Source organism: Pholcus phalangioides, unplaced genomic scaffold (genome assembly GCF_987345545.1).
Source record: "Pholcus phalangioides strain wild (caught in Gottingen) unplaced genomic scaffold, Ppha-v1.0 ptg000001l_1, whole genome shotgun sequence".
Classification (NCBI taxonomy): Eukaryota; Metazoa; Arthropoda; class Arachnida; order Araneae; family Pholcidae; genus Pholcus; species Pholcus phalangioides.
In genome coordinates, this window is record NW_028301594.1 from 16,579,462 (window position 1) to 17,088,151 (window position 508,690).

Genomic DNA, 508,690 nt, shown 5'->3' on the forward strand with positions numbered 1-508,690 from the left:
GAAGAAGACGTGTGGCAAAAAAAGACGAGCCGTCATCAAGCTTATATTACGAGTAATATAAACTTACTTATAGCTCAGTGACTGTTAGCGCGTTCAGAATGTGAAAGTATATTCACTCGGCACAAAATATTCTTCGTAATCATCTGACTGCAAGCTATGGACAAGAAATTCAATGTGAGCAGCATGTATTTTCATTGATGCAGGGTGAGTTGATTCGTTTGTTAAAATTATTCGTTAATAAGAGTTGAAAATCCCGATTTAACGAATTGCGTAAAACTGGCATTTCCATCGCTTAACTCGAGGAAAATCGTTTTATCGGGGGCAACATCGATGCCGATATATGCACAGAAACTTCATAAAAAAAATCGTTAAAACCGGGAAATCATTATACGACTGTCATTAAAATTGCTGAGCAGGGGCGTACACAGTGCAGGGGTACGGGGGGTGTCGGATGCCCCGGGAGCTGGGCCCAGGAAGGGGAGTTCCAAATTCACACTGTTTCTACATTACAAGGCATGCCAAAATTAATTTATCTAACACCCCTGACGCCCCCCCCCCCCATGTAAACAATTTTTCCGAGATCTCCATCTGGCTATAAATTGTTGCCTAAAGGGGCGGTGGGTTTGGTGAGACCAGGGCAGTAACTAGGCTGGGGTAACCAGGGGCCCCGAGCTGAATGTTGGCTTCACAAATAATGTACATTTATTTTGCATAATATTTTCCCTTTTAAGGCCTAGGGGCCTCCCAAGAAAATGTCTGGCCCTGGGTTAGACCCCACACACACACACACTGAGGTAGTCCCATGCGTTAAGATGACTCTGTTACTATCAGAATAACAGAATTCCCCCTGCATTAACTGTCATTCCAGGCAAATCGGGGAAGACTCCAGTTTTTTGAATGTTGGAGTCTGTCCATTCTCGGCATGTGGGTTAAACCAAGGTTCAATGAGGATAATGTGATACATTGAAAAGACTGATATAAATTTATATTGAACAAATGAGCTAATTGGAATAAAGTAATGGTTTTCCCACTATAGGAAACATTGAATTTGATAGTGATATTGAAAATTGAACATTTACTTAATAATCTACTTCAATTATCGACCTTTAAGAGAAAATGCAGATACTGAATTCTGTACATTGTTTGGTACATTCCGAGACTGAAGAAATGTCACTTTTGCATTATTCCAGCAATTTTTGCAATTCCGTTAAAAACAGATGTTATATCAGGAATTGGTCACTAAAATTTGCCAGCATAGTGGAAAATATGAATATTCTCTGCATGCTGATCTCGGTTACTGTTTCCTGGTGTGCTGGGGAATGCAGTATTCAAATATTATAAAGCTGTTATTGCAATTGGCATATTTTTTGTTACTCTCTAGGAGGCAAAAATATTTTTGTTCATCCCACAATGAAATAGTCAGTAACAACAACTTTAAAATAACTGAAGAGTGACGTTATTCCAGGCCTTAACCCTTTAAGTACTTTTTTAAATTTACTACTGTACTGCCACATTAGAAATAAAAGCTGTTAAGAAGTTGAGATATTTTGGGATGACTGAAATGAAGCAGTTCAAGTTTTATGAGATATCTCGGGATTGTCACTGTGAGGGTTAACTGCGATTTTTGTGTGGGAGAGGACCAAATGTGATTTTGCTGCTCCCACCACTTTAGAATTTGATTGATGATTTTGCACCTGTGTTTTTGTTTCCACCCAAAATTTGTTGTCCCTTTGAATTTGTTGTCCCTCACACCCACCCACCCCAGTTCTGTGTTTTTGAAATGCATGATTTTTTTTTTAGATTTTAATCTTTGGTAAGGCAGTCAAAATATTTATATCAAAAGAATCATCGGAATGACATGAAAGAAAGAATGTGAAAGACCTTTGACTATCATAGATCAGGAAATTTCATCAGCAGATGCACTGGCCAGAGATGTTGCAAAAGTCAGTAGCAGAAATATGAATGCCTGGTGTCCTGCTGAAATAATATTACTTGAAAATTTTGGAATGTTTCAAGTACAACACTAGGAAAGCCACTTTGGGCACACCAATATTCTCCTAATTGGCACCTGATTCTCTTATCAAAGCGGAGAGGTAAGAAATTGCAAATGAGTTGATTTGTAGTCCCCCCCCCCCCTAATATATCTTTTGTAGTTGTTGAGCTTATACCTCTGTTTAACATTTTATGTTGGTTGCAATGAAGCCATTAACATGCTAATTAACACACCTAAATTTTTCTATATTCGATTGTCTTTTTTTTTCAGAAATGCTATAGACATGAAAACTACCGAGACAAATAATCTAAAAATCAATGTTATGTTAGAGATACATAGTAGAAGCATGACTTCCACTACATAAATAAACTCCATGTGAGTGATCAGGCAAAAAGTGAACTAGAGACAAGGTCAAGAGGTAAAGAGGGGTGAAAAGAAAATAAGAAACGGGTATGTTTGCAGGTTGAGAAATACTGGCGGAGAGGAGAGAGATACTGGGATATATATATAAATAGCCCTGCAAATTTAAGAAATAAATGGTCAAGAAAATTAGACAAGGATGAGTGGAGGGTGGCAAAATTTTTGTAGCCCACAGTCAGCTAAACTGTAAATTTGCCTCTGGTCATGTGAATTTTTAATATTGGAGATTTTAAAATTTTTTTTATGTCTCACTAAAGCCTAAGATGCCGTCCCTTACAACCTCGCTTAAGCTACACGTGGCCCCCCCCCCCCCACACTTGGCAGCAGTGCCCCTGACTGAGAGCTTCTTTTCGATTTCAACTGTTGGCAGATAGCAGCACTACACATAACAAGCATTACACAGAAACAAACTTCATCAGGTTTCGCTACACATACACACACATTCCAACATGTACCAATTCGTTAGAGGTTCTACAGAGGAATATGGACGAGGTACATGTATGGTTTAGTAGTAGTGGGCTCCTCCATCGTGAATTTACAGTGTGAAAAAAAAAAATTATAGAAATTGTCCCTTACCCCAGTCAGTTCCACCCTTCCAGTTGGTATGAGTAGAAGCTATGGGGGTTTCAGGTAAAAGAAGTAGAGTCTAAAATAAGAAGCATTCAATTGATGTTCTCCCAGGCGTTGAAAAAATTAAGATTCAAAATAAATTGGGCGCAGGTGTGGAAGACATTTATGTAAAAAAATAAAAAGGTTCGAAATTTTTCCCCCACACATCCAATACGAATGAGCTGCCATCTATTATTAAAATTACATAATCAAGTATTTAGCATTAAAAAAAGTACTGCACTAAATTTATGAAGACAATTTCAAATTATTCTTTTGTTTAATAACGAAAGCCATTGAATTTTTTACAATTGCCAAGAAATTTTCCATGAGTTACATCACTGAGTTGCGGGAGGTACAAGCGTAAAAAAAATGGGGTAGGCTGTGTCATAGAAACATCTGCAAATTTTTACGTGACTGCATTCTTTGTGTTTACCTGAAATAGACAACATTGGTATCGCCTGCTAGCTATTTTTATTGTGAACGTCTCAAAATATTTTATAAAACAATTGTTACGAATGGGTCTTGACACCACAACTGTGGCCCGCATTAGTAACAAAATTGTTTTACGCTATATCTCAGGACGCTTGTAACACAAATAAAAGATAATGGATAGTCTGTTAGATGTTCAAAAGACAAAACTGATATGATACCCTACAGATTTATGTTTTCTAGTCTGGGCATCAGGCATGTGGCCCGCATTTGCCCCAAAGCAGAATATGCCAAAACAGCAACATACACCCCAGAATAATCAGTACTTCTACAGAACAATTTCAGGAAGAATGTTAAGAAAGGCGTGGAAAACACTATCCCCAAAGCAGAATGTTTTGCCCTGTTCTGCAACGAGCCTTCAGGTGATTAAAAATGAGCTACGGTAACAATTCTTAAAATAGTGTTCCCTCAAAGCAGAATATGCCAAAATCTGTGACATAAGTCATAGAACAATCAGTGCTACTGCAGAACAATTTGGAAGAATTTTAAAAAAAATATAGAAAACACTGTTATGAGGATTTTACTACTACTACTAAACCACACAAGCACCTTGTCCACATTCCTCTGGGACTGTGATGGTAACTCGTGGGAAATTTCCCATATTTATGGGAAAAATTGGCCAAGTGGGAAATTTCTTGGCATTCGTGGGAAATTTTGAGAGTTCATGAAAAAAAAGAATTTTTTGAAAAAAATAAAGAAATTAATGCAGCGCAAAATACTTTTCTATTGTAAAATACTTGATTAAGTATTGTCCCCGCTAGATGGCAGCACATTTTTAAGAATGCTTGGGAAAAATTTAGTCAAAAGGGAAATTTTTGAGGGAAATTTTGCTGGAAGAGGTTACCACCACTGCTCTGGGAATTTCTAACGAATTGGTAGATGTTGGAATGTGTGTCTATGTGTTATGAACCTAATGTGAAGTTTGTTACTGTGTAATGCTTGTTATGTGTAGTGTTGCCATCTGCCATCAATTTTTCTAAGATGATTTTTACTGTAGTACATTTCCAGTCACAGCTGAGGGCTCGTTGCAGAATAATGCAAAACATTCTGCTTTGGGGATAGTGTTTTCCACGCCTTTCTTAACATTCTTCCTGAAATTGTTCTGTAGAAGTATTGATTATTCTGGGGTGTATGTTGCTGTTTTGGCATATTCTGCTTTGGGGCAAATGCGGGCCACATGCCTGATGCCCAGACTAGAAAACATAAATCTGTAGGGTATCATATCAGTTTCGTCTTTTGAATATCTAACAGACTATCCATTATCTTTTATTTGTGTTACAAGCGTCCTGAGATATAGCGTAAAACAATTTTGTTACTAATGCAGGCCACAGTTGTGGTGCCAAGACCAGAAGAGATATTAAAACCTAAGTATAGATTCATTGAATTTGTCTAAAATGAATATCAGGCAACACCGTTGGCTTTATATATATATATTTGCATTACAAAACCAGGGCCGTCTTAAGAGCATCGTAGGTCCCTGGGACCAACTGAATTTTTCTGAGGCCCCCGGGTAGGCCCATGCATTAAGAAAGCACTGTGCAAACCTCTCAAGATATAGTGTGAAACACTTTCGTCACAAAAGCAAGCTTGGTGCTCAGTTCCAAAGAGGTATTAATTAATATGGTATTCTACAACCATATTTTTATGGGGGGTTTTTTTTCATCCACCTCATTGGGCATTTTGCCTGTTGTGGCCATAGAGTTTGAATTTGTGTTATTAATTGTTACAATTGTTTTCATTCTCTTTCCAGATAAAATGAAAGCGGGAGTCTGTCTCCACAAAACACTAGATGATATCAGAGATTCATTAGCTTCAGTTCTGGAGAGGAAACAGTCACCAAAAAAAGACAACATCAACAGGTGTTTGACGCTTTTATGTTGAGGAAGCGGAAATGATCAAAAGTCCTTTGTATGTGTATAGTGGCAGCAATTGTACACATTGTAAATGAACGTTAGCTGATATTTTTTTTATCAATAAATACTTGTTTCAGTTTATTTTGTGATTTATTTACAAAAATGATGTAAAATTTCCATTGAACTCTCAAGACTTGCTAGGATTTAGAGTGGGAGAAGGGGTGCTTCTATGAGAGTGCTAGATCTCTAAAATTTTTCTACTCATATATCTGATGCCTATTTTTCATTACTGTTTTAATTTGAATACATTCACCAGATCTTGGTTCTTGAATTTTGATGATATTCAAGAAGTTTAAAGATATTTCAAATAACATTGAATTTTAGAACTACAAAGGAATTTGGGTATTAATTTTCTGACAGGAATGTTAGCCTATAAAAAAAATGCTATTACCTTTTCAGACCTGATTTCAACAATAACACACCTACAGTCCTTGAAGTCAGGTCTAAACCAGGTGCTGGCTAAACTCACTAGATTAAAAATATCTACAGCAGAAAAAATTTACATTTTGTGCTTTCTGTGTTAGACATCTTGGGATATCCAAGTTATCGGATGTATCAAGTTAGTATTTCTGTACTTGATGAAATGCCACGAACTCTCCCAAATAATAATTACAAATACAACGCCACAACAGGCAAATTGCCCAACGAAAGTTGCCACACTCTTCTGTGGTACTCAAACCTGTCTTTCCGGTTCTTGCCTGTGACGAGAGCTTTCATCTTTTCCCAGCCATTCACAAAAGTCTCCAAAACATGCTCTATATCTACTTTACTGCATACCAACTCAGTCATACATTGCCACATGACAATTTCCAACTAATGGAGTTGGGTGGGAACCAACGTGTGGTCAGATGGATTGGGGTGGTTTGTTGAGAATGACCAGCCCTCAGCTCATTGCTTACATCTCCAATGGGACAGATGGACTCTAATGGAGTGAATAGAAGAGCATTTCTTCTCAATCTTCTAATCCTTCGCACACATCTTGGTCGAAGAACGGCAATAATCACAACACATTTGTTCTGCAAACAAATATTCGCCAAGAAACATTGGGCCAGTGCTTCATTGCAGCAGGGGGGGAGGCACACATTGAAACATATCGTCAAATGACACTGGACCAAGCTGGAAACAAGTGTGGCCCTAGCATTATTAATGACCTCTTAAATTAATCACTCCTACCCGCAATAAAAATGTTCTATATAATTGTGTGAATATCATTTTATTTCACCCTTAAGCAATAACATAATCCCTTGTCCCACAGTTCAAATCAAACCGAACAACAAAAATTTGAAAAAAATAATCGAAAAGACACTGAATTAACATCTCTTGAAAATATTTCACACCATTGCCTTTTGTCAGTTCCGAACTTCCTCAGTTTCAAACTTAGATAACCAGATAAGATCCTCCATAGCATAGTTAACAGTGACCTCGCTTTTCAGAGAGGCAGAGCAGCCCTGTTGATGAATAAGAATCACCTCATGTCCTTGGCACCGTACTTCCTCTACTGTTTTGACATATCCTTTATCACCTACAAAGATATTTGATAATTAGGAAAAATTAAATTTTTCATTGCAATTGAAGATCAAAAATATTTAGCTACTAAACGTTAAAACAAAAGAAAACAAACTGAACTCAAGATACTATAAAATGCAAATACAACGTCACAACAGGCAAAATGCCCAACAAAGTGGCTGAGAAAAAGATGCCCATAACAAAGATGGATGAGATATATTTCAAAAATACTGCAACCCAAATAAAAACAACAGTAGTAGGCCAGCAGCAGGCTTAAGTAGTAGGTCAGTTAATTAATACGAAGCATTGCAGTATTGATTAAAAAACTTTAAAGGTGTAGTGTCAATCTTAGAGGAAGTCCTAATACATTATCTTCTTGGATTGCACATAGACACCAATCAGCAAACCAAATGACGTTAAGATTGTTTTAAATATGTTCAAAATTATGTTTTTCCTGTGAAATTGAAAGGAATGGCATATGAACACTTGCGATTGAAACAACAGTAATTTTATGCAATTGTAGTTTCTTAAGTTATACGGCAATCTAGTTTTAAAAAAATTAAATTTTGCAGGTATTTTTTCTCATGAATGATTTGGTCTCTTGGAGTTCGTTATAACTGAATTCAACTTTGTTTTCAACAAAGGGAATGAATTGGCATCCCCCTCAACCCTCAAAATTCATAAAAAAATACCCCAGAGCAATCATTCTTTATTCGATTTTTATAAATATATTCCCCATCAGACCACTACTGAAGATAGCTTTGTGCAAAACTAGATGGCTATCCGTCTGTAATTGCATAAAAACAATGGGTTCTTTTTTACAAGCTTTCATTTTTCACTCATCGACTTCTTTGATTGCATTTACTGCCAGCACTCAAAAGAATATCAATGAATGGTCAACAAACCTTTGTCTGCTTTCTTTATGGCAGCCCTCTTTGAATGAAAACTCTTCGAACACACACAATTTTCTGTCTTTACAGTTACTCCGTTTTGCTTAAACCTCTTCTAATAGTTTGTGTCAGGGCCTACTGTCACCCTCAAGTTGTAAAACCACCGAAATTACATGAAAAACTTATTTAATTTTCTTCCTCATGTTAATGTTACTTGAATAGGGGAAAATTTGCGAAGATATGAGGGATAAGGCTAAGGGTAATATGACCACTTGTAGGACAATGGGACGAAATTGCTGCTGTACACGTGCTTACTGACACAATAGACCTGTATGGATCACACCTCCTTGCACTCACACACACATGTATAGTAGTCTTTACATCTATAGAAAGGTAACGGCCGTATTCACCGCTCAACGTGCTGAAACGCGGATCAGTTGAAACCTGTTTCAGTTTCAATGTGAAATCAGTATTCTACAAACACTACCAAGCGAGTATCAAGTGAAACTCAGTTCAGTTGGCGAGTATTTGGCGTATATTAGCTTGGCGAGAGTAGATCCAATGCTAATTGGATGAAGAGTTTTTGATCTTCTAATGAAGTAGAAAACTCAACGGTAGGATTCTTGTGTTTAAGTTTTTCAACAATTTTTTTTCGATAAGCAAAACATGGTTTTATCATCCCCTTTTTAATGGAAATTCCATTTCATTCCAGCTACGTTTTTCTTTCCTACTCCCGCTATATCTATAATGATGGTTTTGCATTTCGCTACGGAACTGCTAATATTCCCAGATTAGATAAATTATATATAGCATTATTAGCAAGTAATTTATATCGCATGTATTGTATTTTCCCACGTACAATCAGCGTATGCGATTTCCATTGCTTTGAAGGGGAAAAAAATTTATTTATCAGCACATACAAATTTTATTAATCGTGAATGAAAGGAAGGAAAAAAGGACGGTCGCAATTGTGTAAAATTTATATTTTAAAAAATACTAATAAATTTGGAAATTCTTCAAAAAATTTTTATCTGAATATTTTTTAAATTATGATTGTTTTGTACCTGAAATCAAATTTTGTAAACACTAAGATACACATATTAAAATTAAAAAGTACAAAATTCAGTGAAAATTTGATTTCCAAAAAAAAAATTTCAACGGTTATATTATTAGATATAAGTTGAAAGGACTTCCTTGAAGCTGAAAGATTCTTAAAAATAAAAAATCTGTATACAAAGTTTGAAATCTGACAGTCAATACAAGCATTAGTGTATGGACAATTTCTTTTTTATGTGCAAAATGCATTGCCTTTGAATCATGTTTAACTAAAGGGTAAACTAATAGCCAAGACTAAAAATTAAAAAAAATTGACATATATTGATAGATTCGACGTCATTATTCATCAACAAAATCATTTTCCATCCCTCCTTTTACTAGCAGGATTGGTAGTTAAATCTGGATATTTTTTTTTTTAATATATACTGTATATTTACAGGATAATCACAATAATCTAGTGATTTATTACTTTAAAAATTTACAATGTAACTTGAACATAATTAAGGCACAAATTCAAACTACGTAAAAAAAAGCTAAAGAGTTCTTTCAAGCGGCTTTGTGGAGGGGTGATGTTTATGTCTGGTCGTCCGGAGAGTTCGCCTTTGTATTTGCTGCGTCCGAGTGGTGCCTCCGAGCTCTTCGGACGGCCGCAACACGACGTGGCATGGACTCGTCTAATGTCTGAAGTAGTGCTGGAGGTAATTGACACCATGAATCCTGCAAGGCTGTCCGTAAATCAGTGGGAGTAAGAGGGGGTGGAGATCTCTTGTGAACAGCACGTTGCAAGGCATCCCAGATATGTTCGATAATGTTCATGTCTGTGGGATTTTGGTGGCCAGCGGAAGTGTCTAAAGTCATAATAGTGTTCCTGGAGCCACTTTGTAGCAATTCTGAACGTGTGGGGGTGTCACATTAACCGTCTTTTCGGTAGGAGCGCTTTTAGACGCTCAAATGTTCCATGTCATTTCTGGGCAGGAGCGTTTTAAGACGTCGAAATTTTCCATGTCAATTCTGGGCGAGAGCGCCTTTAGACGCTCGTGAAAGCTAGTTCCTTCCCCCAAAACCCTTTGTGTCATGATTGACAAGCTGTAACACCCCTTCTCATTCAGGTGTCCCTTTGGGGCTACTTCACAAGAGCAGAAAATTATACTCGAGGAAAGAGTGCGTATTTTTTGTGTCCTTTCAACAAGACCGCCGTGCTTATGTTCAAGTATCGCCGACGACAGGCTATAGACATTCCCAAGCCATAAATACAATAAAATGGCTTCGGTAAAAAGAATATAATGACTTCGGTAGACTGCTGCATACTTCGATATCGTTCACGAGATGCCCAGTTTTGTTAAATGACAACTACAATTGTAAGTTGTTTATTAACTCTAAAAATGGCGGGAAAAGGGTTTTGTACATGTCTGTTTAGAGTTCATTTTTTCCACACGCATAGGAACTAGCTATTTCCAAGAAATACAAGGGTGAAACACAAATTACACACACAATTCCCTTCAAGGGGAAATGATTATTTAGAGTAGCTGAAGCCTCCCATATATGCCGGGCTTCATTTTTTTCTAGTTTTTCTTTTTCTCACTCAGATATTATCGACGAAATCGTTTTTTACAGTCATGATCCTACGACAATAATATATATTTAAGACAACTAAATTATATAGGACGGAGGGGGGGGGGGCAGAAATATGAATTCGGCCAATAATACGATCATTGTAGTGCTCTTAAATTTTTTTTTATCCGACACCAGAGTCAAGACTATTTATGCATTGTGACATTTTAAATTTGGTACAACATATTATATTCACACAAAGACCTATATAAGAAATTCCGAAAGTAAGAAAAATATGTACAAAGGAAAAGGAGGAACAATAGATGGCATACAGCACAAAAAAAATACAATGGTTCCCCGAGTTGGGACTTTACATATAGTTTCATTGATTTCTCCCTCCCCTCAACGGCCCCCCTCCCCCCCAAATGACGAACCCCGATTCCCGGCCTAATTTATGTGGCAGCAAATGCAATCATTTTCATCAACCAAAAACCAAAGCTGCGAATCACGAACGAAAAGCACGCGTAATGCAAGTACAACCGGTAAGGACTCATTTCCACAAACCAATGTGCAATTTTAAAATAAATTAATAATAATTAATTTTTTATGACTATTTTTTGATTACTTATTCTCATTTACTACTCTTGTTTTAAATTGCCCGTATACATGGCCCCACATCCTGATGTAGGGCCCCCAGACTGGGATCTTTTACGGGCCCCCCGACCAGACATTCACGGGGGACTCCTTTATGATGAATTTATAGCACGAAAAACAAAAAAAATGATTAAACCCCCCCCCCGGGCCCTAGGGCTGGAGCCTTGTCAGCCCACCCCTTGTGGGGGCCATGCCCATATGTTTATGAGATTGAAATCCAGGAAAATTTCTGGGATCGGATCACTTTCATTCTATATTTTTCGGGATTGGGAGAAAAACCCAGGAAATGTTAACCTTAGTTATGAAAGAGCTGGATCTCGAAAAATTAAAAAAAAAAAATCTCATTAAATCATTATCGTTTCAGAAAAGTTCAAGTGAACTCGTTTTAAGTCAAAGGCATATACATAATTTTTGTCAAGGAGTATTCATCAACCTTTTTTTTCTTCCGAGGAGAGAAAGTTAATTTTTACTCAAAACAAAAACGCCTCAGAAAAGGAGGAGGGTTAAACCCCTCCCCCTTTTCGTATGCCAGTGTCCTGCGTACAACATTTCACATCAAAACATCGTACATCGAAACGTTCTGTGCAGGGCCGCAACTAAATGATTGGTCACCCGGGGCAAGCGCGCATTTTGACGCCCCCTTGTAATGTTCAAGGACAGGTTTCAGAATGAAATTTCTGCCCCCATCTGGTCCAGCGCCCGAGGCACAAGACCCGCCTGCTCCCCCCTAGTTGCGGCCCTGGTTCTGTGAATTCAGATTTTCTACAAACAACTAAACTTCTTCGATAGTGCAGAAAGGTTTATTTACAGGGGGCCGTATAAAATTAATACGTGCCTGCTGAGGGAGTTGGTCAGTGAGTGACAAAAAGAGTGAACTATTGAAATTTCGAGCATGTGAGTGACCATCAGAGTGACCTTAGTGAGCAAACAGATCAGTGAGTAACCAAAAAAAGAAAGACCTAGAGAGTTTGTGAGCATGTGAGTAACCATAGGGGGGAGTGATCTAGAGCAGCGGTTCTCAACATTTTTTGACTCGTGAATCCCTTTCAACTAAAACATTCTATGGCGGAGCCCCGTAGGCCAATTTTTTTAATTATTACGCATTCGTTGGGGGGTTCCGCGGGGGGGGGGGGGGTGCATGTGTGGTGTAGTAGTAGTAGGTAGGGCCTCCAAAAGATGGCTCAGGGATCCATGATGTTCTTACGTCAGCCACCTCGTTGGGCAATTTGCCTGTTGTGGCGTTGTATTTGCATTATGTGTTAATTTGTGTGTGTAATCGTTTAAGTTAGAGGTAAGAAATTCACCAAAAGCGCTACGAAACGCTTCGAGTTGCTGATTAGATCGCGCGGAAAAGGCTTCGAGTGCAAAGGGTAAATAATGAAATCACTCTTACCAGAGATAATGATGACTGATCTAGAAGCAGGTGCTGCCAGGGCAATAAAGTCATTGATGGCCATGATTATCGCGGCGTCCGCCGAGTCTTCGTATTGACCAGTAATCTCATACCTGACCTAACAATGTAAAAGAAAAGGAGTCAATATGCAATCATAGACTAAAAATATAAATAGACAGCGCACGCTATTCATAAAACTTGTCGAACGTGAAGCAGTATTGTCGGGGAAGAACAGGTTCTGCGCGATTACATTTGGAATTCTATATAATATAAACAAATATTGAAAAACGAAATTTTTTTATTTTCCAAACGGGATAATTCCTAATAATTTAAGACTTTTGAGTTTTTAAATATTATTATATATATAACCTATCTCTTATATATACAGCCTATTTCATTTATATTTTTAAATATTCTCTTCTCATTCACTTTGCCACTTTTAATTTCGATAATTTATTTTAACTCTAGGGGTTATTAAAACATAAAAATTACCTTCCAAGAACATTAAAATTACTCTAATCATACATTTGTTTTGAGTATATAATTATGATGCATCATATTATGTTATGTAATGTAACACATTCACACTCATACCATATTCAGTAATGAAATATTTAAATAATAAGTAAAAGTTTCATTTCCAACATTTTCTTGAAAAATCTGTTATAACCTTATCACACAAAAATGTAAACACTTACATAATATTTCAGGAATATAATGAATTTTTCAAAAAAATTGCAGTACCTCACCGTCAGTACTTTTCTGAATTATAAGAAATGAAATTTCGTGTAGCGTATATATGTAATAATTTAGAGTACGTAAATGTATGTTACATGTGACATATGTGTAACCAGAAATATACGTATGTGAATCTTCATTTTTTTTAGGCATTAAGTAGTTTTTAGAATGATTCTTTCTTCAAGTTAACATCTGAGGTACGCATAGTGACTTCAGATCTTAACTCAGATGGTCTTAATAAATATATTGACTGAAAATTAATTAATCAATTGATTATAGTTGTTTGAGGGCAATTTCACATACAACAAACACAAATTAATCAATAAAAAAAATTATTTTCTGTAATAGTTTTATCTCAGGCGTGAAGAGAGGTAAAAATACTATTTTTAGAGGTAGTTATACATTTTTATGCAAAACTGCCATTGTCTAGAGCAGCGTTCTCAACCTTTTCTGATTCGCGGAGCCCTTTTCAATGTTTAATTTCCATGGCCGAGCCCTTTTTAGTATATGGCGGTACTCTTTAGGCCTCTTTTTTTGTTTTTTTTAATCAAATTTATTGATTTATTTTGTTATCCTCGAGTGGCCACGGAGCACCGGTTGAGAACCGCTGATCTATACGGTAATCATGGAAAAGGGGACAATGAAATAGAATATGCATAATACAGTCGAATCCCGTTATAACGAACGCCAGAGACCGGAAGAATCACTTCGTTACAAGGAAATTTTGTTATAAACGAATTCCAGGTCGCCTAGCATTGTTTTTATGTAAACTTATTTGGGGGATTAGAAAAATGTTCGTTAAAACGAGATTTTCGCTATTATGGTATTCGTTAAAACGGGATTCAACTGTATTACCATTGAATCCATAATTACAAAGCATACAGATCTCTTCGCAATTGTAACAAAATAACATTTCACCATTGTCACTTAGAACGTTTAGATAATGTTAGCACTTTTTTACACTCATAATTGAACCATGGTTCATATAGCTTAAAATTAGAGCCAATATGTCTTTTTACCATGCCCACGGAACGAGCAGTATTTTTTATGGCATTCTCAATAACACTGATTCGTCAACTGAGAGACGAAAAAAATTCTGGAGTGATTGTCATTTTAGAATTTAACGTGCTTTCACCAAACGATTTGCATTATTACACTGAGGGGTTGCGCGGATTTCAAATTATTCGAACAATTTATTTACATGAAATTTTAATTTTATGGGCTTTCGGCCGTATTTTTAGGCCTTATTCGTTAGCCTGTGAACTTGAATTTTGTTTGCATTGTTTTTCCTGACTTTTGACAAATATTTAACATTTTTCCTGACCATTTTCTAATTCCCTAACTTTCCAGGTTGCTGGGAACCTTGTGTAATACGTTAAAATTTGATATTAAAAAACAATTCTTACCATAGGAGCAATGTCCTCAAAAATTTCGGCACGTACACTATGTAACTGGCTTGCCATAAACACGTCGCAGCTAGCAAACTTCTCGTCGTCGAAAAACGACTTCAGAAAAACGATGTAATCTCTTTGATTATCTAAATATTCCTCGGGAAAAGGAATATTTTCGATATCCCAAAAGATACAACGTTTTCCGATAATGGCTTCATTGCTACTCTCTAAAATGAAATAATAAAAACAATATATGCAAATTTTAAAATGTCCAGTTTGATTTTCATACTATTTCTCTCCCCCCCCCCCCCACTCACGCAGTCTGCTGCAGAGCCCCAAGACATAGCAATCGCATCCGGATGATGTCCGGGCGCTGGACGCGAAGGGGTGCCGAATTCACTCTTTAACTTCTTGATACCGTCTGCGCCGTCTTAAGAGTATCATGGGCCACCGGGCCCAATTGATTTTTCTGAGGCCCTACCAAACAACTTGTCGAAAATTTCAACCAGATCTCATTTTTGTGAGGCCCCCGAGCCGTGCCTTCTTGTCTTGAGCCTGGCACGCCCCTGCACTACGCCACATGCTGTCCAGAAACGACGCCCTTTCACTTCTGTTCCCGAGAAGATAAGGGATCCGTCTCCTCCAGCTCCTGCAACTCCGGTACCAGCGCCGGTAAGGAGATCGCCGCGTTTTCACCCTGACAGTGCGCTGGTGGCACTGTTTGCGAGCGAGGAGCAGGATGAATCCCAAACCTAATTAATGACATCTCGGAGAAATTAGACTGACTGTATTGAACTGCCGGAGTGCAATGAGGTGCTCTGCCCTTCTTGTCATTTGATTCAATCCTTGATCACTCAAATTTCTGATTGCGCCTTTTGCGATACGATTTTTATACAACTTTCCATGACTATTTATTATCCGTGCCCGTTGCACTTTACTTTAACTTGATTAATTTGATTCTTCGATTTACATAATTTTTGATTTCCTTTCACTATATGTAATCTTTGACGAATCAATAAATTTTGGTTTTACCGGAGATGCCCTGTTCCCCCCTCGGGGGGGGGGGGGGGCAAAGTGCTTGCGTTGCTTCTTGCGACAGAGCCTGGGTATCTCGCGGTTTCTCCAGTTTCCAGCCGTGCCTTAAGACGGCACTGCATACCGTGCACCGCTCCAGCTCTATCGACCATTGTCAATTTCAGCCACTGTCACGGATGGGGGGGGGGGGCGGTGTCGAGTGCTTTTATGCATATATAAATAATACATGGATATAAAATACACATATAAAAAAAGACAAACACACAAAAAGTACATACAGATTTAAAAAAATTATGATGAAAAATTCCTATTGTAAAAAAATTTACGTCCACGGCTTTGTAGCTCTAGTGAGCCCTTTGTCGTCTTCTGTGAACAGGCACCAGGTGCTGGACCACGTCTTCTCTTCTAGGTTTGGTGGCTTGTACTCTACGGCATTGGCCGTACGCAAGGGAAATCAGACCCTGTTCTATGTTCAACAAGTAATGTGGGCAGGGCTGCAATCGATTCAAGTACATATTCTGGCGTTCCCTTGTAATCAAGGTTGCAACTGGGGGGGGGGGGGGGAAGAGGCAGGTGCGTCTAGGCGGCTAGACCAGATGGGGCGTAAATTTTACTCCCAAACCTCTCCTTCAACATTACAGGGGGGGGGGGATCTGTCAAAAATAAAAAATAATAATAAAAACATATATATTTTGATAATCAGCGGTATTTGTGGCATCTAGTCTGAACAAATGATAATGTTTTGTGAATAAGAACTATACAATCAAAATTATCAAAAAACAGTAATTTTACAGTGTGTTCCAACGGGAGACGGTCGCGTGAGGAATCGGGTGACGTCACTTGATTTTTCGAAAAGAGCAACCGGTTTTTTAATGCCCTAAAACTGGTTTTTAAGGCACTAAAAAACCGGTTTTAGGGCACCCCCCTAAATTGGATTGGCCATGAATAGGCCATTTATGATTACTATCCAACGGCTGAGATAGTTTTTTGACGCTGCTAATATGGGATTGGCAATCGAACCATCAAGCGAGTAACATGGCGCTCCCGTAGATTTTCGTTTTGCCATATCATGTTTCGTTTAGTAAATAAATTATTATTTTAAGAAATTAATTAGTCATCCTGAATCCTCATTTTCTCCAAAATCACGCAAACTATCAACCAAAAGACCATTGCAAACCATTTTCAGCTGCATGATCACGAATATTATCGGGATTTCGAAAGCCCGATAATTTATTTAAATAAAGGACAGCAGTTATCCCAATCCAATATGATATAAATATCCCAATCCCCCCTGCATAATGTGAATGGGTCCGCCCATATTTATGCCTCAAAAAAAAATTTAAATGCATGTTACTTAAAAATATTCGAAATTAGAAGCAAGAAAAAAAAATTACCCGCGCTCTCCATTTTTTCAATCCAGATTTATGATTGCTATGCAACGGCCGAAATAGTTTTTTGACGCTGCCAATACTAGCAGCGTAATATTTCAAAAATCGAGAATTCAATACAATTTTTAAAATTATTGACGTGTCGCAAGGCTGACCATACTTCCTCCAGAGAAATGCGGGAAAGTGAGATTCCAAATAAGGAAAGATACGAGACATCGCCAATTATTGCCAAAAATGACGCCAAAACCGAACAAAGTTGTCAAATATTGTTAAATTTACGGAAAATCACGATATTGGGAAATGAAACACTACTGCAAATTGCAGTGGATTAAAATTAATTCCACGAAAAAAAGTGTTCACCAAGACAAATGTGGGAGATCAATATTCTCATTTATAGTTGTAATTATCATATTATAATTTATGAGTTGAAAAAAAATTCAATCTTTGTCCTCACAATAAAGCAAGGGCGTAGCGAGGATGTGAGAAATGTGAGAAAATGACCGAAAAAAGGGAAAAAGATGGCCAAATCCATTGTTCTGTCACTTTGGTCCCCCCCCCCCCCAAAATGAAAGTGGTCCCCCCCGAACGAAATTTCTGGCTACGCCCCTGCAATAAAGGATAAAAATTCAATTAGACTTCCGAAAAAACAGAAAATAGCGGGACTGTCCCGGGAAATACGGGACGTATGCTCACCCTATGTGTGGCGGAAAACCCCACCAAATTTCCGCATTTCTACAGTAAAATCGACAATTTTAACACTGATTTCTATGGGAATCGGGATCAACCTTTGCCTGACCCTGAAATTGATGCTGATAATGATTCTGACTTCTATTCAAAAAGCTGTCATTACTGGGAGGATTGTAAAAGTGGCAAACCATTATAAAGGCATGAACTATATTATACATATGCACTGGCAGCATTAAAGAAGTGACAAACCATTGTAAAGGCATGTACACGTCTGAAACGCATTGCTAGGGAACCACGGCCAAAAAAAAAAACTGGCCATATTACTGGAAAGTGTCAAAGTTCTTGATTGAAATCTGACATTGTAGTACAGTCGAATCCCGTTATAACGAATTTCAAGAGACCCGAGAAATTTCTTCGCAATTACGAAATTTCGTTATAAAAGAATTCCAGGTTTTTGCATTGTTCCTATGTAAAGTTGTCTGGGGGATTAGAAAAGTGTTCGTCAAAATGAGATTTTCGCTGTAACAGTATTCGTTAAAACGGGATTCGACTGTAATATCTCTACTTTCTCCCTAATTTAACCTCTCTTATTTTTTTCAAATGTTTTTTAGATCTTTTTTCGAAATTTCAAAATGTTGCATATACTGTCCAGTACACTTATAACATAACCCGCATGTAGCATGAACCTTGGATATAACATAGGTAGTGTAATCCTTAGAATTTGGCCCCATTCATACCGGACCAGGGGCTCGACCATTTACTTGTAGTACGCGAAAATTCTTCTTCGAGAGTAATTCATCTTCTGACCAATGAGCGCTATGTTAAGGAAATACAACAACTACTATGTTTTTGATTTTAATTGTTCTTCCTGCCGGTGGCAACAGAAACATTCTGTTTATTTACTTTCTGTCTCTTCACTGCTTAGAATCTGCTTATCATCACATTCAGCCATCTTTACTACACATCTCTCTTTAATAGATGCTTCTAGCCGGGCAGAATTCATTTCAATTGTCTGGTCACCAGGTCACAAGAACATCTCCTACAATGAAATTGCAGATAAACTGGCTCGAACTGCTGCTAATAACGCAAACCCTACTTTTCCAGATTTTTCATATGTTGAAGATGTGCTGAATTTGCTTGAGAAGTCATGGAACATCCACATTGAACGATATTTCAGATATCAGTTTCTTTATCCACTTGCATCACGTTTTTTTAATACTATTAATAAATATTCACCTTACTTTACGAAGAGAAAATATGAAACATTATTTTACAGATTATTGTCAAACAGAGCCCCAACTAATGGTTATCTGTGCAGAATTAATCAGAAAGAGACTGCAAAATGTGACTATTGTGATGATCAAGAATCAAATGATCACTTCTTTTTTATATGCAAACATTGGAATAAATATCGCAATACCTTTTTCCAAAGTATTGGTATAAGAAATAATCAGAATTGTAATTGGAGAGCTATGTTTATTGCTCCTCCAAAATTATTTGTCAAAGGATTGGAAGTGTATTTATCTAAATGTAATAGATTCTGATTTTTTTTTTTTCAAAATTTGATAATTTGATATACATCCTGTTTTGAATGGTCTCTTTTTTTTTTTTTTTCCCTCTCTCTCTCTCTCTCCTTCTCTCTCTTCTTCTTTCTTCTTCCCCTCAAGTCCCTGATTAATCTGATGTAAATATCACTGATTTGTTTTTCCATCTACTCATGTCTTGCAAACATCGTTATAATTCTTGTATATATTTTTTTTTTTATAATACATTTGTCTTTTTTTTGGAATTTATTTTATTTATTTTTATTTATTTTTTGCTTAATGTATTGTGATTTTTGTTATGAATAATTATGTTGGATCATACAAGTATGATTGTTTTTCTTGTATGTAGCTATTTGGTTTGATGCGAGAAAATTTCTTGTGCTGTATATATTGTGAATTTGATTTAATATTTGTACAATTTGTGATAAAGCTGTGTACTGGTATGGGTTTTGTATAGGTGGTATATACAAAGTGAATGGGTATAGTTATATATATGTTTCAGTTATTTTATAATTTTCTAAATGTATGGTATTTTCCATATATGTTGATGTATCAAAAATTTTTTTTTTTCCTACCCTAAAAAACTAACAAACTAACACATTAACCTTGTATATTTCTTTTTTCTACCCGTCCTAAAACCCTAGGTTGGTACAAAAGGACGTAAAACAAGTCAAGTCAAGTCAATCTGCTTATCACTTCCTTTTCCAGTGTCCTTTTTATCAAAATATTCGCAAGTTTATCCTCATTGATCCTGTTTCAAAAAACTACATTTTAGAGTGGTCAGATCTGATTTCTCTTCCTCCCAACATTATTTCTTGTTTGGTCCAAAAATATATTTGGGCATCCCATCGTTTTGATTGATTGTTTTTTTTTTCTTTCTGTTCTATCATGACTAAAATAGAGGGCCTCTAGCTTTAGAAGTGCTGCATCGTTGCCCTGTGCAGCTGAAGATATCCCACTCTTCCTTTCCCTTTATTTTGTTTTCCTTTGCTCTTAATTTCTGGGAGCAGTCGACAATGATTAATATTTTTTTTCTTTAATGTAGAAAATCTCTACCAGCCGCAGGGAGAGGGCCTTGCTGTAGCCAAAAACCCTGCTAAAACTAAACCATTGATTGATTGATTGTCTCTTCCATGTGCTTTTTTCTTTTCCTATCGCAATTGCTCAACCCAAGCGATGCTCTAAGACATAGGTTCCCAACCTTTTTTGTCAACCCAAGCGATGCTCTAAGACATAGGTTCCCAACCTTTTTTGAAGGTTGTTTTTCGATTGTGGTTTTCGAATCCCGTTTTAACGAATACTGTTACAGCGAAAATCTCATTTTGACGAACACTTTTCTAATCCCCCAGACAACTTTACATAGGAACAATGCAAAAACCTGGAATTCTTTTATAACGAAATTTCGTAATTGCGAAGAAATTTCTCGGGTCTCTTGAAATTCGTTATAACGGGATTCGACTGTACTACAATGTCAGATTTCAATCAAGAACTTTGACACTTTCCAGTAATATGGCCAGTTTTTTTTTTTGGCCGTGGTTCCCTAGCAATGCGTTTCAGACGTGTATATGCCTTTACAATGGTTTGTCACTTCTTTAATGCTGCCAGTGCATATGTATAATATAGTTCATGCCTTTATAATGGTTTGCCACTTTTACAATCCTCCCAGTAATGAGAGCTTTTCTTCAGAAATTTGTTTCTCCCATCGTCCCACAACTCAATCTAACCCATAGGATCCTATGTTATACCCGTAGCTTCTACCACCCCCCCCCCCCCCCAGGGGGCGTTAACGCCCACCATTCCGTATGGTCCCAGCAAAGATGGGAAGGATTGGAAAAAGGTGAGTACTTCTAAGTTTGTTGAATTTAACCTTGTAATTTATGAAATATAGTTAATTTATGAAATATAGTTAATTTATGAAATATAGTTAATTTATGAAATATAGTTAATTTAGGAAATATAGTTAATTTATTAAATATAGTTAATTTATTAAATATGTTTCGTTTATAAAACCAAAAGTTTTGTTTCCTGCTGATGTTAGAAAAATTACAGAAACGAAATAAGGAAATATTGTATTTAATCGCTTAAACTAAATTTTTTTTTATCAACATCTCTCAAAGGAAAAAAAAAAATCTAATGTAATTGTTTTTATGTGGTTTATATAAACAATGGTAGAATGTAACAAAAATTAACAGCGGTATTTTTGAATCTGGTTTTTGAAGGTTGAATTGATGTGGCAGTTATGCATAGGATGATTATTTAAACCACAACATTTCTTTTTGTGTAGACATGAACTCACTACAAGAATGCTGTGAAAAAAAAAAACAGCAGATATTCGGAAGGAGTCCTTGAGGACAGGTGGTGGGCCATCCCCATCAATGCGACTGTCGCATTTGGAAGAAAGAGTGGTCGCAATGATGGGCGACGCTGTGGTATACGGGGATGCAGGAGTAAATCCCCCATTGCGGTATTCTTCTGCGGTGAGTATTTAATTTTAAAGTACAAAGTATATACTTTACTTTTTGGCCATCAGGACTGACTGTTGACATAAGAGGGGTTCGCTGTTTAAATATGAATAATTTGTACAGTTCTGATGTTGACCTGATTATTTGATTGTTTTTGTCACACCACTGTCATTTTCTGCACACGAGGGCTAATTAGACCGGGACTTACAATTTATTGCCGATTCCAAGCGGCAGGCTTGTTTTTTATACTCATCGAGAGGCTAGTGCAATAACCAATGATGTTGACCTGATTGTGGGTAGGTTATTCATATGGACTCTGTCAGGACCATAGCCAGAAATTTCTTTGGGATGGTGATCAAGTGACAGAACTTAACTATGCTAATTTATAAAAATCAGTTATTTTTTTTTATTTCGGGAAGAGGACCTAACTCCTAGTACAGCACTTCCTTTGCTCTGTGTCTGTAATGAAATGATTTTATATTTTTGTTACATTGGATTTTACTTTCATATTTATTAGTGGCACCACTTGTTATTTTGTAGTGTATTCCTGGAGCATCCGCTACAGCATCTGGATCTTCAATTGTTGAGCAGGAGCCTGTTGAGGTTTCAATCTCAGTTCCTGCTGAGGAATTTCAAGACTGATTGCTCCCACCTGTCTGAAGACATGTTTGCAGCCATTGAGTCGGGTAAGAAGATATGATAATCCTTCGCTTAAAGGAATATGAAATTCTGAATTAACAGTGGCTGGTGCATTAAAAAAAATATAACAATGGCTACCACCACACCTTTACATGGAAAAAGAATGTAATTTAAATAAATCAAGGCAGAACTAGACTAAAAAAGACAAATGTTTGTCAGCGAAATAAACGAATTTCAGGTGAAGCTTCAATAGAGCAAGCAATGTTTTTGTATGCCAGAGGGAAAGAACACTATATTTCTATCAATGTTGGAATAATGAATAATATTAATTTGCTTACTTTAATAACGTTAGAGATACAGGAGATATAAATCTTGGTCATAGATGATCTCATTTAAATAAATGGCAGATATTCACTTCATCCCATGTCACATTCTCTCATAGGCGAAGAGCTTCTTTACATTGCGCTCTCATTAAATTTCACTTTTGGGACACTGTGCCTATTACCTCTTGGCATACAGAAATGTTTCACGTATTTCCAATTGAGTTTTGTGGTCTTCCAGTTAGTGCCATCTTAATGCATAGGCCCCCCCACCAGGTTTGAGACTGCCCTGCATTTTGAGAAACTTATAACACATACAGTTGTGACATGATGGCATTGGGTTGTATCATTATTGTATATAACTGTCTGAAGGTTTGATGCATAATGGATATGATTATGAGGTATTATTTGTTAAATCTCCTTCACTTAATTACACATTTCAGATCCTGTTGATGTATCCCTTACTGTTCCTTCCCATCAAGAGGAAACAGCCTCAGCTTCATTGAACAGGACGCCACAACAAAAAAAAGAGGATGCGATGGAAGAGCAGGCACAGGAGGAAACTGCAATAACCTTTAAAGAAGTAGCCACTTCTATAAAAAATCTTTCGTCACAGTTATGTAACATGTTTAACGATTTTATTGAAGTATATAAGAAAAATTTAAAATTGTGATTTTTTTTCCTTTTTATTGATTGAATTTGTATTGCTGTATTTCATTTAGATAGGTCACTTTTTTAAATGCTGTTTAATCTCCCACAGGAGACTGGAGGATAATATGGCCCTGTTTACAGTTAAATTCAACCATTTAAAAATTCATGAAATGTATGCATCGGCTAACAGAGATCAGGAAATGGTATAATAACAGATTGGAAAGTTAAAATGATAGATCACTAAAAATATTTTAATGAAAACTATTTCTGATATCTTTTTAAAACCAAAATCAATGAATTCCTCACACCTTGATTAAGTAATGAGTCAACTCTCAGTTACATTTAGTTTCATTGTGCATTTATTATTTTCTTTTCTTGCAAAATTTGAGGTATGGCAAGAATTTAACTGTCAGGATAATACATTGCGGCATAAACCATTCGAAACAAGACATTTTATAAGCAATACTATATTCAAAAACTGAAACATCACAATCAAAAATTCACAAAGATAAAACTTGGAAGACAAACGCAACATTTGTGTATGCCCTTCTGATCAATAACTCCTAGGGAGGGATCATAATCCCTCCCTATTTTTGACTGTATTCAGACATATAGGTTGGAAAAACACACCCGCAGTCAATGTTTACCGCTCAAAAAACCACACATCATTACCGCTGAGCATCCATTGCCCCTGAAATTTAGTAATGGAAAAAAAAATTTCGTTACATAAAGGTTCAGAACAGTGTTTAGACAACATATATGTATAATACTACAAGAACAAATTCTGTTTGATAGTTTGTATAAATATATCACACCTTTTCTCCACTTATGTCATTGCATAGTGACAGTTTTCATGGAATATATTATGACTACTAAACCAGACATGCACCTCAGCCATATTACTCTGCGGAACTTCTAGCAAATTGATACATGTTTTAATGTGCGTGTCCGTGTTGTGAACCTAATGTGAAGCTTGTTTCTGTCTAATGTTTGTTATAGTGATGCCATGTGGCACACATGGGCATAAACTCATTGAAAATTTAGAGGGAGGGGGTTCAGGCTCAAATAATGGTGTCGTATAAATGCAAAAACCACATAACTGGTGCTTTTTAAAAAATTAACCCCCCCCCCCCTTTCCACAGACGTTTCCCAAAATTCAAAATCATAAAGGATGATTATTGGCAAGAAGTTGAAATACTATATTTCTCACCAATTGTGCGTTGACGGAGTGAAACTGCTTCCCGTTGACATAGGAAGGCTCTGGATAATTCTTGTCGAACTTTAATGGCACCACAACAGGAATGCGTATACACTATGGCACAGATAACTCCCAGGAATTTGAGCTTCTCCCAAAAGTTCTCTTGCAGGTCGACATATTGGGACATCTCAGGAAAGGACACATACTTATGTAGCATCAACGTATTGATGGCCTCAGTAACAGTATAGATAGAGTTACAGACTGTTCGTACATCCCCAAACAGACGTCTTGGCTCAGGCTTCTTTGGTAGGCACCATTGGCATGCACATAGAACCTGCACAAAGTTAAATCAAACATGAGGTAGTCGTTCAAGATATATTGTAAAACTATTATATTTGAATAAACTAATGTTATGGTAAAGTGCTACAAGAAACTTCTGTTAGAAATAAATGCTAACGTGCTCATGTAAAATGTAACCACCCCCCCCCCCCAAAAAAAAAACATGAAAAACAATGACATATAGTGGCTATCGTTCTATCCATTTTGCCTCCCATCTCCAAAAGAAATAAGTGCCTTTATTGTGCCTTCAATACCTTCTTGCAACACCCAAATAACATTCACTTCTCTTAAATCTTTGTTTATACAGTGTCCTCCTGGTTGTTGTAATGGAATGGTTGCTATTAAATGAGGTCATTATAACGAGCATAGACTGTATACAGTTATCTCTCTCTCATTCCCCAGTGCAAAAGTACAAGGGAAAAACATGCATAAGTGAGAGCAGGGCCGCAACTAGGGGGGGGGGGGGCAGATGGGTCTCAGGCACTAGACCCGAGGGGGGGGGGGTGCAAATTTCATTCTGATACCTCTCCTTCAAACGTTACAAAGGGGCGTCAAAATACTCGCTTGCCCCGGCTGACCAAGCATATAGTTGTGGCCCTCAAAAAGAGAGGGGCATACAAGCGAATGGCATTATTATCCATACAGTGTTCAATCGCTTCAGTACTCACAAAAATAGGTAAACCATTAAGTGAATATTCCATTGGAACAACTGTGATGGACAAAGGGTGACCTAAACAAAATACTGTAAACTTGTTTAGGGTACTTATTAATTTTACACACACACATATATATACACACAGGCAAGGCTTGACAAATGGAAAAAATATTTAGGCGCCAGCCCAATTTCTTAGCTGCCCTGCAAAATTTGGGAATCACAGGTCTGGGGTTGTCTCAAGAACGCAATGGGTCCATGTGCCCCCATTCCGCAGGACCCCTACGCTTGGATCTTTGCCGGTCCCCTCCGGAAAAAGGGGATTTAGAGTGCAAAAGAATGAAAAATGATAGAAATCTTCCCCGGGCCCCTTCAGTCCCACCCTCGTGGGTACCATGCATGGGCCTCAGGCAAAGTTATATTCTGGGACCCCCCCCCCCCTAATTAACTGAAAGGGCTTGCAGCTTATAAATTTTACGCTTTCCTCGCGATAATCATAGCACCAACTCTCTCTCTTACGAGGCCACTTATGCACATCGGGTCGTGCCCGGAAGGGGCCCCACGTGTTAAGACGGCACTGCACACGACTACATATTTTGTGCACGAGTTATTAGTTATTTAGTATTTTTCAAAATACTTTTATTTCGAAAGCCCAGTGTTTTTTTAAATTAAAATCAAAATTACCTGACAACATCGTGAACATAAAAAATGTATAGGGCCTAAATAGGCTTTACGTTAAGTACTTGATTCGTTTTCCATTATTAATAAAAAACATTCATTCAAAATGAAACACCACTACAACGAATAATTTCTGATTATAATTATTTCAATTTAAACGTTAATTATTACTTACCTTTCTCTCAACTGTCAGCGGTGTCCCGAGTTCCGACCTATGGGCCAACATCGGCGCAATTCCTCGCCCACTTTCCACGTAGCATTTTTCTTCAACCTAAAAAGGTTCACGAATTCTTTATCCGACAGCTCAAACGCATCCATGACGTATCTATTTCAAAACGGAGCACGTGCAGGCATTTGAGAATCGTAATAATCATTTAACAACACGTAAGTCGACGCCATCGCCATTGATAATCCTACTGAAATAATTGTCCCTCCCAGCGATCCGCATTTATTGTTCACGAAGAATATGGTCGCAAAAACTTCCCTTTTATCGCTCATAACGAGAAATCGCTGAGTGAACGATAGAATCGTTACCGGGGACAAGTAGATGGTCGAGCCCCAGAATTGAACGTTTTCGTCGATTCCTAGCCTTTACAGGCTATCTTCCGACCTACAAATTGCCTAAGATTGGCATATGAAGGAAAAGACAAGTTGTGCTTGCGTGTTAGTGGTGTAGAGAGAAATAGATTTTAATGTCGATCCAAGTGGGTAATTTACAAATCTTTGAATTCACGAGAAATATTTACCATATTCCAGTGATGTCAAGCAAAATTTCCCTTTTGACTAAATTTTTCCCACACATTCCGAAAATTGTCCTGTCATCTATCGGTGGAATAATGCAATCAAGTATTTTACACAAGAAAAGCATTTTTGTTTTGCATTTATATTTTTTTTTAACGAAAATTCTTCTGTTTAATGAACTCTCAAAATTTCCCACAAACGCCAAGAAACGCCAACTGGGACGCCAGCCCAAGCTGGGCTGGAAGAGATCTCGGCAACGGGATAAGTCCGGTGGCAGAGACCCTGGCGTTCATTCATTTGTCTGTGAACCATCCCTAAGTAGTCAACCCTCTTACTTTGGGTTGTTACTAAATTTACATACACATTCATAACTATACAAGCAAGACTAATGCCGTTAACATAATAATTATCAAAAACTGAGTGTAATTTCAAAAGCAAAATTATAATAATTGCAATATACAACTTTGACCACACAATCCACAAATGTCCACAAAATAAAAATAAGTGTTCTCTTATAAGTTTGCGAAAGAGAATAAAATGAGAATATTCATCTTTCATTATAATCTTTCATTGATTCTGAAATTATATCTCATTAATTCTGAAATTATATCTCATTAATTCTGAAATTATATCTCATTAATTCTGAAATTATATCTCATTAATTCTGAAATTATATCTCATTAATTCTGAAATTATATCTCATTCATTCTGAAATTATATCTTTCATTAATTCTGAAATTATCTTTAATTACTCTCATGAAAGGAATGCCACATGTTGCTCATGAAAGTAACAAATCTAAATTAAAGAAACATAGAAATGAATCTGCCTGTTTTTGCTTCAAAAAATGCTTGATTAAAGCTGCGGAATTTCTTCAATGTAATTTATATGGGCCTACACACATAATTAATTTCAAAACATCCTAAACTGTGCATGGATTGATGCAATTGGATAATATAAGACAATACGGAGACATTAATTCTAATTTTCGTGCTTGAGAAGATATAAATAAAAAGCTGATATTAATGTTATTGCATGGATATCCACCTCAAAAGTGGGCCTGGCTCATTATTTTATATTTAATTTTCTAGGCTTCTCTCTCGCATCTCTGAGGGCCGTATTCACCGACATGGTTTAAACCTGTAGTTACAATTTTTGGATAAGAGATCAACATAGATTGGTTAAAACCCTGAATTTAACCAATCCGTGTCGATCTCTTATCCAAAAATTGTAACTACAGGTTTAAACCATGTCGGTGAATACGGCCCTAAACGAGCTCAATATTTCGAAAACCAAAGATTCAATTCAATTTTTAAAATTATTAATGTGGCGGAAAACCCCACTAAATTTTGGCATTTCTATGCTAAAATCGGCAATTTTAACATTGATCTCTATGGGAGATCGTGTTTGTTTTCACCAAGTCACGTGATCTTCCAACGGAGATGTTGGGGAGGGGGGGACACCGTTCTCAGCACTGCCAAGACGAAGACCACTGACGTCATACTCCCTCCAGTAATATAAGCTGGATGAATTCATAGTACAGATTTGTGGCGACACTGTCTGGAGGGGCGGATCCCTCTGGAATGTTCTCTACACATCCTCCGCCAGTTTTCCGTCAATCGCACGTCCTTGCGCCAAACCGAAACCGGTATCATCTGCGGTTGCCAACAGATTTCGATATTTTTGAGAGCCGTAACAAATCACGCCATCTATCATCTATAGATCGTAACATTGCCCCCTTTCATAGAATTAATTGTTCGTCCCAACAATTCAGTCCTTAAATCGGCGGGTTGTATTCACTGTGGTAAAAGGCCAGTCTGTTGGAGTTGACCACCTTGTACTTTGAGGATGGTGTCGTTCAGTTTCTTCACAACTCTGTAGGGTATTTGTCATGATATCTGAAGTTTTGGGCACAGTCCTTTCCGGCGCTTCGGGTTCCAGAGCCAGATGAGGTCTCCTTCCTTGAAGTCATGAGACGTGGCCTTCGCATCGTAGCGATTCTTCATTTTTTGATTTTTTTTTTTTTTGGCGCAAGGACCATCTAGGTCAAACTGCGAACGATTCTTCATCTTTTCGGAGCCGATATTGATCCTGTGCCTGGCGATTCGATGCATGTCATCGAGGTGCTCCTGGAGTCCCTGGACGTATTCTTCCGGTAGAAGAGCAGCATCTATCGGTCGCCGAAACATCAGATCACCTGGGTGGCGAAGGTCCTGTCTCATGAGCGATGGCGAGTATCCGGTGTTCTCGTGAGCGGTTCTCGGTAACGGTCGCAGGATGTTCGGGCGATTCTTTCCAACGGCGCTTCGACGTTGTGGCGGTGAAGGCGGTCTCGGGTGTGCCTCGGATGTCCTTTGCGGGCGGCGCAGGTGTCGCAATTCTTGCACCACTCTTTCACATCGGTCCAGGACTTGTCCCAGTAGAATCGTTCACGGACCTCGAGAGTATTGATTATGCCGAAATGTCCACCGGTCGGGCTTCCGTGCAAATCTTTCAAAACCCCTTTCACACGGGCTCTTGGTAGGATGAGTTGCCATCTCAGCGTTTTCCCGTTCTGCGACTCCCATTTTCGGTACAGCACGTCATCTCTCATCTCCAGAGAGTCCCATAGCCCCCAGTATTCCTTGGTCGTCGGACTGGAAGAGGCGACGTCCTGCCATGTTGGTTTATTCCCGGTGGATTCCTTTAAGTCCATGATCGGTCGTATGTCGAGATCTTCTAGCTGGGCCTTCCTGGCGTTCTCGTCGCTCCAAGGATCGTTACTTCAGACTTGAGATGTTGTTATCCGTCTAACTATAGGGTTCACCGGTCCACATTTCTCTTCTGCCTTAAGGCGATGGTGACACCTCCGTGAACCCGGTCCTCTCGTCAGGGCATCGGCATTTCCATGCGCTTTTTCTTTACGAGGCTGGATCGTCCTCTTCATGCCATCTGACTCTCGTGAGAGAACAGTTCCGGTCTTACCATTGGTCTTGTCTGCATCAGTGATTCAGACCCTTTTCCACCTCTGTATAGTGTAGCGTTTTAGCGTATTTGTGTTGTGAGAGTGGTGCTTGTTTTGTGTTCTTGCTGGTGCTGCCGTCTGCCAGGGACGGGCTTAAGTATTTTGCGGCCCAGTGCAAAAAAAAGATTTGCGGCACTTCTGAACAGGGGTTTTCCAATACCCCAGGTCATCCATGGGTACCCTGGGCCCCCAAGTTCACATTGCCCACCGAGAATGACTGTATAACTACTATATATTTCGTGGTCATTAAAAAAAAAATCATTGGGTGATAAATATGGACAAAAGTGTCAGCTACCCAGTGAAAAATTGCGAGTGTGCCCCTAGGCACTTGGAGATTTAGGGCTGTCAGGGCTAAAAAACCGATTATTTACCCAGGCCTTTAACCTTAGAGGTTCTCTACCTTGGACCGAATTTTAAGCTATTGCTTTGTTAAGAAATCAATGTCAAAATTTAATCAAAAAATTTTTATCCCCTTTTGCGGCCCGATGCGGCCGCATCCTTCGCACCTGCCTATTCCGGCCCTGCCGTCTGCCTTCTATATTTCTAAGTGAAGATGGTAAATGTTTGAATTTTCATGTAATATAAGTATCGTGTTGAAATCCTGCCTGTTTTCTGCGGAGATATTTTTTTCTTTTGAGACTGCAAAAGGAAGATTCCGTTGCTGTATCACAAATTATTTAAACTCTCGGTGCTCTACCGCCTACGCAAGCCACTCGATGGTCAATCGCAAGAGACGAGAGCATTATAGATTTTCAGTTGCACTTTTTTGATTACATGCGCCACCGTTGTAAACCGTATATACAAATACAAATACAACGCAATCATGGATCCCCGAGCCATTTTTTTGGAGGCCCTACCTACTACTACTACACCACCACCCCCCGGACCCCCCAACGAATCGGTACATGCGTGAATGTGCGTGTACGTGTAGTGAAACCTGACGTGAAGTTTTGTTGTTTCTCTGTAATGCTTGTTATGTGTAGTGCTGCCATCTGCCACCAGTTTTTCTAACTATGAGTGAAGTGTTATGATTGAATGATTTATCGTTGTAGGACTGTTGCTCTCTGTGGCGAGACTTTTTAATGGGGAGATCAGCTCGTATTCGCGCCTTGAAGTTGGGAACCACAGAAAACCAACTTCAGCCGACCACCACTGTGGGGTTCGAACCCGGATCCTCGCATCGCGAGTCCGTCACTATAACCACTCGACCATCACAGCGGCAAAAGTATATGTGAACCTGCTGCACTCTGCCGTTGCTGGATTTGTGACTCGCCTGCGATGTGTTATTCCCTGTGTGTTGGTGTTCATGCATAACACATACTGCTGTAATAAACGATTTGGAGACATTCTGTTCGTTATTTGCGTATCTTTTTGTTGTCTTGTGTACGTCAGCGTCACCTATTGGATGTTTTTAGTTATTTTTCCCCGTCTTAAAAAAAATTCACGTGACAGCGATGCCAACCCTGCAAATCGTTTTTTATTCCGGTTATTTTTCCGGTTTTTATGAATTTTTGAAGTTTCTACGGACTTTTTGCCCACCCTGTATATTTTTCTTACTATGCATGCATTATATCTTTCGCAGAACCTGTTACACGTGCATCAATCAAGCCTTGTATTAAACGCGCATCAACAAACAAACCTAATAGGCCTGGAACTCGTTCCAATTCATTTTAACGCCTTTAATTACTTTTAAAGCTGTTACTAATTAAATAGGAAAGTCCTCCATTTACACACGATTCTAATTATCAAAGAAACGTTTTCGATTTCTTAGAAATATAAGTGCAAAAGAGACGGAAAAAGTCTTTATATATCATTGTGCCGTGAGGCTCTTTTTAACCTTCTGTGCCTTTTCCGCTCGTTTCCATTTAAATTAGTGAACGTGACGCTAATTTTTAAATTATTTCTCTCTTTCTCGAAGGAGGAGAGCCGTTGGTAGAATTTTAACAAATGCATTAACAACATTATGGAAATGCTTTATTTGAGGGGAAGATGGTGAATTGATGATAACCTTGACTTTCAATCGGACTTGTCCTTCGTGTGATGGGTTGTTCTCCTTCTCTCCCCCGTGTAATGTAATAATGGATGATGACGTTCGGATTGTTGGTGTCCGGTCTGCATCCGGTGCTTGGTTATGTATCCTTGACCATTCTGCTCATTTCTTTGGGACGCGCTTCCGAATATTCAACAGTTATTTTTGAAACGATATTAAATTTATACATATGTACGGTACAACATACATGCTGAAACCATAGCTCTTGGAGTTGTCTGATGTAGCCCGTGGCCCCGCAAACCTAATTCTGTAAAAATGAGCGAATCGACACATTACCGGATCACCGAAGTGACTCGCAGTGCACTTGAATGGCACATTTTCTGATAACTTGAGTAAACAATGGCATATTTGCAGACCTTGAGTGACCCACGCCACATTTTCAGATCAGTGTCTCGCGGCACGGTCCCAGATCATTTAAGTGGCCCGCGGTGCCGTTTCGCATCATTCAAGAAGCCCGCGGCTCGTTTACGGTGCCGTTTCGCATCATTCAAGAAGCCCGCGGCTCGTTTACGGTGCAGTTCCGGAGCACTTAGACGGCTCGCAGCACATTTCTACATATCTTAAGTAACCCGCGGCACATTTACAGATCACGCAAGTGGCCCTCCCCGACTCGTTTTCATAATAACGAAGTGACCCTCATTTTCCAGAAGGTTGAGCATCAAATATACAGCAATGTTTCTGGCATGGAACTGGCAGTCTCCCCGCAGACAGCATGCAGACATGGTACACATGGTACTTACATAATACGAAAAAAATTTAAGCTTTTGTCATTTTCACTTCAAATAAGAAAGACAGATGGAAGCACCAGTATAAACGGAAACAAGCATACCTCTGACAACATAAATACGTTAGGGCCACGCATGTGCACACACATAACATGTCCTTGCATACAACCAATTCATTGGGAACACACGAGAGGAATATTCATGTGGTGCATGTAAAGTGAAGTAGTTAGTAGGCAGCAATTAAAAATAAGGCACAGAACTAGATCGCTAAGTACACACACTCATGGTTACGGCACAACTCATTCGGTGGTAAATTGGCGATAGACCGGTTTTAAAGAAAAAAGAAAGTGTTAAGTGGTATTCGCCACTGTGGTCGTTGAGTGGTCATAATGTCGGACTCACATCGCGATTACCCGGGTTCGAACCCCCATCCACAGTGATTGTCGACTGAGGTTTGTTTTCTATGGTTCCAACTTCGAGGAGTGAATGAGATCCGATCTCCCCGTCGAAAAGTTTCACCACAAACAGCACTAGGCCTACAGCGATACAAATATTCAATCATTGCACTTCGCTAGTAGTTCGAAAAAAAAAGCAGAAGATAACTCTATAACAAGCATTACACAGAAATAAACTTCACGTTAGGTTCACAGGCATGCATATTCCAACATGTACCAATTCGTTTGAGGCTCTATGGGGAGAGGGGGGAAATACAGTCGCGGTGCAGTAGTAGGGTTAAGTAGCAGTAGTAGAACACGAAACACACACACACACACACTACGCATAATTTGGACAACTTAAATTCTTTAGAGCCACGCATATATATATACAGTCGAATCCCGTTTTAACGAATACCGTTATAGCGAAAATCTAGTTTTAACGAACACTTTTCTAATCCTCCAGATAAGTTTACATAGGAAAAATGCAAATACCTGGAATTTCTTTTATAACGAAATTTCGTAATTGCGAAGAAATTTCTCGGGTCTCTTGAAATTCGTTATAACGGGATTCGACTGTACTACAATGTCAGATTTCAATCAAGAACTTTGACACTTTCCAGTAATATGGCCAGTTTTTTTTAACGAACGAACGAACCGTAACGAAATTTTTTTTTGTTATAACGAAGTGATTTCTCCGGTCTCTTGGAGTTCGTTATAACGAGATTCGACTGTGCACATACACAGCAAGTTTCTGCATGTATCAGTTCCCCAGATTATTATTTGCGAGGTGCAGGTACGATTGTGAGTGCTGTTTCCATAATCTGGTCTACATGAGAAATATCAGCTGTGTTCCACATTAGGGCTCTCCAACCCTATGTGATACGATTTCCCTAGGAATATTCAATGGTACTCGAATGATAACAGCAATGACAGAAAAATAGGCATAGCAATAAAAAAAACTCATAGTGTTAGTTATAATCACAGCCCGGATTATATACAAATATGCATAATTGCATAGCATTTTTTTGCGCATATTTTTAAGCATTCTAAAAAAGCATATTTTTGAACTAACTACACGTGTTCTTCATTTTTTGCGCATATTTTTCAGTGCACTGCATATTTTTCTTTTCGACCAGGCCATACTTCAGCGCTTTTAATGTGAATATTTATCTTTTATACATTTTTTTTTCTTTTTGTGAATTTTTATCATTTTTAGAGAAACTTAAGCATTTTATATGCGTATTTTTTTCATTTCACATATATTTTTCAATACACGTATAATATACGCATATGTCCTTTAGAGGATTTTGAAGAATTTTTAAGGCATATTTTTTATTTCACGCATATTTCGGTATTTTTAAATGCATATTTTCCCAATTTTTGTGGGTTTTTGGACACTTTTAAATGTATATATATTTTTTCATTTTTGCGTATATTTTTCATTCTTTGGCATTATTAGATGGATTTGTTTTCATTTTTCACGCATATGTTTGATTTCATTGCATGTATCGACATTTAAGTAAAATTCATCTTTATTTTTAGTGCATACTTCAGCGTTTTAATGCATATTTCAGTTTTTTATTGAATATTTCAGCATCTCTAGGGCATATTTCAGCGTTTTTAGTGCTTAGGGCCTTATTTTACCACTTTTCTAGAGCATACAATCCAGGTTCTAATTATAGTATATACAAGGGTAGATGTGTCTTAACCGAGTGAGCCCACAGGGTCACCGAGCCAATCAGGGGTTGTAAATTTTAGGAGTTTCATACGTCCTAATTTTACCATTTTTTTAGTGAGCGCTTTTAAAAAAGATATATGTATATATTTCCAGCATTTCTCTGTGTACTCCAAGTGCATTTATGTATTCTTGAATGCCAATTTCACCAATAAAAAAAGTCCTTACATAATAAAAATTTGTGTATAAGGGGCAGGGCCGTCTTAAAATTGTTATGGGCCCCCCGGGCCAATTGATTTTTCTGAGGCCCTACTTGACGAATCTGCATGGTTGTCCTTGAAAATTTTGAGCATATCTCATTTTTGTGAGGCCTTTCTTTCATGGCGGTATGGTATAAAGAAAAAGGCCTTTCTATGAATTCTGTAACTTGTTAGCCTTTTCGTCGGTGGACCACTGCAAATAGCTTGGCACCGGTGGGCCATGCGTTGAAGACTCCTGATCTACTGTCAAACTTTAATTTTTTGGTTGATACAGACGATTATTTTGGACTGAGAGGAGACCTTTTTCGAAAAATAGCCATGGTCTTTCTGTGTCATTAAATGAAGGCCAAATGGAATAATATTTGATACATAATAATGCAAAGCAATTATTTTCTCATCCAAAGCTCACGAACCCCCTAAAATCAGACACTGATTACTTGTACCCCTGCAACCATTCAGTACATGGAGCAGCGAAAATAAGCATGGGAGCGTCGTCGTAACGCAAGGCGAGCAAACCACCTACCCAGAGGGGTTTCGCAAGAGGAGCCATCTGGGTACGTGGGTTATAGCCCTCAAGGTTACTAGAATATATAGTGTAGTACAATGTTTCTCAACCTATCTGAACCCACGGACCAGTAAAATGTCTGAAACAATTCGGCGGAACACTTGCGTCCCGTATTACAGGACATTTCTGTATTTTTAGTGTTTCTAAATTTTTTTTTATAGATTTGGCCCGTTTTTTTCAATGATGTTTATTTAAATTTATAATTTTCACTAAAATCTCCTTAATAAACAGCGTTTTTATACGTTATGATAATTTTGGGTATAAATACAAATATTCATCTCACATTGTCAAGTTAAACTGTTTTTCCTCAATTTTTCAATAATTTTAACGAAATTGGGGATTTTGCTAACTTACGGCAACATTTTTAAATGGCGACGTTCCATATTTTTTAGTAATCAGGTCATTTGAATGTTCCGCAAAATTTTCTTTTACTGTGATTTGCAGCAACCCCTTTCATTTCTCCATCCTTTACCCCTTTTTGCAGTAATTAGCAAATTTGCTGTAAATCGCATTTTTGGGCCGCAAATTAGTTATACCCTGTATTTAGGATCGCAATATCCCGCATTTTCCTTGATGAGGTATAATGAACCTAAGTAAATGAAGGTACAATTTTTATTTGTGAATCCATATTGATGTTACTATAATATCGATCACACAAGAATTAATTAATTTTTCATCCAGTTAGAATTGAATTATCAAGTCTGCCTGCGGACCACCTCTCTGGCCATATCGTTATATTGCAATTTACTGCCATTAATGACAGCAAATTTCATGGGTTGCATGCAAACATGGGTTGGAAATGAAGGCGCCACCTATCGGCGGTCATCTCAAGCTCGTTAGGGAAAATATCTATATCCTCACTTGGGATTTGAACCCGGGACCATGACAGCAACCTTCACGGTGGTAGACATGCGTCTTACCACCACGCAAAGAGGACCACCTCTGGTCCGCGGACCATTGGTTGAGAAACGCTGGTCTAGTAGAATTCAGTAATAATACAGCAAAACCTCTCTGGCAGACACTGGCGGGACAAAAAATTCATCCGCCAAAAAAGGAGTGACCGTTAATCATTGGTTTGAAATGCATACTTTTATTATATAAGGGGAAATTATTATTTCGCCGTGAAAGAGGGGTGATCGCATCTGAATGTTGTCCGTTAAGAGGGATTCACTGTATAGTATAGTATGCAGAATATATAGTGTGTAGCCCTCTTTCATTTATAGTGGGGGGGGGGGGGGCGGCACGCTTTTTTTTGGATAAATATTAAAAAATTATCTGAGTTCCGTGTAGAAAAGCTTTATTATCAACAAGGGTTCCGTGAGAAGTTTTACTTGAAAACCCTTAACATAGAAAGCGTGCAAGCATGTGAGTGACCAAAAGATTGACCTGCTGAGCGAGAGACGAATACAGTGACCTATAGCAACGTTTCTAAACGTTGACTGACATTTTTAATATGTATATATAATTTCTGCTGCGGAGCCTCTAGGCAGTGCACACGGATCTCGAAGGGCTCCGCGGAGCACCGGTTGAGAATCGCTGCTGCATAAGTAAGAAAATGATAGGGGGGGGGGAATGGAGAATGTGCCATTCAACACCTTGCACGAAGGTCTCATCTTCATCGGAAAAGGAGACCACAACCTGTTGCCAAGTAGCAGCAGTAGGAATTTTTTCAAGGGCGAACTCACACATCGTGAAGGTCTTCCTTTTTCGAAGCACCTGAAAATTTGGCATCGGGCTCTCTCTGTGGAAAAGATCAGGCCACACATTGGAATTCCCGCTCGGTTTCTTTTTACTTCTCTTATTATTCCTTAATCTTTTTTTCTTTTCTTTTTTTTTGTCTTTTGTCTTTGTTAACCTTGAAATGTTCCCCACCCAGAAATAAGAAGAAGAAAAAAAGATATTATAATTTTCTTCTTGAGTTTCATTATCTTTAAATTAAGAAAAAAACCGCACCCGATGCTCGTTTATAGCGAGTTTCACTTCTTCTATTAAGACAATTTCTTCCTTTTTTTTTTTACAGTGGGTTAGAATGGATCCTTTGTTTTTTTTTGCATTTTACACCGTTTTAATGACATTCTTTGTTATTAGAGGAGAAAATTCTCGTTTTGTTGTAGGTGTTGCATTAGTGCTCGGCGCATGATTACCCTTTCATTAAGGAGTTGGTGAGATACGCCTAGTAGCATATCTTTTAAAGCAAGTGTACGCTTTTGCACCACGAATTTCATACACTAGAAGGTTAATCTTTTGCAAAGAAAAAAGTCACTCTTTCTGCAAGGTTAAAAAGATTTTTATTTACTTATTATTATTATTATTTTCTTTCGGAAAATTCACATATCAGCCTTTCTCAAGGTTTCCCATGGAGCCCTAGGGTTCCGCGAGACATCGGTAGGGTATGAGCGAAAATACGGTAATGCAGGAGTTCTTAACCTTTTATTAGTCACAACCCATGGGCCTCTTTTGATATTAAAAATTAAAACAGTAATAAAAATTTTATCGACACAAACATACAAAACCGGGGAAGACAAAACATGAATGGGAAAAACACCAATAGAGAGAGGGAGGATAAAGTGGAGTAAATAAGTGTAGACAGGGCCGCGCAACTAGATGCTTGGTCAACCGGGGCAAAGCATGCATTTTGGTGTCCCCTAGTAATGTTGAAGAAGTTAAAGGGTGAAATCAGCAGCACCCCCCCCCCCTCCTCTGGCCCGGAACTTGGGGCAACAGACCAGGCCCGTCATTTAGGGGGGCAGGGAGAGGCCGTTGTCCCCCCCCGGCTTTTGAAAAAACACTGAAAATGGTATATATATACATATATATATACATATATACATATACATATATATATACATATATACATATACATATACATATATATATACATATATACATATACATATATATATACATATATACATATACATATATATATACATATACATATATATATACATATACATATATATATACATATATACATATACATATATATATATACATATATACACATTGAATACATGTGCTTCGCCCCCCCCCCCTGGAAAAAGTTGAAATGACGGCCCTGCAACAGACCCACCTGTCCACCCCTCCCCAGTGGCCCGCGGTGTATATATCCATGATATTGACCCAAGATATCTAAATTAACATTCAAGTGTTAAGCCACAAATGTTTATTAAATTTTCTATGTTAACAAAATCTTGGGTTTTGGCATTAGTGAGATCAGTGGCGCTACAAAGATGTATGATCTATCTAGGAAGCTTCTGTGACCCCCGTTTGGGTCAAGACCCCATACGTTAAGAATCGCTGCCTTAACGAATAACAGTGCAGATAATACTATAGAAGCATTGTGCAGTCTATAGCGGGGGAATACTATTTCAAGAATTCCTTAACACCCTAACGCATAGGTTTTCAATCGGTGTTCCGCGGAACCCTGGAGCTCCGTGACAGCTTTTTGGATGTTTCGCATGATCAAACGCTACGGAATCCTTAAAAGCTTAAAAAATCCCGGAACTCGGAAAGCTTTCTAAGACGAAAACTTTCATGTTACTGATACTTGCAAAGCTGTCCTTTATTTGTAATTTTAACGAGATTATGTCATTAAAAAAACAGACCACTGAAAAACTTAGAAATACCCAGGGCCATCTTGACACACGAGTTCCCACCTTGGGCACAGCACGCGAACCTCAGCTGCAAAGGAGCTTCCATGATATCTGACGCAATGGTTTATGACAACAAATATGTATATTGTAAAATAAAGGAAGTCAAACTTGTGAATTCGCGCTATTGTAAAACGCCAAGGAGGAATAGACTTTCCGGGTTGTTTTTAAGCAACCATTTTGCCCCCCCCCCCCCCCATTGACTGATCAATCAATATCTCTACCTAAGTAGAGAGGTGAGAACAGGGAGGCTCACGGTGCTCGGTACTTCGCATCAACTGGCAATGGCAACTTTCCGGGTTCAACTCCAATTATTTTACAACACACTAAAGCAACAACTGTTAAAATTCCAAGACAGACTTTATAATTACACTAATATTATTGCTTATAGAAATATTTCTATAAGCAATAATATTATAAGCTATAATATTTATATAAGCTGTAATTCAAGAGTATCTAAGAAAGGTGCCATTTTTTCATAGTTTACAAAAAAAATGGATGTTTAGACTCTAGAATAAATGCTTCCGTGTACGCAGAGTTTTTGCTGCGCAGAAAAAAAAAATCCCTACATTTATATAGTAGCATGTTATTTTGTCTTTCCTCACAGATATCGAAATTCTGTGCGCAGACAAATAACGGGTCTGTGCTGGTGAAAAAGGAAAAAAAATGTGGTTCACATTTTTTTTCCCATCCAGATGGGGCACCCCTCCCCCCATCTGGATAAAACAGTTACAGGGCACAATCATCTAGGAATAAAATTTTTCCTTTACTCGCAAGAATCTCGGTGCTCACTATGCCCCCCACCCCCACATCATGAAGGTAGGCCTCCTAGGCCTAGACTGAAATTCTTTGGTGGGCCTCCTCTATACAGAATGTATAGAGTAAAAAAACCAAAAATGATCAGATTTGTCCCGGGCCCCCGTGATGGAGCCCTGCGCCGCTGTGGTGGTCGAGTGGTCATAGTGACGGACTCGCATCGCGGGTTCGAGCCCCACCGTCACCGCAGTGGTGGTCGGCTGAAGTTGGTTTTCTGTGGTTCCCAACTTCAAGGCGCAAATGCGAGCCGTATCTCCCCGTTAAAAAGTCTCGCCTCAGAGAGCAACAGTACACATATTCAGTCATTACAATTCACTCACTTCACTCCTGAGATATAGATGGCAGCACTAAAAATCATGCACAACACTAGATACGTACTCAGACTGTAAGGTACACATACTTACACTTCCGGCACAACTCACTAGGCAGTAAATTACCCATGGCGATAGACCTGAGTTGTGCTCGGCTTGAAAAAATAAAAGGGTTAAGTAGTAGCCTTATAACTATCCGGGTTCCGCGAGAAATTTTACGTTAAAAACCCCCTGCTCTAGCGTACTTGGAACATTACGGGGGGGGGGGGCGCCGGCACTGAGAATATTAAGTGGAAAGAGGACACAAGTGAAGGGGCTGAAAGTAGCTAGTTGTCCCGTATATAGGGAACGTGCGCCGGGGGGGGGGGGCGTTGTGTTGCGTTGCATTATATCTTCATTAACTATTGCGGAGGTTCAGCCTAAGCCCGTAAAATTTATTAGGGGGGGGGGGGTCCCAAACAGCCTCAGCCCCCCAGGTTTTTCGACGCGTATGACTCCGTATGTTATATTGTAACTCCATTATTTTCAGATCTGGCCAATGTGAGTAGTAATACACTACATTCTCCCATGAAGATAGTAACATAAAATCAAATTCGAAAACGTTCTTTGCAATGGATTAGCTCAGATTTTCACCTTTAAACTATTCCCCTATAGCAGCAGTTCTCAACCGCTGCTCCGCGGAGCCCTTGGGGCTCCTTGTGCACTCTCCAGGGTCTCCGCGGCCGCTCTAGGAAAATAATAAAAAAAAACATTAAAATTTAAAAAAATAATCATAAATATTTTTAAATAGTAAAAATAAATCAGTAACTTTAATGAATTATTAAAAATGGGCCTATATACAGGGCTCCGCCATAGAATTTTTTTTACTAAAAAGGGCTTCGCAAGTCAAAAAATGTTGAGAGCCGCTGCCCTAAAGGTTGAAATTTGAACAGAAAAAAAAAAAAAAAATTATCTCCCCGGCGGGGAATCGAACCCCGGTCTCCCGCGTGACAGGCGGGGATACTTACCACTATACTACCGAGGACGCGCTGTTTGCTGCAAGAAGTATGAATAGTGGAGCAATTTTTATTTTTGAATGCCGTTCACGTTATGAAGAGAATTTCAGGGAAAGGATTTTTGTGTGTGTGTGTGTGTGAGGCAAAAAAGACTAATATTATCATGAGATGGCCCTCAAGGCTGGAATTGAGTGGGTGCGAGGCTCACAACTATGTTTAATATCAAGAACCGTGATTAATACAAATTATATGTACAGTCAAACCTCGTTAGTGCATCACCCGGTTAACACGTCACTCCGCTTAATGGGTCACTTTTCGAAAGTCCCAATTGTCCTCAGACAGGAATTGGCACAGCTATGACTTACTCCGTTTAACGAGTCACTCCGCTTACTAAGTCATATTTTTGCTCTCCCAATAGTGACTCATTAACGAGGTTTGACTGTATTACCCTCGCGGTAAATGTGACAAAACCGATTATCACTCGTAGTGGTAAGCTTGGTAAATTTCCCTAAATTTGTCACTTTTACTGGCAATTATGCATAGTATTCACAAGCGTCGTTGGTGAATTTAATAAGTACTAGAAAAATTATCACTTTTTCATCGGCGATTATGCATAATACCCAAGCGTCGCGTCGTCGGTAAACATTATAAATCGTACTATATGATATACTGTACATGATAATCAACACATAGATATTGTATCATTACATCGAAATACTATCGTAAAATTTGTTGCATTATTGTGGTCCGACTATATTCGTTACACATTCAGGGTATTATTCATAATCACACATAAAGGCGATGATGTTTTCAGTATTTATCAAATTTACCAATGACGCTTGTGTATTATTATGCATATCCGCCGGTATATATATATATATATAAAAGCGGTGAATTTATCAAGCTTACCGAGACGATTGGTAAGTATGCATAATAGCCGGTTATTAGGTATATCTATCGAATTATCACATTTACCGTAGCATAAGCATTCCAATGATTGTACGATGGAAAAATTATTTCAGCATAACTCTACCGGTACTTCAAAGTACGTACCACGTTAGGTAACTTGTTATGTGCTCTGATTATTTGAAAAACATTTTTTTTGTCTTTAATTAGAACTATATATATATATATCTGGTCCGTTCCCGGCATGCCGGAAAAATCGAGGTTTAATAATGATCACAGTATGCATGCGGCCAATTCAATGGATTTTTTATAATAAAGGTATTTAAGCATTATATAGAATCCGTGATTTGAATTACGGGTATTCCGTAATTACGGAAATTACGGGCATGTTATTAGTATGGGCCCACCCGGGCACGAGTGTCTCAAAAGAAAATTAGGGCCTCACAAAAATGATAACTGATTGAAATTCTCAAAAATTTGCCACGTAGGGCCTCACAAAAATCACTGGGCCCGGGTCTCCTTACTTCCTGGTCTCCACTGATGTTTCCCCGCATGCCGGCTAAATACGGTATTTATTATCATCATTATATTCCATTTTTTATAATGTGCTAGATAAAGGTCTAAAGATAGGTACGTTACAGTAAAAAAAAGCAATGAATAAAAAGGGCTGTGAGTTTTTACGCCTTTCACTCATAGGATACAGGCATAGTCGTACCCTCCATAGCCAAGCGTTCATGACGTGAAAGGGCCGTCTTAAAATCATTATGAGTTCCCCTATGGCAAAGCGATTTTTTCGAAATCACCTACCTAGCTTAAAATACCTGCCTACCAATTTACATACTCCCGAAATTTGTAACCAGACCTAATTGTCATGAATCCCCAATCCCAGTCCGTTCCCGGGTGCGCTAATGCGTTAAGACGGCACTGGACGTCAACTCAATTAGGAATTTTCACTGTGTTCTTTAATTTATTTTCTAACACACACAAATTTATCTTATGGAATATTTGTAAAATATCGACCCGGCCAATCCCCAGTTCTCAAGCTAGGGTCTGTTACCCTTTTCTTCCAATAGTGTCATGCATGCAGATATTGTAAAGAGCTGCAAAACAGATTTTATTTTTTTATGCAAAGCTCCCATACATAAAGTGCCCTATGGATGTACATATTTAGAGTTGTACCATTGTGACTGCCCCCTACCCCCTAGCTGAATGTACCCATCTTCCGTTAGGCCTCTCGAGAATTATCCTACTAAAACACTCTCCAACGTGCCTCCCCCTCATGCTTTTGAGTCCAATGGCCCAAGCGTTGAGATGGTCCTGGTCAACACTAATTAACATTGGGGTAAAATATAGGTCTTTAACTTTTTTTTAATCACGAGCACCATCTATGCCCATCATCAGAAGAAGAGCATCAATATGGCAAATCAGACATGTGCTAAACTCAAATCGGCATAACGTCAATAAATGGAACCACTATGAAGTACTGTATTTAATTGAAAAGTCTATCACGAGCACAAAATTCGATAAAAGCTTCGAGCACTCATGGATATTTCACTGAGCACTACGGCGCTCTCGAGTAACAGGTCGAAGATGCCTAGAGTAAATTTATTGAAAATATTGAGGAAATGGGAAATATGAATGTGTGTGTGTCAATAGATACTCATTTAATGTTATTTTAGCAAATATATGGGAGAGGGCTTCAGGCCCATGGGCCTAAAACAAGTTTACGCATATTGCTGGGAAACAGAAATTTTTATTATAATATAATGTCTAAAATATTTAAAGTAAAACGGTCTAATGTCAAGAAATAATTCATGAAAATCATGTGGAAAAAAACATTAATTTTTACCTGTCGTTGTGAATTAAACGAAAAATAACATTATAAATACATATTCACATGTTCGAAAACATGTTTAGTGACATATTTCGAAATTTACGACACAGGATCGGGTGACATTATAACGCTGCCTAATTAACTTTATCTAATTACATGCCCCGGACTAGGGTCGATTTCAAGGCCCGACACGAGCCGTAGAGAATGAATTAATGAAATTAAAATATAAAAATAATGATAATAATAAGAAGAGAAGAAAAGGGCGTTGGTCATATGTACACAGTGTGACACACCTCCTCCCAGGTAAATGATGCTTGAAGATGCAGCATCAAATAGCCTTGAATAAATATCAAAAGAAAAGAAGAAAAAAAAAAAAGATTCCTTGGAAACACACGGAAACGTCACATTTCTTAATCTGGTTTTGATGACGTCTTTGGGTGTGGATCCATCCGGACCAATCATAATGAAGAAATGCGAATCTCATAATTAACATTAGCACCTACTATTGAAGTCGGTTCGGATTCTAATTGTTTTTCTTGTTCTGAAATTTTAATATAAATAGACATGGTGGGACAAGGTGAACTTTATCTTGCTTAATCTGTCCAGACAAAGCAAACTTTCCAAACCAACATGAAGACTTTGGTAAGTTCTTTGAATTACTCTTTTCATCCATGTGTGAAATTATTTTCCCCTAAATTCAAACTTCCCGCCGATTATTCAACAGTGAAAATGGTGTCGCCATCTGTTAATAGTATATAAAACTACTAACTGAGAAGTAAACGTTTCTTTTGCAAGATGGTTGTTACCGTAGAAATTTATCTATAATTAAAATGTAAAAGCTCCTTATAAATATTCTTTTAAAACTTGCTATTTAAAAAAACTGAAAAAACATTTATCGTGAATTTGATAAAATTTTGTACGAGAATCAGTGACGTGTCTTAACACATTGGCCCACCCGGTCAATGAGATATGGTTAAAATTTTCGAGACTAAACATATAAGATTGGATTGGGCAGGCATTTCTAGCCAGGTAGGGACCTCAGAAAAATTCCTTAGCCTGTGTGTCCCTGATGGTTCTTAAGATGGCCCTGACGAGAATAATGGTGCTACAAGCAGGTTTTGATACGAATACATTAGTAAATTGTAATGATAAAATATATGTAGGCCTACGTACTAATAATTCTGTGCGCCTGGCATTTTCTTTGAGCGAGTCTTATAATTAAATTTCAAGATTATTTAAAAAAATTTGGAAACTGACAATTAAAAATTATTGAAAATTATAAGAATTAAAAATTATTGAAAATTATAAGAATTAAAAACTATTGAAAATTATAAGAATTAAAAACATTGAAATTTTTGAAAACTGTACAAATGAAAAATTATAGACTTTTCCATAAAAGAATTTAAAAAAATACTTTGAATGTATTTTATAATTAATTATATACATTTTTATACTTCATAAATGTTATTCTCTAAAATTCCAAATAATTTTTTTAAACACATTATTACCAGGATGTTATGCACTTCGTTTTCCCTAGGCTTGTGATCTTTTATAACCAGGCACGGGCTTATGCATTCTGCTTCCCACTGCATGAGACAATTATTGTGCGGCCTTCTACAATATTTTTCTTGCAGTCTTATACTTAATTAGCGATAATCTCTTCTAAATACAATGTGTTATCGAAAAATCTAAGTGAAATGTTTTTATTTATTTTAATGCACACTAAGGCGTCTCGGGTTATGATGCTTCCTAACTACGGACGGGCTTGGGCATTTTCAGTCCCGAGAAAAACAATTGTGCCATAATAGACCATTGTGAGCACCTAAGCCCACCGCGGGAAAAAAATTCTATAAGAGACGTATTTGAGTTCATATAGAAGCATGAGTAGTATATAGGTACCCCTAGAGGACATCTAAAAATCAATCAAAAATCTCGAAATCGAGCGTTTTTTGCATTTACTAGGCCATTCATTTACGGGTCCTGGAACTCAATTACTCCATGGTGAAACAAGATTAATTCGAAAGAGTAAAAAGATATATGATAAATGCAAACCTGTAGAATGAAGGAAAATAATAAATGAAATATTTGCTATGAAAGGAGCAGGCCTCAAGATTTTTTCATCTAAATAAATGGCTTTTAAAATAAATGAAAACGATTATTATTATAACGATGATATTGAAAGTTATGAATACAGAGAGATTAGAGAAGATGTGGATAAAATACTCAGAACAAAGATGAGAATGCTGGATATATTTTTTAATATAGATAATACTAATGCTTTAAAATTATTACATTTAACAGTTTTATCATATGATTTACATAGAGCAAATATTAATTTCTCATCTTTAATTGGTAATACAGGATGATATAAATTCTCGATCTGGAGATTTTGCAATTGAATATTCGACTCCTCTAAAAATTAAGAGAATTGCTTTAGAAGCATTTTTTTAACTAATTTAGAAAAGAAACTGTTTCAGGAAAGACCAATGTACTCTTGAATTTAATTTATGATTATTTAAATTTTGATAAGTTATATGTGCATGCTAAAGATATATATTCAATTTCCTGATCAACGTTGCTCAGTTTCGCAACTTTCCTATTTTTGAAGACGTTTTCATTAGATTGAATCCTACTAGAATCATTGGGAAGATAGCATTTTGTTTATAAATTATAGTATGTTTAATTATTATATGAATAATTACTCATAAGCTTTTAATTCCTTGTAATCTTGCAGGCAGTTCTCCTTGTTTTCGCCATGATGGCTTGCGCCCTTAGCCAATATCTTGGCCACTATGGATATGGATACAACACCTACACCCCAGGTGCCCGCGTCTCTCACTATCAGTCAGGCACCCCATACCTCGGACATGCTGCATACAGCTACGGCTATGCTTCTCATCCAAACAGATGGTGGTAATTACTCAAGACCGGACAAACAGGGTAAGTGCGAACATAAATTTTCTCACGTATTTCATTGCATTCAACTTGATAGTTATCGGCTCATCTGTTTAAGCATTCATTGCTTGATTTATTCGCCCTAAAGAACTATTTTTACTAAAGTTATATCATTAATTATAGAGGATTTTACCGTAATATGCACTTGAGTGGTATTTCCAGACGTCCTGTATATCCGATAATGTCTCGTGTTACAAATAAATGCTCCAGTTCCAAGATAAAAAAAAATAAATTTTGTGAAAATAACGTTATTTCATATATACATGTATACAATAAGAAATCTGTGATAAAAATTGTAATCGTCCACAGTTAATCAGTCCGTAATCGTACCATTGTCCTTGTGTAGATAATCGCACAGTAATCGTGTCTTGTATATGTGATAGAATCATTCACTACAGTACCCCGTACTCTCATAATAATATCTTGATGCGTTCTTTAATTTACGTCACTCCGGCATTTACGTCAGTTTTAAAAATGATTTTTTTCTCAATTACACACATTTTGAACTAAGTTTAAATGTTTTTCACGTCGCGTTCTTAGAAAGAAATATTCCCTAGAGAGAATCGCATCTCAAAAACTACAAATACTGTAGACTGGGCCGTAACTATACGGGGCGGGGAAGCTGCCCCGGGCGGCAGTTTTAGATGGGAACAAAGAACACCATTATAAAATTATTGAATTTTAAAGCTGTGGGGGTGACAAAATAATGTTTGCCCCGGGCGGCAAAAACCCTAGTTACGGCCCTGACTGTAGATAGAAAAAATAAAGAAAACATAAATTTACCACCCTTCTGTTCCTGAGGAAAAGGAGGGGGGGGATTTCTGTTGGAAAAGTTTACATCGACCTACGGCTTTGGAACGAATAACTAACGTAAGTCGGGGATCAATTTATTCGGCACTGCTTACAAAAGTTTTATAACGATTCTCTTTTATCACTTATTTATATACATACAGTTATTTTAGAAGCGCAATCTATTAAGTAATCGTCAGGTAATTTCCTAGAAATATCTCCACTCGTGCTCATGTCAGTAGGTGCTGTCACCTGGCTTCCCATGTTAGCAGTTCACAGAAAAAATCTGTCCCACTTTTTAAGTTTTGAAATCTGGAAATCCACTTTTTTGCCATCTAAACGTTCTCTCTCTCTCTACTTTTTTTTTCATTCTGTCTCACAAGCATTTAGTCTACTAGCAAAGAACTCAAAATATTTGACAAAACCTGTTTAAGTGTTAGGCGGCGTTTAAAATAATTGTTGAAAGTGAAGTGGTTAGAAAATGTATTACAATATATATGGGGAGGTTGAGAATGCAAGTGGGGCGTAAGTCAAGATTTGGTTGATTTGTACTTATAGTCACATAAAATAACTAAGAATTGTGATACTTATTTACGAACGAAACACTGAAAGTTCAAGTTGATAAAATAGCCTACAGATGACAATAATATCATTTTCCCAACACGATAATTGCCAGTAATCTCAAATGCGAATTGTTTGTCCTGAAAAATTATTTCAAACTGACTCTTATACTACTTGCATTCTCAACCTCCCTTATATTTTTAAAAATAAGATTTAAAATGCAGGTTGGATCTCAGTTAAGCGAATCTGATTCAATGAATTACTTCGATTTAAGAATTTTTCTGAAGCCTGCGTGGGTATCTCTACCCACTTTAAATCTAATATTCTTTAAATTGGCTCAACATTAGTGTAGACTTTTATTTTGTGGTGTTTGATGAATAGCGGGAATCTTCTAAGGTATTTATTCTTGGCCTTCTTGAACTTTTTGCCCTTAACGTTTCTCTAGCTGCTATGACGGAATCTTCTGAGAGGTGACTACAATTCAGTTAAAAAGCTTTGAAAGAGGAGTGATAACACCTCTGAAATGACAACCATAGCAGTTCATGTAACGTTAAAAGGAAAATGCCAGAAGACCTTGATAACAGTAGTGATAACCAGACAATAATTATATATGTTCATAAGTAAACTGCAAGTTGCAGTCTGATTAGTTCTCTTGTGATGAAAATAGCCATAGTGTAACAAAAATGATCAAATATGTCTATAATGAATAGATATACTTTCTGGGATAATTAAACGAGAATTCAAATTAAATTATCAAAATAGTATAGTTAATTTGTTTTGCATATTTTATCTTTCATTACAGGCTTAAGGAGGCTGGAATTTCAAAAGACGGTGCCATTCATTTCTCTTCAATCATGTCATCCGATTACCGAGTTGATTACTTTGTAAACTTCTCAGAAGAGAAACAAAAAAAAAATAGTGTAAAATTTTCTAATGGTTTTCAATAAAACCAGTTTTCTTTCATTTTAAATCTTGTGTTTTGATTTCAGTATCGATTTTTTTTTATCACTTTTCTTTTAATGGGATTTATTCATCGATTCTAAGTAATCAATTTGAATGTAATTTCCAGAGAGAAATTTAAAACTTCTTTCGTTATAATATTGAGAATAGCGGTGGAAGGAAAAATGGTTGTTTCATACTAATATGCTGACAGGAAAAAAAAGGACTTTTAATGCCTTTTATAAAATTGATATATACCTCGTATTATCAATATATTGATATTAAGGATCAAAGATGGGGTCGGTAAGACCAGGATTATCAAGTTCTGAAAGATAAGTTGCCCTACAGTATGCGGATAGAAACCGCTCTTCAGGGCCGTCTGAACGAATTTGCTCATCCGGGTAAGGCTCGAAGACTAAGGTCTAAGAATCGAACTTATTTAATTGCATCCCAAGCCTCGGTAGAGCAAGTCAACTTCTCTCGAGTCACGAGCACTGCGCCTGTACCCATCATCAAACGAAGAGCACCACTTACGCCAACTTTGGCATACTCTGAAGTCTGCATAATTTTAATCCTTTAAGTGGCATTGACGAGATATTACGCCTTAAAAGCATCCTAGTTTACCATTGGCAAGTCCAGATAATTTGTAGAGTTGATTTTTCAATGGAAAACATTTTTTCCCAAAACCCCCTCGTATGCACCTGCAGAAAATTGAAAACGCTTAATTTTATTTAAAAAAAGACGCATGTTGAAGGGATTTGGTGGTTTCTGCTGCCGCTTAAAGGTTTAAATGTATTTTTCACAGGGTGCTTAATTAATATCGCTAGTGAATTTTGTTGATGTTAATATACAAGGTCGTCGGAAGTGTTTCGAACCTGTGGGGGCTCGTTTTGAGCTTCCTGTAGGACATAAATGCTCACCCATGTTCTGCGGGTCATGATGTGGTCCGTGACAAATAACCAAATCACTTAAGAAAGATTACCAAATCACTTAAGTGGTGCATTTTCAGATTACTGGCTAGCAGCAGTGCGGGAATAGATTCTTTGTCAGCCGGGGTAAGGCAATACCTTCTAAAGCAGAAGGTGTTGGGTAAGCATGCATTTTGTCGCTCCTATGTAATGTAGAAAAAGCAGTTGAAGAGTGAATTCAGCGCCCCCTTAGTCCAGTGCCGGGTGCACCAGATCCGCCTGCTCCCCACTAGTTGCGGTCCTGACTAGCGGTACACTTCCAAATCATTTAAGTTGCCAGATCACTTTAGCGATCCGCAGAACAACTTCGGTTCACTTAATTGGCTCGTAGTACATTTGCAAATTACTTAAATGGCTGGTGGCACATTCCAGATCACTTAAGCGGCCCGCGGCATTTTTTTTATGTAACTTTAGTGGCTCTTGGCGCATTTACAGATTATTCCAGTGACTCGAAGTGCGCTACCAGATCACCTAAATTTCCTACGGCACATTTCCAGACAACTCAAGTGGCCCGCGACACGTTCCCAAACCAATGAAGTGGCCCGCAGTCTCCGAAATATTTAGCAACCTTGATATAGAAAATTTCGATTTCTGAATCAATGCTGGAGTGCTCGTACCAGTTTTACAAATTTCGGTGGGTGCTCGAGTACCCATATCAACCCTGGCTCAGACACCACATAGTCAATAAATTTGATTACAACTTCACTAAGGTTGGCAGAAGTCGTGTGTGTTTCTAAGAAATATCTCTCAGGAAAAAATACGTGTACGTGTAATAATAAAAAAAGACAAAAATAAATCGTACTTCGAATTTTTTTTTAATATTTTTGTTGCTTTTTTTCTTTTTTTTGCTCGTTTCAAATATTTGTGCAATGATGACAGAGCAAGAGACAGACAGAGAATCTCGGAAACGAAATCAACATACAGGTCAGAATATTATTATTATACAGGGCAGAATATCAGCCCCACCAAAAAAAAAAAACATCAACTATCATCATCATTAGTAGTAGCAATGTAGTAAGTTTTACAAACAAAAATACGGTCATTATAATAATAATATCGTACAAAGCACACTCTAACATTAGTATTAAAATTGCATACGTGAATCATTCATTTTTTTTTTTAAATTGAAAAATCTTCAATCCGAGGTTTAAAGCTCTTCAAAATTTTGCGTTTTATTTTTTTTTTCAAATATACACAAAAACAAATTTATATATATATAATATACTGTATAATCTATATTCATATAGGTTGATGATATTCACAAGTATACGAAATTCACACATGTACACACAGACACTTATGCAGCTACACACTCCGGTACCCCCATCTATGTATGTACCAAGTTATGCAAACAAGTCCTTCTGATTTCCAATGAGATATGTGTGCCATCCATATTACATAATTCTGTATAACTCGACTAAACACGTTCCAAAATGACCGCTCATTTTTTTTTTTTTGCTCTATAACTTTCAGGGGCAGTATTTCTAATCGTATATTGCTCGTTTAACATTCACATTGCACACGTCCACATATTGAACAATTCCATTACAAACATAAAATTGGAAAGTGAAACGGAGCTTCAAGGTGGGGGGGGGGGCAAAAATAACCACTTCCTGTCTATAAGATGGTTATATGCTGCATATTTTGTGTAATAACACCTTCGCTGGATACAGTACATCAAAAATACATAGTCTCATCATAAATACCATTACGAAATTCCAACAATTGTTTGCGTGACGTGATTTAGTTTGGGGGGGGGGGGGAATTCAAGAGGGAGATGGGGGGGGGGTGAAGGGAATACTATTAATTGCACCGTACATGCATTTTGAAAAATTTCTAATGAATTGGAGCATGCCACAGGAGGTTCGCGCGTGTGTGTATGTACATTTCTTCGAAATACCAGGCTGGCATATGCGCCATCTTTGAGCAAATGCGTTACGTCATTATTATCACTTTAAACAATCAGAATATTACTTATACTTAATTTTTTTTTAACGATTTTCGGGAGGAGCAGCACACCTGTTATTCACTCAAAGATGGATGAGAAGCCCATTCACCTTTATAGGCTCCTCCCGTGTGTGGCCTTGGCGTATTTATAAGACCAGAGTTACACGTGTTTCGTGTTTGAGAAGTGCTGCCATCTGCCTTCCATATTGGAAGTGAAGACCCATCAACGCTGTTTTCATTTCTGGGTGAAGAGACTTCAGAGGGTCGCTGTTCACATATCTCATTTATCCACAGAATGAAAAGAACAAAAATAAATGGATTTTGCCATTTCATTGTATGGGGACAATGGGTCTTTCTTTCAAACGGAGCACAACTCAGGTCTACCGCCACGGGCAATTTACTACGTAGTGCCGGAAGTGTAAGTGTGTGCACCTAACAGTCTGAGTGCGTCTATAGTGTTGTGTCTGATTTGTCTCTCAGTGATGAAATATATATTTCAGTAGTGAAATGTACTGATTAAATATTTGTACCGTTTGGTACTCTCTGTGGCGAGACTTTTTTAACGGGGAGATCGGCTCGCATTCGCGCCTCGAAATTGGGAACCCCTGAAAAGTAACTTCAGCCGACCGCCACTGTGTCTCCAGCGGGGTTCGAACCCGGGACCTCGCGATGCGAGTCCATCACTATGACCACTCGACCACCACAGCGGCTCTCAGTAAGTCAGTAATGTACTACAAGAGCAATGAAATTTATTGAAACAGTTTGCGGAACGCTTCCCCAAAATAATGTCCAGATTATTCATTCCTTGCTTATTCACGACCGCATGGTAGGTTAAAGCCTGCCGATAGAGAATCGGTCACTTTCATACACCCCCCAACTTTTACAATAGAAGGTCAATCAAAACGCAATGGTGCTCCGAAACATTATTTTTACATTAAAAAAAAAGAGGAAAAATAATAGAAATTGACCATTGGAGGGATTTTCGACAGCCAAAATTTAGGGACTGGAAGCATGAAGAGGTTGAAGAGAGAAAGCTCTAAGATTATAGAGGATCATCCTCATGTCTCGGTTATAGATTTTGTATTTCCGGATGTGCCCATCCTTCGGGAATGCTTTGATATTTCTCCGAGATGTGAAGCGGAGTGTGTTTCCTTCAATGTTCAATCAATGGTTATATGGTTTTGTGTAATATGTCGTATTTCCTCACACCAGAGCTTCGATTCTGAGGGAAAATTCTTAAAACAGCCACCTGGAATACATTATACTGCAATCTCAGGTAAAAGATTTCAATCTAACGAACATCTTGCGAACAAATTTTTTAATTCATTCCAGCAAAAGTAACAGTATTTATGGTATGACTAGGTATATTACACTAGCTTGAAATGAGCATTTCTTTATGATGAACACAATTGATAATTTAATATTTCAAAATAAATAATTTCATCATAATTCATATTGCTTAACTTGAAACACAATCTCGAAAATGAGATGAGGAAAATGAGCTCGAAATTGCATTGATTACGAGGTAATAGAAATGTTAAAATAAATTATACTATAATAAATGGATTTCATCTTCAGATAACATCATACGAACATTACGCAATAATTTAATAGTTATATGAAGTGTCACATCAAACTATAATCCTCATACCACTATCAGCTATTTACACGCACAAATACACTCAGCCGGGCAGTCACACTCACACAAATAATGAGACACATAATAATAATAATAAAATCAATAAACAAATCTACTTCATTCAACTTTTTTGTGGCAGTGATTATTTTTTTAGCGATAATTTATTTACACTCTCATTGATAATTCCATCTTCTTTTTCGCTTTAAATCTCTGTCTGTTAACATACAAATTCCAAATACAACAACAACAACGACGAAGGAAAAAAAACTTCCATTAATAAATAAATTCTTCTTAAATAATGCCTCTTATGATTACAGTATAATACCTGAATTGTTGTGACAAGCTATCAATATTCATTTGAAATAATAAGATAATTCTATATTACAGGGAGGGGGGGGGGTTCAAACTCTTTTGCTGTAATGCATATATGCTCGACGCATGGCCCACTGGCCAAATATGGCTCTTAGAGTCCTCTGATCTGGCCAGTGCGACCTCAAACCTAATTTTGCAAAAATTAACTGCGTGATTGTTCACATAAGTATTGTTTGGTCTTTTTGATGTAATTATAATTAAACGGCGATTATTCATTATTAGGCTCTTACATTGTGGCTTCCACTGTGGATGCCAATGAGTCTGTAACTAAAATTGCACCAGCATCCAGCGTATATGGATTCCGTGTAAAAAAAAATATGCTGGTTTCGGTTTCATAAATTTTCATATACAATATAAAATGTAGAAAAAATTCAGTCAAGAAATATTTTATTCCACTGCAATCCGGAATCGTTTATCAAACCACTGGCCTACGGAAGATTACCAAATCACTCAAGTAGCCAGCAGCAAGTTTCTTAATCATTTCAGTGTCCCGCGACAAATTTGTAAATAATTTGTGCCCCGTGGAAAGGTTTTCAAATCACTCGAGTGGCCCGCACTCTTCAAAAGGTTTGACACCCATACTGTAGTGCCTTCTCTGAGCTTTCAAAATTAATACACGCTTCCTCATGAATGAACTGTTTATCAAGATATTGCTTTTAAAAAAAATAATTTCGTGGGGGAGGGTGAGTTTTAGTTTGAAAATTCCCTGATATAGTCCGCAACGAAATCACATTGTCAGAGAATGGATGCATGTTGCCATACCTTTAAATACATCCATCATATCATGCCACAGAACGATATTTCTCTGAGCAAGAAGTGGAATTTTTGTAATGTCATTCAGTGGATCACACAGAATTACGTTTCGTCTTAATAACAACATGGGGCTCCAGGAAAGTGATTCTCTGGAGGCTTTTTCCCCCTTAAAAAGTTTATAGTACCAGTGTTATCAAATTTACACACCTACCTTCAATATTTGAAAAAGTAATGGATATGATAAAGCATTCATGGGGGTACCCCATACACCTGGGGCAGTTCCTGGGTTAGCCATACATAAAGACGGCCTTGTATTACTCTAATATCGGTCAGAAAAGCATTACTATGCATGTCGTGATGAGGAATACTATAGAAAGCAGTCCGAAAACATCTTTTCACTCCACATCAAGAACCAAAGTATGTATCTCCAACTCAGTTCAAATCAGAAAAACAATTATTTATCCAAGGCATACCCATTACATATAATTACGCGCATTTCTACTATCATCAAAGGCCATTTCATATCATCATTAAACACAATTATGTATATTTCTCCCTATCAATTTGTGACCATCAAAGATCAATCTGATCACATTAGACATTCTTCTTTGTCAACAAAACTGAAGATAAAATAAAATACTTTCCCAATGCAATCATATACAAGCGTATACTCAGAAAAAAAGTAATTGAAATTTAAATACAAAAATTTAAATAACAAAAATGCCCAGGGCTATACCATGTTTACATGAGATCTATAAAAAAAACCGAAATTTAAAATTATTCAAATAAATTCACAAACAAATATTATTGAGCAATTAATATACAAGTATCAACAACTGTTATTTAAAATTATTTCACATCACAAATTTAATGCCTGTTAACGACTGTCGAACTTTTTTTTTAATTGAAGAAGAAAAAAAATAAATGAACTGGTGGGATAAATACCTAATCATGAATCACTAATATAAAGCATTCGAAAATATAGGAAAAAAATTATTCGAAGGAAGAGATTGTCAATATTATTATTGCACAGTCTTTGCGAAAGAACATTTGGAACTGTTCTCGAAACCTCGTGTGTAATACACATTCACATACAGAACTATGGAAAAGGATTACAGAATCACACCACTTGAGTGACCATATTTCATCGACGCACATACGAAACATAACAAAAAAAATAGATCGAGAAATTTTGGATGTCATCAAACATCGCCAATTTTGTTACAGAAGCTGCCAAAATATGCTAACAATAATTTAACAAAATGTCCAAACCGTGACAATAAATGATCCCGTTTAAATTCGATCTTACTGCATCAAAATCACGGAGCGAATCTGCAGTGAATTAGAATGCATTCCATAGAAAAAAGTTGAATATTTATATAAGTATAAACTTGTGTAAATATAAATTTCAGTGAAGATTCTTATCAAATGGTCTGTTTGGAAAAAAATAAAATAAAATATGCAGAAAAGTGTCTCGTAAAATACGCGTCATACGGTCACCCTACATACGAGTGATACCGATGCTTTTCATATTTGCTAAGTTATATCAGTGCATAGAGATGACGAAAATCCTCATTTTTTTCATACTGTAGTTCGTAATAGAGTGTACAGTGGCGTATATTTTAACAGAGCAACGAGTGGCTTATAAACCCTTTCAGTACTACATTATGAAAAAATGAAATAATTATCAAATTTTTTGGTGCGTAATTTTAGTTCTAATTAAGACCTAAAAAAAATTAATTTATTTCAAAAAATTACTCGGTATACAACGATTTAATTAACCTGGTAATTGGAGGTTTCGTCAGCACTTTATGCTTACCAACAGAAATAAAAAATACCAATACAAATATTAAGTTATTATATCAAAATACCAATTGATTATTATTGTGTGAATAACACATAATAATGATAATTTATTTATTTCACCACAAAGAAAGCCATAATTTGTTTTATACATTTGTCAGTCAAAATTCTGTATAAAATCAGTGTTTTACTACATCGCACTTGTGTGCGCAATGCAGTAAACACTTTCACAGGGACAAAACATCTAACTGAATTTTATTAATTAACATAGTTAAAAAACTAATAGCACCACACTTGTGCTGTCATCTGGTAATCGTAAAGTAGTTATATAGTAACCTTTATACCTGAAAATACCAACATCCAACAACGTATGTAAAGGATGTTACGGGATTAAAAAGTTGATGATACTGTCAGTACTGAAAGGGTTAAGGCCAATCATCTTATTCTTTTTCGAATAGTATCATTAATTTTTTTTTTATTTAATACGCTATCAAACGTATTGGATAACAATTATTGCTCTGGTTTCACTCAACTCGTGGATCATCATGTCTATCTTATTCTTTTTATTACTCCACAGCACATGAAGGAGAGTGTCGTGTCGATATCATCACACTTTTTAAAATACAGTATAAGAATAGAGAGGGAGAAAAGAAAAGTGATTGAGCTGTGCTTTTTTTCACACACAGACATAATATCAACTGTTATATTACATCTATGTTTTCACAACTGCCTGATTGTTCACTAATTAGTAGTAACCAAGGTTGAAATGTGCTGAAAAGTTGACAACCACGTTCCCAGACATAGAACTGTTTCATTAGTACTTTGTGAATATTTTCAACGAGAGGTTATATGAGAGAAATAGTTCTAATGGAAATAATGATAATAAATTTTTGTTAATTCCTGAATTTAAAAAAATTTAAAGAGAAAGGTAAAGTTTTTTCTTTGGCAAAAAAAAAAAAAGAAGAAAATTTGCATATATATATATTTGTTAAGTTTTACCCTGTGTATCCTTATTAACATTTTCTGTTGTTGTTAGCCCCTGAGCGTCGCATGCCGTTGCTATTGTAAAAGTCCCTGCGGCGTCTGTTTTTATTAGTTGATTCGTAGGCGATAGTTCTGTTCTGGCGGTCCATCTGGGATTTTTTGATGTATCGCTTGGAGTCACGCTCCTTGGCTTGCTGGGCGGGTTTCACTTGTTTGATCTGTTCTAACAGCTCTGCAAAACAAAACAAAAAATTAAAACTTGTTTTACATTCAGATTTTTTCCCACAGACTTGATAAATTCATTATAGTAAAACCTGTTTAGTTTTGAACTGTTTATTTATTTATTATTATTTTTTTTTTTGGAAGTCATAAATATCCTCCGCAGCAATAACAGGAAAATAAATCGTCATAACCCCAAAATCTTTAAGTAACACTAAATCATTTTTCTTCTACTTTTTTAACCCTTACAGCGGCAATCCCGAGATATCTCGCCTAACTTGATGATCTTTATTTCAGTCACCCCGAAATATCTCGGGTTCTTAAAACGCTTTTATTATCAATGTGGCAGTTATAATGCGGATCAGGAAAATTTTAAAAATCGCTTAAAGGGTTAAACCTGCAGCCTAGTGAAAATAATTAAACAATTTCACAGACCGGTGGAAATGACAGAAATAATTGTAGGGCCAGCAAAACGTACATAAAAAGTAGAAATAATTTGCGGGTCAGCAAAAGATGAATAAATAGGAAAAGTAATTTGTGAACTGGCAAATATGAATAAATATGAGGAATAATTTGTTGACTGCCAAAAAATAAATGAAAAGTAGAAATAATTTGTTGACAACAAAAAATGAATAAATAGAAAAAATAATTTGCAGAATGGCCGACGATATAAAAATAGAAACAAAAACAAATTTAGACACAGTAGTATTTTATTTTTTAGATCTGAAATTATATGTAGCGGCTACCGTATTTTCCATATAATCAGGGATTATTCGTTAAAAAAGCATCGGAATTTTTTTCCTTAGAGTTTATTACTGTGACCTATACATGGTGCAAAGGTAACAGGGCATATGCAAGGTCCGTCTTAAGAACATCATGGGCCCCCGGACCAAGTGATTTTTCTGAAGACCTACCTGAAAAATTCTCGAAAAATGCAACTACTCGCTTTTCTGAGGCCCCTGTTCTCCTGAGTTCCTTCTTCTCTTGGGCCCATGTGTTAAGACGGCCCTGGGTGTATGGCATTTTACAGTGAACCGTTGATCCTAGAGGCATATTTCCAATTAGGGAAAGCATCCAAATAACGTGTAGTACTCAGTTATGTCATTCATGTTGCAAATGATTGTATAGTTATTTATATAAAAAAATTAACTTTTTCCGTGGATATCTTTTTTTCTTGGTTTTCTAGGGGAACTGCCATACTTGGCACAGTATGTGTTCTGAGTTTTTTATTGTGTTCTAGTGATGAAATTTCTGAATATTATGAGTTTTGCTCCCTTTTATGGACTTTTTCTCCCGGATTAGACAAATAGATTTTTCCCATACACTTTAAACATACTTTTCTTACATATACAAATCTTCCCTTCTCAGCTGTTTCTTGACACTTGCATTAAGAGTGGTTATGCGGGGTTTGCTTCTCTTGAACCACCAAATTCATACTTTCATTCAGTTCACAGTTAGTTATTCCCTAAAACCATCCAACGCCATATTATATGGAGGAGGGAAAAAAAAATGATATACCAGGCTTAACGTAGAAACGAAATTGGATGCAATCTCATGAGTAGTCATTGAAATAACGTAGTCCGATAGTCAAAAAAGGAAATTAAATCAACACAATTTTAGTGTTACTTTATAACTTAACGTCTTAACATTCTCTCATAAGAACAACTTCTACTACTACTACTAAACAGTAAAAACAGTAGTTCTCAAATTTTTCGTTGCAGCTCCTAGAGGGGGTCCTGAATATCTATCAGTGGCGCCGCAAAGAGTTGTATTGATACGTGCCCCTTCAGTGCAGCTCTCTTTGAAATTATTCTTTTCTAGACTATTCTGGGGAGCTGAGGATAAACGATGGAAAGGCCAAGGGAGTTGCCGTCCTCGAAAAAAGTTTACTACTGCTGTACATCCGTATCTCCCTAAACATTCTGGGGAATTGAAATAACTGCGGAATCCATGTTGCACTGCAGAAAATAAGTTTTGTCCCTGAATGACTTAAGCTTAATTGCCTAACCAGCCAAAGACAACTATTTAAATTTTTTCACTCACCAACTTTTGAAACGGCGTATTGTGGCTGGTGATTGATGAACGTTCCGGACACCTCGGCCGGATGCCGAACCCGACGGTCGTGTTTGTTGTGCTTCATCTTGTGCGGATAAGGTGTCGGGTTCGCAACAGCCCTCATGCTAAAACAGTGCGGAACGTTCTTTCTGACTTTGGCGTCCAATACGCTGCTCGTCTCGTTCAGAACCCACAGCGACCTACTGGATGACTCCAGGCACGATATGAGGGACAAGTCAATGCTCTTGACGCTATGCAGTAGGCCGGTGATTAACGAGGGCCTCACTTCCAGCCATCGCCTGAATTCGTGTTTTAAGCTGTCGGCAGACGCATCGCTTTTAATATCACGGATTTCATCACAAGCTTCCATACAGGCGACGGGGAAAGAGGACGTGACCAGCCAACTCTCGTCGTTGTTGATCGCTTGCCTGGACGATTCGTTTCCGGAGGCCACACTAACATACGGCACCGTTACCGAAGACAGAAACTCTGGGACGGAGGACAAGACGTCGTCTTCTTCATCCATCTCGTCGACATCGTCGACCGTGTCGTAATCATGATCCTCGCGATCTGCAAAGACAAAATTCATCAGAAAACTAGAACAAAGTTTTTCAACAATAATGTATCAATAATCCTATAAAAACAAATGCGCGATCCTCAAAAGATCAGAACTTCATCAAATTTGCTAAACTCGAGACATAAATTTTACTGACGACTGGGCCGTATTGCAAAAACCTAAGCAAAATGCTGTCTTAACTCATGGCTCATCCAAGCATAGCCCGGGAGGGGAGGAGGGGGGGGGGCTCGCGATCATAGGGAGGACCTCACGCTCACGTTTATGAGACCAGGTACTATGATTTTTGAGAGCAAGTATACAAATTGGCAGGATGGTAATTCCAGTCAGAATGAGACCCCTGAAAATTACTTTCCCGGAAAGTGATGATTTTCTTGGGACGGCCCTGCTTAAGGCTTCATGCTGCTCATTTTCAATTTAAAAATTCATTCCCCTCCCCCAACTTCGACCGTACATGCACCTCGTAAGCCTTCCCCCCGGGAAATTTCTAACTAATTGGTGCAAGGAGGAACAAAGTTGGCTGTGTGTGTGTAAATGTGTTTGTGCGTGGTCTCTAATGTATTTATGTTGTCGCAGTTATGCGTGTTTCATGTTCAATTGGTGCTGCAATCTGCCCTCCATATTATGACGTGAAAATGGCAGATGCCTAAATTTTGATCGTGTGTGACTACTGTAAACTGCAGCGTATTTATTTTTCAAAAACAGAAACAAACAAAAGAAAAGGCCGCTGAACGTAGCAATTACAGTATGTTATGAGTATTAGTCATAATCATAACAAATTGGTAATATTAAAAGTAGTCAAAACAATAATAGTCAAATTATATAAGTTGTGAAAATTATCTTCACCCTCACAATTTTATAAAATTGACTAAAAAGAGCAGTTGCGTCGGAGCTGAAGGTGCAGTGGGTGCTGGAAATTGTGGGTGCCACGGAAATTTGTAGAACGAGTCCCAGCACCCCATAAATTCAAATTTTGCGCATAAAACTGAAGACGAGCACCCACTGTTTGTTTTCAACGGAATTCCGACGCCCCTTAAAGGGAGTTTTGCTGAGAAAACGGAAAAAAAAACGAGATATTTTTTATGAAAAAGAAGAGAAAAAAATCCATAGGAAGTATAGCCATGAGGTCCTTCTGCACAGTACCTCCCTTTAGAGGAGAAATAGAAGCTATATATTTTAGAAACCTTGGCTATACCTTCCCCCCCCCCCTCAAGGGAGGACCCCAAAATTACTGGAACGGCCCATAAAATATAGATCATGTTATGGTCATAAACGGTCACATCTGAAGCAGAATGATCGAAATGTTTCATTGCAGCAGTTGGTGCTGCCATCTGTTGAATTATTAAAGAAGATTAAATAATAGTAAATTAAATATGCTTAGCAACAGATCAAAAAATCAATTTACTTGTTACGCAAAAAATACGAGAGTAATAATTCATAAATTTACCAGACACATCCACCAAGAGCCAATCTTCCGCTTCGTTGACTTCGTAATCGACTTCAGTTTCTTCAGGCCTGTTGGTGGTCGCTGCTGGTACCGCTTGGGTCCCAAACAGGAAATTTGCCACAGCACTCAACATTCTGATGATAGTGATGATAATGATAACAATAACAACAATGAGCAAGTAAATAACCTGATTCTGAAAAAAAAATAAAAGAAGAAAAGTTGAAAAAAAATAGGAAAAATATTTATTTATATATATCATACTTGCATAGGTGGAGATAAGGGAGTGGGGACAAGGCGTCACACACACACACACACACAAAGGTTGAGCCGTCTGATCTAATGTATATGTGTATATATGAATTGACAGCATCATCATCGTCATAATGACCCCCCCCCCCTCCCAGGTCCGCAACTAAATTCTTAGTCACCCGGGGCAAGCGCGCATTTTGGCGCCCCTTGTAAGGGGCCGTTCAAGTATTACGTAAGCAAATTTTTAGCCATTTTTGACCCCCCCACCCACTTGTCAGCAAAAGTCAGCAAAACGCTGACCCTCCCCCCCCCCCTTGTCAGCAAAATTTCATCATCAGCTCTGCCCCTCGGAATCCAACTCATATTTTCATAAAGGGTGGTTGATGACGTAAGCATTATCCAAACCCCCCCTTCCCCCCCCCTTGTCATCAAAAGTCAGCAAATCGGAAACCCCCCCCCCCATCGATGATGACGTAATACTTGAACGGTCCCTAATATTGAAGGAGAGGTTTGAGAATAAAGTTTGCGCCTCCTCTGGTCCAGTGCCCGGGGCGCGAGACCCGCCCGCTCCCCCTAGTTGCGACCCTGACCCTCAGACTTTCAAGTCCATCTCCGCCTATGCGTAATTTATCAGCTATATAATGCAATAAATTATATCCGAACCTTTTTTCGGTATTTTATAACTATATCTTTAATTATTATGAAATTTCTGAAATTCAGTATCAGCATTAGATATCATAGTGGCAATCTCAATTATCATAATAACGAGGCAGGACTTTGATAGGTGCCAAAGGTGCGACCACACAGGTCTGTGAAACATGATTGAAATGCATTGACTACCTGTTTCATTCTGACTTCAACTTTTTATTGAATCCTTAGCTTGAAATTCCATCAATTTATCATTATAATATTATATATATTATAATGATAAATTGATGGTATTGATTGATAATATAACTTATTGTCTGTCGTAACAATGTTGTCTTACGCCCCTTGAATAAACACACACACAGACAGGGAGAGATCATCTAGGTCAGGGATTTTGTCGGACCCTCAAGCCAAGACGTTTAGCTGGCCCACTACATTGATTCTCAACAAAATTCATGAAGGAAAATATTTTAAAATAATGAAAAAAGATTAATCCCAGAGGAGTTATATAAACTCAGATCACGGAAAAATCACCAACGGACGGAAAAGTAAGGAGGTTCTGTGTATTGTTAGGCAAAATTTACCTACTCTTCCATGAGTTATAAACTGTTCGAGCTGACCTGATACTGCAAAAATGCATACTTTCTTTCAAACCGAGCACAACTTTGATCTACCGCCATGGGCAATTTACTACCGAATGAGTTGTTCCGGAAGTGTGCGTGTGTGTGTACCTAACACAATCTGGGTACGTATATAGGGTTACCAGCTCCGAAGACTCAGAAAAGAGGACGTCTGCGCACGCATCCTTAATGACACCACTTATCCCGATTTCCCCAATAAAGGCGCCACTATTCTGATAAGTAAAACCGGCCACAACGTTAATTTTTCCCAACTCTAAAACAGAACCGCTAAAAAAAAGCAGAGACAGAAAAAAATCCTGGGAATTCCGACGGCTATTGGTGAATGAGTGTGCGGAAAATAAAAACACCAAACACTCATATCAATGAAGAAATACACAGGGCCGCAACTGGGGGGGGGGGAGCAGGGGGTCTGGTGCCCGGGTGCTGGACTACAGGGGGCACTGAATTCAACCTTCAACTGTTCCTTATGCATTACACGGGGCACCAAAATGTGTGATTGCCCCTGCTGAAAAAGTACCTAGTTGCGGCCCTGGAAATACATATGTTTCAAAGCGGAGAAAAAAATTTCCCCAGAAAAAATGAAAAATAATTCCAGAAACCTGAAAAGGAGGACAAAAAAGTGAATTTTCTGAAACGTGGGTGGACGCTTGAAATCACATCAAAAAGGAGGACGGTGTGTGTGTGTGTGCATGCGTAGTGACCCTATGCATATATAGTGTTGAATGTGAATTTTTAGTGCTGCCATCTATATTTCAAATCGTGAGTGAAGTGCAATGATTGAATATTTTTAGCATTGTGGGTCTGTTGCTCTCAGTGGTGAGACTTTTTAATGGGGAGATCGGCTCGCATTCACGCCTCGAAGTTGGAAACCACACAAGAAACCAACTTCAGCCTATCACCACTTCTTGCGACAGAGCCTGGGTGTCTCGCGGTTTCTCCACTCCAGCCTATCACCACTGTGGCACCGTTCGAACCCGGGTTCTCACAATGCGAGTTTGTCACTATGACCACTCGACCACCACAGTGGCCACACATGTATGGTAAAATAATTAATCTCAAGAGCATCGACATGAATAAAAATTTTTACATATAATCTTTCAAAACTGGCAATGAATGAATTTTCTTATTATGAAAAGCAATTGAAACTTCGTTCCTCGTTTCTCCATCTGGAAGCAGCAAACCCACTTTTAAAAATCATGTTACACCCATAAAAAATATTCACTCGAATCGCCAATTTTTCACTTCTGATTTGGAAAATAGGTAGCAAAACCTCCTGAACTCATAACATACACTTAAAAATTGGGCTTCACAAAGTACAATTTCAGTGAAACTCTCATCTGCGGAGGTATAAAATGGTAACAAATCACTTCTGTGATAAAAGAATGGCCTTGTGAGTAATCAGAAAAAAATTACTGATACTCAAAGAAACAGATATTTTCTGAATATTATGCCAAGGTGAACTCTTAAAGAATCTTGTCACTGCCGGTACTCGAAACCAGGCCCCTCTTACTAACCAGGCAAGCATGCTACCATCTACACCACTGGAGACACATGCATTTCACTCACTGTGGCTTGAGGCGCTGAGGTAGAGGCATTAGTGGGCCTCTTAAGTTCAATAAATGGCCCCCAGGTGGGACGGTAGAGAGCATAGAGTTATAATAGTATATCTTTAGTCTATGGTAGAGAGAGATAGACGACTTTTTGGCATCTTCGGCTGAGAAAAAAAGCGGTCCAGCTCCCCCTTACTGATACTATTAAAAAAAAACACGCGCACAATTATATCTTAGGGTAGTTATTACCGATAAAATTTCGAATTCTTTCCGGGTTTCTAAAAGTATGAAATCCTATACAAATACAAATACAACGCCACAACAGGCAAACTGCCCAACGAGGTGGCTGGCTTAAGAACATCATGGATCCCCGAGCCATTTTTTGGAGGCCCTACCTACTACTGCTACACCACACATGCACCCCCCCCACGGAACCCCCCAACGAATCGGTACATGCGGGAATGTGCGTGTACGTGTAGTGAAACCTGACGTGAAGTTTTTTTTGTTTCTCTGTAATGCTTGTTATGTGTAGTGCTGCCATCTGCCACCAGTTTTTCTAACTATGAGTGAAGTGTTATGATTGAATGATTTATCGTTGTAGGACTGTTGCTCTCTGTGGCGAGACTTTTTAACGGGGAGATCGGCTCGCATTTGCGCCTTGAAGTTGGGAACCACAGAAAACCAACTTCAAGCCGACCACCACTGTGGGGTTCGAACCCGGATCCTCGCATCGCGAGTCCGTCACTATAACCACTCGACCACCACAGCGGCACTCGACCACCACAGCGGCACTTGACCACCACAGCGGCGTGTAATGGCGTACTAATGGGCTAATAAGTAAGGCAGGGTCGTTTCTCCAGTGGTGTAGATGGTAGCATGCTTGCCCAGTTTGCAAAAGAACCTGGGTTCGAGTCTCGATGGAGACCAGTTGACTTTTCTTTCCGAATTCACCTCGGCACAATATCCAGAAAATACCTGTTTTCTTGGGTTCAGGGAAAAAAGTCGTCCAGCTCCCCCTTACTGGTGCTATTTTAAAAAAACACGCCACACAATTATATATTAGGGTAGCTAGTACCGATAAAATTTCCAGTTCTTTCCAGGTTTATAAAAGTATGAATAATCCTATACGCAAAAGTTGAGTTCGGGTTCCGGAAACGATGCATATAATTTATATTCCTAGTGCTATAAATTATCCCGTATTACATCCATCACTAAAAAATTAAAATCAAGTGAAACAACTTGTCCAAAAAAATCAATCAGGAAGAAACTAAAAATTCAAAATTTTTCCATCATTTTTGAAGTATACACTATATATGTAGGGATTCAATAAATACAGCTATACTTCATCAAAAAGAAAAGACGACCTTGATCATCTGGAATATAACCTAAAATGGCCTCTCTTTATAACAAGTGAAGTGTAAGAAACATGTTTCTTCTTCCATTTCCCTTATTTCAGTCGTTATTTTTATGTTATATCATCAGTTGTTTCACCCCAAGTCTAATAATTAGATAAATGGAGAAGTGAAAAAAAAACATAGGTGGCAGTTTTTTTTAACTCTTTCAAGGATACAGTATGTTTGTATTATGTGTTCTCTATAACCACCTTGAAGCACATCATAAAATGATGATTGTAGAGAACAACACATCAAGAAGACTATTCTCATGAATTCAGTAGGAACCACTTTTACACTCGAACGTGGAAATTAACCTTCTTCCTTCCTTTATTAGCTCTACGTATCGCAAGTTAGATGGGTAAGAAACTTCCAAATTACATGACAAAATAATAATAATAATAATAATAAAACACCAACGTTATAACATAAGATTCGAACATTATTCAAAATATCCACACATAATGTTTATGAAACCCTGCTTCATAAGAGTCATAAGAGCTTCTTGTAGCTTTTAAAATAGTTTTGTGTGTTTTCATCACCAATCGTCCCAAAATGTTTTCATGCATTTGAGAAAAACATGAAGATAAAAACACTTTAAATTAAAAAAAAAATACCATGAGACTCAGCTGCTTTGAGGCATCTACATGCATCCCCTACGACCCGGATAGACCGTTCCTGGCACTGTGCCACCACAAACCACTTACCTCATAAAAATAAGACGAAGGGAATCGTGTAGACCTTTTTTAATACATTTTCTGATGAACTACATGTAAATGCCTTCAAATAAAAATGTCTACGGTATGTAAGAATGAAATTATCCAGAATTATTAAACAAACTAGTATGTGTGAAATGAATAAAAAGGCTTGCATTCAAGACCATTCATAAAATGAGCATTACTTAATTATCCAAGGACACTTTTTCCTATGTGGAAATAGTGAAAAAACCCCTGCCAAATGGATTTTCAGCCAACTTTTGGGCTTACAATGCCATAAAAATACAAGAATATTTTTTCTGATGGTCGTGCATTGTTTTGAAGTCGATCGTTGTGTAATGTAGATGTCTCACATGATAGCCATTCGTATAGTGAATGGCTAGTGAATTTTTTTAAAACATAATTCCAATACCGACTTCGTGAGTTTCTAATGACAGGATTTTGCATCCTGGGTAAAGAAAAAACAATAAAGTTCCGCTGTTATAAAACCCGATTGTTTCTTTGACAGCTCCAAACCAAGGAACGATCTGTTTTCCGCAATATCACGCGCCAATCACGTTATATTCGCGTTGATCACGTGAACATTCAATCACATCACATGACTTTGTCTACTTTTTCTTTCTCTCATTTTCAACCTTGAACTACCCGGAAATAATAAAATGGAGTCACCGTTTCGTTTGGTTTATTTTCTTTTCTCTTCACACATAATTTTGCATTTCAAAGATAACAGATGGAAAACGTAAACAAAAATGTGTTCTTCTAAAAGATGTAAATAAAAAATAAATTACGCAGACGCATATCTCACAGTATTTTGACCTCGTAAAGGGGAAGTAATTTATCAGTAGCTCATCATGTTGATTTCAATATATCAGCCGAGAATAGTGCTTTCCTTCATTTCTTTCCCTCTGAATTTTATTCTTTCTGAAAAACTTACTAAAAAAACGAATTCAGATATGGCGGCCTCCAAAGATAATAGTTGACTTTATTTGCGTCTCATTTTTAGGGTCACAACATAATGCAATCAATGCAAACAAGTGCATGTCAATATTGACAGATGAGATATATTTCTCAGTATGGCAAACTCTTAAGGAATCAAAACAAGCTATCAAATTATTTAATATGTGCTCGTGCACTAATGAAGGGAATTTGAAGTTTGAATGTGCGTGTGTTATACTTTCTGATTTGCCTACAGTCTAACAAAATTAATTAAGTTTAAATAACAGGCAAAAAGGTGGTTGGGGGCGGGGGGGGGGAATAGTCAAGCTTGATGATAGCTTAAGAGGTCTGGTAGTTTTCTATTTATTTTTAGTCACTCAAACCAATAAGTGCTCTTTTTCATCGGAGCGTTGATCTTGATCCAAATAATTTTGGGGAAAGCAAATGTTTCAAATCCTCACAGGTAATCAAGAGAAAGTTGTGGGTGAAGTATACAGTCAAATGTATGAAAATGTGGTTTTGCGGCATTGCATTTACAGGTTACATCAGCTTCGCTATTAGAAGTCAAGTTTGGAATTGTCACAGGATGTTGAATACAGCGTTAGATCAAGATACTAAATGTTCCTCATTTCTAATTATGTCAATATCATTACATTGCAGCAGTACAGTTATAAAAAAACCATAACTTACCACTCAATCACTGAAGCAGTAAAAGAAATGCTCGAGTGATTTCTGTTATCTATACTCTGCTCAACAAGGTGGGAAATAGTGTATTTTTTGTTCAAGAGTCTTCTTAAGCACTCGGTGTCGAGAACTAAAACCAAAAGCAGGGGCGTAACTAAATTGTTCTAACCAATGAAGTATGTGCAAAACTGAAACTTCATTTCAAGTAGTAGGCGTTATCGTGTTCTTGGACTTACGGACTTTTCTTGAAACAAACCCGATATCATTTGACAAAAGGATTCTAAAAAGATAGAGATTGAATAATTTTCTTAACTTTTATCACTGAGTGAATAACTTCATATTTTTTTAGATATACACCCAATAGGTCTAAAATTTATCATTGTTAGGGTTTCTCTTGTGGCTGCTCAGATAAACTGCTTTATTTACCATTTTCTCACCTTTTGCAATCAATGGTTTGCTCTGAAACGAATGAAACTTTATTCTTCATAATCCTGCAAACAAAATTCTGCATCCGGAAGAAAAGAATTAAAAAGAAAAACCTTTTCCCCACTACCTTAGTTTCTCTCTCCAATTTATATAAGGAAACACGTCCTTGGCCTCTAAAAAGCAAGGATGAAATTCCGATTGGGAAACCATCCTAACATATAACAGACAGCATGGAAACGGACGTAAGCATACGAGCACTTTGCCAGAGCAGCGATAGAAAGAGGAAATATATAAAAAAAGAAGTAAGGAATACGTTGGAAGGAAGAACTAGAGCTAAATTTACTCACTATATAGCATCAGGTGGAAAGTGTGGGAGCGAGCTCAAGTATTCCACTTGAAGACTGACTGTACCCCCGTTTTCAATGATGTACTGTCCTTTGAACAACGAATATTTTGAACGTCCTTTTCTAGAAGGTCTCAGAGTCAAAGAACTCTGGAAAGAAGGTCGTCAACAGTGGCAACAAGATGAAAACTGCAATGTTACTGAACATGAAAAAAAATTTAGTTTCTCTTCTCTTACGGCACAAATTGTTGCAAGACTAAAAGATGTAGAGAAAAATTAATGTGTATACTGGATTGGAACCTCGATGAACCCAGATGCATTCATTCAAACCGAGCACAACTTCTGTCTATCGCCATGAGCTATTTACTATATGAGTTATGCCGGAAGTGAAGTATGCGTGTGTAGGCTAGCAGTTTGAGTGCGTATCTAGTGTTATTTGTGAACTGTTAGTGTTATTTATCGAATTATGAGTGAAGTGTAATGATTGAATATATTGAACATTTGTACCGTTGTAGGTCTGTTGCTCTCGGGGGTGAAACTTTTTAACGGGGGAGATATTGGCTCGTTTTCACGTTTTGAAGTTGGAAGCCATAGAAAATTAACTTCAGACGACCACCACAGCACTGTCCGTGGAATTCAAACCCGGGTCTTCGGTCCATCATTATGACCACACACGCGGCTAACTTAACCCCAGATGCAATTTAATTACCAATCTAACCATGCTGCAATTGTTGGGTGGGCTTATGTTCTGAATTGGGTGGCGTGGAAAAACTCTCATACAGTGCCTCGAACAGAGAATGTTTGGGAAATCACAGCTTTAAATATATTACTTAGAAAATTATTCTAGTCAGACTTCTCGAACTTCTAAAGAATTTTGGATGAATGCTCCTGACCCGAGAATCAAGCCTCAGAAGTCTCTTGAAATTATAAAATTATTTTTAATTTATACATAACTGTAACTAAATGGGCCAATGAGATCGAGGCTAACAATTCAATTCTAATATGTATTACAAAAAATATATAAATATATCTCTGCTCTATTCAAACCCAGAACTATATCAACTTATGTAACAAATACCACCAAACATTTAATACCAAAGTGTGGAATTGCCGCATAAATTCAATAATTTCAATAATCTGTATGTCACACGTTCTGCAATGATATCCATGTACTCATGAGAAAAAAGCATCAAATAATTCACAGAACAAGTAATAATCACATCAATTTTGAGTCATCAAAGTACCGCATAAACTATGAAATTCAGATTCTCAATGATCCAGACTAGAGCTCGCTGTTGGGATGGGTGATGTTAGAAATTGTTGCGCCCGCATTTTGTCCCGTATTTTTCCGGGACAGTCTCCATTTTTTCTCCATTCCGAATTTTCCTGTTTTTTAGTCGAAGTTTTCTTAAATTTTTTATTTAACCAAAAACGTTGATACAGGTAATTTTCAACGGATTGATTGAATGCAATATTATTATATGGAAGTTACGAAAATTTCAGGAATTATTGCATTGAGGGCAATATCACACATTTCACTTGGGGGGGGGGGGGGGATCACGCCCCCTCTATAAATTCGCGCCTGCCCAGACCAGTATTCCTCAACCTTTCTGAAAACAAGGACTAGTAAGATATCTGAAACAATTTGACACAGACAACTTTTGTCCCATATTACAGGACATTCCTGTAATTTTCGTTGTCCCGATTACTTCTTTATACATTTGTCCCGTTCAACAATATTTTACAACAATACAACTTATGCAACTTATTTAAATTGCATTTAAAACCATAAATTTCGATTTTTTTTGCAAAATTTAGCGCTATCCCGTATTTAGGATCGCAATTTCCTGCATTCTCTTCGATGATGTATGGTGAAACTAAGTATGAAGATATAATTTTATTTGAACCCACATGGATTGTGCAATGGGTGAATAATTTCGTCACGTTTGCCTGCATACCAGGGCCGAAACTACAGGGGACAGGGCGGGGCCAGCAAACTGTCCCAGGTGGCAATTTTAGGTGGGATCAAATAACACGGTTACAAAATTATCGAATTTTAAAGTTGCTGGGCGGCAAAAATCCTAATTACGGCCCTGCTGCGGAACACCTATGCCTTCGTCGCGGACCACCTCTTGAGAAATGCTCATGGGCGGATATACGGGGGGGGGGGGAATCCCCCAGCAATAATGACCGTGCCCCCCCCCAACTTCAAAGTCTATCTCCGCCTATGGAAACGCTGCTCCAGACAAAACCACAGACATTATTATACAAGTTCATGCGTCCCTCAAAGATCTTTTATATAAACATTGTAGCAGATATCTCCATTCGTGGCACGTGTTATAAAAACTCTTAAAATACATATTCCTTGAGCTCAATTGCGCAAGGATGTTTCATTTCTTTTTGTTGGCAGGGTTAGAAAGAAGCTATAATGACAATACAGAGGAAGCGACTTCCCAGGAAAGAGAAAAAAAAGTTTTCCTCTGGTGCCAAAGTCATCTTTTCTCTTCTTGTCTAACTTCAAAAATAAAAACGGCAGCAACATTACTGTTTCATTAACGTCATCACAGAATGTTCGTTTGACATTTCTTCGAATTGCTGAAACACGTCAAGATCAGGTTTTTGTAAAAACAAAAATTGATCTTGTAAACAACTACAACCCAATATGAGCTCTAAAATTCAAGCAACCATATCGGGAAAAAAAAAATATCGAATAAATAACTTCAATAGTACGTAAAAAATATCATGATTTCTCACTATTTGTACACTCTTATTATTAAAAAGTAAAAAAGTATATATAGTTTATAACGTCAGTGTACTCTATCAAAAGGCATTAGTGAAATCTCTAGAGGGCGTCAATGAAAGTGCAGAAACCACAACCCCATGCAAATCCTTTACATACTGCATTATATTTATTTACACAGATCTGTTTCTTTTTTCCACAGTTCTATGGATGATGGCTTCGCGCATGCGCTTAGAAAATGAAAGAAAAAAAATCAAATTACGGAAACAAAAAAAAAAGGGTTTACTAACCCCAAAATTGGAGAAGAAACAACATGGAAGATGAAGAGTTAGCGGACCATGGCGTCACGTTTTTTTTATTGTGTTTGAAATGGGTTTTTTCCTCCCTGTCCCTACATTTCACTTGCTCCAAAAGTAACATACGTTGTTTACATACGAGTATGTCTCGATAATGAGTGCTTTTCAACATAGGGCCAAGTCTAAATGATGCATTTGTAATGACAAGAGGACATCTTCTACCCTCAAGCTAAGCTTTGAAAAACCCTTAAAGGAAAAGGGTCACTTCCTTTGGAGTTCATAGTACACGAGAAAGAAGTCTACTCTCTACAAAAGAACTACAAATACAGTACTAATTTTTTTTAATGCATCAAAGATACGTGTAGAGTGCTCCAAAAAATTGATTGTGTATAGTATTCGTAATCGATATGCAGTCAAACTCGGTTATAACGACATTCAAGAGAGCGCAAAAATCATGTCGATGAAACTGAAGTTGTGAGGTTTCAAGATATTGCTTTAACATACAGTGAACCCTAGCTACAACGATACGCGATTCAAGGACATTTTTTTCAAATCATATTTGAAATTTCTTATAGTCTAATGATAAACTCCTCACGATACAACGATATCCTTTACTATGATAAATCCCTCTATAACGATATTTTTTAAGGTCATATCGAATCTGCTACATAGATATTTTTTATATTTCGCTTAAAATCATCAATATATTTTTAAAGTCCTCACCAGTTTTTGTTCTTTCGAGGGTGTCTGATATCATCGCTCTTTTACATCTCTCTCTCTCTACCGTATCTACTTTTTAATTCATGGTATTAATGAAGTTGCCATAAAACTACTTTCTGTGTAGTACACAAAAATGTGGTGCAGTAAACTACTTTACAGGGTGAGGCAACTAACTGAATTTTACTCATCAACTAATTAATCAAAAATTTTTGCTGTGAATAAACACTCGCGAATGCATTTTATGGTTGTACTAACAACGCTGATTCAGGGAGATGCCAACATCACAAATTTGGTGGCGCATGATGATAATGTTACTTATCGATATAACGATAACCTCTGTACTCTGCTATTTTCTCTTGGTCCCCAGAGTATCGTTATATCGATTTTCACTGTACAAATTATCAGATGTCATCATGAATTGGTTATTTCATCCTAATGCTGTATAAACAATGTTGACGACATAAATGGAGTTTGTAGCATCCCCGGGAGACGGTCTTAGTATACAACGATGTCGAACCCTTTTTTTGAAATCTGGATTGATGAGAAAAACCAAAAAGTTTAGCGTTTTGAACCTGAAGTATTCAATGAATTAGGCTCTAAAGCGATTTATATAAGTCGAAGTTTAATGAAATAATGAATGCACATATCAAACAGAGTTAAGGATCTCGATTCCTGAAGAAATACTTGTAATTTTCTATTGATACTGGAAAAAAAAGAAAAAATATCAATATAGCTTCTAATAACTCTGCCGGATTACTGCTATGTACAATGAGCAACAATCAAGAAACGAATCCTGTTTTTATCTCATCATAGTTATCAATAAAGAAAAAAATAATGCATATATTTTCATCGATGTGCTTGAGCACAAATTCTACTAATTTCTTGGAAAAACACCACTAAACATAAAGCAAAAAAGTTAAAAAATTCGTCATTCCTATGGGATCACCCTTTATTAACGTTATATCCGAGTTGTGGTAACAAAGATAAAAATAACCAAGTTTGAGTTTATTATACAGTAGATACCGTGGTTTAAAACGTTTTTAGAAAACCATCCTGAAAAAACGTTGCTGGGGTGGGAACACTTTAAACGGGAAATCTCGATGAGTGGACCACGAAAATAAGTCGTACTAAGCGTGAAAAAGTTCTAAGTGGGAACGTCACAAGAGCAAGATTCACTGTAAAATAAAAACTATAAATTTTTATATATTTTATTAACATTCGAATAGGACCTTCAATAAGATGTGAAAGGACACAAAGCCAAAACATAATGGAAAAGAAAAATGTTTTGGTTAAACTGAAATGAAAATGAATCGGTAAAAAATTAATTCTCTGTCACGATTTCTCCTATCAATAAATAAGCCAGGCACACTCAATTTGTGCTCCCACCCGTACAAAAGCTTCGACACCCAGCCAACACAAATACACACCAGTATACACGATAACGGGGTAAAAGGGTGGGCCACTCTTCCTCACACACACACACATGCACTCATCTCTATGGCAACCCCCTAGAGAGCCCATAGGATGTGAGGGTGAGACGTACAATGGATTCTTCCCATTGTCCTGCAGGAACCAACTTCACGCTAGTGTCGTTTCAACCACACACGCACACACGCCCTAGCGTTAAGTCACGACAAAAAGGGCGGTGCCCACCTTTTATTTTTATTGCTATTATCAAGTAATCATTAGCTATGACTTTAAATAGAAGAACACTATTGGCATTGATGGGGGAACTATTCGATAAAACTCATGTTAACATTGACCCATATACTATAATGAATGCCTTTCATAAATTATTACGTAAATTTCACTATATCAAATTTCTTTAAAATAAAGAAGGAAAGTAAAATTATTCACAGCAGCTAAAAACTTCACTTTTTAGTCAAAAACAAGCTTTGTAAGATTTTTCTTTCCTTTACTTCAAATCCAATAATTCACGATTAACACCTAGTAATATTTTTGAATAACATGTTAATTTGGAGAAGAGTGTGTTGGATCAAAGAAAGAGTTAAATTTTTTTCTTTAGATGCATACAATATGCATGGAATTACAAATAAATCAATATTAAGATTGTAAATTTGGAAAAGTATTTAAAAAAAAAATTCAAATCAAAACATAGATCTTTGCTGGAAAATGTTCTGCCCCCTAAATGTTCTTTCCTTTAACACATTTGACAGTTCACATTTCGAAGGTTTTCTTTTCCTACATGTATGAATGTAGAAAAAAATTGGAGAACTTTACACAGTACATGAACACAAACTATATTATAAAAATGTATTTATAAGATTGAACTGTACTGCAAAAAATATTTCTTTCAATATTTTTTTTTTTTGCAAATTTTCCTTTGATACCATAATTTATCTCTAAATGATAATACATTACCGTAACATGTTTGAATCATTACTCATCATTAGTAATTTCAATTAAGATAATTTTATGTAGTTCGGGGGGGGGGGGGGGAGGAATTTCCGGGTTAACTTTTTTCTCTAAGCAAAAAAGATTCTTTTGGGACCCCTTAAGCACTATTTATTCATAAAAATCTCTATGTATGCATAATAAAAATTAACAATTTCGATTTTTTTTCTTCCTTAAACATCTTGTATAAAGCATTTACAGTACTTACAAAACAGTTTAGTATTATTGTATGTCTATAATGTTTTGATGATTTGTATTGAATAGATTTATCTTTAATAAAGAGCGAAAGAACATGAAATTTTATTATTTTTTTTAAATTGATCTAAGAAATAATTATCTGAGATACACTTTTGTTTGAGATCCCCTAATTGTGGTTTTTTAGTCATTTTTCGCAAACAATTTTATCACCAATCGATTCGAACCTTGCTCTTGTGGATTGGTGTACGCTATCGATTCAGTTTTTGTTTTCTATTAAAAAAGCTATTTAGTTTCACTGCAAATACGAAAATATTTTTCCCGTTAACAAATATTATGTTTACTCTCATTTCTCCCTTTCTCTTGAAAGGAAGAAAACCAAACATAAACATAACCTTAGTCACCCTTTTCAAGGAGAGAGAAGAAGAAAAACTGTCAAAGAGAAAAATAGGAATTAATCAACGTAAAATTAACGAGAAATTTCAATAAAAGAATGCTGACGAAGAGTTTCAGCTTACCTGGACAAAATAAATCAGCTGCGAAAGGGCGAAATAAATTTCAGTAAAATGATAACAATAATCTTTATCACGAAAGCAAAACCAGAAGCTAAAAACAGCTGATGATGGTGGTGGAAAGCCTACGAAGCAGCTACCCCAACGAAAGCCAACAAAACTTCCCAACCCCACCGATAACGATTGTTGTTTACGTCCGTTACGATGCTTACGTCACTATCCATCAAAACCTGGCGCATGGTGATTGGTCGTTCCCTTGAATCACAACAATGGAGAAAAAAATTGCGCAAAGACGCATGTGTTGCGAATTTTGGTATTAAAATTGATAATTCTCCATTAATTTAGATTCAATATTTTAATATTAGAAAATTTTATGGATTTATTCATTAGTCAAAACATCAGAATCTCTAGAAATCTAGTCATCCATTTGAGGGCACTTGGAAGAAGTGGACATTAGAGAGCCCATATGACTGGAGTTAAATATGTTTCTCATTGATTAGCTAATATACAACACATTAATTTGGGAATTTAAAAACTACAAGGCCCCTGGGTAAATGTCCCACTTGCCCACATGGAAATCAAGCCCAAATTTAATCTCCGTTGAAATATTTGTTTTGAAACTATTATTGTTCTAACTTGAAAGGGGTTGACTGTAGTTATGCAAATGAACGTGCTTGAGTATTGTTATATTCATGACCCACCCCCAAGGTGGGGCTGGCAGGGGTCCAGCCCGGGGCTCCAAGACTATTCTTATTATTTTTGTTTTATTACACTACAAATTCACGGGACCCGTGAAAAATCCAGCTTGGGGGACCACGAAATATCCCACCCTGCGGCCCCCGACTCAGAATATGGGAGGGGCCATGGTTATATAACTGTAGTTTCGGTTTTAAATGCTGGCACTTGAATTAAAAGTTGCTTCCATGTTGGTTTTCATGCTCAAGTTAATATCTTGTAATTGTCTTCCATTGAATTATTTATTTCTTGAATCCTGGAACTTATTTTTACATTGGCAAATGGGCATTTGTTCTGGACCGGAAATTTAAACAATTTATATTCCGTAGCTCTGGTCTCCACTTCCTGCAGCAAGGCCCCTAGGCTGCGGTCTTCAGTGGGCCTCAGGCCAGGGGTTTTTCACGGGCTCCTGTATGGAGAATTTATACAGTGAAAAAAAAAACAAGAACTAAATTAGGAATTATCCCCGGTTGGAGCCCTGTCAGCCTCATTCTTAGGGGGGCCTGATGCCCCTAATTAACCAAAAGTCCTGATTTTAGTAGCCCTCGGCCAGCCCCAAATCAAAATCGAGATTTGCCAGAGTCAAAATAAGCACAGTATATTTTTAATAAGATTACAAAATAGGAACCAGTCCATACTAACAACATTTTTTAAATATTCAAATTCATTTTTATTTAACAAAACTGTTTTTTTCCTCATTTATTTTTTTTACTACCACAAAAAAAAATTGACGAATCACAATGAGCGTCTTGATCACCAAAAAACAAAAACTGAATACGAAACTACTTTTGATTCGTTGAAATATCGAGATCGGTGATCGCGCGTTCGCGCGTAGTCGCGTGGTGGTTAAACCGAATATCCCGAGAGTGTCAATAAAAAAAACTCCTACCTGCTACAAAAAAATTCGCGTTGTTTTTCTAGGGTGAATTGTAAACATTAGTGGTGGAGGTGGCCATCTCTAACAGGTAAACATTCGGTTCGGGGAAGACAATTTTCTGGAAAAGATGGCTGATGCAGACGAAAACCTCGGAAGTGTAGAAGACGAGGAGGATGAAGTCGTGGTCGATTTGCTTTCGGTCCAGCAACGACAAGTGGATGACGGATCGTCACAGGATTGCTCTCTGGACAGGATCGCTCAGAAGCTACTCAAGCATAATTTCATCCTAACGGCCCTGGAATTTCACGCGGAGCTCGTGGAGTCCGGTCGCGAAATACCCAGGCTCAGAGACTATTTTTCTAACCCCGGGAATTTCGAAAAAAATTTACAAGTCGAAGACATATCACCTGTTTTACGTATGAATTATTTATTAATTATTGCGAAAATTCGTTGCGCTAGTAGATAGAATATATATCTAGCTCTGTGTTATAAGCAGGCCCGTAACTACGCAGGGGCAGGTGTATTTACGGCGGGGGGGGGGGGGAGAGGCGCTTAGCTCTGGGCGGAAAATTTGAGGATAGAGTGATCAAGCAAATTAGTAGAGTGGAAGGGAGGCAAAATGTGTATAGCTTACCATATATCTACTTCTGCTTGTAGAGTGAGGTGTTATTTCAGTGAGTGACCTACAGATTAAGGAATGAAGTCAGTGAGTAATCAAAAGTGTAGTCTAGAGGGCAAGGAACCAGGTCAATGAGTGACCCAAAGAGGGAAGAACTAAATTGGCTAGCGACCAAAAGAGTGACCTGGAGAGTGTGTGTAGGCATGGGAGTGGCAATAGAGTGACTGACGAGGGTCAGTGAGCAACTAAAAAAGTGACCTAGAGAGCAAGGGATGAAGTCAGTGAGTAATCATAAGTTTAACCTAGAAAGCGAGGGACGAGGTCACTGAATGAATCTGGATACTGTGTATGCCTGGGTCATCTCAAGAGCATCATGGTGCCCCCAGGTCAACTTAGTTTTCTGAGGCCCTACCTGGTTAAAAATGCTTGCCCACAAATTTGCATGCTTACTTTCAAAAATTTCATGCGGGTCGTGAGACCCCTTCTTCTCTTGAGGCCCCTGGGCCATGCTGGGTGGGTCCATGAATTAAGGTGGCACAAATGTAAGCATGGGAGTGACCCAGAGAATGTGTAAGTACTTCGTATAGAGTGACAGACAAGGTCAGGGAGTGACAAAAAAAAGTGCAAGAAAGTGTGCAAGCAAACATGAGTGATCAAAACAGTGACTTTTGGAGACGGGCGGAGATACGGGGCCAGCTTGAAAGATGGAACATACTGATCTAATGTACATGCATATATATGAATTGAAATCATCGTGCCCCAGACTTTCATGTCTATCTCCGCCTGTGCTTGAAGACAGGCATATTAAAATGGGCGGGTAAGGGGGTAAGCGCATTATGGTCCAGTGCAGCAAATTTTGATGAATGGATGATAAAAAAAGTTAGACTAGAGTGAGAGGGGGCGGCAGAATTTCTGTAGCCCAGGCACAGTAACATCATAAATCTGTCTCTAGGCAAAGCCCCCTAGGTAGCCTGCTTAGATTTAGAAAGATTAATATCAAAATCTGAGATGTTAATCTGCCCTGGGGCTCCAGCAACCAATGATGCTACCCTGTTTAGCATTAGGGTTAAAATTTAGTTTCCCAAAATTTAGTCCACTAAAGTTGGTGTTGGTTGTGTAAAAAAAAATATCTTCATTATATTTCATCTTCCTGTAAATTCTCATTTATCCAATTTTGAAGCTGTTCATTTTAGTCTTCAGTCAGTTTTTGTTGGCTTTAGTAGGCTAAAGCTGGTGTTGGCATGTTCCCGTCGAGTTTGTGTCTCCCCATCAATTTGTGTTTTGCATAGGCGGAGATAGACTTGGAAGTCGGGGGGGGGCGATGATGATGATGTCAATTCATGCATATACAGTCGAATTCCGTTTTAACGAATACCGTTATAGTGAAAATCTCGCTTTAACAAATACTTGTTTCTACTCCATCGAATAAGTTTACATGGGAACAATGGAAAACTTTGGAATTCCTTTATAATGAAATTTCGTAACGAAGTGATTTCTCCTGTCTCTTGCAGTTTGCTATAACAGGATTTGACTGTATATATGATCTACTGATACTGATCTAATGTATTATATATAATAGATCAGTCAACTTCACCTTTGACGCTCCCGTATCTCCACCTATGGTGTTTTGGTCAGTTCATTGGGTCTGATACACGCAGATGGAAATGATAACCTCCGAAAATGTCAAGACCATTCAGTTTGATGCTAAGAGTCTTGGACTGAAAGAACACAGGCTCCCCTTTTTTTAAACACATTTTCTATCAGCTGAATCTTTAATTTTCTTGAAATGCTTCAAAGAACTTTCAGAAAGAAGTAGAGGTACACAAATGTAGAAAGATTCAGAGTTCAACATGAGTTTATATTGGGTTCAAGTGATAGTAATTCTGAGTATGATTGGGGTGCTAAAATTTAGCTCATGATGAGACTGTTTTACATTAGCGCATGCGCCCATATCAACAAAAAGGTTTGTTACCCGAAGCCCAAAAATCATGGAAAAAATCTTTGTTAGTCGAAAAATTTGTAAGCCGAGGTATTACAGTACTTTTTCCCCTTTCATTTATTAATTTTAGCATGACACCTGGGAAAAAATCTTTTTTTTTCCATCAGTGTTTTCATGCTTTGAATTCGATTAAAATACATTTGTTTTCATTGTTATACGTATATAATCATATTTAAAATTTTCATTTTCAGCCAGAACATCAAGCATACAAACATTTGATTCACTTGATTTTGCACGATATTCTGATGATGGCGACAGGCAAGTGGATGAAAGAGTTGCTGGTAATTTTTATTTTTCAATATTTTTTAACCATCCTGTTGTATTTCTTATTGTTTTTCTATTGTTTTGTCTCTGCTATTGATTTTTTATTTCAGTAGGTTTTTAGACTAATACATGGCTTGACAAATCCCAGGTGCTTGGTCACCATGGTGACTATGAGAAAAGTATTGGCCCTTAAAATCTTGTACACTATATTGACAAAAGTCTGACCATCTTGGAGTTTATACATTTTCTTGAATTTCTAGAAAAATACTGGGCAAATCGTTCTGAAATTTCAGTCACATTAGCACTATGCTTGTACTCACAATTTACTGTGAAAATTTAGATATGAGTGCATTTATATAGGGAACCGACAAAAAATTAAATAAGAAAAATATTGTGTTTTGATCAATCCTGTATTTTAAGTTACTGACTTGGATGATAGTAACTGGATGATAAAAGGGATTTCCCACAAATTGGTATTTTGATTATTTTATGTTATTTATTGTTTAAAAAGTGCCTCCAGCTTTATGTGGATGAGTGAAAACATGTGTCTTATGCTATATAAGAGAAATGCTTGAACATAATACACGTGTATGATGTCAAAGTAAAGGAACTGAACAAAACAATTAAATGACAGAAAATAATCAAAATACTAATTTTTTAAAACTTCCTTATCCTCCAGAAACTTTCAGCCAATAACTTAAATTACAGCTCATGATATCACGTATATCTTTCTGAATTTTCACGACATTCAAGAATTTTTATATAAGTTGCATTATTTAGGCCTATCTGGCAACTAGATTATGGAAACTAAAATAGATATTTCCTGCACATGTGAGATTAAAAATCATTTACTAAAAATACTCGTATCTTATTGGCTAATAAATTGTCACATTCTGAATTCCAACACAAGGTCTCTCACGTGTAATGTCAATTTCTCCTTAAATTTCATAAAAATTCGTTCAAAATTCCACATGTTATAAACAAAAAAAAGCATGCAATGAAAATTAGAACTTTTATAGAAAACATTTATATCTTCATGGATATACCTGCTATTCTCACGAAAGTACACACATTTATTGCACAAAGCTAGTGTAATATTTTGTGAAAGTTACAAATCATGTGCAGTTTTTATCATACAGGGTTGATCCAAAACGTTTTTTAATTACATTTTTTGTCGGTCTCCTAAATGCACTCATAACTAAATTTTAGCATAAGGGCTAATGTGACCATAATTTCAGAACAATTTGCCCAGCATTTTTCTAGAAATTCAAGAAAATGTCTGGACTTTAAAAAGGATAGGCTACAGACTTTTGGTAATACAGTGTATATGTGATCGCTAAATTAAAATCTAAGGATGAGACAAAATTTTCTAATTTTATTAAATTATATGTCTTTCAACATGGGAACGAGTTATTAAGTTCTAGGAAAGTTGAAAAGACTTTTTAGGACTTTTTCTTGACCAGAAAACCATGCCTAGCTCCTAAATATGTTTTTGATTGGTTAAGCCCTATTTTGTAACTAAGAATATTCAGAACTGAATATTCTTATTTACAAAAGTAATATCTTATTTATAAAATGAATATTCTTATATATCCTGAATATTCTTATTTACAAAATAGGCAAGTTCTAAAAAAACTTATTTTCATTAGCATAGTTTGTCTGCAAATTGTCCCTGACAGTCATAAAATGATTTTAAAATAAGTTTTATACCTATGAATCTCATTATATAGGCCATAATTATTACAGAAAGTATCAGTCATACAGAATTTTCACTATATACGCACATACAGTATTTTGGAGATGTGGAATTTTGCAAAATATTAATGTGTATGAGGGAAAAATAGTTCATCAGCTGAAAAAAATCATCTTCAGCCATTCAAAAATTATCATGTTCAATTTTGCAGACTCTGGCATGTTATTCTTTCTTTAAACATAATAGCACTTGGATAATGTTTTTTTAGATTCAAGTACAATATCTAAATTTCAAATTTGATAATACTTCTTTTCAATCAAATCATGTTAGGAATTTCAATTTTGAACTTGTTTTAACTGTTGTTTTTGTCTGTAAAATTTTTAGTCTTGGAATTCGAACTCCGAAAAGCTAAAGAAACTATCAAAGCTCTAAGAGCAAATTTGACAGTGGCCGCAGGTATCATTTCTTTTCTTTTTTTTCATGTTTAATGCAAAAAATTTGCTTTTGTTGCTCATTAGATGACAAAATATTTGTGACATATTATTCTGTAAATTTTTATAAAATTTTTTCTGCTGAGAATGAGTATTTGCATTTATCAATGATTATTTTCATCACTTTCCCAAGCTATGGTTGTAAAATTTTCTTTTAGAGGTTCTGAACTATTTAATATTCAACAATTTAGTCAATACATTTTTTTTTCAACTGGATAAAAATGAATTTTGAATTTAGTTTAATAATAATGCACTGGCTGTCATAATTTTAACTTGCATCTCATTACTATGAAAAATAACTTCATAAACTAATAAAATATTCTAGATGGTGATTGAATGATAAATTCTTATTGCATTATTATTATTTAAGATATTGAGTTGTGACATAATTATTGATAACAGAGTGCCATTCACTTAAAAAATTATCGACACTCCATCAATGCTCTAAAGTTGTGCTTCTTATGTCTAAAACAGCTTTTTGATGAGTTGTGTATTTCGAATATTTGAAAAGCTTTTAAATTTTGTTGTTACCATTGGTGGTTAGTTAGTTTTACAATATTGTTTATGTACGTTGGAATTTCATACAAGTTCATTTTGTATATTTTTTTATACTTCAGAGTCTGAGCCAAACACTCCATCAACAACTGCACAACTCAAAACACCCGAGCCAATGAAACCTCATGAAAAACGTGCCTTAAATTTTCTTGTCAATGAATATCTTCTGCAGACCAACTACAAATTAACGTCTATAACATTCTCTGATGAAAATGATGATCAGGTAACATAATTATCAGAACTGACTTTCAGTAATAATGGGAAAAAATACTTTTTTTCATTTGTTATTGTTTCTTTAGTTATCTCATTAGAAACTAAAACTATAAGAATTTCTCATGTATGTACATTTATTTCAGCATTTTTCTTTTCAGTATCATTTCCAAATGTAAGAATTACATTAATTATTTATCTAAATGAATGATGCATAGCTTTTAGACCCATAGCTGGGAATAATTACTTATATATTTTGAAGATACATGAACATTGAAGTATTGTCGGGGGTTCTCTCTCTCATGAAAGGAAACCACTTGTAAAGGCTAAAACACACTACACTGACATGATGTGTTGTCACGTTGTGTCAGACACGGTGTAAATTCCGATTCGTGTAAATTCTGGGACGTGGGAATTTCACGTCATATAATTTCAACGTCACAGAATTTCCATGAATCAGAATTCACAACGTCTCTGACGAGACATGATAATCGCGTCACGTCAGTGTAGTGTTTTTCTGACTTAAGTCATGCATGAACATTAATCACATTGATGAATGCATATGTATTCAGATGGCATAACCCCATATTTGTGTAACACTGTGTAGACTCTGATCATCATGCTTGATGTACATATTGTGACAGAAATTTTAATTACTTCTTACAAACATAACTCTGACTTGTGTGTGTAAATAATATTTTTGAGTCAAATAAATTCCTGCTTTATAATTTGAACCAATAATTTAATCACATAGAAAATTCATTAAATAATCTCCAGTACATAGTAAGGAGTAGGATAAAATATTTCAATTTTTTTATAAAATTACTTAAATTTTTGTTGTCTTGTGTTTTTATTCACTCTCCGCAATATACTACTGTATTTATATAGATTGAAGAGAAAAACATATGTTTATTCTTAGTTCTATGAAAATATTTACAATTCACTTTACAGTGTGAAATGAGTATATATCAGTACTTAAGGGACCAGAGAAATCTATCATTATACAGGAGTTATTGTAAAAGATATATATTAACACTCATAGTGTTAGAAAGCTTTGGGATCAGAGAATAATATGGTTATATAGGCCAGCATTTCTCAACTTATGGTCCATGAACAAGGGATGATCTGCAGATAGACTTAATATTTTAATGCTAAATGAATAAAAAATGATTCAATAGTTTATATAAATAATATCCTTATGGATTCAAATGAAAAATTCATACTTTGGGTAATTGCAGCATATTTCATCACGAAAAATCCAAGATATAGCCAATTTACAGTAGTACTACAAAGAATGCACAGTAGTCAAAAAATTCAGTTTTAGATAATTTGAAAAATTGGTGAATTGCAAGGAAATAAAAGACTGTTACAAATCGAGTGCAAAAAAATGTATTTCACGGAAAAAAGTTGTTCATCATGGCTGCGTAACCATATTCTATTGAAAAAATACATAAAATTGGAATATTAAAAGAAAAAGTAAAATATGGGGATATCACAAATTTTGCCAAAAACGTCATAAATCAGCAAAATTATCAGCAGTTCATAAAATTACTGAAAAAATTGCCAATGTGTGAGAAATGAGGGGCTTTTGGAAATCACAGTGAATTTAAATGTAGTTATGGGAAAAAATGTTAGTATAACACATATATGAGATGAGAGTTTTTAAATTGTAGTTATAACTATCGTAATATAATTTATAACTTATGAAAACTTTCTTCATCAAGGATTTTAGTAAAGATTATAAATTTAATGAGCTTTGTTGAAAAAAACGGGGCAATATTGTATGGAGAATGTCAGAAAGTCCAAAAATATGTGAAAATACAAGAATGTCCCATAAAATACTGGACTTGTGGTCACACTAGTCATGTGAATTAGTGGTCCATAGAATTGCTCTAGAGATTTCATTGGTCCTTTGATGTAGAAAAGTTGAGAAACGCTGATACAGGCGATTATCATTATGGGGAGTATCGTTATATAGGATTTTCACTATTAATTTTCAATACAGGACTTTGAAGACTGGGATGATGTAGGTTTGAATATTCCAAAACCTCCAGACATACTTCATATTTATAGAAATTATTGTCGTGTCCAAGAAAAAAAAGAGACCATGAACCAATCTGTTCAGACCTCTGATGCAGAGACTGAAAATGGGAAACTTCAGTTATTTTGTAACTGCAAAGACACTTTTGTAAGTATCTTTATTTATGTGAATGAACTTATTTTATGTTACTCGACACAAATTTTGAGATGAACAATAACACAATTCCATCGAAAAATTATTATTTTATTCCATCCTTGAATGTAAAAGTTTGTGTGGCTTTACATTATCTTTTTTTTTTACTTAAAAATTTTAAGCTGTTATTATTTGCGATGTATGAAAATAGTTATTTATACAGCATGTACTTAGTTTTCCTTTTTGTATTTTGAGGATCCTATCATTGCAAGTAGAGACGCTGAGATAACAAAGCTTCTGCAGGAAAAAGAGGATTTTTCAAAAGTCATTGATGCAAAATGTGAACTGGAAGCTCTAGTCAGGAGTTTAAGAAGGTAAGATATATAGTTAGAATAATATGCAATCATCGGAGAAGTAAAAGTCATTAACTTTATATTAACACACTAAAGAAAAACCAACAATATATGTGGGCGAATAACAATTTAGAACTTTGTGGCCTTTTCTTCTTTTTTTGGGATTCATCTCTATGATTTACGATACGATAAACATGTTGGGGTAAATCGAGAAGCTATCCATTCTTAGAATAAGACAACCATAAGTATTCTTTATGGGCATTGTATAATATTTTATCATGTGTATATATTGTTTGTAATTTGTGTTAATTGCATTTTTAATTGGGTTGCTGTATTTTTGAAACATATGACAACCATATTTTTATGGGCATCTTTTTATCAGCCACCTCGTTGGGCATTTTGCCTGTTGTGGCGTTGTATTTGTATTTGTATTTGTATTTATAATAACACAACTGGGACAGCTTATATTAATTTTGATTTATTATAGGTTTTTTTTTCATAATTTTATTAAATAATTTTTTTTTTTTAGTTCTTAAAAAGATAAGGAAAATTTCACTGTTCAATTTTATTGCCTTGTCGTATTCAGTTTTATATGTATCTTAGATTTAAAAAAAATTGGTTGCCATATCTGCAGTTTCAATAAGTCTTTTATCCTCTTTTTTTTCATTCAATCATTAATTGCAGAGAGTTAAACATGTTGAAAAACATAGACAGAGTTTCAACTCATTCAATATTAAATGAGGAGGAGAATCATGCTATCAGTGATTTGAAGGATTCTGCAGATACACGCCATGAAAATCAAGACTTTGTAATGGTGAACTCCTTCTCTTCTTATGAAAGTGTGGAATCAAACAGGAAAGACGAGTCTTCATCAGTGTCTCGTAGGAAAGAAGATGATAACACATCTGGAGGTGAAGACATGCCATCTCCTGTTCCAACTCAACCATGCTGTGATATTGCTAGTTCCAGGTATGATATTCCTCATGATATTTTTGTGTTTTTACATTTGGGCATGTTAGATATGTAAAAAAAGATCAACCATGCCAAAATAATTACTTTGTTTTGTATAGAGTAATATAATAAATTTAACATATGTTTTTTGCCTTCCCCCAGGAAAATCTCAACCGAGTTTCAAAACACGATATTAAGTTTGTGCTTGTCTCAGAAAATTACTCAGAATGATCGTTTAGTCAGTGAAGTTACAGAAATAATGAACTCTAAAGAAACAGTTATAACAATGCTGGCCAGATGCATCCCACACATTGTCCCGAATATACTTCTAGCCAAGAGAGAGGTTTGTTACATACATTTATTTCACACTCTTAACACTGAAATAGTAAATTAATTGATATTTCTGTATAGTTGTAAAATTTACTGCATTCCTGAGTTTCAAACTTTGAGAGAGTGGTTATGAATACATCTGGTGGAATTATACAACTAAAAAAAATTAATTATATCACATACCTGAAGGATAATTTTTTTTTTTTTTTGTCATGTTCTTTGAAAGTGAAATATATATTGTCACTTATAATGAAAACCTTGTAAATCAATTTTTTTAAAACGATTTGACAGTTTTAGATAAAGAACATAATTTCTCACCAGTTACAGCTGTTAAAAAATAATTGGCATTAATCTGCCTTCTATGGATTAAAAAAAAATGAATGTCTTTTGTGTGTATATTTGACTTTATATGCTCTTTTTACATCTCATACTTTTTTGCTCTTCGTGTAATGTTAGGAATTTTTGATGTATAAGGTTTTCATTACAAGGTAACAATATATAATTTTTAATTATCTGTTCTTTCTCTTTTATTTAAAATGCAATTTTAGGATGATGATTTAGTGCTATAGAGTAGAATCTGTATGTGTTTGAATTTACTCATCCCAGTTTACAGATATAGTTTTATTTGTTTCAGTTTATAAAAAACAAAATTCAATTTTTTTTCAGCAATATTTCCTTTTTTTGATCACATTTCTTGACTCTTGATCCATGCAACTCTCTGAAGGTTTTCAGCATGAAGTTATGCATGTGGAAAAACAAAATGCTTATTTCTTCTACAGTGGTATTAGTTTTACAATGTGTTCGATAATGATCATCAGTGTTTCTTTTGGAAGCAAAAAAAGAAGCCTTGAAATTAAGATGGTTCTTCTTTTAATATATTAATTTCTATTTTTCTATTGTATATACATTGCTTCAGAATTTTTTTCTTATGATTAACTTGGTGATGCCTTATGCATATAGGAACTCTTGCCCCTGATATTATCCACTATTGCTCTCCATCCAATTGCCAAAGAACGAGATAAACTTTTGAATATTTTGTTCAACTTGATCAAGAAACCAGACCAAGACCAAAGGTAAAATAAGTTCCATGTTTTTTAAATAATGTGTTTAACCGACCGGTTGTCCTGCACGTATATTTATGTGTGAAGTAGATGACTTCCAAACGGTCTTGGCCGTAAATACACTGCCTTGCTTTCCCCCTTAAAGAATCACTAAGCTGGCTTAGCATATGCCTCACTCCTTTCTCCACAAAATGACCATTGTACTTGCAACAGCGCTGGGCATCGGGAAATGACAAAATGGCTTCTGCCTTTTCGTGGGCGACATTTTTCAATCAACTTAGCAGATATAGACATTTGACGAACACCTCATGAATAGCCAGTTCAAAGACACCTTAACCCTTTTGTCAATGAACAAGAATTTTCAGAATGTATAAAGAAGGCTGCCAATAACAAATACCCCACCTAAAAGGCTCATTTTTATCTTATTATAGAAATTTGTATTGCTCGATTGTACAAGATGTACTGTCATTCACTTTTCTTTTGGCATGAAAGTTACTGAGTATTACATCTCAATGACTGTAAAACACTGAATGTTGATAGAGATAAACAATAATCTGCCCCACTCCGAATTGTGATGTCCTGGTTTTTCAGTGATTTTAATTGTTTATCAGTATAGGCAAAATTTTTGAATTTTATTTTTTTATTTATTCATATTTACCTTTTTATCACTTATTACTTTTATTCACAAAAACATTTGAAGGCTTTATTCCCTCAATAATTAAAATGTTTTTACAAAAGTATTTCAAATTTAATTCCAATTTATTGCTTGGGGATTATGTTTCTCCCCTCCCCCACATACTCTTATAATATAAGAGTGTGGGGGGGGGGGGGGCTGAAACCTCGGTGAGACTGGCCCAGATTACTAAATTTTGTTGACGAGGGAAAGGGTAAAAAAAAAATGGCCAAAATTCTGCTTACGTGATACTTAAACAACCTTTAATGTATTTATGTTGTCAGAGGTATAAGGGTTCCATGTTTTGTCTTCCATATTTTTAATTGAAAATGGCAGGTGGTTGAATTCTCATAATGTAAGGATCGTGTCGAGAGAGGGAGAGAAAGGAAATGTTTGCCTGCCCTTTTCCAATACTTTTTTCCAAATAGAAGACTGGCTCACATTCGTGCCTCAAATTTGAGAACCCGCAGAAAACAAAACTTCAGCAGATAACCACTGTGCCACCAGCGGGGTACAAACCTCAATCTTCACAATGAGATCCCAAAACGATGCCCACATGACCACACAGTATCCTTTGAATATGCTAAGGGGCCAGGGGTGAAAATGCAGTGAAAGGTGAGCCATGGCTAGAGATTTAGCATTCGGACGAAAAAAAAAAGTACAACTCATCTATCAATCCCTCACACTTGTGTCCGGAAGTGTGTGTATGAGAGAGTTATGAAAGGAAAAGAATAATAAATTATTAAAAATTTTGTGGCAAACAGTGGTGGTAGTGCAATTTAAAAAAACAGTTCAATAATGAAATAAATGAGACAGGGAGCCGAAAGTGCATTAGAGTAAAATGAACAAGGTGAATATATCTATATACATGATAATGTTTAATTCTTATCAGATGGCAGAGAGTTACAAAATTTAGAAATTATATGCGGAGAATCGGTCAAATCCAACCACAGGATCAAGATCGTCAAGGATATGTAGTTAGTTGGTTTTGGAACACGCTGATGAATGGCTGTGCTTGTTTTTGAGAGAGGAAAGTTTTATATATTATTTCATTATGTAGTCCTGCCATATATATTTTAAATAAAATATATTTTTATAAAAAGTGTCGTCACTCCTGCCATCCACTACTTATAATTGGTGACCCGGACGTGATTTAGACGTTAGTCTCAAATATTTTTTATACTGCGCTACCAATATATTTTTTGGTATATTCTTTCTTCGCAAATCTCACTATGGATCAGGAACTGAGTAATGCCAATCGAGTAGTTGTCAAACCCCCCCCCCCCCCCCACAGTTCTAGTGTTCAAATCCATCTGTGTGGTTCCTGCAACTCGAGTCACAATTCACTCTCGCTGAAGTGATGGCAGAGATCACAAAATTCCATCGTGTTGTGGTGGCATTGGAAGCAAAAGAATTGGCCATGATTGGCGACATGCTTGCTAGTCCTTGTGCTGTGACGCCATACACAGCTCTGAAAGATCGCTTGTGTGGTGAGAAATTTATGCAGGAGTGCCTGCGTCTCTGCTGCTTTTGGTATGAAGCAACGATAAAAATTGAGGAGGGCCAAAAATCTTCAGAGCTCTTTGATTGTGTCTGACTTTGGGTATTCTGCGATGACTGACACTTTCTCTGGAAGAAGTGCAATGCCAGTTGCAGCGATCATATGACCTAAAAATCAAACTGATGGTTGCCCAGAACACATTTGGCAGCGTTGAGGCAAACTCCGAATTCGGAAAAATGTTTGAATACTTGGCGCAAATGTTCTTTGTGCTCTTCATATGTAAGTAAAATGCTTTCTGTTCAAAGTTTTATAAACACAAGGTAATACATAGACTGAATTAATTTTGGCGGAAGAACGAGACAAATTAAAATTTGAAGAAAACTGATTTTTGAAAATGAGTGATTTATAAAAAAAAGAAAAAGAAATCTTTATTCAAAAAATTCGGCTGAATGCAATCTGTGATCCTTTTTAACCTCGCCGGCATGCCAAAAGCGGACCAGACCACAACATTCAAAAAGCTTGTGTCCCTTAAGTTTTATGGCATGCTGGCCAATTCATAGGGTTAATTACGGTTACAAATTATTAAAATTTGTAAATAAAATAATTTGACCATTGTTCGAATCATTGCTTGTGTACTCAGTTCCATTTAATGTAGAATTTACTTGAAAAAATGAAAAATACGTGAACGGAGGAATGGAAAAAAAGTCTGAAAGAAAGGGCAAGTTCTATAGTTTGAATCCTGATAAGGAAGGTACGCACCTTTTTTTCTCTCTCTTACAAAGAGGCATTCAAGAGTTGGCAGAACAAAAATGTTAACCACACAAGACTAAATTCGATATCCAGCTGTTTGGGGAAAGAAAACATGGTCAGAATTTTTTGAAGTAGTTTTGCTACAATCACTTGAACCTTTTTCAAGTCGATTTTCTCAAAATCCTAGGACCATGAGTCGGTTAATAATTTTCTTTTTTAATAATTCGTGTGTTTTGCCTTTTTGTAAAGAAATTATTTGATAGACATGTTTGTGCGTAATTTTGTTTTTACTCAGGCATATGATCTTGACTGGTTTAGTTGCAATAGCGCAGCATTTAGGCAGCTCAAGAGTTGAAGCAGAGCTTCTTCCTCAGTGTTGGGAGCAAGTAAGTTAGGTATTTGCTTTTTTTATAATAAAGATGTAAAAGTGTATACAAATATATATATATATAATATAAATATATGAATGAGAGGCAATCTAGTTCATGAAACGAAGAAACTGATATTAAACACAAAACTGTATATATTTTGTATCACATGTCTTAAGGCCTGTTTACACGAGGCAAGCGCTTTAGTTGGTAACTTAATTTTTAGTTGCCAAGTACGATACAATGTATGCAGACGATAAGGGCCGTTTACACGGCTTTAGTTGGCAAGTGCGCAAGTGATTTAGTGGTAAGTGAGATAAGAACGGTTCTATTTTTTCCGGTTAAGTAGACGTATGCGCATGCGCCAGTGGGCCTGACCTGCCGCGCTGCAGGGGTCATTTTGCTCTCTCACGGAGGGGTTCATTTTGATCTCAAGCGTGAACCTGTTCATACTCCGTCGTCTCCTGAAGTTTCGCTAGAATTCCGCAGAAATATTGGATGGTGAGGTGGCCAGAGGACACAACCTTCAAGTTTGTTGAAAAATATCTTCGCCATGAATGTTTGTTGAACTATAGAAATGAAAATTACCTTAACAAACAAGCTAAAAATTATTCAATGTGTTGGAAAAAGCTATGGAATATTCTGTCTACGTGATGTAAGGAGTGGAAAAAAATTGAAGATTCAAAAATATGTATCGGGTGGGGAGGATTTATATATTAAAAACTGGAGGGGGGTTTCGAATATTTCTCTCGTCCAGAACGAATTTGCTGCCATCTGTTGTAAAAATACAAGATCAAATATTTAACATAAAGATGTCATCTCTATAGATTAAATTAAAAAATAACAATGATTTCGAAAATTTGTAAATAATTTTTGTTTAATGAATTTTTATTATTTAATTTTTAACCCTTAGAATTTCCTACGAATGCCAAGAATCTTCTCCCGTATTTTCGGCTTCCTAAATTCATAATTTATCTCCTCTTCAACTTCGATTAAAATATCATATAATCGATATTTACAACTTAGACGAGAAATAGAGAAATCTTATATTTCTTCTCGATGACTGACATAAGTTTATAACATGTTGTGTATTCTTTTTTCCCCTGTGGCGTCATCTTGCCCCCCTTACGTGGGTGGCAGAGGCGAAAAAAGGGGACAAGCGAACTGTTTCCCTTGCGTGACCTACTTCTTGCTCAGTGTGTTGCTCTCGCGCAAGTGAGAAAAAAGTTTCCCCTTTTTTATTGAATAGCTCTGATCACAGTATTCTTAAGTTCTACCTGATCATCTTCATCCATCGTTACGAAAGCTATGAGCTTTAAAAAAAGCACCTCTCTGAATGCCAGATAAATAAAAAATTATTACTATTATACTCCCGCGCGTTGGGTCTGTCTCTCTCTGTGGATTTGAGTAGACTGAAGCGTGCATGCGCTAACTGCGCTCACCTCCGTAAAAATTATCCAATGAGCGCCTACTTGCCATTCATCGTGTGGACAGTTTCAAGAAGAATCGATAAGTTAAAATTAAGTTGCCCACTAAAGCGCTTGCCTCGTGTAAACGGGCCTTTACAAATAACATAGATAACTAATTCAAAATCGCCATTAAAGTAGCCCACAGTTTAGGAAAAGAAGACCAAAATTTTCTTTTGCTTTTCTAAAAGCGCTAGCTGCCGCTAGAAAGAACTTTGACATGGCGTGCAAATTCAAATTTCCGGACTGGAATTCTTTCAGTTAACCAGTGTTTTGATAATTGATGCTCTACTGTATTCCTGATTTTATTCATAAACCACCTATTAATTTTATTCTGAAAATAATGTGTGCAATATGGGAAATTTTGTGTTGGAAAATTTCTGTTTGTGATTTATTTTATCTGACTGTATTTCATTCAATTAATTATTTGCTTTGCATTTCTGTAGATCACGCATAAATATATAGAAAGGCGGTTGTTGGTATCTGAGTCATGTGGTGTTCTTGCTCCTTATGTACCTGTAAGTTTCATGATCAATCCTAATTAATAATGTTCCTTCCTAATTTTATGTGAATTTATTTTCTAATATATGAATACATATACAGGGTGATTCATAACTCAACGTACAAACTTTTAGGGGAGGTTGGAAACAAAAACAAAACAGAATCATATTGGAATGTATGACTGGAAACCCCAACCCCTGATCATCTGGAGGATAAACGAAGATGCAGAAATGACAAGCCAATAATGGGTGGAAAAATTCTTTATTTAGCGATACTTTACCCAAGGACAGTAAAGTTTCACAACAAGTGCTCAAAGTTTTTACCATCCACAGTTATGCACGCTTCGCAATGGCAATGCATTGATTGTCTAACCCTTTCAAAAGTACCTGGCATTTCGAAAACGTTTGCTGCTGCGATGGAGATTCTTGCCACTTGGATAGTTAGAACTTTGAGCACTTGTTGTGAAACTTGACATGTACTGTCCTCATGTAAAGTATTGCTAAATAAAGAATTTTTCCACCCATTATTGGCTTGTCATTTCTGCATCTTCGTTTATCCTCCAGATGATCAGGGGTTGGGGTTTCCAGTCATACATTCCAATATGATTCTGTTTTGTTTTTGTTTCCAACCTCCCCTAAAAGTTTGTACGTTGAGTTTTGAATCACCCTATATATTTTTTTCTTATGAAATGAGCTAATAATATGCATATTTTTTCTTAATCCTCATATCTAAGATGCAAAAAAACTTGGGGAGAAAGAATACTATAGAATAAGAGGATTTCTTGAGTTTATTTAAATTACATATTATTCTGAATATCAATCTGGTTAAAATTTTGAGTCAAATAAAATATGCAGGAAAAAATGTATTGTGAGTAGAGGAAAAATATTTGCAGGAATCCTATTTTACCCATGCACATTGTGATAGGTACTTGTCATCTATTCTAATGTGAAGCAATATCAGTTTCATGTTTTTGACAATGGTTTTGATAAAGAAGTTAAAATTTTTTAAACACCAAAACAGATTTCAAAAATGCATTTAGATTTTTTAAGTCATTTAATTTTTTTTTTTACATCAGTTCGCATCTTTCTTTTAAATACTAAAATTTAATGCCATTAGTATTAATTTTTATTCAATTTCAGAGTGGAATTCGGAGTTCCCTGCTGCTCTCCATGCTTCAGCAAATGTTGCAGGAAGATAAAGAAGAATCAGTGAGGGAAACTGTAGTTAGGAATTTGGCTCTGTTATTTGTATACATCGATGACACAGACAAATTCACAAAAGTAATATAATATTGATACTTATACTTAACTGAACACAAATAATCTATGAAAAATAAGAAAACAACCTTAAAAATAACTTTTCAAGTGTTAATTAAAACAAATATCTTAAGTCACATTACAATTTCTGTTTGAAAGCTTCCCACAAATTTAACTATTTGTTTGTTGACTTTTTTTTCAATCAAATTAGAAACATGCTCTATAAAAATCATCTCTGCATGGTGATTCAGCTATATAACATAAATGTGTCTTTGTTGTCAAATGTAGTCTTTGTTGTCAACTGTTATTGCTCACTAATAGCTAATTCCTGAACCTTAGAGAAAACTTCATTCCTTAGTCTTAGAGATAACTTCCAATTACAAAAAAAAGTTAAAATTTATCACACCTTAGTAACAAAAAAAATATATTTCTGAAAAAGTAACAGGAAATTTAATTTTTTTTCATATTTTCCCTGGGTCCTATAACTTAATATTAAAAATATATATATACATACTAGCTATAATACCTGGCGCTGCCTGGGTTTTCATCAATTACTTTCAGGATTAAAGAAGTGGCAAACCATTGTAAAGGCATACACATGTCTGAAACACAGGGAACATGCTAGAACACGCTACTCTGAAACACATTAGGGAACCATGATAACCAAAGTAAACATTGTAAAAGTCATTGTTGAGGCTCAGAAACCATTGTTGCCTAATAGATTTTTGCCTGGCTCTGACAAACTTTTAAAGTAGCCTATCGTTCAAGTCAGGTCCTGTTTGGTATGTATGCAAAATTTTGCGATGATCAGTCAAAAATTGTAGATTTGTATAGAGAACATACAATCAGTTTTATGTATATAGATTTGTGTACTGACATGTGAAAAAATAATAATAATCTTTTATATCTGAAACTGACTGCGTTATAACTAATTAAAGGTGAAACATTTTTTTCTCTTAAGAAATGGTGGGGGTGGGAGGGACATTCTCATATGCTAAATTTCTTTAGCATATAGAAATATATATTTCTCTAGCATAGAGACAAATACCTTGGATAAATTTGAGTTGTTCATTGGTAACACTTGTATTAATGTTATTGTATTCTTTTTTATATCGCTGTTCTGATGTTTTCTAATGGATGAATATACTCAGTACATATTATCACCTGTTGGTTTTATTCACAGGCAGTGGAACTGTTACAAAGTTCACTTGAGGACCCCTGTACAAGTGTTATTGAAGCAGGTCTCAACATCCTCCTGCCGTCCATAGCTGCTTGGGCATTAGAAATAGATAAATTAGAGTCTAGACTTTTTCCTTTTATAATGAAGGTTTTGGAAGAGCAGCTACAGGTATTCAGCAGTAGTTTTTTATGTAAATTTTCATGCTTAGTCGATAAATGAAGTAATCTAAGTATATTGTTTTAGCTATTCAGTGTATGTTATGATTTATATTCATGTCATATTTTTAATATTGTAGGATTTATTTTAATAAATTACAACAAGCGTATGTAAACCATTACTTTTTTCTGTAGAAATTTGTAAATTAGGAAAGTTTTGAACCACAACTTTTCTGTAGAGAATTTATTTATTTCTGTTGAAAAATTATTTGATAGTTTTCAGTATATTTTAGGCATAAAGAAAAGGAAAATAAGTTTTAAAACAATTTGATAATTGTTTATGGTAGAATTGGTTTTGTTTTATCACTGTTGATCAAAAATAATATATTATTTTTAGAAACTCAATCAGAAACTTGCCTGTGGACTAATTTTATCTCCACAAGATGAGCAACAGTCAGTACTCTTTATCCGTGCCTTGTATACACTAGTACACTTTTTATTCCTGTCTGTACTTCAGTCTGGTCCATTTGCAGATAATCTTGAAAAGGTGTGTAATTCCCCGAGAGATTTTGATGGTAAGTTTTTTCCTTAAAATGTATCGCTTGATGCTTTTGTTGAATGAATAAATTTCCCTTGTACTAAGGGACTGTTGTAAGTTTGAGTATTGACTTTTGATACCTCTCTAACTTTAACAGTTGTCATCATCAAGAGATACTAGATGAAACTGGTCAAAACTTAATCATTTTTGTCACTCCACTGTCATTTTCTGCACATGAGAGCTAGGACTGGGATCTGCAGTTTATTTCTGATTCTGAATGGCAACGTTTCCCATTTTTGCCTTTTATACTCACAGGAAGGTTGGTGTGGTAACTCCTTTGTCTGGGACTCCCTGTGGTAGCCCCCGAAGCAGAATGTTTATCACTGTTCTGCAACGAACCCTCAGCTGACTGAAAATGTTCTGTGGTAAAAATCCCCATACATGTAATAGTGTGGTTTTTTTTTTTTTTTTCACACTTAAAATTCTCCCAAATGCTTCAGTAGCACTAATTGTTCTGCGACGTACGTCACAGATTTTGGCACATTCTGCTTTGGGGGTGGTAGTAATCTTTTTCTGTGGTCATGGTACCACAGTTTCTGTTGCACCCTCGTGTCAGGAAAGATTCTGACAAGGACAAATCAGGTATCGAACTCATGACATCGCTAAACATTTTATAGTTTAGGTGGGTATCTTATCGACCTGGGCTACTTTTCCCTTGACTGAACAAACAGAACAAAACTGTTATTGCTGGCCTTGTCTAACACTGTTAATTTTGCTGACAATTTTTCCACGATTAACTCAGTCAAGGCCATTGGTAATTGTTTTGATTCTGTTTGTATCAATTTCATCTGATACATCCCAATAATTCTAATCTCTGGTGTAAGAAAAATGTTGATACTTAAATTCGCTACAACCATGTTTCCATAGAGAATCTTAGCCATTGAATGAGAACTATCAAGCTTTCATTAGATAATTTCAGATTCATGTTCTTAAGCTTTGGATCCATGAGAAATAATTCTAAAAAGTTTGAGTATGTTTTGAATCTGTCTTGCCTCTATACCAGTAGTTCTTAACCTTTGATATCATTGGCTATTTTGCTTTGTGATCAATTGATCATGTACCTCAACAACCCCCCATGAAAATAATTGTATACATTGTGTAAACTTTGGTTATTTCTCAGATCAACAGGACTTCCTTAAATTTGGCAACTTCACTGGGAACCTCAATGCACAATTTTTGAGAACCATACCCTGTACTTGAGCTTAAGGACTGAAAATATATTTCGGAGAAAGTATTACATTCTGGCATCTCAGAATATATTCTGTTATACTCTATATTGTGATATCATTTTGTCAATTTTAATAACTATATACTTTTTCCAAAAAGTATTGAAAGAAAAGAAAAAGAGCATGTTCACACCATGTGTTTCTTCAAAAACAAGAGTAAAATATCAAATAACCTAAAGCTATGAATAACATACTAAATATATGAGAAGGAAATACATTGCTTTTTTTAAAGCTGTCTTAAGCTTTAAAAAAACTTGGCTGATAATTAACCCCTTGAACTGCAATTTATTTTCAGGCAGTACTGCTCAGACAGATAATTTAATTTTCTTCGTTTCAAAAGGAGGGATTGATATAGAGACACAGTTTTATAATTTGTAATTAGTAAAAACAATATTTGCTTCATACATTTACATGAATGTTCATTATATATACATAATAGAACATAATTAGTGTCAAAATATTCTTCAATATTGTTTAACAAAAGTATATTACGGTTCTAGTCTTTTAAAGAAAAAGTATGTGTTTCAACATAATGCTAATGTATTTGCAACAAATTAATGGATAAATATATACAATGCAAATGTATATATTTATCCTCACCTATATTCGGGTTTATTTTAAAATACTAATAAACTTCAAGTGTATGATACTTCTCAAAATGCTCCGGAGGATGCAGTGCTACTTGGCATCTTTTATGCAAATTACATTCAAACTGCTAATAGAAGCATGCAAACAAACGTACCAAAGCAATAGACTCACTATGGCTTCTCATAAAAAGTTTCAACGGTCAATAATTCCTGGCGAGTGCAGCTCAAGTCAGTTTGCTCAAGAAATTCATTGCATTTCAGTTCAAGGGGTTCATAACTTTTTGATGCATTTTTTCATGGATACGCGCATAATTTGTACAGAAAAATCAACATTCATTACCTAATGTTAATGGGTATTTTTTTTGTAATTAAAACTACTGTCTTGATTATTAAAAAATAATTGTTATCTTTAGCTGTCCATATGATTTTTAATTAATTGATAAAGTATTGTATTTCAGTGAAATATCAATTTTTTTGGGAATGTTTCAGTGGATCGCTTACCAGTCTGCACAAGTGTCCTTCAAGATCTGGCTGTTGTTCTTGGTGATAGCAATCAGCTTTCAAGTTTGATAAAAGCTTTTGATAAATATATCAGTGCTGAGTGGTTTAAACCATGGGATAAATATGATTGGGTGATCAATAGTTTGTGAGTGTTTCATTTCTTCAAAATTAAGATGTTTCTAATAATTTTTTAAATATTAATTTCTAATATTTTGTATTTATGAATGCATGTCAAATTATGTATATATGTGTGTAAACCTCTGGAGAGGTCATCTATGATGAGATCATCATGGCATCACATGATTCAGAATTTTGGCTCTCATTGCTCATTCCAATTATTCAATTTGTCACGAGATAGATATGCAAAATTATTCATCTGATCAATCACTAGGCACTGGCATTTTAGAAGAAGAAAAATAATTTCTGATGTAGGTCAAATGTCAAATTATTTGATGACAGAACTTTGCTTTTATAAAAATATACATATACTGTATTCCCCCCTTGCATTATCCAGCATTCTGTAAAATTCTAGAGACACCAGATTTTGGACTGTTGTAGTTTGGTCTATTCCTGTCATGCCGGAAATACGAGGTTCAATCAGGATACCAGTACATTCAAAAGACTGATATCAATTTATATTAAATACTGAATAGATATGTGAATCAAAATGAAATAATAGTTTTCACTGTATAACAAATGTGTTTTGCCTAGGAATTTCTCATAAACATAATACAAATTGAGCATTTACAGTATCCACTGTTCTAATCTAATTATATTCATCCTAATTCGAAATGCAGATACTGTATTCTGCATGTTCAGAAATTGAAGAAATATAATGGCAATCTTGTAATACAATGTATCATGTTTTGCAATGCAATTCTTTAATTTTGTGCTCTACTTCTTCCAATTTCGCATACATGATCAAGGAACACAAAACGCTTCCCAGTCTACTTATTTTTCCATTCAATCTACTAGAACATGCTAAGTATCCAGTGTTTTTATCAAATTAAGATTTACGGTAGTAAAACTAAATGCAAAATTGGAACTCTTTAGGTTTATAAAACATAGGACTCTAAAATGCATTAGATGGACAAGGTTTAATAAATCAGTAGATTCTCAGAGTTTAGATTTTCCAGAATGTGTGACTCAAGTTTTTAGCATTCCAGAAGATATGCATATTCTTGAGATGCTAGTCTCCCTCGCTGTTTGCTGGCTAATGCCAGGGGGAGATTCGGTATATATATTCAGAAACTTTTCAAATGTCAGGCTAAAATTTGATATTAATTTATTTTTGCAAATCTGTATGATCTTGTGCATCACCTTGAAATTCCTTACTTTCTTGTTTTAATCCTAGCTTATCATGGTTGATGCAGGTTTTCAAAGATATTAATCCATATTGTCAAGCTATCATTCATTTTTTCTCAGAAGTTATAAATACTTTTTGTCATTTGTTTGGTCGACGTTTTGTTCAAGACACAGTGAAACCTCCATTTATGGCTTTATTCCGTGTCTCAGAAGAAGAGAAAGGTATGAAAATTCAAGTAGATTTTTTTTTGTTTTAATATTTTTTCATTGTTTCTTTGATTTTTATTTGTTAATTTTCATGTGATGCTAAAATGTTTTTAAGCTTATTTTTATTGCATTGAGTGACAAACATGATTTTGGGCTGAGCATTGTTTTTTGTTTCAATCTATATTATAATTCTTTTCACGCATAAGTATATATTCAAAACAATGTAGATTTTTGTACAGAAACTGTGAATTAAAAAAGTTGAGTTTCAAAACATATTTCTTTGGAATCTGTTCTGAAACTCACTTTAACTTTTGTTTTTATTAGTTTGCATTCATCTCGGATTTTATTTCCTTATTTTTTTAGAGAAGTTATTTTTTTTCTTTCAAATGTTGATAGCCTCTGGAATTGTTTCAAGTGATTCATCGTTGATGAAAGCCACTTTATCAATTTATATTGCTGGCGTATTGACTGCTTTCTTCCAGGTAATGTGCTCCATAAGTTTTGTTCTCATTATTGAGTATTAATTCAAATTTCTTCTACTATTTCACGCTTCTAGATTCATCCTTCACTTTAAAAGGATGTATTTTTGCACAGTGATTGAACTTTAAAGATCTCTATGCTTAGATACAAGAATGAAAACAACTCTTTAACAAGAATTTTTTTGATTTTTGCTTTTTTGAAAAAATATATTTCAGTTTTTGATTCATTGAAATATTTCTTTTTAAGTGCATGTATATTTCAGTTTTTTAAGGTTATTAAACTTTTAATATCATGAATGTTTGTCCTAAATAAAATGAGTTTTTCACCATTTTATTTTATGATACATATTTTTCAGTTTCTAAGTTTAGTGATCAATCTGGCCATTGACTTTTATTGCCATTTAAATGTTTATTTCCATGTGAGTTTATGAATTTTTTAAAAGCTGTTTTGTATATGAACCTACTCATATCTGATTTTATTGTTTACTTATATTATTATTATACTTATGTTGTCCCTGAATTACTTCTTGCTGGGATAGGCCAATACGTTATTACCTTATTCAAATTCTTATTAATTACTAACGTTAATTCTTATTCTTATTAAATTTATTATCTCATTATTATTCAAAACCATTTAGGGCACTTGAAAGTGAGGCTCAGAGTAATTAGTTGATTATTCCATTAACTTAATGATGGTTTTTAAGTATAGGTATAATTTATTTATTGCTTAATTATTATGTACAGGAAGAAGACAGACTGGAAATGATGGAGTTTTTCCATGAGATGTTTCACATTGTATCCATTTACAACATTCCCATTATAACCTTGAAAGCAGCTTTTGCAGAACTCAGGTGAACTCTGATTTTTTCACTCACTAAGTAGACTTACATTGTAGCCAATTAAACACATAGTTTCAATGTATGTGGTAGTACACAGTGCTCACAACATGACTTTTTATGGGATAATCACCTAAGCTAAGAACTTCACTTTGAATGCATATTGTTTTCTGTATTTTGAGTATCTTGCATTGAAAAAGTGCTAGACAGTTGATGAATTGTAGGAATGTGCAAAGCTTTATTAGGTGAACCAGCAGTCTCTGTGCCATTCACCAATTCATTGGAAGTTCCTCAGAGAAATGTTAACAAAGTGCATGCATGGTTTAGTAGTAGCTCCTTTGACTGGTATCATGAATACCGAAACACACCCTACTACTACTACACCACACATGTACCTTGTCCATATTCCTCTGCGGAACCTCTAACTAATTGGTACACACGGGAATGTGTGTGTATACGTGTATAGAAACTTGACGTGAAGTTTGTTTCTGTGTAATGCTTGTTATGTGTAGTGCTGCCATCTGCCACCAGTTTTTCTAACTATGAGTGAACTGTAATGATTGAATAATTAATCGTTGTAGGCCTGTTGCTCTCTGTGGCGAGACTTTTCAATGGGAAGATCGGCTCTCATTTGCGCCTTGAAGTTTGGAACCACAGGAAACCAACTTCAGCTGACCACCACACACTATGGCAACGGTGGGGTTCGAACCGGGATCCTTGACAAGTCCGTCATTATGACCACTCGACCACCACAGCGGCCGAAACACACCCTGGATATTCTGACCAATTTTGTGTTACTCACACTGTTCCTGTACTATAATGGAAAGAGTAGCTGTTCAACATGGTAACATACCTTGTCATACGATACAGTCGATTAAGTAGTGGTTTAATACAAATAATACAAATACAAATACAACGCCACAACAGGCAAATTGCCCAATGAGGTGGCTGACTTAAGAACATCATGGATCCCCGAGCCATTTTTTGGAGGCCCTACCTACTACTGCTACACCACACATGCACCCCCCCCCCCCCCCCCGCGGAACCCCCCAATGAATCGGTACATGCGGGAATGTGCGTGTACGTGTAGTGCAACCTGACGTGGGTGACTTGAGTGTGGAAAAAGTTCTCTGGCAACTCAGCATCCTGATACAGTTACATGATAGTTACATTTAGAAAGCAAGCTGATTAAGAAATATGTAATTTTACAGTTTTATTTTCTGTATTATATAATTTTTTTCTCTCACAGTGCAAACAAAGCATATCATGAACTTCTTCTCACAGTTCTCTGGGATGGGGTTGTTCACACATCTCCATCAGTTAGAGTCACTGCTGGTCGATTATTTGAGACACTTGTTGGAGTTGTCAGTGAAAGTTTACTCAGAACTAAAGTAACACCAGCTTTAGTGACCCTTGCAAGTGATCCAGAAATGTAAGTGCTTATGATATTTATTAATGAAAAAAAACCACTTATTTGTATAAAATGCATGTTACATATGCATATTCACCAGGGGTTCTCAAACTTTTCCCACCCATGGTGCTTCTTTTTCTAATCATTTATCCACAGCTCCCAAAGAGCAGTTAAACAAAGCGTCTCTTCGAAAAACCTTTGTTAGAGTGGTACTCTGCGGTGTCCCTGATAAAGGTTGGAAGTGCACAGATGAATATGTAAAAAAAAATTTCATGTAATATAATATGTAAATCACTACTCTGATTCCAGCGCAATGCAGTTATTTATTTCTATTATTTTTTAACATTTAATTTTAAGAAACTTCTGACTTGTAAATCTGCTGTGATTTTTATTATATATTTTAGCTCTGTCAGGATTTCAACTGTTCCTGCATTTGGTGCCATCATGGAAATTTGTTCCCAGAAAGATGTGAGTTTGGATCATTTTATTTTCATGTACTAATGTGTTGTTATTAGTATGGCAAATTATAAGTAGGCATTCAGTATTTATTTGTAAATCAGTTATCACAAAACAGTTCTTTGATCTTAAAAATTTATCACTCTGGATTGACCAGTGATATTTCCCCATGTTTTACCTATTGTAAACATATGTAGGACATACTTACAAAAGAGATTTGTATGCAAATGAAAAACATCAATTTTAATCAATTTATTTTACTTCCGGGGGGGGGGGGGAGAACACTTTAACAATTATAAATTTACATCTAAGCATTGTTTTGTCGTAGTTCTGTTTTTTATTACCAAATTTTGCATCTGTCCCTATCAACTTATAAACCCATATAATTATGTGATGATTATAGTGTGTGCTACACTTTTTCAATTTTTAATTGTTGAGAATAATATTAATGGGTATTATTTAGGAAAATTAAAAGTGAAAGAAGTGGAAGATATTGAATAATGAATATCACCAGCACCTCTTCATAATGCAAAACATTGGCTTGTGTGTGTCTAATATCAGTCACTGCTGCGTTTCTATGCACTGAGTCTATCTTAACATATCTTTTCTTAACATAATACTGTATCTACTGTGCAATTGGTATCTTTCTTTCTCTCTAATTTTTTTTTATCATTGCATGCAGTTTTGCTTGTGTGAACTTGTCTCTTGCATACATTTTTTTTACATAATTTTTTGCTTTGATTATATGCACATCTTTGCTTTATTTATCTCTTAATAATGCTGCCAGGTGCTTTCCAGTTATTTGAAACAGGTGGGGATGATGCTTTACTTCTAATTGTAAAATAATAAGAATGAAATATGAAAACAAATATATATATATATACACACACACACACCCACACACACACACACACACACATATATTCTTTCTTTCTATTATTTTTGTTTCCTTTGTTGTGAGCACTGCTCATCAGAGCTTAATTAGACGTTGCCAACTTTAAATTGCATTTTTATTGTTACAGTATCATACATAAGAGTGGTACTCATATGTGTTTTTGAACTGAATGTTTGAGAAAGGGAAACTTAAGAATAAATGATCCATGCAAAAAGTATTAAATTTTCTTGAGTCTTTGCATGGTCTTTTGTATCATTCTGAAATGAACAAAAATTAAGTTCTCCTAAAACAGTGTTTCTTATCGTGTGGGCAGCGGCTCCTAGGGGTGTCTCAAACCTTTTTCAGGGGCATCACAGCTAGCTGGAGATATTAATTTGTATGTCTATTTATGCTTTAAAGTGGTACTTCTATGAGTGAAAATATCTACTAAACTATTTTCTGGGAAACCACAGATGAACCTTGAATTGGGCAAGAGAGCCGTGGGTGATAAAAGTTTGAGAACCACTATCCTAAACGTAAAAAAATAATAATTATGCACATTAAAAATAATTAATTCATAATTTTAGTTTTCAAAAGCAATAATGGCTTTTCTGTATCCAGTGATTTAGCTGCCTGACAGTTAAGTGGGTTAGGGAAGCTAGTCTCTGACTGTGCTGGTCTGGGTTCGAATCCCAGTTCGGGCATGGATGTTTACTAACACTAACAAATTACCTGGACAGATCATATGGATCTCTTAGGAATACGTGTGGATCACATAATTAAAACAAATTAAAACAAAATAATTAATTAATTAAATATCTCTTTTACGGCGAAAGAAAACAAGAAAAAATGTGCATAACTGAGCTCTCTCTCTCCACTTCCTATCTTAAGAAAATACTCCGAAATGTGAGCACAAACCAAATTCTAGTGAAATTCAGTTCACAGTTTCAGAAGGAAAGTTCTCTGAAGTATCCTTGAAGATTGTTAAAACAATCTACATAGAAAGAGGCATACTTCCGTGAGATCCACAAATTTTTTATCCATGTACGATTAAACACTATAAATATGTTCAAGTGGCTGTTCACGTTATAATGACAAAATAAGTTGAGGAATTGTTTTTTTCAAGCCACATAGAAAAATTATCTTTCATAGGCCAATGCAGTAAACAGTAACTTCTAAATCTAAAATGAATGTTTGTTAATTAATGTATTAATTATCCTATATTGTGTCCTTGCGTGATTTGCGATTCATTTTATATGGTTTACTAATATATTCATGTTCTCAACCATTTTCAGCTGCTGGAGAAGGTTCACTTGCAGTTTCAAACATTTCTAGATGATCCTGTTTACTGGAGAGAGTATTTACTTCATGCTGAAGTTATACGTACTTTTGCCAAGCTTGGGCCAAATGCTGAACCAAAATTCAGAGATGAATGTAAGTTGCATCTTTTCAATTTTCTTCTGACAAGTTGCATTAGTCTAATAGACTCAAATTTGTTTATTTTGTTCTATCATTTAATGCTTGGCTTCTCATCCTAAATTCTGTTGGCTCATGGCTCTCAATTGCATTTCAATTCTAGGTTGTTTCCTCTTGCACAAGCAGAGTGATATAAAATAAACTTAGCATTATATAGGCTATGTTATGGTAAATGTGAACCAACCATTTTGATAAGTTTGAGAAATTTTGTTAATTTATCACATTTACCAGCAATTATGTATAATCCCCATCTCATATTGGTAAATATGATAAATTGTCAATGAATTACTCAAATTTACTTGATATTTTTGCTGAAACTTCAGTTTAGGATGATGGATTTGATCAGTGATGTTAATTACATTTGAGTCGTCCAGTTGCAAAATTCATTATATGCCAACCAGATTTTTTTTACCAAAAGTGAAAAAGAAATTCAAATTCCCCGAACGGATCATGCTGATCCCTTGGGAATATGTGAAGATCCCGTTATTATTATTTTAAAAAAAAACTTCTGTAGAGTATTTTTTAAGCTTACGCTTGTTAAAATGTTAATGTTATGCTATTAATTTTAGATTTCAAGCAGCCAGCTTGAAATATACACTCTACAGAAGTTTCTTTTTCACTTTTTTGTAAAAATGGTTGGTGCTTGAGTTTTGCAACTGGATGACTCATTTAAAGCTAACATTACAATACTGTGATAATATGAAGAGATGGTATTTTTTCATCCTGAAATATACTGAGAAATTGAATTTTCTGGATGTTAATGCTGAAACTGATATTTGGAAGGAAAAGTGATTTGCCTCCTCTGGGAATCGAACCTGGGTCCCCTTGCATACCGGGCAAGTGCACTAACCAATACACAAGAAACACACTTTTCAATTCCTTTTAACACACATTAGTAGCAAAACAAAAGGCGCACTTGCCCGGTATTCAAGGGGACCCAGGTTCGATTCCCAGAGGAGGCAAATCACTTTTCTTTCCAAATATCAGTTTCGGCATTAACATCCAAAAAATTCAATTTCTCAATACTGATAATAATTTATATGTTTTATCCTTATAACACTTATTTTAATTTAATTTTAATGACAAAATATGAATATGTGTAGTGCACCCATCACGTACCTTTTTAGGGCTTGAATTTAAGTGATATTTCCCTATGATTTCTTCCATATTTATCATACTTATCAACCTCATTTGGGAATTATGCATAATCACCGGTAAAAGTGATAAATTTAGGAAAATTTATCAAACTTGCTGATTGTGTGGTTATTATGCAAAATAAATTGTGGCGATTACGGATAATCACTGATTTATCACATTTATCATAACATAAACCACATTAATATAACACACCATGACTGATTCACTTATTTAATACTTTTTTGTATCTAATATTCTATAGTACAGTTAATATTATGCATGTATTCATTTGGCATTGATTATACTTATTCGATTCTTATGGCTGAAAAATAAGTTATTGTAGTTCATAACATAAGTTAAGCTGGTGGAGATCCAGTGATAATATATGCAGTAACCCAATGTTTCATGAAAAAAACTTATAATATTATGAGTGGGGCTTAAATTTTTAGGACATGTCATATTTTGGGAATTTTCATGCAATGGGTCATTTTTTAGTCATCAGAGGAAATTTTAATCTGCGTGTAGGGTTTTTTTTTCAGTGATGTAGTTTGCACTTTAAATGTGAATTCTTGTCTTTCTTTTTTTGGAAAAAATATTTTGCATTCTCAGTAGCCAGTTTTTGTTCTTGGAGAATCCTCTAGCTATGTTTCTGAAGTGAACTCTGAATGGCATGCCAAGCATGTGCGAAAGATCTTATTCATTTGGACACTCGAAATCAATGCATTTTAATCATGTCTAAACTCATAGATTTTTGTCAGGAGGGGAGATTTGGTTTGGCCATCACTCCCAGACAATGTAAAATTTCAGAGCTCTATAACTATGCCCTTTGCATTACATTTTGAAGAAAAATAATTTTTTAATTTTTTAAATTCTTTTAATTCTTTTTTTATCTCTTTTATTTCTTCTAATATTCCTTGGAAGAAGCTAGATAAAATAGCAGTTTTTTTAAAACACTTGAAACTGCATCTCATTAAATTTAGTGTGATTCTAGAATGTACTAAAGAACAGTTATTGGGCATAAGATGGGTATGGTTTCCATTTAAATCTAATGTGAGAATTTTCATTAAAAGATAAATTTTTATGAATCTTTTGTTTATTTTTTAACTTAATAAGATAAGTAACTAAAAAGAAGAGATAAATAATCAGAAATTATAAGACCATATTTTTTAAATTTTAAAATCATATTTTCATGTTTTTTAGGTCACAAATGCTAGCATATTTTAAGATTTTTAGGTCATAAAAATCTGAGTCCTAATTATGAGAAATGTTGAAAATAGCTTCTCATCAGTTTTCGTGGTCTGGAGACTAAATGATTATTTGCATCATTTTTCCCTACTAACTATATGAAACAAAATTGTTTTTTTTACTCATTCTTGATTGACTTAACTACCATTTGAAAAGTTTTAATCATATCAATTATATACAGTTTAGTTTTTTTTATATTTGTGCCCTGAATTACAGTTATATTACCTCGCCTTGCTGCTCTTGCTGCCCAAAACAATCAAGCAACAGATGAGACAAGAAAGAGTGATATCGCATTGGCTTTGCTAGATGCTTATATTGCAATGTCTTGTTGCTGTATCCTTTTTTCTTCTTTATTAAATTCTCCCCCTTATTATTAATGTTTGTTTTTTATTCTCTCCAATCAGTAACTGATTAAGGTATAATTAATTCATATAATACTCTATGTATCAAGTATTTTAGCCATTATAAGTAAATTTTCTTTTTTGAAATAACATTTTAAAGTGTGATTTAATTTATTAGTTCATCAGTTTATGACAGACAAATTTATTTTTAAATATTTTGTGAATTTCTAATTGATAGAGATTATTTCTCTGTTTTTTTCCTTAAATTGAAGTTATTTATGATCATAACATATAAATATAGTATATTATATTCTTTAACTGAAAAAAGTCATGAGTGATCAGCTGATAGGAGAAGCATTCCTTCCAGGATTAAGGTGCCTTAAACAAGATCTGCAGTCTATAGCTCCAGAAAATGAGGAATTAGTCAGTAGTATGATTCAAGAGTTTGAAGCAAAGTTGGATTTGAACCGGTCTATAGAAAGAGAAAGGTGAGTTAAAATAACTGTTGTTATTTTCTTTGAGAATGCATAAGAGATTACAATATAATGGACATGAAATGTGTTGAGATAATGTGTAGCAAAGTGCTTTGTGACTCCAGCTAGTCATTTATTCTGGACTCACATATTCTCAAATTCTGTTAAAGCGCAGCAAAAAAATGGTCAGAATCTCAAAAACACAAACATTAGAACATCTGGGTGGTAGAAGAGGAGAAGTTGGCAGGTATTAAATTACATTGAAACCTCACTATTATAGCAATACTCGATCCAAAATAAATCCCTCTCTACAATGATTTTACTTCAGTCTTGTTTGGAAATGCCTGTAGTCTAATGTTAAAAAACTGCCTCTTGATATAACGATAACCTCTCTACAATGATATTTTTTTCTTGGTCCACAGAGTTGTTGTATCAAGGTTTTACTATACTTTTAAATAATCTAAATATGTCTGAAAAGCATCCTACAATGTTTGAGATGTTTTTCGTTGGATAATTTGTTTATACCCACCTGATGATCCATAGCTTACATCAGAGGTTCTAAACCCTTTTTAGCCACAATCAGGGCCGTCATTTCAACTTTTTCGGGTGGGGGAACAAAGAACATGTACTCAATGTATGCATATATATATATATATATATATATACCATTTCTAGTGTATTTTTCAAAGCCGGACGGACCCCCCCCCCCCGACCCTCTTCTCCCAAATGACAGACCTGGCCAATATTCACTTCACAATCCCTTGGATTTGTTTGGTTTTTTAAAATAATGAAAAACCAATGCCACAATAAGTGTATCTATAACAGGACATGGTCATTCGTACGACCCATCTCAGAAGTCCAAGTTTATTTTGTGGCTCATACGTTAAGAACCACCTTGTTTACATCATAGTAAGTTGTACATCAATCTTTTAACTTCACAATAAGTCTGAAATATACATATCTGTAGGTATGCGCAAGGGCGGTAAACACACCTTTTCCTCCTGTTGTAACAATAATGTACATTTGTAACAACATATTGCCCATGTTTTGCTCTGCCTACACATGTATAATTTTCTGTTGTATCAAACGCCTGAAGTATATGTAATTTTAGATATTAGTTTTTTAGTTGCATATTTATTTGTAAAATTGATATTGATGATTAACAAATGCTGCCGATCTCGCTTATAACATTCCTACTTAGTACAACTTATTTTCATGGTCCCAACTTTTACTAATGCTCATCAAGATTTCCTGTTTAAAGTGTTTTCTCTCTTACAGCATTTTTTCACGACAGTTTTGATGTGAATACACCTTTTAAATCATCTGATAATGGAGAGCATTCACAAAAAGTTAGAAAAACTAAAAAAAAAACTGGGAGCATTCACACAAAGTTTTGTGACGAAATTTCTTAAATGCTTGTACCTCAGGAAGTACCCAACATAAGTCAAAATCAATGCTATCTATCATTTGATGTGCATTGCAAAGACAAACCCAAGATACAACCCCAGTTTTAATAACTCTTCCCGCCTGGACACCAGTCCTGCTGCTCTGATTTGTAATAAATTGTTTTATACTATATCTCAAAAAGTATGCAGCACAAGTCAAAAGCAATGGCATCATCAGATGTACATTGCAAAAGTGCATTCAATGATATCACTCCTGTTTCAATATCTCTTCCCATCTTGTGCACTAGACCTCCTGCCCTGATTCATAACAATTTTTTTTTTGCTGTATATCTAAAAACATGATATCATCAGATGTGCATTGCAAATACAAATCTAATAATATCACTGTGGTTTTAATATCTCCTCTTGTCTGGGTACTTTAATATCTTTTCCACTGCCCTAATTTGTAACAAAACATTTTCAACTATATCTCAAGCAGTTCACAATGAAAATAGACAACATTGGTGGTCGCATAGGCACATGGTTTGTTAGCTATTCTAAACAAAAGCCAATGATAATGGCATAATTTCATTATGTGAATACCTACTACACGATTCAAGGCACAAAAAATGTATTCACATCAAAACACTTGTGGCCGTCTATGACATAGCTTAGACAAATGTTCTTGAAAGCATGATAAGCAGGATTCTCTGTATTTGCTCTTAGAATGAGCAAAGAAGAAAACCCAAGTGAAATCTTACTTTCAATATTGAAAGGTTATGTTGGGTTAAGAATTATTATAATTGTTTGTATTTTCTTTGGTACTTATTACAACTGTAATTAATAGATTTCCATCAAATAAATTTTATTTATAAGTCTTTGCTCTTTACAAGTCTTAAAGTTACATTTGTTTAAAAACCTAAAGAAATTTTATAAATCCGTGTATATATACAGGGCATCTATTATTAAAGTTCCCATGTTTTGAGGTCTACTGCCTCAACTACCCATCAGAAAATTATGAAACTTGAACATCTCAATGAAAAAAATAGAAAGAATTTCTGAAGCTCTTTTGAAGACAGTTTCTTCACATAGATTTTGATGCTGGAGAACCATGTTCATGAAAGAGTATTATTCACGTAGCAGGTTCTTGTAAATTCACTGTTATACTCTTTTGAAAAAATCAGAAAGGCAATAATTCTGTTGGAGGTTTGGATACCCTGCCACATGAAACTTGAGTATTTTGGTCACCTGTTTGTAAAAAGCTAGTACAGTAAAATCTCCCAACAACGGCAGGATTGTAAAAAAGTGGTCGTTTCCATTTCTGAAAAATTAAAATTTGCTATCTTTTTTCATGTAAAATCATAATCCATTCTGTAGTTGATTCTGATAATTATATAATTGATTATATTAGAATATATGGTCATATGGATGATTACCTAATCTACAGCTCTATTTCAAGATCTAAAATTTAGGCTTGCAGTGCTGAGGTAGAACACAACAGAAACAACTTGGTGAGAAAAACTGATATGCACCAAGACAGTGTACCAGCAACCCCAAATAAGTCTTTGTTCTCACCCATGATCTACTAGACCATTCATGCTCAACACATGATGTGCGGGCCACTTGTGGCCCTCAGAGTCATCTGATACAGCCTGTGATCTCAAACTTGATTTTGTAACAGTGAACTAAGTGGCACATTCTCGGATCACTTCAGTGGCCTGCATCACATTTACAGATCACTTACATGACCTGAAATGCTGTTCCAGATCACTTAAATGACCCACGATATATTCCTACTTTTATGAAGTGGTATGCATCACATTTTCAGTTAGATCCAGGAAAAGAAATAATACACAATCTTTCCTTCCCCCCCCCCCATAGAGTTCTGGGGAGGAGAACTCCCATTAAAATCAGCTTGAAAATTATTTTTCTCATAGCTATATGTGCATTTTTGCAGACTTCATGTCCAAAGTGGCCGTTGTTCAGAAATCACTTGTAATGTTTATGGGACACGTTTGGTTCCAACAAAATGTGGCTGTTGTTCAGAGATTACCATTGTAAGGAGGTTTTACTGTACAAAACACCCTCAAATGATGAATGTCACTGTTGACAGCCCAGACCATGTAAATGGTATTTATAATTAAAGTTGACATTTTCTTTTCTAGCCCTACTATCACCACAAGGAGGAGTACATGTTCCATTCTTGATTGCATGAATATAGCATTTGGGGATGATTAATACATTTTGAGATGTAAAAGTTTCCATGTTTAATAAAATGAATCCATTGAATATATGAAATGCAGTTAGAAAAGCTCATTTTAATTTGATTAAATATTGTTCCTTTTGAAATTGAATACATATTTTCTTTTGTATGTGTTAAGCATTTTTTTAGTGAATCATAAAAATTGACAATGGAAATCATTAAAATTTTGAAATCAGTCAATCAGAATTTGGTTTAGCGATTCATTAATTTCGCAAAGTATGTTTTGTTTTTTCAGCATATGATAGACTTATAATCCTTTATGCATGAATGCGTGTGTTGATTTCTCTTGTTTTAGATATTCTTTTTTTAACCTCAGAGAGTTTAGCCCTGACTTCAAGGATTGTGTTTGTTATCATTGAAGCGAAGGCCAAACTCTCTGAGGTTGGAAAACAATATCTGCAGCAAGAAAAAACAACCCCTACCCTCCACATCTGTTAGTACCGAGTCTAAAGGGGATATAGAATTGTCAGACTTTGACCTCTTCTAGCATTCGGGTAATATAGAATACCATGTTTTCTCTGCCCCCAAGTGGAACAGCGATAAACAGCCTCAAAGTGCCCCCATGATGCTATATAGTCAGTGTTGCTCGGTTGTCACCATCATCAGGGCTGCTTGTTGAGAATATTTGTTTTTTCGCTTCCAGACATTTAGTTGGGAAAGTTTTCAAAAGTGTTCATTAATTATTGGAAATGTTCCTAATATAATTTGAAATTAAGAACAATGTGCATCACAAGTTGTTTTATTTTATTGTGCTGTGCTCACTTTTAGCCAGCGTTTCTCTCCAGTTAGACAGAACGATATTTTTTCCCAGTTGGTGTGTCGGGTAACATGAAATATTATAAGTATTTTCTCAATTGGGCTAGAATATCTCTTCATGATAGAAACTCTAGTAAGGTAGAAGAAATAATGTGTGTTCTGTTCTCTGTGGGCCCACCTTGACTGTTTTGAGGCGGGATAGGAAAATTACATTCATGACTCTTGTAAATAGACACACACCCCATCATCAATTACAGAAATAAACAATGAAAATTTCATTTTTCATTGTCATAAACTCATTAAATCTTTTTTTCTTATCAATTCTAATTAGTTTCCTTCATTTTGAATGCCCCATCCCATATTATCCCTTGAATATGTTTTTTAATGCCTTTTTTCTTAGACATAATATTTATTTTTGAATATGATACACATGTCAATGCAAAGAAAAGAAGCCAAATTTTATAAAGATACAGGTTTCAGGTTTCTGCCATGTTTCAAACGAATAATCTGAAAAATAACAGTGGTATTCCATATTACCCAAATGTACTCTATATACTGTCAACTTATAAAAATGAATATGGTTCTCATTTTCTTTATATCATTCTTTTTTTTTCAATGTAAGCTCATCATCTGTTTCACATATTATTTTTTCTCAGTATTAAAAGTTTTAAAAGTGCTGGAAAAAATTCATAAAATGAATGTTCTGAATACTTGGTATATCCACTTTGTTTTTTGCATTTTTTCTCCAGCATTTAAAACTTTTGATACCTAGTAAAAGCAATATGTATAACCATGCTGAGTTTATATTAGGATTTCATAACTCATTATTTGTCAAAACCTCTTTCAATCTGTCTCGATGGGAATTATATAGCTGAAGGTTCATATTTATGTTGCTTATTCAGAACTTGATACCCGTGTATTGGTTATTGCCATATGGCGATGTGGCCTGGGTATCTTTCGGTTTGATGGTTATTCATCCTGTCAGAACTTACATTTAGCTGTAAATTCTGAAACTTACTATGAATCATGGAATTGAATTATAAAAAAATACTTTCTAAATTGAAATATAAAGCCAAAAAAAATTTTTTTTTTATCCTATAAACTGGTGTTTCATTTTTTTTTTTTTTTTTTTTTTTTTGTGTAGTTTTTAAAATGTGTGTATTCCTGTACTCATCTTTTTTTTTCACACTTAGAACTGCAAGTTCAAGTTCACTTTCCATACCATCTCCAAGTAGTATTGAAGATATGCGAAACAGAATGAGTAAAATTTTTACTACCCGAGCTGTTGGTCAAAAAGCAAACATTCCAAACCTCTTTCGAAGAAAATAAGTAGCATTGCTGCTTCAAGTATTTTCCCCGTTGTAATTGTATCTGTGTGCGTTTGTGATTATTGTACTATATTCTGCTGAGCAGAATCGAGAAAATTTTATATTATACATGTTCAATATTTTTAGACTTTATGCTCTTTGGTTGCACAAATGCACATCTATGGGTCTTTGTGGGTTTATATATGAATATATATAAAACTGTGTGTTGATACATGACATATTTTAAAACTGTCTCGTGTTTTCATATTTTTCTGTTCTTTTGTTTTTTTTTTGTGATCAATAGAAATAAGATGTTTATGATTGTTAGTTTTATCTCTATAAAAATATATGTAAATCTTGTTATTTCTGCTCTCTAATAAATTTTTCAAAATCTAGATAATTTTGCAAAAATATCACAAACTAAATTACATAACATTATACTTCAGTAAAAAGAATTTCATTTCAATCCACAAGTTTTCAAATGTGAATTTATATAATATGAAGGCACAATTATTTCAATGCATTATGCTAATCAATCTCGGTGTTAGAAATTCAATCCTTTATATTAGATACTACCTTTCACTGGATATTTTTTGACAATTTTTTAATGACTAATTTGTAAGAAGTTCCTGAGCTAATTTAAATTATGTTGATAGGTGCCAGAGCTGCCCTTAGGTATGTGTGACAGGTGTGACTGCACCAGGCCCCCATGGTTTGGGGAGTTCATACATATAGTAATAGAAGAATCTATATAGTAACTAGCTTACCCGTCATGCGTTTCTGCGATCTCAGAAGAAAGGGAATTAAAAAAAATGAAGGAAAGGAAAACAAAATTCCGAAAAAAAACCTGCCAGAAACCTTTGCGGGAGTGTACTCAACAACTTAACAAAGTTTCATGGCAATCGGATGAATGGTGTAGTAATGCATAAAAGACAAACAGACAGACATACATTCGTTTTTATATATATAGATGGAAGGGAAAAAATATGTGTATGTATCAAATACGCTATTTTGTTGTAAACAAGAGATGTCTGAGCTTCAAACAATTTAATTTGTGAATTTCCATCAATTCTAGAATTATTTGTCTTATTAATTCTGAATTTTATTGAATCCTGGATTTTTTCTCTCATTAATTCTGAATTTACATCAATTCTGGTATTTTTTCTTTGATCAATTCTAAATTTTTATTGGTGATAAGCATTTTTCAGCATTCCAGTATATTCTGTGATAATGCATGAATCTTTGGATGGAAGTTCCCCTCTTCCACACAAAATATAAAAAATTGGGGCTAAATAGTCCCAAAATTGTTTTCATACTGGGTTCGCATTTGATAAGGGTGACCCTGATAGTTGCAGATTTGTCTTCTTTTTTTTCTAGCCAACAGTAGCTTAGTCTTAAATTTTTTTTGAATACTTGCTTTATCCTAAAAAGCTGTAGAAAAATCTGAAAAATAGATGATGAATGAGGTGCTTCCAAACAAGATTTTTTAAATGTGTTCAATTATGTCTTTCTAGTGAAATTGAATTTTGAGTGATAAATTATTTCCATTAAATGTAGGGTCACTTTTGGTTGAATCACTTTGTTACAGAATAATTGTGTGTGCAACTTTTCATTAATTTTTTCAGCAACTTCTCAATTTGTATGAAGATTGAGCTGCTATTTTTCTAATGCTCTATCAATAATTTTCTTTCTTCTAACCTTATGCATAAATATGCAAGGTGGTTATAATTAAACTGACACTACTCAGACCAGTGTAGTCAGTTCTGGTTGGTGAATTTCAGCAGAACTTGTTTATACACTTTTCAGTTTTCAACCACCAGGTGAAAAATTGGTGCTTCAAGAACAAGAAATACTAATTGTAAATATAAAAAATTAATTTAATCACAGCATTTGTTCACTATGCATTTGTACAGGGCCACAACTAGGGGGGAGCAGGTGGGTCCTGGGCACTGGATCAGAGGGGGCACAAATTTTATTCTCGAACCTCTCCTTCAACATTACAAGGAGGCGACAAAATGTGCACTTGCCCCGGGTGACCAAGCATCTAGTTGCGGCCCTGTATTTGTATGCATCAATCATATGTTCAGATGTGAGTCTTGAGGAGAGCTCCCCTCATTGCCCTACACAGACTTATCATGAGCGTTCATTACTAAGAACTTCTGCAGCCAAAAATCACTCCTGCCTTGAATTATGTTTAGAAAGTACTGTCTTTTCCCATGCAAAGAAAGTGCAACATCCTATATTGGCCCACAAGTGAAGGAACTATTTCGTGTTCACTTTGGAGACATTCAGGTAATTTTGCTAAGTTTTCCAAATGCTTGCTCTCCTTATTCTTTGGACTTGAATCCTTGTGACTTCTGTTTGTGGGAATTCCTGAAAGATCAAGTCCATGGAGGGATCATACAGACTCTGCCTGAAGTGAAAGCAAAAATAACACGCCATGTTGCATTTCTGCAATTCCTCATGCTTCGAGTTACTGTTGCACTTACTATAACAAGTTTTGAGCATGTGATTGATGCAATATGGAATGCACATCAAGCAAATGCTGTGATTGAATGAAATTTTTATGTTTACAATTTGTGTTTCTAGTTCTTCAAGCACCACTTTTTCACCTGGTGGTCAAAAAATTGAAATATTTTTTATTGCAGTTTTCTTTCTCCCATGGTCTATGTAACATATATGTTACAGTAAATGTGATAAATCAGTTATTATGTATGCTTACCAATTGCATTGGTTAGGGGAGGGGGGGGGGAAACAGACCAATCAGCAGATTGAGGTGAAAAGAAACAGGTTTGTTCAAGTTGTGCACTTTGTTGAGTGGCCTCTTTCTCTGTCTTTTGTGGTGTAGAAAAACAATACAATTTTTTTTGTTGCTACTATCTATTATGCACTCCAGCTCTTGGTTGCTGCATGTGCATGGTCTTACTCATTAGAGGTTAGAGATATCTTGTTTTTTCCCATTTCCTCATCATCATAAAGCTTCATTGTAACTCTATAAACAGAAGCTGCCCCCCCCATTCATCTCAACATTCCCCCCTTTTATCATCTTTTGTCATACTAGTACTTTTGCCATTCAAAAAGCTATTTTTTCTGTCTTTCTACACTCCTGTTTACTGATTTCCCTCCCCCACCCATATATAATGTATCTTTCTACTATGTACAGTATATATAGGGTACATAGCAAACAGGGGATATGTCATTTTACTGATGAATCATTGATTCCAGAAGCATACTTCCAATTAGAAAGAGTTTCCAAATAAAGTGTAGTACTCAGATATGCCATTCATGTTACATAGTTATTAAAATAAAAAAATTAACTTTTTATACAATCCCCATGTGTCCCAGAATCCAATTAGAAAGTTGTTATCCTGTTTCTCTTGATGCCGACGGGGGGAAAAAAATCAGCATTTCTAAGTGCAATATTCACTGAGATATTCAAATTCGAAACAATCAGGAAATTCGAGAAAAAAACCATCATTAACCCTTTAAGTAGCAATAATGAGATATCTCGCCTCCATAAAAGCCTCTCATTTTAGCATTGTCAAGGCCCAGATATTTTGTAACGTTTATTTCTCAATGGACGGACAACTTTTCTCTATAACCCTTAGTTTGCACCTGCTGAAAATCGACTGAAAGCTTGCTTCATTAAAAAGATATGGCATTTTGAAGAGAGTTTAGTGATTTCTAATTGCCACTTAAAGGATTAAATGCGGGTAAAACAGTTTTTCAGCATTTAGAGTTGTTTTTTCCCCAACTTTCCTTCGTTTTTTTAAAATTTGAATATCTCAACGAATATTGCTTAAACAGGAAATTTTATTTGGCATCAGGAGAGATAGGGCAACAACTTTCTAATTGGGTTTTGGGACACTAAGGGAATGTATAATTTTTTTTTTTTAATTTCAATATCTATATAACCCAGTGAAACATGAAGAAAACTGAAATAAAACCTTATAACTTGAGTACTACACATTATTTGGAAACTTTTTCTAATTGGAAGTATGCCTCTAGGATCAGTGGTTCACCAGTAAAATGCCACATGCCCTGTTTGCTATGCACTGTGTATATGAGAAAGAGAACACACAGAGTAGGGTTCTTCAACCTTTCAAGAATTGCAGGCCAAATTAAAGTTCTCCATGAAGCCTGCAGGTCACCAAGTATACAGTGGTACCGTTATTAAACACGGTTCCCAAATTACTCTGAATGCGCTCTGAAATCATTTCTTTCAATAAATTTGAATTTTTATTTATTTTGAAATTAATTTTTTTCACCAATTCAGTTTTCTTTAACTATTACTTTTAATTCTGAAATTATTTTTTATTTAATTATAAATTTTCATTAACTATCAAATTTTTATCTTTCGTCAATTCTTGATTTTTTTTTTCTTCATGAATTGACTTTTAAAAAAGTGTCATGATCAGACTATTAAAAATTCTGAAATTCCTTTCAATAATTCTGAAACTATACTTTAAGTAATTACTCAGTAATTCTGTAAATATTTTTCCCCCATTTATTACAAATTTTCATCAAATGCGAAATTATTTTTTTTAATAATTCTAAATTTATTTATTTTAAGATTTTTCAGCATTTTTTAAAAATTCTGCAATTATATATGTATATACCTTTTCACACACACACACAATGCCGAATTTTACCTATCGAAACATGATATATAAAATCATATGTCTCAAAAAGTGTTTTTGTCTCCAGGTCCCCCAAATTCATTATGACGGTCCTTTTAATGTATCAAACACTCATCATATTGAATGTGGAAAATATCTCATAGTTCTAAATACAACGGCACTGATTTCAGGGCCAGAGCTCTTTAACTATTATTATTTTTTTGTAATTTTTTTAATAGTTTTTCTATGTAAAACAGTTATTTTTAAAAAATTGTCGGCAAGCCACTGCAGCAAAGCTTGGAGGGCAATGGATTGAAGACTTCTTACAATAGAGAGAGGGTGAGGGGCAAAGGAAAAATATACAACACACACATTTTTTTCTCTTCTGTTTTCTGACATGCGAACGAGGAAACCAGTTTTTTTTTGGATTTTTTTCTGATATTTCAAATACAGATCATCAAAATTTTTGGCCAATATGTGAATGGCTTAAATGTTTGATCATAAAAAAATCGCTTCAAACTCAATATTTAAAGCATTGCTGTTCAATAAAGTTGCTTGTACAAACTGTTGAAAGAATGCTAAACAAATGCAAATTTATAAAGAATTTAATTTCAAATTTAAATTTCATCTGTAGTAATTATTTAAAAAATATATATATATATATGTGTGTACTAATCCTTGTTCACAAAGGTAGACATTTACATTATAATTCCTCTTAATTTCTGAGTAAAAAAAAATGGCTTAAAGAGGGAGGGATCCTATTTTAGAAAATTACAAAAAAAATACACAATTTAACGTTTTGAAACTTATGTTGAAAAGAAAATCAGAGTTGCGTCCCATTCAACCAAACAGGACATATGGTCATTGTGCTCACAAAAACAGGATATTTTTTTTCGAATATAGTTATCAATCAGTTATTGTTTTCTTTTGTCTGTTCTTTTTCTTTCTTTTGTAAGTTTTTTTTTTAATGCATGTACTCTATGTACATGGAAAATAAAGTTCCCAGACACCACCCAGCCCCTTAACCGGGACAAGGGCTGAAATTGACGAATGTCGACAGAGCCTGGGTGGTGTACGGATTAGAAGTTATTGTTATCAGAAACCCAGAGTCTTGATGTGATCACATTTAGGGGCGTGCAATGTATATTCAGGGCATTTATGAAATATAAGATAAAATTGCAAGAAATGTATTATGAAAAGACAGTTAAATTTTGGTATCTCGAAACTTCAGAAAGTTGATATTAATTTGAGCTGTCAAAATTTGAGTTATAGAACTATAGTTTATGTTAAATGCATTACACTGTTAGTTGATGGCGTATTTCAAGGTATCTGAAGTTTTGGTTGTAGAAGTTTGACTTATGTGTACTTATTCAACAAAAATTAATTAAAAAAGAAATGCACTTGTATCTAAATGTATAGTTTTTTTATGCTTTTAAGGTTGTAAATATTTCATAAAAGTTTTTTTTTTTTCAAAGTAAATTTTATATGAAGTTGTTTGTACTGTTGACAACAGACATGTTGTAGCTGTACTTGATGACAGAAAAATAATTGTTCGTATTTAGTATGAGGGAATCATTAAATCCAATCCTTGTTTTTATTATAAAACAAATTACAGGGTATGTGTCCACAAATGACTGGAATGATTTCCCCCCTGTAATGATAGAGATATGGTATATATTGTAATTTGATATTTTAATACTAGTATTTCTCAGTTTTATTTGGTTTTTGTTTTGGCTGCAAGAGTATAGTGCTTGTCTTATTGTCTGTAAGATGGTTTCAAACAGTGATAAAGTGTTCACCCATTTTATTTTGCAAACAGTTCTGACACCATTGTATTTGAACATGTTGGAAAATTGCCTTGTACTACAGTTGGAGATCAACAGTGTGGACTTTCACTATCAAAATAATTGAGCTTTTTGTTACCCAATTGATCACCACATTGCGAAAGCAATGAATCAGTCTCATTAGGAATGATGACAAAAACTGCTGTTATGGTCTTGTACTTCCCTGAATCAACGCCTGTAGTATGTCAGGGCAAAAAAAAAACTTCTATAATATCATCTCTATACAATTTTAAAATTTTTCTGATCATATGCCAAATACAGTGAAACCTGTCTCAATGGGGTGTAAGTCCTGTCCACTGTATAAAATGGAAACCTGTCTTTCTTGGAATTGGAAAAAAATTCTATTAATGATTAGTGGGTTTATGTGCACCAGGGTTGGACAAATCTCCAAAAATTTACACACCCGTTCAGCGTGTAACTTGAAGTAATACATGCTGAATTTTAGTATTTTATATGAAAGCATGTGGTTGAAAAAATGCAGCCAGTTACGTGCCCAGTCAAAATTTTCATTTGCCCTGGGCACATCATCAATAGAAATCTATTGTTTGTCCAGCCCTGATGCGCAGCTTATGAAACAGAAACCTGCGTATAACTGAGTGTAATTTCTGTCTCTGGATTTTTTTGTTTTATATAGGTTCCACCGTAACATTCCTGCAATAAAATCTTTAAAAAAAATTATAATCATTTGTAGAAAAATGAGGGCATCTTTCTCTTTTTATTCCCTAATAATGTCAATGAGAAAAGCAAATTTTCTCATTATGTATACTCATGTAATAGAAATACTCATATAAAAGAACTGAAACTGCACAAATACTCATTTATGAAATTTTATTTGTATAAAAAAAATATGATTATGATATATATATAGAAAAAGAGTGATGGGATAAGAGAAAAAAATGTGTTGGTTAATATTTTTCTTTTTTTTTTATGCTTGAAATTAAATATAGTATAAAATGTATCAAAGTTTAGAGTGTTATAGAAATGTAATTTTGAATATTTTTATGTATGAGTATTCCCATGAATGGGCATATTAACATAAATTATTTCAGAATCACTTCCCGCCCCCCTTTCTGAAAGATAAATTGTTAGACACTTTTGCATAATTATTTTACATTGAATTGCATTATAAGCGTATTATTTTTGAGTTATTATATATGCACTGTGTGATATATTTATTTTTAGTTTTAAAACTGTTTAGGGTAAATAAAGAATATTTTCTGACTGTCACTGTAAATGTGTGAAACTTCATGTTACTGTTGCAGCAGGGATGTTGGGGGTGGGCAGTGTATGCATGCCAAAAGAGCCAATGTGTTTATTTCATCATCGCTTTGTGAATTCCTACAATCTTTTCCCTGTCTGAAAATTATATGTGTGGGCTTGTTATGTGCATGGGGAAAAGTTGCCTCCAGGCAGGATTTACAGATCCCATTCTAAGTTCCTGCACGATCCATTATTCTAATGTGAACAAGAAAGGTACAAATTTTTCTCCATCTTGAAAATACCACCTCATATGTTGTGCGCTGAGAGGGGGTACCCAGGGCCATCTCAATAACATAGTGTCTTCCCCCATCTCAAGCAAAGTAATATTCTGTAGCCTCTCCTACCTGGATGGAAATACTAAAACCTAACAATTTTTCAAAATCATAGTCTCAGATATCATTACCATTGGGTCCTCCCAAGCATCTGAGACTCCAGGGCCGGGTGTAGCATTACCAGACATCTTCATTTTATGAGGATGTCTTTGTTTTTCGTGTCATACTTGCTGTTACCCGCGGCTTCCATAACGTGAATTTGGTAACCTAAAAAATTTTGCTCTGTGGTGATTTTTCCACCCACCCGCATCTCATATGACATTTGAACTTCTCAAGACACCTTTGAGAGTTGAATTTCCAGAAATCCCATCTTATGAGTCTCTATATTTTAAAATACATTATAATACCGATCTAATTTCATATTTATAGCTTCAAAGGTTTTGGCTCAGCAATGATTGCCCCGCATAACCTTTGAACCCCTCCTTATGATCCCCCCCTCTGGTGGGATTTTGCAAAAAAAACCACCTTACTGAGTGTACATCCTGAAATGAAAAACTACTAATAAAATTTCATATTTATAAGCTTCACTGGTTTCGGTTTGACATATTTTTTTATATAACCTTTGAAATATTGAAAAACCTTTGTGAGTTTTCACATTATGTAATAAAACAACCAAATTTCATATTTATAGCGGTTTTGGCTCATCATAATTTTTCTATAAAATATTTGAAACCCCTTATGACCGGTATTCTGTTTTGCCTGCATTCAATGCTGTTTTTGCCAACTTTCCTCCATTTTTTGAGTATGATTCGCTAAGATACGGGAATTCAAAAATCGTAGAAAAGTGAAAGAAGAGAAAAAACTAATGGGCAACAGTCCTTTCTCTCATTTATGCTGTCCTTTCCCATTAACTTTTCTCAGATTTTGAATTGTGCGGAAAAGAAACGATCAGGCTCAGAATTGGCGATTTCTATGCCTCACATCGTTATAAAGGAATTTCAGGTATTTGCATTCTTCCTAACTTGTCTGGGGATTAGAAAAGTGTTCGTTGAAACGAGATTTTTGCTGTAACAGTATTCGTTAAAACGGGATTCGACTGTATCTCTAGAAGGTGCTGGTACTACCCTTTATTTGGAAACCTTTTCTAACTGGAAGTATACCTCTAGGATCAACGGTTCGCCAGTAAGTGCCATACCCCCTTGAAAAAGTTGAAATGACGGGCCTAGCCTAGGACGACCCTGGTTCCTAAGAAAACCCGGCTGAACGAGTCTCATTCGTAGGGCTCAGATTTCTATGCCCACTTTTTTAATGATTTTGCATATTTTACTATTTTTACGTGATAGAGAATTTCTCATATCTAGTCATTTTAAGGCATTTTTTCATCATTTTAAGGCATTTTTTTTTCCATGACTTTCAGAATTGTTCGCAACAATTGGCAATTTTATTGGTGTGCCTCTGGCATCTTTTCTCGCAATGATTAGTGGCAATTTTTCAGCGATATTAGCAACAATTAGCAATTTTATTTGTGTGCCAGCCTTTAATAAAGGCATATTTTTAGAATTTTATGCCATATATCAAGTTTTTAGGCATGAATGCGTTTTTTATGGAGGATATTCTGTCAGTTTTTGTCATAAACCCTTGCCCTACTTAATAAAAACGGTTTCTTTTTAAAAAAGGCAATTTTTTATTGGAAAAACGGTACTACTACTGTCATCTATTATCGGTTTTGCAAACTTAAAATTTCTCACTGTTAATGAAACCCCTTTTAATAGTTTTTTTTTTTCACCACTAGACTAACATGACGTCACGACAATAATTTTTTTTAAACTCCGTTTGAAAATAAACTGATCTCATATGAAATTAAAATATTATAAAGAGGTAGAAAACCGATTTTACATCTGAAACCGGACATAAACTGCGTTTTACGTTTTCATTTTTGGATAGCCAGTGATTACACGAACCCCCTCCGTCTCAGCCGCTGTCGTGTGCCAGCCAGCTCAGAAGTGCTATTGATAGCGCATGCGGCGCAGGCAGAATACCTCTTGTGATTGTTTTTTTATTTTATTATTATTTTATGTGTGTGAATATATATATATAAATCGCACCGAGGCCTAGTTTGTGGCTGTGAATTTACACATTAGAAACGAATCCCCGCGATTCTCGCAGACGGTGTTTTATTTTGAATGATCTAAGAACTGATTAATCTATCAAAATGGACAAGATGGACAAACCGGCACAGGTTCTCGTCTTGGACCCTGCATCGGAATTACATTTCAAAGGTCGGTATTTATATATACGCTGATGTGTAGTAGTCGCCCACTTGGGCGAACTGTTTAACGCTGAATAAGTCGGGGGGGAGCCATATTGAAAGCAAGAATTTCACTGATTTAATCAATTTAACGCTTCCGGGATGCTCATCTTGTCCTTTATTTTATCTGCCACTCATCGTGGAACGGTGAATTATTTATTCAGGGATGATTGCGGGGCTGTGTTATCAAGATGGACGAGAGCTGTGGCTCTTCCCTTCCCCCCCCCCCATCCTTGTACTTGTGACTCATTTATGATAGTTGTGTGATTTTCGCCGTGTGTGTATTCCAGAGGGAATTGTTTTTAAATACAAAGTGTAATTTTAGATTTGCACTAATTTCTTTTATGTTTACTTTTTTTTTTTTTTTTAAATCTAGGAATCAAATCATCTATATCATTTTGATCTTGGGAGTGTATTGTATTTTGTGAATTAAATTTTCTTGAACCAAATCAGTTTTGATTGAATGTAAATTATTGCGCCATGCGATATTGTTATTGAAATATCAATGTTATTATATTATATTCTATTTTAGTCGTGTATAATAGAGGTTGCATATATAGTTTGTAAGGTGCTCAAACTCCTTGCTCCAGCATCACAGATCACTTGGGGGGAAAAGTGATCTGTGGTGCTGGAGCAACTAGGGAGCGGGCGTGTCTGATGCCCCAGGTGCTGGACTAGAGGAGAGCAAATTTTTGCCTTTGAGCTGTTTTCAACCAGGGCTGGGAAAATTGAAAAAATATTTTGGCGCCAGCCCAATTTCTTAGAAGCTAAGTATGGTATTTTGTTAAAGGAAAACTGACATAAATAATGTTTTCTTTTACTTCCCCCCCCCCCCATGTTAAAATACGTAGCATAATGAAATCAGAAAAATTTGTGTCACGCCTCAGACTCCGATTTCGCTTTTAGGAAATTTAAGGCATCAATACAGATTTTCTAGTTACCATGGCAACCTGCCACCCGGTATTTGTCCAGTCCGGTCTTTGCCTTTAACATTACAAGAGGGTGCCAAAATGCATGCTTGTCCTGGCTGACCAAGCATCTAGCTATGGCCCTGTGAGCACCTAGTTCCAGGATGTTCATTTCAACATGGAGCGTGATGGATTATTTATTCAGTGATGTTTGTAGGGCTGTGTTATCAAGATGGATGAGAGCTATGGCTCTTCCCACCACCCTTGTGTTCGGGACTCATTTATGGGAGTCATGTGAATTTCGTGGTCTATCCCGTTATACAGTCGAATCCCGTTATAAGGAACTCCAAGAGACCGGAGAAATCACTTCGTTATAACGAAATTTTGTTATAAAGGAATCCAAGGTTTTCACATTTTATTGCTTTGTAAACTTATCTGGAGGATTAGAAAAGCGTTCGTTAAAACGAAATTTTTGCTATAACGGTATTCGTTAAAATAGGATTCGACTGTATTGGCAAGGGAATTATTTTCTAAATGCTAATGAATTTTAAATTCACATTAATTCCTTTATGTTCACATCTGGAATTAAAGATGCATGTATCTTGGATAAATCTTATTTTATAAACTAAATGTTGTTGAACCAAATAAATTTTGTTTAAATATAAGTTGTATTACTATTGAAATTTGATGACGATTCTATTATATTTTAGTCGTGTACAATAGAGGTTACATGGTTAGCAAAATTTCTTAGATAAAAACAGATCTGTTGTACTCGAGCGAGCGGTGTGAGCACCAGACACAGATTTAGGACCAATGTGTCAGGATGGGCAAACTGTGTAAGTTCTTTGAGTTATATAATATTTTATGGGACAGATAAATTTTCACTTATTATTCAGTTCTTGGGAAAGGCGATAGTACCTATCCCTTCTTTGCTCAGGCATCAATCCATTGTGGATTAAGACAAGGCAGACATCTTCATTTAGGAATGGAGTAGAAGCTGGCATTTTCAGCGGCAAATAGAGCGGAGGCAGATATCTTCCGCTGTGAATGGAGTGGAGGCAGGCATCCTGAGCCGTGAATGAAGCTTAGACAGATTTTTTCTTGGCTGTGAATGAAACCGAGGTAGACAGATTTCTTCTTCTGCAAATGAAGCTGAGGTAAGGTATCTTCAGCTTCAAATGAAGTGAAGATAGATATTTTGAGCTGCGAATGCAGCAGAGACAGATGGCTTCAGCTTCAAATGGAGGGAAGCAGACATCTTCTGCTGCAAATGGAGTGGAGGCAGGTGGATCCAGAGTGATGTGTCCTGGAGAAGCAACATATTATGTAGACGCGTTGGATCATACCGTATTTTACAGAACAGACAAATTTACCTATATTATTTGCCTCCCCCCCCCCATATTATTTGAGCCTGGGATCACATTATAAAAGTTTGATGAAAGATCTTTCACAAAACTTGAAAAAAAAAACAAAACAAGCAGCCTATTGATTGCATTCACTCAAATATTACTGATATGTTTATTGGTTGATTATTGTTTAGCCTATTGAAGTTTACAGTACAAATGGGGAGGGGGGGTTCTAAAGCAAAAAGGATTATAAGTGTAGTTTTTAAGAAATCTCAGTTAAGTCATCTGGAGAGTGCAGCCAAAACTTCATATTTGTTCAGAACACAAAGGATATGCGTGTTATTCAAACAACACATGTATTAATCAAACACTCGGATTCAGACAACACAAGAGTCATTTCATTGTCAAATTCTGACTAGCTATCACCAATATCTAAACTAGATTACAAATTCCTAGTTATTGAATGCTCATTCATGGAATGTGACCAGAGTTTTTTGTATGTTCCAGAATATTAAGAAACTGTTGTAGCCAAGGCTAATAACCCTTTCACACCCAAGCATTCATTTTTTGGAATTTCCAAAATTTTACACAACACAAATTTTTTTTCCATTTTTGATATTTAAAAAAGGCATTAAAAACATAAATGTCAGCAAATATTTTTTTCAAATTTTCTATTTTTTTTTGTGAAGAAATAATTTGCTTTGATTAAATTTTTTCAGCCAAGATGATGCATGGTACATTCATCTTCATACACAATTTTTTTTGAGAATTTTATTGCTAAATTTTATGTAATAAATCACTTTTTTCCAGAAGGCACTTTTTCTCCTAGAAGCCATCTTAAGAATCCCTTGAAAGTTCAACTTTAAGTACTGTTGAAAGCCCTCAAAGTTCATATTCACCATATTTCTAACTCAAAACTTGCACAATTCTGTCAGTCAGGGTTTAGGTAACTCCCTGAGGTCAAAAGAAAAATTCTGTGAGAAAAAGCAGCACATACATTTGTGTGGCACCTGAGTCTGAAAGGGATAGAAAGTCTGATGGTGAGGATGAATTAAGAAGACATTATTATTCTGGATTCTCTTAAGCATTTCCTAAAAGGCACAGTGACTGATATAGGGAAGATGCTATGGCTTCTCCCCAAGAAGACCAGACCCTTTTCTAAAAAGAAATCTTAGGTAACATTGCAGAGGTTCCAACAATGAACTTAGTCACACCAAGCTGGAAGATATGATCTCAGGTTTCCCAAATTGAAAGTCAATGACGTAAAACTGAAGCTTAAATACACGTTCAAAAATCTGCATGACTTTCTACCATTTGTGTCACCAGTGTACCACGACTTCTACAATTCTTTTCAGTACCAGGCAGGGCTGTCTTAAAAGTATCATGGACCCCTGGGCCAAGTGATTTTTCTGAGGCCCTACCTTGCAACTTCTCTAAAAATGCAACTACTTTTCATTTTTCTCTGAGGAGCCCTCTTCTCTCGAGGTCTCCCGGGCCATGCCTGGGTAGACCCATGCTTTAAGACGCCACTGGTACCAGGAAGCCAACAAAGACAAACTTGTACCCAAGAGCATGTGTCATTACTTAATACGGAGGACGATGTTGAGTTGGATGAACATGACCGTGTACAGTCAAACTTGTGGTAATTTTAAGTCAAAAGTCACTGGGAAAAAAGTTTGAATTATCCAAAATTCTAATTAATGAAGTTTACTGTATGCTGTATCTTATTTTGATTAAAAGTCATGCTGTCACATTCCCCATCTGTGTAATGACCAACTTTTTCATAAAATTGTTATTTAGAGTGTATTGTGTAATTTGCACTAGGGGTGGGACGAATAGACTGGTAGCCAAATACCGAATATGCGACTAATTTTTTTGTTGAATATAAATTTTCTGAAAATTCATCAAAATTATATTCACGTCAAATTGGTTTTTTTAATTGAAAATAAAATTATTTATTTTAAACTACATTGAATTTTAATTATGCAATTTATATTGTTAAAATTGGTAATTGAAAGATTTTTATTGTCATGGTACTGGCAATCCAATTTAACAATGATATATTGTATTTTTTAATATTGCAGTACTTATAGAATCTATTTTTTTTTTTAACACTTGCTATAATTTTATGTCTAATTAAAAGTATGTCTCGACCATTATTTGCTCCCAACTAGTAATGCATCATAAAATTTATGACTTGTTTGCTTATTTTTCTTCTTCAGATGTTCTTTGCTCCTTTTACCTCTTTCAGTAGCAGCTCAATATACAGGGTGATTATAAAAAAAACTATCCCGACGTATGGGCCCCTAACTATCATACCATTCACAGAAACTGAATGAAATTTTGGCATAAGGTATTTTGATGTATGCGCTCAAGAATGATATGGAAAACAACAGTGTCACTCTTACAGTGAGAAAATTTCGAAAATATCAAATGGCAACACCAAGTTTTTTGTATTGGAATGTGATCTCCATTGTGAAAAACCCTAAATAGCGTTCGAACGGCAACTGTAGCATGAAAATCACCGGTGGTAGATAGGCTAAAAGTGAGGACAACCAATAAGGACAGAGAAGCAGCATAAAATAAAGCATTTTATTGTGTTTCACAAATTTTCCACATGACCTTGTGGAGGACTAATCAGGCTGGGATCTCAGCCGAAGAAAAGGTGTGACGAATGAAACGAACATTAATGCTCTGGTGCACGGCAAAGTCCTTTTTACTTTTTCCTTTCCTAGCTCCGGGGATTTTCGTGCTGCAGGTGCCATTCCAATGCTATTTAGTGTTTTTCAGTATGGAGATCGCATTCCAATACAAAAACTTGGTGTTGCCATTTGATATTTTCGAAATTTTCTCACTGGAACAGTAATAAATCGACCCTATAATAAATCGAGAAGCTATCCATTCTTAGAATAAGGCAACCATAAGTATTCTTTAGGCCTATGGGCATTGTATAATATTTTATCATGTGTATATATTGTTTATAATTTGTGTTAATTGCATTTTTAATTGGGTTGCTGTTTGTTTTTTTTTTCAAATATATGACATCCATATTTTTATGGGCATCTTTTTATCAGCTACCTCGTTGGGCATTTTGCCTGTTGTGGCGTTGTATTTGTATTTGTAACTGTTAGAGTGACACTGTTGTTTTCCATATCATTCTTGAGCGCATACCTCAAAATACCTTATGCCAAAATTTCATTCAGTTTCTGTGAATGGTATGATAGTTAGGGGCCCATATGTCGGGATAGTTTTTTTATAATCACCCCGTATATCTTGTCTAGGTGCATTCTTCAGTTAGCAAACTTATATAATTCATGCTCTTTTTCACTTTATTGAAGTAGGATTCTATTTTCAGTTTCATTTCTAGAAACTCGTCCTGTCATAACCTCTTCCACAGGAAGGGAGAGGTACCACACAATGAAAAATGTAAACAGTAAATTTGAATTTATGGAAAAACTTCTAATATAATTTTTTTAAAATTAGTTTTGTACTTAGATTTACAGAGATATTCTGTTATATATAGATATTCTATATATTTTTTTTATAAAATTTAAAAATACTTTAAATCTGCTGTAAACTACTTCATATGATCAAAACTCAATGTATAAGCACAAAACCGATATTGCAGAATTTGCATACAATTCTACATTCTCTTTAACCCCATTTTTCTCAGAATTAGATGTATGTCACTTTTACACCATCTTGTGCTTTAGACACCGCCTCTCAAATAACACATGCAATGACCCTATATTTTTGTTAACTTAGAGTGCACCACTAGAAGGAAGATTCACTCCCAGCATGACCACTCCCTGCATTGCGCTGCTGCCAGTTAATGATGGGAAGACCTTTGAAGGTTTTTGGGGTTGAAATTTAGTTTCCACTTTGTAATGAGTGAAAAGGCCAAAAGTCTACTTTTCACACTATGTGAACTGCAAGTTCTATTCTGAAAATTTCATCAAGAAAAAAAATCCATGTTTGCTTCTAAGGCTGAACAAAAATTATCTATGATTGAAAAGAGAATTTGTATTTTTAAAAAAATCATTTTTGCTGAAAACTCATAATTTATCTGCAATATTTTTTTACTATGCTAATTCGGTACATCTGTCTACCTTATGTGTTTTTACATTAGCAGATATGCACATTCATACAAACATTTTGCTTTCTTATCTCTATTTTTCCTGATATTTGGGAAAAAAAAACTCTTCTTTCCTCCCCCGATTGCTGCTGATCCAATCTCTACCACAGAAAGATCCTTAAAAATCCAGTTAGTGATGGGAATATAATTGGTGTTTTGTGCTGTAAACAAGTAACTTTCAATCATTAAATACTGTTATTTCTGTATTTCAAATTACCCATGAATTATTGATGGAAGTTTCCTTTATCCCATGTGACTATTGTATTTTAATTGTTCTTATAAGAAAACAGACAAGTTTATGAAATATTCGTTGACTGTGTGGCTGTCCTTGGGAATAAATGTAGCAGGAAATATATATGGTAGTAACTATTTGTGAATATCAGTTTTCCTCAAAAAAAGGCTCAAAGCATATTGGAAAAAAAAAGTCTATTTTTGGCTTTGCAAACTAAAGGGGCAGTTCATTGATTCATTTTATTTGCTAAAAAATATTAAGAATAGTCAGTAAAATTAAGAAAAAATGTGGTTTTAAATTTTTATTAATTGATAAAAATTTCGGTTTACATGTGTTTATCTTTCTATATAAATAACAAGAATTCCTATATTGTTTTTATTTTAGGCCCATTTACTGATGTAGTGACGTCCTACCTCAAGTTAACAAACCCATCTGAACGTCGAGTATGTTTCAAAGTAAAAACAACAGCACCCAAGAAATATTGTGTAAGGCCAAATAGTGGTGTTTTAGAAGCAAAAGAGGTTGTCAGTGTTGCAGGTGAATTATTCTTCTTCTTCTTCTGTGTAACATATAATCTAAAGTGCAAACTCTGAAATGTGTAAATTATTATTGAAAGTTTACATAATTCTTGGGGATTTTTGATACTATTATATTAATTAATTCCACAAAATATCACACAGCTAAAGTTGTTTCCATGTCCTTTGTGCATTTACTTGCAATTTAGTTGACAAGTTTGCCAAATTTTTTTTGCAAAATTTTTTCGCATTTGTATGAAATATATCTGTTTCTGTTGCTTTGATTTCTCAACAGTCATTTCTTTTCTTCCAGACTCTATAGTTATCATCTCTTTGCATAATTACGATCTTTCAGACTTCTAATCATTGCATTTGGAAGCTGTTAAATTACATACATTAAGTCTGTTAGCCTTATCCATGTGTAGTCTATAGGTCTATCCCAGTTCCGAAAGTGTTTAGTATCTGCAGTAAATACAGGGAGCCACTGTGGTGGTCAAGTGGTTATAGTGAGGGACTTGTATCGCGAGGACCCGGGTTCAAACCCCACTGTCACTGCAGTGGTGGTCGGCTAAAGTCGGTTTCCTGTGGTTTCCAACTTCGACGTGCAAATGCGGGTCAATCTCCCCATTGAAAAGTCTTGCCACAGAGAGCAACAGTCCTACAACGATGCAGTTATTCAAACATTACACCTCACTCATACTTAGAAAAACTGATGGCAGATGGCTGCATCGCACACAACAAACATTACACAGAAACAAACTTCACGTTAGGTTTATAACACGTACCATTCCAGCATGTACCAATTCACTAGAGGTTCCGCAGAGGAACATGGACAAGGTGTGTGTGTGGTTTAGTAGTGGTAAATACAGGGAAACGCGATGGGAGGATTTCAAAAGGAGGAATGGAAATGGATGATCTGATTTCCCTGATTTTAAGAAATAGTGAGAGTTTAGAAGAAAAAATTAATTGCCAGATCAAAATATGTCCACATTTAACTTTTAGAAATTCGGGTTCGAATTGCAATTTTTAAAATAAGTACAGCAAAATTGTATTCCAGTACGATCCACTGCTATGTATTTAATAAACACTCATAAAACATTTTACAGATTACTCACACCCGGGCCTCCAAAAAGGTCAGATATATTCAGATGTAACTACAGAGACAGGAATAGTAAATAGACATAAACTCTGCATAATGGCTATAGCCATCATGCCCATCATTGGAACAATCAGCCATGACGCATATGCACATCATACCCAGGAGACTGGTCAAGATATTTTCTTGTTTAAAAAATCATATTTCGTAGAGAAATGGTTCCCAAAAGATGGCCAATTATTGGATGCGTTTTGCAATAAATTAAAAATTAAAGTGACAATGTAGTGAGATGGGAAAAAGAACAGAAACCAGTTTTTCTCATGAAATTTTTTCTTGAGAGGTAAGCATGGTATTTTTTTCTCAAGAAAGAATGTCATATAAATTATGTTTTCCCAACTTTTCTGGGACTTAACCATTTTATGTTTGGGCCAGCTTTTTACAGTCTATGAATAAAGGTTACATTTTAACAATACAATTTACAGAAAAAATCAAATTTTCAAGAATAAGTATATGTAAAAAGTAAATCTGTAAAATTTAGAATTTCAAAATAATAGATTATGTGAGACATTTTTTTGTTCAAAAACTATGACTCTTAATCAATGAATAAAAAATTGGCCCCGAGATCTGCCACTAGTGTGATGATATAGTAAATAGCCAAATTTTGCTATTGTTCAATAATAATTTCATGTCTATTATTAGCCAGTATGTTCATTCATGTATTTTCACATCAATTGGTGCCTTCAAAGTTAAATACTCAGTTTTATTTCATTTCTTATGCTTTCAGTCATGTTACAACCTTTTGATTATAATCCTAATGAAAAAAACAAGCACAAGTTCATGGTGCAGACAATGTTTGTTCCTGAGGGGGATATAAACCAAGAAAACCTAGTGAGTAAACACAAACTAGTATTTACATTAAATTGTTGTATATTAAAATCTCAATCAGATGTAGGCTTCTCTATATGAGATCACAGCTGATGCAAGCATTTCTTAAACTGTCTTCAGTTCATTATTTGCTTACTTTTGAAATTTCATGCTTTTTATTAGAGCTCAAGTTGGGCTTATATAAGCAATTTTGTGGACTCTGTATTTTTGTGACATGGTTTAACAAAAATTATACTGTAAACTGGAGTAACTTGGATATACATTTTGGATATTTTTGTATTATCTCCCTTATGAATTAACATTTTTTACTAGAAGATGCATCTCTGAGAAGTGGTAGTTTTTAGTCATTTGTTGTTTATGTTTTTCCAAGAGTGAAACGTTTAATAACTTATTGTAATGGGGAAAAAATAATGCAAATTTGTACCCAAGTCACCCACCTGAAGGGGGTGACTACTCTATTACCTTCATATTTCACTTTTCGAAGCATGTTTCCATCTCACCCAACTGGAAATAATTAAGAGCAAATAAAAAGTATACATAAATTTTGTTTTTATTACAAATATAAATACAGTAGAGCATTGATTATCTGAATACCTAGCTATCAACCGCAAACCCGTTCCAGTCGGCTAATTCAATTTTAGCCCCGTTTACATGTGCAAGATTGGGGGGGGGGGTCACTTTTGCGATTAATGCCTGCATGGCAACTTTTTTTCCTCATGTGGGAAAAAGGGATGAAGATCCGTTAGAAGAGTCCCATCTTTGTTGCGGAATAATGGTGGGTGACTCCGACTTCCTCTCCCATAATCCTTTGTGCCACGAAAACTACTGTAAGCTCCTTCATCAGCCATCTTGAACCAACCACTTCCATTCAACACATGTAACCAGTGACGACTTCTGGAAAGAAAAGGGGAATACTGGCATAAACTAAATGTTATGTAAATGGGTTGTAGCGAAAATCCCTGTTGCGGGTAACTTCCCAGGATATTTTATTGCACATGTAGACAAGGCTTTTGTATAGGGAGACAAGGACATCGTGTCCCCCTTCCCCAAACCTTGATGCCTATCTCCGCCTATGGCCAGTGAGAAATATTCTTTGAATCCTTTCAAATGAATCAATTGAATCGAACACATTCCCCCCTCCTCCCTTCCACTGGCCAACCTTCGGTAGTTGGCGAAGCAGCCAACACAACAATAATGTAGAAGTTACGCTATAGGCCAAGAGGGCTTTTAGTTAAAGAAAATAAATTTTGGACTTCTTTTCCTAAACTTTAATTGCCATTTACAATACTTTAATGGCCATTTTGAACTTGTCAAACTAGGCCAGTCAGTTCTTTATCATAACAATAGCTAAGAACAAATCATTCTATGTTTTAAACAATATTGAAATATTTACTTGATAAAAAAATCCAAAAGCATATAGTTATGCAGTAAAACCCCTCACCCCTTAACCTCTGTTTTATGGCTAAACGAGAGTATTGTGGCAGAAAGCCTAATTCAATGATGTATTTCAAAACCTTGCTTAACTGTCACCTTCGAATACGGTCATATACACCATTTTCATCATTCGTTCCATTGGACTAAAACCCCTATATAGACATCAATAGCTGCAATTTTGGTTCAAATTATGCTCACTAGATGGTAGCACAAGTTCTAATATTTGTTCCACTTTTTGGCTTTTTTTCAATGAAATTTTTTAGCTTGAAGTTTGTCTCTCTCTATCACTAAGAGAAGAGCCTCTGAAAATTGACGTCATTGAATACAGTGAAAAATGTAAAATAAGAGTTTGTGTTCTTGCAAATGAATTCAATGTCAGAATTAAGAAGTTGTAGGTGAATCTGCTGAATGATGAAGTGTGTGAAGAATGGAGTAAAAAACTGCCAAAAATTATCAAGGGATGTTCAGCCGATGATCTTGTATACCTGGGGTGGCCAACAGCTGGCCTGCAGACTATGTTTGAAGGAGTTGGAATAAATACTCGGCAAAACCCACCAAACATTAATTGATCCGTTTTTCCAGAAGAGATGTAAATTCAGTATATTTCTCTTATAATTTTAATTGTGTGTCTGTACAATGATTATGTTCTTTCATGAATTTAAATGCATCTTATATTGTCAAAATTTTGTTTATTTGCAGACAAAGAACCATTTGTGTTATTGTTAACACTGTATTTTACAGTTTCAACAGGAACCCCTCTCCCCTCTGATGTGGTCACCTCTCTTTTACAGACAAATATTTTTTGTCCCGCAAAGTGTCTGCAAAAGAGGGGGTTTTACTGTATATGCAACTAACATTCATTAATTTAATCAATTTAAATATTCTGGAGTAATATCTTTATAAAATATCGCTGCAAAACCATTAATTTTTCTTTGAAAAAGAACCACCGTGAATGAACAAACGTGTTCATTATGAGCTATGAAAAATTTCTCTACGTTGTAGAATAATTGAGAAAGCGTGGAGGGGGAAATTAGAGTTGTGGAAAATTTTAATTTTTTATTATGACTTTTGAAATTTATTTGCTATTTACTTTTGAAAAGAAACATATCTTGTTTCCCAACTGTGACAATTATTTCCATGGAATTTATGATGAGCAGTTTGGAGCAATTTTTTTTTTTCATTATTTTTGCACATTCATTGCATGTTGAAGTTGTACAACCCATGCAAAAATTAAGTTTTGTTTCCACATTTTTATTTACTATTATTATTTTGATCTCTTACCAGCAGTTACATGATCAAGAGCAACACGTATGATGAACGCAGCTCTTCAATATGATTTTAGAGAAACTGCTTTCAAAAAATTGTTCTGGCCTTCTGTACTGCTCTGTACAAAATCCAGGAATATTTTTATAGTGAGATCCAGGATGTTGTAGAAAACGTCTGTGATGCCACCTTCACCGAATATTTTCTGGGCATTTGATCGCTACAACTACGATCGTTACACTTTGTTGAATTGTAGTGTGAAATAGTTTCTCTGTATGTGTGGAAGCTTTTTGTGGCTACTACTGCCAATATCGAGTGCCAGATGAAGCATGCTGAGTAATGAAAAACTTATATTGTTCTTTCCTTGATAAATTGTAATTGTGGCATCATTGTTCCATACAACTGTAGTTTCATTATCTTTCTTGCGTCAGATAATATTACTCTTCAATTTCGTCTCTACTAAGCTCGTATTTTTTGGCTTTTAGCATTTCAGCCAGCTTCAGTGTAGTGAAATAACGTGTCGGTTGAGGCATTTCAACTCTTGTTCTCAAATTGCCTGATCAGTGGCATCACTATGTGCTCTGAAACAGATTCATTGGACGCTGATACTCCCCAAGGTTTGGAAATCCGTGCAAAACGTATTTGGTGCAAGCTAGAATTTTATTATTTTTCTGTGACATCGTTTGCCTACAGAAATTTCAACTACACGTTTTTTTAGAGTTAAGCTTTTACTCTCCCAAAATCTTTTCCCGTCAGAATTCCAGGTATTCAAGTTTATGAAGGAAAAAAATATTTAGCTCTACTTGCCATTCCTCCATTGAAAATAGATAATCTGCTCTGATAATGAATTGACCTTGACAGACCTTTATTCTTCACTATCTTCTTTTACAAATAATTTTAGAAAGGGTAACCACTTCCAAGAAAATTCTACACCCCTTTTTCCCTATAGAATAGTAAGTTGGGTCAAAATGGCCCAAACCGCGGTTGTAGGTATAAGTGCTTATAGCTCTGAAACACAAAATGTGAAGGTAATAAAATTTTCGCAAATTAATATTCATATGATATCATACGTCACAAAAGTTTTTTAACATCTGCGCCTAAGTTTTCTAGATAAATGAAAACAAAGTTTGATTTGGGTCGAATTGACCCACTCCTCGGTTCTAATGTTAATGACTTCAATTTCTCTGTGGGGAAAGAAAGTTCTTGGAAGAGCCTTTAGAAGATTTTAAAGAAATTGGTTTCTAATCATCTAAGAAAAACAATTCTAGACTAATCCTGACTTAAATATTAGTTGATGTGTAAATAATTAAAATATGAATCTTATTTTGTATTTACTTGTATTACATCATAGAAGTTTAAAAAAATTATATTATTCAAAATTGCTTGAAATATCTGATTTAAATCAAGGTACTCTGAAGCACGTTTGGTTGAAAGGAAATGAAAACAGGTTAAGAGAGAGAGAGTACCAAAGAATGGAAGTGTAATTCAACTTTTTATATATTTGGAGAATAATTTTTTTCTGAGAAAGTTTCTTTCTGGATGAGTAACAATGACAACTAATGTCACTTGAGAAAATGTTTACAATTATGAAAATCTATAGGTGGGTACAGTTTATTATCATTCCATGCAACTTCAGAAACAGGTCTACACACATTAAATAAAAATTAGAGAGAATGTTGTTCATGACATCAGTAGCCTTTGATACAAATTTGATCAATATTTTCTTAGTTCTTATTTTCATGTTTCAGTGGCGTGATGCAAAACCTGAAAGCCTTATGGATTCTAAGCTGAGGTGCGTGTTTGACATGCCTGCTGAAGCTATTCAAAATGTGAGTGAGAATAAATATACCATTTATTATGCACATCATTGAAAATGTCTTTTTTTAATGTGTGCTTGTGGAATATCAAACATTGTTTATAATTTTGTGTTGTATGCATGTCTGAAAAAGTATTGATTTTAAATTGCATGAAAAAAATGCACGAATACAGATTAGATCTGCTTTGTTCTTAATATTCATAGAATTTAAAAATAAAATTTATAACGTTTACAAAAATATAATTAGGTGCATGCCTATCGCAAGCACACACACACACATTTGTGTTGTGTTACTGTCGATTTTATCTACATCAGGGTTTGACAAATCCCAGGTGCCAGGTCACCATAGTGACTATAAAATCTGTATTGGAACCTAAATTTTTCTGTATATGATTGCTAAATTAGAGTCTATGAATAACACAAAATTTTCTGTTTTCATAACGTGATTTAACGAGGGGAAAGGATATACGAAGTATCGTAAAAGTAAAAAAACAATTTAGGACCGTTTCTCTTCAGATTAAAATCATTGCCTAAGAAATTTGGCACCTAAATTTTTTTTGATTTGTCAAGCCCTGGTCTACATGTCTATTGATTCCATCTTGTGTGTAATTTGTCTTCATCAAAATGATGGACTCTAAGTGTACATACTTTATGGAGTGCATGTCAATATACAGTAGAACCTCTATTGATCAAGCCTCTATTAACCGAAACATTAGACCAGATCAAGGCCTATTGGATACATTGGCTTGGGCTGTGGAAATGCTAGTTCTGAAAACAAACTCAACCTTTTTTACAGGCCAAATTCAGATTTGGATTGATTTTCATTTTTCCCTTTTATTCATTGGATTTTTGGTGTAGTGATTGGTCCAGAATTTTTATTTTGTTTTATTATGATTTTATTTATTCGTATATATTTTCTGGGCTCGTTTATGTCCATAGAAACTACATTAAAAATCAAGTCAAGAAATATGCACTTAGAAAAAAAAATTGAGAACAGATAAGTAAAAAAAAATCCATGGAATAAGGGCTGAACTGAATAAAATTTTTGTTTTATAAACTGAGCTCATAAACTTACACCTTCAGGAAAAAAAAATTACAATGTTAAAAGAAGGATTTTTTTCCCAATTAATCACACATCTATTCTCAATTGAAAACATTTGTCATATAAAGGCTATCTGTTTCTTTCTCTTTGGAAATCAGTGAAGCCAAGGGCTTCAAAGCATGTGAGTGTCGTGCCATTGCCTGTTAGCTGTTCACAAATTGGTATGGATGAATGGATGAATCTCAGCATTTTCTAGAAGTGGTTTCATGAAGAGTTCGTGCCACAAAAAAATATTTAAAAGACAAAAGTTTGTCAGACAAGAATTTTTTTCAACTCAATCCTCAATCTTGCCCATCAGAGAAAGGTTTTGTTGTGAGAGATATAAAAAAGTCTTCTCAAGTACAGAATGCTATAGCATCGATGCAGCGCAGGCCAATCTCCCATTTAAAAACTCTCGCCACAAAGAGCAACAGGCCTACAACAATGCAATTATTCAATTATTACACTCCTAGTTAGAAAAACTGATGGCAGCACTACACATGATAAGCATTACACAGAAACAAACTTCACGTCAAGTTTGCTTCATGTACACACACATTCTAGCATGTACCAATTCAATAGAAATTCTGCAGAGCAACGTGGACGAGTTGCATGTGTAGTTTAGTAGTAGCAGCTGGCAGACCATCGTCTTGATGCCCAATGTGACTCTGACTATCATTTTCTTTGGCTAATTGAAGTTCTACTGTTCTTGTTATCTAAATTTTTTCCTCATTGATTGATAAGACCTAGATTCTAATGAATATGTTGGAATCATAGAAATCACTTGCATATACACATATAATTAAACTTTTTAAAATTCTATCCACCATTAATTTCTTATGCCATGATACCAATATTTTTGTTGAGTGCAGTTCAACCCTTACTAACATTTTTTTTTCTACTTCCTATCCCTCCCTTTATTGTGTGCATATCCTTGCTTGTTTCCCTTGAATTTTTATGGATTGCTTTCCTGTTTGCCAAATGTTGTATAACACCAAAGAGCAATGTAGAAACAAATGCTGTTCAAGGTGATGAAAAAACTACTGTGAGCAAAGTAACTACAGAGTCCTCTGTGAAGGCATCTCCAAAGGTAAAATATGTATGTATTGTGCATATATGTATTTTTACATATAATATTTCCTAGCATATTGTAATACGTTTCTGCATTTACAGTTGAGTGATTATAACAAAATTGAATATTACGGTTAAGTATAGGTTATAACATAGTTTTTCTTCCTAGTAAACCTGCAATACCAAAATAGTGTTGAAAATACTGCTTATAACAAAATGATATATTTGTGAACATCAAAAAGTAAGCAAGATAGAACAGGAGTTTTGGAGAGAATGTGAATTTTTTTACTTAATATTGAGTCCACAAAATCAGTTCTCTTTCAAAAACAAAGTCTGAATGAGAAGGGCCTACTACTATACTATCCCAGAAAAGACTAAAGACTATTCAGTTCTATCAGCACCATCTACAATTAGATAGTGGAAGATCTTCCACCTGTAGATAGTGCTAGTTTTGTTCATTCTCAGAACTGCTCTGGATGAAGAGAAATTGGCAAAACCACATTTTCATTTATGTCAGAATTTCTCAGTCTTTGTAATGTAAACCCTAGGACCATTAGAGTCTGACTGTTTGACTGGTTACTTACAGTAGTGATTCTATTTACTGTTATCGTATCTGTTTTTGCCATCTGCTTCTCCCTTCAGTCAATTTTTACCTGCGGCTCTCCAGAATAGTCTAGTAAACAATCACTTTAAATCTCTTAACAGGCACACACATAATATTGGCAGCTTGCCTCTGACATAGGTTGGTAACGCAGACCGAGAACCCACTTAGTCTCATGGGCATTGTATTATGTTTTATCATATATATAGCTTTTAGTTTTTGTAATTTAGATTTTTAATTTTTTTTAAATATATGGCATCCATATTTGTTACAGGCATCTTTTTCTCAGCCACCTTGTTGGGCATTTTGCCTGTTGTGGTCTTGTATTTTTTATATGGGTCTAATATTTTACTCAAGTCTGTGTGAATATCAGGCATATTTGAGACATATGTGAATAATTTTCACTTTAATTACGATTAAATTTTCAAGTCTGTCCACGGGCTATAGATTAAAAAATGATACTTCAAATGAATTCCTCTCATTAAACTCTAGTATTTATCATGCAATGGTTATAATGAATATCAGATATTGTGAATGTTTCTCACGTTCCCTTGCAACTTTGTTATATCCGTACTCAGCTGTATATTTTCAATGTAAGACAGGTTATATACCATTTGAAACTGAAATTATTGTAATTTTTTTAATTATATCCCCTTTTCAGTTTGCATTTATAGATTTTTCATCATGTATAAATTTGACCAAAGAATCATCAATTTGAATACATTTTTTTGTACAAAAATATTTTTATATGACATGATGTCGCTCTCCACTTGTTAATGCAAGATATATAGAAAATATGTTGTGAAGATATTTATTTATTTATTATTTTTTGAGATGTTTTAAGGAAGGGGAAAAACTCATCTCTGCCGGGAGTAGAACCCGGGCCCCTCGTTTACCAGATGAGTGCTCTCACCACTAAGCTACAGAGGAGATAGAGATTCTCCAGTGAAGGAAAATCTCTTATCTCCTCTGTAGCTTAGTCGTGAGAGCACTCGTCTGGCAAACGAGGGACCAGAGATCGACTCCCGGTAGAGGCAGAGATGAGTTTTTCGCTTCCTTAAAACATCACAAAAAATAAAAAATAAATAAATAGCAAGAATAGATTTGATCTTTTTTAAAAATTAAAAAAAAAATGAAATAGCAAAAGCAATCACATTAACTCTTCTTCAAATGTGTTGTTTGTAAAACAGAAGGTCCCTGATATTATTCTAGCTGATGTAGACTGAATATACTGGATCTAACTGGAATGATAGACTTTATTAGATTTTAATGTAAATGAAAACAAATTGTGAAAATTACAATTCACAAAAGTTTTTATGAATCAGTGTACAAATCGGTATGAAAATATATTAAGCAAGGTACTGTAATTCATAACATTGTTTTTGTGAAGATTACCGCACATATTTTGAGAAACAGTCTTTCAATGAATGTCTTCTGAATCGCACTCTAATTTCATGTAAGATATAAAGCTTTTGCTGCATATTGTGATTGTAGTTGAACCACTTCATCATGCAAAGTGTTGGGTTCTTCATTTTTACTGTGCATTTTTAAAAAAAATAAAAGCCTAGTGGAATCTTGACATTAAGCAGAGGTGAAAAAGCGTTGGAGACTTTTGCAAGGTTTCAAATAATTTTCATTCAATATGCTCAATGATCATTATTCTTACTGTAATTAATACTATCATTTTTCAAATTATCCTTGAAAAAAAACAAGAAAACCAACTAATTTTCTTATACTGGCATAATGAGTCCTATAGTATTTGGACTTATAGTAGATTTCTATTCCTTACAGATTACTGCTAGCAGTGACTTAGAACTCAAGAAGTTGTTGGAAGAAAATAAGAGGTTGAAGGACGAGGTTCACCAGATGAAGCAAGAAAATGCACAACTAAAGGTGTGTGATAAATTTCATTTTAATTCAAATCAATCAATCAATTATGTTTTATTTTTTAAGTTCATTATATATACCCAAGTGATCCAACAGTTACAGAACAATTTTAAAATTGATAATTCAAAACTCATTTACCATAGAAAATTATTTTCACAAATGTAGGGTATTTTTTCTTTATAATAAAAAAAATGTCAATTGTTTAATTTCTATAGAGTTATAGTTATTTTTTTTAGAGTCATATATCTTATAGTTCTTCCAATGCAGTAGAAAGTAGGTCCATATTATTCTCAAGTGAGACAAATTCCCATCCAGGTCCTAGATGTCAACTTTTCTTCATAATTTTCAATTTTTAACACACTTTGTGTATGTATATTTTTGTGTTTTTAACTCATTTGTTATTTCATATTTTGATTCTTATTATATTTTGTCATTTTTGCTGTTTGACTTCCAAAGCTTGTTTCTCGCAAAAATGTCGGGGGAACTGATGGTAATTTTTGCCTATTAGGCTTACCATCATTAGAAACATTTTTGCAGTTTGGAGCAATGTGGGGGGTTCCCCCCTTGAGAACGACTTCCTCATTGATCCATATTTTTCCTTTTAGAATTTTTCAATAACTTCTCATCTTTCACCTTTTCATAATATTTAATTTTGGGTTATGTGTATAAAGCAGCCTTTTATACTCTAACTTTTGAAATTTTTCATTGAAATCTGTTTTTGAAAAAGTTTTCATTGAAAGCTGATTTTGTTATTTTAATTTTCTCTTTGGTGCATACTATATATATATAAAGAGAGAGAGAGAGGGTAGCCATCTTCAACCTGTTGCTCGTGAGCACTTAATCAATGTTCCAATTAAACATTTGTACGCATTTCATTCAAGGATTGAAATCATCCTGTTTTCATGCATTCATATGTTAAACACTTGCCTTAAGGGTGCTCTTCTTTTGATGATGGGTACAGGCAGTGCTTATGACTAGAAAAAGGTTGAAGATCTCTGAGCTAGGGACTACCACAAAAGCTCAATCATATTAAGCAAGTAGCTGGTGAGCGAGCAGGTTTTGTGTAGCTTAGCAAGTTTCATCTAACACATGGCTTGTTAACTAGGAAACCAGATACCTAAGCATCACATTTTTTCCCCTTTAATTTTTCGTTGACTCCTTATGTTGTGAGCCAAAGCAAGTGGAAAGTAGCATACTCTAACTTTACTCACACTATCACAGTGAAAAAACGAGTTCAACTGCAAGAAAGTAGCTAGTGAACTCACTCAATGTTATTGAGCCTTTTTAGCCAGCTCCCAAAATGTCCTCCCCTGGAAAATTGTGCTACCAATTCATAAAATAAGTACATCCTTGAATTTGTAAATTTTGCTTGGAAAAATCCTTGGATAGACCTTGAATTTGTCTTTTAATTGTACAAACTGTATTTTTATCTAAGCAATACTCCTATGACGTTTGAATTCAAGAACTGAGCATTTCAACATTTTAGAACAATTATGTAACTTTGAAGTTTGTATAAGTCAAGGTAACATCTAATGCAATCAATGAAATATAGGGAAATAGTTCACTGATTTGATCTATTACTTCAATCCAGGACATACAGATCGATGTTTGCTAGTTTAGTGTTGTAGTTGTATAAATTGGAATAGTTTTCTTTCTATCTATGATAGTGATGATTGTATCATTTATATGTTGGTACACAAATCTTATAATGCTATTAGGAGGAAGGGATGCGACTACGAAATCGTGGAATGTTGTCTGGTGACAGCGGTGCCCGCTCAGCAGCTGCTCAACACGCAAGCAACCCCAGCCAGAAGGAATCTGTGCAGCAAGCAGCAGGCTTCAGCACCACCCAGATGTCTGAACAGCCTCAGTCTCCGATGCTGTACTTAGCAGTCATTCTTACCATAGGCCTTCTTGGCATCTTTATCGGCAAGTTTGTAGTGTAGAGGAAAAATAAAAGGAATGGAATAAAAGACAAGAACGAACGAAAAGAAAAAAAAGTTCAGTCCTTCTGTTTTTTTTTCTTTCGGCTGCCTTCCCTTAATTTCTAAGCTACTGGTCTGTTTGAAGTTAGAAACCTGCCTGAGAGTGCGTATCGCAGTGTTAACAAAAAAAAAAACATAGAAAAAAACTGAATGCTACAAAAACCATTAAAAATTACCAGCAAATAATTTATAATGCTTATTACTGTAAAAAAAAGAAAAAGCATGTTAATACAGATCTGTTTAGTCTTTCATCATATGTTATCATTTCCTATATGTTCTGAGAGAAAATGTTAGTTTGTAATTGAAACATTTTTTTTTGCCAAACTTTTATTTGTGTTTATTTCCCGGACTTGAAAATTAGTTTAGTTTTTTTTACATGTTACATGCTCTTCTTTTTTTCTTTTCTTTTTTTTCAATAAACTTATTCTATCAATTTTTTCTCTAGTGGTTCTAAAAACATGTTTTTGAATTTGTGATACTTTTGAATTTTTTTTTCTTTTCTTAAAGTATTTGATTTAGCTTGTATGAAAAGAGAGGAGTCAGTCGCCTTATAAAGTATTTAGTTGTTTTTGAATATTAGAGGTTTACATATTACTTTTATTTTTAGTTTAAATTTTTTATCCACTCAAATGCAATTATATATATAGAGAGTATGATATGAGAGCACTAGAAATTGAAAAGAAGATATGTCAAGTTTGGTTTTGCCCAATCGGGGGTGAGTGTGTACAGTATTGTCATTGAAGCATTCTATCTCTCTCTATCTCTTTATGATACGTGTTGTATATTAAAAAACCAAGAAAACAAGCCTTTTTTATAGGTCAAAAATGAGCTGAAATTTAAAGGGTGCAGCATTACTAATGGCCTGAAAGGCTAATTTAACTTTTTTTTATATAATTTTTTTCTTCCTATTTCCCAGTCTAAAAGATGTCCTTTGGCCCCTCCCAAGTAATGAAATTGTTATGATACTTGACGTTTGTTTGAGTGTACCTTTGTTATGAGCTGAATTACGAATAAATATATAAAACCCACTGTGTATTTTGTAAGTGTTTAAGGACATTGTTTCATTCTTATATATAACTAGCGATACTACCGGCAGTTCCTCGGTTTGCTTCAATTACTGGGAAGATTGAAAAAGTGACAAACCGTTGTGAAGGCATATATGCATGTCTGAAACATAGTGCTAGGGAATCATGGTAACCAAAAAAACCATTTTTGCCCATTTCGGGACATTTGCCCAGCTCTGCCGAATTTTTATCGCTGCTTACTGAAGACAGAGAAATTTTTGAAAACATGAATGTTTATATAATGTTTATAAGTATTTCACTCACACGATTGATCCAGCTTGGTCTTAAAGGGATACAGTAGCCTATCGTTCAATCCGGGTCCTGTTTCGTATACATGCAAAATTTATGATAGATCTAAAATTGTAGATTTGTATAGAGAACATACACACACAAAATCAATTTTATATATATAGATTTGGTGTTGAAATTCATATTTTTATGGTTTTACATCTCTGCTCAGTTTGTTTTTTTGAAACAAAATTGTTTCCTGCTCTTGAATGCCAGCTAGAATGGGACAATTAATAAACATTTAATTTGAAACCAAAACTTTGAAAGTGACTTAGGCATTGGTTTCAATAGAAAAAAAATTGAATTTCACATTTTGTGGGGGGGAGGGGGTGAAATAACCAAAAGATTAAATTTTTCTTTTAGAGTAGTCTCGATAATTTGAGTTGAATGGGACAGACCAACTCAGAATATTGAAAACTCAAATCATTTGAAAAAAACAATACATATCTCGGAAGGGTGGGATGTTGCAAATGGAGGCTACTTCACTTTACATGAAGACATGGCCATTGTAATTGAAGCAAAACATTGAACAGGTACTTATTTGATGAATATAATTGTTTTTTACTTTGTTTTAATTATAATAATTGGGGTTTTTTTGGATCTATGTATTTATACTTATGTAAGGTAAATTAAAATTGTTTTTTAACCTATTAATTTAATGGCTTAATTCATTAAGGATTAGACTGCAACAACCTCCTAATGAGTGAGACTAATAGGGGTTCCTGTCCTGGGGCCCCAATATAAAAAAATGTGTATTGTTATTTGCACTGCAAATCCACTATAGAGCATCAGCCTGTGAAAAATTCCGACCTGTGAGTTCGGTAAAGACCTTCAAACAAATCACTCTCTTTCATAGCAAAACGGTGGTTTTTATTGAAAAACATGGGGGGGGGGGGTATTGTTAAGCGATTTTGAGAAAACTCCAGCGTCTTGGATTATCCAGAACCTTGAACTTCCGAGACTCGAATTATCGAGACTGCTGTATTGCATGCATGTAATGTTTTCAGAAGAAACAGCATTCGGTAGTAGTATGTATAGTATATTCAAATTACATGACTGACTTCCAGATGTCTCTGTAAAAAAATTGTTTCTTCTTTTTCCAATGAACTAACTGCTTGCAATTTTTTTTTTGTCATGTAATGTATTTTAATTTTTGCTTTTGACTTTCATTTGCTTTTGTTATGGCTTTTGATGTTCATTTAAAAGATAAGACTTGCTGCTGTCTTTATTGCATCAACACTGACTCTGCATTAACTGCATTTTTCAGGCAAGTGTAATGTGTGATGCTTACAAGGTGTGTTCCATAAGACCTGAGAGTATAGTCATAAAACATAGGCGGAGATAGACTTGGAAGTGTGGGGGGGGGGGGCACAATGATGATGTCAATTCATCTATACATATATGCATTAGATCAGTCGACTTCACCTTTGGTATTGGGGGGGGGGGCAATGTCCCCTCATATCTCCGCCCATGTCATAAAATATCAAGAAATATGGGTTAATTTATTTTTCAAAATATCTTCCCTCAGATGATATGCAATGGTCCCTGTCATTCAATCCACTTTCCAAAGCAAGGAAGAGAAAGCTTTTTATGAAAGCTGTCATAGAGAGTGAGTGAACCCTATTCACACAGCTAAAATAATTAATTCTTCAATGGTGTTTCTCCTTCGATATCAGAGACAGCCAGAAATCACACTGTGCAATATCCAGACTGTAAGGGGATTGTGGCATGATATTAACATTACATTTACATATCACGTTTCAGCTTTGAAAAGCTTGTAACAACACATATTGTGAAAGCATGATGAACTAGAAGAAGTTTCAGTTGTGCAGGGTTCACTCTGAGGCAGCTATCAGAAAAAACCACCTCTGCTTATTTTGAAAAGTGGATTGAACAATATAGGACCATTGCATATCATCTGAGAAAAGATATTTTGAAAAAGAATCAATTGTATTTTTTTTGCTGTACCTATATTTCTCGATTTTTTATAATTTTACTCTTGTAGAACGCATCTTAGAGAACTATACTATTACAATTTTGGTATCAGTTTCTTATTGTCATGTCAGAATATCCACCAGGGAAAGCTGGAGCTTACATGCCGACCCTACAAATGACCCTGGTGAGGAGGCTGACAGTTCTTTAGCTAAGGGAACCCTGGAATTAAATCTTAATTTTTTAGGGCAAAGCGGTGCTGCATTTCTTACCAAGAAAAATGTTTGTGACTATACTTCCTGGTTTTAAAGGGGATTTTTTTTGTGCAGAACTATTTTACCCCTCTTATATAATGACAGATAATTGGATCCACAAAGCAGCACTGATTGATAAGCCCTATCATTGCTTACACTTATCCTGTAAAGATTATGCATAACAAAGAAATTTTTATTTAAAAAAAAATTCATTTTAAATTCGTTTCTGGTGCTCCAGAATTCTTTTGTCTTTATTTGATCAGTCCGGAAAAATTAATATTTGAGAGCATCAAAATGCACACATACTTGCCTTGTTATAGAGTATATTGTTTCTGGTATTACTGTCCCTGGCCTTGACTGTTCCCTCAAGTTTTCTCAACAATTTTGTTGTCAGACTAGCTCAAAAGCGTGATGGCATGTGAATTTTTACTATTGGAAATTTAAAAAAAAAATTGGTGTCTGACCCAAGTTCTCAAGCTGCTACCCCTTCTAACCTACCTCCTGGGTGCACCACATAGGCGGAGATAAATGTGAAAGTCGGAGGGGGGGGGGCGGCACGACGCATATACATTAGATCAGTAGGCTTCAGTTCTGACACTGGGGGCATATTGCCCTCCCCCGTATCTCCGAACATGGTACTCCATTGTTTAAGTCGCCCTTGATATTCACAAGAAATGGTTCAAATGGGCCATTTCAAGCTAAAATTACGTTTTTAATTTTTTTTTATATTTTATTGCAGTGAAACAGGGCTTGACAAATCCCAAGTGCCAGGTCGATTGAGAAATTGATAATAGCGCCCAATTCATTTTATGTATAATTATTTTATGTAACGGAATTGAAGTCTGCAGACAGCACAGTTATCAGTCTACTATCTTGGTAAAAGGGGTCTCGTCTCTAAAGGGACTAAGTCTGAGAATACACTATTTTTGACTGATTTTGTCAGTGAAAAACATTTTTGGTGCCTATGAATTTTTGCTGGAGCACATTTTTTTTTGTATCTGACAAGTCCTCTTATTAAATATAGCTTATAGCAGTGATGGTCCAGTGAATCGCGACCCTCTTTCGAACATTTTTTTGACTATTTTTCTTTGAAGAATCCTCATAATGATTTTATGAAAGCATAGCTTGCAATGATAGTCACAGTTGTACTTGAACGGTTGCATATTTTTTCCCTGTAAAATAGAATGCAGGTTAATTTTTATTAAATTTGGCAACGTACGGGAAGATGGCAGGTGCGTCGGAATGTGTTCTCAACCATGAGGTGCTTGACCTGAGATTCAAGGAGAAATTTTGAATTATGAGTGAATTCGGGGGTTGCTCCGGCCATTGGAAGGGGGAAAACGGTAGGGTCTCGCACTATAAATCTGTCTTACCTAAGGCGTACAGTTGTGGGGGGCTCTCTATTCATACATCCTAGATACACGTATCTAGGAGGTAATGTTCGAACCCAATATTTCTGTAGGTATTATGGAAACGGTGATAAATATTGCGAGGGCCCCCTCCGGTCCATAGCTCCCACATCCTGGAACAGGGCCTGTAGACAAAGATCTTTGGCGGGGCCCCCCAACCAGACTTTTCATAGGCCCTTCTATAATGCATTTTTAGCATTAAAAAACACAATAATGGCAATCGATCCGAGGCTGGAGACCTATCAGCCCGCCCTTGGGGAGGGGGCATGCCCTGATCGATAGGTTCTCGGCAAAATGATTCGTGTAACGCGATTAAACCACGTTTGAAATGGTTGAGCAGATGAGAAAATGAAATCTCTACGATCACGGGCGTATTACGTCCAAACATCAGTGGAATGTGTTTGCTTTCCCTTCTCTTCACCATCGCTAAACCTTTATAGTAACCCTATCAACAATTGTATAGTTGATTTTTTTCTTCTTTCCCTCCTTTCTATACTCCCCCCCCCCCCGGATCCTGTTAATTTTTTTTCTCACACATAACGTATTTCTACTACACCTACATGTAAGGGGGGGGGGGAAAGATAACTCTTCCCTTAGAAAAAGAAGGGAGGCCCAAGGTTTTTTTACCAGATTTATCGCCGCCTTGAAGAGTCGATTTCTTGCCAAAAGATTCTACGTGAAGTGGTTTAGCGGTTTCCAAGTCGATACTTATTCAGAGAGAGATAGGAAAAAAAAAGATATAAAATTACTCCCCGGCGGGGAATCGAACCCCGGTCTCCCGCGTGACAGGCGGGGATACTCACCACTATACTACCGAGGACGGTCAAAATCGTCCAATATAGTGATCAGCTGTAACCTTACATATTTATATTTGATCATATTTTTTAAAGAAAGTTTAATCTCGTGTAAAAAGAAAAATTCACGATGCAATAATTTCTTTCGTTTTTGAATGCAGAATTTCATATCGAGATTTGTTCCATATCAAACGTAGGAATTCAAAGCGCTTGTGGTGCCATCTTTTGGGGATGGTGGTAAGCAATTATAATTGTGACAGTAATTATTGTTGAAATAAATCTGATCGCATTGCTAAAAAGATTATTATTTTTTTGCAAAAAGAGTTTGATAAAAGATCTTTTAAAAAACTTGAAAAGAAAAACAACCAACAAGCTTATGATTATTAATTTTCGGTAAATTTGGCAGGGTCTCGCACTAAATCTGGGTCTTATTAGGCATATAGTTTTTTGTGGGGCTCTCAAATCATACATCCTAGACATTTTATAGTCTTTAATGCTGGGAAAAAGAAACGATCTTTTGAGAGAGAGAGAAAAGAAACTTAGCCCAGGATTATACATTATAAAAGTTCTTTTATAAAAACTTGAAAAATGAAACAAATAAGCTCATCAGTTACCGATTCGCTCATTAGTTGCAAGTTTCAAGAAAGAACATTTATCAAACTTTTATAGCATAATCCGGGCTTGACACTGATAATAAGATGATTGAAAATTCTTTCCGTCGAAAAGGAAGTGGGATATTGTTTCGGGAAAAATGGGGGACTGACACACTTGGCGGTGGTGGGTGTTTTGGTGCTTATATAACAGTTGGGTTGGCGCTAAAAATATGATTGCAGATGTTTTGGTTTTTTCTTTGGGTAGCAGCGTAAATTTTTTAGTGAAGTTATATTGTAATTTTTCTTTTTTAAATTTTTGATCGCGTGAGACTGACCTTCTTTTTAAACCAATCAACACAAGTTGCATTCCCCCCCCCTTCCCCACCACCACCGTCTTTTTGTTTATATTGTTGATCAAAACTTGGTCACGGTCGTCATGATTTACACTGATCATCTGAGTATGAATGGGTGTATTGAAATCTGATAACTTAACAAACACCCTGTTACTGGGTGAATTTTTTATCTTTGAAAATGTGTTGCCAATAGCGATTTCTTGGTGATCGACCCTTTTTTCAATCGTCGCTATTAGCGGTGCATCAAATTGGCTATTGCTGATAATTAAATGTGATTTTTTTTTAAATACTTATTTACAATAAATAGTAATAATAATGCCGAATTGTAGAGATTGCATGAGTGGGCTCTTCTCTTACGAGACACCGAAAATCGTGACCATACGGAGTGTCGCGATCGGGGTCACCAGCCGGTTAGTTCAGTTGATTGTAATTGGATACATCATCGGGTGAGTCGTTTTAGTTTGAATGCAATGTATATTATATTACAGTACTATAGGATGAATCGGTGATTATCCTTAATCGTCGGCTATTATGCGTAATCACCAATAGTATCGGTGAGTTTGACAAATTTTGCTGCATTTATCACTTACAGGTGATTATGCATGATTCCTGAATGAAGTTGGTTAATATCAATATCCCCCCCCCACACACACACACACATCCTGAAGCAGGGACCCTAGGCTGGGTTCTTTAGCGCCATCCTCCAAACCAGGCTTTTCACTGGCTTTTTTTATAGTGGATTTATAACATGTAAGACAAAAAATGATGGTAATTGTCCCTGGCCCCAGGGCTGCAGCCCTGTCCGTCCCACCCTTGTTGGGGGGGGGGGGCATGAGAATCAGTGGTGTTGGCACCAGGGATGCTGTGGATACTCTGCAGGCATGGATCCAAGACGATGTGTCGGGAGGTGAGAATTGCATGAGTTCTTTGGATCGTTCCATATTGTATGTACACAGATCCGGCTCTTTGGAGGGTTGATTATTCGTGTGGCTCTTCCCACCACTGTTATTTGCACCTGAGCAAATATCTTTAGCTGCGAGTGATGCCAAAGCAGACATCTTCAGTAGCAAATGAAGCAGAGGCATGCATCTTCATCTGGAATTCATGGATCAGAGGTGTTAAAGTTATCTTCAGCTGTTAATGGAGCCGAGACAGATATCCTGGGCTGTGAATATATAGCGGAGGCAACTTCAAATGGGGAGAAGGCAGGTAGAGCTGAGGTGATGTGCTAGAGAAGTGACATTATGTAGGTGCATTGGATCATCCCTTATTTTATGGGATAGACAAATTCCCCCCCCCCCCCCCCCGGGTCTGTGCTTGGCACCCACTCTGTAATAAGTAACATGGGTCTATCACCCCACAATTCAGAAATTAAAATTTCCAAATTCCTTAATAAAATCAGCACCCACTCAGAGTCAGGTGTGCTTGAGCATCCCACAGTAATTTGCAGCATTGGTCAGAGCAATCAGAGGTTCGGAAAAATCAAATGCTCCTGAACACAAAGATTTCTTTTAAAATTATTAAATGGGAAGAAACTCATTGACCCACCCAGAAATGGCCCTAATGCTTCAAGCAGGTATGGGGACCTCAGGATGAAATCTGCTACTATAATTTCCTAGAGTAAATATGCTCATATTTCCAGCAAGGGCCCCATAATATTACTTTAGTTGAAGCTATTAAAGCTGGTGTTGACTTGGTCCAGTGGCATTGAAGCTGGCGGTACAGTGGGTCTGGACCATTTTAAGTGCAACATCGCCCCCTTTCCCAAGAAAGTTTTTTCCCCTGATACCTTCCTGTGTTGGCACCCATATCCTGCCTCAGAGTTCCTAGGCTTTTGTAGTGCTACTAGTCATAGTTCCTCTAGTGCCTTTTGAATTAAAAGTGAATATTGTCCCAGTTCCCCAGACTGGAGCCCTATCCTTGTCTTGTGGAGGGGGGGGGGGAAATGTCCTCTTTGCCAGACTAGAAATTTCCACCTAGCAATTTACATACTTATTCTCTAGCATTGTAACCAAATTTCATTACTCATTATCACGAGGCCCTATCATGATAATATATATGCAGTATTTGAATACTGAATAGTTTTCACTTGTTTGTGAATAAAATTCTGTATCATCAGGAAAGTTTGTTATTGTATATATTTATATATTTTTTTTCCCCTCTTTCCACAGCTACGTTATTGTTTACCAGAAAGGCTATCAAGAATTCTCTGAGGTTGAAGGTTCTGCTGTTATGAAAATGAAAGGGACAGTGTTCACTAATTTCTCAGATGAAGAATTCGATCCAAATATTACTGACACACATTTATACCGAAGGATTTGGGATGTAGCGGATTATGTAGTCCCACCTACTGTAAGTCCTATGCATGCATGCACATGTAAACACAGGGCTTGAGAAATGGGGGGGGGGGGATCTAGGCATCAAACAAATATTTTAGGAACCATGTATATTTTTTCTCATGTGAGCTAGTAATCACTCATGGAAAATTATAGGCAGCAATACCAATTGAAGGGTTCGACCGAATAACAGTCTATGTGGTTTTTTTAAAACTTTAATGAGTAATTGCAGAGTTAATGAAACACTTTTTTTGCCTGGATTTCAGCTGGGTAAAGTGGCATAGTATCTTTTGGTTTCTGCAGGAACTCGCTTAACCCTAGAATACTAACTAAAATAAAAGATAAAAACTTCGTGTTAACTGCCTATATGTCCATGTTTCAGAGACGTAGAGTTAGTATTCTAAGGTTAAGAAACATAACGAAAGCTACATGGAACGTTATTCAATCAGAAACCTGATTTTACAAGAAAATGTAACATAGACCCTTATTCGGCCAAACCCTTCAACTTTTCAGTTGCCATGGCAATCTGATGGCTCAGATTTATCAAGCCTGTATAAACAGACTCGTATTTCAGGGTTCAACAAATCCCAGTGTTAGTTAGCAACAACAACCAGGAAACTGGTGTTGGTGCCCAAAATTTTCTATATGTGATTACTATGACTAGGATTTTTATGCTCTAAAAGCTTCTAAAAAATGCTCTATAAAAAATGCATTTATGCTTTTGAGAAACTGTAAATATACTCTATAAAACGAAACATTTGTCCTAACAATTTTTTTATTTTTATCTCAAATGACATTATTTCTAGAAAAATAATATGAAAATGAGAATTGTTGATGCAGTCTAAACTATTTCGACCAATTACTTGTTGTATGAACAAAAATTCTTTGTTTTACTGACCAAGGTTATCAAGCCAGAATTTCGCTTTCGAGTAAGTTTACCCCCTTCCCCACAAATTCAAAATTAATGTGCTGCCATCTGTAGGTAAAAATACTTAGCCAAGTACTGTGTTTAGTTTTAGAAAAGCTTTGCACAAAATTTGAAAAAAAAAAAAAAATGCTTAAATAATTCTTTTTATTTGATAAAAACTCTCAAAATTTCTCACAAAACACTAGAAAATTTCCCCCGTTTACCAATTTTTTCCACGAGATTTTACCCAACATCACAGACACCGATTAAGAATGATAATCTATTTACAACCACACACCAATGTCGTATTTGTATGTTTTAAAAATTCAGTGTCATTGATGCTTGGTTGAAAAACCTGAACTTAAGGACCTTTCACCAATCAGCAACGACGTTCCATTTTTAGCGCATAAAAATCCTAGCCCTAATAGCTCTCATCAGAGGCGGGAACCGAAAAACCAGTCTGAAGCAGGATTGAAATAGTGAGAAAAAAATGTACTTTTTATCGAAAATTATGAAATATGCTTTAAAACTTTGAAAATATGCTCTATCACAAAATAGCAAAATATGCAAAGACAAAAATCCGAGCCCTAGTGATTACAGTAGGGAAAAACTCTTTTTGCAGACATCGGTGGGACAATAAAATTCCTACATAAAATAGGGGGGGGGGCGTTAATCAGGGATTCAAAAAGCATACTTTTATTATACATGGGGAAGTTATTATTTTGGAAATTATTGTTATTATTTGGTGGTAAAAAAGAAGGGTGTCCCATAAGAGGGGGTTTTACTGTACTAAATTTGAGTCTAAGTGCAACAGTAAACTTTTGGAAGGTATGTCTGGACATTTCCCCAACATGGAAAGTTCCAGAAAAGTTGGAACAAAAATATTTCTCTTAAGGAAAAATTTCGGCTCCTAAGAGCTGGCGTCTTTTAATTATTTTTTTTCAATTTGTCAAGCTCTGGTCTATTTTGTCCACATGCATAGATATTATACATTATTATTATATGCACGTATTATTATGTTTATCCGTAATGTACTTTCAGGAGAGTAATTCCATATTTGTAGCCACCAACATTCTCATCACTTCAAATCAAACCATGGGTGTATGCGCCGAGGTACAATTTAAAATTTGGGATCTTGCTTCGTGATCATTATTCAATAAATGATGATGATTTTCAGTGAAACTTTTGCTGTCAATAATGATTTATTTAATATTCCTCAGGACATCACAGTTAAGGGTGCTGCTTGTGATCCTAATGATAATAATGCTTGTGTTGAAGGAGACAGTCTTCCTGGAGGAAATGGTTATTATATGATTATTTCATTGAATCATTTTCCTGATTTTTTATTTATGTGTGGATTGAAAATTACCACTTCTGTAAAATTACCACTTCAAACGCATAAAACTTGAAAAAAAGCAGTTTGTTTAAAAAGCTCTGGGACTATCCACAGGCACGAAGTTATTGGAAATATAGCAATACTTTGGCTAATAAAGATAATTTGTTCAGGAATCATCTTCATTATCTGAAATATTCATAAGCTGTAACGTGATTTCCCATGGGTGTCTATTAAAAATAATTTTTCTTTCCAAAAATTTAAAGTGCCAAAATTTAAAGACATTAACTGAATTTTTCATTGTACAAGAAATGGTTAAAAAAGTTACAGAAAGAGAAGTGAAGGTACATTTGGAAAAGGATTTCAAGGTGGACATGAATTAATCAGGCTCAAACAACATAATTCTGGTGACGATTGGAGCGAAAAGTCAGTTCACAATACAGCTGTGTTAGGTTAGTGTATGTATCCATATCAACAAAAATGTTCATTATTCAGACTTTGGCTGGCCATTTTGCGAAGTAGCCGGATATCCCTGGCCAAACCTCAATGTGCTGATGTAATATGGCCCAGTAGGAACCAAATCTATTTTTTATTAAATCGCCAACGTCGTATTTTTTGGTTTAGCCCCATGTGGGACAAAAGGGAAAAAAGTGAAATTTGAGAGGAAAAAGGTATAAAAATAATTATGTATACATATATAGCTTTCTCTGCCAAATTTTTAGAAAAAAAAATGATTACGACATCATGACTGGTTTGATGGGTTGCCATAACATGGGCATAATTATCACAAAAATACACCAACTTGACGATGATCTTGAATCATGCCTTTTGTTATCAGACTTTGGCCAGGGATTACCGGCCACTTCAATATTTAATGCAATTTGCCAATTCGCGAAGTAGCTGCCCTTTTCACAAATTGACCAGCTTCAGGTTTTAGTAGTGACATATATATGAAATATCGTTGCTTGTTATTTTCACATAAATTAATAAATTTCTGGATACACCCATTCTATTGGCATACATGGGGGGGGGGGGGACATGTTCCATTAATTTAACATAGTGTGTATAATAAATGTAGTGTTGCATAGAGTGTTTTCATAACAATGTTGTGTGTCATGTATGAAATTATGGCATGATTTTTACTTAGCACTTTTTGCTGTGCTTAGATTTTTGCTTGAAGTTCCTAAGATATAAAATGTAAGGTGTATTCTTTTTGCAAATTCTTTAACAAATGAAATTAAAATGCTTGAAAAGCTTTTACTTTAGTGGAAATAGTTTATATCTTCCCCAGACGCTGAGCAGAATTAACTAACCTGATTGGCTATTATACAGAGGCACAGATAGGGAGAAAACACAGGAGGCTGAAAACGCTTGTCTGGAATTGCCTTTTGATTTGTATACACTGATTCAAGAGCATATGTAGGGTGGGGTTCATCAGGAACAGCTGTTGGGTGCACCAGTTGGTGGGTGTCACTACACTTTAGTGGTGCCAGATTTGAGGTGAAAAGGCAGAAAAACAATTAGTGGTCAAAAATTATTAGAGAAAAATATTTCTGTCTGCTCTAATAGGGGGTGTTACTCAGGAAGTATCCTTATATCCTTAGCTCCTAGGTTCTGGCACCTATGCTGTTGTATACAAAAAATTCTATTGTTTGACAAAATGAAGACTTATTCCCAAATTTTTTGCTTTTACAGAGGTGTAAAAAGTGTGTTAACAAATATGTTTATTTAAATTGGTAAGAATCTTTCATGTGCTGATTCATATGTATTATTTTTCTTGTTACAGGGGTAATGACTGGGAAATGTGTTGAATATAGAGACATTGGTTACAGTTGTGAAATTCACGCTTGGTGTCCTGTTGAAGTGGATGTACTTCCATTGCAAGTTGAATTTCATTAGTTTTATTGTGTTATGAAATAGATCGTTATGTGGTAGCAAAATGTGTGTTAAACATCTGCCAGTAATAATTTTGGTCTTCAAGTTGTATGTTATACTCGTAGAGAGAGCAATAGACCTACAACGGTATAATTATTCATTCATTACACTTCACTTACTGTGAGTTGAAAAAAACTCATAGTTTAAAAAATTGATTGCAGATAGCAGCACTACACACAACAAGCATTACACAAAAACAAACTTCACGGAAGGTTTACTATACATGCACACACATGACATTTCAACATGTACCAATTCATTATAAATTCGGCAGAGGAATATGGACGAGGTGCATGTCTGGTTTAGTAGTTGCATGTTATACTAGAACAGTTCCAATATTGAATTCATATTTCCACGCTAGAGCGAATTTATGAATAGGTTATTGGTGTATTTTTCTCATTCAGTGTTTGTGGTGTTTACAGCATTTGTAGATACTTTTTGCACTGTGTCGAGCAGTTTATATTCTAAAGGTATGTCTACACACTCACTGTACATTTTCCTTGAGTGGTTTGCTTAGTTCTCAGATATTGTGAATGGGATGATAACACAATGAAGCTTGTACTTAGGAGGATTAATTTTTTTTTTGTCAGTACACCGAAGAGCAGTTTCCTCATACTGTACCTCTGGATCTTGTATAACAGAAGACTATGTACGGAAGACATATATTAACGGAAGACTATTACGTGCCTTGCAGTCGTAACTGATTTGTATGAGGGCAAAAAAAAGAAAAAAGAAAAAGCAGTATTTAGGCAATCTATTAACCCTACAAGGAAACAGAGTACACATATGTAAATGTACCTTAAGAAAACCCATGATCAAAGAAGGCAGGTGGCTAAAAGAAATTGAAATAAATAGAGAAAACAGATTTTTAAAGTATAATAAATTTTGCGGTGTATTTATTTAGTAAATATTTCATTAGTGCATTTATTGTTTATCATGCAATTTGTAAATGAATGCCATAACTTAAATAATATCATCTTTAAGCAATTTACAGATTTTTATTAATAGAAATAATTACGGAAAGAATTTCATCTGTATGAGCATTATGTTACAAAACAGTATCTTTCTTGATATGAATATATTTTGCTTTTGTTTGTAGTTATAATATTTATATTGCTTGTTGATTTGATATTGCTCATACTTGCATTTCAATGCATAAGTTTCACAATATAAAAGAATAGCTCTTTGCTGAATTTATTTACTCTATATTTTATAGCTTTTATATAAAATTTAGATTTTTAATCTGCATTTGTAAAAGTTCCATCTATTTATGATGTGAATCAGACAGGGTCGTCTTAACAGCATGTAGGCCCCAGTGCAGTGATTTTTCTGGGGCCCCTCACCTGACTAGAATTAATTGCTTATCACTGTACATGCTTATTCTTGAGAATTGTTACCAGATCTCACACATTATCACACACGAGATTCCCCCTCCGGATCAAGTGGGTGAGCCCATGCATTAATATGGAACTGAAATCAACAGAGATGATTTGATGATCACACTGAAAGCATTCTAATGCAATCAAAATAAGTTATTCTTTTTACAATGAAAATAAGTTTACTCATCAAATCTTTGATGAGTTTATTAATTTAAAAAGTATAATATTTTCTCTCTAAATAAAGTTATCTTTAAATTTACGTCTCATAAATATTCTCACTCATAATGCTTGAGAAAGTAGAATTCACAATACTTATTTTAGTTAAAAATAATAAATGATGTATATAACACAGTGATTAACATATTAGAATAATCTTCGTATGCACTAATAAAAATAAATGAGAAAATGTGAATAAAGACTTATTTTTTGGCTAAGTTGTCAGGTTGGTTGGTGTTAAGTTTTATATGCTAAATTAATTTTTTTCTTTCCTAGGGGTAAGAAACAATCTTTGTTGGCAGCTGGAAAAAACTTCACATTGTTGATTAAAAATTTTGTGGAATTCCCGAAATTTCCAGGCAGCCATAGGTAATTGAATCATTTCAAGACAAAAATGAAGTCTCAAGAAAGAGAGCATTAAACTGTTCAACTTTCAATTTGGGTGGCAGCACTTCTCAAACACAAAACTTGTATATTCCTATATAACTCTGACATCATAAATATGTTAGGGTCACATATATAGAGGAAGACTGTTATATCTTGGCACATTATTTAAAAAAAAAATTTCTCAGTCAGTTATTACCGAAAAATTTTACTAAATTCATTTTTTTGTATCTTTATACTGTATGAAATACAGTGTGGAATTTAAATTACCTTTCTTTCTTACTGTAATAATTAAATATAGATTTATGAAAAGGCAAAAATTTTCCTGTACCTTTAAGCATGCATTGTTGTACCTTCAAACAGGGTAAAATTACAAAGATAAAAAAAAAATACAAATGTTGAGGGAAAATAATATAATAAATATTTTTTTAAATATAAAACATATATTGGAATATGAAATATCAAAATAATGACACAAATATGATTATTATTATATACAGTTGATGCTTGATTTTATGTACCTTTGATTCACGAATATGCTCTTTTTTAAAAGTTGGCCCTGTGTCCCAAACAAATTTGCATAGAGCTAATGTTAAAATTCTGCTCTGTTTTACAAACTCTTATTTCTATCAATTTTCTATTTTATGAGCTTCATTTTTCTTCCATCATTTTTTCCCCTTTTATTTTATTCTTCCAGCCACCTCCGAGTTTGATGTAATTAAAGGTAAACTTTAATTTGGACATTCTACTTGTCTTAATAATCAACCACCAAATATACAGATGTTTTGCGAACATGTGCCAGGAAGGCGGGTTTGATTGTTGGAGAGGGTGACCATGTATTGAAGATATGTTGAAATAACTTAATTCACTCTTTGTGTGCTTTATTGGATAAACTGGTGGTTTCAGAAATGATATGATTAGGGATACATAAACTTTGCAAAAAAAATTTTTTTTTAATCAGAAATTTCGCATTTATTTGAGAAAAAAATTTTTTAATCAGAAATTTCACATTTTTTCACAATAACGAATTCCAAATGAAAAATTTCACTTTCATTCACACACACACACAAAAACAACTCGAATAAATGAAACGATTCAAATCAAAAATTTTACATTTTAAAAAAAAGTATCTATTTTTTTTATTTATTTAACCTTATTTTTCAAATGCTTTTTATAGCATAATTTTCTGAAATTCAAAAAAAGTTGCATATACGATCGTGTACACTTATAACATAACCGGTGGATAAAAAATACGGTTGTGAAATCCTTAAAATTTTGCCCATTCACGTCTATGCATTTTATACAAATACAAAAACAACGCCACAACAGACAAAACGCTCAACAAGGTGGCTGATTTTATCTCTGTTATAGCATACCCTGCTTAAAACATACACTGTGGATATAACAAACCAAAAAAACGGGCTGAACCAAAAAAGTGATCCAGATATAACACTGCAAAAAAAAAAAAAGACCCCAGGAAAATATAGTCAAAAACAGCCTTTTATTTGTATACGGGTGATGTCTTAGACCTAAATTTTTTCAATAAACGAAAAAATACATGGATGGAACAGTTACACTTCCTAACCAACAGATAGCACTAAATATTATAATTGACAAACTTTAGCGTCACCTGTCGATAATAAATGTAACTATTTTGGCAATAAAATTTTGACATTTAATAAAATCCTATCTTGCTGTGCAAAACTGTATCGACTATGCTTTCCGAATTATGTAATTTTTACTTGTTTTTATAACTTTGTGATCTTTTTATTGGTGGTCTCAATTCAAGTTGAAATTGATGGAGTACTGGTGGCTAATTCAAGTGTATTATTGATTTGCGAATTCATGAACATCAGTGGGATTATTTTTTCTGTATTTTTAATTGTACAATACTGTCACCTTCAAAGGGAAAAACCATTAGCATAAACTCAAAAAAATCATTAACATTTCAAAAAATATCTGCATGTTGTTGTATATATTATCTCGTTTTCTAAATAAATTTCCAAAATTTTCAGATACCAATCAAAAACTATCTTCATGCTACATTGTATTTCAATTATGTGAGGCATAAGCTTATTTTTTCTACGACAATCTCAATAATGCATATATGTCATTGCTACGTAATCTAATTTCAACACCTTCCTTATAACATACACTTCTTGAATCATCTAGGGGCTATGTATAACTCCACTGTATTTACATCTAACACAACATCAAAGGGGAATGAGGTGATGCTTGTGGTTTCCCTTTCAAGCACGCTCACAAGTGTTGAGCGAAATTACTTTTCCACTTCAAAAAGTGTAAATTACCTAGATTTTGCGAAAAAGTAGTAAAAAAAATTAAATTTTGCATTTATCGCGGTTATTTCGTAAATACGAAATTTACGTATCCCTAGGTGTGATACATTAGGTCTCCAAGGCGAGTGTCGAACAACCTCTGTTTCAGCCCACTGTTGTTTGCCTACTTTCTCTTCACATTGTCAACAAAAAAAGAAAACATTGCGCTTGACAGCGGATGGAAAAAAAAAAAATATTTTGAAAGCTACTACATGGTGACTACTACATTGATTTAAGTAAACTTAAAATCGGTGCACGATTTTCTGTGAATAATGTTTAATTCTTCAAGTCAAGCATTAAACATTGTTATAGAGATCAAGCATAATTCATAAAGTCTAATACAGGATCGATCTTTGGAGCATACCAGGTTTGGGAGAGCACAAGGAATTTTTTCCTGAGAATTTTCTGTTACTAACCTTCAAAAAGTATTTCTAAATTAACAGAAATTGATTAAGATATCATATAAAAATATTTGATTTTGATATGTTAATTTTTTTACAAAGATATTACATTTTTTTTTACCATTTGTGGGGGGGGGGGTGGAGCACGAGCCCCTTGTGCCCCTTCCTACATATGCCTTATTTATGGTATGTAATCAAGTAAGCATGATTTTTTTACAAGAATTTTCCTTCAACTAAATTGTCTAGTTGATCAGAACACCATATGTAGCCAAGCTGAGCTCATTTTTGATCTTAGAAATCTAGGCGAAAGATTTGAGAAAGTGAAATCAATGTCAGCGACTTTAGAAAGTGAATTAAGTTGTATCATTTTGTCATTTGGAATAAAGGTTTGAGTGGCAGTTTAAATTTTTGGAAATTGGTTTGGGAAAAACAAGAGTCACTTAATACCTGCAGTCAAAAAAATCACGTGGAACAGCATTATTCATTCATAATGCACTCTGTCACAGGTGCCACTTCAGTTGATTTCAACCCACTTGGGAATTGGTTTTTTTGCCTTTAAATTGAAGCAGTTTGTTTTTTTCCAACGGACCAAGATGTTAAGAAACATTGCGCTACAGATGACATTCATTTGCAGGTTTTGGAGAATGTTTTCTAATAAGGATGAGATCACAGTCACAAAGCAAGAAATTGTTTTCTTGCTATGAAGAAGTTTCACTCTAAGAGGAAAGAACATTTTTCTATTAGACAAGCATTATGCTTGTCTAAGCTTTTTTAATTCAAAATCTCTTTGTTTGAAATATGGAAAAATTTAGATGTGTGTGTGTATATATATATAAAAATTATGAAAAATAGATCAACCATTCTTTTTTAAATTAAATTTTACAAATTATTTTTTGTGCATTGATTTTTTCTCCTCTTTAGGAGAAACATCAAAGACACCAGTAACAGCACATATCTTCAGAGCTGTCATTATGATGCAGAAAATAATCAAGAATGTCCTGTATTTGTTCTTGGTGATATCGTTTCCTGGGCTGGCGAAGATTATGAAAAAATAGCCGTCAAAGTGAGTTTTTATCTGGATAGTTATGCTTCATTTATGATGTATAAACCACAGAAAAAAATTACCACCATAGGGAGTCCCACACTGAGAGGGCACCAACTTCTCTGTGAGTATAAAAAAGCTGTGTTTGGAATCAGCAATAAATTGCAGGTCCCGGTCGAATTAGTCCCCCATTGGCAGAAAATGACATCCGTGTGGCAAAAATGATCAAATGATATGATGTATAAACATAAATTTTTAATGCTACGAGTGACATGGAATCACATATGTGACATGGAAGCCTTTTCAAGCCAGTTTAATTTACCTGCATGTGCATAAATAAGTTAACTTAGTGTGACTAAAATGTTTGAATGATCAAACAAAGACAATTTTGTTCATTCGAGATCTTTTGTTTAGCATTTGCGTATCCACAGGTCATCAGAATCAATATCAATGACAACATGGAGATGCTGTCTGCTGCTTGGTTTCCTAAATAAAAGATATACATGACTACGTTAATAAGACAGTTGATATTTTTTAAAATTTTTTGATTTGATCAATACTTAAAATATGAAAAGAAAAAAATAGAAAGCGATAAAAATGAAGTTATGATGTACACCACTCTACCAGAGCCAGAACTGAGGGGGGGGGGGGGAATCGCACCTAGGGGTAATCTTGACGGTGCAGTAAATTTTATGATTAACAAAAACTTGAAATCTTAAAAATCCCCTTCTGAAAAAAATTCTAGTTACTGTCTTGCTCTGTATCATCATATTTATACAAGTGACAAAAATTGACTTTAAAACAAAAATCTCAGCTCATTTTTCAAGAATTTATAGTAGTTATTTTTGTAATATAACATTTCATTCTTTCAACTTTTTCTATTTCAGGGTGCAGTTATTGCGATTGTGATAAATTGGGATTGCGATTTTAATATCAACTATAAATACTGCTTTCCTACGTATCGTTTCTATCGCATGGATGATGCAGATGCAAAATTGGCACCTGGCTGGAATTTCAGGTTAGTCTCAAATTACAAAAGAGAATTGCCCACCCCCCTCTTAAGGGAGATGGGGTGGGGTAATGATTTTAAAGTGTATATTTTGCCAATGTGAGTAGTGGGTATTTTGGGATGTATCTTGACTTTAGATATTGACTTTGGCATATGCAGGGTGTTCGTAAACTATTTATGAGAATTGATATTCACTACTGATGTGGCATTTCCATTCTGCCAGAGAAGCAGCACTTCTCCAATGATTGATGGTTACGCTCTGGAGAAATGTTGCTTCTCCCATGGAGCAGAACTGACATCAGAAGTGAAAACTTGTGCTTGTTGGAAGTGTTTTTAACTCTCTGACACTCTAGATTGCAACCATAGGTTCAATTATAAATATTGTTCATCTTGATGGGTACTATCATCCCTCCAATTTTTTCCTGAACAGTTTATGAACACCCTGTATACATAATATGCATATATTGGAGAAGCATTTGCAAATTGCATATTGTAGGGATGGGCACACAAGTTTGCATGTATACATGACCATTACATACATATCTAATTCTCAAGATAATGCTTATTGCATGCCCACTGAGTAAACTCTGAAACAAAAATCTGGGGTTAAGGATGTTATTTTTTGCAAAATACTTACTGAATAATTTCGACTCCATTTTAGTTTTTGTCTTTTTTTCCCTCTCTCTCAGAGTGTACTATTTTTTTTTTACATTTATGAATTTTAGTTGAATCAAATGCAATTTTTATGGAAAAAAATAGCTAGAAAGTGAATAATTTAATATATACTGACACTTATTATAGCACACTATTGTACAAGTGACAAAATTGCACAAAAGTATTCTCAAGCTCATTTCAGATTAATTCAAGCTATGAAGAAGTAAAATGAATTAACTGCTGTATCTCTTATATGCACTTAAAAGTTTACTGTGTTTGTTTCCTTCTATCAAAAGAAAAATAAATTTGAGCCTCAATGCTCTTCATATTCTTTTATAGGTATGCCCAATATTATAATGGCAACAGTCGTACATTATACAAGATGTATGGCATAAAATTTTCTATCATTGTTCAAGGAAGGGCTGGAAAATTCAGGATAATTCCACTGCTTTTAAATGTTGGTGCTGGTCTTGGTCTACTATCGATGGTAAGTTTTTTTTATTTATGTGTTTTTAAGACGAGAAAAACATTTTCATGATAACACTATAAAAACAGTTAAAATAGAAGTAAATAATATATTTGCTTTGTACATCTAAGGTGTATACAGGGAGGGGGCATAAGGTTGGGGCTGATAAAAAGTAAAATATTAAAAGAAATGTTGTTTCTTTTTGATTCAAAACTATACTTTTTGAAACTATGGAAAGTCTTTGTTATATCTAATGGATGTCTTCTAATATACAGCAGAGTCTCGACGACTATTCGACCTCTGTATCATCCAGCCTAGTTAAGGAACAATGATAACAATTCTCTGTGATAAAAATGAGAAATAATTTATTTTGCCAAAGCATTCTAAGTGTAATCAATTTGTGCAATCATTTATCAATAAACAGGAAAATAAGTTTGCATAATTTTTGTTGGAATTAAGTCTACATTAATGCTCACTACGTAAATCTCACTATAACAATGTTCTGCAAACCAAGAAAAAATTTAAGATATTTAGGGAATATCATTACACAGAGAGGCAACATTACGATCATGTGCCATCAAATTTATGCTTCTGTTGACATCTTGTCTAAATCATCATAGTTAGTACCACCACAAAATGAACTTTTGAGTACCGTATTTATACGCTGCAAAAAATTTTAAATGATTAGTAGATAAACAAAATTTGGTTGGATGTATTGTCCTGTAAAAAGGTTAATTGCAATACACTTTGGTGTATGACACAAAAGACTGTGATATTGAAAACTTCATCAACACTTTTTGCAATCATGTGGAGCTGATATTGTTAGATATTCTCGGAAGAACAAAAATGTGTGATGAGTTTAAAAATATATCAAAGGATATTTCAAGCAAAATATTAGAAAATATTGTTGCAGTTTAAAAATTTCCTAAAAAATATCGTTAGGGGCCATTCAAATATTACGTAAGCAGATATTTTTAGCCATTTTTGACCCCCTCTCCCCCCTTGTCAGAAAAAGTCAGCAAAACACTGACCCCCCCTTCCCCCCTCGTCAGCGAAATTTCGTCAGCAGCTTAGAATATTTCATATCTTCAAAAAGGGTGATTGATGACGTAAGCAAACTTCAAACCTCCCCTCCCCCTTGTCATCAAAAGTCAGCAAATCCGAACCCCCCCCTTCCCGATGCTGACGTAATACTTGAATGACCACTTATAGAGGGGTTTAGCATAGTAAAGGATATTGTTGTATTGAAGGCTATAGGCGATTTGAAAAAATACTGTTGTTGAGGGGATTATTGTTATATCAAGCATCTTTGTAGTGAGGTTTCACTGTATTTTGTTTATTTTAAAAGCATATACCTATTCATGCTGTACAGTGTACATAATTTTATGTTTCTGATAGTTAAGTTGAACATTATGAAATTTATATTGAAATGTGTACATTATTTTTATACTTGGACTTCCTTTTCCTGAATTAAATTTTTAAAACGTACAGTACAATGTATAACAAACATTTACAAAGCACTGGCCTGTACTTAGCTGTCGGAATATATGAATAAGATTGGTTTTTGAGACAAAAATAGTTTTTAATGGTATGTGAGGAGTAGAAAGTGAACATCTGTAGAACTTTAGCCTATCCAGCTTTTTTGTTATGTGGCCTTCCCCTTTGCTGGGATCATAGGCCGGATAGTCCAGAGTCTACTGTATTTTATTATCACAAAACATTAGGAAACTTCTTTTCAGTTTTATGTTATGTTTTGGCTTAATGCATGGTTGTGAAGAGAATAGGAAGACACAATGCACAAAAAATTTATTGCAAAAAAAATAATATTTATTGCAAAAAAAAATAATATTTATTGCAAAAAAAAATAATATTTATTGCAAAAAAAAATAATATTTATTGCAAAAAAAAATAATATTTATTGCAAAAAAAAATAATATTTATTAGAAATCAAACAATATATTAATAGAAGGATTATCAGAAGGTTCCAAAATATAGAACTTAACAGTTCTTTACGACCTACAATGGTTGATGAACAGCATGATTTTTGACAGTTGATTCTTTTTTTATTGAATGAGGCATACAATTTTCTTTTATGAATGTGTTTCCTTGTGTGCACACATGCTGTCTTTTTTTTATGAAACATTTATGAATGTTATTTTGTATTTCAATAATTTGAGACTGCTGTTGTTTAAATTTTTTTTTTTTGTGCAGAACAATTTATGTACATGTGAATCATTACCTGTGTATCTCATTTCAGAATGTAGTGTTGTGTGATATCATTGTTTTGTACCTGGCAAAGCGAAAACAGCTGTACAAATCTAGGAAATATGAAAGTGTTCTTGAAGCATCAGCAGAATATAGTGACATTGTAAGTAATGCAGAATGATCATATTCTTGACTGTGGTATTTTTCTCAACATCTGATTTATAATATGTCATATCATCTGATTATAATATCATAATTGCATAAATTGCTCTATGAGATGGTAGCTCTCATTGATGGTGAACGTGATTTCCTCTCCAGAGTAATTTTTTCAGATAATATCATTCCATGTGTCCAACAGAGTTAATCAACATACTTGCTGAATTCAGGGCTCAGGAAATCCCCATGAAATTTTTGAAGTGAAGAGAAACAATCCAAAATTAATGTATGTTCATTCTTTCGCATGATATGGTCATTGAGTCATTTCTAATCTGGGTAACAAAAGGAGTGCATGTAGAAGTGCATTGATTTTTTTTACAAAAACTTTGCAAGTGCTGCTTTCCTTATTCTTTACAATTTCTTGTTAAGTGTAGGATAGAAACAAGTTTTTGCCAATACGCATCTAGATGTGTGATTCAATCACACATGAAAATGATCACACATGAAAATTCAATTTTACTCTTCCAAATTTTGTTGAGAAGTGAAAATATTTCTTCAGATTTCAGGTAATTTTTGTAATAAAATTTATTTTCGACTATTATTTTTTACTCTAAAAATTTTTCATTAAAAATACCCCTCTTTTCTGTGAAAAGAGGGGTAAAAATTTTGAAGAGGAGTGAAATTACTCATCAAAATTATTTTTTTGGATAACACTAGTGGGAACTGCTCCAAAATATGGACATTTGAACTTTACATTGTATATATATATGGTATGATTGGTGTCTGAAGCCTAGTACCTTTACGAAGTAGTCAACACATTGCCCAGATTTTAGACACCTGCCACTATGTGAAGATGCTAGACTTTGGGCATGAACCCTTACATATAGTTATGAAAGAATTACAATAGAACCATAATATCTGTGGTTTCAGTTATCTGTTGTTCGAAAAATTATGTATGTGGTTGACTATCTGAATTGCTGAGTTCAGAAAGTTACCACCATTAACTCAAATACATTATGACTTGAAAGATGAATAAATTGTTTTTACAATGTAATTACAAATGTTTTCATTGCATATATAATTAAAATGTGTCTTATTTTTCTTAAATCTATCTCCAAATAATATGAATGCACTACCCTTCTCTTGTAGACCATAGTTTACTCAAAATTGCTTTTGCAGGTTATATAAGAGCTAAATTACTTCTTTAAGGCCCTGATGTGTGAATGAAGAACACTAGTGAAATCACTATACACATACCGTACTTATTTTAATTGGAGGATTATCTCGTGAATGTCATCAATGTTAGTAGTTTACATACCTAATTTTATTTCTCTTATACATTTTAATTAAAATGCTTACCCCATGTTTTTCAAATAGTGGAATATTTTTTTGAAAATCTTTTTGCGAGGTTTATAAAATTTTTCCTTGTGTTAGATTCGTCAATGCTTGTGCATCGATGCTTTATGTCCAGCAATATGAGTCACAAAAAGGGTACAGTTTGGGGGGGGGGGATCCTCAGAAGTGACGAACCAATTTCCTGCAAATATAGTTGTCCTACTTCAATAGAGGAGCAGTTTATTTACTCCTGTGTTATGATGTATGTATATTTTTCACTTGTGTACGATGTAGATGCCACTTATGAGAATCACAGTTATTGATATCGTTGGGGTATTGTTATCACTTTTGCAAAGTACGGAACAGACCAATATCCTAATATGGGAAAAAAATTTTTTTTAGTTACCAGGACTTCAGTTTATGTTACCAATTTTTTTTTGTACATTTTGAAGTTAAGTTTAACCAGACTCGTTTTTTTTTCTCTGTAAGTTATCGTTATCAGTCTGCAAGAGTATATAGTTAGCAGGTGTACTCCCTCTCCCCGGTTTTGATAAATTTTTCCATACTTGGTTCACAATGTCTTAATTGTGCCATAGTAGTCACTATGATCCATGCATATGTAGAGCTACTTCTGCAACGAATTCAGTTTTCTACAGTGAACATGAATACATGTAAGATTTTGAAACAAACAAAAAAAAGCCTTCAGTTCTCTGTCAGTTTTTTTCAGTTGTCCAGATTCACAGTTTTCACCTGAAAGGCTATCTCAAGATATCTATGGAATGTACCATACATTTTAATTCCTCACAATGGCTGATTGAAAGAAGCAGGGTTTTAGATGGAAGGGGGAAAAAATCTAGTTTCGGAATAATATGAAAATAAGACAAAAAATTGCATGATTGAACATTTTTCAACCAATTATTTTAATGGGAAAGTAAAACAGTGTTTTTTCCCATTTTCATACCCCTGTTCAACCAAATGGGACATATGATCATCATATTGGCTTTTGGGTTTCTTTCAGAATAGTTATAAATTGGTTATTGTCATCAGAAACCCTGAGCTCGATGTGATCACATCAAACAGCTTTCACTGTATATATATATAATACTTTTATTATAAGAAATGAAACAGTGTTATTTTAAAGTAAATAAGTACTAGTATATATGTAAGCAGTAGTAGTAGTAGCATTTTATTGGCAAAATTCAGCTTTGAACTGAGATTATAGATGAAATGACCTTGGTGATAATAAAATTATATATATATGATCTCTGTATCTCTTGCTCATGCCTACAGTTACATGAGCTGTTTATTAGATATATGGGTGTATTTTGTGTGGCCATAATAGCTTTTCTCTTGTACTAATTTAATTTTGCTATTATTTTTCCCTAGGAAGAGAAACAGGTTGAAAATGAACCACATGACTATCTAATTGATTGAAGATTGATGATTCTACATTGATTCCATGAATGATGATATCATCTGTGATATTTGTGTTTCAGTTATTTTTTCATATGTTTTTCACATTACACCACTTTTCAAATTGATTATTTTATACACGAATTCAATAAACTTTTTCACGTGAATTTCAGTGGACTTGAATTGATTACATCTTTGGAAACCAAACAATACTTCTTTTATTGATAAGTATAAATTCCTCGTACTAAAATCAAAACTATTTATTAAATAGGTGGAATTATAACTAGTGTAGAGAGAAACGATGTCACTCTCCGCTGTTCATACGAAGTACGAAAGCCTGGATAACCAAGCGGAGATCGAGATGTAGTTCGGAAAGAAAATTCACATTCCTCTCATTTTCCCATTGTTATCCAGGCTTTCAGACTTCGTATGAACAGCAGAGAGTGACATCGTTTCTCTATATGTCGCCATCTGGGGGCTAACGTCGTAAGAGCTATTAGCTGAGCTAGGAGGCTGTCCATGCACAGTCTTGTTCAGCATTCTTGCATATGCTCTAAGGAAGGAAAATGTTTGTCCTCTGTAGTTCAATGGTTAGAACACTCGCCCGGACAGTGAGAGATTGGTAATTCGATTCCCCACAGAGTAATGTGAATTTTCTTTCTTAACTACATCTCGATCTCTGCTTAATTACCCAGACTTTCATACTTCATTATAACTAGTGTTAATGAGATAGATGGCGTTTTCTCAGCCCAAGGTATCAAGGAAACATTTTATTTTCTGGACATTGCAAGAGGGCCTGGGTTTGAGTCCCGGCGGAGACAAGATGACTTTTCGTTCCGAGTTCACCTTAGCACAATGTCCAGAAAATAAAATGTTTCCTTACTAGTGTTACTGTTAGAAAAATTTATTTTATTAAACTCCTTATGTGTGGTTAATGGCTTCACAGGGTCAGATTCTATGATTTTGTTAGTTGGCGAATTGATGTATTTTTGGCGACTTCCAGCAGCATTTACCACTTGCTCTCATAGCCATTTGGGGGGGTGGGCATGAGGTAGAGATTGATTTCATTGGACATAATATGCATTTTCAATTAGGGGGTCAGTATTATGTGACAAAATTATATCATATGTGGATTAATTCAAACACGCACACCCAAAAATATTTTATTTGTGCACTTCCCCTTCTGATTTGGAAGATACAGCCTATACTCTATTATATGAACTGCACATTTTTACAAACTAATTTTCTTTGTCCAGAACAATATACCATTATTTTTCAAATGTCTTTCTCATTTATGAACTTTCAATTATACAAACTACTTTTTCATGTTCGTACAGGTTTGTAAAAATAAGAGCATTGACTGTGTGTGGCAGCTTCTTGAGTGCATAACATGCACATATCAGACATTCATAAATACAGTTGTATGTTAACAATGCATGCATATATATGCGAGGGATGCCAAATCTGAGTTGAAAGAATGAAAATAAGCTTTGTAAATCAAAATAACATAATCAGGGTTGCCAGAAATAGGTTCTGTACAGGTTTTTTCTCAAGCTGCCCCACATATAACGCTTTCCAGCATGTACCAATTCATTAGAAATTCCCCCAAAACGAGCTCAGCCACCTCGTTGGGCGTTTTGCCTGTTGTGGCGTTGTATTTGTATTTAAATTTGCGGTTTAGAAGCAGTAATCACAGATCTGGTGTTAAACCTATTAATTGAATTTAACCATCTTTGAAGGTTTTAGAAGTTACTCAGCAATGTTCCACAAATGTATTTAATGATGTTCAACTCATTCACTTAATAATAATTGGTTGCAGAATAATATACCATTCCCTTAATAGTTAATAGACCGCTTCTCTCCAGCCTTTCAATCTGCAGTTATTTTATAACTCTGTCAAATGAAGTGCTGGTTGTAGCATCATAGAGTTCCCAGCGACCTGGAAAGTCAGAGAAATGAAAAATAGTCAGGGAAAATGTAAAATATTTGTTAAAAGTCTGCAAATATCCGTTAAAAGTCGGAAAAAATTTTATCAAATGGGAAAAACTGAAACTTGAGAAAAGTTTGGGAGGTGTTAAGAGTTTTTGAATTATATTTTTTCCTTTGGGAGTTTTGGTCAGAGAAATGATCAAGCAGAATTCGCTGGGAAATTTGTATTACACTTGCCCCAGAACCATCTTAACGCCCCACCCGGGCACTGCGTGGAGACCCTCATAAAACTGAGATCTGTTATTGAATTCATTTTTGGGATAGAACCACTTTAAAGCTGTAAAAAAAAACGATAAAGTTTCATTATACTGCGGGGGGAACCACTTTACTCCACGCATTCAGGTTCGTTTCTCTCAAAATATAATTTTGGTTTTAAAGTTATTTTATCCTTGGACCAGTGCCATCTTAACACATGGCCCGACTCGTGCACGGCCCGGGAGCCGCATAAAAATTAGATCTAGTTAAAATTTTCGAAAGTGAGCATGTAAATTGGTGGACAAGCATTTTTAGACAGATGGGGGAGGGGGGGGGGCGCTCAGAAAAATCACTGCCTGAGAGCCCATGAGATGATCTTAAGACGGCCTTCTATGCACCTGAAGTGCCTCGTGCGTGGAGACGGCACTGGCCCCAATATCCCCCCTCCCCTGGTCGACTTAAGCTGTCAAGACGGCCCTTCGCTTGGTGAATGTTTCGTACTTGGAAACAGAAACAAAGAGGGAATTTCGATGATGAAACAAGATGGCTGCGAATAATATGATTAGTGTAAACTGTTTGTTCCACCGAGCTCCCCCTTTCACCACGGCTATTTTCGAAACAGGCTTTAATTGTGGTGAAGGTGGCTGTCGCGAATTGTCTTAGATTTCTTATAGGCCTATACAGCAGAGTTCAATTTTTTTCTACTTGCGGTTCGGTGAGATTAAATGAACAATTTCAGGGCAGGCAAAAGCGCGAGAAATAATTTGAGGGGGGAAAAAAAGTGGGAAAAATTTTCTTAACTTTCTAACTTATTGTATTTTATCATATGAGAGAGAAACATCGTTGATCTGGGACGCTTATACGTATGTCACCTATCGAATAAAAACAAAACTATTTGTTATAATTCTTCCTAGTAAAATTGATCTTGGGTTTTAAACCGTCGTGAAGAGTGAAATTGATAATATATGGTTGAAATTACATTTTTCTTATTTTTATGATGCACGCCGGTGTAAATTTTCTTCATCATAATGCCTTTTACTATGCTTTTATGCCAACTGTTTTTGACATAAAAAAAGAAAGAAAAACAATTGCACAGGGACCCTGCTCCCATCTAAGAAATAAAAATAAACTGATTGCCATAATCCTTCGAATAAAAATGTATTGTGGGCATTGAACGGGTGAGCAGCATGAAAGTAAATGGTATAATACCATATATTTTGGGACCTTAATGAGACCTTTCATAGTAAACAAAAATTTTATAAACAAGGTCGATCTCTGGACCTTTTGGGTTGGAGATGAGTTAGCTTTCCCTCTATGCCTGGCCGTGGTATAATTGAGCGTGTGTAGGGACCTTGATCATGGGTAGGGACCTCAGTGTCATGGGCCCCCGGGCAAAGTTAGTCATGTTTTGTTGGACCCTCGTACTTAGCTGTTTGCATATTCACCTCTTCCCCCGACCACCAAGCCCTCGAGCCATGGCGAGATGGGCCCGGTTGTTGATGTGGTTCTGGTTCCTACGGTCAGTTCTGTTTATTCTGAAATTTAGTCACACTTTTTCCTTCCATATTTGACTTGAAAAGGCTTTATTTGTTTCTCTCTCTCTCTTCACATTGTTATTCTTCATAGCTCTCTGTACCCACCCCCTTAACCACGTGCCTTCCACGGGGTGGGGGGGGGGGGGTTCAGGATGATTCTCATCATTTTTTTTGATTTTTTACAATATTAATTTACTATACAGGCTGTCTCGAATTGTTTGCACAACGGATATCTCTGGAACGGTTGACTTTAGAAGCATACTTTCAATTATAAAAAGTTCTTGAATTTCGTGCAGTGTCTCAAAATTTGTTTGAGGGATTGATTGTATAAATAAAAATAATTAAAAAATTAACTTTTTATATACAGTTCCCACACTTGTGCTCAAAGTTTCAGTTCAATAATTGCAACTTTGAGCACAAGTGTGGGAACTGTATAAAAAGTTAATTTCTTAATTATTTTTATTGAAATGTAGATCATCCTTTGAATAGCCATTTGCAAAAATTTCATATTTCCAAATGCAATATTTATCGAGACATTAAATATATAAAATCACTATGTTTTAGCAATTTGTCCATTGCGTCGGAAAGTTTCATTAGTTAAAAAAAAGCCATTTCTAGTGACTGTACACAAATAGAATGAACTTAACCATTTCACTTTTTTTATTATAATAAATTAAAATGTATTTTTTTGGCAATTATGTTTTGACAATTACAGAATTTTCACAACTTTGAATTTAATTTCCGTTTCACAATTTGTGAACCATGCCCTCAATCATTGGCGATAAATGCTGAAATCTTCAAAGTCAAATATTCCCGGTAATATTGCGTTTAAAAATATGAAATTTTTGTAAATGATTTCCCAGAGCCTCATTTACATTTCACTAATTGGAGATTTTCAACAAACGGTATCTACATAAACAGTTTTTTTTTGTATACGAGCCCTTAGGAAATTCGAAACATTTTGAAGAACGGCACGCAAGGCCTTAGCGGGGGGGGGGGGGGGAAGTTGGAGGTCTGGTCCCCCCGAAATGTGAGAAAATGACCGAAAAAGTGAAAAAGATGGCCAAATCTATTTTTCCATCACTTTGGTCCCCCTCCGAACGAAATCTCTGGCTACGGGCCTGACCACCGCACGTCATTTGAAAAACTTTTTGTTATAAAATTTTTCGAATTTATCTGAAGTCAACGGTTTCAGAGATATCCGCTCTGTAAACAATTTCGTTAATTTGGGACCAGGGCTGCAACTTGGGGGGGGGGGGAGCAGACGGGTCTCGTGCCCCGGGCGCTGGACCCGAGAGGGAGCAAATTTCATTCTGAAACCTCTCCTTCAACATTACAAGGGGGCGTCAAAATGCACGCTTGCCCCGGATGACCAAGCATCTAGTTGCGGCCCTATTTGGGACAGTCTCTAGAGCAGTGTTTCTCAACCGCCGGGCCGCGGCCCGGTACCGGGCCGCGAATGATCAGCCGTTTAATTTTTTCTCATTCATTTGCCGTTGGTCTTGTGTTTGACTGAGCCTTCCACTCACAAAAATGAATGAAACTGGGCCGTGGGCTTGCCAAGGTTGAGAACCACTACTCTATAGGAGCTAGCGAAAAATTTGACCCGGGGTGAGCAACCCAGAGAGCAAGGGATCAGGTCAGTGAGTGACCTAGTAAGTTTGTAAGCATGTGAGTGAACAAAAGAGAGACAGAAGCGCATGTACTCGCTGAAGTGGCCCAGTGAATTCAAGGAATGATTTGTCTAGTAAAAGTAAAACTAGACTAGAATGGGAGCTAGAAGGACGGCAAAATTTGTGTATCCCACATTCGGCTAAACCCTAAATCCACCTCTGGATGGGGGCGGCATGATGACGCCGTTTATGTGATTGCACTAAATTCGAATCTAAGTTGAGTTGCGGAGAGACATTTTCCTTGTGTTGAAACCCCTTGAGATCACAGAAGGGGAGGGGATATTTCATGGTGATCATCATCATGAGACGTTCATTGAATGGGTTCATTGCCAGCAGATCAGGGATATTTATTACTCCATTAAAGGGTTATGAAGCCCGCCCCGGGGCGGAAGGGAAAACGTTTCTGCTTCTCGACATGCCTGCCCTTCATTAGACAGGCTGACGCCAGAGAGAGAGAATGCATATATAGTATGTATATTTTATTGGTCTATTCTCTTCTCCTCCTCCCCCTTTGAATACTAACATTCGTATGGACTGCACTGGCAGGTTCATCAGAAGATGTCAAGTTTTTGCTGCCATCTTCTTTCTGCTACTTGATAAATATGCAGATTAAAAAAAAAGGAAAAGTTATTAAGAAATGCTAGTCGGAGTTGTTTTTGCACGTGAACTCGGTTTGACTGAGCGAGGGTCTTTACAGACGTACGTGCACGCTAATAACCAACGATGTTAGTAGCATCTCAATCGTATTTAAATCGTCCGTCACGAGAAGCTTGGCGTATAGATGATAATTATTTATGTCATCCCGAATGTTCTGTGGTTTTGATAAGCAGAGTCGCATTTACAGGGAATGGGTGGGTGGGGTTTAGCGGCTATAGCCCAGGGCGGCAAGTTTGAAAAGGCGGAAAGGAGGAAAGAGCGATCAGGGAAATTAGTAGAATTGGAGAAGGGTGGTAAAATTTGTACGGCCCACAGGCGGTAAAACCATAAATCCGCCTCCGGCTAGAGAGTGAGGGACCAGGTCACTGAGTGATCAAAAAGGTGACCTAGTGTGTGTACAAGTATGTGGGCAAAGCTGCATTAAGAGTCTTTCAAGCATCTTTCAAGCGGCTTTGTATGTGGGTGACCAAATGAATGACCTAGAGCAGTGGTTCTCAAAGTTTGGAAGCCCGCGGAACGGTTTCATTTATTTTTGTAAGTGGAAGGCCCGGTCAAATACAAATACAACGCCACAACAGGCAAAATGCCCAACGAGGTGGCTGATTAAAAGATGCCCATAAAAATATGGATGTCATATAGTTCCAAAAAAAATATAGCAACCAAATTAAAAATACATGACTAATGGAAAATGAATGGGGGAAAATATGAAACGGCAGATCAATCGTGGCCAAATCATCCAATCAATTCAAATATATAATTATCTTCTTTGTCTCTGTGTGCCTCAAACTATAGTCAGGAAAAAAATCTGGACGCTAACTTCTCAAGGCGAAAAGAAATGCAAACAAAACATTTTAACAGATTATCGGAATCATGGCCGCACATGCTCCGCAACAAAAAAAGCGTTGTTGTCGTTGATTGGGACATCTCCAGCCAATGCAATACAAACTATAAAATGCAAAGAAAATGACCTCAGCTTATGTGCAAAGTTGATTCTGAATTTTTATCTTTGAACTGGCTGGAGTAAAGAGCGTCTATAGGACCCTTCGCAACATGCAAAGCTACGAATTTAAGGGATAAAAAGCACATTCATTAACGATAAATAAATAAAAATCAAGAATACCCCGGAGAACAGGACATGTGATCACCCTATGTTGGAGCAGAGGGGTCACCCGTAAAACTCTTGTCAAAAGGGTGTCACGCTTCAAGAAGTTTGTGAACCATTACTCTGTTCTCAAACTTCATTCACTTGTGGCTCCCTTGCAAATTCATGGTTTATCTGCGGCTTCTCTGGCCCCCATAAGGGTGGGGCTCCAGTCCTGGTGCCCGGCATAATTACCATAATTTTTTTTGTTTTTTCATGCAATAAATTCACTATAGAAGGGCCCGTGAGCAAGCAGTCTGGCTTAAAGACCCACCAAAGATCCAAGCCTGTTTAGGGCCCGCCCTCTCCATTATGTGAGAGCAATACCCCCAGACTAGTTTAGTAGATATTGTACATTCATAATACAACCACTTCGAAGCATAAATAGGAGCGCCACATCAATATTTCCAGCTCGCCGCGACGCCCCTGACAAAGGTTGATGGCGTTCTTTGGAGCACCGACTTACACTTTGAGAAACACTCCTCTATGGACTGGTTCTCGTTGATGATTTATGGATGGATTTTTTCCCGACAGAACTTACAGTATGCCTTTTCTTCGCCACAGAGAGCAACAGGTCTACAACAACAACACAATTATTCAATCACTATCACTTCCCCTCATAGTTAGAAAAATTGATGGCAGATGGCGCCACTACTCATAACAAGCATTACGCACAAACACACTTCACGCCAGGTTCACTAAACGTACACGCACATTCCAACACGTACCAATTCGTTATAAGTTCCGCAGGGGAATGTGGACGAGGTGCATGTATGGGTTCAGTAGAAGTAGTATGACTTTTCTTTTACTTCTCCTCACCTTGAAATAATTCTCAATTGACGAGTCTGACGTCATCACGGGTGAAAAACGACTCTCCACACCCACGTTGTTTTCGCCCATTCTAAAAAAAAATATTCACGAAATTTATGACGACTATTCAAATTTTTCCCTCATGAAAATGTAATTTTGAAGCGAATATTTTCTATGCGTTATTTGCGCACCTGACACGGCCCAACTCAGCAGCTTAACCTATTGCAGGGATAATTTACTTGCGTCGGTGCATAAATGTTTCCCTACTATGAACTTGAATGTTTACGAATGATAAAAGAGGGGACATTTCCATCTACGTACGCGTTTAGCGTCAGTTTTTATTTTTTATCCGGTTCATGTCTGTGACACAATGCGTGCGATTACCATTAAATATTAGAATGAAAGCCTTTTTATACATACCTCTGGTAGGTAATAACACTGATGGCTGATCTGGCCTCGTGTATTTCCAGTACATATATTCGAGTGGATATTCTACACACTCCAATGCTCCGCTAATCGCGAGTCTCGGAAGGAAAAAGAAAATAGCGTTCATCGAGTGATTGTGAAGGTGACATCTCTCTGTGAATAGCACTCGGAAAAAATAGCGGCGGTGGATTGATTCCTATGCAACTTGTGAATTTTTTAAAGGTTTTTTTTTTTTACTATTTGGCAATGGCTGTTTGATCGACCACTGCTGTCCAATGCCCCTCTGGTAGTAAAAATACACGCCCCATTAGTTCGTTAAACGTTCAAGTGATATCCGAAAAGCCTTGCCACCGTGAAACAGAGTGATCCCTGGATTTTCCCGAGGAATGAGATGGGGCAGACGGACGCGGGGCCCGGTGCGGAAATAATTGCAGGGCTGAAGGCATCTTAATAATTTCGGTTCCTCTGGCCCCGATTTTATGTATTCTGTAGGAGAGAGCAGTCGGCATCAAAAAATTCATACATTCCAAATAAGGAGAATAATTGACAGAGATAATTCCACACACACACACCCATGAAATTTCTGAATTCCAGAATGGATGAAAATTCACAATTTTCGAAAGCAATGATTTCGGAATTGTTTCTTTCTAGTTGAAAATCCAGACTTCCAGAATGAATGAAAGTTAAGAACTTAGAAAAGAAATTATTATTACCGTTATATAGTGCGAGGCCCAGTGTGACCGCATCTGTCGCACTCCCCTAAGGGCAGTTTTGTTTGGAGAAGGACGTGCAAAAAAGATTTCGCTTTTGTGTTTCGATTATCTGTTAACTATCCAATAAGTCCATGTGGTTTCGGAATTCATTTGATTTGCCTTGTATCCAGGTCTACAATTAGATAGGTGAACAACATTCCATTTTTTCATTTCATACCGTGCACCTCCCAGGCTCTATCAACCATTATCAATTTTAGCTATTGCCCCGGATGGGTGGTGTCGGGTGCTTTATTATGCATATAAAATACATGAATATAAGAACACATTATTAAAAAAAAAGTATATACAGATTTAAATATTTCTATTATACAATTTATTTTGATGAGCTGTTATGATATCTTTGTAGCTCTATTGAGTTTGAGCCCTTTGTTGTTCTCTGCGGCTAAGCGCCAGGTCCTGAACCACGGTTTCCCCGTTGGCTTGTTGACTCAGGTGAGCCCTCCGCCGTGGCCATGCCAGGTCCTGCGCCAAGGTGAACAACAAGGGCGTACATAAATTTTTAGGCCCCCCTCAGACTTCAAGAATACCAAAGTTCCCAAACTTTTTTTTTACTGGCCCCGGCTCAGAATTTTCTTTCCTCATCGCCCTTGAGTGATCTCATTGGATCCTATATTTTACCCCTGCAACATCACCCTGTTCTATAGGGGCCGTTGGCACACCTTAACACATGGCTCTGAGGGCCTCGTGATAATGAGATTTGGTGCTATGATTTTTGGAGCAAATAAGAGTATCAGTAAGGTGTGTTGCCAGCTGGGCAGAGGTCCCGAGAACATTTCTTTGAGGGATGCCCTGGGCAGGGGCGTACGCAGGATCGACCTTTGTGGGGGGAAGCACAAAAGGCTGGGGGGGGGGCACAAAAATGTTTTCCCGACAGATTTTGAGTTGCCACCTTTCATTTAAATTAACAGAAATTGGTTTATATAGCATATAAGAGGGGTATTTCCTTTCGATACATTTCCATTTTTTTCCACCGAAATATCAATTTCCCCTCTCCCTCAAATTTCTCGTTGTTTTGGAAGGAGGCACGAGTTTCCTGAGAGCACCTTCTGCGTACTCCTCCGGCCAACACCCCCTAAAGGGGCCTGACCGTGCAGGTTTGTTTTTGACTCCCGGTTCGGGCATGGATGTCTACTAACACTAAAAAGTTCCATGGACGGATCCTGCTGATCCCTTGGGAATACGTGAGGATCACATTATTATTTTGCCAATTTTTCTTTTGGCTGCAATAGGCAAAACTTCACTTGCCTTTGAATTTTTTTTGGGTGTAATTGGCAACTTTATTTGCACTTGACAATTTTCGGCTTTAATCGACGATGCCCCGTATGGATCCCAATTTTCCGAATTTTTACGAAGGGAATATTCATCGTGTTGCGTTAATTGATGCTTTTCTACCGAAATCTTTCACGGGCAGGAGGCGCACCCCTGCGATAGAGCAACCGCTTCTAGCAATATGTACAATCTAGTGATAACTGTGTCGAATGGATTTACTCTAATCCTGTCTGTGTCTACCGAAGTCGACACAAAATGAAACTCCTTTCATCAAAAAAGTAGCCTTTAAGAGGAGAAAGCCGGATAGATGTGGCCGTTTAGGGAGGGAGGGGGGGGGGGGAGTGGAAATTAACATTAAAATTGATCTGTCAAAGGTCAAATACTAAGAATAGGTGGTCTTTCAAAGAGGTTTTATTATAATCAATCTCTTACCATTTGAGAAGAGTGGTTGATTTGAAGTGAATGCGTTTAAAAGGAACGTCTTGGTTGAGGTGATTAATACCCATTTCGATCCTAATCTCGCATTCAATGGGAGTCATTCATTCCCCCCTCACATACAGCAGTAATAAATTCCAAGCTTCATTTTAAAAGAATGCGTTAATCGATAATGTTGTTATTGGCTGTAAAGAAAGAACAATGCGTTTTTTGTGTCTTTGTATTTGAGTTGTTATTTGTTTCAGCTTTTCTCTCTCTCTAATGATCACGTGGGTGCAGGACTCATGATCAACAAGAAAAACAGATTACAAAGTGATCGCACTGCAGGCTTACCAATCAATTTCAGCTCAGTTTTCATCGATAATTCCCTTTAGTTTGTGTAAAAGTTTTTATATATATTCAATTTTAGAATAAGTTTCTTCCCTTCCCCCCCCCCCCCCTCGAGGTTTATGTTCACCGAATTTCAAAAAATAAAATACGGGACAAATTTTCTCGACGAATTCACATTTTGGAAAGTAGATGGCAGAGCACGTATCAGCAAACATAATCCTGCTTATGAGTAGGGTTACCATGACCTCATTTTCGAAGTTACTTTAAGCGTTCTCACACGTTTTTGAAATTTCTTCTTTTTAGTCTCATTTTCAGGGTTTACAGAATTTTTTCTTTCAAGTGAAAGAAAGTTACACTGTGAAATAAAAATCTGTTCATCAATGTATGTGGGTCTATTTGGTTTTTCTTTCTCCCACGTATATTTACACTGTTTGAAGGAAAACCCAGAGGGCTATACTTACCATCTATTAAAAATTAAAAAGCAAAGCAGCTTCCATTCTCCCTCACAAAAAAATAACAAGCACATATAATGCATTTCTGTTTTGTTTGGAAAACAAAAATTTGTGTGTGTGTGTGTGTTCATTGTTGGTACAGAGACGTCATCTACGGTGAAAATATGTAAGTGACAGAGTTAAAGTGTAAGTGACAAGAGTGTGCACCAAAATGTGCCTTTGTTTCTAAGTTTTCGGAATCCGGTAACCCTTGGCAGGGCCGTCTTAAGAGCATCATGGACCTCGGGCCAAGTGGTTTTTCCGAGGCCAATGATTAATGCTTTGATTTGCACCATTATAAAACGGAATATTATTTCAGTCCCTTGATGTTCCGTCTCGTACAGGTTTCACTGTATTAGGTATTTAGTATAGTGACGCCATCTGTTGTGAACAAAGACAAACGAGTCGTTACCCAGGCAGCACACGCGGGAGTCCTCATTTTGGAGTTTCCAAAATGTGGTATATCCACTTATAATTCAAGACATTTGGAAAAAGTTGATTGCTTCTGTCTACAACAGATGTCACTACTAGTACGACACAGTCGAATCCCGATGTAACGAACTCCCGGTTGTAACGAGACCGGAGAAATCACTTCGTTGAAACGGAATTTCGTTATGTAGGAATCCCAGGTTTATGCATTGCTCCTATGTAAACTTATCTGGGGGAGTAGAAAAGTGTTCACACATATGTATATGTCTATATATCTGTCTTTTTTTTTTAATGATAATGCCTTAAGAGCCGCGGCACACACTTTGGGAAACACTGCTGTAGTCGGAATAGTTTCGTTTCATCCTCAGTCGACAATAGTGGTCCTGTTTATCCCCTTCCCCATTTCTGTTCTATCCCTTCAAGAAAAAGAGTGACTTCAGAACTTCAAATAGTATTTGCAGGGACGCAACTATACGCTTGGTCACCCGGGGCAAGTGCGCATTTTGGCGCCCCTAGTAATGTTGAAGGTATGGTTTGAGAATGAGAATTGCGCTCCCTGTGGTCCACGGGGTACGAGACCCGCCTGCTCCCCCTTAGTTGCGGCCTTGAGTATTTGTGTGGCAGAGAGCTTTACTGCCTTGCTTAAATACGACGATGTTGAATGAATCCAGGACCACAATTAGATATTTTGCCAGCCGGGGCAAGCCAACACCAGCTATAGCCACTGAGCTATAAGGAAAGCTTATTGCTCAGTGGCTATAGCAGACCTATAGCAACACCTGCTGGGGTTGGGCAAGTATGCATTTTGGCGCTCCCGTAAAATGTAAAAGGAACGGTTAAAGAGTCTGGTTTTCGGCGCCCCCCTCTAGTCCAGCACCCCATGGAAACCAGACCTGCCTTGCCCCCCCCCTCCCCCCCAATTGCGGCCTTGAATGAATCTTCAATAATTTGGTGGTTTTTCCTATTGCGCATGGGTACAACAATATACTCGATTCGGGTTCAACGAATGAGCGTCTCCTTTCAGTGAATTGTAAAAAGAATACTACAAGCTACTATTACATATCAACAACCTTTTCGACTCCAAATTACCTTCTCGCATCGCCAACTCATCCAAAACCAACAAACATTCAGACAACTCAGACAGACATTCCCAATTTTTTTTTTTCCTTCGCTGAGGATGTGACATCATCAGATCCTGGTGAATAATTACTTTCTTAATCTTTCTTGTTCTTCAAGGCGCTGATGCATAAATTCAAGAGAAGAAGAAGAAAACGAAAGAGAAAAGAATTACACATACAACAAGGCAGGTAATAGTTTTCAATTACTACTGCGGGTAGTAAAAAAAAAATAGGTGGATATTTATACATACATATTGTGACCATACGTGAGAGGTCATGACCTCACTCAAGGTCGTACCGAAAAGAAATACGTCCTTCATCACGTCCTGAAATTTGCTTAAAGGGACGTTTGTGTTGTTTTTTTTTATTGCTCCAAGGTTGTTTGTTACAACTTTCATTATTCGCTGATAGGTTGGCATATACACGTATGAAGCAAGAGCTGTATCGGGTCTTTAACGACAGGACCGCAAGACGTTAAATTGAACGATGACTTCAACCCGATGAGAAATGCAAGCCACACGTTTGATCTTTAGATACAGCATTGCGGTGATAATATTAATGGAGATTCACAAGATCGGCGACACGTATGAGTCTCAGCTGCATTAAGACACGTATAAATTTATCGCGATTTATTTGAGCAACATTCATATGAAATGACTATTCACACTATAGAGACACTGTATACTATATTCACACACTATATTCACACTAGAGACACTGGTATAGTGTCTCTCAAAGTGGGCGTCACCAGCCTTTGTCAAGGGCGTCGCAGGAAGCTGACGATATTGATTTGTGCCTGTTCGGTCTATAAAGTGACTCTTTGTTGAACTATTCTGGGGAGCCGCGGATACATGTTAACTAAAGCGAAGGAGCCGCTGGAGAAACAAAAAATTGAGAAAAACTGCACTATACGGACAGTTGAGATAACGTGCCGTATTGGTAGCGGAGCGTGAAATACTGTCATATGATGTCATGTCGCCCTTCTACATGGCATGAAAAAAGAGTAAAGTGAAGATAAATTCCCACAGAAAAGGGGAAGAGGAAATTCAGAAAAAGGACCAAGAAGGGGGGGGGGAAGTTTGATCATTTTTGTTGCAATACGGTCATTTTCTGCACATGAGTGCTAATTAGACCGGGAAGTACAATTTATTGCCGATTCCGAACAAAAGGCTTGTTATTTTTATACACATCGAGTGATTGGTACGCTAACCCCTTGATGGGGGCTCCCTGCGGTAGCAATGTTTTCTGCGGTCATGTCGCTGTTTCTGTTACCCCTGGGGTCAGGAAAGTTTTCTGACAAGGACGAACTCGCGACACCTCTAAACATCCTTAGGTACTTTAGGCGAGTATCTTATCGACCTGGGCTACCGCGCGTGCTCGAAGAAGGGGGTAGTAGAAGAAAGAAAAAGCACAAACTAACAGACAACGTTTCTTTCCTCTTAAGTTCTTTCAAAACTTTTCTTCGATTTTTGAATTAAAAATATCTCAAAGAATATTGCATTTACAAACATGGGTTTTCTTTTGTTGGGCTCAGAAGAGACAAGACAACAACATTCTAAGTGGAAGTAAGAGAACGGCGGGGAATGGGGGGGGGGGGTAACGTTTAAGAATTTAGATTTTTTATTTTGTGACACACTGTATTTTCACTACGAAAAGTGATACAGGGTGTTGCTGAACACATTTTGAGCATTTTTTTTAAATCGGAACCACTCCTCTACGACGAGCAGTTGATGAGATAAAGGCCGAATTAGGACTTACGGGAGACCCTGTGTATTGGTGAAGTTTATATATGTTTGTATTGTGCTTTTTTCTGTACATTTACTTTGTTTTCAACATACTTATGCTGCGTTTCGTTGTAGATGTTACTGCCAAAGCCCGAAATCAGCCAGTTCGCGAATTGGACAATTTCATAAAAAAAGTGAAAAAAAAATAGATTTAGGGCCTACCGAACATTCTTGCATCATCATATCGAACACTGGCCAGGGAGAAGTGAGGAGCCACTTCTCGAATTGACCGGCCAAAGCTGCCGAATCATTTGTGCAAAATCGGACTTCAGCTAATTCATGAATTGGTAGTAACACTTCGAGCTTTTTCGCCATAACATATACATGTATTACAGTGTGTATTAGAATTTTTTGTATTAAATGTGCAGTTTCAAAGAAAAAACTGCTGCCAATCCATCTTTTCCTTAAAGTTAAAATTTGTGTTTCAGCACACGTATTGCATAAGAAATGATTATTTTGGTTCCGGACGCAGAAACTTCGTCAAAATTTGTTGTTCAGTGTGATGAATGAAAAGTCAATTAAAGGTAAAAAAACAAAAACAAAAAAAACCCATTAAAATACATAAAAATTTGCCAAGCATCTGTTCATTCACTGCTTTCCTCTGTGCCCTTGAACACGGTACAGCTTTTATTAACATTTCAACATCTGGCGACGCTTTGCGTCACAATTCTCTGGAAAGGTGTTGATAATGTGTGTTGTTCGTGCAAGGACTCATCGTATTATAACTGCTTCTATTTGCTTAGTTCCAGAGAACAGCGGGACTCGTTAAAACGCGAAAGCCCTAACGCAAACAAATCTTTACTATTTGCATGACACAGAAGCATGTCGAACGTATTATGTCTTTCCTAGAAAAAGACAAATTTATCGCAACACAGTAAATTTTGAACGGGTCTAAAAAAATCAAATAATATACAGGGCCGTCTAGACAATTTCTGAGTCCTAGGGCAACCCCCCCCCCCTTAAAATGTTTGTGAATTTTTTTAGCAGTAAAACATTGAATCGAATCATTCGTGTAAGGCCGGGATAAAAGCAGTCAATTTTTTCCCCCACGGTATTTCACTTAAACCGGCATTTACACTATAAAAGTCTGATAAAAGATCTTTTACAAAACTTCAAAAAAGAAAAACAGGCTTAACGTTCGAACGAATGTAACCGTCCGTGTATGCAAAAAATCAAAATTTAAGCTGCTACTTGCAGCCAATCACGGCGCCTCCAAGAACAATCACTGTACCAGGTGCGGGGGAAGGGGGTGATGTGCATGATGTTTAGATGAGTGTTTCTTAACCTTTTTTTGCCCGTGGCCCCCCCCCCCTTTGAACCATATTTTTTTTCTCGTGGCTCCCCTGTTTTACCCAGAGTTTTCGACCCTCATCTAGAAGCAAGATCCTTTATACGTATTGAATTGATTTTTTTTCAGTGAATTTATACTGAACGAAAATTTTTGCAAATAAGATTGGCCTCCAGACCACTGGCCTAGAATTTACTGAGCTCCCCGCTAGTCCGAGGTCTATTCAAGGCCGTCTCAACATCATAGGCGCCCCAGGCAAAGTGATGCTATGGCAGTCCCCATACTTAGCCGGAAATAAACAGCCTACATATTTCCTACTTATTTTCAAAATTTATTGTACTATACAAAATATCATAAGGTGGGGTCACTTATGGACATGAGACCTCCGGGCATGACCCCTCACAAGAGTGGGACTGACAGAGCTGCAGCCCGGGGCCTGATATGGTTTTCATCATTTTTTTGTTTTTCACACTGTAAATTTAATATAGAAGAGAGGTCTGTGAAAAATGTAGGCGGGGACATGCGAGAAACACCGTCCTAGGTAACCTGCTGCAAAATGTAGGCGGTGAAGCCCGGGTGGGTCTATACCCTAAGACGGCCCTGGTTTTTAAGGGTGGTTTTGTTGGATTCTGTGAGTGTACAGTCACTAATATAAAAGCTTTATTTCTTCACACCTTAATTTTTCTTGTCAGCTCTCTGCAGCCCTCAAAACCACCTGCCATGGTCCCTTTCTCCACTTTCTTCCGTGGCCCTCCTGAAGTATCCCAGTACCACTAGGGGGTCATATGGCCCGCGGTTGAGAACCACTGGTTTAGATGACCCTGCCCGGAACCGAGACGAGGGCACCGCGCACCGGCTGAAGTTTGCTACCCGGGGCAGTTTCTCTCCCCCCTCCCCCCAGTTCCGCATTGGCCAGGGGTCCGGACACCAACTTTTTTGTCACTATATAAATGTAGTGAAAAAATAAACTAATTCATTTAGCATAAACTGTCTCATTCAAGGATAATGATGAAGGGGCCCCTGGAAGAAATATAGTCCGAAGGGGGTTCATGGGCGAGAAGAAAGGGTTAACAAACCACTGATTTATTAGTGGGGTCCCGTTGGTGCACCGTCCGTTACAGATTAATCAAACCAAAACTGGTTGTCAATGTAAATATAAAAGTGTGTTTTTCCTTTTACTTCAAGTTCGTGCCACGAAGTGTCGCAAATCGTCGAGGACATTCAATGGGAAAAATAAAGACGGTTATTACAGAGAGAAAAGACACATTCGCATTTAATTGCTGGGAAATAGGAACGTGTCGCGACCACGATCGGGCGACAACTCGCGGCCATTTAACCGGTTTACGGAAAATTCACCGACAACAATATTCACCCCGCCATGCAATTCATGTCTAGGAAAATTCACCGACCAACAACAATTCATCAACGGAAAATTCACAGCTGGAAAAATTCACCGACTACAGTTCGACACGAGTCAGTGAGTCAGAGCGGGGAATGACTGAGTGAGTAAGGCAGTAAACGGATGCAGTAGTTAGTGAATGAGCGACAGAGTGGTTAGTGTTAGTGAGTGAGCAAGTGGCAGAGTCTGCGACCTAGAGATAGAGTAAGCGACCTAGTGGGTGAGTGAGTGAGTGGGCGACCTAGAGATAGAGTAAGCGACCTAGTGAGTGTGTGGGTGACCTAGAGATAGAGTAAGCGACCTAGTGAATGAGTGAGTAGGCGACCTAATGAGTGAGTGGGCGACCTAGAGATAGAGTAAGCGACCTAGTGAGTGAGTGAGTGAGTGAGTGGGTGGGCGACCAAGTGCGTTAGTGGGCGATCTAGTGAGTCATGGGTGAGCAAGCCAGCGGTAGACTGAGTGATCTAGTGAGTAAGTGTGTGACATGGTTATTGATTATGTGACAGAGTGAGTGACCTACCCAGTAAGCGAATGACCTGGTGATTGAATGGATGTGACAGAATAAGTTACCTATAGTCAGGGCTAGTAACAGTGAGCGACCAGGTGGTTGAGTGTATAAAAGAGTGAACAATCTAATGAGCTAATGATAGAATGAATGCCCTAGTGAGTTGATGATAGAATGAGCTACCTGGTGAGTTGATGATAGAATGAGTGACCCAGGAAGTGAATGACAAAGTGAGTGAACTAGTGAGTACCTAGGGAGTAAATGAGTGATCTAGAGATCAAGTGAGTGACCGGTCTACTGAGAGAGTGATCGAGTGACAGTGAGCGACATCGTGAGTAATTGAACTAGTAAGTTAGTGACCTAGTGAGTGATGATGTAATGAGCAACCTATGAATTATATAATGAGCGAGCTAGTGAGTGAGTGACAGAGGGAGCGACCCAGTGAATGAGTAATAGGAATGAGCTACCTAGGGATTGACTGAGTCCCTAGTGAGTGAGTGAGCAAGAGTGAGCTAGCCCTAGAGACAGACCGGTTTCGTTCATTCATTTAACTGATCATCGTTGTCCAAACCAACATGGAAGATTCACTATTCCGTATCATAAAATAGCATTCAGAGCGGCAGAGCTGATGACGAAATTTTGCTGACGGGGAAGGGGGGGGGAAGGAGGGGGGCCAGAGCGAGGAATGACTGAGTGAGGCAGTAAACGGATGCAGTAGTCATGGCCCCCACAAGGGGTGGGCTGACAAAGCTCCAGCCCTGGGGCCCGGGACGATTTTCACCACTTTTTTGCTTATTACAAATACAAATACAACGCCACAACAGGCAAATTGCCCAACGAGGTGGCTGACTTAAGAACCTCATAGATCCCCCCCCCCCGGAACCCCCAATGAATCGGTACATGCTGGATTGTGCGTGTAGTGCGACCTGACGTAAAGTTTTTTGTTTCTGTGTAATGCTTGCGATGTGTAGTGCTGCCATCTGCCATCAGTTTTCCTAACTATGAGTGAAGTGTTATGATTGAATGATTTATCGTTGTAGGACTGTTGCTCTCTGTGGCGAGACTTTTTAACGGGGAGATCGGCTCGCATTTGCGCCTTGAAGTTGGGAACCACAGAAAACCAACTTCAGCCGACCGCCACTGTGGGGTTCGAACCCGGATCCTCGCATCGCGAGTCCGTCACTATAACCACTCGACCACCACAGCGGCAAAATTGCAAACGCTATAAATTCATCACAAAGGGGCCCGTTAAAGTGTAGTCGGGGGGGGGGGCGGAGGAGGCCAAAAATGGCTAAAAATTTGCTTACGTAATACTTGAACGGCCCCTTATCTGTATGTCGTCATCTGGGGGCAAATGTCATAACGACAAGTAGTTAAATGAGTAGAATAAGTAGTAATTTGTTTTTAAAACTTTTTGGAAGACATCGTCACCTAGGGACCCTTTCCCCTTGTGAGACTGGAAACAGCTCATTGCGCGCAGTCCCACGTAAACATATGCTCCAAGGGGAAGAAAACGCCTGTCCCGTGGAGCTTTATGGTAGAACACTTACTTAAAACATACTTTAAACATAACTTACCCGCACTGTGAGAGGTTGATGGATCGATTCCCCACAGAAGATCATGAATTTTCTTTCCGAAACTCACCTTCGCTTGGGTATCCAGTCTCACTTGTACTTTTTACTATTTAAGCAATTTACGACTTTATGGGGACACACTGTACATTGAAGAGTGGTGTGTGATTGATTGTGTTTCATTTTTTGTCTGACTAAGGGATCATTCAAGTATTACGTCAGCATCGGAGGGGGGGGTTCGGATTTGCTGACTTTTGATAACAAGGGGGAGAGGGGGGGGGGTGTTGAAGGGTGCTTACGTCATCAACCCCCCTTTTTGAAGATATTAAATATTCTAAGCTGTTGACGAAATTTCACTGACAAGGCGGGGAGGGGGGTCAGTGTTTTGCTGACTTTTTCTGACAAGGGAGGGAGGGGGGTCAAAAATGGCTAAAAATCTGCTTACGTAATACTTTAGTGGCCCCTAAAAGGGACTCCGATTTATCCACGAATATCTACTAACATCAATCCTTTTTCCCGCGCCTTAAATTACTGCTGTTAAGACCCTTAAAAAAAAAAAACTTTCAATTACAGAGAAACGAAAACAACAAGAAACGATGGATGTGTCTAAATGGCAAATCAAAAATAAAAACCGAAAAAAAAAACCAACAACAAAGCAATAACCCTTTGTGTGTGTGTGTGTAGTACGTATATCGGTCCACCCCTTGCCCATATTCCGGAATTCCCTTGGTACATTCTCTCCGAAACTAAAAAAAAAAAAAAAGTAACCGGCAGAGGTCACCAGCCGCAATGCAGCAAAACATCACAAAATTGCTTCTCCGGCGCCATCCAAGAAAAAGAAAAGTGAAAGAATCATTTAAAAGAAAATAACAAGGAAAAATCTCACTTTCAATAACGAAATAAAAAAACCCACAGTGGCTTAACTCAAAATCGCCAAAGTGAGAGCTCGATTGGCGATATCGGAATCCGTCATCGCCAAAGTAAGGTCTTTAGTGGCAACATCAGGATCTATCCATCGCCAAACCGTTTTTTTTTTTTTGTCGTATTTTCTCAGTCATCTCTCCCTTTACTCTCATTGTTAGATTGTCATTTGTGCGGCTTCTCTCCATCTCTCTCTTTTTCCTCTCTTATTTATTTATATTTAATGTTTGCACGTGCTAAATGGAAGAAGGGGGGGTTATGACTTCGTGGTTGATGGAAGGATGATTTTCTAAGGTAAGGCAGCGTTTTTTGAATGTTTCGTACACGTTTTAATATCGTATTTACGTCTTTGAATAAGTTTTGTGAAGGCTCTTGGAGATCTGCCGGCAATGGTTGATGGCTATTGTTGACAAAAAAAAAGAAAGAAAAAGAGTAATAATCAATCATTGTGATAGACAGTTAATTGTAGGCATGGCCCCTCGCAAGGGTGGCGCAGATAGGGGGGGGGGGTCCAGCACGGCCCTACGACCAGATCCTGGAGCAGGGCCCTAGGCTAGGACATTCAACGGGGTCGCCCAGACTTTTCACAGCCCCCTCATGGTAAATTTATAGCGTGGAAAACAAAACAAAAAAAAAATGACGAGAATCGTCCCGGGGCCCCAGGGCTAGAGCAGTGTCAGCCCCCCCCCTCCCCTCTTGTGGGGGGGGGGTGATGAGAATCGAACCCCCGATGAGAATTCGGGACGATTCTCATCATTTTTTTGTTTTTTCACGCTATAAATTTACTAGAAAGGGAGGGGGGCATAAAAAGTCTGGTTTGGGAGCCTTGTTCCAGGATGTGGGACTATGATTGTGGGTTTGTCCCGGCGATCGGTGGCGAGTTTAGCAACTGCTACTGAATTGATCGAAGGTTGTTTTTTAATGGTTGATGGTTTAATTTAAAAGAAATCTGAATGAAAAATATGGTTGAGAAGACCTTACTGGAGGACAACACATGTGGGGTAATATATAGATTACATCGGGGGAGTAACCAAGGGCTCCTTGACCATAAGCAGTTACAGAGTCCTCGAACAGAACCCGGGGGCGGCAAATATCCACCTCACACCTATGTCAATAATTATTTTTCACTGGGGGGGGGGGGGGGAGGGAGGTATGACTGCTCCCTTTGCCCCTCTGGATCTACTTATGGTTGTCAAAAGGACGACAGAATTTTTATAGCCCACAGATGGTAAAACCACAAATCAATCTCTGCTCACGTCAGACGAGGGACTTGGTTAGTGAGTGATCTTAACACCAAACATAGCCCCCGCTCTGTCCCTTGCCAGTGCCGTCTTAACGCATGGGCCCCTCATAGAAATTAGATCTGATTAAAATTTGTTAGAATTTACCAGGTAGGGTCTCCGAAAAACCAATTGGTCCGGAGGCCCATGATGCTCTTAAGACGGCCCTGTCCCTTGCGGGAGTTAGTGAGGGACCAACATAGGCGGAGATAGACATGAAAGACGAGGGGGGCATAATGATGTGTGTTGATGATGCCAATTCATATATATATGCTTTTCTTTCAAACCGAGCACAACTCAGATCTATCGCCATCTATGGGCAATACATGTCGCCACTACAATACTACCTGGTGAGTTGTGCCGGAAGTGTAACCGTGTGTGTACCTAACAGTTTGAGTGCGTATGTAGTGTTGTGTTTTTGATTTTTCAGTGCTGCCATCTATATTTTAGAAGTGAAGTGAGTGATGTATTATGTTTGAATTACGTTTGTACTGCTTGTAGGGCTGTTGCTCGCTGTGGCGAGACTTTTTAAAGGGGAGATCAGTTCGCATTCGCGCCTTGAAGTTGGGAACCACAGAAAACCAACTTCAGCTGATCACCACTGTGTGTGATGGTGTGACCCGCTCTGCGGGGGTCATGGTCGGTTTCGGAGACCTCGCGATGCGAGTCCGTCACTATGACCACTCGACCACCACAGCGGCTATTCATAAAATATATGCATATATGTTCGTTCAGTCGACTCCATCGTTGACGCTGGGGTGGGAACTCCCCCGTATCGCCGCCCATGATGACCAAACGAGTGGCTTAAAATGTTTGCAAGTACAGGGTGATTATAATTAAAGTTCCCGTACTTTGAGTAGTTTTTCTTCAAAAACTGCTGATCAGAATTCAGTCAACTTTTTAGAATATCTTAATGAATAAGACCATGGGAGCTAAATTTATGAAATAAAAAAACCACTTTTTGACCACCAGGTGACGGGAGGGTGGGGGAATACCCCGCCGAAGGCGGAACCAGCTAATCTAGTGTATATGAATTGCCCCCCCCCCCTCCCCCCGTCACCACAGTGATGGGCTGCTCTTAGGTTGGTTTGAAAGTTGCTGGTCGCCCCGTGCCGCTCTGGTGGTTGAGTAGCCATAGTCACAGACTCGCATCGCCAGGGCCGTCTTAAGCCCATCATGGGCCCCCAGGCGAAGTGGTTTTTCTGAGGCCCTACCTCTTCAGGTTAATTATAGAAAATTTCAACCGGATTTCATTTTTATGAGGCCCCTTTTGTCCGGGGGCCTCAAGAGATACGTATAAGCAGGTGGTCAAAGACCTGAGCCATGCTGGGAAAAACTTAAAAGCGTCAGTATACCGAAACTATTCAAACCTACTATATAGCACTCGTTCTGGTAGACGTATTCCATTGAAACTTGGTATATACTGTCCATGGGAAGAAAGAAAATTCAATAAAAAAAGGGCCACTTTTTCACCTGGTATTTGAAAATTGAACATTTTTTAAAATTTCATAAATCTCTCTCCCATTAAGATATCCTAAAACTTTGGCTGTATTCGGATAAGTAGTTTTTGACGAAAATTACCCAGAATACAGGAACTTTAATTGTAATCACCCACTGTATGAGTGACCAAAAAAACGACCTAAAGAGCCAGGGACCAGGCCAGTCAGTTCAGTGCCGTTTTAATGCATGGGCCTCAGGAGAAGAGAGGCCTCGCAAATATTAGATTTGGTTGAAAAGTTTTCGGGAGTAAACCTGTAAATTTGCCAGGTAGGGCCACAAAAAAGAACTTGGCCCGGAGGCTATGACATTTTTAAGACAGCCCTGAGTGAATGACCTGGAGATTTTTTGAGCGGAGGAGTGACATAGAAATCAAGGGACCTAATTGCTTGGTCAGCATTAAGTCCCTTGGTCAGTGAGGAACCTAGAGTGTGAGCAAGCATTGAGTGATCAAAACAGTGTGCAAAAATGTGAATGACTAAAAGAATGACCTATAGTTTGAGGAACGAGGTCAGTGAGTGACCTAGAGAGCGAAGGACCAGGTCGGTTAGCAAAAGCGGGATACAAGACTCCTCGAACGAGGTGGGAAGGGCGAATCGACTAGGGCAGAGGTTCTCAAGCTTTTTTCACCCGCGGCGTCCCCTTTCCCTAATCAACGCTTATCCACTGCTCCCCAAAGCAATCTTACGGAGAATCGTTTCGAAGACCTTTTGGCTTCGCGCAGTTTGACAACCCCTGGCCTATGGTGTGAGTGTATAGCGAACGGGGTATGTTAATGCAGTATTGGTCAAGTTGTTTCATCCCATCCGCGAATCACTGGCTGAAGCTTTACGAACGTTTCGGACGGAGAAGAGATTGAAGGAAGGTTCAAGAGTTCGAAATTATGTGATATGGTTTCGTGTAGCTCCCTCTATCGACGGAAATCTAAATTAAAATTTTCAATGCAAAAAAACAAAACACCTCCTACTTGAGAAAATAACCTTTTTGCAAACCCACATTCAAATTTTTCAATTCATTTAACTTTTACGAATTTTTTTTTTATTATTTACAAGTTTATGAGACACTTTGTACAATGAATGTGCAGCATAAAGAAAATTTGGTTTGTCATAAAAAAGGGATGCCTACTAAACTCTCCCATGTTGGGATAAGTCTTAACCCACAAGGGTGGGGCTGACGGGGCTTGGACAACTCTCGTTAATTTTTATTTTTTCAAGCTATAAAATCACTATAGAGTGGCCCCGTAAAAAGTCCGGACTGGGGAGGGTCTACCAAAGATCCCATCCTAGGAGCCCTGCTTCAGGATGTAGGGGAGGGGGGCATGATCATAACTATGTGTCGTGTCAATCCGGTTGTTTCGGGACCGATTCTAAACGCCTCGTTCGTGTCGGACAGAAATTTCGTTTGCATTTTATAGAAGGTAATTAATTACTATAAATCTCTAATTCATATTTTGTATTATAATAAGTCTGTGGAATAGTTATGAAATGGAAATATGTAAATAGGTAGTTTATGAAATACAGTAGTTTATATATTTACCCCAATTTCAACGGGAACATCCGGAATTTATGTGAAACGCGGCATCACGGTTTGAAATGAAAACGGCATATCCATCTGATACGCGTTTCGTAATAACAAGTGTTTGTCCTAAATCTCTCTCTCTCTCTCGTACGTGGACGTTCGCGTGGATGCGTCGACCAATCATAAGGTATGTTGCATAATTTCTGACAGTTGAAATGTCTTCAATGAATCGTCATTGTTGTTGACAGAAATGTTTTTTTTTTTTAAGCTGCTGCATCGAAAGGTTTAAATCCGTTGATCCGCTTTAGCAACATGCCTTGTAGGTTTGATCTTCGCGAAATACAAACCCAACTTCTTCCATGAGCAATATTGCGCCACATAATCTTGGGTCCTATTTCCACACCGGCAATTAGGGCATTTGCGCAGTGTTGAAATAATTAGGTTGGCCCTAAGCTCTAATACCATATTGCAGCGGTTCTCAACCTTTATTGACTCACGAGCCCTTTTAAGTATTAAATTCCTGTTGCAGAGAGCCCCTGGAAAGTTCACACGAATTCCCAAGGGCTCCGTGGAGCACCAGTTGAGCACCGCTGTTATACAATATAGGGAATTTTTTTCCTGCCCGGCAAAAGAATGTGTACATGGAAGCATTCAGTCTCTAATACGTCCATTACTCTAAACGTTCATTTTTTCTAAACTTATTCACCATGAAAAAACAGATGCTTTTATCCATAATCAATAAAGTTTACATGCTTCTCGCATGGGTAAACGGAGGCAATTTTTAGGGCCCCAAATTGTCAGTCTTTTATATTTCCGTCTCCTCTCCCTCCCCCAACGTAGAACATTACCAAACGTGGAATTTATTTTGATAGTACTGTAATGTTAAACATAATTGATACGCAACAATACTCTGTGGAACGTTGTATAAAAGGGGGACCCAAAAAATTCATATTTTTCCTGGGCCCGAGCTTATGAGGAACATGCCCTATATAGTTCTTAGAATAAAATTGCCGTAAGCAGAGCCACAAATAGATCCAAAAATTTTCTGGACCCTCGAGATAAGCATAATTAATCACACATTTTGGTGCCTGCCTCATAATATTGAATGTTCAAAGGAAGGGAAAAGGTTGAATTCGGTGCTTCCTCTCTTCCCCCCCCCCCCTATTCCTAGAAGCGGCCCTGGCCGTAACGGCTAATGGTTGCTAAATATTTGTTTTACTTTTTTTAGTTTCAAGTTTTTTTTTCTTCTTTTTCTTGCAGTTTCATGGTTACGCTGTAGCATAACATTACTCGGTTCAGAGAAGTTGGTCGGTCTGTCTGTTGTTTTTCCTCCTGACTTCAAACGTGGTTGTGGTGTCTTTCGTTCGTGGACTCGTGATGTAGCGAGTGCCTTGCGCAAACGTCTGCGAATCACGATCATTTGAATGACGTGATCACTGTATTTATGTTCATGATGATAGGCTTAATGTCTCTTCTTCGTGGTATGAAGTTGACTTTCAAATGCGCGTGACCGGTCCTCAATTCGCACAGTGGAAAAGAAAAACAAAAAAAAAAACGAATGCAATGAAACCTCACTACAACGATACTCACTCGATACAACACTAAATCCTCCTACAATGATATTTTTTCAAGTATTGTTTGGAAATGTCTATGTTAAACTCATGCCTCTCGATATAACAATAATCTATCTACAACGGGGGCACAACCTCCTGCCCGTGGGCCAAATGTGGCCCGCCAAGGAGTTCCATCCGGTAGAAAGGTATCAATACACCCATGCAATCATACGGATCCGTGCGAGACATCGCAAATTATCGCCAAGACATTGTCAGAGGCAAGTGAAAATGCCAATTCTAGTCAAAAAGAATTGTCAAAAGTTTGTTAAGTTGCCAAAAATTGCTAAAACTGCTGAAAAATCACAAATGACGGGAAACAGGGCTACTGCAATTCACAATGGATTAAAGTATGAAATCGAAAAAAGTTTATGTTTGACAAAAATATGACCCCGATATACGACGAAAATTAATTATGGTAAAGTCATAATTATGATAATATAATCTATTGGTGATGAAAATATCTTTTATTCTTGATTTCAGTAAGATTAATATTTATTTATATTGATTTATTTCTTGATAAAGTTCAAACAGGCCTCACATTGGAAATACGGGAGGGGACGGGATTATAGCTTTGTGAAAGGGGACTCGCTGAAAAGCAGTGTTCCTCAACCACCCTTGCATCATTCACACCGGGCCGCGAGTGATTAGCAGTTTCATTTTTCCTCATTGATTTTCCTTTGGTCGTGTGTTTGATTGGGCCTTCCATTCACAAAAATGAATGAAACCGGGTCGCGGGCTCGCATAAGTTGATAACCGCTGCGCTAGAACATAGTTTCCCAAACTTTTTTGTTCCATCGCCCCCCTCCTCAACATTTTTTTGTTCTCATCGCATCCCCCAACTCAAGCCATACCCATAGGATCCTGTACTAAACCCATAGCTTCTACCTTTGGAGCACTCTTCCGTTCTTTGGGAAACACTGCTAAAGAGCATAGTTTCCCAAACTTTTAGTTTCATCGCCAGCCTCTTCATACGTTTTTTTCCTCTCATCGTCTCCACCTCAAGCCAACCCATAGGATCCTGTGTTACACTCTTAGCTTCTACCGCCCCCCCCCCAGACCATTCCATTGCGATATTGCCCATTTCGGGAAACATTTATTCGTATTGAAATGATTTTTTTCAGTGAATTTATACTGAACGAAAATTTTGTAAAGAAAATTGGCCTCCAGACCCCTAGCCTAGAATTTATTGATTTCCATGCTAGCCCGAGTTCTATCAGGACCGTCTCACCATCATGGCCCCCCCCCCCCCCCAGAGGCAAAGTGATGCTATGGTAGTCCCATACTTAGCTGGAAATAAACAGCCTACATATTTCCTACTTATTTTCAAAATTAATTGTACTAAAAAAATATCATAAGGTGGCGTCACTTATGGACATGAGGCCCCCCCCCAGGCATTACCCCTCACAAGAGCGGGACTGACAGAGCTCCAGCCCGGGGCTTGATATGGTTTTCATCATTTTTGTTTTTCACACTATATTTAATATAGAGAGGGGCGGGGGGGGGGTCTGCGAAAAAACCCATTCTAGGGAACTTGTTGCAAAATGTAGGTGGTGAGGCCCGGATGGGTCTTTGCCCTAAGACGGCCCTGGTTTTATGGGTGGTTTTGTTGGATTCTGTAAGTGTATATTCACTAATATAAAAGCTTTATTTCTTCACACCTTAATTTTTCTTCTCAGCTCTATGCAGCCCTCCAAACCACCTGTCATGGCCCCTTTTTCCATTTTCGTCCGTGGCCCCCTTGAAGTATCCCAGTACCACTAGGGGGCCATATGGCCCCCGGTTGAGAACCACTGCTCTAGAGCATGGTCTCCTAAACTTTTTGTTCCATCGCCCCCTTCTTCAGAAATTTTTACCTCTCATCGCCCCCCAACATAAAGTAAGCCCATTAGATCCTATGTGGAATAAGTAGGTTCTATCACCCCCACTTCCATCGCCCACTTTGGGAAAAACTGCTATAGAGGTACATTTATGTGTACTTCATTTTTAATGGTTTTTAATGATTCTTTTTTTCATATTAAGAAGACCTGCCTAACTCAGATAGTGCTAGTAAATATATCGACCCAAATTAATTAACTGAAAAATTTCTTTCACAGGGCATTTTGACATACAATAAGGACAAATCAATAAAAAAAAATTGTTTAATAGCCAAGTTTTGGCTCAGGTGTGAAGAGGATACAAGTTTCTAACCCATGAGTAAGGCCGGGATTATACTGTAAAAGCTTGATAAAAAATATTTTGCAAAACTTGAAAAAAATAACCAATAAGTGTATCGGTTACATTCGAGCTAATGTAATAAATAGAATTGGTTTTTTTTTCAAGTTTTATCAAAGAGGTTTTTACAAAACTTTTATAGTGTAATCTCGGCCTAACCAATACAAAGCTTTTTATAGTGTAATGCCGCCCCAATGCCGAGTTTACACTATAAAAGTTTGATAAAAGTTAATTTATAAATCTTGAAAAATTCAACCAATAGGTGCATCGGTTGCATTCGAGCAAATGGAACCGGTCATCTTATTGGTTGAATTTTTCACGTTTTATCAAAGAGCTTTTACAAAACTTTTATAGTGTAATCCCGGCCTTATTAACCTTTCCACGTCGAATCCCGAGGGCTAAAAGTTGAAGAGAGTAAATCCCGTCTTTATTAACACGGAAAAAATCTACAATAATGTGTCACTTTCCCTGTAACATACTGCACTAGTGACGCGTGTATGACATTTATGGATTCATCTCCACGCTTGAGCCAAGCCAAAAAAAGCCAAGCCAGATGGACGAACAAAGAGAATGGCTTTCTTTTTTTTCCCCCAACTAACTGTAATCCCACGTTATTACTATTCTTTAGTATTATTTGTATGTGACGCGGTAAACAGCGATAATAAAAAGATATTACGTGCTTCCCGGCACTAAACAATGGACTATCTCCAACTAGAATGGGAGCTGGATTAGTAAGTACCGTAGTTGTATATACCGTGGCACATTTCAAATTCACTACACACAATGAATCTCGTCTCTTCACGTGACACAATAAAGCAAACCAATGACACATTTCAGTCTGGAGTATAGCTACCATGCTCTCCGCAAAATAAATATCGAAAAGTGATGGGATCGGTAGTATATTGTAGACGTATGGAAGAGAAGGATTATGGATCACGCGCGCTCTTTGTCCAGTGGCCCCGAACAACAACAACAACAATGTTGTCTGAATTCATGGCGTCCACCATGATTGTTTTTTTTTAAAGAGTTCTCGTTGGAATTGGGTTAACTCATCAGTAACTAAAGTAGCTAAACCAAGTTATATTGTGCCTACCAATGAAAAGACAGCTGGAGATAGTGAAGTTGGTTCTTACATTATCTAATGGAATACAGTCAAACTCGGTTATAACAACATCGAGGATTCCCCGAAATTTTGTCGTTATAAACGAGGGGACTTCACAACCAAGGTTTCAAGACCTTAGTCATAAGTACAGCCCGGATTATATGCAAATGCACATATAAATGCATAAAATCAAAGAATTTTCAGAATAAGTGCATATATTTTTGAAGCTTTATTTAAGCTCAATCCTTTTTTTTAATACAATTTTTCAGTTATAAATATTCCTTATAATATGTATTTTCATAACATCGCTTTTTTTTCCAAGCAGGTGGGATTTAATGAACTAATAGAGATGTTGTGGTACCGTATTTTCGAAATATCAACCGTTTTATTGTAAGGTTATTTCTACCTTCATGTCAAAAGTGCTCAATTTTTTTTAGAAATAGTGTCGCAAGTTCTTTTGTCACTGATCTTCCGTTACTTAGTAGCTACCGTTATTTGCATATGAAAGTATATACATATGTGGGGATATTCTTTTGAAATGAATATGCACTAAGAATTAGAAAAATATGCATTTATTTACATCTGCATGGTGATTTTTTTAAGGCATATAAGTTCTTATTTTTGGTCCATATTTCGGAATTTTAAACTTTTCGGGACTTTTTAGTGCATATTTTTTTTTGGGGGGGGGGAATTAATGCATATTTTGGCATTTTTAAGACCATGTTTGCATATTTTTAGAGCATATTGGGGCACTTTCTTAGTGCATATAATCCGGGCCTCTAGTCATAAGTATGAAAATATAACTTTAAATTTTTTCGACAAGTCTAAAATTGTTTCTAAATTTTCGGTAATTTTGAAATCATTTCCATCATATCTTTGTATTTTCGCCAATTCTTAGATTAACTTTTTCATTAATTTCTAAATTATTCTTTCCATTGGTTTTTGAATCTTTTTTCCTTACTAAATCTATTTCTTTTATTATATATGAATTTTCATTAATTTTGTAGATATTTTTTTAGTGGTTTTTATTCATTCTGCAAACCTTTTTAATTGAGCCCCTTCCAAATATCTAAAATTAGGGGTTCAAGGTTTTTACGGAGGTTCGGGGGCCTCTCTCCTAAAAATATTTTGGCCTCCGAACTTATTAAGACAGCCCTGCCGATTCATGCTTTGCCCAGGGTCCCTCACATATTGGAGTCTAGCTATGATATTGCAAATAAGAAAAGAAAACGGAAATGTTAGCAATTTTCTGCAAACACTTATTTAGTAATGATGGGTTTTTCTTTTTATGCTTTCCTTGCAAAATGCAGCTTCAGCCACTCATGTACGGGGGGGAGGCACTCGGATTTTAAGCACACACAGGTGGTTAAATCTCTCTACTTATACATTACATTTAAGAGCGCCGCATACAATCTCAGTCATACGTTGCTTGGAAATTCGCTTAAACCTTTAAATGGCAGGCATTGAAACATCCAAAATTATTTGGGGGTTATATTAAGCAAACGAGGTATCCTGAGTGCTATTACACATGAGACTAGTCAGTATTAAAAAAAATATGGGATGTTGTACTTCAAGGAACACACTGTATTTATATGATTTACATAGATATGAATAGTTTAAATATGCAATTTTTATAGTTTGCCAACTTACTTTTCTATCATTGTTAAAGAATGAACATGTCTCCTCCACATACACATTGTATTTCCCTACAAAATTCAAGGGTCAAAAATCGTTCTGGCTTTTCTTGTTAAGAAATAATAGATGTGTACTTCTGATGAGTCATTCTGCTGGTAATTATAGAAACTTCATGAACATCTCGCAAGTAAAAATCGAATGTTTATGAGTTGCTAACAAGAATGCAAATTACACACATCTAGGACAATGAGATGTCTCCACTCATGCTATACTCATGGCTGAAATTCATTGTATATTATTGTGCTTGTGTGACAAAAGTTTTGTCTGAATGAAAAGTCTCTCAAAAACTTACCTTCTCTCAACAATGAGAAAAATGTAACATGAAAATTCAAGCATTTACCATCTTCACTTCAAAATATAGATAACAGATGGCTGCATCAGCGAGAGCACGAAACAAGCGCAACTCTCACAATATAAATACGTTACGGGTCACACATACAGTACACTCATAACATACACATTCCGGCATGTTCCGATTCGTTAGAAATTCCGCAGAGGAATGTGTGCGAGGTGTAAATGTGTGTACGGTTAAGTAGTGCTTTTGCGATTGAAGCATATTGTTTAAATTGAAGGAGGACATAGTGAGCAGTTTTAGCGGTACACAGTTATATACATATTTATGTGTGCTCCTGCTCCACCTATCGATGGATTTTTGTACTGTATATGCTTAATAAATGATGCGCGCATCATTTGAATTATCTGTATTACAAATTTTGTCTCTTGCTCCCTGAAGTGGAGAACTTATTTCTTGCTAAACCTGTAGATAGTAATTTCATTTGCCATCAAAATTTTGCCTATGTGAATTGCTGCAGCACAGTACCGTCTTAATGCATGGGCCCACCTGGGCACCTCAAGAGAAGAGGGGTCCAGAAAAATGAGAAGTAGTTGAATTTTTTGAGAATTTGCCTGGTAGGGCCTCAGAAAAATCACTTAGCCCGAGGGCTTCAGCATCGATACAGTTTCTTGGACATGGTCAAAATATTCCATCTCCGTACAAATTTCCAAAAGTTCGAAAATGTTTGCGTGCTGTGCGCTCTGGCCAAACGGCCCATTTTCTGTCTGCGTGTGAAAATCAAGCCTAGTTGATGCGAAAGTATCCATGACTTCCGACTAAAATCCGGAACAACACGATCGTTTCCAATCGAAAGACGTGACTTTTCATCGTAAAAACACATTTGTTTTGTTTTTTTCCCGAAACTAAAAACCTATCTCACGTCAATGACACCTTACGGCGCAAAAAACACACATATAATATTTCTTTCTATTTTCGTATTTTCTCCCAAAAATAGGCTTCCTTTAATGTAACTTTTCTGTTTTTATTCTACTGTGTATAGTAAAGTATCACCACCATTATCATCATGATATCTGAGCGCACACGTCTTTCCTCCTCTCTCTCTCTCTCGTGCACGTAAACTTAAATACGAGATGAAAAATGGTGGTCATCAAATCGATGGAAGTTGAGATCCGGGTGATCTCTCGCTTGTAATGAAAGATTCAACGCAAAACTATTATTATTACTTTTTCCTACGAATCCATCCATTTCCTTTCGCGGGCTGTTGCACATGCAACTTAGTCACGTGCCAGTAAACACATACACGACAATACTGCGTACAGCCGACCAAAAGAAAAAGTGATAATAATCGATGAGAAAGAAATCGGTTCCATTCACTTGCCTCTTTCATGGATCAACGAAGGAAATGGGTTTCCATAATGAAAGAGCACCTTGACTTTCGATTTCCCCCCTCCCTGTAATAGAAAAAAATTTTCTTTTTCAGGGTCGGGAGGAAATTCCAAATTTAATATCCAACTACCCACCTCAGCACTGTTTCTCAAAGTGTGCGTCGTGGCCAGCTCAGCTGGTGATGTTGATTTGTGTGTGCTTTGAAGTGGAAATAGCTACTAAACCATGGGGTTGCAAACCCTTTTCAGTCCGCGGGCCAGATGTGCGGGGATTCTGCTACTCGCCGACCAGAAACTTGCATATACAGCATAGTGAGACTATATGACACGAATTTTACGGGACATTCCCGTAATTTTGATAATCCTAACTTTTTTTTTTATAAAATGTGTGTCCCGTTTTTTTCTCTTATTTTCAACTAAGCTTTACTTGAATTTTTGAAATCAAGAATTAAGACTATCATCATGATATAAATTAATAATAATGCCTTTGACAATATTTTTGGCTGTAATTGGCAACTTTACTTGCCTTTTAGAATATTCTTGGTTTTAACTGGCGACTTCTTACTTGCCTTTGAAAATATTCTTGGTGACTTTTTACTTGCCCTTGAAAATATTCTTGGCGACTTTTTACTTGCCCTTGAAAATATTCTTGGCAATTTTACTTGGCTTTTGACAATTTTTCTTGGTTGTAATTGGTAAATTTACTTGCTTTTGACAATTCTTTCTTGACTGTAATAGACAATTTTACTTGCCTTAAGTTTTTTGGCTGTTTTTTCGATAATTGTCAATATCCCCTATGGATACCGATTTCCCGTATTTTTCTGAAGGAAATATGGCCAGCCAAGGATTTTATCGTGCTGTGTGTATTGATACTTCTTGAAAACGGCCAAATGCATTTTGCCCATGGGCCGGAGGTTGTTCACCCGTGTACAAAACTATTCTGGGGAGCCGCAGATGAACCATAAAATTGGGCGAAGGAACTGTGGGTGACAAAAGTGTCCAGTAAAAATTCGTAAATACTTTTAAAATTCATAAAAATGTAAGGAATTGGTTTGCGAATTTGAATTTGAATGAGGTTTGTGTGGAAAAAAGTTATTCTCATTGAGGGGGAAAATAGTTCAAATTTTTATTGACAGAGAGCGCTAATGAGGACACGATTGGACCTGAACCTTTCTTTAATCTCTTCTATGTCCGGAACGCTCATAAAGCTTCAACCGGTGATTCGTGGCTGAGGTGAAACAACTTGACCTGTATTGCTTTATCCACCAATGTCAACATCACAATTAAAACCTTATTTAAGCGTCAGTAATAGTGAAACTGAAAAATGAGCTATTAATCGTACACCGTGCATTTTATAGGACTCTGATTTGCTTCCGTGAAGTGATCACTCACTCGCTCAGTCATTCATATGGTCGCTCACTCGCTCAGTCATTCATACGGCCTTTCATACATAATACATATTCATGTATTTTGCCACAAAGAAAGCCAAAATTTGTTTTAAGCATTTAGTAGGGGCAAACATTTTGTGGGAAGCTACGTTTTACAGCATTACATTTTTGTGTAATGCAGGAAAACACTGTCCCGAAAATTTTTTTTTACAGGGGCGGTACATCTAACTGAATTTTATTAATTAATATGTTTAGAAATACTTGTTGTCCCACCCTTGTGCTGCCATTTGGTAATATTAAGTAGTTATGCCGCCTTTGTACGTCGAAATACCAACACAAACAATCGTATTTAAAGGATGTTATGGGGGTGGGGGAAAAAGGTTAAAAAATTAGTAATACTCTAAAGCACCTTCAGTGGTGAAAAACTTAAAGAAACTCACCAGAGAGATCTACTGATTCTGCAACAGTACGAAAAGCTATCGATCGTTATGCTTCGTTCACAATGTGAAATATAGATAGCAACACTAGATGCTCACGCAGACTACAGTTACCAACCGTCCTCCTTCTTGATGTCATTTCAAGCGTCCTCCGACGTTTCGGAAAATTTGCCCTTTTGTCCTTTTCAGGTTTCCGGAATAATTTTTCTTCTTTTCCTCCACTTTGAAACATATATTCCTAAATCCTAAATATGTCATAGTGGCCTGTGGGTTCCGACTGAAATTGGCAAGCAGTGCATACCCCTGTGTCATTTCTTAGTCATTTTCTTACATTGTACAAAAATTTATTTCTGGAATCTGTAATCTATGTGAAAGGAAACAGATATTTTCTAGGTATTATGACGAGGTGATTTCGGAACTACCTTGATACATTGGGCTGAAAAAAAGCTGCCCATCTCTCTACCGTCCCGTCTGGGGGCTGTTTGCTGAAGTTAAGAGAGGCTCTAATGCCTCTACTTCGGTGCCTCACGCCACAGTGCTTGAAATAAGGAAGGCAGGGTCGTCTCCAGTGGGCTAGGTGGTTGCATCCTTGCTCTGGTACGAGTCCCGGCGGAGACCAGATGACTTTTCGAGTTCACCTCGACGTAATATCTAGAAAATATCAGTTTCCCCGGTATATATATTGGGCTTAGAAAAAGCTGTCTATCTCTCAAACTATGTAAAAAGTTTCAGTATAGATCAGACCCCAGTGTTCTCTTCAATTTTTTTTACAACTGCAGAACCGGTAAAAGTAGTTGAACAAATTTGCGGACCGGCAAAAAATAGACAAAAAGGAATAATAAATTGAAGAAATAATTGGCGGACACCGGCAAAAAATGCACAGAAAGAAGTAATTAATGGAAGAAATAATTGGTGGGCACCCGCAAAAAATGCATAGAAAGAAGTAATAAATGGAGGAAATTGGCGGACACCCGCAAAAATGCACAAGAAGAAATAATAAATGGAAGAAATAATTTGCGGATCGGTAAAAAATGCACAGAAAGAAATAATAAATGGAAAAAATAATTTGCGGACACCGGCAAAAAATGCACAGAAAGAAATAATAAATGGAAAAAATAATTTGAAATAATAAATGGAAAAAATAATTTGCGGACACCGGCAAAAAATTCACAGAAAGAAATAATAAATAGAAGAAATAATTTACGGAAATAAATAAATGGAGGAAATACTTTACGGACCAGCAAAAAATAGAAATAAAACATAAGAAATAATTTGCGGACACGGGCAAAAATAGACAAAAAAAACGGAAGAACTAATTTGTGGACCGGCAGAAATAAATAAATGAGAGAAATAATATTGGAAGACCAGGAAAAAATACTGTAAACAGGAGAAATAATTTGCTGACGGCTTAGACCAGAAACAAAAAACAGTTGTGACGTAAATAGTGACGTATAAATATTTAATTTCATTTAAAATTGTGTAGCGGCTGTATTGGTTGGGCGAATTCTCGCGGACCGGCACTGGTTCGCGGATCAACGGTTGAAGAACACTGCGTCAGACTACTATTAGTGGTCGCAGTTGTAGAGATGGCTTAGAAAAGGCAGTGTTTTATGCTCGTTCTGCGTACATCACGTACTTGGTTAATGTTTCCGATACAGGAAAGGCACATTCTTCTTGATTTCATAATGAATGAATGGAGATGCCATTTAATATTACATGACACTGACGCACGTATTGCATAACGGAGAAGATATTTTATTAGGAGCTGTTTCCTTCCGGAGCTTTTCTCTTGGCATTAACCGGCTTCGTCACGCAGGATTTTTATCACTATTTTTCGTTTCTTGCGCCGCCATGAATTAGTGATGACACGCGTTACGTGATTCCCTCGAGTTTCGGTTGTGAGAGAGACACAAAAAAAACGGTGTTCTTTTTAGCTTTTTCCCCCCTTCCATCTTTTTGCGCCGCGATTTGCACTCACGAAATTCGAAGTTTCACTTCAAAACGAATCTAGTGCAGTGGTTACACACGGAATCCGGACATTTCGCCTGCCCTGAATGTATGAGTGGCCAAGTAAGTGGCTGACTGTGTGAGTAGCCAAGTGATTGAGCGAGTGACCGCATGAGTGAGTGACCTTACGAGTGATCGAGTGAGTGACCGCATGAGTGAGCGACCTTACGAGTGATCGAGTGAGTGACCGTGTAAGTAATTGTGGGTGACTGTATCAGTGATCAAGTGCCGGACCGTATGAGTGACCAAGTGCGTGGCTGGATGATTGACCAAGTGCTCGACCGTTTTCGTGATTGATCAAGTTAATGACGACACTCACTTGGTCTCATGCGGTCACATACTGTCACACTCTTTCACAAACCCACTCACTTATCCACTCATACGGTCACACACCTCTTTAATTGTTCACTTACACACCTCTTCAATTGTTTACTCACACACCTCTTCAATTGTTCACTCACACACCTCTTCAATTGTTCACTCACACACCTCTTCAATTGTTCACTCACACACCTCTTCAATTGTTCACTCACATATTCGCTTGGTCACTCATATGGTCACTCAGCCACTCACTTGGTCACTCATATAGTCACTTACTCGGTAACTCACCCATTCATTTCGTCACTCACACTGTCAGGGGAGGAGTAATGTCCGGGGGCAAAAAAAACCATTTATACATAACGGGAAAAAAGTGTGACCACTTTCAGAATCCTGCAGAACTGCCCCCATAGAGTCGGGGGGGGGGGAAAGAACATAAGATCTTTATGCCTCCTTGCGTAACCCTCTACAAGAAATGCATATGTTATCGTACCTCGTTGCGCAGTGTTGTCAGAGCTAACGTTTTCCCACGGAGGGGAATCAGCATCTGTTATTTCAGAATATACAGGAATGCTGAGAAATATCCATACAAAAGTGCCAAACACACAATTAAATGTAAATTAACACAAAAATATTCGTGAAAATTCACCATTGGACGTAATTTTAAACTAATAAGAGAGAAACATTTCCCGAAACTAATAAAAATTTCAGACTTGATGCATTGAAAACTACTGGAAGGAAATAATTCCAGCACCAGTGAAAATTCCGAATAACTGGAATGAAAAATTCCAGAGTTAATGAAAAGAAATAGTTGAGAATTAGTAAAAGCCTCCAATAATTTACCGTGGGTTGGGGGCCCCGGTGTGACCGCGCCTGTTACACACCTCTAAAGGGCGGCTCTGCTTGTATCCACAAGGGTACACGTACTCTGCAGGTTTGAAACAACTTTTCTATCTTTGGAGAGATTCGTCCAAAATAGAAGCAGTTTCTTCTGGTGATCTCTCTATTAGACGTGTAATGAGATTGTTTTCGCGAGAAAATCCCAAACTCACATTGAGAAAAAAGTGCATTGCAGTTGTACAAAACACATTTTTCTAGCTAGAACAAGAAAAAAAATAAAATTGTAGGGCCCATGGCCATTACGGACCAAAGATACGCCCACCAGAAAATCACACTCGGAAGGAAGTGAAGAACAAAACAGCAACTCTGTCATGGCAGTGAAAAGTTACATCTGCATTTTTTTTACGTGTTTTTCCTTCTCTTTCTTTTCATTAATGATGTACCATCATCATCATTATTGTTGTCATCATCAAGGGGAATTTTTTTCCTCCAGTTGGCAAAAAGCCAGAAATAACAATAGCGATTCTTTCTCTTCGATTTATTTATTTATCTTCGGAAGACGTCCAGAAAGAACGAAAACTAAATTACGAGTGGATGGATATTCCAAAGAAAGGAGAGAGAGAGAGAGAGAGAGAGATCGATCCCCTCGCGCTTTTGTTTTCAACGAGAACCGATCGATTTCGCTCTCCCGGGATCTACTATTGGTCGATTTGAATAAATAAATCCCCGAAGTGGAGGTCTGTTGTGTCTTACGCACCATCTCTTTAGGTCAGTGGTTCTCAAAGTGCGCTTCGCGGCTCTTAGAGTCGTCGCCACCGTTTGTCGGGGCTTCCCGACGTGCTGGCGATATTGATGTGTCCGTTTTCAGTGCTTTGAAGTGGCTTTCTTTTATGGATGCAGAATATCTACTGGACTGTTTTGGGTAGCCGCACATGAACTATCACTAGGCCGGAGGGGGGAAGGGTCTATCCAGGCAAAATTTGGATCCCTTTTCCGTACACTTCACAAAATTCTATATCTGAAAAACAGACCCTTCAAAAAATAGTGATTAAATTAAAATTAAAAAAATTAAAATGTGATTAAAATTGATGAAACCATAAATTTGGCATTTCATTTCTTTCGGGATAAATTAACTAGATTTTTTCGCTTCCAACAAAATAACTTATTTTTTACAAAGTTAATGACCATTTCACAAAAACAGGACCCTACAAAAAAAATGTCTGGGAGGACCCCCTGCTAGGACAAGGCAGCCGTGGGCGCAAAAGTTTGAGAGGCACTGTCTTAGGTGGAATCGAGAGGTGTATCCTCAATATTTTACGGCCAGTGTCGGAAGTCTAACCGATGCATAAGGCTGTAACACTAATTGTAGGTCCGACCTTGTCTAGACACCTACGTATATCGGCTGGAATGATACAATTTTTGCCAGTACGTCCTCTCCCTATGACCACTGGTTGTTGTTCCTACTACGATGAAGAACATGAGTGCATCGGTATTATTCTAGAGCATTTTTCTTCAACCACTGGTCCACGGACCGACGCCGGTCCACGAAGCATTTCCCAAATTCTTGAAACTACTAAATGGTTGAGGAGGTGCATTATTGAGGGGTGAGAAGAATCCTTTTGAAATTTCTGTCTATATAAATAAAATAAAATAAATTGTTCAGCCGTGTCAATAATAAAAAGCAAGCATAGAATGGAACTTAATACAGCGCTTTAATTCACAGAAACGATGCTAAAGCCCCGTAATTTTTTTTTTTAAACAAAGAAGCAAAGCCCCGTAATTTTTTTTTTTAAACAAAGAAGCAAAGCAAGTTCATCTACTATAATAGATTTGGCCCACCAAAAAATTATCATATGCGGCAAACATAAAAAGGTAATAACTGGTATTGCAGTCGAATATCGTTATAGCAAAAATCTCGTTTTAATCTATCCTATCCTATCCCCAAATAAGTTACATAGCAACAATGCAAACGCGCCTGGAATTCCTTTAAAACGAAATTGCGTTATAACGAAGTGATTTCTCCGGTCTCTTGGAGTTCATTATAACGGGATTCGACTGTATGTGCGACGCGTAAAACTTACACCGGGATGCAGCAGAAAAGTAAAGAATATTTAGTATCATAAACATATACAGTGGAGTCTCGTTTATCCGACCTTCGCTTATTCGACGTCCCACCGAAAAAAAGGAAAAAAAAGATCAAGCGCCAACTGTCGAGCCTTTCAGAATTTCACATTACGACGGAGTTATGTGAAATAAGAAACTGCCATTGAGAATACATTGAGCAACAACAAGAAGCTACAGGAACTGACATAATGATGCTCCAAAGATAGCGAGACTTTTTTTTGGCTTTTCATCCTTTTAAATTTTGCAACCCGGGAACCCCCTCCCCCACCCTAATTCTTTTCTTTTCCCCCGTTACTTGTAATTCTTAAAATTCAAAAGTAAACTCCCATTCACGGAGCCCGAAAGGTCATTTACTTAGTTAAAAGCAGTGGTTCCCTGGAGACGTACCCAGGGGTCCTTGGAGTGAGTGACTTCAAGGAGGTCTGTGAGCTTGGATGAGAAAACAACTCATTAAATAGAGCGGCTAGGCTTTCACGGCCGGCGTGTAAGGGTATCCGTACTTTCCGGGCTGCCATGCTGTGTTCGAGGCTTTTATCAGCAGATGTTTCATGCACTGCTGTGGTGGATATCATCGTTGCAGGTTAGGGCAAGCAAGGAGACGAAACGACGTCCTCGAAGACCGCGGACTATCGATACGTCACTTATTCCACATCACAACGACGATACAGATTTCGCGGTTTCTTCAGCCGAAGCATCAGTAGATCAGTCTTCCGAGGAGGTCGTTTCGTCTCCTGCTTGTTGTCACCTGCAACAATGATGCCAACTGCAGTAGTGACCGAAACGTCCGCTGATAAAAAGCCTCGAATACAGCATAACAGCCCGAAAAGTATGGATACTCTTAATTTACTCACTATTTTTACATCGCTATATACAGAATATCATTTTGTAAAGGGGTTCGTGCCTTCATTTTATTGATATGGGGGGGGGGGGGTCAAACCTCTTCCAAAGAAAACACTGAAAGAGAAAAATAAAAAAAGAAATCATAAAGATATTGATTAAAAGTTTTTTTGAACATATATAAAAAAGGGGGTATTCTGAAAAATTCTATATAAGCCTAAATAGAAAAACTCATTCTCAAATTGCCCCCCCCCCCCGGCCACCTAAGAATCAAATTGACCCCTTGTGGGGCGTGGGCCCCCCCCCCCCGTTGGAAATCCCCGGCATAGATAAACATGAAAAGGCTGTAGTGGGGGGGGGGGCACACGATGATCATGCCAATTCATATACTTGCATATGCACATTAGGTCAGTCGACTACGTCATTGACACCTGGGGGGGGGGGGACAAGTTTTAACAACTTGCTCTGTTTTGGTTCGAAAGCCATTGTTGCTATTCGGTATACCGGCGCCATCTGTTGTGAACATATGTAAGCGACGTTGTTAAGGATGCGCGCTCATGCGTCCTCATTTCTAAGTTTTAGAATACGATAACCGTAATCAAACGGAGCCACGGGCGGAAAATCAAGTAAAAGGGAAGTCGTGTGGCAGGTGATTCAAGCACTTAATCAACGATCCAATTAAACACCCTGTAGTATTCTCGTTCAAGGATTACAATTATACAGATTTCAGGCTATCAAAGTTGTCGTAACGAGTGCTCTTCGTTTGATGATGGGCAAAGGCAATGCTTATGAATCGAGAAAGGTCGGAGACCCCTCCCCCTCTCTTAAAAGAAAAGGCCTTACGAATCGGACCCCCTTCCAAACTATGAAAAAAAATTTTTGAAAGGGTTTTTCTATAGAAGACCGCTGCTTGGTCAAGAGCCGTAACTAAATACTAGGTTAGCCGGACAAGGTCGCATTTGGACGCCCCCGTGCAATGTTGAAGAAGCTGTTGTTGAAGGGTGGATTTGGCGCCTTCTGTGATACAGCGCCCGGAGTACCAGACCTGCCAACAACCCACTCACCCACTTCAGGCAATGGTCAAGAGTAGTAGCTATTCTAAAAAAATTTCTTGACTGCGTGAAAATATCGTTTTTTGACAAATGTCCTATAATGCGATTCTGTTATTGAGTCTCTTGTGACGAGAACAGTGCCGTCTTAAGGCATGGGCCTACCCGGGCACTGCCCGGTGGCCTCAAGAGAAGGGGGGGGGGTCACAAAAATGGAATCTGGTTGAGATTTTCGAAAATTTGCCTGGTAGGGCCTCAGAAAAATCATTTGGCCCGGGGACCCATGATGCTCTTAAGACGGCCCTGGACGATGGCATGAACCCCCCCCCCCCCTTCTCCTCAGAAAATAAGTTGACGGAGCTCTAGCCTTGGTATCCGTAGATCAACATTTTTCAATTTTTTGTGTACTATAAGTTCAGAAATCAATATTAGAGCCTAAAATTGATTTCTCGTGGCCCGATCGTGGGGGAAGGGGGGTCGATCAAATAATGCCATGGGAGACAGAGTATATTCAGAGTAAAACACGTATATTCTTTTAAATATTTTTTATACACTATGAATTCAATATATGGGTCTAAAAGTCTATAACAAGTCAAAAAATTGTGTACTGGGGCCCCCGATCAAATAATGGGGGGCCCTGGGAAATGGAGGTGGATATTCGTTCATTATAATATGGGTCTTGCCTTCCCTTCTCGTCAAAGAATGGCCTTGGCGCTGGTGGGATGCGCAACAGCAACAACCCGGTAGTGAATTTTCAGTGAATGGCTATGAAAGGGCGGTGGCGCTGGGGGCCCCCACCTCGACTCATTTCCAGCGTGGCGATCGTTTTCTCGCTGGTTGCCGTGGTTACAGCTGAATGGTGGCTGCTGCCTTGCCGATTATCATGGACAATGTTATGGGCGATACCCACCTCCTCCATGCTCTCCCCCGTGTGTATTTGTGTATCGTAGGCAATAAAAATAGCTATCGATGATATAAGACACTGCGAAGAAGAAGAGAAGGAATAATAAAGAGTAAGTTTTTTCTTCGTTTTTGGCTTTTTATCTGTACTCGCTAAAAATGTACGTAACTTGGGATGGAATTCCACTTATGTGTTGTCGTGTCGGTGCGCTGGAGTACTTCTCTCGGGAAAATCTCGCTGTTCTTGAAATGAATCTTTCGAGGTGAGAATAAATCATTTTAACAGAAGAAAAATCACCAAGAAGTGATGGCTATCTGAATATCATGATAAATTTCTCATAAAATTATAATCATTTAAAAATTATCGATTGATTTTTCAAATTCTTCCCTTCCGATCATAAAAATATACTTCTACAGTGCGTCTCAAAAGTATAGAGCAAGGGTGGCCAACAGCTGGCCTACGAACCCGTGAGGTCATTTTGTGCAGCCCGCGACTAGATTAAATTACTATGTGTTAAATTGATTTCCTTATCATTATTCAAACCCGTCATTTCCAACCGCAGACCTGATTAACAGACTATTTACATTCATTATTTCTAGTGACGATAGTAATTAGCAATATTCTCATCACTGCCTTAGATATGTATTGCTCTTGAAGGTTGTTATGACCATTTCTTTCCACCACCTGGTTGGGCAAGTTTGCCGTTTTGTTGCACCTGTACTGAATGCATATTTGTAGCCGAATGCATATTTGGTGTTGTTCTCACAGTGACGAAACTTTTTTGAAGTGGATGCCAATTCACAGTGACACCTCGAAATTACAACCGAGTCGGATAGGCAAACCCCAATGATTCCAAAGGGCAAAAATGTGTCATATGGGATGGTCAGGTTCATATTGTGCCGTTGAACAAAAGAATTCCACATCCAGACACGATGTTTTTTTTGTTTTTTTTGTATCAGAAACAGAGAAGCAGTCACCTGTAAATTTTGATATAGCAGGTTGGTGGCATTCCTCGTTGAAACAGACTAACCCTTTCTCAAACCAAAATACCAATATTCTGTTCTAAGAAGGTAACTCAAGTAATAAAAATACATGTATCCCTCAAATCTGGTTCCCTGTAATCTCATAGATATACAGGAGTACCAAGTAATGGTGCGTGTGCGCATCTTTTCACATCTACAGGTAGTCTACCTGGTTCATGCAAAGCTAGTTCATTTTGTCTTGGTACCATCATGGGTTTACCCATTCTGGTGAGTCAATACTATCCCCCATGACTGGCTTTTGGCACACACTTTTGATCCTAATAATAAAACTCCTCTCGAAGTCAACCGGTGCGTGAAACAATTCCTTGAACGTCTATTCGACCTGTTCTGTTCAACTGGTTGCCAAATAGGAGTAGGGAAAATAATGTTTTGTCTGTAAAAAGTCAAACTCTGCATGTAATTGAATGAACTAATTTGCAGAAGAAACAGTAATTTTTTATGCATTGCATCAATTTGCTGAGAATCAGTTAAACAAGTTGTGCGTGTTTTTTTCACCAATTACTTATGGAGGACAATAATCTCTGCAAGTTTTCTGGGTGATTTTACTGGTGCTGCTTATACACCGGAATGTTGACACTGGTGCGGCCCACGAGTTGCACGCAACGTTCATCTTTCTTGTAAGCAGGCCTTGGAAGTATGGCGACTGGAACCGAATGGACGGACCGTTTTACAAACTTCCAAGGAAATTAATAGAAGTGAGTCAGTGTTATTCGCAAAGTCTTACCTAGAAATTGTGGTTTCATCGGAAAGAAACAAACTGGATGGGCAAGGAATACAACAAAAAGATGACCAAATTTGTGTTCGTCACAAAAAATTATCAATGAATTAAGTTATTCTGCATACCAATTGTATCTCAAAGTACACAATGCTTCGAATATGCTATTACATGTAAAAAATATCACAGAACTAGAACTCTTACTGCCACCTATTAAATAAAAAGCACAACTGTAATAATTTTTGACTGAAATTGGGTGACAAGTTTTTAAATAATGTACCGAATCAAAAAAAAAATTGTATGATATTAATAAATATTTTTTAAGTGATAAATACAAATTAAATTACCAAATCCCGTAAAACTTTAACAGTTGCTGTTTATTTAAAGTAAAATAATACACAAATAAAACCCTCAGTTAATATGTTTCTTTTATTATCTTACAAAACTGACAGTCTATTTTTTCCCCCTTCTTCATAGGCCTTACTGGGCCCGTTCGTAACCCCACAATCAGCCAAGAGCTGGGCATGGGGGGTAACAATTTGATTCTGTTCTGTTCTGATATGTTTCTTTTAACTTTTGTATTTTTTCAGAGCAAGAGATTGTCACGTTGTTGTTGCTTTCGTATAATTTCATGTTTTTCACTTTCCTCCCCCAACACATTTTTCATTCTATCCCCCTTTCTTCTCTTTCCTTAATATTCAAAAAAAGAAATCCCAAAACTTCTCGCATTGTATTGACGGAAGCCAGCTCAACGAAATCTTCATAGCATCTTTCTCTATCCCCTGCAGCCTATTAAAATTACTAATAGGAGTTTGTGGCGCATTATCTGCAAACGTGTTACCGTGGCATTAATTTTTAAACCAGACTTTTTTCCGGACATGTCAAAACCTTTTCCTAAACACATACATACACCCACATTATAACGTGTATATATATATATATATATACAAATAAATACTCTCTTGTCTATACTCTCTTCACACGTAGTCCCCGAGGCTACAATTTGTAAGCCCGCAGAAGATAAATTTCATTCTGGTCTACCCTCATATTTACAAAAAGCCAAAAACGATTATTTCTGAATCTGGATATCACGGTTTGTCAGTTGCACCGAAGAGGACTAAAAGGGAACGATTATTTATTTATTGTGGGTTTTACTAATGTTATTTTACAACACACAAACATCAACTGTTAAAGTTTTGCAATAAATTTGATAGTTTAATATACCGTATATACTCGTGTATAAGCCGAGTTTTTTTGTGAAAAAATTCGTTCCCCAAGGGGGGGGGGCGCGCGTCGGCTTATACTCGGGTCAGTTTTTAATGAGGGAAATATCGACCCCCCCACAATCAGTTGTCGTTTTTGTAGCAGTGTTCGAGAAACCGGCATTATTGGTATGTGATATGTTCAAACCCATCAGAACCGATAATGTCAAAGCCGAGACAAAGAAATCGAAAACATTGGTTGGTGGTGGTGGCTAATGTTGATTGTACAGCCTTTAGATGTGAGCATCAACATGCCTCTCAAAGACTATTTGAGGAATTTATAGATCGAATGTGGATGAGTTCCGACGATAAAAAAACCTCAAAAAGTGGTGCCTTGAAGAAACCTGACATTGACCTAGAGTGCCAATGAGTACATGAGGCGTGGAATTCTGTTTCCATCGAAATTATCATCCGATCCTTCAAAAAAGTGTAGCATCAGCAATGCGATGGACGGAACTGAAGATGATATCCTCTTTGAAAGTGACAATGGCGATGAAGATAAAAACAGATGCCACACCCCCATGATGTTGACCACATGCCCCCATGATGGATTACCATGAGCTTGGAAACTTAGAAGAAACGGATTAAAAAGTTTGAATCATTTTCTATTGTAAATTTCCGCAAGCTATTCATTTTGCATGAAAATATAAGAATTTTTTTTCGCTAAAATGCACGGATTTTTTGGGGTCGGCTTATACACGGGTTTTCAATTTATTGCGGTTTTGGTGGTCCTGAAGGGGGGGGGGGGTCGGCTTATATACGGTATATTATTGCTATTAAAATCTTTTTGTTAATATCATACTTTTTTCATTTGGCTGATTAATTGAAAACCACTCGTCAATTTCAATCGAACAATAAACCAGATATGTTTTTTATATTTGATAGGTGGCAGTAGGAGTTCTAGTTCAATGATGTTTTTTACATGTAAATAACCAATAAACGGTAATAGTGGACTGCAGTGGTTTTCAAACTTTTGTCACGTGCGGCTCCCTTGCCCAATTCATGGATCATCTGTCGCTCCTCGGAATAGTTTGGTAGATGTTTTCCCACATGAAATAACTATTTCAAATCATAAATGAGCACACAAATCAATACCTCCAGCTTGCTGCGTAGGCATATTTTTTGCTAATAACATTTTATTTTTACCCGTTCATTGGTTGTGGACCAAAAAAGGCAACTTTTTTTTTCATGTTGAATAAGTCTACGAAACGTGAATTTTAGAGCCTTCAAATGCTTCCGTATACATAGTTTTTTTGCTGGTGGCAGAAAAAAATTCCCTGTATTGCATAATGTAGCATTTCATTTTGTCATTTCGATATCTGTGCGAAAGTTTTCATTATAGGTTCTGTGCAGGTGAAACAAAACCAGAAACGAACCCAGGATGAAAACTCCTGTTGTAGAGGGTCGCTAGAATGTTTTAACATGCATAAACCCATAAATCTTTCAAGGTAAACCCCGGTACGGCTTTCAAAGTACCTATTCAACTTATATACGGCTCGCTAAAGTATGATTGTGTGAAATGAGGCTTATAACCCTTTCAGACCAGAGCATTAATTTATTTGAATTTTCGGTGCTCAAAAAATGCATTAAAAACATAAATGCCAACAAATCTTTATTTTTCAATTTTTTTTTGTATAGAAATAACTCACTTTCTTCAATTTTTTTCCGCCAAGATGATGGACGGTACATTAATCTTCTCATGCAATTTTTTCCGGAATTTTATTTCACACTTTTTTCCCCCGGAGGTACTTTTTCCTGGAAGCCATCTTAGAAAACCCCTGGAAGTTCAAATTTAAGTGCTGCTCTCTGTGCAAACCCATAAAGTTCATATTCACCATATTTCTAACTTAAAACTTACACAATCCTTTGAGTCAGGGTTTAACTCCCTGAAGTCAAAATAAAAATTCTACAAGGAGAAAAAGCAGCCCACATATTTGTGGGTTAAGCCGCAGCCAGTTTTTGTCTGAAAGGGTTAAGCCGCAAAGTTCATGCACCCATGCTTTACGGAAGCGGTCTTTTATTTGCGCGGAAGGGAGTGGGGGGGGGGGGTGGGGGGGGGAGTGTGTTCGGATTGGGTGTTCGTGACGGTTTTTCAAACTGCTCTGCGTGTGTGTGGTAACGCTAATTGTGCAATTAACTTATCAATTCCCTTATATATATTTGCTTTCTATCACTAAAACATTTTTTTTTCTCTTGCTTTCACTCCTACGCAGACTAAACGATGATTGGTCGACGAAGCTGACGACGACCGCGCACAAGTAGCAGTTTACCCATAAGAAATGGCGGCTCTTTGGCTCAGAGCGGACACCCGACTCTTCGGGGTCGTCTTCGTGCTCTTCAACGTCCTTCTGGGTGTCTACAACATCCTCAACTATCGGGTGACTTCTCGCGCGTCCGCGCCGTGCGTCGTGATAGTCGCACCGACGCAGTCGTCGCTGGTGTTGGAGAAGGAACTGACGACACCTAAAGTTCACGAACCAGTCCATTACCCGCCACCGAAGAGCGTCATGAAGGTAACGCCCAGGCCTCATGTTTCAAGCAGCAGCTACTTAACCCGAAAAGATTACGCGACATCCACACCAATGACTAGAGTCGCGAGGGTCAATCGCACGACCTCACCAATCGGCGATTCCGACGCCAACAGGACGTTACACTGGGACACGGAAGTGAGAGATAAGTATTTGGTGGTTAAAAACTACATCCCGGCAAATAGCAAACCGCCGGGTTACAATTCCAGCGTAACGCTCAGCACCCAAGGCACGTACGAATTCTTGGACCACGTGCAAACGTTATGCGGACGTTGGAACGGGCCAGTTTCCGTGGCGGTGTACGCGCCTGGTACGGACCTGCCAGTGGCCGTCAGGAAGATACTGTACTTGAGACAGTGCGGTCCGGCTTGCGTGCGGACAAACGTGTCGTGGCACCTCATCTACGAAAAGATATTGGGACCGATCCCTTCGAAACTCGAGGCACCCAACGACACCGCGGAACTGGACGTGTACAGCCCGATAAACTGCACGGCCGGAATGGGGTCTCTGGACCTGATATCCGAAATCCGTAAGGCCAAGAAGATGCCTTACCCAATCAACGTGGCGAGAAACGTAGCCCGCCAGTTAGCCAAAACGCGATACGTCTTGGCGTCGGATATAGAACTCTATCCGAGTCTGAACATCATACCCCGATTCCTGAAGATGGTGGCCAATGAGAGTGCTAAGGTGTCCCATTCCCGGCACGTGTACACCCTGCCCATATTCGAGATCAAGAAAGATTTCTCGCCTCCTGAAACCAAAACCGAACTGATCCAGAGGATAAAGAACGGTCACGCCATTTTCTTCCACAAGTGGGTCTGCGACTCTTGCCAGAATTTCCCCAGAAGAGACGAATGGCTCAAAGTTCTGCCGCCAAATAACAGCTTGTCGGTGTTCCACGTCACCAAGAGGCAAGCGCCAAGAACAGCTTGGGAGCCAATCTATATCGGGACGAATGCCGAACCCCAGTACGACGAACGCTTGACGTGGGAAGGAAAGCGGGATAAGATGTCTCAGGTAAGTTCTGTTTTCTTGATTCCCATGCCAACAACCAGGCATAAGTGGATACAGGCTCCTCGAACGGACGGCGGCGGGAATGTGGGGGGTCAATCACAGGGGGTATGTGAGGGGGAGAAACGGGGGAGTCAAACTCTGTCCTCCCACTCCTGGCAGTAATATAATTTTCTTGCTGAACGGGGAGAGAGGGGATAGCCCGCTTCGCAATGCCCTTGTATCCACCTATGCAACCAGGGCCGTCAAAATGCATGCCCCCAACTGACAAAAGGCGTCCATTGTTATGATTTTTCAAGATCAAAGGCATATAAATTGTTAGACTAATAGGCTGTCTCCTAGTTGGTGTTTAAGACGTCTGCCGTGTATCATGCCCCTTCTTTGGAAAGCGATGTTCAGAGGCCCCCTTCTCCATCAGACTGGAATCAACTGCCTACCAGTTTACTTCAAGTCAAAAATCATATTACCAGATCTCATAATCATGAGCCCCCCCCCCCCCCCCCGCATGCACTTGAGGCCCGTGGACCATGAGTTAAGACGCACGGTGGGCGGTGGGGATAGTCCCAATGTATCGCTTTGCCTGAGGTGAGAAGCGTAATGATTTTGAGTCGGTTCTGTTAACTTAGATTTGCCGCCCTGGGCTTGGCCTCCGTAAATGCACCACTGCATCTGCTGATTTTGCTTTACGTGTTGCACTGTACAATGCAGCATGCAGTTGTGTAGCGTATATGCTTTTTCCATCATGGTGTACATAGCTGCATCGTGTATTATATATATAATGTATACATTGATCATATCATGAATATATTTTCTTCCGTTTTGCTTTTCTAAATATTTTTGTGTATAATAAAAAACCCCGCGTTAGCCCCCCCTACCCCCGATAGGGATGTGGCAGTAAATTGTCCCTAGACGATTTGCCGGCGCTATTGGTGGATTGAACTGTAGTGAAGGTCAATGGACCAAATGCGACCAAAATTTTTTGTTAAATGAGAACTAACACCAAGTACAATCAGTTTGGCTGATACTTAAGATCTGGTGGCTGGAACATCCGGGAACCCCATAATGGCCCATATAAAGACGGTCGTATTTCATCGGACCCATCTTATTTTTTTTGTCTTTCCAGATGTACGAGCTCTGCCTCATGGACTACGACTTCCATATACTGGACAACGCATTTCTCGTCCACGCGCCAGGAATAAAGACCATGAACAGGCAAGACCAACAGCGCAGGGCCCCATTCATGATGAAGAACAACGCCGTTCACAACAGACTACTTGCCGAAATGAGGAAGAAGTACGGCGGCAAACGGAATTGCTAATTACAAGTGAAACCCTTCCTTAGCAGAAAGGGAAGAAAAAAAAATCATATATATTGGTTTACAGGCCGTGTGTGGCGATTCAACTCCGTTTGGTGGTCATTTCGGGGAACCAAAAATCGCCACTCCGGGCCAAGTTCCGTTTGCTTCAAAGTGACGAAGACTCGTCAACGGGTTGGTGCTGGCCTGAACAGTTTCATGAGCGGGAAAATTCGGTTTACACGCAAGAGTAGGGATTGTCTTCATCGCATCTGCAGTGGCGTAAACCATTATTTCTCAAAGTTAGCGTCGCGGCTCCGAAGGCCAACGTTTATCAGGGAGCGTCGAGTCGAGCTGGGGATATTGATGTGTTCCTGTTTGGTGCTTTTCCTAGACTATTCTGGGAAATAGCGTATAAACGATGAACTAGAAAAGTTTAAACCGTTGGTTCTCGAGCTTTTGGACCCCTCGGCTCTATTTTCCTATTTTATCCGGTTCTGCGGAGGAGTAATCCCCCCCCCCCCCCACGGGCAATTGTTCAAAATTCATGGTGAATTCTAATTCCAACCGATATGACTATGTAAACGTACATCAATATCTTCGCTTTGGTGCGACGGCTTTGGTGACGCTTCGCTCACTTTGAGAGCCATTGCAGTAATAATCTTCCTATTTAATCAAAATTGGTGCGATATGTATATCTTCATTTCTAGGAAGCGTTTTTTGACTCCTAGCGGTGCTAAACTTTAAAAATCTGTTCTATGGCGATACGATTAACTAGATTTTTTAAGGGAACCAAAAAGAACTGCGCGGCTAGCTCAACGGCGTTATTGGGGTGCCTCAAACCCAAATATTTCTGTAGTTATTACGGGGATTTTGGCATATATTGGTGGAGGGGAGGTTTGGGTTCATGAGCCGGATATAAGTTTACGCTTATGGAGTAGCTACATTAATTTAGCTTTTAGAGACAGGAATTCCCTAGTTTGTTTTAAGATGCAAATTTTATACATAAGTAAATTTTTACCTTCTAAATTTTTTAATTTTTTTCGGATGGAGGATACCTTATAAATTTTGACAGATTTTAAAAAATCAACGAATTGACTTATTGTCGGAGTTTGCGCCGTATTTTTGTCGAAGTGTTGGATTCTTTCTGACACAAGAAAAGAAATAGTTAAAATTCTTGTCGATAGGTGACACTGCCTAACATTGTTTTCTGATAATAAGCAAATTTAATATTTTCAAAAGACGATGGGAATCAACAACTACCCTGTGTACAAATTCTTCCTAAATAACAGTGAATGCGAATTGTAGAACGGATTTGTTGCTTTACTGAGCAGGGCCGCTACTTGATGGGGAGCAAGCGTGTCTGGTGCCCTGTTCACCGGCGCAGAAGGGACGCAAATTTCACTCTTCAACCTCTCGTTCATTGCAAGGGGGCGCCAAAATGGGTGCTTGCCCCAGCTGACAGAGCAATTAGTTGCTGCCTAAGACTACAACTCTGCCTTACGTCCCCGTGAGGGCAGAGATGAATTTTCCTTTCCTGAAACACGAATAACTTTTCATGCAGCCAGTTTTCCGTATATATTGTAAGACTGCAGTGTTGATAAATTGTGGAAAAGGTAAGGTTTGGTGAAATTGCTGTAATCTAGATGTACTATTTTATCAACATGGCACTAAATAGTACTACATCGGTGAGAATTTTAACTTTTTTTTCATTGTGACAAGAAAAACAACTCCGATAAGTGTAATGGTGCAAATAGCGCTTCCTGGTACTTCAGTTTATTGATTTTTTTATGATTTTTTTAAAATCCGTCCAAATTTATGGAGCACCCTGTATTCTCCGTTGATAATTCGTCTAGTCATTGTTCTAGTCACGTTATTTAGGTGAGGGAATTTAGGGACTTTACTTTTTCATTGCCATCGTATCTTTTTAATTTCATTCATTCCTGGTTTTTTAAACTTTACGTCAACGTGGATAAATTACCCTTGGGATTGACAGAATCAAAAATAAATATTGAAATACGGGACATTTTCTTCTTTTTTTTTTTTTGAATCGGTGAGCTGTTAACTTGAAATCTGGATGGAGATCGATATGTATAAAAATTTTTGGCATTTGTTGTGAGGTGCTTGGTTCTGTCTGTGACGCCTCTAGCAACGAGTTAACTCTTTGAACACGCAGGACCGCAACTAGGGAAGAATGGGGCTGTGAGCCCGGTGCCTCGGGTGCTGGATAAGGAAGGGCGCTTAGTTTTCTCTTTTTTTTTTTTTTTCATTCAACGTTAGTGGGGAGGGGGTATTCCAAAATAGATATTGGCTCAGGGCGAAAGAGCAGGACCGTCTTAAGAGCATTATGGGCCCCGGGCCAAGTGGTTTTTCTGAGGTCCTACCTAGTAAATTCTAGAAAATTTCAATCGGATCTCATTTTTGTGAGGCCCTTCTTCTCTTGAGGCCCCCGGGTGGGCCCATGCGTTAAGACGCCAATGCGAAAGAGTACATTTTCGTTTCTAGTAGGTACACGAGACTATAAAGACCAATGATAGTTATCTAAAGTTATCTGACCTTAAACAAGTAAATCTTGGCAACAATGAGGAATAATATATGGTGATTGGTGCGCTTTTTATGATAGTCCATGTTTTTGCTCCTACTCGTAATTTAAGAGGCGATTTTTTTTTCTCTTCCGTCAAAACACATAATTGACCTTTTTTTTAATTATTGCCAATTGATGGTCGTTCCTATCACCAACTACAGTAGCACGCAAAAAATTGATTCTCATAAGCTGGTGATCGGCTAAAGTTAATTTTTTCTGGGATCAAGGCCAAGTGTGAACTAGAATATTAAGCTATTGTTAGTTTCTTTTAGATAGATGGGAGCATCTGAACACATAATGTAGACAATTTGTAAATGCACAACTTGGGTTTTTACAATAATTTCTGTTCCGACACAGTTACGGTGCCACTTTCTCGTAAGTAAATTGGTATTAGATTGCCGCTGTGGCGAATAAGACCAGGACTGCGTGTGCGGGTTGAAAGAAAAGTTCGCATTATTAAGAACTTTTTTTTTTAAATTTCAATTAAATTATTTCTTTAAAAATTAAAATACATTGGAAATGAGAGTATCGTAAAACTTTTTCGGGACACTAGATTAACTCGACGCCCCCCCCCCCTCCAACATCCTTGAGAGTCAGGCTTCTACAGGCCTCGGTTTGTTTTTGACATCATTTTCTCGAAAATTTATACGACAAAAAAACAACGATCTAGGGCTGATCCGCGGGTCCCAGATTAGAGCCCCCCCCCCCACCAGTCTCTCTCTTGAGGGGCATAATTACGACAATATATTTCATTTTGTTGAAAGAGTACCCCAGGGCTGGACAAAACCCAAAAAAAACTAGGCCCCAAAAATTTTTTTACCCGAAGAAAAAAGGTCCAAAGTAATGCCTCTTTTGACTTTTTCAGGGCATGGTGACATTCTTTGTTGTTGGCAGATTTGCTGCTACAAATTTCAAACATTTTGTGCAGCTCTCGGCCTGCAATTTAGTAACTACAAAAAGAAAATTTTAGGTGTCAATACAATTTTTTTTTTGGTGACCTGGCGCTTGTCCAGCTATGGTGTACTCATGTAAAATTATACATTCCATATGCTATGTGATATAGATTTTCTCCATAATATTCTTCATTATTTTTTTAGTAAGTTATGTTTAAATGAATGAGCAGAACGAATGTACGCGTCTTAACGAGTTCTCGGGGCCTCACACGTTTTTTTGTTTTGTTTGGTGTGTGTGTGTGTGGGGGTCCTTCTTCAACTTCTACAAAAATATCTTAGCACAGTAGTAATATGTACGCTGTATGTGCGTGTTGAATGGAAAATTACAAATTGAATATTATATTGATCAGGCACCAAATCGCCTTAGCGATAAAAAAAAAAAATCCTCATTGCCACCTGAAATTTTTCTGTAGTCCCGGTATTCTTCACGCGGCAATAGGGAAAACACCCTATAGGGATTATGGGAAAGAGGGTGTGACCAGTGTTTGTCCCAATACGCATTTAGATGCGTATTTCACGCATCAAAATTCATTTTTCGCCCCTCCTAATTTTTTAAAGGAGTGAAAATATTCCTTAAAATTTAAGGTTGAAATTTGTTTTGAATTTTCGAAAAAAAAAGCAATCATATTTCTGTATAAAAGGAAAAAACCATAAACGTGCGGTGAAAAAATTTACTCTTTTTATAATAATACCCCTCCCCCAACCTGAAAATTTAGAAGAGGAGTGAAATTATTTTTCGAATAACACTGGGTGTGACACCCAAAATCCCACCAAAGAAGATGGTACCGTCAATCGGAACAACTCTGCCACTTTTTTCTTCTTTCAACTGCTGTATTAACCAATAATGTACGAAAATGTTACAAAACCCATCATAAAACATTAGTCTTGATCTCTAGTTTCACAATCTGTGGAAACATGGCAACTTTAATGAACATTTTATACGTTAAAAAAAATAAAATAAAAAACAGCGTTGGTAAAGTTATCCTAGAAACGGGGCCACAATCTGTGTTAAAACCAGTGGTAATGACCTGAAAAACACCATAAAAAAGATTTTTTTTTAAACTATGGAAAAACGCATTAGCATTAAATCTTTATTGTAAAGAAAGGCTCGCAAAAATATTTTTTTTAAAAATCGGAAGATTTAAAAATTATAAAGTTCAGAGAAGAGTTTTACTTTTTCTTTTTTCAGAAAAAGGTAAATTTGTCACTGTTTTCTTAATAAGGACGGTCAATTATATGTACACCAAAGCGGCTCGAGATTCTTTATACAGCTTTGATGTACACGATGTCTTCGTCAGGTACGTTTTGGAGTGAGAACTGTTCCCCTCTGTCAGTAGTATGTATGACAACTCAAACTCGCCGTTTCCATAGAAATGAGCGAGTAATAACCAACATTATGCTTGACACTTTTTTTTATGCCAAAAACTTTATCACAACAAACATTCCGAGCTGTAGTTGTTTAAGAACATTACCATTAATCGCCTGGACCACGTTGACATTCATCATTTCATCATGTTCGTCTGTGGTTGAATCATGTCCCTCTTCGCAGGGAACAGTGATGGTAACCTCGTTAAGCAAAATTTCCCTCGAAAATTTCCCTTTTGACTAAATTTTTTCCACACATTTCAAAAATTGTGCTGTCATCTATCGGTGAAGGAATGTAGTCAAGTATTTTGCACTAGAAAAGCATTTAAGTGTTTTTCATTTAGTATATATTTTTTTCAACAAAAAATTCTTTCTTTTTGATGAACTCTCAAGATTTCCCACAAACGCCAAGAAATTTCCCATGTGGACCAATTTTGGCCACGAATATGGGAAATTCCCACGAGTTACTATCACTGACAGGGAAGAAGTGAGAACAGCAGCAGCGACTAATTCTTGTCAAAGCTCTTCATTAGGTTCTGCATCTTGCTGTCTCTAATTCAGATGTGCCATGTAAAGAAAACGCGCAATTACATTCATCAGTACTGTAATGGTCATTCATCGGATTGCTCTTACTTTTACGAGTCCCCTCAATCTGATTCTTTGTAGAGGTACTCGGAAGGGGTTGGTCATTCTCCATTTAAGTGCGATTCTCCTGGTGACACATCAACTCTCCGTCTCCTTCTCTTCTGTAGAATCTGATAGCAGCACAATACCATCATAATTTTGATACCTGCGGCCTCTCAGCTTGGTACTAATGCGTCTTGGCATCTGAACGACCTCTAAAACAAACACGAAAAATGCACGATTTGAAAAAAGTATGCACAAGAATTTGAGAAAATTACGAAATTCTAAGTTGGCAAAGTTGCCCCATTTTCACTAAGCTCCCTAGTGCAACATTGCCAAATAATATTATTGAACCTAAATACAACATAAAATTCACATCTAAAAGTGATTCTGAAAGAGGATTATATGTTGTGTCAAGCAAAACAAGTACATTTTACTTACCTCTGAATGAACGGGAAGTGCGAGACACGCTTTTGTAGACTACTGAATGTCCTATTTTACAAGTAGAAAGCAAAACCATTGATAAGAACCCCGTAAACAGTTGGTGAGGCTGAAAAACGCACGAAAAGGCTATCATTCAGTCTTCTCAGTGCGATGAAAACATTGGCAGCTCTTATTGGTTGGTTCAGGAACTAGGCAGAGAGTCAAAAAAACATCATCTTTTTCAAAAACGTGCAAAGTTGCCCCGGTTGACGGAACTGTATAAATCTCCCCCCCCCCTTTTTTTCTCAATGAAGAAGGAGGTATTAGATCATTTTTGTCGCACCACGGTCATTTTCTGCACACGAGGGCTAAGTAGACCCCGGGACTTACAATTTATTGCCAATTCCGAACGGCAGTCTTATTTATACTCACCGAGAGTTTGGTGCTCTAACTCCTAGGTATGGGACTCCCTGAGCTAGCAATCTTCTTCTGTGGTCATGTCGCCGTTTCTGTTGTACCCGTGTCAGGATGACTAAACATCTTTTGGTACTTCAGGCGAGCATCTTATTGACCTGGTCTACGCCCTGGAAAAAATAGCCAAGCACGTTAATGTTCACCACCAATGTCCGGCAATCTGGCGCATGTAAACGAGGTTCATGTGTATGATGACCAGAGCCCGGATTTTGCCCTTTTTTTTTTTAGCATTAATGCACATGAAGGCATAAAATCAATGCATTTTTAGAGTAAGTGCATATTTTTGAAGTTTTATTTTAGCTCACTCAATTTTTTTTATTATAATTTTTCAAATAAATATTGCTCATAATATTTTCATAACATCGGGGGGGGGGGGGGTTTCCTCAGGTGGGATTCAGAAAATCAATAGATATTTGTAAAAAGTAGCCTATTTTACGAATATTAACCGTTTTATTGTAAGGCTATTTCTAGAGAGACGTGTCAAAAGTGTTAAGTTTTTTTTTAGACAGTGTCAAAATATTCTTTTGTTTTTTTTCGTTACTGAGCAGCTACAACAATGTGGAAATTGAAAATGCCTGAATAAAAAAAATATGTAGAAGTTATTTACATAGCGATATATATATATGGAGATTTTTTTTTTTTTTTTTTGTAAATGAATACATATTGCACCATAAGAAATAGAAAAGATGCATTTTAAAAAACACATGTTTTTTTTTGTATGGTGATTTTTAATGCATGTTTTCTCATTTTTGGCGTATATTTCGTATGTTTTGAACTTTTTCAGGCTTTTTAATGCAAATTCGATATTGCATTTCAAGCTCATATTTTGGTATTTTAAGTGTATATTTTGGCAATTTAAGTGTATATTTTGGCAATTTAAGTGTATATTTTGGCAATTTAAGTACATATTTGTATATTTCTAGAGCCTATTTCGCCACTTTTTTACTGCATGTAATCCGGGCTCTAGTAATGACTAAATTAAAAGTCTGAGATCAACGCAAAATTTTCGAAATTCGTGTGACCGTTTCCACAAACAGAATAACATCACAGTCCTGGAAACCACAGTCGCCACTGTGGTGGTCGAGTGGTTATAGTGACGGACTCGCGATGCGAGGATCCGGGTTCGAACCCCACAGTGGTGGTCGGCTGAAGTTGGTTTTCTGTGGTTCCCAACTTCAAGGCGCAAATGCGAGCCGATCTCCCCGTTAAAAAGTCTCGCCACAGAGAGCAACAGTCCTACAACGATAAATCATTCAATCATAACACTTCACTCATAGTTAGAAAAACTGGTGGCAGATGGCAGCACTACACATAACAAGCATTACAGAGAAACAAAAAACTTCACGTCAGGTTTCACTACACGTACACGCACATTCCCGCATGTACAGATTCGTTGGGGGGTGGGCGGGGTGCATGTGTGGTGTAGCAGTAGTAGGTAGGGCCTCCAAAAAATGGCTCGGGGATACATGATGCTCTTAACTCAGCCACCTCGTTGGGCAATTTGCCTGTTGTGGCGTTGTATTTGTATTTGAAAATCAAAAAAAAAAAAAAAAAATTGGGCCATTCTTTCCGTGGAAAGGGAAAATATTTGGCTCCTTCTAGAAAATTTGGTTGGCGCCTTATTTATTTTTCGATTTGTCAAGCCTGGTATTGCTGAAAGAACTGAAGGAGGGAAAAAATAGATATTTTTCGGGGCCTCTGTCGGATTTAATGGTGCTCGGGGAGTTCCCCGAAACTTGCTTCTTGGAGCGATTCTAGCTTCTATGGCAGTATTATTGATACAGTTCCTTTTGTATTATTATTATACAAAAAAAAAAGATATTCATCCGTGATCGCAAGTATTAATTACTGTAATTACTCTGTGATAAATGTTAGTACATGTTCTTTGTTAGCAGGTTTACGCTTAGCTGTGTACATATATTTATGTCTGTGTATATGTGTATATATATATATAGTATATGAAGATATAATAAATTTATACTCATGTTCAGAGTTAGAGTTTTGATTCCCGAATCGAAATTCTGCAGAGTCGGCCTAGATCAGGGGGTTCTTAACCTATGGATGACAGGTGCTTCAGAGATGGATCGTTGTCCAAATCCAAACATTCCAAATCCACTAACAACCAGGGACGCCGAACCATGGGTCCCGTCTCAAACTTGATTCGCAGGGGCTACCGAGAAGGGTCGTACGAATCCTCTTACAGCCAGAGATTCTTGGGCTATGGGTCACGATCTACACTTCATTGGCAGTGGCTTCCGAAATGGGTAATAAAAATCCACTAGCAACCAGGGGCTCGTGACTTATGGATCACGACCCAAACTCGTTTCGCAAGGGCTTCAGAGATGGGCCATAAAATATCACTTACCGTCCTGTCATAAATTCACTTATTGGTTATAATATTTCTATTAAGTTTATTCACTTATAAGTTCACTTATTTCACTTATCACTGGTTTCAAAATTATTCAGGAAAACAAAGTCCCACGAGTCGCAAAACTAATCTTGTTGCTGATTTTGGGTCGCGGCTGAAAAACAAGAAACCCTGGCCTAGATCTCACCATGGGGGGAAAAAAAATCAGAATTTTTATAAGAAATAATTTCGGATTTAATTAATAATTGTAGAATATTCTACAATTACCGCAAGAAATAACTTAAGAATCAATGAAAAAAATATCGTCTGAGGCTTTCACCACCGGCGTTAAAAAAATGCCTTAGACCAGTGTTTCTCACCTTTTCTGAATCTAAAGACCAGTAAAATGTCTGAAACAATTCGACGGACTACAAACTCACAGCATGATGGCGTCCCGTATTTTACGGGACTGTCAGAATATCCCGATTTTTTTGGCTGTTCCGACTATATATTTTATACACTTGTCCCGTTTTTTTAACTAATTATTTAAATTTTTAATGTTTATTAAACTCGTGAATGATAACTTTTTATATCATAAATCATATTATGATAGTTATAAGGCTACATTTAAATTAAAAGCGATTTCCAGTAGTCCTTCATTTCCTAAGCATTTTAGCAATTATTGTTGATTTATGGCACCGTTCTTTCTGACAATTGACGATGTCCTGTATTATTATGCCATACTTAAGATCCTAGCTTTTCGTATTTTATTTAATGAAATATGATCCAAGTCATGAACATTTTTTTTTCAAGAAATACATCCGAGGCCGGATCTTGAATTCTGCTAACTAAGCTGCCATAGAAGGCATCAACTTAAAGGGGCCGACTTTTTAGGGTACCAACTGAAGGGGAGGGGTGATTTTTTATCACCAAAATATAATTTGCTTAAACTTGAAAAATACCCAGTACCGGCAATGAATACAGCTTTGTTTGCTGCGATTTGCAGCAGCCCTTTATTTCAGCAAATTTGGCAATATTTAGCAAATTGTCGTAAATTTCATTTTTAGGCTGCAATTAGTGATATCTCGCATTTTAATCGAGGAGATATTGTGACGCCAAGTATGAAGCTGTAATTTTTATTTAAACCCAGAAGGATATTACCAATATCAATTACACCAAATCGAACAATTTTACAATTGATTTGAAAGTAAATTATCAAGTCTGCCTGCTAAACACCTCTGGTCCACGGACCATAAGTTGAGAAACACTCGTGACCTTAGACAGTAGCCACCCGGAAATCGCTTGCAACTCAATGAAAAAATAGTTCCGAAATTAGATACAGAAATTATTTCAACTATTGCTGAAAAATCACAAATGAACCACCACCGCGAATTGCTTCACGAGTGCATGGCCCCACATCCTGGAGCAGGGCCTCTAGGCTGTAGAGCCAGACTGGACCCAAGCTGTGTCCCGTGGGGATAAAAGCACATTATCTCAAGGGGTTGGGCCATGCTGGAGAGAACTGAATGCGCCGGACCAGAAGGCTCGATTGACGAGCCTCCTGGCCGGGCGCCTCCAGACTTTTCACAAGCCCCTCTGCAGTGAATTTATAGCGCAAAAAATGATGAATCGTCTCGGGCCCCAGGACTGAAGCCTCATCAGCCCCAACCTTGTGGTGAGCCATGCTAAAGTGAAATCTGCGAAATAAAAATTCAATATGACAAATATGCGAGATGAATGAATATTATTTGTAAAGATGAGTTGAGATAATTTTAATCCTTGATTTCAATAAATAGAAATTTAAGACTTTGCTTCATTTAAAGTAGATACGTATGAAAAACGGGACATTTTGAAAAAAAGTGGGGGGGGAAATGATCAAAAACTTTTTTTATAGAATATAAGAGCAAGTTCGAAAAATATGGGACGTATGGACATACGACCATGAGAAGCTTAAATTACTAGTGAGACCATACGTCCCGTATTCCACTCCCGGTTTTTTTCCCCTATCCCGATTTTTTTGAAAGATATCCCGATTTTCCAACGAGGACTTTTATCCTTTGAATCAACAATTAAAATTATCCTCCACACTCAGAAATTGCATTGCGATAACTACTAATAATAATTCATTTCGCATATTTATCACGGTTTTTTAACTCGATGCAATTTAAAGTGGCATTTCGTTGCCCGCTATTGGCGACTTTTATGTGATTTCTGCACAAGTTTGCTTTGCTTTGGCAATAATTAGGCTGACCATATTTCCTCGAGAGAAATACGGGACATTGGGATTCCAAATACGGGAAAATACAGGACATCCCCAATTATTGCCAAAACCGAATAAAGTCGCCAAATATTGTTGAAATAATGAAGAAATCACAATGCGGGAAATGCAGCATTACTGCTAATTGCAGTGGATTAAAATGAATTCCACGAAAAAAAAATTTCACTAAGACAAATGTGGGAGATTCATATACTCATTTATAGTTGCAGTTATATAATTTATAAGTTGAAAATAATTTCAATCTTTGACTTCAATAAAGAATAAAAATTCAAGTATGCTTCGTGCAAAATACGGGGAAAACCGGGGCACTTTTTCTAAAAAGTCGGGACAGCCAAAAAAAAAAAACACCCCCAGAAAATACGGGACGTATGGTCACCTTAGCAATAATTAACATTAATCTATATATTTTGGGAGAAAATATGGTCAGCATATAAATAACGGATTGTGCGATTGGTGCTGTCATCTGTTGACAAAATGTTAAAACTTTATCGAGATATATCACCTATCGATGTTGTAGTTTCTAGATGTGGTCAATAGATGGCAGAATAAATAAATTTAAGCGCCAATTTCAAACATTCATGCGTTTGAAACAGCGTTCGCCGATGTACGCCTATAACTATATGAGGAATTTAAAAATTCGAGGTACATCGCAATGATCAGATGAAATGTCATAAAATGTTTCTTTTTCTTATACATGTTTCATGTTTTAATGCAACGGATAATGATTTATTAATACAATTATTTTATATGCTGTGAATAAAAGCAATGGACTGTGCAATGTTTTCTTTAGTTTCTTTTGATTTTATATAAGATTTTTTGAGAAGCATTTTTATTGGAATAAATAGTGGAGTACATAATCACTTAGAAATTCGTTACTTTTAGGTGATTTTTCACAATTAGAATATGAATTGGATTTAAATATAAAAATGTAATGGAGAAAATAAGAAAAAGTGAATTTAACTTTCAAATTATTAATATACTATCGTAATAAAAATTTTGAACATTTTAAATTTTTTCTCTGCGTGCATTATATGCAAAAAAAATTAAGTTTTAAATTTTACACTGAGAAAAAAAATCCATTTTTGAATGAAACTAATTCCTAAAATTGAAGAATTGTCAATTTATTTTATCAGGAATTTTTTTTTAAAGTTTTTTTTGCTGAAATCACCAGCAAAACAGTCGGACAGAAAGAAGCTATCACCCAGATCTGACGACCCTTGATGATGTCAATAAGCAGTAGGGAGGCCTTATAGCTATAGATGGCGGTGGGTTAATGCATTGAATTGAATAATCGCCAAAAAATGCCAACTTGTACAAAAATCAAAGAAAAGGAAAATGAAGCGCCACTTCTAATAGCAGTGATTTAAAGAAAGCATGACAAATACGTGAAATAAATATTTTTATTCGTAGTTGGAATTATTGCGATGTAATTTCTGAGTTGGGAAGATAATTTTAATGAGTCATAATATTAATTAAATAATCAAGTTTGCTATGAAATTTTGACAGGTGCTATTTATCAGCGGTAAAATAACCTTAATAAAACTCGCAAACTATAGCCATCATTAACTTTTGCATTGTTTTTGATTGTAATAACAGAAAGCCTAGTTTTGCGAGTTTTACTAACAATGTTTTAACACGCACAAATAACTTAAAATTTCGAGGCAAACTTGATATTTAACTAATACGGGGCGATTATAAAAAAACTATCCCGACATAGGGGCCCCTAACTATCATACCATTCACAGAAACTGATGAAATTTTGGCATAAGGTATTTTGAGGTATGCGCTCAAGAATGATATGGAAAACAACAGTGTCACTCTAACAGTTACGGTTACAGTGAGAAAATTTCGAAAATATCAAATGGCAACACCAAGTTTTTTGTATTGGAATGCGATCTCCATACTGAAAAACACTAAACAGCGTTGAAATGGCACCTGTAGCACGAAAATCCCCGGAGCTAGGCAAGGAAAAAGTAAAAAGGACTTTGCAGTGCACCAGAGCATTAATGTTCGTTTCATTCGTCACACCGTTTCTTCGGCTGAGATCCCAGCTTGATTAGTCCTCCACAAGGTCATGTGGAAAATTTGTGAAACACAATAAAATGCTTTATTTTATGCTGCTTCTCTGTCCTTATTGGTTGTCCTCACTTTTAGCCTATCTACCGCCGGTGATTTTCATGCTACAGTTTCCATTCGAACGCTATTTAGGGTTTTTCACAATGGAGATCACATTCCAATACAAAAAACTTGGTGTTGCCATTTGATATTTTCGAAATTTTCTCACTGTAACCGTAACTGTTAGAGTGACACTGTTGTTTTCCATATCATTCTTGAGCGCATACATCAAAATACCTTATGCCAAAATTTCATTCAGTTTCTGTGAATGGTATGATAGTTAGGGGCCCATATGTCGGGATAGTTTTTTTATAATCACCCTGTATATTATTGCGTATAAAATATTAACTCTAATATCATATCATATATTGCTTTTTTTTATATGGCACGTTAATCAAAATGATTACTAATTTCAACCGAAGAATTTTAAGTTTTATTTGATAGGTGTCATAAGTGATTCTAGTTCATTGATGACTTTCTCACATGACTTCTCCTTGTAAAATACAAGGTGATTCTAAATTCATGGGACAAAGTTTAAGAGGTAAGACACCTAGACAAGCATTTTTGATCATAGAATGTGCTGTTGAATCGCAATAGCAAAGGCGGTAGAGGGTGTTTTTGGAGAACGAGTTGCTGCGATATGTGATATCATTCATTCGAGGGTAGCACATTTGGGTTGGGTTAGAGTTTGTTTTTTGTACGAGCAAGGAGACCAAGATTATGCTGCGCCAAACAATGATTAAGCTGTATAATGGACTTGTGGTAGAATTAGCATTACCAGGTTGCACCCTGGTCACGAACATTGGCATATGCAAGATCGACTTTTAGAGAAGGAAGCACATTGGATTCGGGGGAGCTCAAGGAATCTCTCCCAGAGAAAATTTGAGCTACTAACCTTCAAAAAGCATTTTAAATAACAGATATTGATAAAGGTAACACGGTACAAAGGTATTTTTTTCGATATTTTAATTTTTTACTGAAATGTTTGGAAATATTTTTAGTTTTTGATTGTCTTCGGGAGGGCAACTGCTTCCCATGTTCTCTCTCCTCTCGTTCCAAACATACGAACTCGGGGCAGGGCCAGTTTTAAGAGCACCATGGGCCCCCAGCCAAGTGATTTTTCTGAGGCCCTACCTAGCAAATCCTTTTCATTTTTCTGAGGCCTCCGGGCCGTGCCCAGATGGACCCATGCGTTAAGATGGAACTGACTCAGGGCTGTTACTTCGCTAGAGTATTTTGCTGCAACGTAGCGAAAAAAGAGAGGAAAAACCTATCTTTTTGTTACGCAACCTAACAAAATGTAAGCAACATAACACGAAGAATCACAATTTTAAAAACTAAGGAATGGGGAGAACGTTTCTTGGATTTTCAATAAATGTGTTATGTCTTTGGATTCAGAATAAATATATTGATTTATCAATTTGCATGTTTTCCCCTAAAACTGTGCAAAAACACATTTGCGTGTGTGTGTGTGATACTTGATTAAAACTTTTCTTCAAATTATTTTTAGTAAATTTTACGTAGAATTTTAATGTGTTATATGATATATATATGTGCTAAATAGCTCAACTAATTCTTCAAAAGACATACATTTTTCCAAAACCCATAGGGAAAAATTTAAACAAATGCGCCCACCCTTCCAAATGATTTGATATACATTTACTCCATCAGAACGTTTTCATTTAGGAAATTCTGTCGTGACATCTTAAATCATCAACGTTACATACGGCCCCGGCTCAAGGGGGATCGTGACCAACACTTTGGGAACCACTGAATCAAGGTAATAGAGGTGAAGAAAAAAACTCTTTTCAGACAGTCGTATCTTAAGGGCGGCAGAATTTCTAGGACCAGCCCTGATCGCAGCACATCAGTTCCAGATAGCTAATTAGATGAAAGATTAGGCAATGTGATAAATGGTGAGCACACCGTATATACATTCTTTAAAATGTTCAATGTAAGCCCTCAAATTTTGGTTTTGAACCACCCATGGGAAATTAAATTCCTATACACACATACACTAACATTGAAAAAATATAGCATACACGCAGCTATAAATTGAATATCAAACTAGAACACAGTAAGGAAGAAAACTCCAAACTGATACAACAGTGTTTTTATTTGGAGTGTAATTTGTAAAGTTATATATATATATTCTTTTCGAAATACTTTTAAAAATAAAAGGCTAGTACGTTTTTCTTTCAGTAAAAACATTTCTAACACTATCTTTTGTGTGTAAAAAACTTAGTTTTGTTTTTCAATTTTTTTCTTTCGCAAATACAATCGACATGATTTTGATACGTATATGTATATATATATAGTGTGAGTATACAAGACTAACAAATATAATTATGGTAGTAATTATGCACATAACACGCACGTAAAATGAGTAAAGAGAAGACAGGGTGCAAATAAACGTCATACCTCATATTCTCCAATACATTTGGCACAATATTTTTTTCTGGACCAATTAACAAGCAATCATCAAAACCATCTCATTTTCTGTGTTGTAAGTCATATGTATTACGTAAAAGAAAATAAGTTAATTAAGTAAATGTATTGTTCTTGTTGAAAAGAAAACAAAAATAATGTTAAAACATTAATGTATATTTTTTATTCCTTTATAATTTCAAATGTCAACTTAGCAATGGTTTATCGAGTCTGAGGATTTTTTTTAGGAGTATGGATCTCAAGACATTAAAGGAAAAATTCCAAATTCGCATGATAGTCCTGATACCGGATTTCTCTAAAAGGCCTATACAAGCCTATCTCTGGTCATAGATATATATATCTCAATTCTAATTATTAAATATATATATATTTAGAAATTTCAAATTTAAATGTTGCTTTGTGTATGAATCACATGGTCAAGGCCTTGACTAAACAGGATCTGTCATTAAACACACCCTTTGATTTGAACATTCATTTAACATTACTGGGAGAAGCAGCACCGAAATTACTTGCCCCAGCTGAAGAAGTATCTAGTTGCGGCCCTGCAACATGGTCGATTTTAGATAGTCCAATGAACTAGCTGCATTTGATCATTCAGTATTGGATTTCAAAAATATTCAACATGCATCTGTAGCATCAATTTCACTTTTAAATTATTTCCATGTCAAACATCCTAAAAATTAATACATTAAATATTTTTTGGGTCTAAACAGAATTTTTCATTAGAAGAAAATTTTATTTTTATACAATCAGAAATGTATGAATCAAATGAATGTTTGATATGCACATTCCATTCAAAATACACAAATGATTGAATATTGCCGGTCTGAAATAATATTTTTCCACAGAAGATGCTTCTTTGTCTGCGCCAAATTAAAAAATATGTATATGTGTATTTAAAACAAAAAATTCACACATTCATGCAATAATAGTCTGGATTTCACCTTAAATGTATAAAAGAGCACGTAGTGGGAGAGGGGGTGTGAGAAATGACACTACTCATTAAGAACAGCATGAAATCAAGTGGTGATCCTCACTATAAAGTACTTATGTTTGTTTCTAAACAAGACGATCGGGTAAAAACCAAGCTTCATTCAGCTCTTCTTTTGATGCATTAACAAGACTCTGATCATTCTTCCCTTTGTTCAGATTTGACTCGAACGTATCAATCAAGCATACATCTTAAAATACTGTGTCTGTTGATTGTAATCGATGAGCTCATGCCTTTCCTTTCAAGAAACTTCTTGCCTCTCCGCAACTTTGTTTTGCTTAACAATTTTCGTCACCTTTGCTTTCTACATTCACAAGGATGAAGAAAAAATTTACCACACATTTTGAAAGAAGAACGTTTAATACATGGCTAAATTATTCAAATTATAAGCACCACAAACACAATGAATTAGTTTCGTTACAAACAAAACTACCAAAATAAGCTTAACAGTTTTGACTACTCCTCCAATTCATGACCAAAAATTACACAATTTTTGTATACATGATAACTGGTTGCTTAAATAACATAATGGAGAAGTTTAAAAAAATTGGATTTAATTTAGCATGTTTTTCTTTGTAATTAATGTAAATTTCAAATTAATTAATTTTTTGATCACTATAAATTAACTTCATTTGGTTAAAATAATTGGTAATTATGATTTCGGGAAACCACATTTTTCACGTGGCACAAGAAATTTAAGTAAAAACTTTTTTAAAAAGCTTTTTGAAGAAAACTTTATAATATGAATAAAATTTCATGAGCGAATGATGAAAATTTCAAAAGATGGCATTATTAAGATTTCAGAGACGAGAAAGGTAAGGGAACACAATGGATCATGTAATGGATTATGTAAAGTTTTGAAATTTTTACACCCCTGGATAATTGAGGCTGAAAACCTGACCTTTAGAGAACTTTACAATAGACTTGAAATGCACTATAGCCAGTACTTGAAAAAATTTCAGAATGCAAACGATTAATATATAAATAACAAAATTATAATAATCCTTACCAATCCAGATGATCTCCGTTTTGACTTGACAAACCCAGACTGTTTTTCAGTCTGAATCTCATTTATATGCTTCTTAGTTTTCTCCAACCTAGTTTGAAATAAATCATTGCAAAATAAAGTATGCCAAACATTGAAATTTGAAGATAAAGTTCAAAAATTTGTTTTTGCTGTATCACAGAAATTGCATTAAAAAAATGAAATTAAGGGAGATTACACAGACATTGATTCAAAATCAAAAGTATTTGTTCAAGGTTAATTATGTGATCTTACTTTAACTTTTTCTGCTGCTCTTTCTTCCAAATATCCTTGAAGTCAAGACAGAATGATGTCCACAGACCGAAAAACTCTTTTGGCCATTCACTTTCTTTTTGTGATTTCGGCTGGAACTTGAAAAAGTTTTTGGTCTTTTTAAATCTGGAAGAATTGGGGAAAAACATTCAGAGGGCTAAAACAAATTGCTGCATTTTAATACTGGAACATTTACTTTTGAATTGAAACTTATTGAATCAAAATATTATTCAAATCATCTAAGTTGAGTTTTTACATCGTGCACTTCTTTCTTTCTTTCAAACCGAGCACAACTCAGGTCTATCACCATCTATAGGGGATTTACTAGCTAGTGAATTGTGCCGGAAGTGTAACTGTGTGCGTACCTAACAGTCTGAATGCGTATGTAGTGTTGTGTTTGATTTTTCAGTGCCGCCATCTATATTTCAGAAGTGAAGTGAATGTGTTATGATTGAATTACATTTGTGCTGTTTGTAGGTCTGTTGCTCTCTATGGCGAGACTTTTTAAAGGGGAGATCAGCTCGCATTCGCGCCTTGAAGTTGGGAACCCCAGAAAACCAACTTCAGCCGACCACCAACTGTGGTGACGGTGGGGTTTGAACCTGGGACCTCACGACACAAGGCCGTTACTTTGACCACTGGACCACCACAGCGGCTGGGGTTATCGTTATAGTGCACTTACAAAGATCAACAATCTGACCTTCGATGAGATATGATTTTATAACAGGGGTGGCCCTCAGAGCTTTTTTATGTGGCCCACTGACCACTTTGGGGAAATAGCTACTTTACATGGAAAAACCATTAAATTAAAGGGAAAAAAATTGGAGAATTGAAAGAAAAGAAAATGGGCCACTAAAATCTTTCCTGTATTTAGCACTGTGATATACTTTCCAAATTAAATGGTAATGTTTTTAATTTGATTCATTTAAAAGGTCTGTCATACGAATTTGGGGAACCTATAGCGAAAATAGAGACATAGTTTTTGAGGCCTAATGATTTCAATGAACTTTTTGAGCCTATGATTTCATATACAGTATTTCAAGAGGCAAAATCCAGTATCCAAAAGACACACATAATTACAGAAATGCTAAAAAACACCTTAATAAAAGAAATAATTTCAGAATTATTGAAAAAATATTCATAATTTATGATAATCCATAATATTAATGACAAATAGAAAATTACTGAAAGAGAAATAATGGCAGAACTACTGATCAAAATAATTTTAGAGTTATCTAGAACAATTTAAAAATGGTTAAAAGTAATAATTCATGAAAAAAGTTATGAATTTGTGGAAGAAATACTAGTTTTGCAATTAATGAAAATTTAGGATAAATAAAATAATTTCAGAATTAATAAAAGAAATAATTAATATAAAAAAAATCAAAATCTGTGAAAGAAATTATTTCGAAATAAAAATGCAAATTTAATCAAAGGAATAATTTAACAGCAAATAAAAGTGATCAATAATTTGGGGTGTCCTGTTTAATAACAGACAGAATACCATGGTATATCTTGGTGGCTCACATACTTCATAGAAAGTTTTAATTTGGCCTCACACTGTCTCAATGGTTGAAAATCTGTTTTATACGGTAACATGCAAGTACCTTCATTTAACAAGGAAGAGGGGCTATAGCAAGGGCTTAAGATATGGATGTGGTAATCCCACTCTTCACTTCATTGTGAGCACGTAGCTATAGCATTTTTTAAATTTTCATTCACCCAAAAAACAATATGTAATATGTGAGAGCTTTTATATGTAATGATTTAAGTTTCAATTTCGATAGCATTTGCAAACTGATAAAATATTGTTTTTATATTAAAAATATAACTATGTGAAAAAATAAACATAAAAATTAATTATATGAGAATTAGCTATATTTGTTTCAAATTGTGGCATTAAATTAAAGGCAATCAAGTGTGAAAGTCACAATTCCGATGCATTTTTCCATTCCATTTTTAACTGACCATTTTCAACATGAGTACAGCATAAAACTTAGAAAATATATCCTTACTTTTTCTTGCAATTTTTCAGGTTTTCTGTCTGGTGACGGTGCTCTTTTAATGCTGCAGCAAAATGTATGGAAAATGCAAAGTTGAAAATAGTTATAACCATAATCAAATATTAAAGCATGAACATTCTACTGCTATGAAAAATGTTTTAGATCAGGGAAAAATACTAAAACACAGTGGATCAATAATTTGGCACATTCTATTTTGATATCAGAACTGATTTTGAATAAAAAATTTTGTGATTCAAAACACGAGTTAAACTTTTTTACACTTCCAGAAATCAACAGACTGGCCTTCAATGTTATTTGATTACATGTGCTAACATGCATTTTCATATATCATTACTACAGTTGATACTCACTATAACGACCCCTATCGTTCTACACAAAATAGATATTAGATTGGGAAGTAGTTTTATTGACAGGAAAACACACAGAAGAGTCGTTATGTAAAAACATTTAAGACTTATCCTACCATTCATTGGTAAAGAGTCATTCAAGACAAAACAAAACAGACTGAATTTGTTTTCGACTAAAGTTAAAAGATAGAAGGTATAAGAAGGGAGTTTTAAAAGTAAGAGCTAATTGTAATAAAAAAAGGAAATGAGAGAAACAAAAATGCATTATTGTCTCCTAGCACATACATACCCACACTATTTTTTTTATGCAATCATTATTTTTTTCCCATATCGTCACCTTATAATAAAAACCTTGAACATAAATTTTTTTTAATGACTTTTTGACAGTTTTAGATTGAGAACATCATATCTTACCTATTACAGCTATTGAGAAAAAAAATCTGCAATGACCTGCTCTCTATAGAGCAAAAAATTAACCCCTTTTGTGTGACTTTTGTGTGTGTCCATCCTTTTTTTCAAATATTTTATGTACAAGGTTTCATTATAGGATGACAATACTTTTTTTTGTACCAAAATAAAACAATTTTTTTAACCTTTCTCATAAAATTTCCAGCAAGTTCAGCAGTTGATCTTAGATTGCATTCCAAAAGTTCAAAGCAAAATGCAATAGACTCGTGATTCAAGGATTGTCCCAGGCTAAATACAGTTCATCAAAAGCAACTAATATGAAGTCTTTTGCCCTAAAACAAGGTTTTTATGATCTACTTTGACATTAATTTGCTTGAAATCTGATTATTGAGCTGACTTTAGAAATAAATATTCCTGCCATTTATGCACTCATCAATGAGTGCCCAAAGAGTCACGCCCAAGAGTAAAAAATTGTGTACTGTTAAAAATATCGGGTTTATATGCCCAAAGAATCAGTTGAAGTTACTGTTTATGCTTGACTCAATTTCATTTCCCAATGATTTTTTATAGCCAAACGCTCTCACTTTGACATCTTTCTTAGGGGTATTGAGAAACCACAGTACTAACAGGAGGTATTTTGCAGTACAACTTCGAGGCACAAATGCACAAGCTGGTCTTCCATTTGAAAAAAAAATCCTTCTGCAGAGAGCAGGCAGACCTTCAACACAATATTTATATAACAAGAAAAAAAAAAATCAAGCGTTTATCACTTTACTTCAAAGTAGGGAAGATAATGGCAGCACCAGCAAGTAAACAAAACAAGCATAACTCTGAAAACATAAATAAGTTAGAGCCACGCATATACATGCACACTCACACAACATGTTCTGGCATGTACCGATTTGTTAGAAATTCCACACAGAAATGTGTATAAGGTGCATGCATTAAGTAGTAGTACATAAACTATTAACAGAAGAAATTTGAGTCATGACATGTAAAATAAAAAGGCCAAGACAATCAAGACAGATTATAGGAAAGGATATCATCTTTCCTCTACTGTCACCATCTGAGGAGTATTTTCTGAAGTTTAAGAGAAGCTGCAACGCATAGTTGGAGATATATGGGGGAGGCACTCCCCCCAGCATCAAAGGCGGAGCCAACTGATCCAATATATATGAACTATCATCACCATGACCCTCCAGCAATCATCATTGTGCCCACTCTCAGACTTTTACCCCTATCTCTGCGTTTGCTGCAACGCCTACACTCAGTGCCATCTTAAGGCATGGGCCCACATGGGCATGGCCTGGGGGCCTCACAAAAATGGGATCTGGTTGAGATATTCGAAAATTTGCCTGGTAGGGCCTCAGAAAAATCGTTTGGCCCGGGGGCCCATGATGCTCTTAAGACGGCCCTGCCTACACTCAGCACATCATGCTACTATACGTGTGTTTAATCAGTAAGAAGAGTCCTCTTTGGTGCATAGGTAGCACACTTGCCAGTATGCAAGAGGACCCAGGTTCAATTTCCCAAGGAGAGAAATATGTTTATATTTCAGCACTAATACCCAGAAAATATCTTTCTTTGAATCAGATTAATAGATATGCATCATATTATTTTCAAGGAAAAAAATAAGTTACCTTTTGTAATGAAGGTGTCCATCATCACTTTCAAATTCTTACTATTGTCTGAAGAAGCAAGTATTTTCTCTACTTTCCTTTCACAACCTATCCAAGGAAATAAACAAAGAATAAAACAATTTCATTTTATTGAATGAAAAAACTTTGAGCACACTTCTGCTTATCAAAAAGAAAAAAAAATTCATATCATTATCTACATATTTATAGTAACGAAGACTTACTTTTAATCTGATTTTCAATTTTCTTCAAATCTTTCTCAATCTCTTCAAAATTTGTGTTCCCAGCTCGGTCTACATCACCAGGTTCAGGTAGAGGTAACAGCACAGATTCTGTTGAAACATCCTTAAAAAAAATTCACATTGAGTGTCATAATAGAGGTTATTTGAAAGGAAAAAGAAGCACAACATCAATTATTTAATAAAAAAATTTTATACAATAAAAACACAAAAATATATTGCAAAGAATTATTTCAGTAGGTCTAATACCAAATTTTATAAAGCTAATCACAACAAAAATGATCTTATTATAAAAAGTTGCGGTCATAAATTTTAAAATCTAAGCCCTCATAGATTAAAAGTTAATGCCAAATTTGTAAGCCAAATTATGATTAAATTGAACAAATGATATTAATTTACCTTCTCATGAACTGTCACATAGACATGAACAATATAGTGCAAAAGGGTCAAAGAATTGTCCTGCAACATTGGAAAAAAATTACATGTAACACAGCAAATATATGGGCATCTATTCAGTCTGCAGAGGTAAAATGAAAACAAAAAATTCTTTCTTAACCCTTTAAGCAGTTCTCAAAATTTTCATGATAAAAAACTATAAGTGCCACATTTGAAATTTCAAAATCTCTACAAATTACCACCTATATTCAAGAAAAATATTTTTTTTAAGATTGCGAGCTGATAACTGCTTCCCCCTCCCCACTCCTGGAAAGAAAATTTATACTCAGCCCATCGCTTTTATTTCCCTCACTATGAAACAATAACACCTGCCATGACTTTCTAGGGAGAGAAACACTTATTTTTTCGGGGAAAAATCTTTTTGTATTATTTGTATCTCAGCAAATATTTCTTTACTGTGCTGAAAGGGGGAAAAAACAGTCTATTTTCCTCGCTACTTCTCTTATCTCACCTTGGACAAGAGTTGACTCTGTCCACTGGCAATTGATTGATTGTGGGGGGGAGGGGGGGGGATGGAAAACATGTTTTACTGTAAAATAAAACCTTAACATGTTTTAAGAAGCCGATATTTCGGGGTATCTGAAATAAAGCAGATCATAAGACGAAATATCTTGGGATTGCCACTGAAAGGGTTAAAAACTATTATTACACTTGTATATAACTTTGTAATTGACAGGGGGAAGACAGACATTTTGCTCTTACCTTGCTCTTCACATCTCTAAGCTTTGGAAGGATTTCGAGTCCGAACCCATCTGCTTGCCCCCTATTTGAATTCCCTAAATGGAAAGACAATAAATATTGAATGGGAAGACTGCATTGGTCTTACAAACTTTGAGCACATATATCTGAACAATTTTACATGGGTAACAAAAATATGTAAATGGGTCAAATTAAGAATGATAATGTATATAATATTTGCATTATCTAGATGGAATAACAGCACATAACTTGAGCAGAACCCTTTTACGTACAGGCTTTTGGTAACAAATTTGAATGATGCAGTCAAACCTCGTTAACAAGTCATTCTTAGGAGAACAAAAATATGACTTCGTAAGTGGAGTGACTCATTAAGTGAAGTAAGCCATGGCCTCGCACTAGTTCCATCTCCCTATTGATACATGGAGACTACAGCAGGTTCTGCTTTTGAAATGCTAGGTAGATCTTTGACGTGGTAAGAGTGTATATTGCATGAAAAGTTTCTAATTTGAATGGTAATTTTCGAAAGAGTGCTTTCACAAAAGTGACCTCTTAAGTAGAGTTGGGTGACGCATTATCAAGAGTTCAGTGACATTAGAACCCTCATAGAGGAGAACTGGGATTTCCAAGAAGTGACCCAGTAAGTGGAGTGACACTTTACCCGGGTGACACACTAACGAGGTTTGACTGTATATGGTTGAAGTACCTAAGATAAAAAATCTTTAAAATTGATATTATCATTAATATATAGGATATGAAGGGTAAAAAACAGGTTTTCAATTCTTCGCCCTGCTCCCAATGACCTTTTGCCCTATCCATGCTCGATATAATGACCCCCTATGTTCCGTTGAAAATGAACGTTATATTGGGAGAGTCATTATATTGAAAGTAAAACATGTGATAGCGTTCTATGAAAACATTTGGAACTTATCCTACTGGTCGTTGTAATGGAATGGTCACTATAGCAGGCATTGACTGTATTAATACTTATTGTAATTTATTATGTTTAACAACTAGATTTATTAACACTAGGTGGGAGGTTCTCAAACTTTTCCCACCCTCTGTGCCCTTTACTCTAATCAACGTTTATCTGCAACTCCCCAGGAGGAAAAGAAAGAATGACTTTGAAAAGCCTTTGTCAGGGGAGCAGTGGGACACATTTGGAGAACGCCCTGTCCTAGATTACTATTAATATGTAATACTAGATTTTGTTTTACTCATCAAACCGTAGCGAAAGAGAAAATTAAAAAAAAAACACATGCACATAACACACAATGTTGAGGTAAAGAAATATAAATTAGCCAATCAATTTCCTGTTCACAGGATTTCCAATGAAGAGACTTAAAAGGAAGGAGGAGACAGAGTATTGAATTCTTCCATATTATGCAGAGCCAAGATATCTTATCTCTGCACATTAAAAGGTTAAAAAGATGATGCATACAAATTTTTAGAATCCAAAGACATTTTAACACTTATTTGTTGAAAAGAGTAAAAAAAAAAACATTTTACTACAATTTAACTGATTAGATAACACTCTGATAAATAAGGAATAGTGGAAGCATCCAGATCCTGAGATTAGCCAAATTAACCAACTGATCACAGATATAACTTAGACCTAATTTTTTACCTTTGTAAAAGTTATAAAAGTTAAATATTATGAATGAAACTACCACAGCCCCATTATGTTAAAAAAACAAACACATTTCTTTGGCACCCAAAATATTGATACACCCTATCAAAAAAAATTAAAATATGATTAAAAATGATTTAAAAAAATTACCTCCATTCATGTAGTTGCCTAATGCTAAAACTATGCTTAGAACTTTCTGGACTTGTTTACCTGTAATAAACTAAAAGAAAAAAAAATCAATATGAAAAATGCATGGAAATTCAGGTTAACTCAACTACAATGCAATATAGTAATTAAAAGAAAATTCAAGCTTAACTTTTGTACAGATCCCATCATCTGTAAGTGATCAATACAAGATTGTAAGTATTGATTAAAATTGAATTTAGTAAACACTATTAATTTATGAGACTCCTTAAAAAAAAACGTATATTGCAACTCACCTTCAGATAAGAATTCAAGAATAAATTATTTAAATTTATGGGGAGATAAATAAAAAATAGATAAAATCCATACAATGAAACTAAAAAAAACACATGAATTTTTTTAAACCTACAAACAGATGGCATACAAAAAAACAAAGAAAAGGAAATAACATTCAAAATGACCTCGTGTGTTGAGAATTTAAAAACATTCTCAAGTCCAACTTTAATGATTTCATGTAAAAGATATACAAATTAAAAAATATATCATCTTATTATCTTACATCACATGTTACTTTAAGATTGTTCAGCCTATTCTCAATATTACCAATATTCTCTGCAAAGGACGAATGAAACATGATACACTCTACACGGTGAGCATATTCCGGTATACGTGACAAGTCAAACAGAAACCTGGTAAACAAAATAATTGAAATCAATTTCAGACAAAGCTGTCAGTATTAGGTTCTGGACATTTCTCTCACATTACATTTTAGTTGAAATGGTACTGGCCAATAATCAAGACTATGATTGACACATTTTTGTTTTAAATTGTCATAATTTAGAATGCTTTTGATGGTAGACTGGCTTTAATATTCATATTTTTGATTGAAGGGATGACTTTTTTCCCATAAAAAAAACTCTACATAAGACTTGGCTGGATTCTTCATTTCCAATCGGCTGTTGTTCTGATAACTAACCAGTACCATTGACATTTATAAATATCTACATACAGTTGCAGTGCACAGTCTGTTTAGTAGAATGATACCTAATTTTTTTATCTCGTTTGGCAGACCGTTATTAAAATTGCAGTTGCACAATGAAGGATCTAAGATGCATGTGGTGAAGATGTGTTGGCAAGAACAATTAATTTCAACCAACCAACAATCAGTTTCGCAGCGAACCAGTTGTATAAAATTATTTGAATCTCACCACAGCTTACATATTATATACACTACTCTTATTTTAAATGTTTATCTCAGAGCCATCCTTAGGGATGTGCGACAAGTGTGGCGCACCGGGCCTGTTTTTGAGGCTCCGCATTCGCGGTAAAGATGATTGCTTCCGTAAATTCTGAATTTTCATCAGAAGAATTTTTTATTTATTCTGAATTTTCATCGGGTCTGGAATTATTTCATGGGTGCTGGGATTATCCGTCAATTATTTTTTTAATTTTTGATTCATCAATTCTGAATTTATTAGTTCTCAGAAATTTTTTATTAGGCTCCAATTCTAATTGGTTTCAAAAAATTATTTCTTTCGTCAATTTAAACATTTTTTTTGTAAGAAATTTTCATTACATTTATCTGTTGATGCAAATTTTTTTCTATTTTTTTGTTGGGAATTTTTCAGTATACTTTGTTATAATGCATGAATTTTTTATTTGTCAATTCCCCCTTCCTTTTTCACAAAATATGCAAAATTGGGGCTAGGGGACCCCAAAATTATTAAGACACTTCTGGCCCCACTATTACTTTTGTACCGGGCCTCATGTCTGGTAAGGGCGGCCATTGTATCTAACAGTCAGTTCTGCCCTCTTTAAACTATTACTTGTATAAAGATATTTTAAAAGGGCACGGGTAAACTTTTAAAAAGGGTATTTCTGTGACCATAATTATAAGAAAAAGCACAGGAGATAAATTAGTCGAATTCTGTACAATGTCATCATTGACTGTACATTGAAGAATGTATTTATATTTGGCACTACCCTATATTTACATTATAAACCAAGTCATACGATATGAATAATGCAAAATCTAGTTTAATATAAACTTTTGCTGCACTTACTGTTCAGGCTTGTCTAGAGGCACTGTGGGATTCGTAGCTTGATGATTGCGGATAATCTCCAGTTCTTCAGAAGTGGGTCTCTATAAGAATAAATGAATATTCATACTAACTTTTTACTTTTTGAGAACAAAGTTATTCTAACAATAAGTTATAAAATCTCTATACAGCCAGTGGAGCTGAAATTGCTGATTTTGAGGTTATTTAAGATATGGTCAAATAATTAATTTTAAACTATACCACTATATGCACAAAAAAGTAAAAAATAAGTTTTCATTAACTCTATAAAAACCAATCCGGCCGTAGACGGCTCTACATGCAAACAGCCAAACCGCTCGTAGCCGGCCGTGATGGGGGGTATGGGTATATAAGACATTTTTGTGAAAGGGCAGGGAGGGTTGATTGACAGCTGTCGTCAGAGGCGGGAACGAGAAAGACAAGCGTATACGCCCCATCAGTTGGATTCCGGAAGCTCCACTTCGATAAAGCTGACTGTTGTTTGCAACAATACAACAAAACGAGAGGTTACACTATCATGTTGTTACCCACGACGTTGGCGAAATAATTTTGGGAAAGTAATTTTAAAATTATTAAGATGTGTTAAATTTTATTGCTTATAATAGATTATATTGTTTAGATATTTAGAATTTATGGTATCTTGTACTTTTGCGATTGTTGCGTTTTCCTGGAACTTGACTTACAATTAGAGCTAGCTTATGTGCAAAAAAAAGGACACGCAGCATCAAATAATTTTGTTTTATTAGTTGCGTACCAACACAATTTATTGAGCCTGTCATAACAGGTGTTCTATCTGAACAAAATCCTGGCAATTTATTAATTGGAACATTGCTAGATTTCCGAAAGTTCTGTGTCATTTGTGTAATGTTATCCGTACTGAACTTCTGAAAGCCTCCATCTTCTGAAATTTTCAGAAAATGTTTTATTCTTTTTTTTATTACAATTATGGCGATACTCTCATGAAAAGAACTTTCCTTTACCCAAAATTCGGAGAAGTATTTTACTCCTACTAAGATTTTTAGAAGTGAAAATGAATTTTAATGTACTATTGTAACAATTATTGTTATGGGGATGATGCCCCCTCGTATCGAATGAAAAACATGAAAAGATTCTCTACATAAGCTGAAATGAATTTTTACTATGAAACTGGGAACGGTCCTGCTTGAAAACGTTCACAACCTTCCTAACGGCCATATGCTTCGCAAGTTCTGTTACTTTCTCTAATGGTTATATATTTGGATCATGCGTTAGGGAGGGACAGCTGCCCCGGACGGAAAATTTGAGGGCGGTGGCAATTTAAGTGACAAAAATGTATAAAAGCATTTTGTTGTGATTCTGGGAGTTGTAAAATCAACCCGCAAAAATTAGCGCCCACTCCTCCGGGGCACCATGTCCGCCTGTCCCCCCCCCTAGTTGCGGCCCTGGTCATCAATACGCATATTTTCAGTTCACACAAAGAAAACCCTCTATGTTTGAATAAACATGACTAATCGCCGACCGATATTATTTACTAGAACTGTAAAAGCAATGAAGAAAAATTTGTAAAAAGCAAAAACATTACGGTACGTTTTTTTGTGTAAAAAAACATAAGGGCATGTTGCAAAGGGACATTAACATGCACATGAACTGAGCCCGTGATAGTAGTATAATACTAAGTAGTATATTTCATTTTGTGCACAATTTTGCAAGTGTTGTTTTATTTCTTTAGCGTATTACTAAGGTTTTTGATTGTTAGTTGAGAGGTTAGTACACAAACCTGTAGCAATACGATTTGACTTCCTTCTGGGACGGCTGCCTTTAGGATTTGGCACCAGACTGCACAGGCTCAATTATGCCCATTTTCGTGCATAAAATGGCCGTGCAATGATAAAAGAACCCACCTAAATAAAGAATGTGGGGGGGGGGAAACACATTGTTACAGGGGGAGCCTAGCGAGCTATAGCAAAGGGCGGCAGGTTTGAGGAATGAGTGGCCGAGAAAATTAGTAGAATGTGAAAAGAGTGGCAAAATCATAAATCAGTTTCTGCCTAGAGAGTGAGTGACCTAGAGCAGGGCTTGACAAATCAAAAAATAATTTAAGCACCAACCAAATTTCATAGGAGCCAAGCATTTTTTTTTAAATAATGGCTTTATTTTGAAAATAATGCTTTTTTTCAGCTTATCTAGGACTCAGCAACCCTTCTCCATGTTGGTAGACACGCTGACATAATTACCAAAAACTTTGTTATCCTAACACTTCAATTTAGCAATCAAACATATAATATTTTAGGCACCAACGCCAAATTTCTATATTCGTCATAGTGACCTGGTGCCTGGGAATTGTGAAACCCTGACTTAGAGCGTGTGCAAGTACGTGGATGACCAAAAGAGAAAGCGAGTGACCCCAGGTCGGTGAGCGATCAAAAGCGTGACCTAGAATTGTTGCAAGCGTGTTAATGACCAAGCAAAGAACTACAGAGCGAGGGACCTGGTTAATGAGCGATCAAAATCGTGACCTTGATGGGGTGCAAGCATGTGGATGACCAAAACGTAACCTAAAGAGCGACTATGCCAGGTCAGTGAGCGATCTTAATCGTGGCATAGAGCGTGCTATCATGGGAGTGACCAAAAGGGGGGAACGTATAGATTGTGTGAGCACGTGAATGACCGAAGCAGTATGCCAGCATGCGAGTGGCCCAAAGCGTGATTTACTGATTTACAGACACAGGCGTTTTCACAGGAGCGGGAGTCCAAGACGGGTATTTCCCAGGGTGGTGAATTCTAGGAATAAGTGGTCAAGAATATTAGAATAGAATGGAAGAAGGGAGGCAAAACAGTAAATACGCCTCTGATTGTTGCCCGATTGTAGTAGTATCTGAGCATGAGACTTCCTCATTTTCTACGGATCTAGCGTTTTGATAAACATCTGCGGTTACTACCAACTGGGGTTAGGATTATTGATAAGAAGACAGTCAACGTGAGCAAAAAAGGCACGGCTGTAATTTGTTCAGGGGATTTATGTCCTTTCATTGTCAAGTTTGAAAAACTCATTTTCGCAAAAGGGACACTTCCACATAGTGATTTTACCTCTCTTTTTCTTACGAAGCAGATAATACCTTATAAGTGGGCTGTTTCTATGGGAGTGTTCCAAATAAAGTACACTGGCACCGGATTAGTACGTGAATACATACAACAAAATTGATTGTAAAGTTTTCGTATGGCTCCCAAATCGAGTTTTCTATCGCTTCTAGGTAGTGCATTCAGAAAATGGCCAGCCGCTTTTCTTCCCCACAGATACGATCTTATCCAAAGGTCAACGTTGGTTTTACTAATAGATATTTTTCTTCAAAACTCGCATTCCATTTCTATCCAAACGTGAATAGGTTGACCTTTTTCCTTACTCTTGAGAATTTTAAATATTTATCATTTCTATGTTTAAGTTATCAATTATCGATTTGAAGCATCACTTTCGATTTGGAAAATGCCTAAAGAAAGTCTCGTGTATGAAGAAATTCGTCGTATTTTGTTTGATGAGGATTCAGGTGATTCCGATTCTCCAATTGAAAGTTCCGACAGCGAGTATATAGTCACGAACAAGAGACCACAAGTACACGTATATCATAGCTATAAGGAGATAGGATAGTGGATAATATATCGTCATAAGCAGAGGCGTAAGCAGGGAGGTGCATAGAGGGTCCGTATCCCCTCCTCCAAGTCAACAAAAAATTAGAAAAAAATTATTTCGGTAAAAAAAATGCTATATCGAAACTAAATACCTTTTGTATGACATGAATGTCGCTCCCCACTTGTTAATAATAATACCTTTTATATGCTATGTTAACCAATAAGAAGGGGATTTCCCTCTCTGATTACTTTTTATCACAAGCATAAGCGTGGACAAAGATCATTGGCGTACGGGGGGGGGGGATATTGAGGTTCTAATCCCTCCCCTCAAACCGAGATTATAGTGTTATTTTGCAGGAAAAAACGTAACCTAGCCCCCAGAAGGAAAAAATTTTGAACCCCTACCCCCTCGAGAAAATTCTGCAGACGCCTATGACGGAGATACACTGAAAATGCAAGAGGGCCACAGTTGGGAGGAGGGAAGTTGAATTACGATTGAAGGGTTATCCGTATATTTGTGAATATCATGTCGCTTTTGTATGCATGGGTAAACATAATGCCCTTCCATATCACCCCCCCCCCCCCAATCATAAGAAGAGTTGGAGGAAGTTCAATATGGCTGGAACTAGAGGCACAGTAGCAGGGTGAAGTTTTTCAAGGAGATATACTGTGCATAAGCACTTTTTGCAACTTTGAAAGCGGAAAAATTAAGTTTATCCCCTCGCCTCCAATACGTTGCGATCATGTTCCTAGTTGTACGCCTGTAACTTTCAACGTATCACCAGCAACAAGTGTGCGAAAATATTTCGTTACATCTTCACTTTTTGTTTTCTAATGGAGGAGGCGAACCAGAGCAGTAACTTGGGGGGGGGGGAGCAGACGGAAAACCTTACCTTCAACATTACAAAGGGGTGCCAAAATGCGCACTTGCCCCAGGTGACCACGCATCTGGTTGCGGCCCTGGGGAGAACGTCAGTTATTCGTAATTTCTCTGACAGAACCAAAAATAAATTAGATTCCTCTTTTGTCGGCAGAATTTTGCCAATATTTGTACTCCTCTGTCTTTGTCAAAAGTCGGCATAGCACAGACACTCCACTCAAAAAAATGACACCAGCCTGAACCCAATTTCATGTTTTTACAAGCTTCGTACTGTCGCCCTTCTCGTAATCAAAAATCAACGAATACACCCCCTCCCCCCTCCTGATACTAACGTAAAATTGGAATGGGGCCTGAATTTTTTTTGGTAAAGCTTATTTGTTTTCATATCGAGATACACGAAAGTTTATATCTGGAAGCAGTTGTCTTTTCTAATTTTTGAAGTTGTCTTTTGAATTAAAAATTCATATATTAATAGTTCACTTCTACAAAATAAAAAAAAATCGAGAAAAGGAAAAAATAGTTGGCAAAGTTGGCGAGAATATCTTGAAGAGAAAGGGCGATATACCGCCGCTCACGAATAAATAACTAACCGGACCTTCAGCTGGACCCGTATACGCGTACAGGGATAAAATTAACTCGTATGCATATATACATGTCTTTCATGAAGAAAAAAAGAGTTGGGTGCCTACTCCTTTACATAAAAGAAAAATGCTGTATAAAGAAGGGTGATTTCAGTTTACAATTTGTCTCCACAGGGTACCTTGAAACGAAAAAATGAACAGCAACGCTGTGGCCGGCATGAATAGGAACTGAATGGAAGGAAGGACGGGGGATTAGGTGAGAGGTGAAAGTTTGGACGAGTCCATTTCAGAAAGCAAAAATAGGTTATTTTCACGAACCTCCCAGTATCCTTCAAGAATCGGTAAAGGGTTAATATATCACCTTCATTCAAACTATGATAATAAACACTTTTAAGACAAATTTCTAAGGAATCTATATAAATATAATTTTCTGGCACACACTCATTTAGAGTCAATAAACATGTATAGAACCACTAGAAGAGATAAAACAAATATAAAAATAGATAAAACCTGATGACATACACTTACCACATCATAAACTGACTGAAGAATATCAGTTGTAATCACAGATGTGTCAAAATTGTACAAAGCTGAAAAACATAAAAAATGATTAACATACTAGTAAAATTATCTAAGCTAACAAAAACACAGTAAAACCTCAATTAAAAGAGGTGTCTATTAACTGAGGAAGACCAAAGTCAGTTGATCAGGTGACCTTTTCACTGCGGTAGTGCGGCGAGTTCCAGAAACAAATTTGAGTGAGCTGTCAATGGAAAGAAGTGATTTGAAACTCGCAAAATTGTCAATCAATTAAGCGAATCATATTGTAAAAATGGTCATCAGAGACTGGGAACAATACCAAACAGTAATGAAGTTTTGAATCTAGACAGCACATTAAAAGAAATAGACTAATGAGCTTGATGCAATTTTACTTCTGTTCAGACAGCAACATACTCAACGAATTCCTGTTTCTGGTTCCTTTTGGAGGAGATGATCATATTCAATAAAAATTGGGTAGTGAGAGTCGTCCACAGCAAGCCAAAGTTTAAATTTTATTCTTTAATGCTCAGATATATAAGGATATACGAACTCGAAGGTTCGTAAAAATCCTCAGATTTTTCTTCTCAAAGTGGATTCACCCAAGTTTTGACTATTTTCTTTCTTCCCACCTTCCGGTGGGACTTGGACCCATCTTTCACATTCATGACTCTGAAGACAGCTATCATCATCATCATCACGCCGTTCACAAAAGCCTCCAAAAATACCAATACTCTGTATCTGGGAAATCTTCATGTTCATTTACATAACTATCTGTCTTCAGCTGTCTTGGGTCTTCAGCTGTTAATGGGTTAAGAAGTGGCACGTGTGGAACTACATGTTTATTCTCTTCCAGAAAAAAGCTACCATCATACAAAATAAAGTAGCCTATAAATGACAAGCTGTCAGTTTCAGAGATTTTCTCTATTACCCAAGGTTATTTTTTAGAGTTTTTTCTGTATTCAGAAGGTTAAGAAGAACTAAAAATTTATGAAACCAGTATAAAGGCAAAAGATTTCAATATTACGGAAATTATTTTAGAGACACCAGGCCAGAATTCATTGCTATTTCCTGACCACCACGTCAGTTTTCTGTTTTCTATACTTGTTTCAGCAAAATTTAGAAAATATTCAATAAAAATTATTCTTATTGAGATTATACATAAGGGTTACACAAAACCAGCATAAATTTTTATACTAATTACAAACTTCCCAAAGTGGCCAGCAACTAGTCTGTCACTTGAAGAAGGCGCTAGACTTCAGTCATAGACTATCACAAATATAAGCAATGCAGGATGGTAACTATCAACAGCCCAATAATTACACGTGTGATTCCTTGTGAAAAACTAATACAGAAATGCATTTTTCATTTTAGAATCCGACGAATATTTAATGTTATAATGAATTTTTGTGGTGTGTAATTTTTCTAATGGTCAGTTACATGCCAAACACCCAACAAAAGTAAATTTCTCCACCAGCAGCAGGTTACCACTTCTTAATAATGAACAGAAATATTCAATCCCATTAGAAGCCAAGTTCGGCTTTCTTCTTTCACAATTGGCACTTTTCTCTCAATGTAGTGTGATATTATAACCTTGTTGTTACGTGTAATAATGTGTTAACTTCATCCACTATATTGGCAAGTTTATCACCAAATTTGTAAAGTGTTAGCCAAATAAGATCAACTTGAAAAATTTTTAACTAAAATCAACATTTTTTCCCGAAATGTGGTAATTTGTTTTCTTTCACTATTAAGTCAAATTTTTTGAGGGAAGGTGCATACAATGTGTAGTGTTTACTACACAATCATTTTTTCTATGCTATTGTTTTAATCAAATTACATGTTGATCAATGAAACAGGGCAATATTTTTCAGAGCTATTTCAAAATTTCATGAAAATAGTTACATGTAAAAAACTTCGACGAAGATTGCAAAACTGGCAGCAACTTGAGAAAAACAGTAAAATAATAACGATTCAATCAGAAACTTTTAATCAGACTAGTCATTTTATGAATTGACATATTCAAAAGAATTAGTTGTTTCAGATTTTTTGTATTGATTATTCATCGAGTCACATTTTCATATTGATTTCTGCATGTTGCAATGAGGATTTTTAATTTCCTTCTGACTGCAATTTATTTTTATTGCGATGAAATATTAATAAATTTTCATACTTTACCTTTTCACAAGAAAGATTTCAATGACTTCAAAATTTATTCCAGCCTGCATGATTCCCGCATAACTTGCTCATTTTTTCATATGAAGGTTTATTCTGGGCATATTTATTGGATTGGATTTTTATTTTTGTGGTACAATGACCAATTAGGTCAAACTGCACCAAAACAAATGACCAATTAAAAATAATTGTTCTTGTCATGTCAGGAAAGGAGGAGTATTTATAAGGGGGCAGTTGCCCCATGCCCCTCTTAACAGAGACAGACATCTGGATGTCATCGTTCTAGGCACCACTAATTTCGCCACCCCTTTTGAGGTACTTTTATATGTATTTCATTTTTTAATTTTTTTCCAAAAAATCATGCTTATCCCTTCTACCTCCCCAGCTCTTAATTTTCAAAATGAAAGCCATGTCTTTACTGTCTGCTGTTCTAAATATGGTTTTGAGTAGGAGCCTACTGTTTCATACGCACATTTATAACATAAATTGGATATTCTAAAAATTTTAAACTGTAATTGTTAGATTTCATCACGACAATTTCTAACTGATCAATTGCATTCATTATGCTTATTTTGTTAATCAATTTAATTGTGTTCCAGAATTACATCAAAGGCTGTGATGCAACACGTAAATCTTCAAAACTTTTGAATTAGATGAATTGGAACTAGGAAAAAAAAATCTCATCTCGAAATTGTTGGTGATACTTTATTCATTTAAGGGGTGTCATGGCTCCTGAAGTCAATTTTTCAAACATGACTTTAAAAAATTTGTCATTCAATTGTTAAAATCAAATGAAAAAAAATTCAAGAAGGTCTGTTAGTTTGTTTTTTCAAAATAAAATTAAAAATTAATAAATTATAGTGTAAACATGAACAAGAAAAAATGCTCTGAATGCGATTTTCTTAATTACAGTTTTTGAGCTCATCCATTTAAGATATTAAAAAAACCTATAACACCAAAAATTCTGAAATTTTATAGAAATATTTATACAACATTTTTTAGTAAGATGAACCTGAAACTTTGATATCTGATCATCCATTAGAATTTTATGAATTTTAAAGTTTGAAAAAATGTATATAGTCAACATTTTTTCTTTTTAAATATTTCCAACTTCTAAATCTGAGGTTCATTTTACTAATACATGGCGAGTAAACATTTATGTAAAATTTCAAAATTTTTGGGGTGGCAACAGTTTTTTTTTTTATCTTACGGATGAACTCAAAAACTGTAATCTTAGAAAATCGTAATAATTAAAAATTTGGAAAGTGTGCATGCACACAAGAGCGGGGAAAAACTGGTTTGCTTTCATGATTTTTATGGTTATCACAGTTTGGTTTGTAAAAAATTGCAAGTTATACATTTGGTGTACGTTCAGTGAATTTGACAGGATTTTGAAGTGACGTCGTCAATTTTTAAAGCTTTGTAACTCATTAAATATGGATCAAATCAAAAAACTGAAAACACTTTTTTATATCAGTTTTTTCACAAGTGTGCAGTTATTGGGCAGTTGATAGTTACCACCCTGTATGCATATTACTTATACTTTACTAGATTTACCATTCTCTAAATCACTGATATCCAAGTGCAAGCTTGATATTAATATACCAACGTTCTGTGATCTTTTCTGATCCAGAAGCTTTGCAACCTGTAGACAAAAAAAAATTGTTTTGTATCAAAAATATGTTGAAACCTGATGAGCACAACATAATTTCTGGCTTCCCACCAATATGACATGTTTTATTTTTTAAGCAAAGTATTATAAAATCTGGAATATATATACACATATATTATTCCTGGCCCTGAAATACTTCAACATAGCATAACAGAAAAAGCTTTTTTTTCATTTTGTATCTGGTGAATTCAGAAAATACGCATTGAATCATTGACAGAAAACATGCACACAAGCTTGCTCTTATTTAGCTGAATGTCATTACAAGATCTGAAAGCTTTTAACTTACAAGCAAGACTAGGACATGAAGTGACAATGATTAATGATTATTTCAATCTAAAACATGGGGAGAATGTTTAAATTTATTTTGGAATTATCAGTCACTGGTTTTTAAAGCATACTTGGTTTTTCAAATTTTATGATGGAACATAAGTCGGGTAAATTCTTTCACTACTTCAATTGGTTTAATTTTGTTATAAAAAAGAATTGTAACATATAGCGAGGAATGACTTGCCTCTTTTCCCTTTGATGGTTTTTCCTCTTTCACAGCAGCTGCCTTCTTTTTTGCGACTTGCTTGGAAAAAAGCTCTTCAAATTCCTCCCAGGTTTCTAGGCTCGCTTCCTCCAATTTGTCCCAAAGACAATCTTCCTCCCTAAAACAACAGAAATGGTAAAGTTCAGGATAACTGAAATAAATGAAAAACCACAAGTGAAAATCATTGCATTTGAAAAATATAAATGCGAAATAGCAGAAGTTTCAGAATTTTATTCCTGAACTACACATTTAAAATTCTAGTTACCCACCTAATAGCCTAAGTCTCTGGTCTGTGTCTCTTGAGATATGTTTTGTGTCCATGTTTTCTAGGACATGGTCAACACAAAAAAGTGTTAAATCAAAGACAGTCCAATAAATGTCATTTTCTAAATTTCTGCACCCCCCCCCCCACAAACTCAGCACGCGTGCACACACACTTTTATAATTTGTTGCTCATCAATTTTCTCTTTAAATTTCTTCCTTCCAGCCTTTTTGAGCTTCTGTCCTTCACGATTTTTTCTTAAATTTCTGCCCTTTCCAGCATCTATATATATTGTGCCATGCATATAAAGTTCAAGCCAAGTACCCACAGGTCTGTTCAGATGCTCCTGCTACAGTAAAATACATAATTATGTCTAAGTTAATTTTCCTGGAAACATGTAAACCAAACTGCAGAGCAAATTAACTTTATCAGTACAAACAAATTAAAAGAGAAAGATATAGATTAAAAAATAAGATGAAAACATTATACTGATTAGAAGAATGTGACTCACTGCTTGTTTTCAGTTTGTAAAGGATTGAAAATCTGAATCCGATTCCAGTATAAAGGCCTCATGGCGTTCTTAGGTTGTACCGCACTTTTTCTAGCTGAAAATGAATAAAAAATTCTCACTGTATAAATAGCATATTTGCAACAATATATTTTTACATTTTTTTTTTTAAATTGAAGATTCAAAATAGACAAAAATGTTATGTAAAGCATTAAAAATTTTTACAAACTTTTCAAGTACAGGCATGCCCCTCCCCCATATCCTGAAGCACAGCTTCTAGGCTGCGATCTTTGGCAGGTCCCTGGCCAGACTTTTTAGGGCTCCCTAATATAGTAAATTTATAGTGATAAAACAAAAAAAAAAAGAGAATATCGTCCCAGACCTGCAGCTCTGTCAGCCTCATCCCAAAATGGAAATCCCAATCTGGGCTATATGAAATTATTACACCATATATGCTCAATCCATGGTCAGGGTAGGGCCAAATGTGGCTTGCGACCTAAAACCTAATTTTGTAAAAATGAATTTAGAAGTACATTACATATCACTTAAATGATCTGCAGTGCAGTTCCATATCACTTGAGGGATTTACGTCACAGTTCCAGAAAACTTCAGCAACCAGCAGCATAAATTTCAGGTCGCTTAAGTGACCCGCTGACATTCCCAGATCATCTGAATGGCGTGAGGTGCTGTTCCAGATCACTGAAGTTGGCAGCGCGCATTCTTACTTCAATTAAATGGCCCATCCCCCATTTCCAGATCACATAAGTGACCTGTAATATGTTTTCAAACCAATGAAGTGACCTCCATTCTCCCAAAGGCTGAGAACCCTAATTACACAGTAAAGCCCTGTTATATCATGCTTAAGATATACAGAGAAATTGAATAATTATGACCATTATGTTCCTTTATGCTTCTTTTCAAACTTTCACACAATTAAAAAAACTCCATTTATTTATTCATTAAGAGTCATAACATTAAACAGAAAACATTCTATACCAATTTATAACATCTGATTTGGAAGATGGATGGCAGAATCTACACGGCATTCACTAGACATATCTACACCTTTATGTTTCACAAAAACACAGTTCAGACATAGTCCAGCTCTTCAGTGACAAAATGGTACACTCGTTATAATGATCCCCCACCATTGTTCCATCAAAAATTGTTATATCGGTTGATTATTGTATCGAAAGAAAAACATCAGATGGTCATTATATGAAATCATTTGGTACTCATTCTACCCGTTATTGTAATAGATGATTGCTCGAACATAGGGCCGTTATAATGAGCATAAACTGTATATCACTTCTATTGCAATAGACCAGGATTGTATACACGGTCTGAATTATTACAGGCTGTTTGAGAACATATGTACAATATGTGAGAGTGCACGCATCGCTGCAGGAAGGCACTGTACATAAAAGAAAAAGACCAACCCTCCATGGAAAGAGAAGTTGTAGTCCTCTCCTTATGAGAGACAGACATAGCTCGAATTGACCTCTGTACGCACCTATGTTTAAGTTGTCTTTAAGTTTTTATTAGTCTTCATTAAATTTGTGATTTTTAATTCTGTACAGGTGAAAATTCTCATGACTCAGTCATGACTTGCAGGTCTTTTGCCCTTTGGTGAGGAAAACTGCAATAATTAATAAAATTATGCAGTTCAAGATTATTCACAGGCATTGTAATTTAACATTGGATGATAATTATTTTAGACATTACTGTGGCATGTTGCACTACAAAATTGAAAAGTTTTAAATAAAGAAAGATAATCAATGAAATGACACTTACGAGCTGGCCTAGGCTGATTATAGGCTGTCATCTGATTTGGAAACAGAGGTGGTGGAGGTGGAACACCACAGTTTGGTAATAATGGAGGTGGAGGAGGCACATTCACTCCTAACGGCATGGGAGGTGGTGGTGGTGGTATGGTGCTTCCTGGAGGCATGGGAGGTGGTGGTGGTATGGTGCTTCCTGGAGGCATGGGAGGTGGTGGTGGTATGGTGCTTCCTGGAGGCATGGGAGGTGGTGGCGGTATGGTGCTTCCCGGAGGCATAGGAGGTGGAGGTGGTATGGTGCTTCCTGGAGGCATGGGAGGTGGAGGTGGTATGGTGTTAAAAGAGGGCATGGGAGGTGGAGGAGGTATGGTGCTTCCCGGAGGCATGGGAGGTGGTGGTGGTATGGTGCTTCCCGGAGGCATGGGGGGTGGTGGCGGTATGGTGCTTCCCGGAGGCATAGGAGGTGGAGGTGGTATGGTGCTTCCTGGAGGCATGGGAGGTGGAGGTGGTATGGTGCTTCCTGGAGGCATGGGAGGTGGAGGTGGTATGGTGTTAAAAGAGGGCATGGGAGGTGGAGGAGGTATGGTGCTTCCCGGAGGCATAGGAGGTGGAGGTGGCATGGTGCTTTCCAGAGCAGGAACTGTTACAGAGGAATTTACTGTGCAATTAGGCATTTCTAATGAGTCTGTTTCATTCCTTTCTGGTATACTAAAAGAGTTCTCAGGTACAAATGATGAAAAATGTCTACCAGCAGATGAATGTGAACAGGATGAAGAGAATGTCATACTATTACTACTTTTCAGTTGACTCTGCGTTGAGAGAGAACTACCGGAAATAGAATAGGATGAAAAACTACTTGGGAAAGAATACGGCACTGATGTTGATTGACCACAATTACTACAGCTCCCTGGCGTCACGTAAGGTTTTGTCACAAAACCTTCCAGGAAAATATTTGAAGAATGAAGCGAGTCCTGTGACCCTCTTCTGCTATCAGCTGGTGTCATACCCTGTGTATATTCCAAAGGACAATCTGTCTGTACATGGACTGAAGACTTGAAGACGGAAATTGTTTGGACGCCAGTTGAGAAACATCGGGCGGAATCTGTCTGACTTTGCTTGCTTGCTGCTGTAAATTGAACATCAAACTGAGTGGACACATTGAAAGCAGGTTTAGGAGGATCAGTCTGAGAATAAGTGCTTCTTGCAAATGGCGGAGGGATGTCATGTGGTGAGGTAGGACAGGAAACATATTTTGCTCTCCTAGTCAAAGATTCTATTCCAGCTAGAGTTTGATACTTCTCAACTTGAAGCTCTAACCTGAAATTAAAGAAGTGGAATATAGCATGCAGAAAATTTAAATTGGATTCACTCTTTCATGAGATCAATGAAACATGAGTTATAAAGTTTAATAAAAAAAATAAAATACATTCATGTATGTACAAATAAGACTTTGGGAAAAATAGAGCAAACAAAAAAAAAAACCAAGTAAATTAATATCATACAGTTTAAACAAATATTATTTGAGCAAAGAATTGACTGCATTTCCTCCCATTAGCTGGCATGTCATAAAAATGGGGGGGGGAATAAAAGCTTTTTGAATGTTGGAGTCTGTTCCATTAAAAGTGTACTGTGAAAAGCAAGGTTTGATAAGGATCACTAGGAACATTCAGAAGACCGATATAAATCCATATTAGTGAATAAATGCATGAATAGGAAAGAAATAATAGTTTTAACTGTAGGAAGCATGTTTGGTCGAGGAATTTAATAACAGTAATGAAAATTTAACATTTACTTACGGCCCCAATCTAATTATTGCCAACCTAATACAAAATACAGTGTTTTGTGCGTTTTTTTTTTCTTTAATTTTCCCCATTTAGCTCATATAATCTACAAGATCGAATACGCTTAGTAAATAAAGATTTATGGTAGCAAAAGCAAACATGAAAAATTCGAACTATCTTGAACTTAGTTTATAAAACACAAAAGATCCAAAAATTCAGAGGTTCAAATCAGCCAATGCAATCAGTTCTTTGAGTCCAGATATTTAAAAAAAAATTTAAATCCATGACAAGTTTGCTGGCATGCCAAGAAATACAGGTATTCTCGGCATGCTAGCTAATGTGAGAATACACAGTATACACAGATCTCTAATATATATATTTTTTAAATTGTTGCTGAATATAACGATATATTATTAATTTATTCTAAAGAAATAATAAGCATGTTCATGCGCTGCTTCCACATTCCTTTTTCTATCTAAACTAAAAGTTTTTCCACATACACTTGATAGGTGCATTGTGCCAATTATAATAATTTTCTGATTGTGACTGATGGAGGATTAAAAATATTCCAAAAACTTCTCTAAAAAAATGTTGTAAAATCTATAAACAAACTAGAAAACGATTTCTACCATCATTTTACAAAGTAAGATTCATTACATATTTGAAATCAAACTGCTCAACTGAGATAATCCTGCATAAAAATATAACAAAAAGTTAGTGTTGTTCTAAAACTTTCAGAATTTTTTTATGCAATAAATACCATTATGACTTACTCAAATACAGTGGTGCCTCATAATTTCATGCTAAAATTTTTCAAGATTGGCCAATGCACATTCATGAAATTATCAGATAGACCTATATGAGAATATATTCTTTTACAGAATTTTCAGTTTTGTAATTCAAAATTCAGCATTGAATTGGTATCAAATTCAGGTACCAGTGCATTTTCTCTTTGATTTTTGCATGTACATAACTGGTATTTGCTTAAAGAACAAACCTTGCGACTTTTTCCTCATAATCTCCAATTCTCTTTGGTGATTTCAACTGAATATTTGCTATATTCTCCTGTTCTTTCTGTATGGATAAAAGAAAACTTTGCATCAAAAAATTTATTTGCATAGAACAAATGAGAGCTTTCACTACTTCAAAAATGTAAATTTGAGTAATCTTTACAAAAAAACACACACAAAAAGAAAACTACACCAGACATAACAATAATAATCAATATCATCTTAAATTAGAAATTTTTGGAATTTCACCTGTATCCTCTGTAGAGCAGACTGATGTTCAGTTCTGAGGTTCGAGAGTATATTCTGAAGCTCTCGCTCAGAGTAGCTACTGCTTCTGCTAAGCTTCGGTTCTACTGGAGGCCAGGCTGAAGGGGATATTCTTCCTGGTGTTGCGTAATGTGAAGTTGGTGACCGGGGTTCTTCCTTGGCCCAGAAGTACATGAGGTCTGGCTACTCTCAATAGAATTTATTAAAATATTAATGATACTTGTAGCATGTTGAATAAAAAATATATGAACATAAATTTTATATATACAGAAGCATACAGTATAAAAATTTCAATAATGTTAATTTTACAACAACTTATCATAGACACTCCAATAAAAGAAAAATCAAATCTTTGTTTTTCAAAAACTACATACTCTATGTGACAGTAAGTGACGAAGGTCAAAAAACCCATTTCAACAAGACAATGACTTCATTTCATATTCTCTTTTTGAACTGTTCATGATGACTAATTTCATCAATGTAAAGCTATGCAATTGAACTTGCTTAACACATGATCGCACCTAGTACAAGCGTCTCTAAAAATCTCATATTTGTTGTGCTATATTTAATTGAAATAGAAATTTGCTCCTCCTTATGCTTCTTATGAGTGCTCAAATAAGAAGTACAGTGAATATAGTGTGTCTGAGTACAGTAATATTTAAATCAGATCTTCTGTGCAGTCGTGTGGGCATTGTTCTGAAGGATCAAGGTTTTAACCCCATTAATGCAAAGTGATGGTCAGCTGAATTTTGTTTTCTGCAGGTTTTTTTATCTTTGAGGCACAAATATGAGCTGGTCTTGCATATGTAAAAGTGTCTATGTCAGAGGACTGACTTCAACCTTTTTCTAGTCGCGAGTACTGCTTATACACATCAAAAGAGCACCCTCAGACAAGTTTGACACACCATAATGCATGAAATAAGGATGATTTCACTCCTTCAATGCAATTCATACAAGGTGTTTACTTGGAACGTTGATCAAGTGCTCAAGAGAATGAAATTGGACAATAGCATCGAGCATCATGGTGCTTGCGAGCAACAGGTTGAAGATACCTGGTCTATGTAGAGAGCAGGCAGACTATCAACATGATGCATAACACAGCAATGAAATTTCAAGCATTTACCATCTTCACTTCAAAATGTGAAATACGGATGGCAGCACTAGCAAAACACGAAACCAGCACAACTCTGACAATATAAATGTGTTAGGGTCATGGACGTACATAAACTCAAACAACTCATTCTGACATGTACCGATTCAATAGAAATTCAGCAGAGGAATATGTGAGTACAAGCAGGGCTTTTCTAACAGCATCGTGGAGACCCGGGCCAAGTGATTTTTCTGGGGCCCTACCAGGCGAATTCTCGAAAATTTGAACCAGTTCTCATTTTTGAGAGGCCCTCTTCTCTTGAGGTGTCCAGGTGGGTCCATAAGATGCACTGAGTACAAGGTGTGTATACAGTTAAGCAGTAGTATTTAATCATACTTTAAACCTATATGCATGATATGCATTACAAATTCATTTTCTCTAGTACCAGAAAATACAAGGAAATGCCACACTTTTTTACTTTTCATATTAAATCAGACCGAAACCTACAGTTAAAAGCCAATTTCGAAAGGCTATTTTCTAATGCCACTAGTGAAACTCAAACCAGGCCTGTCGAGCTGAATATTGATACAACAAGAACTGCTAAGTTGATAGAAGGCATCCAATTCTCCAGTTAATTGTCAAAAAAGAGGGATAACCCCTCTTTTTTGGCAATTCTAGAGATCTAGATTTCTTTTCTAGAAACCAGAATGATTCTTTCTGAACACTTACTCTGAATAGGTTTGCTTTGGGTGCCTGTTCATCATCAATCTGTTTGAGTACACCGGCTGCAAGGAGATGGGTGCAGAACTGAGCAGCAATGACATGCAAGTCCTGCTTGTTCAACTGATTATAAATATAGTGGTCTTCAGGAAAAGCAGAGCAGAACCAATTTATTAGCATTTGTCCTATAAAAATAACGGGAATCATCATTTCTGACAATTAAGGCTCTATACTATTGGATTGCATAAAATTTATTATGTCCGTAGAGAGAGAAAATCTTAGGTTTATAAAAAGGACTGATGAAGTTTTTGTCAGAGAAGAACAGAGAAACTAATAAAATTCATTAAGAGAACTAAACATACTTCTGGGCCTCACAAATCACAAAAAAAAAAGTCAGAAAATATTTTAAAAGCCAAACATTTCTTCTTGGAGGAAAAAGAGGTAAAAAATAATGTTTCTTTTCAACTTTTCCAGGACATGGCATCCATATTGGTAGATAGCTGATATTGAGTTCTCAAAATTGTCCCGATTCCAATTTAGTAACCACATATAGAAAATTTTAGTTGCAAATACAGTAGAACCTTGAACTTGACATGTGGATAACGCTACATTTATTATTCTCGTGGTACAATACTAAATTCAGTGGAAAGAAACCTCTTTCTCACTCGACATAAGCAGGCTAAACCCTGCTTAAGTCGAATACCATTCATCTATATTATCAGAACAAATTCTTTTCTGACTGCTCAAGCGTTGGCCAGTTTATAAATTTTTGCGACATTGTTCACGATGACATGTATTTCAACATCTTTGCATTCAAAAAAATGGAACGCAAAGGTGTTGAATAGCACGAAGTTGCAAGAATGCAAAGTTTCATTTTTTTTTTCTGTTGACTGAAGATTCTCTCTCACATTTTAGGATAGGGGTAACTTCCCACTGCTTAGAACCAGAAAACTAGACCTGAGAGCTAAAAAAAAAATCACAGGTGCGAGTGAATCGCACCTGCAATTTTTCAGCGAGTAATAGTTGCATAAGCCAGGTTGAAATTTTCAAGTTGAAAAAAATGAAAATTTTCCTTATTTTTTAAAATTGCACTGCTCATTTAAAAGTATCATGTTTCTTTTTTTTCATTCTAATACGAGGTTATTAAGAAAAACTTCATAAAAAAAACTAGATAATTTTTTTAATTTATAGATAATGGAATATAATTGTTCTGCTGTATACAGTAGAATCCAGTTTTAACGAACACTGTTATAGAGAAAAAACTCATTTTAACGAACACTTTTCTAATCCTCCAAATAAGTTTACATAGGAACAATGCAAAAACCTGGAATTCTTTTATAACAAAATGACTTCTCCGGTCACTTGGCATTTGTTATAATGGGATTCAGGCCCATAGCCATAAATTTCGTTCGGGGGAACCAAAGTCATAGAACACAATAGATTTGGCCATCTTTTTACCTTTTTCGGTCATTTTCTCACATTTCGGGGGGGGGGGGCAGACCCCCAAGTCTCTCCTCCCTACGGCTTTGATGGGATTCGACTGTATATGTACACGTACATGCATAAATGATATTTAAAAATTGTGAGGGCAAGATCACAGGAAACCGCATCGACTTGGTATCCGCTTAAGTTGAAATGTTTATAGATACTTTATAGTGCCTGAGATACAACCTGGCTCTCCGAGATTTTTCAAGCCCTTACAATGGATAAGGTATAACCATAAGTTAGTAGACACTTTGGAGTTCAGAGGTTTTCCAAAATTTCTAGTAAAATATGTGATGAACTGTTCAGAAATTTCAGACATGTAAACCCAATGCAAGATTCCTCGAAAGACTGGCATATTTGTGGAGATGATTGCAAGGAAGACAATTCATCTCTACCTCCACGGCGACTCGAACCGCGGTCTCTTGTTTGCCGGACAAGTGCTCTACCAACTAAGCTATAGAAACAGATGGAATGTTTCTCCCTTGGAGCGAGGAATATTGTGTTAACAAGTGGAGAGGACATTACATGCATGTCCCTATCTGGTGGCCTATATCATTCACGAGCTATTAGTTGATTACTCACGACCTTCAGATTGATCAAAGAGCGATTATGAGACTGACGCGCTGCCTACTGCGGCATACTTATTATATTAGTTATTATTATACATTTTATTATACTTATTATATTAGCTGATTACTGTCGCCATCCATGTACGGAACCTTTCAACATACATATACTCTCCAAGGCACAATCATTCTATCTGTTTCCATAGATTAGTTGGTAGAGCATTCGTCCGGCAAACGAGAAACCGGGGTTCGAGTCCCCATGGAGGCAAAGATGAATTTTCTTCCTTGTAATCATCTCCATAAATACAATCATTCTTTCGAGGAATCTTGTATTAACAGGTGAAGAGGAAATTTCTACATACATGTAAACACAATGTTGCACTCACAATTTTCAGTGAAAATTCAGTCACAAGCGGATTTAGGGGACCAACAGAGAATTAGGACAAAAAGCGCTTTTCAATCAACCCTGTACCAGAAAAAGCTGCAAATGATTTGTAACAAAAGCACACAAGCAATGAAAGTTATAATTTTTTGAAGAAACATTCATATCTTTGTGAAAATAAATGCAATTTTCCCAAAAATGCTTAAAAAAATGAAAATAACAGGTTAAATATTTTAAGGGTATTTTCATATTTATATATATATATAACTCGTTTTTTGTTCATATTTAATTTTGTCTCCTAAATGCACTGGTGACTAAATTTTCACTGGAAACTGTGAGTACAACATTGGGTTTGTATGTTTAAAATTTCAGAACAATTTATCACAGTTTTCTAGAAATTCGAAAATATCTCTGAATTCCGAAGTGCCCATTGACTTATGGTTATATAGTGTAAACTAATTCTATAGAAGCTAGATCCATTCTTCCCCCCCCCCCGCCCCCCACAAAAGTGGGACAGACAGGGCTCCAACAATGGGGGCCTGAAATGATTCTTGTATAATTTTTTTTTCATACTGTAAGTTCCCTATGCAGAGGCCTGCCAAAGGTCACAGCCTAGGAACTCTGCTTCAAAACGCAGGGAGAAGGGGGAGGGGGAGCGCATGGTTAGATGAAATGATTTAACATACACAGGGTATGAAAAATAAGCAAACTTTAAGTAAATCAACATTGTGAAAAGATTTCCTCTTGTTTTTCATTTGGTGCTGCACCCTTGGCCCTCACATCCTGAGGCAGCGTCCCCTTAAACCGAGATCTTTGGCGAGCTCCCAAGGTAGATTTTTCACGAGGCCCTTCTATAGGATAGAAAAAAATGATAATGGTCTTGGGCCCTGTCGGCCGCACCCTTGTAGGGCTATGCACTTAGTTTAATGAAAGATTTTACATTACTCAATATGTACCTTCGAATTTTTTGTACAGGCTAAAATCCAACTTCTCAGGGATAATTTTTGGTCTGTGTACTTTTTTCTCCAAGGTTGCCTTGTCAAGGGTGAGAGAGGCCACTCTCTTCAGGACGGAACCACAGCAGTCAGAGGGTGGTGGGGGGCAAACATAAGTTTGTGAGCAGTATCTCCGTAGCACCTGCGGTACAGTGTTTGGGGCAGCCCTTAGACATAGCTCAGAGTTGCACAGTTCTCTGCGGCACGCTACCGACGGGGGTGTCGCCGTCCCCGCTTGGAAACGTCCGCGAAACTGCTGATGGAGGCTTGACGAAGAATTGCGGCACTGGGTGATCTTGAACTTTGGTACGACGAGAGAGGTGGTGGACTTGAACATCTGATCGTCGGGAAGTTCATCGTCGTCGTCATCATCATCCTCGTCGTCGTTTTCTCCGAGTCGGTCGGTTAGATCCAGGCGATTGACACTGCCTATAGGCGATAGACTGAATCTCCTGCGGCTGCTTCCGTGGACGTTACTCATGGACCCGAACCTATGACTACGGTTGATTCCTTGGCCTCCACCGCTTCCGAACGAATAAAAAGTTTCGGTTTGACTCACGGGTGTGCCAGGGTACGAACGCGTACCGAGGCGGTGTTGTCCCTTGGTACTGCTCTTAACGGGACTATTGTCAGTATCGCAGGAGCTGGCATCTTCGTGAGTATCGTGGAAGCTCACGTCATCCTCGTCGTTAGAGACCTCAGATGCAGAATCTACAAAGAAAAAATAAATCTATTTCTAAGTCACTTTCTCTCTGTGAATTTAACATTATAAGACGACACTCGAATATATAAAAAAAAAATTCGATGTAAATTTGTTTGTTCGCCATAATATCGTCGCTTTTCGAGTTAAACTAGAACGCTTAAAATTTCTTGTAAACTTCTTGCTTTGATAGAAAGAAATAGTCTCAAGTCAATGAAAAATGCTGAATAAAACCTCACCTTCGTTATCACCAGCAGCCTCAAGAGGCAAGAGATCGTTGTTGTCAACGGCAACTTTACCCACGCTGCCACCAGCTGAAGAGCCGTGAGAGGACGTCCGTCTATGGCGCAATTCATCGAACACCGCGTCGTCGGCCAAGGAGTCCGCATCGCCGTGAGCAACCGTCCCACCATCTTCGTGAAGTATGAACTTATCCTGGGTGTCGACGAACAGAGAACTGGACACAGAGCTCGAGTCGTCGGGACTCGAAGTAGGTTCGACCACCCGTACTTCAGGGGCTAAGTTGAGGGGAGAGTCCACAAGAGACACGATGCTGTCGCCGCTGTTGGAAGATCTGACGCTGCCAGACAGAGGCAACGGTGGTAGCTTTTTACGCAGGGCATCGCTCGACTCTTTGTACTTGACATCAGAACCTAGAAAAATAAATTAAAAAAGCATCATGCTACGATGATGTAAAATTATATACAGTATACGATATTTTTTGATGCACTGTCACAATTCTTTCAACCCACGAGAATCGCCGACTTGACCTGCATATGTTGAAATCTTCAGTCTTCTCGGAGTTAAATGTATCAATGAGATTTATCTAATACGTATTTGATCAACAACATATTAGAGATATCTCTAGCATACGACGTGTTGGTTTGATCTAAGAAAGTTTCCGCTTTTCCACGAATCATTATTAATGAAGGAAACCGTTATTTTCTGGATATTATGCTGAGCCATCTATCTCTCTCCATTATTAATGACTTTGATGTTACCCAATTGCAGAAAGACCACTTAACCCTTAAATGCGTAGCTTTCCATATGTGCAAAAAAAGTTTTTAAGCGTTCATTTCTGTAGCCAGTTTGAAGATAAAAATTCAGAATTGATTTTGCCATAAGGTGAAGTTATTTTTTCCATTTTATGTTTTGAATTTGCTGGTAAATGTCCCAATTAACGATAACAATCTTTGTAACAGAGCATGTGTGGCTGTGATTTCGCTCATTTGTTAAAATGTTTCGTTTGCATTTTTGTTACCTTGAAGATTGCGTTCCGATTTTTTTTCTTACTATAGTTTCAATCATAAATAAGGTAATTATATATGGAAGTAATTTTACTTCAATACCAGGGGGCGTAGCCAGAAATTTCGTTCGGGGGGGGGGGGGGACCAAAGTGACAGAACAATGGATTTGGCCATCTTTCCCCCTTTTTTCGGTAATTTTCTCACATTTCGGGGGGGGGGGACCAGACCCCCAAGCCCCCCCCCCCCCCCCCCGCTACGCCCTTGTTCAATACATTTATTTTATGTGCGATTTTTGGGCTGTTGCGAGTCTTCAATGGGGGCTCTGTATATAAGCAGTACAATTTGAAATTGATTTTTTTATATTTTTTCAATACGTGTCATTGACATTGAAAAACAATCGGCTCGAAAAACAAAAATTGAGCATTTAAGGGTCAAAATCGTCCAAGTGCTGCTCCATACATCAATGCGATGTCATTTATTCATGGAGGGGGAAAAAATCAGGTTTCGATGAGGGGAAAGAATCGTTCAAGACCTTGCTTTCTTCATCCGACCTAGCTTTTAATAATTCCTAATAATTAGTTTTGAAGGAACAAAAATACGAGTTCTGAAAGTTCATTTAGGTTGATGCGAAAATAAAGTATGTGCACGCTAATACTTGTCGGGATGAGTCAGAGCAGATTGAAGCGATTCACTCATCCTAATCACAAGGGATTAGTCAAATGTTGGGAGACAGAAACGTTTTCTTTTCTCTTAGGAAATGACTACAAGCGATTCTACCTCACGAAGTGTTGATGACTATGCGCTGCGACAAGTAACTGGATCAATACTAATCGGAGTTGGTAAAACTGTAAGTAGTACGGTAAGTACACATTTCCCCCGAATAACACAAAACAAAGCCGAGAGAATAGCAGGGTAAAGCAATATCGACTAGCATCGAAGTAGCCATCATACGCATGTATGACGAAGACAATATCCTACATTTTCCGTTCATATCGAGTTGTTACTCATCAAACGATTGCGGTGTACTCGTCAAGGATAAATGTTCTTCGAGTGGATTACTTCACCAAGGTTTACGGTCTATACATCCTAGAGCGCGCGCTTAGGCTAAGATTTTTGATAAGTACCCATTACTTCATAGCGGGAAAAGTCTTTGCTTGTACCTAGGCTCCTTCCTCAGACCCCATCTTGGTACGATAGTGGGTTCCTAACTTATTATGCTTAGAGTACACCCTTTCTCATTAAATTCCACTTGAGCATCCCTTTGAATGTTGTACAGTATAATAACTTAGGTTTCCACATTTTTTTTTAAAATTAAGTTGTTCATTCTTTCCCAACAATTACTGATTGTTTCTCGTGTACCCCATAAACACAACGGGAAGATGGTTACAGAAATCAATGTTCAACGCAACAGACTGGAAAAATAAAAATATCTCGGCATCTTTTATGGACAACGTGAAAATATTCAGAGTTAAAAACGAAAGAACTGGAAGTTAAAAAAAAGACTTAGAGCTGACCGTTCAATTTGGAGTTTCTTCTAATCGTTCTATCTAAAATTGCAAACTGAAAAAGAAATACGGTATTGCAATAATAAAATCCATACGAAGAGTTGTTTTTCTCCAATTTCAGAAAGCAACATGAAAAACGGGGATGGAACGAATAACGATTTGTCCGAATAACCGAATATTCGGCAGAAGAATATAAATTTTCTTAAAATTCATCACAATTATAAATAAAATCAGTGTTTTTAATTGAAAATAAAATTATCGATGATTTTTAATGATTGATATTGAATTTTAATTTTGCAATTTAGTATTTGAATAAATATTTAAAAATTGCTAATTAAAAGATTTTTATTGCTATGATACTGACAATCAAATTTAACGATGATATATTGTATTTTAATATTATAGAATCAGTTTTTTTACATTTGCTACAATTTGCATCTAAGAAAATTTCAACCATTATTTACTCTCAACTGCACCATAAAAAATTCACGATTTCTTTTCCCCTGTAGATCTTCTTTGGCCCTTTTGCCTCTTTCAGTAGCTCAATGGGTTTTTTGTCTATGCAGGTATCTTGCCTTTATCTCATCAGCCGTCCGTCGTATATAGAGGTATGTTTCCAATTTAAAAAATGCTCAACAGGCATTCAAAAATTACCCTGTACCAGTTGTGAGAGAGTGAAAATACAGTGTCACAAAGTAAAAAAATCTACATTTTTATACGGTCCTCCTGTGCTCCAACTTCCAGTTAGAAAGTTGTCCTCTCTCCTGATGCCAACAACAAAACATTTTATGTTTCTAAGTTCAATCTTCACAGAGATATTCGAATTCAAGAAACGGAGGAAATTTGGGAAAAAACAGCGTTAAATGCGGGAAAATCCGTTTTACAAGCATTTAACACTGTTCTTTACCAAATTTCCTCCGTTTTTCGAATTCGAATATCTCTGAATATTGCTCTTAGAAACATGGAAGTTTTTTTGTTGGCATCAGGAGAGAGGGGGGGGGGGGCTACAACTTTCTAAGTAAAAGGTTAGAGTACGGAGGACCGTATAAATATTTGGATTTTTTTATTGTCACTATTTTCGCTCTCAAAACCGGTACAGGGCAAATTTTGAACGCCTGTTGAACATTTTTTAAATTGGAATTATACCTCTACGACGGACGGTTGATGAGATGAAGGCCGTGCTAGCAGTTACAGGACACCCTGTATAGACACATCCTTCAGTTAATGAGCTTGTGTAATTCATGCTCACTTCTAATATTTGTAGTAGGATTGATTCTATTTTCAGTTTCATGTTTTCTTTATCTTAAAAATTCACCCTGCCGTAACCTTTTTCACTGAAAGGGATAACCTATACACCACACAATAAAATATAATCCATAAATTTTTTAATTGAAAATAAATCAATCAATTGGAAAAAAATTCCAATTGATATAATTTTCTACAATTAGTGTGATATACTTAAATTCACACAGATATTCGGCCGAATACCAGCTGAATACTGGTCCCATCTCTAATGAAAAATTCAAATATGGGGGGGGGGGGAGTCAAAATTACTTATTTTCATCAACTACGATGCTTCAAAGGAGATGTTTCATTTTGATAAAAGACCCGGAGTAGAGAAACATGAACGGGGGTGGGGGGAGGGCTAAAATATTAATACTGTACGTGGTAGGTGGGGGTTCGGAATTGCGATATAACTTCATTTACGGAGGGAGGGTGTCAACCACAAACGTTTACAAAATTTAACTTTTATGCGAAATTAATTCATTTTGGATGTCTTTACCTCTATTCGGATCGTCGGAAAGTTGCTGCGGCGGTCCTTTCGGAGGCTGCGTCGAAACCTTCTGCAAGCTACCAGAATCAGACTTCGGTCTCGGGGTCGAGCTCTTCGGCTGTTGCTGGTCCTCTCTGCAGACGGGCGACTGGACATCCTGCTGCTTCGACTTTTTCTGATCACCACAGGGCTGCTGCTGTTGGTTGCTACCCCTATTTCCCATGCTTACCTGTCTTTTTTTCCGACGTATTGCCTTCCTCCTGAACAACCTGACAGTGCGACAGTCGTGATCGTCGTCGACTTCATCGCAGACAGTTGCGTAACGGTCGACATCATTGTTATTATTATCATCACCTTCGCTTTTCGCAGCTCGAACTACTGGCTGACTACCTACGCCACTGCTGTATTCGCCTAACTCTAACGCGTCACAGTCCCAAACGGATAGTCTGTCCTCTCGCCTTTTGACATGATCTAATTTTCTGTAAAGACGCACCAAACGATCGTAGAACTTCTGAGGTAGATCCCGAAAGGTATACTCGGATCCGGAACCTTCAGCGGTGGGGATATCTGCTACTATCGGAAATTGCTGCTGCTCCGGAACCTGCAGATAACGATGCTGCTGTTGACGATGGCGGCAGTGGAGGATTGGGAGATGCTGCCACTTTTCCGAGAGAGGAGCAGGAGTAAAAAGAAGATCTGGCGCATTCCTGGAATCGATCGATGGAGGATACACCGCCGCTGCAACATCTCCAGCTGATGGTAACGATGGATGGATTCCGTTCGAATTGGCAGAGTCGGCTCCAGTCGAAGGTATAATAACCTGCCAAATATAGCACAGAACGAAATATTGAAGGCTTGGCACAAACAAAAAGTAAGGATATTATTGTAAACAAACATTTGTGACGTCAAAAGATCAAACACGAAAAATCGAGAAAGAGCAAGGCCATGGCAAATTATAAGGGGAAGGTGGGGGAGAATGAAACACATGCAGCAGAAGAACATTGTACAGCGGTAAAAAGTCGCGACATAAAAATTCCAAATATATTAGGATTTGCTCCACAAAGTTCACATCCCAAGTTATTAATGAAAGATTAAAATCAAGTAAGAATTGCATCTACATACAGTATTTCAAAACTGATTTCTCATCCCGAATCAATCAGTCAGTCTTCAACAAGTACTACATCAAAGATACGCCTATGCATATAATCTTTAGCTACACGCTACGATATCTTAGCGCTACTAATAGGCATAAGAGAATCATGTTTTCGATTAACTAAAAATAAAGAAAATAATGGACGAAAATCGCTGACAATCACTGAGCTGTAAAATACTTTTGTTCAACTAATTAAGGTGTCGACTGCTGTACTTCTACGAAGAACGATATCGTGTATGAATGACTTCATATCTCTACATTCAGGACTTGTGCAGTAGCAAAACTGGCACATATCCCACCAGTAGGCGAAGAAAATATCCATCACACCCATATCACAGTTCCGGCTGTTACTATTACGCTCTTTCCAGTAACAAAAATAAGAATTTGGTACACACACATTATCTTTAATTTTTCATATTTTCTAAGTTAAATCTTTACTTTTCCAGAATAAGTAGAATTTTTTTTGGGAACTACAGTAATTGATAACTCGGAGTTTTTTTTTTCGCCTACCCTGGGCTAGAGTGAGCGGCCGTTCAAGTATTACGTAAGCAAATTTTTTGCCATTTTTGATCCCCCCCTTGTCGGTAAAAGTAAGCAAAACTCTGACCCCATTGTCAGCAAAATTTCGTCAGCACTGCCCCCACCTCGTAACACATATTTATGGGATCAGACACGTACGCGGGAGGGGGTGTGTGTGTCCCCCCCCCCAGACGAAAAAAATATTTCTTTAATGTAAAAAAACATTTTAAAAAATACAATTTCGAAAGAAAATACCTTTATAGCTAATCATAGTCGATTTCTGTTAATTTCAATGCTATTTGAAGGGTAAGACCTCAAAATTTCTCTTTAAGAAATTCCCGACCCACTCTTTATGTCATATATGGTAAACCCTTGACCCGCGGACCAAATGTAGCCCTGAAGGTTATGTGATGAAGGTTCCCCCCCTCAAACCCAATTTTGTAAAAATGAACTAAGCGGCACATTTTTACAGATCACTTAAATGGCCCGTGGCACAAAACCAGAGCATTTAAATGGCCCGTTGCACATTTTCAGATCACTCAAGTAGGTCCCCGTGGCATATTCACAGATCATTTAAGTGACCCGCGACACAGTTCCAGAACACTTAAGCGATCCGTGGCACATTTAGATTACACACCCTTGAGTGATATGTGGCAGAGCTTTAAAACACTTAAGCGGCCCCCAGTGCAGCTCTACATCACTCAAGTTACACGTAGCATATTCCCAGATTACTTGAATGATCCGCAAAATAATTACCGATCACCTGAGTAATGCGAAGCACAGTTCCAGAGCACTTGAAGGATCCGTGAAACATTTAGAGATCGCTGAAGTGGTTCTGTGAAGGATTTATCATTAGGGAGAATGTTAGTTCAGGTGCCCACAAACTAGCGAAAGATTTTTCTCGTATTTAGAGCACCGAGTAAGATGCCATCAAGAATGTTTCATATTTTCATGAAGGATGGTTGATGACGTAAGCATCCCCCCACCGCTCATCAAAAGTCAGCAAATCGGAAACCCCCCTCGCCCATGTAATACCCTACTTATCTGAAAGTAACCCCCAAGCTTACAAATTTACATACTTAGACCCGAAAAATCATAGTACCAGATCTCATGTGGTCCCGGGTTGAGAACCACTGGTCTACGGTACCACTCCGATCCAACCACATGCCCAAAATTAACTCAGTATGGGTATTCGATTTTGGGTACTGGTTGAAGATTTTTATGCCGCAAATCTTTTCCCCTCAAATCGGGAAAGACAGCACCATCATAACTTCGATTCTTTCAGCCGTTAGTTCATAGGAAGCTCAACTGCACCCCCCCACCCCCCCAGAAGCTTTCCCAACTTGTGTATGCTACAGTGCAGTCTTAAAGCGTGGGGAAGGGCCACCGGGCCTTCATTGTCCGAGAGCCTCAAGCGCAGAGGGGGGGGGGGGGGTAAACATAATGAGATCTGCTCAAGATATTCGTGAAATTGGTAGGCAGAGGCATTTCCAGTCAGATGGGGGGGGGGGGGGCTCAGAGAAATCAGTTTACCCGTGGGGGGGGGGGATGTTCTTAAGGTGGTCCAGGGGGCAAGAGTTCGATTCCAGGAGGTGACAACAAACATTTCTTTCCAAAATTCGTCCCGGTTATTAATATCAAGAAAGACTTTCTTCGATGTATTACGGGCTGAGAAAATATCTATATCTCTACTATACACCTGGCAGCCTATCACCGAGTTAAGAGAGGCTACTACTTCTACCCAGGGCCGTCTTAAGAGTATTATGGGCCCCCGAGCCAAGTGGTTTTTCGGAGATCCTACCTGGTAAATCCTAGAAAATTTCAACTGGATCTCGTTTTTGTGAGGCCCCTCTTCTCTTGAGGTGCCCGTGTGGGCCCATGTATTAAGACGGCACTGCTTCTACCTAACCGTACAGGCACCTCGTACACATTCCTACTTCTGCGGAATTTCTTACGAATCGGTACATGCCGGAATGTGTTGTGAGTAGCCTCTAACGTATTTACGTTGTAGGAGTGATGCTTATTTCGGGTTCTTGCTGGTGCTGCCGCATGCATTCCATATTTTGAAGTGAAAATAGTAAATGTTTAAATTTTCATACTATGTCAGTATCATGATGAAGGCTTGCCTGTTGCGTGCTCTCTGCGGAGAAACTTTTTCAAATAAAAGACTGGTTCTCATTCGCACCTCGAAGTGGAAAAAAACCACAGAAAACAAAAGTTAAGTGTGGCTGCTATGTGTCTGTTCAGCGTATCTGTGCGTGCCATAAGGAAAGAAATAGCTGCGATTCAAGGTTCGATTTCTAGCGAAGACTACATGCTTTTCTTTTCAAGGTGGTTCTTTACATAGGAGGCGGTGATACAAATAACGTATTGGAGTTGGGGGGGACTGAAGTTACCAGTCGTCCCATAAATGCGGGACCCCCTTCTACACAGGAGGTAAAGGCGGATGGGGTGGCGTTCCATTGTATACTCACTAAAAATTGGGACTCTGTCCCACCACAGAATTAATTGGGGGGGGGGCCCTTAAATAGCATAGCCCCCACCTTGGATTCACATGCCTAGCTTGGCATCACGATCTACAGAAAGTCTATTTTTTTAATGTAAAACCCTTCATCCATAACAAGCCGTTGTCATGCTATCCTTATACTTTTTGACGACGTTTATATGATTTGTAATCCCAAGTAAAACCATTCTACAAATCGTTCATAAAAGTGTATTTCAAAAGGTGGTGTAGACGTATTAATTGAAGTTACTCGCTTCGGTATTAATGATGCTCAGAAACGATCTTGACATCATATGGAACAGAGGCCGGTGCCACGGAGAGTTCCTCCACGTGAGTGACAGCGCGTTCTGTTTCCCCTGCGGGAACTTCATGAAGATCCTCGAAAAGAACGGAAAGGAGCACGATTTCCAGATATCCCCGCACGGGATCGGCTGTCACGCGGCGAGCCCAACTCTGGGAGTGATTGCGGTGAGCGACCTACACGTGAAACCGGACATATACTTGATCAAGTACCCGGGACTTAGAGTTCTGCGTCCGAAGCTGAGCGAAGGCGCGGAGTTCGAATACCTGAACATGTGTTTCTGTGGTCAGGACTATCTGGTAAGCGTCGAGGGGGAACCGTCATTCTCGATATCGGTCTGGAAGTGGCGACTGGGTTACAAAGTGCGTACCGTGCAGCAGTCATTCAACATCGAGAAACCGTTCAGGTTTCCCATGACGACAAATCCAATGTCCGAATGCGAGGTCTGCATCCAGTTGCCGGACGGGATGACGTTCCTGAATATTGAAGATATGGGATTCAGCGCCGATGTGAAGAAGAGTATCCTCTACCTGCCGGAAGTTTGCGATCCGACGTACAAATCGATCGTCACGGAAGATAACGCAGACGTGGTATCGCTCTGCACATCGGAAGAATACTCGCCATCTTGGGGTAAACACAGCGAGATTCTCAACAGCGTACCCCTCTCCATCGCCGCGGAGGATCTGACGACCCCTCAAATAGTAGACCTGAGGAAGAAAGTCTCGAAGAAGAACAGACTGAGACCCCGTTGCCACTGCTGGTTACCGTCAGGTGAACTGGCTGTAGCTTGTGACAACGAACAAGTTCTCGAGGTGAAAGTGAAGGACCTAGAGGTATCACTGATGTGGGACGGAAGCGTCGATGAAAGGGCCGAAATATTCCACGAAATTGTGACCATCGCAGTGAACAAGAAAGGGCTTTTCGTCGGAAGGAAAAATGGATCGATTTCGGTCCTGCGTCGGGTCGAGCACGGAAACTGGACCGTCCACGAAATCCTCAAATTAAATGTATTCATCGTCAAATACGCTTTCGCTCCTGATTACAAGACGCTGGCGATCACGTCAAAAGACGCCTCGCTGTTGCTCTACGACACGGAAGACCGGATGATTCCAAGCGTATTGTACGAAAGCATTACCGATCCGCCTATCATCGGTATGTGTCTGCCTTACGCTGTTCATAGCGTTATAGCCTGCACCGACGGGGTGCTCGAAGTGTGGCGGATCGACACCGCTACCCCAACGTCGAAGTTTACACTCGGTCATGCACTTTGCGTGATGCAGAACAGTCCTCTGTGCTCCATAGTTCTGGTCGGTTCCTTGGACGGTCACGTTTTCGTCGTGGATGTAACGGACCCTAGAAATATGAAGACTTTGAAGGTTCTCAAACCGTACGAGACACCGATTTCGTTCATAAAGTACGATAACTTCGGGAGGTACGTTATTTTGTCCGCGGTCGAAAGCGACCACATATTCATTGTCAACGGAGTCCCATCTTCAAGAATGCCCATGTTGGGGTTCGTAAAAGAGGAGAATGTTCTCGATGCCTGTGTGTTCGGCCAAGATTTCGACGAAACCTTTATGGTTTTGCTGACGAGGTCAAAGAATCACGACCAAGTAAAAACAGGTGATGTTGTGAAAACGTACCGCATACCTCCGAATTTCCACAAGAATTATAAGACTTACTGGGCCACAGATGCAGGCCACTTGAAACAGGACGAACTGAAAAGCAACGACTTTATTCTGAAATCACCGGGATGCAGTTTGGTCACTCACAAGAAGTTGGGAATTTTGGTGTATATTCCTGAAGTCAACGAAATACACGTTTACCGTGTGATGGGCGATAATAGTGCAAGACTGACGACTGTGCTTCCGACGCCCCACGAGATCGGAAAGTGCGAAATGACCCTCAACTTTACCCATGACTGGATGGCATCGTTCGGACAAGACGGCAAAATATGTCTCTACAACACGAAGACTGAAAATGTCAAATGTCACGGTGTTTCTATATGCGCTCACAAATATAGGGAAGGCGTGGTGAACTGCGTTTGCTTCTCGGAAGAGAAGCCAGTCCTTTTGGTCGGGGGAACTGACGGGACTGGGGTATGCATAGGATGGCATGACGACGGTTTATCCCATTCTCCGCTGTCCATACCTTGGGTGAGACATTGCCATAAGTGGAAGAAGAAGCAAAACGATTTGATAGCTTCTATGGACAAAGATGATCGCATCCGGACAAATTCATGGGTAAAAATCATCCAGATGAGCAGCGTTAAGGGCCAAATCGAGCCCTTCAGGCGCAGAAACGACACAATACAACTCGAAATGGATGAAGTTTTAACTAAAGTAGAAGAAGTATGGGCGAGGAACAAGACTCTGCCTCCGGATTATAGGTTGGACATCAAGGAGTTTATTTTAGAAGATTCTGTATACCAAAGGATGTTCAGCGAACGGTGCAGCGCAGTTCTGTTGATGCGGTACAAGATGAGAAGAGACCTTTCGGTATTGAGGGACCAAGCTATCCTCCTCAAATTGGAGATATCCGAGGCGTTACCTGCGAGAAGGAAATCGCTGAAGGCTCTGAAGTCGGGTACGACGGTCAACAACTACACGGCTGTGGTGAAGTCCGAAAAAGACAAGCAGGACATTAAACGCATCAAGTGGAAGAGGAAGATGCATTTCCAAAAGAAACCCGTTTCAAAAAAGGCGAAAAAAGATAAGGGAATGGCGGGTCGAAAGGACGAGTACAACGACGATGAGATACAATCGGCCCTTCACGACCCTTTCGTGATAAACACGAAGGAGCAGAAAATCGATCAGATCATGGTTCTGAAAGATCTAATCGCCGACAGGAAGTCAATGTTCAACAAGAAATTTCAAGACCTGGCAGAACTCAAGCAGAAGAAAAAGTGGATTTTGGCCGAGAAAATCGCCAGGATGAAGTTTCTAGTAACGACACTGGAGCTGAAAGAACCGGTCTGGGTACCAGAATGGAAAGACACCACCAGTGATTATGCCGATGACCTTTGCATCCCGAACGAATGTAAGGAAGATCCCAAAACCCAGCGATTCAGCAGCTCCGATTCCTTAGACTTTTACTCCGACGAAGCCGTCGAATACAAGATGGAGAGGCTAGTCGGACCGAAAGACACTAACGAAGTGTCTTCGCTGGCTGAAATGCCAAAACCTGACTTCATGGAAGTTCCGAAGGTTCAATGGACGATTTCCGAAACGAACATCGCGAGGGAATTCAACGAGAAAGACGACGCGCAGAAGTTGAAAAAGACCAAATACCTCGCGAAACTGAGTAGGGAATTGAAAGAAGTCAAGACATCCATAGACGAAATTGTCAACGAATTTGACTTGGCTCACAGAGAACTCGCTACGGAAAGGCTCGAATGCGACTTTTACATACATTCGCATGAACTGACTATAACAGTGTTGATTGCCACCATAGCTGTCGATGATTGCCTGAGGCAGTTGGAAGCGAAGTATAAATCTAAAATCCACAAAAAGACTGCCGAAGACAAAGTCATCGACGCTGCAATAAGATCAGTGGAGAACGCTTATGAAGAGGCCAGGAACTACTGCGACCGCATGCGTGATAAGGAAAGACATCTCGCGAAGACTATCAAAGACGACCTGACTAAGAAATACTATAATCAATTTTTCCTGCCGGCCGTGAAATCGGAGCTGGGACGTCTGTACTCGTCACTGACAAGCGATTTCAATCCATACACTCCGACTAGACTAATAGTCTCTAAGCGATTCGTCAGGAAGTTCAGTAAAGAAAGAGGTGACGACGAGGTCTTCAAGAAACTCGAGGAACCGTTGAGAAAGAAGGCTGCTTACCACAAATACAGCCAGATGCTGATGCTCCACCAAATCCATGTCCAAGAAGCTAGCGTCATAAGATACAGACATGCGGTCGACAAAGCTAATGCCCTGACAGGACAACGAGTTAAAGACATCGCCAGCTTAAGGCACATCTTCAAGGGTTTGCATTCCGACAGAATCTCGTGCATCATAGACATTCCACAAGTGCTAACCATGAGTAGCAACGTTCTCAACGCAGGCACCTTGGAAGATCTGACGTCCTCTTTCATGGTTATAAAACGGCACACGGTCGACACAGTGATCGAGAAAACTAAGGAAACGAAGCAGATGTACCTCAAGACCATAAAGGACGGTTCAAGCATCAGGAACGATCTCAAGATCCAGTTCATCAACTACAAGAGGCTGAATATCGTGATGCAAGAGAGCCGCCGCAAGCTGAAAGCCATCGAACAGGTGAAGGTTTCGAACAACTTGAAGATGATACTGGCATCAGACGTCATAGATCCGAAGGCCAAGGCAAGTCAGATCTATGACTCGGCCGTTGACGAGAAGAAGGACCTCGCGCAGAAGTTGAAACTGGCCGAACGCGAACAGTTCAAACTCGAGAGAAGCATAGTCAGGGAAGTACTGACCATAAAGAAACTCGAGGGTAAAATACAAGTCCTGCAGGACGACCTGATGCAACTCAAGTATTTGTGCGAAGCTCAAAGTGAGGACTAAATCTGACTGTTGTTATACATTTTGAGGTGATGCCCTTGTTAAATAAATGTTGAAGATCCCTTGAGGATTTAAACCCTTTTCGTTTGATGTATTTTTTGTTACGATGTATTTATTTGTTAAGCATAATAAAAGTTAAAAATGAATCTTTGTTTTTGGTTCTATAATTTAGCCGCTGTGGCGGTCATAGTGACGGACTAGCATCGCGAGTACCCGTGTTCGAACCCCGCGGTCACCACAGTGATGGTCGGTTGAAGTTGGTTTTCTGCAGTTCTCAACTTCAAGGCGCGAATGCGAGTCGATCTCCCCTTTAGAAAGTCTCGCCACATAGAGCAACAGACCTACAAATAGTACAAATGTAATTCTATCATAACACATCACTCATTTCACTTCTGAAACATAGATGGCATACATAAGCACTGACTGTTAGGTCAGTCACACAGTTACACTTCCGGCACAACTCACTAGGTAGATAATCGCCCATAGATGGTGATAAACCTGAGTAGTGCTCGGTTTTAAAGAAAGCACTACACATAACAAGCATTACACAGAAACAAACGCATTCCAACATGTACCAATTAGAAGTTCCGCAGAGGAATATGGACGAGGTGCATGTCTGGTTTAGTAGTAGCACTACACATAAGCCGCTGTGGTGATCGAGTGGTCATAGTGAAGGACTCTAGTCACGGGAATCCGAAACCGACAATGACTCCCGCTCTGTCCGCATATGGGATATAAGCTGGTCACCCAGAGGGCTTGGGCAATGGTAGAAGAGCGATGAGACGCCTGGAGCACAAAGCACCCAAAGACCACCAGTGGGCAAGCAGACACAAAATTGAGGTTACAGTGGGCAGGTGCTTAAAGATAATACGCACATCGCCAGCTGGCCTCGAAGGGGGCACCCAAGAATAACTGTAGACATATATATAATACTGTATGCAAAAATCACAAAAAGACACATGCAGAACAAAAAACGCTATGCCAGGGTAAAGGGGTACGAAATACGACTGGGAAAAATGACATGTAGAAAAGTACTGTGCAAGTAACAAGTAGATGCAAAGAAATATAGAAGCGAAAATATAGCATTACATGATGCAGAACAAAACGCTATACAAGTGAAGTGAATTAAAATTTGCAGCAGAATTACAGGAAGCTTATGAAAATATGACATATACATGGACGAAACTTGGTGCCGAAAATACAGAGAATACTATGGTATATGATACTACAGAAATTGACATGATGCTGAAGGTAAAAAAGAGAGAAAAAAGTATGATGGAGTACTCATATTGCAACAAAAATATAAAACTAGTATATTACTGGTACAATGAAGAACACAAAATGCATTGCGAGTATAGCATGATACAGAAAATGAGAGTGCTTCGCGGAAATTACATAACTCAATAAATATTGCACAATACACCATCGTTACCACAGTGGGGGTCGGCTGAAGTTGGTTTTCCGTAGTTCCACACCTTCGAGACGCAAATGCGAGCCGATCTCCCCGTTAAAAATTCTCGCCACAGGCCTACAAACTTTACAAATTTTCAATCATTACACTTCACTCGCTTTACTTTTGAAATATAGATGGCAGCAGTGAAGAATAAAACACAACACTAGTATGCACTCAGACTGTTAGGTGCACACACTTACGGCACAATTCAATAGGTATTAAATTGCCCATGGCGATAGACCTGAGTTGTGCTTGGTTTGAAGGAAAGAAAGCACTACACATATTTTTTGCGGATTGAATAATCGCATTCCGCCGCTTTTTTTGTTTCTGGGTGAGATGAATATACTTAAATTTGTTCATAACTTTTTGAGGACGGCATCTTGGGACCCTTTATTTGTTAGGATAAAAAAAACCAAAACACCACTATTAAACCACACACATGCACCTCGTTCATATTCGCCTAACGAATGAATGCGTGTTGGGATGTGTGCGCATGAGTTGTAAGCCTAACGTGAAGTTTGTTTCTTTGGGATGCTTGTTATGTGTTCATGTAGTGCTGCCATCCTCCTTCCGAAAAACGGAAACACTAAGACGCAGATTAACTAAAAGAAGTACTTTTCAGTTTAACTCATTTAAACTGAAAAAGAAGTTTACCCATGTACAGAAGGATGGATCTTTTTTCATTATTAAAAGGCAAACAAAAACAAAGGTTTCCATGGAGACTGAGAGTATGACCATTGATTGATCTTATTTTTCGATTATCATTAAAGAGAAAGACGACGTGGGAGTAGAAAGGTTCCAATTCATCATTAAGGGGTCGAGATGTAAAATACCCTATTTTAAAGCAATGAAGATAGATAAAATCATTCACTCACACATCGGATAGTCTCAGGGCCCTGAGAGGTATGAAAAAAGAAATACTGCGGTTGTGTGTGTGTGTGTGTGTGTGAGAGAGTGAGTGGAAATTCAGCATATACAGGCTGTCCCCCATTGTTTGCACAAAGCATTCTTTGCAACCATTGACTTTAGAAACACACTTTGTTACAAAAAAATTTGAAAATATAAAATATCAAAATTCATTTATGGGGGTCGTATACATTACAAAATAGTAAAACTAACTTTTCCAATAGAATAGACCCTCCAATTAAGGAAATATAAATGTGAGAGAAAAACCATTTACAAAAAATTTAATATTCTTAACTGCAATGTTAACAGAGATATTTGACTTTGAAGTTTTGTCACCGATGATTGAGGGTACGATTCACAAATTACGAAATGTAAATTAAATTCAAAGTTTTAAAGATTCCACACTTTTGTCAAAAAATGTAATTGATATTTTTTGTGAATAAAAAATAAAGTTAACCCCCCCCCCTCCCGCGTACGCCAATGGTTATATGGAACCTTCGATAATGATTATGACGCCATTACAAGAAACTCTCGCTGATGAGGTGACCTTTTCACGGAGCTGCTGATGATTACACGAAACCTTTAATTAAATTACTACGGGATTGTTACAGAACCCCCGATGATTACATTACAAGACTGTCATACAGAACTTTCGATGACTTCAAGACAGTTTCACGGAACCCTGGATGATTAAGACTATGGAACCTTCGATGATTACGGGATTGTCCTATGGAGGGCAAACAAACATGAATATTTCTCCAATATTACTATTAACGCCAACGTGAAGTTTTGCAGTTTTTGATACCGCAGAACCCTCGAAAATGCTGATGTAGAAACTCCAGGGTTCCAGCAAAAACAAGTTGGAAACCTATGGTGTGAAGCAGGAGTCTTCAACCTTTCAGACACCCCGGGCCAGACTAATATTGCTAAAGACCCATGGGCCACTAAAGGTATTCATAATTGTAAGAAGAGTCCAGATTTACAAGGGGTTACTCATGTAATTTACAGTGACATCGTAATAGAAAGGGCCCGAGTATTAGGGTAAAAATAATTAAAGACTAATTTATTCTGAAATTTTTTATTAATTATCAATTTTGATTAGTTCTGAAATCACTTTTTTCACTAATTCTGAAAAAGGTTGATTAATTACTAATTAAATTATGATTAATTTTAATTTGAGATCACTTTAAATATGCCTCAAATTATTTATTCTAATAATTCTGAAATGAATTTCCTTCTCGATATAACTTGAAATAATTTGTTTCAAGTATAATTATTGCAATTTTATACCCATTTATTCTGAAATAATTTCTATCAAAAATCGCGAAATTATTCGAATAACGTAAAGCAGTAAAAACAAAAAAGCGGTTGTTGGTTGGAGGCTTAAGAAATGAAGTGGATATAGACAAAGCTCCCACCCATACAATGTGTCACACATACATATAGTGTATGATTCCAGAAATGGCGTATTGGCAATGTTGCTATAACTTCTTTCTATGTTTTAATAGTATTCGTATGTTGAAAGAAGGATGACAACAATCTTGGTGAACCGCCAACAGTGTGGCGCACTGCCAAAATTTTCCGTTTCCGAAAATTCGGCTGGAAAAGAACGCAAACCAATACATTCGTTCCTATACACACGAAGGGAAAATGAATTTATCCACGTCACAATATACGAAAATGCTTTCAGTAAATTTAACTGACGGTAGTATAATAATAAGATCGGATAATGATTTCGACTAGTATGTTACATTTCAAGCGTCAAGCATACAAGAGACATTAATTTCGGTCTCAGGAGGAATTTCTGTTCTCTCAGAGTGAAACACTCTAATAGATTTCCTGTAATAGAAGTCTGACCAGAAATCAATTCACGAACCCCCCCCCCCCCTCCACGTGATCTTCCAAACAGATATCGTACTATGTATAAAGTCTCATTTGAGGTCTGAATTCATTTCCAAGACACAAAATAAATGGGTTATTGGATATCGTTTTTCAATTCGTAAAATGCCTCCATATAACAAAAAAGGGGCGTAGTATTGTCATTTCATTCAATCAAATTCATTAGAGGTTCAAGTGTCCCCGAGTCATTCTTGCGGAACAATAAAATGCTAAAAAAAAATTCGAATCTTTTTATCAGTTCATTTTATCTTTTCTTAACGGCAAATGAACGTCACACTGGTTTTGCACTTGGTTTTCCATAAAGGGCGATTCTAAATCCATGGGGCAAACTTTAAGTGGTGATATAAGACTCCTAAACTAGTATTTTTGGTCATAGATTTGAATCGCAATGGGCAAAGACAGCAGAGGGTGCTTTTTGCCCGATGAAAAGAAAAAGGTCTAAAATAATGCTTCTTTTAACTTTTTCAAGGTATTGGCTCCCACTCTCATGTTGGCAGATATGCTATTATTACAAGCATTTTGTGCTGCTTTCAGCCTGCAATTTAATAACTACAAAAAAAATTTTAGGCACCAATACCAATCTCTTATTTGCCATGGTGGCCTGGCGCCTGGAATTTGTCCTGCCCTGCGAAAAGCAAATATATTATACTGACTGATTTGCTGCAACAAACACAATCAACTATTCGAGGCTGCAGGGTATTCAAATGCGGTAGGCCTTCTCATGGTGTAACCCGAGTAACGCAAATTCCACACAGGTCATCGTGCTGATTGTTTTTTATTGGTGCAAGGACCATCCAGGACCAAACTCCAATTCGAATATGCACCCCCGAATGGTTGATGATGGCACACATCGCAGCAAATTTGTCGGGGAAAGTATATTTGTTTTTGATGAAATGCTATATATTGTGCACTTTTTAAAAACCTCTACCGTCTTTGCTATTTTGCGATTCGACCGCACATTCTATAACCAAAAATGCTTCTTTAGGTGTTTTATGTCACCTCTTGACGTTTGTCCCATGAATTTAGAATCATCCTGTACAAAGTGATACCTCGGCTAAAGAGCGTCTCGGTCTACGAATTTTTCGACTAACGGAGATTTTCTTCAGCCTCCGCTAAAGTTCTATTCAATCACTACAATTCACTCACTCGTAGTTAGAAAAACTGATGGCAGATGGTAGCACTACACATAACAAGCATTAAACATAAATAAACTTCACGGTACGTTCAAAACACGTACATTCACATTCCGGCATGTACCAATGCGTTAGAAATTCCGTAGAGGAATGGGTACGAGGTGCGTGTATGGTTAAATAATAGTCTCTGGGAACGAATACGGATTCGGCTAGCGAACATTTTTGTTGACATAGATACACACACTAATTTACCACAGCCGCACTGTAAGCTGAAATTTCATGCGTGTTATCAAAATGAGTCACTCAAACCCCCAATTAATTTATATGTGCCTCAAAATCCTTATTCAGATGTATCTACACATATCATTCATAATATTACTTCTATATATTACTATTCTACACTTATCTTTATTTCTATTGTTTTTGGTGATATATGCTTTTAAATTGGGTTGCTTATCTTTATGATATTACTACTCTATACAGGGTACGCCAATTTAAATCAGCTTGATTAAAACAATTATTTAAATCACTTGATTTTTTTAAAAGAAAAATCATTGATTTAAATCAAAAAATTTAAATTTTTCTTTACATAACGTCAATGATATTGAAATAAAACTAACCTGGTATGGTATGTATGATATTGATATGTAGTAAAGTTTGTGATTAAAAGAAGTATAGATCTCTGGGGTAAATATAGACTTGAACTTAATTCCTAGATAGTGCAGAAATAAAACTGCTCTATTTCTAGATTTTGTGCATGGAAAAAAATAGCAGAAAATATAGGGAGTTAAACTAAGCGCTTAGCTAAACTGCACTAAGTATTTTCAGTGCATTACAAGGGCTTCCCTGATTAAAAAACAGAGGAATTATTTTTTTTTATAAAGCCTTGAATTCTATGCCATAATTTTTGATTCAAAATAATAATAGATGTGTTGTTACCACCATAAATATCATTGAGCTTTTGGCTTTACTTTTAGTATTAAAATTTTGAGTTTGCTCGTTTTTTTTACCAAAACTCATTACATCTGTGAAAGAATAAAAATGTGTAAACTATTAAGCAACATCACGTAAGTCGGAAACACGTCCATTAATTATGCAAGAAACGATCTTGTCAATAGAATTTGTTTTATTTAGTTGATGTTAAATGGCCCTTTGGTTGTACATCGAGTGAATTGAGATGTCTGCACCATGTGCCATGTGTGGTACTGAGTTGCCACCACTTATTCACTTTAATGTGGGGGGGGGGGAATCTCATGAATAAAAGTACTTTTCTCTATAAAAAAATGTTAATCTATAAAGTTAATTTGGGCTCAATGACCTTTCATGTTACATAAACACAGATTGTTGGCATTCATATTTTTGCTTGTAGTTAGTTTGTACTTTATTTATTAATGCTCAATTAAATTTGAGCAAAAAAAAAAAGCAGTTAGGTGATATGAAAATATGCATTCTCTTAATGTTTAACAAGATTTGTTTTAATAAATAAGCTGTCAGTTAATTTAAAAAAAAAAAGTCAGATTTAAAATTTTTTAGATTTTTTAGAATTTGTCAGATTTGATTTTTTTTTAAAAATCATGTTTTTCATACCCTAACTCTATATTACTATATTCTATACTTATCTTTATTACTATAATTTTTGGTTATATATGCTTTTGAATTGGGTTGTTATATTTTGGTTATATTTGGCATTCATACTTTTTATGGGCATAATTTTTCAACCACCTGGTTGGACGATTTGCCTGTTGTGGCTTTTGTATTTGTAGTGCGCTTTCGAATCATTTCATGTGGAATAAAAGATCAAGCTAAGAGAATATGTACTAAAAAAATTTGACTTGAATAATTTCAGCGCACACGATGAGATTCTTGACATCAAACTGATCGGTCTGGATATAAATTCTTTCAGTGCGAGACTCAGATGAACGGTCGGAACATTTTAGGAACTATTTTTCCATCTGCATAATAAGACAAAGAATGGAGCCGGCCCACATCACATAAGGACACCTACGAACCTGACTGTGTTGTGTACATAGTGTAAAATGAAAAGATCTTCGGGTAAATTGTCATATAAATATTAAATTGTGTTTTCAATCAGTTTCGGTCATCGTTGAGTTTGTCTTTTTCTTTACAGCGTTTTTTGGGTGTTTTATGAAACTTCAAATTTTCGACAGCAGCTGGAACAAATTAAATGATTTTTGATAGAAACCTATGGGAAATCGCGATTCGACTGACGAAGATTTCGGCTTACGAGTGTAATTTGGAACGAATTATCTTCGTTAACCGAGGTATCACTGTATTATTTTCTTGCATTTCACGTCACGTCAGAGAACAGGTAGACCTTCAAAGACCAACATACTAACTCAAGCATATACTGCTAATAACGGTTGTTACGATATTGAAATTTTTTTACAAATTCAATTCCTAGCTCAAAATTTCGAGCGGAACCCTGATTCAATCAACAGAATCGAACTCAAGCAAACCCATCAGAGAGATTTGTTTAAAACATACAAAGTATTATTCCCATTCTATTCCACACGCTTCAATTCAATGCAGCTTGATTTACTCACTTTTTATCTGTGTTACTGATATTCCATGGTTGAAAATAATGTGAAATATATTTACCCAGCTATCTGCCATTGCTGCTTCTTTCATTTCAATAGGTGTTTCGACTTGCAACGTACTAGCGCCGCCATAGTTCACGGTTTTAGATACTTGTTCTATGTGCCGAGCGAAATAGTGCTTCATAGGCCGATATTCGGCAGGTGTACTAAGGTACGGACTCGCCCCAACTACGAACTGTTGGAGGTAGTTCCGACGCCATTCATAAGGGTCATCTCTATCCAACGACGCCTCTTCATTCTTATCCTATGACGCAAGGGGAAAATAAATCGAAATGTCAAAAAAAAAAAAAATTATTATCTTATCGATATTTATTCATTATCAATTGAAATTCAATCTTCCATACAATTTCGGACACCTTCTATACTCACCGTGGTTTCCCATTTCCGAAAATCGGCAACAGAATTTGTTGTTTCATCCGGTTCGGTCTCTGAAATTTCCGGGATCCGCAAACGCCAGAAAACGAAATCACTGAAATCATCCTCGTCGTTCTTGCATGTGATGTTGGTGTGATCACAATCCGACTGATCCATTAGGCAGCTAGACGCCTCCAATCAACAAGGCTGCATAACCGAACCCTGAAAGCACAAAGGGGGTAAAAAAAAATTACAAAATGAAACCCCCGACAACACAAAATATACCGGGTGAAAACTTGAGTCCGTTTCAGCTCAAATAACTCGTGAAACAATGATTTTAGAAACATACTTTCGATTGGAAAAAGTATTGAAATAACGCGTCCATTTCATTTATTTTGCTAAGGGTAGTACATGTACCGAGAGATACAATAAAAAAAAAAGTTGTTGCCCTGTCTTGTACTTGACCCAACAAAAAAAAATTCCTTGCATTTAAGTGCAATATTTGCTGAGATATTGCTGATAAGAAGCTTCGAAAAATCGGATATTAACTTGGCATCTTTCTCTTTATAATTAATTTCCATTTCCAACTAATTAACTTTTTATTAGTATAATTAACTTCATTCTATTAAAATTATTGGGTAATTATGATTTTTGGGAAATCTCGCGTATCTCGTGACAAAATAAATTTAAGAAAAACTATTTTTCTACATTAAAAAACAACTTATTTTATGTTCATGATCATGGGGGGGGGGGGGGGAATATCCAGATCGAAAATCAGGATAAAATTTCCTGATCATTCCTTTGGTGTCATAAAAAATAAATTTCTTTGTGTATAAACAAATTTTTTAAAATACACACTGTGCCCCTCTCATTAAAACTTTTAATTTCCAAAAATGCTAATTTCATACAAGAATGTGTATGAAAATTGAAAAAAAAAATTTTAACAAACCGTTGCGCAAATGCAACGTCAGGCAAAAATGGGTTATGGGAACATCTTAGAATTTAGAAAAGTTTTAATAAACAGCAACTGAAAAAGAATGGTTCGAATTTTTTTCTGGAGAGTTAGTCCCTTAATATTCTTGTTTCTTTCTCTCATTTTCGGCAACTTCGAACGCAGATATCTCAGCTAATATTGAAATCAGAAACATGATTTTTGTTTTCTTTGTTGGTCTAAGAAGAAAAAGGGCACCAACTTTCTAATTGGAAGTTAGAGGAAAGGGGTGACGATATAAAAAAAATTGAAGTCTGTATCTCTCGGTATACTGTGTATACAGTAGAGCATCGATTATCCAAATACCGATGAACCGAAACCGTTTCAGTCGGGAAATTCCAATTTGCGTGCTATGTAGAAGTTCCTCTAGCGGCCGCAAATGCTTTCCCCCAAAGTGATACAAAATATACACAGTTTTGGTTTAGTATCACTTTCTTCATTTCATATTACGCCTATGATACTGGTACTATTTTTTCCTGTAAATGATCGGTTATCCTAACACCCCTAGTTCCCAATTGTTTCGGATAATCGATGCTCTACTGTACTCCCCTAGTAGAAGAAATGATATACCTAAAATGGGCATGTTATATTATGCATTTAGATAATTTTTTTTGGTTTCTATCACCAACCGTTCAAAAGGTAAAGTGTATACAGTATATGACAGGGCCCTAGCCAGAAATTTATTTTGGAGAGAGACGACGGGTGTTTCGGGGTGAACCAATATGATTGAACAATAAGTGAGACTTAAGGACGAAACATTACAGTGTCGTGATTATCATGTCAGAGACGTTGTAAATTCCGATTCATGGGGGGTTCCCGTGATTCACAACGTCTCTGACGTGACGTGATATATTATGCCAATCATTAAATACCGTCCCTCGCATACCAGAAGCACGAATGTGCAAATTTCCCCCCTTTTATCATCTGGTTGGATACCTTATTTTGTCTTCTAAATTTTGCCTGAAACGCGAATGCGAATTCCTATTGAAACGCATGTTGCAAAACATTTTAGGAAAATAACTTCCATAGAGTAACCTGATGGGGACGATGCATGACAGTCATTTTTTCACATTTCGGGAGGATCGGATGCTCCTGTCTCCTCCCCCCCCCCGCCACGGCCTTGGGATATGACGTAGGAATTGTGGCTCGTTTGAAAAATTACATTTGTCCACGATACTCAAAAGGCTTCAACCCTGAAGTATTTTCCCCCCTTTTTCACATACTTGATGCGAGTATGGCCACTAGAAACTTCAGTAAAAAAAAATTACATTTCTGACAATTTTATTTGATCCAAATCTCAAGAATTCTGCTCTCCATCTTTTCATGATGAACGGATCAAGAGAGGTACTGCGTTACAATACAGGCCAACACTTACGAGGAGGTAGTTATGTAATAAGATCATAAAATCTATAGCGGAAACGAAATCTACGTACCACGGGGGGTTCCTAACACTTATCGATGATTTATGACCTCCGGAACGAAGCTTGATACAGTCATAGTCGGCCGAGATACAATATATCCAACGTCAGCTGTTGGATAACGAGCAGGGAAGACTTCTCAGCTGATTATCTGAGAGGCGTAGGGAGAAGGGGGGGGGGGGAAGACAAGTGAAAGCCATAACAACACGATGCCGACGAGATTACTAGATCGTTATCGCAAAGTAAATGATCCTCAATAAAATCGGACCTCACTTATCTAGGAATCGAATCACTCAAATGTCCATAGTTCTTGCCGATTCGGATTTGTTAATATTAATTCTTTCATCGGCGGAAGTGTTTCAGACTTGCGGCTGCTCGGCTTGAGCTCATGGCCGACCAGACGATGCTTCCCCCCTTTGCGGGCTGTGGCATCTCAAGTTTGGAATTATTTCCTCGTTAATTTTTAATAATTCCAAAATTTTCATTAATTCTGGATTATTTCTCTCATCAATTTTCAATTATTTTATCGCATTAATTTTCATTTAGTCCCGAATTATCTCTTTTACTAGTTTCAAATATCCATCAATTCAGACTTTTCATAAATTTTTTGTGTTAGTTTAAGCTTCTGTGGGTGAATCGCATGTAATTATGAGTTCATATTTTTGAATAGATATTTTTCAACATCCCTGTACATTGTGATTTTTTTTATTGCCGACCCCCCCCCCCCGAAGTAAAATATGAAAAATTATGCACCAGGGAGGGGGCTTCCAATGATGTTTGGGTTCCGGGGACACCGAAATCAACACGCCCCAATCAGTGGGACAAATAACTTGAGCTATCATTTAGCTTTCCATTGCTGAATGAAAGCCACCTTGACACTTTTTTGAGACATTTCCAAAAAAAAAAAACACGTAATACTTTTTCACAGGATCACGATTATATTCATTGGAAACGAAATTCACAAAATTTGAGGTTTTGAAAACAAAGTTTCATGTAAAAAATGAATTCCACAAATTTTATTCATTAGTGCCATACTTGTCATCAAGAGTATATGTTATTAGCGGCTCTTGGAAGAATGAAAATAAATGACGAAATTAAAATTAAATTCAAGACGGTTTTGAGTAAAATAATAAAAATATCGTTGCAGCGGTTTCAAAATCTCTCGTTGTATCCAGAGGTGTTTAACATTAGACTATAGGCAATTCCAAACTAAATATTAAAAAATATCGTTGTAGAAGGATTTATCGTTATATCGAGTAGGTAGCGAGGTTTCACTGTATATAGTATATGTATATATGAGGCATACACACAGTGAAAATTCCATACACTGTAGATCAATACGCTAAAAGTGAATTTTAGTTATTTTTTTCATAAAAATGAATTAAATTGCGAGTTTGTATTTGGCTCTCGTGCAAAAGTTGTTTTAGCTACCGTAATAAATTTAACATTTCTTGATGCACAAAATCTGATGGGATCTATCTATTCGTTATACATCCGTACAGCAATATTAAAGTACGAATGAAATAACGCACCGAATCACAATTTCACTCGAAACATTTTCGATATCCAAGTATAAAAACTCCAATCTTATTCCCTAGACATTTTAGAACTTTTTGAGAACTAGTAAAATCTTCGATCTGGATATAATTAGGGCTATTGAGATTTTTAGAAACTGATTCAATTTCAAGGAATTCACTACCAATCTTCACGAGAAACAATCCCGTTTTCAATGTCCATGCATAAATTTCCATTAAAAAAATATTTCTCGAGTCATTACTGAATTTATAATTCATAGTTTGACGTTGATGAGAAATTATAAAAATCACTCACTTTTTTCAATTCCAATATCGAAAAATCCAAAAATCCACAGGAAAAAAAATCACCAACGATATTTACAAATTCAGATACACCGCCTAAAAATTTGAGGAAAAGCAAAAAAAAAAAAAAAACACGCTGTTGCCACCGATGTTTTTGCTCCTGGGGTAAATTTTTTTTATTTCCGGGTTTTTTGGTGTTTTTTTTCTGGTGACCGAGATTTCTAATTCGCCGGACTATTTGGGTATTTTATAGCACACAGAATCAATGAATCTCATAAAATACAAATTTTAAAATGAATTAAAAGCGTAATGTTACAACATTTTTCTCCGTTACTAAAGTTTCTCAGAAGCGGGTTGTTTTAGCATTATAAAGTACGCATGTTTAGCGAGGTAAAAATCTCTTCTGATCCAAGAAAAATACTTATGGTTCACAATTCTAGAAAGAACCAAAGGAAAAGCTATAAACGACTCACAATTGGGCCAGATTTCTTAAAAAAATAAATTTAACTATTGAATTGTCATCATTTTGTTTCATGCGTTTCTTTCAAAGCTTTTTGAAATACCAGGCTGACTCCTCAGCCATCTTTGAGGAAAAGGTATGACGTCAGTATTGTAGAGCTAATCGCTGTTTCCTATCCCACTCCTGACATCACACATCACTAGGAGCTGCAAACCAGTTTTTCTTTTCAAAGATAAAGGACGATTAGAACGCTCTTTTATAGGCGACTAATTTCAACCGACTAACAACTCAAAGGGTACGAACATAGTGCACGGTGATTTCCGATTCTGCTAGCCGGCGCCGTTACGTATTGGTTAAAAAACTTTAAATTCGGGTTTTTAACCGATCTGCAACGACGCCGACTTGCAGAATCGGAAACCGGCGTTAACTATGTTCGTACCCTAACATAGCTGAAACAGTTGCTAGAAATCACGAATTTTATGAACAGAGATATCTTGTATTATGGTGGAACAATTTCGGATTGTTTGGAGCATTGTAAGTGAGTATATAATCTCAACCTGCCGCTCGCACGAGTGACGGGAATCGGAAATCTTCAGGAATTCATTATCACGTGATTCACAACATAGCACTGCAAGCCAAAATAGCCATATGTATAAATAACAAACATCGTTAACCCCCCTTCATCTGCAGGCTTTTGACAGCAAATTTGGATGATCTGTATTTTGAAAATATCGCCGATAAAAAACTTAAAACACTACTACTTTACCGCACACCAACTCCGGTCACATCACTATATAGCAATGTACAACCAGTGGAGTTAGGTCAGAAATGAAGGCGCCATCTATCGGCCATCTATATCCCGTGAACCCTGATTGTAACATTCATGGTGGAAGACGAGCATCTGCACCACTAGAGCAACTCAAAAAACTGTGGTTCCCAACTTTAAGGCGCAAATGCGAGCCGATCCCCTGTTAAAAAGTCTCGCCACAGAGAGCAACGGTCCTACAAACAGTACAAATATTCAGTCATTACACTTCACTTCTGCGATATAGATGGCAGCACTAAAAATCATACACAACACTAGATACGCACTCAGACTGTTAGGTACACATACTTACACTTCCGGCACAACTCACTAGGTAGTAAATTGCCCGCGACGATAGACCTGAGTTGTGCTCGGCTAGGAAAAAAAAAACTCAAAAAACTGGTCTCTGTTCCCATATCAGGAATAGAAATGGAAGATTAGTGCAGTAGCTATTTCACTTTCACCCTCACCTCCTCATTCGCAACACACACCCTCCTCTATTCATTCTATTTTTCTTATAAATTCGGGGTGGTGTAAGCCAATTTTCAACAATTCTAATTCAAGTCCAGACTCTGAGACTTAAAAAAAGTCTCAGCTTTAATAGTTCGCCACTAGATTGGGAAATCACAACATTTTAATCACATGCAACTTTATGACAATAATTCTAGTAGAGGAGGGTGAACAGCGTTCTCCGTTAGCATACGCTGTTCTTTTCCCTTTTTCTCTAATTTTTGAATTCGAATATCTCAGCGAATATTACACTTAGAAATGTGGAATTTTTTTTTTTGTTGGCCTCAGGAGAGACTTTCCCCCCCCCTTTTTTTTATTCTTTTATTTTGAACAGCATTTAAGACGATAGGCGACATCACTTGAAACATTTTTTCTAATTGAAAGTTGCTTCTTAAACCAACGGTTCAGGAAATAACCACTGAACAACGTCAAGGGCAGACACCCTGCATACACACTACTAAAAAATCAACCTATGTATATAAAATTGATTTTCTGTCGGTCTCTGCATGTATGTTCTGAATACAAATCTACAATTTTAGATCGATCCCTGTAAAATTTTGCATTTACAGCAAACAGGCTCCGACTTGAAAAATAGGCTTAAAAATTGGTCAGAGCTGGACAAATACCCGAAATGGGCGAAAAACTGTCGGGCAACAATGGTTCCTCAGCGTCTACAATGACTTTCGGAATGTTTACTTTGATTACCGTGGTTTCCAAACAACGCGTTTCAGACATGTTTATTCCTTTCAATTGGTTTGTCACTTTTCCAATGCGTCCTATTTTATTGAGAAAACCCGGACAGCACCACAGCTACTACAGCTAGTTTTATATATAAACTAGCTATAATACCCGGCGCTGCCCGGGTTTTCTTCAATGAGGCTGTTAGAAACACATGATATCTCCCTCTTTCTTTGAGGGACATGCAAACCGTGTCTAAGTTAACCAATATGGCGACTTCCTGTGCGACTCATGAAATAAACAAATCTAGATTTAAAGAAGCATAGAAATGAATATATACTTTTCTTTCCTTTTTTAAGGGGCGCTATGTATTTCCCCCTCCCCCCCCCCAAACTTCAAGTTAATTATCTGCCTGTTTCAGCTTTCAAAAATGCTTAATTAAAGCTGTGGAATTTTTTCGATGTACTTTTTATGGGCCCATAATTAATTTTAAAACAACCTAAACTGTATGAATTGATGCAGTTGAATATCAGAAGATAATACGGAGACATTAATTTTTCATGCTTGAGAAGATATAAATAAAAAGTTGAAATCAATGTTATTACATGAATACCCAACTCAAAAGTAGGTCCGGCTAATTATTTCATATTCAATCTCCTGGGCTTAGTATACCTCTAAACAAACACAATATTTCAGAAATCAGGAATTCTATACAATTTTTTAAATTATTGATGTGGCGGAAAACCCCACCAAATTTCAGCATTTCTACAGTAAAATCGGCAATTTTAACAGTGATTTCTATGAGTCTCACCCTTTTCCTGACCCTCAAAGCGATGCTGATGATGATTATGACGTCTATTCAAAAAGCCTCACTACTGAGAGTATTGAAATGTAATTGTATTGAATATGAGTATTGTGTAGTATTGAAAGTATTTGCAAACCATTATAAAGGCATAAACTAATATACATATACTAACACGATTAAAGAAGTGACAAACCATTGTAAAGGCATATACATGTCTGAAACGCATTGCTGGGGAACCACGGTAACGAAAGTAAACGTTCGGAAAGTGATTGTTGAGGCCCAAAAACCATTGTTGCCCTACAGTTTTTTGCCCATTTGGGGCACTTACACTGCTCTGACAAAAATTTAAAGTAGCCTATCGTTCAAGTCGGGTCCCATTTGGTATATATGCAAAATTTGGCGACGATCCATCTAAAATTGTAGATTTGTATAGAGAACATACACACACAGACAGACAGAAAATCAATTTTATATATATAGATATACAAGATACAAGTGGAGAGCGACATTCATGTCATATATAGATATGTTATATGCAGGGTTTTCGGCTAAATGCACCTAAAAATAAAGGCTTATGGTGTGAGAGAGAACAATACTTGATTACTTATAAATTCAAGTTGTATTGAAGAGAGGAAACTCAAGTTCATTTGCACACTGGTTAATAAAGTTCAACGTGAGCACCCTTTATGGCTCTGCATATATCCAGACGATACTCGATCTCTTGTCAAGTATTTAGTGGTGTAGTATTTCAGGTGTAGGCAGAGATATGCTGCGGACACGGATGTGGGAGGATCCACGTTCTATTCAGTTCGTACACGGTGTTCACTACATGTCACTGCTTTAAATTCAGCTAGTCTAAGCTAAGCTTCAATTAACCTGTTCGTACTATCACTGAACCTATATTGCGGCGTCCACATGCTAATACTACTAAACCGCACATGTACCTCATACACACTCCAATGAGCAACTTCAGTAAGTAATTGATGCATGTCGGAATGTGTTGTTTATAATCGTCAAGTTTGCTTCTGCGTGCAGTGGATCCCGTTCATAACGTTTTCAAAAAACCGTCATAGGAAACCTAAATGAAAATTACTTAGAGTTGGGACCAAGAAAATAAGTTGTACTAAGCGGGAAAACGTTCTAAATGGGTACGTTGTAAGTGGGATCAACTGTAATTCCTGTCATATGATCCAGAAGTGCTACTATTCATCTTCCAAATTTGAAAGCACACAACTCGGCAGTTTATTTTACCTGTTCGTACTATGCGTAAATTTTAAGTTGAAAAACCAGGAAACCAACCAATTGCAGCAAATCATGGCGTTTCCATGCTGGCAGTCAGCGTGCAACTGCTGCGAAAAGCGTCCCAAAATAGCTGTCAATAGTGCGCATGTAGAAAACTTTTAGCTATTCCCTATCGACAGTGCAACACTTTAATACCTAAGCGTGTGTTTTTCGCTTTAATGCAGAGGTCTTCAACCTTTTTCTAGTCGCGAGCACTGCCTGTACCCACCATCAAAAGAAGAGCACCCTTACGGCAAGTTTGGCATACGAATGCTTGATTTCAATCCTTGAATGCAATTTTTACAAAATGCTCAATTGGAACGTTGATCAAGTACTCGCGAGCGCGGAATCGGACACGAGCATCGAGCACTGTGGGTGCTTCAGGGTGCTCACGAGCAACGGGTTGAAGATGCTTGCTCTAATGCATAGTTTCCCAAACTTTTTGTTCCGCCCCCCCCCCTCCCCACATCACCCTCTTCATCAGAAATTTTTTTCTCATCGCCCCCAACTCAAGTGAACCCATAGAATCTTATGTTAAGTCCATAGTTTCTACCAGCCCTCTGGACCATTCCATCGCCCACCAGTTTCCATGGTGGGCGATGATTTCATACTGCCCCTCCCCCCCACTTGGGGAAAAACTGCCTTAATGTTTAATTGCTGCCTCTCGATAGAACGATAACCCCTCTACTTTCTATTTTTTTCTTGGTTCGCAGAGTATCGTTGATTTCTCACCTGATTTGCGATTGTCGACATTCAGAAGAATGCGTGTTAAAGTTCTTTAACAATATTTTCAGCAATGGACATCATGAACTTGAACAACAATGCGAACATTCTTGCATAAGAATTCCCTCTACCAAAAACCGCTGTCGACAGTGCGCCTGCGCGACGTTGGTAGAAAACAGATGAAAAGAAGTTGGGCCAACCCCTATTGACAGCGCCGCACTTTCATAACTAAGTATGTGTAAATTCTCTCGGTATAAGCACTTATATTTTTGGATATTTTCAAATTGGACACACTGCCACTGTGGTGGTCGAGTGGTCATAGTGACGGACTCGCATCGCGGCGAGTTCGAGCCCCACCGTCGCCACAGTGGTGGTCGGCTGAAGTTGGTTTTCTGTAGTTCTCAACTTCGAGGCGCAAATGCGAGCCGATCTCCACGTTAAAAAGTCTCGCCACAGAGAGCAACAGGCCTACAAACAGTACAAATATTCAGTGTACAATATACTGAGTACAATATTGAGTACAATATTCAATATATATTCATTCCTACACATCACTCAGATGGCAGCACTGAAAAATCATACACAACACTAGATACGCACTCAGACTGTTAGGTACACACACTCACAATTCCGGCACAACTCACTAGGTAGTAAATTGCCTATGGCGATAGACCTGAGTTGTGCTCGGTTTGAAAAAAAGAAGCCTGGACACACTGTATATCGATGAATAGTTGCCGTTGATAGTGGTTGCAGAGCACCAACAGCATCACGGGCCGCTAGACAGTGATCTTTTGAGGCTCTCATACCCAGATGAAAGAAAATCAATAAAAATTGCTTTAATACATTTACCATTCAATAATGAAAGAATCGCTTCTGCAGCACTAATTTATGAAAACCAAGTAGTTCTTATATAAATTGCGTATAGAAAAGAAGCCAACAAAAATCCTGTTCAAATTTTTTTTTTCTATAACATAAAAGAAAGTTTCTAAGATCAATCAGAGATCCACCAATATGAGCAAAATTATTCCTAGTCTGAAAAATTCCTTGCCAACAAAACGGCCTCCTGAACGGTTGGTTTGTCAGTAACTGTTTTCACCAGATCCCCGCTGAAAACAAATAAAGATGTAAGATTTTTATACACCAGCAAACGAAGATGATCACGAGATTAGTCGCGCGTATTGAACACTATAGTTCAAAGTTTGCAAGTCCTCATATCATGGTAGGTAGAATGTTTAGCAGGCCTCTCAGACTAGGACATTCTGCGTTCCCTTCCTCCCCCTCCTCCACTAATTTTCCAGTACATTATGGTCTAAAAATTTTTGAATAACGATCGATCCCCAGACTAGAGCAACGTCAGCTTCATCCATTGTGGGGGTTCTATAAGAAAGAATGAAGAAGCAATGGTCACATAACATAGGGTGGCCATAATATAACTTTCCGATATACGAGTCCCCAGCATCTATCGCCATTACGGTTACAGCAACAAAATTTCGAAAAATTCAAATGGCAACTCATTTTTATGCATTGAAAAATGATTTGATGTAATAAAAAAAACATGAATGGCATTGAAACAGTAACTGTAGCACCATAAACGCTGACGCAGGACGCAGTCAAAGAAAGAAGATCTCATTAAAGTCTGGTTTTCCTAGGAGTAGAATTTCTGCGCCGTGTGCAGCATGAAAACGCAGACTGGTTAAAAACTTGAAATTCTGTTTTTTTTTCACCAATCAGAGTTTTCACGTTGCACATTCTGTAGAAACCTGCTTCTAGGAAAACCCGGCTTAAGGGGTTGGTCTTTGTGACTGCGTCCTGCGCCAGCGTTTACAGGCAGAACAGATACAGTTTCAACACCATTCACGGTTTTTTTACTGCGTCAAATCATTTTTCAATGCGCAAAACTGAGTGTTACCATTTGAATTTTTCGAAATTTTGTTGCTGCAACCGCAACCGCGATAGCTAGAGTTTCGTTTTTCTTCTCATTCGAGAGCGCATACTTGAAAACACCTTTATCTCAAATTTCATTCGCATTAGTTGATTTTTGCGGCTGCTGGGCCCTCGTATATTGGCAAAGTTATATTATGACCACCCTGTATGTTAAGTACATAAATCATGAACTATTCGTGTTATTTTTTTCTTTCTTCAAGCCAGCGGTGGCACTAAGATTCGTGAGGTCCCAGGAAAATTTTTTATGAGGCTCCTAAAACAACAATCGACGAAAAAAATACTCCAGTTCCTGTTACAAATTTGCTTGAACTCTACGTGTACCTGGAGTGGGAGGGGAGACACATGTTTCCCATGTATATTTCTAGGTATACGCACACCTACCAAACATTCCTAGAGGTCCGAATGTGCCCAACTTCTATGCATATCTTGGAGTATTCTTCCTACGCTATTCTCCAAAAGGTACTTTGAGTAAGAAAGGCTGGGAACTACTGATTATATCGGGGGCAGGGATATATCGTACTTATACCGGCGGTTGTAACGACTTACTACCTACGATACATATGACCACTCGTTACGATCCATTTGATTTCATCATTATCCATGTATACTGTATGAAGTGATGGAAGAAAAGATGTATCCCAACAATTGGAGTGATATTTACACATTTTTCTACTCACACACTCATTCTAATTTTTGTTTACTTTCTGTCATAAATATTTGTAGAATTAAAGAGATCAACCAAAACAAAGTCCAAATTACATTCAAATCAACTGCTTACTACCAGACACTAATAATTTAACCCAGAGTAAGTGTAGTATAGTTCACAAAAACTAAATACAGTAATTAGAGTAATCTACTCTAATTACAGTAATTTGAGTAGAATTCTGTTCTTGTGCAATTATTATTGTAAAATCAGTGATATTTACTTTTTGGCTTTCCCATCGGACACAGTCTTGAAGAATTTGCTCATGTCACTTTTCAACTGGGCATTCAAAAGCATTATATCGTCAAGCTCTCGCCTTAGGGCTAAATTTTTCAGATGAACCCTGCTGTGTCTCTCCCAGAACTTTTCTAGTAAGCCAATATACTGGCAGGTCTATATTCGAAAGAAGAAAAAAAGGGGGGGGGGGGGAGGGAGCCTGAGAAATACCGTATTCCAACATAAAAACTGGCACAAGAAAACAAATTGCAATATGCGAATTCATATGTCATACACAATATTCATATCATGAATTATATATTTTCTAATATACACACACTTTGTGTGTGCACATTTCTATAATAATTGTCAGTGTGCAGAGACATAAGCAGAGCGGGGGGGGGGGGGGAATCCCAAGATGATCAAAAAAATTAAAAATATTTTTTTTTATATTTTTGTAAAAAAAATTAAATTTGGAAAGAAAATACCTTTATATGCTATCTTCATCACTTTCTGATAATTTAAAATACTTTCTGAAGGTAAGTGTAAGTTAAAATATCTTTGGAAAAGATCCCTTGTGCCTTCCTCCCCCAATATGGTGTGCCCACCTCCAAAGGTTGATATTGTGTATGCCCCTGTCAGAGTGATCAGACATTATCAGGCTATTAAAAAAAATTGTATAAATCAAGATTTTTTTAAAACATTCAATATTATTGTTAATTCCAAGTTTAAATGATAATTCATTGAGAATATTACATAACATCACTTTAATTAGCAGTCATAATTCTCATTTTCCCTCATAGACAATATTAACTTCTAAAGACCTTACTTTAAAAGAAAAAAAATTTTTAATCTCACTTAATATAGAAATCAGATCTAAGTACTAATTTCATGTTAAAAACTAATACTGATTTTATCTTGATACAGAATCAAATAAGTGCATAGTTATACATGGAATTAACATTAAATCAATGATTTAAAATTTTTTGGTGGTCAAAAACTTTTCACTAAAAAAAAAGGGCATTGTATGAAGGAGGAGATTGTGAAATATAAAAAATGTCTTTGTTCTGCAGTTTGGATTGAAAAGTACATTCAGGTGAAAAATTATATTATTAGTATTAATTGTAATTCTAATCAAAGTATTCCAATACTCAGAGCCTCATAAAAAGAAAACAAATGAGCAAAACTACACTAAACTGGTAACATTATTCAATGATTACAGTGATGCTGTATAGTTGCTCTTTTTCCCCAAGTATGATGAATAAATGTAATTTTCCATTAATGTAAACATTCCATAAATGTAACATTTCCAAATTGTAGCATAAAAAATTCACATTTCTATGAGTACCACAAATCATTTTTTTGCAGCTCTATTTGTCCCAATGTACTTTAAAAAAAAATGTTTTTCCATAGTGGGAAATGTATATTGCACAAATTTGGTGCCGGTTCCCTTTCCAGAGGAACAGAAAGATAGGGATACTTTAACTACTTTGCACAACTGATGCAAGATGCTTGAATTTTTTGTTGAGAATTTCTTATCTTCTCTGGGAGAAATTTTTCATAATGAACTTAATGATTAAAAGGAGTTTGGAGCAAACAAATCATTTGTTAAAGGAAAAACTATATGGAGGTTTTAGTACGATGTAATGATGTCCGTATGATGTCCTGCATCATCTAATTCCACAAATGCTGTAAGCGCACCTCTAGTTCAATCGAATTCCTAGGCAGCCCAACTTTCAGTCCCAAGTGATCCCAGATGTGCTCGACTGGTGACAAATCTGGAGATCAGGCAGGCTAACGAAGGGTGTTAATGTGGTGGAGGCATTCCTGTAACACCCTTGTTGTGTGTGGTCGAGTATTGTCCTGTTGAAAAATGCCTCCTGGGAGCCCTGCCATGAGTGGCAACACATGTGGCTGAAGGATGTCACAAACGTACTGCTCGCTGGACTGTCATGGTACTGAATGAATGAACGCCAGGGTCTCTACCACCAGACTTATCCCGTTGCCGAGATCTCTTCCAGCCCAGCTTCGTGGCAGAGTCTGGAACAAAGTGAGTGCACCTAACAGTCTGAGTGTGTAGCTAGTGTTGTGTATGATATTTCAGTGCTGCCATCTATACTTCAAATTGTGAGTGAAGTGTAATGATTGAATACTTGTAACGTTGTAGGCCTGTTGCTCACTGTGGCGAGACTTTTTATCAGGGAGATCGGCTCACATTCACGCCTTGAAGTTGGGAACCACAGAAAACCAACTTCAGCCGACCACCACTGTGGCGCCGGTGAGGTTCGAACCCGGATCCTCGCGATGCTAGTCCGTCACTATGACCACTCGACCACCACAGCGGCACTGTCATGGTACTGTGAATGAATATTAGAGGTGACTGGGTGTCGTACGTGACAGCACCCTATACCATCACACTAGCTGTGCGAGCGATGTGGCGCTGTATAGTGAAGGCAGGATTGAGACGTTCGCCACGGGCCTCCACACACGTACACGGTTGTCATCACTACCAAAATTGAATCTTGATTCGTCACTGAAGATGATCTGGTTCCATTCGATTACAGTCCAATCCCGTCTAGCTCGACACCCCCTCCAAATGGAAGGGACGGTAAGTGGGTGTCATTGGTAGCACATGTAATGGGTGTCGCGATACCAAATGTTCATCAGCAAGGCGACCTGCGATGGTATGCACAGACACAGGGGCAGACACTGTAATTTGAAGCTGCTGCCTGTGTCCGAATAGCAGACAATGATGCAGCTGGCGCTGTGCGTGCTTGTCAAGTGATACAACGGTCTTCTCAAATATTGGTCTGCCGAGGGCGTCCTGAGCCTAGCCGCCATGCATGCGACCTCTCTCTCATCCACTGGTCCCAACAACTCCTCACAGTAAAGTCAGATTGGCCTAAGTGACAGGCTACTCGCCGAGCTGGCCATCCAGCTTCCATCATCCTGATGATTCTTCCCCTCTCAAACTCTGACAGCTGATCATATTGCCTTCGATGGTAGCGTAACGGCATCCCTAATAAAAAAGCATCCCTCTGAACAGATTACGTACAATTAAAATTCCTCTGCGCACCATTTTTATACGCTGAGGAGAACAAAACTCAATGCCCTCTGGTGGCATTACACATTGTGCAATCACGCTGTGCATATAATCATTTGCATATCTGCCAGACACTTATCTTCATGCCAAGTTTCTTTATGATCTGACAATTACTTCTTGGTGAGCAAATTTTTATAGCAATGAGTGTAATTATAGCAATGTAAAATCCAGCAATAATTATTTTTTTATTTAATTCATTTCGATGGAAAAACAATTTAATTTCATGAAATAGTTGCACACACACACACACACAAAAGACCTACCTCATCCAGATGTAAGCCTTCGGGAAGTTCGAATCTTGCCGTTTCAGTGATTTCTGCAATATGTTCATGTGACAAAACTGGTTCATCAATTTCTATCTCATTGAGCCCAATTTCCATTTTTCGGCAGTTTTCATACAATTTCATTATCTTCTGCCCCTGCAGCAAAGAATATAAAAATGCTAAATAGGTAGAAAAGTTGTGAAAAGTTTTGTTCATGAAAAAGAAAAATTTCAGAGTGTTTATTCACAACAAACTAAAAACAAACTCTAAACCCCATCTGTAAAAATTTTTGAAAGTCAATAAAAAGCAGTGAATAGACAGCTTAAAGGAAAAAACAATATGAAATCAATTTGAAAATATTGAAATAAGCTTTTTAAAAAATCTTCAGCAGTATACCTTCTGTATCATATTTTGCAATTCCTTCACAGCATTGCCACTGTTGACTATGAGATTCTTCAGTGATGTCCTATCATTTTTCTGAATCTTTAAAATTCTACCCTTCAGAGCTGTAGCATCGCTATAGAAACTATCATGACTCTATAAATATGAAAAAAAAATGCAATTCATTCAATATATTATTATTATCATTATGTAAATTGGTGTTATGTATATAACATATATATATAAGTTATAATGTAACCTATAATGTGCAAGTTTGGAATGCATGACTACAATGGATAATGTATTCAAATTTGGTAAATTCAGACTAGGTTAATTCAAACTTTTATGAACTCCACTTCAGTTTTCTATCTAATTCAATGTTAAAATTTCTTGTTTAATTTGAATTTTTTTTAATGTTTCGAATAATTTGAATTTAAGGGAAATAAATTATGATTTTTTTTTGTATGAGCAAATTTAGTTTGGAAAAATTCTACAAGTCAGACTTTGCTTTCTTCGACCAATTTGTTAAAAAAAACTTAGAAGACAAATAAAGTTTGAAAAATCTGTTTTTCTTTACTCTTTCTTCTATAAGTCAATGCCCATTTTAACTTTGTTCAGCTGGAGTTCATCAAGAATGTGTATCACTTAATGCCAATCATGTTCTTCATGACCTATAGATTACGGCAGACCATTCAGAATTGAATCATTTTATCGTCATTAAGAGTATCGAGAAGTGAAAATTATAATACACTATTGAAAGCAGGGTTGTAAAAAACCCTTGTTTTTTGGGTAGAATACCCGGGTTTTTTGGGCAAAATGGGGAAAATTGAATTTTCTTTTTCCCCAACCACAAAATATCTAATTTAAACATGTGTACATCTTACCCATTATGCCTAAATATATATTCTTAGTGCATGTTAAACCATGTATTTGATTAATAAAATTGGGAATAATAAAATAAGAGAATAATTGTTCAGTTACAGCCCAGGCGAGATTTTTGGGCAAAATGGAAGGAAAATTTAATTTTCTTTTTCCACAACTTCAAAATATGTAACAAACATGTATGTACAACAGGGTGGGTTGAAAAAAAATTAAGTTTCATTTTCAAATTGCTATTGTGCGGAAAAGTTGCCTCTTTTAATAAGAAGAAAAACAACAAAAAATTTTAAGATCAGTTGATATCTTCCGGTCGCGCATAGTACTTGAAGATTATGAAAATTGACAAAATTGAACATTTTTCTTAATTAAAATATTACTTAAAATTTGACGACCGACATGCAAAAGTTTGTTATGTTTATTTTATGGTTCAATAAAGTAAAATAAATTAAAACATCATTGATATTTCAATGTTTATCGGTCGCGCAATGTGTTCCAAAAACTGGAATTGACCAAATTTTTGCAAGTTTCATTGTGCAAAAGTTAGACTTTAAATGTGAACACTTGGAAAAGAAACAATAGAAGAAACTGTAAACCAGTAAATCCTAGTCACACAATTTTGGTAACTATAATGTAAATTACATACACTCTCCTACTTTGGATGGTTGATTGGATAGAGTGTAGGTGGAACTCGATGTGCAGCCACCTCTTCATGGTAAATTCTGGGTCATTTTGTTCTGACAAAGCATGCAAAGAGCTGTACAACGAAACTTGCAAAAATTTGGTCAATTCCAGTTTTGCGAACACATTGTGCGACCGATAAACATTGAAACATCAATAATGTTTTAATTTATTTTACTTTATTGAACCATAAAATAAGCATAAGAAACTTTTACACATCGATCATCAAATTTTAAGTAATATTAAAAAAACTTAAGAAAAATGTTCAATTTTGTCAATTTTCATAAACTTCAAGTACGATGCATGACCGGAAAATGTCAATTGATTTTAAATTTTTTTACGTCATTTTTCTTTCTATTAAAAGAAGCTACTTTTCCGCACTATAGCGATTTGCAAATAAAATATTTTTTTACAATCCACCCTAATGCACATCCTTTATGTGTAAGCCTACATCTTATATCATGTCTAAATATACATTTTTGGTGAATGTTAAACTATGTATTTGATCAATAAAATTAACCATGATTATAAGTAAGGGAATAATTGTTCACACACAAACACACCCACTTCTGTGTAATTATATCTGAACCTTGAGTCGTATGCAGAACTGCAGCAAGAAAATTGTTTGTGGTAAAATAAATGAATTTGGAGATAATGAAAATTCTGAAAAATCAGAATGGTGCCTGAATTTTTTTTTTCTCCAAATTTTTAAGACCCCGCAGAAAATGTAACCAAAAGTGTCCCGATAAGTCAAAAATAAAACCTTTCAGCTATGTAACCCGAACCACCGTTTTTTTTTATAATCGAACCCAAACTTTCAGGAGCTAAAAAATCTCTCATGCTTCTCTTTTTCTTAAATTCCTCACTGTTAAAGAATATCCCTACTTTATTAAATTTGCAAAAACATGTAAATATTTTTTGAAGGAAAATTCAGTTTACATACATTGGTTTACTTCTTCACAGATGCTTCAATTTATTTATACAAGGATGTGTGTGTGTGTGTGTGTGTGTGTGTGTGTGTGTGTGTGTGTGTGTGTGTGTGTGTGTGTGTGTGTGTGTGTGTGTGTGTGTGTGTGTGTGTGTGTGTGCGTGTGCGTGTGAAAAATTATTGTGTATTATAAATAAATTTCTGTAGGTATGCTTATCACATATATCGGGTATATTTTTTAAACTAAGGTCCATGGTTACAATTTTCTATTTGCGATTTCTTGTAAAATATTTTAATAAGTGGATCTCATACCTAAATGCTTACATAAAAAGGTAGAAGAATTATAAAAAAGGGTGTTTGTGATTCCAAGAAATTATTTATCATCACATTTTTGTTCCTAAAAGATCATTAAAAAATATTTCAAAATATACATATTCTAAACACTGCACTATGCAGCAATTTTTGGAATACATAAACTAAGCTCAAACTAAAATTTTAACCTGAAAGTAACACATTTTCTTCGAAAACAAATAATATTCCCTAAAAAAACCCATTTTCCCCAAAAAACCGGGTTTTTTAGGCTGAAAACCCCCAGCCCGGGGGGGAAAATGGGTATCTACCCGGGGAGCAAATTTGACAACCCTGATTGAAAGTATATTTTTTAGTAGCATTAGGCCGGGATAACACTATAAAAGTTTGACAAAAGACCTTTTACAAAACTTAAAAACAACCAATAAACCTTTTGATTATATTTGCTCGAATATAACTGATATGCTTATTGGTTGAATTTTTTCAAAAGCCCTTTTATAATACTTTTATTGTGTAATCTTGGCTTTAGAATGACAATCAAAATTTGGAAAACCCGGTTCGTAATGGATAATAATGAATTGTTTCCGTAAATCAGGCTTTGAGTATGGTCAAGAAATTCTGCAGTGATGCTGATTTCAGAACAGCGGAATAGTGTAGCAGCTGAAATCAATTATTATAATTATCAATTATCAAAATTTGAGAAACAGTTTTGTATAACTGATGATAAAATTTTCATAATTGATAACTATTATCCAGTGTGAATGGCAATGATTAAGTTGCGATTTGTAGTCGTTTTACAGATCCAAGATAGATTAATTGGATAATTTGAACTTTTTTAAAGTGACTTTGGACTTTGAATTAACCAAGTTTGACTGTATATTGAAATCATACATGAATTTGTGTGTCATTAATTTATACAAAAATACATGAATCTTATTTATCCTTATTTATAAGCTGCAAAAATATGTGTTTCTTAACATTGTGCTGATCTTACCCCAATCTTACCCCATTGTGCTGATCATGTACCCAAACAAACAATGGCTCAATATTTTGATTCACAAATAACTTTTTTACATGTATTTGTTAATAACTAATGCTTTAAAATATAAGTCAAATCAATGATGTACTATGTATGTTAGCCGCATTGGTTAAAATTGGATTTATTGCATAAATGACCACAGAGGAATAAAATAAATATATAATAAACATCACTTACTTCCAAAATTTTCTGAATCCTTTCTTTATGGTCATTTTTCTTTTCTTCAATCTGAGCTTTCAATTGAGGAATGGAGTGCTGCAAAGTGAAAGGGCCAAATTGACATTAAAAATTGAGAGTATAAAAAATTCACAAAATTATCTCTTTTTAATTTTGACATACAGGGTGTTCATAAACTGTTTAGAAAAAAATTGAAACAGTGATAGTACCCATCAAGTCAAAAAATATTTACGATGGAACCTATGGTTGCTTTCGCTAAGAAAGACACAAGAAAACCAACAATTGATTATGATATAAAAATTAATAAGTATCAGTACTCGTAATTGAATCAATGCTTTATAAATAATGGTGCCCTTGTATTTTTTCAAGGATGATACCATCAATAAAGATGACCAATGTATATTTTGTTCTTGTCTAAGAGTGAAACGGTAATGCTATATACAGAGCATCCACTCTTATCATTATCCAATGGCTATTTTCTGAAATGTGGGTCTTGGAGACAACTTTCAATAAGAAAAAATGTTTCAAATTATGCTGCTTATCATCTTAAATGCCGTTTAAATGAAAAAATTATTTATAAAAAATCACAAAATTTAAATTTTTATATACCCCCCCCCCCTCCCAGTCCACCAACTTCCAATTAGAAAGTTGTTGCCCTGTCTCTCTTGCTCTCTTGAGTTGAGACCAACAAAAAAGAATTACATATTTCAAAGTGAAATATTCGCTGAAATATATGAATTCAAAATCAGGAAAAAAAAAAGGAGAAAGAACAGCATAAACTAACGGACAACACTTCTTTCCATGATTTACGTGTTCTTCCTTAACTTTCCTGTGATTTTTAAATTCAAATACAGTCAAACCTCTCTTTCTAAAAAACTCCATTTCTCGAAAAAAAAGAAAAAAAAAATCCTTGCATTTACTGTACTAAATCAATGCAGTTTTACCTCTCTGTCTCGAAGTAATTTTTGGAAAACTCTCTATCTTGAAGGCCAAGCACAATGATATTAAAAAGATAACATGGAATTCCTTTCCTTTCGCGAAAATATGTCTTTTCTCCAGAGGTGAAAGAAACTGTTAAGAAAGGATTATCCGTATTACAACCCATTGTGTTGATGAATATTGTCAATTACAGGCTGATACTGTGATTGACGGGGTTGGGGGGTGAATGCCATGTGGATGGTTTGTTCAACATGGCAAAAAGTCAGCCAACAGACAGTTCAAAAATTGCTTTAAGAAAGCTGTGGGTTTGGAACCAGTCATCCAAGTGGCCAACGGCCATACCATGCTATAAAAAAAAAAAAAACGCCGGTTCTCGTCCGATCACAGAAGTCATCTAAGTGATGAGGGATCAGATCTGGTAGTTCACTCGAATTTCAAAACATTGGGTCATTACTAAAACACACTTAAAAGCCAGAAATTTCATTTATTTTCCGATTTTGTGGCCTTGGCTGAAACTGATTATTGGTGAATGTATAGGTGCAAAAAATATGCATCAATCTAAGCTTATGGTTTATTTTGAATAAGGTATGGAAATAAAATTGAATTGAACAAAAAAAATTTGAATGTGTTTTAGTGTACTTGCATACAGCATGAATGTTGATTGTGTAATTTAACCAATAGTTCATTGGTATACAGTATAGTATTTTTAGTTTATATCAATCGAATTTTTTGCCATTTTTGGCGTGTTTCTGCTTTCATACCAGAAAACACTCTATTTCTTGAAAACTGTCTATCTCGAAATTTTTTTCCATCCCATCAGTTTTGAGATAGACAGGTTTGATTGTATCTCTGCGAATATTGTATTTGGAAAATGGGGGGGGGGGGGAGGTCTCAACTCAAGAGAACAAGGGCAACAACTTTCTGATTGGAAGTTGGAGGACGGGGAAATCTATAAAAAAAAGTTAAATTTTATAACTTTTTTGTTAATATTTTTTCATTTGAATGGCATTTAAGATGATGAGCAACATCATTTGAAACTTTTTTAATTGAAAGTTGTCTCTAAAACCAATGGTTCAGGAAATAGCCATTGGACAATGGCAAGAATGGACACCCTGTATATGATTGCTCATTTTGGAAGAGTGAGCAAGAAAACGTTATTCCAGTTATAAGAAAAGAAACCTGAATTTCCTAAACTTATTGAAAAATAATGATGTAAGATTTATTGTATATAAAAATTATGTAAACATCTTTAGAGAGGTACCTAGAACATCGAAGGAAAAATTGTTACGAATATTTGTAATACTATGGTGGTTTATATTTTTGTGAATGAGCAATCAATTATTGCATATTTTTATTTTTAGTATTAATAATTTTCATAATAATAACCTTTGTTAAATTTTCTACTTTTTTCTTTTGTATATGATTTTGTATTTTCTGACAATTTTATGTGCATGTTTTTTTTACATATTTTGTTTACATTTTTTTTCTTCTTTTATACTCTTGATTATACACCTGAACATGTTTTTTTTTAATATATATTGAATCTCTTATATACTCCTCAAATATATTCAACCAGACTCCAATATATGGCCTATTAGGATGTGTCAAGTAAAACTTGAGTATTTTAAAATTTCATTATTCATCATACAAAACACTTCTTTATTCAAAATTCACAACTTTTTGGCTTTTGAGCAGCTAATAATAAAGAAAAGTGATGCTGTCACCTGGAGTTCATCTGTGGCGTTTCTGTATTGCTGGAAATCATCCATGGCCTTCTCATATTCACCCTTCATCGTAGCAAATATCTTTTCCATTGCCTCTGCATCTTCTAAATACTTGACCAGTGCAAGTTGGAAGTTCCTCCAAATTTTCGAAATTTGAAGGTCAAATGTTTCGGTGACACCTTCCTTCTCCTTAGCAATCTGAAAAGATTTTTTTTTTTTAAGCATACTGACTGGCCATGTGGTTTCTTTTTAATAACAATTTAAGATGGAATAAAATATAATAAAAAAAGAGCAAAGGAATGAAATTTTGAAAACTTTTAAATCAATGAATAAATCTGAATAATATGGATTTTTAGTTGCAGACAAAAAATTTATATGATCTTGATGAAACAGCACATAAAAAAAATGAAAAAAACAACAACAATAATATAAGACAGTTTTTAACATAAAATATAATGTGTATGACCTTGAATTGTTTGTGGCAATAATTATGCCTATCTATTAAAGTCTGACTTGTTAATGTGTATACAGCAATGTGCTTATGAGAGAAAAAAAATGGTTTTTTTTAGTTATATGCAACTTACAAATATTAAAAAATATTTATTAACCCTTTATGCAACACAGCGGAAATCGATAAACTCCCTTAAAAATAATATATCGTTTTTAATAAAGTAGGATTTTTCGTTCTCAGTGGGTGCAAACCAAGGGATATAGGGAAATGTATTCCATTGAGAAATCAACTTTACAAAGTATCTGGGCTTTTGGTACTAAAATAAGAGGATTTTAGAGAGGTAAGATATCTTGTCACTGCCATTTAAAGGGTTAATATACAATGGAACATAAAAGCACAAATTGTGTAAAATGAGGAAAATAAGAAGATAGATACTGAATAATAAAAAACAGTAGTAGCATGTTCTTTTTTAATTGATAATTGATTTAATTCATGACCAATCTGCCTTGCTTGTGTGTTGGCAACTAATAATATATTAATGGCAACTATTAATATTTTTGTGGTTAATTTTTTGATTTGAAAGTAAAGATTTTGCAAAAATTTGCAGCTTTATAATACTGTATTAAGCTTGATTTTATTATATATATATATATATATATATACAGGGTGATTATAAAAAAACTATCCCGACATATGGGTTCCTAACTATCATACCATTCACAGAAACTGAATGAAATTTTGGCATAAGGTATTTTGATGTATGCGCTCAAGAATGCTATGGAAAACAACAGTGTCATTCTAACAGTTAGGGTTACAGTGAGATCCCATTGTGAAAAACCCTAAATAGCGTTCGAACGGCAACTGTAGCATGAAAATCACCGGCGGTAGATACGCTAAAAGTGAGCACAACCAATAAGGACAGAGAAGCAGCATAAAATAAAGCATTTTATTGTGTTTCACAAATTTTCCACATGATCTTGTGGAGGACTAATCAGGCTGGGATCTCAGCCAAAGAAACGGTGTGATGAATGAAACGAACATTAATGCTCTGGTGCACGGCAAAGTCCTTTTTACTTTTTCCTTGCCTAGCTCCGGGGATTTTCGTGCTACAGGTGCCATTCCAACGCTATTTAGTGTTTTTCAGTGTGGAGATCGCATTCCAATACAAAAAACTTGGTGTTGCTATTTGATATTTTCGAAATTTTCTCACTGTAACCGTAACTGTTAGAGTGACACTGTTGTTTTCCATATCATTCTTGAGCGCATACCTCAAAATACCTTATGCCAAAATTTCATTCAGTTTCTGTGAATGGTGTGATAGTTAGGGGCCCATATGTCGGGATGGTTTTTTTATAATCACCCCATGTGATATATATATATATATATATATATATATATTTGTTGCAATCATTTTTTTTTTCTTAAGAAATACCTTGTTAGCATATTCAGGCACTGTGCTCTTGAGTAACCATCACTCGAACTAATGAGATTATATTTATTAAACAGTGTAAACAACAAACAATGTTAAAAGGATTTAAGCTGCACACAACAGTGCTGTTATTTACAGTGAAAACTAACTGCCCATGATTATCATTTGCATTCCGGAATTTTAATTAAAAGAAAAACACAATCACCCTACTTGCTTATGTCTATATCTAACTCATTTGTACATCACAAAGTCTGATTAACTTCGGTTTGTGTGCCACAACAGCACAATAATTGTGATTACTTGGTAAAACAAAATTTTCACATGAGTAAGCTGAATAATTGAATTCCAGTGAAATACAATAAAAGTTATTTCTAGAACATTAAAAAAAAATCCCAACCTTCTCTGTTATCTCTGTTTGCATACATATTATCTGTATCTTCGATTTTTCAGTGAAATCATTGAATATCATCTTCTCTATGAACTGAAGTTCTTTAAACCACTGCATCGCTTCCTTGAAATTATTTTCAATCTCTGACTTGGTCTCACAATACAGTTTCCACAGCTTTGCAAGTTCATTCTCATAATCTTGTCTCAGGTTGTCAGATCTTTCTTTCTCATGAGCTGAATTTAGGAAGAGCATTAAAACACAACTTTAGGTAGTTACGAATAACTTTTAAGCTACTTGAGATCACTGATTATCTGAGAAGCCAGGTAAAAAATATATAGTGCCACTTTACCAATTTATTGCCAGGTACTGGTATAAAATCCAGCATTTAAGCTAGATAAAAAATTCCTTCAGCAAAAAAGCGAAAATGAAGGGAAAAGCTTTAGCAAAATGCAATAATGCTAATGATTTATGGTTGAATGTCTACTTGTTTCGTACCACCAGTAAGAAATTTTGCAAAAATGATGACTACTTCTTTCATATTCTAAGATTTTCTTTTGCAGTTTGCAAAAAATTTGAACATAGCTTCAACCCAGGTAGGGTCTAGATCAGAGGTCTTCAACTTTTTTTTAGTCAGAATCACTGTCTTTACCCATCACCAAAAGAAGAAAAGTTTGACATACGAATGCATGAAATCAGGATGATTGCAATTCTTGAATGCAATTTGTATAAGGTGTTTAATTAGAGCATTGATCAAGTGCTTGCGAGCATCAAATTGAACACGAGCATCAAGCACCATGGTGCTCACGAGCAACGTGTTGAAGATGCCTGGTCTAGATCATAGTTTTCCCTTTTTATTCCATCACCCCCCTTCTTCAGAGAAAATTTTTCTCTCATAACCATATATTATACACTTAGCTTCAATCACCCCTTGGACCATTCCATTACCCACCAGGAGGCAATATTGCCAACTTTGGGAAACACCGGTCTAGATAATCTGAGGTAAACAGAATCAAATCTGAAAAAACAATAGGAAAACAACTTTGGGGGACACTACCCTATATTTATTTCACGTTAAATATACAGTAGGCCCCATATTGTGCATAATAAAAAAAATTAAGAAAATACAAAGTCCTTCCCAGGGCCATCAGGCTGGTTGGAACTTATTCCCATTTGATGAAATTGTTTTAACTGTTTTCTTTGAACCTATGCATTCATAGCTATTCTTACCCTTTTAGTTTTTTATTCACTGAATTAGGGCTACTAAGACCCATGTAATCTTTGAAACTAGGGCTGAAGGGTCTCAGCCCGGGAACCTGATATCAAAAATACGATTTTCTTTTTACACTATAAACTTACTAAAAAGGGGCCAGTGAAAAATTCTAGCCTGGGGGCCTAACAAAGATCCCTCCCCTTCTTCAGTCCCTGGCAAACATCCTCTTCAAATCAAAATTAGACATTCAACGATAAAAATGAAACAAAACACGCTCTTGGCTCAGTTTTTGTCTCTTCACCAGATTAAAAATTCAACTATAGACTACAAGAATTCTAGTTTTGGCAACTTTATGCAGAAAATAGCTGAAACACATTTAACCACAACCTGGGCAATACAAAAACGAAACATTCAGAAAAGTAAGAAATGGTAAATTTAGTCACAATGATGACAAATAGTATAAGAGGTCAAACATTTCCTAAAATACAGCTATAACTGACATGTGTTTCCCTCAATGTTAAAAAAAATAATATTGCCTTACTCAGTCAGCTTCCTTACTATCAATTGTTAACATTTATATATATATATATATATATATATATATATATACGCACACACACATGTATAAATTTTCAGATAATTTACCTAAAAGTTTTCCGAGAGACCTCATGTGTTTGCCTGTGGCCCACATATTCTGAACTTCCACCTGCTCTACTTCTTTCTTCAGGGCATCGATAACTGCATCTTTGTAGGAGACAGTTTGGATAAAGGCATCTTCCATCTGCAGCAGCTCATCTTTCAATTTTTTAGTTTTGGCTTCTCGAAAAATTTCACGCCACTGCTGATCAATTTTATCCTCATTCGTGGATGTCCTTTTTTGTTCACACTCTGCTTTGATCTGTGATATAAACGGGCAAATAGAAATTTATCGACTGGTTAATACTTTTAACAGAATCAAGTATCCTGATGGCAAAAATTTATAAATAGACAGATAGATAACAACCATATATCACCACAAAGTTCTGCAAAGAAAAAACTAAACTAAAGTGTTCCATGCTGTAGCATAGATTGATAAGAAAACATCATTACCACTGTCAATCAAATAATGACGATGTGAATGTGGATCATGAATGAATATGCAGCTAGACGAATTTAATTCATAATCACACTCTACACCATATGTGATTTCTGGTGATTTGCCTCAGCTACACTGCATTTCGACTGCATAATGTGGGTTCAGTTCCAAGGTCTTGTCAGCCACTTGAGCCAACTTGTTAAGCTTGCCATCAAAAATTGATAGATTTGCTTGGTCTCTTTGGGTAGCCCTTGAATCTACAATGTTTTGAGGAATTCTGCATCAACATTATCATATGCCAATTGGCGGATTTTTTTCATCAACAAATGAAAGGGTTTCTTATATCCTAGGACTGCATTTGACAGCAAATCTTTCACTACTTTCTGTACCGAGTTGGAAAATTCAGCCACAAGCCTCGCCTTAAGCGTGACATATAAATTGTCAGATGGGGGAATGGGTCCTCACTATCAGTGATGTATTACAGGGGGCGGAGGAATTCACAGAGTACTATAGCCCAGGGTGGAAATTTCAGATGAGAGAGCGCGTAAGCAAATGACCATGGTGACACAAAAAAAAAAAAATCAAATCAAAATCAACAAAAAAGGGAGGGTGCTATCACTTGTTGCAGAGCCAAAGTATTTCAAATAAAAAGATTAATATATATATATATATATATATATATATAGGGTATGGATCCACCCAGGCATGGTCCAGTTGCATCAGACCCATTGACAACCTCACAATAATGAAAGGCTACCAGACATCCTCCTTTTTTTATGCCATTTCAAGCATCTTCCTATGTTTTAAAAAAGTGTGCCCAGTGGTAAGAGTGGTGCAGTAGTAAGATGTGTGTCTTCCACAATGAAGGTTACTGTCAAGGTCCACGGGTTCACATCCAGTCATAGAACGTCAGAAAAACGTTCTTCACCTACCGAGCTTGGAGACGACCACTGATAGATGGTGTTTTCGTTTCCCACCCAACTCTACTGGTAGGAAATTGCCGTATGGCAATATATGATAGGAGTTGATATGTGGTAAAGTAGTATGTTTTAGAAAATTCACCCTTTTTGTCCTTTTCAGGTTTTTTGGAATTATTTTTCTTTTACACTGAAACATACATCTCTTCATTGATGTGAGTGTTTTTTTGCACACACACACATTTGCATGCTTTGACTGATCGCCGTCAAAATTTCCAGAATACAAGAACCAAAGTTGTCTCCGAGCAAGGCAGATGCTATTCTAACCTTGCGGTGCAGCTTGCTCCTGGAGAATATAAAAAATATAACAAAATAATTAAGTCTAGGGAAGGAGCACAATGGGATCCTGCAAATTATGTGGCCACAAAAGGCACCAAAAGATAGGAAGCCAATTTTTTAGGGCGCAAACTGAAGGGTGGTTTTTATCACCCTTGATTTATTTTATACACTTGAAAAATATCCAGAACCAGTTCTGGGGGAGTGGCTTTCTTTCTTTCAAACCATGCACAACTCAGATTTATGACCATGGACAATTCACCTAACAGTCTGAGTGTGTATTTAGTGTTGTGTTCGATTTTTTTTTCAGCGCTGTCATCTACATTTCAGAAATGAAATGAATGAAGTGATTGAATATTTGTACCGTTTATTGTTTGTAGGCTTATTGCTCTCCCTGGTGAGACTTTTTAACAGGGAGTTGGGCCCGCATTCACGCCTCTAAGTTGGAAAAACCAACTCCGGCCTGACCATCACTGTGGCGATGGGAATGGGGTTCAAACCCAGAACCTCGAGGGGGGAGCATGATGATGTCAATTCGTATAAATGCATATACAGTCAAACCTCGTTAATGAGTCACTCTTGGGAAAGCAAAAATATGACTTATTAAGCGGAGTGACTCGTTAAACGGAGTAAGTCATAGCTGTGCCAATTCATGCCTGAGGACAATTGGGACTTCCAAAAAGTGAGCCGGTAAGCGGAGTGACGTGTTAACCGGTTGACGCACTAACGAGGTTTGACTGTACATTAGATCAGCCGGTTCCGCCTTCGGCAGGGGTACCCCCCCCCTCCCCCATGGCTCAAACGGGTACTGCGGAATGTGTAATATTAATAATATTATTTACAATATTAATAATTATATTATTGAAATATTATTTATTAATAAATAATATTTCAAATAAAAAACAGACATTACCTTCACGAATCCGGTCAATAAATGTCGGATTTTTTCTTTTTTTTCTTCGCTGTCATCAGCCATCATGAAATTTCAAGATAAACGAAAAACTGGAAAGGAAATAATAAAAATTCAAGAGAGAAGTTTACTATTAGCATATAAAACTTTTTATGCGAATAAATTAAATAAATGAATAAATTAAATAAACTATGGGGACTTTAAATGAAAATGGGGAAATACCCTTCGAGGAGTGAAAAAACTCTGTGAAAAATTACCAACGACCAGCTGTTTCTCTTTTTTTTTAAATTAGCGGATACATCAGCGTCGATCTGAGCTGAGTTTGTAAACAACAGAAACAAAGAACTGTTTCTATAGAAACCGATAAAAAAATCGTAATCGTTTGCAACAAGAAATAATGAATGACTATACGTCCCTTTTTTTACAGTTGAACCCCGATTTAACCACATTGCCAATTATCCCCAAAATCGACGCCAAAACAAAGTTGCCAAATATTGTTGAAATTGCGGAAAAATCACAATGGCGGGAAATGATGCATTCCTGCAAGTTGCAGTGGATTAAAATGTATTCCACGAAAAAAAAAAAACGTTCACCAAGGCAAATGTGGGAGATTAATATTCTCATAATAGTTGTAATTATCATAAAATAAGTTATGAGTTGAAGAATAATGTCAATCTTGGACTTCAATAATGAATAAAAATTCAAGTAGGCTTCGTGTAAAATATGGGAAAAACCGGGACACTTTTGCCAAAAAAACAGAAAATACAGGGACTGTCCCGAGAAATACGGGACATATGGTCACTCTAGCTATAAGGAAAGTGTTACTTGGATAGCACAAACACTATAGTTTCCCAGAAAGTTTTCCATTTCTCCCGTTTCTTTCCAAAAATGTCCCGGTGTTTCACGTATTTTCAACGAAGCCAATTTGACTTTTTATTCTTCAAATCGATGATTAAAATTATCTTCCCAACTCAAAAAATACATTACAAATATAAGAATATTTCATATATTTGTTTTTTTTTTAATTCACTGCAATTTGAGAGAGAAGCGGTGCTTCATTTTCCTCGATTGGCGAGTTTTCTGTGATTTTAGCACGACTTTGCTTAGTTTCGGTGGTTATTGGCGATGTTCCGTATTTTCCCATATTTCGAAGCCCAATTTCCCATATTTTCCTCGAGCGAATATGGTCAGCTTAGTTATAACGATTATTGGCGTTATCTTGAATCACGGTTTATACTGCGCCAGTGTACATCGGCGCGTATACACCAGTGCGCCGATCTTCAACGCACGATCCCCTGCAGCGGCTCTAATCCGCTCGTGTGTACACGAACTTCCTTTGTGTTTCTTTTTTCCTTTTTTTGTGTTCGTTGAAAAAACCGTTGAAAAAAAGGTGGCAACTTGGGACATGTAGCTATCTGATAGTGTGCTGTGCTAATTCTCGGTGCCCAGAAGGGTTTGGCCAAAAGTGTAATATGGGCAGGCTAGCGATGACTAGCCTATAAGCATGGAAGGTCAAAGGTCCACCCCATGTTGACAACACTTTGAAGATGAGATCACTCACGGTAAAAATGAAAAAAAACAATTCCAATAGGGTCCAGTGTGGAAACAAAGAATGGTTCCCAACACAGTACAAATTATTAAACAACCAGTTGCGTATGCATTGCTTGCATGATCCGGCGCTAGTGTATACGCTCCTTAATTCGTAGAAAAGGGAAATTTGCTTTGTGAAAATTTCTGGTGCTAAGCGGGGTTGGCGTGACAGCAGGGGATGCTATAACGAGGTTCAACTATCAGGTTGACCCACGATGACCATATCACCCATGTTCATATATGGATACGATATTTTAACGATTTTTTTAAAATCTCGACTATCAAACACCAGTGAAAGAAATTCAATTCAAAAAGTCTGTCTGTTTTCTTTCCTATCTCATCATCGCGAGGCTTTATTGTAACCCTGTGAACCAAAATTGTTTCTTTCCCTACATTCTTTGTACACTTCTGTGTTAATGCAATTTCCCCTACGTAACTCCCTCTTACACACATGTAAGAGTGGAAAACCCAGTGTCATGAAAAATTCCTACAGGTAGCAGTGATGGGAAAAGAAAATTCAATCGATCAAACTTTCAGTAACGGATGCAAGCCGATCTCCGCACTGAAAAGACCTCACGCACAGGGCCTCAACTATGAACACATAGGGTGAGGGTGAAAGAGAAATCAACTGTAATCTCTATTTTTCATATATAAGTTACTATACATTGTTTTTAATCTTCTATTTTTCATTTGTGAAGGAGTTAAAAATTCTTCCGCGTCCCCCCCCCCTCTTATTATACAAAGCCGACTTGAATTTTATCAATTTTTTCCAAATTAAAGCAGCAGTTAAACGGAGAATTCAACACCCCCCCCTCTAGTTACGGCCCTGCGTTAACTAGGGCCGTATTAGCAGTTAAATCCCGGTTAGACACATGGATGTCTACTAACAATAAAAAAATTTCCTGGACAGGTCAAACAGATCTCTTGGGAATAACGCGTGAGGATCACGGTGCATAAAAAAAATATATGAATGAAATGAGTGGATAAGTTGAAATTACGGATGGTAACTTCACACAACACTATGTGCGCGTAGACTGTTGAACGCGCACTTCAGATAGAGGTACCGGTGATAAATTTCCCATAAAAGACCTGTCAACACCTATAGCAGAAAGCCTCCGCGGAAGCTTTGACGTCGCCCGTTTCACCTGTAGCCGTTGGATATAGCAGTCCGACCGTATGCGAAATCTTTACCTTTTTTTGCAGTATATCCAATCACTACAGGTGAATTGGACGACTTCAGTGATCTCACGAGCTTCGCCCGGAGAGTTTCTGTTACATGTGTGTTGACTGTGCTCCCAGTTTTAAAAGAAAGAGTACCGTTAGATGGCGTGTTTAGTAGCATCAACTGCAACCGGAACCGAAAGTTTGCAATAGAATTTTGACGACCAATAATGTATTTCCGTTCACAGCCATTAAATTTCTCCACCCTGTTTTTTTCCCAGGGAGCGTTGCTGATTTTGCCATGGGTGTGTTTGCATCCCTTTTCTTTATTTCTGAATGGAGAAGAGGTAACCTAACCTAACCTCTCCTCTCTCTCCCCCCCCCCCCCCCCGGTACACAACATTAGCTTTTGGTGAACAATGGTATTCTCAAAACGGAATTTGCGGTTTTCCTCTTCCAGAGGTCTTTTTCATATTATCATGAAGCATGCTGTAGCACCCGATATGACCCATATTCTGTCCCATTAAGGGATATAAGGGCAGTGCACGATTTTCTCAAAAAGGGAGTTATATGGCCTCCCTTCCTCAGAAAAGGCTGAAAAAATGAGAAAAAATGAATATTTCTCTGTGATTAAAATATTGAAAGAAAATATCGTTTACATAGTATTTCAACTAATTTCTGTTAATTTAAGTGCTTTCTGAGAGGTGGCAATTCCAAGTTTCTCGGGAAGAAAATTTTGTGCCCACAGCATTTTTTTTGTCCCCTCCAAGGGTCGATCCTGCATATGCCCCTGTAGACGGGGGGGGGGGGGGGGCAAGTTTAAAATTTTTTCCCGCAAAGTAATACTATAATCTCAGCTTGGGTGGGGGTTGGTGGGAAGATAGATTTCTTTGCATACACCAATGGATAAGACAGCCGCAAATGTGAATGTGTGTTGGATTCTAATATGATGAACGTATTTAGATTAGTCTCTTTTGAACATTGAAAATATCAGCAATAAGGTCTTTATTTCCAGTAAAAAACAAACAAACGTTTACCAGATCCTATTTTACAGCAAAATCACTGAGCCAGATTCTGCACCAAATTATAAACTTATATTTTAAGACATTGATGTGACCTATTGAGATAAATGCAAGATTTGTTCAATTCTAGAAATACAAATAAGATGTAATCTTGGTTTCGACAACAAAAAACCCTCGAAAGAAAAACAGAAACCAATTACATTTGACATTACAGTAATGTGTTTCCCATTGAATATTTAAATAGATATTGTGCACAAGTGTTGGACATTTAATGGATAAACATATATATATAAGTAATTGGATTTTCAATTACCATCACAATTCAAATTAATAACGAAATCCACACAAACTTCAATGAAAAAGAAAAAAACTGAAATAAAGTAATAAAATATATCAAACATTTTTCTTTATATTCATGCAACAACTAATGTAATAAATCTTATTTAGCATGCACACACATGCAAACTTCAATAATTAAAAACCAGCTGCTCTCATAATCAAAATAATGATCAATAAAGCCGCATTCCTAGTGAGTATGCTGTTCATAGAACTTCTGGGATAATTGAGCAATGGTCTCTGAAACTTACAAGGAAAAGCACAGTGGTTTCAACAAACTGTACGTTGAGATTTTTGTGGATAAAATTGTGCTGAACAAAAGTATTTGGCCATGATTCGATCAGTGTGTTAACATTCTCGAGGTACTCTCGAAGTGCCTTTAGATCAGCCATGGGAGTGGGGGGCATGTGAGATGCAAAATTTTTTGCGATGCTAGTTGATTCTATATACAGTAAAACCTCTTGTGGTCACCAGAGGGACAATAAAATGTCAGTGAAAGTGGGGGTGGTGACCGTTAACCAGGTCTTGAAATGCATACTATTTATTATACAGGGGGGATTATTTGGCTATGAAAGAGAAGTGACCACATCTAAGTGATGTTTGTTAAGAGGCGTTTTACTGTATTATTCAGGGGGGTGGGGTGCAGGAATTTGAATTGAAGTTCTTTGCAGGTGCGACCTGGTTAAAAGATTAAGAACCAATAATTAAAGTTCAAGCAAGAGACTAGAGTACTATGAGATATTAAAGACATTCCAATCCCATTTGGATGAATGCTGAACCTACCTTATGGGGGGGGGGACAGGAGGAAGCTCATTTTGGGACCTTGTTTCTTCTCAAGTAAGTGGAGCATTTGCCAAGTGATCCCAAATTTAAACAATATATGTTTGTTTTAATACATCTTTAACCCTAGTCGTTGTCTGCTTTGTACAGAGGCTCTTCAAGTCAAAGCAAGAGTTGGACATATTGATTGATAGGACAGAGACAAAGGGTACAAGGGATTCCTTCCAGAAGAATTTCGAGTAACAAACCTTTTTAAATAGATATACATTGATTAAAAAGCATATAAAGATAGTTCTTAATATATTTTTAAATCACCTTGGGTTGGGGGCTTCATGTGTACACCTATGGGCATCACAATTGCAAACAGTTTGAGAATCCCCTACCTCAACGCTTTACGAAACTGTGGCCTAGCAGCTAACATCTTAAAAACACTGCTATTTGTAGACATGGCTGCAACTATGGGAGAGCAGGCTTCTGCCCTGGGTGCTGGACTAGAGGGGACACTAATTTCACTCTTCAACCTCTCCCTCAGCATTACAAGATGCATGCTTGCCTCAGCCGACCAAGCACTTGGTTGAGGCCCCGATTGTAGTGGACCATTCCCTTTATCCCTGAAGATTTCCACAACAGTTTTAATCAGGCAAAACATTTTGAATTTCCCTAGACAACAGCTCAATTGCATAGAAGTTTCATGTACTGAAAAATAATCTATAACTTTTATCACACACAATCTTATAACTTATATGCTTTCATTACAACAAAACGAAACAAAAACTTACATTCGTGTAGGTGAACTCTTTCTCACTTTCCAACTCTAACAGTAAAATTTGATGCTTTGAATTTGATGTTTGACTCCAATGTCAAACATTGGAGTAAAAAGCTATAATACAGTCTCGAGACTATCATAGAACATTTATTATCGTGGATATACAATAAATTACTCGAATATTACAAAAAAAGCTAATATAAACACATACTTGTAGACTTCATGCAGATAAAAACCTGTTACACAAAATCATGAAAAACATATCCTACCAGATAAAATAACCAAAGTTATCATTCTAACTAATCGTAATTGTACCATGTAATAAATAATTACTATCAAAGCCGCATATAGTCTTATAAACAGCTTGACTGCCTCTCGTTAGACAAAATTAATCAACATTTAAGTATGTGTCATAAGCAAAAGAAAGAAAAAGATGAGCACTACACACTTCTCTCCACTAAGAAAAAAAGCTACATACGTTACCAGAAATTAAAAATGCAGCACCTTGAACGTGTTGTGCTATATGCTTGAAATGTTTACCAGGCACACACAATTCTCACAGCCATATGTTCACTATTACAAAATCAAAAAGGAAATAGGCTTTATTTCATGTTTATACAGCATTCATTCCATAGCAAATTGCCAAAAAAATTCAGTCAGTCGCACGATAGACTTGAATTTTCTTTAAATTTAGCACACATACAGGTGCTGTCAAGGTATGGAAATAGCTAAATTTTCAACGTTGCTCATTTTCATGCTCTGCATATTTACAGAGCTAAATGAATAATAATAAACAAAGATTCTGTTTTTGCCACAAAATCTGAATTCATGTAGTTCCACAAATACCCGGAGCAGGTCACAACTACTAAACCAGACATGCACCTTGTTCATATTCCTCTGCGGAACTTCTAACGCATTGGCACATGTTGGAATGTGTATGTAGTGAACCTTCCATGAAGTTTGTTTCTTTGTAATGCTTGTTATGTGTGGTGCTGCCATTTGCAATCAATTTTTTAAACCACAAGTTTTTTCTCAACTTATAGTGACTGAAGTGTAATGAATGATTGTATTCCTGTCACTTGTTGCGGCGAGAACAGGGAAATCGGCTTGCATTCTCACATCGAAGTTGGTAACTGCAGAAAACCAACTTCAACCAACCGCCGCTTTGCACACTTCGCATCCTCAGAATTTGAGTCAGTCACTATGACCACTCGATCACCACAGCAGGTCATTGCAAATCTGGGTATTTTCATACTTTGTATAGCGCCTGTATTTGTGTACCAAATTTGAAATTTTTTTTTTAAAATCAGTCGGATATACAACTGACTTTCAGGTTGATTTGTTATGGAATAAGCCCTCTGTAAAACATGACACAAAGCATATTTCCTTTTGGTTTTGTGATAATATTCTCAACTATGTTTATTATCTTTGGTAAAAATTTCAAGCATATAGCACAACACATTCAAAAGGTTTTGTCTTTTTAATTTCCAGTAATGTATATTAAGTAGGTAACATCACAAACTAAGTGCATACAAAAAAAAAACTTTAATAATAATTAAATTACATTTTGATTTTTTGCATTGATGAAATGAAACAAAAGCGATGAAAAGAAAACCCAACAAAATTAAAAAAATTTCTACCTTAATTTGATCAAAGTTTCCATCGATCATAAGAATCATCAACAATCAAGGACATATCCTCTGGTGAATATTACAGCTGAATAACTATTTACGATGTTCTACAAAAAATTCTGCGAGAGAATCTTGCTTGATAGAAGTGAAACTTCTGGTTGTTTAACCCTTACCCTGTGGGAATAGTGTGGGAACACACGCGCTCCTTCCCATTCGAAACTAACCCAATTCTTTTTTCCACTCTGTACAATCACCCATTATACTAAAGGAGACATTCAATGATTCCTTCCAGTGGTGTCGGGGGGGGGGGGGGGTAATAAACTGTTTTCATGAAACAAAGCATCCAAACTAACTCCCCACCACAACCCATCTGCTCCTCCGAACTTTAACACACGATTAGTCATTCTATGAAACTCGTTTTGAGGAAAAAGAGAGTTCCCACTTTGTGACATTTTCTTTCTCACAAAATGTCCATAAAGAAGGTTCACTTCAAAAACAACTCTTACCCTAAACAAAATGTTTCACACATTATTTACTATTAAAAATTGCAAAAATAATACAGCTCGGAGAACAGTACAAAAAGTTCCCTAGTTTTATTATAGTGAGTACATAATTAAAATTAGCATGTTCTCAGCTGTCTACCGCCTTAGCCACACATCAGAAAATTATGAAACTCAAGGAACATCCCAGTAAAGAGATAAATTGTGCTTCTAAACATCTCCATTCCCTCATTAAATGCTGTGACATGGAGTTTAGAAAGGCATACCCTGCTTGGTGAAAGTATTTTACAAACTTGATCACTACTCTATACTTGGCCATTACAAGCTTGATCACTTTCATCAAATGCTTACTGCAGACTAACCTGTGCACTACAATTTTCATAGAAAACACCCTCTAGTAATAAATATTAGAACAGGTTGGTTTAACTCTCAAATCCCATTTCTTCAATATGACATTTCCAAAGTTTCATAACTTTTTGATGAGTAGTAACATGGTTATAGGCAGCTCTGAATAGTTGAACTTTAATTATGCGCATTCAATTAAAGAACATAAGATGCATAAATCTTGTTTATCTCAGGGCTTTGACAAATTGAAAATAAAAAATTTAGATGCCAGACAAATATTTAAGGACCCTAAGCATGCTGATATAAAGTCTAAAAATCTTGTGTTGTCCTCAAGACCTCTATTCAATAATCACACATACAAAATTTAGGCGTTAATCCAAATTTTTTAGTTGCTATGGCAAACTCGAAACCTGGGATTTTTCATTTCTCTCTCTCAAGCCCTGGTTTATCTGGTTTATCATTGATTTTTGAGTTATCAAGACTGTAATATTCATCCCATGATTTACTTTGTGACTAAAGTTTTACATTAAGACTGAGATGGTAAAAAAAAAAATCTAAGCACTACATATAATTCAAGTCATCATGCTCAGTTGCGAACCTGCCTATTTCAAAAAATTCAATGTATTTTCAATATTTACTTAAAATAATTTTGGCACACAACTTCAAAAGATATCTTGAGTACGAAAGAGAAATTTAAACTGCAAATTTTCCGGTCTGGCCTCAGTCTTGGAGCTCTTAAAAAAAGAAAGATATCCAAATGCAATGCCATATGGATGGTGTTAAGAAATAAACTACACATGGCAAATTCCAAAGATGAAGATATCTTTTGACTGATTTTGGCTGGCTCTCAACGAGCATTGCAGAGATTTAAGTTACAGGAGCATATAAATCAAGTTTACCATTTCTAAGCTTTAAAAAATATATATATTCCCAATGACACCAGATTTCTGAATTATTGTTATGAATGAATACAGAAGAAACTATCTCGAAGAAAAACCGTATAATGCATATTTTACCGCTGAGCCTAAAGGCATACATTTGAAAAGTTCTTTTTCCCCAGATGTGTGAAAAAACTGAAAATAAAGAATTTGTGATAACCATCATGAAGATAGCGAAAATATCATGAAGGAAAGTAAAGTCACACACAGCAATGTTCGGAATTTCCTTCAAACAATAACCAGAAACAGTCTAAAACATGCATGAAAACAATATCAAGAGAGTGATAAAAATTTAGACACATCCCAATATTCATAGATAAGTTCAACAATGCTTTATACAATCCAAAGAAAAAAATCCTGGTCATTGGAACCACGATTTTAAAAAAGCTGAAGTAGAGATGTAAAATTCTCAAGAATAACTTTTCGGAGAATATTCTCTGGTAGGACTACTATTATAAATAACTTGAGAATATTCTTATAATTTCTTGATGAGAATATTCTCGAATATTTTCCTCGATGAGAATATTCTTCTGTTACTGAAATCTTTCCAGAGAGTATTATCAAGAATATATGTAATAACATGTATTATAATAATCTCGATAAATAACTTGAGAATAATAATTATTCTCGATAAGAATATTATCTAGTATAATTTATAATAGTAGTCCTTTGAGAGAATATTCTCTGTCCCTGACTCTCTTCCTATTCAAGATGGGAATATTGAAGTTTGTAGATCAGAATATTGAAGTTTGAAAGCAAGGAAATTAAGCCAACATGGTTGAATTGCACAACTTCTAAAGAAATGTGAGTGATACAGAATTTAAGTGAATGTGCATTGAAGAAAACAACAGTTCTGTATCTTCTTAGAATGAAAGTGATTATATAAGAATAGCTTCCTTTATCAATCAACTTTGATTTAATTTCTTTTGTTGTGAACTTATTTCTGAAAATTTATCTAATTTTAATTTTTAATAATTTAATAATTTTTTAAGGGTTTAATCTAAAAATTTCTAAAATCTTTATAACCAAACTTTTAAAACCCTCTCATCATTACCTATAGAATATTCTGAGAGTATTTACAACAGAGAATATTCTCAGAACATTCTGAGAATATGTGTATCAAACAATATATAACATTCTGAGAATATTCTCGAACTAAAGTTGTCATTGGGAGGTGATTATACTAAAAATTGTTTTGTTGTAAATGTTTCAGGCAATGAAAACTGATTTATGTTTCACAATATAAACAAAATTAGTAAAAAAATTTAAATTTAAAAGAAAAATGAATATTCTCAATTATTCTCTAATTTTTACATCCAGGAGAATGTTCCCACCTCACATCTCTAAGCTGAAGATTTTGCAGAGGTCACACACAGCAATGAATATGAATAAAATGTAATACAATGGAAGTCTTAAAATGACAGCTCACAATTGTGGGGGGTGGGGGGGGGGGAAGGGAGAATGCTGTAATAACAGACACACATCTCGGTATAAGCAACAGGTATCTTTAACATCAGCTTTTCGACAATTACTCGTATTGTCATGAGATTCTTCTTAATAAGCTGTAGTAGTTATACCAGATCTATAATATATTATTTATATTATGCATTCTATTTTTCTCAATCCAAATTCTCATTATTTTGATTGCATTTTTCCCATTCACCCGAGAACTTAAAAAAATATCCCTATTTCAATTTTTTTTTGCTCCCATCAGTTCTGAGATACAAATTCTACTGTATATAGTGTAAAACCTCTTTAAAAAGAAATTTCCAGTTTGTTAATCCTTCTCTATAAAGGGGTCATTTCTCCAAAATGGGTGGTGTTTTTTTTTTCAAAGAAAGGAAAATGGTACTCCTAAGAGAGGTTTTACTTCCATCTAACATCCTACAACCTCAAAGATCAAAGCCTTAGAGAATTTTGATTTTTCTTTTAAAATTTCATTTTAGAAAGGAAGGTTCTACGCACATTGAAAATTCCCCCCCCCCACTCAAAAAAAAGTTCAACAAAAAGGAAAATAACAATCACAAACTGTTTATCTATTTCCAGACTAAATTTATGATTAAAAGACAATTAATGAGAAACAGTTTCTATACTTCTGTACAAGGGGAAAATAATTCAGAAGCTCATTATACATATTGTAACTAATGCAAATGTGTTTCTTTTGTCTTGATAGAGTTAAATTTCAAGTTGGACATGTATACAAAACATTCCTTTTTTGTCAGCTAACCAAGTGTTGTAGTTCATGCTCGTATAATGCTATCACTAACATTATCGATGTTCCTGTTATTATGCCCAAAAGCTGTGCTAAAATCTGTAAACATCCACCATTCCTGAAATGTATACCAGCTAACTCTGGAAGCTAAAAAAAAAAAAATTGCAAATTTAATTAATGTATTGTGAAAATCACTTTTTTCTACATTAAAATTAGAAAATTATATCTGTATTTTGCATAGAGTTGTAAACCTTTGAATAAAGCCTTAAAGTTACACATGCAGACTTGCCAACCTCAGAGGAAAAAAAACCTACTCTATTCATAAAGAGTGTAATGCGGCCCATTTTTCAATTAACAGGGAAAAAGGCAGGGGGGACTCCACACTAAAATTTATTACAAATTATATAATCAGAGAGCAATTGCTTCCCGAGAGTCTGGTTTCCTTTATAATAAAAAGATACGCTACCGTTATCTTCCATCTAAAATGAATTTAACTCAAAAATTCATTAGATGGATACTAGAGTTAAAAATCAACCAGTATTCATAACTCAAAATTTGACATTCCAATCAGCTGAATAATTGATAATAAAAGAATTATATATAATAGAATAATATTGCACTAGAATCAAGTGCAATATTATTTTTAGTCAAAAATTTCTGAAAATATTGAAAATTCCCGACCCTGAATAGTACACACACACACACACACACACACACAAACAACAAATATCACATAAAAAAAACTATTATTTCAGACATGGTAAAATTTTGAAGATGCTCAAATATTGGGAAAATTAAGGTCTATTATTGTAAATCTATCATAAATGCATGAATTATAAATTTAATTTTTGGTGCAAGTTCATTTAGAAAATTCAGTCTGAATTACAAAAAATGCTATATAATTCATGAAAACAAAGGATTAAGAATTAAGATTTGGCATGCAAATTCAGGAAAAATATTGATCTATCAAATGGATGATAAAAGACTAATGCACCACCCAGTATGCTTCATAAACACATTTTTATTGGTGCATAAGCCACACCAATAAAACCCACCGTGAAAATTCTCAGCAGGGTTCTACTTTTTCTCACCTTGGAAAGTGCAAAAAATTTTGGTTACTGGTTCTGCAGAGTAATGTCTACCAACAGACAATTTCTAACATTGACCAGTTTGAGACATAGGCAGGAAAACATCAATATTAGCAATTTGGTAAGCGTATAATCATATTGATTGGCTAAAATCGTACTAGATACAATAAAATCACAACAGTTGGCAGGTATATGCACATGTAGTTCAACCCTGATAGTAAGATAAAACCAATACTTTCATTCACAAATTCAAGAAAAATAATTGAATTAGACTTGAGATTAATACAAATGTACACAGAGACTTAAAAGAAAATTGGATAAATTAAGATTTGACTGCATTTTCGTATCAACACTTTCTGAAATACACTGCAATTTGTTGCTTAATGCTAAAACTGTGGAGTGGGCCAAATTGACTCAAACCAAACTTAGTTTCCATCATCTCAAAAACTTAACCACAGATGATAAAAGAATTTCGTGACTTTTCCCGATATTATATAAATATTAATTTCCAAAAATTTTATTCTCTTCAAATTTTGTGTATTTCAGAGCTATAAGCACTAGAACTGTGTTTGGGTCATTTTGACCCAACATACTATTCTGTAGTAAAAAAAGTACAATTTTCTTGTAATTGGTTACCCTCTCTAAAATGTATTTCTAAATGAAGAATACAGGTCTTTCAAGGTCAATTTGTTGTCCAAGGAGATTATCTTTTATTCAATGAAGAAACGATAAGTAGAGCTATATATTTTTTGCTTTGTAAATTTGAATACCTGGTATTCGGATGGGACTTGGGAAAGTAAAAACTAGACTATAGAGAAAAAATGTGTTGCCTATATTTCTGTAAGCAAATGATGTCACAAAAAAGGAATAAAATTCTGGCTTGCAGTTGATGTTGACACCAAATACGTTTTGAATGGATTTCCAAACTTTTGGGAAGGATCAGCGTCCAATGAATCTCTCTTTTAGAGCAAGTATTGATGCAACTGATCAAGCCATTTGAGAACAAGGGCAGAAATGTTACAACTGACAACTTTTTTCACTGCATTGGAACTGGCTCAAATGCTAAAAGCCAAAAATACGAGCTTAGTAGGGACAGTGAGACGAAATTGAAGAGAAGTACCTAACGCAATAAAGATAGTGAAACTACAACTGCATGAAACATCAACTGGAAAACAATGATGCCACAATGAAAATTTACCAAGAAAAAAAAGGATAAAAATGTTATTACTCAGCACACTTCATTTGACAGTCAATAGCCCCAAAAAACTTCCGGAAACTATTTCACACATCAATTCAACAAAATTTGCTATAGATGTAACTGATAAGATAAAAAATAACAAGAAAATATTTTGCGAAGGTAACATAACAAAGGTGGCCTTCCACATTTTCTATAACATCCTAGATCTTGCTATAATAAATTCCTGGATTTTGTGGGGAACAGTAACTGTAAAACTATTTTTCGAATGCAGTGCCTCTAAAATCTTATTGAAGAGCTGTGTTGATCATATATTTTGCCCTTGCACTCTTCATCATGTAACTGTTCGTGAGCCATCAAAAAAGAAACGAGTCCAATGTCAGGGATAACATCAAAATGTGGAAACAAAACTTAAGTTTGAGTTGTGCAACCTCAGATGTGGTAAATGTATAAGAATCGCAAAAAACATTTGCTCCAAACTGCTCATCACAAATTTCTTTTATTGGTAAGGGATCAATACTTATTTGACAGATCATATTATAGACATTCTCATACTTAACTTGACCCGCTTATTTTACATCTTTGTCATATTATGGGTTTACTAAAATAAGTTATTGTATTGCATAGTGTAAAAACTGTGCACAAAATCTTATTTTTACTGAATTACACATTTTATTTTAAAGCCCTTTTGATACTTACTCATAAACAAATATAGTGTTCTGTTATTGAATACACAACCAACGTCAAGATTTGGGAAAAACCCAGGTACAGAAAATAAATTACTGTTTTCACTAAGGAAAACTGTTTCTTCACAGTTTGGGCCAATTTGACCCAGTCCGTAGGCCTAGGTATACCAAAAGTGTCGTGGTTCTAGTGTTAATGGTTTATACCAGGGATGGAAAAATGCCACATCCCTATGGCGAAAAGCTTCATTTCGGACCCTTTTTTCCCCAGGTAAAAATTATTTTGGCACCTAAAAAATTGTTCTGGTGCACAGTATCATAGACACATTAAATTTGAAAAACACATTTGCTGCTGAAAAAATTGATTAAAAATTTCTTACCATATCTACCAATGCTATGTAGAGAAACATTCCAGCAGCTCCTGAGAAAATCCAGTAGGTGGCGGATGTTACATTTCCTAAGGAAACTCCTATCATTGTGCCGATGAAAGATAAAAGCGACGATATGCTGTTGTACATAATGGCTTCTTTAACAGTCATTCCAGTTTTTAAAAGAATGGCAAAATCACCTAGTTCATGCGGAAGTTCGTGGCACAATACTGCAACAGATGTCATGAATCCACCCGACAGACTTGAAGCAAATGCAGCACCTACGTAAAAAACAGATTTGCAGACTAGTTAATAACAAAAAAAAAAAAGTGTATAACCTAAACACTAGAATCGTAAAATAAGGAGATATTTGTGATAAACACAAGGGCTGTTGAATAAAGAATGAGACTGGTTATCTTGCAACTAGCTGAACAAGGATTAAATAAAACATTTTAATAGATGCATCTTTGTATCCTTCTTCCACCTCTATTCAATGGAAGAGTCGTTCTCAAGTGAAAACCAGCAATAAAAACCAGACATCGATATCATTTTGCGTCAAACCAAAATGGATGTTTAAGAAAAAAAAAAGTGAAGAAACCATACGAGAAAGCGTAAATTTAAGTGTGTAATTTAAAAAAATTTTAACTTTTGATTTTCAGTGAGACTTGCAATGATGAGCACAGTGCAATGGTTGGAAAGTGAAACAAAACATGAATAATGAAAAAACTGAATACAGTGGAACCTCATCATATCATTTTGCATCAAACCAAAATGGATGTTTGGATGTTTAACAAAAAAAAAAAAAAAAATTAAGAAACCATATGAGAAAGTGTGTTGTAATGATGCAACTGCCCATGCAACCATTTATATCCATTTATATTTATAGTTGAACGATTTCATTCCATCGTCTACAAATTTAAAAAAAAAACCACCTGCAATTTTCCATGAAAAGTTTCCCAAATAATCTTGAATAGTGGTGAAAAAAGCATTTAGTGTATCAAAATATCTGTTATTTGTTAATGAACAGTGCGATTGCTGAGAGTTAGGAGAACTTTCATTTTTTTTTAACTTAAAACTTTTGATTTCAATAAAATAAGATTTTTTTTTTTTCAATTTTTCAATCATTTCTCACTTATCTGTGACTTTCATAGTCCACAGGCAGAGTTTCCAGAATCTAAAAATAGAAAACTGCCCCAAGGTATGAGGAAGTATTTTTGATAAATGACAAAAAAAAGAAAAAAAAAGAAAAAAAAAGAAACGTCAGGAAAATTTGTGATAACACAATGCGAATTGTAATTGACTTAAGCTGCGTTTAGCTATTTTGTGTTGAGTTAGAGAGGTTTCTCCCCATCAAATTTAATATTATGCCAACTGTGAATGTCAAGTTAGGGGTTCTACTGTAGTTTTACTTACCGATTGCTAATCCATCACACAAATTATGCAAGCCATCTCCCATAACCACCATCCATGCAACTGATGATACAGTATGTGTCTCATGACTATGCCCATGATGGTGGTGGTGGTGATGATCTTCTCTATCTCTTTCTGTTACTGTAACAATATAACTGTGATTATCATGTGCATGTCTATAGACAACAGTTTCTCTGTGGCAATCTTCCGAAGGTGTATCTTGTTCACGTTCTGTTGGTAAATATGCAACATCGACATGCAGCTGCTTTACTTCTTCTGGAATTGCTTCATTTTCTTTGATTACAGGTCCACCCTTACAAAGTTTCGGCAAGTCTGAGGCATTATCTTTTTTATCTTCCAGATTACCAAGTGATCCATTTTCTGATTCTAAAGAACACCCTTCACACTGCTGTTTGGACATTTCAATTGGTTCAGTCAACCCTAAAGAGAAAAATAACCATGTGTGAAGTGAAATTTTGCGAAATTATTTCTTCAAATAGTTAAAATTACCAATTGGTTGGAAATTTGTAATGTACAGCCACTTAAAGATGAGTAGGAAAAAAAACAAAGACAACCCTCTGACGGGCGCAACGTGTCTGTTAGGCACATCACAAACTTATTTTACATTTTATACTGCACCCGATGGAAGGGTAGAGAGTGAAAAGTCTTTCTCTCACATAATTAGTTAAATCAATTACATAATTTTCTCTAACATGAGTTCTGAGATAAAATAACCCATCACACACACTCTGATGTCAATAGCAGCATAGGAGTGGATGTATTTTTTTTTCTTTACAGCTGCTGATGTAATTTTAGGTTGAATAAGTGCTAGAATTTAAAAAGTGATTTGAATCACAATTCATAACATTCAATATTTACAAATGATCATATCGAGAGAAAACAAAATTTAAATCATTCTCTCTTGTTATGAATATGATGCATACAACAATACGAGGGCTTATAGAAAAGAAAGGTTCCATGCCTGATTTTAAAAAACAGGTCTTTGATAGCAAATGAATACGAGATATTGTATATCATATCCCTGCTATCGAAGTCACAAGAAACTGTCATAGAATGAAATTGGGTATGGTTTTTTATGGGGGGGGGGGGGCGAGAGAATAAACAAGGCTCCCACTCAAAAATGAGAAAATGCAGGAAAAAGCAGGACGGGGGGGGGGAAGAGGAGGGGGTTATTCTCCTTAGATAACAATCATAGAAAATATGAGATTGACCTATAAGATTGACTCAAGTCAAAGCAAAATGACAGAAATGACTTACAAAAACAATTTTTGGGCAAAACAGTGCACTAGCAACCACAGATTAATCTTTTCTGTCTCTCCTCACAATATATATTAATTTTTTTTTTTTTTTGAGTCTTTCAAAGTGCAGAGTCTGTCAATTCTTTTCGACAATACACAACAAATTATAAAGACATGCATGTTTTTCAAGAGTGACACTCCTTCAAGACCACTTTCAAAAGCACAGTGCAAAATGTGAAAATTACAAGGTCTGTAATTTTAGGTACAAGGTCTGATGTAAATAAGTCAAGGGGTGAACCGTATGGTTTTAATGCGTTGTCATCTTTTTTTTTAAAGGAATGTTCACATTTTGCTGTTTAATACCAGTGTAATCATTTTTGACAAATAAAGTACTCTAATTTCTAGCTTTTTGCCAAGCATTGTAAATATTGCTTATGCCTCTGCATGGCCTAAAAATACACACAGAAGACAATTGGAATACTACAAACTTAGAATAGAAATATGTATCCAACTGCTTTGTAATGCAAACTTTTGTTTCACCTATACACAAAATATGGACCATAATTATGTATGATGAATGTTAGTTACTGACAAGACTATGAAGTAGTAAATGTCTAAATGGAAAAAACAAATTTTTTGTCCACTTAGAGGTTTTTAATGACTACTCTACCTGTTGAATTTTCAAACTAAGCAAATGAAAAATTAATAATATTATGTGTATATTCGAAAGTTTGAGTTGGTAAATATTTTATTGATGTGCACCAGGAGGTACCTATCAAAGAAGTGTAAAAAAAAAAGAAACCATTTATTCAATTTTTTTGAGTTTCTATTCACTACAGTAATACCTTGGCTAAAGAAGAAAATTCATTCAGAAATCTCATTTGTTAGCTGAAACACAATTTCCCATAGGGTCATTCCATTTCAAATCACCCGGCAAAATGCCAAAATGACACCCATAGTCTCCGATTTCAATGATTTTTTTTTTTATTTGTTGCATTTACCATCCTTATTAACCGTATGAAATATTATGTGCATATCTCTAAAACTTTTTGAGAAAAAAAATGTTGAAATTTATCAAAAACTGATGCAGATGACATTTCCGAGGCTCAATTTTTAAGCGGCATTGTTTGAGAAAATAAATCATAACTTTTTCAATTTTCAATATATTCAAGTGAAATTTTCACTAAAGTGTTCACAAAAACATACAGAATATGAATAAAAATAATTCATACACTTACATTTGAAATTTACATGCAAAAAAATTATGTAAACTTTGTTTTTGTGGGATTTTTCGTTAGAAAAAATACAATTTTTCAAACGTATTTTTAGACCAGAGGCACAGGAGTTACCAAAACAACTTTTATTTTAAATTTCTCCTAAATATATGAAGTAAAATACTGGAGAAAAAAAATAATGGTTTTTTGACCGTTAATATGTTTATTCTGGCTCGCAACACAAAATTCATCGAAATAAGACTGGATCGTTCCGATTTCAAATCATTCAACTAGATACTGAAATGCAACCCATCATCCCAGATTCCAATTATTATTTTTTATTTATTGCTTCTACCATGCTTGTTGACCATGCAAAGTTTCATGTACATATCTCAAAAAAATTTTCAGAAAAAAAATGTTTTCTAACCTCACGAATGACGTCTCTTAGGCTAACCCCATTCAAGCAATATTATTTGTGAAAATATATCATAACTTTGCAGATTTTCAATATATTCAAATGAAATAATTTCCACTAAAATGCTCACAAAAAAATGTAGATTATGACTAGGAAAAAAAATTTAAACCTTTGCATTAAAAAATTAGATTGCAAAAAAATCGTTGAAATTTAATTTTTGATTCTTTTTAGAATAAAAACACAATGGCTCACCTTTGCTTTTTCATTTACAAAAGCTTTCCTGTTTTTCTCACGGCATATTCAGTGACATTGAACTCTTTTTTTTTTTTTTTTCCTTGTTCCCATTTCTTAAAGCAGGGGCCAGAGTTAAAATTTGCCCCTGTTGTGATGGGTAAATTGAGTCTTATTTCTAATTAACTTTATCAAAATATTCATCTTTTCTTTCTGTTTAATATCTTCATTATGGTAAGCGTGCTTTGAGATTCATTTTCTGGTAATTCTTCAAAAACTTTACAAACATTTGATTTTAAAGTGTTGTAAGCAGATGCAACTTTTCTTTTGGCATTGTTTGACTTGCACTGTGGAGCTACCCTATGAAGTTTAATTGGTGACTCTTCTATGTTCTGTAGAGATGAATTTATTTCTTCAAGTGCTTCTTGTTTAATAATTGACATTTTTCCAAGTTACTTCTCTACATTACTATCACTGTTCATCTCTTCACAGTATTCAGTTTCTTCATTTAATTTATTGTTGTTTATATTCACTGTCTCTACAGGCATGGCATATTTTTCGCCCTGGAATTGATTTTGTACAACCGTTTATTTCATTTATACATGAAAAATACAAGTTTACTATCCTTAAACCTTTTGTTATTTTTTTTCTTATGACATTTTAAAGGATTAAAGCATGCTTCCGGATATATTTCATACTTTGAGAAAAAAGCTCTATAATGCTTAAACACACAGTAGATAAATGTTCAGAACTTGCTCCACTCCTCAATATTGATGTCCGATGGGTCCAATGATGTAATGGGTAACAGATTTTACACTTTTGCATAACACTTTTTATGACAGTCAGATCCAGTTTTTTTTCCAACACTATAAATTTCAAGTGTCTTTTCTGACATTTTCCTTTATTTCCAAAATGATATAAAATATTTAGCTCAAATGGAAATTGTGTTATCATAAGAAAAATTTGCTAACCCTGGAGTAGGTTACTTTAAGGAGCACATTCTCTGTCTTCAGCAAGATCATAATTGAGACTTGCATCATTGGATAGGGGGGGCGGGGGCAGTTTAGTTCCAACACTTTTGTTTTAGTTTTCACAATGAAGCAGCAGCAGTGACTTTATCATCACCTGCTGGGATGATAAAGTCTTATAATTAAATAAGACACCAGCTGCCCTCTGAAGGACAAAGACCAGTGTGCCATAGTTCATATCTTCACAGAAGCTATTATTATTTTTTACAATCATCATCACAACAAGAAACATCACACCTTATATATCACCACCAGGCATTATATACATTAGGTTTTCAATTCTACTCTCTTCCATCTGCCTCAGCTACAACAATTAGGTTGTATCTGATAATTTAATTCTTTGTGATTTAATGCCTCATATTCTGGCTTTTTATCAGCAATTTTAAATTATTTCTTGGGAAAAATATATAGAGGCTTGTGTTAAATATTATAATGTAGATTTTTTTCACACAAGTATAACCATTTCATATTTATCATATACATTAAATATATGTTTATTAAAATATATGCTGTAAAAATCAAAGTAATTAAAAAAAAATTTAACACTGTTGTGGTAAAATAACTTTATAATTAATCACGTTAAAAAACTTCAAAAATTAATCTATATATAGATTATATATATATATATATATATCTATCAAATACAAAATAATTCTTTATGCAAAAATATATCAGATTGCAAAAGTTTGTCTTTGTTGCATCATAAGAAATATTTATGGATCAATTAAAAGTGAAATTAATTATTTAGAATTTGAACACTTCTAAGATTCTGAACATGAAGGTTTAATTTGAAAAATTATTTTATTCCCCCAAAACCTTTTTTTTTCACCAACTCCCATTTGACACATTACATTAACATTTCTAATTATTTCATGAATTCATTTAATCCTAGAATTTTAAAATTTATTAATTGTTTTGAATTATTGCATTAACTACTCATGAAACTTAATTTAATGAATATTGTAATAAATGTATAAGCGTACATGAAAAATAAAATATAAATTTCTTTTTACTAAGCATGAATCATTATATTAATTCAAAATGTACAAATATAATTAATGTAGTCATATAAGTACAATTGTTTTGTTACTCAAATGTATTAACTGTCAAAATAATGTTTACTTTTCTAGTCTTCTTAATATATTAATAGGATTAAATTTATATAAAATTGAAAATTCATGCTGTGCATACAAAAAAGTGTTTAAAAAATTGTGTTAAAAAAAAAAAAAAAATAACAAAAAAATTAAATTTAAATGACTTTTTCCCTCTAAGGTTTACATTTTTTCTATTCATAATCTGCATTTTTTTGTGAGCATTTTAATGGAAATTTCATTTGCATATACTGAAAATCTGCAAAGTTATGATATATTTTAACAAATAATATTGCTTGAATGGGGTTAGCCTAAGAGACGTCATTCGTGAGGTTAGAAAACATTTTTTTTCTCAAAAAGTTTCAGAGATATGTACATGAAACTTTGCATGGTCAACAAGCATGGTAGAAGCAATAAATAAAAAATAATAATTGGAATCTGGGATGATGGGTTGCATTTCAGTATCTAGTTGAATGATTTGAAATCTGAACGACCCAGTCTTATTTTGATGAATTTTGTGTTGCGAGCCAGAATAAACATATTAACGGTCAAAAAACCATTATTTTTTTTCTCCAGCATTTTACTTCATATATTTATGAGAAATTTAAAATAAAATTTGTTTCGGTAACTGGTGTGCCTCTGGTCTAAAAATACGTTTGAAAAATTGTATTTTTTCTAACGAAAAATTCCACAAAAACAAAGTTTACATAATTTTTTTGCATGTAAATTTCAAATGTAAGTGTATGAATTATTTTTATTCATATTCTATATGTTTTTGTGAACACTTTAGTGAAAATTTCACTTGAATATATTGAAAATTGAAAAAGTTATGATTTATTTTCTCAAACAATGCCGCTTAAAAATTGAGCCTCGGAAATGTCATCTGCATTAGTTTTTGATAAATTTCAACATTTTTTTTCTCAAAAAGTTTTAGAGATATGCAAATAATATTTCACACGGTTAATAAGGATGGTAAATGCAACAAATAAAAAAAATCATTGAAATCTGAGACTATGGGTGTCATGGCTGGGTGATTTGACATGGAATGACCCCATAGATTTCTATATAAAATCGTTTAATTTGTTCCAAGCACTACCCAAAATTAAAAGATAAGCTTTATAAACACTAAGAAGCGTTGTTAAAAATGGCAAAAACTGATTGAAGGCTCCCCGGTTGAATGAACAAAAATTCATGTTTTTTTATTCTGTGTATAAGTCATAATACACGTTACTTATATCTATGTTTTTTTTACACATTCACACCCAGTCGGGTTCGTAGGTTTCTCTCTATGTAATGTGGTCAACTCATTTCTGTCTCATGCATGAGGATGAAAAAGATAAGCTCTTAGCATTAAACTGAACAGCCCAGACGTTCTAAGTCTTGCATGTGTGCACTGAAAACATTCTAGTCTTGGCTCATTTTTTTAATGCATTTCGCTTGGGCAAATCTTTCATTCTACATGAAATGGCTCAAAGTTTTTCTGGAATAGAAGTATATCTGGAAAGTGATTCAGAGATGCACACAAATTTTTGTAATGCTTAACATTCTAGGTATCAATTTAAAAATTGCAGAAGGCCCTCTTTTTCTGTAGACTTTATTACACAAATATAATAGTTTGGTCACATAGATTCCAATATATTCCTTACTCGAATACAGAATGAATTGGACTTACTAGGATATTTTCGGAAGAAAAGACTATCTACTAGATGACTCAAACACATTCCCACTTGGACTTTTGTAGCAATTGCTGTGTGTGTAGAAAAGCATTGTCTTATATATATGCTGACCTTTTTTCCTCCTCAATATCTAGATGTGTTAGTACTGATTGTATTATACAGTTAAAAATACAGTAAAACCCACTCTTAATGGACCCTTAGATGTGGTCACTCCCTCTTTTACAGCCAAATAGTTTTACTATACACATGAAAATTTACTATGCTTTCAAAACCCCTGATTAACAGTCACCCCTCTTTTACCGATAATTTTTCCCCCCACTGCTGTCTGCAAGACATTTTACTGTACTACAACACTATTACAGGGCTTGGCAAATTACAGGTTCCACATTGCCATGGCAAAATCAGCACTGAATGAAAGTCTGAGAACAACAAAAAAATTTCCACCAACATGGGGGAAAATTTACCAAGTCTCAGCAAAGACAAAAGTAAAAAAAAATTCTGCCATTTTCTTTGAAAAAAATGTTTGGCACCCGAGAAATTTGCTGGCATCCAATTTTTTTGATTCACCTCACGATTTTTTTTATATAAAGAACAATATTTTGATCAATTTTCAGAAAAATCAAATAGAAAATAACTATGAAATATATAATGAATAAATGATATAAATATGAATGTATGTATATATATTAATTATAGTATAATAAATATGATAATGTAAAACAAAAAATCCAGATGGAAATGCATTGATTATATGAAACTCACTTTCTAATACTTCTAAAGCAGCTGGATCAAACTTATACCCATAAGAACCATGTTTGTGATGGGAAAGCTTTTCTCCAACGACCCGGCTTTGATCACCATCAACAGTAGTCAAAGATCTTGCAGCAAAGTTAGCATTTTGAAGTGCCTGCAAAATGTTTATGGAAACTTTTATTACAGGATTAATAAAAACATGAATTCACATTGAAAAACCCTTGTATAGATTAATTTTCAAATTATAGTCAAATGCTCTATTACAAAAATCTTGGAGTAACTATGGGAAAGAGCGGTTATCAATTGCTCTGAACAATGTTTATAAATCATTGAGCCATTCCATTTTTACCGTGTGACTTAAAAACAAGCCACATGGGATGGAATACAAGCAAAAAAGAAAAAGACGTGTAGCTTACACCATTTCTTCCCCCCCCCCCTTCCCATTGTAATATTTAAACCTTAGCTTTGTTTAGTTTAAATGTGTGGCATCATATGTTTAATTTAAAAACAAAAATTCTAATTTCATTAAAACCAATTTCATCACAACACTGTTGAAAACATGACTAACATAAGAAAAGTGATATCTTGCATTCGTAATAATAAAAATCAGTGGCATCAATGAATGAGATTTTGTTGAACTAAGGAACTGTTGCAAGTTTGAGTATCAACTCAACATTTCATCAACAGCAGTTGGCATCATCAGGGAATATTAGATGCAATTGGCTTCAACAAACAGAACAGAATTAAAATGCTTATACTTCATCACTTACCTTAGTTCTTTGCTTAACTTTTCTGTAGCTTGTTATGAGGTTCAGACATCGTTCAATGATAAAAAAGAAATACATTGCTAACAATGCTGTGAATCCTCTCAAGACAGAAGCATGATGATGATCCAAATTTTTTTCATGATGTGTATGATGGCTTTCAACTAACGTCATAGACTATAAAAAATAAACAGAAAAAAAAAAAAAAAAAGATTAAAAACACAATATCATACATAGTAAGATAAGAGAAAATTTCACCATTTTAACTTTTAACTGCGCTATGTCTTTCATTTGCAAGCTCATTTAGAACTCCAAACTCACTCAAAACTCCAATTGAATTCTACAGGCTACAATAGTTTTCAAATCCAAAAGTTTCCAAATCACATTGTAGTTTTATATCACAATCAAATAAGCTTGTAACACAGATATTAAAAATTTTGCACATTTTACCCATCTGCCCGACTGCTAATCTAAGTTAGTTTTATAGTATTTGAATAATATAATTCCTTGTTATTTATATATATTTTTACAATATTAAATACTGCATAATCTCTACGCAATGAAGTTGATTTATTTCATCAGGAACTCCATTGGGAAGATATAATTTTCAATGTAAATAGATTAAATGCGTGTTTTAATAAAACACTGAAATTACATATAGTATGCTTCAAGAAAGGATCAGCTCAAATCCACTGCTTCCCTTACACAATAGTGGCTTTCAAAAACTTTTCCACCCACAACTCCCTTAGCCTTGTCATAGTTTATCTGCTGCTACTTAGAATAGTCTAGAAAAGAATCACTCTTCAAAGCATCTGAACAGGCACACATCAATACATCAACTCTTCACAACCTTCCTAACAGAGGTTGACGATGGAGCTAGGAGTTTTGTCGCATACTTTGAAAACCACTACCTTACAAGATTAACTCATCTTGAGCTATTTAGAATTGCATATAACCTTCCAGATACTTTAGCAACCACAGTGATGTTAGCAAACTTTTTTTTTCATTCATCTGAGCATTCTTCCCTCCTCTTCAAATCATAAGAAAAAGTTGTTTGATGAATTCATAAAACACAGAAGAGAAGACAAAGGATAGTTAATACTTGAGAAGAGTGTGGATTTTGGTAACAAAAGACAAAATCTATTGATCTCATTCCCTTTTACTTCCAAGTTTTTGATTGGATGGCAAATGAACTAGTTTTAGTGAATGCGATTCTGCTCTTCTAAAAGGTCCTGGGAAAATAAGATCACACCCCCCTCCCCCTAAAATGAAAGTCAAGATTCAGTGAACAGGCAGAGCATTCTTCATATCTCTATAAAGTTTTATGCAGAACTCTGAATATCTCTCGCTAATGGGACAATTCTAGCCTCATGAGAATGGGTATGACGTGCCATCGATTTATGTACAACTATGGTGTTGCAGTCAATGTCAAAAGCCATTTGATGATTCAAAAACAAAGGCACCAGTAATGAACACGCAAGTATATTTCATCATTTGTTTTCCCATTTCCTAGATTCATTTGTGAGCTCTGTGAGTGGAATTCAAGCGTTTTATTCACATTTGCCTCATCTCCAAATCCTTAAACCTGTTAAATTTCACCATTTTAACTGCGCCATGTCTTTCATTTGCAAGCTCATTTTAAAAATTGAAATCAAACTCCAATTTAATTCTACAGGTTACAATGGTTTAAAATAAGTTTCTAAAATTGCATCATAGTGATAGTCAGATTTGCTTGTAATAAAACACAGATATTAAAAATTTTCGCATGTTTTTTCCATCTGCCATGATTGCTAATGTATGCTTAACAAATCAAGATGGATATAACAAACATTTTTGCTGACTTTGTTATAAGCAGGCCCAACTATATTGCATAAAGCAAAAAGGTATTTGTATTGAATTATCATCTGCTTTTCACTTATGTTATTGACCATAAATACCTCACAATTAAGAGGGAAAATAATTGCACTTATGTCACACACAGCTCACTAATTTTTCCAGCGCAAATGACATCATATAAAATTATTATTCCAACTTGTCTGGAATACAGGTAGTTGAAATAAACTTGGGTCCTCATCAATTAAAAGAATACTGTGGAGCATGTTAATTTTTTCTTCAAAATTTCAGGTATTGATGTACTATAGCGCATCAGTGAGTTCAGTGTGACAACCCATTTTCTCAAGCTCAAATTTATAATGGATTGAAACAGAAAAAAATTTAAAATGTGTACTCTTTCGTCATAACCACACATTTTCAACACTGAATTAATGCTATTTTGCTTGTTGCTTTTATGACTCATTACACTAAAAAAAAAATATTTAGCACCAAACAAGAGACAAATTCAAAAGCATGATTCCGAGTGGCATGATTACAATGGACGAGTACCATGAAATGTTTCCTACCTTAAGATAGTTAAAATATTTTTTTTAGAAAAACTATATCTTGAAGGAAAAAAAATCCTACATTTACTATACTGAATTAACACATTTTCATCCATATCTCAAAATATTTTTTAAAAAACTCCCGAACTCAAAGGCCAAGCCACGATGACAGTAAAAAAGAATACACAGAAATTCCATTTCTTTTGCAGAAATCTGCCTTTTTTCCTGTCCGTGAAACTGATAAGTAAAGCATATTTGTTAATAGTATTACAACCTATTGTAATGATGGATTCTGTCAATCATAGGCGGATACTATGATGGGGATCGGGTCAGTTCACTTGAAAAAGGTTAGTAGCATAGTACTTGTCCTGGCTTCTTGCCTGTATTCCCCCCCCCCTTGCTGCCTTTCCTCTTTTATTTGTAGAGTCTATCTGCTTACACTCAATAGCACAGAAGAACAAAGCATACAGGGCTCAGCTATATATGTACTGTAACTTCAAGAATGAATGAATGCGTGTGTGTGTGTGTGTGTGTGTGTGTGTGTGTGTGTGTGTGTGTGAAACAAAATTGGTATATTAGAATAAACACATTTTTCGATTTTTTTTTTTCTGCTTACATGTGGGATCAAATGAAGAAGTGCATCTCCTGCAAGACTGCTGACAGCCAAGGCCACCAAAAATTGAAGCAGGGTATGGTAACAGAATCGCTGAATTAATGGGATCATAGCAACACTGATCAGCCCACATGAACTTATTGCAAGAATTGCCATTGTGGCATAAAGCCAAACTGTTCAAAAAATAGAGAAAAACAGTTATAGTCACATCCATACACAAATAACGAAAAATATTTCAATCAATATACCTACTCTGCAAACTGCAATATTAAGCGATTAAATTAAAAAGAAAATTCTATTAATAAAAAGAAATTTACGTGAAATGCTTTATTATTTTTTAAAATAACTCAGACAGAGCTTTCTGATAAAGGAATAAAAATCTACAGAGGTTGAGAATGTAGTAACAGTTTTTTCCCCCCAACGAAATTGATTAAAAAAATTAAGTAGCAGGCATGATAAATTCTTCAAGGCTAAAAATATAACAGCATACCTTCTGCAGAAATTGGTTCGTTCTCTTGATGCTCATTATGATAATCTGCATGTTCGTTTTTGTTGAACTCATTGCAGCTACTTATATGATAGAGTATTGCTGGGCAGACTTGGTAAAAATCTGAAGGATAAATCATACTTTTTTCGCTATCATTGAATTTTTGAAATAGACTTTGCACACTGTTGCATTGCTGTAAAAAAAAAAGAAGAAAAAAGTCACGAGAGCAAGTATAAACAAGTTAATAACACTGTGGGGAGAAGGGGGGGGGGGGGGAAAGAAAAAACTACAGTTGAATCCCATTATAACGAACTCTCCAAGAGACCGGAGAAATCACTTTGTTATAACGAAATTTTGTTATAAAAGGAATTTCAGGTTGTTTGCATTGTTCCTATGTAAACTTATTTGAGGGATTAGAAAAGTGTTCGTTAAAACGAGATTTTCGCTATAACGGTATTCAACTGTATTTCTTTATTTGTGGGTATAAGTTATTTCTGTTTGCCTAGCCTGAATAAATATGAAATTATTTCCCTTAAACTTCGCTTTTGTGATAAGGGCATTAACATTTGTGAATTAGTCGTTTACCATTGGCTAATTGGATGACTGCAATATTGAAATTGATTTAAAAAAAAATTTTCATCCTGATAATCATTTTAAAATCAATCCCCCCCCCCCCCATTTTTATTCTTGTATACACTTAATTTTCATGTTTTAGTCCCAAAAAGTAATCTCCATGATATTTTTGATGTGTTCTCCTTGATATAGAAGTTGAAATTCTTTAATGCATGCGCTATTTTTAGTGAGCACGTGTGTTTTCTTTGAATTTGTTGAGACGTGTGTGGAGGGTGTGATGTGCCACTTAGAGCAGTATTCCATTTTCCTATATATTTTCGGGCTTTTTCATAAGCGTAAGATGGTTTTTGACCCTGTGATTTCTCAGGAAGGCATTAAGCATGCAAACAAAAGATTTCCCAAGCTTCTTTTTAAGTGCAAGTTTTTTTTGAGAAGTTTCTTATATTTCAAATTTCTTACTGTAATTTGATTAGAAAAACTTTTTTTTTAATCTTTGCCACAGAAAATGTAGGGAATATGCTGTAGGTGTTTGAAATGCTACTGATTTCTCGTCTAGCACTGTGACAAACTATTTCACACAACAAATTTTTATATATAATGGTGACATTACTTTTTGGAGATCAGTCATGTCAAATAAGCAAAATGTTAGTATTTTAAAAAAATCATGGCGTCACATGACACAATGGCCAATAAGAGCTGTGACCGATTATACCGTTAAATATATATCTGAAATTTTTTTGGACTTGTATTAGCTATTTTTTTTTGTTTGATTCAACTTTTGTTCCACAGCAGAATATGTCGAAATCTGCAAAGTACGTCGCAGAACAATGAGTGCTACTGCAGAACAATCAGGAAGAACTGTAAGAAAGGTGTAGAAAACATTATTATGGAAATTTTTACTACTACTTCTTAACCATACACGCACCTTGTACACATTCTTCTATGAAATTTCTAATGAATCGGCACATGCTAGAATGAGTGTTCTGAGCGTATGTGTGGTCCTAACGTATTTATGTTGTTGAGTTGAGCTTGTTTTGTGTTCGTGCTGCCATATGTCTTCCATTTACTGAAGTAAAGATGAAATGCTTGAATTTTCATGTTACGTCAGTATCGTGTTGTTGGTCTGCCTGCTCTCTGCGGAGAGACTTTTTCAAATGGGAGACTGGCTTGCATTTGCACCGAAGCAGGAAAACTGCAGAAAACCAACTTCAGCCAATTACCACTGTGCCATCAACAGGTTTCGAACCTGGATCCTCAGGAAGAGAGTCCAGTACGATGCCCACACGACCTTACAAGCGGAAAGTTTTACTGCAGAACATTTTCGTCAGCCAAGGGTTCATTGCAGAACGCAAAACATTCTGCTTTAAGGAACTCTGGTTTTGGTAATGGGAGGCAATTTTGTTTTATTGATGATTGATTGATAATAATTGGCTTATGTCCCACTTAAATATGGCCAATAAAAATTTATTTTTTCTTGGGAATTTATGATATCAATAGCTGGCAACTTCACAGAAATGGCAGTTTTTTCCTGAATATGTTTTCAAATAATTTGGTGTTAAAGTCCTTATTTTCATGCATTTGACCTTTAAAACAATGAAAATTTACTCTCCTAAGTTCAAAAGCAAAGTTTGAAACACATAATTGCTGTTTTCTGCCATTTTTGGTTGTGATTTGGAATTGAGGAACAAATTACTTAACCAGGAACAAAAATCGTGTTACATAGTGTAATCAGTGTGATAAATCAATTCATGATAACTTGACTGGTTGCAAAAAAACAGTACATACCTTTTTTACGAGAGTATTTTTCACATCTACTGCTGTGAAGTTATCAGACTCTGTGATCATTGATTGCGCAGTCAAATTTTCATGCAATAGATCTGAAAGACAATGATAAATTTTATCATACACCAGGACTGGACAAATCGTAAAAAAATCTAGGTGCCAAGAATTTTTTACCCAGAGAAAAAGGTCCAAAATTATGGTTTTTTTTTTACCTCTTTTTAGGGCTGACCCTTTCATGTTGGCAGATATGCTGTTATAAATTCCATACACTTTATGCAGCAAAGCATTTTGGAATTGCTGCTCTCAGCCTGCAATTTAATAATTACGAAAAGGAAAAATTTTAGGCCCCCAACACCAATTTTTTAGTGGCCATGGTGACCTGGTGCCTGGGATTTGTCCAGCCCTGTCGTACACAACTCAATGCATATCAGAACAGCTAGTCCATACTACAGATGCTCAAATTTTTAACTCAAGTGATTTACCACCACATGTAATGTGGATGGAATGACAAGTTACAAGGCATGCAACAAGTCGGAGGGCTTGTGAGGATCTGCGTCATGTCGGTACATCAAAGACTCATTTCCCACTGTGGGGGGAATGAAAAAGACAAGTTTCTTGAGGAAAGTGTTAAGAGCATTTGTTGTCTTGATCCACTTTTATAATGAATCAAAATTTAAATATACCAATATTTTGCTTTGTGTAATGTGCTTCTTGATCTTGAAAAAGTCTCTTATCCATTTTTTTGTTTCTGCAATCTGTATACTTGCCAGTCTTTATTTTCAGTAACTAAGAAGTTGTAATTATCATAATCAACATAATCAATACATAGAGTCCAACATGTCCTACACAATCAATTATAGAACTACCACACATTAATGCATATAGAATAATTGACAAAAAAAACATACCATTAGAAGGCTCTTTTAATGTTGTACTGGAATAATCAACAGCTAGTTGGGATTGCTTTGATTCAACTGCACTAGATTTTGAGAGAGAGACATTTTTTGGCTTATCGATGTGAATTGAATCTTCATGGTGAATATCACTTTTATTTGGCCTCTCAGAACAATTGGGTTTACAACTAGAACATATGCTTAGCTTCTTCAAAAGGAGTTCCAGATCATTTAATGTCAATGCCTGCTTCTCCTCAGAATACTGTTCGAATAACTTTTCTATGAAAAACTGACTGTCTATATCGTCATGTTTATGGATTTTTTTCTTTTCATGAGCAGCAGTTTGTTCATGGTTCTTGCACCAACAACAATGATGTACAACACACGAAAAGAGCAAACAGGCACAAACTAACTTTCGGGTGCACATCTGTTATTATTTTGGAGGCAATTCACTCTGAAATGAAACAAGACAAAATACTATCAACATGGAAATTTACAGAAACATTAATTTGAAAGAATTGTATATTGTTTGAGAACAGAAGATTGGTTTGTAAGAACGTGCAGTTTGTAAACTGGAGGTTCATAAAAAACCTAGTGTCTGCAGCAGACATGCCAGAAAAACATAGTTACAGACTCCAGGTTAATCGTAACTTCACTACTACTTCACCAAACACCAACTCTGGCCATATCGCTATATTGCAATTTACTGCCATTAGTGAGATGGGCTGGAAGTGAAGGCGCTATCTATCGGTGGTCGCCTTGAGTTTGTTAGGGAAAATATCTTATCTATATATCCTCCCTTGGGTTCGAACCTGGGACCCTGACAACAACCTTCACGATGGTAGACGAGCATCTTACCACCATGCCACTCTGGCACAATCGTAGCTCCAGACACTTGTCTACATCTCAATTACCTAGGTCTTTCGTTAGTAATAATTAATAAACAAATACATCAGGCTATTGCTTTTCTCGCCTGTCCAAACAGAAAGTAGCTTCAATAGCAACATTTGCCAGAGCTATATAGTAAAGTCGGTCTCATCCCTTTGAGGTAACTCTTGCCGTCTCAGTCGCGCGACGTCACTGTCATATAATATACTTTTTAACTACAGCAAACTTGAAATACAAGGGTAGCTAATAGCTGTAAACCGGTTCTGTCAGGGCAATGATGTTAGCTGGTACCGACTCCAGTACGTCATGAAACAGCCCATATTATATCCTTGCCTCAATACTACAACTTCATAACTTAAAAATTTATGATTTGTTGGTAGGTAAAAAATAACAGATCTTATACAAGGAGGGTCCAAAGGGGAGATCTTCAAGAAGTTTTGAGAAAATTACCACTGATTTTACTCATTTAAACATTCACAGGAATTTAAAAAATCTAGTGTAATTATTTAAAGTCCCTAAAAAAAGCAAATATTAAAATTTTTAAGCGAATGGAGGCCAAGAATAGATTTAAAAATCCAGCAACCCTAGATTAACGTCATTCAAACAACACATGATTAGGTACAGCACAGAAAAAGGAAAGAGGAAAATTAGAGTCAGAGTGAAGAAAGTTTTTTTTATAGATATTGCCAAGAAATGCAAGGCGATGAGTAGCCAACTGGTTATTTTTAAAAATTTTTGGCAGATTTAATAATTGCAATTTGCTGCTAATTTTTTTGTGTTTCTAGATGAGATGAATGTACTATAATTTTTTCACAATTTTTTGAGGATGACACCTTGGGTCCTTTCCTTATTAGCACGCACTTCAATATGCTACAACTAGGAAATTTGAAAACACACGAAGTTTGTTTTTTTAAGAATATTATGTTAAATATACACATCATTCAGTCTTTAAACATATTTTTCTCAAAATATCTAAAATGGAATTCATAGTATTCCCACAAGGATATTGTCTTGATCACAAAAAGCTTACAATGTGTATTCTGAGGAAATGAAGGTTGTTTCCCTGGTGTATTGGTTAGCGCACTTGTCTGGTATGTGAGAGAACCCAAGTTTAATTCCCAGAGGAGACACAAATAACTTCACTTTCCGAAGATTCATTTTAACATAACATTCAGAAGATCCTATTTCCCAATTAACTTGTTTTTACATTGCTACTGAATGGTTTTTTTGTAAAAAAGTCTGTGGCCTTAATTTCGTAAAAGAAATTGGTTAAATGCTAATGACCTACAAATTAACATTACGAAAACCAAGTTTATAAATTTTTCATTAATTCCCGCTAATCAACCTGACTTAACCATTTTTTCCTATGACATCAACTGCAACACAGATTCCTCTAGTACTTGTCAAGATCTAGAGTAGGTCAGTACAATAAAATATCTAGGTTTGCATATTGACCACCACATGAAATGAAAATCACATGTCAAATATTTATTAAATTAACTTAGATTTGTACTTAATAAATTCTATTACCTTAAACAATGCTCAAATAACATAATTTCATCAACATTTTAGTATGATTTTTTCCCCCCATTCAATGTAGTCTTGCTTGGGAAGTGACTTATCTTACTAATCTCCAACCAATCATTTCTATTCAAAATAGAATTTTATGATTACTAATAATTATCACTTGCCTACATCTGTCCTTTACAACCACCTACAAATATTACCACTTCAACATCTTTATTTTCACAAAATCACTTTTGCTGCATTCACAAAAAAAAAAAAAAAAAAAGTTTTTCTTAAATCTCAATACCGCTCGTTCATCTTCAAGAATAAATAATACTTTTACTCTACCACTAATTCACAAAACAATAGCTAGAAAATACTTTACATGTATCACTCTAAAGTTTTGCAATTTCTTTTCTTTAAATTCAGATACAAATGTCTCTTCCTGCCTACAAAAAATTAATTAAAACCTGTTATCTGAGACGGACATTGAAAAACACTTTTGAACTTTTTTTTTAATTAACAATGTTGTATGTACACACACACATTGTAATTTTACTTAATGAATTTATTTTCATGTGCATATGTACTGTATATTACTTTTCTCCACTTAGAACTTACATGTCTCCCCTCATATATATTTCATCCCCCATGTTAACTACTCGAAGCACCACCACCATGGTTGTCACATTATAACAATATTTTGTTAATCCTCCGTCCCATTTTTTTCCCTATAATTATTTAATTAGATCATGAATACACATCATTTTCATAATATATAAATTATATTATGATAATTATGACAATATATGTTCATCTCATATTTTTCAGGTTCAACTTTTTTTTTTTCAAAATTTTTCTCCAATTTTAATAACTATTGGTGATTGTGTCTACTTCTGGCAATGGTTTTGATGACAATTGGCGATTTTCCCATATTTTATGCTTTTTAAGAGATCCCAGTTTAACCTATTTTTCTCAATGAAATATGATCATCTGATCATTCAAATATTTTTTCCTGTGAAATATATTTTTGTTTTCTATGATTTGCAGAGTCTTTCATTTCTCCCACCCTGCGGAAATTAACAAATTACGTTTGAGGCGATAAATTTTTTTATGACTAAATTTAATGATACCCTGTATTAAATCGTATCCCGAAGGATCGCAATTCCCAACATTTTCCATGATGTATGCTGAATCAAACTATGAAAGTATAATTTTTATTTGAACCCATATGGGAAAAAACCGAGGCAGGGATTACACTATAGAAGTTTGATAAAATATCTTTCATAAAACTTTTATAGTGTAATCCATGCCTAACATAACTACAAAAGGTTGAATGGTTTTTCATTCAGTTAGGCCAGCATTACGCTATAAAAGTTTTAGAAAAGTTCTTATATAAAACAAGAAAAATACAACCAATAAACTGATCGTTTGCACTCGCTCGAATATAACCGATCGGCTTATTGGTTGTATATTTCAAGTTTTATAAAAGCACTTTTACAAAACTTTTATAGTGCAATCCCGGCTTAAGAATTAAGTTTTATTAGAATTAATTTTATCAAGTCTGCTTGCGGACCATAGGTTGAGAAACACTAGGCTATGGAAATACACTTTTATATCCTCAACAACATAGGCAGAGATAGACTTGGAAGTCTGGGGGGGGGGGCACGATGATGATGTCAATTCATATATACATTAGATCAGTCGACTTCACTTTGACCCCCCGCATCTCCGCCCAGGCTCAACAATAAAAAAAAATGAGACGTGTCCTCTCAGACTCCTCGGTAACCTTTGAAAAACGGCTACCCATAAGGAAATTCAAAAACACACACACGAAACCTTGTAGTTTCGATTTCAATTCGGGTAAAGTTTTTAAAATTGGGTCAAAGTGGACATTGAAAGGCGATTTTTCTTATACTTCAAATATTTTTTTGTCAAAATTTAAATACTAATTTGTGTGGGATGTTGGTATAAATCTTAATTATTTATGATAATGACGTGAGAAAACAAACAACCAGCCAATTTGTCTGCTTCAGGGTTCGGAAGATAGATGGCAGCACTTCACAAGCAACAAAAACAAACTTCACATTAGGTTCACAACACATGCACCCATTCGTTAGAGAGGTACAGTAAAGCAATACAGAACGAGGTCCACGCGCCATTTAGTAATGGTAGCATTACCAAAGATCCCAGACAACTAAGCTCAGCCACCATTACCACCACTAAATTGTACAATGCACCAATAAGCATTCCTACAAATTGGAATATGCATTCTGGGTGTATATGTGTGGCACCAGAATATCTTGTTGCTGGTGTCGGGGTTCAGGAATAGAGTTGGGAACATGCCTTTCCTTCCCCCCCCCCCCCCGGGGGGGGCCCCCTGTAGCAAGTTTATAGCGTGAAAAATAAAAATTGATAAGAGTCGTCCCCATTCCCCAGGGCGGGAGCCCCAATTACGATCATGACCCACAATTTCGGAAACGCGTGCCCAAGAATATTTTAATAAAAAAAAAAGAAACCACGCCACAAAATACATTTCTTTAATAAACAAACATGAAAAAAAAACACGATTTTCAGGGAATCAAACCAAAACAAGGCTAACAAATCAAAAAGCACGTGGTAAAACCAATGAAACTAGTCACAGACTCGGATTCACCCCGCCGATTCCTAAGAGGGGGGAGGGTCACCCCCCAGACTAAGAATTAGCGGACCCATTATGAGGGTAAATTAACATTTACTAATATATAAGATTGATCAGGCTACACAGAGACATGTTTCAATACATCACGGACATGAAAATAAATTATTAGGATCAACCTGAACTCAAAACAAAAATCGATTAGAATTCTCTTTTTCTAGTAATTAAAAATAAAACATTTTTTTTAATATATTTGTACATTACTGTAAATTAAACGGATCTTGAAAATAGAAATGAAAAAAGTATTTAATTAATGACAAATGTAAACAAGACACACACACATATTAATGTTTACGAGCACCAGCACCATGCCGGCAGCCTCTATAAATTGAGAAATCAAAAGTCGGGCTTTTTACTACGAGATCTTTTAAAATATATAAAAACATTAAGGGGGGAAAAAACAAACACCTGTAACATCATTAATTGATTTGAAAAAAAATTCACAAACCTGTGTTTGTTTCCTCGGGGGTGTTAAAAAAAATAAAACAGGTGAGTTTTCAATAAACCCGCGAGAACTGTCTTCTCAGGAGTGCCGTGTGCAACGCAGTAGCCGAAGGAGAAAGGTACAGTCTCAGTAATGGCGGCGGCGGCTGTGGCTGGCAACATTAAATATATATGAAAACGAGCGGGGGTGGGGGAGAAAGGAGATATCGCTGATTCCTCTTATGGTAATGAATCCGTGTGTTTTTGTGCGAGAACATTTCTTTTTTTTTTTTTACTACTAGTACTGCGGACCGGTGAAATATTGGAGAAATAATTTGCGGGCCGGCAACAAAACTAGATAAATACGAGACAAAAACGAATGGTATAATTTGCGGACCGGCAATAAATAAATTAATAAGAGGAAATAAATAGTGGAGGTAATTTGTGGACCGGCAATAAAATAAATAAATAGAAGAAAATAGTAGGAGTAATTTGCGGACGGGAAAATATCAATACATGTACATAAAAAAACAAGTAATTTGCGGACCTGCAATGTATAAATAAATAGGAGAAAAAAATGAGTAGTAGAAGTAATTTTCGGACTAGATAAATACGAGACAAAAACGAATGGTAATTTGCGGACCAGCAATAAATAAATTAATTAATAAGAGGAAATAAATAGTGGAAGTAATTTGTGGACCGGCAATAAATAAATTAATTAATAAGAGGAAATAAATAGTAGAAGTAATTTGTGGACCGGCAATAAATAAATTAATAAGAGGAAATAAATAGTGGAAGTAACTTGTGGACCGGCAATAAATAAATTAATAAGAGGAAATAAATAGTGGAAGTAACTTGTGGACCGGCAATAAAATAAATAGATAGAAGAAAATAGTAGGAGTAATTTGCGGACGGGAAAATATAAATACATGTACATAAAAAAACAAGTAATTTGTGGACCTGCAATATATAAATAAATAGGACAAAAAAATGAGTAGTAGAAGTAATTTTCGGACCAGGGAAATAAAAATAAATTGTAGAAATTAATATAAGTAGTAATTTGCGGACTGGTAAAGTATAAATAAAACGAAAAAATGAATATTAGAAGTAATTTACGCTCTGGAAACAAATAAATAAGCAAGAGAGAGAATGTGTAGTAATTTGCGGACCGGCAAAATATAAATAAATTGAAGAAAAAAGGAATAGTACATGTAAAATTCACGGATCGACAATATATAAGTAAATAGGAGACAAAATGAGTAGTAGAAGTAATTTTCGGACCAGAAAAATAAAAATAAATTGGAGAAATAAATAGTGGAAGTAATTTGCGGACTTGATAAATAAATAGCTAGAAGAAATAAATAATAGAAGTGATTTGCGGACCTAAAATATAAATAAACAAAAGAAAAAATGAATACTAGAAGTAATTTGCGCTCTGGCAACAAATAAATAACCAGGAGAGAAAATATGGGGCCACGCAAGTATTACGTCAGTTAATTTTTAGCCATTTTTGACCCCCTCCCCGTCAGCAAAGCTCTGACCCTCCCTTGTCAGCCAAATTTCGTCATCTCTGCCCCTACTTACTAACACATATCGGTGGGATCAAAGACGTACGCGTTGGAGGGCATAAGGGGGGCTCGTGACCCTCCCCCACCCCTAGACGATCAAAAATTTATTTTTTTTAACGCAAATTTTTATGTAGTAATTTGCGGACCGGGAAATATAAATAGAGAAAAAAGAAAAAATTAATACCCCCGAATTATATTGGACCAGCAATAAATAATTAAATAACACAAATAAATAGTTAAAGTAATTTACGGACCGGCAATAAATGAATAACTGGGAGAAAAAACGAGTAGTAGAAGTAATTTGCGGACCGGTAAAATACAAATAAACCTAAGAAAACACGAATAGTGGAAGTAATTTGCGATGCGGCAACAAATAAATAAACATGAGAGAAAACGTATAGTAATTGCGGACTACAGCAATAAAAAAATATAGGACAAATAAATAGCAGAAGTAATTTGCGGGCAGACAAAATATAAATAAATAGAAGAAAAACAAATAGTAATTTGCGGACAGGCAACAAATAAATAAGTAGGAGAAAAATAAACAGTAGAAGTAATTTGTGGACCTCCTAACCAGTTCATAAACTGCCGCTCTGTCTCATTGAAGAGCTATATTCATATGGTCGAAGACCTGATGGGCTATGATGGAAAATGTGTGTGTATGTGATGCATATCCTATCGTGAAGTTTGTTTCTATGTAATGTTTAAAAATTGTTATAGTTTCTGCCATCTGCCATCAATTTATCAAACTGTGAGCGAAGTGTAATGAATGAATTATTGTACCATGTTAGACCTGTTGCTCTCCGTGAAGAAACTTTTTAACGGGGGGGATCGGCCAACACCAGCTAGAGCAGATTAGAGCAACACTCTGATCTAGCTGGTGTTGGATCGGCTCGCATTCGCGCCTTGAAGTTGGGAACTACAGAAAGCCAACTTCAACCAACCACCACTGTGGAATTTGCGGACCGGCAACAAATAAATAAGTAGAAGAAAAACGAATATAGTAGAGAAGTACAGTAACGGATACCCCTCTTTTACGGCCAAATTATGTTTCTTATCTGTATAATGAAATTATGCATTTCAAACCCCTGATTAACGGTCGCCCCTCTTTTACGGACGAATTTTTTTGTCCCGTCGGTGTCTGCAAAAGAGAGGTCTTACTGTAATTTGTGAATCGGCTAAATAGTTGTAGTATATTTTGTGAACCAGCAAAATATAAATATATAGAGGAAAAATAGTGGAAGTAATTTGCAGACTGGTTGTGCAAATAAATAAATAGAGGAGCATACACACATAGTAATTTGCTGACTGCCAATAAATAAATATGAGAAAAAATTGATAATAAAAGTAATTTGCAGACAGGCAAAATATAAATGAATCGAAGAAAAATAATTAATAGAAGTAATTTTCAGACCGATAAAAAATAAATAACTAGGAGAAGGAAACGAGTAGCAGAAGTAATTCACGAAATGATTAAATGTAGGTCTAAATATATAAATAGAAGGAAAATTAAAAAGTAGAAGTACAGTAATTTGTGGGCAGGCAACAACGAAATAAATAGAATAAAAAATGAATTCTAGAAGCGATTTTCTGATCGGCAATAAATAAATAAATAGGACAAAAAAAATGAGTTTTAGAAGAAATTTGCGGACTGGAACTAAATTAATTAATTAAATGAAAAAAAAATGAATAGTAGAAGTAATTTGCTGACCGGAAAAGATATAAGTGGGAGTAATTTGTGGACCGGGAAAACATAAATAAATAGAAAAAATACATAGAAGTAATTTGCGGACCAGCGAAAAATAAGTAAATAGGAGGGAACAATTTGCACTCCGGGAAAAAATGAATAAATTGTACAAATAATTCACAGACTTACTGACGGCCCAGACAGAAATTAAATCCAATATATAATTACGGTTTAATATTCAAAATTAAATCTAAAAAAATCACTCTAATAGTGATCCCAAGATGTAGACCCTCGGAGGGCCGCAACCAGGGGAGGGTGGGGGGAGGGTCTGATGCCCCCAGACCCTTGATCAGGAAGGGCCAGCGAATTTACTCTTTGTTCGTTCAAAATTGCCTGTCAGGTTCGTCAAAATGGATACATGCCGGTTACGCTGGTGAGAGAAAAAATAACTGCAATGTGCATTACTCAACAATAATTGTTGTTGAGTAATGCTGATTGCAGGTATCCTTATTTATAATGGAAGAAATCGATACATCACTAGTAAGGGAGGGAAGGTCGTACAAGGTCCCTGAATCATCTTTCGTAAAATACGGGATGATTCAGACCTTGTACATGGATGATTCAAATATTATCTCGTATTTTTATTCGTTGGGACAGAACAGACAAATTTTTCCATATTAAATTCGGCTCTTTGGGGGGGGGGGGGTGGTCGATGCCGCTGTGGTGGTCGAGTGATCATGGTGATGGATTCACATCGCGAGTACCCGGGTTCGAACTTGGCTCGTTGCCATAGTGGTGGTTGGCTGAAGTTGGTTTTCTGTGGTTCCTAACTTCGAAGCGTGAATTCGAGTCGATCTCCCCATTGTCTTGCCACAGAGAGGAACAGATCAACAACGATATAGTTATTCAATCATTACACTTCGCTCATAGTTAGAAAAATTGACGGCAGATGACCGCGCAACACTTCACGTTAGGTCCACAACACATATATGAACAGCTTCCAGCAATGGCTTCTTAACTCCTGGGCCCACCCGGGCATGAACAGGGGGACTCGAGGGAAGAGGGACCTGAGAAAAACGAGAAGTAGTTGAATTTTTCGAGAATTGGCCAGGGCCTCAGGAAAATCACTTGGCCCGAGGGCCCATGGTGTTCTTAAGACGACTCTGGCTCCCAGCATGGCCCAGGTCTTTTTCGAGCACCAGCTAAAATCTCTTCATTGAGACAAAGCGGCGGGCCATGATCTGGTTAGGAGGAGGAGGAGGATGGCGATTTTTTCTCCCCCCCCCCCCCTTCTCACTGGATCCGTGCCTGAGCGATGGCAGACATCTTCAGCTTTGAATGGGGGCAGGCGTATCCAGGGCAATTAAATTAACGTGCAATAAGCACAGCTGTAACGTTGGTAGATTGCAGTATTAATATTTTAATGATTTTTGACGAAAACTGCTCGTGGTGACATTTCTTGCTAGGAGTATGAAACGTTGTTTTGGGTTTTTTCAGTCCAATAGATGGCATCGCATCACATTTGCTAGTATTGGTTAGAATGTCTCTCGTTGTTCGAGAACATTCTCGCTGTTAGATGGCTGTAGTTTCTACTACCATAAATGGGGGTCCATGACGCAAAGATTTCCGCGATGAGGGGGGGGGGGGTTCACGACTAAATGTACTTAGAAATCACCGCTTTAGAGTGAAGAAAAGTAATTTTGCCATTTTTGGTCTTTATTCCCTTGTTAAAACTGACTATTCAATCTCATGTTTTTCATAATAACTGTTGACACGAGCAAATGCCAGATATTTTCATAGCTCAAATTATCCTTGTTCGACTCTTCATTTATTTTATTTTTTTCGAATCTCTACTCACAGTAATTTACTTATGCTGGTATAAATACATATTTGTGTAGTCAAGACCCGTTGATTTAGTTGACGAGCATTACAGTTTACATCGATGAAAACGCTGCGACGTAAAACACAGACATGACGTGAGCTGAATTTTCGCACAATCATCATAAGAACTACTGTTATTCGAGACCGATTAATTAATATTCACCCCATAATTTTGATGCATGAATCACGCATCTAGATCTTAGAGGAGATCTAGGTCTAAGGCCGGGATTACATTATGAAATTATTATAGAAGTTCTTTTATGAAACTTGGAAAATGCAACCAATAAGATAATCGGTTACATTTGCTCGAATGCAACCGATTGATCTGACGCACAAAACAAAACATGGTGTGTGATTCAGTAGAAACTTCCTTAGCAGACATTCTCCGTTAGCGGACACCTCCTGTTAACAGATACTTTTCGGATCCCCGGTCGCATTGATAAATATGATAATCCGCTAATTAATTACTTGATTAATTTAACATAACTATTGTCCGGGATGCTGATTCCGAATGGTCATGTTTGTTTTGTTTGCACATGTTGATACGTGTGAAGAAAGCGAACATAACCGATAATGTTATGTACATTTATTTCTTCTTCACACTTATTTTAATTTGATCTTTATTGCAAAACATGTGTGTTGCACGTACCATGTAAGGGTAAAAATAATTAATGGGTTCAATGAAGAGAAGAAAGGTTATAATTTTTTCCATATTCATCAGATTTTAGTTGGAAATTATGTATAATCACCGGTAAAAGTGATAGATGTAGTGAAATTTAATCAAATTTTCTTTATCGAGGCTATTGATGATAATGCATAACCACCGGTGTATCACTTTTGCACACAGTAACGTATTGCAACCAATTGCGACCGAAGCCAAACGTCGTATAAATGTGAAAGGCGTATAAACGAGGTTATGCTGTGTATCGTAACTCCCCAATAGCGGACAAAAGTTTTAGTCCCATGGGTGTCCGTGTTTTTTCTAAGCAATAATATTACGCTCTAAGCAATAATAATATGCTGCCACCTATCATATAAAAAACAAAACAACTATTCGATTAAAATTAATGACCTGTTTTTGATTGATCTGCCACACACAAAAAAAAGAAAAAATGGTGGATATTATTAAATATTTTCGTAACAATAATACTAGTTTAATCATCAAGTGTTTTCGTTAACCCAGTCAATCCAGGGCCGTCTCTATTCTACCGTAGAATAGAGACGGCCATGGTCAATCGCACTAAATATTCGGGTTTGATAATGGAAAAGAGGTTCAGTTTCTCCCGGCAGTGTGGCTTCGGTCATGCTTAACAGACTAAATAAGCCATCGGCATTCAAACCTTTCAATTCGAAACAAAACTATTCTATACAAGATGGCAATTAGACCGATTCTTCTGTATGCTGCACCTGTCTGGTTGTTCTCGCTTAAAATGAATATCACCGCTCTAAAGAGATTTCAAAACAAGACTCTACACTGGACATCCGTCGTTCGTAAGGAATGTTAATATCAGAAGGGATTCTGGTGTGACTGGCATAACATCATACGCAAAAAAGCTGGCGAGAAATGTATTTGATAAATTGAACGATTCTGAAATTCAACGCCTTGCTGAAATTTCTCCATACGACAGTAGACAGAGAGCACGACTGAAAAAACCTAAAAACTTTTTGCATATGCCTAGACCTGCACTGCCAGGCCTATGAGCATTTATGACATGAATGTCGCTCTCCACTTGTTAATACAAGATATACTGAAGACTGGATGTTGTGAAGATATTTATTATTTTAGATGTTAATTTTTTAAGGAAGGAAAAAACTCATCTCTGCCTCTACCGGGAGTCGAACCCGGGTCCCTCGATTGCCGGACGAGTGCTCTGACCACTAAGCTACAGAGGAGATAGAGATTTTCCTTCGCTAGAGCGTATATATGCTGAACGGAACCGTGCAATGGACGGTGAAACCGATCAGCTAATAGCTCATGGACGACGAGCCACCAGAGGGCTATATATATATGACATGAATGTCGCTCTCCACTTGTTAATACAAGATATACTGAAGACTGGATGTTGTGAAGATATTTATTATTTTAGATGTTAATTTTTTAAGGAAGGAAAAAACTCATCTCTGCCTCTACCGGGAGTCGAACCCGGGTCCCTCGATTGCCGGACGAGTGCTCTGACCACTAAGCTACAGAGGAGATAGAGATTTTCCTTCGCTAGAGCGTATATATGCTGAACGGAACCGTGCAATGGACGGTGAAACCGATCAGCTAATAGCTCATGGACGACGAGCCACCAGAGGGCTATATATATATGACATGAATGTCGCTCTCCACTTGTTAATACAAGATATACTGAAGACTGGATGTTGTGAAGATATTTATTATTTTAGATGTTAATTTTTTAAGGAAGGAAAAAACTCATCTCTGCCTCTACCGGGAGTCGAACCCGGGTCCCTCGATTGCCGGACGAGTGCTCTGACCACTAAGCTACAGAGGAGATAGAGATTTTCCTTCGCTAGAGCGTATATATGCTGAACGGAACCGTGCAATGGACGGTGAAACCGATCAGCTAATAGCTCATGGACGACGAGCCACCAGAGGGCTATATATATATGACATGAATGTCGCTCTCCACTTGTTAATACAAGATATACTGAAGACTGGATGTTGTGAAGATATTTATTATTTTAGATGTTAATTTTTTAAGGAAGGAAAAAACCGGGTTCGACTCCCGGTAGAGGCAGAGATGAGTTTTTTCCTTCCTTAAAAAATTAACATCTAAAATAATAAATATCTTCACAACATCCAGTCTTCAGTATATCTTGTATTAACAAGTGGAGAGCGACATTCATGTCATATATATATAGCCCTCTGGTGGCTCGTCGTCCATGAGCTATTAGCTGATCGGTTTCACCGTCCATTGCACGGTTCCGTTCAGCATATATACGCTCTAGCGAAGGAAAATCTCTATCTCCTCTGTAGCTTAGTGGTCAGAGCACTCGTCCGGCAATCGAGGGACCCGGGTTCGACTCCCGGTAGAGGCAGAGATGAGTTTTTTCCTTCCTTAAAAAATTAACATCTAAAATAATAAATATCTTCACAACATCCAGTCTTCAGTATATCTTGTATTAACAAGTGGAGAGCGACATTCATGTCATATATATATAGCCCTCTGGTGGCTCGTCGTCCATGAGCTATTAGCTGATCGGTTTCACCGTCCATTGCACGGTTCCGTTCAGCATATATACGCTCTAGCGAAGGAAAATCTCTATCTCCTCTGTAGCTTAGTGGTCAGAGCACTCGTCCGGCAATCGAGGGACCCGGGTTCGACTCCCGGTAGAGGCAGAGATGAGTTTTTTCCTTCCTTAAAAAAATTAACATCTAAAATAATAAATATCTTCACAACATCCAGTCTTCAGTATATCTTGTATTAACAAGTGGAGAGCGACATTCATGTCATATATATATAGCCCTCTGGTGGCTCGTCGTCCATGAGCTATTAGCTGATCGGTTTCACCGTCCATTGCACGGTTCCGTTCAGCATATATACGCTCTAGCGAAGGAAAATCTCTATTTCCTCTGTAGCTTAGTGGTCAGAGCACTCGTCCGGCAATCGAGGGACCCGGGTTCGACTCCCGGTAGAGGCAGAGATGAGTTTTTTCCTTCCTTAAAAAAAAAAATTAACATCTAAAATAATAAATATCTTCACAACATCCAGTCTTCAGTATATCTTGTATTAACAAGTGGAGAGCGACATTCATGTCATATATATATAGCCCTCTGGTGGCTCGTCGTCCATGAGCTATTAGCTGATCGGTTTCACCGTCCATTGCACGGTTCCGTTCAGCATATATACGCTCTAGCGAAGGAAAATCTCTATCTCCTCTGTAGCTTAGTGGTCAGAGCACTCGTCCGGCAATCGAGGGACCCGGGTTCGACTCCCGGTAGAGGCAGAGATGAGTTTTTTCCTTCCTTAAAAAATTAACATCTAAAATAATAAATATCTTCACAACATCCAGTCTTCAGTATATCTTGTATTAACAAGTGGAGAGCGACATTCATGTCATATATATATAGCCCTCTGGTGGCTCGTCGTCCATGAGCTATTAGCTGATCGGTTTCACCGTCCATTGCACGGTTCCGTTCAGCATATATACGCTCTAGCGAAGGAAAATCTCTATCTCCTCTGTAGCTTAGTGGTCAGAGCACTCGTCCGGCAATCGAGGGACCCGGGTTCGACTCCCGGTAGAGGCAGAGATGAGTTTTTTCCTTCCTTAAAAAATTAACATCTAAAATAATAAATATCTTCACAACATCCAGTCTTCAGTATATCTTGTATTAACAAGTGGAGAGCGACATTCATGTCATATATATATAGCCCTCTGGTGGCTCGTCGTCCATGAGCTATTAGCTGATCGGTTTCACCGTCCATTGCACGGTTCCGTTCAGCATATATACGCTCTAGCGAAGGAAAATCTCTATCTCCTCTGTAGCTTAGTGGTCAGAGCACTCGTCCGGCAATCGAGGGACCCGGGTTCGACTCCCGGTAGAGGCAGAGATGAGTTTTTTCCTTCCTTAAAAAAAAAAAAAAAAAAAAAAAAAAAAAAAATTAACATCTAAAATAATAAATATCTTCACAACATCCAGTCTTCAGTATATCTTGTATTAACAAGTGGAGAGCGACATTCATGTCATATATATATAGCCCTCTGGTGGCTCGTCGTCCATGAGCTATTAGCTGATCGGTTTCACCGTCCATTGCACGGTTCCGTTCAGCATATATACGCTCTAGCGAAGGAAAATCTCTATCTCCTCTGTAGCTTAGTGGTCAGAGCACTCGTCCGGCAATCGAGGGACCCGGGTTCGACTCCCGGTAGAGGCAGAGATGAGTTTTTTCCTTCCTTAAAAAATTAACATCTAAAATAATAAATATCTTCACAACATCCAGTCTTCAGTATATCTTGTATTAACAAGTGGAGAGCGACATTCATGTCATATATATATAGCCCTCTGGTGGCTCGTCGTCCATGAGCTATTAGCTGATCGGTTTCACCGTCCATTGCACGGTTCCGTTCAGCATATATACGCTCTAGCGAAGGAAAATCTCTATCTCCTCTGTAGCTTAGTGGTCAGAGCACTCGTCCGGCAATCGAGGGACCCGGGTTCGACTCCCGGTAGAGGCAGAGATGAGTTTTTTCCTTCCTTAAAAAATTAACATCTAAAATAATAAATATCTTCACAACATCCAGTCTTCAGTATATCTTGTATTAACAAGTGGAGAGCGACATTCATGTCATATATATATAGCCCTCTGGTGGCTCGTCGTCCATGAGCTATTAGCTGATCGGTTTCACCGTCCATTGCACGGTTCCGTTCAGCATATATACGCTCTAGCGAAGGAAAATCTCTATCTCCTCTGTAGCTTAGTGGTCAGAGCACTCGTCCGGCAATCGAGGGACCCGGGTTCGACTCCCGGTAGAGGCAGAGATGAGTTTTTTCCTTCCTTAAAAAATTAACATCTAAAATAATAAATATCTTCACAACATCCAGTCTTCAGTATATCTTGTATTAACAAGTGGAGAGCGACATTCATGTCATATATATATAGCCCTCTGGTGGCTCGTCGTCCATGAGCTATTAGCTGATCGGTTTCACCGTCCATTGCACGGTTCCGTTCAGCATATATACGCTCTAGCGAAGGAAAATCTCTATCTCCTCTGTAGCTTAGTGGTCAGAGCACTCGTCCGGCAATCGAGGGACCCGGGTTCGACTCCCGGTAGAGGCAGAGATGAGTTTTTTCCTTCCTTAAAAAAAAAAAAAATTAACATCTAAAATAATAAATATCTTCACAACATCCAGTCTTCAGTATATCTTGTATTAACAAGTGGAGAGCGACATTCATGTCATATATATATAGCCCTCTGGTGGCTCGTCGTCCATGAGCTATTAGCTGATCGGTTTCACCGTCCATTGCACGGTTCCGTTCAGCATATATACGCTCTAGTGAAGGAAAATCTCTATCTCCTCTGTAGCTTAGTGGTCAGAGCACTCGTCCGGCAATCGAGGGACCCGGGTTCGACTCCCGGTAGAGGCAGAGATGAGTTTTTTCCTTCCTTAAAAAATTAACATCTAAAATAATAAATATCTTCACAACATCCAGTCTTCAGTATATCTTCTATGAGCATTTGTCTGGAAATTATGAATTGATGCACTGGCTCTTGGGGACGAGATGATGATGCATGTCAGTTTAATGAAGTTATATATATATGTATTATCACTATTATTATTGGTGAAAGTCTCACCTTGGCCCTGATAAAACTCCTTTTTTGATGAAAAAAAAAAACTGATTCGTGTGACTTGCCCCTGCTTTTTAGGTTGATGTTGATGATATGATCTTGGTTTTCTTGTTAATGCTGCTAAATTGTAAATATATATAATCTATTTTTCACTAGTCACATTTAATTGCATTTACTCACATTTACTTGTACATATTCGCATTAATATCATTTGTCGTTGGATTATATTACATATGGAATCAAATTGCACTGGTACAGTGTAATCATGTATTGTTTTCTCTCATAAAAAAAACTCTTGGGTATCAGGTGAACCTACGTTTTCACCCACCTTATTAGTAATTAATTATTATTGCAAAGCGCACTATTGCAGCAGGAATTGGCAGAGTCATGATGAAAGGGATTTGAAGGGTTATGACGACCCATTGGAACCCTGTTTCACCAATTATGGTTTTCGCTTTAAGAAATTGCAATCGAGAAAGATGTGGACCAGAATCAGGTCGGTTTAAGTTTTCCTTTACATTAGAATCACTAAAAACTAAATCAGACCACTTTTATTTGTACAAATGTCATTTTACAACACGCAGATAGCAGTTGTTAAAATTTCGAAGCAAACTTGATAACTGAACTAATATTATTGCTCTCATAAAATATTTAATAATATTACATCATATTATTATTTTTTTTGCGGCACATCATTTAAAAACCGGCCACTTATTTTAATCAAAGAATTATAACAGTTGTCATTTTTATATGATAGGTGGCAGGAGGAGCTTCAGTTGAATTATATTCCGTACGTGTTATATAGGGTTGCCAGATTCGAAGACATTGAAACATATATCCCTTCATTGATATGAATGTTTTTGTAGTTTTTTTTCCTCACACGTTGAAATTCCTAGAACTTTTTCTGTTTTTGCATTTTTTAGTGGTTCCGTTTTAGAGTTGGGAAAAATCAGATTTTATTTGTCAGAATAGTGGCGCCATCTATTGTGAACATTGACGTTACCAAGGATGTGCGCAGGCGTCTTCCTTCCAGTTTTCGAATCTGGAAATCCTACTTATCGGTGAATTTACCTTTCTTACAATGTGTAGGTACAACTAATAATGCCCCCTTTGTTTCCCTGACATTCTAGTAGGGAGTTTTAGAGTACCGTGATTCCTCTTCTATCTCATGTTTCCCTTTTTTTTTAACTTTTCTCTGATAAATCCTGTTTCGTTCGTAGTAAACATTATCAGAAAAAAGTAAAAGACACAGGTTATATTCGGAAGTACCTAATCTTCAAAACACGTCTACAAATCTTTAGCTAGATTCGGAAGTTCTTTGCAGCGAGTTGAGGTTTGTGGATTTCAAGCACAAAAACTCTGTTCGTTGTTTCGAAACTTGAAGTGACACAGTTAGTTGATAGCCAAAAGTGGGAAAAAAAAAGTGAGGTATCAAAGCGATTCACACAGGATTCCTTGAAGTTTGCTATCTCAAAAGCAAAGAGGAATTGAAAGAAAAAGCTTTATGTTAGTGAACTGAAAATCCATAAGAGATTCAAAGAAAGAGCTATGGATGGATGGTTTGAAAATAAGAAGCAAAAAAAGTTCTAGTAACTAGCCTCTTGGTAGGAGAGAAAACATTATACTGTACAGTATAATGCTTAAATAATAAATATCTTCACAACAGCCAGTCTTCCGTATATCTTGTACTAACAAGTGGAGAGCGACATTCATGTCATATTAGTTGAATTGTCAAGCTTTTGCTTCAAAATTATATTAACAACATACAGTTGTTGTTTGTGTGCGGTAAATTAACGATCGTAACATACGTAGAACATAGTCCAGAATATCCTCCTTGGCTTTTCATAATTCTAATCACGGAGAATATGGACCGATTGCTAAAAGGACAATTACCAGAACCCGAATTTTAAGGTGATGCTTGGCCCTTTCGCCACCATACAAGCTGGGGGCCCATGCGTCCCCGTAGATTATTTTTTGCGCATGTTACTAACGTAAATTTACCGCACACCAACTGTTACAACTTGGAAGCAAACTTGACGACTCAACTAATATTATTGCTCAAAAAATATTTATCAATATCATACTGTATTGATTTCTTACAAGTGGAAAAATAATCAAAAACCGATTATATCAATTTCGATCGAAGAATCACCACAGTTGCATTTTTTATTTCACAGGTAGGTGACAACAGTAGCAGTTCTAGTTCAGTGATGTTTCTACATGTGATATACAATAGAATCTCCCCCTAAAGGAAAACTTTCGGATACCCGGGGTTCTGAGTACCACACGCATTTTGTGTGTGGATGCTTTTTCTAGTTGGAAGTATGTCACTCGCATCCAGGCCCCCACAAGGGGTGGGCTGGCAAGGCTCCAGCCCTGGGGCCCGGGACAATTTTCATTATTATTTTGTTTTTTCACGCTATAAATCCATCATAAAGGGGGCCCGCAAAAGATTCCAGCCTAGGGGCCTTACTCCAGGGTATGGGGCCATGCCCGCATCAACGGTTCGCTAGTAAAATGCGGATGCAAATTTTTCGAAAAACATCAATTTTATAACTTGTAATTTCCGGATGAAACAGAACATGGCATTCATGAAATTCTGTTTTATTCTTTGAAAGCTCTTCGCGTTCCGGGGTTTTTAAGGGTTCCATTGCGTTTTATCATTCAAAACCCCAAAAGAGCTGTCAGAGAACCCCAGGCTTCCGCAGAACACCAGTTGGAAAACCATCCCCTATACCAGGGGTTCTCAAACTGTGTGCTGCCAACCCAGGCCCGTAGCCTGAAATTTAGTTCAGGGGGAGAGGGGGACCCAAAGTGATAGAGTAATAAATTTGGCCATCTTTTTCGTTTTTTTCTCACATTTCGGGGTGGGGGACCAGACACCCAATTCCCCCCCCCCCCCCAGCGGAGGCTCGGCAAAGGCTTTTCGAAGCGGATTATTTGTCGAACTGCTTAGCCGCGGATAAGCGTTGATCAGAGTAATGGGGGTAATGGGCGCCGCGGTATAGGAAGAAGTTTAACCCCCCCTGCCCCTATACTGTCAAGTGTTTCGCTAGAAACTTTAAGTTGGAAATCCCTTTTCTCTAGTGGCATAGTGGCACCATCTGTTGATAACAGTGCAACCAAATTTTATAACTGATGCACATGACCATGCACAATAGTTGGTGATGCTATCTACGTTTCAAGCTAATCGCTCTCCATGAAATAAACATCCCGCGTTTATAAAATTTTAAAATATTTTTCGGAAAGAAGGAGAAGAAGAAAAAACTTTGACCGGAAAGCACTGTATTGGTCTTTTTTTTTTCATTTATTTCAATGTCCCGTATTCATCCTTGATAAAATATGGTCACAGCTCATTCTGGCAATCTGCCTTCTTTCCCAAGAAACCAGTTTTATGTGACGTCATGATAACGCAAAATTTTTTTGAGATGTTATCTGCATTGTGATTCGTCACTGCAGCGTGCGGCGAGACCTTCCCCCCCTAACGGAAATTTTTTTTTATATTGTCAACAACATCAACAACACAACACAGTCATCACTTGATTTTGATTAATCATGGCGGATCAAATCGCTACTCAAAAATCCCAGGATTCGAGGCCGGAATTGAGTAAAAGCGTCAGCGGCGAAGGACTCCCAGACCCTAAAAGTATCCAGGATTTGACGCAATATGTAAGCTCTCAAATTCTTACCTTCACAGATATTTGTACTTCACAATTTTCAACACACGTTGTTACATATAAAAACGTATCTGAAATGCTTCAACTGGGGAAAGAAAAAGAAGACTTCACCATGAATGGAAACCTTTTTAATATTCTACCTATTTTAATGGAAAAAAGTATATGTGGGACCTTTCTTATCACTTCGGGCATGCCCCCCCCCCCCACATCATATACCCAGGGCTCAGAGGCGGATTTATGGTTTCTCCCCCTATTGGTTGCACAAAATTGGCCGGCCGCCTCCCTATAAATACGCCTCTGTCTCTAAGTCACTCTTCTGGTCACTCACATGCTTGCACACACTCTTATTCACTCCTTTGCTCCCTCGCTGTCTGTGGGGGGGGGGGGGTCACTTTTTTGGCACTCACCGACCTGGTCATTTGCTCTCTTGGTCAAGGCTTGGTAAATCGAAAACCTATTTAGGCGTCAGCCCAATTTGTTACTAACCAAGCATTGTATTTCGCTGAATAAAAAGGTTCGAAATGATGTTTTCTTTCACTTTTCCTGTGTTAAAAGATGTAGAGTAATGAAATCAGAAAATTCTGTGTCAATCTTAGACTCAAATCTTAAAATTTACTCCAATGTAGCAACCACATTTAGAAAACTTACGGCTCCAATACCAATTTTCTTGTCGTTCATTATTTGTCCAGTCCTGCTCTAGGTCATTCTTTTGGCCACATGCTTGCACACAGTTTTGGTCACTACATGATTATAAACTCGCTAGGCCACTCTTTTAGTTGCTCACTGACCTTGTTCTCTAGGTCAGTTGTTTGGTCACTCATATGCTTGCAAACTGTTTTTCTCACTCCATGCTTATATACTAGCTAGGCCAATCTTTTTGTTGCATTGCGAACTCTCTAGTTCACTCGTTTTGTTGCTCACTGACCTAGTCTCTCTCTCTATGTAAAGGTAGATTTATGGTGTTCAGCCCTTCAGGTTACACAAATTTTACCACTGTTCTCCCATATTATAATAATTTTCTTGACCACTCATTCCTCAGAGTTGCTGCCCCACAGAAATTGCTGGATTCTGGCCAGGGCTGCAATTGGGGGAGGGTCTAGTGCCTGGTTGCTGGACCAGAGGAGATTCAAATTTCACCCTTTAATCTCTCATTCAACATTACAAGGGGACATCGACCCTAGAAATCCACAAGGTGTGATTGGTAAGTAGGATGAGTTACCTCTACCTTCAAAAATGTGAACAGCCTGACATGTTGGTCTTAGCAAGGTGATGAGACCGTGGACTACTTTCAGCAACCCTTTTCCAATGGTAGTCATGAAGGACAGCAGTTGACAAGGAAGTCCTGACACAGGAGCGTCAGATCAGCCGAACTACTCAGTCAATCAACTCTCTTGCTGGTTGAGATTGAAGTGCCGTACTGATCCACGGTCCAGTGATTATATACAACTATAATACATTGAATATGTTAAATATATGCCCCCCCCCCCCCTATTGACATTTCATTCCAAGTTGCAATCTTGGAACAGTTTCTTTTCCCACTAGAGTGCCACCATTATGCATGTATAACAGAGATTCCAATTGAACACAACATGTATTTATTATATCACACAGGGTCAAACGGTCAGGCTAGCATCAATCAAACATATATGTTACAGTATAATAAAATGAAAGTATTTCATGCTTTTGTGATTGTGATTATTTTTCATGAATAAAAATGATTTTCCACAAGTGCAATGCCATCACAAGTGTAAAATACCATAATCCGAATCTCAGTGAATGGTTCTCTCCACTCCTTGTCATATGGAGTGAAAACGATGCTTGATCAAGCTTCAAGCTGGTACCAAAATTTCCTTTTTCTCCTTGAGCAGCAGGGATTATCCTTGTCTTTCGGACTATTTTTTACAAGCATTAGTAGATGGTGGGCCTCCTGATTTTTTTTCTTTTAATCCCAGTTTAAGGAAACATCTGTCAAAAGAAGGGCCAGTTTAGAGATTATCTGCGTGCACAAAAAAAAACCCCCAGAGTTTGAAAAAGTCCCCCGCAAAATAAACTATAGAATCTAGCGATTTCATCGTATGATAATTCAGTATTGTAGTACGTTTATTTTCAGAAGCTGTTTCTGAAATACATGCACTTGTTTGTGTTGTGTTCGATAATTATCAATTTTCAGTTAATACTGATGTCAAATTCCTATTTTAAAATGCTTTTTGTGCTCCTATTTTGTTTTTACACAATGTTTCGATTCATTTTGCAGGTCCAGAGTCTCCTTCAGCAGATGCAGGATAAATTCCAAATTATGTCTGACCAGATTCTTGCGAGAAATATCCTTTCTTATCTGTATATATTTCTGATGATAGAATTTTTTTTCCCCAAAATGTTAAATATGAGTGAAAAAAACCATAATACATTGAGCTCATAATATCATGAACTTGAACGTTTTTATATTTAAGTATTGATTTTAATTGAAGATTAAAATACTTTCATAATTGTTATGCATGATATAATCCTTGATTTCTATCATTTAAATTAGTGTTTTATATAATGCAGGTGATATCGAACCCATTTGGGGATGGTTAGCAACTAAAGGTATGGCATACAAGTTTATAAGAGGAAAGTTTATAAGCTGAGAAAGAATTCTGACCATATTTAATTGTTAGTACAGTCGCCCCCCCCCCCCCTGTATTCACAGGGGTTTCTTCAATAATTTTTTGCAAAGTCTTTGGAAATTTTCTAGCTGCCTCCTGCTCAGCAGAGACTTGATCGCCAGTGATTTTTGCACTGCCTGATCCATTTCTTAAATCTATGAAACCAGCCTTTACTTGCATAAAATTCTGATGAGTGCCCTTTCCTTTATAGAAGAGTAAAATTATTTTCTGCCTTTTCTGTTATAATATTACAAGCAATTAGAATACCTTTTTGTATCAGTCTTGTAGCCACAAAAAACAGTATTTTCTGTACGAGAAACAAGAATCCCGCAGGCGATGCAAAGTTTTCACTGCCACGGGTGTAGCTACAGCCACGACTATAGGAATTTCAGATTCCTTTTTCTTGATATATCTCACTGTAGATTCGTTGATTCCGTAATGGCGGACTACAGCAGATATTGACTTACTTTCACCAAGCATAGTCAATATATCTAATTTTTCTTGTCAAGTTTTCACTTTTTTTTGTCTTTTCAAAGCATTATCAGTAGCATTAGAAGAATGAGCCACCCTGAACATGCACTACTCAAATTTTTAAACAAAACATGTGAATGACGATTGCTGAGTGCTGCCAAAAAAAAAAAAAAATTCAAATAAAAGAAAAAAATTGAATACAGGGAGCTTATTGTATTTATTTAAAAAAAATTGTCCTATGGTGGTGGTTCTTGAAGTGTGTCAGGGCTTCTAGTGGCATTGGGGTAAGCTGGCCATATCCATTTGTACTTGTTTAGTCGAGACTGTCCATACCTTTAGGGAAAGAGCGCAAACCATCCCAATATGGTCTCTGTGCAGTCAGCGGTCATGTCTGTTTATCTGTACTTGTTCTGTGCTTTGAAGTGGCTCTTTGATAACTAGTCTGGGAGCCGTGAGTGAGGAAAGTTTGAGAATCACTGCCTTATGGCAATATGACCGGAGGGTGTACTGGAAAGAAAGTCACGTTTTCCTCTTATGTTCAGATCTCTCACACAGGCTCGTAACTAGGCTGGGGCAACCAGGGCACTGGCCCAGGGCCCAAACCAAATGGTTTGCCCCATTAAAAATGTACATTTATTATGCATGGAATAATCCCTTCGGGGGGGGGGGGGGGGGGTCATAGGAAAAAAAGTTTTCCCCTAGGCCCAGAGAAGGCAAGCTATGGCCCTGCTCTCATATTTAGTTTCAAATTACTTTTAATTTTGCTAACCTTTAGAATTTTACCAAACCAATTTTTTTTTTCTCTTATCAGTTGTAATAATGGGGGGTGTGAATATGTGTTGTTTTGACTGTTTCCATGCTGTTGGAAATAAATGACATTAAAATAAAAATAACTATAAATAATTACAATAAAATGCCATTCGTCTCAGGGTCAATAGTCAGAAATTTATTTTGTAGGAAGTGGGTAGCAAACTGATATCGTCATTAGCCTTAACCACGTAATGCATGCTTAGAGGCTTTATAAGCTTGATATTTGCCTGGTATTTGTTAGAGTCCTTCTTGACATAAAAGTGTATGATTTATTTGTTGATAGAGATCACTGCACTGTGCTGTTGTAAGAAGTGCGCAGGCGGACGGATGGCAGTGAGTGCATAAATCTCCTGGTGCAAGACACAAGAAAATGTGTTTAGAATTAGCTCTAAACTAGTCTAACTAGATCTTAGAGAACAAAAATAATCAAAATGGTTGGAAACACATGAATATTAATCTATATACCGTATATACTCGTGTATAAGCTGACCCCTCCCCCCACTTCAGGATCACCAAAACCGCAATAAACTTAAAACCTGTGTATAAGCCGACCCCAAAAAAATCCATGCATTTTAGAGAAAAAAAAATTCTTATATTTTCATAGAAAATGAATAGCTTGCGGAAATTTACAACAGAAAATGATTCAAACTTTTTAATCCATTTCTTTTGCATCTCCAAGCTCATCGTAATCCATTAGATCATCATAGGGGGTGCGGCATCTTCGTTTTTATCCTCATCTGGGCTGTCGCCGCCATTGTTGCTTTCAAAGAGGATATCATCTTCAGTTTTGTTTATCGCATTGCTGATGCAACACTTTTTGAAGGATTGGATGATAGTTTCGGCGGAAGCACAATTCCACGCTTCATGTACCCATTGGCATACTAGGTCAATGTCAGGTTTCTTCAAGGCACAACTTTTTGTAGTTTCTTTATCATCGGAACTCATCCATTCGTTCCACAAAGTCCTCAAATAGTCTTTGAGAAGCTTGTTGATGCTTATATCTAAAGGCTGTACAATCTACGTTAGCCCATCTGGTATCAAAACCAATGATGTTTTCGATTTCTTTGACATTTTCGATTTCTTTTGATACAAAAATGGCTACTGATTGCAGGGGTAGATATTTTCTCATCAAAAACTGACCTGAGTATAAGCCGACCCCCCCCCCCCCCTCCACTTCAGGAACAAATTTTTCCATAAAAAAACTCGGCTTATACACGAGTATATACGGTATATAAAATTGATTTTCTGTGTGTGTGTGTGTCTGTCTGTTCTCTGTACTAGAGATACGAAGCCCAGAAAATTAAATACAAAGTAATTAGTCGGACGTACTTTTGAGTTGGATATTCATGCAATAACATTGATTTCAACTTTTCATTTATATCTTCTCAAGCATGAAAATTAATGCTTTAATATTCAACTGCATAAATTCATATAGTTTAGGTTGTTTTAAAATTAATTATGGGCCCATAAAGTGCATTGAAGAAATTCCACAGCTTTAATTAAGCAATTTTGGAAGCTGAAACAGGCAGATTGATAACTTGAAGTTCAAAAGGGCAGGGAATAGAAATACTTAGCGCCCTTAAAAAGGAGGAAAAAAATATTAATTTCTACGTTTCTTTAAATCTAGATTAGTTTCTTTCATGAGTCGTGCAGGAAGTCGCCATATTTGTTAACTTAGACATGGTTTACATGTCCCTCAAAGAAAGAGGGAGCTATCACGTGATCCAAAAAGCCTCATTAAAGAATACCCAAGGAACGCCTGGTATTATAGCTAGTCTCCTATAATTTGGCATGAATCTCGCAACAGTATAATGTTTTTGACAATTCTTGTTATAATTTATGCTACTTACTGAACTAATCAAAATAAAATTATTGTGCTTAACATGTCCACTCGATGAAATGGGCCATCGCATCGACGACTTGGAGAAGGACATTGCTGACTTGATGACGCAAGCGGGTTTGGAAGAAGCCGGTGCGGATAAATGACAACGAGCCTCCCATGCTGACTTTCACAGGTCCTACAGCTCCAGCAGCGACCAGTGAAAGGAGAGCATGCTCATTTAAATGATTGTGAAAACTGCTTATTTTATCGAAAACAATGATTTTGTGTTTCATTTCTAAGTTGAAATCTTTTTTTTCTTTGTCATCTGTTTCTGAATTTACTAAACATTTTTGTGAGGTATGATGTTTATTATTCTTTTATTTAAAAAAAAAAGATGAAATGTAAATTTTGTTGTGTAACTTGATAAACGTAGAATTTTGTGTGATTTGATGATACTCTTATGATTTATTAAATTATATAATTTGTGTAGTAAATTTACATGCTTATTTTTTACATGTTCTGGTATCTTTAGTTAAGTATTTTTTCAGACATATGCTTATGAATATTGTACAGCTGTTCATGCTATAACTGCTCATGAAACAATGACCCTCATTGGTATAATAATGAAGAGGTAGTAGCTGAGACTATCTTTGCATTTTGTAAAGTTCCTTTTTTTTTTTCTTCTACATTTTAAAGATTTGCAAGAAAAAACCTGACGCATCAGTAAAAGTGAAATTTTTTGAAATGCTAAAGTATTAAATGTGTGTGAAAATATCAAATCTTGGAGAATAAAGCGTCATTATGTTGTGAATTTTTCAAAAAAAATCAATGATTGATTGTTATCTTTTCACTTTTTAAAAAATGTTGTTTGTATGATCATTAGAAACAAAATATTCGGAAAAAGAAATGACAATGCCGGAAGTGTAGTAGTTTGTGATGTGAAAAATACATTTTTATACATAAATCTTGGCACTTGCCACACTTGCGGGAATGTTGTAGCAGCCACTATCAAAATAAGCCAGTGAATGTTTCTCATTATCATATATTGCATGAGTATTCTATGTTGTGAAACTGCTGCTCAAAGCTTATCAGGAGCATGAGTGCTATTACTTTTGCACATAAGTCAAAGTACATTCACACACACAATGCTTTTAAAAAGTTCCAGAATTTTTTTTTATTGAGAAAGAATGCATACAAAAACACTATTTGTACTGGTTTTTTCCAAAGTAGTACTTCGTGCAACTATTGCTTCCAGCTTTCATACAAAGTTTGAATATATATAGGATATTTTTTACTGCACATTTCTAGTGTGACTTGCTTGTTGTGCTTCTCAATTTTTTCAACCTTGCAGCAACTTTTCATCTGGTGGGAAGTAAAATGTCACAATGGACGAGATCTGGGCAATAAGCTGGTTGTGGGAGAACAGTACAGTAATACAAAATTTTGGAAGGGGATGCTTCTCTAGTTCTCTAAAGAAATGCAACAAGCGACACTGAAAGTGCATTGGAGGATGTGGCAAAAAAACAAACAAACTTGTAATTTGCATTCGTATCTTTGTATGAATTCTGACAAAAAATGTGTGGTTACATGTGGCACTACTTCTAAGGAAATAACACTAATTATTATTTAAGGGGTTGAAAATCAAAATGGTTAACTGAAGTGATCACATAAACTAATGGTCACTGAAGTCCTAGAAATTTGTTAACATGTATTTAATATTTGAAGGGAGTAATCACTCGTATTTAGCAGGATTGCCCAAGTGCTACTAAAGTGGGGGAGAAGGTAGAAATTTCGGAGATGGCAATTCTCTCTTGGGATTGGTTCAGCATGTTTATTATTGTTCAGGAAATCCCTGGAAGGAATAGCAATGAAAGGCAAGGACGATGGTTAGCTTCTCTTCAACCCAGGGTTTGTGCTGTCAATATTCTGAAGAGTGGTGAAGTTATGTCTGCTTTTGTAAAGTGATGTAAATTGTAAAGAATCCAATTGTGTCATTCAGGTGTTACTTCAGAATTAGTTTTTGCTATCGTGAGCGATTTGGACAAGAGCAGGGTTTGGAAACATTGGTGGTGCTATTTTCTATCCTTGTAGGATTTCTCCCTTCAACTCCATATATAGTTCTAATAAAAAAAGAAATTTCAAGAATTTTACTAGATTTCCTGTAATTTCTTCATGAAAATTCTAAATTCCACTAAAATAATCATCAGTAAAGATGGAAGTTTTGGTAACAAGCCAAAAAAAAGAAAGAACAAATGAAAAATACTTGCTTTTGAGTAGCGAGTATTATATTTTATAGATAATATGCATGTACTGTATATCTTGAAGTATACAGTGATGAAATTTCAAGATGTTTTCATTCATGTAGTTTTTAGCATAAATCATACTTCACTTTGTATTGCATTTGCTATAGAATTTACTTGGAGGAGAAAGATGTGAAATCTATATAGTGTTACAAAAAAAAAAATATTGAGCTATGTAAAGAAATGTTTTAAGGAAGGAATGAATATATGTATGAATTTATATATAATATGGCAGTGATCATTTTGTTCATCATAGTGACAAAAACTTGATTTCATCAAATCAATTTACCTTGATGTAAATGTGACATTTGTTATGAAAATATTGATGTTCCCATTGATATTGTTTTTGTTTGCGAGTGCTGTGGATGTTTCTTTTGTCGAAGTACAAAAAAAAGTTTTCTTTTCCCGTCCTTGAATTATAAGTTTTCTGTAAAATCGATTAATTCTTTCTCATGAAAAAAGAAAACCTGAGCTTAAATAATTTCTCTTTTTTTTGCGATTCTTGAGTAAATTATGGAAATTTTGATACATCATTTTTTTGTTCAGAGAAATATAGTATATGCTGACCAAAAATTTGGCTTCATTGTGAAATTCGTTCTATTCTAATTAGAGAATTAGAAAAATTGTAATTAAGAATTTTTTGAAGGGATTTATTTCTATAAAGTAGACTATTGTGTGTTTGGTCAGATAAGAAATCAAGCTGTCAAAATTTTTTAGTAGCCTTTGGCGAGAGATTTTACGACAGTTCATTCCAGGAACTTATTGATTAGGCTTATATTAGTATTTAAACGTGCTGGTACTTGGTTTTGTACAATATTACTGTACTATCGTACAATTTTTTTTTTCATATTATTAACATAATTTGAACTATCAATACACATTCTCTTTCGTATGGCATGTTTTCAAACTAAACTAGTTAGCTGATATGCACCTCAAAGACACTTTTAAGAGAGCCATCTAGTTTGTGTATTTTTATTATTGGAGCTGTTCAGTTGTAGTGTAGTTTCTGATGTAATGTAGAAGATAATGCAGTCAAAAATGTATATTATAGAACTTCCTGTATGTGTAAATTGTTCTTGAAGTAAAGTGGTGACATTCTTACAAATGCTTTTGTGTTGTTAATGGTAATTTTTTTTTCCAAATTGAATGTAGTTTGGATAGTTTGTTTTTCTACATACCGTATGTACTCGTGTATATAAGCCGAGTTTTTTTTGTGGGAAAATTCGTTCCTCAGGGAGGGGGGGGGGGGGTCGGCTTATACTCGGGTCAGTTTTTAATGAGAAAATATCTACCCCCCACATTCAGTTGTCATTTTTGTAGCAGTGTTCGAGAAACCGGCATTAGTGGTATGGGATATGTTCAAACCCCACAGAACCGATAATGTCAAAGCCGAGGCAAAGAAATCGAAAACATCATTGACTTTGATACCAGGTGGGCTGACGCGTCGATTGAACAGCCTTTAGATGTGAGCATCAACAATCCTTTTAAAGACTATTTGAGGGATTTGTGGATTGAATGAATGAGTTCCGATGATAAAGCTGCGGGACCCGAGTGCGATGACGTCAACACGCCCCACGCGTAGTGAGGGGATGCGCATATTGGAATGCGTTTCAAGTGCACGAGCGTTTTCAAAATGAAACGATTTCGGGGCCCCGCAACCTAGACATTTGGGAGGCTCCCGGAGCCTGGATATTATATATTGGTCATTAAAGTTTACATTAATGAAGACATAACATTAATTAAAATATAAAGTACGGGAAAATGCGCTGAAAAATGTATTAAAATACCGTATATAAAAACGTGAACACATAAAAAAATCAGCATTGATGACAGTTCGAAATTAATGAATAATTAAAAACTATTGAAAATTCAGATTTTTCTGATAAATTATTCCTTAAAATAACAAATAATGAATGTACATAAATTAATGAAAACTATTTACATAAGTTAATCGAAATTGAAAATAGATAAACATTAACGTAAATTTAGGAGGGATAAAAATTTTAATGAAAATTCAGGGTTTATGAAAATTAATTAAAATATAGAATTTAAGAAAATTCAAAATTTAGAATGAATCCCAATAAAATTAAAGATTATAATATAATTAACAGAAATTGGGATGAATGAATGAATATTCCGAAATTAATGGAATTTAATTGATGGAATTTTTAAGAAATTAATTTCCGATATTAATCCCATAATGAATGAAAATTTGGAACTTGTGAAAAGTTAAAACAAATGAAAGGATTGATCACAATTAAAAATTAATAAATAATTCCAAAACTGCTGGAAATTCATATTTAATGGAAAACAACTAGATTAATGAAACACCAAAATTAGTGAAATTAATAATTAAATTTCAGATTTAATGAAAAATTATTCCTCTATCGATCGATAAAATATGATTAAGCAATATTCGGAATTAAAGCCAAATTCAGAAATTTAATGGGAAATACTGTATTTCGTAGGCTATCAAAAAAATAAAAGATTTTTTCTCTAAAAATTAATAAAAATTATGGATGCATAAAAATTAATTGAAATTCAGAATTAATGACTATTTATAAAATTTGGAAACAATCATAAAATTAGTGAAAATTCGGTGTATCAATGAAAATCGTGAAATTAATGAATTCCGAAACTAATGAATCCAAGAATGAATTCCGAAATTTGTGAATCCAAGAATGAATTCCGAAATTTGTGAATCCAAGAATGAATTCCGAAATTTACAAATACAAATACAACGCCACAACAGGCAAATTGCCCAACGAGGTGGCTGACTTAAGAACATCATGGATCCCCGAGCCCCTACCTACTACTGCTACACCACACATGCACCCCCCCCCCCCCCGCGGAACCCCCCAACGAATCGGTACATGCGGGAATGTGCGTGTACGTGTAGTGCAACCTGACGTAAAGTTTGTTTCTGTGTAATGCTTGTTATGTGTAGTGCTGTCATCTGCCCCCAGTTTTACTAACTATGACTGAAGTGTTATGATTGAATGATTTACCGTTGTAGGACTGTTGCTCTCTGTGGCGAGACTTTTTAACGGGGAGATCGGCTCGCATTTGCGCCTTGAAGTTGGGAACCACAGAAATCCAACTTCAGCCGACCACCACTGTGGGGTTCGAACCCGGATCCTCGCATCACGAGTCCGGCACTATAACCACTCGACCACCACAGCGGCAAATTTGTGAATCCAAGAATGAATTCCGAAATTTGTGAATCCAAGAATGAATTCCGAAATTTATGAATCCCATACTGAATTCCGAAATTAATGAGGAGCTCTCTAGGTGAGCGCCCTAGACGACTAGACTACAAAGCCAACGGATTCCCTTTCCTTAGAGCTTGTGTGCTGTTAACGGGGCCGCGCGTACATGGAGAGTCAGAAATTACTCGGGCCAAAGCTCTTATTGCTGACGCTCGATAACATCTCGCGGCACCCCTTATATATCGCGGCACACTAGGGTGCGGGGAGCACCAGTTTGAAAATACTGGCCTAGAGAGTGTGTGTGAGCATGGGAGTGACCCAGCAGAGAGAGAGAGAGAGAGAGGACCGAAGAAGTCAATGAATGACGTAGAGAATATGTAAGCATGTGCACAAGAATTCTGGTACAGGAGCATATTCAACCGGGGGGGGGGGGGTTAAGCAGGTTATAGCCCAGGGTGGTAAATTTGAGAAATGAGTGGGTCGAGAATATTAGAGTAAGGTAAGTAAAGTAGATAAAGGGTGACAAAATCATCAATCCGCCTCTCTGTCGGTTCCCAACTTCGACGCACGAATGAGAGTCAATTTCCCCGTCAAAAAAAAAACTCGCTACAGGAATTAACAAACCTTCAACGGTACAAATTTTCAATCGTTATCATTACACTTCGCTCTTAGTAAAAAAAAAAATACATGGCACCAGAAAAAGCCACAATTTTACTGATAAAATTTTATTTTACCCGATTATTGGTCATGGACAAAAGTAACTAAGAAAGGTAACAATTTTGCACGGGGAATAATTTGACATGCATAAGAACAGGATTAGAGCTTTAACACCTAAATTTAATGTATCGTTTTTCACAATATTGTAAATTTCATATACAAATCTCAAGATTTTCAAAAAGTTTTTCTGAAGCAGCTTATACGCCAGACGGGCAGCGAAAAGGTGTTTCGAGAATGTGAAAATTCTATCTCGAGTCATTCCCGTGCGAATGTATCAGAGTAGAAAATGATCATCGCAGAGCTGTCATATCAACCACGGTCTAATCCCTTTCCTCCGAAATCCCAAGGGCTTCCCCCCGAGAGTACCTCAGACTGCCGCTCAAGAGTTCTCGAATTCATACCGCAATACGAATCACCCATAGCCGCTCGGCGGTGGAGCGTTGCTCCGGGTACGAAGACCTACGGCGAAAACATCATCGAAGAGAGACGACTCGTCAACGTGCAAATACGTCGCGCCGAGTGACGCTTTCCTTAACCCTTTACCGATTCTTGAAGGGTACTGGGAGGTTCGTGAAAATAACCTATTTTTGCTTTCTGAAATGGACTCGTCCAAACTTTCACCTCTCACCTATTCCCCCGTCCTTCCTTCCATTCAGTTCCTATTCATGCCGGCCACAGCGTTGCTGTTCATTTTTTCGTTTCAAGATACCCTGTGGAGACAAATTGTAAACTGAAATCACCCTTCTTTATACAGCATTTTTCTTTTATGTAAAGGAGTAGGCACCCAACTCTTTTTTCTTCATGAAAGACATGTATATATGCATACGAGTTCATTTTATCCCTGTACGCGTATACGGGTCCAGCTGAAGGTCCGGTTAGTTATTTATTCGTGAGCGGCGGTATATCGCCCTTTCTCTTCAAGATATTCTCGCCAACTTTGCCAATTATTTTTTCCTTTTCTCGATTTTTATAATTTTGTAGAAGTGAACTATTAATATATGAATTTTTAATTCAAAAGACAACTTCAAAAATTAGAAAAGACAAGTGCTTCCAGATATAAAATTTCGTTTATCTCGATATGAAAACAAATAAGCTTTACCAAAAGAAATTCAGGCCCCATTCCAATTTTACGTTAGCATCAGGAGGGGAAGGGGGTGTATTCGTTGATTTTTGATTACGAGAAGGGCGACAGTACGAAGCTTGTAAAAACATGAAATTGGGTTCAGCCTGGTGTCATTATTTTGAGTGGAGTGTCTGTGCTATGCCGACTTTTGACAAAGACAGAGGAGTAAAAATATTGGCAAAATTCTGCCGACAAAAGAGGAATCTAATTTATTTTTGGTTCTGTCAGAGAAATTACGAATAACTGACGTTCTCCCCAGGGCCGCAACCAGATGCTTGGTCACCTGGGGCAAGTGCGCATTTTGGCACCCCTTTGTATTGTTGAAGGTAAGGTTTGAGAATGAAATTTGCGCCCCCTCTGGTCCAGCGCGAGGGGCACGAGATCCGTCTGCTCCCCCCCTAGTTACGGCTCTGGTTCGCCTCCTCCATTAGAAAACAAAAAGTGAAGATGTAACGAAATATTTTCGCACACTTGTTGTTGGTGATACGTTGAAACTTACAGGCGTACAACTAGGAACATGATCGCAACGTATTGGAGGTGAGGGGATAAACATAATTTTTCCGCTTTCAAAGTTGCAAAAAGTGCTTATGCACAGTATATCTCCTTCACCCTGCTACTGTGCCTCTAGTTCCAGCCATATTGAACTTCCTCCAACTCTTCTTGTGATTGGGGGGGGGGGGGTGATATGGAAGGGCATTATGTTTACCCATGCATACAAAAGCGACATGATATTCACAAATACACGGATAACCCTTCAATCGTAATTCAACCTCCTTCCTCCCAACTGTGGCCCTCTTGCATTTTCAGTGTATCTCCGTCATAGGCGTCTGCAGAATTTTCTCGAGGGGGTAGGGGTTCAAAATTTTTTCCTTCTGGGGGGGGAGGTTACGTTTTTTCCTGCAAAATAGCACTATAATCTCTGTTTGAGGGGAGGGATTAGAACCTCAATACCCCCCCCCCCCCGTTCGCCAATGATCTTTGTCCACGCTTATGCTTGTGATAAAAAGTAATCAGAGAGGGAATCCCCTTCTTATTGGTTAACATAACATACGAAAGGTATTTGGTTTCGATATAGCATTTTTTTACCGAAATAATTTTTTTCTAATTTTTGGTTGACTTGGAGGAGGGGATACGGACCCTCTATGCACCTCCCTGCTTACGCCTCTGCTTATGACGATATATTATCCACTATCCTATCTCCTTATAGCTATGATATACGTGTACTTGTGGTCTCTTGTTCGTGTATATACTCGCTGTCGGAACTTTCAATTGGAGAATCGGAATCACCTGAATCCTCATCAAACAAAATACGACGAATTTCTTCATACACGAGACTTTAGGCATTTTCCAAATCGAAAGTGATGCTTCAAATCGATAATTGACAACTTAAACATAGAAATGATAAATATTTAAAATTCTCAAGAGTAAGGAAAAAGGTCAGCCTATTCATGTTTGGATAGAAATGGAATGTGAGTTTTGAAGAAAAATATCTATTAGTAAAACTAACGTTGACCTTTGGATAAGATCGTATCTGTGGGGAAGAAAAGGGGCTGGCCATTTTCTGAATGCACTACCTAGAAGCGATAGAAAACTCGATTTGGGAGCCATACGAAAACTTTACAATCAATTTTGTTGTATGTATTCACGTACTAATCCGGTGCCAGTGTACTTTATTTGGAACACTCCCATAAAAACAGCCCACTTATAAGGTATTATCTGCTTCGTAAGAAAAAGAGAGGTAAAATCACTATGTGGAAGTGTCCCTTTTGCGAAAATGAGTTTTTCAAACTTGACAATGAAAGGACATAAATCCCCTGAACAAATTACAGCCGTGCCTTTTTTGCTCACGTTGACTGTCTTCTTATCAATAATCCTAACCCCAGTTGGTAGTAACAGCAGATGTTTATCAAAACGCTAGATCCGTAGAAAATGAGGAAGTCTCATGCTCAGATACTACTACAATCGGGCAACAATCAGAGGCGTATTTACTGTTTTGCCTCCCGTCTTCCATTCTATTCTAATATTCTTGACCACTTATTCCTAGAATTCACCACCCTGGGAAATATCCGACTTGGACTCCCGCTCCTGTGAAAACGCCTGTGTCTGTAAATCAGTAAATCACGCTTTGGGCCACTCGCATGCTGGCATACTGCTTCGGTCATTCACGTGCTCACACAATCTCTACGTTCCCCCCTTTTGGTCACTCACATGATAGCATACGCTCTATACCACGATTTTGATCGCTCACTGACCTGGCATAGTCGCGCTTTAGGTTACGTTTTGGTCATCGTAATTTTGGTCATTGTTTGATCATAAATTTGATCATACGTTTTGGTCATTGCTTGCACCCGATCAAGGTCACGATTTTGATCGCTCATTAACCAGGTCCCTCACTCTGTAGTTCTTTGCTTGGTCATTAACACGCTTGCAACAATTCTAGGTCACGCTTTTGATCGCTCACCGACCTGGGGTCACTCGCTTTCTCTTTTGGTCATCCACGTACTTGCACACGCTCTAAGTCAGGGTTTCACAATTCCCAGGCACCAGGTCACTATGACGAATATAGAAATTTGGCATTGGTGCTTAAAAATATTATATGTTTGATTGCTAAATTGAAGTGTCAGGATAACAAAGTTTTTGGTAATTATGTCAGTGTGTCTACCAACATGGAGAAGGGTTGTTGAGTCCTAGATAAGCTGAAAAAAAAGCATTATTTTCAAAATAAAGCCATTATTTTAATAAAAAATGCTTGGCTCCAATGAAATTTGGTTGGTGCTTAAATTATTTTTTGATTTGTCAAGCCATGCTCTAGGTCACTCACTCTCTAGGCAGAAACTGATTTATGATTTTGCCACTCTTTTCACATTCTACTAATTTTCTCGGCCACTCATTCCTCAAACCTGCCGCCCTTTGCTATAGCTCGCTAGGCTCCCCCTGTAACAATGTGTCCCCCCCCCCCCCCACATTCTTTATTTAGGTGGTTTTTTTTATCATTGCACGGCCATTTTATGCACGAAAATGGACATAATTGAGCCTGTGCAGTCTGGTGCCAAATCCTAAAGGCAGCCGTCCCAGAAGGAAGTCAAATCGTATTGCTAGAGGTTTGTGTACTAACCTCTCAACTAACAATCAAAAACCTTAGTAATACGCTAAAGAAATAAAACAACACTTGCAAAATTGTGCACAAAATGAAATATACTACTTAGTATTATACTACTATCACGGGCTCAGTTCATGTGCATGTTCAAGGGCATGTCCCTTTGCAACATGCCCTTATGTTTTTTTACACAAAAAAACATACCGTAATTTTTTTGCTTTTTACAAATTTTTCTTTATTGCTTTTACAGTCCTAGGAAATAATATCGGTCGGCGATTAGTCATGTTTATCCAAACATAGAAGGTTTTCTTTGTGTGAACTGAAAATATGCGTATTGATGACCAGGGCCGCAACTAGGGGGGGGGGGACAGGCGGACATGGTGCCCCGGAGGAGTGGGCGCTAATTTTTGCGGCTTGATTTTCCAACTCCCAGAATCACAACAAAGTGCTTTCATACATTTTTGTCACTAAAATTGCCACCCCCCTCAAATTTTCCGTACGGGCCAGCTGTCCCTCCCTAACTCATGATCCAGATATATAACCATTAGAGAAAGTAGCAGAACTTGCGAAGCATATGGCCGTTAGAAAAGGAGTCTCAAGGTTGTGAACGTTTTCAATCAGGACCGTTCCCAGTTTCACAGTAAAAATTCATTTCAGCTTATGTAGAGAATCTTTTCATGTTTTTCATTCGATACGAGGGGCATCATCCCCATAACAATAATTGTTACAATAGTACATTAAAATTCATTTTCACTTCTAAAAATCTTATTAGGAATAAAATACTTCTCCGAATTTTGGGTAAAGGAAAGTTCTTTTCATGAGAGTATCGCCATAATTGTAATAAAAAAGAATAAAACATTTTCTGAAAATTCCAGAAGATGGAGGCTTTCAGAAGTTCAGTACGGATAACATTACACAAATGACACCGAACTTTCGGAAAACTAGCAATGTTCCAATAAATTAATTGCCAGGATTTTGTTCAGATAGAGCACCTGTTATGACAGGCTCAATAAATTGTGTTGGTATGCAACTGATAAAACAAAATTATTTGATGCTGCGCGTCCTTTTTTTTGCACATAAGCTGGCTCTAATTGTAAGTCAAGTTCCAGGAAAACGCAACAATCGCAAAAGTAAAAGATACCATAAATTCTAAATATCTAAACAATATAATCTATTATAAGCAATAAAATTTAACACATCTTGATAATTTTAAAATTCTTTTCCCAAAATTATTTCGCCAACGTCGTGGGTAACAACATGATAGTGTAACCTCTCGTTTTGCTGTATTGTTGCAAACAACAGTCAGCTTTATCGAAGTGGAGCTTCCGGAATCCAACTGATGCAATACCTTCTAGAGTAGACTACTCTAGAAGGTATTGACTGATGGGGCGTATACGCTTGTCTTTCTCGTTCCCGCCTCTGACAACAGCTGTCAATCAACCCTCCCTGCCCTTTCACAAAAATGTCTTATATACCCATACCCCCCATCTCGGCCGGCTACGAGCGGTTTGGCTGTTTGCATGTAGAGCCGTCTACGGCCGGATTGGTTGTTATAGAGCCAGCAGAGAGAGAGAGAGAGAGAGGACCGAAGAAGTCAATGAATGACGTAGAGAATATGTAAGCATGTGCACAAGAATTCTGGTACAGGAGCATATTCAACCGGGGGGGGGGGGGGTTAAGCAGGTTATAGCCCAGGGTGGTAAATTTGAGAAATGAGTGGGTCGAGAATATTAGAGTAAGGTAAGTAAAGTAGATAAAGGGTGACAAAATCATCAATCCGCCTCTCTGTCGGTTCCCAACTTCGACGCACGAATGAGAGTCAATTTCCCCGTCAAAAAAAAAACTCGCTACAGGAATTAACAAACCTTCAACGGTACAAATTTTCAATCGTTATCATTACACTTCGCTCTTAGTAAAAAAAAAATACATGGCACCAGAAAAAGCCACAATTTTACTGATAAAATTTTATTTTACCCGATTATTGGTCATGGACAAAAGTAACTAAGAAAGGTAACAATTTTGCACGGGGAATAATTTGACATGCATAAGAACAGGATTAGAGCTTTAACACCTAAATTTAATGTATCGTTTTTCACAATATTGTAAATTTCATATACAAATCTCAAGATTTTCAAAAAGTTTTTCTGAAGCAGCTTATACGCCAGACGGGCAGCGAAAAGGTGTTTCGAGAATGTGAAAATTCTATCTCGAGTCATTCCCGTGCGAATGTATCAGAGTAGAAAATGATCATCGCAGAGCTGTCATATCAACCACGGTCTAATCCCTTTCCTCCGAAATCCCAAGGGCTTCCCCCCGAGAGTACCTCAGACTGCCGCTCAAGAGTTCTCGAATTCATACCGCAATACGAATCACCCATAGCCGCTCGGCGGTGGAGCGTTGCTCCGGGTACGAAGACCTACGGCGAAAACATCATCGAAGAGAGACGACTCGTCAACGTGCAAATACGTCGCGCCGAGTGACGCTTTCCTTAAGCGTTTCAACGAAACGTACCACACATTCGCAAACGGTAGGGCTGCTTCTGGACTGAAACAGATTTTACCATGATCCTCTTATATAATTAATTTCTCATCTGATTTGCGATTGTTGACATCCAAAACAATACATGTTAAATTTCATATAAAAATATTATCAACAATGGACATCGTGAACAACAGTGCCAACATTCTTGCGTTAAGTAAAATTCCTGCTCAAGGGTGTTAACGGGGAGGAATCGGCCTCATTACATGGCCGCTGTGGTGGTTGATTCGTTATAGTGACGGACTCGCATTGCTGAACCAGGGTTAGAACCATCGCGTGGGGGGAGGGGAGAGGGCAGCAAATTTGAGGAAATAGTGTTAAAAATAATTAAGGTAGAAAAGAAAAATGTTGGCGAATCACACATACATAAATCCTTCTCTGCCTATTTAAGGGGAGCGAAGGGCAGGTCAGTGAGCCACCAAAAGATCGACCTAGTGAGTTAGCCAGCATGTGAGCGATCACAAGATTGACTTAGAGAGTGTGCAAGCATATGAGTGGCCTAGAGAACGAGGAGTCAGCTCTGTAAGTGTTTGAAACAGTCACCTAGAGATTGTGTGTGGGCATGGGAGTGACCCAGACAGAGAGAGAGAGAGGAGCCACACCAGTGAGCGACCAAAAGCCAAAAGAGTGGCAGAAGAAGTAAAGAGCCGGGTTAATGAGTGACCTAGAGAGTGTGCAAGCATGTGCATGACCAAAATAGTGTGCAAGCATGTGCATGACCAAAATAGTGTGCAAGCATGTGCATGACCAAAAGAGTGACTTTCGTTAAGAATTCCATAAACGAATGTGTGGACGAGGTGCATGTGCAGCTTTTTTTTTTTTTTTTTGAAACCGAGCACAACTCAGGTCTATTGCCATAGGCAATTTACTACCTATTGAGTTGTGCCGGAAGTGTAAGTGCGTGTGCCTAACAGTCTGAGCGCGTATCTAGTGTTGTGTATGAATTTTCAGTGCTGCCATCTATATCTCAGAAGTGAAGTGAGTAATGTGTAGTGACTGGATATTTGTACCGTTTGTAGGACCGTTGCAGCTTGTTAGTAATAGCCTCACTATAGAAAAATTCATGGGGCTGGAAACATATTTTCATGGTCAATTTTCATAGGCATTTTTCATCAATGGCCATTTTAACATCTTTCAAGTTCATTCGTGAATTTCAGAGGCAATATGGGTCGCGACCAACTTTGCGAACCACTGGTCTACGGCATCAATGTCTGATAACTGTGGTCCTGGAATCGACCTAATCCTCAAGAACCACAAATACTTCATTTTCGGCATAGAAACAATTTATAATAATTGCATTATCATACAAGTTGAACCATTATAATTACAATTACTCGATAATCGTAACAGCAGATGAAGTGAGTGCTTACAAGTGATTTTTCAGCCGGTTTCCGGCTTCCATGATGCCTAAGCTTTTAGTAATTTTTTTCTTTCTTCAATTAATTATAAATGTCTTTTTAGTGCCTAATTAAGCATTTTTAATGCCTTTTTGCATGCGTATTTTGACTGTCTTTAGTGCCTCAACTTTCGCGCTCTACTTTAGGGTTACGATCGGTCCTCGTTTTTGCGTCATTTCAAGATTCCTCCTACGTTTTAGAAAATTTGTTCTTATGCAAAAACGGTTTGTAACTAGTCGGTGTATAAATAAAGAAAATACTATGCAAACAACCCTCAATGCTGATTCTTTTGGCAAAAAAACAAAGGAAAAAGAAAGCTCTCCCCCCGCCCCAAAAAAGAGATACAACAAAAACTTTTGAGGGTGTATAGAAAGAAAACCCCTCTTTGCTCCAGGCGAAGTAATAAAACTGACTAGATGATGAACGAAATTCATTAAAGTAAGAGAAGACGGGTCGTTATTATTTTTTTTCTTTTGTGTTCCAATTCATAATGTCTGTGCTAGACATACGTCAAAATGTTTCAAGACTATTGCATAGCTTGTGAAGTGTAGATGACTGGATACCAAGCGAAGATAATTGGAAAGAAAAGTCACATTCGTCTGTGTGGTACAGTCATCTGTACTTCGTACAATTAGCGGAGAGGTTCATCGTTTCGTTCTATTGTATATCTTTTTGGCCATCATCCTCCTACTCCCCTTTCCGCCTACATAACCACCAATCGCTTCGGTAAGTTTGATACATATTATATTCATCAACCTGCCAGACCCTTTGTGAGCCGCTGTTATCGCCTTGAAGGCAGGACTCGGCATAAAATTCTCGCATTCCGCAGTTTGATACATTTTCTTACATTTGTCAGTTTTACCGGGTAATTATGCGTAATTTCTGATTGAAATTGGCAAGTATGGAAGATATGGAAGAAATCATGCGAAAATATCCCGTGACTTCAACTACTTATCATTACGTGATGGGTGCACTCCACTTATTTTGCCATAAAAACTAAATTACTGTATTTTAGCATATAAAAGGAGCCCCCCCCCCCTGATTTTTTGGGCTTGAAAGATAATATATATTATCTCGCAATATACATATTGGGTATCATTAATATTTGTACCACTCTATCTCATTAACTGACATTAATATTTGTTCCTGTCTTTGTTGAAAACTTATCTGGTGAATTCCAATAACCTTTTCATATCTAGAGAGCGGATTATTCGCAAATGCATACGTTATGGGCGGAGATACGCGGGGGGGGGGGGGGGGGCGTCAAAGGTGGAGTCGACTGATCTAATGTATATATGAATTAACAACATCATCATCATCATCGTGCTCCCCCAGCAATAATGACCGTGCCCCCCCCCCCCCCCCAGACTTCCAAGTCTATCTCCCCCTATCGCATACGTGCACATGCGTTTACAAATTTTTACCTTTTACAGATACCTTTTCCCCTTGCTCATTCTGGAGCAGGACCCCCAGGTTGGTAGACTATTGTGCGTTCGGTCAGATAAGAAATCAAGCTGTCAAAATGTTTTAGTAGCCTTTGGTGAGAGATTTTACGACAGTTCATTCCAGGAACTGTCTAACAATTGCAAATTAGTCGTCCGTCGCATTGCTTCAAACATTGTGCTAGGTCAATAGTAGCCAATTGACGCTAACTAACAGGATTACTTTTAACTCCTTTACTTTTAATCCTTTTACCCCTTTAACCTCAATGAAATACCACGAGAGTCGAAAATTCGGCAAGATTAATTTCATTTCTTGTAAAATTAGATTATCAGCAATATCAAATAAGAACTTTTGCTGCCATCTGTTAGCATTATAAAAGCGATTTAAGTTTCGGAATACATAGTTCATCGACAGAGGGCAGCACAGATTACAGAATAAAATCTAAATGTGGCAGAGATGAATGCCATACACGAATGTTTTTTTCAGTTACAAAAATATTCACCCTTCCTCCTTCACCCCAACATATTTATAGAAATTGTGAGTGTATAAAGTGTACAACTAATCTAGAGAGACCTTGCAACACAGGAGAAGCCATAGTTGATATATAAAAAAAGATGGAGAGAACGTTTGCTGCTTACTTGTTAAAGTTGTTTATAGTTATCTCAATCTCACACCATCAAATGATGTCGGAAGTTAAAAAGAAATGAGAATTCGGGCTGGGAGAGGGAATTTCAAATCTGCGAGTTACCCAGCGTCGCAGCTAGATGCTTGCTGAGTCAGACAAGCACGCATTTTGGCGCCTCCTTGTAACTAACATTTGTAGCTGAATCCGGCTGCAAAAATCCTAGTTATGGCCCTGCCACCAACTTTCCCCCCTCCCCAGTTGCGGCCCTGGAGTTACCAGACCTACCTACTTAGGAATTATATCAAAAACCATGGTATAATGAAAATGAAAAAATTGATGCTATATGAATAAAATGCTAATGTCAGAATGATGAATCAAACTGCCTACAGCATTAATGAATGTCTATTCGCTATCCCGTTCTGATGTTTTCGTATAGAAGAAAAACGCACATAAATATTGATTGAAACAGAGAAACATCCCGTTAAGGCATCATCATCACCTTCTAAAGTAGAAGGTGAGAATTCTCTAGCTAAAGATGCCGCTGGTTAAGGCCCCTGCTACCAGGGGCGTAGCCAGAAATTTCGTTCGGGGGGGGGGGGGGACCAAAGTGACAGAACAATGGATTTGGCCATCTTTTTCCCTTTTTTCGGTCATTTTCTCACATTTCGGGGGGGGGGCAGACCCCTCCACCCCTCGCTACGCCCTTGCCTGCTACCAACTATTAAATAAAACCAAAAAGTTTCATACTGGTATGCAGCTTGAAAATGAATTGTTCATGGCATGATATAAAAAATTATTCATTTCCATGCTGCATACCGCTGTAAAAAAAAAATTTTATGCACTGCACTACCGGTTACTATATTTTTATGTTTTGCCGCAAAATTATTTTTGTCGCTTTTCGTTAACATTAAAAACAAAGAAGCTGGTATTATGGCGCATAAAATTTAGACCTATAGTATGAAAATAAAATAAAAAAACAACCATGTACTATTTATTTTCATGCTGCACACCGGTTTGAGACCAATAATAAGTTTTAATTGGAGAATTATAGCAATGAGTTTGTTTTTATTCCAGAAGAGAAGTCCCAGCGCAATTACTTTTCGCTATGTGTCAAAAATGACTTCATTAAAACATATTAACCGGTATCATACGACGTAGAAAATTTACACTGATGTGAATCTTAAAAATAAAAACCTATGGTATCAAATCACAAACCATATGCTGTCAATTCGTGATAAATCGAACTCCGATGCCTCGAGTATCTGATTAAGTCGAAGTTTTTTTGATTCAGCTCCAAAAGTTTTTCCGTATTTGAGTGGTAAAATTTTGCCTTGATCTCTCTCGAAGCTTTTTCCCTTCAAGTCGAAGTTTTCGGGAATAAGAGAAATTTAAAACATAGCAGTTAGTAATATAATTTAGCAATAAAATTTAGCATTTAGCAGTAGAATTCAACAGATTCATTTAGCGGATTCATTTGACTGCTTGCAAAAAAAGTGAATGGCCTTTTCACCAAACACAAAAGAAGAGTCAAAAATACTGTATTTTTGGCAGAAATAATCTTTTATACACTGTATTTATAATCGGTCTCATTTATACAAGTACCATGTGTGCGTCCGTTTCCGTATAATAGAGTGTATATGTATGTATATACAAGGCCGTAGCGAGGAGTGGGGTTGAGACTCGGAGGTCTTGTTCTCTACCCCCCCCCCCCCCACGAAACGTGAGAAAATTACATTAAAAGGGGAAAGATGGCAAAATCTGTTGTTCTTCACTTTGCCGCCCCCCCCCCCTACGAACGAAATTTTTGGCTACGGGCCTGTGTATATACGTGTAGTTTATTTCTTAATATTACCATTCAATAATTAAATAAGAATAACATATGTTTCAGAATTTCTTTCTCTCCAGTAGTTTGACATGTTTCATTAATAATATATTCGTAAACAGTGCTGTTATTTCAGTAAATTTTTTTCCCACTCTACAATAAAAATTTCCGATAAGTCGAACTAACAATAACTCGTTGAGTTTTTTGTAAGCCGCTGTGCATTCGACTTATCGAGATTGGACTGTACAATTCATTTTCCTGCTGCTCACCGGTTTAAAACCAACCAATATTTGATTTAATTATAACAAATATTTGTGTTTTTATTTGATAGGTGGCAGCAGGGGTCCCAGCTCAACGATGTTTCACGCATGATAAAATATAATAAGTTTGAAGGTTAGGAAATTTTCCTCACGGTTTGCAAATTATTTCTTCCGTTTATACACTGGTCCGGGAAATTGTTCACTTAAGCTCACAGGTCTCACAGGTTTAAGTAGAAAAAGGTTGAGGAACACATTGAGTGAAGGCACAGTCTTTTACGTATTCTAATATTTCGCGACCCGGTTCGATCGAACTTTTCGCACCAGTTGAAGTCATGGGCGGAGATACGGGGGGCGTTGGGGGCAATCAAGCGTGGAGTCGACTGATATAATGTATATATGTATAGATAAATTGACATCATCATCATCGTGCCTCCCCAGACTTCCAAGTCAATCTCCGCCCATGGTTGAAGTCCCTGAACCAAGTACAGAAACAATACAATACTGATGATGAACAAACGTGGGCTTGAGCTAACAATGCCAATGAATCTATTGAGAGAAGAAAGAAGAAAATCTCAAAATTTTAAAGTTCTTTGTAGGAATTGAATTTGCCTGGAGCTCTCTCTCGTACGGCGTGACGTCTGGCTGTCACTGCTCTCGACCGAATAAAGCGGATTGATCAATAGAAAACCTTTCAATTTTCAATCTGAACCTGCCGATAAATCTCAAAAAGATCAGAAAATGAGTAAGAGTATATTTTTTAGAAAAAAAAAAACTGAATTGATTCTCGAAATATATTTGATCATAAATTGCCTGAAGTAACAGCCTCAAATAATTTTTTTTCTTCAGATTTTTCTAAAAGACAGTTTCACTCAATCTATTTGTTTTTCTTGTTGCAGGATGGATGAAACTGTTTGCGGTTTTCGTGATCTGCATCGTCCTCGAAATTTCTTCTGGAATTCAGACGAATGATTTCTTCGGTGGAATCTTATCAGTCGGTGAGTGGAATTCGTACGGAAAGTTAATAACCGTACAGTAAAATATATTCAACTTATTGTGTTATAGTGGTTCCCGCTTATAACGTTTTTTTTTAAAAAGCGTCATAAAATATCACCGTGAGCTTACGAATTTTTCGGCTAACGAACATTTTTTCGTGATCTCTCTGCCTCGGCTAACGAACATTTTTTCGTGATCTCTCTGCCTCGGCTAACGAACATTTTCGTTGATATATACATATATGGATGCACGTGCTAACATAAAACAGCCGCGTCGTGAGCTGAATTTTGACACCAATCGTCATTAGTATCGACAAATTTGAATCTATCCATTATAGCTATTATAGCTATCCAAAATCCGCCCGCTTTATTCGTGACTGCTGGTTCTCTTTCAGTTCCGTTTCCGATCTTAAACTCGAACTTAATCTCCACCAACTCGATATTCACCGACTTATCTCTCCCCTTCTCACTTCAGTCGAATTAACGTCGGAATATTTCTCCTCGGCTCGAATCATCTCTCTCGAGCCTCCTCGGAATATTTTTTCCAGATGTACCTACACTTCTCTTTGCCGAAAGTTTTTTGAACCGTTTCATGTAAAATTCAGCTAATAGAAACATGGGCGGAGATACGGGGGGCGTGCAGCGTCAAAGGTGGAGTCGACTGATCTAATGTATATATGAATTGACATCATCATCATCGTGCACCCCCAGCAATAATGACCGTGCCCCCTCCCCCCCCAGACATCCAAGTCTATATCCCCCTATGAATAGAAATGACATTGAATGAAAAGGGAGCCTATGTTTTCACAACGCTTTCTTTCAGTGCAAGACTTTTATCATCCAATTGAACAGTTTGGACATTCTAGGTATTTACCTTTTCAATCTGTATGCATCAGACGCAGAAATGAGCTGACCAAATCACAAATGGATGGGGACACCTTTCGAACTCGACTGGGTTGTGCCAACACCAGTCAGTTTTTGTCTTTTTATATAGCGTTCCTCGTGTTTCAAAAACATATCTTTATATTTTGGGCAGAACCTGGAACGAATCGAACAATTTCCCATAGAAAGTTGCGTTTCGAAGTTCGAATATTTCGGTGACCAGTGGCGTCGGAGCCGGGGGTGCTGTGGGTGCTCGCGCACCCACGGTAATTTGTAGCACGGGTCTGAGCACCCACAGAATTGATAGAGAAATCGTAATTTCCAATATAAAGCTCAAGACGAGCACCCACAGGTTCGAAACATTTCCGACGCCCCTGTCGGTGACCGAACGTGATTCCGGAATTAATCATCTTCGTTAGCCGAGGTATCACTGTATTAATATTAGTTGTGATCATGAAAATGCGTCGTACTGGAGCGGGAAAACATTCTAAGTGGGAACGTTATAAGAGGGATACCCACTGTATTTAACTAAAGCAGGACCGTCTTAGTGCATAGGCTCGGATGTCTCTCGGTAGCGTAGAAGGCCTCCATGATAATGCAATCTGGTATTGGGGTCTTTGAAAACATATAAAATTATTATTAATTATTGGCGGAGTCACCTCAAGAGCATTGTGGGCGCTCATGCAAGTGATGTCAGGAAGCTCCCTTGTATCCCATTGGAATTACTGCCTTCCAATTTACATATTTTCTCTCAAAAATCATAGTATCAGACTTCATAGCTGCTGAGCGGTAGCGTAGTCATTGAGCGTGGTGCTGGACCCTCATCATGAAAACTGAGGTTCGAACCCCGCTGGCAGAACAGTCACCCCACCCGACATATCACCCTGGGCCCTCACCTGGTCAGAGGTACATAACTGAAGTTTTGCCAATCATTGACTCATAGCAATCGATGCTTAGTAAATCTGATGAACGTATGACCAATCATTACCTATTGAACAGTGCCACCTATCCAGGGCAATATTAAAAACGTCATGGGTGTCCGGTGTAAGTGGTGATTTCACCAATATACCAGCCGAACGGAGTTCGAATTTCGTAGCCCTGGCAGCACACTATGTCGTTAGTATATCGGACCGGTACTTCATTGCCAACGTCGTATATACTAACGACACAGTGTGCTACTGGGAAGACAAAATCCATGTATAAACCGTGTATATTCATCCGCATTAACAGATTGCTTTCTTATTTCATTTTTAAGGTGAACCTCAGGATTGGAAGTCAGGTGACTTCCTGACAGCCGTTCGCCTCTGGGCATGTACATTCCCGTGCACGCGCTGCGAACCCCAGCCCGCTCATATATGCCTCATGGCAACTGTGGTACAGACCGTCACGAGGATATTCTTCTGCAGCGCTGTGCTGGGTCCGTTACTGCGTGAAGGTAATGTATGATTGAGTGGAGTAGCTTATAATTAGAGTGATAAGCTTTAAAAGAGACACAGGGGCGGCTCAAGCACACCGCCACCCTGGTGCAAAGCCTCATGTGCAGGCCCCAATAGACGACCCTGAGAAGTTTAAAGGGTTTTAGTCTTAGGAACTCTAGGATAAACCAGATTATTTTTATCCATCCCAAGTCGTACACCAGCGTTTCTCAAAGCCGCTGTGGTGGTCGAGTGGCCATAGTGACGGACTCGCATCGCGAGGATCCGGGTTCGAACCCCACCGTCGCCACAGTGGTGGTCGGCTGAAGTTGGTTCCCAACTTCCAGCCGATCTCCCCATTAAAAAATCTCGCCTTTCGTCATTATTCAATCATTACACTTCACTCACAGTTAGAAAAAACTGGTGGCAGATGGCAGCGCTACACATAGCCGCTGTGGTGGTCGAGTGGTCATAATGACGGACTCACGTCGCGAGATCCCGGGTTAGAACCCCACCGTCGCCACAGTGGTGGTCGGCTGAAGTTGGTTTTCTGCGGTTCCCAACTTCAAGGCACTAATGCGGGCCGATCTCCCCTTTAAAAAGTCTCGCCTCAGAGAGCTACCGACCTACAAACAGTACAAATGTAATTCAATCATACCACATCACTCACTTCGCTTCTGAAATGTAGATGGCGGCACTGAAAAATCAAACACTACACTACATACGCAGTTAGACTGTTAGGTATACACACACAGTTACACTTCCGGCACAACTCACTAGGTAGTAAATCACCCATAGATGGTGATAGACCTGAGTTCTGCTCGGTTTGAAAGAAAGAAAGAAAGCAAGTGCTACACATAACAAACATTACACAGAAACAAACTTCACGTCAGGTTTCACTGCACATTCTAACATGTGCTAATTCGTTAGAGGTTCCGGAGAGGAATATGGACGAGGTACATGTATGGTTTAGTAGTAGTAGTAGTGTTTCTCAAAGTGTGCCTCGCAGCTCCTAGGGGCATTGCGGGGAACTGGAGATATTCATTTGTGTGCGCCTATTTTTATACAGGGTGTGCACTCTTATCGTTGTCCAATGACTCGTTCCTGAACCGTTGGTTTTAGAGACAACTTTCAAATGAAAAAGAATGTTTCAATTAAGATGATGTGGCCCATCATCTTTTAAATGCCGTTCAAATGAAAAATAATAATAATAAAAAAGTTATAAAATTTAAATGCCAAAAAAAAAAAAAAAAAGATTTTCATGTTTCCAAGTGCAATATTTGCTGAGATTTTTGAATTCAAAATAAGGGAAAAAAAGGGGAAAAAACCGCATATATACATGAGGGAAAAAAAGAGTCCGTTAGTTTATGCTTTTATTTCCCTTTCTCACCGAGAGTTTTGAATTTAGATATCTCAGCGAATATTACACTTAGAAACATGGAAATTTTTTGATGGCTTCAGAAGAGGGAGGGTAACGACTTTCTAATTGGAAGTTAGAGGACAAAGGAACCGTATAAAATTTAAATTTCGCAACATACTTTCTATTAATCATTTTTTTTCATTTGAACGGCATTTAAGATGATGGGGGCGACATTGAAATATTTCGGCATCATTTGAAATATTTCTTTCGAATTGAAAATTGTCTCTAAAATCAACGGTTCCAGAAATAGCCATTGGACAACGATAAGAGCGAACACCCTATATACATACTTTTTTTTGTAAAAACTGCTGCACCATACGAAATGCTCTGGTGACCACATATATGTCCCGCTTTAAATAAATTCTCGAATTTCGATCCAGGATCATTATACTGTTATAAATTACGCCCCGTAACTTGTGATCCACATCAAAGCTCTTACTGATTAATCATCATTACTTACACTTATCCTTTAATTAAAGAGAAAGTATAATGACGAGAACTTAAAAAAAAATTATTACAAATTTGTTTCTGGTGCTCCAGAGCCAGACTGCTGGGAAGGAGCACCACCCGACGGTCGGAGGTTGTGCACTTCTGAATTGAACGATTCCTACCAAACGTGGGTGCCAGATCTTCCCTCCGCAGCATTTTTTAGAACGGATTCGAGCACCATCGAAATCGATTCACAAATCAGATTTCCTTCGCAAAGTTAAAGCTGAGCACTCGCAGGTCTGTGCAGTCATTCAATTTTATGAATTTTTTTCTTTCAGGTTACATGATGATGCTACCCAAGATCGATCTGTTCGGCCGAGGCTATATCGAATGGAGCACCTGATGGAGAGAAACCCGCTTGGGATCCTAAGGACTGACCATTTAGTCACAGAGAGACTGGCAAGCGGGTGCCGACAGTACATATGCGTCAAAATAATCAGTGTCGTTATGAGAAAAAAAAAATCTTTTTGGGTGCTTTGCTGCGCTCTAACAAATAAATGGAATCGAACTTGATTGTCTATGTTGCTTAGATTTCAAGATAGAATAAAAAGTTACTAAATTTTCCACCAGGTGGCGTTCTAACTTTTCTTATCATTTGGCGCGTACTCGTATTGCTATACTACTACGCTACTTTGATTATTTTATCTGTCGTATTTCGGGAGTTATTCAAGACTATATGAAATTTCTATAATGTCATTCATTTCTCTCATATATTTTTCCTTTTTGCTCCCGGGCATCCCAAAATGATTCTTAGAGGTAGAAAATGATTATGTCATTGTATATGAGATTTTCAAGTGATCATAACTTTTGAATGGATGAAGATAAAGCGATGGAATTAGTGCCTAGTACTACTAAACTGGTCATGCGCTACACGATTATAACAAAAAAAATAATGCCACCTGGTGTTAAATTCTTGAACTTTTTTATCTTGTCTTGACAAATCAACGTGCTTTGAACAAAATTACAGCTACGATTTGTGAAATTCTATCTAATGAGATGATAATATATGAAGTTACTCACAGATATGTGTGTACACCGATAGTCAAAATTTTTAACATTTCATACCATCTCTACCTGCTACTCTCTCTCTCTCTCTCTCTCTACTACTCTTTCACACAACCCTCCATTTCTCGGAAAAATTTCTTCAAATGTTACTAGGTGAATTTCTTTCGGTATAAAACTGAGAGTTGCAAAGTTAACAAATTTGAATTTTTTAACCGTAAATCGCATAATATCTTTGATTTTTGCTGATTCGACAAATTATAATATTAAAGAGGTAAGACTATTACAAGTGAATTAAAAAGCTGATAGTTTTCCATATGTAACTTCAGCTCCGAAATGCTCCGTAGAATTTTATTACTTTTGGAGACTCTTTGAACCACTTTCTGCACAAGAACGAGATATGTCAAATTAGAATAGATGGCAGAAATAATGAACTCAAGTTCCCCTCTTTGTTTTATCCCCTAAGCATCTGGCTCGTAAGGAGCCTCAGAAAAATATTTTACAACGGCGTCCCATGATGTTCTTAAGACGGTCCTGGGTATATATATAGGCAGTACTCAAATAATTCCCCTCAAACATTAGAATACGGACATTGTTTCAAGAATTCCCTTGGTTCTGACAAGGACTAATTATGTATCGAACCCACATAACATCTATCTAAATATCTTTTGCACAAGCAGTGATAGACTTGATCGTTTGAGGGAGGAGACCAGCTCCTGTTTCTCATAAGTTCCGGCTACAGCACACACAATCTTTTTGGGGGGGGCCCTTATACATAGCATTTTCTGAGGAAGAGGCGTACATAGAGGGGCATAGAGGCAATGAGTGCCCCAAGACTATAAAAAATACAAAAAAAATATTTTGTAAAAAATTTTAAACTATCGAAATAAGATGCCGATTTCGGCATCTGATTTGCCCCGAAAATTGGTAAGCCCTGAGCACGTGTTCCGTTTGCCTATGCAAAAAACAGTCACTGCCCTTGACTGCCCCCCCCCCTCCTATCTCCACCCATGACCTTTGCTGCAGCTTGAAAATGTCTTATCGATATCTTATGAGAGTTGCTGGGACTGGATGATGGGGGGATGGAGGGGAACCCTGGTTTTGCTTATGTTCGACAAACGGGTCGTCAGGTAGGTGCTGATTGAGGGGGGGGGGGGAGACTCAATTTTTCGTATAGTTTCGAGACATTATTTATCCAGATAAAAAATTTCCAAGGATGCCAGGAATGTGAAATGCAACGAAATCCCCCCTATAAATTTTATTATTATTATTTTTCCTCACGGGAAGTCGCCTCATGTGCATTCCCGACCAGAGGCGATTGGCGTATTTTTTAGGGGGGGGGGTTGCTGAACGGGACATAGCACAGAGTGGCAGAGTTTGAGGGATGAGTCGACAAGACAATTAGAGTGGAATGGGTAAAGGGCGACAAGACTACAAATCCACCTCTGCCTAGAAATCAAGAGAAAAGGGCTGATGAGCGTGAGGTCAGTGAGTGATCAAAAGAAAGACCTTGAGAACGTGCAAACACCAGGGTGATCTAAAGAGTGACATATTTCAAGAGAGTGCAAGCACGTATATATGTGACCAAAACAGTATGTAAATGGCTGTCCAGACGAGTGAGTGAGTGACCAAAATAATGATGTACAGCATGTGTAAGCATGGGAGTGACCATACGAGTGACCTAGAGAGAGTGCAAGCACGGGAGTGACCATACGAATGACCTAGAGAGAGTGCAAGCACGGGAGTGACCATACGAGTGACCTAGAGAGAGTGCAAGCACGGGAGTGACCATACGAGTGACCTAGAGAGAGTGCAAGCACGGTAGTGACCTAGACAGTGCGTACAACATGGGAATGACCTAAACGTGGACATATTTACGGGAGGGATAACGGGTGATACCCAAAATTGGAAAACAAAGCTCGGTAAAACTTAGCACGAAAAGATTGTGTATTACAAAAGTGGATAACAATGAAAAATTTGGATATTTCCCCCGCCCCCATCCAAAGAATAAAATACGAAAACCGTTGTTGTTCGATCGATTGTTGAATGTTTAACGCCTCAAAGTGGCTAGTCCTAAAAGCTTCAACTTCATATCACGTAAAAAATAAGGTGTTCAACGCGTTGAAATTCGTCTAATCATGGTGCCAATCTTTTCCACGTCGAGTGAGTACTAAATTTTCACTCGAATGTAACTGATAAGCTTATTGATTGCATCTTTCAAGTTTTATAAAAACTTTTATAAAATTTTTACAGAGTAATCTTGGTTTTAGATAGAAAGTTACAATGGAAAGTAAACTCGACCCTCGTTATAACGACCATGCGTTATTGCGATCGCTCCTTCATAGTACGCAGTCTTAACCTATGGGTCATAGGGGCCTTCCGATACGGGTCGTTCGCATCCCACGACCCAAACGATTCGCATGGACTTCCTAGATGAGTCGTACGAATCCACTTACAGTCATGTTATAAATGCACTTATTGCGTCACTGATTTCGCGAACATTTGAAGAACATGGTTCGCAAAGCATCACAGGTCCTCGGGCAAAGCGATTTTCCTGAGACCCCTTCCGCCTGGCTACCAATTTACGCGCTTACTCCAGAAAACTATAACCAGATCTCATATTATCATGAGGGCCGGGGTAGATGTGTCGGGGGCGGGAAGACATTGGGCGCGAAGTTTACATGATAATATCTCCCGCATTATCATAAAACCATAAGCAGAGGAGGGGGGGGGGGCGCTCACAAAATCAAAGACATATATGAGTGACCTATATAAATATATGTGTATGTATCAGTTTATTATCAGTGGTCATCAAAGTGGTGTCTTCCTTGCCATAGTAAACGTTTAGTCACGGCTCCCCAGAATATTCTAATAATGAACCACTTCTAAAATTCCAAACAGGCGCACATCAACATCACTAGCTCACAGCTAGCTTTTCCCAGAGTATATTACTAATCAGTTAGTAGTAATTGTAGTGTCAATTAGTAGTCGTAGAAAATACTACTAATCTATTAATCAATTTTTCTCCGTTTTTTCTATATATACTACTGTGATTTTTTTTCTCACATAAATAATATATCTTTCTATTATACTAAATATGTTACTGCCAAAGCCCGAAATCGGCTAGTTCGAGAATTAGCCGATTTCGTTTTGAGCTTACCAGACCAATGTCCGAATTTCGAGCTTTGGCCAGTCAGTTCGTGAAGTGGCTGGAGTTCCCTGGCCAAAGTCCGAAAAAAAAATCATGATTCAGGATAACCCCGATCACCACACGTAGCTGTTTTTAATCATATAACAAAAAATGCACAACAGCTGGTCACTTATTTTCCCGATCTTCTATTCATAGATAAGAGTTTGTTTCTCATCTCCTGTTGCTTTGTGATGTTCATCTTCCTACCCGGGATCATGAATCTCTCCGGAAAACAGTTCGTGGAGGAGCATCATTCGGAAGAAGGTACGCTAATTTGACTACGTAAACTCTCCTCCCCATATGAAAAATTTCCTCAATGGTTTCCCTATTCATGTACAAGAAAAGTTCCTGGACAGTATTTTTGATAGAAAAATTGTTGAATATACAGTCGTGTATAAAATTAAGAGAATTTGCAGATTGTGTCTATTTGAGGCATCATGCTGGACGGCCGTACACCCCTCCACGTGTTTGAAAGAGGACCCCCTGACTGCTAGGAGGTATAGAGAGGAGATCTGAGAGCCCTGGATTTGACTTTTCAGGGGCGCAGTTGCCCCTCGGTTCGTGTTCATGGACCACGATGCTCTTCCACATCGGGGCTCACCTGGTCAACGATTAACTGGAAAGTGAGAATATTCGGCGTATGGACTGGCCAGCCAGATCTTCTGACCTAAACCCTATAGGACATGTCTGGGGACGCTGTTGGGAGGGTAATTGCATTTCGCCATTCCCCTCCGAGAACCATCCCGGAGTTGTAAACTGTGGAGTGGGACCGATTGCCTCAGGGACTCCTCAACTGCCTCGTGTCCAGTATGCCGTCACACTGTGCGATCTGTCTGACTGTGGGGGGGGGGGGGGCATACCTTATATTAGACTCATTTTCGGTTCGATTTAGCAACATGGATTTTGGGCATTCCTGCAATGATGAGCTTTACTGACAATCATGCGTGGGTGCGTATAGTTTTGTATGGTACATCTATTTCTCTGTTACAGCCATGTATCCGTATCAAATTTCATTAAAATCTGTCCATTAGTTTTTCCGAAATTTGACATATGTGCTAATTCCCTTAATTTTGCACACGAGTGTATATACAGAGTGCATAGCAAACGGGGGGTATGGCCTTTTACCGGCGAACCGTTGATCCTTGAGATATACTTCCAATTGGGAAAAGTTTCCAAATAACGTGTAATACACAGATTTGAAAGTTATGTTGCAAGGGGTTATATATTTATTAAAATAAAAAAATTAACTTTTTATTCGGTGTCCCCGTGTGCCCCAAAATCCAATTAAAACTTGTTGCCCTGTGTAAGCAAACTCGCCCCACCGCATTGAATACGACACATCCATCATGGATAATATGTTTTCAAAAGTCCAAATGCTAATAATGCGAAAAATTGCCAAGAAAAATGACCCGAAGTTAACGGTTATTACCTCTTTCTCTCTCTCTCGGGACAGTCAAGCCGATCAAACGCTGGTACTGGACGTTCAACGACCTGTGGCTGTCATTCAGGGAAGCCGGGTGCTCGCTGCCACACAGCCGATGCGCGTGGAGGCCTTACCACAGGCGGTTCCTGTCCTACGTGATCTGCTTCATGCTGCTCTGCAGTTTCAACACGGCCATGTTCTACCCAGCGTACGTTACGGGTAAATTGACAAGAAAATTTTAATCATGTTTTTTAAAAGTACAAAAAACATTTTGAGCACCATGGCATTTCGGGGCTGATTAGAATCCACGGCTCCGGGGTATTAAACATTATTTTCCGTTCCTTCTATACTCTTGTCAATGATTTTTTGGATACAATGTATATTTCTACTACATATCTGTATAGGCTGAGGACAAACTACATTGACATGGCAAAACCACCTCACGTCAGTGTAGGGCAGTGTTGCTCAATGTGAGCAATATCGTCTCTCCCCGGGGGCGATATAATATTCCAGGTGGCGGTAGAAGACACGGGTATAACATAGGGTCCTGTGTGTGAGCTTCTGTTGGGGGGGGGGGGGGGGAAGGGTGATAGGAGAAAAAAAAAATTCTGAAGAAGGGGCGATGGAACAAATAAGTTCTAAAACTGGTGTATGGTGGGTTTCGGCTTTTAGAGCGAAAGGGTACACATAGGGCAGGGGTTCTTAACCTATGGGTCACGACCCAAACTTGGGTCGCGAGTTCCCAGACGAGTCGTTCAAATTCGCTTGCAGCCAGAGATTTTTGAGCTATGGATCACGGGCCAAACTTGACTCGCAGGAGATTCCTAGGATGAGTCGCAAAACTCCATTTACGGTTCTGTTACAAATGCACTTATTAAGTCACTGGTTTCACTAATTTCGAAAAACAAACACCCTCATGGGTCACGAAACTGATTCTGTTGTTGATTTTGTGTCGCGGCTGAAAAAGGTTAAGAACTCCTGGTTGAGAAATGGTTGAGAACTCCTGACATAGGGTGAAAAAAAGAGAAATCCACTGCATACTTCTCTTATTCACTATTTATTCATTACGCTGTGTGTGGTTTTTCATTTCCTATTTATTTTTTCTCCCTTTTGTATTTATTATTCTTTCGATCTTTTCTTCTATTTTTCTTTCTTTTTCTAACGTGCGGTTAGGTTAGGTCAATTCTACCAGATTTATCGCCGTTTCGTGAAATAGAGTCCATCTGAATTTGTTGCTAAAAGCTTGAAAGCGAAGGGGGTTAGAGAACAAAAGCATAACAACAATTTTTTTTAAATCTATGTCATGACAATGACATACATAAAAATGACACATAGGGAAGAAAAATTAATTAAAATTTTTGTCGATAAAGGGTGGGGCATGAAATTCCGGCAGGTGTGATTGGACCTGAATCTTTCCTCAATGTATTTTGTGTCCGAAACGTTCGTAAAGCTTCAACCTGCTATCCATGGCTGAAATAAAACAACTTCCTCTTTAGTGCTACCAATGCCAATATTACAATGAAAACCTTATGTAAGCACCAGAAACAGGAAAATTCGGAAATTTGCTGTGAATCACACACACATTGCATTTCATAGGAGACTCTGATTCGCATATTTCCAGTGATTTGCTGGTGTTAACCTCTTTACGATCACGGGCGTTATATTACGTCCAAACACCAGTGGAATAAATTCAGAAAAAGTTCTCCCTGTTTTCTTTACTCTTTATTTTCTTCATCGCAACCCTATGGCAACCACTATATAGCAACCCTATTAATGCGATTGCCTATTATCTACGGAAGTTCCTTTTTCTTTCCATCCTTTCTTTATAACAGGGGGGTTCTTAACCTTTTTCAGCCGTGACCCAAAATCTACGAAAGGATCAGCTTCGCGACCCATAGGCCTGTTCGTTTTTCGAAATTAGTGAAACCAGTGAAATAAGTACACTCACAACTCTCACAACTAGACTGTAAATGGATTCGTTCAACTCCTCTTGGAAGCTCTTGCGAATCAAGTTTAGAATGTGGCCCATAGCTTAACATTCCTTGGCTGTAAGTGGATTCGCACGACCCATCTCGGAATCCCGTGCGAATCAAGATTTCCTTCTTGGAAGAACTTATGAATCAATTTGAGTCAATCAGCTATTGGGTCATGGCCCAATAGCTGGAGAATCCCTGGCTGTGTAAATGGATTTGTACATACCTTCTCGAAAGACCCTCCAAATCAATTTGGGTTGTGACCTATAACTCAGGAATCCCTGGCTGTAAGTGTATCTGTACAACAAATCTCGAAAGCCCCTGCAAATCAAGTTTTGGTTGTTACCCACAGCTCAAGAATTCCCGACTGCATACAAATGGATTCGTACGACCCTTTTTGGAAGCCCATGCTTAAGCTATAGCTTAAGAGCCTCTGGCTTTAAGTGAATTTGAACGCCCCACTTCAGTAGTCCATGTGAATAAAGTTTGGGTTGTACCCCATAGCTCAAGATACCCTGGCTGTGAGTTCATTGATACTGCAAATTTCAGATGCCCATGCGAACCGAGTTTTGGCCATGACTCGTAGCTCAACAGCCCTAAATGTAAGTGAACGACCCATCTCGGAAGCCCCTGCGACCCATAGGTTAAGAACCCCTTCTTTATAACGTATCTTTCTACTATACACATGTAAGAGCACACCTTCCTTTCTCCAACGTGCGGTTAGGTTAGGACAAGGTTACCATATTTATCGCCGATTAGTTAAATAGAGATAATTCAAACTTTTTACCAAAACCTTGTGCGTGAAGCACAAAAAAAAATTTCGTATAGTTTTTTTTGTGGAAAACAATTTATGAAAAAAGAAACTTTATGGATTATTTTCATAAATAAGGGACTCATTATGGATCTTTCTGTATTTTTAGGACGCATACTGCAATTCCCCGCCACAGAGTTCAACATAAAAGTTCAGATTGGTCGAATGGTATTTACCATATGAAGTCGAACTCTATTGGAAAAATTTGCTGCTCAAAAAAAAAAAGCAAAAAGGGAAAGGAAGCTCACAACTTGACAAGACCATTATCCAGTGTGTGTGAAACCCGCCATGAGAAATAAATTGCGACCTCAAAAGTCACATGTAAATTATCATGTCTGGAGTCAATCTCCGAATACTATTCAGTATCTCATAGATTTGTAAAGAATTTGAAAATTCATAGAATTGAAAGAATTAGCGTGCGGTTTGTGATAAAGTTATCCTCACGAAGAGGGATTTTTTTTTTGGTAAAAAAAAAAAAAGAAGAAAAACAAATTGATTCGAGTTTCTGTTGAGAGAGGGCACTCACTGTACGTGAGTCCAGCAAGTGATTGAACTCAAATAGGATGGCCATACATCCCGTATTTCCTGGGACACTCACGGTTTTTTTTCTGTTTTTCTGGTTGTTACTGGGCTGGCCATATTTGCATGAGCGAAATACGGGAAATTGCGATTCGAAATACGGGAAAATACGGGACATTGCAATTATCGCTAAAAATGACGCCAAAACCGAACAAAGATGCCAAATATCGCTGAAGTTACGAAAAAATCACAATGGCGGGAAATGAAGCACTATTGCAAATTGCAGTGGATTAAAATGAATTCCACAATAAAAACGTTCACCAAGACAAGTGTGGGAGATTAATATTCTCATTTATAGTTGTAATTATCATAACATAATTTATGAGTTGAAAAATAATTTCAATCTTTGACTTCAATAAAGAATAAATATTCAAGTAGGCTTCGCGTAAAATACGGGGAAAACCAGGACACTTTTGCTGAAAAGTCGGGACGGCCAAAGAAGCAGAAAATACCGGGACTGGCCCGGGAAATACGGGACGTATGGTCACCCTGGTTGTTACGATTTTTTTTTTTGCAAGAATGTCCCGGTTTTACACGTATTTTCAACGAAGCCAACTTGACTTTTAATTCTTAATTTTATTCTGCAAAAATCGACAGTTAAAATTATCTTCCCACTCAGAAACTGTATTAATATAATTACTACTGCATATAAGAATATTCATCTGACATATTTGTCATGCTTTTTTTTTTTGTAATTCACTGCAATTTGAAGTGACGCTTTATTTCCAGTGGTTGGTGACTTTTCTGTGATTTTAGCGAGAGTCAGGCCGAACACATAGTCACGCGACCTCGAGGTACGTGAGAGCATAATTAAGACGAGCGACGAAAACAATTGTACTGTTTTGTTCTACACCTCACATACTCAAGCAGCGAGACAAAGAAGGGAAAGTGGCTACTCAACGAGGTCCGCGACTTGAACATTCTAGTTTGTTTTTACCGCGAGATGAGGACTTTTGCTATCTGCTGATTGGTTCGTTTCTCCCCCTTTTTTTCCTCTCCCTCTTTTGCGAAGGCATCATCAACATCACTTTTTTACATTTCAGAACCCCTCCGGTCAGGGCCGTCATAAGAGCATCACGGGCATCCTTTCACTGAGGCCCTACCTATTAAATTATCAAAAAATTCAACTACTTCTCATTTTTCTGAGGCCTCACGAGCCGTGCCCGGGTGGACCCCATGCGTTAAGACGGCCCTGCCTCCGGTTATTTTCGCTCTCCTCCTCCTCGTTTACTATACGCGAACATCTTTTCCTCTATCCCTATGCATTTTCCCCTTTCTAGTCGCAATTTTCTCAAGTCGTATCTCTTCGTTCCACTATAACCGCAGCCTTGCTTTGCTTACTCTTGGCATTATTTTTTGGTGATAATTGGCAATGCCCCGTATTTTGAAGTCCAATTTCCCGTATTTTATTTGAGCGAATATGGTCAGCTTAGACTTGAACCATTCCTTATTCTTTACTGCACGAGTTTCCAACTAGTTGGAACCCTGGAGTTCCGTAACAGTTTCTGTGGCGTTCCGCATGATCAAACGCCACGGAACCCTTAAAAATCCCGAACCTTGGAGAGAACTTTGTTGTTGCTGATATTCGCAAAGCTGCTCTTTGTTTTGAATTTTAACGAGATATTGTAACGTTAAAAAAATCGAGATTACTTTTATGACTAACATAGAGAATGTGGACGCACGTGAGTGACAAAACGAATGACCTGGTGAATCACATTTTTTTTCTCGTGGCCCCACCCTCTGCCCTCACCCTAAAGTGAGCTCCAGGAATCAAATTATATGGTAAAAAGTGGTCTGTGTAAAATACGGGACGATCCTCCCAACACATCAACCGTTGCTCTGGCGGCCTTCCGTACTTAGCTGGAAATAACAGCTTACATATGAAAATCACTATGATTTTCATAGATAGTACCAGATCCCATATCCCCTCTCTCCATTATAGACATGAAGACCCAGGGCCATGCCCACACACACCCAAGGGTTAAGATAAGATGCCCCTGGGACGGATCTGATGGATTCTGAAAGTAGTAATATTTTTCAACCGTAACCGGTCAATTTGTCGCACTCAACTTGTCGCGCTCAACTCGTCGCGCATCAATTTGTCGCAGTGCCAATTCGTCGCAGAGCCAATTCGTCGCGATACAAATTCGTCGCAGAGCCAATTCGTCGCGGTACAAATTCGTCGCAGAGCCAATTCGTCGCAGTGCCAATTCGTCGCGGTACAAATTCGTCGCAGAGCCAATTCGTCGCGGTACAAATTCGTCGCAGTGACAATTTGTCGTGTAACCAATTCGTCGGGACGTCAATTTATCGCAGAGTCAACTCGTCACGCGATCTGTATGTAGGTTTTTTGTCTCATACGTGAAAAAATAAACATGAAGAAAAGTTTTTTTCCATCAAGAAATGCACACAGTTTACTAATTTTTTTTTTTTGTCATTTCGAAAAAAATCATCGAAATTAAAATTGCAATTGATATTAATGTTTTATTATTCAATTATTGTAAATGTTAAAAAAATCATTTTTTCTATGATAAAATTTTAAAATTCTGTAAAAAAAATGTCGGTGTTTATGATATTCCCCAAACTACAGTACAGCGGAGGCTCTCTTTAAGTGTAAACTTGTATCTGTCCCATGTGGAATCGAGACTCCCACCAACATTAACCACTACAGTATCTCCACAAGAACCTGAAATAATTAATAATTTAATTTAATTAATATTTAATTTTCACCGGATAAGCCACACTTGTCGTTTCTCTCAAGATTTCCATTACTCGTAGCGAGGGGAGTTGGGGCGCACACCGAGATGATAAATTGCGATCACATACATTTTCAAAATTTAATTTGCACCGGATAAGTTGCTCAAGTTAAAAACTCAAAAAATCCAACCAATAAAGTTCATAGGTTACACTCGAGCAAATGCAACCGATAATCTTATTGGTTGAATTTTTCAAGTTTTATAAAAGGACTTTTAGAACACTTTCATAGTGTAATGCTGGCCTTAGATATATTGTCGGTAAAAAATTCCTCAAAGATGTATTCTCTACATGGCAGATACATATTCAATAGTGAATTAGGGCCATTCAAGTATTACGTAAGCAGATTTTCAGCCATTTTTGACACCCCCCCCTTGTCAGCAAAAATCAGCAAAACACTGACACCCATCCCCTCCCAGCAAAATTTCACCAGCAGCTTAGAATATTTCATATCTTCCAAAAGGGATGGTTGATGACGTAAGCGACCTTCAAACTCCCCCTTCCCCCGCCATCAAAAGTCAACAAATCCGAAACTCCCTCCCCGATCCTGACGTAATATTTGAATGACCCCTTAGGCAAATTGTGCTTTGGGATGGGCATTGATCCTAATTTATCATCTTGGTGTGTTCCCGCAACACCCCTCGCTGCGAGAAATGGAGATCCCGCCAGAAAGCGGTAGTGCGGCTTATACGGTGAAAATTTAATTTTGAAAATTTATTTTATCGTAATTTATCATCTTGGTGTGTTCGCCCAACGCCCCTCGCTGCGAGAAATGGAGATCCCGCCAGAAAGCGGAAGTACGGCTTATACGGTGAAAATTTAATTTTGAAAATTTATTTTATCATAACTTATCATCTTGGTGAGTTCGCCCAACGCCCCTCGCTGCGAGAAATGGAGATCCCACCAGAAAGCGGGAAGTGTGGCATGAATACCATGAAAACTGAATTTTGAAAATTTATTTGATCGGCGTACTGACTCTGCGACAAATTTGTACCGCGACGAACTGATTCTGCGACAAATTCGTACCGCGACGAACTGACTCTGCGACAAATTTGTACCGCGACGAACTGACTCTGCGACAAATTTGTACCGCGACGAACTGACTCTGCGACAAATTTGTACCGCGACGAGTTTGTAGCACGACGAATTGACGCTGCGACAAATTGATTGCGATGAATTGTCGCGCGACAAGTTGAGCGCGACGAATTGACCTAGACCCTTTTTCAACCATGTTTCATTTTTAAAGCTTTACTTCTGATTTTCTCCCGCGGCCCTCCTTAGAACATCCCAGGACCGCAAGGGGGCAGGTTGAGAACCACTGTCCTAGAGGGTATGGAAGCAGAAAGCATGTGAACGAACAAAAGATAGTGACCTAGAGATTTACGGAATGGGAAAGGGAGGGGGGGTCCCCAGGACCGCAAGGGGGCAGGTTGAGAACCACTGTCCTAGAGGGTATGGAAGCAGAAAGCATGTGAACGAACAAAAGATAGTGACCTAGAGATTTACGGAATGGGAAAGGGAGGGGAGGAGGATCAAACAGGCTATAATTCGTTGGCGGCTGATTTGGAGGAATGAGTTGTCACGAAAGCTAGACTAGAATGGGTGGGTGAATGGTGGCAAAATAATTTATATAGCCCACAGAGAATGAAACGGTCATGAAACAATAAATCCGCAACAGTTATGAGTGGGAGGCAAAGCGCTTATCGGAGGGCCTAAAGCTATATGGGAATTGTTAATTGCTCAAATTTCGTGAAAAAATGAGGAATAAAATCCTGCTGAGCTGAATAATTTTTTTTTATTTCGGTGGCACCAAGGACCCTTTTCATTTTCGAGATAGTGAACACATTCTCTTCACTTTCGATGCATGTGCGGAATGAAAAAAAATATCATACTATATAGTTACACGCCTTAGGGGCCGTTCAAGTATAACGTCAGCCTATTTTTAGCCATTTTTGACACCCCTCCTCGTCAGCAAAATTTTGTCAGCTCTGCCCTCTACCTCCTAACGAATGTAAGATCACATACGTATGCGGGGGAGGAGGGGAGTTGCATGAGCCCCCCTGCCGACGATGTTATTTGTTATTGTTGTAAAATATATTTCATTTAAATTAAAATTTCGGAAGAAAATACTTTTATATGTGTTATTATAATCAATTTCTGTTAATTTCGGTGCAGTTTTGAGGCTAGGAACTTAGAAATTTCTCTATGAAATTCATTGCGACCCACCCTCTAAGCCATATACCAATTACTTACCCCGGCCCGGCGAATGTGATTCGCCATACGGGGGCTTTTATTTTATTACGGGGGACATTTATTTTTCTCAATTAAAGAAAAAACATATATAAATATATATTCATTCTACCCTGTGAGCCCCCGAGGTTAACAATTTACCTTACAAAACAATTTACATTGCATTACAAATATGGAACAAAGATTACTACTACTGTTACAGCTTATATTATACTTCTAAGCCATATATGGTAAACCCATGAGCCGCGAGCCAAATGTAGCCCCCAGGTCAAATGTCACTTGGGGTTATCTGATGTGGCCCGCCATCTCAAACCTAAAAATTGAACTAAGCGGTACATTTACAGATCACTTAAATGAACGGTGGCACATTCACGGATCACTTGAGTGACCCGCAGCACAGTTCCGGAAGGCTTGAGCTGTGAGTGGCGCCCTTACGTGACACAGTTTTGCAGAACTTAAGCGGTCCCTAATGCGGTTCTACATCACTCAAGTTACCGTGAACTCAAGCACATTCCCAGATTGCTTAAGTGATCCGCGGCATAGTTACAGATCACTTGAGTGATGTGCGGCACAGTTCCAGAGCACTTAAGTGGGCCCGCAACACGTTTCTGGAATACTTGAACGGTCCGGGCACATTTCCAGATCACTTGAAGCATCCGCGGAACATTTAGAGATCACTGAAGTGGCTCTATAACCAAATCGTTCAGATTTTCGTCAGTCGTGTGATGGCAGGTGAAGACGCCATATTTGTTTTCCTCGTTCTTTTTGCTTCGATCATGTTTTGATCAATTTTGTTTTTTGTTCGCGTTTTCATTTAATTTGCTTTTTGCTCGTGTGTTGATGATGGAAGAGCAACTGATCGAACACACGTTCGGTCAAATTCGAAGAAAAACGTGAAGTTTCAAACAAAATAATTTATTCAGTATTTGAAACTTTAAAATTTAACAAGTGTATTTGAATGTGAGGTAATACTTGAATGACCCCTTATGTATAATAACCGCATAAATAGAATTTATCGTAACATATATGTTTATTTATCTCACATTCAAATACACTACAAGGGGGGGAGGGGGGTTTGGATAATGCTTACGTCATCAACCACCCTTTTTGAAGATATGAAATATTCTAAGCTGCTGACGAAATTTTGCTGACAGGGGTGGGGGGTCAAAAATAGCTGAAAACCTGCTTACGTAATACTTGAATGGCCCCTAATAACTGGTTATTATGTACTTACTAATCGACTTGGTGTGTTTGATTGCCCTAAATTTATATCACTTTCACTATTGATTATGCATAGTACCCAAGCATCATTGGTGAATTTAATAAGTAATAAAAAATTGTAGCTTTTACTGGCGATTATGAATAATAACCATGCGATAAAACATGATAAAACGTTATATATGATATACATAATAATTCATACATATATTGTATCAATATGTCAGAGTACGATAGTAAAATTTATTATCATTATATCGGGGTACGCTTGTCAAATTTGTTATTATATCGGGGTCCGACTATATTCATCAGACATAACTCATTTGGAATATATATATATACCATTTTTAGTGTATTTTGAAAAGCCGGGGGGGGGGGGCTCAGCTTCCTCATAAAATTTATTTGAGGAGGTCTCGTAGCTAGTCCCCACCTTCCAGCGTCTATGATTTTGAATTTTATTGGGGCTTGCATCTCGAAATTGACCTTCAACACAAGTGGTCGGTGATATCAAAAAAGGTTGAGAAATGTTGCAATATAACGACCTATAAATGTCATTAAATCGACCAAAACAAGGATGGGAAATAAGCTTCCTTCCCCCACCCCCCCAAAGAAATGGACAAAATTCGTCTTTGAGTGTGTTTAAAATTTGTTTCCCTTTTTTTAGAGTACAAAATGGCGGCCAAAGTACGATTCTCGGCCGAAGAGCACAGATTGAAGAATGCAGTCGACAGAATAGCCCCTGTCATCAAACGTCAGGAAATCCGAACTCTCCTTCCCCCATCGATGGTGGCGTAATACTTAAATGATCCCTTACAGAACAACAAAAAGAATTGGTACTAAAACATGATAAATTTGATTTTTGTTTTATTGGCGCGAGGACCAATTGGTTCAAACTGCACCATGTAAAAAAAAAAATTTGATAGGCACAAAAAAATTATCACATTTACGGGCGTTTATGCATAGTACCAAGCGTCGCGTCGTTCATAAACATGATAAATCATACTATATCATACGCTTAAATATGATATACAATTCTTACTGTATTACATTCTTATGTATTGTATCGTTATAATCGGGATACCATCGTAAAATTCGTTATCATTATATCGGGGTTTTTCTTTACCCCAGATAAGGCACATTCTCTTTCATTTCACCTGACACACTTGTTTACCTGCGCGCAGGATATCTGTGCGGAATGACATATAACATGCTTCCTTCGAGATATCTCGATTCACATTGAAACCCTCTTATTTCAGCAACGCCAAGCCCTCCTCTAGCTACTACTCAGGCCATGGCCCGCCACTCTGTGTCAATGAACAGAAATAAGCAGGTGGTCGAAGAATACCTGGAAGCTGTGTGTGTATTTGTTGTTGTGGGAACCTAAGTTGAGGTTTGTCTCCGAGTAATACTTGTTACAGTGCTTTCTTTCAAACCGAGCACACAACTCAGGTCTATCGCCATCTATGGGCGATTTACTACCTAGTGAGTTGTGCCGGAAGTTTAACTGTGTATGTACCTAACACACAGTTCTGAGTGCGTATATAGTGTTTGTTTTAATTTCAGTGCCGCCATCTATATTTTAGAAGTGAAGTGAGTGATTGAATTACACTTGTACTGTTTGGAGGTCTGTCGTTCTGTGTGGCGAGACTTTTTAAAGGGAAAACGGCTCGTATTCGCGCCTTGAAGTTAACAACCTTATAAAACCAACTTCAGCCGACCACCACTGTGGCGACGGTGGGGCTCGAACCCGGGTCCCCGCGATGCGAGTCCGTCATTATGACCACTCGACCACCACAGCGGCCGAAGATGGGAACCACAGAAAAACCAATCTCAGCCAAACACCCTGGTGATACTAATAGGGTTCGAATCCGGGACCTCGCGATGCGAGTCCGTCATTATGGCCACTCGACCACCAGAGCGGCTCAATGCCGAGCCCAGACACCATTGTAAATTTTCTCCTGATAACATGTTTTGAACCCCCCCCCCCCAATCCTGTCATGTCAGTTGGCGAAGTCAGCTTATTCAAAGTCTGATAACAGAAGAGGAGAGAGAGACGATGTTATTTTGTTTTCCTTCGCAATAGTATAGGAATATGTGTACAGTAGAAATACAGTCGAATCCCGTTATAACGAACACTTTTCTAATCCCCCAAATAAGTTTGCATAGGAACAATGCTAGGTAACCTGGAATTCCGTTATAACGGAGTGATTCCTCCGGTTTCTTGGCATTCGTTATAATGGGATTCGACTGTAATAGACAAATCTGATCCTTCCACTTTTCAGAGGTTTAGTTCGTCCTGGAATGGAGTATGCCGTAAAGTTTTGGAGACCGTACCTACAGAGACATAGTCTTGGTGCAGGGCGCTCTTGTTGGTACACAGTGGCTTGGGTCACGAAGAGCGACTTGTACACTGTTTTCGAATTTGTTTACATTGGAAGCCTCCTCGCAGTCAAGTGGTTAGGGAGCTAGTGTCTGACCGTTGCAGAAGGTTTAGCGATTTCTACTTTGGTGGTTATAATGTGGATCAGGAAAAATTTTAAACACCGTTTCAAGGGTTAAGGAAGAGGAGGTGGTACCGACCAACAGAAGGAAAAAAAAATCTAGAAACGCTATGATAAAGACAGAGAAGAAACAAAATTCTCCTAAAAATAACTGGAATTTAATTCTCTCTTACAAAATAAAGCAATAAATATTAATTGTAGGCATTTATGCATTCACTGTACAAGCTTAGAGATGTCGAAGGGAAAACACGCGATCAGTACTTCTTGCCAGAACTCGTCTCCCTAGTAGCACTTACAATCAGATTTCGCGTAGCTTTCTTCGCTGTCTTGTTCGCCGTAATGTTCCGTTCTGGTTCCAGTTCGAGTTCTGGTAGGCTCTTCAACAGCGCCGACGATACCCGTTTCAGCGGGGGCTTCTTCATCGGCGAATCGCTGAGGATTCGGTTTCAAGGAGTATGTTGGACGATCCGGTCGACTGTCGTCGAATCACTTTGCTGGGCGAGATAATCAATACGGGAATCCTCTGCCTGGCAGCAGGTTCAAGTCGTGGGAAATTTTTTTTTTTTTGTAAGTCCGGGGACGGAAGGTTTACAGGACAATACTCGAGGTGCCACTTTTCAAGATGAAATAAAAAAAAAGTAATAAAAAAAAAAGCAAAAATAAATAGTTGCTAAAATGAAGAATGAAGGCCTTAAAGCATGTGATTCGCTTCCATCGCCATTTCAACTAAGTCTTCATGATTGTAGCGTATAGAGACTTCCGCCAAAAGATCGTCCGCACAGTGTCCATCTTTATGGACCAATATTATCTGATGGCCCTGTAATTTTGCTTCTTGGAGAACTTCTGTATAGTCACTATCACCTTCATGAGGATAAGCAAGTGAAAAATTACAAAATTTTCATACAATTGAAAGATCAAAAAATTTTTAGGTACAAAAGCAGGGGTCAGCACGGATCATGGCCTCAAAAATAGTGAACAAATTGTTTAAAAAAGTGACCAAATAGTGACCAAAATATTTTTAGAAAGAGACCAAATGGACAATGAATTTTGATTATTACCAAATTGAATGAATTGAAATTGAATTTAGTTTTAACTTTGCATTTCAATAGAACTCATTGAAATGTCTTTTTATTTTACATAATAGTGTAAAATAATTAAATGAAACTCAAACGCATTCTGCTAACCAGAAAAGTTTTGAATAACTTATCAAATTTATCAACAAGTATGTGTGAGAGAATAACTTCAAAATGGGAAAAAGTTTTCACATTCAAAGAAGGGGAACAAATGAAATAACACAAAATTTGATGAGAGAGAATTTGTCCCATCTACATTCCAGTGGATTTTTCATTCATGTTATACTATGAATGACAGTATACAAAATGTACTCAAACTTTTTTAACTAGCACAAATTTGATTTACATACCTAGGTTTGTATAATACGTTCTAACAAATTTTAAGAAATTTACTATAATGATTAAAAACTATTAAATTAAATTTTTAACAATATTTTAAATTATTAAATTAACTAAATTGTTTTAATTATTATACGTTGAGGGAGGGGCAATCCATCCTCCCAACAGCGTCAATGGCCTACTGATGTATACATATATATGATGTATATCAATTGTCATCGTGCCACACCCCTAAGACCTTCAAGTCTATCTCCACCTATGGCCAGACTGGGAAAAGTGGGTGAGTCTACTATTCTACAGGCGGAGGGGGGGGGGGCACCAAAATAATACTGCCCTTGGGTGAGGGAGAAAATAAAACAGTTTTGAAATTGTTTGGTTTTTGAGAGAAAAATTTGTAAAAATATATATTTTTCTTTTTTTACACACAACATACACCCCTGCAAAAAACACACATTTACTCCTGTACCCAGAAACACAGGGGTGGGAAGTGACAAAGTCCATTTCGGAGCAGCTTTGAAGCAGCAAAATTCAGGATTCTGAGCAGTTTTGGAGCCGCAAATTCAGGATCCGGAGCAGTTTTGGAGCAGCAAAAGATAGGATTCGGAACAGATATTTATAAATTGGAGCAGGGAAATTAACAAGAATATTTTCGTTAACCCTCACCCCTTTTCAAAATACAACAACTACACTATCTTTTGCTATCAAACATCTTTCCATCAGCTTGTTTTTTGTTTTTGGTATTTCAGGCTTTTGACAGCTTGTTTGAAAGAGAGGCTGTCATAAAATTTTACACACCAGTCTATTTAAGATGATTTTTGCTTACTGAGGGCACTATTGTCTGTCTGGAACAGCAGCACTTCAAATGGGCTAAAAATTTTCTATGTTTTCAATTTTTTCATACTTGGAAAGAAATTGTTGCAAAATAGGAGAGAATTTCCGAAGAATCAACACGACGTTTGGCGATCTGACACTCGTTATTCGGCAAAGTTTCTAAATTAGCATTCGTAATTCGGCGGAAACGCACTTTTTACTCCCGGAATGAAAATTTTTTTTCACGAAACATCGGGATTTGACGCAATGATGATCGACTACAGTAATTTCTGCTGCTTCCAGAGGCGAATTTTTTTTAAACGGCAATTGACTCGCATTTGCGCTTTAAAGCTGAAAGACCATTGCTAACCATCCTCAGTTGCACGATCACGGATATTATCGGGGTTTCGCGATGGAAAGGCCGATAGTTTAAATAAGGCGTACAGTTTAAAAAAACACGCTCTTAGAAAGAATCGTTTCGCGGTAAGCAAGTACAAAATTTTTTTGGCGTCCTTTCCGAAATTCCGGGCATACTGAAGCAAAATTAGCTATTTGGCGCAGAAAAATACGAAAATACACTATTGGAGCAGGATGGCGAAAGATGTTAATTTTGGCGCAGTGTGACGCAGAATTCCCACCCCTGGAAACAGTATTTTTTTGGAAACAGCTCCGTAATTTTTAAAAGAAAAAGAGACTCCGCGGCCTTCCCCGGTAAATTTCCCATGAACCTCGTAAGCACTAACGTGGCGACATTTTTTCGCGCCAAGGAATCACCGTTTTGCGGTAGTCAATTCAAGATGGCTAACAAAGGGCACAATGAATAAACGCCAGGGGCTTTGCCACTGGACTTATCCCGTTGCTGAGATCTCTTCCAGCCCAGCTTTCGTGGCAGAGTCTGGAACAAATTGATTGCACCTAACAGTCCGAGTGTGTAGACTTTTTAACGGGGAGATCGGCTCGCATTCGCGCCTTGAAATTGGGAACCACAGTAAACCAACTTCAGCCGACCACCACTGTGGCGCCGGTGGGGGTTCGAACCCGGATCCTCGCGATGCGAGTCCGGCACTATGACCACTCGACCACCACAGCGGCTGACAAAGGGCACATAAAAAATTACAAAAATATATATAACTAGAGGGGCTCTGCCTCCCTGCCGCCTTTGGCGGCCAACCCCCCCCCCCACTTCTCTTCACAACATATCTTGTTTATTTCGTCCCACTTCATTAGCGAGCTATGGAAAGAGACGTGTGAAAGCACCAGCTTACTGAAGAAGCGAATTTTAATAAAAATAATGATAAAGCAACAAAAAACAAATGAGATTCATCAAGCACCCCCCAGAAACTGGGGCCCCAGATTCAATTCGCTGAATTTTAGTGGGGCCCACACTGGATATATCTCAGGCTACCGATGTGTTGCAAATTTTACAATGTTAAACAACAAAAATCAATGAGATACGTCCAGAGGCCCCGAATTAGAATCTATCAACATTCCCATGGAGCACTGACGGACAGCTTGTCGGGCACACCCCTGTAAGGGACCACGAAAATTTTTAATTTTTTTCAATTTTGCAACGAATAAAATCCAGGGCCCCACATCTAGTAACGGGAACACAATACGCAGATTTTTAGTGGGGAATCCAGACTGGATTTATCTCGGTCTTCCGCTGTTGCAAATTGTATAATGTTAAAAAACAAAAAGAATCAGATTCATCCAGAGCCCTAAAATGAAACCTGTAAACATGGGGCCCCCGACTTGGAAGCTTGTCGGTCATCCCCCACTGCGAGTGCCATGAAAAATTTTCATTTGTATTCGTTTTACCAATGAATAAAAGCTAGGGCCCCAATCAGTTGCCCGTTGTATTCGCATACTTTTAGTGGGGTCCCAGACTGTCTTTATCTCGGGCATCCGCTGTTGCAAATTCTACAACAGAAAAGAATGAGATTCATCCAGGACCCCCAAAATGAAACCTGTACACATGGGGCCCCGACTTGGAAGCTTGTCGGTTATCCCCCGGTGAGAATGCCATGAAAAATTTTCATTTGTATTCGTTTTACCAACGAATAAAATCCAGGGTCCCCTACCAATTACCCGGGACACCAATTCGCATACTGTTAGTGGGGCCCCAGACTGTCTTTCTCTCGGGCATCCGCTGTTGCAAATTCTACAACAGGAAATAATGAGATTCATCCAGGGCCCCCAAAATGAAAGCTGTAAACATGGGCCCCCGACTTGGAAGCTTGTCGGTCATCCCCCGCTGCAATTGCCATGAAACATTTTCATTTGTATTCGTTTTACCAACGAATAAAATCCAGGGCCCCCAACCAATTACCCGGGACACCAATTCGCATACTTTAAGTGGGGCCCCAGACTGGCTTTATTTCGGGCTTCCACTGTTGCAAATTCTACAACAGAAAAGAATGAGATTCATCCAGGGCCCCCAAAATGAAACCTGTAAACATGGGGCCCCGACTTGGAAGCTTGTCGGTCATCCCCCGGTGCGAATGACATGAAAAATTTTCATTTGTATTCGTTTTACCGACGAATAAAATCCAGGACCACCCACGCAACTACCAGTGACCGAATTCGCAAATTTTTTGGAGCCCCCAGACTGGATATATCTTGTTCTTCCGCTATCGCAAATTTTTCAACGTTAAAGCAGCAAGAAAACAATGAGATCCATCAAGGGCCCCTGGAAATGAAAACTTTTAACTTTCCCATGAAGGTATACGTACAATCCCCCCAGGGTACCCCGACCCTGTGTGTTGGGAGCACTGTTGTTATATGTATATTATATATATACATACCCTGCTGTCAGGGTTACCTATTTTAGCGCGAAAAAAAGTCGCCACGTTAGCGCTGACTCCTCCCGTAATTTTCAACGAACAAAAACAAAGAATTTGCCCCACCCGGGGCACCCGATTTACCATGACCGTAATACAATTGTTTTTTCTGAAGGGGAAACGCAATTTTACTGCTTCTTGACTGCGAAATTCGATAATTTTGCAAAGGAATTTTTATTGCCTTTTCTGAAATACACCATTCCATCAAAAACGCCGTCCGGGGTATTGCCCCCCCCCCCGCGCTCCCAGTTTTAGATCTGATCACGGTATGTAGCAACCCGGGTCGCAAGTACGAACGAAAATTTACTATCGCCCGGGGCCGGTATCAACTCTTTTTAACAGAAAAAGAGTAAACTCGGCACCTTTCCTCGTTCAATACCTGTGGAACCAGACCCCCGCCCTCTCCTATTGCTGTCATAATAGCGACTCCAGACAAAAACGTTTTAATAACTTCCGAGGTCTAAAAATGGGATTTTTTTTTACACAACACCAAGAATGGAGCGCAAGATGTCGATATTAAGTCAACAATCAGTATCGTGAAGATGCTCTAAATTAAGTGTCGGCCAGAAGCGGATAAAGGTCAGTTGACGGCCCGGGCATAAAAAAAAATTAATATTAGGCCCTTTAAATTAGGAAAAAAATGTAAAGTAGGGGGCCAAAGGCGCGCTCGGTGTGCCCCCCGTTAAATCCGCCTCTATTTACGACTCGAATGCATTAACTGAGTTTTTATCAGATTGATGACCAATTTTCATCCGATTTGGAAACCCTTGTGTTAAACTAAATGTTGAATTGCAGGATTCTGTGATCTTTTCATAAATAGTTCTCCTTTTGATCACGAATTTTATTTGTAGATAGAGATCGCGATTTTCAATCGGATAATTTTTTTAATTGTAAGTAAATTCAAAATACCTGCGAGCTTCTTTAACCTTGGCCAGCTACAAGAGTATTCTCCAAAGCGTATTAATACGCTTAATACGTATTAATAATACGCGTCTTTAATACGCGCTTTGGTATTCTCCCGCTGCGCGTAAGTTAGCTTCTGCACAGGCTCTCTTAAATCGTCATTTCAAATAACATTTAAAAAAATTAACAAAAGTAACGATAGAACAAACAACAAATGTAACTTTCTCGATGCTCCAAGAAAGTAATTCGGCCCTTAGGACTAAAACTTTTCAAAACAAATAAAATAAAGGATCAATTTTAAAATAAGATGAAAATAAAAGAACGAGTGAGCACGTGGAGAAATAAGAATGAATGGTAGTAGGGGGGAAATTCTTTGTTGTAAGTATACGCCTTTTATGCTAGTTTTTTTTCCGACCGGGTTTTCCATAAAACGACGATTCTTTAACCAAGGAGCTTTCTTTCCAAGCGCCTTGAAATCAAGTTATGCTGACGTAACACGGTATGCTCCCGGGAAGATAAGACGCCTTTGATCGTAGTTCAATGAAGGGAGGGAGGAAATTAGCGATATTGAACCGGTCAAGTATTCCTCCTTGAAGAAAAAAAAAACCCACTGACAATAGAAAAGCGCCCGAGACCGAGGTTTTTTTGCTAAAAAAGTGGAAAAAGTGACCTGGGCCTGAAAATACGTAATAAAAGTGACCAGTTTCTAAAAAAGTGACTTTTAGGGAAAAAAGTGACCCGTGCCGAGCCCTGCAAAAGTTAAAACACAAATTTGTTCGTTAAAGAAAAAATCACCAACAAATGTATAATACGAAAATATATATGCGCAACGGAAGCAAACATTAAGAATTCAATATGAGGAAGACAAAACGACAAAAATAGATGAGAAAACATAAAATATATACAAATTCATAAAGTACCTAGTAGAACAAGGAATCCCTGTGAAATATATCAGGGAATTGACCCGTATTATAATGCTTGCATGCTCGCAAAATTGGTGGAGCATTTAAAATGTTCGTGCGTGCACGAGGAAAATAAAAGGCATTTCGGAAACTATGAACCCGTCGCTCGCGAGATGGCACGGAGATATTAATTAGGCTCGTCAGATAACAGTCATCGATTCTGCCGTGAAGAACTTCGTGAAGGAATGACAGATCTCGCTTTGCACGTCTGCTATCGAGAGATGTCATCTTGAAAAAATAGAGAAGATCGGAAGTAGGCGCATCTGGGACGTACACACCAAGTCTTTCAGAATAATGACCTCAAAAACATTTTCTGTAAAAAACTTTCTGTACACGTTCAATACGATCTTTTAATTACAATTTAAGCGATCGGTTGCATGGTTTATCATTCCGAGATTCGAAAATTTAATTTTTTTATTTTCTAATTATGAAGTTGTTTTTTGATTTAATACTAAGAGATTTTTGATATCTGGTGGCCTGCTGAAAAAAAAACCATGATTTTAATTCCTAAAAACTTTTAATTATTATATTCAAACTCAATGAAATACAGATTGAATTTTTATTAAAAATAATGAAATCATACTTACAACTGATGAGGACGATGGACCTGGTCTGATGATTTGCATAGCTAATGAAGTCGTTGATGGCCGATATTATAGCGTCGTCGGCGGAATCGGGGTAGGTCCCAGTTATCTCGTACCTCACCTAGCAAATAACCAAATGCAAAAAAAAAAAAAAAAAATCGTTTACTATTTGGCGAAAAACTCATCAAAAATCTTCTTAACCAGTCCAATTAATTTCTCCGAGCGTTACCCGCAGTACCCACTTTTTTTTGAAGGTGCGCGCGCTTTTTCCCTTTCTTAGAAGTTTGAAATATTAAAATATTTTTTTTATAGCATGTTTTTTTTTTGTTGCTCGAATGTGTCGAGACTTAATATGACACCCCAAAAGTGGGGAGGGGCGGTCATAATATCCTGTGACTAAAAGAAATGCTGTTGATGGATTTATGTGGAACGATAGTAGTTGAACCTTTGCTAAAAGATATATGAGTAATAAAACAGATGCATCTTCGCACAGGAGTTGGAAATTGAAACAAAAGCGTTGGGGATCCAGATTTGCAAAACACGACAAAGATAATAGTAATAATAATCTCAGACCTTGAAATATAATTGTTCCACTTCGTTTAGTGATGAGATAATAAAGTAGAAGGATGGCTGTACAGAGATGACGGCACATCTTTGACAAATTATTTCGTCATATCTATGTGAAAAAGACCGAAAAGTCTGCGTGTCGGCAAATGCCGTCGTAGGCAACAACACCATTACGTATATCAGCGACGGCAATTGCCGTCTTAACCACTTGACTGGTGAAAAAGACCGAAAAAAGTCTGCGCGTCGGCAAATGTCGTCGTAGGCACCAACATTACGTATGGCAGCGACGGCAAGCGCCGTCGTAACCACTTGACTGGTTTTAAATTACTTGTGCCGACAAGTGTGTTAGGTAAGTCTCAAATAGAATGAAAGACAAGGCTACTCAAGCAAGCTTTGGTGTACCAAATGCTACAACAAGTCCTGGAAGACTTCGACTCAGACTGGTATGAAGCTCTCCATTGGTTCTTCTTGAGTGAAGGTCACCATACAGGAGTGACCTTGATGCCCCAACAGCCCAGCTCACGGCCCGGCGGTGGAGAAACACTGCTGAAGTTGTTGCGTGTCAGTGTATATAACGTGTCGATGTCTTTTCGTGTGTGCGTGTATTTTACAAATAAATTCGTCGTCTTATAATTAGAGTGGAATTTAAATATGCCTTATCAAACCAAAACTCAGTCTCAGCATCCCAAAACACTTTCTTTCTTTCAAACCGAGCACAACTCAAGTCTATCACCATCTATGGGTGATTTACTACCTAGCGAATAGTGCCGAAAGTGTAACTGTGTGTGTACCTAACAGTCTGAGTGCGTATGTAGTGTTGTGTTTGATATTTTAGAGCTGCCATCTGTATTTCAGAAGTGAAATGAGAGAAGTGTTATGATTAAATTACAATTTGTACTGTTTGTAGGTATGTTGCTCTCTGTGGCGAGACTTTTTAAAGGGGGAGATCGAGATCGGATTGCATTCGTGCCTTGAAGTTGGGAACCACAGAAAACCAACTTCAGCAGACCACCACTGCGATGACGGTGGGGTTCGAGCACGGGATTTTGACTACTCGACCACCACAGCGGCGTCACAAAATACTGTCGTTTAATCAGTCAAGTAGTTACGATATACAAGCTGCCATACGTAATGGGGGTGCCTACGACGACATTTGCCGACGCACAGACATGACAAAATAATTCGTCATACATGTGCTGCCATCTGTACAGCCATCCTTCTACTTTATTATCACATCACTAGATGGAGTGGAACAATTATATTTCAAGGTCTGAGATTCTTATTAATATTATCTTTGTCATGTTTTGCAAAGCTGCATCCCCATCGCTTTTTTTTTTCTAATTTCCGATTCCCTTGCGAAGATGAATATGTTTTATTACTCATATATATTTTATATAGCAAAAAGGTTCAACTCTACTATGGTTCCACATAAATCCATCAACAGCATTTCTTTTAGTCACAGGACATTATGACCCCCCCCCCCCCCCCCCCCACTTTTGGAGTGCCATATTACATCTCGACACATTCGAGCTATAAAAAATATTTCAATATTACAAATTTCCAAGAAAAGGAAAAAAAGGGGGAAAAGCGTGCACATCAAAGTGGGCACTGCGGGTAACGCTCTGAGAAATTAATTGGACAGTTGACAGGTTAGGTATATGGTCGTTAATCGTTTTTTAAAAAAGCTTACAGCATGGGATATATCTTCATAGATCCTTTGATTTACAGACGTCCACTTGCTGGCGATGTAAAAATCCGTGATAGGATACCGCTCGTCGTCGAAGAACTCCTTCAGGAAAGAGATGTATGCTCTGGGATCACCGGAGAATTCTTGCGGGAATTTTATGTTTTCGATGTCCCAGAACACACATCTCGATCCTGAAACTAAAATGAAATCATTATATAAATTAATATTAGTAAACATCTGTAGCAAGATCATTTTATCAATATCATCATGACAACAACGTGCTAATAAATACGTGTTACGTCAATGTAAGTCAGCACAAATAAATTTAAATGCATGGCAATTATGTTATTTATTAATTATTTATTACCTTATGAACGAGTGCCGTAGTAGACTCATGGAAATTAGATTCATCGGGTCACAGTTTGAAAAAGGTTTAGAACCAGTTTTAGGAGGATTTTTGGGAACTCATATTATGTCTTTCTGGGGATGGATGCCATGCCCGCCCCCTTCCCCCAAGGGTGGTGTTGACAGGGCTCCAGCTCGAGGCAATAACAATTACTCGATGCGTGGCCCACTATTTAGAGGGCTAAGAAGGGTGGAGGGGGTACGAATTCTATTATTGTGTTTTACTTTTTACGTCGTTAATTTATTACGTGAAAATTTTTAATCTAGAAACCCACCAAAAATCCCAGCTTGTGAGTCGCCAACTTTTAAATTTTTTCGCTGATTTAAAATGATGATTGACCACAAATCAGTGTTGTCTTAACGCATGGGCCCAATCGGGCACGGCCCGAGAGCCCCACCAGAACAGCGGCCTCACAAAAATGACAACTGTTTGATATTTTCGGAATTTTCCAGGTAGGGCCTCAAAAAATCACTTGGCCCGGGCGCTCACGATGCTTTTAAGACGGCCCTGTCAGAGATATGGATAAAAAGTGGAACTAACAAGCAATACGTCTAAACACGTGAACCGAAGGTTTAAAGTAAACTTTTCTTGATTAGGGATCCTTGGAGGCTGGGCCGCAACTAGGGGGGGGGGGTGGTGGTGCAGGTGGATCTGGTGCGCCGGACTAGAGGGGGCGCAAATTCCATTCTTTAACCTCTCCTTCAACATTATGAGGAGGCGCCAAAATGCGTGCTTGCCCCGTGCTGACCGAGTACCTATTTAGTTGCAGCGTTCGTAGTATAGGCCAGCCGTTCTAAACATTTGGAAGCCCGTGGCCTGGTAAATCTCTTTTGTGTAAGTGGAAGGCCCGGATTCACAATGAAATATAAACCAATGATAGGCATTATTAAAACAAATCTAAAAAACGGTACTACATGGGCCACAACTAGGGTGAGCAGGCTGGTCTGGTGCGTCAGGCCCGAGAGGGCACAAATTTTATCAGCTAGCCTCTTCTCCAGCATTATAAAGGGGCGCCAAAATATTCGGGGAGCGTTCTTGCCCCGGCTGACCAAGCGTCTATTTGCTGCCCTGGGTACTACTCTGAATTAAATAGCTTTCCCGGTCTTGACACCAGGCTCGTCCCGCTTTCGTAGCGAAATTATTTTGCGCTTTATCTCGAAAAGTTTGCAACGTAAATAGACGATAATGGTATCGTCTATTAGCAATTTCAAAGACGCGACAACGTTGTGTATTAAAAGTTTGTAAAAGTTTTCTCCGACACGGTCCCGCCCCTTCACAGGGGCAATGGCTGAAATTGGCTAAATCCGATAGAGCCTGGTCTGCGTGCTCTTTTTAAAAGAAAGAAAGTACCGACAACGAGATTCAAGGCACAAAGAAAGTGTTCATATCGAAACTTGCGGCCTTGTCCACGACACGCAGCCTACTACAATTTTTTTTCCACAGAAATAGAAACCAATGATATATTTTGAATTAAAACCATTAAATTCTTTAAAAAAGGGCTATGGCTGGAGAAGGAGAGGGGTCATTTTCAAAAAATCCCAGTAAAACGACTTTCGCATTTATACGACGTCTTGACCCGTACGAGCGTACAGACCTCGTTTATACGCGTCGTATAACCGAGGTTTCGTTATATTAATACTGAGCCCCCCCAACATTTTGAATAATTTTCCGCCTATGTCGACATCGAATTCCAACCTTGCCCAATTCAAACTACCCTTACACTTGAAACTATCAGCTACTATCCCCAAGATCAGGGAACCTACCGTCGCAAGTTATACAATACAAATACAAGTTCTACACACAATGCTAGTAGAGAGGTCAAGACATACTAACACTATTGCTTAAATCTGATTTAATAAATTAAACAAATCACCTTCTACTGGAACATCCATTGCTTCCGAATGACGAATGGTATTAACGAAGGACTTAAATTCAAAGTATTGTTTCGGATTCAATACCCTTTTCTGGATAGGAACTGTCTACCACAACGGTCCTTTATTTCCCTTTCATACCATAATCTTCTGACACATTTTTCTGGATAGGAACAGTTAGGCTGACCATATTTTCTCGAGAGAAATACGGGACATTAAGATTCCAAATACGGGAAAATACAGGACACCGCCAATTATCGCCAAAAATGACGCCAAAATCAAACAAAGTTGCCAAATATTGTTGAAATTACAGAAAAATCAAAATGGTGGGAAATGAACCATTACTGCAAATTGAAGTGGATTAAAATGAATTCCGCGAAGAAAAACGTTCACCAAGACGAATGTGGGAGATTAATATTCTTATTTATAGTTGTAATTATCATAAAATAATTTATGAGTTAAAAATAATGTCAATCTTTGACTTCAATAAAGAGTAAATATTCATGTAGGCTTCGTGTAAAATACGGGAAAAACCGGGACACTTTTGCCAAAAAGTCGGGACGACCAAAAAAACAGAAAATACCGGGACTGTCCCGGGAAATACGGGACGTATGGTCACCCTAGGAACAGTCTATCACAACAGTCCTTTATTTCCCTTTCATACCATAATCTTCCGACACATTTTTCTGGATAGGAACAGTCTACCACAACAATCCTTTATTTCCTTTTCCATACCATAATCTTCCGACACATTTTTCTCGCATTTTTTAAAAAAATGACCTTCCTTCTTTGTAAACCTTTCTCAATTGTTGGAAAGGGGCCGTTCAAGTATTACGTAAGCAAATTTTTAGCCATTTTTGACCCCCCCCCCCTTGTCAGCAAAATTTCTTCATCAGCTCTATCCCTCTGAATCCTAACGCATATTATTGGGATCAGAGACGTACACGGGGGAGGCATAAGGGCTCGCGGCCCCCCGACGACAAAAAAATTTATTTTTTTTAATGCACAAAAAGTATTTTTTTTTTAATTGAAATTTCGCAAGAGAATACCTTTTATATGTTATTATAATCAATTTCTGTTAATTTCAATGTTATTTGAAGGCTAAGAACTCAAAATTGATTTTTAATAAATTCATTGCGACCCACCCTCTAAGCCATATAATGATGAATCGCATAAAGACCCTTGGCCCGCGTAGTTTTAGACGTAGTTTTAGAGCACTTAAGTAGCCCCCAGTGCGGTTCTGCATCACTCAAGTTACCCGCGGCACATTTTCAGATTATTTAAGTGATCCGCGGCGTATAATTATGGATCACTTGAGTGATGCGTGGCACAGTTCCAGAGCATTTAAGGGCCCGGACACATTTCCAGACCACTTGGATCCGTGAAACATTTAGGCCGAACACATACTGGGGAGTCGAACAAAGAGAACGATTTCAAAAGATAAAATACATCGAGATCAGCATCGATGCCCCCTAACATACTGAGGAGGCGGAGGAGAGCGAAAATGACCGCAGGCGTTCTGAAGGGTAAAGAAGAAAAGCCTTTGAGCGGGAAACGTGATATCTCGCCAACTAGTAACCCTACCAGCCTGTTCATGCCAAATCAATCAGTTTGGCAGTACTGGAGGATTCCGATAAACCAGCGGTTCTCAACCAATGCCCCGCAGATCCCTTAGGGCTCCGTGTAAACTCCCAGGGGCTCCGCGGCCACTCGAGGAAAATAAATTTAAAAAAACAGTAAATTTGAAAAAAATAATTAGTATTTTTGAATAATAAAAATAAGTCAGAAACTTTGATGAATAAATAAAAAAAATAGACGTCTGGGCTCCGCCATAGAAATTACATACCGGAAAAGGGCTCCGTGGGTCAAAAAAGGTTGAGAAGCGCTGCAATAAACGCGTTAATCCTCAAAAGACTACAAGTCCTGTTTATATATGTTTTTAATGACTTCTTGTATCAAACCGTTGTTTCGAATATTATTGCACAATATGTATAAAGATTGAAATAATTATACTTCAATCAAGATAGAGAGACAATACAATTAGTTAGACACTGAATAAAAATACATGCCTGCAATCCACAGAAGCTAATTTCGATACTTTCAAAAGAAAATATCACCGTTAATAAGATGAAGTTATCCATACACCCCTCGATGATGAAACCGTAATTTTTTTATGGCCAGCGTATCATTATGAAAATTATTGTTATTAGCGATAAATGTATACGTGGTGGTTAAGCACAAATTATCAGTGTGGATCCATTATTTATGAAATCCCAGAATTACAGATTCCTCCTATATGCAGGGCCGTCTTAAGAGCATCATGGGCCCAAGGGCCAAAGGATTTTTCTGAGGCCCTACCAGGCAAATTCCCGAAAATCTCAACCACATCTCACTTTTGTGAAGCCTTTTTTATCTTGAGGTCCCACGGTCCTTGCCCTGGTGGGCCCATGCCTTACGACGGCACTGCTTATAACCGGCATGTTCTGTGCATAACCAATTTCAATGAACGCACGGATGATGCAATCAACTGGTTTCGATTTTTTAAGAAATACAGAAATATGTATTGTGTGTGAGATGTTCATTATTTGCATCAGAAAAAATCTTGTGCCTCTTTCATAACACACGACATTCCAATTCAAATCCACGGAAATAATAGATATTCAGTACAATAAAATAAAAGAGAAAAAACAGAAACCATGTTTCGAGAATGTTAGGGCCCTTTCACACGGAGCGGATGCGGATGCGGGTCCGGAAGAAGTTTTAACAATTGGAATATACTGCGCCTTTCAGACGAGCCGAAAAATCTCCGCACCTAGGAAATGTTCATGCGGGTCCGGACGTCGTCCGCATGTGTCAAAACCTAAGTGCGGGCTCCGCATCCGCACATAGAAGTTTTGACAATAGGTTTCTTCGGAGCTATTCAGACGATGCGGATGCGGAGCGAATTCGTCCGCATCTTTGGCTACTTTTTGAAGGTGATTTTGCACGGAATTTTTTTAATTATTTGCCATAAATACCCTTAAAAACACCATATGATGGTCCCTGCTCATTAATATAATGTACCTACATACGTGTATCCCTTCGTTTCCTTCTGAGATTGAGATATAGCAACTTTACTGCCTTTTGTCCATATTTCACAATTTTATATAATAAAACCTGCCAACAACGGCCACTGACGGGACCAAAATTATAAGCCGTTCTGTTCATTACGAATATTTAATTGACTACATAAATGTTATAATATATATAATTATATATTATATTTAAAAATATAAATATCTGAAATATTATACTCAGGGCCGGATTAAGACGTTTGAAGACCCTAGCGCTTGAATAGTTTTGGTGGTTCCCTCGATACCTACAAGTATATTTTACTCAATATTTAGTCTATAAACTTAAAAAAATGAAATTTTATATTTCAGAAGTGACTAATCTAAGGATGGGATTTCACTCTAAAAGGTTTATGAAAGTTATTTTATAAAACTTGAAAAAAGCAACTAATAAATTGCAAGTGCAACCGATAAATTTATTAGTTGCTTTTTTAAAAGAATTATTATAAAATTTTTATAGTGTAATCCGTACTTGAGGCCGGGATTATACTATAAAGTTTTGCAAAAGATCTTTTATAAAAGTTGAAAAATTCAACCAATAGGCGCATCGGTTGCATTCAAGCAAATGCAACCGGTGATTTTAATGGTTGAATTTTTCACGTTTTATCAAAGAGCTTTTACAAAACTTTTATTTTTTTTTTGGAACATCGAATGTTTTGGATATTTTTGGATTGGATTTTTCGAGCATTGGATGTTTTTGGAATTTTCTTTCATATTTTTCCGAAAAGACAGATTTTTTTTCAAAATTTTTTAAAAAGAATTTTTTAAGATATTTTCTCCCATCGACTACTTGTGAGGATCGGAATGGAGGCATCTTTAGGCTCAATGATAAAAACCACCAAAGAATGCCTCTAGGCTGCCTATGGGCACTGAATCAGGGGTGAAGGAGAAAAATAATTACAAAAATTGCGAAAAAACAGTTTTTATTCACGAATTTCGAACTAAAGATGCGGGCGATTCGTCCGCATCTTCAGTGCTCGTTTGAAAGGGTATGCGGACCCGCGTCCGCATCCGCATCCGCATCCGCTCCGTGTGAAAGGGGAATTAGTAAGTGATGGAATGGTCTGGGAGGGGGGGGGGCGATAGAAGCTATGGGTATAACATAGGATCCTATGGGTTCGCTTGAGTTGGGGCGACGAGAGAAAAAAATTTCCGAAGAAGGGGGCGATGGAACAATATGTTTGTGAAATTATGATCTACATTATTCATAACCAAGTGTGTTTTCATTAGTTAAATGCATTTCTACCATTTGCTTGTTGAAATTTTTTTTTGACATGTTGCTTAGATTTCAAGATAGCATAAAAAGTTACTAAATTTCCCACCAGGTGGCGTTCTAGCCTTTCTTATCATTTGGCGCGTACTCGTATTGCTGTACTACTAGGCTACTTTGATTATTTTATCTGTCGTATTTCGGGAGTTATTCAAGACTATGTGAAATTTCTAATGTCATTTATTTCTCTCATATATTTTTCCTTTTTGTCCCGGGCATCCCAAATTGATTCTTAGAGGTAGAAAATGATTGAAAGTGGCTGCGCATGTCATTGTATACGAGATTTTCAAGTGATCATAACTTTTGAATGGATGAAGATAAAGCGATGGAAGAAGTGTCTTGTACTAAGTAAACTTTCCCCCGACTTCTTATCGGTCGTAGGTCCTCGGCTGTACCTCCACTACGATCCCAGGACGAAATAAATGGATTCTAGACTCCCAAAAGAAGAAAACAACACTTCATTTAATTTATTATCCAACACCTCCTACGGAACCGTCCCGTCTCTTCGGTACAAACTTTCACTTTCTTCCTCTTTTTCCGAATGTCTCAAATCGTTCTCGCTTCTCTCTCTCGCGAATCTTGTTTCTCCTCGGTCTTTTTCCAACCTCTTTTCTCCTGAACCTTACATACTACTAAACTGGTGACATGATTATAACAACAAAAATGCCACCTGGTGTTAAATTCTTGAAGTTTTTTACCTTGTCTTTTGACAAATCAAAGTGCTTTGAACAAAATTACAGCTACGATTTGTGAAATTCTATCTAATGAGATGATAATATATGAAGTTACTCAGATAAGTGTGTACACCGAGAGTCAAAATTTGTAACATTTTTAACATGGATCACCAGCATAGGCGAAGATAGACTTGAAAATCTGGTGAAACACGATGACGTCAATTCATATATTATATATATATATGCCTACGGCTGGGATCTCGGTATCTCAGGGCCGCAACCATGACCCCCACATGGGCGGGGCTGACAGCGCTCTAGCACTGGGACCCGAGACAATTCTCATAATTTTTTGCTTTTTCACGCTTTAAATTAACTATAGAAGGGCACGTGGAAAGTCTGACCGGGGGGGGGGCGTAAAAGACCCCAGCCTAGGGGCCCTGCTGGAGGATGTGGGGGGCCATGGCCGCAACTAGGGGGGGGAGCAGGTGGGTCTGGTGCCCCGGGCGCTGAACCAGGAGGGGACGTCGAAATCACCTTTTAACTGTTTCTTCGACATCAAAGGGCGCAAAAATGCCGGCTTGCCCGGATGACGTAGTATCTAGTTGCGGCACTGCTCGGGGTATACACCTCAGGAACGAACTTTTGCGAGGACCCTGGGCATGGCCCCCACGAGGGTGGGGCTGACAGATCTCCAGCCCTGGGGCCAGGAATATGGACGAGATGGCCTGGGACGCTTCTCAGTATTTTTCAGGTTATAAATTCATCATATAGGGGCCCGTGAAAGATCCCAGCCTAGGGAGCCCTACACCAAGATGTGAGAACCATGGCCTTGGGCAAAGCAGACATTAAATAACCCCCACCCCTCAACATGGGGGAGGGAATTTTTTTCCATCATATAATCTGCACTAATAAATCCGCGTGACCCGAAAATAGGACCATTTCCGGTCGGCAGAAGCGTAAAAAAACTTAATTATGCTAGGTGTTTGTATTTTCCGAGCGTGGCGCATCTGTTCCATCGTTTGCATATCCACATATTTTTGCCTTTTTACACAATAAAGAAGGAAGAGAAAAAGCGATGAAATGAAAAAAAAATGATTTCTTGAAATTAATATTCATTTCACAAAAAATCCAATGAAAAGGGGGTGGGGGCTTTTCTTTTCAATATTTTCTCTATTCCGCTTCAAGTATTTTTTTCCCGTGGTATTTATGTTAGGATGTTTGCTAACGTTAACGTTATTATTTTGTCGCCAACGATAAATGGCCAGACCTGACCACCCTCTACTAAATTAACCAATCAGGGAACAGAATACGGCTTTCGAACATTTTGTCTGTAGATATCGTGAACATGCCGCACACACGTACTGAGCAAAACCATGAGTTTCCACTTCAAAAAGTGCAAATTGCCAAGATTTCGTGCAAAAGTTGTAAAAAATAAAATTTTAGCACTCATTCGTCAAAATTGGCAAAGTTCGCATTTATCGCGGTCACTTCGTAAATACGAAATTTACGTATCCCTAATTATGTTATATTATCATTTTCATAACTAATTTTTGTAGCGTCAACTAAAAACAGCTTAACGAGTTATTTGGCGAAATCGAATTTCGATAAAAGCTCCGCCCCTCGTGACGTCTTGGTATCTTTCTTGGTCGTATAACCAATCACCTGCGTGCTAATGCTTCCTGTGTTACTAAAAGAGTAGGGATTGTAATTACGCAGCCCGACCATTTCTTTTCCTCGCAACGATGATACTGGAACGAGCAGGGAATTTTTTTTCCCTGAATATTCTGAGGGAAAATGGACTACTTACTTGACGTCACAAGCAGAGTACGAAGGCCTTCTATCTCTAGGTGGTGATGAGTGGACACACGAGAATTTTATCACGCTGCGGTTCTCTTCTTTTTTTTTTATCCCCTCCATTTTTCTTCTTTTTGCCAGAAATGGATCATTTGGATAGCGAGTTGATTATTATCACTAGAGCCCAGATTATATGAAAATGCATATATTTTAGCCTTTTTTTTAGCATTAATGCATAAAATAAAAGAATTAAAACCCAAAATATGCACTAAAATATCCTGAAAAACGAAAAATTCCGAAACATGTACCAAAAAATGAGAAAATACCCATAAAAAAGCTGCTCAGTAACAAAATACTAATAAAATAATTTCGACCCTATTTCTAAAAAAAATATAACATGTATGACTTCTCTAGAAATAGCGTTACAATAAAATGATTGATATTTGAAAAATACTATATTATAGCGGTTCTCAACCTGTTTTGACTCTCGGAGCCCTATCCAGTATATAATTTCTATGGCGGAGCCCTGTTTGACCCCAGGAGCCCTTTTTTGTACATAATTTTTGTGGCAGAACCTTGAAGGCCTCTTTTATTTATTTATCTATCTATCAAATTTACTGATTTATATTATTTTCCTCGAGTCGTCCCGGAGCCCCAAGGGATCCGCTGAGCACCGGCTGACAACCCCTGCTGTATTACAAGCATCTCTATTAGATTCACTAAATCCCACCTCCGGAAAAAAAAGATGTTATGAAACATTATGAGCAATATTTACTTGAAACATTATTAAAAAAAAGTGAATAAACCTTTAAAAATATGCACTTATTCGGAAAATTGGTTTATGCATTTATATGCATTAATGCAGAAAAGGCCGAAATATGCAAATGTATATGCACATATGCATTTGCATATAATCCAGGCCAGGGTATGGTATTTAAAAAAAACCGGATTTTTTTAAAATTAAAATTAACTGACTGCTTATTAATTTTAACAAATTAAATAAATAAAACAAACTAATTATAAATGGCAATAATTATCAGAAAAAAACGCCAACGCGTCGATGACCCCGAATCATAGGAATCGATTTAAAGCGGCCGGTGAAAGCCTGAATTTCGGACATTGGCCGGATCAACTGGGCTGGCCCCTTCGCGAAGGGGCAGCGTCTGCTTGTCGTAATAATGTCGTAATGGTCATAAGGCGCTTATGACAGATAACCAATTAGGAGCTGGCACTGTGACGTCACAAAACTTGCGTTCGCATTGGAAATATGTTCTCGTGTGACCAGGAGGTAAAAGCTGCTCGAAAACAGGTTTGCGTCCAGCGGGAAAACTCTCCCGGGTGTCCGTAGCCTAACACTGACTAACAAAACACAACGACCAGAGGGGAAAACCGGACGGAACTTTTCCGTCCGGACGAAACCGATGTGTGTGAAAGGGATCCTAAGTGGTAGCTCGTTCGCCACAGAGAGCAAGAGGCCTACAACGGTACAAATTTTCAACCATCACGCTTCACTCATAGTTCGAAAAATTAAAGAGAGATGGCAGCACTATAACAAACATTTACACAGAAACAAACTTACGTTAGGTCACAACACAGACCACCACATTCCACGTACGAATATGGATGAGGTGCAAGTGTGGTTTAGTAGTTGTATCTCGTCGATTTTATGCTAGTGCCATCATTGCACGCATTCAAGGCTTAGAACCAAGTTTTATTAAGCATGAAGAAAGAGATAAATTTCATAGAGCTGCATATCTAAGAATCTAATTCATTAGCACTCATTGATACATTGAAGCAAATTTTTAACACGATTAGGAAATTGAAAGAAAAACGAAAACCGAAAGAAAAATCTCGCACGAAAGTTCACGGAGCACGCGTGCGTGCGACCAAAATGACGCTGGTGCTTTCAACACATGAATATCCGTGTAATGAGGCCGATTGTTGAGAGGCTTGACAAGGAATTTTAACGCCAGAATGTTTGCATTGTTGTTTGCGCGCGCGATGTCATTGTTGAAAATACTCTTAAATGAAATTTAATATTCATTGTTTTGAATGTCGACAATCGCAAATCAGATGAGAATTAAATTATATAAGGGGATGATGTTCAAATATATTTCGTACCAGAAGTGGCCCTCAGGGTTGCTTCTGGGGCACTCGTGTGAATTTGTCTAGAATTTTGACGTCGGTCACTGAACGATGGGAACCGAAGCCCAAAGTTTGCGAACGTGTGGTATGTTTCGTCGAAACGCGCAAGGGGTGCGTCCCTCGGCGCGACGTATTTGCACGTTGACGAGTAGTTTCTCCTCGATGATGTTTTCGCCCTAGGTCTCCGACCAGGAGCAACACTCCACCGCCGAGCGGGTTCGGGTGATTCATATTGCGGTATGAATTCGATCACTCTGAACGGAAGTCTGAGGTACTCCAGGGGAAAGGAGTCCGGGGGAATTCGGAGGGAGGGATTAGACCGTGGTTGATAAAGGCAGTTCTACGAGAATCACACATTTTCAAATCTGATACATTCGCACAGGAATGACTTCTTCTCTCTCTTAGAGATAGAATTCTCTTTCCAATCACCTTTTTGCTGCCGTAAAAGCCGTATCAAAAAAACTTGTAAAATTTGGTGATTTGTATATTATACCCTATACACTGATACACAATATCGAGTGGAACAACACATCTAATTTAGACGTTGGAAAAACAAATAAAGTATGCGGGACAGATATTACTGAAAGTGGACCCTTCTGAATAGAAAATGCTAAATGATTCTCCAGTTATCTGAGTTCATTGCCAAATGACTAGGTTCTTTGCAACGAGCCAGATTTTTTAATTATGCCTACTAAATACAAGTATATACGTTCAAATGAGAACATGGAACTCGAATGATTTCTAGATCAATGTCTTGAAATTCAACCTTCACTACATGCAACAATCGTTCTCAAATTTTTGTCACTCGTGACTCCCTTACGCTAATCGACGTTTATCCATGGATTCCCACACCCTTCCACCAAAGAACTGCTACGCATCTATAAATACCATCAGGTCAACTCTTCTGCATAGAAAACACGCCTACGGGAAACCTCTCTTTTGCGGACACCGGTGGGACGAAAAAACTCGTCCGTAAAAGAGGGGTGACCCTTTATCGGGATCATTTGCTTTTCTGATTTATTTTAGTATGAGAATGTTGATTTCTCTCTAGCCACAGAAAGCAGGTAGACCTGCTACATGACATTGCACTAATATAACAACAATTTACGTGTACATCAGTGTTTTCTAAAGTGAACAATATTGCTCCCTGGTTTGTGATGGAATGGTCCGGTGGGGCGATAGAAGCTATGGGTATAACATAGGATCCCATGGGTTCGCTTGAGTTGGGGCGACGAGAGAAAACAATTTCCGAAGAAGGGGGCGATGGAACAATATGTTTGGGAAATTATGATCTACATTATTCATAACCAAGTGTGTTTTCATTAGTTAAATGCATTTCTACCACTTGCTTGTTGACATTTTTTTTGTCTATGTTGCTTAGATTTCAAGATAGCATAAAAAGTTACTAAATTTTCCACCAGGTGCCGTTCTAACCTTTCTTATCATTTGGCGCGTACTCGTATTGCTATACTACTACGCTACTTTGATTATTTTATCTGTCGTATTTCGGGAGTTATTCAAGACTATATGAAATTTCTATAATGTTATTTATTTCTTTCATATATTTTTCCTTTTTGCTCCCGGGCATCCCAAAATGATTCTTAGAGGTAGAAAATGCTTGAAAGTGGCTGCGCATGTCATTGTATACGAGATTTTCAAGTGATCATAACTTTTGAATGGATGAAGATAAAGCGATGGAAGAAGTGTCTAGTACTACTAAACTGGCCATGCGCTACTCGATTATAACAACAAAAATACCACCTGGTTTTAAATTCTTGAACTTTTTTACCTTGTCTTTTGACAAATCAACGTGCTTTGAACAAAATTACAGCTACGATTTGTGAAATTCTATCTAATGAGATGATAATATATGAAGTTACTCAGATATGTGTGTACACCGATAGTCAAAATTTTTAACATTTCATACTATCTACCTGCTACTACTCTTTCAGACAACCCTCCATTTCTTGAAAAAATTCCTTCAAATGTTACTAGGTGAATTTCTTTAAATAAAACTGGTACTGACTGACTGACTGACTGAGGTAGATACATTTTCTCAGGGCGTACCGAGTCTTTAAGACTCCCATAAGCTTCCCTGTTTGATGCTGCTCCGTACGAGCTGGATGATAAAACTGGTAGTTGCAAAATTGACAAATTTGAATTTTTTAACCGTAAATCGCATAATATCTTTGACTTCTGTTCATTCTACAAATTAAAATATTAAAGAGGTAAGACTAATTTACAAGTGAATTAAAGTTGATAGTTTTCCATATGTACCTTTAGCTCTGAAATGCTCCATAGAATTTTATTACTTTTGGGCTCTCTCTGAATCTCTTTTTGTACAAGAACGAGATATCTCAACTTAGAATCGCTAGTAGAAATAATAAATTCCTAAAAGCTTCAACTCCATCTCATGTAACTCGACATCATGGTCTCGACCCAAACTTGGAAAACAAAGCTCGGCAAAACTTGGCACGAGAAGATTGTGTACATTTTTTACAAAAGTGGATAACAATGAAAAATTTAGCTATTTCCCCCTCCCCATCCAAAGAATAAAATACGAAAACCGTTGTTGTTCGATCGATTGTTGAAATACCATTATTGATTTAAAAAAAAACTTATTCATATCGCTTTTTTTAACGCCTACAAGCTTCAAAGTGGCTAGTTCTAAAAGCTTCAACTTCATCTCATGTAAAAAATAAGGTGCTCAACGCGTTGAAATTCATCGAATCATGGTTCCAATCTTTTCCACGTCTAGTGAGTACCAAATTTTCCATTAATTCACTCGAATGTAACCGATAAGCTTGTGAATTGCATCTTTCAAGTTTTATAAAAACGTTTACAGTGTAATCTCGGTTTTAGATAGAGAGTTACAATGGAAAATAAAGTCGACCCTCGTTATAACGACCATGCGTTATTGCGATCATAGCAGGCAGTCTAGAAGTCTCTAAGAGCAGTCTCTAAGAGTTACAAGTTAAAACTTACAAGCGGCTTTGGTTTGGAGGGAATGCTTCCGATTTTTTTTCACTTTTGGCGCTGTCTCTCTTCTTTTCGATTGTGCTTAACCCAGTCTATCCTAATTTAAAAGTTTGACGATTGTTGTGGTAGCATTTTACGCATTAATTCCCCCCGTCATTCTTTTAGACGTGAATATTTTTCAAAATTTTACTGGGACAACGAGATGGTCTGGTTTCCTGGGCGTAGTATCAGGAGGGGCGCAAATTCCATCCTTAAAATTTCATCTTTTCAATTGTCTCTGAATAGCTTTTAATAAGAAACGTACTGCCATGGGACGTAGGCACCAAAACATGGCGGGGGAGGGGGGGGGGCTATTTCAACCCCCTCCCCCAATAAATTTTGTGTTGGGGGGCTGAGAACCCCCCTTCCCCAATTAATGAATAAATAAAGCGGGGCACTGCATCCTTCTACATACGGGCTCGAGGCTCGTCACGGGACGACTGGCAACTTTCAGCCCTCTCAATGTTTTTTCATGCCCACGCCTTTGCTCTGGGCTGCAAAATGTAAAGGGTGGCAAATTTCTGTCGGAAACTGGAAAACCACTAAAAAATCATAAGTTATATACCACTATAAATCATTATGCAGTCGCTGGGGCGGAAAAAAACCTGTCCTCCCCACAAACACATCAAAAATCTTTTAGAAAGAAAACTTTATCTATATACTGTCTACACAGCGGTTCTCAACCAGTGCTCTACGTGCACTGGTTGAGGGGGCTCCACGTTCACTCAATTAAAGTAAAGTGAATCAGTTAATTTTATGACCAAATGAAAAAAAAAACGTGGCGTACGGGGCTCCGTCGTAGAAATTATATACTGAAAAGGGCTCCGTGACTCAGAAAAAAGGTTGAGAATTGCTGGTCGACATTAATTTTCTACTCAATACTGAACATGTTCTTAGAATTTCAACGAAAATTTGTAGAGATTTTTCCAGGAACGTCATTTCAACGTTTTCCAGGGAAGGGGGCAGGCAAAGAACATGAACTCAATTTATGTATATATACTCTATAATGTAAAACCACAAACTCGAAGGGCCTGTTTCTAAGCAACCGAAATTAGTGACGATTTTATGTTACGGAAGTGAGTGATGGAAATCGGTTACGATTTTAGGTCAAGTATTTATTTAACTCTAGCATATTCGGGACCCATTTAACCCATCGGGGCCAAGTTACGTGCATGTACTGAGAGGCTCCCACATCCTACAGCAGGGCTCCTAGACTGGAATAGATGGCGAGCCCATAAACCAGCTTTTCGGGGGCCCTCTGCGGTTAATTTAGAGTGTGAAAAATCGAAAAGTGATAAGAATCGTTCCGGCCCCTGTCAGCCCTGCCCTTGTGGGGGAAGGGAGGGTCATGCTGAGAGGTATGTATATGTATCATATACATATAACACCAGTTCTCCCAACACACAGGGTCGGGGTACCCGGGGGGCATTGCACATATACCTTAATGGGGAAGTTAAAAGGTTTAATTTCCAGGGCCCTTGATGGATCTCGTTGTTTTCTTGCTGCTTTAACATTGAAAAATTTGCGATAGAGGAAGCTCAAGCTATATCCAGTCTGGGGACCCCATAAAATTTGCGAATTCGGTCACGGGTAATTGAGGGGGGGGGGGCCCTGGAATTTATTCGTTGGTAAAATGAATACAAATGAACATTTGCCGTGGCACTCACAGGGGGGATGTATGACAAGCTCCGAGGGGACCGTTTCATTTAGGGGGCCCTGGATGAATGTCCTTTTTTTCTGTTGTTTAACATTGTACAATTTGCAACAGCGGAAGCCCGAGATAAATCCAGAATTCAGTCTGCGTCCCCCACTAAAAATCTGAGTATTGGGTCCCTGCTGCTGAATGGGGGCCCTGGATTTCATTCGTTGTAAAATTGATAGAAATTTAAAATTCAGTGAATTGGAGTCTGGGGACCCCCATGGGCAAGTTTTCTGGGGGTACTTGATGAATCACATTTGTTTTTTGTTGTTTTCTTATTATAAAATTCGCTTCTTTAGTAAGCTGGTGCTTTCACATGTCCCTTTCCATAGTACGCTGATGAAGTGGGAAGAAATAAACAAGATATGTTGTGATGAGAAAAGGGGGGGGGGCAGAGCCCCCTAGTATATATATATATATATATATTTATATATTTGTATGTATATATACCATTTTTAGTGTATTTTCAAAAGCCCTCCCCTCCCTCGAATGACGGCCCTGTATTTGTCAACACGTTGATGGATTAGCAGGGGTTCTCAAACTGTGCGCGCCAACCTTTGTCAGGGGTGCAGTTTCGCAGTGGTCTTGACTAAGGTTTTTCAAAGAAATGCTTTTCTTACAACTGCTCTTCACATAGACGTACGCAGAATTTTCTCGGGGGGGTGGGGGTTTACGTTTTTTCCGGCAAAATAACACTATAATCTTGGCTTAAGGGGGGGAGTGTTAGAACCCCAAATCCCCCCTTTGCGTACGCCAATGGCTCTTCATAAGAGAAATGGGTGGCGCGGGTGGAAAATGTTTGAGATTGAGAACCCGTTTTTAGGAAAACGGATAAACACCGTGATGATTGCTCATCGCTTACTAACATTGTCGAAACACGGTTTCTGTTTTTTTCTCTTTTATTTTATTGTACTGAATATCTGTTATTTCCGTGGATTTGAATTGGAATGCCGTGTGTTATGAAAGAGACACGAGCTTTTTTCTGATACAAATAATGAACATCTCACACACACAATACATATCTCTATATTTCTTACAAAATCAAAACCAGTTTATTGCATCATCCACGCGTTCATTGAAATTGGTTATGTATAGAACACTGCCAAAAGCAGTGCCATCTTAAGGCATGGGCCCACCAGGGCACGACCAGGGAGCAGGGCCTTAAGAGCATCATGGGCCCCCCGGGCCAAGTGATTTTTCTGAGGCCCTACCAGGCAAATTCTTTAAAATTTCAACCAGATCTCATTTTTGTGAGGCCCCTTTTCTCTTGAGGCCCCTGGGCCGTGGCCGGGTGGGTCCATGCCTTAAGACGGCACTGCCCGGGAGACCTCAAGATAAAAAAGGCTTCACAAAAGAGAGATGTGGTTGAGATTTTCGAGAATTTGCCTGGTAGGTAGGGCCTCAGAAAAATCATTTGGCCCTTGGGCCCATGATGCTCTTAAGACGGCCCTGCATATAGGAGGAATCTGTAATTCTGGGATGTCATAAATAATGGATCCACTCTGATAATTTGTGATTAACGACCACGTATACATTCATCGCTAATAACAATCATTTTCATAATGATACGGTGGCCATAAAAAAATTACGGTTTCATCATCGAGGTGTATGGATAACTTCATCTCATTAACGGTGATATTTTGTTTAGAAAGTATCGAAATTAGCTTCTGCGGATTATAGGCATGTATTTTTATTCAGTGTCTAACTAATTCTGTTGTCTCTCTATCTTGATTGAAGTATAATTATTTCAATCTTTATGCAATAATATTATAATATAATAACATTATGCAATAATAATATTCGAAACAACGGTTTGATACAAGAAGTCGTTAAAAACATATATCAGGACTTGTAGTCTTTTGAGGATTAATGGGTTTATTGCAGCGCTTCTCAACCTTTTTTGACCCACGGAGCCCTTTCCGGTATGTAATTTCTATGGCGGAGCCCCGTAGGCCTATTTTTTATTTATTCATCAAAGTTTCTGACCTATTTTTATTATTCAAAAATATTAATAATTATTTTTTTCAAATTTACTATTTTTTTTATTTATTTTCCTCGAGTGGCCACGGAGCCCCTGGGAGTTCACACGGGGCCCTAAGGGCTCTACGGAGCGCTGGTTCAGAACCGCTGGTTTATTGGAATCCTCCAATATTGCCAAACTGATTGATTTGGCATGAACAGGCTGGTAGGGTTACTAGTTGGCGAGATGTCACTTTTCCCGCTCAAAGGCTTCTCTTCTTTACCCTTCAGAACGCCTGCGGTCATTTTCGCTCTCTCCGCCTCGTCAGTATGTGAGGGGACATCGAGATAAGCATCGATGTATTTTCTCTTTTGAAATCGCTCTCTTTTTCGACTCCCCAGTATGTGTTCGGCCTTAACCTATGGGTCGTAGGGGGGTCTTCCGATATGGGTCGTAGGGCGTCTTCCGATATGGGTCGTAGGGCGTCTTCCGATATGGGTCGTAGGGGGTCTTCCGATATGGGTCGTTCGCATCCCACGACCCAAACGATTCGCATGGACTTCTTAGATGAGTCGTACGAATCCACTTACAGTCTTGTTAAAATACACTTCACTGATGCGTCACTGATTTCGCGAATATTTGAAGAACAAACAACCTCATGGTTCGCAAAGCTGATCTTATTGTTGATTTTGGGAGGTGGCTGAAAAAAGGTTAAGAACTCTCTCTGCCTGCATTATAGCCCACTAGTGCGATAAGTCCCCGAATCTGTTCCCCCATATTCATCCCATGTTATTTTTTATCCAATATAATGATCCACAAAGACCATTCAGTCAATACAACGTCCGAACTCAGCACCAGGGACGTATTGAGAGCATCACAGGTCCTCAGGTAAAGTGATTTTTCTGAGCCCCCTCCCTCCCGTCTGGCTACTAATTTACGTGCTTACTCCAGGAAACTATAAACAGATCTTATATTATCATGAGGCCGGGGTATATGTGTCGGGGGTGGGACGACATTGGGAGCGAAGTTTATATGATAATATCTCCCTCATTATTATAAAACCATGGGAAAATGGTAATTTAAAAATATCTTGTATCAATATATGTGTATTTATCAGTATATTATCGGTGGTCCTCAACGCGGTGGCTTCCTTGCCATAGTAAACGTTTAGTCACGGCTCCCCAGAATATTCTAATAATGAACCACATCAAAATTCCAAACAGGCGCACATCATTATCACTAGCTCGCCGCGACATCCCATAGGAGTCACTACATACACATTGAAAATCTTTGTTCACCTTCGGCATAATTTTTGGCAATTGTCCGTGTCTTAGATTCCGAATTCTCGTGTGTTTCCCGGGGAAATATGGTAATGAAAGCGATAATTTCAGCATTAATAAAAGATAATTCCAAAAATTAATGAAAGAGGTAATTCCAGAATTAGTGAGATATAATTCCAGAATCACAATGAAAGAAATAATTCCAGAATCACAATGAAAGAAATAATTCCAGAATCACAATGAAAGAAATAATTCCAGCATTAATGAAAGAAATAATTCCAGCATTAATGAAAGAAATTTTTCAGCATTAACGAAAGAAATTACTCCAGTAAAACCTGTCTTCAACGCAAGGGACCGAGACTTTATTTTCCGTTGAACACAGGTTTCCGCTTAATAGAGACTCAATTGATATAATGTGTAAAATAATGTAACGATTCTCGTGTGTGATTGAATTAAAATAAAACTAAATTGAAGATAAAGTAAATAATTTAGATGATTTAATAATAAGTAAAATAATTAATAACAAATAATTAATAGATAAAATGATAAATAAATCATTACTAAATACCGTATTTAGGTTTTGACAGCATTTGTATGTATAAAATCCCGACCTACATTGTTTTTCTTCTAAAAAGTAACGGCATTCACGTTCTTTTTATAACTTCCTCATTGTTAATGGTTGCTCCCTGGGGTAAGATGTAAAGTTTATGATGATGATGATGGTTTTTTTTTTTTTGCGGAGAAAATAAATGCTCCCTTCGGGGAACCCCGTATGGCGAACTATGTTTGTCGGGCCGGGGGTTAGTATCTCTTATAACTTCCTCAAAAATTTTCAATTAAAATGTCAATATCTGTCGTGTCACGTTCGGTTTGTCGTCTATGTTTATGTAATCCTCAGCATCAGGGCCGTAACCGGGAATTTTGTGAGGGAAAGAAAGAGAGAGATCAACATGATTTTGCCGCCCCCTAACACTGTAAAATTCGATGATTTTATATATAAAGATGTTTTTGTTTCCACCTAAAATTTGAAAGCCCTTAAATTTTGCCGCCAGAGCCCCCCCCCCCCCGCCTGTCCATAATTAATTCCAGTCCTGCGATCACGGAATGCACACAGCTTATATGCAATTTTCCACGTCTTGAATATCATTTGGAAATCCAACCCCTTAAACTGATTTCTAACGTGTAAAAGCCTGCCTTTAAGAAAAAGTTTGCTACAATTTCAGAATGCAACTGCTTTACTACATGTGGCTTATCAAAACCCCAGCGTCAAGTACGGAAACGATTTTTGCTAATTAATCTAACGGTGGATGATGAGCTCACATTTGCAAGCACATTTCGGTGGAGCACTTTTAACATTTCGCATGATCCTTTGGTCTATATATTGGTCGCCAAACACTGTACTTAAGTGTTTGTGCGAAATTTTCCGTTAAAAGGTACAATTTTCCTTTCCGTTTCCGCATTAGACAGGTTCCATTTAATCCAGGTGCTTTAATGTGTATTGCATTTTGGCATTGAAATTACGGGACCACGATTTTTTTTTCGTTGAAGGCAGGTTTCCGCTTAATACAGGTTCCGTTACTGGACAGGTTCCGTTAAAGACAGGTTTTACTGGAATTTGATCTTTTTTAATCTTTAGAGATGAGTTCTCTATCCTTCTTTTTAATCTTTAAAACGCAATATTTAGAGACAACATTTCAATCGGGAAATCGCCAGGCACGAACTGTGTTATTCACCGAGTCACGTGATTTCCTTGCGTACGATGTCAGTGTCGTCGTGGCGGCTGGATGCTCCCTCCAGTAACAAGCTCGATGAGATATAAAGTTAATATAGGTTACCAGGGCCGCAACTAAATACTTTGCCACCCGGGACAAGCCAGAATTTTTCTTTCCCCCCCCCCCCCCTGCATAGATGAAGCAGCTATAGGGTGCCCCTTCTGGTTCAGCGCCCGGGGCACCAGACCCGCCTGCTCTCCTCTATTTGCGGCCGTGTAGGTTACTGACGTAAATATGGTCGGTCCTGACTAGTTCCGCGCGAAAATTGTACGGCTTTGATCAATTTCATTGTGAAAAATATTTCCTTGATTAAGGGTTTACTGCCATCTAGTTTTCAAGGATGACACTAGATGTAAGTTTTATTTCCTTTTTGAATGAATGATATTCTGATATTTTGCTGCCAACATCTGATATTCTGATGAATATGATGAATCTGATGATATTCATCAGATGGTAGCAGCTATTCCATGATATAACAGCTCAGCATTAAAGAACAAGAACTGAGCAAAAGGAAATTGATGCAGGGTCTCTCTAATTTAGTGACCTTAAATTTAAACGGCATATATTCTCAAGGCCGACTGACCAAACATCTTGAACCGTAGAAAAACGGGGGGGGGGGGAAATTTCATTTGTTTTTCTGCGTAAGAAAGGTTTTCACAAGCCTCTCAAAGGCCGAAATGCTTCAGTCAGGCCGGAGGGGGGGGGGGCGCCTCGAAGTTTTTAGAATTTTTATTAACCTATGATTTTCAATTTCCCGATCGCCTTTAACCTCTTCACTATCACGGAAGGAAATATTTCGTCCAAACGCTGGCGAAATAAATTCAAGATACACTTCACTGTGTTTTCTTTCCTCTCTCCCCACCACCGCGTAGCTTTATTGTAACCCTATGAACCGAAGTTCTTTTTGTCTCACCCGTTCTTTCCATACTTTTTACTACTATTAATAAACCAGACACGCACCTCGTCCACATTCTTCTGCGAAATTTCTAACTGTAAGTGATTTTTTTTTCACATTTAATGTATCTTTCTATTATAACAAATATGTTACTGCCAAAGCCCGAAATCGGCTAGTTCGAGAATTAGCCGTTTTTGATGGCGACCACTGTCGTGGTCGAGTGGTCATAGCGACAAACTCGCATCGTGCGGATCCGGGTTCAAACCTCACCGCAGTGGTAGTCGTTAGAAGTTCCGCAGAGGAATATGGACGAGGTGCGTGTCTGGTGTTGTAGTAGCTGTTTTTAATCATATAACAAAAAATATACAACAGCTGGCAACTTATTTTCCCGTTCTTCTATTTATAGATAAGAGTTTGCTCCTCATCTCCTGTTGCTTTGTGATGTTCATCTTCCTACCCGGGATCATGAATCTCTCCGGAAAACAGTTCGTGGAGGAGCATCGTTCGGAAGAAGGTACGCTAATTTGACTACGTAAACTCCCCTCCCTCCTCCCCATATGAAAAATTTCCCCTATGGTTCCCCTATTCATGTACAAGAAAAGTTCCTGGACAGTATTTTTGATAGAAGAAATGTTGAACATACAGTCGTGTATAAAATTAAGAGAATTTGCACATTGGGTCTATTTGAGGCATCATGCTGGACGGCCGCACACCCCTCCACATGTTTGAAAGAGGGTCCCTGACTGCTAGGAGGTATAGAGAGGAGATCTGAAAGCCGTAGGTTTGACTTTTCAGGGGCGCAGTTGGCCCTCGGTTCTTGTTCATAGATCACAATGCTTGTCCACATCGGGGCTCACCGGGTCAACGATTATCTGGAAAATAAGAATATTCGGCGTATGGACTGGCCAGCCAGATCTCCTGACCTAATTCCTATAGAACATGGCTGGGACGCTAGGGCAATTGCATCTCGCCATCCCCCCTCCGAGAACCATCCCGGAGCTGTAAACTGTGGAGTGGGACCGATTGCCTCAGGGACTCCTCAACTGCCTCGTGTCCAGTATGCCGTCTCGCTGCGCGACCTGTCTGACTGTGAGAGGGGACCATACCCCCAACTTAGACTCATTTTCGGTTCGATCTCGCGACGTGGATTTTGGACATTCCTGCAATGATGAGCTTTACTGCCAATCATGCGTGGGTGCGTACTATGACTTTCGTACGGTACATCTCTCTTTCTCTGTTAAGTTCACTCCTAACTGTGTATTCGTACCAAATTTCATTGAAATCTGTCCATAATTTTTTCAGAAAAATTTGACATAATGTGCAAATTCCCTTAGTTTAGAAATGTGCTGCGGTTAACTCAAGTGATGTGGAACTGCATCGTAGGCCATAGGCACCGGAACTTAGGAGATGACGCCATGTGAGCGTTCCCTCCCCCCAATAAATTTTGTTTTTGGGGCAGAGTCGCCTAATAATTTCTTAAAAAAAAGAATGCAATGTATTTTCTCTCTTCTGCGTACGTGCTTGAGTCCCGTATGCACAAGACGACAAACAAATTTCTACATCTCCAATGCTTCATTCATGTCGGCGCCACATACCTGGGGCAGTTTGAATGATCTGGAACTATTCCGCGAATCACTCAAAAGATCCGTAAAAATGCCATTGGTCATTTAAGTGGTCGAAGAATGTGCTACGGGCCACTAAAGTGATCTGAAACTGCACTGTGGGTGACTTAAGTAATCTGGAAATGTGCCACCTGGTTCATTTTTACAACATTAGGTTTGAGGATGCGGGCCAGATGACTCAGTGGGTCCCATTTGGTCAGCGGGACATGGGTTGAGCATGTATGTTGTAGGAAGTTGTGTTCGCACAAAGCCATAACCTTTCCAGAAGGGAACCGTGCATATGTGGTCAACTTTTAGCAAACTCGCCCACTGCATTGAATACGACACATCCATCATGGATAATATGTTTTCAAAAGTCCAAATGCTAATAATGCGAAAAATTGCCAAGAAAAATGACCCGAAGTTAACGGTTACTACCTCTCTCTCTCTCTCTCTCGGGACAGTCAAGCCGACCAAACGCTGGTACTGGACGTTCAACGACCTGTGGCTGTCATTCAGGGAAGCCGGGTGCTCGCTGCCACACAGCCGATGCGCGTGGAGGCCTTACCACAGGCGGTTCCTGTCCTACGTGATATGCTTCATGCTGCTCTGCAGTTTCAACACAGCCATGTTCTACCCAGCGTACGTTACGGGTAAATTGACGAGAAAATTTTAATCCTATTTTTTTTAAAAGTACAAAAAACATTTGGAACACCATGGCCTTTAAGGGCTAATTAGGATCCACGGCTCCGGGATGTTAAACATTATTTTACACCTCCGTTCCTTCTATACTCCTGTCAATGACTTTCCCCCAGCATATAATGTATCTTTCTACTACATACGTGTAAAGACTGAAACAAACTACACTGACATGACGAAACCACCTCACGCCAGTGTAGGGCAGTGTTGCTCAATGTGAGCAATACCGTCTCTCCCCGGGGGCGATATAATATTCCAGGTGGCGGTGGAAGACACGGGTATAACATAGGGTTCTGTGTGTGAGCTTCTGTTGGGGGGGGGGGAGAAGGGTGATAGGAGAAAAAAAAATTCTGAAGAAGGGGCGATGGAACAAATAAGTTCGAAAACTGGTGTATGGTGGGTTTCGGCTTTTAGAGCGAAAGGGTACACATAGGGCAGGGGTTCTTAACCTATGGGTCGCGAGTTCCCAGACGAATCGTTCAAATCCGCTTGCAGCCAGAGATTTTTGAGCTATGGATCACGGGCCAAACTTGACTCGCAGGAGATTCCTAGGATGAGTCGCAAAACTCCATTTACGGTTCTGTTACAAATGCAGTTATTGGGTCACTGGTTTCACTAATTTCGAAAAACAAACACCGTCATGGGGTCACGGAACTGATTCTGTTGTTGATTTTGGGTCGCGGCTGAAAATGGTTGAGAACTCCTGACATACGGCGTGTGTGAAAAAAAAAGAAATCCACTGCATACTTCTCTTATTCACTATTTATTCATTACGCTGTGTGTGGTTTTTCATTTCCTATTTATTTTTTCTCCCTTTTGTATTTATTATTCTTTCGATCTTTTCTTCTATTTTTCTTTCTTTTTCTAACGTGCGGTTAGGTTAGGTCAATTCTACCAGATTTATCGCCGTTTCGTGAAATAGAGTCCATCTGAATTTGTTGCTATAAGCTTGAAAGCGAAGGGGGTTAGAGAACAAAAGCATAACAAATATTTTTTATAAATCTATGTCATGACAATGACATACATAAAAATAACACACAGGAAAAATTTTTGTCGATAAAGGGTGGGGCATGAAAGTCCGGCAGGTGTGATTGGACCTGAATCTTTCCTCAATGTATCTTGTGTCCGAAACGTTCGTAAAGCTTCAACCTGCTATCCATGGCTGAAATAAAACAACTTCCCCTTTAGTGCTTTATCCACCAATGCCAATATTACAATGAAAACCTTATGTAAGCACCAGAAACAGGAAAATTCGGAAATGGGCTGTGAATCACACACATTGCATTTTATAGGAGACTCTGATTCGCATATTTTCGGTGGAATAAATTCAGACAAAATACGATTTCCTACGGAAGAGAGAGAGAGATGCTTGGCCCTTCTTTCCTTAGAAAATCTACAAAAGGATCAGCTTCGCGACCCATAGGACTGTTTTTCGAAATTAGTGAAATCAGTGACGCAATAAGTACACTCACAACTGGAGTGTAAATGGATTCGTTCGACTCCTCTTGGAAGCTCTTGCGAATCAAGTTTAGAATGTGGCCCATAGCTTAACATTCCTTGGCTGTAAGTGGATTCGCACGACCCATCTCCCGTGCGAATCAAGATTTCCTTCTTGGAAGAACTTATGAATCAATTTGAGTCAATCAGCTATTGGGTCATGGCCCAATTGCTGGAGAATCCCTGGCTGTGTAAATGGATTTGTACATACCTTCTCGAAAGACCCTCCAAATCAATTTGGGTTGTGACCTATAACTCAGGAATCCCTGGCTGTAAGTGTATCTGTACGACAAATCTCGAAAGCCCCTGCAAATCAAGTTTTGGTTGTTACCCACAGCTCAAGAATTCTCGACTGCATACAAATGGATTCGTACGACCCTTTTTGGAAGCCCATGCTTAAGCTATAGCTTAAGAGCCTCTGGCTTTAAGTGAATTTGAACGCCCCACTTCAGTAGTCCATCTGAATAAAGTTTGGGTCGTACCCCATAGCTCAAGATACCCTGGCTGTGAGTTCATTGATACTGCAAATTTCAGAAGCCCATGCGAACCGAGTTTTGGCCATGACTCGTAGCTCAACAGCTCTAAATGTAAGTGAACGTGAACGACCCATAGGTTAAGAACCCCTTCTTTATAACGTATCTTTCTACTATACACATGTAAGAGCAAAAGAGAATAAGTGGGGGTGAGGGTGAAAAGAGGAATAAAAAAAACATACGCTTACCTATATTTTATGTTTTATTTTTTTTCTTTTTATTTCTTCCTTTTTGCAACGTGCGGTTAGGTTAGGACGAGGTTACCATATTTACCGCCGATTAGTTAAATAGAAATAATTCAAATTTCTTGCCAAAACCTTGTACGTGAAGGGATTAAAGAAGAAAAGCATAAAAAAACTTTTCTCATGGTTTTTTTTTTTTGTGGAAAACAATTTATGAAAAAAAAGGACCTTTTATGTTTTTCACAAATAAGGGACTCATTATATGTATTTTTCTGTATTTTTAGGACGCATACTGCAATTCCCCGCCACAGAGTTCAACATAAAAGTTCAGATTGGCCGAATGGTATTTACCATATGAAGTCGAACTCTATTGGAAAAATTTGCTGCTCCAGTTCCTCTCTGCGTGTGTGTGTGTGTGTAAGAGACCAGCCATGGGAAATAAATTACGACTCCAAAGTCACATTATCATGTCTGAAGTCATTCCGAATACTATTGAGTATCTCATGAATTTGTAAAGAACTTGAAAATTCATAGAAATTTTGTATAAGAAGTGGTTTGCTGTGATGTTGTGCTTTATATCACAAAAAAAATTTTACACGGCATCAATATGCTCTCTTACTTGAGTTACTCTCTGAAAATTTTAAGTTGCACAATCACAGCACCAATATATTATACCATGTTAGTTCCCAAAGAGACACTATTTCACCAAAACAATATTATTTATGAGAACTATGACCATTTTGCTCCCTATATGAGTATCTTTCAACACCTAGGCCAATGATTCGAATATGGCATACAGAGCGTGGTTACTTTGACCACAAAATAACCCTTATCTACGGGAAGTGCAAAAGTTCCATCTTAATTAACATTTACCACATGAAACACAAGTAAAAAGAACCAAACTAATACAAGTCACACCTACACATTTATAATAGTTAATATAATTAAATTTTAATTACTTTTCTTCCCAAAAGAGATATTTTAACAATACAGCAGCATCATTTAAAATACTTCAAAACTGACATTGAGCAAATTCAAAACAGTCTCTCCGTGCAGAAAAAATGCTTTTCCAACATCAACATTTAACAAACCTTTACTTTAAACAGCGAAACAAAAAAAACCAAAATCAACCCGAAATTGTGCATTTGTCATAGAGATCATTAGAATTAAGACACCTTAAAGAACTTTTATACTTAACCGAAAATTTCCGAATAGTTCAGCATGTATGTCTCATCCTCCAGAAAAATTCTGATGACATTGCAAAAAGTTTCAAACACGAAAAACGGTAATTTTGTGTGTTTCCATCCGCAAAAATAAACAAACAAACAAAAAAAAAAAATTCTCTCCACGTCACCTTCGTGATCGGAAACGAAAGTTCGAAAAAAATGGCCATCTCCTGCCTTACTATCCTGGAACAAATTTAAATTTTTACAAACTCTTAATTTCTCCAACGAAGATGACTCAAAATTGGCTCACACTTGACACCAAGGAGCAAAAATTCCAAAGGATTAATTTAGAATAATCGGTCAAAGTCTACGATATCGGGATCGTATCGAAAATCAAAATTTTTTGAAAACACATACTGTGTGTACTAAAAATAGGTGTGTAACCTACTCGTTTTCCCAACTGGAAAAGGACAAACTAATTTTCTTACAACACAAAACACATGACACATATCTACTCTCGATTACAAAAACTCTATGTCATATGTCAAAAGAGGGGGAAAAGTGTGCTATGACTTTTCCACCTTGACATTGCGATAAAGTTATCCTCACGAAGAGGGATTTTATTTTGGTAAAGAAAAAAAAAATTAATTCGAGTATTTGTCGAGAGAGAGCACTGTTATGTGTAGGCTGACCATATTTCCTCGAGAGAAATAAGGGAAATTGGAATTCCAAATACGGAAAATACGGGACATTGCCAATTATCGTCAAGAACAACGCCGAAAGTGTACAAAGTTGCCAGATATTGCTGAAATTACGAAAAAATCGCAATGGCGGGGAAACGAAGCATTACTGCAAATTGCAGTGGATGAAAATGAATTCCACGAAATAAAACGTTCAACAAGACAAATGTGGGCGATTAATGCTTTATTTATAGTTGTATGATATAATTTATGAGATGAAAAATAATTTCAATCTTCAATAGAGAATAAAAATCGAAGTAGGTGTCATGTAAAAACGGGAAAAACCGGGACACTTTTGCAAAAAAGTCGGGACGGCTAGAAAAAAAGAAAACTGGGACTGTCGCGGGAAATAATGGTCACCTTAGTTACGTGAGTCCAGCAAGTGATTGAACGTGAATAGTGTGACCATACATCCCGTATTTCTTGGGACAGTCCCGGTTTTTTTTTTCAGTTTTTCCGGTTGTTCCGACTGTTTTTGCAAGAATGTCCCGGTTTTTCACGTATTTTCAACGAAGCTAAATTGACTTCTCATTCTTCATTTTATTCTGCGAATCGACAATTAAAATTATCTTTCCCAACTCACACAGAAACTGTATTACTATAATTACGACATACATATAATAATATTCATCTGACATATGTCATGCTTTTTTTTTGTAATTCACTGCTATTTGAAGTGACGCTTTATTTCCTGCGGTTGGTGACTTTTCTGTGATTTTAGCGAAAGTCAGGCCGAACACATAGTCACGCGACCACGAGCGACAAAAACAGTTGTACTGCTTTGTTCTACACCTCACATACTCGAGCAGCGGGACAAAGAAGGGAAAGAGGCCACCGGACGAGGTCATAGACCTGAACATTCCGGTTTGTTTTTACGCGAGATGAGGATTTTTGCTATCTGCTGATTGGTTCGTTTCTCCCCTTTTCTCTTTCCCTCTTTTGCGGAGGCATCATCATCATCATCCCTTTTTTACGTTTCAGAACCCCTCCGGTCAGGGTCGTCTTAAGAGCATCACGGCCCTACCTATTAAATTATCGAAAAATTGAACTACTTCTCATTTTTCTGAGGTCCCGGACCATGCGTTAAGACGGCACTACCTCCGGTTATTTTCACTCTTCTCCTCCTCGTTTACTATACGCGAACCATCTCTTCCTCCATCCCTATGCATTTTCTTCTTTCTAGTCGCAATTCTCTTAACTCGTATCTCTTCACTCCACTATAACCGCAGCCTTGCTTTGCTTACTTTTGGCATCATTTTCGGTGATAATTGGCAATGCCCCATATTTTCCCGTATTTTGAAGAGCAATTGCCCGTATTTTATTCGAGCGAATATGGCCAGCCTAGACCTGAACAATTCATTATTCTTTACTGCTTAAGTTTCCAACTGGTTGGAACCCTCGGGTCCCGTAACAGTTTCTGTGACGTTCCGCATGATCAAAAGCCACAGAACCCTTAAAAATCCCGGACCTCGGACAGCTTTTACAGAAGAAAACCTTCTTGTTCCTGATATTCGCAAAGCTGTTCTTTGTTTTGAATTTTAATGAGATAGTGTCGCGTTAAAAAAAAAAAACAAGACCACTTGGATGACTAACCTAGAGAATGTGGAAGCACGTGAGTGACCAGAAGAATGACCAGGTGAGTAAGGAACGCAAATAGTGACCTAGAGGGTATGGAAGCTGAAAGCATGTGAACGACCGAAAGATCGTTCATACTCAGAGACATATTTACGGAATGGGAAAGGGGGGGGGGGCTAAACAGGCTATAATTCGGGGCGGCTGAAAACTAGACTAGAATGGGTGAATGAATAATGGCAAAATAGCCCACAGAGAGTGAAACGGCCATGAAACAATAAATCCGCATCAGGAGGAGGAGGGAGGGGGGTGGGGCAAAGCCCTCATCGGAGGGCCTAAAACTATATGAGCCTTGTTAATTGCTCGAATTGCGTGAAATAATGAGGCTTAAAATGAGGAATAAAATCCTGCTGAGCTGAATAATTTTTTTCTCTATTTCGGTGGTACCAAGGATCATTTTTATTTTCGAGATAGTGAGCACATTCTCTTCACTTTCACTTGCACATACCTATAGTTTCTCTCAGCACAGAATTTCGATGCTTGTGTAGAATGAAAAAAATATTACATACACCATACAAACTTCATATTCGATATAAGGGTGTTTTCTCTGCGCAGCAGAAACTGTATGTACACGGAAGTACTCTCATTCGTAGTCATCCTCAGACTCTAAACGTTTTTCAATATGAAAAAATGGTGGCTTTCCTCATTTACTCTTGTCCATAAAAAACAAATGGAAAAAACGGGAAATTTTGCATCCCTTTTAGAAAATAACTATGGCGTACAGGATGTATTATATTGAGAAACATCATTTAACTGATACCCCTTCTGCCACCTATCAAATAAAAAACACAACTGTTAATGACACTTCAAAATATAATTGTGAAAAATGATACGCCGCATAAAAAACAATTCAACAGGATATTGATAAATACCTTTTAAGCAATAATATAAATGAAATTATGAAATTTAAGCTAAAACTTCAACAGTTGATATTTGTATATAATAAAATAACGTTAGTAACACTCTCATAACGACTATTATTCGTCCTATATTATTCACAATAAATATTTGGGGGTGATAATGGACAAGAGATTCAGTTTCTCCCGGCAGTGTGTTGATGCCATCCGTAGGGCGACCGTGGCCTCGGTCATGCTCAACAGACTAAGCCACAGGCACTCAAGTCTTTCAATTCGAAATAAAATTATTCTGTATAAGATGGCAATTAGACCGATTCTTCTGTATGCTGCGCCTGTCTGGTTGTTCTCGAAGAAAATGAATATCATCGCTCTGGAGAGATTTCAGAACAAGACTCTGAGGAGATACACCGGACTACCTTGGTACGTTAGAAACGTTAATATCAGACGTGATTCCGGAGTGACTGATGTAACGTCATATGCAAAGAAACTGGCAAAGAACTTATTTGATAAATTGAACGATTCTGAATTTCCACACCTTGCGGAGATTTCATCATACGACAGTGGACACAAAGCACGATTAAAAAGACCAAAAAATTTTCTACACATGCCTCGACCTGTGTTGCCAGGTCTATGAAGATTTGAAAACTTTTGAAAAAACAAAAAAAAAAAAAACCCCTTGGGTCTCAGGTGAACCTACGTCTTCACCCACCTTATTAGAATCTAACCATCATTGCAAAGCGCACTACTGCACAGGAATTGGCAGAGTCATGATGAAGGGGGTTTGATGGATTATAACTATCCATTGGAACCCCGTTTCACCAATTACGGTTTTCGGTATTATTCGTCCTATTCTGACATATGCTGCCCCAGTGTGGGCTCATGCCAGTCTTGCAAATATGAAACGTTTACAGACACAGCAGAACATCATCCTTCGTCAGTTTACCAGAGCCCCCTGGTATGTGAGAGGAAAAAACATCCGTAAAGATCTTGACTTACCACTAATCTTGGACTATATCAAGGAGCTTGCCAATGCTCATTTTGACAGGCTACGATCTTCTGAACACCCGCATCTTAGAGAAATTGTCTATTATGACCCTAGAATACCCACAGTACACTCTAGGCCAATGGACTTGCTGAGCGTGGATTGGGTGACGAATTGATGTAATTTGCAGAACATTTTCATGATTTTGATTTTTTTTTTCAAATTAATTTATCAATCTAATATCAGTTTTGTTTGATATTGCGGATGCTGTGATCGCAATTCAGAGGCATTTATATGTTTTTTTTTTTTTTTTCGCAATTAATAATTTTTCTCATTTATTCATAATTTGCGCTTGCATAAAATGGTGCATTTGGGTTCGTGTCGTGTTGAAACTGATGTTATTACAATACAGAGATGGTATGTGTCATGTCTTCATTATAACTTTTTCTTTGACGTTCTTGATTATGGTTATATGACTGATGAGGGTTCAACAGTACCTCAAACATCTCTGGTTAGTGTCTCTCGATTATGTAAATATTTATAATGTTGGAGTTTTTGGGTAGCATATCATCAGCTACTTCCCTTAAGACATTTCCCCCTTGTTCTTCGATTGTGTTGTGTTTTATCTCGATGAGCATTCATTTCGCGAAGATTTGTAAACAATACTCTCCTGGCTTATTCATTCTCTACACACACACGCATACATTACATACCTTACACACATGCACAAACTTGTCTTTTTCCTTCTCATACCACCCCTGGTGATCTGTAAGTCGCCAGACAGCCTGCAAAGGCTGGGCAGCGACGGAAACGTTCAATTCTGGTCTGGTAATTATAATCGAAAAGAATGCAAACAAAAAGTTTCATTTGTTTCATATATTTTCGATTATAATTTCAAGAAGCCTTTAAGGGCCACATTTTGCAATTAATACTGACATTATTTTACTATACAAAAATATCAACTGTTAAAACTTTGAAGCAAACTTGATAATTTTACTAATATTATTGCTTATAAAATATTTATTAATACCATACTATATTGTTTTTTTTTTCATGCGGCACATTAATCAAAAACCAGTCACCCGATTCAAATCAAATAATCATAAAGAGTTGTTTTTTTATTTGATAGGTGGCAGAAGAGATTACAGTTTAATGATGTTTCCAAATATGATACATCCTGTACTGTATAGTTGTTTCCTGAAAGGCATATTTTGTGGTTGATAAAATTTTATTTTACCCGTTTGTTGGTTACGGACAAAAGGGAAAAGGCACCAACTAAGGCTTAACTAAGAACGGCACCATTTTTTCATGGTTAATGAGTTTACACAATCTGAACGTTTGTAGTCTGAGAGAATGACTGAAAACAATTCATTACATTGTATAAGATAGGATATTATCTTGAGATTCCACACACACAGATATCGAAATTCTATTTATGGTCAGTGCAGGTGAAATGAAACACAATGTTCCCCATCCGGAGGAACACAAAGTTGGAGGGCACATTTCATGTAGGAAGAAAACATTTCCTTTACCCGCTAGAATTTATGTGCTCATCATTCCCCCCTCATCCTGGAGCCTGCCCCTCCCCCAGACTGAGACTTTTAGTTGAGCCTTCTCTATAGTGAATTTATTGTGTGAAAAAACAAACTGTAAGATAAACACCCTGCGATTCAATGATTAGCATCATGATTATTGCATGAATTTTCATGATTATTTCAGGCATTTTTATAATTATTTCAAGCATTTTCATGATTATTTAAACCACATGCCAGAGTTCTTGGTTATAATCAAAGCTCTTGAGTCGTGAATATGCCTGCCAATAGAATGACAGGGCTCCAACCTCTTGAGTTCCAACCACGAGTTCAATCGGGCACGGCACGGAGATCCATGCCCCCTCCGCCATCTTGCAGTAGGGCTCCTAAACTGAGATCTTTGGTGGACTCCCGGGTGAGACTCTTTACAGGGCCCCCTGTATAATGAACTTCTAATGTGAAAAACTAAACTGATGAGAATAATTTCGGGCACTGCCTGGAGCTCTGCCAGCAACTCCCCCCGTAGGGGACATGCGGGTACCTCGGTTGAATAGGGGTTCCACGATAAGAGATCTAACACAATTATTTACGACAATAATTATGTGTCAAGGAAACATTTTATTTTATGGATATTATGCTGAGGGGAACTCGGACTCGGAAATAAAAGTCATCTCGTCTCCGCTGGGACTCGAACCTAGGCCCTCTTGCATACCGGGAAAGCATGCTACCATCTACTACTATTTGAAGTTCAGTCTACTAATGTCTCCACTTCAGTGCCTCACGCCACAGCGCGTGAAATAAGGAAGGCAGGGTCGTATCTCCAGTGGTGTAAATGGTATCATGCTTGCCCGGTATGCAAGAGAGCCTGGGTTCGAGTCCCGGTGGAGATAAGATGACTTTTCTTTCCGAGTTCACCTCAGCATAATATCCAGAAAATAAAATGTTTCCTTGATAACTTGGGCTGAGAAAAAGCCATCTATCTAATTATGTGTATTAAAAGCAGAGAGACCCTACGCATGTGGGGTGGGGAGACACCGTGCCCCATTAAAAAAATAAAATATCCAAAGAAAATACCTTTTATATGTGATATTTCAACCAATTTCTGTTAATTTTAATGTTTTTTGAAGGGTGATAACTCAAAATTTCTCGGCAAGACAATTTTTGCATCCCCCCCCCCCCTCTTCAAAGGCTGATCCTCAGTCCTCTTTCATTTTACCCTGGGGCTATGATGCTGTTTAGACGGGAGTAAGGAAAAACTTTTTTTGGATGAACTTTAAAAATTTGTTCCTTAGGACAGCCTCATTATCATCAAGGGTTCCGCGAGAGACTACGTTCGAAATCCCTGCTCTACTGTGTCTGAAACGTTCGTAAAGCTTCAGCCTGTGATTGGGATTACCAATAGTGCTTTATCCACCAATGTAAACATCATAATGAAAACCTTATGTGCAGGGCCGTAGCCTGAAATTTCGTCCCGGGGGGGGGGGGGGACCACTTTCATGACATGCCATTTTATCATGCGTGCAAGCTGTTTTTAATGCATTTTTGAAAATTTCTAAAATATTAAGTATCAGCGATATGTATAATTTTATACCAGCATGGGATAGCATATTTAATCAAAAATATGTGAAAAATATAATTTCTAATAAATCAATGGTTAAATAGTATTTTTAATATTTTAACTTTCCCCCCCCCCATGTTAAGAGGTGTGACCCCTTAAAAGTCACTCTTTTAGTCGTTCATATTGATTTGGTCACTCACATTCTTGCACACGCTCCAGGTCACGCTTTTGATTACTCTGACATGGTTCCTTGCTGGGTAACTCTCTTGATCATTTACACTATTACACATACTCTAGGTCAGCGGTTCTCAACCCGTTTTGTCTCGAGAAGCCGTTTTTCGTAAATAATTTGTATGGGAGCCCAATAGGCCTTTTTATTTATTCATCAGATTCACTGACTTATTTTATTTTCCAAGAGCGGCAGCGGAGCCACTGGAAAGTGCACACGCATCCCCAAGGGCTCCGCGGAACACCGGTTGAGAACCACTGCTCTAGGTAATTCACATTCTTTCACGCTCTAGATCACTCTTTTGCTCACTCCACTCACGTGCTTGCAAACTCTCTAGGTCACTTTTTTAGTCACTCACTGCCTAGGCCCTAGCTGTCTGGGCAGAGGTGGATCTATTAAGGGTCATAGAAGTTTTTTGCTGCCCTTCCTACATTCTAATTTTCTTGACCAGACTCAAATTTGCCATCCTGGGTTGTAGCCCGCTTAGGGCCACTGATTACATGCGAGAAACATCAATGAACTGGAACCACTGCTGCCACCTGTCAAATAAAAAACACAACTGTTGTGATTCTTCGATTGAAATTGAAGGCCGGTTTCTGATTAATGCTCTGTATAGAGAAAAGCCTATATATTATATTAATAAATATTTTGTGAGCAATAATATTAGTTAAATTGCCAAGGATTGTGATGGGATGTGGGGCATAGAAATCGCCAATTCTGAGCCCGATCATTTATTTTCCTCATAACGATGATACTGACACGAGCAGGGAATTTTTTCCTTTAACTTTGTTGATTTTTTCCCTTTTTCACTAATTGTTAAAAATTTCAAATGTGATCAACGTAATAAAATAGATTCTTGGATATGCACCTCTGAAATTTCCCTTTCTCCATGCTTGCTAAAAAACTTGGTTTTAAGCCTTGAATGTGTGCAATGATGGCATAGAGTCGACGAAATACTACTTAGTTATACACATGTACTTCCACATTCCCCCTGCAGAAATTTTAACGAATTGGTACATGCATGTTATAAGTGGCCCCCCATACATGTGTTTTCAGACTTGTTTTTTTTCCATATTCTGATGGTGTCCCATCTGTCATCCATATTTTGAAGTGAAGATGGTGAATGCTTGAATTTTTCATGTTATGTAAGTACTGCATTGAAAGCATGCCTGCTCTGAATCGAAGTGATTCTGGAAACACTTCTCACACCCAGTGTTTTTTTTCAATTATTATTGATAAGCAGGGCCTTCATAACACTATGAGCAGCATCTTATTTTAGAATTGACAAGCACAGATATATTGTAAAGCTAATTTCTCAATGGAACACTTTTCCTTAGACCACCAGGGGTCCCCTCATGGTGTATGATCTGCCTTGGAGCAGCTTCGTCTCATCTCTCGTTTTTAGCCAAAGTATCACTCTGTATTTACTTAATCTTGCAAATCATGGTATCCAGACCAATCCAGACTCATGGCAGGGCCATTTTAGCAGTGTCAGGGAGTAACTATACCAATTTACAAATAGATTCTCAAAAAACATAGTATCAGTTCTCCTTATCATGGTCTTCCCCCCCATGCACTCTTGTCCGGATGAGGGCGCCCACTCATTAAGAGGACCCTGGTTCTATGGGTGAATTTGATTCATTCTGAAAGTTATCACTTCTTTTCCCATCATATTTGACTAAAAAAAAAAGCTTCATTTCCTCACATCTGAATTTTTTTTCAACGCTCTCCTTCAACTTGATTTTCACTAGTGGTACCCTTGGAATATCTCAGGACCACATGGGAGAGGGGAGGAAGAAGGCAAACAACCCCCTTGTTTAGAAACCTGGTTAGACACTCTGGTAAAATTTATCAGAAAACCTGAGTCCAATGCGGATCACAGGGAAAGAAATCACAGAATTTGAGCCATTTAGTTTTAAAATCAGATAGATCCAGTTGGTTGCAAAACCAGGTAAGTGAAAAAATCGGTTTCACAAGCAGATAGATCAAGATGCAAGTAGGCATAGATTCCATACCTTGGTTGCAAAACGAGAAGGATCCAAAAGAAAAAAAATATTTTTCTCACAAAGCAATATTTATACAGATCTAGAAATTGGTAAAGACCTGTGTCTATCTAATACCAATACCAATTTGCAAAAAAAATCTTTCATACCTAATGCAATTAGTTTTTTTGTTTCTCTTGAAAAATTTATCAAAAGTGATCCATCACAGGGGCGCACGACCTCTAGCCCATGGGCTAAACGTAGCCCGCCAAGGGGTTCCATCCAGTCAGCGAAAGAAGTCCCGGTAGATAATTATCAACACAAGACCCGATGAAAATGCCTAGACTGACCATATTTCTTTCATAAAAATATGGGAAATCTGTATCCATAATGGGATATCGCCAATTTATCGCAAAACATTATCAAATGCAAGTAAAGTTGCCAATTATAGATTTAAAAAAAATTGTCAATGGCAAGTTGCCATCTTTCACTAAAATTGCCAAAAGCAGGAAATAGCGGGCAAAAACACAAAGAGGGAATATAGAGTAAAAATGTAATTCATCAAAAAGGCCTGTATAATGTTTGATAAATATAAGTTATTTAATAATGACTATGGTAGTCATAATTATCATGAAGGTAACCTTAATTAACTTTTGATTTCAAAAATTCAAGTCTTGTTGGAAATAGGGGGGGGGGGGAAACAACATTTTTATCAAAAAGTTGGGATTTCGTATCTGGCCCGCAAATTGAAAAAGTTGTGCACCCTTGATCTGGTTTTGAAACTAGATGGCTTATTTGTGAAGTTAGACACCACAAGGGTCTGTCCAGCATAAATTTGGATCAGTTTTCCAGACTCTTCAAAAAATTCCGGATCTGAAAAAAAACGGACCCTTCACAAAACATACAAATTAATAAAATCATAAATTTGGCATTTTATTTTGTGATTAATATTAATCAGATTATTTTGCTTCCCTATAAAATTAGTCAATTTGTAATAACTCAAACTCCAATAGCTCGAATATCTGTTTAAGTCGAAGTTTTCACTCAACCGCAGAACTTTTTCAGTATTTTAGTGTTAAAATTTTCCCTTAACTCGGAGCTTTCTTCCTTTAAGTCAAAATTTTTGGGAATCGGAGAAATTTATAAAGTAGCATTTAGCACTTTTTATCAATGAATATATTTTATCAATGAAATTTCACATTTAGAAATAGAATTTAACAGATTTATTTGACTGCTTGCAAAATGTGAATGACTTTCTCACAAAAGAGATAAGCAGTAAAAAAAATCACTGCATTTTTTGACAGGAAATAATCCTGTATACACTTTATTTATGATTTGTTTCATTTATACGAGTATCATGTATGTGTCCATTTCCATAATACAATATATGCATGGCTAGTTTATTTCTAAATACAGTATTTTCATTCAATAATTAAAAATATTAAATTAAAATAACTTTTCGAATTTCTTCATCTCCAGTAGTTTGACATTTTTTACTAAAATGATATTTGTAAATAACGGTATTATTTTAATAAATTCTACTTTTCCCTACTCTGGACTTTCCGATAAGTCGAACTAACGGTAACGATAAGCTTTTTTCCACTGCTGCACATTCGACTTATCGAGATTTGACTGTACTTATTTTTCACAAAAATGACCATTTCCTGACAAAAACAGGATCCTACAAAAAAAAAGTCTGGAAAAACCCCCTGCATTATAAAAAAAGATAACAATTAGATCAAATGAAAAAACTCATTGGTTTCTAAAATACTTTGAAACCTTTAATCAACTTTCAATGTAGTTGTGAAAACTTGTAATAACGGTAAATTTAAATAATAAAAGGAGAAAATATTTCCATACTGATTTTTTTTTCTTTTGTCACACTCTCGAAAAAACTTTACAGAGCACTTTGGAGAAAGTACTTTTTTTTAAAAAATAAATGTCAGTGAGAAAAAGCAAAGCATTCAATTCCTACAGCAGACGGCAAAATATACGAAATCACGAAACTGTGAGTAAAAAAAAAATGTTCTTGGCTCAGTTCAATAGATAAATGATCATAAACTAGTGCATATTATCCCGACCAAAAAAACTTGTGGTCTGAGGAAAAAAAAAAAAACATTCTCGGCTACAAAAACACAGCCTTAGTCAGGAGGTCGTTTCTCAGAGAACTTCTTGGTGAATTCTTCCGCATTCTTGAAGAACTTCTTCTTATCTTTGCTGTATTCCTCAGCCAAATCAGCTCGTAACGGATGTTCAGGTTCTGGATCATTCACCAATGCCACCAAGGCCTGAATAACTGAATGAAAATACCCAAGTTTCATAAGAAAGAAATCCAAAAATTAGGAATTGAAACAATTGAATGAAACTAACAATTGAAGGATTCAGCCGAATAGCAAGTGTACATGTTTTTTTTGGTTTTTTTTAAAGTTCAAAGTAGACACCATAAAAGTCATAGTTGAATTACGGAAACACTTTTTTTGCCTCAAAAGAGTAGCAGTGTGTTATTCTGTCAGGGATTTCCAATGTAAAACCTCTCGTGAAACCCTTGATAATTATAAGGCTATTCCACAGAACCCTTGATTATAATGAGGCTGCTCTACGGAACTCAAACAAATTTTTTAATATTTATTCAAAAAAAGTGCGTGTGTACTGCCGTTCCCAACAGCATCATAGCCTCCAGGGCAAAATGAAAGAGGGCTGGCTTAGGCACCACTGCTTAATTTATATATTTACTGTCATAAATTATTATGCCAGATTTTATCGTGTAAGTCCCTATGCAAATGAGGTCCCCATATTGTGCTCGAGTGGGACTCGTGTGTCACCCCAGATGTCTTAAAGTACGCAAAATTCTGCCATTTAGGAATCCTCACCTCCAGTGCATGAAAATTCCCCCCTCCAAAGAAAAACATAGTTTTTACAACTTATAATTTCCTGATGAAATGGAAAATGAGATTCCTGAACTTCTGGTTTGAGTATTGTATGTTAAAAAAAAAGTAATGCTACTGTTTCTATGTTGTTTAGTTATCTATGTGGTCTGACTTTTTCTTAAACGACACTATCTTGTTAAAATTCAAAATAAAGAACAGTTTTGCGAGTATCAGCACAACAATAAAGTTTTCTTTGAAAGCTATCTGGGTTTCAGGATATTTAAGGGTTCTGTGGTGTTTGATTATGCGGGACCCCATAAAAGCTGTCATGGAACCTCAGGGTTCCACGGAACACCGGTTGGAAACCCATGACATAGACTAGAGATGGGAAGAATACTCGACTGCTATTCAGTATTCAGCTGAATATCTGTGTAAATCAAAGCACAACAAACTATTATAAAAAAAACTATATTAATTGAAATATCCATTTCTGTAAGAGAGACTACATGAGGATAAATTTCTAGCATAGGTAAAACATGAAACTCTGAAAATAGAATCTTACTGTAATAAAGTGGAAGTGAGCATGAATTACACAAGTTCATTAACTGAAGGATGTACCAAGACAAGAAACATATTAAGCTACTGAAAGAGGCAAAAGGGGGCAAAGAACATTTAAAGAGGAAAAATAAGAAAATAGGTCATAAATAAAAAAAATAAGTTGAGAGTTAATAATGGCTGACATTTTCTTGATAAGACATAAAATTGTAACAAGTGTTAAAAAAATTGATTCTTCAAATAATATTAAAATACAATACAGTAGAACTTGGTTAATTAAAATTTTGGATAATTTGAATGAATTCCCCTTTTACGAACTGCCCCCGAGTTTTGTATCTAAATAAATGTTAAAATTTCCTGTTTAATTCAAATTTTTTGGATAAGTCGAAGTTGGAGGGGGAAAAACTTGATTTTTGTATCAGCAAATTTAGTTTGGAAAAATTCTAAAACAAGTCACAGACATTGTTTTATATGAACAAGTTGTTAAACAAATTTTAAAACAAGAGTTTTGAACATTTTCCTCTATTATTTCTTTGTTGATGCCCATTCTGATATTGGATCAGCTGAAGTGCATCAAGAACGTGTACCACTTATATCGATTATGTTCAACCTATGGATCAAGGTGTACTATTCGCAATCTGAATCTTTTTATAGTCAAAGTACAAATTATAATACATTAATGAAAGTATATTTCATTCACAGCATAAGAATGACAAGCAAAATTTGGAAAGCAGTTTCATAACAGATGATCATGAATTGTTTTCATAAACAAGGCTTTAAGCATGGTCAAGAAATTCTACAGTAATGTTGATTCAAAAACAGTAGCTAAGATCAATTATAATTATGAACAATAAAAATTTGGGAAATAGTTTCATAATTGATAAAATTTTAATAACTGATAACTATTTCCACCCCTCCATGTGAATGTTGATGATTAAAGTGAGATATAGGTGGCTTTTTTCTCAGCCAGAGATATTGGAAATGGTTGACATTTCATTATGGTTGATATTCATAATGGTTGACAACATTATATATCAGGAAACTGTTATTTTCCGGATATTTTTGCCGAGGCGAACTCGGAAAGAAAAGTTATATCTCGGGCTGAGAAAAAAGCCATCTATATCTCACTCTAAAACCATCCCATTCCTGAAGTTAAGAGAGGCTACTAATGCCTCTACTTCAGCGCCTAACATCACAGTGCATGAAATAAGGGAGGCAGGGTCATGTCTCCAGTGGTGTAGATGGTAGCATGTTTGCCCGGTATGCAAGAGGGCCTGGGTTCGTGTCCCGGTGGAGACGTGATGACTTTTCTTTCCGAGTTCGCATCAGCAAAAATATCCGGAAAATAACAGTTTAGTTGATGATTAAGTTAAAATTTGTAGCCTTTTTAGATCCAAAATAAATAAATTGAATAATTTCAATTTTAGATAGATCAGGGAGATCCCGTGACTTTGGACTGAATTAACCGAGTTTGACTATATACCATCGTTAAATTTGATTGTCAGTACCACAACAATAAAAACCTTTCAATTACCACAGTTTTTAACATTTATTTGAATAATAAATTGCATAATTGAAATGCAATATTTAAAATTACCAATTTCATTTTCAATTAAAAACACCAATTTTATTTATAATTTTGATGAATTTTAAGGAAATAAATATTCGGCCAAAATGTCAGCCGAATATTCAGTATTAGGCCAAATCACTATTCATTCCATCCCTAACATAGAAAATTGTTCAAATTATAGAACTCCGGGGGAGGGGGGGGGTGATTGCAGCTATATAGTGTAGTAGTATGATGAAATTATTTTACACAGAAGTAACTGTATGAAATGAAACATCAAGACACTAATTTCTAACATTTCATTTTATAAAAGAGCACATGAAAGCGCTAATCATCAATGGGACCATCTTTTGATGCCGTTCAAGATGGGCCCCTGTCTCTGCCCTGGTCATAGGTTTCACTGTACAGTAGACTCCTGCAAATCCAGCACATATCAGACCAGGGTGCGTCAGATTACTGGAAGTCAATTGAAAAAGCCTATTTAAATAATATAAATTTCTGCGCACAGACATAGTGACATGTTTTTCCTTTCTGTACTTGAACTGGGACAAATAAAATTTAACATAAAATCAGACACATCTCTCAAAGTGGGATGCTTGATCACAGTATTGATAATCCATTGTTTTTAATGAAAAAAAAACCTCACTAAGTCAGCATGGCAACAATAAACTGCACTCATTCATTCATCTCCAACTGCTTGTCAAGGAAATCAATATTTGCATTCCGATATGCAGTATAGACTCTCACTAATCCATGCATATCAGACTAGGGATATACCGGATTACCAAAATTGTCAGATTTCTAAAAGGTACACACGCCGTTGAAGAAAATCCACCTTAAATAACGTAAACTTCTGCTTATAGATACACACAGGGGCCCATGATTTTAGGCCCACAAAAACTTCCATTGTATTTTTGACCTCTCTCAGTTGCCTACCCTCCCCCATATCAATGTAAAGCCTTGGACATACACCGTCATATTTTCCTTCTTCATACACGAAGAGAGCCAGCATGAAAATGTTGGATTACTGAACGGGCCGGACTGGTGCATGGTTGGATTATAGAGTCAACTGTATTTATTTTCTCCTGGCCATTTATCAATCACACAAACCTATATATGTAATATATGTGAGAAACGGCATAATTTCAAACATACACAGACATCTATAGCATATATATATATAGATAAGAACTTCTAAATCTAAAACCATAGTTAAAGCGCTATCATTGAAATACCCATAGCTGCAATCTACTGTTGATTGTAATTTTGACAATATTTACTATGTTCACAGGCAAATTACTTATTCATAAATCAGAAAAAACCCAATCTGAAATAACGCTTTACAGGTATATCAGGGTTCCCAGCAAAATCTGCTCTATCATTTCCCTGACCGAATCTCAAATGTTTCCGCGTAAAACTCTGGAAGAAATATAATTCAAAATTTTAACCTTTTTCAAAATTTAAATTTGAGTTTGTTTTTTTCCCTTCACAGAACTTTTCCCTGACTTTTGCTAAATATTTCACATTCTCCCAACTTTCCAGAGCACTGGGAACCCTGCATATCAAATTCACATCATTAACTGGTGACCATGGTAATTCCACAAGATGCCCCCCCCCCCACTATTCGATAACATACAAAATTTTTTAATATCAGAAAAGAGTCTATTTTTGAAACAGCATAACTGAAAATATGATTTAGAGTAGTTTGATTAAGTCTGAAGTCTTTACACAACATAATTTCACAAATAAAACCACATGAATAGTTCGGAAGGAGGAGAAAAAAAAACTAACCTTGATCTGTTTTTGTTGCAGGCTTCCAGTTCTCAGCACTGATTATTGGTAAGCAAACCTGACCTTTCTCATCAATATTTGGATGATAAATTTTGGTCCGAAACGTTATCTTTGGAGGCTTGAATGGATATTCAGCTGGAAAATTTATTTCTATTCTAAATGCGCCCTTGTTATAAGGAGCTGAATCCTGAAATTGAAAAAAAGGAAAAAAAAAAAAAAAAAAACCACATACAAATGTCTTATAAACCTTCAAAAGTTACAGCGAGTCAAAAAATAAACAAATTAATGCTGCTAGCCAGACAGTTGAAATGAAAGTGAAACCTTTTACTTCAGCTGCCAAATGCAATGCAAAAATTTAAAATTTATCACATTTGAAAAATTTCTAAATCAATGATTTAAAATACAGTCGGACCAGCTTATAACAAAGTTGAAGGAAGTGGTGGAAATATGTTTAAATAAACTTTGTTAAAGCCAAAAAGGGCATTGGTAAGTGTCTATCAAGGGAAAAAGAAAAAAAAAGAGGGAATTATCAAATGCAACAATGCACAACAGCAAAGTATCTGGGTCATTCCATTTTAAATCATCTAGCAAAATGCCAAAATGAAACCCATGGTCACACTCATCTGCAGATAGATAAAATCAGGAAGAACTCAATGATGTTTGATAGAAAACGTTGTTATATATATGCAGTGTCACAACTAGGCAGGTGCAACAGATGCACCTGCATAGGACCCACTTGGAAAGGGAGCCCCAAGAATAGGCCTAAAGGGGACCTAAATGCAAATTTTTGTACAGGGCACACGAATGGTTAGTTACCACACTGTATATACGCACACTTTACTAAATTATTCACCAGGTACTTGCAAATACTGTAATTTCCTCAGTATAATTTGCTAATGTAAATTTTGCTACTACGAGAATTTACTAATTCATGGTGGTGTATAATTTGCATGCAAAAAATTCATTCACCAATAATGAAATCTTTAGGAATTTGAATAAATCATTGAAAAGAACCAATTAAAATATTTTTTTTTCTGAGGTTGAAATAGAAATAAAGAGCTGCAGATAAACAAAATTCATGAATTATATGCAAGAAAATATGGTAATCTAAATACAAAACCCAAGAAACATTGAGAAACTTCATTACATCAATGCTCCTAACAAGCAGGTCTGACATTATCACCTAACACAAGAAATGGTAGATTCCCCTCAGTTCAGCATTAATAATGAAGAACCCACAAGAATTATTGATCCATGTTTCAATTCAACTTGTGCTTGTCATAATGCGATTCAAAATTCAGCAAATGAGTTCCCATCAAACATTTACACAAGCTCCCGAAGGTCACTCACTCATAAAAAAAATGTTGAAAATCAGTAGGTGAAGTGAATATAATAGCTATATATAAAAGGTCTTTATAGAAATATTTCAAAAGCGGGTGATGCCATACATAAGATCATTGAGGGAGGTAATTATAGTCTTCATAAAGGGGGGGCCTATAATTTCATGAAAGACACCAAGATTCCAAGATTTGTAAAAATTATTTGATCCTTGATACAGAAGTACTGTTAAAAGCAGGGGGGGGGGGGGTCTGCCCAGACTTTTTTTTGTAGAGACCTGTTTTTGTAAAAATGATCCAACTGATATTTTTGCTAACTTGTATTTTGTGAAGGGTCTGGAAAATGGACTTGATTTTTGCTGGACAGGCCTCTGATAAGTTACAACCTCAAAGACGCCACTGTACTCAACTGTCCTGGGAACCAGGCAATTGGAAAAAATCTCTCTTTTGAGTGAAAGTGGGGTCTCTCTCGAAAAAAAAATATTAAAGTATGGTCATCCTCCCCACATCATTCACTGGTGTCCCTGTGAATCAAATAATTCATTTCTGAAAACATGTTCAATCCAAAGGCTCATTGAGAAAAACATTAATTTACTAGCTTATAACTAGGTTCTTTTAATTTTATTGTCTAGTACTAGAGAACACATCCCATGGGATGTGTGAATAAAATGTTTAGGTGGGTCCTTTTCCGAAAATTCCGGGTGTGTGACGTGCTACAGCGCCATACAATCAACATGAAATAATTCTTTTAGAAGCTTCAAAGAAAAAAAAAACCAATTTCATCAACACAAAGTGGTGCCCCTTCCCCAATCCATCACAATTGTGGGACAATATATTCCATTGCATGCCTAACTAGTTATTTCATGTACATGAACAGTCCTGAGCATTTAATAGTGACACACAGAGGTAAATTACCATCCCTATTTTAACCGATTGTGGGAATAATTTTTATGATACAAATTTGTGAAAGCATAAAACAGAATTTCAAAAAAAAAAAAAAAAAAAAAAAAAAAAAAAAAATTATTAGCCAGCTACACCGTATTATTTTAAGAGCCACACATATTTCCCCAAGAAAAATTTCCACTAAAATTATCTCTTTCATTCTAGTGAACCCCTATCTATTTCACTGTTTTCTTTTTCATTATCCTTTGCTCACAAATTAAAAGAAAGAAAAAATTAGGTACCAATGTTTTTAGTTGTCATAGCGAGCTGGTCTTCCGGGAAAAGTTTGGCAAATAGAAGAAAGCTTTTTTGGGCAGCCCAGCCCATTTATTTTTCAAAATAAATGGCATAAAAATAATGTCTTTAGTCAACTCCCTTTTTCATGTCAGTATACACACAGAAATAAAAATTTCGAAAATTTTGTGTCGTCCTCACACCCAAATTTAATGGCTAACAAATCAGATTTGCAGGCCCGTCATTTAGGGGGGGGGGGTGCTTTTGAAAATACACTAAAAATGGTGTGTGTATATATATATACATTGAGTACATGTGCTTTCCCCCCCCCCCCGGAAAATGTTGACAGTCCTGCAGATTTGTCAAGTTTCTTACTAAACCCTTTTTACTACCGTTCTTTTACTTCCAAAGATATTAATGCAACCTTTTCGGATCTGAATGCTAATTTTTCGAATGAGAAACATTTTTCAATTCTGTATTAAAAATTTCTTTTATAAAAAACAAATTTCAGCAAATTTTTATTTTTTCAATTTTTTTTCTGTGAAGAAATAATTCTTTTAGGTTCCATTTTTTTTTAAGCAAAGGTGATGGTATGGGTATATTCATTTTACAGTACTATTTTTTCCAGAATTTAATTGCTGAATTCTATGTAATAAATCACATTTTTCCCAGAGGCACTTTCTCCCCTGCAAGCCATCTTAAAAAACCCCCTGAAAATTCAACTTTAAATGCTGCCTTCTGATGGAGACCCCACAAACTTCATATTCCCCATATTTCTAACTCAAAACTTACACAATCCTTCAAGTCAGGGCTTAACTCCCTGAGATTAAAAGAAAAACATTTTACAGTAAGAAAAAGTAATCCACACATTTGTGGCACCAGGGTCGGTCTAGAAGCAGACCTGCCAACCCTCTAGAAAGTTATATAATCCTGTAACTTTCGTATGAAAATCCGGTAACGTACCTTTGAATGTTAAAAATTATTTTATGGACATAATAAGAATCAAAATAAGAATACGTAAGGTCACCATATTACCCATATTTTATGAAACATAGCACTATGTTTTCTGTTTATCATTTGGTGCCCGACTATTCTAAAGAGTGCTGTTTCTTCAACGATGCTTCCACGAATTTGATATTCACTGGACACTTTCGTTATGTTACATAATAATTTTTTTTATGATCATTAAAATTGCCCAAGATTTGTAGAAGCCTTCAATTTTCTTTCCATCGACGATATGTGGAGCAATAAATTTAGAATTTTGTCCACAACTGGCGATATCCCATATTTCCCGTTTTACAGGTTCAAATTTTTTTGTAATGTCTGCTATGAAATATGGTCAGCTTAATAAGCAGAGAAAATACGGTGACTGAATCATTTACCACCCATTTCAAGATTAAACACTTTTTTTCTATGTGTTTAATTTAAAAAAAAAAACCTGAACGGCCACCATGTTTGCTTATGTCATGTAAGGCTTTGACCACCTTTCATACACGCTACCTGACCTGGAGTTTGGGTGGTGCGATATTGCAAGAGCTTTTTTCCATGTAATGGTGATGGTGGCCGCTTTCTAAAAATGAAAACAGTTGCAGCAAGAAAAATTGCAGACTCAATATTTAATTTCTTCCGACATTCCTGAGAATGTCATGAAATCTGGTATTGCCGGGCAAAATCCAGACAGATGGCAGCTCTGTGAAAGGGTTATACATTGACATTTATCAGTGTACAAAAAATAGTTAACAGCAATTGCCATAAAATATACAGGTACTTACTGGTACTATTAGTCCTTGCCAGGTCAGAATATTTGTATCATCCACGATAATATCTCTAAATGATTTCATCCCAGACTTCTTTATATCCTGCAGCTCCTAAACAGATGAAGGGGGGGGGGGGACACTTTGAGAATCAACCAGAACACAAACAGTATTACAATATACCTAAGACAAATCAAATGCTGGTAATATATATATAATGCTACTAATAAATTTCAAACTTTGTAACAGCTGTACATGTCGATGGGAAATTTCAGCAAACCACTCAAGGACAACATGGATTTAAACCCACCTTAACCCTTAAAACAATCCAAATAAAGGCAAAATCCAGATTTTTTTCATTCCTAATTGGTAGCTCCCCACCAATAACTGACCAGTACAATTTTTGTACATAAACTGTGCTTATTGCACTGTTTCTTTTTGCTACTTCAAGAATACTACCAGAAGTAGATTTAACCAGGTGCATGCCCGGGGCCCTGACTTCCAAAGGGCCCCAAAAAGCAAAACTTCATTGTTTTCTAATTTATAAGAGACCCAATATTTTCTTTTGCACCAGGGCCCCCGACCGACTTTAATCCACCACTGAATACCACTAACAATCAAATAGTTACATAGGCGCCAATTCACAGACTTGAAAAATCTGTAGCTTCTCATACGGCTACATATTTCACATTAAAGAAAACATGTCACAAATAAAAGGGAAAACCAAGAAACTTTTTTTAGTTGCATTGGGTGACCATAAGTACATCCTGTTTCCTGGGACAAATTTTTCGTGGTTCTGATTTTTTTAGCAATAATTGGCAACTTTGCTTGCTTTTGGCATCATATTTGGCAACAATTACAGATTTTTTCTACTTAAAATTCTGATTTCCCATATTTTTCCTGAGAAAATGTGGTCAGCCTGGAATTGCAAGGACTGAAGGAATATTTTCTTACGGGAACTTTTCCATTTGAACGAAGCACAATTTGAGGGCTTTTACGGATATTTCTATGAAAGAAGATACGAAAAATCAAAAGAATCCGATTTCTGACCGTAAGATTTTAATAATGCTGAAAAATCAGAAGCATTGGCACCTACATAGTTAAGACTGCCAATATAGAACAGTTTCAATTGAATCATCCCCCCCCCCCACTAATTTACATTCTAATTCGCAGAAATCATATTGCGCTAGATCTTGTTATTGACGAGGTTAATTTTCCATGGTTTTTATGGTTAAAAATTTAATTTTTCTGGCAATCCTTACAGCCAAATCAGTCTTTGCTGGTATTGGCAACCTTTTATTGGTCCTATTGGTACCCTTTATTACCTATTTTTGTCTTATTTAGCTTCATAATTTCCTACATTAATCATTTGCATGTTGTTTTAATTCAATTTTTTTATGCATTTCCCGCACATTATGACCGGTTTTCACATGTTGGATTGATTTATGTAATAAATTTACATCTCCTGTGTGCTAGTGTAAATTAATGGTTCCCACTAATAATAGCATTCTCACTTGAAACATTTTCCCGCTTGATACGACTTATTTCCTTCATGGTCTCACAAGTTTTACTCAAAAATCATCGAGATTTCCCATTGAGAAAGCATTTTCATGCTCACATTTTTTTCCCCGTAACAGCTTATTGAAAAACATTATCAAAGTGATCTTGTAATTGACTGCTGCAAAAGATGAGTACTTATCATGAAACAAAAAGTTGACATATTTGCGGGAAATTAACCCCTTTTAGTTGTTCACATGCTTCATAGGTCACTCTTTTACTCACTCACATGTTCACTAACTCTCTATGTCACTGACTAACATATACCGCTCTTTGGGCAAGCGCAAATTTATGGTCGCAAAAACAAATTTTGTCGCCCTTCTCCCATTCTATTGATTTTCTTGGTCATTCATTTCTCAAATTTACTGCCCTGGGCCATAGCTCACTAGCGCCCCCTCCCAGTCAGTGCCTGCTTAACACATGTTAAGCCCTCGCAAAAGTTTTATCTGCTTGAAATTTTTCAGTTTGTGTGGGAGGGCCTCAGAAAAATTAATTGGCCCTGGGGTGTCCCATGATGCTGTGTCCCCACTGCAGGATACTGAAGGCAATTATTTCGGCGCCCCGTGTGATGAAGGATGTTAAAGGGTGAATTCGGCGCCCCCTCTAGTCCTGCGCCCGGATGATACGCTTGATAGATCAATGGTGTTGTAATCGGAATATCACAATATATAGGATGTGTCGGCATATAAGTGAAGAAATCTTACAATATAATTCCTCATTCAGATGAGTTATTTCAGTGAAAGCTTTCGAATTCGTTACGAGTACCGGTTCCAGCTCCGGAGAAACGCCGCCCTTCGAGATCATAGAAAAGGGGCACCCGGTATATACACAAATTATAAACAAATTAGAGGCCATTTTGGATTGCATACCGAATTGTATACAATGTCGAGAGGAATGGCGAGGATAAAAACCGAAAAACTGAAACAACAAATGCAAGGTACCTTTTGCAACCGCCTAGTGGCAGCCATCCTAAGATATTATATGCGCAGAGGACACGAAGCTTGAAGTTGAGGAGATAAGCTTTTTTTCCGCTTCGAATGGAACGCTTTGCGTCTTTTTCTTTATTCCGAATCAAACTCCGAATGTAAAAAAAATTATAAACGTCTTTAATATTCCGATTCCGACGATGCCCGAATTACGAAGATCAAAACTCAGTCAGTCATCGTCCGCTTCCATCGCCATTGAACATAATCACAGATGAGAGGTGGCGATCAGAAAAAGGAAAGAAACAAAAAAAACAAAAATAAAATAAAAGAAATTCCCAAAACATTTCGTCATTTTCACCCGAGAAGATGGCAACACTTTCTTCCAGAAGTTGGGAAAAGTATCCGAATCTCCATTAAATCTACGGACTTTGTCAACGGCTGAATTTCACAATTGATTACGATTGGTTCAGTTTTGGTTTTTTTTAAATTTCATACAGATCTAATGTGTGACGTAAAAGTGAGTTTGTGGTGGATGATTTCATGATTTTTATCCCCTACTGACTATATTTTCCCGAGAAAAATACGGGAAGAAAAGCTACCAATTGCTGTTGTAATCACCAATCACGAGAAATTAAACATTACCTTGATGACCATACGTTCTGTGTTTTCCGGGGCATTCCCTTACTTTCACTTAATTTTGGCCATTCAGACGTTTTTGTAAAAAAATGTCCCGTTCTTTCACGTATTTTTAACAGAGCCACCTGAATTTTTAATCATGACTGAAATTAAAGTTTGAAATTATTTTTCAGTTCGTAAACTATATTATGATGATTACAACAATATATAAGAATATTCATTGCACATGTCTGTAACTTTACTCCGTGGAATTCGTTTTGACCCACTTCCCATTTGCAGTGATGTTCAATTTCCTGCCAGTGATGCTTCATTTCAGTGATTTATGAATACGCTGTATCTAATCTCAATACATAACTTTGATTTTTTTTGCATCATTTTGGTGACAATCGGTGATGTCCAATATTATGAATCCCTATTCCCCGCATGCATCTCGAGGAAAAGCTATTACGAAAACCGGTTCCGCGGAATTTCAGTTGGAAACCCATGCCCTAGCCCAGTGTTTCCTGAAGTGGACAATATCGCCTCCTGGCAAAGCCGCTTGAAAGTTCTCTTAATGCAGCTTTGCCTCCTGGTGAGAGATGGAATGGTCCAGGGGGCGATGAAAGCTACTCATATTGTCGTATATTCGTATTCATGTTGCTCACCGAATAAGGTGCTAAGCGAAATGGCACGGGTGATCCCTATATAATTGTTAGGTAATTGTTTTTTTTTTTTTATCAAATCCACCAGAGCGAGTGAACTCAACCCAATAAAACTAATGCTGGCTTCTATTCTAGTCCGCAAGTTAGGGGCCGTTCAAGTATTACGTAAGCAAATTTTTAGCCATTTTTGACCCCCCCCTGTCAGCAAAATTTTGAGTCCCCCTTGTCAGCAAAATTTCGTCATCAGCTCTGCCCCTCTGCATATTGTTGGGATCGGAGACATACACGGGGGGGGGGGGGCATTGGAGGCTCGTGCCCCCCTCCCACGATTAAAAATTTATTTAGACAAAAATTTAGAGACCTTTAAAGTGACACTGTAGGGCGGTTATCAATAGCGGGGGGGGGGGGGAGCTTGTTACTTCAAGTGCCCACAAACTCTCGAAAGGTTTTTCTCGTTTTTGGCACACCGAGTAAGATGCTATTAAAAATATTTCATATTTTCATAAAGGGTGGTTGATGACGTAAGCCTTATCCAACCCCCCCCCCCTTGTCATCAAAAAAGTCAGCAAATCGGAAACCCCCATCGATGATGACGTAATACTTGAACGGCCCCTTATCAAACCCATTTGCTCACCAATAAGATGTTAAGCGAGATGACTCGCTCCGATGGATATTTTATATTTCACAATAAGATTCTCATTTCGTGTTTTTTATGTATCCTGTGTATATAATATGGCAACTCCCAACTCCCAACTCTCCAACTCCCAACCCTATCTCGTCTGTAATCACCACAAAATTTGTTAATCGCGACAATTGTCCGGGGAAAATACGTTGTAAAAATTCTGTATGTTTTTTTTTTCTTTTTTGACAAAAAATAAAAGTGTTCCAGACTCTGCCACGAAGCTGGGCTGGGAGAGATCTCGCCAACGGGATAAGTACAGTGGCAAAGTTTTGGCGTTCATTAATTCATTCAGCTTTCGAAAGAGCCTACAATAAATCGTATCGATGTTTTGGTTCGGCAAAAAGTTAGCATTTTTTTCGCAATCCATTACTGAAATCGGCGTTTGTCGAAGTAGACGTTTTAGTCGATTTTGACAAACATCTAATCTGTTTTTGGTACAGAAATTCTCTCATTTTTGTTTTGCATTCCGAAGGTCATATCTCTGTCTAGGACATGGCACGGCAACTACAAGAAACCTAGCATTCAGAGGTGTCATGATCGCACCCAACACACACATACTCTCTCTCTCTATGTGACCTTTTCTGTATAAATCATAGTAATTGAATGAGAGTGCCCTTGTTCGATTATATTTTATATTGAGTTTAGTGTAATGCAACCACGATTAGGGATTACCACGAATGAATAAATTAAACTTGTAATTCTCTAAGTGAAAGTCAAGTATTATTTTTTTCGCAATGTCCTTTTCATAATTTCTGTATTATCAGTCACGCAAGATTAGTTGCCGACACAGGCCAGCCACAATTAGCCACGGTGAAGTACCTGCCGCTGAGGTGGTCCAGTGGTCATAGTAACGAGCTTGCATTTCGAGGTCCCGGGTTCGAACCCCTCCATCACCACAGTGGTGGTCGGCTGAAGTTGATTTTCTATGGTTCCCAACTTTGCGCAAATGCGAGCCGATCTCGCCACAGAGAGTAACAAATGTAATTTGTGTCTACAAATTTAATTCACTCATTCCACTTTCACTCACTTAACTTCTAAAATATAGATGGCGGCGCTGAAAAATCAGACACAATGAAAGATACGCGCTCGGACTGTTAGATACACATACTTACACCTCAAGCACGACTCCCTATGTCAGGGTGTTCTGTGAGAGCTTTTTTTGGGGTTCCGCGGAATCAAAAATGACGGAATCCTGATTTTTTTCTGAAATTTTTCTTGTTACTGATACACCTGAAGCAATTTTTTATAAGACGACTTCCTCGGAATTGGTATTCCCGAAAGTCAAGATCTCCATGCGGAGTTTTTTAGGGTCTTCTTCCAAAGATACGGAATTTTTAAACTGGTTTTTTTTTTGCATTATGTGGCCCCCGCCTCTCTTCTTTCGGATGGCCAATTAAGCTTCATGATGTTGGATTCTTATCGCTTTTCTGAATAGCAAATTATAAATAGCAATTGTAAGACAGAAAAAAGGAAAAGCTTCACTTGCTAACTTGAATGAGGTTATTTTCCCCCATCCTCTATACAAATTCTTTACCACAAATGGAAGAGCCACTACAAAACGTTGCATGTGGGTGAGAAAATCGTACAACTGGAACTTCGCTAAAAATGATCCCCCTCCCCCGCCCATAGACCTCAAAGAAAATATCACAAATATTCGATGGTTTTAATTGCATTTTATTTGTTATGTAATAATCAGAGTTATGTATAACCCCCCAACAGTAAATTTTTCAAAATCATATTAAAAATTACTTAAATAACTGTAATTCGCATTACACCACCTTTGCTTAAATCGTGAGTATTCTTATATTGATCTCCTGAAAATTTGAAATAAAAAAACGTAATTTTCCACTTTTTCAAGAAAGATCCTTTTTTTTTTGTTTTGTTTTCCATATCTAAAAGCAAAGCAGATAATGAATCTCTTTCAAATTTGTCTAAAAGAACCGAAATGCTGGACGTTCTCAGACCATGCGCCGTGGCTCTCAGGGACGTCGCCAACCTTTGTCAAGTGCCTCACGGCTAGCTGTCGTCTTGTTGGTTGCTTGTTTAGTGCTTTGAAGGGGGTATTTTTTAGATTATTCTGGGCAGGTTTGCAACAGGGAGAACGGGACTTGGGGTGTTCTAACTGGGGGGGGGGGGGATCTAGTGTCCCGGGCACCGGACCAGACGGAGCGCAAATTTCAGTCTCCTTCAACATTAAAGGGGGGTGCCAAAATGCGTGCTTGCCCCGGCTGACTAAGTATCGAGTAGCAGCCTTGATACTGTATCTTCAGTCAATAATCAGTCAATTAGCCAACCATCAAAGTTTAAGGCTTTTGAGTTGACGATACGCAATGAAAAACTATTATGACACATTTTTGTAATTCACAATAATTACATAGATTCAACGATTACATAGATGATAATTTTCCAAGCATTTGGAGTTCCAGGTGAAATAAAAACATCGAGTAATTGAAGTTTTCCCACACATAAATGTCCTGTTGTCTCCTTTTTTGCTGCCGTCCTCATCTGGGAGGGACTCGGGTATGAACCATAATTATGAGAAGAGCTCGAGAAAGGCATTACATTGAACTGCATTTTTTCTTCTTCCAGTTATTCTATTTTTTTAATGTTGAATGAAAAGCGTAAGGGAAATTTTCCACGAGTGACCACCATTGTATGTGGGTGAGTTCACCGAAAATTTCAAGATTCCGCATCACAGTAACATGTAATGACTCTCAATGTCCAATCAGTGCTGGTCATGTAATATCACGTGACAAACACTTTTCCGAAAAAAAAGCTACATGGGGTGAATTGATAAAAACTAACCGTCCTTTCACTTCATGTTTTATGTTTTTGCTAAAGTTGGAATTTTTCACTCGTCTGAGACCATGATTTCAGTTTGTGCTGAAATCTGAATAATTTATATAATCTTCATATTTACTATAGCTGGTGTTGGTTTGGCGCACTGAACCGGGGATTCCCTCTTTCTCTGCCTTTGACATCTCATTCTATATTTCGGTTCTATAAGGGTTCCGCGAGAGCTTTCACGTTGGAAAACAATGAACTATGTAGTAAATTGCTCATAAATGGCGATAGACTTGAGTTGTGCTCGGTTTGAAAGTAAGAACATGTACCTGGAACGAATTGAACGACTTCCAATAGAAACCTATGGAAAATCACATTTCAGGTTACGAACGGGATCTTCTGCTACAATGAAGTATTTTCTCGGCATTATAGCCGAAGTATCACTGCAGCCAGTAGAAAAAAAATGTATTATTGACAAAACAGCGGAAATGATCATTTGCCCCTCCCTCCAATCTAAGAGCTTGTATCCGATTATGCTGGGGCTCCCCCTATCAGCAGGGTCGGTTCCGGACATTTTCCAGGTGCAAGTGAATAATATTTTCGTGATTAAAAGTCACCGTCTCCTTCAGCTGGCGCCCTAAAAACTACTCTTCCCTTTCAGTTGGCACCCTAAAAAATCGGCCTCCTTCAGTTAGTGCCTTCTGCAGCTTCGTAGTTCGCAGGATTCTAGATCCGGCCCTAGGTCCCTAGCCTGATAGCCTAGAAATGCCTACCTACCAATTTGTACGATAATATCTATGTAGCTAACTAAATCACCGTACAAATCAAATCACGAGTTTGACTTTTTTAATTTGTGAGAAATCACAGTAGAATATATATTTTTTGATCATACATCATTGATTATTTTGGACCACAACCAATAGCTCGGGTTTGTCGCTGTATTTGCGGCTGGGTGTTTCGTACCAGTCCTATCTCTTTTCGAATTTTCGAGTAGAAATTCATAACTTTTTTTTGCAGAGCTCATAGCTCATGTAGCGAATGATACTGACCGAGAAGGTTTTTTTCAGTTTTCGTCCATGTCCCTTATACGAATGTGGCGTAGGGGTGCAAATCGCACGATGTCACGCAGGAGTGATGTGTAATTGATGAAGAACACGTCTGGATTCATTGTGGAATAATCGCGCCAGTATTCTAAAATCATTCCCAGATACGTGGGTTAGAGTTCTCGGACTCACTCGCGCAGATAGTTTGCCATCTCGGTAGGCATATTTAGCCTTTTTCGACTTCGCACAATGCTGACGACAAGATGCTTCAGTGTCTCGTGAGCAAAGTACTCTTGCCATTTATTCATCTCGAAGAAGTCGGGTCTTTGGTTTGCGAAGAAATCGATTTCTTCTTTCAGCATGGCATTGCACTCAGTTTGTAAATGGCGTAGGATGTCCTTCACATTGTACGGCCAGATCCATGGTGAGAAGGATTCGGGATGTGTGCCGAGAAAGCTGGAGCAAACATGTCCATTCCCATAAACATTAGGAAGTAAATATTTTGACTCGGAATCGAAACTCACGAACTTTACAGAGGAGCCACATCCGGATAGGATTCAGGTAATGTTATCACGTAATAGCAGAATCTGCGGCAATACGGTTCAGCTTGGCATTCGATGAGTACGTGCAAGATGTTACATTCTGCAGAGTCGATGTAAACCATCACGTTTTCCATCGGGGAATTCTCCAGCTGCTTCATTTGTCGCGCTAAGGCTCTTGTACATTTAGACCACCCCATTTGCGATATTTTGTGGTTTGTAGATTGAAATTCAGTTTACCGAAAATGGTTTATTAGGTATAAATACGATCAAAAAACACCGATGCTACAAATATTTATTTTTAGACACCTACCGAATGCGAACGCGAACCCAGCAATGAAGAAAACGTTTTTTTATTATGCTTCCGAAACAAAAAGCGGCTCGAGATTTAATACAGCTTTGCTAACGAATCAATGCATCGCTGTCTTTGCAACAGCCATACCTTCGTTCTCAATTAACCCATGAGTGGCTTGCCCGGAAATCTTCTGTAAGTGTCTAATTGAAGTAGGATGTGACCTTATTTATGAGTATGGTAACCAGGTATGTGAAATACGGGACATTCCGAGAAATACAGTAAGTATGCATTTCTCGCGGAAAGCTGATTACACCAACTAATAATCGAATGTATTTGTCGAAAAAATCTGTTAAATTCGATCTCTCATTTGTATTTTTTATTTTATACTGAGCGAAACCCCGGTCTGATGCCACTTTGCGCAATTAAGTACTGTTTTATTTTATTTTAGAGGAAAGAAAGCGTGTGCTGGAAGTGTGCGTGTGTACGCAGCAGTCTACATTCATGTTTGCTGTTGCCATGTGAAATTAGTGCTGTCATCTATACCTCAGTGTTATTATTGAATATTCGTACTATTGTAATGTCTGTTGCTCTCTGTGGCTCTATGTGTGGGTTGCTCTATTTTTAGCGGACTCTTTACAGGAAAACCAACTTCAGCCGATCTAGTAGCTACAGAAAACCAACATCAACCGTCCACCCCTGTACCACTTGTGAGAATGAAGGCAATATCCACGCAACACCGGACGCGAACCCATGTCATCGCTATGCCTGTTCAGAAACAGACTTGAAGATCAGTTAATATCCATCGCTAGATTCTATCCATTACTCGATGCCTATCTGCTGCTGCTTTTCAAAGGAAGCAAATGACAAAATCTTCCAATGAGCGCCACAGCACTTTATTCATGATAGGAACATTTTCACAACTACATTATTACTACTTAACCTTACGTGCACCTCGTACACATTTATTTGAGAAATTTCTAACGAATCGTGATATGCCCGAATGTCTGTTCTGAGTGTATGTGTGGCCTTAACGTATTTATACTAGGATTGGGTTTATTTCGCATTATTACTGGTGCTGTCATCTGTCTTCCTCATCTTGCTTGAGCAAATGCTTGAATTTCCATGTTATGTAAGTATCGTGTTGAAGGTCTGGCTGTTCTCTGCAGGAAGACTTTTTCGAATGAGAGACCGGCTCGCATTCGTGCCTCGAAGTTGGAAAACCGCTGCAAAACAACTTCAGACGAGACCACCACTGTGTCGCCATCGGAGTTTCGGGTCCGAACGTGAATCCTCATGATGAGAGTTAGCACGATGTCCAATGCGACCGCCGCACAGTGGTCCAAATCGGGAGAAATTAGCTGAAAAAAAATAAAAAATGAAGTTCTTGAGTAAGTTAAATGAAGTTCCGAGAAAAAAACCATATGGGTGTATAGAGAAATGTCTGGTGTATCTTGGGGTGATATTTGTTTACATCGTAGGGATGGTCCCGGGGGGGGGGGTCAAAGATGGGTAATGACTCACTCAGATGGGGCTCTCGCCGAAATGTGATGAAAAGCTTAACTTTCTTAGGTTGTTACTCGGTTGCGTTTGAACTGGAACCCTGAAATTCTTTTTGCTATTCATTTTTAGTTCTCTGCCCTTTTCGGTTCGTTATTTTCCAAGCTCCGAGTAGAGGAAATAATTTTCGAGTACAGAAAGTTTAATTTTGTTCCAATCGTGAAATGTTTTTTCGGATGTTCGCCATCACATTGTTGGATGCGTTTGCATTATGCGTAGCCGCCCCCAGCCGTCTCTTCTTACGTGAGAAATTTTTGAAATGGCCTTATGTGTGGCTCGTATAGAGTTGTTTGACGTTATTCGCGCTAATGGTGGGTTGAGCTTGCCTTTAAAAATAAAAAGTCAGCAGACCTGTTAATCCAATACATCAAGGGCATAGCGGAGGGGGGGGGGGGGGTCTGGTCCCCCCGAAATGTGAGAAAATGACAGAAAAAAGGGGAAAAGATGGCCAAATCTATTGTTCTATCACTTCGGTTCCCCCGAACGAAATTTCTGGCTACGCCCCTGCAATATATTACTGAAAAGTCAAAATTTGAACATAGCCTGGAAGTCAAGAGTAGTGTTTCGTCTGAAAATTACATGTTTCATCAGTTCCTTACCAAAAAAGTGGAGATCTAGTAACAAGACCTGACACGTTTCCTCTACAAAAATTCAGCATGGCGATTTTAAATGTTCAATCGGTAATCAAGCCCAGAAATCATAGATTTTGTTTATTTGTACTGTTACTGATTATTTTTAATGTTTTGTGTTATAAGAGAATAATTTATTATTTTTTGAGTGAAAATCTCGAATTTTTACATATTAAACTTCAATTAAGTGTTCCCAAGTTTTCACGGCAATATTTTGTTTAGAATGTGCTTTGGTATCATTATAAATTTTTAAATATTATTCGTAATAAATATGGGTGATGCATCATTATTTTGGAGACAGTCAATCAGAAAAGTAGCAAACATCAGTAAAAGCTGGAAAGATTAATTAGAAATAAGGAAAGAATTGCAAAAATGTAGAAAACGTAGTAATCATGCCAAAGTATAAGTAAGTAATAACTGTAGTAACTTGTAGTTTGTAATTTTTGTAAGTAGTTTGTAGTAATTTTACGTACATATACAGTAAGCGCTGCCGAAAACGCTCAAAAGTCTTTTGACAAATGCACCAACTCATTTGCGTGCATTACTCTGACCTTGTCATATGTGAAGTAGAAGGAAGATAATTATCGACACCAGTAGCTCACAGGCCCTTTTATAAGAAAGTTTCACTGGTTGGCCATTTGAGCATAAAAGAGCACTCAAAGAGGAATTCTGTATTCTCTATTGAGAGAATATATTCTATTGAGAGTCGTATACAACGGGAGGGGGGGGGGGGGGGGGTCAGAAACTCAAACTTTTTGAACGACATTACTTATGGCCCCTCCCCTCCGAATGTTGTGCGTCCCCTCCAAAAATCAATCTTGCGTATGCCCCATGCTCCAACTTTTTTTATTTTCCCAATTCAATGCTTAATTCATCTTAACACATAAATCCTTTATTATACTTCCAAAAAATGTCACCTATCTCTAAAGCGTTTTGAAAGTTGTTCGTAACGTAAAGTTGTTCGTGGAACCCTTGATGATAATTGAATATTTATTCAGAAAAATACGTGTCCCTATTGTCGTTTAAACAATATCATAGCCTCAGAGCAAAATGAAAGAGGGCTTAGCCATCATTACCCTCTTAATTTACATATTTATTTATTTTTATTCATTATTCATACATCATATACATTTCGGAGAACAAATAAAATCACCAAGGGATCATACGATATTGTTATAAGTGATTGCGCCAGATCTTATCGTGGAAGTTCCTATTTAACTGAGGTCCTACATAGCCCCCCCCCCCCCCCCCACAAGGAGGTGGGTCTGGCAGAACTCCTGTTCGGGGGACCGACATGATTCTCATCAGATGATTTTATATATTTTTTGTGTTTCTCTCTCACACTACAAATTCATAATAGAGAGGGCCCGTGACGAGTCTGATCCGAACCACCACCAAACATCTCAGCCTAGGGGCCCCTACTGCGAGATGTGGGAAACATGTGTCTCCGTGCCGTGGCGTGCGCGCGGTTGAACTCACGAGGTTGGAGCCCTGCCAGCCTGTTGGGAGGCATATTCACGAATTAAGAACTTTACATTATAACCATCACCAGAAGAAAAGCACCCGTACAAGAACTCTGACACGTGGCTTTAACTGAAATAATCATGATGCTAATCATTGAGTCACAGGCCGTTCTTCTGAGTTGTCAGTGAACATGTCCAGAGTGCGAAATCAAGTCTATCCTCAGCACCATAATCCCCACAAGGGTAGGTCTGGAAGGGCTTTAGTCCGGTGGCCCGGGACAAATCTGCGTTTTTGTTTTAAATTCATTATAAAGGAGGCCCCCACCAAAGATCTCAGTCTTAGAGGAGGCCTAGCTCCATAATGGGGGGGGGGGGCATGATGAGCACCGAGATGCTCGCGGGGAAAGAAAACATTTTATTCTTACATGAAAAACGTGTGCCCCCTAACTTTTTTTCTTCCAGATAGTGGGGCGCATTGTCTTTTATTGTATTTCACCTGCACAGACCTGCAGTTTCCTCTGCTCACAGAATTTCAATGTCTGAGCGGAATGACAAAATAACATGCTGCTTTATACAATATGGGATAATTCTTTTCTGCGTAGCAAAAACTCTTGGTACAAGGAAGCATTCTCAGACCCTAACCGTACATATTTTGTAAACTTATTCACCATGAAAAAATGGTGCCTTTCTTAGTTACTGTTGTCTATAATCAATAAACGTGTAAAAAAATTATCAGAAAAAATATGCCTTCTAGAAAATATATATTGAAAACAATTATACAGTACAGTACTACATGTGGAAACACATCAATGAACTGGAATCCTTCCGCCACTTATCAAATAAAAAAACTGTTATAATTCTTCCTGTTATTGACCCTTCGATTGGAATTAGCAATCGGTTTTTGACTGACGGAGAAAAAGCAATATGATATGATATTAGCTAATGTTCTAAAAACAATAATATTATTTAAATTATCAAGTTTGCCTCGAAATTTTAACAGTTGTTTTTTGCATATGGTAAAACAATACCATAATAATTATACAAACATTTGGCATACAGTGAAACAACGTTAGTAAAACTTGCAAAGTGTAACCATTAATAGCATTGGATTGCATTTTGTTTTTTTATTGGTGTAAGGCAGGCATATTCAACACGGTGCTCGATGCTCGTGTACAATTTCGTGCTCGCGAGCACTCGATCGATATTTTAATTGAACCACTTTGTACAAATTGCATTCAAGGATTGAAATCATCCTGATTTCATGCCTTCATATATCAAACTTACCGTAAAGGATGCCCTTCTTTTGATGATGGGTACAGGCAGTGCTCGGGACTGCAGAAAGATTGAAGACCTCTGGTGTAAGGGCTAGATGACTTGTGGTAAAATTTGCGTTACCCACGTTGCACCATGAGAAAACCTGATACTAAACCACACATGCATCTCGTTCATGCTACTCTGCGGAACTTCTAACGAATTGGCACCTGTTGGAACGCGCATACATGAGTTGTGAACCCAACGTGAAGTCCGTTTGTCTAATGCTTGTTGTAGTTTATTGGGGTGTAATGATTGAATATTTGTCCGTTGTAGGCTTGTTGCTTGTGGCACGACACTCTGAGTGAGAAGACCAACGACATTATATGCAAGGATCCCATTATGCAAGAATGGTGTCACTATCCGTTAAAGACGTTACAATGACCTGCATCCTAGTCACGAGCATTGGCATAATCATGATCGACCACAAGGAATCTCTCCCAGAGAAATTTGGAGCTATACTAACCTTCAAAAAAACCTTTTAAATTAACAGAAATGGATAAAGACGACATACAGTGAGCTGAAGACCAGTACCATACAGTATGTTGGTATTTTCTTTCGATACTTTAATTTTTTACTAAAATATTCGAAAATGTTTTTATTTTTTGATCGTCTTGGAGGGGCACAGGCTCTCTATGTTCCCTACTGCGTACGCCTCTGGCCCCAAACGTATGAAATCAGGGCTGTTACTTCGCTAGTAAATTTCGTTGCAACATATAAATAAAAAGTGGAGGTTGGGGGGGGGGGGAAGGAAATCATTATGCTACTCGTGTGCAGGAAAATAACGCGGAGAATCACGGTTTTACGATTTTAAAAACTAGGAAATGAGGAGAGTGATTCTTGGATTTTCAATAAATAAATTTTGCCTTTGGATTCGGAATAAATATTATTTTTTTAATTTCCATGTTTTCTCATAAAAGTATGTAAAAGCACATTTATTATACTTGATTGAATAAGATTTTGTCTCAAATTATTTTTAGTAAATTTTATATTGAATTTTAATACGTTATATGATATATACGTGCAGCTCAGCTGACCCTTTGAAGAGAAGAAAATTTTCCAAAATCCAAAAGAAAAAAATGTAAACAGGCGCACCCGATGAGGCTTTTTGGATCACGTGATATTTCCTTTTTTTTGAGGGACATGCAAGGTAACCAATATGTGTGTGGCGATTTCATGAAAGAAAGAAATCTAGATTGAAGAAACAGAAAATGATTCTTCTTGTTTTTTCTTTTTAATGGGAGCTAGATATTTCGAATTTTTTTTTTTTTTTTAACTTCAAGTTATCGATCTGCCTTTACACAAAAAATACTTGATTAAAGCTGCAGAATTTCTTCAATGTATGACAATACGGAGACATTAATTCTCATTTTCGTGCTTAAGAAAGGTATAAATAAAAAGTTGAAGTCAATGTGTGTGTGTTATTACATGGATATCCATCTCAAAGTGGGTCCGGCTCATTATTTTATATTTTATTTTCTGGGCTTCGTATCTCTAAGCGAGTTCAATATTTCGAAAATCTAAAATTATTGATGTGGCGGAAAACCCCCCTGAATTTCCTCATTTCTTCGCTAAAATCGGCAATTTTACATTGATCTCTATGGGGATCATCTAGTGTTTGTCCCTCAGAGTGATACTGATGATGATTATAACGTCTATTCGAAAAGCCTCATATGAGACCCCCTCCTTCCCCCTCCCTTCAAAGAAGAGAAGGGCTGCAAAATATTATTCGCCTGTAGTGGTAAAATCTTTGGGGCCGACCCTTAATGACATGTCTGAAATTCCTGACTTCTCACATTTATATTCCACAATCGTGAGTAATATTTTTTACCGTTTCTTGCTATCATAAACACCGTTTTCTTGCTATCTCATTTTGAAACCGTCAGTCGATTGAGGGACACTTTGTATGGTAAATCTATTTATCAAGATCCTCATACAGAGGAGTGAGAGAAAATTTCGGAAGCTGTTGTAGCCACAGCTGTAAAAAGTTGGAAAACCACAAATTCAGATCATTTCAGACCATCTCTGTCCAGTTAGTACTCTGCGGAAACTCGGAGGTTCCGGATTTTTTTTTTGGAGGGGGAGGGGGGGATGGTGGATGTTATGTCTACTGCTTTAAAAGCTGCACAATTTTTCATTCGTGCAGCAGCAACAGACTGCCTCAGTCTAACCATCACTGGTTCTATGTGACCCAACACGGAAACACTGGCCAATTAATCAAACATGACTCAATAGGATAATAATTGAATATATCAATTCTCGAACATCTATTTGTCACTAATGCGCATGCTCTCTCAGAAAGGACTCCTATGGTAGTCGCGACCCGTACAGACGGCAGTTTCTCTCGGCTTATTTTTTATAAGCATTAGAGCATATTTTTGTCTAAGAAATATGGTTAGCCTAGGTGTAAAAAAAATTGTTTGTTCGGTACTGTGTTATCCTTGATGACATCTTCTCGATGAAAGCGTGAGAAAAGCCAAGGGACAGATAAGAGGACTGAACGCAGTTGCATACTAAGAGCCGAGGGAGATCCCCAGGAATATCGAGGCCTTGCCTCGATATTCGTTCCGCTCGACCCTTTTCCAGGGCGCGATTCCTACCCCTGGCGCGATACTGCAAGTGATGCAGCACGCAACTCCAAGAAGTATAGTTAACCGATTCGTGTCGAGTAGCAACAGCACCTCCTAGAGATAGAAGGCCTCCACAGTCTACTTGTGACGTCAGTAAGTAGTCCATTTTCCTTCAGAAAATTCAGGGAAAAATTCCTTGCTCGTGGCAGTATCATCGTTATAAGGAAAAGAAATGATCGGGCTCAGAAATGGCGATTTCTATGCCCCACATCCAATCACTATGCGGTATTTGTGAGCCAATCAGGAAGATTCTACGCCAAAATAAGGAGAAACGAAATAGGATGCCCTGTTTCAAAATGTGGCAAACTTGCAAAGTAGTCTGAATGACATTTATGACAAATAGCGCAGAGAAGCCTTCTATCTCTAGGAGGTGCTGGTTGCAAGCTGCAATCGCGTATAGTATCGCACTAGTAAGGAATGTGTCTTTGTCTGAGTATGTACGCAGCGTGAGTGAGTTTTGTAGAAACAACGCTTATAATAACTAAATGAAATCCATTTCTAGGAAAATCGGCAAAGATCCGAAAATTTGATGAGGTAATTTTTACTGATTAATAGGGCTCCTCACACCATTATATAGGTGCTTTATCTATCTGTAAACGTTCCCATGTTGTGAAGGGATCAAAACATTGACGTGCTTACACCAAAATTGCCTAGTTTGTTGCCAACTTAGCGCCATTTACCGGAAAAGCAATAATTTTTAGGTTTAACATAAAATGAACACTATTCACATTTACAAGCAAAAATATTATAATATTATTTAATTTTTATTAATTTTCATATTTCCAAGTTCAATGCAGTGAAAAAAAAAAAAGGCCACCATTCTCAATAAGGGTATATTTTTTTCCCTGTATAATATTATTTCATTTCTATCAAGAGGCCACGACTTCTCTTATAGGCCGGTTTTCTGGAGAATGGATTGTCTCCGTCCGAACTCTGAAACTAGATTGCAGCAGTTGACCAGCAACATACCACAAGCATTCCACAGAAACAATTCGGGTCACAACATATGCACGCACATTCCGACATGTACCCAATCGTTGTAGGTTCCGTAGAGAGCAATATGGACGAGGTGCATATGCGGTTTAGTAGTAGTTTAAAGGGGGTTTGGTGCACGCAAATTAGCCAAAAAACACATTTTCCAATTTTTAAAATACTATGAAATTTTCTGCGTCTAACTGTGTTCAAGTTTTTGTTCTACCTATAATAAAATTATTTTAAATATTTCAATATAAACTGTTGACAGGCATTACACATGTTAATGTTTTTCACTAAAATGCGTTTTTCTCAAAACTATGTTTTTTTTTCAAGGAAACAGTTATTTTCCGGAAAATAACTGTTTCCTTGATATCACTGGCTGAGAAAAAAGCCATCTATATGTTTTTTTTGTTAGATAAGGAACTTTTTGAACACCACTCATTCAAACGCCTTGAAAATTCGTGTTTCTCTCAACACTATGGTATTGCATACTTTAACAAGAGGGGTTTTTTTTATTAAAATTATTCAAAAAATATTTTATGGCACAAAATATAGGTAAAGTTTGATGATTTTTAAAAAAGTCGCATGTTGTTGGAGTTAAAATTCTTTAAAAAAATAACCAACAACGAGAAAATCCCAAAAGCTCGCGCTAAAGTATATAGCACCATAGTGTTGAGAGACACACAAAGTTTCAAGGCATTTGAATGAGTGGTGTTCGAAAAAGTTCCTTATCTAACAAAAAAACCTTAGTTTTGAGAAAACGCATTTTAGTGAAAAAAAATTAGCATGTCTAAGGCCTGCCAACAGTTTACATATTAACATATTTTGAAAATATTTCTACTACAGGTAGAACAAAAACTTGGACACAGTTAGACGCAAGAAATTTCATATTATTTAAAAATGGAAAAATTATCGTGCACCAATCCCCATAAGAATTCCTGGCTGTAAGTGGTTTGCACAACTCTGCTTAGAAATCCCTTCGAATCAAGTTCGTGTCGTAACCCATAGCTGAAGAATCTCTGGGTGTAAGTGAATTTGTGCGACCCATCTGTGACGCAAGTTTGGATCGCGGCCCATAGGTTAAGAACCCCTGGATATCCAGTGACAACAATCGATGAGGAGAAGAAAGAAGAAGGATCAACACATTAATTATTAGAATGTAAACAATGATGTGGAAGCTGATGCTCTTTGTTTTTTTACTCCGAGTTTCTCTCAGACATTTATTCTGCGTTTTTTTGTACTTCAAACCGTTTCTTCCTGTTTTGGTCTCGGCCTCGTGTGAAAGAAATTTTTCGAAGTTTTTACGTTGAGAAAGAGCCCAAAAAAGCAAAACAAAAATAAAATGTTGAATCGACTTCTCTGTGGATTTTTTGGTTGGACCGCTGCCGTACAAATGGAATTTCATCAACTTGTCCCTGATCGTCGGCAACGACATCAACAAATTCTTCAATCTTTCGACCTACCTGATAGCGATGATCTTGTTCTTGGCATGCGCCGCGACGTTGCTGTATCGCCTCCTTGGCTGAAAAAGTGGATTTGCCCTCTTCGGTGGCTCGAATGATTTTCGTGAGTATTGAAAAAGCTTACTAACATTTTGGAATGCACTCAAGCTTTATCGACGCACCCTAGGGCTTGCGAGAATTATCGATTAATTACGTATGGGGAGTCCAGCTGCTTTAATTCGAGAAGCAAAGATGCATTTAATAATAAAGGAATGCACACAGAGTAATCGAGTATAAAACAAACGAAAAAACATAATTGTTCAGATAAATACAATGAATGATACTTCATGAAAAAGAAGGAAACAAAACACCTTGGATTGTTCCAGAACTTTACCGCGCCAAAGTTTTCGAACATTTTGGGACATTGACAGTGACCTAAAGTGCAAAGAGGTAATAGTCAGACAAATATATTATTTTGCGAATCTAGGGTCACAAAAATGACTTCTTTTTGGTTAGCGTATGTTAACATGCAATTCAAGCCACTGGCGTCAAAAGAAAAAGAAACGAGTAAAAAAAGATCCCAAAGTAACCCTGGGAAAATGCCAAGGAAAATAAAGCGTAAGAGAGACCATAAGGCCGAACACATAGTGACTTAGTGAGGCAACTACGAGATACAGGAGTGCATAACAGCGACTAGCGAAGAAAAAAAATTGTATTGTTTCGTCTACACACCTCATATACTGTACTGGAGAGGATGAGAAAGAGGCACTCAACGAGGGGCGGGATTCGAACAATCCGGTTTGATTTCACCTTGAGGTGGGGATTTTCACTATCTGCTGATTGGTTCGTTTCTCCCTTTTTTTTCCCTTTCCTTCTTCTGCGGAGGCATCATCACATACTTACATTTTTCAGAACCCCTGCCCGACCATTTTCTCTACTCTCTTCCTCTTTTACTATGCGCGGACGTCTCTTCGTCCACACCTATGCATTTTTTCCTTCCTAGTCGCGATTCTTGGAACTCGTATCTCTTCGCTCCACTATAACCGCAGATAGGGGTGGGGGAGAGAGGCAAGGGAAATCCTGCTTATGACGTGAGCAAGGTTGCCTCATTTTGTCGACTTTTGAAGCGCAACGGGGGATAGTGCACGTATTCTCCGACAATGTGGATTGCGACCCTGGACTCCATTAGAAAAATTGTTTTGACCTGTACTATCACGACCCTTCACATTTTAACGGGCCAGAACAATCTGCATGTTTTTTCCTTCAGTGTCTAATATATATAAAACAATTATCAATAATAATATCCATTAATGATAAGACTTCCGTAAGACTGGGGATTGAATCTGTTATCGTATTCCTCCCCCCCCCCCCCGCATTAGCCGGCATGTCCTAAAACTCGAGGGATACCAGCTTTTTGGATGAGTTGAGGTTTGTTGCTCTCCCGAGGTGCCGGGAAAAGCGAGGTCTAATGAGGATCAAAGTATGCATTCAGCCGATTTGATTGATTTTCAGAATGAAGTTACTTAAGAATTTTTCTAGAATATGGAACTCGAATTTCCCGGAAAATGAAGGAATACTAATATTTCCGGCATGTTGGTCTCCTCGATAATTTCTGGCGTCGCGGGTAATGCGGGGGAATACTGTATGAGAAAATTACCAGGCTGACGACATTTAATCGAGAAAAATGGGGGGGGGGAATAGGAGATAGTAAATACGGGTCATGTCATCACCAACTTTCGTAAAAAAATTGTATACAGAGTCGACGCTCGTTATAACGATTACACATCGTCCCGTCGAAAATGGATGTTTTGGAAGGTCTCTGTATCGAAAGGAAAAACATACATACAATACATATATTCGTTATATTACTTTAAAACATTTCGGACTTATCTTACTGGTCGTTGTAATGAAGTGGTCACTATAATAACGTCGGGTCGTTAACGAGCGTGGAATGTATATAAATGTTTTTGCCAATGCCGTTTAATTAGCCAGTTCGGGAATTGGCCAATTTCATTCAATATTGACCCGGCCAGTGTCCGAATTCCGTGCTTTGGCCTTCGCGAAGTGGCCGGAAATTCCCTAGCCAAAGTCCGATAACAAAAGACATGATTCGGGGTCATCACCAAGTTGGCGATGAAGCGGGACGTATTTTTCGTGATGATTATGTTCTCGTTAGCTATGGCAATTCATCAAACCGCAGTGACGATGCGGTAATCTTTTTTTTTTCCCTTCAAAATTTGGTAGAAAACCTATATGTCTATATCATAAAAAAGTTTTTTCCCTCACTCTCGTCACGTGGAACTAATCCAATACAGCTGCCATATACAGCCATGTATCAAACGTTGGCGAGGAAAAAAAATGGATAACGCACTTATCGAACCGTCTTACATCAGCACATCGAACTTTGTCCAGGGGTCTCCACCCACTTCGTGAATAGGCCGAACAAAGCCCGAATCATTTCTCAAAATAAAATTTTGGCAAAACCTTCCAGTTATTTCGCGAATTGATCGCTTTCGGCTTCAGTAATACACATATGGTTACCGTACTTGTTCGGTATGCAAGAGTACCAGGGTTCGATTCCCATCCCTGGAGGGACAGAGCCTGGGCCGTGACTGGTTTGTCAGGGTTCGATTCCCAGAGGAGGAAAACCACTTTCACCGCTGTGTTGGTCGAGTGGTCATAGCGACGGACTCGCAACGATCGGGGTTGGAACCACACCGGTGCCACGGTAGTTTAAAGTTGGTTTTCTGTGGTTCCCAACTTCAGGCGCAAATGCTAGTTGATCTCCCCGTTAAAAAGTCTCGCCACAAAGAGCAACAGGCCTACAATGGTACAAATATTCAATCATTGCACTTCACTCACTTCAGTTCTGGAACATTGATAGCAGCACTGAAGAATCAGACACAATACTATATATACTCAATCAGAATGTTAGGTACGCACACTCACATTTCCGGCACCACTCACTGTGTAGTAAATTGCCCGTGGCGATTGGCCGGCGTTGTGTTCGGTTTGAAAGAAAGTAACATAGGTGCCGATCATGGGTAAAAATGACTGAAAAATTGTTAAAAATATGTTTCTTTTTTTTTTCCACTTTGTACGCAGCCGCTTCCGGTCGTTCTGGTATCGTTTCTTACGTGGCACACCATTCTGCATTTTACTTACCACGTCTTTGGGCGTTGCTACCCTATGGTAGTCCTCTGCTTGGACGTCGCCCTTTCTCGCATCGTTTGCTTCAAAGAAAAAATCGATGCAGAGTGGATTCCAATGCCCGCGACTGCAAAAGCGGCACCTCGACAAGTCGTGGCGGCCCAGCCTGTAAACCTTCCGTCACCGGATCATCATCTTCCGCAAAACAGCTTTTTCTTCGTCTTGGAAGACGGTCCTGTTGCGCCGACACTACCAGAAATGGGGTAAAAAAAATTCATTTCTGTATAAAATGATTTTTTTTCCTCAGAAATGACATATCAACGAATTTGAATCGATGGTTTAGTTCATAGTTTCCCAATCTTTTTGTTCCATCACTCCCTTCTGCAGAAATTTTTTCCTCTTATCGCCGCCCCCCTCCCCCGACACAAGAGAACCCATAGGATCCTATGTTATCCATGTAGCTTCTATCGCCCCAAAGTTTCCTAAAGTGGGCGATATTGCCCACTTTGGGAAACTTTGGTTTAGCTATAGAAAATTGGAACGCTTAAACTATTGCATCCTGAATTTTGTGCTTCCAAACATGATGTGCGACAGGCATTTTCAACCTGTTGCTCGCGAGCACTACTTTCTGAAGCATCAAGAGCTTCTGTCCGATTTCGTGCTCGCGAGCACTTGGTCAACCAGTGACGTCTTAACGCATGGGCTCACCTGGGCTGAGCCCATGGGGTCTACCAGTGCAGAGAGGGTCTCATGCGAATGAGATCTGGTTGAAATTTTATTATAAATTGTAGGCAAAACAATTCGTACTCATGTATAGTGATTCGGAAAGTTCTTTTTGCCCGGGGGGGGGGGGGGAGAGGACAATGCTTTTAAGGTAGCCACGTGATCAACGTGTTAATTGAACAGTCTGGACAGATTGCATTCAGACAGATTCAAGGATTATAATTATCCTGATTTGAGGCATACAAGTTATGTAAGTCAAATATACCGTAAGGGGGCTTTCTTTTGGCATAGGCAAGTGGTTCTCAAACTTTTGTGTGGTACCCGCGAAATCCTTAACTTGGTCATTGTTTATCTGCGGCATCCCAGAATAGGTTATTAAATATTGTGCATTCATTGGAGAAACAATTTGAAACCCCAAACAGGCACACACATCAATACCTAGAGTATGCACGATATTATTATTATTTCTTTCGTTTATTCTAGAGTAAAACTTGTCTTTTTCAATATTTTTAACCATTTTCGAAGAGTGGTCGTGCGGGCCTCAACAAACAGCCCCGAGGACCAAATGTCGCTCGCGCAGCCATGCGTTGAAGACCCCTGCTCTAGAACAACCCAGGCATGTCGCCTTGAGGAAATTTACGGACTATAATGAGTCACATGGCTGTACCAGCCCGGGTTATTGGAGTAAGGGGTGGGGTTGCCCCAACGCATATTGGGGCAATATGAATTTCAAGTTGGGAGGGGGCGACAATTTAATTTTTAATGGGATCTATAAGGATTTATGAAAATTCATGTTTGATCGATCGAAAAATATTTTCTCAAAATTAAAGACAAAATCCTTATTTGAAGGGAACATAATTTAAGAATTTGAATGTTCTTGACAAAAAATTAAAATTTTATTATAAAAGAATTTGGAAATCTTTTGATTCGACGCATTTATTTCAGACAATTCCGTGTCTATTCCGGCTATACGGTCTCTTCAGTCAACTCGGAACCTGCTGGCAGGCAGAGGATTCCCGTATTGATGATCTCGCCGAGCGAAGTGATTCACCGACAGCCGACGACAGTCGACCGGATCGTCCAACATACTCACTCGAAACCGGATCCTCAGCGATTCATCGATGAAGAAACCCCCGCAGAAACGGGAATCGTCGGGGCTGTCGAAGAGCATGACCAAGAAGAGGAACCGGAACCCGAACTAGAACCGGAACTCGAACTGGAACCAGAACCGAACATTTCGGCGACGGCGAACAAGACAGTGAAGAGAGCGACACGGAATCTGATCGTTAGTGCTACTAGGGAGACGAGGTCTGGCAAGCAGTACTGATCGCGTGTTTTCCCTACGACATCTCTAAGCCTGTACAGTGACTGCAGAAATACCTTAACGATTCATATTTATTGCTTTATTTTGTAGAGAGAATTAAATTCCGCAGTTAATTTTAGAATTTTATTTCTTCTCTGTCTTTATCATAGCATTTTTAGATTTTTCCTCCTGCTGGTCGGTACCACCTCCTCTTCCTTAACCCTTGAAACGGTTTTTAAAATTTTCCTGATCCACATTATAACCACCAAAGTAGAAATCGCTAAACCTTCTGCTAATCCAGACCTGCAACGGTAAGAGGCTGGCTCCCTAACCACTTGACTGCCAGGAGGCTTCCAATGTAAACAAATTCGAAGAAAGTGCACAAGTCGCTCTTCATGACCCAAGCCACTGTGTACCAACAAGAGCACCCTCAACCAAGACTATGTCTCTCTGTAGGTACGGTTTCCAAAACTTTACGGCATACTCCATTCCAGGACGAACTAAACCTCTGAAAAGTGGAAGGATCAGATTTTTCTATTACAGTCGAATCCCGGTATACCGAACGCCAAGAGACCGGAGGAATCACTTCGTTATAAAGGAATTCCAGGTTACCTAGCATTGTTCCTATGCAAACTTATTTGGGGGATTAGAAAAGTGTTCGTTAAAACAAGATTTTTGCTATAACGGTATTCGTTAAAACGGGATTCGACTGTATTTCTACTGTACACATATTCCTATACTATGCCGAAGGAAAAAAAAATAACATCGTCTCTCTCCTCTTCTGTTATCAGACTTTGAACATAAGCTGACTTCGCCCACTGACAACTGATATGACAGGATGAGGAGGGGGGGGGGGTTCAAAATATGTTATCAGGGGAAGAAAATTTACACCGGTGTCTGGGCTCGGCATTGAGCCGCTCTGGTGGTCGAGTGGCCATAATGACGGACACGCATCGCGAGGTCCCGGATTCGAACCCTATTAGTATCACCAGGGTGGTTGGCTGAGATTGGTTTTCTGTGGTTCCCATCTTCGAAGCCTGTATGTGAGTCGATCTCCCCGTTAAAAAGTCTCGCCACATTTAAAAACCATATTCAACAACAGTACAAATATTCAATCATTACATTCCACTCATAGTTCGAAATATAGATGGCAGCACTATAAACAATTGTCGCATCGCGAGGTCCCGGGTTCGAACCCCACCGTCGCCACAGTGGTGGTCGGCTGAAGTTGGTTTTCTGTGGTTCCCAACTTCAAGGCGCGAATGTGAGCCGAGATCTCCCATTTAAAAAGTCTCGCCACAGAGAGCAACAGACCTACAAACAGCACAAATGTAATTAAATCATAACGCATCACTCACTTCACTTCTAAAATATAGATGGCGGCACTGGAAAACCAAACACAACACTACATACGCACTCAGAACTGTGTGTTAGGTACATACACAGTTAAACTTCCGGCACAACTTACTAGGTAGTAAATCACCCATAGATGGCGATAGACCTGCTCGGTTTGAAAGAAAGAAAGCACTGTAACAAGTATTACTCGGAGACAAACCTCAACTTTAGTTTCCACAACAACACATACACACACAGCTTCCAGGTATTCTTCGACTTCCTGCTTATTTCTGTACATCGATACGGAGTGGCGGGCCATGACCTGAATAGTAGTTGGAGGAGGGCTTGGCATTGCTGAAATAGGAGAATTTCAAGGAAGCGAGATATCTCGAAGGAAGCATGTTATATGTCATTTCGCACAGATATCGAAATCCTGCGCGCAGGGAAACAACAGGTGTGTGCAGGTGAAATGAAAGAGAATGTGCCTTATCTGGGGTAGAAAAAAACCCCGATATAATGATAACAAATTTTACGATGGTATCCCGATTATAACGATACAATACATAAGAATGTAATACAGTAAGAATTACCATGTTTAAGTGTATGATTTATCATGTTTATCCACGACCCGACGCTTGTTACTATGCATAAACGCCCGTAAATGTGATAATTTTTTTTGTACCTATCAAATTTTTTTTTTTTACATTGCGCAGTTTGAACCAATTGGTCCTTGCGCCAACAAAACGAAAGTCCGAAAAATCAAAATTACCGACGATGCTTGGGTACGTAATCGCCGGTAAAAGTGATAAATTTGGAGAAATTTATTAAATTTACCAAAATGCTGGTAATTATGCATAATAACCGGATTTATTATTATATTTCTCTTAACATACATATGTGCACTTTAATTCGAATACTTTGTGCTCAACCAAATTAAAAAAAAATCGTCTGCTAATTACAATTCTTTAATAACTAGCTAATGAATTAATGACCACAATTAACTTACTTTGAACGGTAAAAGCCCGTTTTCACTGAAGCATTCGACCATCATGAAACAATTATTTCCTATTAATAATCATAATTCATTAAAATTAACTGACCGTATATTATCACTATTTAATACCAATTTTTTTCGTTCTTCTGTAAGGGGTCATTCAAGTATTACGCCAGCATCGATGGGGGAAGAAGGGTTCGGATTTTATGACTTTTGATGACGGGGGGGGGGGGGGTGTTGAATGATGCTTACGTCATCAACCACCCTTTATAAAAGCATGCAATATTCTTAATGGCATCTTTACTGAGTGTGCCAAAAACTAGAAAAACTTTTCAATAGTTTGAACTAACATTGTACTTACTGATAAGTCCGCTATAGAGCCACTTTAATCATCTCTTAATGTTCCGCGGATGCTTCAAGTGATCTGGAAATGTGCCGCACATCACTCAAGTGATCTGTAACTACGCCACAGATCACTTAAGTAATCTGGGAATGTGCCGTGGGTAACTTGAGTGATGTAGAACCGCTTAAGTGCTGCAAAACTGCGTCACATAAGGGCGCCACTCACAGCTCAAGTCTTCCGGAACTGTGATGCGTGTCACTCAAGTGATCCGTGAATGTTCCACCGTTCACTTAAGTGATCTGTAAATGTACCGCTTAGTTCTATTTTTAGGTTTGAGGTGGCGGGCCACACCAGATAACCCCAAGTAACATTTGACCCGAGGGTCATTTGGCTCGCGGGTCATGGGTTTACCATATATGGCTTAGATATGATTTAAGCTGTAATAGTAGTAGTGATCTTTGTTCCATAATTGTAATGCAATGCAAATTGTTTTGTAAGGTGAATTGTTAACCTCGGGGGCTCCCAGGGTAGAATGAATATATATGTATATATGGTTTTTTTTTTAATTGAGAAAAATAAATGCTCCATCCGGGGCGCCCCGTATGGCGAATCACATTCGCCGGGCCGGGGTAAGTAACTCGTATATGGCTTAGAGGGTGGGTCGCAATGAATTTCTTAGAGAAATTTCTAGTTCCTAGCCTCAAAACAGCATCGAAATTAACAGAAATTGATTATAATAACACATATAAAAGTACTTTCTTCCGAAATTTAAATAAAATATATTTTGCAAAAAATAACAAATTTTGATCGTCGGAAAGGGGGGGGGGGGTGGCATAGAGGGCTCTTGCAACCCCCCCCCCTTCCGCATA

At 37.2% G+C, this 508,690-nt stretch overlaps 11 protein-coding genes, 5 long non-coding RNA genes and 2 other non-coding genes across 32 annotated transcripts; 8 read left to right on the plus strand and 10 right to left on the minus strand.

The window, feature by feature from the left end:
* Nucleotides 1–118: 118 nt before the first annotated feature.
* On the plus strand, nucleotides 119–5,893 carry LOC149089968 (uncharacterized). The gene is made up of 3 exons (XR_016192535.1): nucleotides 119–204; nucleotides 1,801–2,093; nucleotides 5,262–5,893. It is a non-coding gene; the product is annotated as an uncharacterized LOC149089968 (long non-coding RNA).
* Nucleotides 2,769–9,500, minus strand: LOC149089969 (uncharacterized). 3 transcript variants are annotated; one of them, XR_016192531.1, is made up of 3 exons: nucleotides 9,346–9,500; nucleotides 5,816–6,946; nucleotides 2,769–3,455 (listed from the first exon to the last, which is right to left on the minus strand). It is a non-coding gene; the product is annotated as an uncharacterized LOC149089969 (long non-coding RNA). The 3 variants fall into 3 exon arrangements; XR_016192533.1 differs by having other exon boundaries at nucleotides 6,762–6,946; nucleotides 9,346–9,489; XR_016192532.1 differs by lacking the exon at nucleotides 2,769–3,455 and having other exon boundaries at nucleotides 6,619–6,946; nucleotides 9,359–9,500.
* An 11,432-nt stretch (nucleotides 9,501–20,932) lies between these two features.
* On the plus strand, nucleotides 20,933–23,365 carry LOC149089970 (uncharacterized). Of its 2 annotated transcripts, none has more exons than XR_016193059.1 (4): nucleotides 20,933–21,094; nucleotides 21,477–21,734; nucleotides 22,260–22,405; nucleotides 23,122–23,365. It is a non-coding gene; the product is annotated as an uncharacterized LOC149089970 (long non-coding RNA). The 2 variants fall into 2 exon arrangements; XR_016193048.1 differs by having other exon boundaries at nucleotides 20,942–21,094; nucleotides 21,542–21,734; nucleotides 23,122–23,285.
* An 18,018-nt stretch (nucleotides 23,366–41,383) lies between these two features.
* Nucleotides 41,384–41,455, minus strand: TRNAD-GUC (transfer RNA aspartic acid (anticodon GUC)). The gene has a single exon. It is a non-coding gene; the product is annotated as a tRNA-Asp (tRNA).
* Nucleotides 41,456–44,670: 3,215 nt separating this feature from the next.
* On the plus strand, nucleotides 44,671–49,441 carry LOC149089972 (uncharacterized). The gene is made up of 3 exons (XR_016192536.1): nucleotides 44,671–44,808; nucleotides 46,901–47,106; nucleotides 49,274–49,441. It is a non-coding gene; the product is annotated as an uncharacterized LOC149089972 (long non-coding RNA).
* An 8,363-nt stretch (nucleotides 49,442–57,804) lies between these two features.
* On the minus strand, nucleotides 57,805–76,792 carry LOC149089973 (uncharacterized). Its single transcript, XM_089231603.1, has 4 exons — nucleotides 76,640–76,792; nucleotides 62,172–62,364; nucleotides 60,139–60,720; nucleotides 57,805–58,108 (listed from the first exon to the last, which is right to left on the minus strand). The coding sequence occupies exons 2-4, from the start codon at nucleotides 62,302–62,304 to the stop codon at nucleotides 57,906–57,908; spliced, it is 918 nt and encodes a 305-aa protein (XP_089087729.1). The 5' UTR covers nucleotides 62,305–62,364; nucleotides 76,640–76,792; the 3' UTR covers nucleotides 57,805–57,905.
* A 1,444-nt stretch (nucleotides 76,793–78,236) lies between these two features.
* LOC149089974 (RAB11-binding protein RELCH-like) lies at nucleotides 78,237–116,519 on the plus strand. Of its 3 annotated transcripts, XM_089231613.1 has the most exons (25): nucleotides 78,292–78,661; nucleotides 81,055–81,144; nucleotides 83,205–83,276; nucleotides 83,929–84,089; nucleotides 86,082–86,264; nucleotides 86,505–86,623; nucleotides 87,287–87,571; nucleotides 87,716–87,896; nucleotides 88,844–88,956; nucleotides 92,164–92,254; nucleotides 94,149–94,220; nucleotides 95,343–95,483; nucleotides 96,643–96,807; nucleotides 97,192–97,369; nucleotides 99,695–99,851; nucleotides 101,061–101,233; nucleotides 101,615–101,700; nucleotides 102,442–102,548; nucleotides 103,783–103,965; nucleotides 104,349–104,412; nucleotides 105,188–105,211; nucleotides 106,570–106,708; nucleotides 109,349–109,465; nucleotides 109,802–109,961; nucleotides 115,544–115,825. In XM_089231613.1, exons 1-25 carry the CDS (start codon nucleotides 78,373–78,375, stop codon nucleotides 115,677–115,679), a joined length of 3,486 nt encoding a protein of 1,161 aa, XP_089087739.1. In that variant the 5' UTR covers nucleotides 78,292–78,372; the 3' UTR covers nucleotides 115,680–115,825. The 3 variants fall into 3 exon arrangements, with proteins under 3 accessions (XP_089087748.1, XP_089087757.1, XP_089087739.1); XM_089231622.1 differs by lacking the exon at nucleotides 105,188–105,211 and having other exon boundaries at nucleotides 78,237–78,661; nucleotides 115,544–116,519; XM_089231631.1 differs by lacking the exon at nucleotides 105,188–105,211 and having other exon boundaries at nucleotides 78,244–78,333; nucleotides 115,544–116,051.
* Nucleotides 116,520–125,627: 9,108 nt separating this feature from the next.
* On the plus strand, nucleotides 125,628–147,243 carry LOC149089975 (vesicle-associated membrane protein-associated protein A-like). Of its 3 annotated transcripts, none has more exons than XM_089231653.1 (7): nucleotides 125,628–125,931; nucleotides 132,966–133,118; nucleotides 134,977–135,080; nucleotides 139,523–139,603; nucleotides 141,672–141,761; nucleotides 144,135–144,236; nucleotides 145,949–147,243. In XM_089231653.1, the coding sequence occupies exons 1-7, from the start codon at nucleotides 125,865–125,867 to the stop codon at nucleotides 146,174–146,176; spliced, it is 825 nt and encodes a 274-aa protein (XP_089087779.1). In that variant the 5' UTR covers nucleotides 125,628–125,864; the 3' UTR covers nucleotides 146,177–147,243. The 3 variants fall into 3 exon arrangements, with proteins under 3 accessions (XP_089087779.1, XP_089087770.1, XP_089087788.1); XM_089231644.1 differs by having other exon boundaries at nucleotides 125,634–125,931; nucleotides 141,672–141,770; XM_089231662.1 differs by lacking the exon at nucleotides 141,672–141,761 and having other exon boundaries at nucleotides 125,636–125,931.
* Nucleotides 147,244–151,910: 4,667 nt separating this feature from the next.
* On the minus strand, nucleotides 151,911–151,982 carry TRNAD-GUC (transfer RNA aspartic acid (anticodon GUC)). Its single transcript has one exon. It is a non-coding gene; the product is annotated as a tRNA-Asp (tRNA).
* A 1,007-nt stretch (nucleotides 151,983–152,989) lies between these two features.
* On the plus strand, nucleotides 152,990–172,576 carry LOC149089977 (P2X purinoceptor 4-like). Of its 2 annotated transcripts, XR_016192541.1 has the most exons (12): nucleotides 152,990–153,348; nucleotides 155,074–155,254; nucleotides 157,187–157,258; nucleotides 157,366–157,447; nucleotides 159,265–159,358; nucleotides 161,285–161,377; nucleotides 165,051–165,192; nucleotides 166,059–166,189; nucleotides 167,174–167,321; nucleotides 169,558–169,668; nucleotides 170,841–170,962; nucleotides 172,383–172,576. XR_016192541.1 is itself a non-coding variant. In XM_089231696.1 (11 exons), the coding sequence occupies exons 1-11, from the start codon at nucleotides 153,218–153,220 to the stop codon at nucleotides 172,428–172,430; spliced, it is 1,233 nt and encodes a 410-aa protein (XP_089087822.1). In that variant the 5' UTR covers nucleotides 152,991–153,217; the 3' UTR covers nucleotides 172,431–172,576. The 2 variants fall into 2 exon arrangements, 1 of the variants encoding a protein (XP_089087822.1); XM_089231696.1 differs by lacking the exon at nucleotides 170,841–170,962 and having other exon boundaries at nucleotides 152,991–153,348.
* Nucleotides 172,577–174,169: 1,593 nt separating this feature from the next.
* LOC149089978 (uncharacterized) lies at nucleotides 174,170–197,545 on the minus strand. Of its 2 annotated transcripts, none has more exons than XR_016192544.1 (2): nucleotides 197,462–197,545; nucleotides 174,170–174,348 (listed from the first exon to the last, which is right to left on the minus strand). It is a non-coding gene; the product is annotated as an uncharacterized LOC149089978 (long non-coding RNA). The 2 variants fall into 2 exon arrangements; XR_016192545.1 differs by lacking the exon at nucleotides 197,462–197,545 and adding an exon at nucleotides 185,652–185,727.
* LOC149089979 (beta-1,4-glucuronyltransferase 1-like) lies at nucleotides 193,311–224,481 on the plus strand. 2 transcript variants are annotated; one of them, XM_089231675.1, is made up of 3 exons: nucleotides 193,311–193,442; nucleotides 220,879–222,210; nucleotides 223,328–224,481. In XM_089231675.1, the coding sequence occupies exons 2-3, from the start codon at nucleotides 220,945–220,947 to the stop codon at nucleotides 223,520–223,522; spliced, it is 1,461 nt and encodes a 486-aa protein (XP_089087801.1). In that variant the 5' UTR covers nucleotides 193,311–193,442; nucleotides 220,879–220,944; the 3' UTR covers nucleotides 223,523–224,481. The 2 variants fall into 2 exon arrangements, with proteins under 2 accessions (XP_089087801.1, XP_089087810.1); XM_089231684.1 differs by lacking the exon at nucleotides 193,311–193,442 and adding an exon at nucleotides 215,609–215,757.
* Nucleotides 224,482–239,829: 15,348 nt separating this feature from the next.
* On the minus strand, nucleotides 239,830–298,840 carry LOC149089980 (uncharacterized). Of its 2 annotated transcripts, none has more exons than XM_089231723.1 (25): nucleotides 298,738–298,840; nucleotides 294,514–294,720; nucleotides 294,146–294,388; nucleotides 277,119–277,929; nucleotides 272,823–273,236; nucleotides 271,845–272,594; nucleotides 268,465–268,640; nucleotides 266,628–266,828; nucleotides 266,366–266,442; nucleotides 263,601–264,904; nucleotides 261,810–261,903; nucleotides 261,016–261,154; nucleotides 260,390–260,477; nucleotides 256,649–256,710; nucleotides 251,042–251,121; nucleotides 249,538–249,667; nucleotides 248,985–249,054; nucleotides 247,211–247,284; nucleotides 246,452–246,511; nucleotides 246,038–246,158; nucleotides 245,817–245,903; nucleotides 243,413–243,464; nucleotides 241,380–241,523; nucleotides 241,110–241,197; nucleotides 239,830–240,404 (listed from the first exon to the last, which is right to left on the minus strand). In XM_089231723.1, exons 2-25 carry the CDS (start codon nucleotides 294,673–294,675, stop codon nucleotides 240,342–240,344), a joined length of 5,490 nt encoding a protein of 1,829 aa, XP_089087849.1. In that variant the 5' UTR covers nucleotides 294,676–294,720; nucleotides 298,738–298,840; the 3' UTR covers nucleotides 239,830–240,341. The 2 variants fall into 2 exon arrangements, with proteins under 2 accessions (XP_089087849.1, XP_089087857.1); XM_089231731.1 differs by lacking the exon at nucleotides 298,738–298,840 and adding an exon at nucleotides 296,923–297,011 and having other exon boundaries at nucleotides 240,198–240,404.
* Nucleotides 298,841–304,809: 5,969 nt separating this feature from the next.
* On the minus strand, nucleotides 304,810–324,369 carry LOC149089981 (dynein regulatory complex subunit 2-like). Of its 4 annotated transcripts, none has more exons than XM_089231752.1 (10): nucleotides 324,243–324,369; nucleotides 323,989–324,077; nucleotides 321,393–321,645; nucleotides 319,547–319,770; nucleotides 317,270–317,467; nucleotides 314,607–314,684; nucleotides 310,612–310,752; nucleotides 310,216–310,371; nucleotides 306,857–307,026; nucleotides 304,810–305,092 (listed from the first exon to the last, which is right to left on the minus strand). In XM_089231752.1, the coding sequence occupies exons 2-10, from the start codon at nucleotides 324,052–324,054 to the stop codon at nucleotides 305,014–305,016; spliced, it is 1,365 nt and encodes a 454-aa protein (XP_089087878.1). In that variant the 5' UTR covers nucleotides 324,055–324,077; nucleotides 324,243–324,369; the 3' UTR covers nucleotides 304,810–305,013. The 4 variants fall into 4 exon arrangements, with proteins under 4 accessions (XP_089087878.1, XP_089087868.1, XP_089087887.1 ...); XM_089231742.1 differs by having other exon boundaries at nucleotides 304,997–305,092; nucleotides 324,208–324,306; XM_089231761.1 differs by lacking the exons at nucleotides 304,810–305,092; nucleotides 306,857–307,026 and adding an exon at nucleotides 307,357–307,484 and having other exon boundaries at nucleotides 324,208–324,306.
* A 10,521-nt stretch (nucleotides 324,370–334,890) lies between these two features.
* On the minus strand, nucleotides 334,891–360,853 carry LOC149089982 (zinc transporter ZIP10-like). The gene is made up of 10 exons (XM_089231769.1): nucleotides 360,708–360,853; nucleotides 355,183–355,621; nucleotides 354,278–354,369; nucleotides 351,923–352,112; nucleotides 351,436–351,605; nucleotides 348,448–348,618; nucleotides 347,687–347,831; nucleotides 340,014–340,451; nucleotides 338,613–338,881; nucleotides 334,891–335,413 (listed from the first exon to the last, which is right to left on the minus strand). Exons 2-10 carry the CDS (start codon nucleotides 355,592–355,594, stop codon nucleotides 335,273–335,275), a joined length of 2,028 nt encoding a protein of 675 aa, XP_089087895.1. The 5' UTR covers nucleotides 355,595–355,621; nucleotides 360,708–360,853; the 3' UTR covers nucleotides 334,891–335,272.
* A 14,668-nt stretch (nucleotides 360,854–375,521) lies between these two features.
* On the plus strand, nucleotides 375,522–384,944 carry LOC149089983 (uncharacterized). Its single transcript, XM_089231776.1, has 3 exons — nucleotides 375,522–375,781; nucleotides 378,044–378,110; nucleotides 381,607–384,944. Exons 1-3 carry the CDS (start codon nucleotides 375,668–375,670, stop codon nucleotides 381,699–381,701), a joined length of 276 nt encoding a protein of 91 aa, XP_089087902.1. The 5' UTR covers nucleotides 375,522–375,667; the 3' UTR covers nucleotides 381,702–384,944.
* Nucleotides 384,945–423,103: 38,159 nt separating this feature from the next.
* LOC149089984 (uncharacterized) lies at nucleotides 423,104–435,030 on the minus strand. Its single transcript, XM_089235074.1, has 4 exons — nucleotides 435,012–435,030; nucleotides 432,736–432,929; nucleotides 430,482–430,599; nucleotides 423,104–423,828 (listed from the first exon to the last, which is right to left on the minus strand). Exons 1-4 carry the CDS (start codon nucleotides 435,028–435,030, stop codon nucleotides 423,659–423,661), a joined length of 501 nt encoding a protein of 166 aa, XP_089091200.1. The 3' UTR covers nucleotides 423,104–423,658.
* Nucleotides 435,031–471,584: 36,554 nt separating this feature from the next.
* LOC149089985 (ubiquitin-conjugating enzyme E2 L3) lies at nucleotides 471,585–483,767 on the minus strand. The gene is made up of 4 exons (XM_089231779.1): nucleotides 483,362–483,767; nucleotides 480,882–480,977; nucleotides 476,597–476,783; nucleotides 471,585–472,112 (listed from the first exon to the last, which is right to left on the minus strand). The coding sequence occupies exons 1-4, from the start codon at nucleotides 483,386–483,388 to the stop codon at nucleotides 471,958–471,960; spliced, it is 465 nt and encodes a 154-aa protein (XP_089087905.1). The 5' UTR covers nucleotides 483,389–483,767; the 3' UTR covers nucleotides 471,585–471,957.
* Nucleotides 483,768–508,690: the final 24,923 nt, after the last annotated feature.

Excerpts from the sequence above, each read along its gene's own strand:
- LOC149089980 (XM_089231723.1), bottom strand. The coding sequence starts at position 294,675 with ATGGATCAGTCGGATTGTGATCACACCAACATCACATGCAAGAACGAC. Across the intron at positions 266,443-266,627 it reads CTGCTCTACAGAGGATACAG|AAAGAACAGGAGAATATAGC; the intron begins GTGAAATTCCAA and ends TTATCCATACAG. Across the intron at positions 256,711-260,389 it reads TATCAGTGATTTAGAGAATG|CTTTGTACAATTTTGACACA; the intron begins GTAAATCTAGTA and ends TATGTTTTTCAG.
- LOC149089983 (XM_089231776.1), top strand. The coding sequence starts at position 375,668 with ATGGCGGATCAAATCGCTACTCAAAAATCCCAGGATTCGAGGCCGGAA. Across the intron at positions 375,782-378,043 it reads TCCAGGATTTGACGCAATAT|GTCCAGAGTCTCCTTCAGCA; the intron begins GTAAGCTCTCAA and ends TTCATTTTGCAG. Across the intron at positions 378,111-381,606 it reads TGACCAGATTCTTGCGAGAA|TCGATGAAATGGGCCATCGC; the intron begins ATATCCTTTCTT and ends TAACATGTCCAC.
- LOC149089977 (XM_089231696.1), top strand. The coding sequence starts at position 153,218 with ATGCCGAATTGTAGAGATTGCATGAGTGGGCTCTTCTCTTACGAGACA. Across the intron at positions 157,448-159,264 it reads CAGTCTTCCTGGAGGAAATG|GGGTAATGACTGGGAAATGT; the intron begins GTTATTATATGA and ends TTCTTGTTACAG. Across the intron at positions 167,322-169,557 it reads GTCTTGGTCTACTATCGATG|AATGTAGTGTTGTGTGATAT; the intron begins GTAAGTTTTTTT and ends ATCTCATTTCAG.
- LOC149089982 (XM_089231769.1), bottom strand. The coding sequence starts at position 355,594 with ATGTGCACCCGAAAGTTAGTTTGTGCCTGTTTGCTCTTTTCGTGTGTT. Across the intron at positions 354,370-355,182 it reads ATTAAAAGAGCCTTCTAATG|ATCTATTGCATGAAAATTTG; the intron begins GTATGTTTTTTT and ends ATTGTCTTTCAG. Across the intron at positions 347,832-348,447 it reads AAGTTAAGCAAAGAACTAAG|GCACTTCAAAATGCTAACTT; the intron begins GTAAGTGATGAA and ends AACATTTTGCAG.
- LOC149089973 (XM_089231603.1), bottom strand. The coding sequence starts at position 62,304 with ATGTTGAGTGCTGTGGCAAATTTCCTGTTTGGGACCCAAGCGGTACCA. Across the intron at positions 60,721-62,171 it reads GCTCTTGGTGGATGTGTCTG|ATCGCGAGGATCATGATTAC; the intron begins GTAAATTTATGA and ends TTGTCTTTGCAG. Across the intron at positions 58,109-60,138 it reads ATACGCCGTTTCAAAAGTTG|AGCTGTTAGAACAGATCAAA; the intron begins GTGAGTGAAAAA and ends TTTGTTTTGCAG.
- LOC149089975 (XM_089231644.1), top strand. The coding sequence starts at position 125,865 with ATGGACAAGATGGACAAACCGGCACAGGTTCTCGTCTTGGACCCTGCA. Across the intron at positions 135,081-139,522 it reads ATATAAACCAAGAAAACCTA|TGGCGTGATGCAAAACCTGA; the intron begins GTGAGTAAACAC and ends TTCATGTTTCAG. Across the intron at positions 144,237-145,948 it reads AAGAAAATGCACAACTAAAG|GAGGAAGGGATGCGACTACG; the intron begins GTGTGTGATAAA and ends TAATGCTATTAG.
- LOC149089985 (XM_089231779.1), bottom strand. The coding sequence starts at position 483,388 with ATGGCTGCCACTAGGCGGTTGCAAAAG. Across the intron at positions 480,978-483,361 it reads CCACTAGGCGGTTGCAAAAG|GAGCTGCAGGATATAAAGAA; the intron begins GTACCTTGCATT and ends TCATCTGTTTAG. Across the intron at positions 476,784-480,881 it reads GGCAAGGACTAATAGTACCA|GATTCAGCTCCTTATAACAA; the intron begins GTAAGTACCTGT and ends TTTCAATTTCAG.
- LOC149089984 (XM_089235074.1), bottom strand. Across the intron at positions 430,600-432,735 it reads ATGAAGATATATCCCATGCT|GTGAGGTACGAGATAACTGG; the intron begins GTAAGCTTTTTT and ends GTTATTTGCTAG. Across the intron at positions 423,829-430,481 it reads GTCCATCGTCCTCATCAGTT|GTGATAGTGACTATACAGAA; the intron begins GTAAGTATGATT and ends ATCCTCATGAAG.
- LOC149089981 (XM_089231752.1), bottom strand. The coding sequence starts at position 324,054 with ATGATGGCTGATGACAGCGAAGAAAAAAAAGAAAAAATCCGACATTTA. Across the intron at positions 317,468-319,546 it reads AAACAGAGATAACAGAGAAG|ATTGCTAAGGAGAAGGAAGG; the intron begins GTTGGGATTTTT and ends AAATCTTTTCAG. Across the intron at positions 310,753-314,606 it reads GGATTCAGAAAATTTTGGAA|AGTCATGATAGTTTCTATAG; the intron begins GTAAGTGATGTT and ends TCATATTTATAG.
- LOC149089979 (XM_089231675.1), top strand. The coding sequence starts at position 220,945 with ATGGCGGCTCTTTGGCTCAGAGCGGACACCCGACTCTTCGGGGTCGTC. Across the intron at positions 222,211-223,327 it reads AGCGGGATAAGATGTCTCAG|ATGTACGAGCTCTGCCTCAT; the intron begins GTAAGTTCTGTT and ends TTGTCTTTCCAG.
- LOC149089974 (XM_089231613.1), top strand. The coding sequence starts at position 78,373 with ATGGCTGATGCAGACGAAAACCTCGGAAGTGTAGAAGACGAGGAGGAT. Across the intron at positions 95,484-96,642 it reads ACACAGACAAATTCACAAAA|GCAGTGGAACTGTTACAAAG; the intron begins GTAATATAATAT and ends TTTTATTCACAG. Across the intron at positions 99,852-101,060 it reads GATTGGGTGATCAATAGTTT|CTTATCATGGTTGATGCAGG; the intron begins GTGAGTGTTTCA and ends TTTTAATCCTAG.